This window comes from Salmo salar, chromosome ssa17 (genome assembly GCF_905237065.1).
Source record: "Salmo salar chromosome ssa17, Ssal_v3.1, whole genome shotgun sequence".
NCBI lineage: Eukaryota > Metazoa > Chordata > Actinopteri > Salmoniformes > Salmonidae > Salmo > Salmo salar.
The window spans coordinates 2,620,062-3,183,936 of record NC_059458.1 but is presented as its reverse complement, the minus strand read 5'-3'; the positions used below and the strand labels follow the sequence as shown (position 1 = coordinate 3,183,936).

General features: G+C 44.0%; 4 protein-coding genes and 1 long non-coding RNA gene across 9 annotated transcripts; 2 read left to right on the top strand and 3 right to left on the bottom strand.

Annotated features, from left to right (window-relative positions):
* Positions 1–2,286: 2,286 nt before the first annotated feature.
* Positions 2,287–28,199, bottom strand: LOC100195737 (arylsulfatase A). Its single transcript, XM_014124952.2, is given in 9 exon segments — positions 2,287–4,585; positions 4,812–4,914; positions 5,061–5,188; positions 6,600–6,724; positions 6,925–7,040; positions 7,042–7,095; positions 7,331–7,549; positions 12,996–13,236; positions 27,727–28,199. Coding segments are annotated over 9 exon segments (1,548 nt in total). The 5' UTR covers positions 27,990–28,199; the 3' UTR covers positions 2,287–4,286.
* Positions 28,200–104,202: 76,003 nt separating this feature from the next.
* LOC123728311 (SH3 and multiple ankyrin repeat domains protein 3-like) lies at positions 104,203–510,364 on the top strand. Its single transcript, XM_045700351.1, is given in 32 exon segments — positions 104,203–104,318; positions 104,631–104,716; positions 216,234–216,625; positions 275,362–275,565; positions 283,850–283,921; positions 370,414–370,522; positions 375,641–375,778; positions 376,611–376,664; positions 376,667–376,776; positions 376,778–376,792; positions 382,903–383,019; positions 402,939–402,969; positions 402,972–403,015; positions 403,877–403,943; positions 404,357–404,395; positions 404,398–404,591; positions 404,762–404,925; positions 413,484–413,602; positions 436,586–436,699; positions 472,605–472,680; positions 477,460–477,542; positions 481,445–481,569; positions 481,708–481,843; positions 492,777–492,857; positions 493,384–493,407; positions 493,854–493,984; positions 494,301–494,406; positions 494,526–494,633; positions 494,636–495,066; positions 495,162–497,189; positions 497,222–497,352; positions 505,874–510,364. Coding segments are annotated over 30 exon segments (5,895 nt in total). The 5' UTR covers positions 104,203–104,318; positions 104,631–104,716; positions 216,234–216,346; the 3' UTR covers positions 506,439–510,364.
* Positions 391,541–394,842, top strand: LOC106561233 (uncharacterized). 2 transcript variants are annotated; one of them, XR_001318752.2, is made up of 5 exons: positions 391,541–392,205; positions 392,774–392,803; positions 393,818–393,917; positions 394,430–394,485; positions 394,681–394,842. It is a non-coding gene; the product is annotated as an uncharacterized lncRNA (long non-coding RNA). The 2 variants fall into 2 exon arrangements; XR_006759963.1 differs by lacking the exon at positions 391,541–392,205 and having other exon boundaries at positions 392,230–392,803.
* Positions 510,365–512,104: 1,740 nt separating the features above from the next.
* On the bottom strand, positions 512,105–517,311 carry LOC123728127 (rab-like protein 2A). Of its 4 annotated transcripts, none has more exons than XR_006759961.1 (9): positions 517,209–517,311; positions 516,431–516,460; positions 516,040–516,119; positions 515,340–515,419; positions 515,069–515,244; positions 514,910–515,007; positions 514,710–514,793; positions 514,575–514,624; positions 512,105–514,015 (listed from the first exon to the last, which is right to left on the bottom strand). XR_006759961.1 is itself a non-coding variant. In XM_045698714.1 (9 exons), exons 2-9 carry the CDS (start codon positions 516,454–516,456, stop codon positions 513,809–513,811), a joined length of 687 nt encoding a protein of 228 aa, XP_045554670.1. In that variant the 5' UTR covers positions 516,457–516,460; positions 517,209–517,311; the 3' UTR covers positions 512,105–513,808. The 4 variants fall into 4 exon arrangements, 1 of the variants encoding a protein (XP_045554670.1); XM_045698714.1 differs by lacking the exon at positions 514,575–514,624 and having other exon boundaries at positions 515,069–515,109; positions 515,174–515,244; XR_006759960.1 differs by having other exon boundaries at positions 514,910–515,244.
* Positions 517,312–517,613: 302 nt separating this feature from the next.
* On the bottom strand, positions 517,614–521,587 carry LOC123728058 (outer dense fiber protein 3-B-like). The gene is given in 8 exon segments (XM_045698589.1): positions 517,614–518,262; positions 518,406–518,491; positions 518,494–518,545; positions 518,694–518,815; positions 519,009–519,110; positions 520,202–520,405; positions 520,548–520,666; positions 521,385–521,587. Coding segments are annotated over 7 exon segments (771 nt in total). The 5' UTR covers positions 520,660–520,666; positions 521,385–521,587; the 3' UTR covers positions 517,614–518,169.
* Between the last annotated feature and the right edge of the window lie 42,288 nt (positions 521,588–563,875).

Sequence of the window (563,875 nt, the reverse complement as noted above, 5' to 3'; positions counted from 1 at the left end):
GTCTGTTTCTCAAACTAGACACTAATGTACTTGTCCTCTTGCTCAGGTGTGCACCGGGGCCTCCCACTCCTCTTTAAATTCTGGTTAGGGCCAGTTTGCGCTGTTCTGTGAAATGAGTAGTACTCAGCGTTGTGCGAGATCTTAAGTTTCTTGGCAATTTCTCACATGGAATAGCCTTAATTTCTCAGAACAAGAATAGACTGACGAGTTTCAGATGGGAGTTCTTTGTTTCTGGACATTTTGAGCCTGTAATCAAACCCACAGATACTCAACTAGTTTAAAGGCCAGTTTTATTGCTTCTTTAAGCAGTACAACAGTTTTCAGCTGTGCTAACAATTGCAAAAGGGTTTTCTAATGATCAATTAGCCTTTTAAAATGATAAACTTGGATTAGTTAACAAAATGTGCCATTGGAACATAGGAGTGATGGTTGCTGATAATGGGCCTCTGTACGGCTATGTAGATATTCCATAAAAAAATCTGCCATTTCCAGCTACAATAGTCATTTACAACATTAACAATTTCTAGACGGTATTTCTGATCAATTTGATGTTATTTTTATGGAAAAAATGTGCTTTTCTTTCAAAAATGTCTAAGTGACCCCACACTTTTGAACGGTAGTGTATATTTGTTCAATATCGACAAACTGCTGTTCGACTGGTAGTGAGATTGAAGCGAAGTAGAGCGAGAGTACAGTTATCTGTCTTGGTCCGAGCTAACCCCTGTATCGTATGAGACATTGTGTGTTCTGTAAATATATGTATAGGCAGTAGAGAAATACAGACACCTCATGCATATAAACTATGTAAGTAGCATCCACAACCAATAATCAAACAGGAGGAAGACAAAGAAAATGAAATGGGAAGGAAGAGAGGGATGATGTTTTAGCCCAGTGTTTATCAAACAGTGGGTCGGGAACCATTGGTGGGAGTGGGACCTATTTCAGAGAACTTATCCTTTCACTGGTTTGTTCTGTGGCTTATGCCTGGTTACATTTCTCTTCTGTAGTCCCTTCCCCTAGCTTATTTGATGTCCACCATTTTGAAATCCATAGTTTTGAAATTTGCTGGCGTCAGATCAGAAAGAACAGTTGCAGTAGTCATCTCTCATTGGAAAACAACTCCTCTAATCAAATCTCCAGACACAGCTGAGTGTCAGGAAGAGGTTGCTATGGAAACTGGGGTGATAACTGTCAGCGCTTTGGGAACAGAGCGAGAAGAAAAAATGATTTCGCTTCTTGACTTCTAATGGTGTAAATACAATATTATCGAAATTACCAATGTTATATTCCTTTCCATCTTATCCAACAGTGAAGTGTCCTGATGTACAGATACTACACAATGTTTAGAGATAATCAATCTGAATATCAGGTCGAGGACAGTTGGTCCTCTTCAGGAGAAGCCATAATTCCACGGTTCTGATAGTTCAACACTACTCCCTCACAGGAAACACTATTGTACAGGTGTGTCGGTCTGTTTAAGTTGATGAGTACACTGAGAATAAGGCCACAGTAAAGACATGAGATAGATAATGTTAGAATTGAGTGGTGTATTCTTCTCGTGTCCCTCCACCTTCTCTTTGAGGTGGATCAGGTCAGAATTAGGGTAGAGTTTAAGTTAGAAAAAAGTACATTTATTTGGTCTGAGCAGTACAGTTTTAGAAGTTGATTTTACAATGTCTAACGGCTCATATTCTGCTTGAGAAATGACCTTTCCAAATGTACTCCTTGATTTTCCTCTGGTCATAGGTAAGCCAATATACAGTACATGGTTTGCTTACTTATAGTAGGACATTATACTTTTTAGTTGTCTTTTTCCAGTTCAATTAGCATACTGTAGACTACAGTGCAACATCAAACAGATGGAGTATAGAGAAGTGGAAAACACAGAATGAATTGAAATAACAGGCATCCTACTGCAATCCCCAATATCAGGTTGAGTACAGTAGAGTAGATGAGGGACTCGCTTCTAGACCCAGATACACATCATCTACTGCTTTTATTCTTCGACAAATATTAAACAGCAAAAAAGGATCATGTAGACAAGAGCATCATTGATCTGCTGGTGATAAGTTGAGTCGTGGGACCTCCATGGTGACCAGTTTATCATTAGTGACAGTGGGGAGTGTGTAATCTAAATGTGTATCGCTGTCAGTTAGATCCTGTAAATACTATAAAGAGTTGAAAAGATTGTACTGTGTCCTTTACGTTATGTATGTTATTGAAATTAATATTTAAAATAAGAGAAATTCCAAAAAGATGACAAACATGAAAACCAAGGTGGAAAAATCATTTTTAAATGGCCAGTTCTTCTTTTTATTTGAGTGTGCTGCGTTTCCACACATTGACTCTACGTCAACCACTAAGGTGACATTTTGAGTTCTTGCAAACTCAAACATTCGCCCCACAGACAGGCTTTAGCAGCACCCCTTTAGGCACATCTGTGACATCATCATTAGGGGACACATGTAATGTGTCACCTTTGACCTTGCTGAGCTCCAACAACACACCCACCCCATTGCTGGCCAATCTGCTGATAGAGCAGAGAAGTAGAGCTGAACCAATTAAAAACAGCTTTCAGAGAGCCTGCTTTCATACAGGAACCTATCGCATCTTGCCAATGTAGCCCATGGCTTTGAGCTCCAGACATGCTCCATCTCTTACCTGTACCAGTTTGTTTTGTCTTTTGTTTTTCTGTCCTGTAAGAGCTTAGTTGAAGCCCTTCTATCTTCCCTGATAGCTACAGAATACCAACCAACCCCCAAGGATTCCCTAGTCCTGTATAGCAGCTCAAACATCCAGTTAACAGTTCATCTAAACTTTGGACTTTAATACATAAACAAACTAGATTCTTCACTGTATAACTAGAGCATCAGTATGTGACAAATACAAAGTTATCTATATTGTATCTTAAAAAAATGAGGACTTGTACAAATCTAAAAGTTAAAAAAATAATAATAATACACTCTGCCTTGTCATGGGTTTGGTCTTATGAATAAAATATATGCTTGATGTCCAAATGCGTCTGACTGTCTCTTTCTTGTGCTTGTGTCACTGTGCTATGGGGTCACAATAACAGTTTCATGAATCTGTTAATTTATAGGGTAAAATCCTAACTTCAGATCTGCCACTGTAATTCAAATGTCAACATTAATGCATGATTTAGGTCCAAGCTACAATCATGTATGTCGGACCAACAACCTGATTATAGGCTAGCTAGGCTATATAAAATTATTGTCATCTGTAAAATACATTTCCTTAGATTTGGACAATTTGATTACATGAAGGTCTGTCTAGTTAGTAAAGATATGTTTGAACTTAACTACCACTCCTTTCCTCTGGGTGTGAGATGTTACATTCTCTCTCACTATAAAATAGTGTATTAATATAATGCTTTATTTAAAAAGAATACACACACCGTCTTTCGTAAAACTAGCCAGGGCCCGGTTTCCCGATAGAATTTAGGCTTACGAGTGTTTTAACAATGCATCTTTCCTACAACGGCCAAAGATGTAACATGCGTTTCCTAAAACACCACACAGTTGCTAAGTGCGTTGTTGTGGCATAGTGTCAACACTGATAGGATCGAAAGAAAGGCAGCGCTGCTCTCGGATCAGCTATCTCCATTTAAATCTGACATTAACATTAGAATTATTCCACAATACTGTCGACGGATCAGCTCCTAGAAAGATATTATCACCTATTGTTGAGGCATTTTTTCCCTAATGCTTACCCTATAATAATGCAAGATCTGGCAGATCATTGAGCGATTGTAACACATCTTGAAACATATTGAGGCAAAAATTACAGACACCCTAAAATTAGCAAAATAAAAATCAATTGAATGAACATGAAATTGATTTAAATATGATTTAATTATATAGGCCTGTAGCCTATACTGTAAGCAATTATTATTTTAATGCAATTATCTTGGGTTTCATTTGAAGCATCTTTTCATCCTTCGCTTGTTTGTAAAAATTGCAGACATTGGCAACTTTGTATTTGTAGTCAACTTCGTTGTGAAGTTTCCAGCGGTCACAGAGAAACAAATAAACATCTTGATTCTATGTTTAGCAGATGTCTTCTGTGTATAAAGTGACGCAGTAGGGGAAAAACGCATCTAACGACGCACTTAGCTGTTCTACGAGTCGTCTGACACAGTCGGTAATTAACAAGTGTTTTCAAGTGCAAGAGGTTAAGTTTGGGGTACCTCATCCACAGTAATAGAGGTACTAGAACTGGTCTTACTTAAGGTACAGTACAAGCAGTACTGTAGGTTTGAGGGTGCATCAGCCACACTGGCAGCAGGAAGGTTTGGGGGTGCAGTGCGGGGTGCAGCAGGGCTCAAGATCAGGGTCGCTACCTTTCCCGATCTGGCTCTCCCCAAACTCCATGGAGGCTTCAAACTGTTCCTTGACCACGCCTATCCTCCGCAGCAGGGCCTGCAGGTCGGGGCGTCCCAGCGGAGACAAGGGGTAGTTCTCACTGGGGTCAGACTCCAAGTCAAACAGCAGGGGAGGATCATGGGGCTTCAGGAAGGAGATTATGTGACAGTCCTGGTCTGGGGTGGTCTCACTGTGGCCTGCACCTGGGGGACAGACAACGAGGGAAATGTGGTTCAGATAGAAATGTTTGATTTAGGCCAGGTTCCATTTCAGCCTCTGGCTGGCCCCTTTGCCATAGTGTTTAGGAATGCATCTTGTTGTTAAAAGGCTAATTACAAAAGAGCACAGCAATCACATCAGGAACACAAAACAGGAACTTTGGAGTACCCTATTCTGCAGTGTGCATGACTCTCTCACACACACACTTACCGCGTGTGTAGAAGTGAGCCTTGTATTTGCCCAGCCTGAGAGCAAACAGGCCATAATTCTCACTGGGGTCTGTAGGGTAAAACATCATGGCCTCTCTCTTACTCTACAACACAGGAAGTTAAATAGGTATGAATAACAATGTCCAAGTGTTTAAGTCAAGAACACATTATGCAATGTATCCATCTTCTATTCTTCAGCCCAAATGACGTTTAACTAAACTCAGAGTGAAGTGAATAATGTCTCCCATACCGGTCCGTGGTTGACCAAGATGTCCGTCATATCCACTCCGTCCAGCTGCACCATTGGTAGTTTGGCCCCCGCCAGCCTTGCGATAGTGGGCATGATGTCCAGGGTGCTGGCCAGCTCATGGGTGACCCCTAGAAAATATAGTTCAAATTAGATATACAGTGCCTTCGGAAAGTACTCAGACCCCTTGACTTTTCCCACATTGTTACGTTACAGCCTTATTCTAAAATTGATTAATTAAAAAACTTTTTCCTCAGCAATCTACACACTTAATGACAATACTGATTTAGGCAAAAAAACTGATTTCAGACCCTTTGCTAAGAGACATGAGAATGAGCTCAGGTGCATCCTGTTTCCATTGATCATCCTTGAGATGTTTCTACAACTTGATTGGAGTCTACCTGTGGTAAATTCAATTGATTCGACATGATTTGGAAAGGCACACACCTGTCTATATAAGGTCCCACAGTTGACAGTGCATGTCAGAGCAAAAACCAAGCCATGAGGTTGAAGGAATTGTCCGTAGAGCTCCAAGACAGGATTGTGTCGAGGCACAGATCTGCAAAAGGGTACCAAAACATTTCTGCAGCATTGAAGGTCCCCAAGAACATAGTGGCCTCCATCATTCTTAAGTGGGAGAAGTTTGGAACAACCAAGACTCTTCCTAGAGCTGGCCACATGGCCAAACTGAGCAATCGGGGGAGAAGGGCCTTGGTCTGGTGGTGAACAGAGTAAAGTACAGAGAGATCCTTGATGAAAACCTGCTCCAGAGCGCTCAGGATCTCAGACTGGGGCGATGGTTTACCTTCCAACAGGACAATGACCCTAAGCACACAGCCAAGACAACACAAGAGTGGCTTCGGGACAAGTCTCTGAATGTCCTTGAGTGGCCCAGGCAGAGCCCGGACTTCAACCCGATCTAACATCTCTGGAGAGACCTGAAAAATAGCTGTGCAGTGACGGTCCCCATCCAACCTGACAGAGCTTGAGAGGATCTGCAGAGAAGAAAGGGAGAAACTCCCCAAATACAAGTGTGCCAAGCTTGTAGCGTTATACCCAAGAAGACTCGAGGCTGTAATCACTGCCAAAGGTGCTTCAACAAAGTACTGAGTAAAGGGTCTGATACTTATATAAATGTCATATTTTATTTTAAGATTTCTAAAAACCTGTTTTTGCTTTGTCATTATGGGGTATTGTGTGTACATTGATGAGGGAAAAAAACTATTTGATATATTTTTTTAATAAGGCTGTAATGTAACAAAATATGGAAAAAGTCAAGGGGTCTGAATACTTTCTGAATGCACTGTAGATCCGAATTAAGTTGAAATGGAAGGGGGGGAGCTAAATGTGACCATGCCAACTAACTCCTGCTCTGTGAATACCCCCATACAAATATGTCAGCATATGATAAGCCTGGCAATTTTTTTTATTGAAATTAAACAAGGGATCTTCAAGGCTACAACATTCAGTCAATATGGGTGGGTGAGTGTGATGATACATGTATTTTGTAGTTGAAAGGACTACATATCTCTCCTGACAGACCTGGTGTGATGGTCCCAGGCCAGTAGGCGATGGCAGGTTCTCTCATGCCCCCTTCATAGGTGGTGCCCTTACCACACTTCAGAGGACCAGCATTACCCCCCCGAGACATACGCATCAACTCAGGCCTGGATGCGGAGAGAGGGGGATTGGAGAGATTCACCAAAGGTTGAAATGTGAAAGGCTCTTAGTCCTTTCACATTTGTTGTAAAACCAGTAGTAAACACAAGCACACATACGGTAGGCAACTAAACTATTACATAATAACCGTACATGCTGCAAGTAAACTACACTGACACACCATCACACACACCAACACAGTTCCTACCCATTATCAGCAGTGAACAGTATGAGAGTGTTGTTGAGGACTCCAGTATGTTCCAGAGCTGAGAGCAGGTTCCCTACTGTAGAGTCAAACTCCAGCAGAGAGTCACCAAACGGACCCCCTACGAGACCGCCCTGCCATTGCCGGGCCTGCATACTGGGGGTAGTGGGTGTGCTGGAGGACAGAAAGGGGGGAGAGACTGTTCACCTTGAAAGTTGTTGGAGGAGCACCCACTACCTTTGAACTTGAAACGATTGTTTGCTTCTCACATGAGAGGGGCAGTAGAGGAAGAAGAGATGATTACATAAGAGGGGCAGTAGAGGAAGAAGAGATGATTACATGAGAGGGGCAGTAGAGAAAGAAGAGATGATTACATGAGAGGGGCAGTAGAGGAAGAAGAGATGATTACATGGGAGGGGTAGTAGAGGAAGAAGGGTTGTTTCTTCCTGGTAGCCTGGGTGATGAAGTCTGTGGCAAAGTCACTGTAAGCCCTCTCCAGATCCAGGAAGTCCACAGGCTGCTGCTTTATGACATCATTGTGCATTAGTGGGATGGTTACCACGCCGACGTCACAGTGTCCGAAGCATTTAACATCTGGAGGGAAACATGTCAGATTCTGACAGGGTCCCTGGGAAAGAAAGAGACAAGGAGAGAGAGTTAAGAGAGATACAGACAAAAGGGGGAGGCAGAGAGGGAGAAGAGGATGAGAGCAAGATTGAGAAAGAGAGCAAACTAAGGCAAAAGTGTCAATGTCCTTTCTCTCCCTTAGCTGTGGCAATGAATACAGAGACACTGGCAATATACAGTGCTTTAGGAAAGCATTCAGACCCCTTGACTTTTTCCATGTTACAGCCTTATTCTAAAATGTATTAATGACTAAAAATGTAAAAAATCCTCAATCTACACACAATACACATAATGACAAAGTGTAAACAGGTTTAGAAATGTTTGCAAATGTATTAAAAATAAAACCTTATTTACATAAGTATTCATACCCTTTGCTATGAGACTTGACATTTAGCTCAGGTGCATCCTGTTTCCATTGATCATCCTTGAGATGTTTCTACAACTTTATTTGAGTCCACCTGTGGTACATTTCATTGATTGGACATGATTTGGAAAGGCACACACCAGTGTCCCACAGTTGATAGTGCATGTCAGAGTAAAAACCAAGCCATGAGGTCGAAGGAATTGTCCGTAGAGCTCCGAGACAGTATTGTGTCAAGGCACAGATCTGGGGAAGGGTATACAAAAATGTATGCAGCATTGAAGATTCCCAAGAACACAGTGGCCTCCATCAGACTTAAATGGAAGACGTTTGGAACCACAAGACTCTTCCTAGAGTTGTCCGCCCGGCCAAACTGAGCAATCGGGCGAGAAGGGCCTTGGTCAGGGAGGTGACCAAGAACCCGATGGTTACTATGACAGAGCTCCAGAGTTCCTCTGTGGAGATTGAAGAATCTTCCAGAAGGACAACCATCTGGTTGGTCATGACTCACAGCAATACCATTATCCCAGAAACCCTAGACGCACCCCAATTTGCATACCGCCCCAACAGATCCACAGATAATGCAATCTCAAATGCACTCAACACTGCCCTTTCCGACCTGGACAAAAGGAACACCTATGTGAGAATGCTATTCATTGACTACAGCTCATCGTTCCAACACCATAGTGCCCTCAAAGCTCATCACTAAGCTAAGGACCCTAGGACTAAAACACCTCCCTCTGCAACTGGATCCTGGACTTCCTGATGGGCCACCCCTAGATGGTAAGGGTAGGTAAACAACACATCCACCACGCTGATCCTCAACATGGGGGCGTGTTCAGTCCCCTCCTGTACTCCCTGTTCACTAATGACTGCATGGCCAGGCAAGACTCCAACACCATCATCAAGTTTGCCGATGACAACAGTGGTAGGATTGATTACCAATAATGATATGACAGCCTATAGGGAGGTGATCAGAGAACTGGCCGTGTGGTGCCAAGACAACAACCTCTCCCTCAACGTGATCAAGACAAAAAGATGATTGTGGACTACAGGAAAAGGCTGTAGTGGAGCAGGTTGAGAGCTTCAAGTTTCTTGGGGTCCACATCATCAACAAACTATCATGGTCCAAACACACTAAGACAGTAGTGAAGAGGGTACGACAAAGCCTATTCCCCCTCAGGAGACTGAAAAGATTTGGCATGGGTCCTCAGATCCTCAAAAGGTTCTACAGCTGCACCATCGAGACCATCCTGACTGGCTGCATCACTGCCTGGTATGGCAAGTGCTCAGCCTCCGACCGCAAGGCACTACAGAGGGTAGTGCGTATGGCCCTGTTCATCACTGGGGCCAAGCTTCCTGCCATCCAGGACCTCTATACCAGGCAGTGTCAGAGGAAGGCCCTAAAAATGGTCAAAGACGCCAGCCACCCTAGTCATAGATTGTTCTCTCTGCTACCGCACGGCAAGTGGTACCGGAGTGCCAAGTATTGGTCCAAAAGGCTTCTTAACAGCTTCTACCCCCAAGCCATAAGACTCCTGAACAGCTAATCAAAGGGCTACCAAGACCCCTCTTTTACGCTGCTGCTACTCTCTGTTTATTATCTATGCAAAGTAACTTTAACTCTACCTACATGTACATATTACCTTGACTAACCTGTGCCCCCGCACATTGACTCTGTACCGGTACCCCTGTATATAGCCTCGCTATGTTATTTTACTGCTACTGTTTAATTATTTGTTACTTTTATTTTCAATTTTTTACTTAACACTTTTTTTTTAAACTGCATTTTTGGTTAAGGGCTTGTAAGTAGGCAGGCATTTCACTGTAAGGTTTACACGTGTTGTATTCGGTGCAAGTGGCAAATAAGATTTGATCTCTGCAGCACTCCACCAATCAGGCCTTTATGATCGAGTGGCCAGACGGAAGACACTCCTCAGTAAAAGGCACATGACAGCTCGCTTGGAGTTTGCCAAAAGGCACCAAAAGACTCTCAGACCATGAGAAACAAGATTCTCTGGTCTAATGAAACCAAGATTGAACTCTTTGGCCTAATTACCAAGGGTCACATCTGGAGGAAACCTGGAACCATCCCTACGGCGATGCGTGGTGGTGGCAGCATCATGCTGTGGGGATGTTTTTCAGTGGCAGGGACTGGGAGACCAGTCAGGATCGAGAGAAAGATGAACGGAGCAAAGCACAGAGAGATCCTTGATGAAAACCAACTCCAGAGCGCTCAGGACCTCAGACTGGGGTGAAGGTTCACCTTCCAACAGGACAACGACCCTAAGCACACAGCCAGGACAACACAGGAGTGGCTTCGGGACAAGCCTCTGAATGTCCTTTAGTGGCCCAGCCAGAGCCTGGACTTGAACCCGATCGAACATCTCTGGAGAGACCTGAAAATAACTGTGAAGCAACGCTCCCCATCCAACCTGACAGAGCTTGAGAAGAATTGGAGGTGTACCAAGTGTCATGACCATCCTGTGAGAATCACAAAGGGTCAGATCAGCTTGGCAATGGCTGACAACCAGACCCTCTACCAAACGCAAAGGGGGGAGGAGGGAACTGTGGGGTTTTGACACCTCCACACCCGGTCGTAAATTTAAGCAGGAGAGAACTATCTACCCTTTAGTATCAACCAAAGGAATGTGTCACCAGCAAAGCACCCCCACACCTCCTCATCCATGCTTTACTGTGGGAAATACACATGCGGAGATCATCCATTCACCCACACCATGTCTTACAAAGACACAGCGGTTGGAACCAAAATGTTGGACTCTGACCAAAGGACACATTTCCACCTAATGTCCATTGAGCGTGTTTCTTTACCCAAAGCAAGTCTCTTCTACTTATTGGTGTCCTTTAGTAGTAGTTTCGTTGCAGCAATTCGACCATGAAAGCCTGATTCCCACAGTCTCTTCTGAACAGTTGATGTTGAGATGTGTGTGTTACTTGAACTCTGTGAAGCATTTATTTTGGCTGCAATTTCTGAGGCTGGTAACTCTAATGAACTTATCCTCTGCTGCAGAGGTAACTCTGGGTCTTCCATTCCTGTGGCGGTCCTCATGAGAGGCAGTTTCATCATAGCGCTTGATGATTTTTGCGACTGCACTTGAAGAAACTTTCAAAGTTCTTAAAATGTTCTGTATTGACTGACCTTCATGTCTTAAACTAATGATGGACTGTCGTTTCTCTTTGCTTATTTGAGCTGTTCTTGCCATAATATGGACTTGGTCTTTTACCAAATAAGGATATCTTCTGTATACCCCCCTACCTTGTCACAACACACCTGATTGGCTCAAATGCATAAAGGAAAGAAATTCCACAAATTAACTTTTAACAAGACACACCTGTTAATTGAAATGCATTCCAAGTGACTAACTCATGAAGCTGGTTGAGAGAATGCCAAGAGTGTGCAAAGCTGTCATCAAGGCAAAGAGTGGCTATTTGAAGAATGTCAACTTTAAAATATATTTTGATTTATTTAACACTTTTTTGGTTACTACATTATTCCTTAGGTGTTATTTCATAGTTTTGATGTCTTCACTTATTCTACAATGTAGAAAATAAAGAAAAACCTTTGAATGAGTAGGTGCTCAATTCAATTTCTGAATAAGGCTGTAACGTAACAAAATGGAAAAAGTCAAGGGGTCTGAATACTTTCAGAATGCACAGAACAAAAATATAAACGCAACAATTGCAAAGATAATATTGACTTCATATAAGGAAATCAGTAAATTGAAATAAATGAATTAGGCCCTAATCAATCAAATTTATTTATAAAGCCCTTACATCAGCTGATGTCACAAAGTGCTGTTCAGAAACCCAGCCTAAAACCCCAAACAACAAGCAATGCAGGCGTAGAAGCACGGTGGCTAGGAAAAACTCCCTAGAAAGGCCAGAACCTAGGAAGAAACCTAGAGAGGAAACAGGCTATGAGGGGTGGCCAGTCCTCTTCTGGCTGTGTACCGGGTGGAGATTATAACAGAACATGGCTAAGATGTGCAAACGTTCATAGATGACCAGCAGAGTCAGATAATAATAATCACAGTAGTTGTAGAGGATGGATGGCATGACAACGGGCCTGAGGATCTCATCACGTCATCTCTGTGCATTCAAATAGCAATCTATCAAATGCAATTGTGTTCGTTGTCTGTAGCTTATACCATAACCCCCACCCCCACCATGCGACACTTTGTTCATAACGTTGACATCCACAAACAACTCTCCCACACGACGCCATACACGCTGTCTGTCATTTGCCCGGTATAGTTGAAACTGGGATTCATCCGTGAAGAGCACACTTCTCAAGCATGCCAATGGCCATCTAAGGTGAGCATTTTCCCACTGAAGTTGGTCACGACGCCAAACTTCAGGCAGGTCAAGAACCTGGTGAAGACGACCAGCACGCAGATGTGCTCATCATGCAGATGAGCACAAACTATCAGACGATGTATGACAGTTTGTGCAGAAATTCTTCAGGTTGTGCAAACTGGAACACTGTCTTTCATCAGCTTCTGGGTGGCTGGTCTCAGACAATCCCGCAGGTGAAGAAGCCAGATGTGGAAGTCCTGGGCTGGCATGGTTACACGTAATCTGCGGTTGTGAGGCCGGTTGGACGTACTGCCAAATTCTCTAAAACAACATGGTAGAGTTCATGGTAGAGGAATTAACATTTAATTATCTGGCAACAGCTCTGGTGCACATTCCTGCAGTTAGCATGCCAATTGCAGGCTCCTCAAAACTTCAGACATATGTGGCATTGTGTTGTGTGACAAAACTGCCCATTTTAGAGTGGCATTTTATTGTTCCCAGCACAAGGTGCATCTGTCTAATGATCATGTTATTTAATTAGCTTCTTGATATGCAACACCTGTCAGGTGGATGGATTCTCTTGTCAAAATAAAAATGCTCAGGGATGTAAACAAATTTGTGCACAAGAGAGAAATAAACTTTTTGTGAGTTTGGAACATTTCTGAGATTTCTTTTTTTTTCAGGTCATGAAACATGGGACCAACGTTTATATTTTTGTTCAGTCTACCAGTTACCCAATCAATTAACAACTACCAGTGAACACACTGACCATGTCATGGGAGTAGGGGACCCCCAGGTAGTGGTCAAAGCCCTGTCGGGTGGGCAGGTACATCCCGTTCTCCCCCACCCCCAGGTGCCATTTCCCCATGGCTGCCGTGGCGTAGCCCAGGGGCTTTAGCACCTCCGCTATGGTGGTCTCGTTAAGCGGTAGACCTCCGCGGGAACCAGGGTAGAACACCCCCGGGTACACCCCTGACCGGGTCTGGTAGCGCCCTGTCAGCAAAGACGCCCTGATGGGAAAAGACAACCATCATTTAATTTATTTAAAACATTGATACAAGTGGTTGATGAACACAAAATATATGTTGCGCTGCACAGTGTGTCTATGATGAGATATTACATTCAATTCAGAAAGCTTTGTCAGTGAGATTTTAGTTTGAGTGACTGAAATCATGGATGCTGGTCTTCCTGACAGGCAAACCCCAGGTGATTAGGGTAGGCAACAACACCTCTGCCCCCCAGGGGTGTGTGCTTAGTCCCCTCCTGTACTCCCTGTTCACTCATGGCTCTGTGGCCAAACACAACACCAATTCTATCATCAAGTTTGCTGACGTCCCGGTAGGGCCTGATCACCAACAACAACGAGGGGGGGGGGTCCTCGGTGTACACATCATACTGTTGAATAGGTTTGGCATGGCCCCTTAGATCCTCAGGGACTTTTACAGGTGCACCATTGAGCACATTCTGTCTGGCTGCATCACCGCCTGGTAAGGCAACTGCAATGCCCTTAACCGCAAGGCTCTACAGAGGGCGGTGAAGACTGCCCAGTCCATCACTGGGGCAAGCTACCAGCCATGGAGGACATCTACACCAGGCAGTGTCTGAGGAAGGAATGGAAGATCGCCAAGGACTCCAGCCACAGACCGCTCTCTCTGATACCTTCTGGCAGGCGCTACCGGAGCATTAAGTCTCAGACCAACAGGTTTCAAGATAGCTTTTACCCCAAGGCCATAACTGTTGAACTAACCCTAAACTGTATACCTGAACCATAACCCCTTACACTCATGGAAATTGGCCTATGGATAGGTCTACATCGAAATGTTTCTTACAGAATAAATATGAAAAGCATATGCATAACCATGGTAGCAATTAAAAGGGAACAGTTTTGAGATTATGGAAAAATTATTAGACTAAAAGCTGAGGACACAACTGTTCACCTGATACAAGACTGAATCCAAACATTACACTGTTGATTTTATGTGCATTTTATATTTACTGTTCTTTTCGCTGCAATTGTTGATGACGAAATCTGAAAATACTCTTGATACATTCTGTAACATGATAAGAATATTCTTGGAAAATTTGGGACAAAACAAAACAATGACAAGGGGTTTGAGTGAAAGGTCTAACTGGTGTTTCCAAGTTGCCAAACACACCTCTCCAAAGTGTGCACAGTTCCTAAGTAATTTCAATGCACTTTTATGATTCAAAGAAGATTTTAACAATAACAGTGCTCTTATGAGCCCTCCTAGCTGTGCTGTTGAAGAACTAGAGCAAGCACACAGTTTTGTTGGGAACACAGCCCTGCTTCCACGCCTTTATACAATTACTGTAGTTCTTCAAGCACTACAAAAACGGTCCATTATAAATCGCAGTCTGGGTCAGGTGGGAATATTATAATGTTTTTAATACGATCTTACAGTGTTATGCTTTTACAAGGCAATTCAGAGAAGCAGATCATAATTTTGGTGCGCATAGAATGGAGCCATGAGTGTATTTAGATGAGTGGTCTGCGGCAAACTTTCTTCACAATACAACAAACATAGGCTAATTCTGTTCAGGACAATCCCAGGGTATAAAGCGATGCCATCTTGTAACTGTACATCAAACATAGGGATCATAAATGTTGACATGAGTTTTATGATATGGATATCTGAAAAGCACATTTGGACTCACGGGTGTTTGGCTTGCTTGTATGGCATAAAAGCAGTATTTATTATAGTCTCATCTTTTAAAATACATTTTAGGGGCCTCCCGAGTGGCTCAGCTGTCTAAGTCACTGCATCACTACAGACCCGGGTTTGATCCCGGGCTGTATCACCATCGGGCGGCGCACAATTGGCCCAGCATCGTCTGGGTTAGGGGAGGATTTGGCCGGGGGATCAAACCCGGTTTTGGCCGCTCATCGCGCTCTAGCAACTCGTGGCGGGCCGGATCCCTGCAGGCTGACCTCGGTCGTCAGGTGAACGGTGTTTCCTCCGACACATTGGTGTGCGGCTGGCTTCCGGGTTAACCTGTTAGGGCTAGGGGGCAGTATTTGCACGGCTGGATAAAAAAAATGTACCCGATTTAATCTGGTTACTAATCCTACCCAGTAACTAGAATATGCATATACTTATTATATATGGATAGAAAACACTCTAAAGTTTCTAAAACTGTTTGAATGGTGTCTGTGAGTATAACAGAACTCATTTGGCAGGCAAAACCCTGAGACATTTTCTGACAGGAAGTGGATACCTGATGTGTTGTATTACCTTTAAACCTATGCCATTGAAAAACACAGGGGCTGAGGAATATTTTGGCACTTCCTATTGCTTCCACTAGATGTCACCAGCCTTTACAAAGTGTTTTGAGTCTTCTGGAGGGAGATCTGACCGAACAAGAGCCATGGAACGATGATGGCCCATTAGACACCTGGCGCGAGTTCATGTTGGGTACCCTCGTTCCAATACGTTATAAAAGAGTATGCATTCGTCCACCTTGAATATTATTCATGTTCTGGTTAAAAAGGCCCTAATGATTTATGCTATACAACGTTTGACATGTTTGAACGAACGTAAATATATTTTTTCCCCTCGTTCATGAAGTGAAGTCCGGTGGGCTTAGATCATGTGCTAACAAGACGGAGATTTTTGGACATAAATGATGAGCTTTTTTGAACAAAACTACATTCGTTATGGACCTGTGATACCTGGAAGTGACATCTGATGAAGAGAATCAAAGGTAATGGATTATTTACATAGTATTTTCGATTTTAGATCTCCCCAACATGACGACTAGTCTGTATCGCAACGCGTATTTTTCTGGGCGCAGTGCTCAGATTATTGCAAAGTGTGATTTCCCAGTAAGGTTATTTTTAAATCTGGCAAGTTGATTGCGTTCAAGAGATGTAAATCTATAATTCTTTAAATGACAATATAATATTTTTCCAATGTTTTCTAATTTTAATTATTTAATTTGTGATGCTGACTTGACTGCCGGTTATTGGAGGGAAACGATTTCCTCAACATCAATGCCATAGTAAAACGCTGTTTTTGGATATAAATATGAACTTGATAGAACTAAAAATGCATGCATTGTCTAACATAATGTCCTAGGAGTGTCATCTGATGGAGATTGTAAAAGGTTAGTGCATCATTTTAGCTGGTTTTATGGTTTTGGTGACCCTGTCTTTGAATTGACAAAACATTACACACAACTCTTGTAAATGTACTGTCCTAACATACTCTAAATTTATGCTTTCGCCGTAAAACCTTTTTGAAATCGTAAAACGTGGTTAGATTAAGGAGATGTTTATCTTTCAAAGGGTGTAAAATAGTTGTATGTTTGAAAAATTTGAATTTTGACATTTATTTGGATTCAAATTTGCCGCTCTTGAAATGCACCTGCTGTTGATGGAGTGCACCACGGGGGGGACGCCTGCGTCCCACCTAGCCCATAGAGGTTAAGCAGGTAGGTGTTAAGAAGTGCAGTTTCGGAGGACGCATGACTCGACCTTCGTCTCCCGAGCCTGTTGGGGAGTTGCAGCAATGAGACCAGATCAAAATTGGGGAGAAATTTTACAAAAAAATGTAGAATATATTTGTCCTCATAAATTATAGCATTTCCCAAAAGATGGGAAGTGTCGCTGCACAGCTATTCTCAGGTGTCTCCAGAGATGTTCTATCGGGTTCAAGTCTGGGCTCTGGCTGGGCCACTCAAGGACATTCAGAGACTTGTCCCAAAGCCACTCCTGCATTGTCTTGGCTGTGTGCTTAGGGTCGTTGTCCTGTTGCATGATGAAAGTCGGAGGTCCTGAGTGCTCGGGAGCAGGTTTTCATCAAAAATCTCTCTGTACTTTGCGCCCGTTCATCTTTTCCTTGATCCTCACTTGTCAACCAGTCCCTGCTGCTGAAAAACATCCCCACAGCATGATGCTGCAACCATCATGCTACACCATCGGGATGGTGCCAGGTTTCCTCCAGACGTGACACTTGGCATTCAGGCCAAAGAGTTCAATCTTGGTTTCATCAGACCAGAGAATCTTGTTTCTCATGGTCTGAGAGTCATTTAGGTGCCTTTCGGCAAACTCCAAGCAGGCTGTCATGCGCCTTTTACTGAGGAGTGGCTTCCCTGGCCACGCTACCATAAAGGCCTGATTGGTGGAGTGCTGCAGAGATGGTTGTCCTTCTGGAAGGTTCTCCAATCTCCACAGAGGAACTCTCGAGCTCTGTCAGAGTGACCATCGGGTTTTTGTTCACCTCCCTGACCAAGGCCCTTCTCCCCCGATTGCTTAGTTTGGCCGGGCGGCTAGCTCAAGGAAGAGTCTTGGTGGTTCCAAACTTCTTCCATTTAAGAATGATGGAGGCCACTGTGATCTTTCGGACCTTCAATGCTGCAGACATTTTTTGGTACCCTTCCCCCAGATCTGTTCTTCGACACAATCCTGTCTTGGAGCTCTACAGGCAATTACTTCGACCTCATTGCTTGATTTTCGCTCTGACATGCACTGTCAATATAGACTAGAGATCGACTGATTATGATTTCTCAACGCCGATACCGGTTATTGGAGGACCAAAAAAAGTAGATACCAATTAAATCGGCCGATTTTTATATATATATATATATATATATATATATATATATATATATATATATATATATATTTGTAATAATGACAATTACAACAATACTGAGTGAACAATGAACACTTATTTTAACTTAATATGATACATCTATAAAATCTATTTAGTCTCAAATAAATAATGAAACATGTTCAATTTGGTTTAAATAATGCAAAAACAAAGTAAAAGTGCAATATGTGCCATGTAAAAAAGCTAATGTTTAAAAGCTCCTTGCTCAGAACATGAGAACTTATGAAAGTTGGTGGTTCCTTTTACATTTACATTTTTACATTTTAGTCATTTAGCAGACACTCTTATCCGGAGCGACTTACAGTAAGTAGTGAATGCATACATTTCATTTCATGCATTTGTTTTTGTGCTGGCCCCCCATGGGAATCGAACCCACAACCCTGGCGTTGCAAACACCATGCTCTACCAACTGAGCCACAGGGAAGACTTTTAACATGAATCTTCAATATTCCCAGGTAAGAAGTTTTAGGTTGTAGTTATTATAGAACTATTTTGCTCATATACCTTTGACTATTGGATGTTCTAATAGGTACTTTAGTATTGCCAGCCTAATCTCGGGAGTTGATAGGCTTGAAGTCATAAACAGCGCTTTGCAATGCTTGAAGCATTGCGAAGAGCTGCTGGCAAACGCAGGAAAGTGCTGTTTAAATGAATGCTTATGAGCCTGCTGCTGCCTACCACCGCTCAGTCAGACTGCGCTATCAAATCATAGACTTAATTATAATATAATAACACACAGAAATACGAGCCTTAGGTCATTAATATGGTCAAATCCGGAAACTATCATTTGGAAATCAAAACGATTATTCTTTCAGTCAAATCCGGAACGTTCCGTATTTTATCGAACGGGTGGCATCCATAAGTCTAAATATTGCTGTTACATTGCACAACCTTCAATGTTATGTCATAATTATGTAAAATTCTGGCAAATTAGTTCGCAATGAGCCAGGCGGCCCAAACTGTTGCATATACCTTGACTCTGCGTGCAATGCTAGCAAGACAAGTGACACAATTTGCCTAGTTGAAATTGCCTGGTAACATGAATTTCTTTTAACTAAATATGCAGGTTTAAAAAAATATATACTTCTGTGTATTGATTTTAAGAAAGGCATTGATGTTTATGGTTAGGTACATTTGTGCAACGATTGTGCTTTTTTCGCAAATGCGCTTTTGTTAACCTGTTATGGCTAGGGGGCAGTATTTTCACGGCTGGATAAAAAACGTACCCGATTTAATCTGATTATTAGTCCTGCCCAGAAACTAGAATATGCATATAATTATTAGCTTTGGATAGAAAACACTCCAACGTTTCTAAAACTGTTTGAATGGTGTCTGTGAGTATAACAGAACTCATTTGGCAGGCCAAAACGTGAGAAGATTCTGTACAGGAAGTACCCTGTCTGACCATTTCTTGAACTTCTTTGCCATCTCTATCCATTACAAAGGATCTCTGCTCTAACGTGACACTTCCTACGGCTCACATGGTCCCTCTGAGCCCGGGAAAAAGCTGAATGACGTAATTCAAAGCCCTGGCTGAAACACACGAGCGCTTTTGCTAAGTGGTCTATCAGAGGACAAAGGGCTTACGCTCGTGCACTGGCCACCCCCGTCTTTCTGTTTTTCCCTTTATTTGCCGAAACACAGATTCCCGGTCGGAATATTAACGCTTTTTTACGAGAAAAATGGCATAAAAATTGATTTTAAACAGCGCTTGACATGCTTCGAAGTACGGTAATGAAATATTTAGAAATCTTTTGTCACAAAATGCGCCATGCGCACGACCCTTATTTACCATTTGGATAGTGTCTAGAACGCACGAACAAAACGCCGCTATTTGGATATAACGATGGATTATTTTGGACCAAACCAACATTTGTTATTGAAGTAGAAGTCCTGGGAGTGCATTCTGACGAAGAACAGGAAAGGTAATCAAACTTTTCTAATAGTAAATCTGATATTGGTGAGTGCTAAACTTGGTGGGTGTCTAAATAGCTAGCCCTGTGATGGCCGGGCTATCTACTGAGAATATTGTAAAATGTGCTTTCACCGAAAAGCTATTTTAAAATCGGACATATCGAGTGCATAGAGGAGTTCTGTATCTATAATTCTTAAAATAATTGTTATGTTTTTTGTGAACGTTTATCGTGAGTAATTTAGTAAATTCACCGGAAGTTTGCGGGGGGTATGCTAGTTCTGTATTTTTGAGGAATTTGTAATTCGCGCCACGCCTATCATTGGATATTGGAGCAGGTGTTCCGCTAGTGGAACGTCTAGATGTAAGAGGTTAACCTGTCTGGGCTAGGGGGCAGTATTTTCACGGCCGGATAAAAAAGGTACCCAATTTAAACAGGTTACTACTCTGGCCCAGAAACTAGAATATGCATATATTAGTAGATTATGATAGAAAACACTCTGATGTTTCTAAAACTGTTTGAATGGTATCTGTGAGTATAACAGAACTCATATGGCAGGCAAAAACCTGAGAGAAAGTCAACCAGGAAGTGGAGGATCTGAGAATTGTAGTTCTTCTTTCTAGTCCCTTTCGAAACTACAGTATCTGTGGGGTTACGCTGCACTTCCTAAGGCTTCCATTGGCTGTCAAAAGCCTTCAGAAAGTGGTTTGAGCATTCTCCTGTCACTGGGCAGATAATACGAGCTCAGTTTCTGAGTGGACTGCCTGGCAACAAAGGGATTGGATATGCTCGATCCCGCGAGCGCACCCCTCCTTCTTTTTCTCCTTGAATGAATACGCTATTGTCCGGTTGGAATATTATATCAATTTTATGTTAAAAATACCATAAAGATTGATTTTAAACAGCGTTTGACATGCTTCTAAGTACGGTAATGGAACATTTTGACTTTTCGTCTCTGGTACCGCACTTCGCGCGTTATGCCTTTGGATAGTGCTCTGAACGCATCGAACAAAACGGAGGTATTTGGACATAAATATGGAGTATTTCGAACAAAAACAACATTTCTTGTGGAAGTAGCAGTCCTGGGAGTGCATTCTGACGAAGATCAGCAAAGGTAAGACAATATTTCTAGTACTAATTCTGAGTTTAGGTTGCCCCGAACTTGGCAGGTGTCTGTATGGCTCTCTGTGATGACTGAGCTATGTACTCAGAATATTGAAAAATGTGCTTTCTCCGTAAAGCTATTTTAAAATCTGACAAAGCGGTTGCATCCAGGAGTAGTCTATCTATAATTCTTTAAATAATTGTTATATATTTTGTCAACGTTTATGATGAATATTTTAGTAAATTGATGTGCACATTCTCTGAACATCATGCGCCAATGTAAAATGCTGTTTTTGGATATAAATATGAACTTTATCGAACAAAACATACATCTATTGTGTAACATAATGTCCTAGGAGTGTCATCTGATGAAGATCGTCAAAGGTTAGTGCTTCATTTAGCTGTGTTTTGGGTTTTATTGACACATGTACTTGCTTGGAAAATGGCTGTGTGATTATTTTTGTCTATGTACTCTCCTAACATAATCTAATGTTTTGCTTTCGCTGTAAAGCCTTTTTTTAAATCGGACAATGTGGTTACATCAAGGAGAAGTGTATCTTTAAAATGGTGTAAAATAGTTGCATGTTTGAGAAAGTTGAATTATGACATTTTGTTGTTTTTGAATTTGCCGCCCTGATATTTCACTGGCTGTGTCCCGCAGGTATCCCATAGAAATTAAATCATCCCCCGTTTGGCGAAGTTGGCTGTCTTTGTTAGGAAGAAATGGTCTTCACACAGTTCGCAATGAGTCAGGTGGCCCAAACTGCTGCATATACCATGACTCAATTTCCCTAGTTAAAAGAAATTCATGTTAGCAGGCAATATTAACTAAATATGCAGGTTTAAAAAAATATATACTTGTGTATTGATTTTACGAAAGGCGTTGATGTTTATGGTTAGGTACACATTGGTGCAAAGACAGTGCTTTTTTTCGCGAATGCGCTTGTTAAATCACCCGTTTGGCGAAGTAGGCTGTGATTCAATGATAAATTAACAGGCACGGCATCGATTATATGCAACGCAGGACAAGCTAGATAAACTAGTAATATCATCAACCATGTGTAGTTAACTAGCGATTAAGTTAAGATTGATAGTTTTTTATAAGATAAGTTTAATGCTAGCTAGCACCTTACCTTGGCTCCTTGCTGCACTCGCATAACAGGTAGTCAGCCTGCCACGCAGTCTCCTCGTGGAGTGCAATGTAATCGGCCACAATCGGTGTCCAAAAATGCCAATTACCGATTGTTATGAAAACTTGAAAACGGCCCTAATTAATCGGCCAGGCTCGGAAGGCGAAGGTCGGCCCTAATAGACAGGTGTGTGCCCTTCCAAATCACGTCCAATCATTTGAATTTACCACAGGTGGAATCCAATCAAGTTGTAGAAACATCTCAAGGATGATCAATGGAAACAGGATGCACCTGAGCTCAATTTCAAGTCTCATAGCAAAGGGTCTAAATACTTACGTAAGTTAATTCCGGTTTAGATTTTTAATATATTTGCAAACATTTCTAAAAACTTGTTTTTGCTTTGTCATTATGGGGTATTTTGTGTAGATTCATTAAAAAAAAAATGTTTTTAATCAATTTTAGAATAAGGCTGTAACGTAACAAAATCTGAAAAAAGGGAAGGGGTCTGAATACTTTCCGAATGCACTGAATTTTGTATTATCTATTATAGACCTGTTTCGGTTAGTGATCATGTATATGACACTTGGTCTTAAATCAGTCTCGCTTTAGGTGGTCTTAAACACTGCTATCTGCACTGACTCGAGATCAAAGCAAGCCTAGCTGCGTTTGTACATTTGTTGATAATATTTACCCAGTTATAGCAAATTTTTGGTCAGCAATGAAAATCCTGGAAAAGCCAAGGTGTGTATATCACCTGCGCGTTTGTGCCAGTGGTCCATTGCCGGGGGGGGGGGGGTTAATGACATTGTCATGTCCGATTTCCTAAATTGACTCCACTGGCACTCGTGTATAACCGCAAACACGCAGTTGATGAAACAAATGCTCCATACTCCGGTTGTAAAACTGTCTCTCAAGTGCTCAAAATTGGCTAGGATTCTCCTCTATTCAATACTGGCCATGTAATTCTGACAAAGTAAAAAAATATATTATTACAATAGCCTAATTGACAAGTAACTCCTATGCTGTCAAGATCTCCTGTGAACACTTAATATTTTAACCTTACAAATAGATAAACATCTTAGTTAGCTACCTTAGCCATTTGATCCCTGGTTCATTGAATGAGGGAATTATTTTATAAAGACATAAAAAGTATTTGGTTGTAATTGTAATGTTGCAGGGAGACCAACCCTCTTCCCGGAGAGTCCAGGAGAGCTACTTGATATGCAGGAGTTTGCTCCAGCTGTGCTCAAAAACCCTCACATTGTAAAACGTGTGTATGAGCGGGGTTGGATAAAAAGCATGCAAACAAGGAAACATTTGTTCCAAGGATAAGGCAAAGCTCATTTTCCAGTTTATAAGAGTTTTATTCAAGCAATTGCCAGGAAGTTCCCTCTCAGGATAAAGCTAAATCTTTATTTACACTTCATTTACACAAAGAGCTGTTTACCCCACAAAGAGGGAGGTAAGCTTACAAAAGAGATAAGGGGTAATTGGCTCCATTCCCTTAGAAGAATAGTAAAAACAAGAACAGGTTCTAACCAGTTCTCACAGACTGTGTCTCTAAGATCAGTGTGCAAAGGAACGAGGTATTTGAGATAAGTATATGAAGGCAGGATAATGTGACTAGGAGAGATAATATGAAAAGTAAAATAAAGAACAATGTAGCAGCAACCAATGATGAGTGTAAAAGTGTGTGTGTATGAGTGTTCGTGTGTTGTGACGGTACGCGTATGTGTGTTGTGTCGGTACGTGTATGTGTGTGTGTATACAGTGCCTTTGGAAAGTATTTAGACCCCTTTACTTTTTCCAGATGTAGTGTAGTGTATGAGAATGTGTGAGGGTTTTGTGTGTAAGTGAGTGTACAGTCGTAGCCAAAAGTTTTGAGAATGACACAAATATTCATTTTCACAAAGTCTGCTGCCTCAGTTTGTATGATGGCAATTTGCATATACTCCAGAATGTTATGAAGAGTGATCAGATGAATTGCAATTCATTGCAAAGTCCCTCTTTGCCATGCAAATGAACTGAATCCCCAAGCTGGTTTTTGATATAAATATGAACTTGATTGAACAAAACATGCATGTATTGTATAACATAATGTCCTAGGGTTGTCATCTGATGAAGATCATCAAAGGTTAGTGCTACATTTAGCTGTGGTTTGGGTTTATGTGACATTATATGCTAGCTTGAAAAATGGGTGTCTGATTATTTCTGGCTGGGTACTCTGCTGACATAATCTAATGTTTTGCTTTCGTTGTAAAGCCTTTTTGAAATCGGACAGTGTGGTTAGATTAACGAGAGTCTTATCTTTAAAATTGTGTAAAATAGTCATATTTTTGAAAAATTGGAGTAATAGCATATCTAAGGTATTTGAATAACGCGCCACAGGATTCAACTGGCTGTTGAGTAGGTGGGACGCAAGCGTCCCACCTAGCCCATAGAGGTTAACTCACAACCTTTCTTTCTCGCTCAAGCAACGCCCACCTCTACTAGTGCCCCGTCTAATCCAATGTTGTGCTTATATGCAAATACAAAAGGCCGCATCCTACCCAATCACATTAATCCAAATATCCTCTGTGGAACCCTGGGAAAAGCAGGCAGAAAGACACAAAGATTTGACCGCAGTTCAACTGAACTTACTTAATATGGTTTGACGAGTGAACAGAACAGTACCTATTCATTCTCCCCGCAACTAGCACAAAACCAATGTGCCTGATATGCAGCGAGTCCGTAGCTCTCGTGAAAAGTGCCAATGTTAAGCGCCATTATAACACCAGGCATAGTCAATTCGACGTATCCCCTGAACACGGAGGTGAGAACAATCAAGATGAACCAACTCAAATCCCAATATGAGAGTTCCACCAATATGAGAGTTCCATCCTTGTCAATTCCCTGACAGCCCAACAACGTGCAATGGAGTGTTTACTGAGGATAGCCTGGGTTTTGGGAAAACACAAAAAACATTTTCAGACGATGAGATGGTAAAATAATGCACGTGTAAAGTTGCTGACACCTTGCTAGAAGGTAAACAAAAAAGATGAGCTCAGGGAAAAGATCAAACCGATCCCACAGCAATGAGGACAACTGAAATATTAGCTGAAGATTTACCTTCACAAATTGATGAGGCCATTGAGAATGCACCATGCATTTCATTAGCTGTGGATAAATCAACAGATAACACTGATAATGCCCAGCTTCTGGTGTTTGTCAGGTTTTATAACGAAACCAAGAAGGAATTCTGTGAGGAGCTGTTGGGCTTAGCACATCTAGAAGCATGCACATGGTGAGAGGATATCCATGAGGCCATCAAAGGGATGCAGACAAAAGGGGGATAGATCTGAAGTCAGGGGTCTCAATCAGCACAGATGGAGCTCCAGCCATGATGGGAAGAGGGAGGGGCCTGGTTTCACGTTTGAAAGAGGACCACCCTGACCTGACATCATATCACTGCATCATCCATCAATCTGTCCTGTGTGCCAGTCTGGGAAAAGAGTATTCTGAGGTCATGACAGCAATGATGAAACTGATCAACTTTTTGAGAGCAACTTCATCCCTACAACACCGCCATTCTGACAGAGACCAATGCCAGTTGATGACTTACTACTGCACAACAATGTCAGATGGCTCAGCAAAGGCAGGGTTTTTGAATGCTTTTGGGCCATTCAGGAATAAATCAAAGCTTTCTTATCAGAGCAAGTGTGAAATGGCAACTAAGTTTTCTGAGTTTTTGGAAGATGAGGAGAAGATGGAAACAGTTGCATTTTTGACAGACATTACATCACACCTTAATCAACTGAATGTTAAGCTGCAGGGACGGGACAATACAGTGTGTGATATGATAACAGCAGTCCGAGCTTTCCAGAAGAAATTGGAGCTTTTCAAGAATGATCTCCAAGGAGAACTTGTCCACTTCCCCAGTCTTCTAAGATGTTCTGAGATGTTCCCAACCATGTTGATTTCATCCAGAAGTTGATGGATAACTTTAAGGCTCGCTTTGATGACTTCACTGTTGGAGGAGAACTGCTGCTGCTCATCCAGAATCCCTTCTTGGTCACAAAGAAGCTAAAAGAAAATCTTCAGATGGGTAGGTATTACATCACTGCAAATGGGGTTGACTGAGCTGCAAGAAAATGTGGCTTTGAAGGAGCAGGCTGGTGATTGTGACCCTGTCACCTTCTGGGGAAAGATGGTGCCTGAAATTGATGTTCCTGTTCTCAAGAAACCGGCACTATACATCCTGACCATGTTTGGCTTCACATACAGCTGTGAATCAGCCTTCTCCACAATGAACTTTATTAAAAACAAATACCGCACCAGGCTCACCAATGAACGCCTGCACCAGTGTCTCTCACACAACTTGTGCCAAAGTTCAAAGCATTGGCAGGAGACAGAAAGTGTAATTTCTCTCATTAATGCAGGGCAATGCCCAGAGTGACTTTTATACGTGATTATAAACTCGGTGGTCCAAGCCCTGAATATTGATTGGCTGACAGCCGTGGTATATCAGACAGTATACCATGGGTATGACAAAGCATGCATTTTTACTAGAGGTCGACCGATTAAATCGTGCCGATTAATTAGGGCCGATTTCAAGTTTTCATAACAATCGGTAATCTGCATTTTTGGACGCCGATTATGGCGGATTAAATTGCACTCCGCGAGGAGACTGGTGGCAGGCTGACCACCTGTTACGCGAGTGCAGCAAGGAGCCAAGGTAAGTTGCTAGCTAGCATTAAACTTATCTTATAAAAAACAATCAATCTTAACATAATCACTAGTTAACTACACATGGTTGATGGTATTACTAGTTTATCTAGCTTGATTTTATTTATGTATTATACTAGGTTAAAATAAGTGTTCATTCAGTATTGTTGTAATTGTCATCATTACATACATATATATAAATACATAAATAAATAATCGTCCGATTAATCGGTATCACCTTTTTTTGGTCCTCCAATAATCGGTATCGGTGTTGAAAAATCATAAACAGTCGACCTCTAATTTTTACACCTTTAATTACATTGGTAACCAGTTTATACTAGCAATAAGGCACCTCAGAGGTTTGTGGTATATGGCCAATATACCACGGCTAAGGGCTGTATCCAGGCACTCTGCACTGTGTCGATCTGAAGTGCTATTATTGCTTAATTATTGCATGGCCCACAGTGACGTTCTGTGCATTCAGATGATTATTTAGGTTAAACTGTTTTGTTCTCCAGAAAACATGCACTTGATAATTTTTTGGTTTAATTGAAGGCCCATGTACAATGGTTCACAGTGAACTTTTTGCATAGATAAATATGCAACCACTTTTCATCTTCAGCCATGTTGATGCAATATTGCACATGTTTACATTCGAAATAAGTTGTAATTAATTCACATTTTAGTGTCATTTAACGTACATTTTATATAACAACATGTTTCCTAAGTCATAGACGACTATGTTTGTTACTACGCTGTACTACAGCGCCGATAAAGGACGATATCCATCCGGACCTTTGCCACCTAGGAAATATGTGTCACTGGACCTTCTCAAATAGTAGTTGAGTATCCCTGCTGTATCCTGTGCACGTGACCAATATTTCGATTTTTTTTTCACTGCCCACCTCACTCACCCCTAAACTGTAAAGTTGTTCCTCATATATACCCCACAGCCTCCTGATTTTGATAAGGATATTAGCTATTGTTACTGTAATATGTTGGTGGTTAGTTACAACCTGGAGGGGCTGCAGACGGGACTGGTGCAGTAGAAGTCAGTGAATCTCAGTCCGTCGGCCGCCAAGCGGTCCAGGTTGGGGGTGAGCGAGGTTGGATGCCCGTAGCATCCTAGGTCGCCGAACCCCACGTCGTCCGCGAACAGGAGGATGAAATTCGAGGGAGGGGAGCCCGAGCAGCTCGTAACAAGCAGGTACAGTAAGGTGGTGAGAGATAGAAAATGGCCCATTCTGACTGACTGTTGCAACAAGCAGAAGTTAGTCATGAAAAGGAAAAGTGCTTAACGTTAGCTATCGATCTAGCTACTTCGCTTTAAAAAAGTATTCAAGGTCGATGCCTAACGATTTCACAAAATTGCTCTACGTGTTCACTTATTCTCCAATGTTATGTAATATTCCCTATATCGTTGAGAAATAGTTGCGAGAGTTTACTACACAACTGACGCAACGTAAAAGTCATGTGATTACCGAGACACAGTTGGCGCATTTGAATGTCGTCAGCAGTGTTTTGTAAATGAAAAAGTCCGTGGTCTACCACAAGGGGTCACTATATCACTATGTTTTGCCTGGCCATGGCAGGTTTCCCCATCACCCCATCCGACTCTCTAAGTTTGCTTTGAAGATTCTTACCTTGAGTCATTAAACTCCTGTCAACTGGTCTATGTGACACCGACTGCCTGCCTTGTCTTGGTCATGCTCACGGTATGATGGGTGGCCAACCCTCTTCCAGGAGAGTTACTGGTTATAACTTCAAGACCTAAAAACAGGCTTTTGTTCCAGGCCTAGGCCTGGCCTACTCTATCACACCCAAATCAGCTGACTATTAGAATCAGATGTGTTTAGAGCAGGGATGGAGCAAACTCCTGTATCGTTCTCTACGATAAGAGTTGGCCATGTGCCGGCTTTTCTTCTTCGATGGGTTTTAAACGGCGGTTGGCATCCAATGTTAATGGCCATTACCTCCACGAGCTGGACGGGGTATTAAATAAGAAATTTAAAAAAAAAATATTACAGTAAAATGATATCATACAAAATAAAACAATCACAGTCCGCTCCAAAATACATCCCTACACAGGCTCAGGGACCTGTGGTGGGGTTACATTCACCGACTGGATTTCCTGCACCGCCTCAGCTGTAAAATATGTTCAGCGGCATTCAATGATTCAAATTTTTTTAGACTTCTTCTCCGCTTGTTCTGTACAGTTTATGACCATTACAATAAATAACACAAAGTCCACCTTTTTAACATGTAGCATTTCACTGTCCTTCGGTTGATGAGAAACCTTCACTGGTCTTGGTGGCTCCTCTACCGTTGCTTCTTCCCCGCTACTCATTCCTACCAATCTTCTCACCGCCTCCAGATAGGAGACATGCTGGATACTCCTTACCCTTGCCACCTCATTCTCCTTCACCAGGGCACTCCAAGAGTTCAGGAGCATGTTTACCTCCACAGTTGCAGAATTTCCCTTCATCTGGCATACAATATTGTTCCCTTCTGCACACACTTGACACATGACCAAATATTTTACATTCATGACACTGAAGGGGCTTGTGCACAGAAGCTCTTACAGGGCATCTCATGAATCCTAACTTTATATGAGAAGGGAGAGACTCATCAAAAAACAGTAGCTTGGATGAAGTGAACTTCTTTTCTCCATCTACTGTTACCATGCAGGTCAATTGACGTGCACCAACCACTCCATCGATTCTTCAGTTAAATCCTCTGCCTTTAGTTCTTGCACCACCCCAGAAATAACCCCCTTTAAAATCCATGCAGGAAACATTCCACTCCGATATCTTTTTGAGTCTTAACACACACTTTTTCTGCTCCGCAGACACACAAAAAATCTAAATAAGACCACTTCTTGTGACTCTCACCGACTCCACACTTTCTTCCAACACATTCCAGATTTTCCTGGAGACGTTAAACCGATTTCCCAAGTAGCATTCATTGAAAACCCTGACTCCGACCATAAACAAGTCTAGTGGTTTCCTATTTTCCCAACATAGCTTTACTTCTTTTGTTTCCCTTTTTCTTCGACGCTGTAATCCACTCATTCTCACTTTCTGTACTATTAGCTTCACTCGACTCATTAGCAGTGTCAAACAAAACCTCAGTTTCCGTCAACGAACGTCTACTTCACTTTTCTGCTGGCCACTAAATGGGTTGAGAGTTTTGGCTAACCTTGCAGGCTAATAGTGTTCCTTCAGTCCTATGTTCCCTCAGCCCTATGTTCCCTCAGTACCCACTGAACCAATTTCAATAACAATTGGCACAAATGCTTATTGTTCAAATCATTTGTATTATAATCAAATTTGGCCTTGTTTGGGGATGGGGATCACTAGAATTATACCCAATGTGCTTTGCAAGTGTTCATTTTCACATAACATTTGGTCAATTAGCAGATGTTTTTATCACACCATAATGGCGTCAGACTTCTGACACCAATGCAGTAAATTTTAGTTGATAGGGGGCCACAAAATGTTGAGCCGGTATATAAAAGTATTTAGTATTTTGAAATTGTGTAACTTACTCAAAACAACTCATTACATTATAGTTCAGGCCAGTGAGATAAAAATGACAACATTCTCAAAAGTAATTGAAATACGTATTTCAAAAATCTGTATCAGAAATACTACCCATCTTTGTTCCATCATGCAACAACAATGGATCAACTAACCAAAAGACGTACATCATGGGTGTCAACATATATGCTATGTAAGATATCTGTTTCCTGACTCCTGGTTTATAACATAGAACTGAGGGAACATAGAACTGAGGGAACTTATAAGGCTGAGGGAACATATGGCTGAGTGAGGGAACATAGGGCTGAGGGAACAGGTCTGAGGAACATAGGGCTGACGGAACATAGGTCTGAGTGAACGTAGGGCTGTGGGAACATATGTAGGTTGAGGGACTATAGGGCCCAGGGAACATAGGGCTGAGGGAACATAAGGCCCAGGGAACATAGGGCCCAGAGAACATAGGGCTGTGGGAAGTGAGGGAACATAGGGCCCAGGGAACATAGGGCTGAGGGAACATATGTAGGTTGAGGGACTATAGGGCCCAGGGAACATAGGGCTGAGGGAACATAAGGCCCAGGGAACATAGGGCCCAGAGAACATAGGACTGTGGGAAGTGAGGGAACATAGGGCCCAGGAACATAGGGCTGAGGGAACATAGGGAACATGGGGCTGAGGGAACATAAGGAACATAGGGCCCAGGTAACATAGGGCTGAGGAAACATAGGGCTCAAGAAACATAGGGCTGAGTCAACGTAGGGCTGTGGGAACATACGTAGGTTGAGGGAATATAGGGCCAAGGGAACATAGGGCCCAGGGAACATAGGGCTGTGGGAACTGGAGGAACATAGGGCTGAGGGAACATAGGGCCCGGGGAACATAGGGCTGAGGGAACATTGGGCTGTGGAACTGAGGGAACATAGGCCACAGGGAACATAGGGCTGAGAGAACATAGAGCCCAGGGAACATAGGACTGAGGGAACATAGGGCCCAGAGAACATAGGGCTGTGGGAACTGAGGGAACATAGGGCTGAAGGAACATAGGGCTGGGGGAACATAGGGCCCGGGGAACATAGGTCCCAGAGAACATAGGGCTGTGGAACTGAGGGAACATAGGCCCCAGGGAACATAGGGCTGAGAGAACATAGGGCTGAGGGATCATAGGGCCCAGGGAACATACTGAAGGGCTGAAGGAACATAGACATGATCCCGTCATTGGGTATAGCCAAACCACTGTCCTCTGCAGCACCCTTGCACACACTTTGCCATTAATTCGACCTGACACCCAGTCAATGAACTTAACAGGAAGAGAAATATATTGCTGATTCAGTGGCCTGTGAGTCACCGGCTGAGACAAGAGAACGTCAAGGTTGATTTTCTAAAGTAAAGACGAGCCTGAGCCTCAGCACCCACCGGCCACCGGCTTGGTAGTTATTTGTTTATATATTCTTTCAGGGCCACGCTTCGCTGGTGTGGAGAGGGAGGGAGTGCACTACCTGCATTTGAATGAAGTGTGTGTGTGTGTGTGTGTGTGTGTGTGTGTGTGTGTGTGTGTGTGTGTGTGTGTGTGTGTGTGTGTGTGTGTGTGTGTGTGTGTGTGTGTGTGTGTGTGTGAGAGAGAGAGAGAGTGATAGCGTACGCTATCTGTCGCGCTAGATGACTTCCCTATGGTAACAGGTTGACTGATGTTATTTTTTATTGCCGGGTAAAAAACGTCTGAGGCTAAGCAGAGAATAAAGGTATTCTATTCTAATGTTTCCTGGCTGAATTGTATCCTACATGCACAGATTTCCTCACTCAGCAGTCTCAGGACAGTGCTACGCAATGTAAGAAATATGTCAAACTGGAATGATATTAAAGTGATGTGGGCTGCTGCTAAAACAAATCTAAGAATGTATTTTTTTAACTGGTCTTTTTTATTATGCAGGAGTTCCACCTTTGTGTAGCCAGTACCATGCCTTAATTAGATAATGTGTATGTGCGTGTGGTGTGTGTGTGTAGTTGTCAGTTAGCCTGCCTGCTGCCCAGCACCAGTGTTGTGCCTTAGGGACTCGTTGCTGTGGCACCAGCTGATTTGATTTACCATTCACTTTCACTTCTCTCTGCAGGACTGGCCTACATGTACATTCAGATCACTGTGTGTATGTGCATTGCATGAGCTTACACTGGCTCAGGAGGGAGGGAGGGAGAGAGAGAGAAAGAGGGAGAGAAGCAGAGAGAGGGAGGGAGAGGGTGGTCTGAGAGCGAGAACAGATGAAAAAAGACTGATGCTTTTAAAGGGTTCCTCCATGCCCCTTTGTGTCATTTTATCACCTGCTCTCTGGCCTCCTCGCTCTCTCTCTCTTCCCTCTCTCTCTCTCTCTCTTCCCTCTGTCACTTATGTATCACACTGAGGCTATTACTTCCATCTCTGGATGGAAGTGGGAAGAGGGAAGTGGGAAGATGTTTGCGTGCCTGTAATGTTAAGTCCTATGATCCTGACATACTTAATAATGCTGCAGAAAATATTGGAAGGGTCTGATAAAGGAAGAGGGGAAGGAAAAGGGAAGAGGGATGGCAGTCAGACTCTCTCTCCTTCTCACTCTGCTGTGCTGAAGGATAGAGAAGCCTGTTGCATTATGGAGCATCTGTGTTGAGTTTTCCCTTTCTTCTCTGTCGCTCTTTTTCTCTCTGTCTCCCTCTCATTCTTTCCTTCTCGCTTCCTATCTTCCTCTCTTTCTCTCCGTGTGTGTGTGTGTCTTCCTCATCTGGTTTTGAGGGTTCAGCAGAAGATGTGCTGTGCTGACCCAGTTCCCAGCCGTGTGTGTGTGTGTGCGTGTGTGTGTATTGAGGTTTAAAGACTCATAGGGCTCAGGGGATGAAGCCAGACTAGACTCTTATCAGTACCTGCGCAGTGCCTACCTACACACACGCACACACATACACGCCCGCACGTATGTGACAGGAGGGGGGTGTGCTGCCATGAGACAGCATCTGTTTTCATGACCTTATGGGGAGACAGGGAGAAAGAGGAGACAAGGGAGAGGGAGCTGCAGAGGTGTAGCACACATTTCAACACCCCGAGAACCACTAGAAAATGAATCCTGCCATCTAAACTCCCTCAGGACACAGTAGAGATGGATGAGATGAGAGAGGGATGGATAAAAATTAGACTTAATCTCTAGACTGCTCTCTCACGCTCTCTCTCTCTCTGTCTGTCTGTCTGTCTGTCTGTCTGTCTGTCTGTCTGTCTGTCTGTCTGTCTGTCTGTCTGTCTGTCTGTCTGTCTGTCTGTCTGTCTGTCTGTCTGTCTGTCTGTCTGTCTGTCTGTCTGTCTGTGATTCTGTCTGTCTCTCTCTCTCACTCTCTCTGTCTCTCTCACTCTCTCTCTCTCTGTGTCTCTCTCTGTGTCTCTCTGTGTGTCTCTCTCTCACTCTCTCTCACTCTCTCTCTCACTCTCTCTCTCTCTCTCTCTCTCTCTCTCTCTCTCTCTCTCTCACTCCCTCTCTCTCTCTCTCACTGTGGGGTTGCAGAAGAAGTGTTGTGTTTTTTTTAATTATACACTATGGTGCCAGTGCTCATGTCTTTTCCCAGTGCAATCAAGCCGTCAATCAGTGTACAGGACTTATAATAGAGCTTATAATAACTGTCTGTGTACAGTACCTAAATATACAGATATTCAGTAGTGGAGGAACAGGAGTGACTGAGCTCGTCACAGACTGTTTCCCAAGTGGGCAGTAGAGGTCGCCACTTGATCAAACCATAGGACGTTCTCTGCCTATAAGTCTTATGGGACTGATCTTCACTTCTGCTTTCATTTCAGCACCACTGCTTGAGAGGGCCATGGCAGGTGCTGTCAATAGACCTGACTGCTCCAGCACTGCTACTAATAAAATCCATAGAGATCCTATATATTATGTCATTCTATGATAAAATATATAATGTTCATCAATACAGCCTTCAAGCTTCTACTTAAACCAAATAGAATGGTCATGTCTGTCCAATCAGATTACCGCTCTTAACCACTGCCGCCCGTCAATGAAGTCCACATGCGAGATTGTTTGTGAGCGGAAATTTGATTGGATGTAGGGACCCAAGACAAATCCCTACATGGATATACTGTATATCTGATTAAATTATTAAATACATGGTTGTATTTATAAAGAACATGCAGCAGGACACACCATTATGTAAGGGATTAATCAACGAGGGGCTATGCATTTTATTGAAAATAAGGAACGACATGGAAGGTGTGTTCCACGACGCACTAGCTGACTGAGATGTCTTATTTAAAATACTCTGTATGTTGCTCTAATGTCCTTCAAAACAACTTCTTACATGTTCTATGTTTGAGCTGCTTTTGAAAGCAAAAGTCAAATTCAAAACATTATTGACATTGTTGAATTAGATCTAGTAAACTTGCTAGCTACTTCGGTGGATGTTGAACACATTTCTACCGTCAAATGAACACATTTTTAATTATAGCCATGGTATTAAATTGATAATCAACTTGGGGCTCTATGCGTTCTCTGGAAAATAATGCAACTCTGTGGAAGGTCAATACCACTCCACTAGCGTGTCCTTGATTATCCTTTACAAAATGACTAATATAGTGGCAGTAACCCATGTGCTAACTTCTTTATTGAGAAACAATGTGCTTACATGACTCCATTGCCAGTTACCAAGGCAATGGAGTCATGTAAGCACATTGTTTCTCAATAAAGAAGTTATCAGCAAAGTCATGTTTTATTTAACTAAGATACTATGTATATTGCTCTAATGTCCTTCAAACTACATGTAGACCTACTCACCACTGGGCTGGTTGGGTCAAACCTTATCCCAAACAGCCTGACAAAACAGCAATAACAGCCCAAAGAACAACAGTAGGGCAGAGACAGTGTTTTGCTGTATCTATTCACTATGGGTTTTCCAGAGTTTGGTTGAGACCCATCTCCCAGCCCCACTAGATGTACTCACAGCAGGATTCATCATTCCCAATTTGTGACACACGTAAGAGAGAAACCTACAGACCAAGTATAGACCATACAGTATATTGTGTTCCCTACAGGTTATAGAAAAGAGCAGAAGCGCTGAACTCTCCGTTCAGAACCAAGTCTTACCTACAGTAGGGGGGAAAAGTATTTGATTCCATGCTGATTTTGTACGTTTGCCCACTGACAAAGAAAGGATCAGTCTATAATTTTAATGGTAGGTTTATTTGAACAGTGAGAGACAGAATAACAACAAAAATATCCAGAAAAACGCATTTCAAAAATGTTATAAATTGATTTGAATTTTAATGAGGGAAATAAGTATTTGACCCCTTCTCAATCAGAAAGATTTCTGGCTCCCAGGTGTCTTTTATACAGGTAACGAGCTGAGATTAGGAGCACACTCTTAAAGGGAGTGCTCCTAACCGCAGCGTGTTACCTGTAAAAAAGACACCTGTCCACAGAAGCAATCAATCAATCAGATTCCAAACTCTCCACCATGGCCAAGACCAAAGAGCTCTCCAAGGATGTCAGGGACAAGATTGTAGAGCTACACAAGGCTGGAATGGGCTACAAGACCATCGCCAAGCAGCTTGGTGAGAAGGTGACAAGATTTAGTGTGATTATTCGCAAATGGAAGAAACTCAAAAGAACTGTCAATATCTCTCGGCCTGGGGCTCCATGCAAGATCTCACCTCGTGGAGTTGCAATGATCATGAGAACGGTGAGGAATCAGCCCAGAACTACACGGGAGGATCTTGTCAATGATCTCAAGGCAGCTGGGACCATAGTCACCAAGAAAACAATTGGTAACACACTACGCCGTGAAGGACTGAAATCCTGCAGCGCCCGCTAGGTCCCCCTGCTCAAGAATACATATACATGCCCGTCTACATATACATGCCCGTCTAAATCTAAAGATTTAGATGCACTATTGTAAAGTGGTTGTTCCACTAGATATTATAAGGTGAATGCACCAATTTGTAAGTCGCTCTGGATAAGAGCGTCTGCTAAATGACTTAAATGTAAATGTCTGAAGTTTGCCAATGAACATCTGAGTGACTCAGAGGACAACTGGTGAAAGTGTTGTGGTCAGATGAGACCAAAATGGAGCTCTTTGACATCAACTCAACTCGCCGTGTTTGGAGGAGGAGGAATGCTGCCTATGACCCCAAGAACACCATCTCCACCATCAAACATGGAGGTGGAAACATTATGCTTTGGGGGTGTTTTTCTGCTAAGGGGACAGGACAACTTCACCGCATCAAAGGGACGATGGACGGGGCCATGTACCGTCAAATCTTGGGTGAAAACCTCCTTCCCTCAGCCAGTGCATTGAAAATGGGTCGTGGATGGGTATTCCAGCATGACAATGACCCAAAACACACGGCCAAGTCAACAAAGGAGTGGCTCAAGAAGAAGCACATTAAGGTCCTGGAGTGGCCAAGCCAGTCTCCAGACCTTAATCCCATAGAAAATCTGTGGAGGGAGCTGAAGGTTCGAGTTGCCAAACGTCAGCCTCGAAACCTTAATGACTTGGAGAAGATCTGCAAAGAGGAGTGGGACAAAATCCCTCCTGAGATGTGTGCAAACCTGGTGGCCAACTACAAGAATCGTCTAACCTCTGTGATTGCCAACAAGGGTTTTGCCACCAAGTACTAAGTCATGTTTTGCAGAAGGGTCAAATACTTATTTCCCTCATTAAAATGCAAATCATTTCATAACATTTTTGACATGCGTTTTTCTCTATTTTTTGTTGTTGTTATTCTGTCTCTCACTGTTCAAATAAACCTACCATTAAAATTATAGACTGATCATTTCTTTGTAAGTGGGCAAACGTATAAAATCAGCAGGGGATCAAATACTTTTTCCCCCCACTGTACAGGTTATGAAAAATGTGTTCTTTGAATGTTTTTCCAGTAGGTTTCCTCAAGGAGAAAGCCCCCCACTTATACATCAAAGATAATAAAACATAAACACTTTAGTAAATATTACAGTAATGTCCCATAAAACACTACAGTATACTACAGTCTGCAAAAACACTACAATAATTATTATAGTATATACTATTGTTTTGTTTTACTACAATAGTGAATACTATGGTAAAGTCAGCAAAAACACTACAGTGAATACTGTAATATTCCTACCAAAGTATACACTATAGTATTTTTTGTGTGGGGTTTCCTTACTCATGGCTACTTGGCTCAACTACTGAGCCAGTCCTCAGTACTGAGATGTATGAGTGACTCCCCAAGTCCAGCTCTGTCCTGTAATCTCATAAAACCTCACCGCCCCTTGGTGTGTGTGTGTGTGTGTGTGTGTGTGTGTGTGTGTGTGTGTGTGTGTGTGTGTGTGTGTGTGTGTGTGTGTGGCGTGCGTGCGTGCGTGTGTGCGTGTGTGTCTGTTTGGGGAGGGGAGGGGGGCAATACTGAAATGGCTTATTTAAGATACTCTCGATGTTGCTCTTATGTCCTTCAAACAACATGTAGGCCTACTCACCTCTGGGCAGGTTGGGTAGGATTCAAACTTTATCCCAAACAGCCCAATGAACAACTAAAGGGAAATCATGATGGAAGCCAACAGTAATCCTTCAAAAGAGGGTGTATATATTCACTATGGGGTTTCCAGAGTTTGGCTGAGGCCCATCTCCCAGCCCCACTAGATGTACACACAGCAGGATTCAGGAAAGCTGCTTTTTGCCAGAACATTGGATTAATCTATTATGGACTGCAGTAATAGTGGTGTTGTATTCAGATATTTTCCATACATGCATGCTCTCCCAGTTTCTTCCTTCCATCATAATCCCTCAACAAACACGCAGTATCCCCATATAGCCCCATACACAATCTCCCCCACAGATGTAGGATCTTAATTTGAGCCAGCAACAGGAAATGTGAATTATTATGTGGATTATAATGAATGGAAATTTGTGTCTCGATTCAGGAAACTAGGCGTTTGTCGCAAGTCATGACTTCACAAGAGAGCTGTTTGAACGTAAACATTTTTTTAAATCAAAATGCGTTTTTTGGTAGAAATGCCTTCTCGATCATGTGAACTTTCATGTGCTTTACTATCAAACTTGTATGCCATCTGTAAATACGAATAAAAGTGTTAATTTAACGAGCCTAGTTGGTTTAGCCACAGAAAAAGGGGGCAACCTTCCCACTAGCCATGATTCGCTGAGATAATGAGTGGGCTAGACATGCTGAGAGATGAGTTTGGATTGGTCTGCCTATTGTCTACTGTCTATTGGAGCTGGTCAGTATGTCTAGGTAATTGTGTCAAACGCGGCTTTTTTTATGTATTGCGTAGTAAAATGGCATAAACCTAATGTCAAGTTAATGTGTACTGTTAGCTGGCAGGCTCGCTTGCTAATGTTATGTGTATGCTCTCCACTTTCTGGAGGACCTAAGGAGATGGAGAAAACACCAGTCTGGATTACATCTTCAAACTAAGGGCAACCATGCATGGCATTAGACAGGAGACGCGTCCAGCCATGATGTACACTGGTAAGATAGTCTAGCTAGCTACATTTTCAGATATTACACATTTCTAATTTTGACAGAAAGTGGTTTCATATCAAGTGTACTGTTAGCTAATTTTGACAAAGTATTTTCATTTCAAGTTAGTGTACTGTTAGATAGCTAGCTAATGTTAGCTGGCTGGCTCGCTAACTAACGTTACGTCATGCATTGGGATTCATTGTTTACCTAGCTAGATATGTATCTAGCTACATTTCTTAACAAAAGACTCTCGTCTTAGTGTGCCAGAGCGCAGAATAACTGATTGATTTGTGAACGCTCAACACCGGTTGAATATGTCTGGTGTCAGTAAACGTCTGCAACAAAGCGCAATTCAATTGTTGCCAGCAGCACTGTTACAGTCACCAACGCTCTGGATAACATAAAAATTGCCTAACCAGCTCTGCTAAGGGGAGTAAAATGGTCAGAGTGGGGTGTTCTCTCATTATGTGTCTGGAAGTAGCTAGCCAATGTAAGCCTGTTAGCTTTGGGTGCTTGACTGTCGTTGTGAGGTCAGAGCTTTCGGAACAACCCTACTTATTGCCCAGAGTGTCCAGTCTGCGTGCTGAACGCGAAACACTCTGAATTTAGGACGGACAATCTGACAGCACAGTTGCAGTCACCAACACTTTGGATAACATAACAGCCTAATCAGCTCTGCTAGGGCGAGTAATGTTCAGTGAGCTGTTCTCTCTCTCTTAGATGTCTGGAAGTAGCTGGCAGGTAATTACAGAACGCACAGATCAACCCTTAAAGAGATGGGTGGGGCTAAGGTTTAAGAGGGTGTGAACAATGCTGAATGGGTGGAGACAAAGAAGGGCTCTCCAATAGTAGTACCAAAACATTGAGAGACGGTTTTCTCAAAAGTTTTCTCAACTTTCAAAGCATAATTATTTTCCCATTGTTTCATCAAATGCAGTGTATGATTCACCATTTTGTAGGGTCTGAGTCTCTACTTTTATCCAATGTAAAAAAAAATTAAATTCAAATGTTGCTACATAAGACCGAATCCAGGTGGTGAGTCACATTTGTGTAGGCGTTGATACATTTTTCATAAGGAATGTGGAAATTACAAACTTCAGAAGCCTTTAAAAACCTCAAATACATTACAAGTTTAAATGTCCTGCATTGCAGAAAAGTTATGCTGCAACAGGGTGATCAAATTAAGATCCTACATCTGTACTCTCACTGTTTACAGTGCTTTCAGAAAGTATTCACACCCCTTGACTTTTTCCACATTTTGTTGTGTTACAAAGGGGATTAAAATGTATTTGTCATTTTTTTTGTCAACGATCTACACAGAATACTCTGTAATGTCATAGTGGACTAAAATGAATAAAAAATTAAACACTAATATATCTTGATTAGATAGGTATAACACTCCTGAGTCAATACATTTTATAATCACCTTTGGCAGTGCATAGCTGTCTTTCAGGGTACGTCTCCAAAGAGCTTTCCACACCTGGATTGTGCAACATTTGCCCATTTATTATTTTCAAAATTCTTCAAGCTCTGTCAAATTGCTTGTTGATCATTGCTAGAAAACCATTTTTAGGTCTTGCCATAGATTTTCAGTCAGATTTAAATCAAAATGGCCACTCAGGAACATTCACTGTCTTCTTGGTAAGCAACTCCAGTGTAGATTTGGCATTGTGTTTTAGGTTATTGTCCTGCTGAAAGGTGAATTAATCTCCCAGTGTCTGGTGGAAAGCAGACTGAACTAGGTTTTCCTCTAGGATTTTGCCTGTGCTTAGCTCCATTCCATTTATATTTTATCCCAAAACCTCCCCAGTCCTTAACGATTAAAAGTATACCCATAACATGATGCAGCCATCACCATTCTTGAAAATATGGAGAGTGGTACTTAGTAATGTGTTGTATTAGATTTGCCCCAAACAAAACACTTTGTATTCAGGACAAAAAGTTAATTGCTTTGCCACATTTATTGCGGTATTATTTTTGTGTTTTGTTGCAAACAGGATGCGTGTTTTGGAATATTTTTATTCTGTACAGGCTTCCTTCTTTTCACTTTACCAGTTAGATTAGTATTGTGGAGTAACTACAATGTTGTTGATCCATCCTCAGTTTTCTCTTATCACAGCCATTAAACTGTTTTAAAGTCACTATTGGCCTCATGGTGAAATCCCTGAGTGGTTTCCATCCTCTCTGGCAACTGAGCTAGGAAGGACGCCTGTATCTTTGTAGTGACTGGGTGCATTGATACACCATCCAAAATGTAATTAATAACTTCACCGTGCTCAAATGATATTCAATGTCAGTTTTTTTTTACATTATTATTGCACACAGAGTACATGCAACTTATGTGACTTGTTAAGCACATTTTTACTCCTGAACTCATTTAGGCTTGCCATAACAAAGAGGTTGAATACTCATTGACTCAAGACATTTCAGCTTTTCATGTTTTATTAATTTGTAAACATTTCTAAAAACATAATTCCACTTTGACATTATGGGGTATTGTGTGCAGGCCAGTGAGAAAAAAAATCAAAATGTTATCCATTTTAAATCCAGGCTGTAACACAACAAAATGTAAAAAAATGTCAAGAGGTGTGAATACTTTCTGAAGGCACTGTATACAGGCGTTACCATCCTCATGGCTACCTGTCTCAACTCCTGTGTGCTACACAGTTCTTGCCTGAGCCCGTCCTCAGTACTTTGATCTATGAGTGACTGTGACATGCCCCGTGTCCTCGAGTCCAGCTCTGCCCTGTAATCTTATAAAACCTCACTGCCCCTTAGTGTGTATGTGTGTGTGTGTCCGCGTGCATGTGGGCAAGTGTTTGTTTTTTAGAGAGAAGCAGTGAAGGGTGGGGAGATCTGTGTGTGTCCAACCCCTGCCAAGTAATCTTATAAACCACTCTGAGTGGCCCTCATGCAGCCTTTGTCCTGTCCACTAACCAGTCTGACCCCACAATTTGTTATTACCTGAACAAAACAGCTCTCTTAAAATGTGATTTGTCCTTTTCCTGGGCTCACCTCTTTCTCACCCACAGAGGTGGACACTGCCCAGAACCCCAGACACCTCCAGTGACACATATGCATCAGGTCCAGTTAGTAAAGGAGGATAGAGAGTGTGTGTAAAGCAAAATACAAAGAATGGATGAACAGACTAGTCAGAGGCTGCAACATGGCGTCCAGCTATTAAGTTGGCCAAAATGTTTCTGTGTGCCTGTGCAAGTAAACTGATCATGGCCTCACTGGTCACAACTTACACTAACTTACACAAGATACTGTGCAATGTTTTCACACCTTTTAGTTGTCTTTGTTGCGCAATACACACTGGAATAATGAGCAGAGTTGATTCAGACTTAATCTCTACATATATACAAACATCCGTGTAAATTGTTCATTGGACATGATTCAAACATTTCCCTGCAGCAGCACTCTAGATAATAGCTTCCCTTAATGTAGCTACATAAATGCTAATATCATCTCTAATAGTCATGAATAAACATATCCAAACACATGCTACATTGCTGTAATCTCACATTAGCAATTTACATAAGGTACATTCAATCAACCCGATATATTGGTTACACTGCATTAAGAAGATAGATCAGTGTTGCACTGCGTTTTGAGAAGCAGCAATGCTTTAGATTTTTATGCTACTGTACATTGAGTGTCATTGAGTCATCATGCTACGTTGGCCTTGTGTCCCGTTAGCATGCTACATTACCATTTGGAGATGAGATAAACCAGAGCAATTCATTTACTTTACAGAGATCAACTAATTTGTCTTTCTATAATATTTTGAGTGATAATGGGTTGCAGATGCTATGGTTTTCTATGGCAAGACTACAGGGAGGTATTGGTCTGAAATGAGATTATGTTATAAAAGATACCAGGAAGTAATCCTAAATATGGGAGCCAAATCTTCCCATGCTTTCATTCTGTGAGTGATCCACTTCTGTATGAGATCTCAACTGATCTTGACCTGCCTTTGGCCACGATAAGACCTCAGTGGGATACTTCAGGATTTTGGCAATGAGGCCCTTTATCTACTTCCCCAGAGACCGATGAACTTGTGGATGAAAATGTTATGATGCTAGCAGATACCCATAGACTTCCAGTCATTGAGCTAACGCTAGTTAGAATTGGCTCTCAAAACTACCTCTAACTTCCTTCATACTGGACACAGAGACATAAAAATGGTATCCACAAATTCATCGGACTCTGGGGAAGTAGATAAAAGGCATCGTTGCCAAAATCCCGAAATATCCCTTTAAAACTGTAAGTAACTCACAACGTCAGAATAGATTATTATTTTGGCTTTCTTACACGCTACAGGTTTAACCAAAGATATATCCTCATTGGGCAATTTCCATATTTATGGAAATGATGCTGTCAAAGTTAATAGTCATTTATTTACTTTTCAAAATGTTCAATGGGAAGCAGACCATTTTGTAATTTTTTTATCTTGATTTAACTAGGCAAGTCAGTTAAAAACAAATTCTTATTTACATTGACGGTCTACCAAAAATGTAAAGGCCTGCGGGGATGGGGGATTAAAAAAAATGAATTAAAAAAATAAAAAATAGAACAAAACACACGTCACGACAAGAGAGACACCACAACACTACATACAGTTGAAGTCGGAAGTTTACATACACCTTAGCCAAATAAATTTAAACTCAGTTTTAACCATTCCTGAAATTTAATCTGAGTAAAAATTCCCTGTTATAGGTCAGTTAGGATCATCACTTTATTTTAAGAATGTGAAATGTCAGAATAACAGTAGAGAGAATGATTTATTTCAGCTTTTATTTCTTTCATCACAATCCCAGTGGGTCAGAAGTTTACATACACTCAATTTGTATTTGGTAGCATTGCCTTTAAATTGTTTAACTTGGGTCAAACATTTCAGGTAGCCTTCCACAAGCTTCCTACAATAAGTTGGGTGACTCTAACCCGGAAGCTTACAAGAAATCCTGCTATGCCCTGCGACAAACCATCAAACAGGCAATGCCTCAATACAGGGCTAAGATTGAATCATACTACACCAGCTCCAACGCTCGTTTTATGTGGCAGGGCTTGCAAACTATTACAGACTACAAAGGAAGCACAGCCGCGAGCTGCCCAGTGACACGAGCCTACCAGACGAGCTAAATCACTTCTATGTTCGCTTCGAGGCAAGCAACACTGAGGCATACATGAGAGCATCAGCTGTTCCGGACAACTGTGTGATCACGCTCTTCGTAGCCGACGTGAGTGAGACCTTTAAACAGGTCAACATACACAAGGCTGCGGGACCAGATGGATTACCAGGACGTGTGCTCCGGGCATGTGCTGACCAACTGGCAGGTGTCTTCACTGACATTTTCAACATGTCCCTGATTGAGTCTGTAATACCAACATGTTTCAAGCAGACCACCATAGTCCCTGTGCCCAAGATCACAAAGGCAACCTGCCTAAATGACTACAGACCCGTAGCACTCACGTCTGTAGAATTAATTGCTTTGAAAGGCTGGTAATGGCTCACTTCAACACCATTATCCCAGAAACCTTAGACCCAGTCCAATTTGCATACTGCCCAAACAGATCCACAGATGATGCAATCTCTGTTGCACTCCACACTGCCCTTTCCCACCTGAACAAAAGGAACACTTATGTGAGAATGCTATTCATTGACTGCAGCTCAGCGTTCAACACCATAGTAACCTCAAAGCTCATCACTAAGCTAAGGATCCTGGGACTAAACACCTCCCTCTGCAACTGGATCCTGGACTTCCTGACGGGCCACCCCCAAGTAGTGAGGGTAGTTAGCAACACATCTGCCACGCTGATCCTCAACACTGGAGCCCCTCAGGGGTGCATGCTAAGTCCCCTCCTGTACTCCCTGTTCACCCACGACTGCATGGCCAGGTACGACCCCAACACCATCATTAAGTTGGCAGACGACACAACAGTGGTAGTAGGCCTGATCACCGACAACGACGAGACAGCCTGTAGGGAGGAGGTCAGAGACCTGGCCGGGTGGTGCCAGAATAACAACCTATCCCTCAATGTAACCAAGACTAAGGAGATGATTGTGGACTACAGGAAAACGAGGACCGAGCACGCCCCCATTCTCATCGACGGGGCTGTAATGGAGCAGGTTGAGAGCTTCAAGTTCCTTGGTGTCCACATCACCAACTAACTAAAATGGTGTAAACACACCAAGACAGTCATGAAGAGGGCACGACAAAGCCTATTCCCCCTCAGGAAACTAAAAAGATTTGGCATGGGTCCTGAGATCCTCAAAAGGTTCTACAGCTGCAACATCGAGAGCATCCTGACTGGTTGCATCACTGCCTGGTACGGCAATTGCTCGGCCTCCGACCACAAGGCACTACAGAGGGTAGTGCGTACGGCCCAGTACATCACTGGGGCTAAGCTGCCTGCCATCCAGGACCTCTACACCAGGCAGTGTCAGAAGAAGGCCCTAAAAATTGTCAAAGACCCCAGCCCCCCCAGTCATAGACTGTTCTCTCTACTACCGCATGGCAAGCGGTACCAGAGTGTCAAGTCTAGGACAAAAAGGCTTCAACAGTTTTACCTCCAAGCTGTTTGACTCCTGAACAGGTAATCAAATGGCTACCCTGACTATTTGCATTGTGTGTGTCCCCCCAGCCCCTCTTTTACGCTGCTGCTACTCTCTGTTTATCATATATGCATAGTCACTTTAACTATACATTCATGTACATATGTACATACTACCTCAATTGGCATGACCAACCAGTGCTCCCGCACATTGGCTAACCGGGCTATCTGCATTGTGTCCCTTCACCCACCACCCGCCAACCCCTCTTTACGCTACTGCTACGCTCTGTTCATCATATATGCATAGTCACTTTAACCATATCTACATGTACATACTACCTCAATCAGCCTGACTAACCGGTGTCTGTATGTAGCCTCGCTACTTTTATAGCCTCGCTACTGTATATGGCCTCGCTACTGTTTTTCACTGTCTTTTTACTGTTGTTTTTATTTCTTTACTTACCTATTGTTCACCTAATACCTTTTTGCACTATTGGTTAGAGCCTGTAAGTAAGCATTTCACTATAAAGTCTACACCTGTTGTATTCGGCGCACGTGACAAATAAACTTTTATTTGATTTTATTTAAATCTGGGTTAGTTTGGCAGCTGGAGTGAAAGAGGAGCGATTACGATAGAGGAAACCAAGTCTAGATTTAACTTTAGCCTGCAGATTTGATATGTGCTGAGAGAAGGACAGTGTACCGTCTAGCCAGACTCCAAAGTTTTGCCTCCCCCTCTTTCCCTCTCTCTTGGTGTCTGAAGTTAAAACTGGCAATACAGCATTGGATGTGGCAGAGGAGCAGTACCATTAGCCAAGGCAATACATTGTCACTATGCTCCACCATTTTATTTTTCAATTTCCAATGATTGTGATGTGATATAGCGTTTTATGGAATTATTTACTATCCAGCATCATCTTATTTTTGTTCTATAGCATATCAGGTTAAGTGGATGGTCTCTGGCTGAGTTGAAATGGCATGATAGATTAGAAGCATTGTATATGATACTCCAATAACATCATTGAGTTTGTTTGTAAAATCATCATTTGATAGTGAAATTGAATCTCTTGAATAACACAACTAGCCTGCTCAAAATGATTTATGACTGTGGCTCTAGGTTTTTATGAGAACTTCGCTCCTATATCATGCATTATAATGCATTATGAAGATGTTAATGTGAAGAGATACTTGGTATGATATAATGAACAGAGATAAATCCAATTTAGGTGAATAATGTGTTTCTCTCAAGGCCACCCATTGCTCTTTTGTTAATGTGGTGTGTATACATGTCAATGATTAAGAATGTGTGATCTGAGCTGGTCTTTGTAGCATGTCATTACTGCCTCAGAGCTCAGAACAAGGCTCATTAAGGTTACTGAAGTGGAACGTCTGGCCTGCTCTGACTCTCCATTATACAAAAAGTAAGGATGAGGAGTGTTTCCATTGTAATAAGAAAATAGAATTGAGCATAATAGTTATCATAAAAAAAGCACAGGATCTCTCCCAGACATCACTTCATCACGGTTGAATCTCAGAATGTGATCCGTAATATCATAGGTTTGAACCCATGGCATATTCACATAGCCTCTAATTTCAATGGATTCTATGTTGTTGCATTTTTTGCCTTGATAGAGGACCATTATAATTATGATAAGAGATATGAAATGTGTCCATTACTATGCTTAAAATCTAAAGGATAACATCTCAGCTTCCCTGATACTGTAGCATCACCAGTGCTGGCTCAATCAGATTAAACATATCTTGTGCGGAAGTATGTAGACTATGAATGAGTAACTAAAGTACAGCAGTGCCAACTCCATCTCATTGAGAGAGCCTATCTATTACCCTGATGGGACGGGCCTCATCCAGACCCATGACTCTGCATAGGCCTGGACCCTGCCCTCCCTCCCTCTGTCAGAGTGTTTAAGCTATCAGGCTGCGTCTCAGATCCAATAGACCAATGTTCGCTGAGTTAGCCTCCCAGTGGAGCACAATCCTCAAATCAATTACCACCCCTGTAACCACAACCCCAAATCCCATTTCTCTGTGTCGCTCTCAATAAAAGCTATTCCCTCTCTCTCTGTCTTTCTGTCTCTCTGTCTCTCCCTCTCCAATCTCTCTCTCTATTCTCTATCTTTTCTCTTTCTCTCTTTGCTGTACTCTCTCTCTCTGTCTCTCTCTGCTGACTCTCTGTGCTCTTTATGTAACCTACTCTCCATTTGCCCCATATATGTGTTGATGTTGCATGTACTGCACAAACCCATAGCCGATGCCACTAGATCAAGAAATGTATTACTCTGAGCCATCAGTTGACTAAAGGCTGACCACCTGTTACACTCTACGACCTCCCTTTGACCTGACCTGCTCTCAGCAGCTGATAGTCATCAACTGTAAGATATCAAAATCCAATCACATTTTATTTCTCACATACACATGGTTAGCAGATGTTAATGCAAGTGTAGCATTGCTTGTGCTTCTAGTTCCGACAGTGCAGTAATATCTAACAAGAAATCTAACAATTCCCCAATAACTACCTACTGTAATACACACAAATCTAAAGGGGTGAATGAGAATATGTATATATAAGTATATGGATGAGGGATGGCAGAGCGGCATAGGCAAGGTGCAATAGATGGTATAAAATATAGTATATACATGTGATATGAGTAATGTAAGATATGTAAACATTATTAAAGTGGCATTGTGTAAAGTGACTACTGATACATTTATTAAAGTGTCCAGTGATTGGGTCTCAATGTAGGCAGCAGCCTCTCTGAGTTAGTGATTGCTGTTTAGCAGTCTGATGGTCTTGAGATAGAAGCTGTTTTTCAATCTCTCGGTCCCAGCTTTGATGCACCTGTACTGACCTCGCCTTCTGGATGATAGCGGTGTGAACAGGCAGTGGCTCGGGTGGTTGTTGTCCTTGATTATCTTTTAGGCCTTCCTGTGACATTGGGTGCTGTAAGTGTCATGGAGGGCAGGTAGTTTGCCCCCGGTGATGTGTTGTGCAGACCGCACCACCCTCTGGAGAGCCTTGCGGTTGAGGGCGGTGCAGTTGCCATATCAGGCTGTGATACAGCCCGACAGGATGTTCTCGATTGTGCATCTGTAAAAGTTTGTCGGGGTTTTGGGTGACAAGGCAAATTTCTTCAGCCTCCTGAGGTTGAAGAGGCGCTGTTGTGCCTTCTTCACCACACTGTCTGTGTGGGTGGACCATTTCAGTTTGTCTGTGATGTGTACGCCCAGGAACTTAACTTTCCACCTTCTCCACTGCTGTCCCTTCGATGTGGATAGGGGGGGTGCTCCCTCTGCTGTTTCCTGAAGTCCACGATCATCTCCTTTGTTTTGTTGACGTTGAGTGAGAGGTTGTTTTCCTGACACCACACTCCGAGTGCCCTCACGGCACTTATCTAACATGTACCAGTATGAGCCTGGATGTGATACCATATTCCCAAATAGTATTCCCACATTCTTAACCCTATAGAAGACGAGTGCTAAAACGTTGGTTCATCTATGCATTGAGTATTTGGGAGTAGTGTGGGGCTTTTTTTACATTCTGAAGCCAACCAACCACCCTACAAGACCAGACAACACCCAGATACTGAAACAGTTCAGTTCGCAGGGATTGTTGCGTCAAACTAGCTTCAACTACCTTCCTCTGCTACACTTTTACACAGAAGCCAAAGTAGCAACAGCAGTTCTGAACAAAGTAAGTATATTCCCATTAATGTTTACATCGAGGTTCTGTATTCTTTTATCAGATAGACTCCCAAGTGGCATGGGATTCAGTGTGTGTTTTAAGATGACTGTCCTCCTTTCACAGCCCTCCTTTCACAGCTTTGAGAATTGAGCATCATTAAATACTGATTCCGTGGACTGTTGAGTCGTCTTTACTTTATAACACATCCCCACTGTTAATGCTTGCTGGTGTGAGACTGTCAGACACTTCTTTATAAAAGGAAGATCGAAAAGCAGCATCACCAGACACACAAGCACACACACAGGGCTGACAGGAGTTGGCATGGTATCAGATCCACTGCTATAGCTGAGTGTCTGTGGGGGATTGAGGCGCGAGTTCTATGTTTTTTTTTATAAAGAAAACCTAGTTAACATCTACCTGCAGCATGCTGATAACACAGAGTCTCATTCCCTGGTGAAATGGAGGGAAACGTACCTCACATTCATGCCTTTGTCGTCAACAAAATAGAAAACGACTTCGCTAGGGATTAAGTTGTGAATTTGGAAAACAGATTGTGTTGGGACATACAGTAGGTTTCATTGACTGGGGGGATTACTGCTAGACACCCAAACACAATACAGTCCCATGGGAACAGAGGCGAGGTGGGGTGTTCCATTTTACATGGACTACAACAGAAGCAGACATAAAGGCATTCAGTCAGAGATGACTGGTAATTGGGCACCATGGGGTGTATCTCAATAGTCTAAATAAAGGCTACTTCTCAATAAGATATGAAGCACTTCCTCCCCTCGTCTCTTTTCCTTCATCAAGCGCCGGCTCTACGGGTGGCAAAGCCGGGCATGGATCCCCCCAGATAGAATTTGTGCCACCCCCATAAACATAACAAATGGTATATTAATTACTATGCCCGGTTTTGCCAATGTAGCACCTCTGGACCTCCCAGTAGCGCAGACCGGGACAGAGGCTACATGCCGGTGTGCGCTCATGATCTGAGGAGGGGGGAGAAAGGGGCGGTGTAATAATTTAAGATTTTGTAGTTAAAATCCCAAAATGCATTCAGATTGGGCACTTAGCCATGCAATGTCATAAGATACTGCCTTCATTACCTTGTTTTAAGATGCTCATTGATCCCAGGGTGGGGTCAAATTGACAGTTTTTTCTCTCACAGAGAGGGAAAAAGGTTGTTCACTTTTGCAGGTAGTTAGAGCTAGCTTTGTTACGTTTTGGTAGTGGTGCACTGAATAATTATAGCTAGTTGGCTAAGCTTTCACCAGCATGGATTCCGAAAATGTCTGGGCACTGTTAATAGCAAAAAAACTGAGGACCACCATGTCAAGACCAACGCAGAGCTCACCGGGCAGCCTGCTAGCCTATTAGCAAATGCAATACCTGCCCATCTCCTACACCGCCTCTGACCAACAACGATCGAAATGAGCCATGGACTAGCACCAGCAGCATGAGGGTAACATCACAACTAGCACCTGCACCTCCGCTACGCCAGCCACTAGCACCTGACCACCTCTGTGATTAGGAGCCAGCGCGCGTTTGTCTCGACACTTACCTGAGCCGCATTTTCAGTGGGAGAAAGTGGACCTTTTGTAACGCCTGGTTCAAGGTCTGCATTTGGTTGTAGTGCACGCTATGTCTTCTAATGAGGCGATGAGGACTTTTTCAATATGTGTAGCTCCCTTTACAATTTCTTTAAGAAACCCATGGTGGCTGCACAGTACACTGGGGAAAAACTGAGAAGACTTCCTGATTAGTGATGGACTGGCCACCTCGCCACAATGTCAGTCATTTTGAAATCCATTGACAACATCACAGAGATGCACGGTGAAATTTAATTTACTTGTGCATATGGCACAGATGTGAGACTGGAGGCCACAGGCTTATTGAAAGCAGTGACAGATCCAAGCTTTAAGTTTATTGCTAACATGACTCACAAAATTCTAGGACTCCTCCACTGTCCTAACCAGTTACTGCAGTCTGAAGGTACTGATCTGCACTCCTGTGTCAAACTTGTCTGCAGTATTGGTGTGTTGAAAAACTGCGATGAGATGCTGAATTTGAAAAAAACCTTTGGGAGGCATGCCAGGAGGGCATGAGCACACCAGCTCCAAGCAAAATGACAGAGACTCATAAGTAAAACTCTGCAAGAGTATGTAGTTGTGTAAGGAGTGACGCCGGACAGGAGAAGCAGGTACGGGGAGTCAAAAATGTAATCAGGAACGGACATAGAACATGACAGGAACAGCGTCAGCACACGGGAAAACAAGGACATATGACAAACATCAATCCCGAAGCAGGGAACAGAGCTAGGGAACAGACAGATATAGGGAAGGCAATAACACAAGTTCAGCTGAGTCCAATGAGCGCAGATGCGCGTGATGGGGAAAGGCAGGTGTGCGTACTGATGGTGGCTTGATTGCGTAATCCTGGAGAGCCTGGCGCCCTCGAGCGCCAGGGGGAGGAAGAGCGGGAACAGGCGTGACAGTACCCCCCACCCCCCCTAGGGGCACCACCCGGCGTCCCACCTGGGCGAGCCGGCCGAGACATGGGCGCTGGGCAAGCAGGCTGGTAGAGGGGGAGGAAGAGCGTGAGCACGCATGACAAGTTGAACGCACAGTGGGTCAGCATGATAATGGAGACAAGAGGAAGTGTAAACAACGGTTTTTCAGCACTTTGGATGCCGTGCTGGGGGAAATGTCCTCACGATTTAGCGAAGGAAATATTAAACCGATGGAAACTCTGTGCACCATTGATGTCATACCCTGACCTGAGAGAGCTGTTTTTCTCTGTTTAGTTAGGTCAGGGTGTGATATGGGGGTGGGCATTCTATGTATTTTGTTTCTATGTTTTGGCCAGGTATGGTTTCCAATCAGAGTCAGCTGTCTATCGTTGTCTCTGATTGGGAAACATACTTAGGCAGCCCTTTTTCCCTCCTTGAGTTGTGGGATCTTGTTTTTGTGTAGCTGCCTTTGAGCAGCCCCAGAACATCACGTTTCTTTCTGTTTTCACCTGTTTCTTGTTTTGTTCGGGTTCACAAATAAAGTATGTGGAATTACCGGCCCGCTGCGCCTTGGCTGATCTATGACAGGGAGTTCGAAGATAGCGATTGTGACAATGGATCCCAAGAGCCCAAACTTTTTGTATGTGAACAAGGTCAAGCTGCTGTTGCATCTAACCAAAACTGAACCAGTGGAAGCGGACTTTATTGTGGCTTGCACATTCTTGCAAAGAAACAACAAATGGACCCCACTCAGTGTTCTTCAAAGATACGGCGGGCCTTTGTCAACAATGCCGACTGTGCTGTTGGCACTGAAACATGGATTAACATTTGGGGCATCTAAAGCAATGTACGAAAGTTCCTTCTCCACCCTGAAGAACGTATTCATTTAACACAGACTATCGTAGAAATGCAGTACTGAGAGAGACTTGGTAATTTCTTCAAACAATCATCTTTATTTAATATTGATTAATTATTGCAATAATTAGGCTGGTCGACCCTCCACCCTTGAGTGTTGGGCCGAGTAACCTAACCTTTACACAAATGCAGAGTACTATATATAGCTGACACTAACAATGCTCAGTCATGATTGGTTCAACCCCCCTCATGCAGACCAAGGAGCATCATAAGTCACTCTGGGTTCATCCTGTCGTTATCTGCACATGGGTTGTTGTCTTAACCCCACCCTGGCTTAGTTTCCCAGATGCATGGATGATTTTGAGACAATGAGGGATTGTTCTACTCCTAAGATATCTCTAGTAAAACACATTCTTGTCTATGTAATGCAGTCTTTAACCCATTTGTCAGCTCAAGCCATCTCTGGTGACCATACACCCAGATTAGCTGCAGGGAACTTGAGTGGAGACCATAAAACACAGAATTAAACAGAACATAAATGTCCTATTTGTTAAGTATTAATTGCTAACTATTAATATCAAACAAACCAGGTAAATATGTAATTTTTCTATTACAAGACGCAGCATGTTAGTTACATCAATGAAAATCCCAGCTTGTCCAGCTGGAATTTGAGATGGACCTGACAAGTACATTTCACCAAGAAGGAGAATGGAATCAGAAACTTCACATGAGGTTCAACACATCACCGAGGAGGCTTCAGGTCTTCTAAATAGTAAGCTACAACCTTTATGGCCCTGGCCGCTGTGCCAGAATAATTAATTAATTGGTTTCCCTTCTGTAAGCCTGTTTTTTTGGCAGATGTTTTATTGTAATGTATAGTTACTTTAGGCCTTTGCTTTTTACTTCAATGCATGTTAGATTTATCTGTGATTGTTAATGTCATTGCTTGCTTTTTTGGGTCTAATTGCTATTGATAAATATAGAGCTTTGCATTATTTGATGGGTATAGGGACAATGACCAATTTAGCCTATTGTTTGTCCTCTGAGGTGAGCCCTGGCCTGGTGCATCTTGGGCTACCAGTCTTCGTGGGGCTTCTCTTCAATGTTGCATGCTTTCTTGTGTGCAAAATGACAGCTGTTGTGTATATGGCTGCATTTCAGATATACCTTTTTTTAAACATTTTTGTACATTTTATATGTCACAGTAGTGTAGGACCAATACCGTGTGTAGCCTACTAAAAGAGGTAGGCAAATGTTCACTCTATCATTCATTTGCATTACACGTTGTGTGATTGACTACTGTAAAAGTTGTCAATACTATGAAAACACAGCCGACTTTTTCTCCCCCTCCCTGAGCTTTTGATATAGCATGTGTGTGTTGCTCTTTGAATGTGTATTGCTCTCTGAATTCACTCTTATTCGCTGCAGATTCAAATTGGCTACTGTTATGGAGGACATTTCACATCAGCTATGAATATAGAATATGCACTTAGTTTGACTTAGTTTGCTTTTGTGAAACTCTCCAACAGAAAATATTTCGCACCTGGAGAAGTGGCGGATTGGCTTACGTTGAAGTTTAAGTTTACGTGTTGAAGTTTACGCTAAGTGTTGAAGTTTACGCTATAAAGCCTGTAAGAATCTTTGATGGCCTAGTGGTGCTCATCCTGTCAAGCTGATCTGTGCATGTTGGTATGTGCAAATTATGTATAGTCCTATGGCAGATATGGCTGCATTTCGGATACACTTGTACAGTACCTTTAGAAAGTATACACAAAACTTCACTTTTTCCACATTTTGTTGTGTTACAAAATACTGTGTCATGTCAAAGTTGAAGAAAAATTATAACATTGGAAAATAGAACACTAATATATCTTGATTAGATAAGTATTCAACCCCCTGAGTCAATACATGTTAGAATCACCTTTGGCAGTGATTACAGGTGTGAGTCTTTCTGGGTAAGTCTCTATGAGCTTTGCACACCTGGATTGTACAATATTTGTCAATTATTATTTTAAAAAGTCTTCAAACTCTGTGAAGTTGGTTGTTGATCATTGCTAGACAGGCTTTTTCAACTGTCATAGATTTTCAAGCCGATTTACAGTACCAGTCAAAATGTGGACACACCTACTCATTCAAAGTGTTTTTCTTTGTTTTTACTATTATCTACATTGTATAATAATAGTGAAGACATCAAAACTATGAAAGAACACATATAGAATCAAGTAGTAACCAAAAAGTGTTAAACAAATCTAAATATCTTTTAGATTTTAGATTCTTCAATGTAGCCACCCTTTGCTTTGGTGACAGCTTTGAACACTCTTGCACACCCTTGCACACACTCTTTGCACACCCCAGCTTCACCTGGAATGCTTTTCCAACAGTCTTGAAGGAGTTCCCACATATGCTGAGCACTTGTTGGCTGCTATTCCCTCACTCTGCGGTCCAACTCATCCCAAACCATCTCAATTGGGTTGAGGTTGTGTGATTGTGGAGTCCAGGTCATCTGATGCAACACTCCATCACTGTTGGGTCATTGTCCTGTTGAAAAACAAATGATAGTCCCACTAAGCGCAAACCAGATGGGATGGTGTATCACTGCAGAATGCTGTGGTAGCCATGCTGGTTAAGTGTGCCTTGAATTCTAAATAAATCACTGACAGTGTCACCAGCAAAGCACCCCCACACAATCACACCTCCTCCTCCATGCTTCATGGTGGGAACCACACATGCGGAGATCATCAAAATCATCAAATCAAATGTTATTTGTCACATGCGCCAAATACAACAGGTGTAGTAGACCTTACAGTGAAATTCTTACTTACAAGCCCTTAACCAACAATGCAGTTCAACTACTCTGCGTCTCACAAAGACACGGCAGTTAGATCCAAAAATCTCTAATTTGGACTCATCAGACCAATGGACAGATTCCACCGGTCTAATGTCCATTGCTTGTGTTTCTTGGCCCAAGCAAGTCTCTTCTTAGTATTGGTGTCCTTCAGTAGTGGTTTCTTTGCAACATTTCACCCATGAAGGCCTGATTCACACAGTCTCAGTTGATGTTGAGATGTGTCTGTTACTGGTAATAATGAACTTAACCTCTGCAACAGAGGTAACTCTGGGTCTTCCTTTCCTGTGGCGGTCCTCATGAGAGGCAGTTTCATCATAGCGCTTGATAGGTTTTGCGACTGCACTTGAACTTTCAACGTTTTTTACATTTTCCGTATTGACTGACCTTCATGTCTTAATGTGACAATGGACTGTCATTCTCTTTGCTTATTTGAGCTGTTCTTGCCATAATATGGACTTGGTATTTTAACAAATAGGGTAGTCTTCTGTATACCACCTCTACCTTGTCACAACACAACTGATTGGCTCAAACGCATTAAGAAGGAAAAATGTTCCACAAATGAACTTTTAACAAGGCACATCCGTTAATTTAAATGCATTCCAGGTGACTACCTCATGAAGCTGGTTGAGAGAATGCTGAGAGTGTGCAAAGCTGTCATCAAGGCAAAGGGTGGCTACTTTTAAGAATCTCAAATATAAAATATATTTTGACTTGTTATTAAAACTTCTTAGGGATAGGCCCCTTTTTTCTCCATTTCCTGTCAGAATGACATGCCCAAAGTAAACTGCCTGAAGCTCAGGCCCTGAAGCCAGGATATGCATATGAGAAAATATATAAGCATATGCATTGGAAAGAAAACACTTTGAAGTTTGTTGAAATGTTAAAATAATGTAGGAGAATATAATACAATAGATATGGTAGGCGAAAATCCAAAGAAAAACCAACCAGAATTTTTTGTTTGAGAGAGACCATCCTCTTAGAAATGCAAGAGAAAGGTCATATTGTATATTAGCTCCCTGGATGCAATTCCTATGGCTTCCACAGGGGGTCCGCAGTCTATGTTCAAGGTTTCAGGCTTGTAACTTCAAAAACGAATAAGAAATAACAGTTTTAGTGGAAGGACACAGTCTTGGAAATTCTTGTTTGTGCGCACCTTGAAGAAATTACGCACCTGCTAAAATCGGTTTCCTATTGAACATACTTCTTTCCGAAAGAAATATTATACTTTGATTACATTTTAGGGTATCTGAAGAGTAAATAGAAATGTATTTTGACTTGTTGAAACAAAGTTTATGGGTAGATTTTCTGATTACTTTCTCTGCAAGTTGAATGAGTGGATTACTCAAATTGATGGCGCCAACTAAACAGACTTTTTGGGATATGAAGAAGGGTTTTATCTAACAAAATGACACTATATGTTATAGCTGGGACCCTTTGGATGACAAATCAGAGGAAGATTTTCTAAAGTAAGTGAATATATAATCGTTATACAGTGAGGAAAAAAAGTATTTGATCCCCTGCTGATTTTGTACATTTGCCCACTGACAAAGAAATGATCAGTCTATAATTTTAATTGTAGGTTTATTTGAACAGTGAGAGACAGAATAACAACAAAAAAATCCAGTTAAACGCATGTCAAAAATGTTATAAAATGATTTGCATTTTAATGAGGGAAATAAGTATTTTGGAAAGCTTAATATGTTTGCCTCCAGTGTATATTTGGCCTTGTGCTGAAAGGTGAAGTTGTTTCCCAGTGTCTGGTGGAAAGCAGACGGAACCAGGTTTTCCTCTAGAATTTTGCATGTGCTTAGCTCTATTCCATTTCTTTTTATCTCAAAAACTCTTTAGTCCTTGCCGATGACAAACATACCCATAATATGACGTAGCCACCACCATTCTTCAAAATATGAAGAGTGGTACTCAGTGATATGTTGGATTTGCCCCAAACGTAACACTTTGTAATCAGGACAAAAAGTTAATTCACAGCAATTAAACTCTGTAACTGTTTTAAAGTCACCATTGGTCTCATGCTGAAATCCCTGAGCGGTTTTCTTCCTCTCCGGCAAATGAGTTAGGAAGGATGCCTGTATCTTTGTAGTGACTGTGTGTATTGATACACCATCCAAAGTGGGATTAATAACTACACCATGCTCAAAGGGATGTTTTAATGTCAGCTTTTTTTACCCATCTACCATTAGGTGCCCTTCTTTGCGAACTGTTAGAAAACCTCCCTGGTCTTTATGCTTGATTCTGTGCTTGAAATGCACTGCTCGACTGAGGGACCTTACAGATAATTGTATGTGTAGGGTACAGAGATAGAGTAGTCATTTAAAAAATCATGTTAACACCATTATTGCACTCAGTGAGTCCATGCAACTTATTATGCAACTTGTTAACATTTCAGCTTTTCATTTTTTTAATGAATTTGTAAACATTTGTAAAAACATAATTCCACTTTGACATTATGGGGTATTGTGTGTGTGTGTATATCAGTGACACAAAATCTCAATTGAATGCATTTTACATTTCAGATACATTTTTGTACATTTGAACAGCAGTACCGTAGGACCAATCTACCTTGGATTTAAAATACCCCCTCAGGCATTTCATCCTGGAGCTGGGCATGGCTGCTGGTACGCACAGCAACAAAGCGAAAGATATTCAAAACACCATTACATTCTGAAACAACAAATGAGGTGCAAGAAAGCATAGGACTGATGTTTCCAAACCTGGGGGTAAGTTGATAATCCTACTTGGAGAAGAATGTTGAGGAAGACCCATGTGTATCTACTCTCCCTAGCAAAGCTGACCACCCAGTATATTACATCAGGCTTGTCCTCAGCTGCCATTAATAGATATGTTGCCATTTTGACTCAATTTGGGATCAGTTTGAGGCTTCAGAGGTTTGAGAGAGGCTAAATACCCAGAATCCTCATTGACATGAGTGAGACACGCTGTCTTTCTATAGCAGAAGGGATGTGAGAAGAATAGCTGTGTAGAATGTTCTGTGTGTGCTTCTGAACACAAATCTCAATATCAAACACAGGAGTTAGGGGTTTCTACACACACACACACACTTATCTATTGTTAATGCTGGTGTGGATTACCTCCAATTAAAGAGAGTGTTTACCCAAACACCAGACACACAGGTACGCACTCATGCACACACACAACCTCCCTGCTGCAGACAGGAGGCCTCCCCTAGTCTTGCTGGCAGGACACAGTGTGCGTATTCCATATTATAAACCTGGTGGTTCAAGCCCTGAATGCTGATTGGCTGAAAGCTGTGATATATCAGACCGTATACAATTGGTATGACAAAAAATACTATTTACTGGTTTACTTACATTGGTAACCAGTTTTAATAGCAATAAGGCACCTCGGGGGTTTGTGGTATATGGCCAATATACCATTGCTAAGGGCTGTTCTTACGCACAACAAAGCGGAGTGCCTGGATTCCACTCCTCCTCTGGCCTTATTGCTTAATTTTACCCCAATCCCCACCTCTGCTAGCCTGTCTGAGTCTAGTTGAGCTGAGCTCAGACCTGGCCAGCCTGCTTGAATGAACAGGTATTGTTTCCCAGCTCCATATCCCCTTACAGCTTTTCCACAGGAGACAAAGACAGGCCGACATACCTCCCTCTCGCACACACACGCACACACATGAGAACAGACTGACCTGTGTGTGTCATCATTCCGTCCCGGGTCTAGGATGGCAGTAGGAGTGTTTAGCATTGTCCTCAGAAAGCAAGACAGAGTGTCTGTAAATAAGGTACGTAGAATGCGTCTGTTTTCAGGTCTGTTCTCTCAATCTGTGAAAATGTATGAGGATGTGTGTTGTTGACCCCCCCAGTTTCGTGTCCAGTGATCTCTGTCTCCTCTTTTCATCGCTTCCACCCCTGTGGCTCCTTCTCATCCCTCCTCTCCCCTTTCTAACTCTCCATCCTTCAATTAGTATGAGTGCATGGCGGGCTGGAGAGGCAGGCTACAGTGGGAAACATCGCTGTGTTCTCACCGCACAGCGCTGACAACAGAGGGGACTCTATCACTGTGCACTTAATAATGTGACTGACAGTATAGGGCTATTTCACTGTAGCCTATTGAAAGGTAATGTTTTCCCCTACAGTTATTATTAGAACTTTTATTTTGTTATAGCTGGCCAGATATATGACAATTTGACTTTAGACAGTTTGTTGGGGTGGTTGATTCCGCAGAGGGATCTTAGAGTGGACTTGGTCAAATCACTTTAGAGTGTTTTATATTTTGGAATACATTTTCCACTGTGGTATATTGATGCCTTATTATTTTACCGTGCTTATGTTGGTGTGTATAATTATAAACCAGAACAAATCTATCATCTGAGTTTAGCAGAACTGGTATAAGAAAATATGATGATCAAGAACTGTAGCTAGTTAGAATGGAATGGCCCATTTCCCTTGAAACGACCTTGAAACTAATATACTGGGTGGTCAGCTTTGCTAGGGAGAGTAGATACACATGGGTCTTCCTCAACATTCTTCTCCAAGTAGGATTTTCAACTTACCCCCAGGTTTGGAAACATCAGTCCTATGCTTTCTTGCACCTCATTTGTTGTTTCAGAATGTAATGGTGTTTTGAATATCTTTTTTTTTGTGTCACTGATATACACACACACACACACACACAATACCCCATAATGTCAAAGTGGAATTATGTTTTACAAATGTTTAGAAATTCATAAAAAATGAAAAGCTGAAATGTTAATAAGTTGCATAATAAGTTGCATGGACTCACTGAGTGCAATAATAGTGTTAACATGATTTTTAAATGACTACTCTATCTCTTAGCATTCACCTCTTATTTATTTTGGCTCCTTTCAGAGAAAGTATGCTAATTATGTGATTCAAACTTAAACTAGTGAAATATGCTCCTTGTAAACTTTATTCATACATTGAGTCGGATCTACAGTGTTTAGCTAGAATGTTATCTTTGTAAACAAGCTGAATGGAATGTTGGCCATGAGCATGAGCTGCTAGCTCTCCTGTTGTTTTTAGCATTTGCTAACAACCTCACTAGTTATGCAGCTAGGGATGTTAGCATTTTAGCCAGCTATTACCCTTGATAAAATAAATTCACTTGGCAGGAACTGAGGGTTTACTTCTATCAGCGAGTTGTTTTCTCTATGCAGGTAGTCCTACTATCTTATTTTGATCATTCATTTAAAAAAAAAAATGTATGTCATTGTATTTTATGATGTAGCTAATATACCTTGTGGTATCATATGTGCGTGTGGAGATTCAAACAGTGGCAGTCGGTGACGTTTAAGATGAGGGAGGACAATTCTTTTTTTAGACGAGCATGGCCTTATTTCTATTACAGCATATTGGATGACTGTCATTCATATTCCATTCACCCAGCTCAATGTAAAATCAATAGGTTTAGTCTACTACATGATACTCAAATTGTCCCTATACCCACCATGAGGTTGCTATAACCTAACCTATGAATGAAAGTTTACAATGTAGGTTCCCAGGTCGAGATAAATATTACAGTAATCAAGGTGACAGACATTGACACATTCAGTACCGCTTGCACACTCTTGCCTTCATCTATCTGATCTAGGGTGTAGTCATTAGTCCAACAGTTGCAAACGAGAGTTTCTATTGGACAAATTCAGGTATGTTTATCCCCGTTTCGTTCCATTTGCTTCCATTTTAAGAAATGTTTTACAACAAAATTGCCAGAATGAATACACCCCTCATCACACGCAAACACAGTTCACTTTCATAGCAGCTACATACAAACAGCATAACCATTTTGCTCATGGTATAATTCCTTCTCCTCTTACCTTCTCCCTTCGCTTGTGGACTTCAGTGCACAACATATCAGCTGTCTGTGACCAGGTGAAAAAATCTTTCCAAGCCAAACTTTATATCATAACCGCTAACTGCTACACATAGCCTACATCGTTGTCACCATATTAGCTAACGTCATAGTCAACATAGCTAATAGAACTAACGCATTAGTAAACCTGCTACAATCATGCAGTACAGTCAGTAAGCATTTTATCAGTTACACCGGTGAGCCCCAGTGGCAATAAATTAATAAAACTTACATTGACTTGAAAGAGTTCCAGTGTTGGATAACCATAGTCAGCTAGCTAACATATCATCCCTCTCTGTTTGAGCCAGGTGTTTGAGTAGGCTAAACTAGCTAGCTGAATTTGCTAGCTAAGTGAAAGTGAAAAAACCTAATCTCTCTCTGTCATTCTCTCTCTCTCTCCTTCATTTTTAAAGAAATGAATTTGTTCATAACTGTTCAACTATTGTTTTCTCTCTCTTTGAGTCAACTACTCACCACATGTTATGCACTGTAGTGCTAGCTAGTTGTAGCTTATGCTTTCAGTACTAGATTCATTTCTGATCCTTTGATCGGGTGGACAACATGTCAGTTCATGCTGCAAGAGCACTGATAGGTTAGAGGACATCCTCCGGAAGTTGTCATAATTACTGTGTAAGTCTATGGAAGGGGGTGAGAACCATGAGCCTCCTAGGTTTTGAATTGAAGTCAATTTACCCAGAAGAGGACGGAAACTAGCTGTCCTCCGGCTACACCATGGTCCTACCCGACAGAGTGCTGTTGAGGCTATTGTAGATCTCATTAATTACAAAACAGTGTGTTTTAATCCATTTTTTGGTGACGTGAATATATTTAGTATAGTTTTATCTGAAAAGGAGAATCTTTTTAATGTTTAACCATTTTAATTTGTCTGAAATTCACTGGGGAGGATTGGCCTTCCCTTCCTCCTCTGAGGAGCCTCCACTGTATTCAATGTACTCTTTCTTTCTGCTCACAAACGCACACTACAACAAATCAATTAATCAAATATATTTATGAAGCCCTTTTTACATCAGTACGCTTGTGTGTATGAGGAAGTGCATACTATTCTCTATATTATCATGTTGCCTTTCCCTCTCCACTCACTCACTCACTCACCACCACTCACTCACCACTCACTCACTCACTCACTCACTCACTCACCACTCACTCACTCACTCACTCACCACCACTCACTCAGTCAGTCAGTCAGTCAGTCAGTCTGTGTTCCCTTCCTCCCTATTCTGCTCTCTCTGCAATCCCAGCTCTACTGCACACACTGCCTCTCTCCTAGAAGAAATCAAACCAACTTTCCACTGTGTTGTGGTGACTTGTTAGCCAGTGTCTAATCTTTTGTCCAAGCTGTTTCTCCTGGCAAGGCAAGCAGTGTTAGAGATTTACCAAAACAGTTATATTTCACCTCTCTCTGGTCTCAATTTATTGTACTTTAAACAGATGTATTTTTGTAGATTGTAATGGATGTAGGCCATGAACACGTGTGTGTGTATGTGGAAGCATGCATCTGTGTGTGAATGTGTATTATGTTTGTTTGAAGGTTCCATCTGTGGAAGAGCTTATTAAGTTATTTATTGTAATTAGACAGTGAGATAAGCTGAGCTGTGGCTGTAGAGTAGTACAGTATGGGAAGTGAAGGGTGTCTTAGGTTTGGACGATATTATAAAACTACTGATTGTATATCAGCAAAGGTAAATTGCCTCCCACCACCCATGCTACAGGTGGTCAGCTCATTGTTCCAGACCCCTTTTGGAAGGGGACTGTTTCAAGTTTGAAAGTTTATTTTCCACATGCACAGGATACAACAGGTGTAAATCAGGACAGTGAAATTATTACCTTGAGAGCTCTTTCCAACAATGCAGTGATAGTAATAATTATATAAACTGAACATAAATATAAACGCAACATGTAAACAGTTGATCCTAGAACCCATAATCTTTCCATACGCACAAAAACATATTTCTTTCATATTTTGCGCACAAATTTGTTTACATCACTGTAAGAGAGCATTTCTCCTTTGCCAAAATAATCCATCTACCTTAAGCTGCCTCCAACATCGTTTTAGAGAATTTGGCAGCATATCCAACCGGCCTCACAAGCGCAGACCATGTGTAAGCAATCCAGCCCAGGACATCCACATCCGCATTCTTCATCTGCGGGATCAACTGAGACCAGACACCCGGACAGCTGATGAAACTGAGGAGTATTTCTGTATGTAATAAAGCATTTTTTGTAAAAAAAAAAAAAATTCTGATTGGTTGGGCCTGGCTCCCCCAGTGGGTGGGCCTATGCCCCTGCCCAGTCATGTGAAATCCATAGATTAGGGCCTAATTAATTAATTTCAATTGACTGATTTCTTTCTATGAACTGTAACTCAGTAAAATCATTGAAATTGTTGCATGTTGCGTTTTATATTATTGTTCAGTATAGAAAATAGAATAAAAAATAAAGGTTAAATTTAAAACCACACAAGAACTACGGTGGGAGTTAAAGAAACACGAGAATGCAAGTTTATATACAGGTCAGGGCCAGTAGCTTTTTCAATGGAATGGTTGAGGTGGGTTTATACCTAAAAAGTGGGAGTAGGATATACAGTTGAAGTCAGAAGTTTACATACACCATAGCCAAATACATTTAAACTCAGTTTTTCACTATTCCTGACATTTAATCCAAGTAAAAACTCCCTGTCTTAGGTCAGTTAGGATCACCACTTTATTTTAAGAATGTGAAATGTCAGAATAATAGTAGAGAGAATGATTTATTTCAGCTTTTATTTCTTTCATCACATTCCCAGTGGGTCAGAAGTTTACATACACTCAATTAGTATTTGGTAGCATTGCCTTTAAATTGTTTAACTTGGGTCAAACGTTTCAGGTAGCCTTCCACAACCTTCCCACAATAAGTTGGGGGAATTTTGGCCCATTCCTCCTGACAGAGCTGGTGTGACTGAGTCAGGTTTGTAGGCCTCCTTGCTCGCACACACTTTTTCAGTTCTGCCCACAAATTTTCTATAGGATCGAGGTCAGGGATTTGTGATGGCCACTCCAATACTTGACTTTGTTTTCCTTAAGCCATTTTGCCACAACTTTGGAAGTATGCTTGGGGTCATTGTCCATTTGGAAGACCCATTTGCGACCATGCTTTAACTTCCTGACTGATGTCTTGAGATGTTGCTTCAATATATCCACATAATTTTCCTACTTCATGATGCCATCTATTTTGTGAAGTGCACCAGTCCCTCCTGCAGCAAAGCACCGCCACAACATGATGCTGCCATCCCCGTGCTTCACAGCTTGCAAGCCTCCCCCTTTTCCCTCCAAACATAACGATGGTCATTGTGGCCAAACAGTTCTATTTATGTTTCATCAGACCAGAGGAGATTTCTCCAAGATGTACAATTGTTGTCCCCATGTGCAGTTTCAAACCGTAGTCTGGCTTTTTTATAGTGGTTTTGGAGCAGTGGCTTCTTCCTTGCTGAGCGGCCTTTCAGGTTATGTCGATATAGGACTCGTTTTACTGTGGATATAGATAAGTTTGTACCTGTTTCCTCCAGCATCTTCACATGGTCCTTTGCTGTTGTTCTGTGATTGATTTGCACTTTTCGCACCAAAGTACGTCCATCTCTAGGAGACAGAAAGCGTCTCCTTCCTGAGCAGTCCCATGGTGTTTATACTTGCATACTATTGTTTGTACAGATGAGCGTGGTACCTTCAGGCATTTGGAAATTGCTCCCAGGGATGAACCAGACTTGTGGAGGTCTACAATCTTTATTCTGAGGTCTTGGCTGATTTTTTTGATTTTCCTCTGATGTCAAGCAAAGAGGCCCTGAGTTTGAAGGTAGGCCTTGAAATACATCCATAGGTACACCTCCAATTGACTCAAATGATGTCAATTAGCCTTTTAGACGTTTCTAAAGCCATGACAGAATTTTCTGGAATTTTGCAAGATGTTTAAAGGCACAGTCAACTTAGTGTATGTAAATGTAAACTTCTGACCCACTGGACTTGTAGTACAGTGAATTATAAGTGAAATAATGTGTCTGTAAACAATTGTTGGAAAAATGACTTGTGTCATGCACAAAGTAGATGTCCAAACCGACTTGCCAAAACTATAGTTTATTAACAAGAAATTTGTGGAGTGGTTGAAAAACTAGTTTTAATGACTCCAACCCAAGGGTATGTAAACTTCTGACTTCAACTGTGCATGTACAGTAAACAGGGCTGAAAATGTATTCGTAGCAGGAATATATAAATACTTATGGTAATGTACTAATGGTAATATTTACATGTAAACAGGAGTAAAAGTGACCAGTAGCAGGATAAATAGATAAATACTAATGGTAATGTACATGTATGTCCTGGATGACTAGGATCTCACTCCCAGTGATGCGCTTGCCCGTCCGGACCACCCTTTGTACAGCCTTCTGGTCGTGGGCGGTGTAGTTGCTATACCAGACAGTGATACAACCAGTCAGGATACTCTCAATGGTGCAGCTGTAAAAGTTCCTGATGATCTGAGGGGCCATGCCAAATTATTTCAGCCTCCTGAGGGAGAAGAGGCATTGCCGTGCCTTCTTCACGACAGTTCTGGTGTGAGAGGACCATATTAAGTAATCTGTGATGTGGACACTGAGAAACTTGAAGCTTTTGAAGCTCCACTGTTGTTCTGCCTTCCGAAACAGATATTTGACAGTCTGCACACACCCACACAGGAACAGGCTTTCTCTAGCAAAATGCTGGATTCTATTAATCTGTTCATATAACAAAACTCCTAGCTATTGTGGCTGTCTGTATCCAGGACAGCGATCAAAGCTCCTCAGCAGCCCATCTATGTTCCTCTGCATCTATTACTAGTTTCTTCCAGCCTCCTACCACCTCGGGGTTGGGTGTAACCTCCCTGTCCTGGTGCTCATATCAAACAGACCCATTCTCACACAACAATTGGCCTAATGAGCTGGAATGACAGCCGGGTCGGCGAATGCCGCGATCCCATTATCTTCCTCTGGTTATGAGTGGCAGTGGAAGTGACATAGGCTGAACTGTTGCAGAGGCTCCTCTGACTCCCCCTGTCAGGACTGTGTGATATGCTAATTAGTTCCAGAAAGGTCCCGAAAAATATGATGAGGGAGAGAGAGAGTGGAAGACGGAGAGAGGTGTGGGAGAGAGACAGGGAAAGAAAGGTGGGGAAAGAGATATAGAGAGATAGTAATGATTAGGCCTACCTATCTAATCCTGGATAGGTAGGCCTGTTAGAACAGCTTGTTAGAAACCAGGGCAGAATAACAAGTTGTTTTGAGTCTGTTCAGTGACAACTCCACAAGGGAAAATGTCAGCCATTAGCCTGAGTCAGTGTGAGATGACAAGTGAAAAACAGGAGCACAGCTTACTGACAGTGTCAACAGTAGACCTTCGCCATCGGACAGCTTCATACAAGCACTTGTGCTGCCATCGACAGATTAAACTAGTAGGCTAGTATATGACTTCTGCTCTAGTGTCAAACATCAATGACACAAAGGTCACTCTAACCTAGAGGGGAAAGTGTATGAATCCAAAGTAGAATATCATTAGGCCTACTGCCTGAAAGTGGGAGTCGACAGTATAAATTGAAGAGTATAGCACATTTTCAGCATATTATGAACCTTCCTAATATTAAATTGTACCCCCTTTTGTCCTCAGAATAGCCTCAATTCATCAAGCTTCGTCGAAGGCGTTCCCCAGGGATGCTGGCCCATGTTGACTCAAATGCTTCCAACAGTTGTGTCAAGTTGGCTGGATGTCCTTTGGGTGGTGGACCATTCTATATACACACAGGAAACTGTTGAGTGTGGAAAACCCAGCAGCATTGTAATTCTTGACACACTCAACCCGGTGCGCCTGGCACCTACTAACAAATCCTGTTCAAAGGCACTTAAGTCTTTAGTCTGGCCCATTCACCCTCTGAATGACACACATACACAATCCATATCTCAATTGTCTCAAGGCTTAAACATTCATCTTTAACCTGTCTCCTCGCCTTCATCTACACTGATTAAAGTGGATTTAACAAGTGACATCAATAAGGGATCATACATTTCACCTGGATTCACCTGATCAGTCTATGTCATGGAAAGAGCAGGTGTTCCTAATGTTTTGTTTCACTCCTTGCAAAGCGTTAATTCATATTATAGAGGAATGTTTTGCTGAGTCCCAGACTACTATATGGCAGGCCTAATGGAAGAAGGGTGAATAATTGGCGGTATTACCAGCTCTACCATCTCTTCCTCTGAGACTCCCACCATGATTAGAGAACTAATTGTGCCCTAGCGTCGGACACACACACACACACACACACACACACACACACACACACACACACACACACACACACACACTACAAGCACGCTTTACCTCAGTGACTGATTTAGTGATATTGCAGCAGCAACAGGGTGTGGTTTGAACATAGCCTTCATAATCATCCAACTGCCTTATTTTCTAATTCAGCATCAGCTTCCCTGAGGAAGTCATGGGTCCCGTGTGGCTCAGTTGGTGGAGTGTGGTGCTTGCAACGCCAGGGTCGAGTGGGTTCAATTCCCACAGGGGACCAGTACAAAAAAGTATGAAAAATCTATGCCCTCACTACTCTAAGTACCTCTGGATAAGAGCGCCATGCAAATTACTAAAAGGTAAGTGGAATAACATGGTGTTAATATTCTTCATTCATTTGGGATGAAGGCCTCCAGATATCTGTTAAAACATGTAACAGGATCTTCACAACATATCACTCAACTTGACTTTAAACCACTTTCGAAGTTAAGAAAAGTTCATTTTGGAGTGAACTGTCCCTTTGATATTACCACTTTAATTACAGATTTACCCTTATTGTGAAAACTAACACTTTCTGCTAAACTAGACATTTAAGATTCAGTCTTTGGTTATTTTTATATTGTTATGTAATGTAAAATACTTTGGCATGGGGAGCTTTGACTGATTTTCTTTTGGACTATGTTTTTCTTTAGAATAAATATTTTTAAAACTGATTGTCTTACCTGCACCAAATCAGTAATCAAAGAGGTGTTTTAACCCACAAAACCCCATAACTGTTGTTCGTTCCTAAGGGCCATTTAGACTCAGTGAGCAGGGATGGGCAACTGGCAGCCTGCATCCCTTTTTTAATGAAATGTTTTATGTTTTTAGGAACTCAGTCGGGGTCTCAACTTACTGTTGAGAGTTAGAATAGTAAAATACACAAGGTGCAATTTTTGAAATTAGGTTGTGCATCAGCAGTTTTTCAATAAATAATGAATGGACAGCAGCATAATGGAGTAATACATCTAATCTATTATCCTTTTAGCAGCAGCGTAGGTTGTGTCTGAGTAGGTAGAGACCTGTGGATGGGCATAGAGTCAATGTGGATAGTCTGTGGGAGAGAAGTAGTTAGCCATTTAACAGTCTTATGGCCAGGGGTTGCTTTTTATATTATTATATAATGTAATATATTTTGTCATAGTCAGATTTGACAGATTTTCCTTTGGACTAAGTTTTTGTTTAGAGTAAATATTTTTACCTGCACCAAATCAGTAATCAGAGAGGTAGGCAGCATGTTTCAGAGGCCTCATTCTCAGTGTTGGTGTTTCATGTTTTAACCCACAAACCCCCCCATAACTGTTTTTTTGTTTCGAAGGGCCAGTTAGACTCAGTGAGCAGGGATGGGCAACTGGCGACTGTTAAGGCTTGGTAATTGTGGAGGAGGAATGAGGCGCAGGAACCAGCGAACACAGGGTAGTAGTGTTTTTAATATACACTCACCAAAAAAAACAAATGTTCCCACACACAGGGGGAGAAAATACATGCGGCGTACAACAACGTCGACATGAACACAAGCCGTCACACAAGAAACAATCATTAATCCCGCACGAACAGGAGCGGGCCAGCTAAACTAAATAGCCCCTCTAATGGCTAATTGGCCACAGGTGTCACAAAATAAAAAAAGGGAAAAGCAAATCGGTGGCAGCTAATAGGCCGGTGACGACGACCGCCGAGCGCCACCCGAGCAGGAGGGGGCGCCACCGTCGGTGGGAATCGTGACAGTACCCCCTCCTGACGCCTCGCCCGAACCGGCCTCGAGGTCGACCCGGAGGGCGAGGGGCAGGGGCGATCCGGACGGAGGTGGTGGAACTCCCCTCAACATAGATGGGTCCAGGACGTCCGCCGCCGGCACCCAGCACCTCTCCTCCGGGCCGTACCCCTCCCAGTCCACGAGGTACTGTAGGCCCCTCGCCCGGCGTCGCGAGTCCAGAATGGCCCCTTACGCTGTACGCCGGGGACCCCCGATGTCCAGAGGGGGCGGAGGGACCTCCGGCACCTCATCTTCGTGAAGGGGACCAGCTACCACCGGCCTGAGGAGAGACACATGAAACGAGGGGTTAATACGGTAATAGGAAGGGAGTTGCAACCGATAACACACCTCGTTTATCCTCCTCAGGACTTTGAAGGGCCCCACACACTGCGGCCCCAGCTTCCGGCAGGGCACGCGGAGGGGCAGGTTCCGGGTCGAGAGCCAGACCCTGTCTCCCGGTGCGAACACGGGCGCCTCACTGCGGTGGCGGTCAGCACTCCTCTTCTGCCGCGCACTGGCCTCCTTTAGTGAGTCCTGGACGGCTCTCCAGGTCTCCTTGGAGTGCTGGACCCAGTCCTCCACCGCAGGAGCCTCGGTCTGACTCCGGTGCCATGGTGCCAGGACCGGCTGGTAACCTAACACACACTGAAAGGGTGATATGTTAGTAGAGGAGTGGCGAAGTGAGTTCTGGGCTAACTCAGCCCAGGGAATATACCTCGCCCACTCCCCTGGCCGGTCCTGGCAATACGACCTCAGGAACCTGCCCACCTCCTGGTTCACCCTCTCCGCCTGCCCATTGCTCTCGGGGTGATAACCGGAGGTCAAACTGACCGAGACCCCCAGCCGCTCCATAAACGCTCTCCAGACCCTGGATGTGAACTGGGAACCTCGATCAGAGACAATGTCCTCCGGCACCCCGTAGTGCCGGAAGACGTCGGTAAATAGGGCCTCCGCAGTCTGCAGGGCCGTAGGGGAGACCGGGCAATGGGAGGAGACGGCAGGACTTAGAGAACCGATCCACAACCACCAGAATCGCCGTGTTCCCCTGAGAGGGGGAAGATCTGTCAGGAAGTCAATGGACAGGTGCGACCATGGTCGTTGTGGAACGGGGAGGGGCTGTAACTTCCCTCTTGGTAGATGCCTAGGAGCCTTACTCTGGGCACACACCGAACAGGAAGAGACATAGGCCCTCACGTCCTTAGCTAAGGTGGGCCACCAGTACTTCCCCCTTAGACTCCCCACTGTCCTCGCCTCACCAGGATGACCCGCAGTAGGTAGCGTGTGCGCCCACCGAATCAAACGATCACGAACACCGAGCGGCACATACATGCGCCCCACGGGCACCTGCGCAGGCGCAGGTTCCAACACCAATGCCCGCTCGATGTCCGCGTCCACCTCCCATACCACAGGTGCCACCAGCCTAGACGCTGGAATGATGGGAGTCGGATCGATGGGCCGGTCCTCCGTGTCATAGAGACGGGACAGCGCGTCGGCCTTAGTATTTAGGGAACCCGGTCTATAGGAGATGGTAAACCTAAACCGGGCGAAGAACATGGCCCACCTCGCCTGACGTGGATTCAGTCTCCTCGCTGCCCGGATGTACTCCAGGTTTCGGTGGTCGGTCCAGATGAGAAAGGGGTGTTTAGCCCCCTCAAGCCAGTGCCGCCACACCCTCAAAGCTTTAACCACTGCTAGCAACTCCCTGTCCCCCACATCGTAGTTACGCTCCGCCGAACTGAGCTTCTTCGAAAAGAAAGCGCAGGGGCGGAGTTTCAATGGCGCACCCGAGCGCTGTGATAGCACGGCACCCACCCCAGCCTCGGATGCGTCCACCTCCACTACGAACGCTAAAGACGGGTCCGGGTGCGCCAACACGGGTGCGTCGGTGAACAGCGTCTTCAATTTCTTGAAGGCTCCGTCCGCCTCCGTCGACCATCGCAAACGCACCGCCCCCCTTCAGCAGTGAGGTAATGGGAGCCGCTACCTGGCCAAAACCCCGGATAAACCTCCGGTAGTAATTGGCAAAGCCTAAAAACCGCTGCACCTCCTTCACCGTGGTTGGAGTCGGCCAATTACGCACGGCCTTAACGCGGTCACACTCCATCACCACCCCCGTGGTGGAAATGCGATAACCCAGAAAGGAGACGGCTCGTTTGGAAAACTCACACTTCTCAGCCTTAACGTATAGGTCATGCTTCAGCAGTCTACCAAGCACCTTGCGCACCAGGGACACATGCGCGGAGCGGGTGGCGGAATATATCAGAATGTCATCGATATATACAATCACGCCCTGCCCGTGCAGGTCCCTGAGAATCTCGTCAACAAAGGATTGAAAGACGGCTGGAGCATTTTTCAACCCATACGGCATGACGAGGTACTCATAATGGCCCGATGTGGTACTAAAGGCGGTTTTCCACTCGTCTCCCTTCTTGATACGCACCAGGTTATACGCGCTCCTGAGATCCAGTTTTGTGAAGAACTGCGCTCCGTGAAATGATTCCACCGCCGTAGCGATGAGAGGTAGTGGGTAACTAAACCCCCACCGTAATAGCGTTTAGACCTCGGTAATCAATGCACGGACGCAGACCTCCCCTCCTTTTTCTTCACAAAAAGAAACTCGAGGAAGCGGGTGAGAAGGAGGGCCGAATGTACCCCTGTCCCAGGGATTCCGTGACATATGTCTCCATAGCCGCCGTCTCCTCCTGTGACAAGGGGTACACGTGACTCCTGGGAAGCGCAGCGTTAACCTGGAGATCTATCGCACAATCCCCCTGTCGATGAGGTGGTAATTTAGTCGCCCTCTTTTTACAAAAGCGATCGCCAAATCGGCGTATTCGGGGGGAATGCGCACGGTGGACACCTGGTCTGGACTCTCCACCGACGTGGCACCTATGGAAACTCCTAGACACCTACCTGAACACTCCTCTGACCACCCCTGGAGAACCCCTGTTTCCACGAAATACGGGGATTGTGACCAGCCAGCCAGGGGACCCCCAGCACCACCGGAAACGCAGGCGAGTCAATAAGGAAAAAAACGAATGCGTTCCTTATGATTCCCCAGCGTTACCATGTCCAGTGGCACCGTAGACTCCCTGACTAGCCCTGACCCTAATGGTCGGCTATCTAGGGAGTGCACGGGGAAAGGAGAATCTATCGGCACCCGCGGAATGCCCAGCTTAATGGCAAGTCCACGGTCCATAAAATTCCCAGCTGCGCCTGAATCGACTAGCGCCCTATGCTGGGAAGAGGGAAAAAATTTAGTAAACAAAACAGGTAAAAACACATGACCAACAGGGGGTTCTGGGTGAATCTGGTGCTGACTCACCTGAGGTAACCGAGAAGTGTTCTGCCTACCATCTCGACTCCCAGACTGGCTCCTCCGGCACCGGTCGGCCGTGTGTCCTCTCCGACCACAGCTGGTGCAGGAGGAGCCACCTCCTCCGGTGCCCCTTGGCACGGCCCCCCCTACCTCCATAGGGGTAGGGGCGGGGGTGCACGGGGGTGGAACGGGCAGGACCCTCTCCGAACGCCCGCGGGCAGCCAGCAAGTTGTCCAGTCGTATGGACATATCTATCAGTTCGTCCAGGGACAGAGCTGTGTCCCGACAGGCCAGCTCCCCTGCGGACGTCCGCCCGGAGACTGCAGCGGTAGTGGTCTATGAGGGCCCTGTCGTTCCACCCCGCCCCAGCAGCCAAGGTCCTGAAGTCCAGCGCGAAGTCCTGGGCACTCCTCGTCTCCTGCCTGAGGTGGAACAGCCGTTCACCCGCCGCTCTTCCTTCCGGAGGGTGGTCGAACACGGCCCGAAAGCGGCGGGTGAACTCCGGGTAGTGGTCCCTCGCCGAGTCTGGACCGTTCCAGACCGCATTAGCCCACTCCAGAGCTCTGCCCGTCAGGCAGGAAACGAGGGCACTCACGCTCTCCTCCCCCGTGGGAGCAGGTCTAACGGTGGCCAGGTACAGCTCAAGCTGGAGCAAAAACCCCTGGCACCCAGCCGCCGCCCCATCGTACTCCCTCGGGAGCGCCAGACGAAGCGCGCCAGAGCCAGACGTCATGGGAGGCGAAGATGGCTGTATCGGGGCAGGTGGAGGTGGAGAGAGGATACCACTTCTCTCCCATCTGTCCATCCTCTCCATCATCTGGTCCATTGCCGATCCGATGCAATGGAGGACTGTCGTGTGGTGGAGTACGCGTTCCTCCATCGAGGGCAGAGGAGTGGCCGCTGCTCCCGCTGATTCCATGCCTTCTATCGTGGTGCGGGATTCTGTTAAGGCTTGGTAATTGTGGAGGAGGAATGAGGCGCAGGAACCAGCGAACACAGGGTAGTAGTGTTTTTAATATACACTCACCAAAAAAAAACAAATGTTCCCACACACAGGGGAGAAAATACATGCGGCGTACAACAACGTCGACATGAACACAAGCCGTCACACAAGAAACAATCATTAATCCCGCACGAACAGGAGCGGGCCAGCTAAACTAAATAGCCCCTCTAATGGCTAATTGGCCACAGGTGTCACAAAATAAAAAAAGGGAAAAGCAAATCGGTGGCAGCTAATAGGCCGGTGACGACGACCGCCGAGCGCCACCCGAGCAGGAGGGGGCGCCACCGTCGGTGGGAATCGTGACAGCGACCTGAATCCCTTTTTACATTTTATTTGTTATGTTTTTCGGGAACTCAACCGGGGTCTCAACTTACTGTTGAGAGTTAGAATAGTAGAATACACATGGTGCAATTTCGAAATTTGGTTGTGCATCAGCGGTTTTTCTCTTGTTATATTAGTCACGACAGTCACTCAATTAGCCCATGTCAGCAAAACTTTTTTAGATTGGTAAATTAGTCTAGCGACCCGTAATTCAGGGCAAATTCAAGCCCCTTGGGGGCTGCCATAGAGTTACATTAGAAGTGTCGATCCAAGAAGGCTCACGGCCATTGGCCACAGATAAAATGACGTCAAATCACGTTATATCTACAGTAGCTTTGATTGGACTGATCATGTCAACATCATACTTTCAAAATCTTAGCTAGCAGTTATCATCATGAATCAAGTCGACAATCTACTTGTCACGAATCCCCCGAAGGTGGCTCCCCTGCCTGTTCGAGCGGCGCTCGGCGGTCGTCGTCGACGGCCTACTAGCCACCGTTGATCCCTTTTTCCTTTTCTGTTTGTATGGTCTTATTGGTTGCACCTGTTCCCTATTGTGTTTCTTGATTTGCGTTTATTTAAGCCTGTTTAGCCCGCCCAGGTTTGTGCGGGATTACTTTTGCTGTCGTGTATTTTGGATGTGCTGGCTTACGCCTTATTATCTCTCTCCGGACTGTTTGCCCGTTGTTCTGGGTTGGTCGTTTGTTTTACGCGCCCGTCTGTTTTGGCGTGACCGGTTTGTGCCGGAAGAAATAAAGGACATTATACTTTACCTCTGCTCTCTGCGCCTGACTCCTACCACCACTCCTAGTATCCCGTGACACTACTGGCAAATCCTTTTCAATCCTTGTCATATGAAGAGACATTATAGATACTGTAGAATGTATCGGTGCTCATCAGCCATTGGACATAAACATTACACAACAAGTTGGAAATCGCTAATTCAACAATGAGTGGTTTGGAAGGAATCAGTGGTTAACTGCAAGCATTGCAAAGCAATCACTAGCCTGCTATTCAGTGGAGTGGCTGTGTGGTCCAAGTCTGGGTTTAACGGTCTTTTTTCCAAGCTTAAAAGGATAAACATTCATGCTGTCAACCCAGCATGACTTCTGCCACGTTCAAAACAACTAGAAACTTGTAACTGGGAAATCTCAGACTTCAGTGAGTTCAAGACAACTGGGAACTCAGAAAAAACTAGCTCCAACTGGGAAAATATGTTTTGAACAGTCATCCAACTTGGAATGAGTCAGGAACTCATTCAACCTTGTTTTTTTCTGAGTTCCCAGTTGTCTTGAAAGCACCATAAATCCAGAGAATGCCAAACTTTCATGACACAGTTTGATGACATAATTTACCCACACAGACCGCCTTCCTGTTTAAGTGAGCACAGCACAAGGTGAGTCCAAAAATGTATTGTATGCTGCTGCACAAATGATGTAATATGCCAGGGAGATATGTATACTGGAATGTAGCTAAGAAGGTAATACTAAGTGTATGTTTTGTAGTAAGCTATTAGTAGCCCATGTGCCTCACCCTAATAATTTGGTCCCTTTTCCCCTCATAACTTAGCCTACTGTTCTGACTTGGTGGTGCACATGTAGTCTATAGCCTTTTTTAGAGAAATGTAATCAGCGAATATTGTAAGAGCTTTCATTGTCTGCTTATATGCCCCCTTTATTTATCCTACGGTTCTGACTTGGTGTACAGGGAGAATACTTTAAGAACAGCCCATGTTCTGAATTCTGCCAGAGAAGGCTCCACTGATAGCCAGGTGTAGCAGTGGTAAGGATTCACTCCATGGTACTGAGAAAAAAGCTCTGCTGTTGGGACAGCTTTATGTAGGCCCTCACAGTTTGTGGGCACCGTTTGTCACCGTTATAGTGCAATTAAAGTATTGTTTAATGTTGTGCTGTCTTGTGTAGTGGCTTTGCTGGCTTGCGTCTAAAACATATTTTTTTTTTTGCCAGACCAAGATTTACATGCTAAAGTCGCCACTGCTGTCAGCTATCTAAACTTGTTGTATTCATGGTCGAATTACCAACCAGGGGGCCAACATTGATTTTATTAGTCACTCTCACTCAGATATCTTATTAAAAACTGCAAACATTTCTCTCCACCCTATGGCAAAATGTTTAGAACGGTAGAAAATTACCTGTAAAACTGCTCAGTTTCTCTATTCGCTCCATGGCAAAATGAGTAGAATTGTTTTTCTGTACCCTGTATAGTATGTGAAACTGGTTGTACCTTCTAGAACCCTGTATGTCCTCCATCCCTTACTGTGAAAGGTGCCTATAGGGGAGAAAAGTTTCTGCCTTGCAGAGTGATTGGCTAGTCATCACCAGTGTTGAGATTAGTTACTTGAAATTACATATTAGTCATTACATTTAACAAAAGTAACATGTTACTTTACAATGTTACTTTGTGTGGAAAGTAACACGTTATATTATTAGTTATATTACTTTGTGTTACTTTCATGAAAATAATCTCCACGCGCTATACTAACTCAGGTTTGATGACTAGTCTCTCCTTTAATTTTTGGTGCTGCTTTCCTGTGCTAGTAGGCCTATACAAAGTGCTGCACTATCATATGGGCTGCTTAATTAGTCATATATACTGTAAGTGTCACGTCGTGACCAGTATAGAGGATATTTGGTTATTGTAGTCTGGTCAGGACGTGGCAGAGGGGAGTTGATGTATGTGTATGGGGTTTGTCACTGGTCTATGTCTGTGGTTCTATGTATAGTTAATTGGGGTTGGACTCCCAATTGAAGGCAGGTGTGTTGAGTTGCCTTTGATTGGGAGTCCTATATAGTAGGGTGTGTTTGTCTTTGTGTTTTGTGGGTAGTTGTTTTTGCACTGCGTTTAGTATAGCCTGCAAGACTGTTGTACTGTCGTGTTTCTTGTTTTTTCCCCGTGTATGCTTTATTCTAAAGTAATTAAAAGATGAGCATCCACATTCCCACTGCGCCTTGGTCTTCTCTCCACTACGACACGTGACAGAACTACCCACCACAAAAGGACCAAGCAGCGGAGGAGGAGGGAGCCACAGGAGAACAGCGTTGATGGATGGAGTTGGCAGAAGGAGTGAAGATTCTGGGAGGACAAGTTAAGGGAGCTAAGGGAACCCGAGAGGCAGCCCCAATCATTTTTTTTGGGGGGGCACAAGGGCTGTTTGGCGGGGCGAGATTGGAGCCCCAGGCCAGCTGCCCGTACCCTTGTAGGGCAGAGACAGACTGGACAGGTCCCGTGCTTTGGGGTTGGGGCTGTGGTGAGGCCTGGGATTTTCAGGCCGGTAGGCACAGTACCAGTGCCCCGCATGTGCCAGGGTGAAGTAAGCATCGAGCCTGAAGGGGTGATGTCAACCCTGCGCTCAAGACCGCCAGTGCGCCTCTACGGTCCGGTGTTTCCCGCTATACGCACTAGCATGGAGGTGCGTGTCTCCAGGCTGGCACGTCCAGTACCAGCCCCACGCATCAGGCGTCTAGTGCATCAGCCCAGCCTCGCCAGTCAGGAGCTGCCAGAGCTGCCCGCCAGTCAAGAGTCGCCAGAGCCGCCCGCCAGTCAAGAGTCGCCAGAGCCGCCCGCTAGTCAGGAGCCGCCAGAGCCACCCGCTAGTCAGGAGCCGCCAGAGCAGCCCGACTGCCCGGAGCTGCCAGAGCGGCCCGACTGCCCGGAGCGGCCCGACTGCCCGGAGCTGCCAGAGCGCCCGACTGCCCGAGCTGCCAGAGCGGCCCGACTGCCCGAGCTGCCAGAGCGGCCCGACTGCCCGGAGCTGCCAGAGCGGCCCGACTGCCCGGAGCTGCCAGAGCGGCCCGACTGCCCGGAGCTGCCAGAGCGGCCCGACTGCCCGGAGCTGCCAGAGTGGCCCGACTGTCCTCCGGCCCAGCCCGAGTGGCCCGCCTGTCCTCCGGCCCAGCCCGAGTGGCCCGCCTGTCCTCCGGCCCAGCCCGAGTGGCCCGCCTGTTCTCCGGCCCAGCCCGAGTGGCCCGCCTGTCCTCCGGCCCAGCCCGAGTGGCCCGCCTGTCCTCCGGCCCAGCCCGAGTGGCCCGCCTGTCCTCCGGCCCAGCCCGAGTGGCCCGCCTGTTCTCTGGCCCAGCCCGAGTGGCCCGCCTGTCCTCCGGCCCAGCCCGAGTGGCCCGCCTGTCCTCCGGCCCAGCCCGAGTGGCCCTTCTGTCCTCCGGCCCAGCCCGAGTGGCCCGCCTGTCCTCCGGCCCAGCCCGAGTGGCCCGCCTGTCCTCCGGCCCAGCCCGACTGGCCCGCCTGTCCTCCGGCCCAGCCCGAGTGGCCCGCCTGTCCTCCGGCCCAGCCCGAGTGGCCCGCCTGTCCTCCGGACAAGCCCGAGTGGTCCGCCTGTCCTCCGGCCCAGCCAGAGTGGTCCGTCTGCCAGGGTCAGCCCGAGTGTTCCGTCTGTCCGGCGCAGCTATCGGCGCCACCGAAGTGGGCGACGCCGAAGGTGGAGCAAGGTTCACGTCCCGCACCTGAGCCACCTCCGGGATAGGTGGGTTGGGGAGGGAGGGTGTAGCACAGTGCCGTCGTTGACGGCAGCCACCCTCCCTTCCCTCCCTTATTGTTTAGGGGATTTTTTGTTGTTGTTTTGGTTTTTTTCTGTGTTTTGTGTAGGTGCATTCCGGGGTCTGCACCTTTGAGGGGGGTACTGTCACATGTGACAGTAAGCCAAACATCTGTACAGATTTCCTATCTTTTCATTCAAAATCTTTCTCCTGAGCCACCAGTTCTGGTTATAGACCGCACATACATGGACCAATATACAGTGGGGCAAAAAAGTATTTAGTCAGCCACCAATTGTGCAAGTTCTCCCACTTAAAAAGATAAGAGAGGCCTGTAATTTTCATCATAGGTACACGTCAACTATGACAGACAAAATGAGAAAAAAAAATCCAGAAAATCACATTGTAGGATTTTTAACCTCTATGGGCTAGGTGGGACGCTTGCGTCCCACCTACTCAACAGCCAGTGTAATCCCGTGGCGCGTTATTCAAATTCCTCAAAAATGCAAAAACTTCAATTTTTCAAACATATGACTATTTTACACCATTTTAAAGACAAGACTCTCGTTAATCTAACCACACTGTCCGATTTCAAAAAGGCTTTACAACGAAAGCAAAACATTAGATTATGTCAGCAGAGTACCAGCCAGAAATAATCAGACACCCATTTCTCAAGCTAGCATATAATGTCACATAAACCCAAACCACAGCTAAATGTAGCACTAACCTTTGATGATCTTCATCAGATGACAACCCTAGGACATTATGTTATACAATACATGCATGTTTTGTTCAATCAAGTTCATATTTATATCAAAAAACCAGCTTTTTACATTAGCATGTGACTAGCATTCCCACCGAACACTGCCGGTGAATTTACTAAATTACTCACGATAAACGTTCACAAAAAGCATAACAATTATTTTAAGAATTATAGATACAGAACTCCTCTATGCACTCGATATGTCCGATTTTAAAATAGCTATACGGCTATATTTAACACCGCATTTAGCACACCAAAGTCGATTTACTATAAGAAAAATGTTCTTACCTTTGCTGTCTTCGTCAGAATGCACTCCCAGGACTTCTACTTCAATAACAAATGTTGGTTTGGTCCAAAATAATCCATCGTTATATCCAAACAGCGGCGTTTTGTTCGATGCGTTCAAGACACTATCCTAAAGGCTAAATAAGGGTGACGAGCATGGCACAATTCGTGACAAAAGAATTCTAAATATTCCATTACCGTACTTCGAAGCATGTCAACCGCTGTTTAAAATCTATTTTTATGCCATTTTTCTCATAAAAAGCGAAAATATTCCGACCGGGAATCTGCGTTTAGATAAACAGACAAAGGAAAACAAAGCATTCGGTCGAAGCGGGCACGCGCCTAAGCCCATAGTACTCTGAGTGGCCACTTGCCAAAGCGATAAAGTGTTTCAGCCAGAGCCTGCCTCGATATCGTTCAACGTTTTCCTGGGCTCTGAGACCCTATGGAAGACTTAGGAAGTGTTACGTTATTGCACAGATCCTGAGTCTTCAATAAAAAGAGCCAAGATGAAACACTACTTCTCAGACAGGCCACTTCCTGCTTGAAATCTTCCCAGGTTTGGCCTGCCATAGGAGTTCTGTTATACTCACAGACACCATTCAAACAGTTTTAGAAACTTTAGGGTGTTTTCTATCCAAAGCCAATAATTATATGCATATTCTAGTTACTGGGCAGGAGTAGTAACCAGATTAAATCGGGTACGTTTTTTATCCAGCCGTGTCAATACTGCCCCCTATCCCCAACAGGATAAGGGTGACGAGCATGGCGCAATTCGTGACAAAAAATTCTAAATATTCCATTACCGTACTTCGAAGCATGTCAACCACTATTTAAAATCTATTTTTATGCCATTTTTCTCATAATAAAGCGATAATATTCCGACCGGGAATCTGCGTTTAGGTAAACAGACGAAAGAAAATAAAGCATGGGGATTCGACTCGGGCACGCGCCTTAAGCCCATAGTACTCTGATCTGCCACTTGCCAAACGCGATAAAATGTTTCAGCCAGAGGCTGCCTCGATATCGTTCAGCTTTTTCCCGGGCTCTGAGAGCCTATGGGAGCCGTAGGAAGTGTCACGTTATAGCAAAGATCCTCAGTCTTCAATAAAAAGAGCCAAGATGAAACACAACTTGTCAGACAGGCCACTTCCTGCATGGAATCTTCTCAGGTTTTGGCCTGCCATATGAGTTCTGTTATACTCACAGACACCATTCAAACAGTTTTAGAAACTTTAGGGTGTTTTCTATCCAAAGCCAATCATTATATGCATATTCTAGTTACTGGGCAGGAGTAGTAACCAGATTAAATCGGGTACGTTTTTATCCGGCCGTGTCAATACTGTCCCCTAGCCCTAACAGGTTAATGAATTTATTTGCAAATTATGGTGGAAAATAAGTATTTGGTCACCTCCAAACAAGCAAGATTTCTGGCTCTCACAGACCTGTAACTTCTTCTTTAAGAGGCTCCTCTGTCCTCCACTCGTTACCTGTATTAATGGCACCTGTTTGAACTTGTTATCATTATAAAAGACACCTGTCCACAACCTCAAACAGTCACACTCCAAACTCCACTATGGCCAAGACCAAAGAGCTGTCAAAGGACACCAGAAACAAAATTGTAGACCTGCACCAGGCTGGGAAGACTGAATCTGCAATAGGTAAGCAGCTTGGTTTGAAGAAATCAACTGTGGGAGCAATTATTAGGAAATGGAAGACATACAAGACCACTGATAATCTCCCTCGATCTGGGACTCCACGCAAGATCTCACCCCGTGGGGTCAAAATGATCACAAGAACGGTGAGCAAAAATCCCAGAACCACATGGGGGGACCTAGTGAATGACCTGCAAAGAGCTGGGACCAAAGTAACAAAGCCTACCATCAGTAACACACTACGCCGCCAGGGACTCAAATCCTGCAGTGCCAGACGTGTCCCCCTGCTTAAGCCAGTACATGTCCAGGCCCGTCTGAAGTTTGCTAGAGAGCATTTGGATGATCCAGAAGAGGATTGGGAGAATGTCATATGGTCAGATGAAACCAAAATATAACTTTTTGGTAAAAACTCAACTCGTCGTGTTTGGAGGACAAAGAATGCTGAGTTGCATCCAAAGAACACCATACCTACTGTGAAGCATGGGGGTGGAAACATCATGCTTTGGGGCTGTTTTTCTGCAAAGGGACCAGGACGACTGATCCGTGTAAAGGAAAGAATGAATGGGGCCATGTATCGTGAGATTTTGAGTGAAAACCTCCTTCCATCAGCAAGGGCATTGAAGATGAAACGTGGCTGGGTCTTTCAGCATGACAATGATCCCAAACACACCGCCCGGGCAACGAAGCAGTGGCTTCGTAAGAAGCATTTCAAGGTCCTGGAGTGGCGTAGCCAGTCTCCAGATCACAACCCCATAGAAAATCTTTGGAGGGAGTTGAAAGTCCGTGTTGCCCAGCGACAGCCCCAAAACATCACTGCTCTAGAGGAGATCTGCATGGAGGAATGGGCCAAAATACCAGCAACAGTGTGTGAAAACCTTGTGAAGACTTACAGAAAACGTTTGACCTGTGTCATTGCAAACAAAGGGTATATAACAAAGTATTGAGATAAACTTTTGTTATTGACCAAATACTTATTTTCCACCATAATTTGCAAATAAATTCATTAAAAATCCTACAATGTGATTTTTTTTCTTCTCATTTTGTCTATCATAGTTGAAGTGTACCTATGATGAAAATTACAGGCCTCTCATCTTTTTAAGTGGGAGAACTTGCACAATTGGTGGCTGACTAAATACTTTTTGCCCCACTGTAGATGTATAGAGGGCACACTTGTCACTAGACGGGCAAGCCCTCTATGGGCTTTGCTACAGTATCACAGATGCCATCAATAGCAAAGATCAGAGGTGTGCACTCTATACTTTTCTATAGACAGCAGCTGTCATGACATTTCTCCAAACAGCCTTTCTTTGCTTGCTCGAGAGCTAAATGAGGTAACAAGTTGATATCAGATCAAGGAAACGCCCACGGTAGAGATATGATTCTGAAAGTAACTCACAGATTATTTGACAAAGTATGTCATGTCTGCTCCCACTCCCCCTCTCTGGCGCTCGAGGTCACCAGGCTGCTTATCATGTTCTGTTATAATCTCCACCCGGCACAGCCAGAAGAGGACTGGCCACCCCTCATAGCCTGGTTCCTCTCTAGGTTTCTTCCTTGGTTTTGTCCTTTCTAGGAGTTTTTCCTTGCCACCATGCTTCTACACTTGCATTGCTTGGTGTTTGGGGTTTTAGGCTGGGTTTCTGTACAGCACTTTGAGATATCAGCTGATGTAAGAAGGACTATATAAATACATTTGATTTGATTATGCACACCTGTCACCATCGTTACGCGCATCAGCGCTTCATCGGACTCACCTGGACTCCATCACGTTATTAATTACCTCCCCTATATCGGTCACTTCCTCAGTTTCTTTCCCGAGTCAGCGTTAATGTTGTTATGTGTTTTGTTTCCTGTCTGTTTATTCATTAACCTCTATGGGCTAGGTGGGACGCTAGCGTGCCACCCGTGGTGCACTCCATCAACAGCAGGTGCATTTCAAGAGCGGCAAATTTGAATCCAAATAAATGTCAAAATTCAAATTTTTCAAAAATACAACTATTTTACACCATTTGAAAGATAAACATCTCCTTAATCTAACCACGTTTTACGATTTCAAAAAGGTTTTACGGCGAAAGCATAAATTTAGAGTATGTTAGGACAGTACATTTACAAGAGTTGTGTGTAATGTTTTGTCAAGTCAAAGACAGGGTCACCAAAACCATAAAACCAGCTAAAATGATGCACTAACCTTTTACAATCTCCATCAGATGACACTCCTAGGACATTATGTTAGACAATGCATGCATTTTTAGTTCTATCAAGTTCATATTTATATCCAAAAACAGCGTTTTACTATGGCATTGATGTTGAGGAAATCGTTTCCCTCCAATAACCGGCAGTCAAGTCAGCGTCACAAATTAAATAGTTAAAATTAGAAAACATTGGTAAAATATTATATTGTCATTTAAAGAATTATAGATTTACATCTCTTGAACGCAATCAACTTGCCAGATTTAAAAATAACCTTACTGGGAAATCACACTTTGCAATAATCTGAGCACTGCGCCCAGAAAAATACGCGTTGCGATACAGACTAGACGTCATGTTGGGAAGATCTAAAATCGAAAATACTATGTAAATAATCCATTACCTTTGATTCTCTTCATCAGATGTCACTTCCAGGTATCACAGGTCCATAACGAATGTAGTTTTGTTCAAAAAAGCTCATCATTTATGTCCAAAAATCTCCGTCTTGTTAGCACATGATCTAAGCCAGCCGGACTTCTCGTCATGAACGAGGGGAAAAAATATATTTACGTTCGTTCAAACATGTCAAACGTTGTATAGCATAAATCATTAGGGCCTTTTTTAACCAGAACATGAATAATATTCAAGGTGGACGAATGCATACTCTTTTATAACGTATTGGAACGAGGGTACCCAACATGAACTCGCGCGCCAGGTGTCTAATGGGACATCATCGTTCCATGGCTCTTGTTCGGTCAGATCTCCCCTCCAGAAGACTCAAAACACTTTGTAAAGGCTGGTGACATCTAGTGGAAGCAATAGGAAGTGCCAAAATATTCCTCAGCCCCTGTGTTTTTCAATGGGATAGGTTTAAAGTCAATACAACACATCAGGTATCCACTTCCTGTCAGAAAATGTCTCAGGGTTTTGCCTGCCAAATGAGTTCTGTTATACTCACAGACACCATTCAAACAGTTTTAGAAACTTTAGAGTGTTTTCTATCCATATATAATAAGTATATGCATATTCTAGTTACTGGGTAGGATTAGTAACCAGATTAAATCGGGTAAAAATTTTTATCCAGACGTGCAAATGCTGCCCCCTAGCCCTAACAGGTTAAATGTATACTCCTGGGACTTGCTTCTTGTCCCCAGTGTCTGTCCTTACAAAGTAACTGTAATAATATGACCCAATTTGAAAAGTAATGCTAGTAACGCTACTTTACTCCGTTACTCATAAACTGTACAACCAAGTGTTTAGGATATGAACATATAACTAAACACTTCTGTAACTCTACACTTCAAGAAAAATGCATCACAATGTTTAGACTGTAAACACCAGAACATGTTTATTCACTGTACCACTTTTTTAACACGTTTATTAAGCACAAGGCGTTTACGTTTTAAACACTGGGAGTGTTGTTTTAACACTCTAGGGTGTAAAGCTGTATTTGCATATTTCCCAGCATGCCTTTTGAGTCAATGTGAGAGATACACACCCTGTGTTTATTAGTGACAGAGACAGTGGTGTAAAGTACTTTAGTAAAAATACTTCAATGTACTACTAAAGTTGTTTTTTTGTGAATGTAGGCCTATAAAACTGGTGAGGTTTGGCAAAACAGCACTTTTTGAGATTGTTTTTATAAATCCATGTTATGTACAACATAATTCACAGAATTTGTACTTGTATTTGAATGTGAAATAAAAATATGAATTATTAAAAAAAATTATAATCTGTACTTTACTATTTATATTTTTACATCTTTTACTTTTACTCCACTACATTCCTAAAGAAAATAATGTACTTTTTTTCCCATAAATCTTTTCCTGACACCCAAAAGTACTCGTTACCGTTCGAATGCTTAGCAAGAAAATTATCCAATTCACGGACTTATCAAGAGAACATCCCTGGTCATCCCTACTGCCTCTGATCTGCCGGACTCACTAAACACAAATGCTTCATTTGTAAATTATGTCTGAGTGTTGGAGTGTACCTCTTGTTATCCGTAAATTAAAAAAACGAAAAAATATTGTGCCGTCTGGGTTATTTAATATAAGGAATGTCAAATGATTTACACTTTTACTTTTGATACTATTTTAGCACTTACATTTACTTTTGATTCTTAAGTATATTTAAAACCAAGTACTGTTAGACTCAAGTGGTATTTTACTGATTGACTTTCACTTTTACTTGAGTAATTTTCCATTAAGGTGTCTTCTACTTTTACTCAAGTATGACAATTGGGTACTTTTTCCACCACTGGACAGAGACATGGTAGAGGCATTGTCCCGCCCTGATCTGTTTCAGCTGTTCCTGTGATTGTCTCCACCCCCTCCAGGTATTGCTTATTCTCCCCAGTGTATGTATCCCTGTGTTTCCCGTCTCCCTGTGCCAGTTTGCCTTGTATGTTAGTCAAGTCAACAAGCGTATTTTTCCCATACTCCTTTTGCTATTTTCTTTTTGATAGTCTTCCCGGTTTTGACCCCTCCCTGACTCTGGACTACTTTCCCGCCTGCCTGATCATCCTGCCTGCCCTGACCTTGAATCTGCCTGCCCTTCGGCACCTTTTGGACTCTGAACTGGTTTTGACCCTTTTGCCTGTCCACGACCATTCTCTTGCCTACCCCTTTGGATTAATAAACATTGTAAGACTCCAACCATCTGCCTCCTGTGTCTGCATCTGGGTCTCGCCTTGTGTCATGATAGGCATTCAATAACTTAACCAAGTGACTACCTAAGATGAATGTGTTTCAATTAGAAGTAAACCCTTTATGACCACATATTATTCATTTCATAAGACCTCTAGTTATTTCCTAGTTATCCTCGACATTGTGATCTAAAAGTCCTGGCTCATGGGCCACAGACCTGCAAGTCACAATACGCTGGTTTGTGAAGTGATTACTATCAGAAACCAGCAAGAAGGAGGATATCCAAGAATTTGAATATTTTATCACCCACAACCTGCACTCAGAATGACTGCTATGGTAAAGGATTTACCAAACAATACCTAAAACATCTAAACTGGAACTATCTTAGTAACGGGTGCAATAAGTCCAACCCCTTACAGATTGGATTAGTTTAGAAACATTTAAGCTATTTATCTTTGCATATTATAAGATACATTAATCAATCAATGTGCATGAGGAAACATAGATATTAAAATAAACTATTAAAAAAATCTACCTACAACAAAGCATGCTGGGAAATATGATAATGTGGCCCCTCCCACGTATTTTTCATTCTGATAGAGTTAACAGAAATTAACTCAACTCATTTGAGTAAAAACAACACCATGCAATTTGAAAATATTTCATGTTCAGTGCTGAAATGTAGGTAAGGTGACAGACATTCCTAATACTGATCTGAATAAAAGGCATGGAAAGTCACAGCAATTTCCAGTGACTCAATGCACTCTGAACAGGACAACAGGAAAGTAAACACTTGTGTGTAAAATCTGAACACTTAGTAGATATAGGTGTTCTCCTGGTTGGAAACTGACTCGAAAAAAGCTAACTATCATGTTTAATGTTGCATTCTAAACGCCTGGGTTTAGAATTTATTGGCAAATCTCAATGCCTAATGTTTAAGTTTTAAACACTGATGTTTAGGTTTTAAACGTGTCACGTTTCATGGTTTTATACTGTAAAAGCAATTACTTTTGTAACACGTTACTCCCAACACTGGTCATCACAAACAGCCTATCACATACAATACATGAACTGCAGGGCAGGAGCTGAATGCATCCTTCACTCCCATGTTCTTTGCTGCTGTGTAGATTTCACAACCTAGGGATCTGAAACCTGACTCTGAATAAGCTGTTCTCATTAGACCATTTCACTCAGGGGTCAGTAAACTATGTGTGTGTCTGTCCACACTTGCTCTTGATGGCAGAAGTTTGAAATCGTAACTTTTTGGAGGGTTGGATTTAGCAATAACAACAGGACAAATGTAATTGAATATAACTAAATACACTTGGATATGTCTACACACCAGAGGTAAATCCCAGTCTTCTGCCAAAACAAAAGTCCAGAACAGTCTGTATTTGGTCCTATCAATCCCCTGCTGTTTTAGCCGTTATCATCACTCTAAAACAAACAGAGCAATATGCACTTTGACTGAAACGCTGTATTTTGATCCTGTGAATATGATGCAGTCCATGTCAGAAACAGGAAGAGTGATGGGATGTACAGTACATTCAGTACCTGTGGCATACACTAGACTGTCCTTTTTTCTCTGCACCTCATTTGGTGTCACTGAACTTTTCAACCTCCTAAATGTCAAACCGGTACCTAGAGGGAATAGGGGTGAATATGTCACTCAGTGATGGAGAGTTTAGCATGTTTAGGATCCTTTTATGACAGTTTGTGCTTTAGCTTACTGCTAGCTGGTCAGCATGCGTGGTGGTCATCAAATGAATGTGAATTAGTGGTAGCTGTATAGTGAGTTTTGGGGTAATCAAATATAGCTCTGTGCTGTGGTATTAGTGGTTAGCATATATTTGTGTTTAGTGCCTGTGCTCCCCAGTTCACCCTGCCTGCTATTCTAATAGCTGCTGTAATGACAGTGTTGACTTTACCGATGGGGCAGCTCTCTCTCTCCCTCTCACTCTCTCTCTCTCTCTTACCTCCATCCATTTAACCTCTGGGGTTGATTTAACACTGACCAAGCGTGAAATCATAAACACTTTGTAATAAAGCTGCTCCACTCAACATGTACAACCTGTTAACACATTCACTCTCTACTTTCTCTCTCTCTCCCTCTCTGTCTCTCCTATCCTCCATCTTCAATGGCCTGAGGCATGGTCACTCACTGTGTGCGTGACTAGGATCAGTAAGTTAAATGAGAGAGCAGATGCTGGCACGGAACATGCTCTGTGTAAGCCCAGCTCACACCGCACACATTTGACAGCAGCATTGATTTGTATTGCAAATCTAGCTCAATGTTTTATTAAAGCCAATCTCTATTATTTGCATTGTCAAATTGATGATCGACTGTGTGTGTTTTCAATATTTCACATAATCCTCAGGGCTGGATCTGATAGCTTGTAATTGATTCCTTTGTTTCCACTTAAAGATTGTATACATGTTGATCAGTGGAACAAGGGTTTTAATAGGTTTCAGGAGTCAATTTGTAGTTTAGTGCAAACCAGTGCAACTCTGTCCTCCCATTCAACTTTAGTTCATCCCAGGGGGAGGTATCAGACCTTCTTAAGATGGCCGCCAGCGGCTCAGTTATGGGCTTCCTCTGGGTAGGACCTATCACTGTTCTACATGAGACCCAGATGTTGTCAGGGTGAACAATCAATACCTCTGTCTGCACAGGGTGTGTGTGTGTGCGTGCGTGTGTTTCTGTTTGGTACATTACCCTGATGAAGACAGCTTGGCTGCATCTGAGCTCCTAAAGTGTGCGGCTCTCCTTTTATTTTTCATCTGTTCGGTATATTGACATTAGGACTTCCTTGAAAAAAACTATTCTCTGAGGATAATGTTGGTATGTCACTAAAATAAATCATTTTCATTAGAGCCTACATTCCTTCTCTAAGTCCCTTGAGAATAGACCAGGAATACTGTGTAGCTAGGCTACAGTCCTGTGGGCCCATGTTTTCCATCCATATCTTCCTTAATCAGAACACAATCTGTCTTCATGGATTTCTTACAAAACACTTTATATTTTAAGGGTGCGAGGTGACTCACACACCATTTTAAAACCTGAATACTGAAGGTATTAAATGAAGTATAATCTTCAAAGATCACACTTAATTTACTTCCAGTGTTCTGTGTACACACTGTACCGCACACACCGTACTGTACTGTTCTACAGGTCATCTAGTAATCTGCCACAAATGTTTACAGCAGCTGTCATATTTGTAAGAGCATAATGTACCTGCTATTACTGACAGTCTCAAGTCCAGAGTTTCTTGTACCAAAATAGCTTGACAAACTTAGGTAATGTTTGTTTAGTGAGAGATCGAAATTTACACAATAGTTTACCCGGAGGAAAATGGGGAGGGTGATGCTTTTTCAATTTCAGTCAAGGGGAGGGTTTAGTATATATTTTTTCATTAGTCCAGGGGAGGGTCATATAATTTGTAATCAATTAAATATCATGTATTGCTCATGGTTTGAGAATGAGTTGCTTTTTATAGTATCTTATGTGCCTGATGATGCCCCTCATCCCTGATTCTCTGGTGGGCACTCAACATGAGGTGTTCCTAGTGTGGTCTCAATGAATGATCCATAGCCTATACTAGGCTATAGGCCTAGGCTATTAGAAGAGCATGCTCGGAGAAGAACAGGGCAAAGTTATATTTCTAAGAAAATGTACTTCCTTCCTGAGTTTTTGCCTTTGCTGCAAGGATGGTGTATATAAAACTAAGCTACACTGCATTACACACAGACATTACACACTGCCCTGCTCTTGCTGATGTAAACTATTTTGTGCTGCCTAACCAATGACTGTGCTGTGTATGGTGACACTTCAGGCGGCAAGTCAATTTGTCCAAAAAATGCAATATGTGAGCACGGACTAGGCTTACTGATGTCCTGTTCAGTTTGAGAGGGAGAGCGTGAAAATGAGAATAAAGACCAGAGGTATTTTTTATTTTATTCCAGATCCCCATTAGCTGCTGCCAAGGCAGCACCTACTTTTCCTGGGGTCCAAAGCTTGCTACTGCTATAATAGATATTAATACAAATTAAATGGACCTAGTTTTATATAATTATATACAATAACACTTTAATGCTTTATGCTGAAACAAGCTGTAGAGTGCTGGGGAATATCTTAGGTTTGTCTGTATGACATTGAGGCTGCGCTACAACCTTCTACAGCCGAGGAAAAGTGGTGTAGTGCTATGTTTTTAGGTGATATATTACACTGAACAAAAATATAAATGCAACATGCAACAATTTCAAAGATTTCACTGAATTACAGTTCAATTTAAATACATTCATTAGGCCTAATCTTTGGATTTCACATGACTGGGAATGCAAATATGCATCTGTTGATCACATACCTTAAAAAAAGGTAGGGGCGTGGATCAGAAAACCAGTCAGTATCTGGTGGGACCACCATTTGCTTCATGCAGTGTGACACATCTCCTTCACATAGAGTTGATCAGGCTGTTGATTGTGGAATGTGGAATGTTGACCCACTCCTCTTCAATGGCTGTGCAAAGTTGCTGGATATTGGCGAGAACTGGAACACGCTGTCATCACGTCGATCCAGAGCATCCCAAACATGCTCAATGGGTGACATGTCTGGTGAGTATGCAGGCCAAATGTTCAGCTTCCAGGAATTGTGTACAGATCCTTGCAGCATGGGGCCGTGCATTATCATGCTGAAACACGAGGTGATGGTGGCAGATTAATGGCACGACAATGAGCCTCAGAATCTTATCACGGTTTCTCTGTGCATTGAATTTGCCATTGATAAAATGCACTGGTGTTCGTTGTCCATAGCTTATGCCTGCCCATACCACAACCCCACTGCCACCATGGGGCACTCAGTTCACAGCTTTGATATCAGCAAACCGCTCGCCCACACGACATCCGGTACAGTTGAAACAGGGATTAATCCGTGAAGAGCACACTTCTCCAGCGTGCCAGTGGCCATTGAAGGTGAGCATTTGCCCACAAGTCGGTTACGACGCCGAAATGCAGTCAAGTGAAGACTCTGGTGAGGACGACGAGCATGCTGATGAGCTTCCCTGAGAAGGTTTCTGACAATTTTTGCAGAAATCCTTCGGTTGTGCTAACCCACATTTTCATCAGCTGTCCGGGTGGCCGGTCTCAGATGATCCCGCAGGTGAAGAAGCCAGATGTGGAGGTCCTGGGCTGGTGTGGTTATACGTGGTCTGCGGTTGTGAGGCAATTCTCTAAAACTATGTTGGAGGCGGCTTATGGTAGAGAAATGAACATTCAACTCCCCTGGCAACAGCTCTGGTGGACATTCCTGCAGTCAGCATGCCAATTGCACACTCCCTCAAAACTTCAGACATCTGTGGCATTGTGTTGTGTGACAAAACTGCACATTTTAGAGGAGCCTTTCAATGTCCCCAGCACAAGGTGCACTTGTTTAATGATCATACTGTTTAATCAGCTTCTTGATATGCCACACCTGTCCGGTGGATGAATTTTCTTGGCAAAGGAGAAATGCTCACTAACAGCGATGTAAACAAATTTGTAGACAACATTTTTGACAAAAAAAGCTTTTGGTGCGTATGGAACATTTCTGGGATCTTTTATTTCAGCTCATGAAACATGGGACCAACACTTTACATGTTGCGTTTATATTTGTTTTCAGTGTAAATGGCATCATCATTTCTAAAGAAAAGTTTGTACCGACAGATTGAATATCATTATGGAATACAGTGCCTTCAGAAAGTATTCAGTCCCCTTGACTTTTTCCACATTTTGTCACGTTAAAGCCATATTATAGAATGTATTTTTTATTTTATTTCCCATCATCAATCTACACACAATATCCCATAATGACAAAGCAAAAACAGGTTTAGAATTTTTTTGCCACATTTATTAAGAATAAAAAAATTGAAATTTCACATTTTTATAAGTATTCACACCCTTTACTCAGTACTTTGAAGCTTCTTTGGCAGCGATTACATCCTCAATTCTTCTTGGGTATGATGCTGTAAGCTTGGCACACCTGTTTTTGGGGAGTTTCTCCCATTCTTCTCTGCAGATCCTCTCAAGCTCTGTCAGGTTGGATGGGGAGTGTCACTGCACAGCTATTTTCAGGTCTCTCCAGAGATGTTCAATCGGGTTTAAGTCCGGACTCTGGCTGAACCACTTATGGACATTCAAAGACTTGTTCCGAAGCCACTCCTGCATTGCCTTGGCTGTGTGCTTAGGGTCGTTGTCCTGTTAGAAGGTGAACCTTCGCCTCAGTCTGAGGTCCGGAGCACTCTGGAGCAGGTTCTCATCAAGGATCTCTCTGTACTTTACTCTGTTCATCTTTCCTTCAATCCTGACTAGTCTCCCAGTCCCTGCCGCTAAAAAAACATCCCCACAGCATGATGCTGCCACCACCGTGCTTCACCGTAGGGATGGTGCCAGGGTTCCTCCAGATGTGACGCTTGGCATTCAGAACAAAGAGTTCAATCAGAGAATCTTGTTTCTCATGGTCTGAGAGTCCTTTAGGTGCCTTTTGTCAAACTCCAAGCGGGCTGTCATGTGCCTTTTACTGAGGAGTGGCTTCCGTCTGGCTACTCTACCATAAAGGCCTGATTGGTGGAGTGTTGTTGAGATGCTTGTCCTTCTGGAAGTTTCTCCCATCTCCACAGAGGAGCTCTGGAGCTCTGTCAGAGTGACCATCGGGTTCTTGGTCACCTCACTGTCCAAGGCCCTTTTCCCCCGATTGCTTAGTTTCGCTTGGCAGCCGGGAAGAGTCTTGGTGGTTCCAAACTTCTCCCATTTAAGAATGATGGAGGCCACTGTGTTCTTGGGGACCTTCAATCCTGCAGACATGTTTTTGGCCCCTGTTACAAACCGGCTCATAGCCCATAACTAAGAGGCATACAAAAAGAGATAAAGAAAAAACAAACATATTTATTAAATAAAGTAAACTATATGCAAGTAACATTGGTGTGTGTAGTCAGTAGTGTAAGTGAGTGGATGTAGATGGTGATAATGAGGGGCGTTGAGAGGTGACAAAACGAACTAACACAAAGATGCCCTGAAATGCCACAACCAAAAACAAGTGTGTCTCCATGGAGAGAGTCTCCTCAATATATAGCGGAAAGGTGTACATATCCCCAGGACACACCCGAGCCCAGGTGTGCCCCATTTCGTTGACGACCCTCCAGGCTCAAGAAAGAATTTGGCAAACAGAGTGGGTGTGTGTCGTCCCCCCCCCCCATAAAACTGGGGACCACCAAGGACCCCGGAACACCACACCAATCAAACATACATAAACTTAAACAAAATACTGTCCTGGTAAACGCTACGGCCCCAGCCAACCTCGTCCTCCTCAGACCTCAGCAACCTTTACGCACAGGACGCAACCTTTAAGAGGAAATTAAAAAAAACGAAGGCAGCAGGGAACAGGAGCGACAGAACACAAAACACGAAATAAACAGTGACCGGTCACGTGGAGACGCATACACTCGGGGACAACGCTTATGAGACCGCGTGTCCACCGAGCAATAGGACCAGACATGTTCAGGAACAGGGAGCGAGAGAGCGCATCAGCAACAACATTATCAGTCCCCCTGATGTGCCCACATCGAGATGGAATGCCTGTAAAAACAAACGCCGTCTCATTATCCTCTGGTTAGGAGACATCATAGACCTCAAGAAGGTGAGAAGATTATGGTATGTGTAGACCACAATAGGTACTACACCCAACCCAACACCTCGAAGTGTAGTAGCACCTCGGCTAAGGCTGCCCCAGTGGTACCTACGGGTATACCACTCTCCATCCGATCGGCCTTCAATATCTACCTAACATAATTTTAGACGTTTTCACTAAATTCTAAACCTGTTTTTGATTTGTCATTATGGGGTATTGTGTGTCGATTGATGAGGATTTAAAAAAAAATCCATTTTAGAGTAAGGCTGTAACGTAACAAAATGTGGAAAAAGTCAAGAAGTCTGAATAACTTTCAGAATGCACTGTACAGTATGTGCATAAAATGCATCCTTCAATTGCAACATCTGCCTATTTGCACACACATCTTGTCCTGAGAAAATGTTATATTTTTAATACCCTCAAACACCAAGTTAGGCATATCTCCTTTCAAAGTAGGCCATTATAACGGTTAATCTTGAGTAATAATTATTCACATTTTAACGGTGAAATGTCCAAACTGCATGGCAATCATTTGATCTCAATCAGTTTCATGAGAATATGCATTTAGAATGTCTTCAAGAATACTTTTACGAGCTAATTAAAGCAGATGGTGTTAACAAACTATTCACACTTCTTGTAGGCCTATTTTGTTTCTGGCAAAGTAAAGTTGAGTTTTGGCCGCATGAGGAACATATTTGACTATTCAGCTTCAGGTAAGAAATGACTGACAAGCTGTTTTTGGTGTAACATATTATAGGCTTACTATGCTACAGTAGGCTTACTGTATATGGTATTATATTCAGATCTACCATGTAAAATACTAATCATTATGTGCTCTTGCGAGACATTGATTCAGCTTTGATCTCACTTTACTAGACGAGCACCATTGTGAGAAGTGATAAGCTTCTATTTGTAATAATAATAACAAGTGATGAGTAGGACTGCTCTTGGAGAGGGTTATTTTGATCTATTTGAGTGCCCTGAGCAAGGGGGTCGGTGGAGTTTTATGAACATCATGGCAGACGCGGTGAATTTGGATCCTAGATCTCATTGGTGCGATGATAAGGTTCATGCTGTGGATTAGTTTGTCTGCATATGCAATAGACGTGGTACGTTTCTTGCTCTTCTAATCTTGCAATCAGTTTCATTATTACAGCCCCTCTCCGATTCCAGCAGGGTTCCACTTTGAGGTGCTGAGCCCCAGTATAGTAACAAATAATGGCAGAAACTGTAATGGTGGTTTTGAGCCGTCATGGAGCTGTTGGAGGAGCCACTCACAGGGTTAACCTGCTGGTTTGCATGCAAGAGAAGTCAATAGCTACACTTTGGTGGGGCTCGGACATTGATTGAGGTGTTGCTATTCACATGCTGCAGAGAACAGGAGGAAAGGTTCCTGTCTGAATCTCACAGCCAACTGAGTCCTGGGTTTTTACGCTAATACAAATAGAGTACTTTCTGTTGCATGCAGACAGAGACAGGCAGGCAGGTATAGACAGAGAGAGACACACACACACGCACGCACGTGTACACACACACACACACACACACACACACACACACACACACACACACACACACACACACACACACACACACAGAAAAATCATTCATAGACAAACACTTCTCGATGTAATTATATCTAACCATGGGGGGCAGATATAAAGGCATAGTTGTTATAGTTTCAATATGAACAATATCAACAACGCCTAGGCGTCACGAATGGAAGATAACGACAGAGATAATGCAGTTTAGATTACCCTCCAATCCCCTCTCTCTGAGTTAATGGAACTACTGATTGAATTATTGTTTAATTTTAATATTAAAAAAAATGCTTGTCCTAATGACCAAGCTGCTGCCGCTGTAAGCCTCAGGCTTTGTCTTTGAAGTTTAGGCTATCCTTCCAAAACAGTTTTGAAAAACTTTTCATTGAAACTATCAGTGCTTGACTTGGGATGAAAGAAATGCAGGAGCTGTCATTTTCCAAGTTGGTCCGTTAGACTATGTTCACCAAAATTCACAAATGACATTATGCTATAGAGACCTCTGATTATTCACTGTAAAGGGTTTATACACATTCTCCATGGCTTTTAACCAAATGTTTATGACTATTATTATAGCCTACATGAAAAAATAAGAATTATTGACACTGGAAGGCTGCTGTGTCTGATCCCATGTAGACCTACCTTCCTCTACCATTGTGCCCTTGATCAAGGCACTTAACCCCCACAAAGTAGAACTGTACTGTTAGTCACACGTTGTCAACATGTGGTCAACCCTCCATCTGGAGAGCTCCTGGGTTTGCAGGCTTGGCTTTTGATCCAGCCCTGAAACACCAAAATCTGCTTATCAAGGTCCTGTTGAGCAGCTGATGTTTAGGCTACAATGTGGTTAGACAAGGACTTGATCAAAAGCCTGCAAACCTATGCAGTATCTATCCTGGAAGATGTTACCACCCTTGATACAAAATATTGCAACATTACAACCAAATACTTTGGTCTTTATAAAACGATTCCCTCATTCAATGAATCTGCCATCAAATGGATAAGGTAGGCTACTTCAAAGCAAGGTATATAACTAGACATGTTTATACATAAGGCTCAAATATTCATGTTTCAGGGGAGATCTATGCGCAGCAAGTTTCTTGTCATTTAGGCTATTCATAGAATATTTTATGCATTGTCGCAATTACATGGCTACTGTTTAGATGGGCAATAGAGGGGAATACCAGTTTTCCAACAGTGCAGATTTATTTAGGCTCTACAGTGTCAGTGGGAATGCGACAACAACATTAAGATTTTTTAATTGGCCATCTAGTTAATCTGTTGTCTGTCATTATTTTATACCTGCTGCTGAAATGTCCTGCTCTCTCTGCTTGGACAACGGCCAACTCGCAATGCCACACACCCAGCACACACAGACATGCACTGAAGGGTCATTCCTATAATTGCAATGGCACACACCCAGCACACACAGACATGCAGTGATTTAAAAGTGTGCCTTCATGAATACCATTAACACAAATTATGAAACTAATTTCCATTACTTTTGATGACCTTACAAAACCTAATTTGACAATTTGGAACAGCGCATCATGTACATTCAAACTGGCACATTATCAATCTACGCAATCTTGAACGGCCTACTGTCACGCAGTTTCACAGACTAGCAGCAAATAGATTTGAACAAAGCGGAATCAAGAAATTAATGCACACTCTCCATTGCTATTCAATGCAGATCCTGCCTTAATTCTCGGTGTGTGAATCTGGGCCAGCGATAGAGAACGTTGTCATAGTTTCTAAACCGCAGCATCGCGAGAGAGAGACTTCTGGGAACGCTTGCGAAACAGACCAAGCAGAGCAGGCTGGGGCTTGGGGTTTGAGAACTGTTCATTTTCTCTAAATCTAAAGGCACAACCTAGACTTGAGCGAATGTCTTAAGTAGTTGAACATGTTATAACTCCAACTTCGTGAAAGTGACAAACTGACATGTTTTAATTTTCATAAAAAACTACTTTATATCGAAGGAGTGCCTTTGATTTGACGGCCTGCACATGTGCAGTTCGGTGAGAGACTCCCATTAGACCTGATGATCCTTTTTCTACCATGAGCTTAGCCAGCCAACGTCGTGATGACATCGCCTACAAGTGTGGAGAAGCAGTTTCTGCCTATCTTCATACTGTACTTTCCTTGTCTTTGTTTTCCTAGAGGAGCCAGTATGGCAATTCCCCAAAAATTGGAAGCCCCGGTATGGCGCTCTGGCCCAAGTCAAGCATTGGTCATCTTGCGAAAATTTTATTTTCTGAAAATGTGTTCTCTTAGCACTCTGTCTCTGTATTCAGCTGACACTGTAAAGCAGTGATTCTGCTGTAAACCACGCAAAAAGAAAACATAGCAAATCATTACTGCAGTAACACTGATGGCCTTCTGGTCAGGTCAGCAGAATAACGGAGCGAGGGAGATAGAAATCTGAGAAACGTCAAAGTTGGTGTGTGAGTGTTTGTGTGGATCGATGGAGATACTGTACATAGCCCCCTCCCCTGTCTTTGTTTACCATGGAGGGGCAGACCTCCTTGTCGATTTGTTTCTGTAAGTATCTGATTGTGTTCAAAACATTATCCAATCCATACATTTTCACTGTGTGGTATCCACTGTGTGTGCTGGTGCTAATCATTAAAATGGGTTGAGACACTGAGTGGGTGGTTGGGTGTGTGGTGTTTGTGATTGCTATGTATAAGGGCCCCTCACCAGGGATAGGGCCGTAGTAATTGGTCTGCAGTGTGTATGTCCCTCCTCCCTCTGTCTGCTGGTGACTCCTCACCGCAGTAGCTTTAGTATTCAGTGAGAGAAGCAGGTGATGCATCATCACACACACACACACACACACACACACACACACACACACACACACACACACACACACACACACACACACACACACACACACAGAGACACTCTGTGTAGCTCAATATCCTGAAGCTTTATTAGGAACACCAGTGGCCAAACAAAACAGTGGAGGAATACAGAGAGGAGGATTCACCTTGACTGACCGGGCCAGGCACAGAGGGCTGTGTTTACATGATACATACACCTCATTTGAATTGTAGTGTAATCATGCATTGATGTAATCTCTTTATGACAGTCAGTGTGTTCATATGAGTTCATCCTGGCCTGTCGGTGTGTTTGTTTGTTTCAATCAATTGGGTTGGGTCAAGTTGACATCTGTACTGTAGTGGCTTGGGACTGTGGTGAATGTGTGGACTAACCATAATATACTGGGACTAGTGAACTGCACTCAACATAACCAAAATGTGTACGTATCAATGTGCAGTTGTTTACTTACATGTATCTTAACTGTACTGCACAAAGTGCACTTTTTTATCTGCCCTCGTCAGATGTGGAATCAATCCCCAGATGGTGTAGGCTACACACTATTTCAGTGGCCTCATAGTCAACTCCTAGAAGGTCACAGTGCTGATAGCTGTCCCTCTTTACTTTAATGTCTGATTTGTCCCTGGGAATCCAGGTGTGTGGACTCCCTAGCCAATCAGTGGCATTAAGTGATCAATCACGTGCCAGGGAGAAACAGTTAGCTTATGGTCTGTTCCCTGCTGTGGTGCAGTAGCAGACAGTAGCAGACCCCTGATGTTCATCTGGTCCCTGGACCCCAGAAATGCAGGCAAGTAGAACATCTCTTCAGTACCATTGTCAAGTGGTTCTACTCCCCAAGCAGCTAAAGCCATTACATTCATTAACACTAGTCGTTAAACGCTACACACTGGGTGTGTGATTGATTGATAACCTGTATATTTAGCCTATTCTCTGTGTGTGTGATTAACTATACTCTCCTCCTGTGAGGGACAGTGAAAGGTGAGGTAAATTTGAGTGTGCAATGCGTGCATGCATTTGTGTATGTGTGTGAGATCAATAATCTGTAAAAGTACAGTATCTGAACAGGCACAGAGTAAATTAAATCAAGGTTTATTGGTTGCGTAAACAGTTTAGCAGATGTTATAGCGGGTACAACGAAATGCTTATGTTACTAGCTCCTAACAGTGCAGTAAAATGTCAAACAGGTACACAAATAATCAATAAAAAACTAAATAAAAAACAGAAAGAACAACAAAAAATCTAAAAATGTCAGAACAAATCCAATTAACAACCCAAATAGCACTGTAACAGTAATCCAAATGCAATCTATATCAAATCATATAAAAGTTTATTTGTCACATGCGCCGAATACAACAAGTGTAGACCTTACTGTGAAATGCTTACTTACAAGCCCTTAGCCAACAGTGCAGTTCAAGAAGAGTTAAGAAAATATTTACCAAATAAACTAAAGTAAAAAATAAGAAGAAGTAACACAATAAAATAACAATAGCGAGGCTATATACAGGGGGTACCGTATCTACACCGTATCTACACCGGCTGAATTTACACAAGATATACTAGGAATGATGTGTACAGCAGTAGATATAATACAGTGAGCTATGTCAAGAATCCAGTATATACTGTAAATATGCAGTGTGTATAAACTGTGTAACTAAAATGCAATGTACAGTAGTCACAACAGAATAAGCTATGTCGAGAATACACTATATAAATACGCAGTACAAAACCCCATAGCAAAATTGATAGAATTGCAGGAAATTAGCTTCCGGACCTGAGTCTGGAATATGAATAACATACACTGAACAAAAATATAAATGCAACATGTAAAGTGTTGGTCTCAAGTTTCATGAGCTGAAATAAAAGATCCCAGAAATGTTCCATAGCCACAACAATCTTATTTCTCTCAAATTGTGTGCACAAATGTGTTTACATCCCTGTTAATGAGCATTTCTCCTTTGCCAAAATAATCCATCCACCTGACCGGTGTGACATATCAAGAAGGTGATTAAACAGCATGATCATTACACAGGTGCACCTTCTGCTGGGGACAATAAAAGGAAACTCTAAATGTGCAGTTTTGTCACACAACACAATGCCACAGATGTCTCAAGTTGAAGGAGCTGGCAATTGGCATGTTGACTGCAGGAATGTCCACCAGAGCTCTTGCCAGATGATTTAATGTTCATTTTTCTACCATAAGCCGCCTCCAACGTCGTTTTAGAGAATTTGGCATTACGTTCAACCGGCCTCACAACCACGTGTGGTCTGGTTTTGGGATTATGGTATGGGGAGCCATAAGCTATGGACAATGAACACAATTGCATTTTATTGATACAATTTGAATGCACAGAAATAACATTTCTGAGATCCTGAAGCCCATTGTCGTGCCATTCATCCACCGCCATCACCTCATGTTTCAACATGATATTGCACAGCCCCATGTTGCAAGGTTATGTACTGTACACTTCCTGGAAGCTGAAAATGTCCCAGTTCATCTTCCATGGCCTGCATACTCTTCAGACTTGTCACTCATTGAGCATGTTTGGGATGCTCTGGATCGACGTTTACTACAGCGTGTTCCAGTTCCAACCAATGTCCAGCAACTTTGCACAGCCATTGAAGAGGAGTGGGACAATATTCCACAGGCCGCAATCAACAGCCTGATCAACTCTATGCGAAAGAGATGTGTCAAGCTGCATGAGGCAAATGGTGGTCACACCAGATACTGACACATTTTCTGATCCACACCCCTACCTTTTTTAAAGGTATCTGTGACCAACATATGCATATCTGTATTACCAGTCATGTGAAATCTATAGATTAGGGCCTTGTAGAGTAGCGGACCCAGAGTACCCAAGGGAGTGTTAGGTGGGAATGTGGAGGACCCATGATTGTACAACAACAATACTTGAATTTATTACAGATGCAGGATTTGTGAGTAAATGTGGATTAGGGTGAGGGAACTCCCTACACCAAGTCACTTGGCTCTGTCATATCCTCACATGGTCTCTCCTATCATTGCTACGCACAATTCATCTTCTCCTTTCCCCCTTCTGATAACCAGGTGGCGAATCGCATCTCTGCATGTCTGGCAGACATATCAGTGTGGATGACGGATCACCACCTCAAGCTGAACCTCGGCAAGACGGAGCTGCTCTTCCTCCCGGGAAGGACTGCCCTTTCCATGATCTCGCCATCACGGTTGACAACTCCATTGTGTCCTCCTCCCAGAGTGCTAAGAGCCTCGGCGTGACCCTGGACAACACCCTGTCGTTCTCCGCTAACATCAAGGCGGTGACCCGATCCTGTAGGTTCATGCTATACAACATTCGCAGAGTACGACCCTGCCTTACACAGGAAGCGGCGCAGGTCCTAATCCAGGCACTTGTCATCTCCCGTCTGGATTACTGCAACTCCCTGTTGGCGGGGCTCCCTGCCTGTGCCATTAAACCCCTACAACTCATCCAGAACGCCGCAGCCCGTCTGGTGTTCAACCTTCCCAAGTTCTCTCACATCACCCCGCTCCTCCGCACACTCCACTGGCTTCCAGTTGAAGCTCGCAACTGCTACAAGACCATGGTGCTTGCCTACGGAGCTGTGAGGGGAACGGCACCTCCGTACCTTCAGGCTCTGATCAGGCCCTACACCCAAACAAGGGCACTGCGTTCATCCACCTCTGGCCTGCTGGCTCCCCTACATCTGCGGAAGCACAGTTCCCGCTCAGCCCAGTCAAAACTGTTCACTGCTCTGGCACCCCAATGGTGGAACAAGCTCCCTCATGACGCCAGGACAGCGGAGTCAATCACCACCTTCCGTAGACACCTGAAACCCCACCTCTTTAAGGAATACCTGGGATAGGATATAGTAATCCTTCTAACCCCCCCCACAAAAAAGATATAGATGTACTATTGTAAAGTGGTTGTTCCACTGGATATCTTAAGGTGAATGCACCAAGTTGTAAGTCGCTCTGGATAAGAGCGTCTGCTAAATGACGTAAATGTAAATGTAAATGTACATTAACTGCGAGTAAAACCCAAACAAAGAGGGTGGAGTCCGTGAAACTTCAACAGATGACAATGCGTTCTGGTTGTGTTTCAAGTTTGTCCCAGTCTTTCTGTACCAGGCCATAATCAGAGCAGTGACTGAGAAGCCTAGTCACCCTGCCAAGACAGTTGAAAAGATATGAAAGTGAAATGTCTGTACGGTTCCACTGTAGTTCTTTGTTATGTGTCTGTTAATTGGTAGTGTTGATGGGCTGGGCTGTTGGACTGTGTAGACCATACACTTTAGTTTATTCAGGCTTAGAGACCAGCATGGACACTCCGTTTCATAGCCAGATATGCACACAGAGCCTTGGAGAACTATCAAAGGATAAGCTTATCAGTCTGTGACAGTCCTCTAGTGGTATTATTCAGAGCTCAGTGTGTCTCTAGTGTTGGGCCACACCATACATTCGCTCTTCACCTCTCCTGGATCTGGGGTCCTTCATAGGCTTGTGATGGCATCTATGAGAAAGTGATTATTGGTTGTCCTTTAAGAGGCTTTTACTTTTGGTTGGTTAACCAAGTCTTTTGAGGTCATTGATGCTAAGCCTTCTCTCAGGAGCACATATACATGTCAAAAACAGGTACTAAGATCTCAGGCCACCACACAGACAAAGTTATACAGGTTGGGGTTTTTAATAAAAACAATGATATCAGGTTCACACCATCCATAGATTCAGTCCCAGAGGTAGTCCGTGCTGCTGGCGTGGTCTCGGTGACGGTAGCGGTGGTGACAACAATTCGTTGTGGTCCTCCTCATCTTCTGTAAGGTTTAACGGCGGTTGGCATGTTGACTGCTGGAATGTCCACCAGAGCTGTTGCCAGAGAATTAAATGTTAATTTCTCTACCAATGTTGTTTTACAGATTTTTGCATTAAGTCCAACCAGACCCAAAACTGCAGACGACATGTAACCATGCCAGCGCAGGACCTCCACATCCAACTTCTTTACCTGCGAAATCATCTGAGCCCAGCCACTCGGACAGCTGATGAAGCTGAGGAGTGTTTATGTCTGTAATAAAGCCCTTTTGTGGGGTAAAAACTCATTGTTATTGGCTGGGCCTGGCTCCCCAGTGGTTGGGCCTGGCTCCAAAGTGGGTGGGCCTATGCCCTCGCAGGGGCCCCTGCCCAGTCGTGTGAAATCCATATAGAGCCTAATGAATTTATTTCAATTGAGTGATTTCCTTATATGAACTGTAACTCAGTAAAATCGTTGAAATTGTTCACTATATAATAAAGGTCACTGCAAACTAGAAATAAGTAAACTGTAAGGATCTATGTGTAGCTGGTGCAGAGGAGTCAGGCGCAGGACAGCAGAGATGAGTAAATAAAAGTAACTTTACTCAAAGTCATCAAAATACAAGAGAATTACCAAGTCCACAAATACGGACCACAATACAACAAACAATCACTCACAAACCAACATGGGGAACAGAGGGTTAAATAATAAACAGGTAATTGGGTGAGTGAAACCAGGTGTGTAAGACTAAGACAAAACAAATGGAAAATGAAAAGTAGATCGGCGGTGGCAAGAAGGCCGGCGACGTCGACCGCCGAATGCCGCCCGAACAAGGAGAGGGACCGACTTCAGCGGAAGTCGTGACATAAACATACACAAAAAGGTCTGGTCTGCAATTTGGGGAAAATACTGGATAAGGTAGGGCAACATGTGTAACACATATGCACACTCATGCAGGCATGTAGACAGGCGCGCACACACACATACACACACACACTCACACACACACACACACACACACACACACACACACACACACACACACACACACACACACACACACACACACACACACAATAGTGATGTCACTCACCATGATTGGCAGTATAGAGATTAATCAGTGTGTACTTTGGCATGATAGTGTAAAGAGACGCTGGAGTAGCTGCTCAACATCAATCCTACAGTAAATACTCACTGTCTGCTGCCCTGTTTGTGTGTACGTGTTTGTGCGTGTGTGTTTGAGAGAGAAAGAGAATGAAAGACAACGTTTTATGACGGTTATCAGGTGCCTGTATAGCAGGGCTGGCTCACACAAGACAGTTCCTGCCCCAACCCTGCTGCTTCCTCTTTGGCTGTTATACTGCTACTGTAGACTCAATGTTTGGGACTTAGCTCTAACGTTTGTCAGTGTTGGAGTGTTTGAATATTTTATTAATCTCCACACCCACCTCTATCTCTTTTTGTGTGTGTGTGCTTGCGCTCCAATGTTAGGATTGGGTGGAGGAAGGGGAGGAGGGGAGGAGGGGAGAGGATCGATAGGAGAGAGGGAGGAGAGGGAATTGTTCTGAAGGCTGCTGTGTGAATGCAGTATAAAACAACTTGACCAGACCATTGAATGACTGTTGATCTGAGAAATACAATATTTTCAGGTACTCCCCATTTTTCTCTGTCTTTACCATACAAGCACGAACAGATCTTGGTCTGTGTGTGTGCGTGTGCGTGTGTGTGTGTTTACTCACTGGACAGCCTGTGAAAGAGATTAAGGGTTTGCCTCTGAAATCTCTTTTGTCTTCCTTCCTTCTGGAAGTTCCTTCCATGTACATGGGTTTCCATGGAGACGCCTCAAACAACATGCTGCTGCTGTATGTAGTCTCTGAGTGTGTGTGTGTGTGTGTGTTGTCTGCTGCTGTAAGCTGTGTTCAAAGCTCTTATCCCAACTCTCTGTCTCTCTCTTTGTCCAGGCCAGAAATGCTGCCTAATCTCTATGGTTACCTATGGCCTATGTCTCTCTCCTGTCTCCACTGAAACTCTTCGTCCTTCTCTGAGGGTAAGTTACACAAAACCTAGATTTTCTTTCTTCTTGATTTTCTTCTTGTATTTCTCATTGAAATCTCATCAAGTTTTTATAGATTTAATGTCCTAAGGACACACAGCTGCTCTGTGCCTACTGACTTTTTCATACATTTTTCAGAAACAGTATTTCTTATGCATTTCTTATTAAACCCCTCATGGTAGACTGCTCTTTTGTTCTTGCTAATGATCTTATAATCTGTCTGTAGCACATTGCGGAGTTCTGTAGCGCTCTCACTGTGACAAGCATTTCTGATTTCCGAGTGTGCTGTTTCTTGGCTGGAAGTTTAGAAATATAATTTTGAAGATTTATTTCAGTAAGAGGGAGCTCAGGTATAGTCTGACATTTGTCACCATGAGGAGGTCACAAGATCTCATATACGTGTGCATTTCTGTGGAAGACCACATGGCAGAAGGCACAAACCTCTAGGCACTAATTGGAGGACAAGGTTAGCATGTTGTAGATTGGCAGTCCCTAATGTGTGTTTGTGTAAAGCCTCTGCTGTGCAGGACCATTAACCCAATGAGTCATACCGCAACGCCGACGCGATTTGGACTTCTAACCCCTTTTAGCCTTTTACTGCAGTGGGCTAAATCAAGGTCACACAGAGTGTTTATTGGTATTCATCTACTTTAAAACAAAAGTATACACCTCACACACATGATTATGGGCTTAAAAAGAAGATGACACCTGTACCATGTCAGATATTATCACGTTTAGGTAACAGACGACGGAAATATAACAAAACTGTTTGACAAAAAAATCGATGTTTGTTAATGATGAAATGACGAAAAATATGAATAACATTCCACCCATGAGGCCACTAGGTTATTTGACTGCGGGAAAGGGCTACACATTGTGTGTTTGTGCTACAGACTTCTGGGTGTGCCATTGGATTTGTCAATTTTTTCTGCATCCGTTGTTACCAAGTCTATGTGATTAATGGGTGCTGAACTAGAGCAGTGTTTGTGAGACAAGGGCGGATACCGAAGTGGCCTGGGGCCGGTCCTTTTACAAAAACGTCTGTAAGAGTCCTAATGGTTTGAGCTACAAACTATTAAAATGTATCTACTCTCACAAACACTCACATGCAACATGATTTGCTCTATGTTGCTTAGAAGCCACGCAAGAGTCGTTAGAAGGTAAGAGGTTCTTCTACATAGAAAATCATAGGAAATCCAAGAACATAGTGTTTATAAAACTGCAATAAGCTCACATAGTTGCTGTCATCAACTCCAAACTCCACACAGTTGTTACTGACTAGTTGGATATTAATTTCACACTGAGCAAACAATTTGTGACTCGTTTCAGGGAACTAGGCGTATGTCGCGCATCACTACTTCACAGGAGAGCCGTTTGAACATAAACTTAAAAAAATAATAATCTAAATGCGTATTTTTTTGTCAGAAATGCCTTCTGGAACATGGGAACTTTCATGTGCCTTAATAACAGACTTGTATGTCATCTTTAAATACAATTAAAATGGTTAAATTATGAGCCTAGTTGGTTTAGCCATGGGAAAAATATAGGAAACTTCCCGCTAGCCATGATTGGATGGACTGGACATGTGTTCATGTGTTCAGATTGGTCTGCCATGTAGCACGTTTCTGTCTATAACATGAGTTGGTCAGTATGTGTAGGTAATCCTTTCTAATGCTGCTTTTTTGAAAGATATCACGTAGTAGAACTGCAAAAGTGTTGCTCTACACGTTCTGGAGGACTGAGTTTTGAAATCAGTGGAATGCCCAGTGGAATTAGAGTATGATAGCTAAGGAGATGGTGACAATTCTGCCATTTGATTGCAAATATGCAGAGCGAGTCGAAAAGAGAACACACAGAAGGCTGTTATAAAACACTTGTCTCTGGATTACATCTTCAAACTAAGGGCAACCATGGCATCCGTGACAGAGAGGGAGAAGCGTCCATCCATGTATATGGGTAAGATTGTCTAGCTAGCTACATTTTCAGATATTACACGTTTCTAATTTTGTCAGAAAGTCATTTTCATATGAAGTTAAAGCATACTGTTAGCTAGCGAACATTAGCTGTCTGGCTCTGTGTAGTATTATAATTTGTATCTCAGAGCCATTTGCATTGCTAGTTATAACGTAATGTTAGCTAGCTAGCTAACATTGCACCTGGTTGGTTAGCTACCTGCAGATTCATGCAGGGTAGTAATGTTATGAGTTGGGATTATGGTTCATTTTTTAGCTAGCTAGCTAGCTACATGTCTAAACAAAAGACTCCACTATGCAAGTAACCATTTCAATAGAATGTTCATGATGTCACTGCGATAACTGTTGATGGATTTATCTGGTAAATTTGCTCTGGCTAACCAACTCCGATTTCAGAGCAAAAATGGTCAGAGTGAGCTGTTCTCTCATTTGTGTCTGGAAGTTGCTAGCAAGCTAGCCAACGTTATCCAGTTAGCTTGGGTGCTTGACTGCTGTTGTTAGGTCAGAACGCTCGGATCAACCCTACTCCTCGGCAAGAGCGTCCAGTGTGCACTCTGAACACTCCGAGAGCGAAACGCTCTAAATTTATGAACTGACAATCTGACAGTGCTCTGAGTTTACGAACGCCCAGAGCACACTCTGACACTCCAGATTGAATTTACAAACACACCTGTAGTATAAACTAGCCTTTAGTCTTGAAATCTTTGGTTGTTTAGAACACGGCCTCACATGTAAATCCTTAAAGAGATGGGTGGGGCTAAGGTTTAAGAGGGTATGAACAATGCAGAATGGGTGTAGACAAGGAAGAGCTCTCCATTAGGTTTAACAAAAGATTCAAGGGCAATTTTCTCAAAAGTTTATCAACTTTTAAAGCAGAATTACTTTCCCATTGTTCCTCAACTGTAGTGTATGATATACAATTTTCTAGCTCTGTAACTCTACTTTTATCCAATGTAAAAAAAATAAACATTTCAAATGACCGAATCGAGCCAGTCGTTCATATTTCTTTATAAAAATGTAATTAAATTGTGTGTAATTTTTACCCCACTTTTTCGTGATTATGATCTTGTCTCATCGCTGCAACTCCCCAACGGGCTCGGGAGAGGCGAAGGTCGAGTCATGCGACCTCCGAAACATAACCTGCCAAACTGCGCTTCTTTACAGCCGCTCGCTTAACCGGGAGACCAGCGGTGCCAATGTATCGGAGGAAACACCATTCAACTGACAACCGTTGTCAGCCTGCCACAAGAAGTTGCTAGAGCGCAATGAGCCAAGTAAAGCCCCTCCAGCCAAACCCTCCCATAACGACGCTGTGCCAATTGTGCACCGCCCTATGGGACTCCCAGTCACGCCCAGTAATATTTCTTTGATTTTTTTAACCTTTATTTAACTAGGCAAATCAGTTAAGAACAAATTCTTATTTTCAATGACTTAGGAACAGTGGGTTAACTGCCTTGTTCAGGGGCAGAACAACAGATTTTTACCTTGTCTGCTCGGGGATTCAATCTTGCAACCTTTCGGTTACAAGTCCAATGCTCTAACCACTAGGCTACCTGCCGCCCCAATGACACAGACGGGGATCGAACCCCAGGCTGTAGTGATGGCACAACACTGATGCAGTTCCTTAGACGGCTGTGCCACTCGGGAGGCTGGCCGGTCACATTTCTGTACTTACAGCATGCATATAAATTAATTTTTATTAGGTTTCTGCTTTGGCTGACTTTATTTATTTATTTTTTAATTTGTCAATAGCTCATGAATTCAACTGTTTATGTCAAATTGTTTTGTGTTCTACTTGTAGCCCTGGTTGTCCTGAAAAGAAAATGGTAAAAACTTCATTGTGAGGCTAAATATAAGGGCTGGACATGCAGATACAGTATATGAAAGTCAGATAAATGACAATCTTATTTTAGCTGGGGCCTCGGGACTGATACTGTTAACAGACAACTGAAAGGTATTTCTTCTCATTAGCCCACAATGATAACTAAATCATCTTAGATGAATAAACAAACGTTGGGAAACCTTGAACTGTCGGTCTCCCGGCACGGCACCAGACACACACACACACACACACACACACACACACACACACACACACACACACACACACACACACACACACACACACACCCACACCCACACACCCACACCCACACACACAGAGAGAGAGAGAGAGCGAGCGAGAGATTGAGGGAGCAGTGGATAATTGGCAGCTATTGTTTTCCTGAGCGAGTGTTTGTTTGCGTGTCAATTAACTAAATAAGGCTTCAGTCTAACAAGGCTAAAGAGCAACTGTCTGATATGACAATCCCTAAGAGGAGAGATAACACTTTCAACTCTGTTAATAGTCACACACACGGTAACAGCGAGACACAGACAAATGTAAACATACGTTTTGCGTTTTGCTTGCAATTCATATTAGGGAGACAGTTATCTTATTTAGCTAAAATTCTGTATAATACTTGTTTTATTATACTGCTTGTGTTTTTCTGAATTGTGTATATTTGCAGAGAGTTTCACAGTCTGTTGGCTTCCTGAAGAGAGAGGCTATATTCAACAAGTGGAAAGGGGGCAGAGCATCATACTGTTCATTCTGTAGCTGTGGGGGTTAGACCTTTGATTAATTAGTTAAACGAATAATCAGCTCAGTAATCATGATAATAATAACAACCATTGCCTGTCTGATTAGGAACCTACAGTTGAATTCGGAAGTTTGCATACACATTAGCCAAATACATTGAAGCTCAGTTATTCACAATTCCTGACATTTAATCCTAGTAAAAATTCCTCCAGCATCTTCACAAAGTCCTTTGCTGTTGTTCTGGGATTGATTTGCACTTTTCGCAACAAAGTACGTTCATCTCTAGGAGACAGAGTGGTATGACGGCTGCATGGTCCCATGGTGTTTATACTTGTGTACTATTGTTTGTACAGATGAACGTGGTACCTTCAGGCAGTTGGAAATTGCTCCCAAGGATGAACCAGACTTGTGGAGGTCTACAATTCTTTTCTGAGGTCTTGGGTGATTTCTTTTGATTTTCCCATGATGTCAAGCAAAGAGGCACTGAGTTTGAAGGTAGGCCTTGAAATACATCCACAGTTACACCTCCATTTGACTCAAATTATACCTGTCAGACGCTTCTAAAGCCATGACATCATTTTCTGGAATTTTCCAAGCTGTTTAAAGGCACAGTCAACTCAGTGTATGTAAACTTCTGACCCACTGGAATTGTGATACAGTGAATTATAAGTAAAGTAATCTGTCTGCAAACAATTGTTGGAAAAATTACTTGTGTCATGCACAAAGTAGATGTCCTAACCGACTTGCCAAAACTATGGTTTGTTAACAAGAAATTTGTGGAGTGGTTGAAAAACTAGTTTTAATGACTCCAACCTAAGTGTATGTAAACTTACGAGTTCAACTGTATGTTATTCTTTAGCTTTAATCATCTCTGTTATGTTCTGTATGTATACTCTCTCTCTCTCTCTCTCTCTCGTTCATTTTCTCTCTCTCTCACTCGATCTTTCTCTCTCGCTCTCTCTCTTTGCCTCACTCATTCTCTCTCTCTCTCACTTTATCTGTTTTTTCCTCCCTCTCTCTCTTTCTCTCTCTCTCTCTCTCTCTCTCTTTCACCTTCTCTTTCTGTAGTTCCCCCCTCTTTCTCTCTCTCTCTCTCACTGTCAGTCTAATCTACCACACAATGATATTCTTATGTATACAGTGCATTCGGAAAATATCCAGATCCCTTGACTTTTTCCAAATTTTGTTAAGTTACAGCCTTATTCTAAAATGTATTAAATTATATTTTTTCCTCATCAATCTACACAGAATGCCCCATAATAACAAAGCACAAACAGGTTTTTAGAAATGTTTGCTAATTTATTAAAATAGATAACAGAAATACCTTATTTATTTGCAAATGTATAATATTTATTATTATTTTTTACTTATTTGCATAAGTACTCAGACCCTTTGCTATGAGACTCAAAATTGAGCTCAGGTGCATCCTGTTTCCATTGATCATCCTTGAGATGTTTCTACAATTTGATCTGTGTCCACCGGTGGTAAATTCAATTGATTGGACTCGATTTGGAAAAACACACACCTGTCTATATAAGGTCCCACAGTTGACAGTTGTTGTGACGTTGTATTGATTAATGTGACGACTGCTGCTCGTCGAATGATTAACGGTTCATAATTACGTGATTAAATGAATCAGGCAACTATTAACTCATTAACCTGTGGCACCATGGGAAAGTTTTAGCTTTATTGAGTTTCTATTTCCCAAATTAACTCAAAGAATATCAGAATATTGATTTTACAACAGTCACTAATTAATACATTTCCTCTACAGTCTCATTCTGAATGTCGCATAATCCGGGGAATCTGCACGAACCCGAGTCTCACCAAATAAGTCCGTACCACACCAATTGAGCTGATTATTTATTTGCTAACAAGCTAAAATGATAATATAAGATACACATATGCAAACACAGTCTAGGCTATTGATTAGAACTTAGTACAATGAAACAGCTCCCTAGCGGGCCAACACAATATGACACGTGTTACACAAAATGGGGATTTCAAAAGTGAGTGAGAGAGAGAGAAAAAACACACTTAGGTGTATTATAGAAAAACACACTTGGGTGCATTTGTCAGTTATGCTTATTTTAACCCAACCTTGCCCCGAACTGCCGCTCTTATGGGTCAGAATATAATGATGTAATTAGGTGTTGAAGGTCTCCGATGGGGTGTCTCTGCGTGGACCGGATTCCGACTTCTCTGATGACGATCCGTCTTCGGTTACCGGATGTAACTCTCTGTTTCTCCTCACGATGTCAGTGTCCTTTCTCTTAGTGGCCTGTTTCCTCGCCCTTGCTCTGAAGAGGGGTTTTCGGAGGAGAGCTAATCAGCCGTGTGGATGGTTCCAACGTGGGAAGGAAAACAGTGTAGATTCCTTGGAGAGTGGTGACCGGGTGGTCCTGCTTGAATTCACCCCCTTTAGATACAGCTACTCGTCCGTAGCATAGGTTGTTAAAAGGTTCCTTTGTCTTCTTCAACCTCGTGTTGCGTTTTGGGTTTGCTGACCACTCAGACCTTGGCTGCAGCTCAGGGTCACTTAGTCTGGCATGTTAATTCTTAAGTCACATGTTTTATACCTGCGGGTCAGAAATGGGCGTTTCCGCCTTTAGGGCAATTCTGTGGGCGTACCAAGTTACTCAGATCCAATTTAGACGACTAACTTCACATTTCATCTTTACAAAAACATTTTCTTTGATCTGGACATTTTCCACACGAGTACAATATGCAAACATCAGGCACATATTTGGAAAACTCATCAAGTTTCAATGTTGTCGTTATAACGTCGTCCATTAACTTTAATTAACATAACAAAAATGACATTCATTTTCATATTCCATCTATCGTCATTACCACCATTGTTGCTGATGAAACCTATTGTCCCAAAGTCCATTTATTGCATGTTAATGTTCTGAGAACAGTTCTCCATAGTGAGAGGACAAAGGGATTGTGTCTGCTGCCCTCATCTACATACCTCTCGATCTCTTCCCCTCTGCTGGGTGTGAGAGATCTCTCTGTAGGATTGTGGTCTACGGTAACCTGACCCGAGCAGGCCAGTCATGACACAGTGCAAGTCAGAGCAAAAACCAAGCCATGAGGTTGAAGGAATTGTCCGTAGAGCCCCGAGACAGGATTGTGTCGAGGCACAGATACTGTTTGGTAAGTTTACCAAAAGTTTACACATTAAAGGATCCACAGGAACCTATGACCTCAATCATTCTCTTAAACGGAAGAAGTTTGGAACCCCTAAGAAACCTGGCATCATGAAGCATGGTGGTGGCGTCATCATGCTGTGGGAATGTTTTTCAGTGGCAGGGACTAGGAGACTAGTCAGGATCAAGGGGAAAATGAATGGAGCAAAGTACAGAGAGAAAATCTGTTCCAGAGTGCTCAGGACCTCAGACTGGGGAAAAAGTTCACCCTTCAACAACAGGACAACAACCCTAAGCACACAGCCAAGACAACACAGGAGTGGCTTCGGGACAAGTCTCTGAATCTCCTTGAGTGGCCCTGCCAGATCCCAGACTTTAACCCAATCGAACATCTCTGGAGAGACCAGAAAATAGCTGTGTAGCGACGCTCCCCATCCAGAAATAGAAATTCTAGGGACAATTAGGAGGCCTGCGTCTTGTGACCGTAGCGTACGTGTAGGTATGTACGGCAGGACCAAATCGGAAAGATAGATAGGAGCAAGCCCATGTAATGCTTTGTAGGTTAGCAGTAAAACCTTGAAATCAGCCCTTGCCTTAACAGGAAGCCAGTGTAGGGAGGCTAGCACTGGAGTAATATGATCAAATTTTGGGGTTCTAGTCAGGATTCTAGCAGCCGTATTTAGCACTAACTGAAGTTTATTTAGTGCTTTATCCGGGTAGCCGGAAAGTAGAGCATTGCAGTAGTCCAGCCTAGAAGTAACAAAAGCATGGATTAATTTTTCTGCATCATTTTTGGACGGAAAGTTTCAGATTTTTGCAATGTTACGTAGATGGAAAAAAGCTGTCCTTGAAACAGTCTTGATATGTTCTTCAAAAGAGAGATCAGGGTCCAGAGTAACGCCGAGGTCCTTCACAGTAGTTTAGTTGGAATAGGGTCCAGTATGCAGCTTGAGGGTTTGGAGGCCATGATTATTTTCATCATTGTGTCAAGAGATATAGTACTAAAACACTTTAGTATCTCCCTTGATCCTAGGTCCTGGCAGAGTTGTGTAGACTCAGGACAATGGAGCTTTGGAGGAATACCCAGATTTAAAGAGGAGTCCGTAATTTGCTTTCTAATGATCATGATCTTTTCCTCAAAGAAGTTCATAAATGTATTACTGCTGAAGTGAAAGCCATCCTCCATTTGCGAAGGCTGCTTTTTAGTTAGCTTTGCGACAGTATCAAAAAGAAATTTCGGATTGTTCTTATTTTCCTCAATTAAGTTGGAAAAATAGGATGATCGAGCAGCAGTGAGGGCTCTTCGATACTGCACGGTACTGTCTTTCCAAGCTAGTCGGAAGACTTCCAGTTTGGTGTGGTTCCATTTCCGTTCCAATTTTCTGGAAGCTTGCTTCAGAGCTCGTGTATTTTCTGTACACCAGGGAGTTAGTTTCTTATGACAGATGTTTTCAATTTTTAGGGGTGCAACTGCATCTAGGGTATTGCGCAAGGTTAAATTGAGTTCCTCGGTTAGGTGGTTAACTGATTTTTGTCCTCTGACGTCCTTGGGTAGGCAGAGGGAGTCTGGAAGGGCATCAAGGAATCTTTGGGTTGTCTGAGAATTTATAGCACGACTTTTAATGCTCCTTGGTTGGGGTCTGAGCAGATTATTTGTTGCAATTGCAAACGCAATAAAATACCACACACACACACACACACACACACACACACACACACACACACACACACACACACACACACACACACACACACACACACACACACACGCACACCTTAGATGACAAGGGTCTAGTTTATTCCCTCTGCCAGCTGTTCACACCAATCAAGCAGGCTGACAAACACTGTTACCTAGTAAGAGATGAGACAGGGGAATCACCTCCCGAATGTATTTTACATCTATTAATTCAGCTATCAAACAAATTCAGTAGTCAGTAGTAGTTTAGTGTGCAATAACTTTGGTTAGTCACCTCCATATTTGTTCACCATAATAAAACAAATTAAGAAAAACATATACACACAACAACAAAAAACAACTGATCAGACATAATTACTGTACATTGAGATGAGAACATGCATTGATTGAGAACATACAGCCAGTGAGTCTTTAGGGACATACATACATACATACATACATACATACATACATACATACATACATACATACATACATACATACATACATACATACATACATACATACATACATACATACATACATACATACATACATACATACATACATACATACATACATAGATAGATAGATAGATAGATAGATAGATAGATAGATAGATAGATAGATAGATAGATAGATAGATAGATAGATAGATAGATAGATAGATAGATAGATAGATAGATAGATAGATAGATAGATAGATGTTTTCTGGATTGGCTGTGGAGAGTTGAATCTCTCTGTCTCTCCATCCTCGCCACTCCATCACCTAATGTCCCCAACACACACAGCTGACCTTCTACATTTCCCAGCACATCTATCTACCACTTTCATCCACCTGCTTTCTCTCTGCTATCTTTCTTTCTCCCCTTCTTCCTTTATCTCCCAGCCCTGCTCTCTCTTAGTCATTCTCCTGTGCGTCATAGGTGCTCTCTTATTCCTTTATTCATTTTCTTCAGCTCTCTATCTACCTTTCTCCTCGCATGTGCATAGGTGCTCTCTCTCTCCTTCTCCCTCTTACATCTGCATGCTAGTCATCACTTTCATCCTTTATCTTGGTTTCTCTTCATTATTTCTCCCTCTCTCTTGCTCTCTCTTTCTTCCTCTGTTCCAATCACTCACTCTTTTCCTCCCAGTGTTTGGGTAAAATCACCATGAAAGGAAGCCATGAAAAAAATGCCACACGTGACCCACCACCTATATTTGGTCCTATGTACTGTAGCAAAATCTGATTTAAGACATTTTGTTTTTACTTTGGATAAAAGTTGGGAGCTAAACAATGGTATATCATACACTGCAGTTGAGGAACAATGAAAGTTGATGAACTTGTAACCCCACTTTTGAGAAAATGGCCATGAATGTTTTGGTACACCTACTGGAGAGCACTTCTTTTTCTACACCCATTCAGCATCATTCACACCCTCTTAAGCCTTAGCCCCACCTCTTTAAGGAGTCATTTACATTTACATTTACGTCATTTAGCAGACACTCTTATCCAGAGCGACTTACAAATTGGTGCATTCACCTTATGATATCCAGTGGAACAACCACTTTACAATAGTAAAAGCTTGTTCCACCATTGGGGTGCCAGAGCAGTGAACAGTTTTGACTGGGCTGAGTGGGAACTGTGCTTCCGCAGAGGTAGGGAGGCGAGCAGGCCAGAGGTGGATGAACGCAGTGCCCTTCTTTGGGTGTAGGGACTGATCAGAGCCTGAAGGTACAGAGGTGCCGTTCCCCTCACAGCTCTGTAGGCAAGCACCATGTTCTTGTAGCAGATGCGAGCTTCAACTGGAAGCCAGTGGAGTGTGCGGAGGAGCGGGGTGACGTGAGAGAACTTGGGAAGGTTGAACACCAGACGGGCTGCGGCGTTCTGGATGAGTTGTAAGGGTTTAACGGCACAGGCAGGGAGCCCCGCCAGCAGCGAGTTGCAGTAATCCAGACGGGGAGATGACAAGTGCCTGGATTAGGACCTGCACCGCTTCCTGTGTAAGGCAGGGTCGTACTCTGCGAATGTTGTAGAGCATGAACCTACAGGATCGGGTCACCGCCCTGATGTTAGCGGAGAACGACAGGGTGTTGTCCAGGGTCACGCCAAGGCTCTTAGCACTCTGGGAGGAGGACACAATGGAGTTGTCAACCGTGATGGCGAGATCATGGAACGGGCAGTCCTTCCCCGGGAGGAAGAGCAGCTCCGTCTTGCCGAGGTTCAGCTTGAGGTGGTGATCCGTCATCCACACTGATATGTCTGCCAGACATGCAGCGATGCGATTCGCCACCTGGTTATCAGAAGGGGGAAAGGAGAATATTAATTGTGTGTCGTCTGCATAGCAATGATAGGAGAGACCATGTGAGGATATGACACAGCCAAGTGACTTGGTGTATAGCGAGAATAGGAGAGGGCCTAGATCTGAGCCCTGGGGGACACAAGTGGTGAGAGCACATGGTGTGGAGACGGATTCTCGCCACGCCACCTGGTAGGAGCGACCTGTCGGTAGGACGCAATCCAAGAGTGAGCGGCGCCGGAGATGCTCAACTCGGAGAGGGTGGAGAGGAGGATCTGATGGTTCACAGTATCAAAGGCAGCAGATAGGTCTAGAAGGATGAGAGCAGAGGAGAGAGAGTTATCTTTAGCAGTGCGGAGAGCCTCCGTGACACAGAGAAGAGCAGTCTCAGTTGAATGACCAGTCTTGAAACCTGACTGATTTGGATCAATAACATCATTCTGAGAGAGATAGCAAGAGAGCTGGCCAAGGACGGCACGCTCAAGAGTTTTGGAGAGAAAAGAAAGAAGGGATACTGGTCTGTAGTTGTTGACATCGGAGGGATCGAGTGTAAGTTTTTTGAGAAGGGGTGCAACTCTCGTTCTCTTGAAGATGGAAGGCACGTAGCCAGCAGTCAAGGATGAGTTGATGAGCGAGGTGAGGTAGGGGAGAAGGTCTCCGGAAATGGTCTGGAGAAGAGAGGAGGGGATAGGGTCAAGCGGGCAGGTTGTTGGGCGGCCGGCCGTCACAAGTCGCAAGATTTCATCTGGAGAGAGAGGGGAGAAAGAGGTCAAAGCATAGGGTAGGGCAATGTGAGCAGGACCAGCGGTGTCGTTTGACTTAACAAACGAGGATCGGATGTCGTCAACCTTCTTTTCAAAATGGTTTACGAAGTCATCCGCAGAGAGGGAGGAGGGGGGGGGGGAGGATTCAGGAGGGAGGAGAAGGTGGCAAAGAGCTTCCTAGGGTTAGAGGCAGATGCTTGGAATTTAGAGTGGTAGAAAGAGGCTTTAGCAGCAGAAACAGAGGAAGAAAATGTAGAGAGGAGGGAGTGAAAAGATGCCAGGTCCGCAGGAGGCTAGTTTTTCTCCATTTCTGCTCGGCTGCCCAGAGTCCTGTTCTGTGAGCTCGCAATGAGTCGTCAAGCCACGGAGCAGGAGGGGAGGACCGAGCCGGCCGGGAGGATAGGGGACATAGAGAATCAAAGGATGCAGAAAGGGAGGAGAGGAGGGTTGAGGAAGCAGAATCAGGAGGATTGGTTGGAGAAGGTTTGAGCAGAGGGAATGATAGGATGGAAGAGGAGAGAGTAGCAGGAGAGAGAGAGCGAAGGTTGCGACGGCGCAATACCATCTGAGTAGGGGCAGAGTGAGTAGTGTTGGAGGAGAGCGCGAGGGAAAAGGATACAAGGTAGTGGTCGGAGACTTGGAGGGGAGTTGCAGTGGGATTAGTAGAAGAACAGCATCTAGTAAAGATGAGGTCAAGCGTATTGCCTGCCTTGTGAGTAGGGGGGGACGGTGAGAGGGTGAGGTCAAAAGAGGAGAGGAGTGGAAAGAAGGAGGCAGAGAGAAATGAGTCAAAGGTAGACGTAGGGAGGTTAAAGTCACCCAGAACTGTGAGGGGTGAGCCATCCTCAGGAAAGGAGCTTATCAAGGCGTCAAGCTCATTGATTAACTCTCCAAGGGAACCTGGAGGGCGATAAATGATAAGGATGTTAAGCTTGAATGGGCTGGTGACTGTGACAGCATGGAATTCAAAGGAGGAGATAGACAGATGGGTCAGGGGAGAAAGAGAGAATGTCCACTTGGGAGAGATGAGGATTCCAGTGCCACCACCCCGCTGACCAGATGCTCTCGGGGTATGCGAGAACACGTGGTCAGACGAGGAGAGAGCAGTAGGAGTAGCAGTGTTTCCTGTGGTAATCCATGTTTCCGTCAGCGCCAAGAAGTCGAGGGACTGGAGGGTAGCATAGGCTGAGATGAACTCTGCCTTGTTGGCTGCAGACTGGCAGTTCCAGAGGCTGCCGGAGACCTGGAACTCCACGTGGGTCGTGCTCGCTAGGACCACCACGTTAGAGTGGCAGCGGCCATGCGGTGTGAAGCGTTTGTGTGGCCTGTGCCGATGAGGAGAGAACAGGGATAGACAGACACATAGTTGACAGGCTACAGGAGAGGCTACGCTAATGCAAATGAGATTGTAAGGAAAATTAACTAAACAACTGGGGAAGCGAGAGAGCAGGGCCTCCCTCACTAACCATTCACTGAAACACTCAAATATAACTTTTCTAACTTCCACTTTGGAAATTGTAATTGATGTAAACTACAGTGGTTCAATGTTTCCAGGAATAGGCTCCAACTTAGTTTATTCAGCTAGATAACTTGGTACAGTATTCTTCCGTGAAACCCACCCAGTGTACTGTATCCTATGACGCCGTCATATTTATTAGCATAAATACACTATCTTGTCCTTGGCTTATATCTTAATCTGATTTCGGTGCAGGTCATGTTGTTCTTCACATTACCGTCTCTGGTAAACACAAACTGCATCGAATAAAATCTAAGTTTTATTTGTCATGTGCACAGGATACAGAAGGTGTAAACATAGTGGAGTCTTTTGTTTAAACATGATAGCTAGCCAGCTACGTAGCTAAACAATGAACCATAAATTAATCCCAACTCATACTACCATGCACCATGCATGAATCTGCAGGTAGCTAAAGCTAACCAACTATGTTCAATGTTAGCTAGCTAGTCGGCCATAAATGCAAATGGCATTCTGAGATACTAAAAATATTACTAGATCATATATGTAATGTTAGCTAGCGAGCCAGCCAGCTAACAGTATGCTTTAACTTGCAATGAAAATGACTTTCTGACAAAATTAGAAATGTATAATAACTGAAAATGTAGCTAGACTCTTACCCATATACATGGATGAATGCTGGTTGTGTCAGTGTCCGTGTATTGGAGATGAGAAATAGAGTCAATCGCAGGACACCGAACTGAGTAAAACATACGTATTTACTCTAGAAAAAAAGCTCATCATACAAAATCCACGCAGGGTTAAAACAATAACGACAAACACAACTAACACGAACATCAGTAAAACAATAACGCACAAAACATCATGATAACCAGAGGGTTTAAATAGGGAAATAATCATAACGAGATGGGAACCAGGTGTGAACAATCAAGACATAACAAATGGACAAAGAAACATGGATCGGTGGCAGCTAGAAAGCCGATGACGATGACCGCCGAATGCCGCCCGAACAAGGAGAGGCACCAACTTCGCCCCCCCCCGACGCGCGGCTCCAGCAGTGCGACGACACCGGCTTCGGGGACGACCCGGAGGATGAGGCGCAGGGCAATCTGGGCGGCGACGGTGGAAATCCTGCAGCAAGGAAGGGTCCAGTATGTCATCTGCCGACACCCAGCTTCTCTCCTCCGGACCGTAACCCTCCCAATCCATGAGGTACTGAAGACCCCTAGCCCGACGCCTGGAGTCCATGATCGCTCTCACAGTATACGCCGGGGCCCCCTCGATGTCCAGAGGGGGCAGGGGAACCTCCCGTACCTCAGATTGCTGGAGAGGACCAGCCACCACCGGCCTGAAGAAAGACACATGGAACGAGGGGTTAATACAATAATTAGTGGGAAGCTGTAACCAATAACATACCTTGTTCAGTCTCCTCAGGACTTTAAATGACCCCACAAACCGCGGACCCAGCTTCCGGCATGGCAGGTGAAAGGGCAGGTTTCGGGTCGAGAGCCAGACCCGGTCTCCCGGCACATATACCGGGGCCTCACTATGATGGAATTTTGGGTCATCTCTGCCCAGGGGGTAAACACCGACCACTCCCCCGGCCAGTCCTGGCAATAAGAAACCTACCCACATCCTGGTTAACTCTCTCCACCTGCCCATTACTTTCAGGGTGAAACCCCGAAGTCAGGCTGACCGAGATCCCCAGACGCTCCATGAATGCCCTCCAGACCCTTGATGTGAACTGGGGACCCCGATCAGACACTATATCCTCAGGCACCCCGTAGTGCCGGAAAACATGAGTAAACAGGGCCTCCGCAGTCTGTAGGGCCGTAGGGAGACCGGGCAAAGGAATGAGACGGAGGAAGATCCGTAACGAAATCCACCGATAGATGTGACCATGGTCGTTGTGGAACGGGTAGGGGTAGTAATTTCCCCTCTGGGCAGATGTCTAGGTGCCTTACACTGAGCGCACACCGAGCAGGAGGAAAGATACACCCTCACGTCCTTAGCTAAAGTGGGCCACCAGTACTTCCCACTAAGACAGCGCACTGTCCAATCAATGCCAGGCTGACCAGAGGAAGGTGACGTATGAGCCCAACAGATCAATCGATCACGAACATCAGGTGGAACGTACTTACGTCCAACTGGGCAGTTGTTGGGAGTGGGTTCCGCACGTAACGCCTGTTCGATGTCCGTGTCAACCTCCCATACCACCGGTGCCACCAGGCAAGGAGCCGGGATTATGGGAGTGGGATCCATGGATCGTTACTCTGTGTCATACATGCGAGACAGTGCGTCTGCCTTAGCGTTCTGGGAACCTGGTCGGTAGGATAGAGTAAACACAAAACAGGTGAAGAACATGGCCCACTTTGCCTGGCAAGGATACATTCTCCTCGCCGCCCAGATGTACTCCAGATTGCGGTGATCTGTCCAAATGAGAAAAGGGTGTTTAGCCCCCTCAAGCCAATGCCTTCACGCTTTCAGAGCTCCAACTACAGCCAACAACTCCCGATCCCCTACATCATAGTTTCTCTCTGCCAGGCTGAGCTTCTTCGAGAAGAACGCACAGGGACGGAGTTTCGGTGGTGTACCCGAGCGCTGAGACAGTACAGCTCCTATCCCAGCCTCGGATGCGTCCACCTCTACTATGAACTGTAAGGAGGGATCAGGATGAGCCAACACTGGAACCGAAGTAAACAGAGCCTTCAGTTGATTAAAAGCCCTGTCTGCCCCAGCTGACCACTGCAGTCGCACCAGTCCCCCCTTAATAAGCAGTGAGGTAATGGGAGCCGCTACCTGCCCAAAGCCCCGGATAAATCTCCGGTAGTAGTTGGCAAACCCTAAGAACCGCTGCACCTCCTTTACCGTGGTTGGAGTCGACCAATTACGCACGGCTAAAACGCGGTCATTCTCCATCTCCACCCCTGACTCTGACAGACGATACCCTAGAAAGGAGACGGACTGTTGGAAGAACAAACATTTTTCAGCCTTCACATACAGGTCATGCTCCAGCATTCGACCAAGCACCTTGCGCACCATAGCCACATGCTCGGCGCGAGTAACGGAGTATATTACAATGTCATCTATATACAACACTACTCCCTGTCCATACAGGTCCCTGAAAATCTCGTCAACAAATTATTGGAAAACGGATGGAGCATTCATCAACCCGTATGGCATGACAAGGTACTCATAGTGCCCAGATGTGGTACTAAATGCCGTCTTCCATTCATCCCCTTTCCGGATACGCACCAGGTTGTAAGCACTCCTGAGATCCAATTTGGTGAAGAAACGCGCCCCATGCAATGACTCAGTCACACTGGCTATAAGAGGCAGAGGGTAACTATACTTCACAGTGATCTGATTTAAACCTCTATAGTCAATGCACTGGCGCAAACCTCCATCTTTTTTCTTCACAAAAAAAAAAACTTTAGGAGGCAGGTGAAATGGAAGGTTGAATGTATCCCTGTCCCAGAGATTCGGTGACATATGTTTCCATAGCCGCCGTCTCCTCCTGTGACAGAGGATACACGTGACTCCTGGGAAGTGCAGCGTCTGCCAAGAGATTTATCGCACAGTCCCCCCTTCGATGGAGTGGTAATTGAGTCGCCTTCTTTTTACAGAAGGTGAGAGCCAAATCGGCATATTCAGAGGGGATGTGCATGGTGGAGACCTGGTTTGGACTCTCCACCGTAGTTGCACCTATGGAAACACCTATACACCTCTCTGAACACTGATGAGACCATCCCTTAACCTGTTGGGTCTAGGGGGCAGCATTTGCACGTCTGGATAAAAAAAATGTACCCGATTTAATCTGGTTACTAATCCTACCCAGTAACTAGAATATGCATATACTTATTATATATGGATAGAAAACACTCTAAAGTTTCCAAAACTGTTTGAATGGTGTCTGTGAGTATAACAGAACTCATTTGGCAGGCAAAACCCTGAGACATTTTCTGACAGGAAGTGGATACCTGATGTGTTGTATTGACTTTAAACCTATCCCATTGAAAAACACAGGGGTTTAGGAATATTTTGGCACTTCCTATTGCTTCCACTAGATGTCACCAGCCTTTACAAAGTGTTTTGAGTCTTCTGGAGGGAGATCTGACCGAACAAGAGCCATGGAACGGTGATGTCCCATTAGACACCTGGCGCGCTACTTCATGTTGGGTACCCCTCGTTCCAATACGTTATAAAAGAGTATGCATTCGTCCACCTTGAATATTATTCATGTTCTGGTTAAAAAGGCCCTAATGATTTATGCTATACAACGTTTGACATGTTTGAACGAACGGAAATATATTTTTTCCCTCGTTCATGACGAGAAGTCCGGCTGGCTTACATCATGTGCTAACGAGACGGAGATTTTTGGACATAAATGATGAGCTTTTTTGAACAAAACTACATTCGTTATGGACCTGTGATACCTGGAAGTGACATCTGATGAAGAGAATCAAAGGTAATGGATTATTTACATAGTATTTTCGATTTTAGATCTCCCCAACATGACGTCTAGTCTGTATCGCAACGCGTATTTTTCTGGGCGCAGTGCTCAGATTATTGCAAAGTGTGATTTCCCAGTAAGGTTATTTTTAAATCTGGCAAGTTGATTGCGTTCAAGAGATGTAAATCTATAATTCTTTAAATGACAATATAATATTTTACCAATGTTTTCTAATTTTAATTATTTAATTTCTGACGCTGACTTGACTGCCGGTTATTGGAGGAAACGATTTCCTCAACATCAATGCCATAGTAAAACGCTGTTTTTGTATATAAATATGAACTTGATAGAACTAAAAATGCATGCATTGTCTAACATAATGTCCTAGGAGTGTCATCTGATGGAGATTGTAAAAGGTTAGTGCATCATTTTAGCTGGTTTTATGGTTTTGGTGACCCTGTCTTTGACTTGACAAAACATTACACACAACTCTTGTAAATGTACTGTCCTAACATACTCTAAATTTATGCTTTCGCCGTAAAACCTTTTTGAAATCGTAAAACGTGGTTAGATTAAGGAGATGTTTATCTTTCAAATGGTGTAACATAGTTGTATTTTTGAAAAATTTGAATTTTGACATTTATTTGGATTCAAATTTGCCGCTCTTGAAATGCACCTGCTGTTGATGGAGTGCACCACGGGTGGCACGCTAGCGTCCCACCTAGCCCCAAGAGGTTTTAAGAGCCTTCTGTTGCCACGAAATAGTGGGGTCATGATAAGCCAACCAGGGAAATCCCAATACCCCTGGAAACGCAGGAGAATCAATCAGAAAAAAACGAATTCTCTCCTCATGACCCTCCCGCGTTCTCATACATAGTGGAACCGTGACCACCCTTATAAGACCTGATCCTAAAGGACGACTATCTAAAGAATGTACAGGGAAGGGCACATCAACAGGAACAATAGGAATACAAAACTACGAGCAAACACACAATCAATAAAGTTCCCAGCTGCGCCTGAATCTACTAGCGCCTTATGCTGAGAATTCGGGGAAAACTCAGGGAACTCTATAGAGATATACATATGCGCAACAGAAAGCTCTGGGTGAGTTTGTTGCCTACTCACCTGGGATGATCCACCAGCACCCTGCCTGCTGCCTCCATTTCCTGGGGTACCTCTCCAGCACCGACCAGCAGTGTGTCCTCTGCGGCCACAGGTGGTGCAGGAAATAGCTCCCCCTCCGGTCTCCCTTAGAGCAGAACAGGGGCATGGAATGAACGGACCCCGATCTGGACGTCCGCGGGTAGCCAACAGGTTATCCAGCCGGATGGATAAATCCACCAGCTGGTCGAGAGTAAGAGTTGTGTCCCTGCAGGCCAGCTCCCGACGGACGTCCTCTCGTAGACTACATCGATAATGATTGATCAGGGCCCTCTCATTCCATCCCGCGCTGGCAGCCAGGGTCCTAAAGTCCAGTGTGAATTCTTGAGCACTCCTCATCCCCTGTCTGAGATGGAACAATCTTTCACCCGCCGCTCTCCCCTCAGGTGGATGATCGAAGACAGCCCGAAAGCGATGGGTGAAATCCTCGTAGCGAACCAACGTAGCGTCTATACTCCCCCACTCCGCGTTGGCCCACTCAAGGGCTTTCTCAGACAGACAGGAGATGAGGGCAGACACGCTCTCTTATCCCGAGGGCACTGGGTGAACGGTCGCCAGGTATAGTTCCATCTGGAGCAGGAAACCCTTGCAGCCGTTCCATCATAAGCCCCCGGAAGCGAGAGCCTAATCCCACTGGGTCCACTTGACGGAGCGGTGGGCAGCGGTGGTGTTGGTTGAGGTGATGTGGATGAAGTCGTTGGAAAACCCCCTTTTTCCCAATGCTCCATGGTGAGCAGCACGCGATCCATGGCTGAGCTGAGATGTTGTAACATTGTCGCGTGCTGCTGGACTTGTTCCTCGACTGGTACCGGAGGAACTGATGCGCCTGCTGACTCCATAAATGTTGTGTTATTCTGTCAGTGTCCGTGTATTGGAGATGAGAAATAGAGTCAATCGCAGGACACTGAACTGAGCAAAACATACGTATTTACTCTAGAAAAGAAGCTCATCATACAAAATCCACGCAGGGATAAAACAATAACGACAAACACAACTAACATGACTAACAGTAAAACAATAACGCACAAAACATCATGATAACCAGAGGGTTTAAATAGGGAAATAATCATAACGAAATGGGAACCAGGTGTGAACAATCAAGACATAACAAATGGACAAAGAAACATGGATCGGTGGCAGCTAGAAAGCCGGTGACGATGACCGCCGAACGCCGCCCGAACAAGGAGAGGCACCAACTTCGGCGGAAGTCGTAACAAGTTGCCTATAGTTTGAAGATGTAATCTGGAGACAGGTATAACAACAACCTTCTGTGTTCTCTTTTCGACTCTCCGCATTTGGCAATGATCTCTCTGCTTCCACCGGGCATTCCACTGATTTCAACTTCTTCCGTCACAACAACAGTTTTCTCCGTTTCTTCGCTATAGCTGTCGTCAGAAGATTCTACAATGTCTGGTTCAATTAAAATGTTTAACTTCTATGGGCTGTTTAACTTCTATGCGGGACACAGCCAGTGAAATATCAGGGCGGAAAATTCAAAAACAACAAAATGTCATAATTCAACTTTCTCAAACATACGACTATTTTACACCATTTTAAAGATACACTTCTCCTTGATGTAACCACATTGTCCGATTTCAAAAAGGCTTTACAGCGAAAGCAAAACATTAGATTATGTTAGGAGAGTACATAGACAAAAATAATTACACAGCCATTTTCCAAGCAAGGACATGTGTCAATAAAACCCAAAACACAGCGAAATGAAGCACTAACCTTTGACGATCTTCATCAGATGACACTCCTAGGACATTATGTTACACAATACATGTATGTTTTGTTCGATAAAGTTCATATTTATATCCAAGAAGAGCATTTTACATTGGCGCGTGATATTCAGAAAATGTATTCCCACCAAACGTCTGGTGAATGTGCACATCAATTTACAAAAATACTCATCATAAACGTTGACAAAATACATAACAATTATTTTAAGAATTATAGATAGACTACTCCTTTATGCAACCGCTGTGTCAGATTTTAAAATAGCTTTACGGAGAAAGCACATTTTTCAATATTCTGAGTACATAACTCAGCCATCACGGCAAGCTATTCAGACACCCGCCAAATTCGGGGCAACCTAAACTCAGAATTAGTAATAGAAATATTGTATTACCTTTGCTGATCTTCGTCAGAATGCACTCCCAGGACTGCTACTTCCACAAGAAATGTTGTTTTTGTTCCAAATAATCCATATTTATGTCCAAATACCTCCGTTTTGTTTGTGAGTACAGATCACTTATCCAAAGGCATAAAGCGCGAACGCGGAACGAGAGATGGAAAGTCAAAATGTTCCATTACCGTACTTAGAAGCATGTCAAATGCTGTTTAAAATCATTCTTATGGTATTTTTTTACGTAAAATTGCGATAATATTCCAACCGGACAATAGCATATTCATTCAAGAAGATAGAATGAGGGGCGCGCTCGCGGTACCGAGCATATCCAATCCCTTTGTTGCCAGGCAGACCACTCAGTAAATGAGCTCCTATTATCTGCCCAGTGACAGGAAAATGCTCAAACCACTTTCTGAAGGCTGTTGACAGCCAATGGAAGCCTTAGGGAGTGCAACGTCACCCCACAGACACTGGAGCTTCGATAGAGAATCAAAAGAAGAACTACAATTCTCAGACTTTTCACTTCCTGCTTGGATTTTTCTCAGGTTTTTGCCTGCCATATGAGTTCTGTTATACTCACAGACACCATTCAAACAGTTTTAGAAACTTCAGAGTGTTTTCTATCCAAATCTACTTGTAACAGTCGTATGAAGTGGACCAAGGCGCAGCGGGTTGAGTGCTCATATTTCCTTTATTGAACACGTTCAAAACAAGAAAACGAATGAACGAACAGTAATGCAGGCTACACAGAGCTATGCAAAAACAACTTCCCACAAAAGACAGGTGAAAAAAGGGCTACCCAAGTATGACTCCCAATCAGCAACAACGATGTACAGCTGTTCTTGATTGAGAGCCATACCAGGCCAACAAAGAAATACACAATATAGAAAAACCATAGAAATACAAAACAAGAACATTACCTAAAAACCCCGGAACACATAAAACAAACACCCCTCTTACATAAATACATATCCCAACAAACCCCGAACCACATAAAACAAACACCCCCTGCCACGTCCTGACCAAACTACAATAACAAATAACCCCTTTACTGGTCATGACATGACACTACAAATAATATGCATATTCTAGTTTCTGGGCCAGAGTAGTAACCTGTTTAAATTGGGTATGTTTTTCATCCGGCCTTGAAAATACTGCCCCCTAGCCCAGACAGGTTAACCTAAATCAGGGATTTCCTCATTGTCTGATATATTTTCAGAGTCAGAGAGAGTGGCACATGGCACAATCGTCCTCCAGAAAGTAGTCCATCACAACTTTTTCCCTCTGATCTTTGTCGATAACGTCTGTTAACATGGTAGACCAATTCAAACTCATCTCTCATGTCTAACCCTTCCATTATCTCAGCCAATCATGGCTAGTGGGAAGGATCCTGTATTTTTATGTGGCTGAACCAACTAGGCTTGTAATTTAACAATTTTGTTAATATTTACAGATGGCATTCAAGTTTGATATTAAGGCACATGAAAGTTCACATAAAGAAGGCATTTCTGCCAAAAATACAAAAATAAATGTTCAAATGCCTCTCTTGTGAAGTAGTGATGTGCGACATATGCCTAGCTTCTTGAAATGGGTCACATATTACAACCTATGTGTTGTGATAATTGTGTTTGCTCTATAGCCTGTTAGTTCAACGCCCTTGCGCCCGTTATATATAGTCATAAACCCGAGACAATAAGAAGACACAGTGGCAGAATAAATTCAACCACACCTTTGTTTCTTCATAAAACCAAAGAGCAACATCTGTCTGGTGAAGTCCACAAACAAACAGTGACATGACCTACTACAGCAGGCTGGGCAATTATTTTCCATGGAGGGCCACATTAGAATATATTTTTGCCATCGCGGGCCACAATCATATTATAGGATTATACATCATGTGTATGACTGTGTTGACAGATATATCTACTGTAAATCACATCCATGCACAGAAATAAACCACATACATGTTCTCCTTTGGGTAGGTATTTTCATTATTAAACATGCAAAGAACTACACGGAGTAAAAAGTACACTGTGCATTCAGCACCACAGGCTCTCATGCCTCAGACAGATTGCCAGGCTCCTCTGCCTCTGCTGGTTCGTCAGGCTCTCATGCTTCAGCCGGATCGCCAAGGCTTTCATGCCTCAGCCAGATCGCCAGGCTCCCCTGTCTTAGCTGGATTGTCAGGCTTTCATCCCTCTGCAGGATCACCAGGCTCCCCTGCTTCCACCGGCTCGTCAGGCTCTCATGCCTCAGCCAGATCGCCAGGTTCCCCTGACTCAGCCGGTCTGTTAGGTTCCCACACCCCAGCCGGCTCGACAGGTTCCCGCGCCTCAGCCGGCGTGACAGGTTCCCGTGCTTCAGCAGGGGTGATCGGTCTGCTCCTGATCCCCGGGTTCGTCCCCTTTGTCGGCGTCCTGCGGCTGGAGCCGTGCGTCGGGCAGGGGGTACTGTCACGTATACTCCCTCTCCGGCCTCTAGGTCATCAGGCCGCACACCTGTCACCATCGTCAAGCGCACCAGCGTCTCATGACACTCACCTGGACTCCATCACCTCATTGATTATCTTCCCTATATCTGTCACTCCCCTTTGTTCTTTCCTCAGGTGTTATTGACTCTGTTTTCATGTTGGTGCGTTGTTTGTGTTTCGTGTTTATTGTTTTGTTAATTTATTAAAACACTCACTCCCTGTACTTGCTTCCCGACTCTCAGTGCACTTGTTATATCAGGTATATTTTCTGACGACGCTATGCGCAGGATTGTTGAGAGTTGAGAGTCAGTAAGAGATGATCTGTGCCTTCACAAAATGTCTGTTCACATATGTTGTGTCTTGGACTATAATTAATGTGAAGACAGTTATATTATCAAATCAATTCTCTAGGTGTAATTATTACGTGATTAAACTAATCATGTAAGCATTAATTAACTAGAAAGTCGGAGCACCACAGGAAAATGTTGTTTAAGGAGTTACTATTTCCAGAATTTAACTCTCTTCAGATATTTTCATATCTTATCGATTACAGTCACTTATTATTGTATTATTACCTTGTCAGTCATATTCTGAATGTCACAAACTGTTGTATATCTGCACGAACCCTAGCATAAATGATGAATCAGCGACATACAAATTGGCATAATTATTTATTCACTAACTAACTAAATAATCACACAGAAATGGATAAACACCCACACAGGAAATATTACACATTGAGTTCTACATAATGCAATGAAAAGACCCTAGTGGACTAAACCAATAGGATGGCTTGTTACTTCAAATGAAAAGGGAGGGACAGGAAAGAAAGAGTGGGAGGAAAGACAAAGGACTCCACTATCGTACACACAGCTGATAACTATGCTCATGGAAATGCTAATAGGTTGCACATGAACAGCCGCTCATTCTAAAAGAATTGCAATTTACATATTTACAATTGTATGCCTTTGTCTCTGTTGAAATCGCTGGCCCATCGGCTGTAGAGTCAGTCGACAGAAAGTCTCTGGTTGTGTTCCCCAGAATTCACAATGTCTTTCATGGATGTAGCTTGTCCTCTGTTATACTGGATACATCAGACACACCAATGGTCGTTTGATAGGGAAATGTTCTCCAGAATGGATCTTTCAGAGTACATTCGGTCGTTCGATAGGGAAGTGTTCTCCTCTCGTCTTCGGTCGAGTTTACTAGACTATTTTACATATACAGCTGCAGACTGTGAATGTGTAGTCTTGCAGTTTTCTTAACCGTCTCCATGCTCTCTGGTCTATAGAGTAGTAGCCATTTCAATGTGGGGACTCCCGTCCCTGTGTTTTCTTGACTAAATGTAAATTTTGTCACAGGTGCTATTTAAGCACTCAGGAAAAAAGGGCGTTCCCTCCTTTTTTCGTAATGTCTATGCTCATGTGGGCATGGCCACTGACTTTGTTAATTAAGACTTCATATGAAAAACAATTCTCTCATTTAGAAGGCTAACATCACATTACATCTTTTCACAAATAGTTTCATATTTATTCATATCCATTCCCCTACATTTGGATGTGACCCTGACAACTGGGAAATATATATACATTCAGAGATACAGTTATTTTGTTATACTGTCCTTCATGAGATCCCCAAACACAGCTGGTCTGACATAATTGTTTTTCGAGCACCCACGGACCACTCCAACCATTTCGATTTACAGAAATATTGTTTCATTCCACACTTTAGGATGATAAAGTTTTGGCGGGAAGAATAGCTTTGTTCTACAGAGTAAATCCTTGTCATGTCCTGACCTTAGAATGCTGTTATTTTCGATGGTAGAGTAGGTCAGGGCATGACAGGGGGGTTTCTAGTTTAGTTTTTCAGGTTCTAGTTTTGTATTTCTATGTTGGGTTTTGTTTGGGATGATCTCCAATTAGAGGCAGCTGGTACTCGTTGTCTCTAATTGGAGATCATACTTAAGTAGGGTTTTTTTCCACCTGGGTTTGTGGGAGATTGTTTTTGAGTGAGTATATGTTTCACCTCTGCGTCACGGTCTGTTGTTTTTGTTCGTTCAGTTTATTGTGTATGTATTGCAAAGTTTCACAGTGTAAATAAAATGTGGAACGACACACATGCTGCACTTTGGTCCGCTCCTTCCTACGACAACCTTGACAGAATCTCCCACCACCAAAGGACCAAGCAGCGTGGAATGGACCAATGGACTTGGGAAGAGATATTGGACGGGAAAGGACCCTGGAGGCAGGCTGGGGAGTATCGCCGTCCTAAAGAGGAGATTGAGGCAGCGAAAGTGGAGCGGAGATATTACGAGGCACTATACCAACCACGAGGCAAGTGCAAGAGGCAGCCCCAAAACATTTGTTTTTTGTGGGGGGGGGGCACACGGGGAGATTGGAAGAGTCTGGTTGGAGACCTGAGCCAACTCCCCGTGCTTACCGTGGGGAGCGAGTGACGAAGCAAGCACAGTGTTATGCGGTGATGCGCACTGTGTTGCCAATGCGCATTCACAGCCCGGTGCGATCTGTGCCCGCGCCCCGCATTTGTCGAGCTAGGTTGAGCATCCAGCCAGGACGGGTTGTGCCACCTCTACGCTCGAGACCTCCAGTGCGCCTCCACGGCCCAGTATATCCTGTGCCTGCCCCACGTACCTGGCCACCAGTGAGTCTATCCAGCCTGGTACGCCCTGTGCCTGCTCCTCGCACTTGCCTTGAGGTGCGTGTTACCAGTCTGGCGCCACCTGTGCCAGCCCCACGCATCAGGCCTCCAGTGTGCATTCCCAGTCTGGGGTGTCCTGTTCCTGCTTCCCGCACTCGCCCCGAGGTGTGTGTTACCAGTCTGGCGCCACCTGTGCCAGCCCCACGCATCAGGCCTCCAGTGCGCATTCCCAGTCCGGTGTGTCCTGTTCCTGCTCCTAACACTTGCTCTGAGGTGCGTGTCACTGGTCTGGCACCACCTGTGCCAGCCCCACGCATCAGGCCTCCAGTGCGCCTGCCCAGTCCGGGGTGTCCTGTTCCTGCTTCCCGCACGCTTCCGGCGACAGTTCCCAGTCCAGAGCTTCCGGTGACAGTTCCCAGTCCAGAGCTTCCGGCGACATTTTGCAGTCCGGAACCTCCTGAGACGCCCTGAGGTGCGTGTTACTAGTCTGGCGCCACATGTGCCAGCCCCACACATCAGGCCTCCAGTGCGCATTCCCATTCCAGAGCTTCCGGTGACAGTTCCCAGTCCAGAGCTTCCAGCGACAGTTCCCAGTCCAGAGCTTCCGGCGACAGTTCCCAGTCCAGAGCTTCCAGTGACAGTTCCCAGTCCAGAGCTTCCGGCGACATTTTGCAGTCCGGAACCTCCTGAGACGGCCTGCAGTCCGGAACCTCCTGAGATGGCTTACAGTCCGGAACCTCCTGAGACGGCCTACAGTCCGGAACCCCCTGAGACGGCCTACAGCCCGGAACCTCCTGAGATGGCCTACAGCCCGGAACCTCCTGAGACGGCCTACAGTCCGGAACCTCCTGAGACGGGCCACAGTCCGGAACCTCCTGAGACGGGCCACAGTCCGGAACCTCCTGAGATGGGCCACAGTCCGGAGTTTCCAGCGACGGCCTGCAGCCCGGAGTCTCCAGCGACAGCCTGCAGCTCAGAACCTCCAGCGGCAGCCTGCAGCCCAGAACCTCCGGCGGCGGTCTGCGGTACAGAGCCTCCGGCGATGATCTATGGTCCGGTTCCTCCGATGACAATCCACGGTCCGATGGCACAAAAGCAGAGGGATCAGCAGGCGGATCGGGGGTTACGCCCCGAACCGGAGCCGCCTCCTCTGTTGGAGGATCCGTGGGATGAGAATGTTCTGCTTACTGCACCAGAGCCGCCATAGACATTTGTCACCCTCCCTACCCTCCCTTTTTTTGGGGGTTTCTTTTGTTGTTTTGGTGCTTTCGGAGTCCGCACCTTTGGGGGGTACTGTCACGTCCTGACCTTAGAAAGCTGTTATTTTCTATGGTAGAGTAGGTCAGGGCGTGACAGGGGGGTTTTCTAGTTTAGTTTTTCTATGTTGTCAGGTTCTAGTTTTGTATTTCTATGTTGGGTTTTGTTTGGGATGATCTCCAATTAGAGGCAGCTGGTCCTCGTTGTCTCTAATTGGAGATCATACTTAAGTAGGGTTTTTTTCCACCTGGGTTTGTGGGAGATTGTTTTTGAGTGTGTATATGTTTCACCTCTGCGTCACGGTTTGTTGTTTTTGTTCGTTCAGTTTATTGAGTATGTATTGCAAAGTTGTGTAAATAAAATGTGGAACGACACACACGCTGCACTTTGGTCCGCTCCTTCCTACGACAACCTTGACAATCCTCTTCTCAATACTGCATGTCCAGTTGTTACGGCTTGGTAATCGTGGAGGAGGAATGAGGCGCAGGAAGCAGCGAACACAGGGTAGTGGTGTTTTTAATATACACTCACACAAAAAACAAATGTTCCCACACACGGGAGAAAATACCTACGGCGTCAAACAACGTCGACAAGAACATAAGCCGTCTGACAAGAAACAATCATTAATCCCGCACGAACAGGAGCGGGCCAGCTAAACTAAATAGCCCCTCTAATGGCTAATTGACCACAGATGTCACAAAATAAAAAAAGGGAAAAGCAAAAAGGGAATCGGTGGCAGCTAATAGGCCGGTGACGACGACCGCCGAGCGCCACCCGAGCAGGAGGGGGCGCCACCGTCGGTGGGAATCGTGACACCAGTGAAGAGAGTTTCTGAAAGGAATTTATGACCGTCATAAAATGGCCAAATTCACCGCTGTAGAGAGGACCTGTAACGGTTGTCGTCGGGAATAGAGGACCAAAATGTAGCAGGAATGTGGATGCTCATCTTGTTATTTATTTTAAATAAAGAGAACACCAAAATAACAAAACGAAGAACGCACGAACAATAAAACAGTCTTGTCAGGCTCACACAGGCAAAATAAGAAACAATCTCCCACAACACCAAACCAAACAATTACCCATATATAGGACTCTCAATCAGAGGCAAAGAGAAAGCACCTGCCTCCAATTGAGAGTCCAACCCCCCATCAACCTAAACATAGAAATACAACAAACCAGAAAGAACATACAAAACATAGACCAAAACCCGGAAATAATAAATCAAACATCCTACTACATACACCACCACCCCGAAACACATAAACAAAATACCCTCTGCCACGTCCTGACCAAACTACAATAGCAAATAATCCCTAAACTGGTCAGGATGTGACTGGACCCACTGTCACCTGATCCTTCAGAACTGAACAGGAGAGTCATGACATACATAGGTTGACCCAAACAGTACAAACATCCTCTGAGCATGACTCCTAATCTTTGGAAAGTTTTGTTCATCGAGAGATGCATAGAATCTCGTCAGTAACGACATTGTTTTGAATAGTTCTCCAATCACTGCGTCAGACTAAAGATCGATAAGCTCATGTGAAAATGAGAACATTCGCAACTAGCCTACCAAGTTAAATAAAGGTGAAATAATAAAAATAAAAAGTGGCAGGTCAGTGGGAGCATTATCCACATTGAAGGTGAAAGGAGAGGAAACCAATAGCATGTCATTTTCCAAAACTTTGAAATCATCAAAACGACAAGAGAACTGACCGTTCAAATACGTGCCTTCAACATAAATGTCCCACTAGCGGTGGGAGTTAAATCATTACACAAAGGCGTGTATTCATTGGGCTTTTAATTTAAATAACAAATACGTTTTTCAAATCTTTAATATCGCAAATTCTTTCTGTGATTTCAGCATGATTCCGCGGGCCGTATTAAATCAGGTCGTGGGCCGCATACGCCCCCCGGGACGGCTCTTGCCCAGGCCTGTACTACAGCATGGTCAAGCAAGTTAATGTTTCTGACATTTTCGGACTACTAATGAACTATTGATTTAGAACCATGCAGAGTTACCGCAAGCCCCCCAAAACAGGAGATATTCCAGCACCATTTCAACTTCAGTATTTCAACATCAACCAGTCACTAATAGTCTAATACAGTGACAACAAAGATACCAAAAACGATTTAGTCCAATCAACATAAGCTAAATATGATATGGCTGACAACTGGTACTGATTTCTCTGTGTGTGTGTGTGTGTGTGTGTGTGTGTGTGTGTGTGTGTGTGTGTGTGTGTGTGTGTGTGTGTGTGTGTGTGTGTGTGTGTGTGTGTGTGTGTGTGTGTGCAGAAGTCACTGTTATAACCATTGGCCAGTACGGAGAATTAAGTAAAACCACACGTCCAAATCCCTATCTCCATCCATGGCTATTTAGGAAAGGGACAATTTTAGCCACCGGAGGACAACGACACAACGAAATGCAACAGTTAAAGTTTTTGCTGTAAATTATGTTTGGCTTGTGATTGGTGTGAAGCCTAATCCAAACTGTCTTCCCTTGACACTTTCTTTTGTTGTGCCAGGACCATTCACAGCTGAGCTCACTTAGTTTAGCTCAACGCTAATTGGCTATTATTTAAAAAAATATCAAGGGAAGCCAAATGCTTGCTGGCTTCCCTTGCATTCAACGTTACGGCAGCAACATTGTTATACTCTTTTTGACCTGACAGCATTAGATAGATGGCCTACACATACTGAGACACAGGGGCGCTGTTTCGCTCGCTCGGATGATTTCTCTGGTGAGCTAATGTACATGCGAATTGAAGGAAAATTATGAAACACAGAGAGACGAAAGATAAATTATTGTATTTTTTTCTTGGTACATTTTTTGGGCCTGGTTTCCCTTTGGCATCCATGAATGTACACCACTGCTTTCTCCATATCTTTTTCCATCAGTCTCTCTCTCTCTCTTTCTCCTGTGTCTGGTGAATACTGAGTTAAGTGAGGGTTCCATTGGAATGTAAAGTGATATTTAGTTTCCATCTCCACTTTGATAAATGTCTCAGAAACCCTACTGATGCTGCTTCTATTGACCCAGGGAAAGACAGCCCCCTCAACAACAATCCATATACTGTATAACCATGCACCCATCATCTAGAACAGCTCTCTGCGTATATAACTAATCACATCAGCATTTAAAACAGCTTTTTTTCCCCATGACAGATTATAACATGATGTATGGGCTCATTCAGAGGTAGGCAGGATACATTGGCCTGTCAACCAGCTAACATAAGTCCTGTCACATTACAAGACATAACTGCATGTGAGGGCAATACTGAGGTGCTTATCATAAAGTAACATGCATTTGTAGTGGCAGGTGTTTAGTCATGTTATGTTTGTAATAGCATCATATACAGGCACCCGCTGAAATGTGGAACTGTGACTGATGATCATTGCCGTAGCAGTCCTTGAGAGTCATAGAGAGTGAAAGAGAGAGAGAGGTTCATAAAGTGAATGAGAAATACTAAGGGGATAAAGCAAGGGATGAGGCAAAATATAAATAGATTGGGATAAAATAATAGAAAGAGAGATGGTGTCTCTGAAAGGGAAGAGGTGCTTTTGAACCTATCGCAATGGGAAGAGGATCAGACAATGAGAACGTCCCAAACCATGGCCTGCCTCTGCAGCTCCTATCCTCAACTTCTAGTCCAATATTATATACTACACTATAGTGTATAACAGCTGATAAGTCACAATTTAAACCAGTCCTAACCCTGCCAGCTCCCTGCTTTTAGCTCTCTTATACAGATAGAACTAATGAATTCAGTCTATCAATGTGCCTTTGTCCTTACAGTACACTTAAGGCCCCTTAACTCACACCCTACATAGGGTCCCTATCTCTTTGTAAGGCCTCCAACTCTCCTGTAATGGCTTCTTACCTCATTAGGGTAACATAACATTCCAAAGATCCATAACTCCTTCCTCACTTAGAAAATCTTAGGGCACCAAACACTTCCCATAGAGCCCCGATCTTCACTCCTTAGAGCCCCTAACCGCCCTGATGGGGCCAGTTACATCCTTCTTAGTGTGTTCTTACCCTCCATTTGTAGGACATCCAACACTCCATAGGCACCTTTCATCTTGTCACCAGAAGCACTTTGTCCTTTCCTTAAGGCTGTTATTCCCCTCTTTATGGCCACTTGCTTCCTCCATGCATAGGGCCCCTAACACCCTATAACCTCTTCCTTTGGGCCCTTATCACTTCGTGGGAGTCTTAACCTCGTCCTCTCCAGCAGGCCTGAGCCTGTTTCTCTGGGCAGCACTCCAGCAGAGAGGAACATTTCAGGCACTGCCAGAGAGGGATAGAGATGTTTGTGTGTGAGAGTGTGTGTTTGGGCAGCAGAGTAGCATCCCTGTCCTCTCCAGCCCAACATAGCCTCCTCCTGCTGCCAGTGCCAGTCCTGATGGAATCTCTCTTTCTCTCTCTGGGCCCAAAACAGCCATCTGCCTCCAGACAGACCAGACCCACCGCTCCAGAGGATTACTGATGCCTGAGTGTGTGTGTGTGCACATGTGTGTGTATCTGTGCACTGAAAGACAAACTTTATAGAAGGACTCAATGTCTTAAACCTTGTACTGTGATTCAGTACAAGGTTAGAACCACGGCGTAAACATAATTTTGAACCCGTAAAGTGAAACCCTGAACCCCCTTCTGCTTCTCCTGATTCCATTCTCATATCTATTCTCAAAGGCGCTCCCAAGGACTTTTCTACTCATTGTTCTTGGATGTATTTAAGAGCAGCGGTAGGGAAATGGTCCATTAAGGGGTACAATAGTGTCTGCCTGGGTATGCATTGGGTGGTGCCACTGATGTTATAATATCTCACAGACATGAATATACTGTAACCTATTATAGGATTTCTATAGGAAGGAGACATTGGCAGCTGTAAAACAAGGCTGGACGGTATTCTGTTGTTTATACACTGTGTACAAAACATGATCGTTCCATGACATAGACTGACCAGGTGAATCTAAATGAAAGCTATATTCACTTATTGATGTCACTTGTTAAATCCACTTCAATCAGTGTAGATGAAGGGGAGGAGACAAGTTAAAGAAGGATTGTTAAGCCTTGAGACAATTGAGACATGGATTGTGTATGTATGCCATTCATAGGGTGAATGGGCAAGACAAAAGATTTAAGTGCCTTTGACTGGGGTAGGGTAGTAGGTGCCAGGTGCACTGGTTTGAGTTTGTTAAGAACTGCAATGCTGCTGGGTTTTTCACAGTTTCCTGTGTGTGTCAAGAATGGTCCACCAACTGTGGGAAGCATTGGAGTCAACATGGACCAGCATACCTGTGGAATGCTTTTGACACCTTGTAGAGTCCATGCCCCGACAAATGTAGGCTTTTCTGAGGGCAAAAGGGGATGCAACGCAATATTAAGAAGGTGTTCCTAATGTTTTGTACACTCAGTGTATGCCTCTGTTGAATGTACAGCATTTGATGGTAATACCACGGCCATAGTTTATCCTTTGTAGCTCAGTTGGTAGAGCATGGTACTTGTAACGCCAGGGTAGTGGGTTTGGTTACCGTGAACCCCCATAAGTAAAATGTCTGCACGCATGACACACATTAGTTATTTTGTGGTACTTTCAAAGTCAATCAAAAGGCAGCCGAACTGTCCACCCAATACACATACTGTATATTATCATAGAGGGCTAACATTGGATGGACAGTTCGGCTGCCTTTTGATTGACTTTGAAAGTACCACAAAATAACTAATGTGTGTCATGCGTGCATATATTTTACATCAGGTCTCTCCAACCCTGTTCCTGGAGAGCTAGCGTCCTGTAGGTTTTCACTCCAACCCTAATCTAGCACACCTGAAAAATTAGCTGGTTGATCAACTGAACCAGGTTAGTTACAACTGGGGCTGGAGTGAAAATCTACAGGAGGGTAGCTCTCCAGGAACTGGGTCGGTGACCCTGTTCTACATGGTCTTATGCTGAGCCACACTGGCTGCTTTTACACAGGCAGCCCAATTCTGATCTTTTTTTCCAGTAATTGGTCTTAATCCACTCAGATATTTTTCAGAACTGATCTGATTGGTCAAAAGACCAATTAGTGAAAAAAAAATCATAATTGGGCTGCATGTGTAAACGAAGCCATAGTCCTGTATCTGGTTTCGGTACAGTGGCAATGGTGGGCTGGGGAAGCTGAGACTCTTTGTGCTTATGGTGATGGCCTTGTCCTGTCTGTGGTGAACGGCCAGCTGGAAAAGACTCTGCCGAAAGTGGTGTAGGGCTTCTTGGCCACCAACTGTTTGGTCCTCTTGCAGAAGATTTGCTGGTACTGCAAGTCTCCTGGAAAGACATGGTTGTGTTTTAGGATTTTACACTACAGTATTTGTGGAATGAATGTAGGGCAACACGCCTTTGTTAGTAAAGGTATCAACCGAATACAGGACTGTAACATTAGTTAGCTAGCTAACTTACCCAGCTAGGCTAGCAAGAGCTACCCTCCTGTAGGTTTTCGCTCCAACCCCAGTTGTAATTAACCTGGTTCAGTTTATCAACCAGCTAATTACTCAGGTGTGCTAGATTAGGTTTGGAGTGAAAACCATCAGGGTTGGAGAGCCCTAATGTAGAACCACCATCAAATAAATATGGATCTTTTCTATCAATCTTCGAAATTGGTCTGCCCTTATGGATTCACAGAAGATATTTATGTTAGCTGTACAGGGCTCTGTAGCATCAAACAGATGCTCAACATTCAGATATCCAAAAATCTAATATACATGTGTGTAAACTATTTAATGCTAACTCAAGACAAATGTCTATTCTACAACAATGTTATATGGTATAAGTAACATACCAAAAACATTGTATGGACAGTGTAGTACAGTTCAGTGTGTCCGAGTCTGTCTCAGGTGTAGAGACACAGAAGTGCAGAGAACTGTAGTTACAGATTGTTACACCAGATAATGTGATTTACCCAAAGACTTTTTCGGACATCTTGTCTATTTCAAGTCTTCGCTCATTGATTGCACATATTGTTGGATTACTTTATGGACCAAAAAAGTATTTATTTTAATAACGGAGAATTTTCTAAATTCAAATTGAGCCTCTGCAACTGGACAAAGACATTTTATGAGACTCCTGTTTCCCCGAATCAAGGACAAAGACGGCATTGCTAAGGTTGGTCGACATTTCTCTGTGCTACACCAAACAGTACCTATCCTTTCACTCCCAGTAATGCATACCAAAAATATTTTGTTAAATCACGTTATCTGGTGTAAGAATCTGTAGCTAAGAGAACTGGTGATCAGCAGATGATAGGAGAGGTGGTCATGATGATATTGCCATTCCAAAGAAACATACAGTAAGTTTAGGGAATACTTCTAAAGCTGTGGGAGGAGTGTTGCCATGATCAAACTGCAATTCAGCTCCCCTTGAGTCATTTGCCTGAAATCCAGCATAATAGGATACAGTTCATGGGATACAGTTCTGCTACAATGATGTACACAGGTCAAAGGAATTCTGTTTCGGTATCTAGAATCCACTCCAGGAAGAAGCCCAGGCACCACACGATACCACACAAAAGCTAAAACATTTATACTCTATAGTACAGTTTCAACAACATTTTAACCTTAAAAGCATAACATCAGCATTAGGGTAGACTAGTTACATTTACAAAAATATCTAGCATAAAATAAAGAAATATGGCATAATCCTCAACTTTTGCATAGTGACCAGACCGTACAAAGCCTAGGTAGGTAGGCGGACAGTATCTACCATCAGCCATGTCTATCAGGCATGCTTAGGCAAAACATTTTTTATAGTAAAACCAGCTTCAGTTTTAGAGATTTACAACAATAAATTATTGTATTATTGTTTCTCCTCAATGTTTGCTAGTAAACTTATCTAGCTAGCTTGCTGGATGTGCAATACTTGTTATTTACATCTGTTTGGAATCTTATCTTGCGTCATGTCTATCATTTTGTGAGATTGAAATACATCCATGGTCATAATCATAACCAATGTCAACCCTTGTCATTTATGTTACATAGCTTGTGTTATGAACCGGCTCATATCCCGTAACAAAGAGGGAGACAATGCGGAGATAAAGGAATAACAAAAATATATTTATTAAATTAAGTAAAATATATACAAGTAACAATGGTGGGTGTAGTTAGTGGTGTAAGTGAGTGGATGAGTGCATAGATGCCTAAATAAACTAACACAAAGAAGCCCCAGTGTGTCTGCGTGGAGAGAGTCTCATCGATGTATGGGGGAAAGGTGTATTTATCCCCGGGACACACCCGAGCACAGGTGTGTATAGAGAAATAATTTGGCAGACAGAATGGGATGGTCGCCACACTAGCTGGTAAAATTATTTACAGTTGCTGATGTTGCACGCTTGCTAACAAGTTACAAATGCGAGATGTGGCGCATAACAAGTTAGCAGGCGCCAGGCTAACCAGCTAGCCAACTCCAGTCATGTGCTAACGTTTGTTAGTAAACCTAGGTTTAGGTGGCTGGTTGTAGCTTGCTGTTTAGTAGCTAGCCATATCATAATCCAGGTAGAATCAGGAATTCCCCAGGGCAGCTGTCTAGGCCCATTACTTTTTTCAATCTTTACTAATAACATGCTACTGGCTTTGAGTAAAGCCAGAGTTTCTATATATGCGGATGACTCAACTCTATACGTCAGCTAATACAGCGACTGAAATGACTGCAACACTTAACAAAGAGTTGCAGTTAGTTTTAGAGTGGGTGGAAAGGAATTAGTTAGTCCTAAATATTTCTAGAACTAAAAGCATTGTATTTGGAACAAATCATGCACTAAACCCTAAACTCAACTAAAACGTGTAATAAATAATGTGGAAATTGAGAAAGTTGAGGTGACTAAACTGCTTGGAGTAACCCTACATTGTAAACTGCCATTGTTAAAACATATTGATACAACAGTAGCTAAGATGGAGAGAAGTATATCAATAATAAAGCGCTGCTCTACCTTCTTAACAGCACTATCAACGACTACTGTTCAGTCCTGTTGTCAGGTGCCACAAAAAAGAACTTAGGAAAATTGCAATTGGCTCAGAACAGGGCAGCAAGGCTGGCCCTTGGATGTACACAGAGAGCTAATATTAATAATCTGCATGTCAATCTCTCCTGGCTCAAAGTGGAGCAGCGATTGACTTCATCACTACTTGTTTTTATGAGAGGTATTGACATGTTGAATGCACCAAGCTGTCTGTTTGAACTGCTGGTGCATACCCCACAAGACATGCCACAAGAGGTCTCTTCACAGTCCCCAAGTACAGAACAGACTTTGGGAGGTGCACAGTACTACATAGAGCCATGACTACATGGAACTACACTACATCAAGTAACTAATGCAAGCAGTAAAATTAGATTTAAAAAACAAACCTTATGAAACAGCGGGGACTGTGAAGCAACACAAACATTGCCACGGACACATGCATACACACACACACACACACACACACACACACACACACACACACACACACACACACACACACACACACACACACACACACACACACACACACACACACACACACACACACACACACACACACACACATGATAACATGCGCACTATACACACACGTACACATGGATTTTGTACTGTAGATATGTGGTAGTGGTGGAGTAGGGGCCTGAGGGCACACAGTGTGTTGTGGAATCTGTGAATGTATTGTTATGTTTTAAAAAATGTATGAACTGCCTTAATTTTGCTGGACCCCAGGGAGAGTAGCTGCTGCCTTGGCAACAGCTAATGGGGATCCATAATAAATACAAATATCTATGACTAAAGAGAAGAGGTTTTACAATCGAGATACAAAAGATTTCCGATTGTAAAACCTCTTCTATTTTTAGTCTTAGATATGGCTACTAGTAGTTGTTTAGCTAGCTAACTTAGCTTAGCCAATAGGAACATCGCTGAAAGACGTTTAATTGCTCTATTGAACATGGACAACCATATCTACACCCTCAAAAATGTATTGTGTGATTAGTATAACATAGAGCTTTCGCGAAATGCAACAAAGCAGGACTATATGTATTTTTAGATCTTGCTCCCCTCCATCAATACACTGGAAGCCGGCATAAGGGGCACGGAACCCTGACCTGCCCTCCTCCTGGATAATTATGTGTGAAACACATCTCACTGTCCTAGAAATGCCTTAGATGTGATAAAAACAAGCCCAGATTCCCCCAGGGTGAAATTCCCCTTTTAAAAGAACATGGTCCTCTTCTGTCCATCTGCTTTGTTTACTACAGAACAAAACGTTTTCACACAAGAATGCATGCTACTCCCACGTGTATACACACACACACACACACACACACACACACACACACACACACACACACACACACACACACACACACACACACTGTCACACAGGATTGCATCAGTAAGTCAGGTGTGTGACTTTGGCCAGAGCTCATCTTTGATGGTGACTGCTTGAAAGCCTGAGACCCATGTTCACTCATCTGACTTACTGATGCAAGACTGGTGTCTCTCTGTGTGGAAGACAGAGTTACTAAACATTTGCCTGCAAGGATCTTCACTATCTTATTTTATCAGATCCGTGCAGATGAGGTAGACTAGAGGAGGAGAGTGGAGAAAAGAGATGAGGAGGGGGAGGAGAGGAGGAGAAAGGAGAGGTGAGAAGTAGGAAGATAGAGGACAAGAAGCCATTTTAGACTATTGAGATACACCCTGGCAGTTGCTCCCTCTCTGTCTAAGTGGGTCAGTGCTGTTCTCTCTCTCTCTCTCTCTCTCTCTCTCTCTCTCTCTCTCTCTCTCTCTCTCTCTCTCAGTGATCTCTCCTTCATTTTGTATTCCCTGTGAGTACGGGCTCATTATGGCATTCCTGGGGAGTATGCTGCAGTTTGACAGGGATACAGAATACTGTAATGACTGTCTCATGTGTCAACGGCCTCACGCCAACAGCCATACTGTCACGCCCTGACCGTAGAGATCCTTAGTATTCTTTATGTTTGGTTAGGTCAGGGTGTGACTCGGGTGGGAAAGTCTATGTTTTCTGTTTCTTTGTTTGTGGGCCGAGTATGGTTACCATTAAGAGGCAGCTGTCTATCGTTGTCTCTGATTGGGAATCATACTTAGGCAGCCTGTTTTCCACCTGTATTTGTGGGAGGTTATTTTCTGTTTAGTGTCTGTGCCTGACGGAAGTGTTCGCGTTCGTTTTGTTGCTTTTGGTTATTCTTGTTTGAGTGTTTCTTGAAATAAAGTATCATGAACACTTACCACGCTGCGCTTTGGTCCACTTCTCCTTCTAACAACGAGCGTTACACATACACACTGGCATCATAGATACATAACCTACTGCTCTTTCTCTCTCTTTCAATTCAATTCAAAGGGCTTTATTGGCATGGGAAACGTGTTTACATTGCCAAAACAAGTGGAATAGACAATAATCAAAGAGGGGAATAAACAATCAGAAATTAACATGAAATATTTGTGTTTTTTGTGCTCCACTGGTTGCCCAGGTCACAAATCTTGCTGCTGTGGTGGCACACTGTGGTATTTCACCTAATAGACATGAACGTTTATCAGGATTGGATTTGTTTTCAAATTCTTTGTGGGTCTGTGTAATCTGAGGGAAATATGTCTCTAATATGGTCACACATTTGGCAGGAGGTTAGGAAGTGCAGCTCCCACCTCATTTTGTGGGCAGTGGGCAGATAGCCTGTCTTCTCTTGAGAGCAATGTCTGCTGATGGCGGCCATTCTCAATAGCAAGGCTATGCTCACTGATTCTGTACATAGTCAAAGCTTTCCTTAATTTTGGGTCAGTCACAGTGGTCAGGTATTCTGCGTCTGTGTACTCTCTGTTTAGGGCCAAATAACATTGCAGTTTGCTCAGTTTTTTTGTTGATTCTTTCCAATGTTTCAAGTAATTATCTTTTTGTTTTCTCGTGATTTGATTGGGTCTAATTGTGTTACTGTCCTGGGACTCTGTGGGATCTGTTTGTGTTTGTGAACAGAGTCCCCGTACCAGCTGGCTGAGGGGACTTTTCTCCAGGTTCACCTCTCTGTAGGTGAGGGCTTTGTTATGGAATGTTTGAGAATCACTTCTTTTTAGGTGGTTGACTTCAGAGTCTAGTAGGGTGAGGCTGGGTGCTGCTGTAGACCAAAAATACACCTTGAAATCCTTTAGAGAGGTAAAGCTGTAGACACGCTCCAGAGCTCACTGTTAAAATCAATTAAACAACATTATTCTTTATATTAAAAGCATACCACAGTGTGTTTTTGTGCTCTCTCTCTCTCTCTCTCTCTCTCTCTCTCCCTGTCTCTCGCTCTGTGTCTGTGCTCAGCCCTGGTGTTTGTATAGAGAGGTTAGGGTGATAAGACCTGAGTAATTAATTAAGCAGAACACATGTGTCCGTGTGACTGTCTGCTCTCCCAGCTAGCCAGCCACACCCTTAACAACCCCTCTTCATCACCTCTCTAAATACTGGAGTCTCTCTCGCTCTCTTTTTCTCTCTCTCTCTCTCTCTCTCGCTCTCTCTCTCTCTCAAGCTGTCTGTAAATAATTGTTGGAAAAATTACTTGTGTCATGCAAAAAGTAGATGTCCAAACCGACTTGCCAAAACTATAGTTTGTTAACAAGAAATGTGTGGAGTGGTTGAAAAACGAGTTTTAATGACTCCAACCTAAGTGTATGTAAACTTCTGACTTCAACTGTATGTTATTCTTTAGCTTTAATCATCTCTGTTATATACTGTATGTATACTCTCTCTCTCGTTCATTCTCTCTCTCTCACTCTCTCAAACTGTATGGCTGTGATAGACAAATGTGATAATTTGGTTCCTTATGTAATATGAATATGATTACCGCCTGTCATACAAGTATGGGTGTGTGTGTGTGTATTTGTGTGTGTCAGTTTGTCTGTGTGTGTGACATCTGACATGTTTGGGTTCTGCAGCTCTGCTACAGTCGGTATAGAGAATGGAGATGAGGTCCGTAGAAGAGAGTCTGAGATAAGGCAGAGCAGTGGTAATACGGGCTTAAGAGGTCTAGGATACAAAACTCAAATCCCTGTCCCGCCATTCTGGAATGAAGCAATCATACCTGAAATCCTGGGAATAATTTATCAGGATACATGTATATGTCAAGGTCAAGGTAGAACTGAATCTAATCACATCAATACTCATTTTACTGGGCAGCGCTAGCAGTTTATGGTCCCACTCATATAATATTTGTGCTGCTCCAATTGCAGTACTGTGTGTGTGTGTGATATACAGTCTGACCAGTAACTGGCCCAGTTATACAGGCCACAGAGAGGAGACATTGATTCTCTCTCCAAGTCTCTCGTTTCTCTCTCCTCTCGTCCAGTCGGATGGACAGAGAGAACATTCCTTAATCTTTTCCTCAGTGAGTTATCTCTGTGTTCTGTTCTAATTCATTTGAAAGAATTTCAGTGTTTGTTTTTCAATTGCTCTATTTCTATTTCTAATCTCGGATGGTTACCAGACCATTCTGCCAAAATGCGCAAAGAGTCTGGTGGACCAACAAGTCAAACTTGGCCTTTGTTAGCCAATACAGCGCATTGGCTTAATCGGCTTAATCTACCAACAAATCCACTCCCACAACACCTCCCTCTTAACCCTCCCCCGTACACTAGCACACCACAAGCACAGAGCCACACCTCGCAGCCATGTGATTCACAAAAATTCAATGATGACAAATATACTGAACAAAAATATAAATGCAAAATCCAACAATTTCAACGATTTTACTGAGTTACAGTTCATAAAAGAAAATCAGTCAATTTAAATGAATTAATTATGCCCTAATATACGGATTTGACATGACTGGGCAGGGGTGCAGCCATGGGTGGGTCTGGGAGGGCATAGGCCCACCCACTGGCGAGCCAGGCCTAACTAATATGAATGAGATTTTCTCCACAAAAGGGCTTTATTACAGACAGAAATACTACTATTGCCAAATTCTCTAAAACGACGTTGAAGAATTCTCTGGCACAGCTCTGGTGGACATTCCTGCAGTCAGCATGCCAATTGCACACTCCCTCAAAACTTGAGACATCTGTGGCATTGTGTTGTTTGACAAAACTGCACATTTTAGAGTGGCCTTTTACTGTCCCCAGCACAAAGTGCACCTGTGTAATGAACATGCTGTTTAATCAGCTTTTTGATATGCTACACCTGTCTGGTGGATGAATTTTCTTGGCAAAGGAAAAATGCTCACTAACAGCGATGTAAACAAATTTGTGGACAAAATAAGCTTTTTGTGCGTATGGATTTTATGGTCACTCCGACTAAGGCCAACTTTGAGTGGTTGATATCCCAGGCTTTTATGCGCTGTGCGCAAAAGCCTGAGGACGAGGTTAGAGGGGACTAAATAGCACAAAGCCAATTTGGACTATTGCCAAATTTGCTACTTTGGATTATTGAGATCAGAGCATTGGGTGTTAAATCTCTAATTCCCTATCAACAATGTACCAGCTTTTCTCCTTAATTTTACATGACTGCAATTTTCACCCTTCATGCCCATACAGAATAATGTTAGTATTGTTCCTTTAGTTTGGAGATGCAAAGCTAGAAGTGTAAGCCATGACCACCCTGGTGGGATTCTAGGAGGTGAACAACTTCCCCAGTCACCTATCTCTAATCTCATCCACTTCCTGGATCATCTATATTAGTGGGAGGCACTTTAACCCTTATGTTCAGTAGCGGTAGCCTATGCTAGATATTAGCAAGCTATATTAGCCTTAGCATTAGCCAGGGGTGTTATATATAGTGTGGGGCTAAGATGGGCAGATGGACAACCATGATCCTATTACCTCTGTATTCACTGTACTACAGTACCAACGCCATACGGACAACAGTGTCATCACATACAGAGTTGTCATAACAGAGACCAGGAAGAGAGGTGGACACTTGGGCTAGTATTTTATTTGGATCCCCATTAGCTGCTGCCAAGGCTGCTAGCCTGGGGTCCACACAGGCTAGCAGACAAGAGTCTGAGGTATGTTGGAAATATGTTTCTATGCCTCTGTCTGTGTGTTGTTACTGCAAACCTGTGGTGTTGTGGTATGCCAATATCCACTGATGCCGTGTGTGTTTGTTTATGTGTGTGCACGTCTGCCTTCTCCTTGCATATCCCTTTTGAATGCTCGATAGAAAGGAAGCATGATTCTATGATATCATGTGCAATGAGAGCCAAATGGAACTGGTCCCAGTAGCTGAATGAGACGATCAGAAGAGTTGTCTCTCCATGTGTAGCCTACTTCCTGCTCTCTGTTATGGCATCATCTGTGTCTGATCTTAATTACTTCATTGTAGTTCATTTTTAAAAATGGTTTTAATTTAAGCTTTATTTAACTAGGCAAGTCAGTTAAGAACAAATTCTTATTTACAATGACGGCATACCAAAAGGCCTCCTGCGGAGACGAGGGCTGGGATTAAAAATAATTAAATAAAAATATAGGACAAAACACACATCACGACAAGAGAGACACCACAATACTACATAAACAGAGACCTAAGACAACAACATAGCATGGCAGCAGCACAACATGGCAGCACCACAACATGGTAGCAGCACAAAACATGGTACAAACATTATTGGGCACAGACAACAGCACAAAGGGCAAGGAGGTAGACACAACAATACATCACGTAAAGCAGCCACAACTGTCAGAAAGAGTGTTCATGATTGAGTCTTTGAATGAAGAGATTGAGATAAAACTGTCCAGTTTGAGTGTTTGTTGCAGCTCGTTCCAGTCGCTAGCTGCAGCAAACTGAGAAGGCGAGCAACCCAGGGATGTGTGTGCTTTGGGGACCTTTAACAGAATGTGACTGGCAGAACGGGTGTTGTATGTGGAGGATGAGGGCTGTAGTAGGTATCTCAGATAGGGGGAGTGAGGCCTAAGAGGGTTTTATAAATAAGCATCAACGAGTGGGTCTTGCGACAGGTATACAGAGATGACCAGTTTACAGAGGAGTATAGAGTGCAGTGATGTGTCCTATCAGGAGCATTGGTGGCAAATCTGATGGCCGAATGGTAAAGAACATCTAGCCACTGAAGATCATCCTTACCTGCCGATCTTTAAATTATGTCTCCGTAATCTAGCATGGGTAGGATGGTCATCTGAATCAGGGTTAGTTTGGCAGCTGGGGTGAAAGAGGAGAGATTACGATAGAGGAAACAGAGTCGAGATATATCTTTAGCTTGCAGCTTTGATATGTGCTGAGAGAAGGACAGTGTACTGTCTAGCCATACTCCCAAGTACTTGTACGAGGTGACTACCTCAAGCTCTAAACACTCAGAGGTAGTAATCACACCTGTGGGGAGAGGGCATTCTTCTTACCAAACCACATGACCTATGTTTTGGAGGTGTTCAGAACAAGATTAGGGGCAGAGAAAGCTTGTTGGACACTAAGAAAGCTTTGTTGTAGAGCGTTTAACACAAAATCTGGGGAGCAGCCAGTTGAGTATAAGACTGTATCGTCTGCATATAAATGGATGAGAGAACTTCCTACTGCCTGACCTATAGTTCAGACGGATGTGTTTGTGTCTGGGGTGGTGGTGAATAGGGATGGGCATTTGAAATAATTTCACTATTCGAATCATGTATTGTTTTTTTTTTCATACGTTTTTAACCTGAGCTGGTTCTACAGCAGGGGGTGGGGGAGCTAGCTAGGTTATTGAAGCTAAAATATGCTGCGCTCCTCATTCTTGTCAACAAATAACAACAACATTCAGAATGAACAACAGCCTACCTGTTGGTTGTTCGTCGTAGCCCACTCCTTCTCATTTAGTTAACTTTTAATTCCATAATTGTAATAACATTTTGTATTGATTAGTGATCTCTCACTTCACTTGCTACATATGGAAACTCTGACTGTAGCACAGCTTTGATTAGCCGACAAAAAAAAGCCGCTACACGCGTGAAACTTGTAGGCTACCGGTGTGTATTTTTTGTGTTGCGCACGGCATAAAAACTACATTTAAAAGTTTGTTGTTTTATTTAATTAAGAGATGAAAATGTCTTGGTATACTGAGTAGAGGTGCTGAGTAGACACTTTTTAAGGTATTTGGTTTTTCCCTGTAGAGGAACCCTCTATGTAGGGTTCTTCATACAACCCCTTGTAAATGGTACTACCTAGAACCCTCTATGTAGGGTTCTTCATACAACCCATTGTAAATGGTACTACCTAGAACCCTCTATGTAGGGTTCTTCATACAACCCCTTGTAAATGGTACTACCTAGAACCCTCTATGTAGGGTTCTTCATAAAACCCCTTGTAAATGGTACTACCTAGAACCCTCTATGTAGGGTTCTTCCTAGAACCCTTTATAAATGGTTATACCAAGTCCCTTTTCTCATCTAAAGGTTCTTCCCAGAACCCTCTATGAAAGGTTCTACCGAGAACCCTTTTATCGTTGAAGGTTTCTTCCTAGAACCATCTATGAATGATTCCACCAGCATTACTTGCCTTTAAAATTAAACTCTTTATGACAATACGTTACCTACAGTATATCATAAGGCCTTTTTTGATGGCCTAGCTATAACCGTAGCACAGTGGTGTTAGGAAACTCCTGTTTTACAGGCCACATCAGGCCTGCAAGTCACATTATGCTGGCCTGCAAAGTGATGTGTAATACCTATTGGAATCCAACAATTGGAACTTTGAATCACCCACAGCCTGCATTCAGATTGACTGCCAGGGTAAGGTAGGGAAGATAGATAAATGAGACAACCTAAACGATCTAAACTGGAACAACCATCTCATCAATGGGTAAAATAAGTCCAACTACTTGCAGATTTGATTCGTTTAGAAAAATGTATGTTCTTTTTTTGTAGCATAAGATCAATCAATGTTCAACAAAAAAACAGATAAATCAACCTGCCATAGAGCATATTGGGAAATATGATAATAAGGGCGTGGTTTTGATTGATTGCTTTTCTCTACACAGAGTAAAAATTACACAATCACACTCACCTCTGGTTATTAACACCAACACTGGGGTTATTTTACTGTGTAGCATACTGGCTACTTTTACCCCTAATTTAGACAACTTTATGCTTATAATTTTCAACATTTGGTAGGCCATATTATAATTTTAGACATGGTAGGCAATTTGTTTGTCAACTATAGTTAGATACAGTGCATTTGGATGATATTCAGACCCCTTGACTTTTTCCACACTTTGTTACGTTACAGCCTTATTCTAATATGTTTTAAATAGTTTTTTTCCCTCATCAATCTACACATAATACCCAATAATGATAAAGCAAAAACAGGTTCTTAGAAATATCACATTTAAATAAGTATACAGACCCTTTATTCAGTACTTTATTGAAGCACCTTTGGCAGTGATTACAGCCTTGAGTCTTCTTGGGTATGACACTACAAGCTTGGCACACCTGTATTTGGTGAGGATCACCCATTCTTCTCTGCAGATCCTCTCAAGCTCTGTCAGGTTAGATCGGGACCTCGCTGCACAGCAATTTTTAGGTCTGTCCAAAGATGTTTGATCAGGTTCAAGTCTGGGCTCTGGCTGGGCCACTCAAGAACATTCAGACACATGTCCCGAAGCCACTCCTGCGTTGTCTTGGCTGTGTACTTAGGGTTGTTGTCCTGTTGGAAGGTGAACCTTCGGTCCCAGTCTGAGGTCCTGAGCACTCTGGTGCAGGTTTTCATCAATGATCTTTCTGTACTTTGCTTCATTCATCTTTCCCTCGATCTTGACTAGTCTCCAGGTGCATGCTGCTGAAAAACATCCCCACAGCACGATGCTGCCACCACCATGCTTTACCTTAGGGATGGTGTCAGGTTTCCTCCAGACGTGACGCTTGGCATTCAGGCCAAAGAGTTCAATCTTGGTTTCATCAGATCAGAGAATCTTGTTTCCCATGGTCTGAGAGTCTTTAGGTGCCTTTTGGCAAACTCCAAGCGGGCTGTCATGTGCCTTTTACTGAGGAGTGGCTTCCGTCTGGCCAATCTACCATAAAGACCTGATTGGTGGAGTGCTGTAGTGATGGTTGTCCTTCTTAAAGGTTCTCCCACATAGGAACTCTGGAGCTCTGTCAGAGTGACCATCGGGTTCTTGGTCACCTCACTGTCCAAGGCCCTTCTCTCCTGATTTCTCAGTTTGGCCATGTGGCCAGCTCTAGGAAGAGTCTTGGTGGTTCCAAACTTCTTCCATTTAAGAATTATGGAGGCCACTGTGTTGTTGGGGACCTTCAATGCTGCAGAAATGTTTGGGTACCCTTCCCCAGATCTGTGCCTCGACACAATCCTGTCTCGGAGCTCTATGGATAATTCCTTCGACCTCATGGCTTGGTCTTTGCTCTGACATGCACTGTCAACTGTGGGTCGTTATATAGACTGATGTGTGCCTTTCCAAATCATGTCTAATCAATTGAATTTACCACAGGTGGACTCCAGTAAAGTTGTAAAACCATCTCAAGAGTGACCAATGGAAACAGGATGCATCTGAGCTCAATTTTTAGTCTCATAGCAAAGGCTCTGAATACTTTTGTAAATAAGTACAAAATAATAATAAATATTATACATTTGCAAAAAAATCTAAAACCAGTTTTCGCTTTGTCATTATGGATTATTGTGTGTAGAGTGTTGAGGGGGGAAAAGAGACAAAATGTACATATGTTGTATAATTTAACTGCAAGAAATGCATAATTCTGCAGGAATTAATATGATATTAATCTGCATGTGAAAGGTTATAGGCCTACAGTCAGTGTCCACATTTAAGTTACTGTTCCATTTAACCCATATGAACTTCAATTGGGAATATTCCATTAATTCACGGATACAGGGATAGTTTTGAACGGGATATCAATGGTGCATGTAAACAGCTTATCCCGAATAAGACCTTAAGTGGGATATGACCTACTATCTGGAATACTGTGCACATGTAAACACGGCCAATGTCACATAGACAATTTAATACATTTTTGACAAAGCCTTTTCATTGTTAAAAAAAAATATTACTCACACAAGTAATCGAATACTAACGTCCGCGGTGGTGAGACTATGCTTTGGGATCATACAGTCCTTAGAGTTCTGTTATTAGATAGGCAGACTAATGGTGATCAGCTACAAGTACTTGACAGACCATTGTAGCTGATACACCGAGATGATCAGTGATCTTTTCCCTTGGTTACGTCATCCTGTTGGTTTCCTCTCCAATAATCCTCCCAAGCTCAATAGGGACAATTGTTCTAGACCAGTGGTCACCAACCTTTTCTGAATCAAGATAACATTATGAGTCAAAATGCAAGCCGAAAAATACAGCTCAGACATGACTTAAAAACGTAAGCCTATGCGTTCTGTAGCAATGAGGTTTGTGCAGTACGCTACAGGCCCAATACATTATCACTTGCTTGAATTGTCAATATTTTTCTTCTCAGATCATGTAAAAAGTATGGGTATATGATCACACTGGTAATGCATGTATATCATTTGTTGTATTACTTGTGAGGCACAGATAAGTGAGCATAATCATCTGCTTATTTTTTTTACTGGACTGATGGCCTGCATTTTATGGTCAGTCTGAGGAAAGTGAGGGAGCAGCGATGAGGGAGCAGCGATGAGGTTGCCTCTTCCCCAACTCACCGTCCTTACGCTTTCCCTCACTCCGCTAAGAAAAAGCGACAATCTTCCAGCAGATGGTAAAACTTAAGTCGCACTGCATTATTTCTGCCTCATTCACCAATTCATGTTGTTACTGCTATGACCAGAGAAAGTGGAATGCTTCTCTATATATAAAATACACAAGCCACTAATAATAACAGAGCAAAATTATCAGAACACCGTGATATTGATTGCAGCTGCAGTGCTGGTTATAGCGCCAGTGTAAGATGAGAGAACGCGCATTTTATTGCTTATAAAAGTGTAGAACAAAGAGTCGATAGTGTTGAATAACAACTTACTCATAAAAAAGCAGCTTTTTGTGCTTCTTTGCTGTATTTGTTGAGTCTCTCTTTAGTCATGGTTATTAAAGGCTTGAAATCGCACAGTATCAACTTTACTGTGCGTTCAAGCCTCTTTTTTACAGTCTATTGCTAGAGAAAACTGTGCAGACACGGTGATCTGATACCATAAGGTGAATGAATGCACCAATTTGTAAGTCGCTCTGGATAAGAGCGTCTGCTAAATGACTTAAATGTAAATGTAAAAATCTGAGCTATCTGATTGGCCAGCTGTAGGCTTATAGGTGCACTTAATTTGCTCTCTTGGCCTGCCGGGTAGGCAGGGTTATAACTTCAGACACATGACATGGTTCAAAATTGGAACACTCCTTCACGGTGCAAGATATGCTGAATCAAGTGCACCTACGCCAACAGAGTGAAACGAATAAAAAACAAAGGAACGCAAGGCTTCGTCACTGGGTTTTTTACAGAAATGTTTGGTGATCGGCTAGGAATTTCTTTGAGATCGACGATCGACTGATTTGATTGGTGACCACTGTTCTGGACTGATGTGTTAGTAACCAAAAACGTGTTAAACAAATCAAAATATATTTGATATTATTTAAAGTAGCCACCCTTTGCCTTGATGACAGCTTTGCACACTCTTGGCATTCTCTCAACCAACTTCACCTGGAATATTTTTCCAACAGTCTTGAAGGAGTTCCCATATACTGAGCACCTGTTGGCTGCTTTTTCTTCACTCTGCGGTCAAACTCATGACAAACCATCTCAATTGGGTTGCTGTTGGGTGATTCTGGAGGCCAGGTTATCTGATGCAGCACTCCATAACTCTCCTTCTTGGTCAAATAGCCCTTACATAGCCTGGAGGTGTGTTTTGGGTCATTGTCCTGTTGAAAAACAAATGATAGTCCCACTAAGTGCAAACTAGATGGGTTGGTGTATAGCTGCGGAATACTGTGGTAGCCATGCTGGTTAAGTGTGCCTTGAATTCTAAATAAATCACTGACAGTCTCACCAGCAAAGCACCCCCACACCATCACACCACCACCTCCATTCTTCATGGTGGGAACCACACATGCAGAGATCATCCGTTCACCAATTCGGCGTCTCACAAAGACACGGCGGTTGGAACCAAAAATCTTATATTTGGACTCATCAGACCAAAGGACAGATTTCCAACGGTCTAATGTCCATTGCCCATGTTTCTTGGCCCAAGCAAATCTCTTCTTCCTATTGGTGTTTTTTAGTAGTGAAGGCCTGACTCACGTAGTCTCCTCTGAACAGTTGATGTTGAGATGTGTCTGTTCCTTGAACTCTGTGAAGCATTTATTTGGGCAGCAAATAAGGCTGGTAACTCTAATGTACAGTTGAAGTCGGAAGTTTACATACACTTAGGTTGGAGTCATTAAAAATGGTTTTTCAACCACTCCACAAATTTCTTGTTAACAAACTATAGTTTTGGCAAGTCGGTTAGGTCATCTACTTAATTTTTCCAACAATTGTTTACAGACAGATTATTTCACTTCTAACTCACTGTATCACAATTCCAGTGGGTCAGAAGTTTGCATACACTAAGTTGACTGTGCCTTTAAACAGCTTGGAAAGTTCCAGAAAATTATGTCATGGCTTTAGAAGCTTCTGTTAGCCTAATTGACATCATTTGAGTCAATTGGAGGTGTACCTGTGGATATATTTCAAGGCCTACCTTCAAACTCTGTGCCTCTTTGCTTGACATCATGGGAAAATCAAAAGAAATCAGCCAAGACCTCAGAAAACATTTGTAGAACTCCACACATCTGGTTCATCCTTGGGAGCAATTTCCAAATGCCTGAAGGTACCACCTTCATTTGTACAAACAATAGTACACAAGTATAAACACAATGGGACCACGCAGCCGTCATACCACTCAGGGAGGAGACACGTTCTGTCTCCTAGAGATGAACGTACTTTGGTGCGAAAAGTGCAAATCAATCCCAGAACAACAGCAAAGTACCTTGTGAAGATGCTGGAGGAAACAGGTACAAAAGTATCTTTATCCACTGTAAGACAAGTCCTATATCGACATAACCTGAAAGGCCGCTCAGCAAGGAAGAAGCCACTGCTCCAAAACTACCATAGAAAAGCCAGACTACAGTTTGCAACTGCACATGGGGACAAAGATAATACTTTTTGGAGAAATGTCCTCTGGTCTGATGAAACAAAAATATACGTGTTTGGCCATAATGACCATTGTATTGTTTGGAGGAAAAAGGGGGAGGCTTGCAAGCCGAAGAACACCATCCCAACCGTGAAGCACGGGGGTGGCAGCATCATGTTGTGGGAGTGGCATGGCCATCACAAAGCCCTGACCTCAATCCTATAGAAAATTTGTGGGCAGACCTGAAAAAGTGTGTGCGATCAAGGAGGCCTACAAGCCTGACTCAGTTATACTAGCTCTGTCAGGAGGAATGGTCCAAAATTCCCCCAACTTATTGTGGGAAGCTTGTGGAAGGATGCCCAAAACATTTGACTCAAAGTTAAACAATTTAAAGGCAATGCTACCAAATACTAATTGAGTGTATGTAAACTTCTGACGCACTGGGAATGTGATGAAAGAAATAAAATCTGAAATAAATAATTCTCTCTACTATTATTCTGACATTTCACATTCTTAAAATAAAGTGGTGATCCTAACTGACCTAAGACAGGAAATGTTTACTAGGATTTAATGTCAGGAATTGTGAAAAACTGAGTTTAAATGTATTTGGCTAAGGTGTATGTAAACTTCCGACTTCAACTGTACTTATCCTCTGCAGCAGTGGTAACTCTGGGTCTTCTGTTCCTGTGGTGATCCTCGTGAGAGCCAGTTTCATCATAGATCTTGATGGTTTTTGCGACTGCACTTGAAGACATTTTCAAAGTTCTTGAAACTTTCCATATTGACTGACCTTCGTGTAGGAATGATGGACTGTTGTTTCTCTTTGCTTATTTTATATTTCTATTTTATTTAACCTTTATTTAAATAGGCAAGTCAGTTAAGAACAAATTCTTATTTACAATGACGGCTTATAATCAGTTGTGTTGTGACAAATTAAGGTTGGTATACAGAAGGTAGCCCTATTTGGTAAAATACCAAGTCCATATTGTGGCAAGAACAGCTCAAATAGTGGCTTCTGAGTGGCGCAGCGGTCTAACATGCTGACTACACTGCTCGCGTTGCGTGCACGAGCTTTGCAAAAATAAATGTAGAAATCTATGTTATTCAATTATTGCACCCACACTGCTCGTGAGCGCAAACGAGCATCTGCGTTGCCAAGGGCTAAAATAGAAATCAGTTCTATTTCTGACACAGATCGCGCTGCAAGTCCTGCCTCTCCCATCTCCTCATTGGTTTATAGAACCAGGTACCCACGTGCCATTTCCTCATTGGTTATACCCACGTGGGTGACTGAAAGACGAACGAGGTCAGTGGCGGTAATGCACCTTATTTATGAAAGTTGCCAATCGCAATATAAAGTCAAGAGAAATAAAAGCCTGGAAGGAAGAGAGATGACTAGAAACGATTCGGTTGACCGTTTTTTTGTGTGGATTAATTGGCGGAGTAGACGATCTTGTGCATTTCAGGTAAAATAACAACTCAATGTTTATATCCCAGTACAAATTAACTAGCAACAGCAAGCTAGCTAAATAGGACAAATTGGATAGCAAATGCAAGCCAACTAGCTAAATTGCCATAAATGTTTAATGCTTTTCGACCTGTCCCCAAATTAATATATTTGGTTCAGAGTTTGTTTTGATGTTTTAACCTGCGTGTCGTGATCGCGTTTGGTGTGGGGGGACAAATTACATTTTTGCAAGATGGCGCACAATGGCTCACACGCACAGCCGGTTTGGGTTCCATGTAAGACACTGCATCTCAGTGCTAGAGGTGTCACTCTAGACCCTGGTTCGATTCCAGGCTGTATCACAACCGGCCATGATTGGGAGTCCCATAGGGTTGCACACAATTGGCCCAGCGTCGCCCTGGTTAGGGTTTGGCCGGGGTAGGCCGTCATTGTAAATAAGAATTTGTTCTTAACCTCTTGGGGCTAGGTGGGACGCTAGCGTGCCACCTGTGGTGCACTCCATCAACAGCAGGTGCATTTCAAGAGCGGCAAATTTGAATCCAAATAAATGTCAAAATTCAAATTTTTCAAAAATACAACTATGTTACACCATTTGAAAGATAAACATCTCCTTAATCTAACCACGTTTTACGATTTCAAAAAGGTTTTACGGCGAAAGCATAAATTTAGAGTATGTTAGGACAGTACATTTACAAGAGTTGTGTGTAATGTTTTGTCAAGTCAAAGACAGGGTCACCAAAACCATAAAACCAGCTAAAATGATACACTAACCTTTTACAATCTCCATCAGATGACACTCCTAGGACATTATGTTAGACAATGCATGCATTTTTAGTTCTATCAAGTTCATATTTATATACAAAAACAGCGTTTTACTATGGCATTGATGTTGAGGAAATCGTTTCCCTCCAATAACCGGCAGTCAAGTCAGCGTCACAAATTAAATAATTAAAATTAGAAAACATTGGTAAAATATTATATTGTCATTTAAAGAATTATAGATTTACATCTTTTGAACGCAATCAACTTGCCAGATTTAAAAATAACCTTACTGGGAAATCACACTTTGCAATAATCTGAGCACTGTGCCCAGAAAAATACGCGTTGCGATACAGACTAGACGTCATGTTGGGGAGATCTAAAATCGAAAATACTATGTAAATAATCCATTACCTTTGATTCTCTTCATCAGATGTCACTTCCAGGTATCACAGGTCCATAACGAATGTAGTTTTGTTCAAAAAAGCTCATCATTTATGTCCAAAAATCTCCGTCTCGTTAGCACATGATGTAAGCCAGCCGGACTTCTCGTCATGAACGAGGGGAAAAAATATATTTCCGTTCGTTCAAACATGTCAAACGTTGTATAGCATAAATCATTAGGGCCTTTTTTAACCAGAACATGAATAATATTCAAGGTGGACGAATGCATAGCCTTTTATAACGTATTGGAACGAGGGTACCCAACATGAAGTAGCGCGCCAGGTGTCTAATGGGACATCACCGTTCCATGGCTCTTGTTCGGTCAGATCTCCCTCCAGAAGACTCAAAACACTTTGTAAAGGCTGGTGACATCTAGTGGAAGCAATAGGAAGTGCCAAAATATTCCTAAACCCCTGTGTTTTTCAATGGGATAGGTTTAAAGTCAATACAACACATCAGGTATCCACTTCCTGTCAGAAAATGTCTCAGGGTTTTGCCTGCCAAATGAGTTCTGTTATACTCACAGACACCATTCAAACAGTTTTGGAAACTTTAGAGTGTTTTCTATCCATATATAATAAGTATATGCATATTCTAGTTACTGGGTAGGATTAGTAACCAGATTAAATCGGGTACATTTTTTTTATCCAGACGTGCAAATGCTGCCCCCTAGACCCAACAGGTTAACTGACTTGCCTAGTTAAATAAAGGTTAAATTAAAAGAAAAAATACAATTGGCTCAAACGCATTAAGGAAAGAAATTCCACAAATTACCTTTGAACAAGGCACACTAATTTGATTTGATTAACACTTTTTTGGTTACTACATGATTCCATATGTGTTATTTCATAGTTTTGATGTCTTCACTCTTATTCTATGATGTAGAAATAATAAGAATAAAGAACCCTTAAATGAGTAGGTGTGTCCAAACTTTTGACTGGTGCCATTTTAATATAAACTCAGCAAAAAAAGAAACGTCCTCTCACTGTCAACTGCGTTTATTTTCATCAAACTTAGCATGTGTAAATATTTGTATGAACATAACAATATTCAACAACTGAGACATAAACTGAACAAGTTCCACAGACATGTGACTAACAGAAATAGAATAATGTTTCCCTGAACAAAGGGGGGGTCAAAATCAAAAGTAACAGTCAGTATCTGGTGTTGCCACCAGTTGCATTAAGTACTGCAGTGCAAGTCCTCCTCATGGACTGCACTAGATTTGCCAGTTCTTGCTGTGAGATGTTACCCCACTCTTCCACCAAGGCACCTGCAAGTTCCCGGGTATTTCTGGGGAGAATGGCCCAAGCCCTCACCCTCCGATCCAACAGGTCCCAGACGTGCTCAATGTGATTGAGATCCGGGCTCTTCGCAGGCCATGGCAGAACACTGACATTCCTGTCTTGCAGGAAATCACGCACAGAATGAGTAGTATGGCGGGTGGCATTGTCATGCTGTAGGGTCATGTCAGGATGAGCCTGCAGGAAGGGTACCACATGAGGGAGGAGGATGTCTTCCCTGTAGCCCCAGACCAGACCATGGCCCCAGACCATGACGGACCCTCCACCTCCAAATCGATCCCCCTCCAGAGTACAGGTCTCGTTGTAACACTCATTCCTTCGACGATAAACGCAAATCCGACCATTACCCCCGGTGAGACAAAACCGTGACTCGTCAGTGAAGAGCACTTTTTGCCGTCCTGTCTGGTCCAGCGACGGTGGGTTTGTGCCCATAGGTTGACGTTGTTGCCGGTGATGTCTGGTGAGGACCTGCCTTACAACAGGCCTACAAGGACTCAGTCCAGCCTCTCTCAGCCTATTGCGAACAGTCTGAGCACTGATGGAGGGATTGTGCATTGCTGGTGTAACTCGGGCAATTGTTGTTGCCATCCTGTACCTGTCCCACAGGTGTTGTTACACGTGGTCTGCCACTGCGAGGACGAATTATCTTCGAAAGACAGAGTCCTGAAAAAGGGACGTTTCTTTTTTTGCTGAGTTCATATATATAAACAGGGGTTCTCAATCTTTTCTTGCCCATTGCCCCGGGCCCGGCCCAGGCAAACCGGCGACCTGATATGTTAGCAGAAATACATTTAAATCTCGTCTTGTCTTATCAGGTGAATGATTACATTTACATTTACATTTACATTTAAGTCATTTAGCAGACGCTCTTATCCAGAGCGACTTACAAATTGGTGCATTCACCTTATGATATCCAGTGGAACAACCACTTTACAATAGTGCATCTAAATCTTTTAAGGGGGGGGTTAGAAGGATTACTTTATCCTATCCTAGGTATTCCTTAAAGAGGTGGGGTTTCAGGTGTCTCCGGAAGGTGGTGATTGACTCCGCTGTCCTGGCGTCGTGAGGGAGCTTGTTCCACCATTGGGGTGTCAGAGCAGCGAACAGTTTTGACTGGGCTGAGCGGGAACTGTGCTTCCTCAGAGGTAGGGGGGCCAGCAGGACAGAGGTGGATGAACGCAGTGCCCTTGTTTGGGTGTAGGGCCTGATCAGAGCCTGAAGGTATGGAGGTGCCGTTCCCTTCACAGCTCCGTAGGCAATCACCATGGTCTTGTAGCGGATGCGAGCTTCAACTGGAAGCCAGTGGAGAGAGCGGAGGAGCGGGGTGACGTGAGAGAACTTGGGAAGGTTGAACACCAGACGGGCTGCGGCGTTCTGGATGAGTTGTAGGGGTTTAATGGCACAGGCAGGGAGCCCAGCCAACAGCGAGTTGCAGTAATGCAGACGGGAGATGACAAGTGCCTGGATTAGGACCTGCGCCGCTTCCTGTGTGAGGCAGGGTCGTACTCTACGAATGTTGTAGAGCATGAACCTACAGGATCGGGTCACCGCCTTGATGTTAGTGGAGAACGACAGGGTTTTGTCCAGGATCACGCCAAGGTTCTTAGCACTCTGGGAGGAGGACACAAGGGAGTTGTCAACCGTGATGGCGAGATCATGGAACGGGCAGTCCTTCCCCGGGAGGAAGAGCAGCTCCGTCTTGCCGAGGTTCAGCTTGAGGTGGTGATCCGTCATCCACACTGATATGTCTGACAGACATGCAGAGATGCGATTCGCCGCCTGGTTATCAGAAGGGGGAAAGGAGAAGATTAATTGTGTGTCGTCTGCATAGCAATGATAGGAGAGACCATGTGAGGATATGACAGAGCCAAGTGACTTGGTGTATAGCGAGAATAGGAGAGGGCCTAGAACAGAGCCCTGGGGGACACCAGTGGTGAGAGCGCATGGTGCGGAGACAGATTCTCGCCACGCCACCTGGTAGGAGCGACCTGTCAGGTAGGACGCGATCCAAGCGTGGGCCGCGCCGGAGATGCCCAACTCGGAGAGGGTGGAGAGGAGGATCTGATGGTTCACAGTATCAAAGGCAGCAGATAGGTCTAGAAGGATGAGAGCAGAGGAGAGAGAGTTAGCTTTAGCAGTGCGGAGAGCCTCCGTGACACAGAGAAGAGCAGTCTCAGTTGAATGCCCAGTCTTGAAACCTGACTGATTAGGATCAAGAAGGTCATTCTGAGAGAGATAGCAGGAGAGCTGGCCAAGGACGGCACGTTCAAGAGTTTTGGTAATGATAATGGCAAGTAGGTTAATCAACATTTTAAAATGAATAGATTTGGTAGACGTTTTCATTATTTTGAACTCCCCACAGTTCATTGGAAGAGGAAGTGTGAACTCTAACATAGTCTATTAGCTACAAAGGTATCTTGGTGGTGTAGATAAAATGCTGTTGTAAAGCAGATTTTCTGCAATTCTACACATTTTTCCATTGATCTGAGAGAAAATGTTGCAGTTTTAAAGCTAATTTCCATCAATTGTAAACAGTTTGGCATGGAGCTGAGAGACAATTTTGCAGTTTTAAAGCTTATATTTCCTGCAATTCTATGCAACGTCAATGGGGGTGTGCCCTGAATGCCCAGTATTTGGTATTTTAGATTCTCCCGGACTGTCTGGCTTTTATTCAATTGTTAGTTCTCAAAGATTATATTATAAACAAATGTATAGTTCAATATCTTTACCGGCATCTTTTATCTGGTTTTGGTCGTTTAAGTTGACACAAATTGTTTTTTCATCCTCAAAATATTGTGTTATTAATTCCACTGACTGTAATTTCCTCCATATTAAAGGGATAGTTTGAGATTTTGACAATGAAGCCATTTATCTACTTACCCAGAGTCGGATGAACAGGAACAGCTAGCCTGCTAACTGCTCCTGTTGACTTCCAGGCATTGTACTAATGCTCGTTCGCATTGGCTCGTGAAACTACCTCTAACTTCCTTCATACTGGACTAGCGATATTCATAAAATAATTATTTTTCACTTAAAAAATTCTGCCAGTCAGGGCTGTGCATGTAAATATATTTACACTTGTATCAACATGCCCATACCGCCAGACTGAGCATTTCAATGGCAAAAGGAAATATTTGTTATTTTCACTGGGTCGGACCCCTTTTGCCTCCAGAACAGGCTGAATTCTTCGGGGCATGGTAACATTGCTCATTCCCCACACCATTACACCACCACCAGCCTGTACTGTTGACACCAGGCAGAATGGGACCATGGACTACTGCTGCTTACGCCAAATCCTGACTCTGCCATCAGCATGACGCAACATGAACCGGGATTTGTCAGACCAGGCAATGTTTTTCCACTCCTCAATTGTCTAGTGTTGGTGATTGCGTGCCCACTGGAGTCGCTTCTTCTTGTTTTTCGCTGATAGGAGTGGAACCCGGTGTGGTGGCCTGCTGCAATAGCCCATCCGTAACAAGCACTATCGAGCTGTGTGTTCTGAAATGCCATTCTGCACACCACTGTCGTACTGTACCGTTATTTGCCTGTTTGTGGCTCGCCTGTTAGTTTGCACGATTCTTGCCATTCTCCTTTGACCTCTCATCAATGAGCTGTTTTCACCCACAGGACTGCCGCTGACTGGATGTTTTTTGTTTGTTGCACCATTCTCAGTGAACCCTAGACACTGTCGTGCGTGAAAAGCCCAGGAGGCCGGCTGCTTCTGAGATACTGGAACCGTCACGCCTTGCACCGACAATCATACCATGCTCAAAGTCACTTTTGTCCATTCTAGCGTTCGATCAAACAGTAACTAAATACCTTGATGCCTGTCGGCCTGCTTTATATAACAAGCCACGTGACTCACTGTCTGTAGGAGTGAACCATTTTCGTGAACGGGGTACCTAATAAACGGTCCACTGGGTGTATATGTGTGTGTGCTTGCACGCTTGTGTGTGTGTGTGTGTGTGTGTTTGCATATGTGTGTGTATGCAAGAGAGAGAGAAGCTGATAGGATAAAAGCCTATACAGTCAGTCTAGCCAAGCCCTAAGCCTCCTCTAATTAAGAGCTTCTGGCATTATAAAACTCATCAGGAATATTAGTGTTACTTCCTACTAACCCACCACATGGCATTTAGATTCAATAGTTAGACTGAAAGTCACTCTCGTTGGGTGAAGAGTAGGAGAATGTGGGAGAGCGAGAGCAGAGGGGAAAGAGAGAGAGCGGGAGGGAGGTAGCGAGATAGAAGAGAGTGAGAGAGAAAGGGAGGTAAGGACAGAGAAGAGAGAAAGGGAGGTAGGGACAGAAGAGAGAACGGAAGGTAGGGACAGAGAAGAGAGAAAGGGAGGTAAGGACAGAGAAGAGAGAAAGGAAGGTAGGGGCAGAGAAGAGAGAAAGGGAGGTAGGGACAGAGAAGAGATAAAGGAAGGTAGGGACAGAGAAGAGAGAAAGCGAGGGGGAGCCAGAGATAGAATGAGAGTTGGGAGAGCGTGAAAGAGATGAAGGGTGTTTAAATTGAAGTGTTTTATTGTACTGGAGTACAACACTCCATTATTCTCTGTGTTGCTTCAAAGCTGTAATTTGCATTAATAAAGGAAATGGATGGAATGATTAGTGAGAGCCAAAGACCATGTGTGTGTGTGTGCGTGTGCATGTGCGCGTGCAAGTGTGAAGGTACTGCGTCCCTTCAAGTGCTAGGAGTCTGAGATATAGGGAGCAGAATGTTAAGCCCTGGATGTGAATGTTAAGTAATCATACCACATACTGTTATTACGCAAGTTACACACACCCTAATTAAATCCTGCAGTTATGTTCAGATAGTTCAGACAATACAACTTTTATAAAAGAAAAACAACAGATTAGGCCTATTTCTGTCAAATAGTGAACTGGGCAGTGGTCTACTTCCCATCCTGTTCGTTCCACTCTGTGTGTCACCAGCTGGTTTCAAGGCAAAGTGCTGCAATTTAATGTTTAAAAGGGTGTAAATCTTCACTGGAGCCTCAGTAAAATCACAATCTGGCTGTGTGCCTGCTGCTCAGAGCTCAGAGAGCTGTCAGATACTGAACCACAGAGAATTGACATAGACAGACACACTGGCTCCTCCTATGGACTCACTCTGTTTTCAAGCACCGTTTAAATGCGAACAATAATTGGATATGTTGAACACAAAAGTTGTGCTGGTTAGTTGCTGAAGCTGCAAAAAAGCAACAACAAAATAAACTTCACAAACATTATCATGCTGTTATGATGTAATCAAATGCTATGACATTATTACTGTACCTTATCACACTAGTTATTACATTTTCTTAAAAAGGTATTTGTTAGTCTGGTGTTGATGTAATGGTAAATTGTTCATCTAAATTAAACATCTGTTTTAGCCTGTTTCACTCATAGGTGTGTGTGTTCATGTCCTAGGAGAGGATGAGGAAACAGTTTTTACAAAACAATGTAAATGTCTGACGGAAATGAAGGAAATCTCTATGTCAAACACAGGAGTTAGGGGTTTCTACACACACACACACACACACACACACACACACACACACACACACACACACACACACACACACACACACACACACACACACACACACACACACACACACACACACACACACACACGCACAGTTGGAAATCTCAATATCAAACAGGAGCTTTGCAACTCAATGTGCTAATTGTTCAGCCTCAGAGGAAGGGATTAGCATTAGCAACGTAGCATAATGGAGAAAACACGCTACAACTCCTCTGCTAATTGAGTCACATGAATCTCTTACTCCTCTCTTTGCTTCTCTCTCTCTCTCAATTCAATTCAATTCAAGGGGCTTTATTGGCATGGGAAACATATGTTAACATTGCCAAAGCAAGTGAAGTAGATAATATACAAAAGTGAAATAAACAATAAAAATGAACAGTAAACATTACACTCACAGAAGTTCCAAAATAATAAAGACATTGCAAATGTCATATTATGTATATATACAGTGTTGTAATGATGTACAAATGGTTAAAGTCAAAAGGGAAAATAAATAAGCATAAATATGGGGTGTATTTACAATAGTGTTTGTTCTTCACTGGTTGATCTTTTCTTGTGGCAACAGGTCACAAATATTGCTGCTGTGATTGCACACTATGGTATTTCACCAAATAGATATGGGAGTTTATCAAAATCGGGTTTGTTTTCTAATTCTTTGTGGATCTGTGTAATCCGAGGGAAATATGTCTCTAATATGGTCATACATTGGGCAGGAGGTTAGGAAGTGCATCTCAGTTTCCACCTCATTTTGTGGGCAGTGTGCACGTAGCCTGTCTTCTCCTTAGAGCCAGGTCTGCTTACGGCGACCATTCTCAATAGCAAGACTATGCTCACTGAGTCTGTACATAGTCAAAGCTTTCCTTAAGTTTGGGTCAGTCACAGTGGTCAGGTATTCTGCCACTGTGTACTCTTTGTTTAGGGCCAAATAGCATTCTAGTTTGCTCAGTTTTTTTGTTAATTCTTTCCAATGTGTCAAGTAATTATCTTTTTGTTTTCTCATTATTTTGTTGGGTCTAATTGTGTTTCTGCCCTGGGGCTCTGTGGGGTGTCTTTGTGAACAGAGCCCCAGGACCAGCTTGCTTAGGGGACTCTTCTCCAGGTTCATCTCTCTGTAGGTGATGGCTTTGTTATGGAAGGTTTGGGAATCGCTTCCTTTTAGGTGCTTGTAGAATTTAACGTCTCTTTTCTGGATTTTGACAATTAGCGGTTATCGGCCTAATTCTGGTCTGCATGCATTATTTGGTGTTTTACGTTGTACACGGAGGTTGTTTTTGCAGAATTCTGTATGCAGAGTCTTAATTTGGTGTTTGTCCCATTTTGTGAATTCTTGGTTGGTGAGTGGACCCCAGACCTCACAACCATAAAGGGCAATGGGTTCCAAACTGATTCAAGTATTTTTAGCCAGATCCTAATTGGTATGTCACATTTTCTGTTCCTTTCTTGCCTTGTCTCTCAGATCTGTGGCGTTGATGTTTAGGCCAAGGTACATATAGTTTTTTTTGTGCTCTAGGGCAACGGTGTCTAGATGGAATTTGTGGTCCTGGCGACTGGACCTTTTTGGAACACCATTATTTTGGTCTTACTGAGATTTACTGTCAGGGCCCAGGTCTGGCAGAATCTTTGCAGAAGACCTAGGTGCTGCTGTAGACCCTCCATGGTTGGTGAGAGAAGCGCCAGATCATCAGCAAAAAGTAGACATTTGACTTCAGATTCTAGTAGGGTGAGGCCAGGTGCTGCATACTTTTCTATTGCCCTCACCAATTCATTAATATATATGTTGAAGAGGGTGGGGCTTAAACTGCATCCCTGTCTCACCCCACGGCGCTGTGGGAAGAAATGTGTGTGTTTTCAAATCAAATCAAATTTATTTATATAGCCCTTCGTACATCAGCTGATATCTCAAAGTGCTGTACAGAAACCCAGCCTAAAACCCCAAACAGCAAGCAATGCATGTAAAAGAAGCACGGTGGCTAGGAAAAACTCCCTAGGAAAAACTCCCTAGAAAGGCCAAAAACCTAGGAAGAAACCTAGAGAGGAACCAGGCTATGAGGGGTGGCCAGTCCTCTTCTGGCTGTGCAGGGTGGATATTATAACAGAACATGGTCAAGATGTTAAAATGTTCATAAATGACCAGCATGGTCAAATAATAATAATCATAGTAGTTGTCGAGGGTGCAACAAGCACGTCCGGTGAACAGGTCAGGGGTTCCATAGCCGCAGGCAGAACAGTTGAAACTGGAGCAGCAGCACGGCCAGGTGGACTGGGGACAGCAAGGAGTCATCATACCAGGTAGTCCTGAGGCATGGTCCTAGGGCTCAGGTCCTCCGAGAGAAAGACAGAAAGAGAGAAAGAGAGAATTAGAGAGAGTATATTTAACCTGTTAGGGCTAGGGGGCAGTATTGACACGGCTGGATAAAAACGTACCCGATTTAATCTGGTTACTACTCCTGCCCAGTAACTAGAATTTGCATATAATTATTGGCTTTGGATAGCAAACACCCTAAAGTTTCTAAAACTGTTTGAATGGTGTCTGTGAGTATAACAGAACTCAAATGGCAGGTCAAAACCTGAGAAGATTCTGTACAGGAAGTACCCTGTCTGACCATTTCTTGGCCTTGTTGATTATCTTTATCAATTACAGGGGATCTCTGCTCTTACGTGACACTTTCTATGGCTCACATGGACTCTCAGAAGGCGGCAAAATGTGAATCGTGGCTTTGCAGGCTCTGGCTGAAAAAAAAGTAGCGCGTTTGGGTAGTGGCTGGTTACAGTACTGTGAGACTCAGGCTTGTGCCCGCGTCGACCGAAAGCTTTCTTTTCCTTTGTCTGTTTACCTAAAAGGATATTCCTGGTCGGAATATTATCACTTTTTTACGAGAAAAATGGCATAAAAATGGATTTTAAACAGCGGTTGACATGCTTCGAAGTACGGTAATGGAATATTTCGATTTTTTTTGTCACGAATTGCGCCATGTGCGCGACCCCGATTTACCATTTCGGATAGTTTCTGGAACGCACGAACAAAACGCCGCTATTCGGATATAAAGATGGATTATTTTGGACCAAACCAACATTTGTTATTGAAGTAGCAGTCCTGGGAGTGCATTCTGACGAAGACAACAAAAGGTAATCAAACTTTTGTAATAGTAAATCTGATATTGGTGAGTGCTAAACTTGCCGGGTGTCTAAATAGCTAGCCCGTGATGGCTGGCCTATGTACTTAGAATATTGCAAAATGTGCTTTCACCAAAAAGCTATTTTAAAATCGGACATATCGAGTGCATAGAGGAGTTCTGTATCTATAATTCTTAAAATAATTATGTTTTTTGTGAACGTTTATCGTGAGTAATTTAGTAAATTGTAAGTCAATTCCCCGGAAGTTTGCGGGGGGTATGCTAGTTCTGAACGTCACATGCCAATGTAAAAAGCTGTTTTTTGATATAAATATGAACTTGATTGAACAAAACATGCATGTATTGTATAACATAATGTCCTAGGTGTGTCATCTGATGAAGATCATCAAAGGTTAGTGCTGCATTTAGCTGTGGTTTGGGTTTTTGTGACATTATATGCTAGCTTGAAAAATGGGTGTCTGATTATTTCTGGCTGGGTACTCTGCTGACATAATCTAATGTTTTGCTTTCGTTGTAAAGCCTTTTTGAAATCGGACAGTGTGGTTAGATTAACGAGAGTCTTGTCTTTAAATAGCTGTAAAATAGTCATATGTTTGAGAAATTGAAGTAATAGCATTTCTAAGGTATTTGAAAATCGCGCCACTGGATTAGACTGGCTGTTGCGTAGGTGGGACGAATTCGTCCCGCCTGCCCTAGAGAGGTTAAATTCACACAGGACACCGGATAAGACAAGAGAAATACTCCAGATGTAACAGACTGACCCTAGCCCCCCGACACATAAACTACTGCAGCATAAATACTGGAGGCTGAGACAGGAGGGATCAGAAGACACTGTGGCCCCATCCGATGATACCCCCGGACAGGGCCAAACAGGCAGGATATAACCCCACCCACTTTGCCAAAGCACAGCCCCCACACCACTAGAGGGATGTCTCCAACCACCAACTTACCGTCCTAAGACTAGGCCGAGTATAGCCCACAACGATCTCCGCCATGGCACAACCCAAGGGGGGGCGCCAACCCAGACAGGAAGACCACGTCAGTGACTCAACCCACTCAAGTGACGCACCCCTCCCATGGACGGCATGGAAGAACACCAGTAAGCCAGTGACTCAGCCCCTGTAATAGGGTTAGAGGCAGAGAATCCCAGTGGAAAGAGGGGAACCGGCAAGGCAGAGACAGCAAGGGCGGTTCGTTGCTCCAGCCTTTCCGTTCACCTTCACACTCCTGGGCCAGACTATACTTAATCATAGGACCTACTGAAGAGATAAGTCTTCAGTAAAGACTTAAAGGTTGAGACTGAGTCTGCGTCTCTCACATTGGTAGGCAGACCATTCCATAAAAATGGAGCTCTATAGGAGAAAGCCCTACCTCCAGCCGTTTGCTTAGAAATTCTAGGGACAATTAGGAGGCCTGCGTCTTGTGACCGTAGCGTACGTGTAGGTATGTACGGCAGGACCAAATCGGAAAGATAGGTAGGTGCAAGCCCATGTAATGCTTTGTAGGTTAGCAGTAAAACCTTGAAATCAGCCCTTGCCTTAACAGGAAGCAGTGTAGGGAGGCTAGCACTGGAGTAATATGATCAAATTTTGGGGTTCTAGTCAGGATTCTAGCAGCCGTATTTAGCACTAACTGAAGTTTATTTAGTGCTTTATCCGGGTAGCCGGAAAGTAGAGCATTGCAGTAGTCCAGCCTAGAAGTAACAAAAGCATGGATTAATTTTTCTGCGTCATTTTTGGACAGAAATTTTCTGATTTTTGCAATGTTACGTAGATGGAAAAAAGCTGTCCTTGAAACAGTCTTGATATGTTCTTCAAAAGAGAGATCAGGGTCCAGAGTAATGCCGAGGTCCTTCACAGTTTTATTTGAGACGACTGTACAACCATCCAGATTAATTGTCAGATTCAACAGAAGATCTCTTTGTTTCTTGGGACCAAGAACAAGCATCTCTGTTTTGTCCGAGTTTAAAAGTAGAAAGTTTGCAGCCATCCACTTCTTTATGTCTGAAACACAGGCTTCTAGCGAGGGCAATTTTGGGGCTTCACCATGTTTCATTGAAATGTACAGCTGTGTGGCGTCCGCATAGCAGTGAAATTTAACATTATGTTTTCGAATGACATCACCAAGAGGTAAAATATATAGTGAAAACAATAGTGGTCCTAAAACGGAACCTTGAGGAACACCGAAATGTACAATTGATTTGTCAGAGGACAAACCATTCACAGAGACAAACTGATATCTTTCCGACAGATAATATCTAAACCAGGCCAGAACTTGTCCATGTAGACCAATTTGGGTTTCCAATGTCTCCAAAAGAATGTGGTGATCGATGGTATCAAAAGCGGCACTTAGATCTAGGAGCACGAGGACAGATGCAGAGCCTCGGTCTGACGTCATTAAAAGGTCATTTACCACCTTCACAAGTGCAGTCTCAGTGCTATGATGGGGTCTAAAACCAGACTGAAGCGTTTCATATACATTGTTTGTCTTCAGGAAGGCAGTGAGTTGCTGTGCAACAGCTTTTTCTAACATTTTTGAGAGGAATGGAAGATTCGATATAGGCCGATAGTTTTTTATAATTTCTGGGTCAAGATTTGGCTTTTTCAAGAGAGGCTTTATTACTGCCACTTTTAGTGAGCTTGGTACACATCCGGTGGATAGAGAGCCGTTTATTATGTTCAACATAGGAGGGCCAAGCACAGGAAGCAGCTCTTTCAGTAGTTTAGTTGGAATAGGGTCCAGTATGCAGCTTGAGGGTTTGGAGGCCATGATTATTTTCATCATTGTGTCAAGAGATATAGTACTAAAACACTTTAGTATCTCCCTTGATCCTAGGTCCTGGCAGAGTTGTGTAGACTCAGGACAATGGAGCTTTGGAGGAATACCCAGATTTAAAGAGGAGTCCGTAATTTGCTTTCTAATGATCATGATCTTTTCCTCAAAGAAGTTCATAAATGTATTACTGCTGAAGTGAAAGCCATCCTCCATTTGCGAAGGCTGCTTTTTAGTTAGCTTTGCGACAGTATCAAAAATAAATTTTGGATTGTTCTTATTTTCCTCAATTAAGTTGGAAAAATAGGATGATCGAGCAGCAGTGAGGGCTCTTCGATACTGCACGGTACTGTCTTTCCAAGCTAGTCGGAAGACTTCCAGTTTGGTGTGGCGCCATTTCCGTTCCAATTTTCTGGAAGCTTGCTTCAGAGCTCGTGTATTTTCTGTATACCAGGGAGCTAGTTTCTTATGACAGATGTTTTTAATTTTTAGGGGTGCAACTGCATCTAGGGTATTGCGCAAGGTTAAATTGAGTTCCTCGGTTAGGTGGTTAACTGATTTTTGTCCTCTGACGTCCTTGGGTAGGCAGAGGGAGTCTGGAAGGGCATCAAGGAATCTTTGGGTTGTCTGAGAATTTATAGCACGACTTTTAATGCTCCTTGGTTGGGGTCTGAGCAGATTATTTGTTGCGATTGCAAACGCAATAAAATGGTGGTCCGATAATCCAGGATTATGAGGAAAAACATTAAGATCCACAACATTTATTCCATGGGACAAAACTAGGTCCAGAGTATGACTGTGGCAGTGAGTAGGTCCAGAGACATGTTGGACAAAACCCACTGAGTCGATGATGGCTCCGAAAGCCTTTTGGAGTGGGTCTGTGGACTTTTCCATGTGAATGTTAAAGTCACCAAAAATTAGAATATTATCTGCTATGACTACAAGATCCGATAGGAATTCAGGGAACTCAGTGAGGAACACTGCATATGGCCCAGGAGGCCTGTAAACAGTAGCTATAAAAAGTGAGTGAGTAGGCTGCATAGATTTCATGACTAGAAGCTCAAAAGACGAAAACGTCTTTTCTTTTTTTTTTGTAAATTGAAATTTGCTATCGTAAATGTTAGCAACACCTCCGTCTTTGCCGGATGCACGGGGGGTATGGTCACTAGTGTAACCAGGGGGTGAGGCCTCATTTAACACAGTAAATTCATCAGGCTTAAGCCATGTTTCAGTCAGGCCAATCACATCAAGATTATGATCAGTGATTAGTTCATTGACTATAACTGCCTTGGAAGTGAGGGATCTAACATTAAGTAACCCAATTTTGAGATGTGAGGTATCACAATCTCTTTCAATAATGGCAGGAATGGAGGAGGTCTTTATACTAGTGAGATTACTAAAGCGAACACCGACATTTTTAATTTTGCCCAACCTAGATCGAGGCACAGACACGGTCTCAATGGGGAAAGCTGAGCTGACTACGCTGACTGTGCTAGTGGCAGACTCCACTAAGCTGGCAGGCTGGCTAACAGCCTGCTGCCTGGCCTGCACCCTATTTCATTGTGGAGCTAGAGGAGTTAGAGCCCTGTCTATGTTCGTAGATAAGATGAGAGCACCCCTCCAGCTAGGATGGAGTCCGCCACTCCTCAACAGGCCAGGCTTGGTCCTGTTTGTGGGTGAGTCCCAGAAAGAGGGCCAATTATCTACAAATTCTATCTTTTGGGAGGGGCAGAAAACAGTTTTCAACCAGCGATTGAGTTGTGAGACTCTGCTGTAGAGCTCATCACTCCCCCTAACTGGGAGGGGGCCAGAGACAATTAATCGATGCCGACACATCTTTCTAGCTGATTTACACGCTGAAGCTATGTTGCGCTTGGTGACCTCTGACTGTTTCATCCTAACATCGTTGGTGCCGACGTGGATAACAATATCTCTATACTCGCCAGTTTTAGCTTTAGCCAGCACCGTCTTTAGATTAGCCTTAACGTCGGTAGCCCTGCCCCCTGGTAAACAGTGTATGATCACTGGATGATTAGTTTTAAGTCTAATACTGCGGGTAATGGAGTCGCCAATGACTAGGGTTTTCAATTTGTCAGAGCTAATGGTGGGAGCCGTCGGCGTCTCAGACCCCACAACGGGAGGAGCAGAGACCAGAGAAGTCTCGGCCTCCAACTCCGACTCGCTTAATGGGGAGAACCGGTTGAAAGTTTCTGTCGGCTGAATAAGCGACACCGGTTGAGCATTCCTACAGCGTTTCCCTCCAGCAGCCATGAGAAAGTTGTCCGGCTGCGGGGACCGTGCGAGGGGGTTTATACTAACGTTACTATCTGTACTTACTGGTGGCACAGACGCTGTTTCATCCTTTCCTACACTGAAATTGCCCTTGCCTAACGATTGCGTCTGAAGCTGGGCTTGCAGCACAGCTATCCTTGCCGTAAGGCGATTGTTCTCCTGTATATTATAAGTACAACGACTGCAATTAGAAGGCATCATGTTAATGTTACTTAGCTTCGGCTGTTTGAAGTCCTGACGAACCATGTCCAGATAAAACCTCCGGGGTGAAAAAGTTGAGTGAGGGAAAAAGTAAAAATATACGGTAATGAAAAAGTAAAAACCGTCAGGTAGCAAAGTAAGATCGGCAACAAAACGCACAGCAGCGTAAACAACTCTGCAAGTTGCAAGTTGCCTATTTTAACCGCACTTGTTGTTTGTGTATATTGATTTTATAATGTCGTATGTTTTTCCCCCAACAACACTTTCCACCAATTTGTATAGCAGACCCTCATGCAAAATAGAGTCAATGGCTTTTTTGAAACCAACAAAGAATGAAAAGACTTTGCCTTTGTTTTGGTTAGTTTGTTTGTTAATTAGGGTGTGCAGGTGAATACGTGGTCTGTCGTACAATAATTTGGTTAAAAGCCTATTTTAAATTTGCTCAGTACATTGTTTTCACTGAGGTCTGCTGTTAATGATAATGCAGAGGATTTTCCCAAGGTTGCTGTTGACGCATATCCCACCATAGTTATTGGTGTCAAATTTGTCTCAATTTTTGTGGATTGGGGGGGGGATCAGTCCTTGGTTCCAAATATTGGGGAAGATGCCAGAGCTAAGGATGATGTTAAAGAGTTTTAGTATAGTCATTTGGAATTTGTTGTCTCTATATTTGATAACTTCATTGAGGATACCATCAACACCACAGGCCTTTTTGGGTTGGAGGGTTTTTATTTTGTACTGTAGTTCATTCAAGGTGATTAGAGAACCCAGTGAGTTCTGCTAGTCTTTAATAGTTGATTCTAAGATTTGTATTTAATCATGTATATGTTTTTGCAGTGTGTTCTTTGTTATAGAGCCAAAAAGATTGGAGAAGGGGTTTACCCATACATCTCCATTTTGATATAGATAATTATGTTGTTTGTTAAGTGTTTTCCAATTTTCCCAGAAGTGGTTAGAGTCTATGGATTCTTCAATTACATTGAGCTGATTTCTGACGTACTGTTCCTTCTTTTCCCATAGTGTATTTCAGTATTGTTTTAGGGATTCACCACAGTGAAGGCGTAGACTCGGATTTTCCGGTCTCTATATTTTTTGGTTGGACAGGTTTTTCAATGTCTTTCTTAGATTTTTGCATTCTTCATCAAACCATTTGTCATTGTTGTTCATTGTCTTTGGTTTTCTATTTGAGATTTTTAGATTTGATAGGGAAGCTGAGTGTCACGACTTCTGCCGAAGTTGGTCCCTCTCCTTGTTCGGGCGACGTTCGAAGTCGCCGACCTTCTAGCCATCGCTGATCCTCTTTTCATTTTCCTTTGGTTTTGTCTTGTCTTGTATCGCACCTGGTTCCAATCCCATTCATTACATGTTGTGTATTTAACCCTCTGTTCCCCCTCATTGTCCTTGTCGGTGATTGTTTGTTTGTAAGCTATGTGCAAGATATGTTCTGGTGTGCAACGGGTTTTGTACCCACTTGTATTACTTAGCAAATTTTGGTTTTCGGAGTTTTTGAGCACTTATTAAACTGCTTCGTTTTATACCAAGTTTGATTTCCTGCGCCTGACTTCCCTGCCACCAGCACACACCCTTACAGAATCACCGACCGAGTATGGAGTCAGCAGGAGCAGGCACCCCGGTTATAGGGGTGGAGGAGCGCGTCCGGGAGCACGCAGCAATGCTTCAACATATTGGCATCGCCATGGACCGCATTGTCTGGACTATGGACCTCTGGGAGAGACAGGGAGTTCTTCCAGTGCCTCCACCAGCACAACCGGGTCTTCTCTGAGCACCCCTTTTCCACCTGGTTCCAGTGGGATTCGTCTCTCCCTGCCCCAGGAGTATGACGGAGAGGCGGCAAAACTTTTAGTTAGTTAGTTAGTTAGTTAGTTAGTTGATTAACCTTTAAAGGCAAAACACAAAAATAAATATACATTACTTCAAGTAAGGTCATTTCAAATTAAAAATAATCTCAATGTAGACTAAATTAGACAATTGGTCTCAATTCTCAACACAAATAAACACCTAACTGGCAACAATTTTACACAACAATGTCCATGTGCCTACCGGTTGAGTCTCCAGAATCCTAAATGAGCTGAATGTGTATGAATGAGAGTCTCCTCTCCAATGAAGAACTTCCAGTGAAATGCTTTCTCACCAAACATTTCACCACCTGCTATCACAAAGGTGCACCAGTATATATGTTCCCCAGGGAAACACAAGCTAATGATGGCTTCCACAATGCATACACTCTTTCGCCCCTTGCTGGTGCTTTATCTTTGAAATCAGTTGAAAATGTGAATTCCTTGAATATGAATACCTGTCTTTTGACGCAACAACCATTTAACTGATTAACTTACCCCATCTCTCTTCTCCACCCACTGCTCTGGTACAACTTCAACAGTGTTCTCTTTTACAAAATGTACAACATAATAACGCTGTGTGCCCTGTGCAGAAAAACAAAACACCAATTCCACACTGTTCAGTCTCTTGATTTACCAGCCAAGATAGTTTACAAAACTAATACAGCTTGTGAACTTGGCTGTAGCTAAATGGGGCTTGCTACAGGCTGTGCAAGATGGTAAGCACAACACGAGTGCCGTGGTCCTCCTCAAGTATAATAGCTTGCTTAACAAGACTGCTCTTTGCAATGAGATGCATTTGTGTGCTCCTCGTAGTGGTGCGGAAAGTCCAATACAGTCTTGAGTCACAAGGACTCAGCATGTAAGATTCCAGATGCTGAAACACCCTGCAGAGGTAAGTATCAGAGTCATCTTCTTGGCTCACTACCTCACAGCATGACCTATCATTAAGTATGTAGGCATTGTTTGGCCGTCTCATTTTGATTACCTGTTGGCGGGGAGAAGCTCTAACTGTGCGTTCTTGCACTCTTTTACAAATTTGCACAAGTGGCCACCTCCCTGAACGGACCATCTTCTTTAGTTGTTGCAAGTAGTTCTCAAACTTGAAAGCACTACAGTTGTCAAGGCAGCCATGTTCTTCAGCATCAGCAGTGAGGTGTAGAAGGGAGTGAACATTATACATGAGAAATGTGTCTCCATACAAAACCCTTCCCTGCTCCACAAAGAAGTTCAGTAAAGCATGAGCATAGGCACTGTGGATTGAAGAAAGTTGAGGAGAAACCAAAATGCACATGGCAACACTGAAGGCCATGAAGTGTGTGTACTGTTCTTTCGACAAGATTCTTCTCAGCACTACTTTCCCAGTATAGAGTAGAAACTGTCTGAATTCTGTGGCCTTCCAACGTCAAGGTCATCCAATCCCCGTGGTTTGTGAGCAAAGCAGTCTGGAATTGAATCCTTTAGTCGGTTTAGTTGTTGACTTACCTCCTTGACTTGCACCAACGACAACCTGGCCCCAGTCTTTCCCCTAGTCCACATCATCAAGAGCTTCCGGGTTACTCCGAGGCAACAAAGGTGCATATAGTCAATTGGGAATGACTTCACCATATCAATGGGGAGAATGCAAAAAGGAGAGGTTTTCCCTTCATGGTGATGTTCTGGCTGTACCAATTCCCTAAAGGATTTGTCAGTTCTGAGACACAGGTTTTTTACTTGCGGGTACGTCATCCTCCCATCATATCTGTCTTTTTGTGTGCACCTGTCACAGCCATAGTAGCCAGAATACATCTTTATGCATTTTACAATGGATTTTGCAGGTGCATCACATGTTACAGAACAAACTTTCACTTGCAGTGTTGTGTCTCCCCACTTCAAGCCGGTCTGCATCAACTCTTTAAGCTCCAGCAAAGTGTCATTGAGGAATTCCTGGGAGCTTGGTTTCGATGATGCCATTGCAAGTAACAGAGGAAACACTGTGGGTGGTGAAAGATTGATGGAGCACAAAAGTGGCCATAACGACATATTGGTAATTTTGAACAAAGGGAGACCATCCAGATGAAGGGATATTTCTACAACATTCAAATCTCCAACAACAGATTGAGGATAGATGCTTAGATGTTTCACTAACTCCACCTTCACTTTAAACCTGACAAACTCCACATTAGACTTGACTTCAACAAAAACATTGGTCTTTTCTAGGAGAGTTCTAACAGTGGAAGGCAAATCTGGGGTGACCATTAGACTGCAGCATCTTCAGAAGTGCATCAACAGCATTGTGTTTCACTTGGAAATCACTTATCCAGGTTGCCAGGTCCTCTCTGAAGGTAGAATCTTTTTGGACATCATCATTGTCAGAGTCAGTTGTCTCCTGAATTGCACAACCAGCATTGGCTTCAGTCTCTGAATCTATGTCACTGTGTGTTGGCAGTCTTGGCTTAGTACCACCTACTGCCTCATGTTCACCATCTGACTCTTCCTCAGCGTGTGTTGGCAGTCTTGGAGGAGTACCACCTACTGCCTCAAGCTCACCATCTGACTCTTCATCAGCATGTGTTGGCAGTCTTGCAGGAGTACCACCTACTGCCTCAAGTTCACCATCTGACTCTTACTCAGCATGTGTTGGCAGTCTTGAAGGAGTAACTTCCACTGCCTCAACTTCACTATCTGACTCACTTTTGCTGTCAGATTCAGTAGGACTGGTATCTTCACTCTTCGTGTCAGACTGGCTGATGAGACTACATCCACTTTCATTGTCATTGTCTTCCTTCTCTACCCTTTTTTTCTTAAGAATTATAGATACAGAACTCCTTTGTGCAATCGAGGTGTCCGATTTTAAAATAGCTTTTCGGTGAAAGCACATTTTGCAATATTCTGAGTAGATAGCCCAGCCATCACGGCTAGCTATTTAGACACCCACCAAGTTTAGCCCTGACCAAACTCCGATTTACTATTAGAAAAGTTTGATTACCTTTGGTGTTCTTCATCAGAATGCACTCCCAGGACTTCTACTTCAATAACAAATGTTGGTTTGATTCAAAATAATCCATTGTTATATCAAAATAGCGGCGTTTTGTTCGTGCGTTCAAGACACTATCCGAAGTGTAAATAAGGGTCACGAGCATGGCGCATTTCGTGACAGAAGATTTCTAAATATTCCATTACCGTACTTCGAAGCATGTCAACCGCTGTTTAAAATCAATTTTTATGCCATTTTTCTCATAAAACAGCGATAATATCCCGACCGGGAATCTGCGTTTAGGTAAACAGACGAAATAAAATAAAGCATGGGGTCGACTCGGGCACGAGCCTGAGTCTCACAGTACTGTGACCAGCCACTATCCAAACGCGCAACTTTTTTTCAGCCAGAGCCTGCAAAGCCACGATTCAGCTTTTTGCCGCCTTCTGAGAGCCTATGGGAGCCGTAGAAAGTGTCACGTAACAGCAGAGATCCCCTGTAATGGATAGAGATAATCAAGAAGGGCAAGAAATTGTCAGACAGGGCACTTCCTGCATGGAATCTTCTCAGGTTTTGGCCTGCCAAATGAGTTCTGTTATACTCACAGACACCATTCAAACCGTTTTAGAAACTTCGGAGTGATTTCTATTCAAAGCTAATAATTATATGCATATTCTAGTTTCTGGGCAGGAGTAATAATCAGATTAAATCGGGTACGTTTTTTATCCGGCCATGAAAATACTGCCCCCTAGCCATAACAGGTTAAGGGTGGTTTTCTCCCTTGACAATTTAGTCCAAATTCTATTGTATTCTCTCTTTCTTGAAGTACTTGACATTCGTGTTACACCAGCGGATTTAACAGTCTGAAAATGTTTAAAAAATGATATGACAATGGTTCTACACATACAGTACAAAATTAAATTGGACTGCCTTGTCCATTTAAAATGAATAACCAGTTAGACAACACATAGGTTTACCTTTTTTGAAGACATTTTCAATCTTCAGAACACTACGTAAAGAAACAGAAAGAACATTAATCTCTACTACGCAAGACGTTATCCATAATATCCATCTTGAATCAGAACTTAAATCAGGAAAGAGGTGACTACAGCTTCTCAGGCTATCGTGACACTGCAAAGCATTTGTGTTGGTGTTATAGAACGGATAAATTGCACTTTTCATTATCTGGATTGTACAAATTTTGTCAGCCCTTTAGTAAAAATGTATCAAGCCATATCCTGCATTATATATTTTTACGTGCATATGCTAGTAATAGATCAAGAACACTTGTTAAACCTCTTACATCTAGACGTTCCGCTAGCGGAACACCTGCTCCAATATCCAATGATAGGCGTGGCACGAAATACAAACTCCTCGAAAATCCGAAAACTTCAATTTTTCAAACATATGACTATTTTACACCATTTTAAAGACTCTCCTTTATCTAACCACACTGTCCGATTTCAAAAAGGCTTTACAGTGAAAGCAAAACATTAGATTATGTCAGCAGAGTACCCAGCCAGAAATAATCAGACACCCATTTTTCAAGCTAGCATATAATGTCACAAAAAACAAAACCACAGCTAAATGCAGCACTAACCTTTGATGATCTTCATCAGATGACACTCCTAGGACATTATGTTATACAATACATGCATGTTTTGTTCAATCAAGTTCATATTTATATCAAAAACCAGCTTTTTACATTAGCATGTGACGTTCAGAACTAGCATTCCCACCGAACACTTCCGGTGAATTTACTAAATTACTCACGATAAACGTCAAAAGGAGTATTCAGGATGAACCGTCGTCAGGCCACCACTACTGCTAGCTGCTTTATAATGATTTTTAAAAATTATTATTATTGTTATAGGCTACATTCATAAATTAATATAATAAAAAAATATTATTTGTAGGTATCGTTCCATCTTCCATAGGCCTATACTGAGGTCAAAATTACATTATGAATTTCCATACATTTATTAAATCGGTAGAATTATGGAAAAATAAATTGCGGAGGGGACGAGCTGGATCCACTTCCTTTACTCCAAGCACAAGTATGCTGGCCCCAATATCTTGCGATCTAAAGTACTTATTTAGAACGTAACAAATGTTCCTACACAATTAGAAAGACAACGTTACAAGTGTACCACCACTTGACTTACAGACGACGCTCCAAAATGTATTTCTATTATTCCGATTGTAACGTTATATGAAGACAAAATCCATAGCTCTAAATGTAACCTTATGAAATGTTCCTAGGATATCTCCAAAATAACATGATATTAAGAACCTTTCATGGACTACCAAGGAACGTTTTTAAAGTTCCCATGATGTCTGTATAGCGACCGGATATTTATAACCTCTATAATACTTATTAGAAACGTTATGAATGTGTCTATAATGTCCAAAACGGGCTATGACATTCAGTACCTCTGGAAGACTAAAGGGGAATGTTACAAATGTCTCTGTTACGTTCCTTGTTACCTGGGAGGCTCCTAGGCACCTGGCCAGAGGTAAGCTACACCCCTTACCCGTTCCACAGCGGCCATGGTTGCACCTGTCGGTGGATTTTCTTACTGATCTTCCACTCTCACAGGGTAACACCGCGATCCTGGTCGTTGTGGATCGTTTCTGTAAGTCCTGTTGCCTCCTCCGTCTGCCCAGACTCCCTACGGCCCTACAGACTGCGGAGGCCTTGTTTACACATGTCTTCTGGCACTACGGGGTGCCTGAGGATACAGTGTCTGATCGGGGTCCCCAGTTCATGTCTAGGGTCTGGAAGGCGTTCATGGAACGTCTGGGGGTCTCGATCAGCCTTACTTCAGGGTTTCACCCCGAGAGTAATGGGCAGGTGGAGAGAGTTAACTTGGATGTGGGCAGGTTTCTGCGGTCCTTTTGCCAGGACCGGCCGGGGAGTGGGCGGAGTTCGTGCCCTGGGCCGAGATGGCACAGAACTCGCTCTGCCACTCCTCCACTAACATCTCTCCCTTCCAGTGCGTACTGGGGTACCAACTGGTTCTGGCGCCTTGGCATCAGGGTCAGACCGAGGTTCCTGCGGTGGACAACTGGTTCAGGCGCGTGGAGGAGACATGGGTAGCTGTCCGTGTCCACCTTCAGCAGGCCGTGATGCGCCAAAAGAGGAATGCAGATCGCCACCGCAGTGTTCACACCGGGGGACCGGGTCTGGCTCTCGACCCGAAACCTGCCCCTCCGCCTGCCCTGCCGGAAGCTGGGTCCGTGGTTTGTGGGGCCATTTAAAGTCCTGAGGAGAGTGAACGAGGTTTGTTATAGGTTACAGCTTCCACCCGATTACCGTATTAACCCCTCGTTCCATGTGTCTCTCCTCAGGCCGGTGGTGGCTTGCCCACTCCAGGAGTCTGAGGTGCGGGAGGTTCCTCCGCCTCCTCTGGACATCGGGGGGGCCCCGGCGTACTCCGTTCACTCCATACTGGATTCGAGGCGCGAGGGGCCTTTAGTATCTCATGGAGTGGGAGGGGTACGGTCCGGAGGAGAGGTGCTGGAGATCCACCGTCTTCGTCCGGATTGACCTGCGCCTCGCCCTCCGGGTCGTCCCCGAGGCCGGTGTCAATGTGCTGCTGCAGCCGCGCGTCAGGGGGGGGTACTGTCACGACTTCCGCCGAAGTTGGTCGCTCTCCTTGTTCGGGCGGCGTCAAAGTCGCCGACCTTCTAGCCATCGTTGATCCTCTTTTAATTTACTTTGGTTTTGTCTTGTCTTGTCTCACATCTGGTTCCAATCCCATTTATTACATGTTGTGTATTTAACCCTCTGTTCCCCCTCATTGTCCTTGTCGGTGATTGTTTGTTTGTAAGCTATGTGCAAGATATGGTGTGCGACGGGTTTTGTACCCACTTGTATTATTTTGTATATTTTGTTTTTTGGGAGTTTTTGAGCAGTTATTAAACTGCTCCATTTTATACCAAGTTCGATCTCCTGCGCCTGAATTCCCTGCCACCAGCACGCAACCTTACACTGAGAGGTGAAATATATTGTTAAGATTTTCTACTGCCAAGTTTACACCTTCACTATTACAGTGGAACGTCTTGTCCAGGAAGTTGTCTAAAAGGGATAGAATTTGTTGTTGCCTAATTGTTTTTGGTAGGTTTCCAAATTACATTCCTTCCATCGATAGCATTTCTTAATATTACTCAGTTCCTTTGGCTTTGATGCCTTATGATGGAGTATTGCTCTGTTCAAGTAGACTGTGATTTTGCTGTGGTCTGATAAGGGTGTCAGTGGTCTGACTGTGAACGCTCTGAGAGACTCTGGGTTGAGGTCAGTGATAAAGTAGTCTACAGTACTACTGCCAAGAGATGAGCTATAGGTGTACCTACCATAGGAGTCCCCTCGAAGCCTACCATTGACTATGTACATACCCAGCGTGTGACAGAGCTGCAGGAGTTGTGACCCGTTTTGTTGGTTATGTTGTCATAGTTGTGTCTACGGGGGCATATGGGGAGGGAATGCTGTCACCTCCAGGCAGGTGTTTGTCCCCCTGTGTGCTGACGGTGTCAGGTTCTTGTCCTGTTCTGGCATTTAGGTCGCCACAGACTAGTACATGTCCCTGGGCCTGGAAATGATTGATTTCCCCCTCCAGGATGGAGAAGCTGTCTTCATTAAAGTATGGGTATTCTAGTGGGGGGATATAGGTATACAGGAGGACTTTTTTCTCTGTTAAGATCATTTCCTTTTGAATTTCTAGCCAAATGTAAAATGTTCCTGTTTTGATTAATTTAATGGAGTGAGTTAGGTCTGCTCTATATCAAATTAGCATACCCCCTGAGTCCCTTCCCTGTTTCACACCTGGTAGTTTGGTGGATGGGACTACCAGCTCTCTGTAACCTAGAGGGCAACCTGTCGGTCCGTCTCCTCTATACCATGTTTCCTGTTTATTTATTTATTTTTATTTAACCAGGTAGGCCAGTTGAGAACAAGTTCTCATTTACAACTGCGACCTGGCCAAGATAAAGCAAAGCAGTGCGACAATAAACAACATCACAGAGTTACACGTGGGATTAAAAAAGTACAGTCAATAACACAATAGAAAAATCTATATACAATGTGTGCAAATGGAGTAAGGAGGTAAGGCAATAAATAGGCCATAATAGTGAAGTAATTACAATTTAGCAAATTAACACTGGAGTGATAGATGTCCAGATGATGATGTGCAAGTAGAAATACTGGTGTGCAAAAGAGCAAAAAAAAGTAAATAAAAACAATATGGGGATGAGGTAGGTAGTTGGATGGGTTATTTACAGATGTGCTGTGAACAGCTGCAATGATCGGTAAGCTGCTCTGACAGCTGACGCTTAAAGTTAGTGAGGGAGATATAAGTCTCCAACTTCAGTGATTTTTGCAATTCGTTCCAGTCATTGGCAGCAGAGAAGTGGAAGGAAAGGCGGCCAAACGAGGTGTTGGCTTTGGGGATGACCAGTGAAATATACCTGCTGGAGCGCGTTCTACGGGTGGGTGTTGTTATGGTGACCAGTGAGCTGAGATAAGGCGGCGCTTTACCTAGCAAAGACTTATAGATGACCTGGAGCCAGTGGGTCTGGTGACGAATATGTAGCGAGGGCCAGCCGACGAGAGCATACAGGTCGCAGTGGTGGGTGGTATATGGGGCTTTGGTGACAAAACGGATGGCACTGTGATAGACTGCATCCAGTTTGCTGAGTAGAGTGTTGGAGGCTATTTTGTAAATGACATCACCGAAGTCGAAGATTGGGAGGATTGTCAGTTTTACGAGGGTATGTTTGGCAGCGTGAGTGAAGAAGGCTTTGTTGCGAAATAGGAAGCCGATTCTAGATTTAATTTTGGATTGGAGATGCTTAATATGAGTCTGGAAGGAGAGTTTACATTCTAGCCAGACACCTAGGTATTTGTAGTTGTCCACGTATTCTAAGTCAGAACTATCCAGAGTAGTGATGCTAGTCGGGAGGGCGGGCAGTTATCGGTTGAAGAGCATGCATTAGTTTTACTTGCGTTTAAGAGCAGTTGGAGGCCACGGAAGGAGTGTTGTATGGCATTGAAGCTTGTTTGGAGGTTTGTTAACACAGTGTCCAAAGAAGGGCCAGATGTATACAGAATGGTCTTTGTGTGGTTTGGCCTACGCCCAGTAAGTGTTAGCAGAGCTTCCTGAGCATCTGGTACATGCCATTGGCTTGGGCTAGTGTAAGAGTGGGGGTTGGGCCTGTTTGCCCGCTCACAGCCTGGGCATATGTGTGACTTCCATGTTGAGGCCCTCTTTGCGGAGGTGGGGTGCATGGGGTGGGCAGGAGGGGCATAGGTCTGATTTTTGGGGTGCCTAAATGGGGTGTAGGCATGGTTGACTTGGGGTGTTGATTGGTTGGGGTGGGGGTGTGTATGTGGCTGGTGGTGTTGTGGTCTGGATGTAGGTCTGCGAAGGTGGGCACTGCTGCCTTGTATAGGTGGACCTGGTCATAGAGGCTGTTCAAGTCCAGGGTGGAGTGGTGGGCCAGGAAAACATTTGGTTTTGAGGCACAGTCATGGGAAATACTTGCGTTTACCTGCTGTATGGTAACAGGGTGGAAGTCTTTTCGTGGTAGCAGGGTGGAGATAACCACTTGTGCATTGGGGAAAGTAGAATAAGCTTTTTCAATCACTCCCTTCAGTGCTGTGGCCACCCTTTCCTGCTGTGTTCTCAGGTCGTTTGTGCCTGTGTGTATTATTATGTGGCTAGGTGAACCTAGTTGGTCCTCAGACAGAAGATCTAGGGCACGCTGGGTGTTTGGACACCAGAGTTTAGACACACTGTGTTTGGGATTTTTTTAAATTTTCTTCTATATTTTTCCCATTTCAGTCCATAAGGAGTACAATCTGTGTCTTGTGTATATCCTCAGTGGGTGTGAGGGGGTTGTCAGGAGGGCTATCAGGTTGGTTTACAGGGGGGTGCTCAGAGGGGGTGAGATCCCCTGAGCTTGGGGTTCTTAATTTGTATGTTCTGCTGTGATGTTAACGCTATGGTCAGGGTCTGATGTGGACTGTTCTGCTGTGGTGTCGAGACTTTTGTCAGGAACTGAAGTGAGCTGTTCTGCTGGCTTCTCTGCGGGAGTAGCCACCTCTATAGTGGGTTGTTCTCTGTCACACACCATCCCCCTCACCCTCTCCTCCAGCAGTCTGATCCTCTCTAGTGCTCTGTTCTTTTCCTGCTCTTGCTTGGGTCTGGTTAATGGGTTGTTGTTGTGCTGGACTGTTGTCTGGGTCTGTGCTGACTGGAGTGTAATCACCTGCTGTTCCAGCTCCACCTGCCTTACCTCCAGCTGGGTAAATGTATCCTTCATTTCAATGAGAGGGTAGTACTCTGTGCTGGGAGGTTGACTTTCCGCTGGGGGTGCTCGTCTGTGGGGTTATATAATGAAGAGGTCTGGTCTGACCCACTCGGGGTGAGGGTATCTTTCTCAAGGGAGAGCTTCTCCTGCTGGGCTAATTCTTTGATTAGGTGAACGTCCAGCTGAAACTGTTTGGGGTTGCCATGTACCAATACTGTTCCAGACTTGTACAGATTTATATTAGCTGACTCAGAGTCCTCGTTGTCTAGTATCCTGACTTTTCACCCCTCGTTAACACCCCCCCCCCCCCAAACAGAGGGGGTAGTGTGCCATGCCAGGGGACGGTTTGTGTGGAAGATGAGATTGCTGATGTTCCCATTTTTATAAGTGTCAGCAAAAAGTCTCTTGATTTTCCATAAGCTTCATTATGTGATCATTTCTTGCCTTATCATTCTGTACATACACAGGGTACTGTATTTTAATTACCTCTGAACAGCAAGAGGCAGCTTCTAAGGCCTCCCCATTTGGTTGGAGTAGACTGTGGGACTCTCCTGCCATTATTTGGCTAAAGGGCTTTGACACCTCTCACTTGACACGTCAGTGCTAATTGAAGTTGTATCAAGCTTGGCTGCCTTAATTTAGCATTCAGTCCTTATAACGTAATGTAATGTATTTTTGCTATATTTTTGGAAATAAAATATAGCTTCTCTCTCGGTCTATCCCCTCCCTCACCTTTCTCTCTTCCTCCCTCTCTCTCACTACATCCCCCCTCTCTCACCTTTCTCTCTCCCTCCCTCTCTCTCACTACATCCCTCTCTCTCTCCTGATGTTGCTTTGCCAGCCCTTCTCTGGGTTGATTTAAATGAGCGATAAGTGAAAGATTGTTTACATGTTTAACAAAATGCCTCAACCCTCATTTCTATGAATGCCAGTGGGGGGATATAGTATTGTACAAAATCATCTCTGAGAAGATAACTACGATATGACATTTCCTGATTTGCTAAGTGTCCCAAGGGGCTGTCGTGTCTCTCTCCACGCTGGTTTTAAGGACTCAGCCAACAGCTGATTTGCCAAACACTGTGTTAATAATGATAATGTGAGTATCAAGACTGAACTGAACAGACCAATGCCATTATATTAAGCAGATTTGAGGCTGTTGTCCCACGTTAGATGATGTAGCCTAGATGTCTTGAATAGTGTGACTTCTTCTTCAGGTCACCAGTCTAACTGTCTGGCTTTGGGTCATTTAACTGAATGGTGTAATAGTAATTGCTACGAAGATCGGTATTTCCACTTCGATCTCCCTCTGAATCACATCATACTGGGTAGCTACCTAAGTCCTCAATGGGGTTAATTTCCAACAACAGAGAGGGCAGAGAGAGGAGGGGAGAGGGAGGGTGTGCGAGTTTGGGCAATAGAGCTTGACAATAGAGCTGTTGTGGATATGAACACCATTGAGAACGAAGTCTCCGTCTTCTCCAGACTAGATGGCAGTCCTGTGTTAGCTGTGTTAGCTGTGTTAGCTGTGTTAGCTGCACCACTGCTTTCTGTGTTTAGCCGTCAGAACAGCAGACCGCCTGCAGGCAAACAGCAGCCAGCTGCTCACAGCAACAGAGTACAGTTTACACTAACATCTCTAGGCTAGCTCAATATGGGGGTTTAACTCTCAACATGGAAATGATACTTCATGTTGTACATGTAGATATCTGTTATATCAGACTTCATTACAGCATACATCAGCTTTGTATAACTACCAGTTACAACTTTCTACACAGTGTAAATACCTGGGTAGCTTGATGTAAAGTGCTGCCTTGATCACTCTCTATTGGATTTGGACCACTTTTCCACATCGGTCCACATGGTGTGTTCAGTGGAGCAGGGACTGGACTTGAAGTGTTTCTCAGCAGGAATGGCTAGGGTTTAGTACTGATGGAAGAATAGAGAGCTGAGGCAGTCCCTGGACCATAGTGGAAGAGAGGGCCTGTTCCATATTAGGAATACACACACACACACACACACACACACACACACACACACACACACACACACACACACACACACACACACACACACACACACACACACACACAGCAGCTCCCATAGGTGTATGGGCAGAAAGTAATTAGAGAGAATACTTCAGTGGAGCCTCTCCTCTCATCCCCCTTAGTGATCATTACCCTCAACCAATGTTAATTACTTACCCCTCGCTGGGACTGAGGACCGTCATTTTGTGTGTGTGTGTGTGTGTGTGTGTGTGTGTGTGTGTGTGTGTGTGTGTGTGTGTGTGTGTGTGTGTGTGTGTGTGTGTGTGTGTGTGTTGCTCAGTACAGTACAAATGGGAACAGGTAGTGCAGCTGTTCCTCTGGCAAAAAAGGCACCTTGAAATCCTTTAGAGAGGTAAAGCTGTAGACACGCTCCAGAGCTCACTGTTAAATCAATTAAACAACATATTCTTTATATTTCTCTCCCTGTCTCTCTCTCTTGCTCTGTCTGTGCTCAGCCCTGGTGTTTGTATAGAGAGGTTAGAGTGATAAGATCTGAGTAATTAATTACTGACTGTCTGCCCCCCCAGCCCCACCCTTAATATCTCTCTGTCTCTCTGTCTCTCTCTCTCTCTCTCACACACACACACACTGCCTAACCTGGGTTTCCATAACAACCCCACAACCAGGGTGTACGTACATGTGGAACAGACTTATATAAGAGGAGGGAGAGGGGATGAAAGTGTGTGTGCAGTTACCTGTGGGTGTACGTGCGTGCATGTGTGGTGTGTACATTCGTATGTGTATGTGTGTGTGTTTGTGAGTGAGGCAATGGAGATGAAAGGGAGACAGTCTCAACATCTGTGTGTTGTACTGGCAGTGGAGCCTGCAGCATCTCTCTCTCATAGATGTAGTGATCTCTGCCACAATTAATCCCTGCTTCACTATCCAGAAGAACATGGCTCCATACTGGATGGCCGCCGTTTTACAAGCTTCGACCCAACTGCTATTTTGTGATTCTTTTGTCGTTTATCTTTACTTTCTTTTCACAAAATGTATCCGCTGTCATTTCTTACAACCGACAAGAACTTTTGAACATGAGATTGGCAGTTACTTACCTCAAAATTCGACTCCTCTGCCTTGTGCTCTTTTGTAATTGTGAGAGGGGGGATCCTGGCGAGATTAAGGCAAATGGAGAACCGGCCACCTCTTCCCTCCATTCTACTGGCCAAGTCACTTGATAATAAAACGGATGACCTCCGATCGCGGATTTGCTAACAAAGGGAGTCTCGAAACTGCAATATTCTCTGCTTTTCTGAAACATGGCTCTCGGACAAGATACCCCGCATGGCTATCTAACTCGATGACCTCTCCATTCACCGTGGGGACAGGACAGTGGAGTTGGGGAAATGGAGGGGGGAGGGGTTTGCCTCTTCATCAACATCAACTGTTGTCCTGACTTGAGCGTGGTGAAATTGTCGACCCATTGTTCACCCACCTTGGAATACTTGATGGTCAAATGCCGACCCTTCTACCTCCCGAGGGAGTTTTCAGGACAAGAAAAATAAGCTGGAACTTAATGTACGAGGCTATAACCAAGCAGGAAAACGTACATCCAGGGGCTGCTTTTCTGGTTGCCAGAAGAGACGCGATGCCCAACTTCCATCAACCATTCTCCCTTGCCACTAGGGGCGATAAAGTCCTACAGTGTCTTGTGAAATAATTCACCCCCCTTGGCATTTTTACTATTTTGTTGCCTTACAACCTGGAATTAAATAGATTTTTTTGGGAAGATGCAAAATATATTTTATTGTGAAACAAACAAGAATTAAGACAAAAAAACAGAAAACTTGCAAGTTACTTACAGCTGCAAGTCTCTTGGGATATGTCTCTATAAGCTTGGCACATCTAGCCACTGGGATTTTTGCCCATTCTTCAAGGCAAAACTGCTCCAGCTCCTTCAAGTTGGATGGGTTCTGCTGGTGTACAGCAATCTTTAAGTCATACCACAGATTCTCAATTGGATTGTGGTTTGGGCTTTGATTAGGCCATTACAAGACATTTAAATGTTTCCCCTTAAACCACTCGAGTATTGCCTTAGCAGTATGCTTAGGGACATTGTCCCGCTGGAAGGTGAACCTCCGTCCCAGTCTCAAATCTCTGGAAGACTGAAAGAGGTTTCCCTCAAGAATTTCCCTGTATTTAGCGCCATCCATCATTCCTTCAATTCTGACCAGTTTCCCAGTCCCTGCCAATGAAAAACATCCCCACCATGTTGCCACCACCATGCTTCACTGTGGGGATGATGTTCTTGGGGGGAAGAGAGGTGTTGGATTTATGCCAGACAAGCATTTTCCTTGATGGCCAAAAAGATCTTATCACCCCGAGTACTTTCTTCCATATGTTTGGAGAGTCTCCCTCATGCCTTTTGGCAAACATGTTTGCTTATTTTTTCTTTAACCTCTTACATCTAGACGTTCCGCTAGCGGAACACCTGCTCCAATATCCAATGATGGGCGTGGCGCGAATTACAAATTCCTCAAAAATCTCAAAACTTCAATTTTTCAAACATATTACTATTTTACAGCATTTTAAAGACAAGACTCTCCTTTATCTAACCACACTGTCCGATTTCAAAAAGGCTTTACAGCGAAAGCAAAACATTAGATTATGTCAGCAGAGTACCCAGCCAGAAATAATCAGACACACATTTTTCAAGCTAGCATATAATGTCACAAAAAACAAAACCACAGCTAAATGCAGCACTAACCTTTGATGATCTTCATCAGATGACACACCTAGGACATTATGTTATACAATACATGCATGTTTTGTTCAATCAAGTTCATATTTATATCAAAAAACAGCTTTTTACATTAGCATGTGACGTTCAGATCTAGCATACCCCCATCAAACTTCCGGTGGATTTACTAAATTACTCACGATAAACGTTCACAAAAAACATAACAATTATTTAAAGAATTATAGATACAGAACTTCTTTATGCACTCGCTATGTCCGATTTTAAAATAGCTTTTCGGTGAAAGCACATTTCGCAATATTCTGAGTAGATAGCACACCATCACAGGCTAGCTATTTTGACACCCACCAAGTTTGACCCTCACCAAACTCCGATTTACTATTAGAAAAGTTTGATTACCTTTCCTGTTCTTCGTCAGAATGTACTCCCAGGACATCTACTTCAATAACAAATGTTGGTTTGGTTCAAAATAATCCATAGTTATATCCAAATAGCGGCGTTTTGTTCGTGCGTTCAAGACACTATCCAAGGGTGACGAAGGGTTACGCGCCCGACGCGTTTCGTGACAAAAAAATCTAAATATTCCATTACCGTACTTCGAAGCATGTCAACAGCTGTTTAAAATCAATTTTTATGCAATTTTTCGCGTAAAAAGCAATAATATTCCGACCGGGAGTCGTTGCTTTCGTTCAAAGATGAAAGAATAAAAACATGGGGTCGCCTCGTGCACGCGCGCTCAGTCTCTGTTCTCTGAACGGCCTCTATCAAAATGCGCTAATGTTTTTCAGCCAGGGCCTGCAAAGCCACGATTCAGCTTTTTGCCGCCTTCTGAGAGCCTATGGGAGCCGTAGGAAGTGTCACATTACAGCAGAGATCCCTTGTTTTGGATAGAGATGATCAAGAAGGCCAAGAAATGGTCAGACAGGGTACTTCCTGTACAGAATCTTCTCAGGTTTTGGCCTGCCAAATGAGTTCTGTTATACTCACAGACACCATTCAAACAGTTTTAGAAACTTTGGAGTGTTTTCTATCCAAAGCTAATAATTATATGCATATTCTAGTTTCTGGGCAGGAGTAATAATCAGATTAAATCGGGTACGTTTTTTATCAAACAAATCAAACTTTATTTGTCATATGCACCGAATACAACAAGTGTAGACCCTACTGTGAAATGCTTACTTACAAGCCCTTAACCAACAGTACAGTTGAAGAGTTAAGAAAATATTTACCAAATAAACTAAAGTAAAAAAACATAAAGTAACACAATATCAGACAAACTCAATACATTTTATGCACGCTTTGACAATAACAACATCCTGTCGGGTATGATGGCCACCACCGACTCAGAAGATTGGGTGGTCTCGCTGTCTGAGGCAGAAGGAGTAAAGTCTTTAATCAGGTCAACACACGCAAGGCTGCGGGACCTGATGGTATTCCAGTACGCGTCCCCAGAGAATGCGCAGAACAGTTGGCAGGCATATTCACAGTAATTTTCAACTTCTCCTTGTCCCAGTCTATGATCCCCACACATTTTAAGATGACCACCATAATTCCTGTTCCCAAGAACTCTAAGGCTTCATGCCACAATGACTACCGCCCTGTAGCACTCACTTCTGTAATCAGGAAGTGCCTTGAGAGGCTGGTCATGACACATAATAACTCCATCTCAGACACCTTAGACCCACTCCAATTTGCATATCACCCCAACAGATCCGTAGACGATGGAATCTCAATTGCACGCCACACAGCCCTCACCCACCTAGATAAGAGGAATGCCTATGTGAGAATGCTGTTCATTGACTACAGCTCAGCGTTCAACACCATTGTCCCCTCCAAGCTCATCGCCAAGCTTAGGACCCTGGGGCTGAACACCTCCCTCTGCAACTGGATCCTGGACTTCCTGACGGGCTGACCCCAGGTGGCGAGGGTAGGCAAAATCACCTCCCCAACGCTGACCCTCAACACGGGTCCCCACAGGGGTGTGTGCTTAGTCCCCTCCTGTACTCCCTGTTCACCCACGACTGCGTGGCAACCAAGTTTGCTGCAGACACGACTGTAGTAGGCTTGATCACCGGCAACAATGAGACAGCCTACAGGTTGTTGGGGCCGCAACAACAACCTCTCCCTCGAAGTCAGTAAGACCAAGGAGCTAATCGTGGACTACAGGAATTGGGGGGGGCATGCTACCTCGGCAATGCTACCTCTTAATTCACACCTCTGGGAAAGTGGAGGAATTGTGTTTCGAAAAAAATCTCTCTCTCTCACAAACACGCACATACTCACTTACTCACGCACGCACGCTGAGCGAGGTACCTCAGCTGCAGCTCGGCCAATCAATAGCCTCTGGAGAGTTGGAGATGAAGTTTTCATTTCTCTAAAGCTGCTATAATGGCCTAATACCTCCGCCTCATGGCCCACTGAGAAATGTGTGTGTTTGTGAGTGTGTGAATCTTTGCGAGGATGTAATACTTTCGCCTCACAGCCTGGAGAGAAATGTTTATGTGTTTGTGCCTGCGTGTGTGTTTTGTGTTTAGGTAACGGTGGCATCTGGGGAAATGTCATAAATGAATTGAAAGCAGTGAGGAACACGATAATGAAGAAAATGTTTGTGATGGACTACTTACTATGACAACTTCACAGGGGAATTAGGTTTTTGCATGCCTATCTCCTGCTGTAGTTGTGTGTGGACTGTGGAGCTGTTTTTTTCTCTCCCCTAGACACACAGATTATGTTTTTGTGCTTATTGTCCCTGGTGTTGACTTATATTGATGCACCCCCCCACCTCTCTTTCTCTGGGTTGTTTTTATATGCTGGGGAAGATCAGCTTTTGATTTCCTACTTGTCAAGTCATATCATAGTTGACTAAAAATGTCATGGAATCCATCTTTTGATTTAAACCAGAGTATAGTTTGAATCCTCTGTCTGTCTGAGTGTGTATTTGATAATAAAGTTATTTTTAACTGGTCCTATTATACCCAACATCATGAACTACACTCTGCTCTAGGCCCAGTGCCAACCCTGTCACTGATACATAATAGGCAATACATCAAATTGTGTGACCGGGTGGGTGTGTAAGTGTGTGTATGACTGTGTGTGTGTGTGTGTGTGTGTGTGTGTGTGTGTGTGTGTGTGTGTGTGTGTGTGTGTGTGTGTGTGTGTGTGTGTGTGTGTGTGTGTATGTATTGTGATGTCATTTTGTGGATGATGAGAAGTGGGCAATGTGCATAGTGATGTCTATGTAACAATATAGCCACACATTAGTCTATTAAAATATGTTTTAAGTGAGAAGTAGGGATTGGTCTAAAGCTGAAAAAGAAAGGAAATTCACATGAGCACCACAATGCCTACTCCATCCATGCCCTACCAAGGTTCTCCAGCACACAGCTTTGACCTACTACAGTAGCTATGTTGGTCTATTGTACTTCAAACAATGTGTACAGTATGCAGGTTGCTTAATATTCAAACCTTCTCAAACAGCTTAATTCATACTCTTACAGGAGGTGCTCCCACAATAATGTGATGTTTGCACACCACACTAATCTCATTATACTACCTTTTCAAGCTTTGTTTTTATACTTACAAGATCATCATGCTTGATTGAGCAAACTGTTTTGTTTTGTTTTGTTTTGTTTTGTTTTGTTTTGGGCTGTCAAAACAATATAATGGTCAAAATGTCTCCTCCGGGAGGTAAACCCGCAATCTTCAGATTCACAGGCAGTAACTCCAACCATTACACTACGAGCCCTGTTCTTAACACATTGACTTCGTCAGACCATTTAAAATGGACAGTCTGGATGCGTTCGCTCTAAAATTATTTTGTTAATTCACTCAGTACTGTTTTCTTGGTTAAAAAACAATAGTCTAAAACAGTTGATTTGTTGAAAACGGACTCATTTAATCATGTAGTTAACCAAGTTAGCAATCATTTCATTTTATTTTGACTGGGCACACAGTGGCGGTTCGAGACCATTTCAACTGGGGGGCCAAGCGGGGGCCAGTTGTACTGTTAGAGGGGCCAGTTACATTAGACGTTATTGTTGTCATATCGTTTTGCATGTGGTACGATACTGTTGTGTTGCGCCTAAAGCCGTCCCACTAGAAAATGTGTGGGTTAAATTAGTGTTCCGCGTTGCCACTGTGTAACGCTCGTAAAGAGGAGTCGACCAAGGTGCAGCGTGGAATATATTCATCTTGTGATTTATTTACTCAGAACACGATAAAAATTAATGAACAAAGAAAATACGACTGTCATGTTCTGTAGGCACACAAAGCAATACAAAAATAAGATCCCACAAACACAGGTGGAAAAAAGGCTGCCTAAGTATGGTTCCTAATCAGAGACAACGATAGACAGCTGCCTCTGGTTAGGAACCATACTCGGCCCAACACAAAGAAATACAAAACATAGAATGCCCACCCCACACCCTGACCTAACCACATAGAGAAACAAACCCTCTCTCTCAGGTCAGGGTGCGACAGTAACCCCCCCCCCAAGGTGCCGAGTCTCGGCCGCAAAACTGAACCTATAGGGGAGGGTCCGGGTGGGCATCTATACTTGGCGGCGGCTCTGGTTCGGGGTGTAGCCCCCACACTGCCCGCTGATCCCCCCGCTTCTGTGTCGCCGGGGGAACCAGACTGTGGATCAGTGCCGGAGGCTCTGAACTGCCGACCGCCGCTGAAGACTCCGGGCTGCAGACCGTCGCTGGAGGCTCCAGACTGGGGAGCGTCGCTGGAGGCTCCGGACTGGGGAGCGTCGCTGGAGGCTACGGACTGAGGAGCATCGCTGGAGGCTCCGGACTGGAGAACGTCGCTGGAGGCTCCGGACTGGGGACCTTTGCTGCAGGCTCCGTGCCATGGATCATCACTACTGGTTCCGCGCCATGGATCATCACTGGAGGCTTTGTGCCATGGATCATCACTGGAGGCTCCGGGCCATGGATCATCACTGGAGGCTTCGTGCCATGGATCATCCCTACAGGCTCCGGGCCATGGATCATTACTGGAGGCTTCGTGCCATGGATCATCCCTACAGGCTCCGGGCCATGGATCATCACTGGAGGCTTCCTACGTGGAGCTGGATCCGGTCTCAACAGATTGGGGAGACGCACAGGAGACTGGGTGTGCAGAGCAGGTACAGGGCACACTGGGCCGTGGAGGCGCACCAGTGGTCTGGAGCTCAGGGCTGGCACACCCGTCCTGGCTGGATGGTCACTGTAGGCCAGCAAGGGCGGGGTGCTGGTACAGGACGAACTGTGCTGCGCTGGTGAACGGGGGGTACCGTGCGTAGAGCAGTCGCAGGATAACCTGGGCCGTAGAGACGCACTGGAGACCAGATACGCTGAGCCGGCGCACTTCTTCCTGGCTGACGGCCAACTCTAGCACGGCAACGGTGAGGAGCTTGCACCAAGGGCACTGGGCTGTGAGTGCACACTGGCAACACAGTGCGCATCATCGCATAACACGGTGCTTGCTCGGTCACTCGCTCCCCACGGTAAGCACGGGGAGTTGGCTCAGGTCTTAAAACCGCCTTAGCCAATCTACCCGTGTGCCCCCCCAAAATGTTTTGGGGGCGCTGCCTCTCGGCATCCTGTTGCTTGCCTTGCCGTTATTCCCAGTATCGCCGTTCTATCTTCGATGCCTCTATCTCCTCCGGTGGGCGACGATACTCTCCCGGCCTTGTCCAAGGTCCTGCCTCATCCAGGATCTCCTCCCAGGTCCAGTCATCCTGCCCACGCTGCTTGGTCTTTTTGTGATGGGATCTTCTGTAACGCTCGTAAAGAGGAGTCGCCCAAGGTGCAGCGTGGAATATGTTCATCTTGTGATATATTTACTCAGAACATGATAAAAATTAATGAACAAAGGAAATACGACCGGCACGTTCTGTAGGCACACAAAGCAATACAAAAATAAGATCCCACAAACACAGGTGGAAAAAAGGCTGCCTAAGTATGGTTCCTAATCAGAGACAACGATAGACAGCTGCCTCTGGTTAGGAACCATACTCGGCCCAACACAAAGAAATACAAAACATAGAATGCCCACCCCACACCCTGACCTAACCACATAGAGAAACAAACCCTCTCTCTCAGGTCAGGGCGTGACACACTGTCTAATAACGGATGTAAAAAAAGATAAATAGCAAAAATGAGTTATGTAAAAAAGATTTCATACTCCACATTTAGGGGGGCCACAAGGGGGTCCAAAATTGTTGTCACAGGGGCACTGCCCCCCCCCCGAACCGCTAGTGTGCGCACAACAGGTTGCGCAAGCAAGCAATTATTCTGATGTTGTTGTTTTACCAAATTTGGATTATAATAATGACAAGATGGCAGGAGAGAGAGTATTTATTCGACATGTTTGAAACAGCGATGCTGTCAGTCGAGTCTGGTACGTTGTCTGATGCTAGCATACATTTGCACACTTGCAGTGCACAACTTAGCTGATGCTCTGTTTACATGTACGTTTGAGGTTCAACCATGGTGTAGCTAGCTTGCTGTTTCTTAACAAAGGAATTTGCTTACTCTGTTGTGGTCTTGGTTGTTCTTAGTCGAGGAAATGCAGGGTAGCTAACTGCAATGTTATAACTGTCTGAAATCTAGCTACCTCCTCTTACCGTAGCTTGGTCTATGTAGCCTACCTAAATAGTTTTGCAATGCCCATTGCATGCATTGTAAGGTAGCTAGCTAGCTGTGTGACAGTTTCCCAAAGTTTGACGTTGGCTTTGAACCTGCTTTGAACCTATTTAGCTAGCTATCTATGTTTTGTGGAAGAATGTAGCTACGATATATTATCAACATTGAGTTGTGGTACAGTCTTGTTGGAGTAACGTTGGCCCCCTAACTATCTAGTTTGGTAGTAAACGTAAACAATGCATCACATTGATTGTTAGCTAGCACTAGCAATGCAAATTAACGTGATCAGCATGGTAATATCATATACCCCCAGTACAGAAACTGTATGAAGGTATGAAAATCTGTAAACACCCAACCCTAGTGTGCACAAATGTTGGGATTAGTTACTTGAAAAAGTAATATTACATATTACTTGTTACATTTGACAAAAGTAACACGTTACTATACAATGTTACCTCTATTCATCTCTATGGACAGCAGCTGTCATGACATTTTTCCAAACAGCCTCTCGCCGCTCGCTCAAGAACTAAATGAGGAAACAAGTCGAGATTGGATCATTGAAACGCGCCCGGTAGAGATATGATTGTGGAAGTAATGCACGTTTTACAATGTAATGTTGTTTGACAAAGTAACTGTAATAATAGTTAGAAAAAGTTACGTGTTACTTTACGCCGTTAGGTATCAAATCTGATTACATAACACATTACTTTTGTAACACTTTACCCCCAACACTGGTGTGCACGATACATACAGTATGTATGCTTGTTTGTCTGTCTGTGTGTGTCTGCAGAGGCATGGCTGATCTGCTGCTCTTCGCTCCCAGAGCTTTAATTGCTGCACTTGGCAGACAGTCACGACACCTGGTGATGGGGGAGTTTAAAGGGAGAGAGAGGTTGGTGAGAAGGGAGGCAGAAGGAGAGAGTGTGTGTACATGTGTGTGTATGTGCGCATGCATGTGTGGGCGTGTGCGTTAGCAGATCATTAGCTAAGTCTCTGTTTGGTAGCATGATGACCCGAGAAGCAGTAGCCCAGAGAACCAAATTAGGGCTTAACTAACATGTCAACAGACACACACACAAATGCTGACCTTCCCAAAAAACACACACAACTGTCTCACACACAGGCTAAGCATCTGACACACACGTTTTCCTCGGCCCATGGAGCCCTCAGACAGATCATGGGATGGATCAGAGATCATCTATGACATCATTGCACACTGATGCTATAGATGTGAGCCATCTTAGCCAAAGTGTGGAGGTACTGATACTGATAGACGCCAGCTAATAGGCAGGAGTCAGAGATGCATGCTGACACATATCTGCAGTATAACGTAATGTAATGTCTGACCCAGATCTGCTTTTCCCACTGACGGTAGAGGAGATCAATAGTCATGAAGGCTGTGTGTGGATGAGTAAAGCTGGACTGTGTTAGCCTGGCTCTTATTTCCCACGTTGATGAAAAGAAAGTGGGTCAATACACTGCTCGTCTGCACACACACACACACACACACACACACACACACACACACACACACACACACACGCTCATACATGCATACATACTGTACATACATACATACATACATACTGTACATACATACATACATACATACATACATACATACTGTACATACATACATACATACATACATACATACATACATACATACATACATACACACAGACACAGAATTTGTGTCTCTCTTATGCACATTAATACCTATTGTTTAACAGAATACCCTTCTTTCTTATCTTATTTTCAGTCCACTTTCTCAAACTTACCTCTCTCTCCCTCTCTCATTGCTCTGCTGTGTTGTGCTCAGTGATCCAGCTCTGAGGGCTTGAAGGCCAGTGTTGGAGTAAACACAGTGAAATATTAATGAGTGTTCACAGAACACCAGGCCACAGCTCCAACAATGTAATAGGAGCAGGAAATGAACAGATACAGATACATTAACCTCCCAGATTCACATTATACCCTGCAATCCTGCAGAGGAGAAACACACACGCAATCAAATCAAATCAAATTGTATTAGTCATATGCGCTGAATACAACAGGTGTAGTAGACCTTACAGTGAAATGCTTACTTACGAGCCCCTAACCAACAATGCAGTTAAAAAAATATATGGATAAGAATAAGAGATAAAAGTAACAAGTAATTAAAGAGCAGCAGTAAATAACAATAGCGAGACAATATACAGGGGGGTACTGGTACAGAGTCAATGTGCAGGGACACTGGTTAGTTGAGGTAGAATGTACATATAGGTGGAGTTATTAAAGTTACTATGCATAGATGACAACAGAGAGTAGTAGTGGTGTAAAGAGGGGGTGTGTGTCTATGTGTGTGTATGTAGTCCAGTTCTAAGTAAGCTATGTCTATTTAGACTCAGTTGACACTTTGTTTAGGTGGGCAAAGTTTGTGGTGTAAAGACAATGAAATGAACCTGAATAAGGGCTGCTCACCCTTTATATCACATGCAAGCATCCATCAATTTCCACACAATGACATCTGAGTTCTTACCCTTACCTCACTCACTCACTCACTCACTCACTCACTCACTCACTCACTCACTCACTCACTCACTCACTCACTCACTCACTCACTCACTCACTCACTCACTCACTCACTCACTCACTCACTCACTCACTCACTCACTCACTCACTCACTCACTCACTCACTCACACAGGAAATACACAATCTGTATCCTCCATGGATCAGCTGCTCCTTGGTTGAGAGCTTATTGAAGCAAGACTAAGTTTTGTTAGTGATCTCGAGGAAGTCTTCAACATAAGAGTTAATAAAATATTTACAAAATAAACTTAATTTTAATAAAAAGTAGCGAGGCTATATATAGGGTCAATGTATGGGGGTACAGGTTAGTCGAGGTAATTGAGGTAATATGTACATGTAGGTAAGGGTAAAGTGACTATTTATAGTGTAAGGCTTGGGCGTAGTAGGTGAGGAATCAAACGCAGGAAGCAGCGATACAGGGTAATGGCTTTTAATGAGCCCCACGGCGAAAACACAAGCCACCCCAAACAGCGATCAGAGCGCACACAAAACAAAGTGCCCCAAACACAGGGGACAAACACAGTCGGCGCAAAACCACACACTAGTGCAAAAACACAATCAGCGTGTACAGAAGCAACACATACAGAGAAACAATCCCGCACAAAGAACAGGTGGGACTACTGGCTAATATAGCCCCGCTAATCAACCCAACACAGAACAGGTGCAAACAATAACGTAAAGGGGGGAAAACAAAAGGGAATCAGTGGCCGCTAGTAGGCCGGTGACGACGACCGCCAAACGCCACCCGAGCAGGAGGGGGAGCCACCTTCGGTGGGAGTCGTGACAGTACCCCCTCCGATGCGCGGCTCCCGCAGCGCGCCGACACCGGCCTCGAGGGCGACATGGAAGGCGAGGCGCAGGGCGATCCGGGTGGAGGCGATGGAAATCCCCTCAACAGGGACGGGTTCAAGACATCCTCCACCGGTACCCAGCACCTCTCCTCCGGGCCGTACCCCTCCCAGTCCACGAGGTACTGCAGGCCACTCACCCGGCGTCTCGAGTCCAGAATGGCCCGTATGCTGTACGCCGGGGACCCCCCGATGTCCAGAGGGGGCGGAGGGACCTCCATCACCTCACCTTCCTGCAGGGGACCAGCTATCACCGGCCTGAGGGGAGACACATGAAACGAGGGGTTAATACGGTAATAGGAAGGGAGTTGTAACCTATAACACACCTCGTTTATCCTCCTCAGGACTTTGAAGGGCCCCACACACTGCGGCCCCAGCTTCCGGCAGGGCAAACGGAGGGGCAGGTTCCGGGTCGAGAGCCAGACCCTGTCCCCCGGTACGAACACGGGGGCCTCACTGCGGTGGCGGTCAGCACTCCTCTTCTGCCGTCCACTGGCTTGCTTCAGGGATTCCTGGACGGCTCTCCAGGTCTCCTTGGAGCACTGCACCCACTCCTCCACTGCAGGAGCCTCGGTCTGGCTCTGGCGCCAAGGTGCCAGGACCGGCTGGTAACCCAAAACACACTGAAAGGGTGACAGGTTAGTGGAGGAGTGACGAAGTGAGTTCTGGTCCAACTCTGCCCATGTAATGTACCTCGCCCACTCCCCTAGCTGGTCCTGGCAATACGACCGCAGAAACCTGCCCACCTCCTGGTTCACCCTCTCCGCCTGCCCATTACTCTCGGGGTGATAACCGGAGGTCAAGCTGACCGAGACCCCCAGACGCTCCATAAACGCCTTCCATACCCTGGACGTGAACTGGGAACCTCGATCAGAGACAAGGTCCTCCGGCACCCCGTAGTGCCGGAAGACGTGGGTAAATAGGACCTCCGCAGTCTGCAGGGCCGTAGGGAGACCGGGCAACGGGAGGAGACGGCAGGACTTTGAAAACTGATCCACAACAACCAGGACCATAGTGCTCCCCTGAGACGCGGGAGATCTGTCAGGAAGTCTACTGACAGGTGAGACCATGGCCGTTGTGGAACGGGGAGGGGCTGTAACTTCCCTCTCGGGAGATGCTTAGGAACATTACTCTGGGCGCACACCGAACAGGAAGAGACGTAGAACCTCACGTCCTTAGCCAAGGTGGGCCACCAGTACTTCCCCCTGAGACCCCACACTGTCCTCGCCACACCAGGATGACCCGAAGAGGGTATTGTGTGGGCCCACCGAATCAATTGATCACGGACACTAAGCGGCACATACATGCGACCCACGGGACACTGTGAAGGCGCAGGTTCCACCCTTAATGCCCGCTCGATGTCCGAGTCCACCTCCCATACCACCAGTGCCACCAGCCTAGAAGCTGGAATGATGGGAGTAGGATCGATGGGCCGGTCCTCAGTGTCATAGAGACGGGACAGCGCGTCGGCCCTCGTGTTCAGGGAGCCTGATCTATAGGAAATAGTGAACCTGAAACGGGTGAAGAACATGGCCCACCTTGCCTGACGCGGATTCAGTCTCCTAGCTGCCAGGAAATACTCCAGATTCTGGTGGTCGGTCCAGATGAGAAAGGGATGCTTAGCCCCCTCAAACCAGTGTCTCCACACTCTCAAGGCTTTTACCACCGCTAACAACTCTCTATTCCCCGCATTATAGTTGCGCTGCCGAACTGAGCTTCTTCGAAAAGAAAGCGCAGGGGCGGAGTTTCGGTGGCGCACCCGAGCAATGTGATAGCACGGCACCCACCCCAGCCTCGGATGCGTCCACCTCCACTATGAATGCTAGAGAGGATCCGGGTGCGCCAAAACGGGTGCCTCGGTGAACAGCACCTTCAACCTTTTGAAGGCTCCGTCCGCCTCAGTCAACCACCGCAAACACACCGGCCCCCCCTTCAGCAGTGAGGTAATGGGAGCCGCTACCTGGCCAAAACCCTGGATAAACCTCCGGTAGTAATTGGCAAACCCTAAGAACCGCTGCACCTCCTTCACCGTGGTTGGAGTCGGCCAATTACGCACGGCCTTAATGCGGTCACACTCCATCACCACCCCCGTGGTGGAAATGTGATAACCCAGGAAGGAGACGGCTCGTTTGGAGAACACACACTTCTCAGCCTTGACGTATAGGTCATGCTCCAGCAGTCTCCCAAGCACCTTGCGCACCAGGGACACATGCGCGGCGCGGCTGGCGGAATATATCAGAATATCATCGATATAGACAACCACGGCTGGAGCATTCTTTAATAACCTCTTACATCTAGACGTTCCGCTAGCGGAACACCTGCTCCAATATCCAATGATAGGCGTGGCGCAAATTACAAATTCCTCAAAAATACGACTATTTCACAGCATTTTAAAGACAAGACTCTCCTTTATCTAACCACACTGTCCAATTTCAAAAAGGCTTTACAGCGAAAGCAAAACATTAGATTATGTCAGCAGAGTACCAAGCCAGAAATAATCAGACACCCTTTTTTCAAGCTAGCATATAATGTCACAAAAACCCAGAAGACAGCTAAATGCAGCACTAACCTTTGATGATCTTCATCAGATGACACACCTAGGACATTATGTTATACAATACATGCATGTTTTGTTCAATCAAGTTCATATTTATATCAAAAAACAGCTTTTTACATTAGCATGTGACGTTCAGAACTAGCATACCCCCGCAAACTTCCGGGGAATATGCTAACAATTTACTAAATTACTCACGATAAACGTTCACAAAAAGCATAACAATTATTTTAAGAATTATAGATACAGAACTCCTCTATGCACTCGATATGTCCGATTTTAAAATAGCTTTTGGTGAAAGCACATTTTGCAATATTCTAAGTACATAGCCCAGGCATCACGGGCTAGCTATTTAGACACCCGGCAAGTTTAGCACTCACCAATATCAGATTTACTATTATAAAAGTTTGATTACCTTTTGTTGTCTTCGTCAGAATGCACTCCCAGGACTGCTACTTCAATAACAAATGTTGGTTTGGTCCAAAATAATCCATCGTTATATCCGAATAAGCGGCGTTTTGTTCGATGCGTCCCAGACACTATCCGAATGGTAAAGAAGGGTCGTGCGCATGGCGCAATTCGTGACAAAAAAATGTAAATATTCCATTACCGTACTTCGAAGCATGTCAACCGCTGTTTAAAATCCATTTTTATGCCATTTTTCTCGTAAAAAGCGATAATATTCCGACCGGGAATGTCCATTTAGCTAAACAGAGGAAAGAAAACAAAGCTTTCGGTCGACGCGGGCACGAGCCTGAGTCTCACAGTACTGTAACCAGCCACTACCCAAACGCGCTACTTTTTTTCAGCCAGAGCCTGCAAAGCCACGATTCAGCATTTAACCGCCTTCTGAGAGCCTATGGCAGCCGTAGGAAGTGTCACGGGACAGCTAAGATCCTCACTCTTCAATAAACAGAGACAAGAAGAACGACACCTTGTCAGACAGGCCACTTCCTGCATGAAATCTTCTCAGGTTTTTGCCTGCCATATGAGTTCTGTTATACTCACAGACACCATTCAAACAGTTTTAGAAACTTTAGGGTGTTTTCTATCCAAAGCCAATAATTATATGCATATTCTAGTTACTGGGCAGGAGTAGTAACCAGATTAAATCGGGTACGTTTTTTATCCAGCCGTGAAAATACTGCCCCCTAGCCATAACAGGTTAACCCATCCGGCATGACGAGGTACTCATAATGGCCGATGTGGTACTAAATGCGGTTTTCCACTCGTCTCCATCCTTAATACGCCCCAGGTTATACGCGCTCCTGAGGTCCAGTTTTGTGAAGAATCTTGCTCCGTGAAATGATTCCACCGCCGTAGCGATGAGAGGTAGCGGGTAACTAAACCCCACTGTGATAGCATTTAGACCTCTGTAATCAATGCACGGATGCAGACCTCCCTCCTTTTTCTTCACAAAAAGAAACTCGAGGAGACGGGTGAAATGGAGGGCCGAATGTACCCCTGTCCCAGAGATTCCGTGACATATGTCGCCATAGCCACCGTCTCCTCCTGTGACAATGGGTACACCTGTAATGGTCTATCAGGGCCCTGTCGTTCCACCCCGCCCCAGCGGCCAAGGTCCCTGAACTCCAGCGCGAAGTCCTGCACGCTCCTCGTACATTTACATTTACATTTAAGTCATTTAGCAGATGCTCTTATCCAGAGCGACTTACAAATTGGTGCATTCACCTTATGATATCCAGTGGAACAACCACTTTACAATAGTGCATCTAAATCTTTAGGAGGGGGGGGGGGTAGAAGGATTACTTTATCCTATCCTAGGTATTCCTTAAAGAGGTGGGGTTTCAGGTGTCTCCGGAAGGTGGTGATTAACTCCGCTGTCCTGGCGTCGTGAGGGAGCTTGTTCCACCATAGGGGTGCCAGAGCAAGCGAACAGTTTTGACTGGGCTGAGCAGGAACTGTGCTTCCTCAGAGGTAGGGGGGCCAGCAGGCCAGAGGTGGATGAGCGCAGTGCCCTCGTTTGGGTGTAGGGACTGATCAGAGCCTGAAGGTACGGAGGTGCCGTTCCCCTCACGGCTCCGTAGGCAAGCACCATGGTCTTGTAGCGGATGCGAGCTTCAACTGGAAGCCAGTGGAGTGTGCGAAGGAGCGGGGTGACGTGAGAGAACTTGGGAAGGTTGAACACCAGACGGGCTGCGGCGTTCTGGATGAGTTGTAGGGGTTTAATGGCACAGACAGGGAGCCCAGCCAACAGCGAGTTGCAGTAATCCAGACTGGAGATGACAAGTGTCTGGATTAGGACCTGCGCCGCTTCCTGTGTGAGGCAGGGTCGTACTCTGCGAATGTTGTAGAGCATGAACCTACAGGATCGGGTCACCGCCTTGATGTTAGTGGAGAACGACAGGGTGTTGTCCAGGGTCACACCAAGGTTTTTAGCACTCTGGGAGGGGGACACAATGGAGTTGTCAACCGTGATGGCGAGATCATGGAACGGGCAGTCCTTCCCCGGGAGGAAAAGCAGCTCCGTCTTGCCGAGGTTCAGCTTGAGGTGGTGATCCGTCATCCACACTGATATGTCTGCCAGACATGCAGAGATGCGATTCGCCACCTGGTTATCAGAAGGGGGAAAGGAGAAGATTCATTGTGTGTCGTCTGCATAGCAATGATAGGAGAGACCATGTGAGGATATGACAGAGCCTAGTGACTTGGTGTATAGCAAGAAAAGGAGAGGACCTAGAACTGAGCCCTGGGGGACACCAGTGGTGAGATCACGTGGTGCGGAGACAGATTCTCGCCATGCCACCTGGTAGGAGCGACCTGTCAGGTAGGACGCAATCCAAGCGTGGGCCGCGCCGGAGATGCCCAACTCGGAGATGGTGGAGAGCAGGATCTGGTGGCTCACAGTATCAAAGGCAGCAGATAGGTCTAAAAGGATGAGAGCAGAGGAGAGAGAGTTAGCTTTAGCAGTGCGGAGAGACTCCGTGACACAGAGAAGAGCAGTCTCAGTTGAATGACCAGTCTTGAAACCTGACTGATTTAGATCAAGAAGGTCATTCTGAGAGAGATAGCAAGAGAGCTGGCCAAGGACGGCACGCTCAAGAGTTTTGGAGAGAAAAGAAAGAAGGGAAACTGGTCTGTAGTTGTTGACATCGGAGGGATCGAGTGTAGGTTTTTTGAGAAGGGGTGCAACTCTCGCTCTCTTGAGGACGGAAGGGACGTATCCAGTGGTCAAGGATGAGTTGATGAACGCGGTGAGATAAGGGAGAAGGTCTCCGGAAATGGTCTGGAGAAGAGAGGAGGGGATAGGGTCAAGCGGGCAGGTTGTTGGGCGGCCGGCCGTCACAAGTCGCAAGATTTCATCTGGAGAGAGAGGGGAGAAAGAGGTCAAAGCATAGGGTAGGGCAATGTGAGCAGGACCAGTGGTAGAAAGTGGACCAGCGGTGTCGTTTGACTTAACAAACGAGGAGCGGATGTCGTCAACCTTCTTTTAAAAATGGTTGACGAAGTCATCCGCAGAGGGGGAGGAGGGGGGGGAGGAGGATTCAGGAGGGAGGAGAAGGTGGCAAAGAGCTTCCTAGGGTTAGAGGCAGATGCTTGGAATTTAGAGTGGTGGAAAGTGGCTTTAGCAGCAGAAACAGAAGAGGAAAATGTAGAGAGGAGGGAGTGAAAGGATGCCAGGTCCGCAGGGAGGCGAGTTTTCCTCCATTTCCGCTCGGCTGCCCGGAGCCCTGTTCTGTGAGCTCGCAATGAGTCGTCGAGCCACGGAGCAGGAGGGGAGGACCGAGCCGGCCTGGAGGATAGGGGACATAGAGAGTCAAAGGATGCAGAAAGGGAGGAGAGGAGGGTTGAGGAGGCAGAATCAGGAGATAGGTTGGAGAAGGATTGAGCAGAGGGAAGAGATGATAGGATGGAAGAGGAGAGAGTAGCGGGAGAGAGAGATCGAAGGTTGCGACGGCGCAATACCATCCGAGTAGGGGCTGAGTGAGAAGTGTTGGAGGAGAGCGAGAGGGAAAAGGATACAAGGTAGTGGTCGGAGACTTGGAGGGGAGTTGCAATGAGAGTAGTGGAAGAACAGCATCTAGTAAAGATGAGGTCAAGCGTATTGCCTGCCTTGTGAGTAGGGGGGGAAGGTGAGAGGGTGAGGTCAAAAGAGGAGAGGAGTGGAAAGAAGGAGGCAGAGAGGAATGAGTCAAAGGTAAACGTGGGGAGGTTAAAGTCACCCAGAACTGTGAGAGGTTAGCCATCCTCAGGAAAGGAACTTATCAAGGCGTCAAGCTCATTGATGAACTCTCCAAGGGAACCTGGAGGGCGATAAATGATAAGGATGTTAAGCTTGAATGGGCTGGTAACTGTGACAGCATGGAATTCAAAGGAGGAGATAGACAGATGGGTCAGGGGAGAAAGAGAGAATGTCCACTTGGGAGAGATGAGGATTCCAGTGCCACCACCCCGCTGGGCAGATGCTCTCGGGGTATGCGAGAACACGTGGTCAGACGAGGAGAGAGCAGTAGGAGTAGCAGTGTTATCTGTGGTAATCCATGTTTCCGTCAGCGCCAAGAAGTCGAGGGACTGGAGGGTAGCATAGGCTGAGATGAACTCTGCCTTGTTGGCCGCAGACCGGCAGTTCCAGAGGCTGCCGGAGACCTGGAACTCCACGTGGGTCGTGCTCGCTGGGACCACCAGGTTAGAGTGGCAGCGGCCACGCGGTGTGAAGCGTTTGTATGGCCTGTGCAGAGGGGAGAGAACAGGGATCGACAGACACATAGTTGACAGGCTACAGAAGAGGCTACGCTAATGCAAAGGAGATTGGAATGACAAGTTGACTACACGTCTCGAATGTTCAGAAAGTTAAGCTTACGTTGCAAAAATCTTATTGACTAAAATGACTAAAATGATACAGTACTGCTGGCTGGTTAAGTAGGCTAGCTAGCAGTGGCTGCGTTGTTGACTTTGAAAGTGTAGCTGGCTAGGTAACCTCGATAGTTTCAGTACTACACCTTTATCATGATACAAAGGCAACCATGTAGCTAGCTAACATAACACTAATCAAGACGTTCCTTTGTAATGTATTTAGTTTCTACAATGCTGCTCGTCGGTAAAAGTTGGCTAGGTTTGGAAAATGGCGTCGCGGGGTACGAAAATAGCTGGCTAGTTAACCTCGATAATTACTCTAATCTACACAATTGTCAAACTATGACAAAGACAACTATGTAGCTAGCTAACACTACACTAACCAAATCGTTCCGTTGTAATGTATTAGTTTCTACAGTGCTGCTAGTCGGTAAAGGTTGGCTAGCTAGCAGTGGGTTTGATGTTGACTAGGTGTGTTGACTAAGTCTGGAGAACGGCGTCGCAGGGGACGAAAATAGCTGGCTAGCTAACCTCGATAATTACTCTAAACTACACAATTATCAAACTATGACAAAGACAGCAAAGACAACTATGTAGCTAGCTAAAAATTGCTCAGATCAAACAAGTCAAACCGTTGTAATGTAATGAAATGTAATATTACCTGCGGAGCGAAGAGCAGCACGACTACTCGCTCCAAACCCGTCTCCTGCGTGAGGTGGAACAGCTGCTCACCTGCCGCTCGTCCCTCTGGAGGGTGGTCGAACACGGCCCGAAAGCGTCGGGTGAACGGATAGTGATCCCTCGCCGAGTCCGGGCCATTCCAGACTGCGCTGGCCCACTCCAGAGCTTGGCCCGTCAGGCAGGAAACGAGGACACTCACACTCTCCTCCCCCGAGGGAGCAGGTCTTACGGTGGCCAGGTACAGCTCGAGCTGGAGCAGAAATCCCTGGCACCCAGCCGCCGCTCCATCATACTCCTTCGGGAGCGCAAGACGAAGCGCGCCGGAGCCGGACGCAGTGGGAGGCGGAGGTGGCTGAGTGGGATGAGCCGGAGGTGGAGAGAGGAGACCACTCCTCTCCCATCGGTCCATCCTCTCCATCATTTGGTCCATCTCGGATCCGATCCGATGGAGGACTGAGGTGTGATGGAGCACGCGTTCCTCCATCGAGGGAAGGGGGTTGGCAGCTGCTCCTGCTGACTCCATAGTGGTGCAGGTTTCTGTAAGGCTTGGGCGTAGTAGGTGAGGAATCAAACGCAAGAAGCAGCGATACAGGGTAATGGCTTTTAATGAGCCTCACGGAGAAAACACAAGCCACCCCAAACAGCGATCAGAGCGCACACAAAACAAAGTGCCCCAAACACAGGGGACAAACACAGTCGGCGGAAAAAACCACGCACTAGCGCAAAAACACAATCAGCGTGTACACAAGCAACACATACAGAGAAACAATCCCGCACAAAGAACAGGCGGGCCTATTGGCTAATATAACCCCGCTAATCAACCCAACACAGAACAGGTGCAAACAATAATGGAAAGGGGGGAAAACAAAAGGGAATCAGTGGCCGCTAGTAGGCCGGTGACGACGACCGCCGAGCACTGCCGAGCGCCACCCGAGCAGGAGGGGGAGCCACCTTCGGTGGGAGTCGTGACATATAGATAATAAACAGCAAGTAGCAGCAGAGTAAAAAATATGAGGCGGGGGTCAATTCAAATAATCTGGGTAGTCATTTGCTGAACTGTTCAGCAGTCTTATGGCTTGGGGGTAGAAGCTGTTCAGCAGTTTTATGGCTTGGGGATAGAAGCTGTTCAGGCGCCTTTTGGACCAAATCACATTTTATTTGTCGCATGCTTTTTAAAAAACAGATGTAGGCTAATAGTGAAATGCTTACCCAACAATACATTTATATTAAAATAGAAATAATAGACAAATATAAGAAAAAATAAAACGAAGAATAAATGCACAATGAGTACCGCAAACTTTTCTATATACACGGGGTACCAGTACTGAGTCGATGTGCAGGGGGACGAGGTAATTGAGGTAGCTTTATGTACATATAGGTCGGGATAATGTGACTAGGCAACAGGATAGATAATAAACAGTAACAGCAGCGTATGTGATGATTAAAAACGGTTAGTGCAATAAGTGTCTGGATAGCTATTGGTTAACTATTTAACTAACTATATAGCAGTCTTGGGGTAAAAGCTGTTCAGGGTGCTGTTGTTTCCAGACTTGGTGCATTGGTACAGATTTCCATGAGGTAGCAAAGAGAACAATCTATGACTTGGATGGCTGGAGAACCGAATGGTGTAGAGGTCCTGGATGGCAGGGAGCTCAGCCCCAGTGATGTACTGGGCCGTACGCAATACCCTCTGTAGTGCCTTGCGGTTGGATACCAAGCAGTGATGCAGCCAGTCAAGATACTCTTAATGCAGCTGATCCCAATTGTAGCCGATGGTATTAAGGGACCTTGCTGGGTTGTGCTTTAATACTATGGACACTTATCCTGTCAATATGAAGTATTGTGCAAGTGGAGGGATGGAGGGTAAGAGAGATGGAGAGATGCGGGGTCTAAATTGGCTGGCTTTGTGGAAAGCCCTCCTGGGAGAGCCATTGATTATTAATAGGTAGCAGGCTGCATCAAAGACACTGGTACACTGGATATACAGTAGATACAGATACTGCTACAGAGTGGTAGTAGGCGTGGCCAATGGCACGGTCTAAGAGGCCGCGGAGACAACATTTTTCCTGCAATTCTATACATTGGGTCATTTCATGTAATTTCAGCATTCCATGTCATCCACCATCTGAGATTGTTCTGAAATCGTTTCTGTAGTTAGAAACAGATATGAGTAGCATTCCTGAAACATTATTTTGTTGAAATATAATTTGATTGCTGAGAAATTACGCTAATTGATTACACCCAAATTGGCCATTGTAATTTATAGGATTCATGTAATCTTTCATTTACTGTATATAGTACCTAACATCTGATTTGGACCATACACCTTCCTAACAATGAGTAAGACATGAGGAATTTAATAAAACGATCAATATCACCCCACAGACCCCCCCACACCCCGTGCCAATCCCACCCCAACAACCACTATACAGTATTATGTCTGACAAGTAGTATGGAGTTGCTGCTTGGGAAATTGCTTCCCTGTGAAACTGGTGATGGTTTCTTCCCCTGTTCAGAGAAATTTGCCATTTCATTTGCTTGCATTCACAGCCTATTGGAGCAGATGGATATGGAGGACATGCTGTGTCTTTGTTACCACTTGACACACTAGATGGTTAAGGATGAGAATATAAATAAGAATGTTGCCTGTGGTGTACAATAAATCACCTTATCATAGTGCTAGGGATGAACTAAGGATTTAACAATATATACCGCTCAGTAAAATGTCACGGTGTAGCCCAGTACATACAGCCAATTATCACAGGACTAGTGATGTAGCTGAGCTCAGACAGTGTGTGTGAACCATATAGTACATATCACAATATCATTTGACTGTAAATAGCCCAATGTCTGTTCAGATTACACTGGTGCTGTGCTCTTACACAGTTAATCTCATTATGGACATCTTCAGATAGCACTGTATGGTGATCAGCCTGCAGTAAATGTAATGTGACATGTGTATCATGGTATCCTGGCCTATTAGCCTGGGGACAAGCTAACTGTGGTCCAGTGTGTTAATGTAACGCTAGGTGACTGACCTGTCTGTGTGTCTGACTGGCCGTAACATCTGTTGTAGAGCAGCGGAGAGCAGAGTGAATCAGGCTTTGAGGGGAGGTGTAAACACATTCACTACAGTCAGTGCACAGGCTAAATGACTGCAGGGCTGTGAAAACAGTCCGTCCCTGTCACCATGTTCTCTTTTACCCTTCTTTCTGTCTCTCTCTCCTTCTTTATCTATATTTTCCCTTCCTCACGCTGTCCTCCTCTTTCACCGCCATCTTCCCTCCCTCCCCGTTAAAATCTCTCTATGCGAGGCAGCGATAATATGATATGATATGGCTGTGTTAAATTATCTTAATTTGAATATCCTGTTGTTGCAGGACATTACACAGCAGGAAATGCAAACTATTCAAGGTTTAAAAAGGCTTCTTAAGTGTGTAATTTACACTTGAACATTTCAAACTGGATTTACCCTAACAAAAAATGTATCAACCCCTACAAAAATGTCAGTTAATTATAATCCACACAATAATTCACATGTCCTGTTTCTGTGGGATTATTTTCCTGCTGTGAGAAACTGGTTAAATTAAGATCCTACATATGTATATAGGTAAGTGTGTGTGTGTGTGTGTGTGTGTGTGTGTGTGTGTGCGTGCGTGCGTGCGTGTGCACAAGAGTGTAAGTGTGTGAGCGAGTGTGTGGATAGAGTCCTGTGAGTGTGCATGGAATCAGTGCAGATGGAGTCAGTGCAGAGTCCATGGGTGAGGGTGTGCAGCCATTGGTTAGCTGTTGAACAGTCTTATTGCTCGGAGATAGAAACTGTCTTCAGGTCCGAGACCTGAAGTTCCAGTGCCGCTTGCCAGACGGTAGCAGAGAGAACAGTCCATGTCTGGGGTGGCTGAAGTCTGGCAATTTTCCGGGCCTTTTTCAGACACCGAGACATGGCAAAACTGCTGTCAAGAACATCCCCATGGCAACTTCTGTTATAAGCTACTATGACTGGTTATGTCAAGACTGAATTATGCAAGGTGAAGTTTAGTGTTGAGTGTGTTCTGCTGACGTTTCACACATACTTTGCAAAAACACATCTGCGAATAAACACCATTGATAAAAAGTTTCCTTCCTCAACTCACATCTCTTTCTTCTAAGAAGGTAAACTCCTGGATGAATTTTCAGCATCTCTTTCCACTTGTTACTAAATTAGGTTAGTTTCCATCCTGCGGTTGCCCCTTCAGTGAGACGTCTTCATGGCGCAGCCAGGACCATAGAGCAGCAGCAGGGCTTTCTTTAAACCTCTTCTCTTTGAGAATCTCTCAAGGACAGTTATGGGAAATAATGAGCTGGTGTTTCATTTAATATTAACTTCTCAGGAAATATATTGAGTGATTTCCACAGACTCCTGTACAGGGTTCACATCCAGAAAACATGCAGCAGTTTACTGCAGAGAGGAACCAGAGTGAGCTGAAGAGGGAGAAACATCCTTTGATCAGCTAATACCACTAACCTTCCAAAACACACACAGATAGGAGAGAGCTAATGCTAGATATGGATGCTGAATGTATCAGTGGTTAGAACAGGACCACTGTAGGGCCAGAGAGGTGTTGATGTGAAGACAAGTGGCATCAAGGATCCATGTCCTCATCAGACAAGACGTGAAGTGGTCTTCCAGGTTTGAGCAGTCATTAGTGTCTGAGGTGAGAGGGGGAAGAATGTTGATGTCCTCCATGGAGGAAATTCATTTCCACATGCTCATACATAGACATAGAAGCCACCAACAGTCATAACATTTACAATACCAAACCAAACTTCCCTACACCCATGACAGCAGATACGACAGACAGAAGACTAAGACAGAACATAAAAAGTGGAATATAATCCATTAGCTGTTGAGGGTGTTTATGGCTGTGGGGATGAAGCTCCTGCTGAACCTGACAGCGAAGGCACCGGTACCTGCGGCCATTTACACTTTTATTTAATTTACCTAGGCAAGTCAGTTAAGTACACATTCACATCCAGAGGTGTGTCAGAAAATGACTGGTCCTATACCACAGCGGATACAGTATGATCATGTTAGCTGGGCTGAGCTGGGCCAGACAAGAGCAGAGCGTTCCAACAGAGAGAGGCAGAGCAGAGGGAGGTGTGAAGGTTAATGCCTACAGGGTACCGCCATCGATCTGACCCTCAGTGCCCCTGTGAATAACATCACTTCAGTAACTCAGTTCCATTTTGGTTTTGGTTCCCCCCACTCCCTCCCTCCAATGTGACTGACATGGGGAAACTCTTGTGATTGTCTTTCTCTTATGTGATTCTATCCTAACTTTGTGACACTCCATTGGCTGGTGGCATTGAAAACCTGTGTTTATGGGTTTGACAAATGGTTATAGTTTGACCGCAAAATGAGAATGAATCCTGTGTTGATAGGTAAAATGGTCATCACTGCTTTGACGCTTCACTTTCAACTGTAATTCAGTATTTGTCACCTCAGAAACTCCTCTCTCTCTATATATATACACTTCTCAAAAAAATAAAGGGAACACTTAAACAACACAATGTAACTCCAAGTCAATCACACTTCTGTGAAATCAAACTGTCCACTTAGGAAGCAACACTGATTGACAATACATTTCACATGCTGTTGTGCAAATGGAATAGACAACAGGTGGAAATTATAAGTAATTAGCATGACACCCCCAGTAAAGGAGTGGTTCTGCAGGTGGGGACCACAGACCACTTCTCAGTTCCTATGCTTCCTGGCTGATGTTTTGGTCACTTTTGAATGCTGGCAGTGCTTTCACTCTAATGGTAGCATGAGACGGAGTCTACAACCCACACAAGTGGCTCAGGTAGTGCAGCTCATCCAGGATGGCACATCAATGCGAGCTGTGGCAAGAAAGTTTGCTGTGTCTGTCAGCGTAGTGTCCAGAGCATGGAGGCGCTACCAGGAGACAGGCCAGTACATCAGGAGACGTGGAGGAGGCCGTAGGAGGGCAACAACCCAGCAGCAGGACCGCTACCTCCGCCTTTGTGCAAGGAGGTGCAGGAGAAGCACTGCCAGAGACCTGCAAAATGACCTCCAGCAGGCCACAAATGTGCATGTGTCTGCTCAAACGGTCAGAAACAGACTCCATGAGGGTGGTATGAGGGCTCGACGTCCACAGGTGGGGGTTGTGCTTACAGCCCATCACCGTGCAGGACGTTTGGCATTTGCCAGAGAACACCAAAATTGGCAAATTCGCCACTGGCGCCCTGTGCTCTTCACAGATGAAAGCAGGTTCACACTGAGCACGTGACAGACGTGACAGAGTCTGGAGACGCCGTGGAGAACGTTCTGCTGCCTGCAACATCCTCCAGCATGACCGGTTTGGCGGTGGGTCAGTCATGGTGTGGGGTGGCATTTCTTTGGGGGCCGCACAGCCCTCCATGTGCTCGCCAGATGTAGCCTGACTGCCATTAGGTACCGAGATGAGATCCTCAGACCCCTTGTGAGACCATATGCTGGTGCGGTTGGCCCTGGGTTCCTCCTAATGCAAGACAATGCTAGACCTCATGTGGCTGGAGTGTGTCAGCAGTTCGTGCAAGAGGAAGACATTGATGCTATGGACTGGCCCGCCCGTTCCCCAGACCTGAATCCAATTGAGCACATCTGGGACATCATGTCTCGCTCCATCCACCAACGCCACGTTGCACCACAGACTGTCCAGGAGTTGGCGGATGCTTTAGTCCAGGTCTGGGAGGAGACCCCTCAGGAGACCATCCGCCACCTCATCAGGAGCATGCCCAGGCGTTGTAGGGAGGTCATTCAGGCACATGGAGGCCACACACACTACTGAGCCTCATTTTGACTTGTTTTAAGGACATTAAATCAAAGTTGGATCAGCCTGTAGAGTGGTTTTCCACTTTAATTTTGACTGTGACTCCAAATCCAGACCTCCATGGGTTGATAAATTGGATTTCCATTGATTATTTTTGTGTGATTTTGTTGTCAGCACATTGAACTATGTAAAGAAAAAAGTATTTAATAAGATTATTTCTTTCATTCAGATCTAGGATGTGTTGTTTAAGTGTTCTCTTTATTTTTTTGTGCAGTATATATATATATATATATATATATATATATATATATATATATATATATATATATATTCTTTTCTCACTCTCTTGTTGGGCCTAATGGTGACTGAAGGATCTTTTCAGAAATACACCTTTGTACTTGTTTGTTGTGTTTCTTTAAATCTCAATTTCAGAAGTCTGCTTCTTCTCTAATGAATTTATATCAAAGTATGTATGCCTGTTGGAGATTGTAGGATGTTTCTCTCCTACTAAGTCACACACCATGAAGTGATTATCTATTCCTTTCTGCACTCATGTCTTCATGTCTTCAACTCCTCAGTTTGTCACACATCTCCTTGTTACTTACTGTATCTAAATCTTTAAAAAAAATGATTCCCTCTCTCCCCTCCCCTTCGTCCTCTTATCCTCTGTTGTCCCCCCTCCCCTTCTCCTCCCCATTCCCCCTTCCTCTCTCTCTCTTTCTCTCCCAGGCGAGTGATGTGCGGTGCGAGTGGTGTGTGTGTTTAGCGAGAGCGTGAGCCAACGAGTGAGAGCAGTGTGTGTGTGGAGTGAGCGAGTGCAGAGCGAGCCACTCACACGGAGCATGCCTCTGCGTCCTGCAGCCGGCAAACATGAGCCACCCAGCTCTCCACAGCAGGACCAGCACACACACTCACACCCCTACAGACACACCAACGGCAGCCAGGGGGCCAGCTCTGACAGCAGCAGCTCACGGGAAGAGGACAGCGGCATTCCCGTTTCTGTCAGTGTTTTCTCTTTCCGTCCCGCTCGGGAGCGGAGCCCCAGTGCAGGAGGAGGCATGGCGCAGGCACAGGGCAACACGCTGGTGATCCGCATCGGAATACCGGACCTGGCACAGACGGTGAGTTACAGCCTCACTTCCATACTGTTGGACTGTTACTGTTACTGTTACTGAGGGAGAGAGCTACTGGTGCCTCTCTCCCTCTATACCATTCTGTCAAATCTCTCTCTATCCTCCTATCCTCTCTCTCTGTTCCCTATACTCTCTCTGCAGCCTTTTCTCTTTGTGTTTCTCACTCTTTCTCTCTTTCTCACTCTCACCTATTCTATTTGCTCATTTGCTCTTCGGATTGTTTGCTTCCTCTTTTTCTCTCCCTGTCTTTTTCTCACTCTCTCTTTCTCTCCCTCTCTATTCTATCTCTCTTTTTCTTTCGCTAATAAATCTCTACCTCTTCGTTAGGTCAGCTGCAGCTGACTTTGACAACTGGGCTCTTGACAACTGGGAGAGGGGAGGGAGGAGTAAACCGATGGATGGAAAAGGGAGGAAGAGAGGGAGGGAAAGTTATAAAGAGACAAGTTAAGGTGTAGAGAAGACCTGTGTGTGGCATTGTTAATTCAGAGAGCAGGGGAAAGAGTTTTCTCTGAACTGTCAAGCTTATATATTCTGTGTGTGTCGTGTGTGCGTGTCATCTGTGTACGTGCATGCATAAAGAATGTGGAGGTGTTTCCCCTGGGGCTTGGGGATGGGGATGTCTCCTGGGTTGAAGGTTCACTGTTTCAGGCTTTGACTGATATCCTAGGCCCTGTTCCCCTGTGCTCTGGCTCTCTACCTGCCAGCTGCCTGCTTGCTACCTGCTGTTGGTTGTTGTCTGGCTAAATGACTGCAGAACCCCTGCTCAGATCCCTTCAAGCATTTCTCACACCTCACTATGCATGGATCCCATCGCTGAGCTACTGTGTGTGTCTGTGCGTGATCATAAATGTGTGCCTGTGTATGTGTCCCTGTGTGTGCATGTGTGTGCCTGTGTGTGTGGCAGATGTTGGCAGTAGGTTGCAGAAAGTGGCAGGGGACAGAGCAGATGTCCAGATGCTAATAAGGCTGTGTGTGTTTCAGCCCCCCCTCTTCTCTTTCTCTCCTCTCTCTCCTTTCACCAGCCAGATGGACTCAGAGCACAGGGCCTGAGTGACAGACTGACAGTTACTAATGAGAGAGAGAGATGGAAAGAGGACACTTAGGACAGGGAATTCCCTTATCATCATCTCCCTCTCTCCACTGCAGGGCTGTTTGGGGCCGTAGAGGTTGGAGAAGGTTGTACTAAGTTGATTTATGGTTAATGGAATCTATTAGCCTTAACCCACACACATGCTATTGAAACCAAACTGCACTGGAATGGTAGAAAACATGATTTCTGTGTTTGTGAAAAGTTTATAGAAAGCCATGTAAAAGGCAACCCAGCCAGGTTTGATTGTTTTACATGAAGTGGTACTCCTATGGCATGTTGTGGCAGGTCATGTGTAATAGCTTAATGGAGGGTGGTGGCCTGGAACTCTATGTAACTACAGTATATACTGTGTACAATGCTGTAATCCCAATGGTATTACAGCTAAAGAATACTGTTGTATGAGCCTGAGGCCAGAGTGGCTGTTACAATAATCATCATGCTTTATTGCTTCATCTAAACCATTAGGAGGTTTAGGAAATGTCTGACCAGAGGGTCAAGCTGAATCAGTACTTCACCAAAGGGAACAAAGCCTAGTAGGGGAAGTACAATTATGGAAATGTTGTTCCCTACTTGTCTCTCCCACGCGCTCACCCATTCACTATGAGGTCTGGTTTTAAACAAAGAAAGAAAAAGCAGAATTGAATCCATAGTCAGCGGGAAGGAATGGAGTCATGTTATTTATATCAAAGCCCCTGCAGATGATCGTAGATGAGTAATATGACTTATTAAAGTGTGTGATATGAATTCACTGAGGAAGGAATTGACTCAGATGTTTTTCTAAGAATGAATAATTGAGTAATGTGAATGTGATACAGTCCCACAGTTGTCTGGTCAGGGACAGCTAGCTCTGTAGCAGAATCCACTGAGAAAGAGGGTGAGGATGCTAAAGTGATACATAGCCCATGTTTCTGTTTATATAGCAACAAGGCAAGGCATTAACTTTTCATTACCGTGGTACACTACAACGTTACAGTACTGTGGTGTTGCTACTGTCCTGGTTTTATTTCTACTGCTGGTCAATCTGTTCTAGAAAACACATGAGAGACTGTTTGACTATGTGATCATAATTATGGTTGTGGTATTAAGTCTTGTCATTTGGGCCATTGGCTACCCCTGAATATATTGATCATAAAATGTAAAGTCCCTTTTTATAACTCCAGTCATCTTGTTGCAATATGTTGTCTTGTTGGCATATTATCTTGCTGGAGGGGTTGGACTAAGAGATGCAAAGTTACGGGTTCGATTCCCATTTGCATCCACTTCCAAATTCACTGCAATATTATCTGTTTAGATCCTGGGGATATTTTGCACTGAGTGTAAAATGTTGCGTTGGCATCAGTGCTTTAGTGTTTTCCTAGCTGTTGCCTGCCTAGCTGAAATGATCTGGCCTATTGAAGCTCAGACACTGCATGCCTTATGGTCAGCTGGACTGGGGGAAAATAATGAAGATGGGAAAAGAAAGAGATAGAAAAGAAACGATAAGTGAAGAATACTCAGAATTCCCAGCGGCCCCTGAGATTCTCTGGCTGTGAACAAAGCCTTACTACACACACTACACAGTATACCAATGGACTGCTCTTAATGTGGTTACACAGAGTCAGGACGAAAAACAAAACACATACAGTAGCCTAAGTAATACACCAACAATTACACACAAAGAAACAGGCAGGTAGACACAAGCACGAGCACACGTTTGTACAAACCCACACACATACAAAATTAGGTAGCCAACACGCTAATTATGGTACAGTACCCGAAGATTACACACACCCTGCATGTGTGTGAGGGATGAAGAGAAAGAGGCATATTCTTAGGACTGTTTCACAGTTGGAGGTTGGCAACGTGAGCAAGTGTGTGACGTCATTTATAACGTGCAAGCATTTGTTCCATTGGGTTGCAATGTGGGTATCAAACAGTTGAATCAAATGTTAGAGGTAGGCTGGATCAAAAGCCTGCACACCGTGTGGGTCTTCAGGACCAGTTGGTATCTCTATGAATGTTGTTATCCTGAGTGTAGAGAATCAACGTAACCACCACCATGTACACCTGCTTTCTAATATCTTTGTCAGTCTCCTAAGTGGCGTCTAGTTATAATGCTATCATCCATCCTATAGACTGTCTGGCTTCGCTTCAAGGACAGACCTGACAGATGACAAGCTTTTAAATTATACATTTCATTTACTTAAAGCTGAGATATATCTGCTTCAGGTGGAACAGCGCCACTGGTTGCCCCAGGCACATGTGTTATCGTTTTAGTTTCGTTTTTGAAACGGGGAAGAGAAGCATCGTACATCGTAAAAAAAGAAAGCACAGTACATACTATGCTGTTCTATGCGTGTGCAATGATGTTCATTGTTTGAAGTAATGTCTTTGTTGTTGTAATATTGCAACGTCAGTTTCACCGCTACAGATTCCAGCTTAAAGATATGAAACTCCACCAAACCATAATTAGTATGACATGAGTCAGTATGGAACTACTTACAGTATACATCAACAGCAACGGATATACTCTCTCCCTCCTGCGTCCTTGCTCACTTTATTTTATTTATTTTATTTTATTTATTTCACATTTATTTAACCAGGTAGGCTAGTTGAGAACAAGTTCTCATTTACAACTGCGACCTGGCCAAGATAAAGCAAAGCAGTTCGACACATACAACAACACAGAGTTACACATGGAATAAACAAACATACAAACATACTTGCCTGTGCTCTATCTGTCTGTATCTCTCACTATATATATCTCTCTCTCTCTGCCTCGTCCCTCGTTCCCTCCCCTTCTCTCTGATAATACTGTATTACTGGTGATGATTAATGTAGATAAACTACAATAGCTCTAAACTGACTGCTGTAATTAACCATCATTAATCTATCTCCCTCTGTTTTAACTCTATTATTCTCTATCTTTTTGACTCTCTTTCTCCCAGACCTTTTTTCTGCCTCTTTGTCCGCTTCTCTTTTCCTCTCTTTTCTTTCCTTATCTATTTTATATCTCCACCCCCCCCTCTCTTCTATTTTCAACCACATCCCTCGTTTTTAAGCGTGTCTTGCCCGTTCTGGCTCAAGTGTCTTTTCTTTCTCTCCCTTTTCTCTGCACCGTGCATCACTTTTTCTGACGCTCTGTCTAGCCCTCTCCTCCACAGGCTGCTCACGTAGTGTGCGTACACACACACACACACACACACACACACACACACACACACACACACACACACACACACACACACACACACACACACACACACACACACACACACAGAAATCTCCTGGCAGTGCGTGTCTCCTCTTTAGTAAGCACCTCACGTCCCCCTGTTGCTATTTTTAGCTTCTTTCACAGTAGCAGTGGCACGAGACAGAGTTTCCATCTCCCTCCCAACTCTCTCCTGCGGCCCTTCATCTCCCACACTCCCTATACCTCCCAACTCTCCCTCCCTCCCTCCCTCCCTCCCTCTCTCTCTCTCTCTCTCTCTCTCTCCCAACTCTCCCTCCCTCTCTCTCTCTCTCTCTCTCTCCCATATCTATCCCAACTCTCTCTCTCTCTCTCTCTCTCTCTCTCTCGCTCTCCATATCCCTCCCTACTCAATTGGCAATTAAAAAAATTGATAAAACTACATCTTATGGAACAATGCAGACTGTGAGGAGACTCAGACACACACACACAGGCACACACACGCATATGCGCACACAAGCTAGCACACACACTCTACACACACGTACACTGTGGTATTGTTGTATGGTGATGTACATATTTTGTTGTGGATAAGTAGTGGTGTAGTAATGTTATATGATGTACTGTTTTATTTTAAATTTATTGTAAACTTGTTTTTGTGTGATGTGCCTTAATGTGTTTGCACCCCAGGAAGAGTAGCTGTTACCTTGGCAGCAGCTAATGGGGATCCCTAATAAAACCAAAAATAAAAATTGTTGTCCAGATAGGGAGGGATGAGCCAGCATAGTCCAGCTCCCCTTACTTCTTCCATCTATTCCTCTCCCTCCCTCTGTTTTTCCCTACCCGTCCCTTCCATCTCCCTACCTCCTTCCCCATCTTCCAACAGCTGCCTTCATACAAAGAATGAGAAATAGTGCGAGAGTATTAAATAGTGAGAGAGCAGTGGTGGACAGTGCCATTTAAGATGAGGGAGGACGATATTTTTTTTTCATGAGCATGGCCTTATTTCTATTACAGCATATTGGATGACTGTCATTCATATTACATTCACCCAGTTCAATGTAATAGTGATAGGTTTAGGCTACTACACGATACTCACATTTCCCCTATACCCATCATGAGGTTGCTACAACCTAGCCTATGAATGAAAGTTTCCAACGTAGGTGCAGACAGGTCGAGAGACAAATTTGAGGTGACAGAAAGTGACAAAAGGACAGCCAGTGACACATTCAATACCGACTTGCATCTAGATGATATAGGGTGTAATCATTAGTCCAACAGTTGCAAACGATAATTTTTATTGGACAAATTCAGATATGTTTATCCTAATTTTGTTTCCGTTTGCTTCCGTTTAAGATTTTTTTTCAACAGAATCGGCAGAATGAATTCACCCCTGATCACGTGTAAACACAGTTCACTTTCATTGCAGCCACGTTGTATTCCTTTCACATCTATGCGCTCTCCTCCTCTCACATTTTCCCTTCGCTTGTGGGACTTCAATGTACAATACATCAGCTGTATGTGACCAGGTGAAAAAACCTTTCCAAGCTCTGACACACACACTTATCCCACCAGACATGCCACCAGGGGTCTTTTCACAGTCCCCAAATCCAGAACAAATTTAAGAAAGCGTACAGTATTGTATAGAGCCGAAATATTAACAGCAAAAATTAACAGCTCAAATTAACAGCAAACCTGGTTTCAAAAAACAGATAAAGCAACATTTCATGGTACAACCTCTTTCCCCTATTTGACCTAGATAGTTTGCGTGTATGTATTGAGATGTAGGCTACGTGTGCCTTTTTTTAATTGATGTACTTCTGTCCTTGAGCTGTTCTTGTCTATTTATGTTCTGTATTATGCCATGTTTTGTGTGGACCCCAGGAAGAGTAGATGCTGCTTTTGCAACAGCTAATGGGGATCCTAATAAAATTGTAAATACCAAAAAGCCAAACCATATAATAACCGCTACACACAGCCTACATCATTGTCACCATATTAACTAAAGTAAAACCATAGTCAACATAGTTAATAGAACTAACATGTTAGTAAACCCGCTACAATCATGCAGTAATGTTAATGTACAGTCAAGTCAGTAAGCAGTTTAGAACTTACTCTCTCTTGCTTCTCCTTCATTTTGGAAAAAATGGATTTGTTAAAAACTGTTCAACTATTGTCTTTCTCTCTCTTTGCGTCAAGTACTCACCATATGTTATGCAATGCAGTGCTAGCTAGCTGTAGCTTATGCTTTCAGTACTAGATTTATTTTCCATTATGGCGCAGCAGTAAGACGTATTTGTTTTTGTCCCATGTAAATATTAAGTCTTTTTCTGGGTTTTTTGTATACATTTCATTATATTTCAATCTCTTTTTTCCATTTTCGAATTAAATATACCTTCCTGCAACTCGCCTCATCCAATGGGGTATGGATCTGCTATTTTTTAGACCTTATAATTGGAACCTCCATCAGAAGCTAGCCATCAGAAGCTAGCCAGCTAATTAGCTACTAGCTATTTAGTCATTGTTAGCCACTGATGGCGGTCTTTACCTTCAGCACGGACACCAGCCGCTTTAGCCCGGATAGCCCGGATAATACCTGCCAGTCTGCAAAGTGCGATATCAGCCCTGAGCATATCGGACAGCTTTTTTTCCCACTACATCACCAGATTCCTGTCGCAAGCTCTGGACCATTACACCGGATCTTTGCAGCTAGCTAGCTGCTACCGAGTAGCTATTGCGGCAAATGCCCTTGTCCAGAAACATGCACTAGTTAGCCTCGAGCTAGCATCGAGCTAGACCCATCTCCCGGCTAGCAAACGAAGTACACCAACTACAATACCTCTCTTGCCAATTTGGCCTGGACTCTTTGTCGACACGGCGCCCCGACAATCCATTGCGACTGGTCTGCTGATCTGCTGACGTAATTCAGCCGATGTGCTAGCCCTGGCCCGCTAGCTTCCTGAACACTGTTCGCCTAGCATAGTAATCAACTATCTATTGCTGCTCATTGGACCCTATGATCACTCGGCTACACAGCTGATGTCTGCTGGACTGTTCATTAACACGGTACTTCATTTTGTTTATCTGTCGGCCCCAGCCTTGAACTCAGGCCCTGTGTGTAGCTAACTGACCCTCTCTGCCCATCGCCATTTACCCACTGTTGTTGTCTTAGACCTGTTGTTGTCTTAGCTCTCCCAATCAACACCTGTGATTGCTTTATGCCTCTCTCTAATGTCAATATGCCTTGTATATTGTTGTTTAGGGCAGCTCTCATTGTTTTATTTTACTGCGGAGCCCCTAGTCCTGCTCATCATGTCTCAGATAGCCCCCTTGTCCCACCCCCCACACATGCGGAGACCGCACCTAGCTTAACTGGCGCCTCCAGAGATGCAAACTCTCTCATCGTTACTCAATGCCTAGGTTTACCCCCACTGTACTCGCACCCTACCATACACTTGTCTGTACGCTACGCCCTGAATCTATCCTACCATGCCCAGAAATCTGCTCCTTTTATTCTCTGTTCCCAAAGCACTAGACGACCAGTTCTTATAGCCTTCAGCCGTACCCTCATCCTACTCCTCCTCTGTTCCTCTGGTGATGTAGAGGTTAACCCAGGCCCTGTGTGTCCCCAGGCGCTCTCATCTGCTGACTTCTGCAACCGTAAAAGCCTTGGGTTAATGCATGTTAAAACTTCTTAGGGCTAGGCGGGACAACTTAACATCAGAAGCCTCCTCCCTAAGTTTGCTTTATTCACTGCTTTCGCACACTCCGCCAACCCTGATGTCCTAGCCGTGTCTGAATCCTGGCTTAGGAAGGCCACCAAAAATTCTGAAATTTACATCCCCAATTACAACATTTTTCGTCAAGACAGAACTGCTAAAGGGGGCGGAATTGCAATCTACTGTAGATATAGCCTGCAGAGTTCTGTCATACTATCCAGGTCTATGCCCAAACAGAGCTTCTACTTTCAAAGATCCATCTCTCCAGAAATAAGTCCCTCACTGTTGCCGCTTGTTATAGACCCCCCTCAGCTCCCAGCTGTGCCCTGGACACCATATGTGAATTGATTGCCCCCGATCTATCATCAAAGTTTGTACTGCTAGGTGACCTAAATTGGGATATGCTTAACATCCCCGGCCGTCCTACAATCTAAGCTAGATGCCCTCAATCTCACACAAATTATCAAAGAACCTACCAGGTACAACCCCAAATCCGTAAACATGGCCACCTTCATAGATATCATCCTGACCAACTTGCCCTCCAAATACACCTCTGCTGTTTTCAACCAGGATCTCAGCGATCACTGCCTCATTGCCTGCGTCCGTTATGGGTCCGCGGTCAAACGACCACCCCTCATCACTGTCAAACGCTCCCTAAAACACTTCTGCAAGCAGGCCTTTCTAATCAACTTGGCCCGGGTATCCTGGAAGGATATTGACCTCATCCCATCAGTAGAGGATGCCTGGTTGTTCTTAGAAGTGCTTTCCTCACTGTAGAACTAAGAACAGATATAGCCCTTGGTTCACTCCAGATTTGACTGCCCTTGACCAGCACAAAAACACCCTGTGGTGTACTGCACTAGCATCGAATCGTCCACCTTGACTTTTCAGGGAAGTCAGGAACCAATAAACACAGTCAGTTAGGAAAGCAAAGGCTAGCTTTTTCAAACAGAAATTTGCATCCTGCAGCACTAATTCCAAAAAGTTTTGGGACACTGTAAAGTTCGTGGAGAATAAGAGTACCTCCTCCCAGCTGCCCAATGCACTGAGACTAGGAAACACTGTCACCACAGATAAATCCACGATAATCGAGAATTTCAATTAGCATTTCTCTACGGCTGGCCATGCTTTCCACCTGGCTACCCCTACAGCTCTGCACGCCCCGCAGAAACTGTCCCAAGCCACCCCCACTTCTCCTTCACCCAAATCCAGAAAGCTGATGTTTTGAAAGAGCTGCAAAATCTGGATCCCTACAAATCAGCTGGGCTAGACAATCTGGACATTCTCTTCCTAAAAGTCTCAGCCGCCATTGTTGCAACCTCTATTACTAGTCTGTTCAACCTCTCTTTCGTATTGTCTGAGATTCCTAAAGATTGGAAAGTGGCCGCGGTCATCCCCCTCTTCAAAAGGGGAGACACTCTCGACCCAAACTGTTACAGACCTATATCCATCCTGCCCTGCCTTTCTGAAGTCATTTGAAAGCCAAGTGAACAAACAGATCACCAACCATTTTGAATCCCACCGTACCTTCTCCGCTATGCAATCTGGTTTCTGAGCAGGTCACAGGCGCACCTCAGCCATGCTCAAGGTCCTAAACGATATCATAACCACCATTGATAAAGACAGTACTGTGCAGCCATCTTCATCGACCTGGCAAAGGCTTTCGACTCTGTCAATCACCGTATTCTTATCGGCAGACTCAACAGCCTTGGTTTCTCTAATGACTGCCTCGCCTGGTTCACTAACTACTTCTCAGATAGAGTTCAGTGTGTCAAGGGCCTGTTGTCCGGACCTCTGGCAGTTTCTATGGGGGTGCCACAGGGTTCAATTATTGGGCCGACTCTTTTCTCTGTATACATCAATGATGTTGCTCTTGCTGTGGGTGATTCTTTGATCCACCTCTATGCAGACGACACTATTCTGTATACATCTGGCCCTTCTTTGGACACTGTGTTAACAAACCTCCAAACGAGCTTTAACACCATACAACACTCCTTTCGTGGCCTCCAACTGCTCTTAAATGCTAGTAAAGCGAAATGCATGTTCTTCAAACAATCGCTGCCCGCACCCGCCCGCCCTACTAGCATCACTACTTTGGACTGTTCTGACCTAGAATATGTGGACAACTATAACATTTAACATTTAAGTCATTTAGCAGACGCTCTTATCCAGAGCGACTTACAAATACCTAGGTGTTTGGCTAGACTGTAAACTCTCCTTCCAGACTCAGATCAAGCATCTCCAATCCAAAGTTAAATCTAGAATTGGCTTCCTATTTCACAAACATACCCTCGTAAAACTGAATATCCTACCGATCCTTGACTTCGGCGATGTCATTTACAAATTTGCCTCCAACACTCTACTCAGCAAATTGGATGCAGTCTATCACAGTGCCATCCATTTTGTCACCAAAGCCCCATATACCACCCACCACTGCGACCTGTATGCTCTCGTTGGCTGGTCCTCTGAACATATTTGTCGCCAAACCCACTGGCTCCAGGTCGTCTATAAGTCTTTGGTAAGTATAGCTCTGCCTTATCTCAGCTCACTGGTCACCATAGCAACACCCACCCGTAGCACGCGCTCCAAAGCCAGCATCTGCTTTGGCCGCCTTTCCTTCCAGTTCTCTGCTGCCAATGACTGGAACGAATTGCAAAAATCACTGAAGTTGGAGACATATCTCCCTCACCAACTTTAAGTGTCAGCTGTCAGAGCAGCTTACCAATCACTGCAGCTGTACACAGCCCATCTGTAAATAGCCCATCCAACCAACTACCTACCAACCTCATCCCCATATTTGTTTTTGTTTTTCTGCTCTTTTGCACCCCAGTATTTCTACTTGCACATCCTCATCTGCACTTATATCAATCCAGTGTAAATTGCTAAATTGTAATTACTTTGCCACTATTGGCCTGTTTATTGCCTTACCTCCTTACTTCATTTGCACACACTGTATACAGATTTTCTATTGTGCTATTGACTGTACGTTTGTTTATCCCTTGTGTAACTCCGTGTTGTTGTTTTTGTCACACTGCTTTGCTTTATCTTGGTCAGGTCGCAGTTTTAAATGAGAACTTGTTCTCAACTGGCCTACCTGGTAAAATAACGGTGAAATAAATAAAATAAATAAATATGAATTATTTGATCCTTTGATTGGATGGACATGCTGCAAGAGCTCTGATAACTTCTGGAGGACGTTCTCCAAACTGTCATAATTGCTGTGTAAGTCTATGGAAGGGGGTGAGAACCATGAGCCTCCTAGGTTTTGTATTGGTCAATGTACCCTGAGGAGGATGGAAATAAGCTGTCCTCTGGCTACACCACGGTGCTACCCTACACAGCGCTGTTGAGGCTACTGTAGACCTTCATTGCAAAATATTTTGTTTTAATCAATAATTTGGTAAAAATTTGATTATAATTGTATAGTTTTATCTAAAAATGCTAACTTTTTAATGTTTTACAATGTTTATGCATTTCACTGAGGAGGATGGTCCTCCCCTTCCTCCTATGAGAAAGAGAGATGAAACAGTCCAACATCCCTTTCTGACTCCCTCTTCATCTTCCCAGAGCTGTCCTCAGACCAGCCCAGCCTGCCCTCCATCTGTCTCCCTCTCCATCTCCATCTCCCTCTCTCTCCATCTGTCTCCTTTTTTCTCCCTATCTCCCTGCCTCACTCCCTCTCCATTTTTCCATCCCCCTTTCCCTCTCCATCTCTCCATCTCCCTCTCTCCCTCTCCATCCATCCAGGCGCTGCTCAGATATATACATAGGGGATGACCCATCCTGGCCCTGCCTAACCCAGAGAGACATAGAGCAAGCTGAGAGCCCTAGCCCAGACCAGCCCAGCATCATAACCTAATCTATAGTCTGTATGGACTTCTAAAGGCTGCTGGAAAGACTGAGCAAATTACCAGGACATTATCTGACATAAGTGCATAGGCATATATAGTCTTATGAAGCTAAATGTGGTTGACTAACAGGGGGCTTTAAACATGCTCTATACAGGGCCTGGGCACATAGTGTAGAGGCAATGGTCTCTATATTGTGCTGGCTAAAACATAGTTCAGTGAGTGTGCAGTATTGTACACTCTTATAAAAAAAAGTGGTATCTAGAACCTAAAAGTGTTTGTTGGCTGTCCCCATAGGAGAATCCCTTGAAGAACCCTTTTTGGTTCCAGGTAGAAACCTTTTGGTTCCAAGTAGAACCCTTTTGGGTTCCATGTAGAACCCTTTCCACAGAGGCTTCTACATGGAACACAAAAGTTCTACCTGGAACCAAAAAGGGTTATTCTATGGCAGGCCTGGGAAATTCCAGTCCTCGGGGGCCTGATTGGTGTCACACTTTTCTGATTTAAACTAATTGCATTTTTAACTAAAGATCATGATTAGTTTATTATTTTAGTCAGGTGTGTTGGCTGGGGCAAAAGTGTGACACCAATCAGGCCCCTGGGGACTGGAGTTGCCCAGGCCTGTTCTATGGGGGCAGCCAAAGAACCCTTTTGGAATGTTTTTGTTCTAAGAGTGTATTGTGATGGCTGATGTTCATTTTCCCCATTCTTCGAATGCTTCTGGCAATTCAGACTCATTCCATTGTACTGTATTCTACAAGCCAAAGCCATTCTTGTTAAAAACCAGACCTCCCTATTCTTTCTGTGAATCTATTTTATCAGCTGTAGTCCATTCTCCTTGCCCTACTCTGTTTGTGGCTGTCTTGGCTAGCAAATGCCCTGTAATCTACGGACCAAAACCCATCAATTCTCAACCTGATGCTGTATTGTGTTTAGAGCCGACCAATACGTCCAACATGCGCTCACATTCTCAATGCAGAATTAGGCGTTTATCCGCATTCTCCAAATATCAAATTTCAAAGTTGCTCCTAACTTCACATTTCAAAGTGTTTTTGTTGCTCCTGCTGCACTGTATTGTTCCATTTCTCCTAAGTGTAGGCATTCATTCTGAATGGTTCAGGTAAGTGTTCAGGTTTGGGATAGGGTTCAGGTTTGGGATAGGGTTCAAATAAATATTCAAAAACAGTGTCCATGACCGGGATTGAACACAAAACCTGATCAAGAGTCATGGGATTACGCCCATTCCCCACCCCCGTCCAAAATGCCCTAGTAAAACCCAAGCCTGCCATTCAATGTTGTGACACAAAAGTATTGGCTAAATCTATTGCTCATAGAATAAAAAGGTCCTGTCTGACATTATTTATCATGATCAGACATCATTCTTAAAAGGAAGATATATTGGAGACTATTAGAAATAATGGAAAACTATGAGAATACAAGATAACCAGGTATAATCTTTATAGCAGATTTTGAGAAACCATTTGATATAGTACGTCTAAAATCTGTTTATAAGTCTATAAGTTTTTCGCATAAAATGGGTAAAAGTAATGTTTTATGTAAAATTTCTCTGAGAACTTGTCAAGAGATGTAAAAAAAAATGGCACGATACCTATTTATTATGACCATTGAATTGTTAGCTATAAACATCTGATAATGACAACATTAAGGGGTTAAAATCCCCTGACAAACAGTCATTAACAACAACCAAAACGAAACAATTGGGGTTTTAGGAGCAGTTCTGAAAGACACTCATGGGGTCCACTGAAAGTTGACCAGCAACAACAACTGGGACCTAAAAGACACCCACTAAATTTGCCCAAGAAGAGGCAAACAAAAGTAAAACCTACACCAAACTTAAAGACGGGATGCAAAGCAAAAAAGTGGAGCAAATCGAAAACAGGGAAGATCAGAACTGTTTATCTACAAATCAAATAGGGAGAGCCAACTAAAGGTGTTAACCCTCCACTTCTCTCAAGCCAACTGGAGCTTTTGGGCCAGCCACTCTTAAATATCGGCAAGTAGCCTAGCGGCGACAGGTAGCCTAGTGGGTAGGGCATTGGACTAGTAACCGAAAAGTTGCAAGATCGAATCCCTGAACTGACAAGGTAAAAATCAGTTGTTCTGCCCCTGAACAAGGCAGTTAACCCACTGTTCCTAGGCTGTCATTGAAAATAGAATTTGTTCTTAACTGACTTGCCTAGTTAAATAAAGATAAAATATCACCTGGACCAGCACAGGTGTAACACATACTGACTAATGATGTGACACCAATCGGTGTGCTAATGTCCAAACTTGTAATCCTCCCTATCAGTATTGTTTAATTACTGCTTATGAATCCCTTTTTCTCTCTCCATCTGTATGTGTGTTCACTAGTGGTTCCTCTGGTCAGTGTGTGATAACTCAGACACACCTTCTTCCAGTAGGCCATGGGAAACACATGCCGGAAATGTGTGTGTGTGTACGCGCGCATGTGTGTGTTCAGCGGATATTAGAAGCTGTATTTGCTCCGGGCTCTCTGTGACTTTGTGCCACATGGTTGAACTCTTTGGGTCACTGATGTGAGTGAGTGTGGGGTGGTTTGGGGTGGGGGAACCAGTGATGTGAGTGAATGTGGGGGGACCAGTGATGTGAGTGAGTGTGGGGTGGTTTGGGGTGGGGGGACCAGTGATGTGAGTGAATGTGGGGGGACCAGTGATGTGAGTGAGTGTGGGGTGGTTTGGGGTGGGGGGACCAGTGATGTGAGTGAGTGTTGGTTGGTTTGGGGTGGGGGGACCAGTGATGTGAGTGTAAATTGGGCTGTCCATGGTTGTGTATGAGTGTGCATGAGATATAGTGAGAGAGTTGAGATAAAGAGAGAGGGAGGGGGGGAGAAAGAGAGGCATTGGGAGAAAAGGAGAGATGTAGTGAGACTGGGACAGGGAAAGAGGGAACAAACTGATTTGTAAGTGCGTGAGTGTTTAATTATTTGGTGAAATTGTAATGGCTTTGGCAACATTTTCAACAGCATTTTACCAACCCTTAGTAAACTTCTGGAAAAAATTGTGTTTGACCAGATACAATGTTACTTCACAGTAAACAAATTGACAACAGAATTTCAGCATGCGTATAGGGAAGGACACTCAATAAGCACGGCTGAGAGAAATTGATTGATTAAATGATTGATTAAATTGTTAGACTTCAGTGCAGCTTTTGACATTATCGATCATAGTCTGCTGCTCGAAAAACGTATGTGTTATGACTTTACACCCACTGCTATAATGTGGATAAATAGTTACTTGTCTAACAGAACACAGAGGGTGTTCTTTAATGGAAGCCTCTCAAATATAATCCAATTACAATCAGGAATTCCCCAGGGTAGCTGTTTAGGCCCCTTGCTTTTTTCAATTTTTACTAACGACATGCCACTAACTTTGAGTAAAGCCAGAGTATCTATTTATGCAGATGACTCAACACTATACATGTCAGCTACTACAGCGACATAAATGACTGTAACACTCAACAAAGAGCTGCAGTTAGTTTCAGAGTGGGTGGCAAGGAATAAGTTAGCCCTAAATATTTCTAAAACTTAGAGCATTGTATTTGGAACAAAACACTCACTAACCTCTAAACCTCAACTAAATCTTGTAATAAATAATGTGGAAATTGAGCAAGTTGAGATGACTAAATTGCTTGGAGTAACCCTAGATTGTAAACTGTCATGGTCAAAACATATTTATGCAGTAGTAGCTAAGATTGGGAGAAGTATGTCTATAATAAAGCAATGCTCTGCCTTCTTAACAACATTATCAACAAGGCAGGTCCTACAGGCCCTAGTTTTGTCACACCTTGACTACTGTTCATTTGTGTGGTCAGGTGCCACAAAAAGGACTTAGGAAAATTGCAATTGGCTCAGAACAGGGCAGCATGGCTGACCCTTGGATGTACACACAGAGCTAATATTAATAATATGCATGTCAATCTCTCCTGGCTGAAAGTGGAGGAGAGATTGACATCAACACTATTTTTATTTATGAGTGGTATTGACATGTTGAATGCACCGAGCTGTCTGTCTAAACTACTGGCACAGCTCGGACACCCATGCACACCCCACAAGACATGCCACAAGAGGACTCTTCACAGTCCAAGTCTAGAACAGACTATGGGAGTCACACAGTACTACATAGAGCCATGATTACGTGGAACTCTATTCCACATCAAGTAACTGACGCAAGCAGTACAATTTGATTTAAAAAATAGTATAAAAAACACAGTATGGAACAGCGGGGACTGTGAAGCAACACAAACATTGGCACACAAACACATGCATACACACACACACACACACACACACACACACACACACACACACACACACACACACACACACACACACACACACACACACACACACACACACACACACACACGATAACATACGCACTACACATACACATGGATTTAGTACTGTAGATATGTGGTAGTGGTGGAGTAGGAGCCTCAGAGCACACAGTGTGTTGTGAAATCTGTGAATGTATTGCAATGTTTTAAAATTTTTATAAACTGCCTTAATTTTGCTGGACCCCAGGAAGAGTAGCTGCTGCTTTGGCAGCAGCTAATGTGGATCCACAATAAATACAAATATAAACATGTTTGTGCCAATAAAAAATGAATTCAGGAGACCTTGAAAGAGAATGAGGAAAAGATAAGAGAGATGCAGTATAGCCAGTTTGTCAGTTTTCTGTTCAATATTTCAGTAGTATCCTGTACTTGCAGTTCCTCCTTATTCTCTTGACTATGGGGATTATTGTCTCCATGACTCCTGGAGATTCCTACTGTAAACCGTGTGTGTGTGTGTGTGTGTGTGTGTGTGTGTGTGTGTGTGTGTGTGTGTGTGTGTGTTCCTAGATTCTGGAGACCAGGGGATATTGTCGACCTTCCATCCTGCCAACTCCCCTGTGGCAATGGCATAGACTAAGATATTCATGGAGCTAGAGGGGGTTGAAGGAGTGTTAAGTAGAATAAGGACTGTGCAGTAGAATGTAGGCTTACTTTATGTTTCCCTTCGGCATATGTCAATTATGAGCATGTCTCATTTATGTATATACATTTACACATTTATGTTTGGGGGATAAGTGGGTGGATGGGAGGGAGGGATAGGCGGGTGGATGGGAGAGATGAGTGGCTGGATGGGAGGGGGGTTGTTGTATTGTTTTTCTTTCTGTTCTCATATCTGAAAATCTATAAATAAAGTACTTTTTTTTTTTTAAACGTGTGCCAAAGTGCCAATTTCAGTATGCGCTTGTGCGGATTTTTAAGACCAATCAAAAACTGGTCTTAGTTGTAACACGTTTGGTTATGGCATGGATGTTGACAACAGAAAACAAATTGGGGGTCAACAATGATTCTTCTAAGATCCTCAAAGTTATTTGAAGAACCTCTGGTTCTTGGCACTGGAAAAGGTTCTTCAAATAACTTTGAGGATCTTAGAAGAACCATTGTTGACCCCCCAATTTGTTTTCTGTTGTCAAAATCCATGCCATAACCAAACGTGTTACAACTAAGACCAGTTCATGCAGTTGAGGAACAATGGGAAAGTAATTCTTCTTTGAAAGTTGATAAAGAAAATGTCCCTTGAATGTTTTGGTACACTTACTGGAGAGATATTATTTGTCTACACCCATTCAACATCGTTCATACCCTCTTAAGCCGTAGCCCCACCCATCTCTTTAAGGATTCACAAGTGAGGCCATGTGCTAAACAGAGTGAGTAAGGTAGTGTAGTAAACAATGAAAGATTTCAAGACAAAGTGGTGAAAGTAGTAGCAAAAATACACTTTATCTAGTCCTTGGCATATATCCTAATCTGACTTTGGTTCAGGTCATGTTGTTCTTCACATTACCGTCTCTGGTAAACACACACTATATCAAATATAATCTTATTTGTCACATGCACAGGATACAGGAGGCTTAAATGGTACAGTGAAATGGTTACTTTCATATTTGCATAGTAGCATTATCAAAAATAGAAAGTGTCCAGATAAATATTGTGTAAATGTTTTATTATTATTAGATTATTCTTACCGAGACACAATTGTCTAAATTGATGGGTAATGTGAAGGAAATGCTATAACCACCCCCCAGACACATCTAGCTAAGTGGATGGTTCACTATTGTCTAGACATGTACACATGTTCATGAAATACAATAGATAACCGTAATCACCACCAGACACACCTTGCTAACTTGATGGGTAATCATCTGGCAAAGAGGAGTCTTTTGTCTAGCTGCTAGCTAGCTAAACAATGAACCTAATGATGCTTTCAAGACAACTGGGAACTTGGGTCAAATCATGGTCAAATCATGACGCCAGTGACCTTCAGGTCGCAAGGTTGGGGCTCTAGAAAGAGGCCCGAGTTCCCAAGTTGAAATTCCAAGTTGGATGACTGTCAGAGGCCATTTTTTTCAGAGTTCCCAGTTGTCTTGAAAGCACTGAAGTCAGAAGATGGAAATTTACGAGTTCCCAGTACCCAGTTGTTTTGAACGAGGCAATAATCCCAACCCATATTACTAGCAATACAAACTGATTGTCAAAGCTAGCCACCATGCATGAATCTGCAGGTAGCTAAAGCTAACCAGCTAGGTTCAATGTTAGCTAGCTAGCTAACATTAGGCTATAACTAGCATTACAAATGGATTTCTGGCATATGAATAATATTACTACACAGATCATACACGTAATGTTAGCTAGCGAGATAATGAAAACAAATTTCGGGGAAAATCTGAAATGTATAATATCTGAAAATGTAGCTAGCTAGACTCTTACCCATATACATGGATGAACACTTCTCCCTCTCTGTCAGAGATGCAATGGTTACCCTTAGTTTGAAGATGTAATCCGAAGACAGTTTTTTTATACAACAGCCTTCTGTGTTCTCTTTTCGACACCCTCCGCATATTTGCAATCAAACGGCAGAATTTTCTCCATCTCCTTAGCTATTATACTATGCTTCCACCAGGCATTCCACTGATTTCAAAACTCGGTCAACTTCTTCTGTGACAATAACACTGTTGATCGCCATTTCTTCCCCATCATTGTCATCAGAAGTCTAATCAGAAGCAACCCTTTTGCAGTTCTTCATATCTTCCAAAAAAGCTGTGGTAAAAATAATTATCTACACATACTGACCAGCTCATGTTCTAGACAGAAGCCTGCTACATGGCAGAACATTCTGAACTCATCTCTCGGCATATCCAGCCCATCCATTTTCTCAGCCAATCATGGCTAGCTGGAAGGTTCCTGCCTTTTGTCCATGGCTAAAACAACTAGGCTCCTAATTTAACAATTGTATTCGTGTTTACAGATGGCATACGGGTTTGTTATTAAGGCACATGAAAATTCACATGTTCCAGAAGGCATTTCTGCCTAACAAACGCATTTTGATAAAAGTAGTGACATGCGACATATGTATAGTTTAATGAAACGATTCACATATTAAATACCTGACTATTCACAATAATCATATTATTGTTTCCATGTAACCATGCTCATTATGTTTCTGTGTGTTGTCTCTCCCTCCCCCCTCTCCCTCCCTCCCTCCCTCCCTCCCTCCCTCCCTCCCTCCCTCCCTCCCTCCCTCCCTCCCTCCCTCCCTCCCTTTCTATCTCTTCTCCTCTCTCCATCTCTCTTCTCCCTCCCTCAAAATCACTCCTTCCCTCTCTAATTTCCTCTCCCTCTCTATATCTCTCTCCTCCCAGTCTCTATATATCCCTTTATCTCCCCTCTTCTCTCACTCTTTCTCTCTCACTCTTTCTTCACCTCTCTTTGGTGCGGTTTGTGTGTGTGTTTGTGTGTCTGTGTGAGTGTTTGTGTGTCAGGTCTTTAAGGATACAGGTCCAGGGTGTGCTGCAGATGAGAGGTTGCGTCTTTCAAGAGGATGCCCATTAGCTTTCTGCTTGCACCCTCTGATACACATCTCTAGTGCTTTATCTCTCTCCCTCCTCTCTCTCTTTCTCTCTATTTCTCTCTCTCCTTCTCTCTTTCTCTGTCCTTCATCATCCTTTAAAATGACTATCTTGAGGCTGAGAGATGGGGAGATTGTAACATTACAGAAATAACAACAGGGCATTATTTTATGAGGGGAACTGCTGGCTATGAAAAACATTTCCCTTGTTGGTGAATATACTGTATATACAACCTTAATTACATTTAGAGTGGCATGCTTGAGGTTATCTAGTTTTATCAGGCTCACGATCAGGCAACCTCACTATCTTATTTAAACACATGCACTGCACGCGTAAACACACACACAGCCCTGTGGAAAATGCTGAGGCTGGACTTTTCCTAATTAAGGACAATGAAGCGTGATGTATACTGTCCATTTTGATACCTTTAGTTGGTTTTAATTTGTGTTAAAGTGGCTTGGAGGAAAGGTAAAGTGTAGGTGTGTGTGCGTGTGCGTTTGTGTGTGTGTGTGTCAGGATTTCAGTTAGGAAATTCGGTGCCGGGCATTTGTGTCACGCCCTGACCAGGTGAACTCTTCTATTTTGGTCAGGGTGTGGCATTTCTATAGTTTATTTTCTATGTTTTTGGTATAGCCTTGCTTTGGGGCGTATTTCTATGTTGGGTTCTGTCGATTCCCAATCAGAGACAGCTGTCACTAGTTGCCTCTGATTGGGGAATCATATTTAAGTTCCTTTTCCCCCCACGATGTTTGTGGGTTGTTGTCTCTTTTTGTTGGAGCAGTAGCGATACGTTTATTCTCTGTTTTGACCGTGTTATTTCAGTCTGTAATAAATAACATGAGTTCGCTCCCAGCTGCGCCTTGGTCCACTTCTTCCTTCCTGCACGACGATCGTTACAGAACAACCCACCAAACCAGGACCAAGCAGCGGGAGGAAAAGGAGCGCGAGAGATGGGCTCGCGAGGGAAAGGAGTTCTGGACCTGGGAGGAGATCATGTCGGAGAAAGGACCCTGGCGGAAGGATTCCCAGGTCGAGGAGGTGATGCCAGCCGGTGGAAGGAGTCGCAGGCGGCGGTCGAGGAGGCCCGGAAGACACCCCCAATCATTTTTTTGGGGGGGGGCTAATGGGGTGGTCCGGAAGGGCAGAGGAAGAGCCCAGACCACTGCTCTCGTGGGGGATAACGGCGAAGAAGGAGGCAGAGATGTGGCAGGTCCTGGAGGACCTGCGTAGGGACAGCGTGGAGGAAGAGCCTTGGGTGGCAGAGGTGCGCACGGTATCGCCAGTGCGCCTGCACAGCCCAGTGCGCTCTGTGCCAGCGCCCCACATTTGCCGGGCTAGGGGGAGTGTTCAGCGAGGACGTGTTGTGCCGGCTCAGCGCTCCTGGCCTCCGGTGCCCCTTCTCGGTCCGATGTATCCTGCGCCGAGGACGCGCACTGTGTCTCCGGTACGGCTGCACAGCCCAGTGCGTTCTGTGCCAGCGCTCCACACTTGCCAGGCTAAGGTGGGTGTTGAGCCAGAACGGGTGATGTCAGCTGTGCACTCCAGACCTCCAGTGCGCCTCCTCGGTCCAGGATATCCGGCGCCGCTTATGCGCACTGTGTCGCCGGTGTGCGGTCACAGTCCAGTCCGGCCCGTCCCTGCTCCCCGCACCAGGTTAGTGGTGCGTGTCCCCAGTCCTGTCCGGCCCATCCCTGCTCCCCGCACCAAGCCAGTGGTGCGTGTCCCCAGTCCTGTCCGGCCCATCCCTGCTCCCCGCACCAGGTTAGTGGTGCGCGTCCCCAGTCCAGTCCGGCCCGTTCCTGCTCCCCGCACCAAGCCAGTGGTGTGTGGCCCCAGTCCAGTCCGGCCCGTCCCTGCTCCCCGCACCAGGTTAGTGGTGCGTGTCCCCAGTCCTGTCCGGCCCATCCCTGCTCCCCGCACCAGGTTAGTGGTGCGCGTCCCCAGTCCAGTCCGGCCCGTCCCTGCTCCCCGCACCAAGCCAGTGGTGTGTGGCCCCAGTCCGGCCCGTCCCTGCTCCCCGCACCAGGTTAGTGGTGCGTGTCCCCAGTCCTGTCCGGCCCGTCCCTGCTCCCCGCACCAGGTTAGTGGTGCGTGTCCACAGTCCTGTCCGGCCCATCCCGGCTCCCCGCACCAAGCCGGTGGTGCGTGTCCCCAGTCCAGTCCGGCCCGTCCCTGCTCCCCGCACCAGGTTGGTGGTGCATGTCCCCGGTCCTGTCCGGCCCGTCCCTGTTCCCCGCACCAGGCCCACGGCGCGTGTCCACAGTCCGGCACGGCCTGTGTCCGGTCCACCGGTGACCAGTCCTGTTCCGGTCGGCGGCTCCGCTCCGGAGCCTGAGCATGCCGCTCCACCGTGGTCCAGTCCGGGCCAGAGGGGTAGGGCTAGGGTGGAGGCAGGGGAGAAACACGCCCGGGGCCAGAGCCTCCACCGAGGGTGAGGCGCCCACCCGGGTCCCCCCCTAATAGACTTTAGGTTGGTGCGCCGGGAGTACGCACCGTTGGAGGGGGGTACTGTCACGCCCTGACCAGGTGAACTCTTCTATTTTGGTCAGGGTGTGGCATTTCTATAGTTTATTTTCTATGTTTTTGGTATAGCCTTGCTTTGGGGCGTATTTCTATGTTGGGTTCTGTCGATTCCCAATCAGAGACAGCTGTCACTAGTTGCCTCTGATTGGGGAATCATATTTAAGTTCCTTTTCCCCCCACGATGTTTGTGGGTTGTTGTCTCTTTTTGTTGGAGCAGTAGCGATACGTTTATTCTCTGTTTTGACCGTGTTATTTCAGTCTGTAATAAATAACATGAGTTCGCTCCCAGCTGCGCCTTGGTCCACTTCTTCCTTCCTGCACGACGATCGTTACAATTTGACCTACAACATTTTAATTTACCTGACATTTGAAAAATGTAACGGACCCATATGCATTGCGTGTCTAACCTGATTAGGGTGTCCAGTAGGGATGGGTATCGTTAATATTTTAATATCGTTAATATTACTATTCTTACCAATACTGCTTATCGATCCGGTACTTTAACGGTATTCTTATCGGTTCTTTTTGTTATCTTTTAGAAAAAAATGAAACAAATTAAGAACAGAATTAATATAGCATTATTTCTGAAATGTACAATAAATAAAATAAACAATTATTTACATCAAAAGAAACAGCAATGGTTTGAACAAATCACTATTATAGACTAATGTTGTGATGATGGAAATGTAAAACAAAAGAAATAAACAATATTTTCCAGCAGAAGAAAATACAGTGGTATAGAACAACATGGGTGGGGCATGCAGGTAGGCTGCAAAAGGACTAACAGTTCTTAGCAGTTGTCACGCCCTGACCATAGAGAGTCCTTGGTTCTCTATGGTGTAATTGGTCAGGGCGTGATCTAGTATATCTATTTCTATGTTGGTGCTAATATGGTTCCCAATTAGAGGCAGCTGTTTATCGTTGCCTCTGATTGGGGATCATATTTAGGTAGTTATTTCCCCACCTGTGTTTTGTGGGATATTGATGGATTGTTAGTGTGTTTGAACACTACGTCCTCACGGTCTTTATAAGTTTTGTTATTTTCACTTAAATAAATATGTGTAACTATTCTCACGCTGCGCCTTGGTCCGATCATTTTCAAGAACGTTATAGCTGTTCTTCTGGAGAAAGATCAACATATTTACCTTCTCTGGCAGAAGTCGGGACCTCTCCTAGCTTATTGTGTTCCCTGCAGTCGAAAATACCCTCTCACTAGGGGTGGAGGAGGCTTGAGCACAGAGGTTGCTCCTGTCACATTGGCCTCAACAGTTATCTTCCCCAGCCTGTCCCAGGTGGCGACACTCACAGGCCTCCCTTTATTAAATCTGGGGTCCTTTGCTATGGCCTCATGCAGGAAGGCTTGAATGTCCTCATCCTGATAGCGCTTGGAAAGGTTCTCCCACACCTTCTCTTTGATGGTTGCCACAAACGTTGTATCTTCATGCTTCACATCGAAGTGCTCCTCCAGTTTTTGGAGGATGGGTTTGATCTGTCCACAGGTGGCATTGTTTTCACATGACACACACAGTGTGGATGTATAGAGGATTCTCGTGAACTAGACAAACTCCTCAGCCTTATGGAAGTCCTCGTCCTTCAGACGGTCCAGGTTGTCCTTGGTCATTGCTTTTCGAAGTCGTGGGTCCAAGGCTGCTGCTTGGATCGCTGGATACTGCTCCATAAATCTCTCATTAGATAGAGCGAGTTCCATTTGGTCTTGACATCAAGGATGAGTGAGTGTTGCGGAAGGCCTGAAACAACAACAAAAAACAACATACATTTAATTACCGCACACTTGAATATTGAATTAAACTGTTATATGTGGGAATTTCAAAATAATACTTTAATAGATTGAATTGGCTTCTTACCAAGGAGCTGCTGCTTTTCCTTCAAGACTGTTTTGGACATCGAGGATATCTTGAACCACATGATCACTGCTCTGATTCGGGCTGCCCATTTATCAATGGAAGTCATTTTGTAGATTTTCTGCGCTGCCAGATTCAATGTGTGCACAAAGCATCCTATTTTTAGGATGTGTAGCCTCTTGATGGCAACATCCATATTGCCAGCATTATCAACGGTCACCGCTACAATCTTGTTAGGCTCGATCTCAAACTCTTCCAGAATGTCTGAGATCTCCTCTGCCACTACTTCGCCAGTTTGTGATTTGTACACTACCCTGGTGTGGAGGACCTTCTGTTTTACACTGCCCTGGTGTGGAGGACCTTCTGTGTTACACTGTCCTGGTGTGGAGGACCTTCTGTGTTACACTGTCCTGGTGTGGAGGACCTTCTGTTTTACACTGCCCTGGTGTGGAGGACCTTCTATTTTACACTGCCTGGTGTGGAGGACCTTCTGTTTTACACTGCGCTGGCTTGTGTAGTGCACTGTAACAGTGAGATAGTGGTCCTGACAGAGGCTGGTCCACCCGTCTGATGTGATGGCCAGCTTTGGCAAGTCCTTCTCAGTGATCACATTGGCCTTTTCTACACCACACCAGGTAGGAATTAATGTGTCACTGAGGTAACTCCTGGAGGGAGGGATATATTTGGGGCTGAGTGCTTGCTCATCTCCCTACAGTAAAAAAATATAGTTTTCATGTGTTGAATTATCATTATTGAATTATTGTGTTGTGTATTGTGGAGTGACGGGACTAACATACAACCCTTTTATACTGCTATATCCTAAAAATGAATACAACTCAATATATACTGACAGACTCTTCAGTCATCCTCCCACTAGCTGCCAGCGTGAAGGGGCTTTGGGCTTGTCTTTGGCTTGGACCAGCGGTATTAGAGGGAGGAGTGGGTTGGTTCATTGTAGTTGCAACTTTAACGCACCCATAGCTAAACGCACCCATAGCTAAACAATCAGCTGGCTAATGGTTACTTTTGATAATGAACCTATGTTCACATAATTTAGTTAACTCTAGGCTACTAGCATACATACCTAACATAGATCAGGCAACAAGAGATGAACTACGAGCTAGGCAGTCAAACTGTGCATTTCTCTGTCTGTACATGATGCACTTTCGATAGATGTTTGGACAGATTACTCGTATTTGCACCGTTACAAGCAAAAGTCTTGTTGCACTTGTGGCAACGAGCATTGTCAGCAACAAGTCTGGTGAAGTGTATCCACACTTTTGACCGTTTAGTACTCTCCGCCATCGTCACTAATTAAGAGCAACGTCTTTCTGGTGTGTGTGCTGTAGCGCCAGAGAGAGATCTCTCTTCTGGACTGGGAATAGCGAAAATGCATCATAGACGAATGTCTTAATCTTATTACAAATTAGAAAGGGTTGGTGAGATAAAATGTGCAAGATAACGTTTATGTAGCAATAATAAATAGGAAATGTATTTTCTTAATTTCTCCAGTACCGAAAACAGAACCGATAACGTCGAGGCTTATCGATACTACGGCCTTTCATAATTTAGCCCAGGGCCCGTTTAACACCGGCTTTTGGTACCCATCCCTAGTGTCCTGCCACAGGGAGAATGACAGAAATCACATTTAGAATATGGTAATTCATATTAACAGAACACGCAAGTCGAGGATGCAATGATGTGCGGTACTTCTTACCGAATTCTAATGTGCACTTTGAACGTGTTAGAATAACTGTCTGCGCTTCTCCTCTGCCAACAAGACGATTAATGAACAGCAAAATCATTAGCCTATGTCAATCTACTATAGTAGAATAGTTTGGCTACCTATTCTATAGGTCAGCTTGTCGAGAAAGAAATAGCCTATTCCAAACAGACAGTTGTGGGACGATAAATCCTAAATTCAAACAACCAGTAGGCCTAGACTTCATAATAAAAAAAATAAAAGCAATGAGCTAGAAAGCTTGGAGTGAGATTTTGCTATGTGAATTTCATTGCACCCTGGCACAATCCCTGCAGGGGGACTGGGAAAATGGTACTGTTTTAAAGCTAATTTCCTGCAATTCTACATATTTTGACATGGCTTAGAGTGCACTGAGAATCAGTAAGCAAGTTCAGGGAGTGAGTGTTTTAATAAATAAAAGAAACAATGACCACGAAACACAAACAAAGCACCGACATGAAACAGAGTCAATAACACCTGAGGAAAGAACCAAGGGGAGTGACAGATATAGGGAAGATAATCAAGGAGGTGATGGAGTCCAGGTGAGTGTTATGAGGTGCAGGTGCACGAGACAATGGTGACAGGTGTGCGGGATAATCAGCAGCCTGATGACCAAGAGGCCGGAGAGGGAGTATACATGACATTAGGCCTATGAACAAGGTGGAAAATAAAACAATAAAAACCACAGGTTAGGTGTATTCAGGATGATTTGACCATTAAATGATTTGGGGTTTGTTACGTTGAGAATTTTTGGGGGTGGGGGGGATTTAAAGTATGCTATTCTTTTTTTGTTACATATTTTTTAGGTGGTTTGACACTTCATTCAGACAGTAATGAAATGAGATAGGGAGACAGGCAAATTCTAGAAACAGTGGGCAGGTTGGAAGCAAGGATTGATCTCTGTTGTCAGGTAGAAAGTTGTATGTGACACGTTCCGGGGAGTGTTACCACTACACCAAGGCTCTGCACAGGATTTATTTTTTATAATAATGGTTGATGGCAGAGGGTAACCAACTCTTAGATTGCAGTCTCCCTGTCCATAGACTGCTTTCAAGGTAAGGACACAAACATCTTGTAATTTGGCTGAACTTTAAAATAGGTCTGGAAGGAAATCCTGCTTGCTCTCCAGGAAGGTTGGCCACCCCTAATCTACAATACCAGTCAAAAGTTGGGACACACCTACTCAACCCAGGGTTTTTCTTGATTTTTTACTCTTTCCTACATCATAGAATAATAGTGAAGACATCAAAACTATGAAATAACACATATGTAATCATATAGTAATCAAAAAAGTGTTGAACAAATCAAAATATGTTAGATTCTTCAAAGTAGCCACCCTTTGCTTTGATGACAACTTTGCACACAACATTACATAAATCTGCCCCTACACCCTAACCAAATTCTTCAATTTCTTTTCCCACAAGAATCAAACGTACACTTTGGGTTCACAATCTATTTGAAAAAATGATGTTCATAGTTTCAAATCAGGTCACCCTACCACACTTCTCTGCTAAAACATACTGGAGGTCTGTCTGCTGCCTTTTTGTTGTCACAGCCTAAATGCCAGTTACCAAATGAGGGCACTAATGCAAGTGTGGATTAAATCAACTTTAGTACACGTTGTCAAAAGGCTGCATTCTGCAATAGATTTATGGAAGGAAGGAACAGCAACCTTATTTTGTTGACAACATTTTACATATAACAGCGCTACCATGCTGCCAGTGGCAATTTTAGCATGTACAGTACATCTTGATGGGGCAAATTCCCCAAAACATTTTTAGATGCATGCCAGTAAATCCACTACACTACACAATACAACACTAAACAATACATTAATTGCACTATAACGTTGACAAACGGTGCCCACAAACTGTGAGGGCCTACATAAAGCTGCCCCAACTGCAGAGCTTTCTTTTCAGCACCATGGAGTGAATCCTTACCACTGCTACACCTGGCGGAGGCTTGTCTGGCAGCGAAACAGTTAATTCAGCCTCATTTACTGCCTTTAAAAAAACATAGCTGATATTGCTGAATGTGGTTTCTACTGACAGTTAAGGTGTACAAACTATGGCATAAGAGGACGACAAGCGGTTAAGAGCCAATCTGTAATTTCCATTAAGACATTAATGAGCGAGCTAGGACGGATGTAGTCAATGTAATTATTTATTCAGCACTTTTGAAATGTACAGCGACAGAATTCAGAACATGGGCCGTTCTTCAAGTACTCTCCCTGTACACCAAGTCAGAACCATAGGATAAATAAAGGGGGCATATAAGCAGACAATGAAAGCTCTTAAAATATTTGATGATTACATTTCTCTAAAATAGGCTATAGGCTACATGTCCACCCCCAAGTCAGAACAGTAGGCTAAGTTATGAGGGGAAAAGGGACCAAATCATTAGGGTGAGGCACATGGGCTACTAACAGCTTACTACACAACATAAATGTAGTATTACTTTCTTAGCTACAGTATACATATCTCCCTGGCATATTACAATTTATGCAGCGGCATACAATACATTTTTGGACTCACCTTGTTGTGCTGTGCTCACTTGAATAGGAAGGTGGCGCGGCGGTCATCAAAGTCTGGCATTCTCTGGATTTATGGTGCTTTCAAGACTGAGACCTCTGACTGAGACCTCTGAAAAAAAACAAGGTAGAATCATGACGTCAGTGATCTTCAGGTCGGAGCTCTAAAAAGAGGCCTGAATTCCGAGTTGGATGACCATTCAAAACATATTTTCCCAGTTGGAATTAGCTTTTTTCCGAGTTCCCAGTTGTCTTGAACTCACCAAAGTCTGAGATTTCCTAGTTCCAAGCTTCCAGTTGTTTTGAACGCAGCAGAAATCATGCTGGATTGAGAGCATGGCCAATGTATTCAACCTTTTCTAGCCCATGGCATGTGAATGTTTATAATTTTAAGCTTGGAAAGGAGACCCTTAAACCCAGACTTGGACCACACACCCACACACTCCACTAAAAAGCAGGCTAGTGATTGTTTTGCAATGCTTGCAGTTAGTCACTGATTCCTTCCAAACCACTCATTGTTGAATTTGGGATTTCCAACTTGTTGTGTAATGTTTATGTTCAATGGCCGATGAGCACCGATACATTTTATCTATAATTTCTCTTCATAATTTCTCTTCATATGACAAGGATTGAAAAGGATTTGCCAGTAGATTGTCGACTTGATTCATGATGATGACTGATGGGGCTTGAGTGACAGAACACTGAGCCAATTACGGCACAAGTAGAGAACATTACCAACCCCTACGCTCTGTATTTTCCACTGGCTGCCCCACATCCCTAGAAAGCACTAGACTAAGCTGAAACACCTGCATTTTGGAGCTGCCTTAGAAAGCAAAAAGAGACCATGTTAGTATGCAGTTTTATTGAATAAATTGTTATTACATTTACATTGTTTGCAAAATGATTTGTGACACCTATTAATGCCAAAATAACATGCAAACCAGGCATGCTGCTCTTTTTACGGTTTTATAAAATCAGCGAATGATCTGTCTCTGCATTCAACTCCACTCTAATCTTGAGGAGTGTTTCTTTAAAACATGCATCCAATCTCATTGATCCCTCACATAACTAGACCAATCATATGCTTCAATGTGCCATGGTTCACCGTGCTGTGGCAAGACAGGACAATGAAAAAGGTTCCACTCATGATGTTAAATTGCAGTTGCGATGCTCTGATTTCAAAACGACTTGGAGGACAGGAGAAAAGTTAGCGCACTAATGGACTAATTTGAAAAATAAAAGCAGTGATTTTCAATGCGTGCGATATAAGAGGTTTGCGTGAGAAGAGGGTAAAATGCGTATATCTCACGGCCAATGCGTGCGAGTTGGCAGCTCTGTGAACATTTAGCTTAAAATGTTGATAAACTATTATTTCTTCACATTAGCGCAGCAATGTGCACAAGGCACTAGGCTATGCGCGAATGTTCATTCCATAATGTAATTAGCAGAAAACACCGTTGTCAAAAAGACACTGCACATGCCATCAGTTTCATGTGACAGAGATTACACATTTAGAAAGAGAAGAGATCAAATAGGTTTCTTTGAAGTAAGGTAAGACATGCCTCATACCCTACTTAATTGTTTGAAACCTGAACGTTTTAATACATATATGTTTTCAAAATGCATACTGCCTCCAGCTCATTGGAAATTGGTGTGTGACGTGCTAATGAAGCCTGCCTTGCGTTGCCATTTGATGCCACATTCAAAACAACTGGGAACTCGGAAATCTGACTTTCGACTTTAGTGTGTTCAAGACAACTGGGTAAAAAAATTGCTCTGACTGGGAAATATATTTTTGAACGGCCATCAAACTCGGAATTCCAACTCGGGAACTCGGGCCTCTTTTTCTAAAGGCTCCGGTTATCCAACCTGAAGATCATTGACGTCATGATTTATTTTTCAGAGTTCCCAGTTGTCTTGAAAGCACCACTAGATTGTGCATTAGCAACTTATTCTGTCTGATTGATTTCGTCTCAAAGGCTCTGTATATGTATGCTGTATGCATGTGATAAGTAAGATATAAGATAATGAATATACATAACGAATATACTGTACTCGTGACCAATTTAATTGTACTAAATTATACAAATTAAACTAAAGACCACTAAGCATGACCAGTCAAGTGGATTTACATCGACTGGTATTTACATCAATGAATAGGCAAAAAGTAATTATTTCGCAGACAATTGGCCGGGCACCAATTTAATTTATACTTTTTTCTATAGTAGAGCAAGCTATTATTATCAGCTAATGGAAACCCTGGTGTTTCTGTGTGTTGTAAATTAGTCTTGATTGTAGTCCCTTAACCTGTGTTAATTGAATCCGGGGTGATACTGTCTTTCTGTGTGTGTGTCTCAGGGGTATGGTTAGTTTAACAGTCTGTGGCCTCCAGGGTGGGTGATCATGTCATGGTTTTTGGAAAAACTTCAGTAGAGTTGGGCGGTATAAAGATTTTCATATGGTCATACTGTCCTTCTCGCTTCCCGGGATTTATGGTATAACCGGTTTAATACACAAGAGGATGCAAAAAAGATGGAAGAAACCCCGCAAAAGTAATAGCAAATTTCCATGGAGGCTGCTAGCTAAATATGCTAATGGGCGCAAATGAAAAGAAACAAATTGCGAAGACAGGCAAACCAGCACATGAAGGTATACATACACTACATGACCAAAAGTATATGAACACCTGCTTGTCGAACATCTCATTCCAGAATGATGGGCATTAATATGGAGTTGCTCCCCCACCTTTGCTGCTATAACAGCCTCCACTCTTCTGGTAAGGCTTTCCACTAGATGGTGGAACATTGTTGTGGGGACTTGCTTCCATTCAGCTACGGCCATAAGTGAGGTCGGGCACGGATTTTGGGTAATTAGGCCTGGCTCACAGTCGACGTTCAAATTCACCCCAAAGGTGTTCAATGGGGTTGACATAAGGGCTCTGTGCAGTCAAGTTCTTCCACACTGATCTCGACAAACCATTTCTGTATGGACCTCGCTTTGTGCACGGGAGCATTGTCATGTCAACTCCCGCTCCCCCTCTCGACGTCGGCAGTTTATTTATTATTACGCACACCTGCCACCATCGTTACGCGCACCTGCTCCTCATGAGACTCACCTGGAGTCCTTCACCTTCCTGATTACCTCCCCTATATCTGTCACTCTCTTGGGTTCTTTCCCCAGGCCTTATTGACTCTGTGTTTCATGTCTGTACGCTACTCGTGTTTCCTGTTTTGCTCGTATATTTATTAAATTCACTCCCTGTACTTGCTTCCTGATTATTAGCGTACACGTTACAGAAAAACGCCTCACCAAAGGGAAGCAACAGGGATTTTTTACTGGTGATGTCGGGTCCAAGGGCAGCTGCCGAAGCAACCGGGGATGGCTCAGCTGTCTCGTCAGGCTTCTACGCCTCAGCTGGCTCGACAGGTTCTCAGGCCTCGGTTGGCTGGTCAGGCTTCCATTGCCGAAGCTACCGGGGATGCCTCAGCTAGCTCGTTTGGCTTCCATGCCTCAGCTGGCTCAACAGGTTTTCAAGCCTCAGTTGGCTCGTCAGGCTCCCATGCCTCAGCCGGCTCGGCAGGCTCCCATGCCTCAGCCGGCTCGGCAGGCTCCCATGCCTCAGCCGGCTCGACAGGCTCCCATGTCTCAGCCGGCTCGGCAGGCTCCTATGCCTGGCGCTCGTTGTTCCCTTTGGTTCTTTTCCCAGGCATTATTGATTCTGTTCCTGAGTTTCTGTTTGTATTTCATGTCTGTACACTACTCGTGTTTTCTTGTTTTGTTCCATGTTCGTTTATTTATAGAATTAATTCCCTGTACTTGCTTCCCAATTGTTAGTGTACTCGTTACAGGCATTGTCATGCTGAAACAGGAAAGGGCCTTCCCCAAACTGCTGCCACAAATTTGGAAGCACAGAATCGTCTAGAACAGGGATTCTTAAACTTTTTCAGCATAGGACCCAAATGAGAAATTCTGTGTTTTTCCTGGGACTAGGGCTTATGAAAATATGCAACGCTATGTACATACAGTGGGGGGAAAAAGTATTTGATCCCCTGCTGATTTTGTATGTTTGCCCACTGACAAAGAAAGGATCAGTCTATCATTTTAATGGTAGGTTTATTTGAACAGTGAGAGACAGAATAACAACAAAAATATCCAGAAAAACGCATGTCAGAAATGTTAGAAATTGATTTGCATTTTAATGAGGGAAATAAGTACCGTAATTTCCGGACTATTAAGCGCACCTGAATATAAGCCGCACCCACTGAATTAAAAAATATATATTATTTTGAAAATAAATAAGCCGCACATGTCTATAAGCCGCAAGTGCCTACCGGTACATTGAAACAAATTCACTTTAACGAAACACGGCTTGTAACAAAAATAAATAGGCTTTAACGAAACACGGCTTGTAACAAAAAATAAAAAATTAGCAGTAAGCTTTAGTTGTCTTTTTGCACTGAGTCAATTCCTCACGCTGCTGTTTCCAACATCTTATCATCGACTCATTAAGACCAAGCTCCCGTGCAGCAGCTCTATTTCCTTTTCCAACAGCCAGATCAATCGCCTTCAACTTGAAAGCTGCATCATATGCATTTCTCCGTGTCTTTGCCATGATGAGGGTGACAAAATGACTACCGTAATCAGAATTATCTGTCTTGGTTGGAACTGTTGATGTTAAAATGAAAATAAATAATTTTCATTCTGAACTGGAATAAACTGATTGATCACATTACCCAGATGAATAACAGAACACACACACACACACATGCTCAGTTTTTGATAGGGCAACCCTAAGTAACAGTTCAGATGAAACATTATCAGACCTACTGTACATTTTACTACAGAAAGTATTGTTGGAAAAAAAGTCTAGGTTTGAACTGTTGCTGTTAAAATACAATAAATAGTTTTATTCTGAACTGGAATAAACTGATTGATCACATCACACATGTAAACCAGAAAACACACATACACACAGTCCTAATGAGAGGTGTGTGGCTGGTTGAAGTTTTCAACAAGCATGTCTATTCTGGGCTCAGTTGTTGACAGTGCAAAACTGAGGTCATGCTCAGCATTGAGTCTGTTTCTGTATTTGTTTTTAAGTATGCCAGAGTTGAGAACCCTGACAAGTATGTGGTGCAAAACTGGATCAGAACATCTACTGCTTTCTCAGTCAGGCAGGAGACCACTTCCTGCTGTAGTTGAGCAACCCAGAACTGAGTGAGTGTGTTTTCTTCAAAAAGCATCTTGATTCAATCAGTTTTATTGCTGTTCAGAATAAAAATTATAACTTGTATTTTAACAGCAACAGTTCCAATGTAGAATTGTTTTCAACAATAATTTCTACAGTAAGGCCTGATAATTTTGTATCTTCATCTGTACTGTTACTTAAGGTTGCACATCAGTAGCTAGGTAGCTTGCTTTGGCTAACGTTAGCTATTAGCTGTGTACAAGGCCAGGAGATTGTTTGAAAGAGAAACTCACATCTACTTCTATGAGAGAGAGTACTACCTTATTTCTGATTATCATCACCTGTTATAAATTGACAACAATGCCTTGCTAGTTGACTTACTTTTCCACTGCCGAAGCACTGTTTCCTGAAGCTGTTCTGAAATAACTCCCTGGGCTGACCGTCATGCTGTGGATGTTAAGCCAGGACTTGCCGTCTTATTAATTTGTTCATTTAGAGACTCATTACTAAGCACTGTGATGGAAAAATTACACATTTATCTGATGTGTTTGATATTAATAGTTAACGATTATATACTTAACTAATAGTAATACATTTCTGTTCTATTAAATGCTGTGTTTCAGTAAAGGGATGGTTTCCATTCTAGCTTCCTGCAGTTAGTCTCGGCGTATGGTCAAGGAAAATGGGTTTTTACTAGAGATAGCTTGAGCTGACAATGACTTGGGGATACAAACCTAAACCTGGCATTCCATAGACAAGATGTGGTGTGGGTAACTGAGATAGAGGAGAGCCTGGAAGAGTTTAGAACAATCCCTTATTGTTCTAATCATCTTGGCATCTGGGAAACTAAGCCGGGTTCAGGTTAAAACGGCATGAACCCAGGATGAACCCCAATCTACATGGGAGGGGTGGAACCACCCATGACTAAGCATCTTTTGTGTCAGCTATATACAAACTCTGCATTGTCTGTAAAGGTTAGGCTACTCGGCCCAACAGTCAAGAGTGTTGGGCTGACTAGTATCATTATTGAAATAATAATCAATATTAAATAAAGATTATTGTTTGAAGAAATGACAAAGTCTCTCAGTATGAATTTCCACTAACAGCACTTCCCCACACAAAACAAATTGTGGGCTCATCTCGTTATTTCTCAAAGTTTGTTTAAAACCATGCGAGAGAAACCCATCGCTGTATTTGCGTTTCATGACAATTGAGCTCAGTCAGAACTTGTGGCTAGCTTGAGTCCATTTGATTCAGATTCATCCATCGGATTGCCAGATGGCGAAGCATGATTCATCACTCCAGAGAACGCATTTCCTCTGCTTCAGAGTCCAATGGCGGCAAGCTTTACACCACTCCAGCCGATGCTTGGCATTGCGCATGGTGATCTTATGCTTGTGTGCGGGTGCTCGGCCATGGAAACCCATTTCATGAAGCTCCTGACGAACAGTTATTGTGCTGACTCGGTAGTGAGTCGGTAGTAAGTTTTGCAACCGAGGACAGACGATTTCTACATGCCACGTGGTTCAGCAATCGGCAGTATCGTTCTGTGAGCTTGTGTGGCCTACCACTTTGCGGCTGAGCCGTTGTTGCTGCTAGACATATCCACTTCACAATAACAGCACTTACAGTTGACCGGGGCACTGACGAACTGACTTGTTGGAAAGGTGGCATCCTACGACTGTGCCACATTGAAAGTCACTGACCTCTTCTACTGCCAATGTTTGTCTATGGCGATTGCATGGCTTCATGCTAGATTTTATATACCTGTCAGCAACGGGTGTGGCTGAAATAGCCAAATCCACTCACTTGAATGGGTGTCCACATACTCCTGTATATAGTGTATTTTCAATGGTATTGACGGTATTGAACAACCCCGTGGCTTTTTTGAACTACCCAAGTATATAGGTAATATACTGCCCAAGCATAGACTTAAGTAAAAGTCCATAGTGTAGACTTTCCACGTGGATTTAACATATGCACAGGCACACACACACACACTATCCTTTCTGTCTCAGCATCTCCAAAATCAAACCATCACAAAATGGCCCATTTAAGAGAGAGCAGCTGTAACTGAAACAGTGGCTCTGTCACTCCTCACCCACTGTCTCTGCACGCAGATGGATAAGGAGGATGATAGTAATAATATATTATACAATGGGTGGGTCTAATCCTGAATGCTAATTGGTTAAAACAGCATTCCAGCCCGTGTCTATTTCACAAGTTACCACCAGCTAAATCTATGACGTTAAAATGCCTATTTACTCTGTTCCATCTGACTGTGCAATCCACAGTCTCATCAGCCCAGCCAGACAATTTATAAACTTGATCTCCACTATAAAAGCATCTAGACATTATCTCACAGTTATTTTATACTAACATTTAGTTTTCAACAGCGAAGATTTGTATAAACCTTGCTGTCTGTCTCAGACATTTGCAACATTGTTTCAATATTCAAATTTGATCTCCAGCTGTCCCATAGTAATGAACGTGTCGGGAGCCGGGATGTCTAAAACATATCTAAAAACCTGTTTTTGTTTTGTCATTATGGGGTATTGTGTGTAGATTGATGATGAAACAAAACAATTTCATCCATTTTAGAATAATGCTGTAACGAAACAAAGTGTGGAAAATGTCAAGGGGTCTGAATACTTTCCGAATGCACTGTATACAAAGAACTATCAATCACAAACAGGTAAAATGGTTAGCCACAGGTTAGCCATAGTTGACTAACTAGCAAGCAAGGGATAAGAACGTTGCCAGTCAGTATAGCAATGGAACATTTAGAACGAATGACGGGGTTGCGTCCATAGATACAGAACCAAAAAACTGAATGACTGGGTCACGTCTCCGGCAATCGAACTGATAGAACAAATTACCAGCCAGCTTGGGTAGCAACCCTAGATTTGTGTTGGGACTATATCTTGTGGGGAAGGATTAAATAGTATGAATAAATTAATCAAAACAACGTTTGTAATGAAAATATGTCAATCATTATTTGAGTATGTTGGTAACCTGTTGTGTAAAAGTGATAATTCCCTCGAAGCTGATCTTTGGATGATATATTGGCATATATTAACTTCTGGTCACAACCAGTTGTGTCCTCCAGATCTCTACTGCATCAATGGTGCTTTATTTAACCATGTGATGGGACATGAAATGGAATCAATGGGAAAACCAGATAGAGATGGTGTTAGGGATGGCCAAATGTGTCCGGATGTGTTTCCATTATGTTATAGAAGAAGCCTGAAAGCCTCTATCCCAAATGAAAAGGAGATATTGGTATCATATAAGAGTTACAGGCAAAGGGGCTATGTAATCCCCCAAATAATCTGTACTGTGTTTGCGTACATAAACCGTGTGTGTGTGTGTGTGTGTGTGTGTGTGTGTGTGTGTGTGTGTGTGTGTGTGTGTGTGTGTGTGTGTGTGTGTGTGTGTGTGTGTGTGTCGCGCTCTCTCCACACCCCAACAAGCACCCTAACAAACTTTTCCCTAGCTGTAACTTTTAATTACAGGCCCAAAAACGTGACTGATTCTCTGCAGCCTCATTTGTCACTCAGCATGAATAAGTTAGTTAGCGAGACGCTGATTGTTTTCTTCTCACAAACTCTTGTCATGAAATTGTCATTAGCATATCTGCCAAGATTGAAGGAATGCTTGGATGCTACTTTACTACTGAACAAAAATATGAACGCAACGTGTTGGTCCCGTATTTCATGAGCTGAAATAAAAGATCCCAGACATTTTCCATACGCATATGAAGCTTATTTCTTTAACTTTTGTGTAGAAATGTGTTTACATTCCTGTTAGTGAGCATTTCTCCTTTGACAAGATAATCCATCAACCTGACAGGTGTTGCATATCAATAATGTAACGATGTGCGCTGAGAGTCAGGAAGCAAGTTCAGGGAGTGAGTGTTAATAAATAAATGCACAACAAGAAACACGAACAATGCACAGACTAAACACTAAAACAGAAACAATAACGCCTGGGGAAGGAACCAAAGGGAGTGACATATATAGGCAAGGTAATTAGGGAGGTGATGGAGTCCAGGTGAGTGATGGCATGCAGGTGCGCGTAATGATGGTGACAGGTGTGCAACATAACAAGCAGCCTGGTGACCTAGAGGCAGGAGAGGGAGCACACGTGACAGTACCCCCTCCCAACGCGCGGCTCCAGCCGCTGGACGCTGACCAAAAGACGATCCCAGGGATCAGGAGCGGACCAGTCACCTCCGCAGAGGTGCAGGAAACTTGTCAATCCGGCTGAGACGCAGGTGCATGGTGACCAAGAGTGCCGGAGAGAGAGCATACCTGACAGTAGCCCCACCCCGGCGCATTCGGCTCCAGCCGCAAGACCCCAACCCAAGGGACGATTCCGGGGATCAGGAGCGGACCGGTCACCCCTGCTGATGTGCGGGAACCTGTTGCCGGCTGGGACGCGGGAACCTGACAGACAGACAGCTGAGGCAGGGGAGCCTGGCGATCTGGCTGAGGCACGAGAGCCTGACGAGCCGGCGGAGGCAGGGGAGCCTGGCAACCCAGCTGAGGCATGAGAGCCTGACGAGCCGGCGGAGGCAGGGGAGCCTGGCAACCCAGCTGAGGCATGAGAGCCTGACGAGCCGGCGGAGGCAGGGGAGCCTGGCAACCCAGCTGAGGCATGAGAGCCTGACGAGCCGGCGGAGGCAGGGGAGCCTGGCAATCCAGCTGAGGCATGAGAGCCGGCGGAGGCAGCGGAGCCTGGCAATCTGGCTGAGGCATGAAAGCCTGTAACGGTTCCCTGATCTGACGTCATTCCACCTGACACAAAAAAAAAAAAAACACTCCCTGATGCTTCCCTTAGGTGAGGCGTTATTCTCTAATGATGTGCGCTGAGAGTCAGGAAGCAACTTCAGGGAGTGAATGTTTTAATAAATAATTGCAAAACAAGAAACACAAACAACGCACGGATAAACACTGGAACAGAAACAATAATGCCTGGGGAAGGAACCAAAGGGAGTGACATATATAAGGAAGGTAATCAGGGAGGCGATGGAGTCCAGGTGAGTGATGACGCGCAGGTGTGCGTAACGATGGTGACAGGTGTGCTCCATAACGAGCAGCCTGGTGACCTAGAAGCCGGAGAGGGAGCACACGTGACAAATAAGCTGATTAAAGAGCATGATAATTACACAGGTGCACCTTGTGCTGGGGACAATAAAAAGCCGCTCTAAAATGTGCAGTTTTGTCACACAACACAATGCCACAGATGTCTCAAGTTTTGAGGGAGCGTGCAATTGGAATGCTGACTGCAGGAATGTCCACCAGAGCTGTTGCCAGAGAATGTAATGTTCATTTCTCTACCATAAGTTGCCTCCAAAGTCATTTTAGAGAATTTGGCAATATGTCCAACTGACCTCACAACCGCAGACCATGTGTAACCATGCCAGCCCAGGACCTCCACAGCCGGCTTCTTCACCTGCGGGACCGTCTGAGACCAGCCACCCAGACAGCTGATGAAAGTGAGGAGTATTTCTGTCTGTAATAAATCCCTTTTGTGGGGAAAAACTCATTATGATTGGCTCCCAAGTGGGTGGGGCTATGCCCTCCCAGGCCCACCCATGGCTGTGCCCCTGCCCAGTCGTGAAATCCATAGATTAGATTGGTGCCTAATAAATGTATTTAAATTGACTGATTTCGTTATATGAACTGGAACACATTGTAAAATCTTTGAAATGGTTGCATGTTGCGTTTATATTTTTATTCAGTATAAATACAGTAAACTACTGTGTATCATCTCACTCCTACATTTGAGATGTTGTGTTGTCTGTTGAGATGATCACATCAAATGATTGCACATACAGTTGAAGTCTGAAGTTTACATACACTTAGGTTGGAGTCATTAAAACTCGTTTTTCAGCCACTCCATACATTTCTTGTAAACAAACTATAGTTTTGTTGGTTAGGACATCTACTTTGTGCATGACACAAGTCATTTTTCCAACAATTGTTTACAGACAGATTATTTCACTTATAATTCACTGTATCACAATTCCAGTGGGTCAGAAGTTTACATACACTAAATTGACTGTGCCTTTAAGCAGCTTGGAAAATTCCAGAAAATGATGTCATGGCTCTAGAAGCTTCTGATAGGCTAATTGACACCATTTGAGTCAATTGGAGGTGTACCTGTGGATGTATTTCAAGGCCTACGTTCAAACTCAGTGCCTCTTTGCTTGACATCATGGGAAAATCAAAAGAAATCAGCCAAGACCTCAGAAAGATATTGTAGACCTCCACACATCTGGTTCATCCTTGGGAGCAATTTTTAAGCCCCTGAAGGTACCACGTTCATCTGTACAAACAATAGTACACAAGTATAAACACCATAGGACCACGCAGCCGTCATACCGTTCAGGAAGGAGACACGTTCTGTCTCCTAGAGATGAATGTACTTTGGTGCGAAAAGTGCAAATCAATCCCAGAACAACAGCAAAGTACCTTGTGAAGATGCTGGAGGGAACAGGTGCAAAAGTTTCTTTATCCACAGTTAAACGACTCTTATAGCGACATAACCTGAAAGGCCGCTCAGCAAGGAAGAAGCCACTGCTCCAAAACCCCCATAAAAGAGCCAGACTACGGTTTGCAACTGCACATGGGGACAAAGATCGTACTTTTTGGAGAAATGTCCTCTGGTCTGATGAAACAAAAATAGAACTGTTTGGAGGAAAAAGGAGGAGGCTTGCAAGCCAAAGAACACCATCCCAACCGTGAAGCACGGGGGTGGCAGCATCATGTTGTGGGGGTGCTTTGCTGCAGGAGGGCCTGGTGCACTTCACAAAATAAATGGCAACATGAGCGAGGAAAATGATGTGGATATATTGAAGCAACATCTCAAGACATCAGTCAGGAAGTTAAAGCTTGGTCGCAAATGGGTCTTCCAACTGGACACTGACCCCAAGCATACTTCCAAAGTTGTGGCAAAATGGCTTAAGGACAACAAAGTCAAGGTATTGGAGTGGCCATCACAAAGCCTTGACCTCAATCCTATGGAATATTTGTGGGCAGAACTGAAAAAGCGTGTGTGAGCAAGGAGGCCTACAAACCTGACTCGGTTACACCAGCTCTGTCAGGTGGAATGGGATAAAATTCACCCAATTTATTGTGGGAAGCTTGTGGAAGGCTACCCAAAATGTTTGACCCAAGTTAAACAATTTAAAGACAATGCTACCAAATACTAATTGAGTGAATGTAAACTTCTGACCCACTGGGAATGTGATGGAAGAAATAAAATATGAAATAAATCATTCTCTCTACTATTATTTTTATTAGGATTAAATGTCAGGAATTGTGAAGAACTGAGTTTAAATGTGTTTGGCTAATGTGTATGTAAACTTCCGACTTCAACTGTAGCTAGTGGAATATTTATGTTATTGATTGTATAGCAGTACTGGGTCAAATTCGTATATCAAATTATTTTAAATATTAGAGCTGAGCTATATTGATCTTGCCAGGTAGCATACAAACAAACCAGTGAAATAGTCCACTAATGCAAACTCCTCTGCCATTGTGGTTCAATACAAGCTGTTTTGATAAAGACGTGATGAATTGAGTAAATGTATCATTCTATAAAGGATGTCACTTCCATAGAAAGAGAAGTGTTAGTTCACGGCATATTGATGGCACAAAAATGACTTATCTGCTCTGCATGATGCAGAATACTTTAATATATTGTGCATGGCTTGCTTTGAGTGTGTGTTAGTGTGTGTGTGTGTGTGTGTATGTGTGTTTTGATGCATAACTGATTGTTGATTGGAGCATTCTTTCCCGTGTGTGAAATTGCATTTCAGCGTCTCTTGTTACAGCAAGTCTAATGGCACTGATATCATGTTGAATATGACATACTGCGTGTGTGTGTGTGTGTGTGTGTGTGTGTGTGTGTGTGTGTGTGTGTGTGTGTGTGTGTGTGTGTGTGTGTGTGTGTGTGTGTGTGTGTGTGTGTCTACCGTGCTGTGTAGCAACCTGGTTTCAGAGCATTTTGTATTATTCTGTACGTAAATCCGAAACACTTGTTTAGTATACAGTACCAGTCAAAGTTTGGACACACATAAGCATTCAAGGGTTTTTCTTTATTTTTACTATTTTCTACATTGTAGAATAATAGTGAAGACAAAACTATGAAATAACACACATGGAATCATGTAGTAACCAAAAAGTGTTAAAAAAAATCTAAATATATTTTATATTCTTCAAAGTAGCCACCCTTTGCCTTTTAACAGCTTTGCACACTCTTGGCATATATATATATTTGAGATTCTTCAAAATAGCCACTCTTTACCTTGACAGCTTTTGGCATTCTCAGCTTCATGAGGTAGCCACCTGGAATGCATTTCAATTAACAGGTGTGCCTTGTTAAAAGTTCATTTGTGGAATTTCTTTCCTTCCTAATGCGTTTGAGCCAATCAGTTGTGTTGTGACAAAGTAGGGGTGGTATACAGAAGATAGCCGTATTAGGTAAAATACCAAGTCCATGTTATTGCAAGATCCGCTCAAATAAGCAAAGAAACGACAGTCCATTACTTTAACACATGAAGGTTAGTCAATCCGGAAAATGTCAAGAACTTTGAAAGTTTCTTCAAGTGCAGTCGCAAAAACCATCAAGGGCTATGATAAAACTGGCTCTCATGAGGACCACCATAGGAAAGGAAGACCCAGAGTTACCTCTGCTGCAGAAGACAAGTTCATTAGAGTTACCAGCCTCAGAAATTGCAGCATAAATAAATGCTTCACAGAGTTCAAGTAACAGACACATCTCAACATCAACTGTTCAGAGGAGACTGCGTGAATCAGGCCTTCAAGGTTGAAATGCTGCAAAGAAACCACTACTAAATAATGGACACTAATAAGAAGAGACTTGCTTGGGCCAAGAAATGCAAGCAATGGACATTAGACCGCTGGAAATCTGTACTTTGGTCTGATGAGTCCAAATTTAAGATGTTTGGTTCCAACCGCCGTGTCTTTGTGAGACGCGGAGTAGGTGAACGGATGATCTCAGCATGTGTGGCTCCCACCATGAAGCATGAAGGAGAAGGTGTGATGGTGTGGGGTGCTTTGTTGGTGACACTGTGATTTATTTAGAATTCAAGGCACACTTAACCAGCATGGCTACCACAGCATTCTGCAGCGATACGCCATCCCACCTGGTTTGCACTTAGTCCCACTATCATTTGTTTTTCAACAGGACAATGACCCAACACACCTCGAGGCTGTATAAGGGCTATTTGACCCTTACACAGAAAGAGTGATGGAGTGCTGCATCAGATGACCTGGCCTCCACAATCACCCGACCTTAACCCAATTGAGATGGTTTGGGATGAGTTGGACGGCAGAGTGAGGAACTCCTTCAAGACTGTTGGAAAAGCATTCCAGGTAAAGCTGGTTGAGAGAATGCCAAGAGTGTGCAAAGCTGTAATCAAGGCAAAGGGTGGCTACTTTGAAGAATATAACATATATTTAGATTTGTTTAACCCTTTTTTGGACACTACATAATTCCATATGTGTTATTTCATTGTTTTTCGGTCTTCACTATTATTCTACAATGTAGAAAATAGTACAAATAGAGAAACACTCTTGAATGAGTAGGTGTGTCCAAACTTTTGACTGGTACTTACATTTCATATGGTATTTATTAATTTATGGCTGTCTATCATCCATTTCTTATGATATGTTACGAATTTGCAAAATGTACAATAAGTTACGAATCTGGAAAATGTACAATATCTTACGAATGTGAAAAACCTATGTTCTGAATTTCAATTTGTTGTGGCTAACGTTAACTAGGTGGCTAGGAGTTCATCCTAACGTTAACAAGCTGGCTAACATTAGCTAGTCTAGGGGTTAGGGATTAAGGTTAAGGTTAGGAGTTACGTTAAAGTGTTAAGGTTAAGCGAAGGATTAGATGTGTATAGTGATTTTGATGTCATTTTGAATATAACAATGTTTATTTTCCGCTCTGCTCGGTTGCTATGGTGACAAGACAACCCTTCAGGATGTGCTGTGGTTTTCAAGTCTATAAACTCTTTACAAAAGCATTTTTGTGACAATTCCATTGATTCCAATATGCTGGTAGAGCTAAATCAAATGTCTTAGTTGTTAGAAAATGTATTTTATTTTGAGCCAGGAGAGGTACTCATACTAAATGTATTTCTCACCTTTTGTCATCTCTAGTCTGGCAGCCAGAGCTGTTAATTGGTGTACATGTCATCTGTCTTGACTGTGGGTTGTCTAGGGAGAAACAGACAGGATATCCTCTCTTCTCTCTACACCATCACCTATTCTCATTTCTTCCCTGGTCGGGAGTGGGCTACAGTACTACAGTAAGAGCTAAATAATCCTAATAAAATAATAAAAACCTTAGAGTAACAACAGTTTTAGTAAGTAATACTGAAGTTGTGCACAATTATCAGTTTCTATTTAGGTTTATGTCACCCATTCAATCTGGTTTCAGAGCTGGTCATGGGTGCACCTCAGCCACGCTCAAGATCCTAAACGATATCGTAACCGCCATCGGTAAGAAACAATACTGTGCTACCATATTCATTGACCTGGCCAAGGCTTTCGACTCTGTCAATCACCACATCCTCATCGGCAGACTCAATAGCCTTGGTTTCTCAAATGATTGCCTTGCCTGGTTCACCAACTACTTCTCTGATAGAGTTCAATGTGTCAAATCGGATGGCCTGTTGTCCGGCCCTCTGGCAGTCTCTATGGGGATGCCACAGGGTTCAAGTCTTGGACCAACTCTTTTCTCTGTATACATTAATGATGTCGCTCTTGCTGCTGGTGAGTCTCTGATCCACCTCTACGCAGACGACACCATTCTGTATACTTCTGGCCCCTTCTTTGGACACTGTGTTAACAACCTTCCAGACGAGCTTCAATGCCATACAACTCTCCTTCCGTGGCCTCCAACTGCTCTTAAATACAAGTAAAACTAAATGCATGCTCTTCAACCGGTCGCTGCCTGCACCTGCCCGCCCGTCCAGCATCACTACTCTGGACGGTCCTGACTTAGAATATGTGGACAACTTCAAATACCTAGGTGTCTGGTTAGACTGTAAACTCTCCTTCCAGACTCACATAAAACATCTCCAATCCAAAGTTAAATCTAGAATTGGCTTCCTATTTCGCAACAAAGCATCCTTCACTCATGCTGCCAAACATACCCTCGTAAAACTGACCACCCTACCGATCCTCGACTTCGGCGATGTCATTTACAAAATAGCCTCCAATACCCTACTCAATAAACTGGATGCAGTCTATCTGTCACAAAAAGAGCCGTGTTGAATAGACCAAACTGCAGCGGGAATATGGATACTCATATTTTAATTTAAAAAAAAGGAGTAAAGCATCCACTGGAAAAAAAACGATACACACGACAGGAACAGTCTTACAGGCATACAAAAACGCAGTGCAAGAACAACTACCCACAACCCCAAAGAAAAACACACACACCTATATAGGACTCCCAATCAAAGGCAACTCAACACACCTGCCTTCAATTGGAAGTCCCAATCACCAACACAAACATTCACACACACAAAACTGCCACGTCCTGACCCCAAAACTAATACAATAGCTCCATCTGCTGGTCAGGACGTGACAGTAACTCCCCCCCTCAAGGTGCAGACCCCGGAATGCACCTACCAACAGAAAACACCAACAACAAAAATCCCCAACAAAACCCATTAAACAATAAGGGAGGGAAGGGAGGGTGGCTGCCATCAACGGCACTGTGCTATACCCTCCCTCCCCAACCCACCTATCCTGGAGGTGGCTCAGGTGCAGCACGTGGACCTCGCTCCACCTTCGGCGTCGCCCACTTCGGTGGCGCCGCTAGCTGCGCCGGGCAGACGGGCCACTCGGCTGACCCTGGCAGACGGACCACTCGGGCTGGGCCGGAGGACAGGAGGGCCACTCGGGCTGGGCCGGAGGACAGGAGGGCCACTCGGGCTGGGCCGGAGGACAGGAGGGCCACTCGGGCTGGGCCGGAGGACAGGAGGGCCACTCGGGCTGGGCCGGAGGACAGGAGGGCCACTCGGGCTGGGCCGGAGTACAGGAGGGCCACTCGGGCTGGGCCGGAGGACAGGCGGGCCACTCGTGCAGCTCCGGGCAGTCGGGCCACTCGGGCAGCTCCGGGCAGTCGGGCCACTCTGGCAGCTCCGGGCAGTCGGGCCACTCTGGCAGCTCCGGGCAGTCGGGCCACTCTGGCAGCTCCGGGCAGTCGGGCCACTCTGGCAGCTCCGGGCAGTCGGGCCACTCTGGCAGCTCCGGGCAGTCGGGCCACTCTGGCAGCTCCGGGCAGTCGGGCCACTCTGGCAGCTCCTGACTAGCGGGCGGCTCTGGCAGCTCCTGACTGGCGGGCAGCTCTGGCGACTCTTGACTGGCGGGCAGCTCTGGCGACTCTTGACTGGCGGGCAGCTCTGGAGACTCTTGACTGGCGGGCAGCTCAGGCGACTCTCGACTGGCGGGCAGCTCAGGCGACTCTCGACTGGCGGGCAGCTCAGGCGACTCTCGACTGGCGGGCAGCTCAGGCGACTCTCGACTGGCGGGCAGCTCAGGTGACTCTCGACTGGTGGGCAGCTCAGGTGACTCTTGATTGGCGGGCAGCTCAGGTGACTCTTGACTGGCGGGCAGCTCAGGTGACTCTTGACTGTCGGGCAGCTCAGGTGACTCTTGACTGGCGGGCAGCTCAGGTGACTCTTGACTGGCGAGGCTGGGCTGACGCACTAGACACCTGATGCGTGGGGCTGGTACTGGACGTGCCAGCCTGGAGACACGCACCTCCATGCTAGTGCGTATGGCGGGAAACACCGGACCGTAGAGGCGCACTGGCGGTCTTGGGCGCAGGGTTGGCGTCACCCCTTCCGGCTCGATGCCTACTTCACCCTGGCACATGCGGGGCGCTGGTACTGTGCCTACCGGCCTGAAAATCCCAGGCCTCACCACAGCCCCAACCCCAAAGCACGGGACCTGTCCAGTCTGCCCTACAAGGGTACGGGGAGCTGGCCTGGGGCTCCAATCTCGCCCCGCCAATTAGCCCTTGTGCCCCCCCCAAAAAAATTATTGGGGCTGCCTCTCGGGTTCTACCTGCCTCCCAGGCAGGTTGTCACAGTGGGCCCGCAACTGCTCCCATGTCCAGTCAATCCTCTCCTCCAATACATCCAGCGACCAGGAATCCATCTCCTCCCAAGCGTGCTGCTTCCAATAGTCCTCCTGTGGCTTCCTCCTCTTCCGCTGCTTGGTCCTTTGGTGGTGGGTGGTTCTGTCACAAAAAATGTCGTACTGGAGAGAAGAGGACCAAGACGCAGCGGGAATATGGATACTCATATTTTAATTTTAAAAAAAGGAGTAAAGCATCCACTGGAAAAAAACAATACACACGACAGGAATAGTCTTACAGGCATACAAAAACGCAGTGCAAGAACAACTACCCACAACCCCAAAGAAAAACACACACACCTATATAGGACTCCCAATCAAAGGCAACTCAACACACCTGCCTTCAATTGGAAGTTCCAATCACCAACACAAACATTCACACACACAAAACTGCCACGTCCTGACCCCAAAACTAATACAATAGCTCCATCTGCTGGTCAGGACGTGACACTATCACAGTGCCATCCGTTTTGTCACCAAAGCCCCATATACTACCCACCACTGCGACCTGTACGCTCTTGTTGGCTGGCCCTCGCTTCATACTCGTCGCCAAACCCACTGGCTCCAGGTCATCTACAAGACCCTGCTAGGTAAAGTCCCCCCTTACCTCAGCTCACTGGTCACCATAGCAGCACCCACCTGTAGCACGCGCTCCAGCAGGTATATCTCTCTGGTCACCCCCAAAGCCAATTCCTCCTTTGGCCGTCTTTCCTTCCAGTTCTCTGCTGCCAATGACTGGAACAAACTACAAAAATCTCTGAAACTGGAAACACTTATCTCCCTCACTAGCTTTAAGCACCAGCTGTCAGAGCAGCTCACAGATCACTGCACCTGTATAATTGTGCAGTGATCTGCACAATTATACAGGTGCAGCCCATCTATAATTTAGCCCAAACAACTACCCCCTCTCCTACTGTATTTATTTATTTATTTATTTTGCTCCTTTGCACCCCATTATTTTTATTTCTACTTTGCACTTTCTTCCACTACAAATCTACCATTCCAATGTTTTACTTGCTATATTGTATTTACTTTGCCACCATGGCCTTTTTGCCTTTACCTCCCTTATCTCACCTCATTTGCTCACATTGTATATAGACTTATTTTTCTACTGTGTTATTCTACTGTATGTTTGTTTTACTCTATGTGTAACTCTGTGTTGTTGTATGTGTCGAACTGCGTTGCTTTATCTTGGCCAGGTTGCAATTGTAAATGAGAACTTGTTCTCAACTTGCCTACCTAGTTAATAAATAAAGGTGAAATAAATCAAATAAAAAAATTGTCAGTTAGAGACACAGTAGGACCCAAAAGCATAATCAGTGCTCTAACTGCCACTTGCTCTAGTCTGGAGCAATGAAGTAGTGACGCAGGATATCGTACTAAACCACAAATTACCTCTAAATCCTGCGGCATAATCACAAAACTTTTAGTGGAGCAACCACTGTATTTCCTCCATCACCTCTCTCTGTCATGCCCTGTGTAAAAAAGCTGGGGTGGGGCCTTGTCCCATATATGTCCACTGAGATAAGCTCATCCAAATGTCTCCGTTTTATAATGTTCACAGCATGGCTCACTCATAAGAGGCTTTCAAAGGACTTTTTGACAGTTTCTTGGTATCATTGCGTATAATCTCTCTCAATCGATACACAATACCCCATAATGACAAAGACAAAACAGGTTTTTAGAAATGTTTGCAAATGTATTAAAAATAAAACACTGAAATATCTCATTTACATAACAATTCAGATCCTTTACTCAGTATTTTTTTGAAGCAGCCTTGGCAGTGATTACAGCCTCGAGTCTTCTTGGGTATGACACCACAAGCTTGGCACGCCTCTATTTGAGGAGTTCCTCCCATTTTTCTCTGCAGATCTTCTCAAGCTCTGTCAGGTTGGATGGGGAGCGTCGCTGGCTGGGCCACTCAAGGGCATTCAGAGACATTCAGAGCCACTCCTGCGTTGTCTTGGCTGTGTGCTTAGGGTGGTTGTCCTGTTGGAAGGTGAACCTTCATTCCAGTCTGAGGTCCTGAGCACTCTGGAGCAGGTTCTCTCTGTACTTTGCTCCGTTCATCTTTCCCCTTATCCTGATTAGTCTCCCTGCTGCTGAAAAACATCCCCACCGCATGATGCTGCCACCACTCATGGCTTGGTTTTACCTCATGGCTTGGTTTTTGCTCTGACATGCACTGTCAACTGTGGGACCTTATATAGACAGGTGTGTTCCTTTCCAAATTATGTCCAATCATTTGGATTTACCACAGGTGGACTCCAATCAAGTTGTAGAAACATCTTAAGGATGATCAATGGAAACAGGATGCACCTGAGCTCAATTTAGAGTCTCATAGCAAAGGGTCTGAATACTTATGTAAATAAGGTATTTCTGTTTTTATTTTTAATACATTTGCAACAAAAATGTTTTATTCTCTTTCTATTATGGGGTACTGTGTGTAGGTTGATGAGGATTTTTTTTATTTAATCCAATTTAGAAAAAGGCTGTAACGCAACAAAATGTGGAAAAGGTCAAGGGCTCTGAATTTCTTTCCGAATGTACTGTATATTTCAGGTCCCTCAGTCGAGCAATACATTTCAAACACAGATTCTACCACAAAGACCAGGGAGGTTTTCCAATGCCTTACAAAGAACGCCACCTATTGGTAGTTATGTAGTTATAGGAGAAAACTGATGATGGCTCAACAACATTGCACTTACTGCACAATACTAACCTACTTGTAAAAGGAAGGAAGCATGTACAGAAAAAAATATTCCAAAGCATGCATCCTGTTTGCAATAAGGCACTAAAGTAAAACTGTTAAAAAATATGTCCTTAATACAAAGTGTTATGTTTGGGGCAAACACATCACATCACTGAGTACCACTCTTCATATTTTCAAGCAGGGTAGTGACTGCATCATGTTATGGGTATGCTTGTCATCAGCAACAATTATGGAGTTTTTTTTTAAATAAAATAAATAAAATAGAGCTAAGCACAGGCTAAGCACAGTCTACTTTCCAACAGACAGAGTAGACAAATTCACCTTTCAGCAGGACAATAACCTAAAACACAAGGCAAAATATACACTGGAGTTGCTTACCATGACAACGTTGAATGTTCCTGAGTGGCCTAGTTACAGTATTGACTTAAATCGGCTTGGAAATTCATGGCAAGACCTGAAAATGGCTGTCTAGCAATGATCAACAACCAACTTGACAGACCTTGAAGTATTTCTTTAAGCATAATGTGCAAATATTGTACAATCCAGGTTTGCAAAGCTCTTAGAGACTTACCCAGAAAGACTCACAGCTGTAATCGCTTCCAAAGATTCTAACATGTATTGACTCAGGGGGATGAATTTTTGTCTAATCAAGATACATTATTGTTTTATATTTCATTCCTTTTTTACAAATGTTAGAATTTTTCCTCCACTTTGACATTAGAGCAGTTTGTGTAGATCGTGGACCAAAACATTGTAATCCATTTTATTCCCACTTTGTAACACAACAAAATGTAGAAAAAGTAAAGGGGTGTCAAATCTTTCTGAAGGTACTGTATGTCCTCCTTTTGTTCTCTACTGTCATTTCACCGACTAATCGCTGCTGTAGGTGAAGAAAGTGCTGAGTAAGGATGGTAGTAACTATCTGTCTCTTTTTCCTTCACCTCCCGCAAAGAGGCCCGGTCCCCTTTCTCAGGGGACCGGGCTTCTTTGTCTTTCTTTCTCTTCCATGCATATTCATACTTGTTTTCATGTTATCATGTACTCTCTTCTCTACCCCCCCCCCTCTTTCTTTCTCTCTCTCTATTCTATCCTATCAGGCTGGCCCTGCACTGCAGTTCATAGACGAAGAAAGGGAGGAGGGAGATATTCTTTAGGGAGAGAGGGGAGGCAAAAGGGGTGGCTGGTGGGAAGGAGAGACGAGGGAGAAAAGAGGATAATGGAAAAGGAGGGAAAGAGGGTTAGCAGATGGGAGAGAGGGGAGTGTTAGCTGCACAATACAGTAGACAGAGAAGGCAGACTTTACTGGATATGAAGAAGGGAGGAAACAGAAAGAAGAGAGGGAAAAGCTATTTGGATGAAAAGGAAACTGTAAGCGAAGAAAGGGCGCTGAAAGTCTGTCCAGCCTCAGTGTAGAACAACAATGGTACTGAGAATGCTATGGTGTTTCACACCAGACAGTGGGGAGAATCTTGACTCTACTTATCGGTTTTTATTGATAGCTCTGCCATATTTTTGCGCCATAACTTGGTCACAGCATCCATAGAGAGGTTTGTGTTTTCCCCCTCGTGGGGAGATAGATACCCATCTGCAGGATTTTGCCACAGCTCTAGGAGGATCCTCAAGACCTTGATTAGCTGAATCAGGTCTTAGAATACTCCTTGCTCCAGCCAAACGATACGCCACGCTCATGGACGTTAGTTTTTTCTCCGCAATGAGTCTGGACCTCCCTGAGGATTCTAAAACGCAAACACATTCTAACCATTCTGATTGGTCCGAAAAAACGATGGGTTGGGCCAGAGCCAAAACACACGTGGGTGAAGAGGCGTTTTGAAAGAACATCATTGGCTTTGATACTCTGTTTAGAGATGACTTAGTTTTGTACGACACTCCTCCATTTGACATCACCACAAAAACTTCAACGATGGCAGTCTCAGACTGAAATACTGTATGTAGCTAACATAGAGCAGTGGAAGAAGTCAGTTTGATTTGTCAGGAAGTATTTCATAGCTGGAGCAGTAAAGCATTTGTCAAAATAGGCTATACAAAAACTGTCTGAATCAACTAGGCCCTACAGCCAAGTTTAATTGAAGAATATGTTAGGTTGTATGGTTTTTAGGGTAAGATGCTATCACAGCAATCAGCATCATTGGTAAGTTTACTGGAAATGCAACTTTACTAAAGTGAATACAATGTATGGGTCTGAAGTGAATTAGCTAAAAGAGTATGTGTTCTCTGTTCTATAATATCAAATGTCAAATCATCTTTCAAAGGTTACTTTCTTTATGTGAGGAAGCAGTAGCAGGGAAAAATACTTGAAATGTTTTACCATGAAAAGAACCCTAACTAAAACACTCAACCATTTCCACTATTTTATTTGCAGTTTACTTCACGTTTCCTTTCAGAGCTCTGGAGAAGGGATTTAGAACTATTGTACATTGAATCATTAATTTAAAGTGTTTTAATTTAAACTGAAATACAATGTCATTGGTGGAATATGTGCAGAATACCCATTGACAGATAGTGTATAGTATTGGTTACAAACATTAATGTGAATTTGTCTTATCACAAATCTGACATATCTTTCTCCTAAACTTGCCCCAAGCACACCTTCACTCTTCTCTCTCCTTCATTCTCCTCTCTTCCTCATTTTCTCTCTACTTCCGCTCTGCTGTCCCTGCACCTTGGCTGCAATCCTCATGGTCTTCAGGAAAGCCTGGTCTCTTCGCTTGGTCTTCAGGTTCACAGTGATTACAACACAGAGCATCCCCAGCAGAGCACAGGTCATCAGTGGAGTGTGTAGTTGATGCGGAGGTGGTCCCTCAGCTTCCTCTCCCACTGAGCGAGGAAAATCTGTGTAAGAATCCACAAATATAGAATGAGCGGCAAACAATGCTCTCCCTCCATTAGTAAGCACATGTAGTAAGAACCCAGGTCCTCTTTGGTCAAGTTGGTGATGCGGAGAGAGAAGCTATTCTTAGGAAACTTCAATGCTCCCTAAACTTCTTTATGACAGGCATGGTGTATCTCTATCTGCTGGTGGCTCACACTCAGTCTCTGCTTCTGTGTTAGTGGTAACACATTCCAGGTGAAGATGGTTGAGAGAATGCCAAGAGTGTGCAAAGCTGTCAAGGCAAAGGGTGGCTACTTTGAAGAATCTCAAATATAAAATATATTTTGATTTGTTTAACACTTTTTTGGTTACTACATTATTCCATATGTGTTATTTTATAGTTTTGATGTCTTCACTATTATTCTAAAAATGAATAAAATAGTAAAAATAAAGAAAAACCCTTGAATGAGTAGGTGTGTCCAAACTTTTGACTGGTACTGTGTGTGTGTGTGTGTGTGTGTGTGTGTGTGTGTGTGTGTGTGTGTGTGTGTGTGTGTGTGTGTGTGTGTGTGTGTGTGTGTGTGTGAGTGTGTGCGCGCGTTACCTAGGATATACTTTATTGTCCCCGAGAGGGAATTTTTTTGCCTGGGTGCCAGTCTGTTTTTGCTCTCTTGCCAACTCCCTGTGGAATTGTGATACCAAATTTATATTTGATTTATTTTATCATTATTTAACCAGGTAGTCCAGTTGAGAACAAGTTCTCATTTACAACTGCGACCTGGCCAAGATAAAGCAAAGCAGTGCGACACAAACAACACAGAGTTACACATGGGATAAACAAACGTACAGTCAAAAACACAATCGAAAAATCTATGTACAGTATGTGCAAATGTAGTAAGGCTAGAGAGAAAAGGCAATAAATAGGCCATAGTGGCGAAATAATTCAAATTTAGCATTAACACTGGAGTGATAGATGTGCAGATGATGATGTGCAAGTAGAGATACTGGGGTGCAAAAGAGCAACAACAAAAAAGAATAACAATATGGGGATGAGGTAGTTGGGTGTGCAATTTACAGATGAGCTGTGTACAGGTACAGTGATCTGTAAGCTGCTTTGACAGCTAATGCTAAAAGTTAGTGAGGGAGATATAAGTCTCTAGCTTCAATGATTTTTGCAATTCGTTCCAGTCATTGGCAGCAGAGAAGTGGAAGAAAAGGCGGCCAAAGGAGATGTTGGCTTTGGGGATGAGCAGTGAAATATACTTGCTTGAGCGCGTACTTCGAGTGGGTGTTGCTATGGTGACCAGTGAGCTGAGGTAAGGTGGGGCTTTACCTAGCAAAGACTTATAGATGACCTGGAGCCAGTGGGTTTGGCGACGAATATGTAGCAAGGGCCAGCCAACGAGAGTATACAGGTCACAGTGGTGGGTAGTATATGGGGCTTTGGTGACAAGACAGATGGCATTGTGATAGACTACATCCAATTTGCTGAGTAGAGTGTTGGAGGCTATTTTGTAAATGACATCGCTGAAGTCAAGGATTGGTAGACTAGTCAGTTTCACGAGTGTATGTTAGGCAGAAATGAGTGAAGGAGGCTTTGTTGCGAAATAGGAAGCCAATTCTAGATTTAATTTTGGATTGGAGATGCTTAATGTGAGTCTGGAAGGAGAGTTTGCAATCTAACCAGACACCTAGGTATTTGTAGTTGTCCACATATTCTAAGTCAGAACCGTCCAGAGTAGTGATGCTGGTCGGCGTGCGGGTGCGGGCAGCAATCGGTTGAAGAGCATGCATTTAGTTTTACTAGCATTTAAGAGCAGTTGGAGTGTCACGACTTCCACCGAAGTCGTTTCCTCTTCTTGTTTGGGCGGTGTTCGGCGGTCGGCCTCACTGGTCTTCTAGCCATCGTCGATCCACTTTTCATTTTCCATTTGTTTTGTCTTGTTTTCTTACACACCTGGTTTCCATTTCCCCCATTAAGTGTTGTGTATTTAACCCTCTGTTCCCCCCATGTCCTTGTGTGGAAATGTTTGTTTGTAAGTGCTTGTACTCTATGTTACTGGTGCGCGTCGGGTTTTGTACCCATGTATGGAGAGTGTTGGAGCATGGCCTGTACGCCAAGGCTGAGAAATGTCTGTTCTTCCAACAGTCCGTCTCCTTCCTAGGGTACCGCATTTCCACCTCAGGGGTGGAGATGGAGAGTGACCACATCTCAGCCGTGCGTAATTGGCTGACTCCCACCACAGTAAAGGAGGTGCAGCGGTTTCTAATTACTACCGGAGGTTTATCCAGGGTTTTGGTCAGGTAGTGGCTCCCATTACCTCACTGCTGAAGGGGGGACCGGTGCGTTTGCAGTGGTCGGCTGAGGTGGACAGGGCCTTTGGTCACCTGAGGGCTCTGTTTACCTCGGCTCCCATCCGGATCCCTCTTTGGCATTCATAGTGGAGGTGGACGCGTCCGAGGCCAGGATAGGAGCCGTGCTCACTCAGCGCTCGGGTACGCCACCGAAGCGCCGCCCCTGTGCCTTCTTCTCGAGGAAGCTCAGCCCGGCAGAGCGAAACTATGACGTGGGGGACCAGGAGCTGTTGGCTGTCGTCAAGGCTTTGAAGGCGTGGAGACATTGGCTTGAGGGGGCTAAACACCCTTTTCTCATCTGGACTGACCACCACAATCTGGAGTACATCCGGGTGGCGAGGAGACTGAACCCTCGCCAGGCAAGGTGGGCCATGTTTTTCACCAGTTTTGTTTTCACCCTTTCTTACAGACCAGGTTTCCAGAACTGTAAGGCAGACACACTGTCCCGGCTGTATGACACAGAGGAGCGGCCCATGGATCCCACCCCCATACTCCCGGCCTCCTGCCTGGTGGCACCGATAGTGTGGGAGCTGGACGTGGACATTGAGCAGGCGTTGCGTGCAGAGCCCGCTCACCTCCAGTGTCCCGCTGGGCGTCTGTACGTTCCGTTTGCTGTCCGTAACCGGCTGATCTATTGGGCCCACACGTCACCCTCCTCTGGTCATCCAGGCATCGGTCGGATGGTGCGCTGTCTCAGTGGGAAGTACTGGTGGCCTACTTTGGCTAAGGACGTGAGGCTGTATGTTTCCTCCTGCTCGGTGTGCACCCAGTGTAAGGCTCCTAGGCACCTGCCCAGAGGTAAGCTACACCCCTTGCCCATTCCACAGTGGCCATGGTCACACCTGTCGATCGATTTCCTGACCGATCTTCCCCCATCATATGGAAACACCACGATTCTGGTTGTTGTGGATCATTTCTCCTGCCGTCTCCTCCCGCTGCCCGGTCTCCCTACGGCCCTACAGACTGCGGAGGCCTTGTTTACACACGTCTTCCGGCACTACGGGGTGCCTGAGGACATAGTGTCTGATCGGGGTCCCCAGTTCACTTCGAGGGTCTGGAGGGCATTCATGGAACGTCTGGGGGTCTCGATCAGCCTCGGGTTTTCACCCCGAGAGTAATGGGCAGGTGGAGAGAGTAAACCAGGATGTGGGTAGGTTTCTGAGGTCTTATTGCCAGGACCGGCCAGGGGAGTGGGCAGCGTTTGTGCCTGGGCAGAGATGGCCGAGAACTCGCTCCGCTACTCCTCCACTAACCTCTTCCCTTTCCAGTGCATACTGGGGTATCAGAAGGTTCTGGCTCCTTGTCATCAGAGTCAGACCGAGGCTCCTGTGGTGGACGACTGGTTCCGGCGCGCGGAGGAGACATGGGACGCCGCCCATGTTCACCTTCAGTGCGCCGTGCTGCGCCAGAAAGCCGGCGCAGACCGTCACCGCAGTGAGGCCCCGGTGTTCGCACCGGGGGACCGGGTCTGGCTCTTGACCCAAAACCTGCCCCTCTGCCTGCCCTGCCGGAAGCTGGGTCCGCGGTTTGTGGGGCCATTTAAAGTGCTGAGGAGACTGAACGAGGTGAGTTACAGGTTACAACTTCCCCCAAATTATAACCCCTCGTTCCATGTGTCGCTCCTCAGCCGGTGGTGGCTGGCCCGCTCCGGGAGTCTGAGGTGCGGGAGGTTCCTCCGCCCCCTCTGGACATCGAGGGGGCCCCGGCGTACTCTGTTCGATCCATACTGGATTCAAGACGTCGGGCGAGGGGCCTTCAGTACCTCGTGGACTGGGAGGGGTACGGTCCGGAGGAGAGATGCTGGGTTCCGGTGGAGGATGTGTTGGACCCTTCAATGCTGCGGGAGTTCCACCGTCTCCGTCCGGATTGCCCTGCACATCCCCGAGGCCGGTGTAAGCGCGCTGCTGGAGCCGCGCGTCAAGGGGGGAGTACTGTCACAACTTCCACCGAAGTCGTTTCCTCTCCTTGTTCGGGCGGTGTTCGGCGGTCGGCGTCACCGGTCTTCTAGCCATCGTCGATCCACTTTTCATTTTCCATTTGTTTTGTCTTGTTTTCTACACACCTGGTTTCCATTTCCCTCATTAAGTGTTGTGTATTTAACCCTCTGTTCCCCCCATGTCCTTGTGTGGAACTGTTTGTAAGTGCTTGTACTCTATGTTACTGGTGCGCGTCGGGTTTTGTACCCATGTAGGTTATTTTTTTGTATTGCCGTGGGTTTTGTATTAAACTGCTCCGGCTATTACCTATTTCTGCTCTCCTGCGTCTGACGTTCCCTCATTAAGTGTTGTGTATTTAACCCTCTGTTCCCCCCATGTCCTTCTGTGGAATATTTTGGGTGGCACGGACTCTGGCACTCAAGCTAGGGACATTTGTCTTGGATGATTATAGGAGTGCATGTGTGTGTGTGTGTGTGTGTGTGTGTGTGTGTGTGTGTGTGTGTGTGTGTGTGTGTGTGTGTGTGTGTGTGTGTGTGTGCACCTGTCTCAACAGTGTGTTGAAAACAACCCCAGCAACCTCCATGGCGACCTCATTTCTCTTAATCTCTTCCTCTCTCTCTCGGTTCTCTGGTTGCCTATCTTCCGTTAATGTTTTCTTTCCCTGTGTCCTGTAAAATAAAGTAAACTCCAGTCTTTCTCAAAGGTAAGAGGGTGCTGGTTTCAAAGCTGTATTTGATGTCAGTTTTGTAGGGTTTGGAGAAAAACAAACTATTTTCTCTGAGCAAGAAAATAGCAGAAGAGGAGTCCCTGAAGAGGGAATGACAGTGTTTGTGATAAGAACAGTCTCTCTCTCTGTGTGTGTGCGTGTACGTGCGTGTGTGTGTTGTTTAATTGTACAGTGAAAGGCAGAGTAGAGACATTGGGAGGATGGTGATGCTGCTGCTATGTGGTTTTGATACTGGTGTCTTATAGTTGAGGTGTTGGTGAAATGATGGTGATGTTATCACTGTACACACGGAGCTGTGCTGTCTTTGTTCTATGTTTGCGTTTAGACATGTGGTTGCGGTGTACTGATGGGAGGTAACAGATGTACTGTGGTTGTGGTGTACTGATGGGAGGTAACAGATGTACTGTGGTTGTGGTGTACTGATGGGAGGTAACAGATGTACTGTGGTTGTGGTGTACTGATGGGAGGTAACAGATGTACTGTGGTTGTGGTGTACTGATGGGAGGTAACAGATGTACTCTGGTTGGATGCTTGTGTATTGATGTTGCAGTGATGTATTGGATTGATTTACCACTGGTGGGGTGTATCCACCTCTTGAAAACAGTTTTCGCTCTCTCTCTCACTCCCTCTCTTCTCTCTCCGTTTTCTCCCTTCTCTCTGAATTCTTTCTGTTTTCTGTATAGCTCAGCACTCCACAATGTGGTAAATAGAAGGAAGTGTTTTACCAACACTGTAGGTCTCCCTTAACAGGTTTTATGTTATATACAGTATATAACATGTACGGTTTTAATGTTATAGTATGATTAGGAATAAACCCTATACAGTGTGCATGAATAGATGGACTGCTGATAAGATGGTCACTGATGGTCATATCCTGAATACTGTATGGCACAGCTGGCTTCAGTCCTGCTCCTGAGCCAGACACTTAACCTCAATACCTCCGGGTAACATTGAGAGCATGCATCATGATGTATTATTTAAATGTTAAGGTATGCTAGGGGCCTGAGATGGGAGAGCCTATGCCAGTGTTTAATCTGACTTCCTGAGTCTAGTGCTGCAATCTCTTATCTGGTCAAGGGTTTCTAGCACCACCCTTTTGAGTGTTCTCTATGGCAGGAAATAATTGATCAATGATTTGATAACTGTGTGAATTATTTAGTTCATTATATATGTATGTGCATGATCTCTCTCTCCCTCCTCTCTCCCTTTATCTCTCTCTGTACTGCGGTCTGTACGGTGGTGTAAGCGTTGCACTGGGATTGTGTGTGTTTTCAGTTGTTTAGGTATTCACACACTGTATTATTAACCACTCCTAACTCATAACTGTCCCTGCTCTCTCCTCTCTCTCTTCAGAAATGTATGAAGTTCGATGTGGATGCTCCTATCTGGTTATCTAAGCAGCATATCCTGTGTACTCTGAACCAGAGCCTGAAGGACGTGCTGAACTACGGCCTCTTCCAGCCAGCTCACAATGGAAAGGCTGGCAAGTTCCTGGATGAAGAGAGACAGCTGAAGGAATACCCACTGCCTTCTGTTACACCTGTACCATACCTGGAGGTATGCCTGCACCCTCTCTCATTAACATCCTATCTTTCTATGTGTGTGTTAAGGTGCATTTAATATGTGTTGTATGTGGATGTTTGTTTCTGTGTGTGTGAGTGTGTGTGTTCTCTGTCCTGTTGCTGTCCTGTTTTTTTTTTGTTCTAGTTTATTGGGTTCATCAGCTTTAATATTGCAGATAGATTGTGGCTTCCATCAATGTAATTGTCTGCATAATTTCCAATCCCCCATAAATTGTTTTGTTTCCCCTAACCCTACCACCCCTCCCCTAATTGGAGTAAACTAATGGACAACAACACTTAGGCTTCTACCTCCAGTTTACACATACTATATAAATTTTACGGACATAGTATAATTTACAATATTTATATTTTGTTTGTTTTTAGTCCCATCCTTCAGCTACCCTCAACCCCTTTCACATATCTCTGAAGACCATTCAGTTTCATTCTATTTGCCATATATTTTTCAACTGTGCTGTGAAGTTTCACAAAAGTTCTGAACCTTTCCATTCTCATAGGTTCAACAAATTGTAAATTAAAGATAAACATTTTTTCGAAGAGTATTACTATATCATTGATCGATTGGCTATGACTTTTCAAATCACCCAGCAGTGCTATTTGCAGTTAGCTGCAGGTAAATGTTACAATTCTTCAGCCCTTCTTGAACCTGTGACCAAAAACAAGCAGTACCAAAACAAATGATCAGGTGATTCTGTCTCTTCGCAGCAAAATCTATAGAGATGGGATGGTTGTATCCCCATATAAATAACATTATATTGGTTGCAAGAATTTTGTATAATAATTTAAATTGAAAAAGTTTTGAATCTGGCGGCGTTATGTTTATCAGTTGTTACCATGTGCCATGGAATCGATACACCGAAAATCTCTTCCCAATTATTCTATATGGCACAGCTGTCAATTTTTTGGTCATTTAGTGAAACTGGTATACTTTTTTATTCATCACAATTTTCTTTAACCAATTTTGGTCTTTAATGCAGGGCCGACAGACAAGTTCCTTACTTTCTCCCCCTTCCACTTTCTTCTTCCATTTTTGCGGTAATGCTGCAATTAGTTGGTTGTAATTTTCCATATATTTTTTTTGCTACATGTGTGACATAACTCCACCAGTCCTATTTATGAGATAATTTACAAAGATTATACGTATTTTATTTTTTGCATCATGTTTTTTTTTATCAATTAGTATATTTGAGTTTAACCATAATATTTGTTTTCTGGTGGATTAAACTGAAGTTGAAACCAACTTTCTATGGATTCTTTTTTTAAATAGCGATATTTTGAAGATGATTTAATTTTCAAATAACCCTAAGTGAGAGGTTGTAATCTGAATAAAGCTAAAAAGGCCATTCTTGAACGTGGGGTGAGATATTCTTACTAATCTGCTAGAAAACCAGTTCAGATTTAAGTATAACTTTTCTAAACCTTTAGTAAGAGGTCTAATGCTTTAATACTTAATAATTTCTGCACTCTGAATTAATATTTATTATATAAATAGGCCTGTTTAATTTTGTCTGGCTTACTGTTCCAAATAAAATTGATTATTTCTTGCTAATATAATTTCAAAAACAAGTTGGTAGGTAAGGCCATAAGCAAATAGGTAAACTGGGATATGACTAAAGAGTTAATCAGGGTGATTTTTCACAAATAGAAAGGTATTTTCCTTTCCATGGTAGCAAGATCTTATCTATTTTTGCAAACTTTTTATAAAAATGTATTGTATTGAGCCACTTGATATATTTGTTTGATCTGATCTAACATTTGGATGGCCATAATAAATAGATATGCCAATAGTGGACAACCTTGTTTTACTCCACTTGACAGTTTAATACTTTCTGAGAAGAAGCCATTATTTACTGTTTTACACCTAGGGTTACTATACATAACTTTAACCCATTTGTCACGTCCTGACCAGCAGATGGAGCTAGTGTTTTAGTTTTGGTCAGGACGTGGCATGTTTGTGTTGGGTATGTTTGTATTGTTGATTGGGACTTCCAATTGAAGGCAGGTGTGTTGAGTTGCCTTTGATTGGAAGTCCTATATAGGTGTGTGTGTTTTTCTTTGGGGTTGTGGGTGGTTGTACTTGCACTGCGTTTTGTATGCCTGTAAGACTGTCACTGTTGTGTTTATTGTTTATTCAGTGGATACTTTACTCTTTTTTTGAAAATTAAAATATGAGTATCCATATTCCCGCTGCGCCTTGGTCCTCTTCTCTACATGACAACTTCTGTGACAGAACCACCCACCACCAAAGGACCAAGCAGCGGAGAAGAGGACAGAGGCAAGTGAGGGAGGAATGTTGGAAGCAGCGCGCTCGGGAGGTGATGGATTCCTGGTCGCTGGAAGTATTGACGGAAAGGATTGACTGGACATGGGAGCAGTTGCGGGTCCACTGTGACAACCTGCCTGGGAGGCAGGTAGAACCCGAGAGGCAGCCCCAATAATTTTTTAGGGGGGGCACAAGGGCTATTTGGCGGGGGCGAGATTGGAGCCCCAGGCCAGCTCCCCGTACCCGTGTAGGGGCAGACTGGACAGGTCCCGTGCTTTGGGGTTGGGGCTGTGAGGCCTGGGATTTTCAGGCCGGTAGGCACAGTACCAGCGCCCCGCATGTGCCAGGGGTGAAGTAGGCACCGAGCCGGAAGGGGTGATGCCAACCCTGCGCTCAAGACCGCCAGTGCACCTCAAAGGTCAGGTGTTTCCCGCTAAACGCACTAGCATGGAGGTGCGTGTCTCCAGGCTGGCACGTCCAGTACCAGCCCCACGCATCAGGAGACTAGTGTGTCAGCCCAGCCTCACCAGTCAACAATCGTCAGAGCTGCCCGCCAGTCAACAGTCGTCAGAGCTGCCCGCCAGTCAACAGTCGTCAGAGCTGCCCGCCAGTCAACAGTCGTCAGAGATGCCCGCCAGTCAACAGTCGTCAGAGCTGCCCGCCAGTCAACAGTCGTCAGAGCTGCCCGCCAGTCAACAGTCGTCAGAGCTGCCCGCCAGTCAACAGTCGTCAGAGCTGCCCGCCAGTCAACAGTCGCCAGAGTGGCCAGACTGCCCTGAACTGCCGGAGTGGCCCGACTGCCCTGAACTGCCGGAGTGGCCCGACTGCCCTGAACTGCCGGAGTGGCCAGACTGCCCTGAACTGCCGGAGTGGCCAGACTGCCCTGAACTGCCCGAGTGGCCAGACTGCCCTGAACTGCCCGAGTGGCCCTCCTGCCCTCCGGTCCAGCCCAAGTGGCCCTCCTGCCCTCCGGTCCTGCCCGAGTGGCCCTCCTGCCCTCCGGTCCAGCCCGAGTGGCTCTCCTGCCCTCCCGGTCCAGCCCGAGTGGCCCTCCTGCCCTCCGGTCCAGCCCGAGGGGCCCTCCTGCCCTCCGGCCCAGCCCGAGGGGCCCTCCTGCCCTCCAGCCCAGCCCGCGGGGCCCTCCTGTCCCAAGGCCCAGCCCGAGTGGTCCGTCTGCCAGGGTCAGCCCGAGTGGCCCGTCTGCCCGGCACAGCTATCGGCGCCATCAAAGTGGGCGACGCCGAGGGTGGAGCGAGGTCCACGGCCTGCACCTGAGCCACCTCCAGGATAGGTGGGTTGGGGAGGGAGGGTGTAGCACAGTGCCGTCGGTGACGGCAGCCACCCTCCCTCCCTTCCCTCCCCTTATTGTTTAGGGGTTATTGTTTATGGGTTTTTTGTTGGTGTTTTTTCTCCTTGGTAGGTGCATTCCGGGGTCTGCACCTTGAAGGGGGGGGTACTGTCACGTCCTGACCAGCAGATGGAGCTAGTGTTTTAGTTTTGGTCAGGACGTGGCAGGGTTGTGTTGGGTATGTTTGTATTGTTGATTGGGACTTCCAATTGAAGGCAGGTGTGTTGAGTTGCCTTTGATTGGAAGTCCTATATAGGTGTGTGTGTTTTTCTTTGGGGTTGTGGGTGGTTGTACTTGCACTGCGTTTTGTATGCCTGTAAGACTGTCACTGTTGTGTTTATTCAGTGGATACTTTACTCTTTTTTTTGAAAATTAAAATATGAGTATCCATATTCCCGCTGCGCCTTGGTCCTCTTCTCTACATGACAACTTCTGTGACACCATTGTATAAGATACAGTGCCTTTGGAAAGTATATAGATAGACCCCTTGACTTTTTCGACATTTTGTTACATAAGTCTTATTCTAAAATGTATGAAATAAAAAAAAATCCTCAGTAATCTCCACGCAATACCCCATAATGACAAAGCAAAAACAGGTTTTTAGACATTTTAGCAAATGTATTAAATATAAAACATAAATACCATATTTACTTAAGTATTCAGACCTTTTGCTATGAGACTCTAAATTGAGCTCAGGTTCATCCTGTTACCATTGGTCATCCTTGAGATATTTCTACAACTTGATTGGAGTCCACCTGTGGTAAATTCAATTGATTGGACATGATTTGGAAAGGCACACACCTGTCTATATAAGGTCCCACAGTTGACAGTGCATGTCAGAGCAAAAACAAAGCCATGAGGGCAAAGGAATTGTCCTTAGAGCTCCAAGACAGGATTGCGTCGAAGTACAGATCTGGGGAAGAGTACCAAAACATTTCTGCAGGGTTGAAGGTCCCCATGAACACAGTGGCCTCCATCATTCTTAAATGGAAGACGTTTGGAACCACCAAGACTCTTCCTAGAGCTTTCCGTCCAGCCAAACTGAGCAATCGGGGGAGCCCACTTGGAGTTTGCCAAAAGGCACCTATAGACTCTCAGACCATGAGAAACAAGATTCTCTGGTCTGATGAAACCAATATTGAACTCTTTGGCCTGAATGCCAAGTGTCACATCTGGAGGAAACCTGGCACCATCCCCACAGTGAAGCTTGGTGGTGGCAGCTTCATGCTGTGGGGATGTTTTTCAGCAGCAGGGACTGGGAGACTAGTCAGGATCGAAGCAAAGATGAATGGAGCAAAGTACAGAGAGATCCTTGATGAAAACCTGCTCCAGAGCGCTCAGGACCTCAGACTGGGGTGAAGGTTCACCTTCCAACAGGAGAACGAACCTAAGCACACAGTCAAGACAACGCAGGAGTGGCTTCGGGACAAGTTTCTGAATGTCCTTAAGTGGCCCAGCAAGAGCCTGGACTTAAACCCAATCTAACATCTCTGGAGAGAACTGAAAATAGCTCCCCATCCAACCTGATAGAGTTTGAAAGGATATGCAGAGAAGAATATTAAAAACTCCCCAAATAGAAGTGTGCCAAGCTTGTAGCGTCATACCCAAGAAGACTCGAAGCTGTAATCACTGCCAAAAGTGCTTCAACAAAGTACTGAGTAAAGGGTCTGAATACTTATGCAAATATGAAATGTAATTTATTTTTTTATAAATTTGCCAAAATCTGGGGTATTGTGTGTAGATTGAGGTACATTTAAAAAAAATCACGTTTAGAATGTCTGTAACGTAAAAAAAATGTGGAAAGGCACTCTATTCTCCAACATTTAAATATTCCAGGCATTTATATATAAATTCCGGTTGTACTTTGTCAAAAGCCTTTTCAAAGTCAGCTATGAATACCTGGCCTGGTTTCCCAGATTTGTCATAGTGTTTTATTGTTTCAGGTACTTGTCTTATATTATCTCCAGTGTTTTGTCCATGTAAAAAACCTGTCTGATTAGGATGAATAATATCTGACAATACCTTTTAAATTCTATGCGCGATGCATTTTGCTATAATTTTTGCATCACAACACTGTAAGGGGCCTCACATTTTTTTATGGACTGGATCTTTATATTTACCAGTTGGGTCCTGTTTCAGTAATAATGAAATCAGACTTTCTTGTTGAGTATCTGATAATCTACCATTATTATTGGAGTGGTTGAAAAAAGGATTGGTATACCTCAACAGGTATGCCATCCAGCCCTGCAGGTTTCCAAAACTTAAAGGCTTTAATTGCATCAAGAAGTTCCTCCTCTGTAATTTGGCCTTCACATTAGTCTTTCTGTACAGCTGTTCATTTTACATTATTAATAGAAAAGAATCCTTACAATTAACTTTGGTTCATTGTGTTGCTGTCGTATACCTTCTCCCCTGGGAGAACACTAGGAGCTTGATGTCACCTGTCAATTATTCAATTATCCAGTCTGCTCTGTGAGTAAGATGTGTGCATAATATATGTGTGAAACTCAGCAGAGATAATCACACTCTGACAGCAGTGTTCCCAGCTGTCATCTCTAGCAGTTATTTGTAGCCTGTGTCGATCATGGTTTGTGATCATATTGAAACTCAGCCAATGTAATGTTTTTACAGTCAATAGAGTAAACATCGTTAGATCTCTCTCTCAAAATTCTGGAGTGAGGGAGAGCTAGAAATAAATAGATACATAGCTCACTAGAGTGCACTCCAACCTTCTGCAGTGAATGATTCTATAATATCCATTGTTTGATTTATTAAAAGTCAGCCGACATTGTTTAAATACATGTTCCTTTCCTGTGTGCTTTGAAAATGTCATTGTTTTCTTATCAGCAAAGTGCTCTGTTTCACCTTAAATACAGATTGATTATTTTCTCCAGGTGTTATGGATGCAGCAACGGTAGATGATGTTGTTATTGCAGGTAGTTGCATCATGTTCAGGTAGCAGAATGTCTGCAGGTAAATCCTTGACGCACGTAGAATAGGACTGAAGTCAGCCTTTTCTCAATTGGATTTGCTCAACTCCTGCGTCCTCTGTCCTCCATCCTCTCTGGACTCCTTTTGATAAAGGTCAAAGGTAGTTGAGGAGAGGCGGCGAAGAGAGTGGAAACTAGACGAAAATGCGCTTGTATGAAATTAGACTCTACTCCAATCGTGTGCCATCTGGAAAATTATGTTTACAGGGTGGAATCCAAAAATAAATGTATGAAGTGATAAAACAAATGTAGTTAGTTGTGCAAGACATTTTATAGATGATAGGATAAGTAGTTTATGGTTTTACAATAGACGATTCAAAGGGGTGTGGCAGATTTCTAAATTTGTCCACTAAGGACTCGGGTAGGAAACGCTTGTACTTCCTCGCCAAAAGGAGGTTATTGAGGAGAGGAGGAACTTCTTCCATTTAACTGCTAAAGAATTGACACACTCCTCGACCACTTATCGGTTTCCGGGTCACGGAGGAGAGACGATGGAGAAGAGGACACATTGGCCAGAATGATGATGTTTAGAAAGCCCAAGAGATTTACTGTGTCTTGATAATTCGATATTTGAAGTGTACAATTCCTCCCAGGTAATGTACACCTTCCCAATTTGTAACTCAAACCCTCATGCTACCATGGACTACCAAAAAATGTCCAGCTTCCAAGGGCACTGTGCCCTAAAAATAAGAGATAAGTGATATAAACATCTCTATAGTAGCTATATGTCTGTGTGTGTACACAGTAAGTCAAGGGCCATGCTCTATGTAATTTGTCTCTCAGGAAGCTCCATGTCAGATAGTTTCACAATGTATTGAGTTAGTATGCTCTCTCTCGATATCACATATGGAAATTGGGACAGTTTCATGTGGCTGTCAAGTCCAACTAAATTCTGTGTTTACTATGGTGGTTGTTTTCTAAAGTTAGACACAGGGTTAGTCATGGTTATGTGAAGGAAGCATTTTGAGTACATTTTGTGTGTGTGTGTGTGTGTGTGTGTGTGTGTGTGTGTGTGTGTGTGTGTGTGTGTGTGTGTGTGTGTGTGTGTGTGTGTGTGTGTGTGTGTGTGTGTGTGAGCTTTAGGAGTCTAAATCTATGGGTGGGTAGAGGGCCCTTTTACATGAATGCATGTGTAGGTCTGTTCTGTAGTTGTATGAGAGTGGTCTTTACTGCCATCTCTTCAATAACATTGATCAGTCAACAGATCAGTCTTCCCTCTCTCTGGGCAGGAGTTTATAGATATGAGTGACAGGTTAGTCCAGCCTCACCACCCTCTGCCCTCCCATAGATTTATACTCCTAAAGCGCACACACACACACACACACACACACACACACACACACACACACACACACACACACACACACACACACACACACACACACACACAGAGCTTTATTTTCATGAAATTTCAGGACTTTTGTACCTAAACCTAACCCTCCTCTAACCCTTAACCTAATCCTAACATTAACCCCAAAAACCATAACCCTAATCTTAACCTTAACCCCAAAACTCTAAACCTAACAAATTCAGGACATGAAAAAAGTTATTGTTTACCTACCGTGTCAGGACAATTAGGTGAATTGTTAGGACATTGGGGACTAACTAATATAGTGTTATTCCAGTAACCATGTGTTGTCTCTGTGTTTTCCTCTCCCAGTTCCGCTATAAGAGACGTCTCTACACACAGTCCCACCTGGATGACAAGCAGCTCTCCAAACTACACACCAAGGTAAGAACACACACGCACACGCACAACCAAGGTAAGATAATGTTCCACACCCAGATTTGGTATAGTCATTCTGAGCTTTTATATATTTAGAGATGTGTGATTTTAATAGAAAAGACACCATACGTGCACATAGGCTCTGGCTATCTCAGTCTGAGGCGGAAGGCTGTATATATAAGAGAGAAAGAGCAGAGAGAACTGCATGCATTGACATCCCCATCAGAGGGCAGGAGATTTACACTGGTGAGAATGGCCCATCACCAGCTGATTTTTCCTCACTGTGTGTGTGAGGGACCATGACCATCTGCAACTGAGCGGTCTCTAATGACATTCACATATTAATGTTGGCTTATTGTTCTGTTTAATATAAATATTCCTGCAGACATCAATGCTTGCTGCATGACTGCTTTATTGATTAAACAGAATTGGAGCAGGCTGGACAAAGTCGGGCTATGGGACTGTGACTGACACATCATTTCTGACACAGGCTAGAGCAGGAATGAGCATAGAGACACAGAGACGGCGCGAGAGAGACGGAGCAAGAGAGACGGAGCGAGAGACACAGAGAGAGAGAGACACAGAGAGAGCTGGAGCGAGAGAGACACAGAGAGAGATAGATTTAAAGTATGAAAGAGATGGGGAGGGAGGCAAGAACGAAAATGAGTAGAGAAAGAGAACAAGAGGAAGAAAGAAAGAAAGAAAGAAAGAAAGAAAGAAAGAAAGAAAGAAAGAAAGAAAGAAAGAAAGAAAGAAAGAAAGAAAGAAAGAAAGAAAAGGGAGAGAAAGAATAGACAAGCAGACAAGGATGAGTCATCCTCTCAGACACTCTCTAGACTCTTTACTGTCACTGCAGCCTTAGTCTTTTCTCTCTTTCATGTTTAGTAGGGATATAGTGTCTTACTGCACACTGACTGTAACTAGCTAGGTGTGGTAGGGATATAGTGTCTTACTCCACATTGACTGTAACTAGCTAGGTGTGCTAGGGATATAGTGTCTTACTGCACATTGACTGTAACTAGCTAGGTGTGCTAGGGATATAGTGTCTTACTGCACATTGACTGTAACTAGCTAGGTGTGGTAGGGATAGTGTCTTACTGCACACTGACTGTAACTAGCTAGGTGTGGTAGGGATATATTGTCTTACTGCACACTGACTGTAACTAGCTAGGTGTGGTAGGGATATAGTGTCTTACTACACACTGACTGTAACTAGCTAGGTGTGCTAGGGATATAGTGTCTTACTGCACATTGACTGTAACTAGCTAGGTGTGGTAGGGATATAGTGTCTTACTGCACACTGACTGTAACTAGCTAGGTGTGCTAGGGATATAGTGTCTTACTGCACACTGACTGTAACTAGCTAGGTGTGGTAGGGATATATTGTCTTACTGCACACTGACTGTAACTAGCTAGGTGTGGTAGGGATATAGTGTCTTACTGCACACTGACTGTAACTAGCTAGGTGTGCTAGGGATATAGTGTCTTACTGCACACTGACTGTAACTAGCTAGGTGTGGTAGGGATATAGTGTCTTACTGCACACTGACTGTAACTAGCTAGGTGTGCTAGGGATATAGTGTCTTACTGCACATTGACTGTAATCTACTGTATTCAGATGGAATATTATATTTTCTGGAGTTGCACCTTGTTATAATTCTACAGATAATCCAAGAAGTGGTCATTGGAGTGTTTGGTCTGCTGTTGACTTAAACCAGCAGATCAAATCGAATTGTATTAGTCACATGCGCCGAATACAACAGGTTTAGACCTTACAGTGAAATTGCTTACTTACAAGCCCTTAATCCACAGTGCAGTTTCAAAAAATACAGATAAGGTCTTTCCAGCACTTGATTACTCTGAGAGGGGGGATGGTTTCATGATCTCAACTCAATGGTCTCAGTCAAACTAATCCCCCTTTCTCAGTGACCTGCTGGGTGAGTTATTAGCTGTATTGACTGGGTCTGCTGGGGCTAGCTACACCCCACGCCTAACACACACACACACACACACACACACACACACACACACACACACACACACACACACACACACACACACACACACACACACACACACACACACACACACACACACACACACACACACACACACACACACACACACACACAATGTTCAAACACAGAAACACACACACACTCTGAGGTCAGACATTAACCTAATTTATAGACAATGAAAATGTATATGGCATGCTGGCTTCCATGAGTGCCACTCTCACTATCTATATGTCCCACACGTGCACTCTCCCTCTCTTTCCCACTATCTATATGTCCCACACATTTACTCTCCCTCTGTCTCTCCACTATCTATATGTCCCACACGTGCACTATCCCTCTGTCTCTCTCCCACTATCTATGTGTCCCACATGTGCACTCTCCCTCTCTCCCATTATACATGTCCCACATGTGCACTCTCCCTCTGTCTCTCTCACTATCTATATGTCCCACACGTGTACTCTCCCTCTCTTTCCCACTATCTATATGTCCCACATGTGCACTCTTCCTCTGTCTCTCCCACTATCTATATGTCCCACACATGCACTCTCCCTCTGTCTCTCCCACTATCTATATGTCCCATACGTGCACTATCCCTCTGTCTCTCTCCCACTATCTATATGTCCTACATGTGCACTCTCCCTCTCTCTCCCACTATCTATGTGTCCCACATGTGCACTCTCCCTCTCTTTCCCACTATCTATATGTCCCACACGTGCACTCTCCCTCTGTCTCTCTCACTTTCTATATGTCCCACACGTGCACTCTCCCTCTCTTTCCCACTATCTATATGTCCCACATGTGCACTCTCCCTCTGTCTCTCCCACTATCTATATGTCCCACACGTGCACTCTCCCTCTCTTTCCCACTATCTATATGTCCCACATGTGCACTCTCCCTCTGTCTCTCCCACTATCTATATGTCCCACACGTGCACTCTCCCTCTCTCTCCCACTATCTATATGTCCCACATGTGCACTATCCCTCTGACTCTCCCACTATCTATATGTCCCACACGTGTACTCTCCCTCTGTCTCTCCCACTATCTATATGTCCCACACGTGTACTCTCCCTCTGTCTCTCCCACAATCTATATGTCCCACACGTGTACTCTTCCTCTGTCTCTCCCACTATCTATATGTCCCACACATGTACTCTCCCTCTGTCTCTCCCACTATCTATATGTCCCACACATGTACTCTCCTCTGTCTCTCCCACTATCTATATGTCCCACACATGTACTCTCCCTCTGTCTCTCTCCCTCTTGGTTTTATCTGAGGGGACTGGAGAGTGTAGGGGTTTCTCCAGGTAATGGACAGGGCAGTAGAATGGTGCTCTTTCTTCTGGTAGGACAAAGACAACCCAGTGTGAACACCATCTGATACTAATGTAGAAATCAGCTGGGTTTCTGTACTACTGACTGACTGGTTATATGAGGCATGGGGTGGATTTACATTAGTCAAATATTTCTACTGAGATCTATCTCTATCAACATCAGATTTGCAACTTTTCTGTTTACACTAGCCTTGAATGTGTAAAGAGTGTAAACCCTCTCAGAAGGGGGTATACCTCCCTCTCCGGAGGTAGATCCGTCTCTTTACACTACATAAGTATCTCTCCTGGACCTAGTTTGTGTTGTCAAAGTAGTTGAGTCAGGCCCTATTCCCACTTACTGACTGGTTATATGAGAGCTGAGTTAGGCCCTGTTCCCACTTACTGACTGGTTATATGAGAGCTGAGTTAGGCCCTATTCTCACTATGAGATATGAAGTATAGTCTGAAGAGCGAGGTGGTGAAAGAAGGCCAGCATCCCGGAGTCGCCTCTTCACTGTGTTCACTGGTGTTTTGCGGGTACTATTTAATGAAGCTGCCAGTTGAGGACTTGTGAGGCGTCTGTATTTCAAACTAGACACTCTAATGTACTTGTCCTCTTGCTCAGTTGTGCACCGGGGCCTCCCACTCCTCTTTCTATTCCGGTTAGAGCCAGTTTGCACTGTTCTGTGAAGGGAGTAGTACACAGCGTTGTATGAGATCTTCAGTTTCTTGACAATTTCGCACATGAAATAGCCTTCATTTCTCAGAACAAGAATAGACTGATGAGATTCAGAAGAAAGTACTCTGTTTCTAGCCATTTTGGGCCTGTAATCGAACCCACAAATGCTGACGTTCCAGATACTCAACTAGTCTAAAGGCCAGTTGTATTGCTTCTTTTATCAGAACAACAGTTTTCAGCTGTGCTAACATAATTGCAAAAGTTTTTTTAATGATCAATTAGCCTTTTAAAATGATAAACTTGAATTAGCTAACACAATGTGTGTCACGATCGTGTGGAGAGACAGACCAAAGCGCAGCGCGATCTGGGTTCCACATCTTTATTCGTGAAACGCACAAAACAATAAACAGCAAATGAAACGTGACGCAAACGCAGTGCTCACAGGCAACTACACAAACAAGATCCCACAAACACAGGTGGTAAAAATAACTACTTAAATATGATCCCCAATTAGAGACAACGATTACCAGCTGCCTCTAATTGGGAATCATACAAAACACCAACATAGAAAATATAAACTAGAACACAACATAGACATAGATATACTAGATTACCCCCTAGTCACGCCCTGGCCTACTACACCATAGAGAATAAAAAGTCTCTCTATGGTCAGGGCGTGACAATGTGCCATTGGAATGGTTGCTGATAATGGGCCTCTGTACGCCTATGTAGATATTCCATAAAAAAATCTGCCGTTTCCAGCTACAATAGTCATTTACAACATTAACAATGTCTACACTGTATTTCTGATCATTTTTATGTTATTTTAATGGACAAAAAATCTTCAAAAACAAGGACATTTCTAAGTCACCCCAATCTTTTGAACAATAATTTATGTGCAGTCAAAGGGTTTATTTTCTATTATGTAGGCTACACTCATTACATTTTAGTTTCAAGACAAAAGCACAGGTTTGCTATAACAGCATGACTTCATCAAGTAACATTATTTTTTATCAGTATCATGCAAATCATTACCTGTTGTAAAATGAAATTACGACAGAAAGCGTTAAATAAAATGAAATGCCTAATGATTTGTCTACATGCAAAGTTAGTCTGCACTTCGGTCTGATTAACGGTAGCCTACTGATAACAACCACAGCTGCAGATAGCTTAGAGAAGCCTATGTACTCTGATCCCATCTGGTCCTGGCCAGGGGAAACGTAACGTCATATATTTATAGTCTGAAATAGGTCAATTTCTTTGTGTTCTAAGAAAATGTGAATGTGATCAAATTTGGTATATATTCACACTTCAGGTGGCTAGGCTATCCAAAATAATGTACTGGAATTAATCAATCATCACTATAGTGGTGATGTACTGTATGAGTATCATTTTAATTCCAGATGCAAAAGCCCCCGATTTTTGTCCATTCACAATTGTTGTCTCTTTGTCTGTGTAAAGAGTTTTAATGTGGTTTTTGTCCATTCACAGTTGTTGTCTCTTTGTCTGTGTAAAGGGTTTTAATCTGGTTTTGCCCATTCACAATTGTTGTCTCTTTGTTGGTGTAAAGGGTTTTAATGTGTTCCTGACCTGATTAGAAAAATTATCTGGTCCCGTCATAGCCCATATCATCCATCATAGCCCATATCATAGCCCACATCATAGCCCACATCATAGCCCCATATAAAACCTTATTTTACAGCTGATTTATTACTATGTCGTACGCTACAACTAGGGTCTGGAGTTGGTTCGGTTAGCCTACTAACAGATCAGGAAACACTCTGAGCACAACACAGTGTTACTAATGAAAAACCAGATCCTATGTGTATGACCTACATTTCACATGTTTTTGGTGGTGTGGACAGGCTTCCATCATTTCACCTGGCTCAGTACAGCAGGCAGCTGTTGTGACAATTTTAGAATGTAACAGGCTGCCACTGCAATTTCAGTTAAAAACTCATATTACAAGTCTCAAATATTAGGAAAATATCTATAAATTGCAGCTGTTTTAAAAACATTGCTCTGCTATTACCATTTACAGTTGAAGTCAGAAGTTTACATACACTTAGGTTGGAGTCAATTAAACTAGTTTTTTAACCACTCAACAAATTTCTTGTTAACAGACTATAGTTTTGGCAAGTCGGTTAGGACATCTACTTTGTGCATGACACAAGTCATTTTTCCAACAATTGTTTACTGACAGATTATTTCACTTATAATTCACAAAATCACAATTCCAGTGGGTCAGAAGTTTACATACACTAAGTTGACTGTGCCTTCCAGAAAATAATTCCAGAATTCCAGAAAATGATGTCATGGCTTTAGAAGCTTCTGATAGGCTAATTTACATAATTTGAGTAAATTGGAGGTGTACCTGTGGATGTTGTCACAGGCGTCGTAAGGAGTGGACCAAAATGCAGTGGGTAAAGTGCTCATCTTCTTATTTATTAAAGGAAAAAACACTTAAACAAAACAAACGACGAAAATATATATATAGACTATACTGGGAACAACCACCCACAAACACAAGTGAAAACACACATAACTAAATATGGCCTCCAATCAGAGATAACAACAAACAGCTGCCTCTGATTGGAGGTCATTGACAAAACTAACATAGAAATAGAAAAACTAGAAAAACCACATAGAACATAAACCAAAAACCCCGAAACACACTAAACAAACACCCCCTGCCACGCCCTGACCTAACTACAATAACAAACAACCCCTTTTACTGGTCAGGACGTGACAGTACCCCCCCCAAAGGTGCAGACTCCGGATGCACCGAAACACAAACAAACCCCACAAAAATAACCCCAAACTTAAAGGGAGGGAAGGGAGGGTGGCCACCGTCACCGGCGTCCCGTGCTACACCCCCCTAATCCTCCAACTACGGAGGTGGCTCAGGCTCCGGCCTTAGTCCCCATTCTAATCTGCCCACCCCCGCTGAAGGCTCAGGGCTGTAGACTATTGCTGAAGGCTCTGAGCTGAGGTGCGTCGCTGGAGACCTCGGGCTAAGGTGCGTCGCTGGAGACCTCGGGCTGAGGTGCGTCGCTGGAGACCTCGGGCTGAGGAACGTCTCTGGAGACTCAGGGCTGAGGAGCGTCTCTGGAGACTCAGGGCTGAGGAGCGTCTCTGCAGGCGCCCGGACTGTGGGCCGTCTCTGCAGGCGCCGGACTGTGGGCCGTCTCTGCAGGCGCCCGGACTGTGGGCCGTCTCTGCAGGCGCCGGACTGTGGGCCGTCTCTGCAGGCGCCCGGACTGTGGGCCGTCTCTGCAGGCGCCCGGACTGTGGGCCGTCTCTGCCGGCTCCGGACTGTGGGCCGTCTCTGTCGGTTCCGGACTGTGGGCCGTCTCTGTCGGTTCCGGACTGTGGGACGTCGCCGGAAGCTCTGGACGGGGCACTGTCGCCGGTATTTCTGGACGGGGAACTGTCGCCGGAAGCTCTGGACGGGGAACTGTCGCGGAAGCTCTGGACGGGGAACTGTCGCCGGAAGCTCTGGACGGGGGCACTGTCGCCGGAAGCTCTGGACGGGGCACTGTCGCCGGAAGCTCTGGACGGGGACTGTGCACTGTAGGCCTGATGCGTGGGGTTGGCTTTGGAGGTGCCAGACTAGTGACACGCACCACAAGGCTAGTGTGAGGAGCAGGAACAGGACGTACTGGACTGGGCAGGCGCACTGGAGGAAGAGTACGAGGAGCAGGAACAGGATACACTGGGCCATGAACCCTCACCGGCAGTCTGATGCTTGCAACTTGCATCACTGGTCCTGGCTCGATGCTGGCTCTAGCATGACACCTGTGAGGAGCTTTCACCAAGCGCACCGGACTGTAGCTGCGCACTGGCGATACCGTGCGTATCTCTGCATAACATGGTGCTTGCTTGATCCGTCGCTCCCCATAATAAACACAGGTGCCCCTTCGTACCTCTCTCCGAATCTCGCGTCAAGCTCCTCGCTTGATTCCATGACTGGCTCCCTTTTCCTCCATGGCTCTCTCCTGTATGCCCGGCAAGTTAGGTCAGGGCTCCCCCTGACTCAACTAAACTCCCCGTAAGCCCCCGTAAGCTCCCCGTAAGCCTTCTCTCCTCCTGAAATGGAGGATATCATGCCTCATACCTCCGTCGTTCTGCCTTAGTTGCCTCCAGCTCCTCCTTCGGGCGCCGGTACTACCCTGCCTACCTCCAGGGTCCCTTTCCATCCAATATTTCCTCCCTGTCCATAACTCTAAGTAGCTCTTCCTCTGCTCCTTCCTCCGCTGCTTGGTCCTTCGTTGGTGGGTGGTTCTGTCACAAACTTCGTCGTCTGAGGAGGAAGAATCATTGGACCAAAATGCAGCGGATAAAGTGCTCATCTTCTTATTTATTAAAGGAAAAAACACTTAAATATGGCCTACAATCAGAGATAACAGCAAACAGCTGCCTCTGATTGGAGGTCATTGACAAAACTAACATAGAAATAGAAAAACTAGAAAAACCACATAGAAATAGAAAACATAGAACATAAACCAAAAACCCCGAAACACACTAAACAAACACCCCCTGCCATGCCCTGACCTAACTACAATAACAAACAACCCCTTTTACTGGTCAGGACGTGACAGATGTATTTCAAGGCCTACCTTCAAACTCAGTGCCTCTACTTGACATCATGGGAAAATCAAAATGAAGGTACCACGTTCATCTGTACAAACAAGAGGTACGCAAGTATAAACACCATGGGACCATGCAGCCGTCATACCGCTCTCTGTCTCCTAGAGATGAACGTACTTTGGTGTGAAAAGTGCAAATCAATCCCAGAACAACAGCAAAGGACCTTGTGAAGATGCTGGAGGAAACAGGTACAAAAGTATCTATATCCACAGTTAAACGAGTCTTATAGTGACATAACCTGAAAGGCCGCTCAGCAAGGAAGAAGCCACTGCTCCAAAACCGCCATAAAAAATGCCAGACTACGGTTTGCAACTGCACATGGGGACAAAGATCGTACTTTTTTGGAGAAATGTCCTCTGGTCCGATGAAACAAAAATATAACTGTTTGGCCATAATGACCATCGTCATGTTTGGAGGAAAAAGGGGGGAGGCTTGCAAGCCGAAGAACACCATCCCAACCGTAAAGCACGGGGGTGGCAGCATCATGTTTTGGGGTGCTTTGCAGCAGGAGGGCCTGGTGCACTTCACAAAATAGATGGCATCAATCGGAGGAAAATTATGTGGATATATTGAAACAACATTTCAAGACATCAGTCAGGAAGTTATTAAAGCTTGGTAGCAAATGGGTCTTCCAAATGGACAATGACCCCAAGCATGCTTAAGGACAACAAAATCAAGGTATTGGAGTGGCCATCAAAAAGCCCTGACCTCAATTCTATAGAAACTTTGTGGGCAGAACTGAAAAAGCGTGTGCGAGCAAGGAGGCCTACAAACTTGACTCGGTTACACCAGCTCTGTCAGGAGGAATGGGCCAAAATTCACCCAACTTATTGTGGGAAGCTTGTGCGAGGCTACCCGAAACGTTTGACCCAAGTTAAACAATTTAAAGCCAATGCTACCAAATACTAATTGAGTGTATGTAAACTTCTGACCCACTGGGAATGTGATGGAAGAAATAAAAGCTGAAATAAATCAGTCTCTCTACTATTATTCTGGCATTTCACATTCTTAAAATAAAGTGGTGATCCTAACTGAGCTAAGACAGGGAATTTTTACTAGGATTAAATGTCAGGAATTGTAAAAAACTGAGTTTCAATGTATATGGCTAAGGTGTATGTAAATTTCCGATTTCAACTGTTTACTGTAGGAGTGCTGGCTCAATGAGGCAATTCTGTTTACACTGCCCTACCGGGCGAGTAACGTGTATTACCTCCAGAGGTAGCGGTCCAGAAGTAGCAAGTACTCAAGTTTACATTTGAGTAATATGTGTAGCAGACTGCATTTTAACTAAAAGTGTAGTAATTGTGAAGAGGCTCTTAGTGTGCTACTGACTGACTGGTTATACGACAGCTGGGTTAGTGTGCTACTGACTGACTGGTTATACGAGCTGCTGACTGACTGGTTATAAGAGCTGGGCTAGTGTGCTACTGACTGACTGGTTATATGACAGCTGGGCTAGTGTGCTACTGACTGAATGGTTATATGACAGCTGGGCCAGTGTGCTACTGACTGACTGGTTATAAGAGCTGGGTTTGTCTGCTACTGACTGACTGGTTATAAGAGCTGGGTTAGTGTGCTACTGACTGACTGGTTATATGACAGCTGGGCTAGTGTGCTACTGACTGACTGGTTATAAGAGCTGGGCTAGTGTGCTATTGACTGACTGGTTATATGACAGCTGGGCTAGTGTGCTACTGACCGACTGGTTATATGACAGCTGGGCTAGTGTGCTACTGACTGACTGGTTGTATGACAGCTGGGTTAGTGTGCTACTGACTGACTGGTTATAAGAGCTGCGCTAGTGTGCTACTAACTGAATGATTATAAGAGCTGGGTTAGTGTGCTACTGACTGACTGGTTATAAGAGCTGGGCTAGTGTGCTACTGACTGACTGGTATATGACAGCTGGGTTAGTGTGCTACTGACTGACTGGTTATAAGAGCTGGGTTAGTGTGCTACTGACTGAATGGTTATATGACAGCTGGGTTAGTGTGCTACTGACTGACTGGTTATAAGAGCTGGGTTAGTGTGCTACTGACTGACTGGTATATGACAGCTGGGTTAGTGTGCTACTGACTGACTGGTTATATGACAGCTGAGTTAGTGTGCTACTGACTGACTGGTTATAAGAGCTGGGTTAGTGTGTTACTGACTGACTGGTTATAAGAGCTGGGTTAGTGTGCTACTGACTGACTGTTATATGACAGCTGGGTTAGTGTGCTACTGACTGACTGGTTATATGACAGCTGGGTTAGTGTGCTACTGACTGACTGGTTATAAGAGCTGGGTTAGTGTGCTACTGACTGACTGGTTATATGACAGCTGGGTTAGTGTGCTACTGACTGACTGGTTATAAGAGCTGGGTTAGTGTGCTACTGACTGACTGGTTATATGACAGCTGGATTAGTGTGCTACTGACTGACTGGTTATAAGAGCTGGGTTAGTGTGCTACTGACTGACTGGTTATATGACAGCTGGGTTAGTGTGCTACTGACTGACTGGTTATAAGAGCTGGGTTAGTGTGCTACTGACTGACTGGTATATGACAGCTGGGTTAGTGTGCTACTGACTGACTGGTTATAAGAGCTGGGTTAGTGTGCTACTGACTGACTGGTTATATGACAGCTGGGTTAGTGTGCTACTGACTGACTGGTTATAAGAGCTGGGTTAGTGTGCTACTGACTGGCTGGTATGTGACAGCTGGGTTAGTGTGCTACTGACTGACTGGTTATATGACAGCTGGGTTAGTGTGCTACTGACTGACTGGTTATAAGAGCTGGGTTAGTGTGCTACTGACTGACTGGTTATATGACAGCTGGATTAGTGTGCTACTGACTGACTGGTTATAAGAGCTGGGTTAGTGTGCTACTGACTGACTGGTTATATGACAGCTGGGCTAGTGTGCTACTGACTGACTGGTTATATGACAGCTGGGTTAGTGTGCTACTGACTGACTGGTTATAAGTGCTGGTTTAGTGTGCTACTGACTGACTGGTATATGACAGCTGGGTTAGTGTGCTACTGACTGACTGGTTATAAGAGCTGGGTTAGTGTGCTACTGACTGACTGGTTATAAGAGCTGGGCTTGTGTGCTACTGACTGACTGGTTATATGACAGCTGGGTTAGTGTGCTACTGGCTGACTGGTTATAAGAGCTGGGTTAGTGTGCTACTGACTGACTGGTATATGACAGCTGGGTTAGTGTGCTACTGACTGACTGGTTATATGACAGCTGGGTTAGTGTGCTACTGACTGACTGGTTATAAGAGCTGGGTTTGTGTGCTACTGACTGACTGGTTATATGACAGCTGGGTTAGTGTGCTACTGACTGACTGGTTATAAGAGCTGGGTTAGTGTGCTACTGACTGACTGGTTATATGACAGCTGGGCTAGTGTGCTACTGACTGACTGGTATATGACAGCTGGGTTAGTGTGCTACTGACTGACTGGTTATAAGAGCTGGGTTAGTGTGCTACTGATTGACTGGTTATAAGAGCTGGGCTTGTGTGCTACTGACTGACTGGTTATATGACAGCTGGGTTAGTGTGCTACTGACTGACTGGTTATATGACAGCTGGGTTAGTGTGCTACTGACTGACTGGTTATAAGAGCTGGGTTAGTGTGCTACTGACTGACTGGTTATAAGAGCTGGGCTTGTGTGCTACTGACTGACTGGTTATATGACAGCTGGGTTCGTGTGCTACTGACTGACTGGTTATAAGAGCTGGGTTAGTGTGCTACTGACTGACTGGTTATATGACAGCTGGGTTAGTGTGCTACTGACTGACTGGTTATAAGAGCTGGGTTAGTGTGCTACTGACTGACTGGTTATATGACAGCTGGGTTAGTGTGCTACTGACTGACTGGTTATATGACAGCTGGGTTAGTGTGCTACCGACTGACTGGTTATATGACAGCTGGGTTAGTGTGCTACTGACTGACTGGTTATAAGAGCTGGGTTAGTGTGCTACTGACTGACTGGTTTATGACAGCTGGGTTAGTGTGCTACTGACTGACTGGTTATATGACAGCTGGGTTAGTGTGCTACTGACTGACTGGTATATGACAGCTGGGTTAGTGTGCTACTGACTGACTGGTTATATGACAGCTGGGTTAGTGTGCTACTGACTGACTGGTTATAAGAGCTGGGTTAGTGTGCTACTGACTGACTGGTTATATGACAGCTGGGTTAGTGTGCTACTGACTGACTGGTTATAAGAGCTGGGTTAGTGTGCTACTGACTGACTGGTTAGATGACAGCTGGGTTAGTGTGCTACTGACTGACTGGTTATATGACAGCTGGGTTAGTGAACTACTGACTGACTGGTTATATGACAGCTGGGTTAGTGTGCTACTGACTGACTGGTTATATGACAGCTGGGTTAGTGACCTACTGACTGACTGGTATATGACAGCTGGGTTAGTGTGCTACTGACTGACTGGTTATATGACAGGTGGGCTAGTGTGCTACTGACTGACTGGTTATAAGAGCTGGGTTAGTGTGCTACTGACTGACTGGTTATATGACAGCTGGGTTAGTGTGCTACTGACTGACTGGTTATGTGACAGCTGGATTAGTGTGCTACTGACTGACTGGTTATAAGAGCTGGGTTAGTTTGCTTCTGACTGACTGGTTATATGACAGCTGGGTTAGTGTGCTACTGACTGACTGGTTATAAGAGCTGGGTTAGTGTGCTACTGACTGACTGGTTATATGACAGCTGGGTTAGTGTGCTACTGACTGACTGGTTATAAGAGCTGGGTTAGTGTGCTACTGGCTGACTGGTTATATGACAGCTGGATTAGTGTGCTACTGACTGACTGGTTATAAGAGCTGGGTTAGTGTGCTACTGACTGACTGGTTATATGACAGCTGGGTTAGTGTGCTACTGACTGACTGGTTATAAGAGCTGGGTTAGTGTACTACTGACTGACTGGTATATGACAGCTGGGTTAGTGTGCTACTGACTGACTGGTTATAAGAGCTGGGTTAGTGTGCTACTGACTGACTGGTTATATGACAGCTGGGTTAGTGTGCTACTGACTGACTGGTTATAAGAGCTGGGTTAGTGTGCTACTGACTGGCTGGTATATGACAGCTGGGTTAGTGTGCTACTGACTGACTGGTTATATGACAGCTGGGTTAGTGTGCTACTGACTGACTGGTTATAAGAGCTGGGTTAGTGTGCTACTGACTGACTGGTTATATGACAGCTGGGTTAGTGTGCTACTGACTGACTGGTTATAAGAGCTGGGTTAGTGTGCTACTGACTGACTGGTTATATGACAGCTGGGCTAGTGTGCTACTGACTGACTGGTTATATGACAGCTGGGTTAGTGTGCTACTGACTGACTGGTTATAAGTTCTGGTTTAGTGTGCTACTGACTGACTGGTATATGACGGCTGGATTAGTGTGCTACTGACTGACTGGTTATAAGAGCTGGGTTAGTGTGCTACTGACTGACTGGTTATAAGAGCTGGGCTTGTGTGCTACTGACTGACTGGTTATATGACAGCTGGGTTAGTGTGCTACTGGCTGACTGGTTATAAGAGCTGGGTTAGTGTGCTACTGACTGACTGGTATATGACAGCTGGGTTAGTGTGCTACTGACTGACTGGTTATATGACAGCTGGGTTAGTGTGCTACTGACTGACTGGTTATAAGAGCTGGGTTTGTGTGCTACTGACTGACTGGTTATATGACAGCTGGGTTAGTGTGCTACTGACTGACTGGTTATAAGAGCTGGGTTAGTGTGCTACTGACTGACTGGTTATATGACAGCTGGGCTAGTGTGCTACTGACTGACTGGTTATATGACAGCTTGGTTAGTGTGCTATTGACTGACTGGTTATAAGAGCTGGGTTAGTGTGCTACTGATTGACTGGTTATAAGAGCTGGGCTTGTGTGCTACTGACTGACTGGTTATATGACAGCTGGGTTAGTGTGCTACTGACTGACTGGTATATGACAGCTGGGTTAGTGTGCTACTGCCTGACTGGTTATATGACAGCTGGGTTAGTGTGCTACTGACTGACTGGTTATAAGAGCTGGGTTAGTGTGCTACTGACTGACTGGTTATATGACAGCTGGGTTAGTGTGCTACTGACTGACTGGTTATAAGAGCTGGGTTAGTGTGCTACTGACTGACTGGTTAGATGACAGCTGGGTTAGTGTGCTACTGACTGACTGGTTATATGACAGCTGGGTTAGTGAACTACTGACTGACTGGTTATATGACAGCTGGGTTAGTGTGCTACTGACTGACTGGTTATATGACAGCTGGGTTAGTGAACTACTGACTGACTGGTATATGACAGCTGGGTTAGTGTGCTACTGACTGACTGGTTATATGACAGCTGGGTTAGTGTGCTACTGACTGACTGGTTATGTGACAGCTGGATTAGTGTGCTACTGACTGACTGGTTATAAGAGCTGGGTTAGTTTGCTTCTGACTGACTGGTTATATGACAGCTGGGTTAGTGTGCTACTGACTGACTGGTTATAAGAGCTGGGTTAGTGTGCTACTGACTGACTGGTTATATGACAGCTGGGTTAGTGTGCTACTGACTGACTGGTTATAAGAGCTGGGTTAGTGTGCTACTGGCTGACTGGTTATATGACAGCTGGATTAGTGTGCTACTGACTGACTGGTTATAAGAGCTGGGTTAGTGTGCTACTGACTGACTGGTTATATGACAGCTGGGTTAGTGAGCTACTGACTGACTGGTTATAAGAGCTGGGTTAGTGTACTACTGACTGACTGGTATATGACAGCTGGGTTAGTGTGCTACTGACTGACTGGTTATAAGAGCTGGGTTAGTGTGCTACTGACTGACTGGTTATATGACAGCTGGGTTAGTGTGCTACTGACTGACTGGTTATAAGAGCTGGGTTAGTGTGCTACTGACTGGCTGGTATATGACAGCTGGGTTAGTGTGCTACTGACTGACTGGTTATATGACAGCTGGGTTAGTGTGCTACTGACTGACTGGTTATAAGAGCTGGGTTAGTGTGCTACTGACTGACTGGTTATATGACAGCTGGGTTAGTGTGCTACTGACTGACTGGTTATAAGAGCTGGGTTAGTGAACTACTGACTGACTGGTTATATGACAGCTGGGTTAGTGTGCTACTGACTGACTGGTTATATGACAGCTGGGTTAGTGTGCTACTGACTGACTGGTTATATGACAGCTGGGTTAGTGTGCTACTGACTGACAGGTTATTTGACAGCTGGGTTAGTGAACTACTGACTGACTGGTTATATGACAGCTGGGTTAGTGTGCTACTGACTGACTGGTTATATGACAGCTGGGTTAGTGTGCTACTGACTGACTGGTATATGACAGCTGGGTTAGTTTGCTACTGACTGACTGGTTATATGACAGCTGGGTTAGTGTGCTACTGACTGACTGGTTATTTGACAGCTGGGTTAGTGTGCTACTGACTGACTGGTTATAAGAGCTGGGTTAGTGTGCTACTGACTGACTGGTTAGATGACAGCTGGGTTAGTGTGCTACTGACTGACTGGTTATATGACAGTTGGGTTAGTGAACTACTGACTGACTGGTTATATGACAGCTGGGTTAGTGTGCTACTGACTGACTGGTTATATGACAGCTGGGTTAGTGTGCTACTGACTGACTGGTTATATGACACCTGGGTTAGTGTGCTACTGACTGACTGGTTGTTTGACAGCTGGGTTAGTGAACTACTGACTGACTGGTTATATGACAGCTGGGTTAGTGTGCTACTGACTGACTGGTTATATGACAGCTAGGTTAGTGTGCTACTGACCGACTGGTATATGACAGCTGGGTTAGTTTGCTACTGACTGACTGGTTATAAGAGCTGGGTTAGTGTGCTACTGACTGACTGGTTATAAGAGCTGGGCTTGTGTGCTACTGACTGACTTGTTAGAACAGTTGGGTTAGTGTGCTACTGACTGACTGGTTATAAGAGCTGGGCTTGTGTGCTACTAACTGACTGGTTATAAGAGCTGGGTTTGTGTGCTACTGACTGACTGGTTATAAGAGCTGGGTTAGTGTGCTACTGACTGACTGGTTATATGACAGCTGGGTTAGTGTGCTACTGACTGACTGGTTATAAGAGCTGGGTTAGTGTGCTACTGACTGACTGGTATATGACAGCTGGGTTAGTGTGCTACTGACTGACTGGTTATATGACAGCTGGGTTAGTGTGCTACTGACTGACTGGTTATAAGAGCTGGGCTTGTGTGCTACTGACTGACTGGTTATATGACAGCTGGGTTAGTGTGCTACTGACTGACTGGTTATAAGAGCTGGGTTAGTGTGCTACTGACTGACTGGTTAGATGACAGCTGGGTTAGTGTGCTAATGACTGACTTGTTATATGACAGCTGGGTTAGTGAACTACTGACTGACTGGTTATATGACAGCTGGGTTAGTGTGCTACTGACTGACTGGTTATATGACAGCTGGGTTAGTGTGCTACTGACTGACTGGTTATAAGAGCTGGGTTAGTGTGCTACTGACTGACTGGTTTATGACAGCTGGGTTAGTGTGCTACTGACTGACTGGTTATATGACAGCTGGGTTAGTGTGCTACTGACTGACTGGTATATGACAGCTGGGTTAGTGTGCTACTGACTGACTGGTTATGTGACAGCTGGGTTAGTGTGCTACTGACTGACTGGTTATAAGAGCTGGGTTAGTGTGCTACTGACTGACTGGTTATATGACAGCTGGGTTAGTGTGCTACTGACTGACTGGTTATAAGAGCTGGGTTAGTGTGCTACTGACTGACTGGTTAGATGACAGCTGGGTTAGTGTGCTACTGACTGACTGGTTATATGACAGCTGGGTTAGTGTGCTACTGACTGACTGGTTATAAGAGCTGGGTTAGTGTGCTACTGACTGACTGGTTTATGACAGCTGGGTTAGTGTACTACTGACTGACTGGTTATATGACAGCTGGGTTAGTGTGCTACTGACTGACTGGTATATGACAGCTGGGTTAGTGTGCTACTGACTGACTGGTTATATGACAGCTGGGTTAGTGTGCTACTGACTGACTGGTTATAAGAGCTGGGTTAGTGTGCTACTGACTGACTGGTTAGATGACAGCTGGGTTAGTGTGCTACTGACTGACTGGTTATATGACAGCTGGGTTAGTGAACTACTGACTGACTGGTTATATGACAGCTGGGTTAGTGTGCTACTGACTGACTGGTTATATGACAGCTGGGTTAGTGAACTACTGACCGACTGGTATATGACAGCTGGGTTAGTGTGCTACTGACTGACTGGTTATAAGACAGGTGGGCTAGTGAACTACTGACTGACTGGTATATGACAGCTGGGTTAGTGTGCTACTGACTGACTGGTTATATGACAGGTGGGCTAGTGTGCTACTGACTGACTGGTTATAAGAGCTGGGTTAGTGTGCTACTGACTGACTGGTTATATGACAGCTGGGTTAGTGTGCTACTGACTGACTGGTATATGACAGCTGAGTTGGTTTGCTACTGACTGACTGGTTATATGACAGCTGGGTTGTGTGCTACTAACTGACTGGTTATATGACAGCTGGGTTAGTGTGCTACTGACTGACTGGTTATTTGACAGCTGGGTTAGTGTGCTACTGACTGACTGGTTATAAGAGCTGGGTTAGTGTGCTACTGACTGACTGGTTAGATGACAGCTGGGTTAGTGTGCTACTGACTGACTGGTTATATGACAGTTGGGTTAGTGAACTACTGACTGACTGGTTATATGACAGCTGGGTTAGTGTGCTACTGACTGACTGGTTATATGACAGCTGGGTTAGTGTGCTACTGACTGACTGGTTATAAGAGCTGGGTTAGTGTGCTACTGACTGACTGGTTATATGACAGCTGGGCTGGTGTGCTACTGACTGACTGGTTATAAGTGCTGGTTTAGTGTGCTACTGACTGACGGGTATATGACAGCTGGGTTAGTGTGCTACTGACTGACTGGTTATAAGAGCTGGGTTAGTGTGCTACTGATTGACTGGTTATAAGAGCTGGGCTTGTGTGCTACTGACTGACTGGTTATATGACAGCTGGGTTAGTGTGCTACTGACTGACTGGTTATGTGACAGCTGGGTTAGTGTGCTACTGACTGACTGGTTATAAGAGCTGGGTTAGTGTGCTACTGACTGACTGGTTATAAGAGCTGGGCTTGTGTGCTACTGACTGACTGGTTATATGACAGCTGGGTTCGTGTGCTACTGACTGACTGGTTATAAGAGCTGGGTTAATGTGCTACTGACTGACTGGTTATATGACAGCTGGGTTTGTGTGCTACTGACTGACTGTTATAAGACTGGGTTAGGTCTACTGCAGACTGGTTATATGACAGCTGGGTTGGTGTGCTACTGACTGACTGGTTATATGACAGCTGGGTTAGTGTGCTACTGACTGACTGGTTTATGACAGCTAGGTTAGTGTGCTACTGACTGACTGGTATATGACAGCTGGGTTAGTGTGCTACTGACTGACTGGTTATATGACAGCTGGGTTAGTGTGCTACTGACCGACTGGTATATGACAGCTGGGTTGGTTTGCTACTGACTGACTGGTTATATGACAGCTGGGTTAGTGTGCTACTAACTGACTGGTTATATGCACAGCTGGGTTAGTGTGCTACTGACTGACTGGTTATATGACAGCTGGGTTAGTGTGCTACCGACTGACTGGTTATAAGAGCTGGGTTAGTGTGCTACTGACTGACTGGTTAGATGACAGCTGGGTTAGTGTGCTACTGACTGACTGGTTATATGACAGTTGGGTTAGTGAACTACTGACTGACTGGTTATATGACAGCTGGGTTAGTGTGCTACTGACTGACTGGTTATATGACAGCTGGGTTAGTGTGCTACTGACTGACTGGTTATATGACAGCTGGGTTAGTGTGCTACCGACTGACAGGTTATTTGACAGCTGGGTTAGTGAACTACTGACTGACTGGTTATATGACAGCTGGGTTGGTGTGCTACTGACTGACTGGTTATATGACAGCTGGGTTAGTGTGCTACTGACTGACTGGTATATGACAGCTGGGTTAGTTTGCTACTGACTGACTGGTTATATGACAGCTGGGTTAGTGTGCTACTAACTGACTGGTTATATGACAGCTGGGGTTGGTGTGCTACTGACTGACTGGTTATTTGACAGCTGGGTTAGTGTGCTACCGACTGACTGGTTATAAGAGCTGGGTTAGTGTGCTACTGACTGACTGGTTAGATGACAGCTGGGTTAGTGTGCTACTGACTGACTGGTTATAGTGACAGTTGGGTTAGTGAACTACTGACTGACTGGTTATATGACAGCTGGGTTAGTGTGCTACTGACTGACTGGTTATATGACAGCTGGGTTAGTGTGCTACTGACTGACTGGTTATATGACACCTGGGTTAGTGTGCTACTGACTGACTGGTTGTTTGACAGCTGGGTTAGTGAACTACTGACTGACTGGTTGTATGACAGCTGGGTTAGTGTGCTACTGACTGACTGGTTATATGACAGCTAGGTTAGTGTGCTACTGACTGACTGGTATATGACAGCTGGGTTAGTTTGCTACTGACTGACTGGTTATAAGAGCTGGGTTAGTGTGCTACTGACTGACTGGTTATAAGAGCTGGGTTGGTGTGCTACTGACTGACTGGTTAGATGACAGCTGGTTAGTGTGCTACTGACTGACTGGTTATAAGAGCTGGGTTAGTGTACTACTGACTGACTGGTATATGACAGCTGGGTTAGTGTGCTACTGACTGACTGGTTATAAGAGCTGGGTTAGTGTGCTACTGACTGACTGGTTATATGACAGCTGGGTTAGTGTGCTACTGACTGACTGGTTATAAGAGCTGGGTTAGTGTGCTACTGACTGGCGTGGTATATGACAGCTGGGTTAGTGTGCTACTGACTGACTGGTTATATGACAGCTGGGTTAGTGTGCTACTGACTGACTGGTTATAAGAGCTGGGTTAGTGTGCTACTGACTGACTGGTTATATGACAGCTGGGTTAGTGTGCTACTGACTGACTGGTTATAAGAGCTGGGTTAGTGTGCTACTGACTGACTGGTTATATGACAGCTGGGCTAGTGTGCTACTGACTGACTGGTTATATGACAGCTGGGTTAGTGTGCTACTGACTGACTGGTTATAAGTTCTGGTTTAGTGTGCTACTGACTCGACTGGTATATGCACAGCTGGGTTAGTGTGCTACTGACTGACTGGTTATAAGAGCTGGGTTAGTGTGCTACTGACTGGCTGGTATATGACAGCTGGGTTAGTGCTGCTACTGACTGACTGGTTATATGACAGCTGGGTTGTGTGCTACTGACTGACTGGTTATAAGAGCTGGGTTAGTGTGCTACTGACTGACTGGTTATATGACAGCTGGGTTAGTGTGCTACTGACTGACTGGTTATAAGAGCTGGGTTAGTATTGCTACTGACTGACTGGTTATATGACAGCTGGCTAGTGTGCTACTGACTGACTGGTTATATGACAGCTGGGTTAGTGTGCTACTGACTGACTGGTTATAAGTTCTGGTTTAGTGTGCTACTGACTGACTGGTATATGACAGCGCTGGGTTGGTATGCTACTGACTGACTGGTTATAAGAGCTGGGTTAGTGTGCTACTGACTGACTGGTTATAAGAGCTGGGCTTGTGTGCTACTGACTGACTGGTTATATGACAGCTGGGTTAGTGTGCTACTGGCTGACTGGTTATAAGAGCTGGGCTTGTGTGCTACTGACTGACTGGTTATAAGTGACAGCTGGGTTAGTGTGCTACTGACTGACTGGTTATAAGAGCTGGGTTAGTGTGCTACTGACTGACTGGTTAGATGACAGCTGGGTTAGTGTGCTACATGACTGACTTGTTATATGACAACAGCTGGGTTAGTGTGCTAGCTGACTGACTTGTTAGTATGACGCTGGGTTAGTGTGCTACTGACTGACTTGTTATATGCGACAGCTGGGTTAGTGGTACTACTGACTGACTGGTTATATGGACAGCTGAGTTAGTGTACTACCGACTGACTGGTTATAGCGCGCACAGCTGGGTTAGTGTGCTACTGACTGACTGGTTTGTGACAGCTGGGTTAGTGTGCTACTGACTGACTGGTATATGACAGCTGGGTTAGTGGCTACTGACTGACTGGTATATGACACGCTGGGTTAGTGTGCTACTGACTGACTGGTTATAGAGAGCTGGGTTAGTGTGCTACTGACTGACTGGTTATATGACAGCTGGGTTAGTGTGCTACTGACTGACTGGTTATATGACAGCTGGGTTAGTGTGCTACTGACTGACTGGTTATAAGAGCTGGGTTAGTGTGCTACTGACTGACTGGTTATATGACAGCTGGGTTAGTGTGCTACTGACTACTTTATATGAGCTGGGTTGTTACTGACTGACTGGTATATGACAGGTGTGCTACCTGACTGACTGGTTATATGACAGCTGGGTTAGTGAACTACTGACTGACTGGTATATGACAGCTGGTTAGTGTGCTACTGACTGACTGGTTATATGACAGGTGGTAGTGTGCTACTGACTGACTGGTTATAAGAAGCTGGGTTGGTGCTACTGACTGACTGGTTATCATGACAGCTGGGTTAGTGGTGCTACTGACTGACTGGTTATGTGGACAGCTGGATTAGTGTGCTACTGACTGACTGGTTATAAGAGCTGGGTTAGTTTGCTTCTGACTGACTGGTTATATGACAGCTGGGTTGGTGTAAAAGCTACTGACTGACTGGTTATAAGAGCTTGGGTTAGTGTGCTACTGACCGACTGGTTATGTGACAGCTGGGTTAGTGTGCTACTGACTGACTGGTTATAGGAGCGCTGGGTTAGTTAGCCTACTGGCTGACTGGTTATGCATGACAGCTGGGATTAGTGTGCCTGACTGACACGTGGTTATAAGAGCTGGGTTAGTGTGCTACTGACTGACCGGTTATGCGACAGCTGGGTTAGTGTGCTACTGACTGACTGGTTATAAGAGCTGAGGTTAGTGTCCCTGCTGATTGTTTCGGTATATACAGCTGGGTTAGTGTGCTACCGACTGACTGGGTTATAAGACTGGGTATAGTGTGCTACTGACTGACCGGTTCGACAGCTGGGTTAGTGCTGCTAGACCGACTGGTTATACAAGAGCTGGGTTGTGTGCTACTGACTGGCTGGTATAGCGAGCAGCTGGGTTAGTGGCTACTGACCTGACTGGTTATATGACAGCTGAGTTAGTGTGCTACTGACTGACTGGTTATAAGGACAGCCGGGTTAGTGTGCTACTGACTGACTGGTTATATGACAGCTGGGTTAGTGTGCTACTGACTGACTGGTTATAAGAGCTCGGGTTAGTGTGCTACTTTGACTGACTGGTTATATGATAGCTGGGCTAGTTACACTGACTGACTCGGTTATTGACCAGCCTGGGTTAGTATGCTATGACTGACTGGTTATAGAAGTTCTGGTTTAGTGTGCTACTGACCGACTGGTGATGCGACAAGCGGGTTAGTGTGCTACTGACTGACTGGTTATAAGAGCTGGGTTAGTGAACTACTGACTGACTGGTATCGACAGCTGGCCTGTTAGTGTGCTATGACTGACTGGTTATATCGACAGCTGGGTTAGTGTGCTCACTGACTGACTGGTTATACGAAACTGCTGAGTTTGTGGGTTACTGACTGACTGTTTATATGACAGCTGGGTTAGTGTGCTATTGACTGACTGGTTATAAGAGCTGGGTTAGTGTACTACTGACTGACTCGGTTATATGACAGCTGGGCTAGTGTGCTACTGACTGACTGGTTACTCATGACAGTTGGTTAGTGTGCTACTGACTGACTGGTTATAAGTCCCTGGTTTAGTGTGCCACTGACTGACTGGTATATTTGACAGCTGGGTTAGTGTGTCTACTGACTGACTGGTTATAAGAGCTGGGTTAGTGTGCTACTGATTGATTCGTTAAAGAGCTGGGCATGACTTCAAATACCGACCGACTGGTTATGGATGACAGCTGGGTTAGGTAAGTGCTCCTTATTTGACTGGTTATAGACAAGCTGGGTTAGTGTGCACTCGACTGACTGGTTACTAAGAGCTGGGTTAGTGTGCCACTGACTGACTGGTTATAAGAGCGGGCTTGTGATGCTCACATTGACTGACGATATGACAGCTGGTTCGTGTCTTCACTGACTGACTGGTTACAAGAGCTGGGTTAGTGTTCTACTGATTACTGGTTATAACAGCTGGGTTAGTGTGCTACTGACTGACTGGTTATATGACAGCTGGGTTAGTGTGTACTGACTGACTGGTTATTTGACAGCTGGGTTAGTAAAAAAACCTGACCGACTGGGTTATAAGACAGCCGGGGTTAGTGTCTACCGACAGACCGGGTTATAGGGCGACAGCCGGGTTAGTGTGCTACTGACTGACTGGTTATATGACAGCTGGGTTAGTGAAGCTACTTCGACTGACTGGTTATATGACAGTGGGTTAGTGTGCTACCGACTGACTATTTGACAGCCGGGTTAGTGAGCTACCGACTGACCGGTTATATGATGCTGGGTTATGCGCTACCGACTGACTGGGTATATGGACAGCCGGGTTAGTGTGCTACCGACCGACTGGTTATATGACACCGGTTAGTGTGCCACCGACTGACTGGTTATTGACATGGGTTAGTGGCTACTGACCGACCGGTTATGTAGAGCTGCGTTAGTGCGCTACCGACTGACCGGCTAGAAGACAGCCGGGTTAAGTGTGCCACTGACCGGACTGGTTGGATGACAGCTGGGTTAAAGGCTGACCGACTGGTTATAAGGACAGCGTTATGAATCACTGACTGACTGGTTACATGACAGCTAAGAAAAAGCTTCGACTGACCGGGTTATATGACAGCTAAGTTAGTGTGCTGCCTGACCGACTGGTTATACGACAGCCAAAGCAGTGCTACCGACCGACCGGTTATAAGAGCTGGGTTAGTGTGCTACCGACCGACCGGCTATACGACAGCCAAGCTTAGCGTGCTACCGACCGACCGGGTTATATGACAGCTCGGGCTAGTGAACTACCGACTGACCGGGTTATAAGAAGCTGCGTTAGTGTGCTACCGACCAAAGATGGTATAGCGACAGCCGGGTTAGTGTGCTACTGACCGACTGGTTATAGCGACAGCCGGGCGTTAGTGTGTGCTACTGACTGACTGGTTATTTGACAGCTGCGTTATGAACTACTGACCGACCGGTTACATGACAAAGCCGGGTTAGTGTGCTACCGACTGACGAGTTGAGACGACAGCAAAGTTAGTGAGCTACGACTGACCGGTATATGTGACAGCTGGGTTAGTTTGCTACCGAATCGACTGGTTATATGACAGCTGCGTTAGTGTGCTACTACCACCGACCGGCTATAGCGACAGCCGGGGTTAGTGTGCTACCGACCGGACTGGTTATTTCGTGACGAAAGTGCTACTGACCGACCGGTTATAAGAGCCGGGTTGAAGTGTGCTACCGACGACTGGTTGGATGACAGCTGGGCTAGTGCGCTACCGACTGGGACTGGTTATAGGGCGATCAGCCGGGTTAGTGAGCTACCGACCGACTGGTTATGCGACAGCTGGGTTAGTGTGTGCTACCGACTGACTGGTTTAGGCAGTGTTAGTGCTGCTACCGACCGACCGGTTGAGCCGGGCGGGCACTGACTGACCGGGTTATACAATGTGCCGCGGTTAGAACTACCGACTGATCTCGGTTATAAGAGCTGGAAGTAGTGTGCTACCGACCGACTGGTATATTGCAGTGGCCGTTAGTGTGCTACCGACCGACCGGTTATAAGAGTGCTACCGACTGACTGGTTATACGAATGTGCTTCGTTAGTGCGCTACTAACTGACCGGTTACAAGGACATCTGCTAAAATGCTACCGACTGACCGGTAATAGTATGACAGCTGGGTTAGTGTGCTACCGACTGACTGTTATAAGAGCTGTTAGTGCTGGGCTGACCGACTGGTTATAAGAGCTGGGTTAAGGCTACTGACCGACTGGTTATAAGGACAGCCGGGTTAGTGCTACTGGCTGACCGGTTATAAGAGCTGGGTTATGTGCTACCGTGATCAGACTGGTTATATGACAGTTGGGTTAGTGTGCTACCGACTGACTGGTTATATGACAGCCGGCTTAGTGTGCTACTGACCGGTCTGGTTATACAAGTGGGTTAGTGTGCTACTGACCGGACTGGTATAAGGCGACAGCAGGGTTAGTAAAAGTGCTACTGACTGACTGCTTTAAGTAAGCAGCTGGGTTAGCGTGCTACTGACTGACTGGTTAGGCGACAGCTGGGCTAGTGTGTTACTGACTGGACTGGTTATATGACAGCTGGGTTAGTGTGCTACCGACTGACTGGTTATGGCGCTGGGTTAGTGTGCTACCGACTGACCGGGTATAGGCGACAGCTGCGTTAGTGTGCTACCGACCGACCGGTTAGAAGAGCCGGGTTAGTGTGCTACTGACGACGTTTGGTTACCGGACCGACCGGTTATATCATGACAAAGGTTAGTGAACTACCGACTGACTGGTTATTGGCACAGCCGGGCTAGTGTGCTACCGACTGACTGGTTATACAAGCTGAAGGAGTGTCTGACCGACTGGTTATATGTGTGTGCCAGTGTGTCCGACTGACCGTATAAGAAGCTGGGTTAAGTGTGCTACCGACCGGACCGGTTATGACAGCTGGGTTAGTGTGCTACTGACTGACCGGGTTATATGACAGCCGGGTTAGTGTGTGCTACCGACCGACTGAAGTTAAGAGCTGGGCTAGGTGTGCTATCAGACTGACTGGTATATAAGGGACAGCTGGGTTAGTGTGCTACTGACCGACTGGTTATAAGCACAGCGGGTTAGTGTTACCGACGACTGGTTGGCTGAGCAGCTGGGTTAGCGAAACTACTGACCGACTGGTATAGGACAAAGCTGGGTTAGTAGTCTACCGGACTGACCGGTTATATGGACAGTCTGGCTAGTGCGCTACTGACTGACTGGTATATGGGCGACAGCCGGGTTAGTTTGGTTACTGACCGATCTGGTTATATGACAGCTGGGTTAAAAAAAGCTACTAACCACTGGTTATATGACAGCTGGGTTAGTGTGCTACTGACCGATCTGGTTATATGACAGCTAAGGTTAGTGCTACCGACTGACCGGTTATTCAGAGCCGGGTTATGTTACCGACCGGACTGGTTAGATGACAGCTGCGATGAAAACTACCGACAGACCGGTTATAAGGACAGCTGTAGTGAACTACCGACTGACTGTTATAGCGACAGCCGGGTTGCGGTGTTACCGACCGACCGGGCTATGGGCGACAGCCGGGTTTAGTGTGTGCTACCGACTGATTCATTATATGACAGCTGGGTTAGCAGCATAACGACCGACAGGTTTCGGACAGTCAAGAAGTGAACTACTGACCGACCAAGGTATGACGCTGCTGGTGTGCTACCGACCGACCTGGGTTATGGCGACAGCTGGGTTAGTGTGCTACTGACCGACTGCAAGGCGACAGCTGCCAGCTTCTGCTACCGACCGACTGGTTATATGACAGCCGGGCAGTGCGCTACCAACTGACCGGTTATGGCGACAGCCGGGCAGTGCTACCGACTGATCACGAATATGACAACAGGGTTAGTGGCTATCACCGGCTGTGTTATAAGAGCTGGAAGCCAGGTGCATACTGACTGACCGGTATGGCGACAGCGTTAGTGCTACCGACCGACCGGTTACGGCGACAGCCGGGCCAGGTGCTACCGACTGACTGGTTATAAGAGCTGGTTAAGTGGTGCTACTGACTGACCGGCATGACAGCTAAGTTAGTGTATACCGACCGACTGGTTGAAAGGACAGCTGGGTTAGTGCTACTGACTGACTGGTAAACAACATCTGAGCAGTGTGCTACCGACTGACCGGGTTATAAGAGCTGCTAAGTTACCGACCGACTGGTTATATGACAGCCGGGGTTAGTGTGCTGGCTGACTGATCACAGGAAACAGCCAAGAAAGTACCGACCGACCGGTATATAGCGACAGCCGGGTTAGTGCGTTACCGACTGACTGGTTATATGCGACACGGGGTTAGTGTCATACCGATCAACAATATAAGAGCTGCTAGTGTGCTACTGACTGACTGGTATATGACAGCTGCTACAGTGTGCTTCGACTGACCTGGTTATATGACAGCCGGGTTAGTGTGCTACTGACTGACCGGGTTTATGGCGACAGCTGTTAAAAGCGACTGACCGACCGGGTTATATGCCTGGAATAGTGCTACCGACCGGACTGGTTATATGAGCCGCCAAGTTAGAAGGCCGATCAATCAAGTTACATGACAGCTGCTAGTGCTACTGACTGACCGGTAAGGCGACAGCTGTTAGCGTGTTACCAACTGATCATATGGCGACCGCCGGGTTAGTGAACTACCACCGACTGGTTATATGACACAAGGTGCGCTACTAACCGACTGGTTACAAGAGCCAAGAAGGTGCCACCAACCGACTGGTTATGGCGACAGCCAAATAGGTGTGCTAATGACCGACCGGGAAGAAGAGCCGGGTTAGTGTGCTACTGACTGACCGGTTATATGACAGCCGGGTTAGTGCGCGCCGACTGACCGGTTACAAGGACAGCTGGGTTAGCGTGCCATTGACTGACCGGTTATATAACAGCTGGGTTAGGTGCTACCGACCGACCGGTGCAATATGACAAAAGCTGGGTTAGTGTACAACACCGGGACTGGTTATAAGAGTCAATAGTTTGGTTACCGACCGACTGGTTATAAGAGCTGGGTTAAAAGCACGACCGGACTACAGGAAGAGTCAGTTAGTGTGCTACTGACTGACTGCTTATAAGAGCTGGGCCAGTGCTACTGACCGATCAAGTTAGGCGACAGCTGGTTAAGTGTGCTACCGGCTGACTACTGGTTATAAGAGCTGGGCTTGTGCTACTGACCGACTGGTTATATGACAGTTGGTTAGTGTGCTACTGACTGACTGCTATAAGAGCTGTTAGTGTGCTACTGACCGACTGGTTAGATAGACAGCTGGGTTAGTGTTAAAAAGCACGATCAATTGTTATAATATGACAGCTGGGTTAGTGAACCACTGACCGACTGGTTATATGGACAGCTGGGTTAAAAAGGCCGACTGATCGGTTATACGGACAGCTAAAGCAGTGCTATTGACCTGACTGGTTATAAGAGCTGGGTTAGTGCCACCGACTGACCGGTTTATGACAGCTAAGAAAGCACTGACCGACCGGTTATATGACAGCCAAGTAGTGTGCTACCGACTGACTGGCATATATTAGCCAGCTAGTGTGCTACTGACCGACTGGTTATGGCGACAGCTGGGGTTATGCTACTGACTGACTGCTGCGTATTCGCCAGTGCTACCGACTGACCGGTTATACGACAGCCGTTAGTGCTATCGATCGACCGGTTACAAGAGCCAAGAAATACCGACTGACCGGGTTAGATGACAGCTGGGTTAGTGTGCTACCGACTGATTCGCTATACATGGCAGCCAACATGAACTGACCGACCGGGTTATAGCGACAGCTGGGAAGAAAAAGCAACACTGACCACAGGCGACAGCTGTTTAGTGAACTACCACCGACCGGTATATGACAGCCGGGTTAGTGCTACCGACTGACTGGTTATATGACAGGTGGGCTAAAGGTCTTCTGACCGACCGGTTGCAAGAGCTGGGAATAAAAGTTTTACTGACTGACCTCGGTTATGGCGACAGCTGCTAGTGTGCTACCGACCGACCGGTTGACGACAGCTGGACAGTGCCACCGACCGACCAGTTATAAGAGCTGGGGAAGAATGCTTCGACCGACTGGTTATGGGCGACAGCTGCTAGTGTGCCAACAGACCGACCGGTTATGCGAGCCGTTAGCGTGCCACTGACCGGACTGGTTATGCGACAGCTGTTTAGTAGTTACCGACTGACTGGTTATAGGAGCTGGGGCTAGTGCCACCGGCCGACCGGTTGCGGCGACAGCGATTAGTGTGCCACCGACTGACTGGTTGGTAAAGAGCTGGGTTTGCGTGCTACCGACCGACTGGTTATGCGACAGCCGGGTTAGTGCCATACACCGACTGCTATAAGAGCTGCTAGTGGTCCATCGACTGACTGGTATAGCGACAGCCGGGTTATGCGCGCCGACTGACCGGGTTATAAGAGCTAAATAGTGCTACCGACCGATCATTATGACAGCTGCCAGGTGCTACCGACCGACCGGTTATAAGAGCTGCTTAAGTGCTTACCGACCGCTGGTATACACGCCGTTAGCGGTGCTACCGACTGGACCGGGTTATTTATCGGCCGGGTTAGTGTGCCACCGAGACTGACCGTTATAAGAGCCGAAGTATGTGCCACTGACCGACTGGTTATGGCGACAGCTGGGTTAGTGTGCTACCGACTGGACTGGTATATGACAGCCGGGCAGCTTGCCATCGACTGACTGGTTATAGATGATTAAAGCCGGGTTAGCAAAGTTACTAACTGACTGGTTATATGGACAGCCGGGTTAGTGTGCCACTGACTGACTGGTTATTTGACAGCTGGGTTAGTGTGCTACCGACTGACTGGGTTATAAGAGCTGCTAGGTGTGCTACCGACCGACTGGGTTAGATGACAGCCAAGTTAGTGTGCTACTGACTGACTGGGTTATATGACAGTTGGGTTAGTGAACTACTGACTGACTGGTTATATGACAGCTGCTAGTGTGCTACTTGACCGACTGTTATAATGACAGCTGGTTAAGTGTTACTGACTGACTGGTTATTTGACAGCTGGTTAGTGAACTACTGACTGACTGGTTATATGACAGCTGTTAAGTGTGCTACCGACCGATCATGGCGGCAGACAGCCAGGTTAGTGTGCTACTGACCGACTGGCATAGCGACAGCTGCTAGTTTGCTACCGACTGACTGGTTATAAGAGTCGGGGTTAGTGCTACTGACTGACTGGTTATGGTGGCGCTGGGTTAGTGTTACCAACTGACCGGTTATATGACATCTGGGTTAGAAGTGCCACTGACCGACTGGTACACAGCCAAGCTAGTGCTACCGACTGACCGAAGTTATGTAAGAGCTGGTTAAGCGTGCTACCGACCGACCGGGTTATGAAGAGCTGGGCCAGTGCTACTGACTGACTGGTTATATGACAGTTGCTAGTGTGCTACTGGCTGACTGGGTTATGCGAGCTGCTAAAAGGCCGACTGACCGGTATACGATGTTGGGTTAGTAAAGTACCGACCGACTGGGTTATGGCGACAGCTGGGTTAGTAAAGCACACCGACCGGTTATAAGAGCTGGGGTTTGTGTGCTACTGACCGACCGGCTATATGACAGCTGGGAAGGTGTGCTACCGACCGACTGGTTATAAGAGCCGTTAGTGTGCTACTGATCAACCGGGTTATATGACAGCGGGCTTAGTGCCACTGACTGGACTGGTTATACACAGCTTGGTTAGTGCTACCGACCACCGCTAATAAGTGCTGGTTTAGTGCTACCGACTGACCGGTATATGACATGGGTTAGTGCTACTGACTGACTGGTTATAAGAGCTAAGCTAGTAAAAGTTTACTGACTGACTGCTAATAAGAGCTGGGCCGCAGCTGCCGACCGACCGGTTATATGACAGCCAAGAAGTGTGCCAACACCGACTGTTTATGAAGGACGGCTGGGTTAGTGCTACTGACCGACTGGTTATAGTGAGCTGGGGTTAGTGTGCTGTACTGACTGACCGGTTATGGTGAGCCGGGGCCGTGTGCTACTGACTGACCGGGTTATGCGACAAAGCTGGGTTCGTAAAGCTACTGACTGACCGGGTTATGCAAGAGCGTTAGTGTGTTGCTCGACTGATTCGGGTTATAATATTGTGCCGGGCTTGTAAAAGCAGCCGTCAATCGACCGGGTTATAAGAGCTGCTAGTGCTACCGACAGACCACAGGCGACAGCCGCTAGCGTGCTACCGACCGACCGGTTACAGGCGACAGCCAAGAAAAGCACTGACCGACTGGAATGGCGACAGTTGCTGTGTGCGCTACCGACTGACCGGTATGGTGACAGCTGGGTTAGTGTGCTACTGACTGACTGGTTATATGACAGCTGGGTTAGTGTGCTACTGACTGACCGGTTATATGCGCCAGCCGGGTTATTTGGTTACTCGACCGACTGGTTATATGACAGTTGCTAGTGCTACCAACCGACTGGTTATAGGCGACAGCCAATAGTGCATACCGACTGACCGGGGTTATACGACAGCTGGGTTAGTGCTACTGACTGACTGGTTATAAGAGCCGGGTTAGTGCTACTGACCGACCGGTTAGATGACAGCCGTTAGTGTGCTACCGACTGACTGTTATATGACAGTTGGGTTAGTGAACTACCGACTGACTGGTTATATGACAGCTGGGTTAGTGTGCTACCGACTGACTTTCAGTTACATGACAGCTGGGCTATGGTGCTACCGACCGACTGGTTATATGACAGCTGGGGTTAGTGTGCTATCGACCGACAGGTAAGTTATTTGACAGCCGGGTTAGTGAACTACTGACCGACCTGGTTATAATATTGTAAAGCCGGGTTAGTGTGCTACCGACCGACTGGTTGAGGCGACAGCCAAGTTAGTGCTACTGACCGACTGGCATACGACAGCCGGGTTAGTTTGGCTACCGACTGACCAAGGTATGACAGCTGGGTTAGCAGTGCTACCAACCGACTGGTTATATGACAGCCGGGTTAGTGTCTACCGACTGACCGTTGTTGGGGCGACAGCTGCTAATGTGCTACTGACTGACAGGTTATAAGAGCTGGGCTAGTGCTACTGACTGACTGGTATGAAGTGACATTAAAGCCGGGGTTAGTGTGTTTACCGACTGACCGGTTATGAAGGACAGCTGGGTTAGTAAAGCAACACTGACTGTTATAAGAGCCGGGTTAGTGTGCTACTGACTGACTGGTATATGACAGTCGGGTTAGTGAAGCTATTGACCGGGACTGGTTATATGACAGCTGTTAGTGCTACTGACCGACTTTTAAAATAAATTATCTGAGATAAGGTGCTACTGACTGACTGGTTATAAGACAAGAAGTGTGCTACTGACTGACTGGTTATAAGGACAGCCGGGTTAGTGCTACCGATCCCGCTATAAGAGCTTCTTTCGCTATGTGCTACCGACTGACCGGCGGCGGCGACAGCTGGGTTAGTGCCGCTACCGACTGACCGGTTATAGCGACAGCCGGGTTAGTGTGCTACCGACTGACCGGTTATAAGAGCTGCTAGCGTGCGTTAACACCGACCGGTTATATGACAGCCGGGGTTAGTGTGTCACTTGACTGACCGGGTTATAAGACAGCTGGTTAGTGCTACCGACTGACTGGTTATATGACAGCTGGGTTAGTGTATACCGACCGACCGGGTTGGCGCAGGCGCCTGCCAGTGTGCTACCGACTGACTGGTTACATGACAGCCGGGTTAGTGTGCTACCGACCGGACTGGGTTGGGCAGGACAGCTGGGTTAGGTAAAGCGCTGACCGACTGGTTATATGACAGCTGCATAGTGTAAGCTACCAACTGACCGTTGGTACGACCGCTGGTTGGTGAACTACTGACCGACTGGTTACATGAGTCAGCCGGGTTAGTGTGCGCCAAACTGACCGGTTATAAGAGCTGGGTTAGCAAAGCGCCAATCGACTGTTATGCGACAGCTGGGTTAGTGTGCTACTGACTGACCGGTTATAAGAGCTGCTTGGCAAAGCGCCGACTGACCGGTTATATGACAGCCAAGGCGTGCCACTGACCGACCGGTTATATGACAAAGGCGAAGTGTGCTACTGACTGACTGGTTATATAACAGCTGGGTTAGTGCTACCGACTGGATCAATATGACAGCTGGGTTAGTGTGCTACCGACTGACCGCTATAAGAGCGGTTAGTTTGCTACCGACCGACCGGGTTATAAGAGCTGCTAGTGTGCTACCGACTGACTGGCTATAAGAGCTGGGAATAGTGCTACCGACTGACTGTTTGGCAAGAGCTGGCTTTGTGTGCTACTGACTGACTGGTTATATGACAGCTGCTAGTTACCGGCTGACCAACAGTAAGAGCTGGGCTTGTGTGCTACCGACTGACCGGGTTATACATTGCCGGGTTAGTGTGCTACCGACTGACTGGTTATAAGATTTTAAAATTTTTACTGACTGACCGGTTAGATGACAGTTGCTATAAAAGCAACGACTGACTTGTTATATGACAGCCGGGGTTAGTGAACTACTGACTGACTGGTTATATGATGTGCCGGTTAGTAAAATTACTGACTGATCACATATGACAGCTGGGTTAGTGTCTATCAATTGATCAAGGTAAGAGCCGGGTTAGTGGTACTACTGACCGGGACTGGTTTTATGACAGCCGGGTTGAGGCAAGCGTCGACCGACCAAATATGGCGACAAAGCCGGGTTAGTATGCTACCGACTGACTGGTAATATGACAGCTGGGTTAGTGTGCTACTGACCGACTGGTTATATGACAGCTGCTATGTGGTTACTGATCGACTACAAGAGCTGCTAGTAAAGCATTGACTGATCGTTATAAGGACAGCCGTGGTTAGCATACCGACTGACTGGTTAAAGAGCTGGGTTATGCTACTGACCGACTGGCAGATGATTGCCGGGAAGTTTAGTGTGCTACTGACTGATCGTTATATGACAGCTAAGCAGAACTACTGACTGACTGGTTATATGACAGCTGGGTTAGTGTGCTACCTGACTGACTGGTTATATGACACAAGTTAGCGGTGAACTACTGACCGACTGGTTATATGACAAAGCCGTTAGTGCTACCGACCGACTGGTTGGTAATACGATGGTGTAAGCCAGTGCGTCGACTGATCACAGCAAGAGCCGGGTTAGTGTGCTACTGACTGACTGGTTATAAGGACAGCTGGGTTAGTGTATACTGACCGACTGGTTATGGTGACAGCCGGATTAGTGTGTTACTGACTGACCGTTATAAGAGCTGCTAGTTTGGTTTCAGATCGACTGAAGATATGACAGCTCAAGAAAATGCTACTGACTGACTGCTTATAAAGAGCCGTTAGTGCTACCGACTCGACTGGTTGGCGCGACAGCCGGGTTAGTGTGCTACTGACCGACTGGTTATAGGAGCCGCTGGCGCCGGATTGCTAGTATGATGCTACAAACGATCACCACATGTATATTAGCACACACCACTAGCGCATAATTGTGCCAGTTAGTATATACCGACCGATTTATGGTGGTTGCTAACCACAACGGACTTCACACAAGCCACTTGACCATCTGCCTTAACAATAACACTTTTATTATAAAGGCGCTACGAATACGACGATTTCGATCATGTAATAGTTAAACGACGTGTTGCATTAACAATACTGCGCCGCCAGCATTGACCGACCAGCGCTGTAAACAGCTTAGCGGCGATCGCCGCGTTATCGCCGCCAGTGCCACCGATCGACCGGTTACAAGAGCCGTTAGTGTGCTACCGACTGACTGGTTATATGACAAAGCCGGCTAGTAAAGTAACGACCGACTGGTTATAGCGACAGCTGGGTTAAAAAGTTTACCGATCACCGGGTTATAAGTTCTGGCTTTCAGCGTGCTACCGACTGACTGGTAATGGCGACAGCCGGGTTAGCGCGTTCGACCGACTGGTTATAAGAGCTGGGTTAGTGTGTTACTGACCGATTGGTATGGCGACAGCTGGGTTAGTGTGCTACCGACCGACCGGTTAAGGTTTATCGCCGGTTAGTGCTACCGACTGACCGGTTACAAGAGCTGGGCTTTGTGCCAGCCGATTGACTGATATGTGACAGCCGGATTAGTGTTTACCGGTCACTGGTTATAAGAGCCGGGTTAGTTTGCTTGACCGACTGGTTATATGCGACAGCCGGGTTAGTGTGCTACTGACCGACTGGTTATAAGAGTTGGGTTAGTGTGCTACCGACTGATTCAAGGTGATGAAGGTTATGCCACTGACCGACTGGTTACAGGGGAGTCAGTTAGTGTGGCTACTACGACTGGTTATATGACAGCTGGATTATGCTACCGACCGACTGGTTATAAGAGCTGCTAGTGCTACCGACTGACTGGTTACAGACAGCCGGGTTAGTGCTACTGACTGACTGGTTATAAGAGCTGGTTAGTGTCCTACTTGACTGACTGGTAAAAGGCGACAGCCGTTAAAAGGTCGACCGACCGGTTACAAGAGCTGCTAGTGTGTTACCGACCGACTGGTTATATGACAGTTGGGTTAGTGTGCTACCGACTGACTGGTTATAAGAGCTGCTAGTGTGCTACTGACCGGCTGCAAGGGCGACAGTTGGGTTAGTGCTACTGACTGACCGGTTATACGACAGCTGCTAGTGCCGTCGACTGACCGGGTTATAAGAGCCGGGTTAGTGTCTAAATGACCGACCGGTTATACGATGTGCTAAGTTAGTGCTACTGACTGACTGGTTATAAGAGCTGGGTTAGTGTGTTACTGACTGACTGGTTATATGACAGTTGGGCCAGTGTTACTGACTGACTGGTTATATGACAACAAGGCGTGCTTACTGACTGACCGGTTTACAAGTTCGGTTTAGTGTGCTACCGACCGACCGGTACAAAGGACAGCGGGTTAGTTGCTACTGGACTCGACCGGGTTATAAGAGCCGGGTTAGTGCGGTGCTACCGACTGACCGGCATGTTTACGCCGGGTTAGTGTGGCCACCGACCGACTGGTTATGTTATGACAGCCGTTAGTGTGCTACTGGACTGACTGGTTATAAGAGTCAGGTTTGTGTGCTACTGACCGACTGGTTATATGACAGCTAAGTTAGTGCTACTGACTGACTGCTTATAAGAGCTGGGTTAAGAAAGCACCGACTGACTGGGTTATAAGAGCTGCTAAAAGTTACTGATTGACGGGTTATAAGTGAGCTGGGCTTTGTGCAAGCATTGACTGACTGGTTATAAGGACAGTTGCTAGTGTGCTACCGACTGACCGGGTTATATGACAGCTGGTTAAGTGTGCGCATTGACTGACTGGTTTATAAGAGCTGGTTAGTGTGCTAACTGACTGACTGGTTATAAGAGTTGGGCCTGTGTGCTACCGACTGACCGTTATATGATGCTGTTTCGGTGTTACTGACTGACTACAGGAAGAGCTGGGTTATGGTGCTACTGACCGACTGGTTATGGCGACAGCTGGTTAAGTGTGCTACCGACTGATCACATAAGGACAGCTGGGTTAGTGCCACCGACCGACCTGTTATTTGGACAGCCGGGGTTAGTGAACTACTGACTGACTGGTTATATGATTAGCCGGGTTAGTGCTCGACCGACCGTTGCATGACAGCTGGCTTAGTGTGCTACTGATTGACAGGCGGGCGACAGCTGGGTTAGTTTGCTACTGACTGACTGGTTATATGACAGCTGGGTTAGGTGTGCCAATAACTGACCGGTTATATGACAGCGTTAGGTGCTACTGACCGACCGGTTATATGACAGCCGGGTTAGTGCTACCGACCGACCGGTTATAAGAGCTGGGTTAGCGTGCCACTGACCGACTGGTTGATGGTTAGCCGGGTTAGTGCCGACTGACCGGTTGCACAGTTGGGGTTAGTGAACCACTGGACTGACCGGTTATAAGGACAGCCAAGCAGTGTGCTACCGACTGACCGGTTACGGCGACAGCCGGGTTATGGTGCTACCGACCGACTGGTTATACGGACAGCTGTTAGTGCTACCGACCGACTGGTATTGGGCGACAGCCAGTTATTTATTACTCGACCGACTGGTTATATGACAAAGGTTAGTGTGCTACCAACTGACCGGTTATACACAGCTGTTAGCGTGTAAAGCACCGACTGACCGGGTTATTCATTGCCGGGTTAGTGTGCTACCGACTTCACTGGTTATAAGAGCTGGGGTTATGTGCATTGACTGACCGTTAGATGACAGCCAAGTTAGTGTGCTAACACTGACTGGGTTATACATGACAGTTGCTAGTGAATCACTGACTGACTGGTTATATGACAGTCGGGTTAGTGTGCTACCACCGATCAAGGTATGCGACAGCTGGTTAGTGCTTCGACTGACTGGTTATTTGACAGCCGGGTTAGTGAACTCACCAATTGACTGGTTATATGACAGCTGGTTTATTGTGCTACTGATCACTGTTATATGACAGCTAGGTTAGTGCTACTGACTGACTGGTATACGACAGCCGGGTTAGTTTGCTACCGACTGACTGGTTGCAAGAGCGGGAAGAAGGTGCTACCGACCGACTGGTTATATGACAGCCAGTTAGTGCTACCAACTGACCGGTTATGCGACACTGCCAGCGTGCCACCGACCGACCAAAAGCGACAGCCGTTAGCGTGCCATTGACCGACCGTTATGCAAGAGCTGGGTTAGTGCTATCACCGACTGGTTATAAGAGCGCTTAAAAAGTATTTCTCAGACCGACCGGTTATATGGACAGCCAAGAACCACTGGCTGACTGGTTATAAGAGCCGTTAGTGCTAACACCGACTGGTTATATGACAGCCGGGTTAGTGTGCTACTGATTGACCAGCGTTATGACAGTTGCTAGTGTGCTACCGACCGACCGGGTTACAAGAGCCGGGTTTGTGTGCTACCGACTGACTGGTTATATGACAGCCAAGAAAAGCTCATTGACTGACCGGTTATAAGAGCTGCTAGTGTGCAGCTACTGACTGACTGGTTATATGGCAGCTGGGCTTATGTGCTAATGACTGACCAGTTATATGACAGCTAATAGCGTGCTACCGACCGACCGGTTGCGCGCCGGGTTTGCGTGCCACTGACCGACCGGCGTTTATTGCCGGTTAGTGCGCTACCGACCGACCGGTTATAAGAGCTGTTAGTGTGCTACTGATTGACTGGTTATAAGAGCTGGCTTGTGTGCTACCGACCGACTGGTTAGCGACAGCTGGGTTAGCGTGCATACCGACCGACCGGTTATGGCGACACAAGTTAGTGTGCTACTGACCGACCGGTTTTAAGCTGTTAGTGTGCTGTCGACCGACCGGTTATAAGAGCTGGGCTAAAGCATTGACCGACCGGTTATATGGACAGCCGGGTTCGTGGTGCTACTGACTGACCGGTTGCAAGAGCTGGGTTAAGTGTGCTACTCGACTGACTGGTTATATGACAGCGGGGTTTGTGTGCTACTGACTGACCGGTTAGCAAGAGCTGGGTTAGTGTGCGTTACCGACAGACTGGTTAAAAGGACAGCTGGGTTAGTGTGCGCCGACTGACTGGCGTATGACAGCTGGGTTAGTACACTGATTGACTGGTTTGGCGACAGGCCGGGTTAGTGTGCTGTCGACCGACTGGCAGCGGCGACAGCTGTTGGTGTTACCGACTGACTGGTTATATGACAGCCGGGTTAGTGCTACTGACTGACTGGTTATATGACAGCGCCGTAAGGTTTGCTACCGACTGACTGGTTATATGACAGTTGGGTTAGTGTGCTACCAACTGACTGGTTATATGACAGCTGAAGAAAAAAGGAATGACTGACTGGTTATGAAGGACAGCTAAGTTAGTGTGCTACCGACTGACCGGGTTATAAGAGCTGGGTTAGTGTAAGCACTGACTGACTGGTTAGATGACAGTTGGGTTAGGTGTGTTACTGACTGACTACAGGCGACAGTTGGGTTAGTGAACCATTGACCGACTGGTTATATGGACAGCCGGGTTAGTAAAAGCTTCTGACGACTGGTTATATGACAGCTGGGTTAGTGTGCTACCGACTGACTTGGTTATATGACAGCTGAAGTTAGTGTGCTACTGACTGGACAGGTTATTTGGAGAAGGTTAGGTGAACTACTGACTGACTGGTTATATGACAGCCGGGTTAGTGTGCTACCGACCGACCGTTATATGACAGTTGGTTAGTGTGCTACCGACCGACTGTATATGACAGCTGCTAGGTTTTGCTACCGACTGACTGTTATGCGACAGCTGGGTTAAAAAAAGGCCAACACTGACTGGTTTGGCGACAGCCGGGTTAAAAGTTACCGACTGACCGGTTATATGACAAAGCCAAGCAGCGTGCTACCGATCACCGGTTATAAGAGCCAGTTAGTGTGCTACTGACCGACCGGTTATATGGCGACAGCGCCGGGTTAGTACACTACTGACCGACTGGTTATATGGGACAGCTGGTTAGTGTGCTACTGACCGACTGGTTATAAGAGCTGGGTTAGTGCCACTGATCACAAGGCGACAAGCTGGGTTAGTGTGCTACCGACCGACTGGTTGCGGCGACAATGGGTTAGTGCGTGTTACTGACTGGACTGTTATTTGACAGCTGGGTTAGTGAACTACTGACCGACTAGGTTATATGACAAAGCTGGTTAGGTGTTACCGACCGACCGGTTATATGACAGCCGGGCGAAGTGCTGGCTTCCACCGACTGGTAATGGCGACAGCTGGGTTAGTTTGCCGACTGACACCAAGGCGATGACAGCCGGGTTAGTGGTAAGCACTGACCGACCGGTTATTTGACAGCCGCTAGTGTGCTACCGACCGACCGGTTGGCAAGAGCTGGGGTTATGGTGCTACCGACCGACCGTTGGTGATGGACAGCCGGGTTAGTGCCAACACCGACTGGCTATATGATGCCGTTAGTGAAACTACCGACCGACGCGCGGGCGACAGCTGTGGGTTAGTGTGCTACCGACTGACTGGTTATATGACAGCCGCTAGTGGTATGTTATCGATCGACCGGTTAATTTGACAAAGCTGCTAGTGAACCATTGACCGACTGGTTATATGACAGCCGGGTTAGTGTGCTACCGACTGACCGGGTTATACATTGCGCCAGGTTACAAGAACGACCGACTGGTATACGACAGCTAAGTTGAAGCTGCATACTGACCGACTGGTTATAAGAGCTGGTTATGTGTTACTGACTGACTGGTTATATGACAAAGCTGGGTTAGTGGTGTTAATCGACCGTTATATGACATCTGCTAGTGTGCTACCGACTGACTGGCAAGGCGACAGCTCGTTAGGCGTGCTAACACCGACTGGTTATAAGAGCAGGTTAAGTGTGCTACTGACCGACTGGTTAATAAGAGCCGGGCTTGTGTGCTACTGACTGACTGGTTATGGCGATGATGGCTAGTGTGCTACTGGCTGGACTGGTTATAAAAGAGTGTTGTTAGTGCTACTGACCGACTGCAAATATGACAGCTGGTTAGTGTATACTGACCGACCACAGGCGACAGCCGGGCGAGTGCTACCGACTGACCGGTTATAAGAGCTGGGTTTCAGTGTTACTGACTGACTGGTTACAAGGACAGCTGGTTAAGTGTGCTACTGACCGACTGCTACAAGAGCGTTAGTGCTACTGACCGACTGGTTGCGCGCGACAGCTGCTAGTGTGCTACTGACTGACCGGTTATATGACGCTTAGTTAGTGTGCTACTGACCGACTGGTTATAAAGTGCTGGTTTAGTGCTACCGACCGACTGGCATATGACAGCCAAGTTAGCGTGGTTACTGACTGACCGTTATAAGAGCTGCTAGTGTGCTACTGATTGATTAACATAAGAGCTGGGCCAGGTGCTAATGACTGACTGCTTATATGACAGTTGGGTTAGTGTGCTGGACCGACCGACCGGTTATGGCGACAGCCGGGTTAGTGTGCTACTGACCGACTGGTTATAAGAGCCGGGGTTAGTGTGTTACCGACCGACTGGCTATAAGAGCTGGCTTGTGTGTTACCGACTGACTTCGGTTATATTATCAGCTGGGGTTCGTAAAAGCATCGACTGACTGGTTATAAGAGCTGTTAAAGTTAACTGACTGACTGGTTATACAGACAACAGGTTTTGTGCTACTGACTGACTGGGTTATAAGAGCTGGTGTGCGCTACCGACAGACTGGTTATGCGACAGCCGGGTTAGTGTGGCTACTGACTGACTGGTTATATGACAGCCGGGTTAGTAAAAGGCCGACCGGACTGGTTTTATGACAGCTGGGTTAAAAGGTTACTGACTGATCATATATGACAGTTGGGTTAGTGTGTTGTTACCGACTGACTGGTTATATGACAGCCAGGTTAGTGTGCTACTGACTGGATCAGTATATGACAGCTGCTAGTTTGGTTACTGACCGACTGGTTATATGACAGCTGGGTTAGTGCGTGCTACTAACCGACCGGTTATATGACAGCTGCTAGTGCTACCGACTGACCGGTTATATGACAGCTGCTAGTGTGCTACCGAATGACCGGGTTGGTAAGAGCTGCTAATGTGCTACCGACCGTGATTAAAGCAGATGACAGCCGTTAGTGTGCTACCGACTGATTGCTGCGCGACAGTTTGGGTTAGTGAACTACTGACCGACCACAGGCGATGCCGGGTTAGTGTGCTACTGACTGACTGGTTACATGACAGCTGGTTAGTGCTACTGACTGACCGGGTTGGCGGTTTGACAGCTAAGAAGTGTGCTACTGACTGACAGGTTATTTGACAGCTGGGTTAGCAACCATTGACTGACTGGTTATATGGACAGCTTTCGGAAGAAGTGGTGCTACCGACTGACTGGTTATAGCGACAGGCTGGAAGTTAGCAGGCAAGTACTGACTGACCGGTGGCATATGTTGGGTTAGTTTAGTTACTGACTGACTGGTTATATGACAGCTGGGTTAGTGTACTACGAACCGACTGGTTATACGACAGCCGGGTTAGTGTGCTACTGACCGACTGGCAGGCGATTAGCTGGGTTAAAAGGCTGACTGACAGATATAAGAGCTGGGTTATGGTAAGGGCCGACTGACTGGCATATGACAGCTGGGTTATGTGCTATCGACCGACTGGTTATACTGGACAGCCGGGTTAGTGCTACCGACTGACTGGTTATAAGAGCTGGTTAGTGCATACCGACCGACCGGTTATATGACAGCTGGGTTAGTGTGCTACTGACTGACCAATATAAGAGCTATAGTGTGCTACTGACTGACCGGTTATGAAGGACAAGCTGGATTAGCGTGTTACCGACTGACCGGATATAAGAGCGGTTAGTGTGCTACCGACTGACTGGTTATATGACAGTTAAGTTAGTGTGCTACCGATCGACTGGTTATAAAGAGCTGGGTTAGTGTTACTGACTGACTGGTATATGACAGTTGCTAGCGTGCTACCGATCAGACTGGTTATATGACAGCTGGGTTAAAAGCGCCGACTGACCGGTTATGAAGAGCTGGTTAGTGGTAAAAGCTATTGACCGACTGCATATGACAGTTGCTAGGTGCCACTGACCGACTGGGTTATGGCGACAGCCGCCAGTGTGCTACCGACTGACCGGTTATGACAGCCAAGAAGGTTACTGACTGACTGGTTATAAGGCCTGCTAGTGTGTTACCGACTGACTGGTTATATGACAGCCGTTAGTAAAAAGGCTGACCGACTGGTTATATGACAGCCGGGGTTAGTGTGCTACCGACCGACTGGTGGTATATGACAGCTAAGCAAGTGTGTTACCAACTGACCGGTTATATATGACCGCTGGGTTAGTGAACTACCGACCGACTGGTTATAGCGACAAAGCCGTTAAAAAAGGCCAACTGACTGGTTATAAGAGCTGGGTTGAAGGTACAAATAACTGACTGTTTATAAGACAGCCGTTAGTAGCATTGATCGACCGGGTTATAAGAGCTGCTATGCTACCGACCGACCGGTTATATGACAGCTGCTCAAGGTGCTAATGACTGGACTGGTTATATGGACAGCCGGGCAAAGTTAAAACACCGACTGGTTATATATCAGGCCGGGCAGTGTGCTACTGACTGACCGGTAATATGACAGCTGCTAGTGCTACCGACTGACCGGTTATAAGAGCTGCTGGTTTGCTACCGACTGACCGGGTTATAAGAGCTGGTTAGCAAAGCAATGACTGACCGTATACGACAGCCGGGTTACACTCTCACCCCTTAACACAGTCACTCACACCCACACAGATACTACCATCAATCCCATCACAAACTACCATTGCCCTGCCAACTTAGTGTATCTACGGTGGACAGTGTAGAGTGAAAAGAGTTACACAGCCTAGTCCCTCTGTCCTCCTGCCCCCAAGACTTCCTACCCTCCCGTGCTGCTCACTCCTATGGACATTGTACTAGACAAACATTTACCCAGCCCCCAGCCCCCAATGGACATTTATCATTGTTACAGTTGTAAATATGTATATATTCTTATTATTCTTATTATTATGTTATTGTTTCATCTCTTGACCTGCACTGTTGGACCTCGGAGCATAAGAATGTCACAGCACACTACTATTACATTCGCTACCCTGTCATGTGACTACTAAATCTCTAATCTAATTCTAGTTCCTTACATCCACTCAGATATGTACAAAAACCATTACTAAAGTACCATTTATTTACCCTTTTTCCTCCCTCCCTCTTCTCCCTCTTCTCTTATTTACCCTCTCACTATCCCTTCCCTCTTCTCTCCCTTTACCTCCTTCCCCTACCTCAATTCTCTCCTCCTTTTCTCTCTCTCTCTCTCTTTCCCCCCTCTTTTCCCTCCCGCTCTCTGTCCGCGTCGACATCCTGCGAAATCACCCCTCCATTTCTCAGTCGGTCTGTGCCTTGTGCGCCCGAGTGAGCGTGTGTGAGAGTGTGTGAGTGTGTGTGTGTGCGTGTGCTTCATCTCGAGACGCGAGACGGTGAGTGTGAGAGAGGAGGAAAAGCCACGAGAGGAGGATAAGAGGAGGAGAAAGAGAGGGAGGGGGAACTGGATATGGCCATGTGCAGGATGTTTTGGCGTTGGGACTGTAGCTGATCTTTCGTGGCGTGTGTGTGAGTTAGATCGTGTGAGTGTGTGTGTGTGAGATGGGGTCTGCTCTGGGCAGAAGAGAGACAGCTGAAAGAAAGCAGAGGAAGGCAAGAGAAGCCAGGAAAGCCAAACTCAACAGTAAGGTATCCCACTGGCTTTATCCAGCTATACATTTATTTATCTGTCTCCCCTTCTCTGTCTCCCCCCTTCTCTCTCTCCCCCCCTCCCTGTCTCCCCATCCATGTCTCCCTCCTCTGTCTCTCCCCTCTCCTCTCTCCCTCCCTCTATGTCTCCCCTTCTATCCCCCTTCTGTATCTCCCCTCTGTCTTCCCCTCTCTATAGCTCCCTCCTGTCCCCCCTCTTTGTCTACCCCTCCCCATCTCTCGCTCCCTGTCTCCTCTCTGTCTCCCAATCTGTCTCTCCTTCTATGTCTCTCCTTCTATCCCCCTTCTCTGTATCCCCGCTCTGTATCCCCCCTCTGTATCCCCTCTCTGTCTCCCCCTCTCTGTCTCCCCCACTCTACCCTTCTCTCTCCCCCTCTCACTCCCTTCTATGTCTCCCCGCTCTGTCTCCCCTTCTCTGTCTCCCCCTCTCACTCCCTTCTGTCTCTCCCCTCTCTCACTCCCTTCTGTCTCCCCCTCTCTCTCCTTCTCTGTCTCCCCCTCTCACTCCCCTCTGTCTCCCCCTCTCTGTCTCCCCTTCTCTGTCTCCCCCTCTCTCACTCCCTTCTATGTTTCCCGCTCTGTCTCCTTCTCTGTCTCCCCCTCTCACTCCCTTCTGTCTCCCCTTCTGTCTCCCCCTCTCTCTCCCCTTCTCTGTCTCCCCTCTCTCACTCCCCTCTGTCTCCCCCTCTCTGTCTCCCCTTCTCTGTCTCCCCTCTCACTCCTTCTGTCTCCCCTTCTGTCTCCCCTCTCTCTCTCCCCTTCTCTCTGTCTCCCCTCTCACTCCCCTCTGTCTCCCCTCTCTGTACTCCCCTTCTCTGTCTCCCCTCTCACTCCCTTCTATGTCTCCCCCTCTATGTCTCCCCTTCTCTGTCTCCCCCTCTCACCTCCCTTCTATGTCTGTCAGGGTCTCTTACTCTCTGTCACTCTCATGTTCTCTCTTTCTGTGTATTTCCCTCTCCCTCCCTATCTCTCTCTCTCTCTGTCGTTCTGCTCTGCTGCATGTTAGCAGTGTGAGGGATGAGAAGTGCTGCAGTTCTGTGTGATAGCTACTCCTTCAGCATGCTAATGTTTCTCTGCACTGTTTCTGGCTGACATGTAGACTGTCTGTAAGTGGGTGTGTATGTTTGCATGTTTGTGTGACCCACACATATGTGTGTGTGTATATACACATGAGTGTATCAGTGTGCATGTGGACCCATTCACTGATACATTTTAATGTGCTTGCGTGTATACATGCACGTGTGTGTGTGATCTGTTGAGTGGGACTCCCAGGGACAATAATGGCCTTGTAGTGTGTATCTGTCTATTATCAACTCTGCTTCAGACACATTCTTGCCATAACCCTGTAGTGATGCTCTGAGCTGCTGGAGAGGACAGGGCTAGACACAGTGATGACTGTGTTTGTCTAACTAGCAGGGCAACTCATCTGATAACAGCTTTTGTCCTCATAGAGCATTACAGCTACACAGTGGTCTTAAAGACTGTTTCAGTCATGATCCCTGTGTTTGTGTGTTCTCTGTCCTGTCCTGACCTTTTACTTTGTGTGCGTGTGTGTGTGTGTGTGTGTGGATGTGCATATACTGTAGTACAAAACTGTTTAAGTTCGTGATGTAATTAGTTATTGCAGAACAGAAGAACTCTGTCTTTCTCTCTCTCTCTCTTTCTCTCTCTGTGTAGCAGTAGCGGGTGTGTGGGTAAAATCACTGGAAAAGCCCAAGCCCCCCCATATTGGGTGATTTTGCAAATACGGGACTTTTTGTGTGATTTAAAAAAAAAATATCCCACCACACGTCATTACCACAACACTAATGAGCTGTGATGGTAAGGAAAGAACGTGGTAGTAATGACTAAATGTATTAGTTCATACATTTTTGCTTGCCTTAAGACCTGAAAAGAAACACAAATTACATATATGATCATGGTTAAGTTGAAATTCAACACTTATGTTAGGATGATTGAGTGAGTTTGATGTCTATTTATGTGACTTTCTATGGTTACTGACTTCCAATTATAAAGGTTTTTCTTTTCTATAAGATGCCCCCTAAATCAACCAAGGACAGGACAAGGAAATACACTATATATGCAAAAGTATTGAACACCCCTACAAATTAGAGGGATTCGGCTATTTCATCAACACCCGTTGCTGAAAGGTGTATAAAATCAAGCACACAGCCATGCAATCTCCATAGACAAACATTGGCAGTAGAATGGTCCGTACTGAAGAGCTCAGTGACTTTCAACTGGCACCGCCATAGGACGACCACTGAAGCGGCGTATCACGTACAAATCGTGTCTTCGGTTGCAACACTCACTACCGAAGTTCGAACTGCCTCTGGAAGCAACGCCAGCACAAGAACTGTTCGTCGGGAGGTTCATGAAATAGATTTCCATGGCTGAGCAGCCACACACAAGCATAAGATCACCATGTGCAATGCCAAGCCTCTGCTGGAGTAGTGTAAAGCTAGCCCCATTGGACTCTGGAGCAGTGGATACGCGTTCTCTGGATAGATCAGAAAACACCGTCCGACAGATGAATCTGGGTTTATCGGATGCCACGAATGCTACCTCCCCCAATACATAGTGCCAACTGTAAAATTGATGGAGGAGGAATAATGGTCTGAAGCTGTTTTTCATGGTTCGGGGTAAACCCCCTTAGTTCCAGTGAAGGGAAACCTTAATGCTTAACATACAATGACATTCTAGGTGATTCTGTGCATCCAACTTTGTGGCAACAGTTTGGGGAAGGCCCTTTCCTGTTTTAGCATGACAATGCCCATGTGCACAAAGCAAGGTCCGTTCAGAAATGGTTTGTCTAGATCTGTGTGGATGAACTTGACTGGCCTACACAGTGTCTTGATGTCAACCCCATCGAACACCTTTGAGATGAATTGGAACGCCTAACTGCGAGCCAGGCCTAATCGCCCAACATCAGTGCTCGATCGCACTAATGCTCTTGTGGCTGAATGGAGGCAAGTCCCAACAGCAATGTCCCAACATCTACTGGAAAGCCTTCCCAGAAGAGTAGAGGCTTTTGAAACAGAAAAGGGGACCAACTCCATATTTATGCCCATGATTTTGGAATGAGATGTTCGACGAGCAGGTGTCCACATACTTTTGGTAATGTAGTCTATATAAGCAATATTCTATAAGATACAAGGAGTATCTTAAGAAACAAAAAGAAAGACAACTCAAGACAAAATAAAGTGGTGAACTGAAATCCATCTCACAACTTTCCCAGTGAAAAAAAAATAAAAAGGAGGCCATAGCAAATAAACCAAAGAAACAGAAGTTGGGGTTTCATTTTCAATAACATTCAACATCCAAAAGTGGCTGTATTTGTAAAATTAACCTATTAGAACCTATGTTTTAATTGCGTTGTTTGCTCTATAACCTGTTTATTCATATGACTTGCGACCATGATATAGGCCTAAAGGCAGAGACAATAAGAAGGCACAGTGGCAGAATAAAGTCCACAAAGCATATTGCATGTAAAGTATAACACAATCTTTCACTCAACTCATGCAAATATGTACAAAAAGTATTTAAGAATATTTTATGTTTTTGTGTAGCTTAATTCATGTGAAAAGACCAACATTTTTGTGGATTTTTGGGGGCAAAATTCGGGAACAATTTTTTGAAAGTTATTAGAGCAATGCATGATGGGCAATGGTGTTCTGCACTAGTTTTTTTTTGTGTCCCACCTTTATTTATATTTAAAAAAATGTTAACAACTCAATATTGTTAATAAACCAGGTTGTCACCAAAATAATTTTAATATAATAGTAGCCTTACGTTAAAAAAAATATATTATTAATGCCGATACTGTTTTCTATGCTTGTTTTCACTTAATACTTTGGGATACTGGTATAGGCAACAGTAGGCCTACAGGATTTTCTTCGTAATGCATTTTCAGATTTTGTGGAGCCTACATTCACACAATTTTTCTTCATAATGCATTTAATACAAGGCTCCACTTTTTATACACCATTTCGTTCATAATGCATTCTATACAAGAGTTTTGTGGTATATAGCCTAAATATATAACATGATTGACACAACTTTAATAATCATTATTTTACATTAACCTGTTTAACTGCATTGATATGGCTTAATTGATCACAGTCCAGACTTGTTATAGTTGCAAATTCTATCCAGTTGCACCAGGAGAATTTAAACCCAATAGATTTTTTTTGCAGTTTTTCTGCTTTCCCACATTTATTGATTCATTAATGTCCCATAATAAAATGTATCCCCATTCCCCAATCAAATACTTTAATCAATACCACAAATCTGGCAACCCTCATAAAATCCGACATAGCACCGGTATCCCAAAGTATTAAGTGAAAACAAACATAGAAAACAGCATTGCCATTAATAAGATAAAAAAAATGAAAGGCTACTATTATATTATAAATATTTTGTGACAACTCCTGGTTGATTAACACTATTGGGTTGTTAACAAGTTTTTTTTTATGTAAATAAATGTGGGACACAAAAAAGGCAGTGCAGAACCCCATTTCCTAAAATGCATTGCTCCAATAACTTTCAAAAGATTGTTTTGAAGTTTGCCTCCCAAAAAATCCTACAAATTAAGTCGCACAAAAATGTTTGTTTTTTCATATGATTAAGCCACACAAAAACGCACAGAAACACACGAAATCTGACTAAATACTTGTTGTACATATTTGCACGAATTGAGTGTGAGATTGTGTTACGGTAACAGACAGTTACATGGACCACAGCATGGTCAAGCAAGATAATGTTTCCACTAACAAAACTATTGATTTAGAAAAATGTTTATCCTCGGCTATAAAGGTTGTAGCTTAGTCTCTGAATGTCAAAGAAACGAAACATATACCCATAGTTATTGAGTCACATCCATCCCAAGTAATTTACAGCTTGTTTCTAGTTTAAAGCATCACAGACCTAAGTGCTGTAATAGATCACTTTATATAATCAGATCAGTTTTCTTTCTTCAAAATCTTAGGCTAACAAGGGGCCTATGCTTTTTGCCATTTTATTTAATAAAAGGTAGGCCTATGGCATACCCTCTAATACCCCCTCAATTCAAGTCCTGGTTTTAACTTAACAGCCCTTCACTGACACGGAGGTAGACTATTTAAAGAGTGCATGGTTGGTGGAGGAATTGGCAAACAAATCTATGGATAGCAACCTAGTTTTGTTTGTCAAAGCAGAGTAGACCTACCTCTTATTTTCTTAGATAGGAAGAAATAGGCTCCAACACAAAGCCCTCTTGTTGTTAGTAAAGTCTAATTAAAATGAAGACAGTTGAAATCAATTTTTGCCTACTCAAATGTGCCTAATTTTAGCATCATGAGCTGTCCATTTCCGATTGATTGTGCTGTGGCTGCTGCTTCAGGTTTCAGCACCACATTGTAAATTACTAGAATCTGGCTTATTGTGAGGTCAATAACTCTGATAAACACATCAGGGTCAAGAAATATATTGTTTTTAATAAGATCAATTATAGTAGTCGCAAGCTATCGTTGACCTCCGGTCCTTCTTTTCATCTTCGTGCTCTCCTCAAACTGAACAAATAAAAAAAATGTTATTGGTCACATACGCATATTTAGCAGATTTTACTGCGGGTGTAGAGAAATGCTTGTGTTCCTAGCCCCAACAGCGCAGTAGTATCTAACAATTCACAACAATACACACAAATCTAAAAGTAAAAGAATGCAATTAAGAAATATATAAATATTAGAACTAGCAATGTCGGAGTGGCATTGACTAAAATACGGTAGAATACAATATATACATATGAAATGAGTAAAACAGTATGTAAACATGATTGAAGTGACTAGTGTTCCATTAAAAGTGACCAGTGATTCCATGTCTATCTACATAGGGCAGCAGCCTCTTTGGTGCAGGGTTAAATAATCGGGTGGTAGCCGGCTAATGATGGCTACTTTAACAGTCTGGCCTTGAGAAAGAAGCTGTTTTTCAGTCTCTCGGTCCCACTTTGATGCACTGGTACTGACCTCACCTTCTGGATGATAACAGTGTGAACAGGACGTGGCTCAGGTGGTTGATGTCCTTGATGATCTTTTTGGCCTTCCTGTGACATCGGGTGCTGTATGTGTCCTGGAGGGCAGACAGTGTGACCATGGTGATGCATTGAGCAGACCGCACCACCCTCTGGAGAGCCCCCTGTGGTTGTGGGCGGTGCAGTTGCCATACCAGGCAGTGATACAGCCCAACAAAATGCTCTTAACTGTGCATCTGTAAAAAGTTTGTGAGGGGCTTAAGGGCCAAGCTGAATTTCTTCAATCTTCCGAGGAACATGAAGCTTTTCACCTTCTCCACTGTGTTCTGTTGATGTGGATAGGGCGTGCTCCCTCTGCTGTCTCCTGAAATCCATGATCAGCTCCTTCGTTTTGTTGACGTTGAGGAAGAGGTTATTTTCCTGGCACCACTCTGCCAGGGCCCTCACCTCCTCCCCCTTGTAGGCTGTCTCGTTTGTTGGTAATCAGGCCTACTACTGTTGTGTTATCTGCAAACTTGATGATGGAGTTGGAGCGTGCGTGTCCATGCAGTCGTGGGTGAACAGGGAGTACAGGAGGGGCTGAGCATGCACCCTTGTGGGGTCCCTGTGTTGAGGATCAGCGAAGTGGAGGTGTTGTTTCCTACCTTCACCACCTGGGCGGCCCATCAGGAAGTCCAGGGGACCCAGTTGCACAGCGCAGGGTTCAGACCATAAGCCCCGAGGTTAATGATGAGCTTGGAGGGTACTATGGTGTTGAAGGCTGAGCTATAGTCAATGAACAGCGTTCATACGCATTCTTCTTTCCAGATGGGATAGGGCAGTGTGCAGTGTGATGGCGATTGCATCATCTGTGTATCTATTGAGGTGGTATGCAAATTGAAGTGGGTCTAGGATGTCAGGTAAGTTGGAGGTGATATGATCCTTAACTAGCCTCTGAAAGCACTTCAGTGATGACAGAAGTGAGTGCTGTGGGGCAGATAGTCATTCAGTTCAGTTACCTTTGCTTTCTTGGGAACAGGAACAAAGGTGGACATCTTGAAGCAAGTGGGGACAGACGATTGATATAGGGAGTTGAATATGTCCGTAAACACTCCAGCCAGCTGGTCTGCACATGCTCTGAGGACACTGCTAGGGATGCCATCTGGGCCGGCAGCCTTGCGAGGGTTAACATGCTTAAACGTCTTACTCACGTTGGCCACGGAGAACGAGAGCCCACAGTCCTTGGGAGCGGGCCGTTTCGGTGGCACTGTGTTATCCTCAAAGCGGGCGAAGAAGGTGTTTAGCTTGTCCGGAGGCAAGACGTCGTTCCGTGACGTGCTGGTTTTCCCTTTGTAATCCATGATTGTCTGTAGACCCTGCCACATATCGTTTTGTGTTTGAGCCGTTGAATTGCGACTCCACTTTGTCTCTGTACTGCCGTTTTGCCTGTTTGATTGTCTTATGGATGGAATAACTACACTGTTTGTATTCAACCATATTCCCAGTCACATTGCCGTGATTAAATGCGGTGGTTTGTGCTTTCAGTTTTGGGCGAATGCTGCCATCTATCCATGGTTTTTGGTTTGGGTAGGTTTTAATAGTCACAGTGGGAACACCGGGCACACATCAATATATAGCCTAATAATTGGTTTAGAACCACAGAGATTTACCGCAGTCCAAAGAAAACAGGAGCTGCCTCCACTATTCCAGCACCATTTCAACTTTAACATCATCAAATCACCTCTGTTTAGTCTAATACAGTGATAACTAAAAGATAAAAACAATTTAGTCCAGTCAACGTAAGCTAAATATGATGTGGCTGTCAATGGTTCTGAATTTGTGTGTGCGTGTATGTATGTATGTGTGTGCGTGTGCGTTTTGCAAGTAGAAAAACATAAGACGCCCTACTTGTAGAGAAACACCAATGCCATCATTCTGTCTTTCATGTTGATGAAACGGTCTTTGACTCTGTCATGCAGTAAATGCTTAGAGCATTTTTACCTGGCTAAAATGCTTGCTCGCTAGCATACCTTTCATTCATTGGCAACGTTAGCTAGTTAACATTAGCCTTCCACATCTAGGTACATATTGAACGTCCATCCTCTCAGGCCAGGATACAACAATGTATGAATTGATGGCTGGATCAGAATCTATGTTATAATCATTGGTCAGTATGGAGAATTAAGTAAAACCACAAGTCCATATCCTATCTCCATTCATGGCTAATTTAGGAAAGGGCCCATTTTAGCTAGCTGGCTAGCTAGCCACCGGAGAACAACAACACAACGAGATCCAACAATTCTGCTTTTCTGTCATCGACGTATGCTCTCAATGGGATTTTACTAGGGTGACGCCAAATCGAAGCCTGCTTCCCTTGACACTTTTTTTTGGTGCGCCAGGACCATTTCACAGCTTAGCTTCGCTCTGTTTAGCTCAACGTTGACTGGCAAATTTGTATCCTTTTTTTTGTCAAGGGAGGCCAGATGCTCACTGGCTTTCCTTGCCTTCAATGCTACAGGCGGCAACAATGTCATACTTCTTTGGACCAGACATCCTTAGATAGATGACCTACACATAGAGAGACAGAGAGGCGCTGTTTCGCTTGTCGGAAGCTTTCTCCTGTGAGATACATTCAGCCTCTTGCTAGTTGAAGGAAAATTATGAAACACAGAGAGACAAAAGATAAATTATTTTATGTTATTTTAAATTTTTTTTGGACAATTTTTTGGGGAAGCCTGGTCTTGGCATATATGAATACACTCCACTGTGTGTAGGATGTGTCTGACTGGGATTGTAGCGTTAACTGGTTCCAAATTAAATAAACATTTTATTTGTCACGTACACCGAATACAACGGTGAAATGCTTATTTACAAGCCCTTAACCAACAATGCAGTTCAAGAAATAGAGTTAAGAAAATATTTACTAAATAAACTAAAGTAAAAAATAAAATAAAAAGTAACACAATAAAATAACAATAACAAGGCTATATACAGGGGTACCGTACCGAGTCAATGTGCAGGTACAGTTAGTCAAGGTAATTTGTACATTTTGTAGGTAGGGTAAAGTGACTATTCATAGATATTAAACAGAGAATAGCAGTTTAGACTCTGTCTTGCCTCCAATTGTGTAGCTTTGAGGTATCCATCACCCATCTTACAGGAGGGAAGCCCTACACACAGGTTACAGCAGATCAACTAAAATACAGAGAGATGCAAAGGGAAAAGAGGGAGAGTGTGTGTAAAGGTGGCTGCACAATCTTCCCATGCGTAACAGTTCAGAACAGTTTGTGCATATATTATGACTACATTTTGTGACATTTTTGTTCGTGTACACATTTTTCTGAAAGCAAGCCCAAGTCGGTATCCAAAGTTTACACCCCTTTGTCAGTGATAGGTCAACAGTAGGGATTCTTCATTGAAGTGTTTGTTGTCATTCGCAGAGAGACACTCGTTTTCATGCACATTTTACACTTGAGAAATACAGCACCAAACGTCTTAATTGGATGTAAAATTGCACAACTAAGATCTCCTCAACAAAAATCTCAAAATGAATAACACTCGTTCAGCGCTAGCCGAACCGAGCATGCGGAAGACTTTAGGAGATGAGGAAGATGAGAGAAAGGACACAGAAAAAGAGAGATAGAGATGGGGAATGAAGAGGAGATGGAAAAGAGGGACAGTGGAGTAGAGATGGGATAGGGAGAGAAGAAGGAAGTAAAGAGAAGAGAAAGAGAGTAGATTGATTATGGTATGGTCAGGGTAGTGTTCTGAAACCAGGTCATGTAGAAACTACAGCCTGGGGCACTGCACTACACACTACACTAGACCACTCTGCACGACACTCTCTTTTTTACATGGCAGGGGCACATAACCATCATCTCCTCTCCATCTCTTTCCTTGATATGATTCGGTTGTCTACTCAACAACCCTTTATTTTATTAATACATCTACAGCGACACTGATATATACAGTGACTTCGGAAAGTATTCAGACCCCTTCCCTTTTCCACATTTTGTTACGTTATTCAAAGATTGATTAAATTAATTGTTTTCCTCATCAATCTACACATCAATAACCCAATCTACACACAATAACCCAATCTACACACAATAATCCATTGATCATCCTTAAGATGTTTCTACAACTTGATTGGATTCCACCTGTGGTAAATTCAATTGATTAGACATGATTTAGAAAGGCATACACCTGTCTATATACGATTCCACAGTTGTCAGAGCAAAAACCAAACCATAAGGTCGAAGGAATTGTCTGTAGAGCTACGAGACAGGATTGTGTCGATGCACAGATATGGGGAACAGTACCAAAACATTTATGTGGCATTGAAGGTCCCCAAGAACACAGTAGCCTCCATCATTCTTAAATGGAAGACGTTTGGAATCACCAAGACTCTTCCTAGAGCTGCGCCCTCAATCGGGGAGAAGGCCTCTAGCACTCCACCAATAAGGCCTTTATGGTAGATTGACCATAAGCCAATCCTCAGTAAAATTCATATGACAGCCCGCTTGGAGTTTGCCAAAAGACAGCTATAGACTCTCAAACCATGAGAAACAAGATTCTCTGATCTGATGAAACAAAGATTGAACTCTTTGGCCTGAATGCCACTCATGTCTAAAACCTGCTCCATCCTACGGTGAAGAGCATGATGGTGGCGCGTTATGCTGTAAGATATTTTTCAGCGGCCGGGCTGGGAGATTCAGATCAAGGGAATAATAAAGTACAGAAGTCCTTGATGAAAATCTGCTCCAGATCATCAGACCTCAGACTGGGGTGAGGGTTCACCTTCCAACAGACAACACCCTAAGCACACAGCCAACACGCGGTGGCTTTGGGACAAGTCTCTGAATGTCCTTGAGGGGCCTAGCCAGACCCTGGACTTGAACCCCGATCAAACACCTCTGAAACCTGAAAATAGCTTTGCACGCGTTCACCATCCAACCTGACGGGGTTGGGATCTCCAAACAATGGAGAAACTCCCCCAATCAGGTGTTCCACTTGGCGTCATACCCAGACTCAGTGTTGCATGCAAAGGTGCTTCAACAATCTCATCTTGGTTCCCTTATAAATTATTTTTCAGGTTTTTTTTTTAATAAATTAGCAAAAAAATTCTAAAACTGTTTTTGCTTTGTTATTTGTTTTTGTAGATTGATGAGGGATTTAAAAAATAATAATAATAATAATTTTAGAATAAGGATGTACGTAACAAAATTAAAAGTCAGGGTCTCAATCTTTCCAATGCACTGTATGACCATACATGTAAACACAAAGATCCCATATTAATTTCTAGGCATTAAAACTGGGGTCTTCAACCTTTTCTTGCCCACGGACACCCCTTCCCAGGAAAACCCGGCGACCAGGGACCCCATCATACATTAGCACATTTTTTTTGTTCACATCTTATCATCAGGTGGATGATAATAGCAAGGAGATGTAATCAACATTTTAAAATTACTATCTTTGATAGATCATTTTTCATTATTTTGACCTACCACATTATAATTGGAAGAGGAAGTGTAAACTCTAACAGATAACGCCAAACACATTTCCGCTAAGATATTAAAATGTTTTTTATTTTGTACTTGCTAGTGATATTAATCATTTTTTGGGGGTGGGAATCTCTTTCTTCACCCAATATTCATGCGGACACCCCCTGCAGTAGCTCCAAAAACCAATAGGGGGGCGTGGATCCCTGGTTGAATACCCCTGCATGAAAATATTATTAAATAGCATTATAATATTCTCAGGCAGAATGAATAGATGACCGAGCGGTGTAGTGGATTGCCCATGGCAGGCAGGGGATAATAGAGCACTAATGATCCATTGCCTGATAACTGCACTACCCACATGCCCGAGTCCCATCTCTCCTATCGCTACTCTACCCTACCCTTTCTCTCTTTTTTTGTCCTCCTATAAAACACCACATTTGTTTTCGACATTAGAGACAGTTCACATACAATGTTACATAGCGGTGTAAAAACATGTTGTATACACTCCTAATTTCACAGTGAGTTGTGTAACTTAATTCAGTGACTTAAACTATCCAGTTCAAATCTCCTTCTCCCTTCCAACATGATTTAGGCTTAATGTCGGCTTCTGTATGGAGTGGCAGGCTGGCTGGCTGATTGACCAACTGCCTGACTGGAGTGAGACTCAGGACAGGGCCAGAGTTAGCCTATAAGTCGAGACTTTTGGACAGATTCAGAGTGAGGTTATGTAGCTGGGCATGTGCTACAAGAACAACTTCATCGTAGTCGACAAATAAAGCGCTGCAAAAGTGTGGGCTGGTCTAACACACTACCTCTGGAGCAGGGCTACACTTGACTCGGGTTGCTTCTGAGGCCAAAACATCATAATGGGACATAGAGTGGGACAGTCATTTGACACATTTGGGGCTGAATTCTGTCCACTTTATTTTCTTTTAGTATAGTTTTAGTCTGGTTTTCAGCTGTTTTTGGCCTTGTTGACTCTAGTCTTGTTTTAGTTTGAGTCTGGCCTGGTTTGTCTTGGTTGTCTGTAGTTGGGTCTGTTTGAGTATAGCTGGGCCCCTTCCTGCCTGTCTGTCTGTCCAGCTCTGTCTGTCTGTCTGTCTGTCTGTCTGTCTGTCTGTCTGTCTGTCTGTCTGTCTGTCTGTCTGTCTGTCTGTCTGTCTGTCTGTCTGTCTGTCCGTGAGCACATAACTATTTCTGATTCAGCTCTTCTTTTCTATGGCCTGTTTGATGACTCTACATTCCTCACATTCTCCCCTGCCCACCCCTGCAAACACGCCCCTCCACCCTCCACCCTTAACCCTACTGATATACACACTGACAATGGAACAATGGTGAAGTTGTTGTCCTCCCTGTTAGGTAAAATAAGTTACTTTATGATTTTGAGTTATCAACTGACAGGCTCCATGCACTTCGTGCTCAGACCCAAATCACCTGTCAGCTCAATAATGATCATGGTTTTACTGATGATGTTGGACAATGCTGATTGCTACTGTACTGTGCCTTTTGGGAAGGGTGGGGATCGGGAGTGGTGGGGGCAGGGCAGGTGGGGACCTCTGTGATTGCTCTGCATGTGTGTGTTGGTCGTGGGGCTGAGGCTGGGTTGCTAGCTGTATCTGTATATCAGTGAACCAGCCAGCCCTGCTCCTAACCTAATGTGTCTACATTTGAGGACTTACAGAGTCTAGCCACCATCTGCTACGCACTGAGGTACCAGAAGGAGCCAAGCAACAGAGGTTAGACACCACATACACACATCTATTGAGAGAGGGAATATGGCATTTCATGGGTTAAAGAGTCTGTGGACGAAAAGGTATTTCTAGAATTCATTGGGTGGGGAGATTCCAGTAGGTCTATCACCTTAGCCAGACATTCTGCTGGGTGTTGACTCTAAGATTTCTAGAATGTATTCTGTCTGTACGCTCTGCTGGGTCTTGATTGTGGCTACTAGATCTAGAATGTATTTCGTCCACAATAGTTTTGCTTGATGTTTATTGTTTACCAGGACACTTCTACGGTTTTCACTCCTTGCTTGTGTTCTGTTGTTCCTGTCATGCTGTGATGGCAGCAAGATTTACTGGTTTTGTTGTGACTAAAGTCAAGCAAGTGTGTAAACTGCGGTGGTTCTTAGAATGCTGAAGGATACTACCAGTTAGAGCAAAGTCATTCATTCAGTGAAGCATGAAGTATCTGAGCTTGTTGTTGTGTCAAACCAGGAGTAGTTGTGTCAAACCAGGAGTAGTTGTGTCAAACCAGGAGTAGTTGTGTCAAACCAGGAGTAGTTGTGTCAAACCAGGAATAGCTGTGTCAAACCAGGAATAGCTGTGTCCAACCAGTGGCTGTTGTGTCAAACCAGCAGTAGTTGTTCAAACCAGGAATAGCTGTGTCAAACCAGGAGTAGCTGTGTTAAACCAGGAGTAGTTGTGTCAAACCAGGAATAGTTGTATCAAACCAGCTTTTTTCGTGTCAGACCAGGAGTAGTTGTGTAAACCAGTGGTTGTTGTGTCAAACCAGGAGTAGTTGTGTCAAACCAAAGTAGTTGTGTTAAACCAGGAGTAGTTGTGTTAAACCAGGAGTAGTTGTGTCAAACCAGTGGTTGTTGTGTCAAACCAGGAATAGTTGTATCAAACCAGCTGTTGTCATGTCAGACCAGGAGTAGTTGTGTAAACCAGGAGTAGTTGTGTCAAACCAGGAGTAGTTGTGTCAAACCAGGAGTAGTTGTGTTAAACCAGGAGTAGTTGTGTCAAACCAGTGGTTGTTGTGTCAAACCAGGAGTAGTTGTGTCAAACCAGGAGTAGTTGTGTTAAACCAGGGTAGTTGTGTTAAACCAGGAGTAGTTGTGTCAAACCAGTGGTTGTTGTGTCAAACCAGGAATAGCTGTATCAAACCAGTGGCTGTTGTGTCAAACCAGTGGCTGTTATGTCAAACCAGGAATAGCTGTGTCAAACCAGTGGCTGTTGTGTCAAACCAGCAGTAGTTGTGTCAAACCAGGAATAGTTGTATCAAACCAGCTTTTGTTGTGTCAGACCAGGAGTAGTTGTGTAAACCAGTGGTTGTTGTGTCAAACCAGGAGTAGTTGTGTCAAACCAGGAGTTGTTGTGTCAAACCAGGAGTTGTTGTGTCAAACCAGGAGTAGTTGTGTCAAACCAGGAGTAGTTGTGTCAAACCAGGAGTAGTTGAGTCAAACCAGGAGTAGTTGAGTCAAACCAGTGGTTGTTGTCGTCCAGGTTGGAGTAGACCCAGGTGTTTGTTTCCCTGCTCTGTCCTGTCCTGCCCTGCCTGTCTGTGTAAGATGAGGCAGTTGCTTATGTCAGCACATGACATGGGACCTGGTCACATATTTCAGTGGGGGTAGGGGGTGACTTTGATGGCTGAGGTTGCAGTTGCAATAGTCTGGGATGTAGCATAGAATAGAGCAAAAATGTCTCCCACAATAGAACAAATATTGATGCATTTTACAATTATCATCTACTATACTACTACTACTACTACTACTACTATTACTATTACTACTACTACTACCACTGAGCACCTTAAATTATATTTTGTGAAAAAGGCAAACTCGGCTCCATCATTCATTGAATAATGATTTTTTCATTGGCAGAATAGCAAATTTGGCATGACATGCCAGCAACAAACACTGACACTACACATCCAAGTATATCTGACCAAATTATGAAAGGTTAGCATTGTAATTCTGAATTCTATAAAGTGAGTGTGGAAGAGGGGATTTTTGTTGTTGTTGTCTATCAACTATGACAAGCCACGGGGTCTGACAACTTGGATGGAAAATGACCGCGGATAATACCGACGATATTGCCACATCTTCAATTTAAGCCTACTAGAAAGTGTGTGTGCCCTCAGGGCTGGAGGGAAGAAAAAGTAATTCCTCTACCTAAGAATAGTAAGGCCCCATTTACTGGCTCAATAGCTGACCAATTGGTAATAGCCTGTTACCAACCCTTAATAAACATTTGGAAAAATGGTGTTTGGCCAGATAAAATGCTATTTTACAGTAAACAAATTGACAACAGACTATCAGCATGGTTATAAGAAGGACATTCAACAAGCACGGCACTTACACAAATGACTGATTGGCTGAGAGAAATTGATGATGAAAAGATTGTGGGCGCTGTTTTGTTAAAATTCAGTGCGGCTTTTGACATTTTCGATCATAGTCTGCTGCTGGAAAATGTATGTGTTATGGCTTTACACCCCCTGCTATATTGTGGATAAGGATTTAACTGTCTAACAGAACGAGGGTGTCCTTTAATGGAGCCGAAGCCTCTCCAACATAATCCAGTAGAATCAGGAATTCCCCAGGGCTGCTGTCTAGGCCCCTTACTTTTTCAATCTTTACTAACGAGTAAAGCCAGTGTGTCTGTGTATGCAGATGACTCAACACTATAGACGTCAGCTACTACAGCGACTAAAATGACCTCAACACTTCACAAAGAGCTGCAGTTAGTTTCAGAATGGGTGGCAAGGAATAAGTTAGTCCTAAATATTTCCAAAAGCTAAAAGCATTATATTCGGGACAAATCATTTACTAAACCCTAAACCCCAACCAAATATTGTAATAAATACTGTGGAAATTGAGCAAAGTGAGGTGACTAAACTGCTTGGAGTAACCCTGGATTGTAAACTGTTATGGTCAAAACATATTGATACTGTACAACAGTAGCTAAGATGGGGAGAAGTCTGTCCATAATAAAGCACTGCTCTACTTTCTTAACAGCCCTATCAACAAGGCAGGTCCTACAGGCCCTGGTTTTGTCACACCTGGACTACTGTTCAGTTGTGTGGTCAGGTGCCACAAAGAGGGACTTAGGAAAAGTTGCAATTGGCTCAGAACAGGGCATCACGGCTGGCCCTTGGATGTACACAGAGAGCTAACATTAATAATATGCATGTCAATCTCTCCTGCCTCAAAGTGGAGGAGAGATTGACTTCATTACTCCTTGTATTTATGAGAGGTATTGTCATATTGAATGCACCGCGTTGTCTGTTTGAACCACTGGCACACAGCTCGGACACCAATGCAGACCCCACAAGACATGCCACCAGAGGTCTCTTCACAGTCCCCAAGTCCTGAACGACTACATAGAGCCATGACTACATGGAACTCTATACCACATCAAGTAACTGATTTAAAAAACATTTAAAAAATACATATTCTGAAACAGCGGGGACTGTGAAGCAACACTAACATTGGCACAGACACATGGATACACACATACGATAACATACGCACTATACACATACGTATACTTTCATTTTGTGTTGTAGATATGTGGTAGTGGAGTAGGGGCCTAAGGGCACATGCTTAGTGTGTTGTGACATCTGTTGTGAATGTATTGTAATGTTTTTCAATTGTATAACTGCCTTCATTTTGCTGAACCCCAGGACAAGTAGATGCTAATGAGGATCCATAATAAATACAAATACAAATAGGGCCCTATAAAATCTGTGATTTTTTTAGTCTAATTCTGTTCTCCTCCTTTCAGTTTTTACAAGTTTATGTTTTTTTTATCAGGTTTTCACTCTCAAAATATTTTTTTTTATAGAAAAACAACAAAATTGGGTGTTCTAAGTACACAACCATGCTTAAACCGCATCAGGAGACCACTTTTGAGGTCTGGGAGAAATCTAACAAATTACAATTTTTGGGTGTAGTTACCCTTTAATGCAAGTGTGCACCAGCAAGAGAGATGTTGGAGATGTTTCTGTAGCTCATTTCAGGAATTTCTCTCTCTTCCCTCTTCCCTCACGTCACTTGAACGTAAACTTTTTTTTATCAACATGCGTTTTTATGTCAGAAATTCCTTCTGGAACGTGAACTTTCATGTGCCTTAATAACAAATTTGCAATCTGTGAACACAAATACATATGTTAAATTATGAGCCTAGTTGGTTTAGCATTAGAAAAAGTCAGCAACCTTCCCGCTAGCCATGATTGGCTGAGATAATGAGTGGGCTGGACATGCCGAGAGATGAGTTAGGATCGGTCTGCCACATAGCACGCTTCTGTCTATTTGAGCTGGTCAGTATGTGTAGGTAATCCTGTCTTTTTGTTGTTGTTGCTCTCCACTTTCTGGAGGACCGAGTTTTTGAACTCAGTGGAATTAGAGTATGATAGCTAAAGATATGGAGAAAACACCTGTCTCCGTATTACATCTTCAAACAAAGGGAAACCATAGCATATGTAACAGAGGGAGCAGTGTCCATCCATGTGTACGGTATGATAGTCTAGCTAGCTACATTTTCAGATATTACACTTTACTAATTTTGTCAGAAAGTCATTTTCATTTCAAGTTAAAGTGTACTGTTAGCTAGCTAACATTAGCTGGCTAACTCGCTAGCTATCGTTACGTGTATGATCTATGTAGTAATATTCATATCTCAGAGACATTTGCTTTGCTAGTTATAGCCTAATATTAGCTAGCTTACATTGAACCTGGTTGGTTAGCTACCTGCAAATTCATGCAGGGTAGTAACGTCATGAGTTGGGATTATGGTTCATTGTTTAGCTAGCTAGCTACGTGTCTTAACAAAAGACTCCACTATGCAAGTATCCATTTCAAATGAATGATCATGACGTCACTGCGACAGTTGTTGATAGACGTAGCTGGTAAATTCGCTCTGGCTATATACTCCGATTTCAGAGCACCCTCCTCTGAGTGTGCCAGAGTGCAGAATAACTGTCAAATTCTACGAACGCTCAACACCCGTTGAATATGGCCGGTGTCAATAAACGTTGGCAAAAAAAAGCATAATTAAATTGTTGCCAGCAGCACAGTTGCAGTCACCAACGCTTTGGATTACATAAAAACAGCCTAACCAACTCTGCTAGGGCGTGTAAATGGTCAGAGTGAGCTGTTCTCTCATTTGAGTCTGGAAGTAGCTAGCAAGCTAGTCAACATTAGCCAGTTAGCTTGGGTGCTTGACTGCTGTTGTTAGGTCAGCTAGCTAACATCATGTGTATGATATGTGTAGTAATATTATTCGTATCTCAGAGCCATTTGCTTTGCTAGTTATAACCTAATGTTAGCTAGCTAACATTGAACCTGGTTGGTTAGCTACCTGCAGTTTCATGCAGGGTAGTAACGTCGTGAGTTGGCCAACAATAGCCAGTTAGCTTGGGTGCTTGACTGCTGTTGTCAGGGCAGAACGCTCTGATCAAACCTTAAAGAGATGGGTGGGGATAATTGATGCAAATAATCATGATATCATTCTACCAGGTAGGCATAGGGTACTTTAGTTAACATTTAATTGAGAAGGTTTTGGAAAAACCTTTCCATCTCTACCAGAAAATGGTTATCGTTAGCATCATCGCAAACGGCTACACAAAATGTAGATAGTTGCGCTCACCCCATTTATGAGCCATTTCAGAAAGTTGCAGCAAAATTCGAATCACTGATGCATTTTGTTTATGTCTTATGGTTAACTTGGGCAATTTAATGCATTTTCGAATAAGTTCAATACATTTAGTTGATTTCCTACTAATTTCAATAAAAAATGTATATTGTTGAATTCTATTTTAATGTCTGGCACATTAATGTCTGAGAGCACTACTGCTCTGTCTCTCCTGCCTCTCTCTTTTCCCTGCTCTTTCTCTCTCTTCCCTCTCTTTATTTTCTCTCTCTTTTCTCTCTCTCCTCCCTCTCGCTCTTCTCCCAGGAAGAGGTTAGCTATTTCATCAGTGCAGAGCTGGAAATGATTATCACTGTTTAGTGGTTTATGTGAGTGGTAGTGGGCGCTGAGAGACCACAGTGTGTTTTATATGACGGATAGAGAGACGAGTTGGAAACCAGCCATATGTGGAAACACCCAAGGTAAATGATGCATTTCCCCACTGTTGCTATGGTGACATGACACTTCTCTGGTCTGGGAGAATGTGTGTAGTGTAGTGGGTTGCGCACAGCATGCGTGCGTGTGTGTGTGTAGGGACATACGTTTGAGTGTTTAAGCCAATATCTGTGTGGGACGAACCAAAATTAATTCACATATTTAGAGTAACTGCCCAGTCACTTTTAAAAGTTAATATTCTGTTAACTTATACCCAAATAATGTTTTTATGGCCAAATCATATATTGGAGAACAAACACTTAAAAAACCTCACCTCAAACTTGTATCTCAAACAGACCATTTAAAAAATGCTTGCCATTTCTTCATAGAACATGACGTCATCTCCCTGAGAAAAATGAGCTGGCCAATCAGCGGTCTAGAGGAGGATGAGCTGGCCAATCAGTGGTCTACTTGCATGAAAAAAATATTGACCGGTATACGCCCACACCATTCTGTTGTTGGGGTACGCCCACACCATTCCAACACAGAAAAGCTGCGTTTTAGCATACATAATTAAAACATTTTGGAAGGGAAACTATTTCACTCATATTGTAAGAAATTATAGGTCATATTGCATAGGTCATATTTCATTTCTGTCTTTTTTACATTGATGTAATGTAACAGTGTCTGGTCAACTGTAGCATTTAGAGCTTAACCTCTGAGATTTACTCACAGCTGTAGACTGGAAGTCCTCCATTAGAACACACAATATATTCCTACATTAGGACCAGGCTTAGTCAGACAACAGGGTTTCCCTATTGTGTCTTGTAGCATTACACTTTAAGACTGTTAGTTACACACACACACACACACACACACACACACACACACACACACACACACACACACACACACACACACACACACACACACACACACAGTGACAATCGTTCTAATCCTGGCTGGTCTCTAACGGGCGTGAAGCTGTCTCTGTAAGCAGCTCAGTCTCTCCCGGTGGAGTTTAAACTTCCACTTTAAACCCATAAGGTTAATTAATTTGTTCAGTTATGGAGCAGTTTTACACATCCAGCGACATAAGGCTTTCTACTATATGGCTCAGCGTTAAACATATCAAATAACCATGTAAATTGAATGTCTATTCTATTGGTTCTGTAACACATGGAAATGGATATTGAGACAACACAAAAGCAGATTTTGTTTTGTTATGGTATAATGCTTGACAAACATGTCAGTTGGAATCCCAAATGTGGCCCAAAGATAATGACCTGGATAGGTGATATCTAGATCCGTATGCTGTAAGAGTTGTTTTGGACTACAAAATCTAAATGGAGGACAATCTATTATAAATCCAAAATGTGACCCATATTCTCATGTTCCAAAATTTGAAATTGTGTTTTTACATTTGATAAAAGTACAGACTCAGAACTTCCAAATGGCATATCATACACTGTAGATGGAGGAAACATGGGAACTAATGCTGCTTTAAAAGAAAAAGGCATTTAAACATTTTGCTGTGATTTTCACACTTGCTCTACATTAATCCTTGGGAAACATATATTTAGAAAATGAATTATTTCACCAAATTCCAAAATTGATTCTCTGAACATTATCCCACCAAGTTACCCCATTAGGCAAACCATTTTACAATATTAAATTGCCTTTTTGTTGTATAATAAAGAAAACCTTTCACATTGAACAGCTACAGTGCTGTTCTTTGTTTACGCCCATTTAGCATCGTTCACAGCCTCTAAAGTCTTAAGGGGTCTACAGACAATACGCAAACAGGGCCATCTATCACTCCAGTGTTTAATTGCTAAATTGTAATTATTTCGCCACTACAGCCTATTTATTGCCTTACCTCCCTAATCTTACCTCATTTGCACACACTGTATATAAACGTTTCCATTGTGTTATTGACTGTACATTTGTTTATTCCATGTGTAACTCTGTGTTGTTTGTGTGCACTGCATTGTTTTATCTTGGCCAGGTCGCAGGTGTAAATGAGAACTTGTTTTCAACTAGCCTATCTGGTTAAATAAAGGTGAAATAAAAATAAATAAAAAAGGGCCGACGGAGCGTAGCACAGTGTTGCAATGTCGTTTAACATCAAAAAGGGATGGCTTCTTGTAATGTACTCCGTCAATCAACACAGTTTTTTCCTACCTGGACATTAAGCCTGACATATCGTTCCTTGTGAAGACTGAGGGGCAGTATTGAGTTTTACAATGCATGTCCCACCCTTATGTCTACGTCACATATTTTCCCATTTGGTATAAACACGGCAGAGCTGGACGTGCTGTTACTTCGCTTCTACTTCTTGCAAGCTTCGTTTTTATTTCGAGATTTGCTAAGCACAATTTTGTCTATGTCCAGTTTGGAGGAGCGTCTGCGCAAGCTGTGAGACAGTACGAAAACTTTTACAACCCTTCGATGTGGTTGTATTTGGACAACCAAGCAAAAGACAACAACTGGAGGGAAATTTGAGTACTGATACTGATATCAAAGAAACATGGAGAAAGATTCGGGACCGGTATGTTCACAATCTGAAAGGGTGAAGGAGATGATTGTCAGACAACTGGATTGGCTTCGTGTTCACGTGAAACATCGTCTGACAGACACCAATATGCCAGATACGGTATGTACTCATCATGTTGCCGAGTCCTTTTGTACAGTCAGTGTGTGTGTTTCTGATCTTATGTTTAGCAGACCTAGTTAGAACATGTGAATTCAGCTCTTTTCTGAATGGGAGAAATTGTGAGTGGGAAATATTCAGTATCTGTGTTATCACAGATATAGCAGGGCTAGTTCAAACATCAGAAAACAGACAGTGTGTGTGTGTGTGTGTGTGTGTGTATCATAAGTACATGTAAGGGAAAAGGGGGAAATAGTTCTACAAGCAAAGAATTCTTGGATTGACATGTTTATGAAATCAAATCAAATGTATTTATATAGCCCTTCTTACATCAGCTGATATCTCAAAGTGCTGTACAGAAACCCAGCCTAAAACCCCAAACAGCAAGCAATGCAGGTGTAGAAGCACGGTGGCTAGGAAAAACTCCCTAGAAAGGCCAAAACCTAGGAAGAAACCTAGAGAGGAACCAGGCTATGAGAGGTGGCCAGTCCTCTTCTAGCTGTGCCAGGTGGAGATTATAACAGAACATGGCCAAGATGTTCAAATGTTCATAAATTACCAGCATGGTCAAATAATAATAATCACAGTAGTTGCCGAGGGTGCAACAAGTCAGCACCTCAAGAGTAAATGTCAGTTGGCTTTTCATAGCCGATCATTGAGAGTATCTCTACCGCTCCTGCTGTCTCTAGAGAGTTGAAAACAGCAGGTCTGGGACAGGTAGCACGTCCGTTGAACAGGTCAGGGTTCCATAGCCGCAGGCAGAACAGTTGAAACTGGAGCAGCAGCACGGCCAGGTGGACTGAGGACAGCAAGGAGTCATCATGCCTGGTAGTCCTGAGGCATGGTCCTAGGGCTCAGGTCCTCCGAGAGAGAGAAAGAAAGAAAGAAAGAGAGAATTAGAGAGAGCATACTTAACCTCTCTAAGGTAGGTGGCACCAAATCGTCCCACCTACGTAACAGCCAGTGTAATCCCGTGGCGCGTTATTCAAAAACCTCAAAAATGCAAAAACTTCAATTTTTCAAACATATGACTATTTTACACCATTTTAAAGACAAGACTCTTGTTAATCTAACCACACTGTCCGATTTCAAAAAGGCTTTACAACGAAAGCAAAACATTAGATTATGTCAGCAGAGTACCCAGCCAGAAATAATCAGACACCCATTTTCAAGCTAGCATATAATGTCACATAAACCCAAACCACAGCTAAATGCAGCACTAACCTTTGATGATCTTCATCAGATGACAACCCTAGGACATTATGTTATACAATACATGCATGTTTTGTTCAATCAAGTTCATATTTATATCAAAAACCAGCTTTTTACATTAGCATGTGACTAGCATGTGACTAGCATTCCCACCGAACACTGCCGGTGAATTTACTAAATTACTCACGATAAACGTTCACAAAAGCATAACAATTACTTTAAGAATTATAGATACAGAACTCCTCTATGCACTCGATATGTCCGATTTTAAAATAGCTTTTGGTGAAAGCACATTTTGCAATATTCTCAGTAGATAGCCCGGCATCACAGGGCTAGCTATTTAGACACCCAGCAAGTTTAGCACTTACCAAAGTCAGATTTACTATAAGAAAAATGTTATTACCTTTGCTGTCTTCATCAGAATGCACTCCCAGGACTTCTACTTCAATAACAAATGTTGGTTTGGTTCAAAATAATCCATAGTTATATCCAAACAGCGGCGTTTTGTTCGATGCGTTCAAGACACTATCCGAAAAGGGTAAATAAGGGTGACGAGCATGGCGCAATTCGTGACAAAAAAATTATAAATATTCCATTACCGTACTTCGAAGCATGTCAACCGCTGTTTAAAATCCATTTTTATGCCATTTTTCTCATAAAAAGCGATAATATTCCGACCGGGAATCTGCGTTTAGGTAAACAGACGAAAGAAAATAAAGCATTCGGTCGAACTCGGCACGCGCCTAAGCCCATAGTACTCTGATCGGCCACTTGCCAAAAGCGATAATGTGTTTCAGCCAGAGCCTGCCTCGATATCGTTCAGCTTTTTCCGGGCTCTGAGAGCCTATGGGAGCCGTAGGAAGTGTCACGTTAGAGCAAAGATCCTCAGTCTTCAATAAAAAGAGCCCAGATGAAACACAACTTGTCAGACAGGCCACTTCCTGCATGGAATCTTGTCAGGTTTTGGCCTGCCATTTGAGTTCTGTTATACTCACAGACACCATTCAAACAGTTTTAGAAACTTTAGGGTGTTTTCTATCCAAAGCCAATAATTATATGCATATTCTAGTTACTGGGCAGGAGTAGTAACCAGATTAAATCGGGTATGTTTTTTATCCGGCCGTGTCAATACTGCCCCCCTAGCCCTAACAGGTTAAATTCACACAGGACACTGGACAAATACTCCAGATATAACAGACTGACCCTAGCCCCCCGACACACAAACTACTGCATCATAAATACTGGAGGCTGAGACAGGAGGGGTCAGGAGACACTGTGGCCCCATCCGATGATACGATGATGGCTGTGCCCCCAAAGAAATGCCACCCCACACCATGACTGACCCACCGCCAAACCGGTCATAATGGAGGATGTTGCAGGCAGCAGAACGTTCTCCACGGGCGTCTCCAGACTCTGTCATGTCTGTCACATGTGCTCAGTGTGAACCTGCTTTCATCTGTGAAGAGCACAGGGCGCCAGTGGCGAACTTTCCAATCTTGGTGTTCTCTGGCAAATGCCAAACGTCCTGCACGGTGTTGGGCTGTAAGCACAACCCCCACCTGTGGACGTCGGGCCCTCATACCACCCTCATGGAGTCTGTTTCTGACCGTTTGAGCAGACACATGCACATTTGTGGCCTGCTGGAGGTCATTTTTGCAGGGCTTTGGCAGTGCTCCTCCTGCTCCTCCTTGCACAAAGGCAGAGGTAGCGGTCCTGCTGCTGGGTTGTTGCCCTCCTACGGCCTCCTCCACATCTCCTGATGTACTGGCCTGTCTCCTGGTAGCGCCTCCATGCTCTGGACACTACGCTGACAGACACAGCAAACCTTCTTGCCACAGCTCGCATTGATGTGCCATCCTGGGATGAGCTGCACTACCTGAGCCACTTGTGTGGGTTGTAGATTCCGTCTCATGCTACCACTAGAGTGGAAGCACTGCCAGCATTCAAAAGTGACCAAAACATCAGCCAGGAAGCATAGGAACTGAGAAGTGGTCTGTGGTCACCACCTGCAGAACCACTCCTTTATTGGGGGTGTCTTGCTAATTGCCTATAATTTCCACCTGTTGTCTATTCCATTTGCACAACAGCATGTGAAATGTATTGTCAATCAGTGTTGCTTCCTAAGTGGACAGTTTGATTTCACAGAAGTGTGATTGACTTGGAGTTACATTGTGTTGTTTAAGTGTTCCCTTTATTTTTTTGAGCAGTGTATTTTCTGGGTCAAGATTTGGCTTTTTTCAAGAGAGGCTTTATTACTGCCACTTTTAGTGAGTTTGGTACACATACGGTGGATAGAGATCCGTTTATTATGTTCAACATAGGAGGGCCAACTGCCTTTGAAGTGAGGGATCTAACATTAAGTAGCCCTATTTTGAGATGTGAGGTATCACGATCTCTTTCAACAATGGCAGGAATGGAGGAGGTCTTTATTCTAGTGAGATTGCAAAGGCGAACACCGCCATGTTTAATTTTCCCAACCTAGGTCGAGGCACAGACACAGTCTCAATGGGGATAGTTGAGCTGACTACACTGACTGTGCTAGTGGCAGACTCCACTAAACTGGCAGGCTGGCTAACAGCCTGCTACCTGGCCTGCACCCTATTTCATTGTGGAGCTAGGGGAGTTAGAGCCCTGTCTATGTTCGTAGATAAGATGAGAGCACCCCTCCAGCTAGGATGGAGTCCGTCACTCCTCAACAGGCCAGGTTTGGTCCTGTTTGTGGGTGAGTCCCAGAAGAGGGCCAATTATCTACAAATTCTATCTTTTGGGAGGGGCAGAAAACAGTTTTCAACCAGCGATTGAGTTGTGAGACTCTGCTGTAGAGCTCATCACTCCCCCTAACTGGGAGGGGGCCAGAGACAATTACTCGATGCCGACACATCTTTCTAGCTGATTTACACGCTGAAGCTATGTTGTGCTTGGTGACCTCTGACTGTTTTCATCCTAACATCATTGGTGCCGACGTGGATAACAATATCTCTATACTCTCTACACTCGCCAGTTTTAGCTTAAGCCAGCACCATCTTCAGATTAGCCTTAACATCGGTAGCCCTGCCCCCTGGTAAACAGTGTATGATCGCTGGATGATTCGTTTTAAGTCTAATACTGCGGGTAATGGAGTCGCCAATGACTAGCGTTTTCAATGTGTCAGAGCTAATGGTGGGAAGCTTCGGCGTCTCAGACCCGTAACGGGAGGAGTAGAGACCAGAGAAGGCTCGGCCTCTGACTCCGACTCGCTGCTTAATGGGGAGAACCAGTTGAAAGTTTCTGTCGGCTGAATGAGCCGACACCGGTTGAGCATTCCTACAGCATTTCCCTCCAGACCATGAGAAAGTTGTCTGGCTGCGGGGACCGTGCGAGGATTTATACTAACGTTACTATCTGTACTTACTGGTGGCACAGACGCTGTTTCATCCTTTCCTACACTGAAATTACCCTTGCCTAACGATTGCGTCTGAAGCTGGGCTTGCAGCACAGCTATCCTCGCGTAAGGCGATCGTTCTCCTGTATATTATGAGTACAACGACTGCAATTAGAAGGCGTCATGTTAATGTTACTACTTAGCGTCGGCTGGTGGAGGTCCTGACGAACCATGTCCAGATAAAACGTCCGGAGTGAAAAAGTTGAATGTAAAAAGTTGAGTGAGGAAAAAACTAAAAATATAAACGGTAATTAAAAAGTAAAAACCGTAAAGTAGTCAGGTAGCAAAGTAAGGTTGGCAACAAAACGCACAGCAGCACGTAAACAAGTCTGCAAGATGTGACCGGAAATGACGTGAGGTGACCACAAGTACTGAAATCAGACGAGCTGTCACGTTATCTAAGATAGCAGGAAAGAGGTAAGTCAGGCGTAGGAGACTGAGGTCCATTGAACAGACGTTTAATACAACCAAGAGCAAACACAGCAACAAGGCGGGGTGCACAATCAACAAAAGAAGGAGAACAGCTCCAAAATCCAAAAATAGATGTAGCGCAACCCTAATGCCTAACAAAAATGCGTTCCAGTTCAATACAGACAGTAAACCTGCCCACGACAATAAACGTAACAAGCAACAATCCCGCATGAATCCCAAACAAAACAGACAAACTAAATACCCCCCACTAATGACAAACAAGGAACAGGTGCAGACTAAAACAGACATAACCACGACACTGAAACATGGATCGGTGGCAGCTAGTAGACGACGACCGCCAAGCACCGCCCGACCAGGAGAGGCGCCACCTTCTGTGGACGCTGTGACAGGAGCTCATGGAGATTATTTAAGATTGCTTGCATTGTGTTCTAATGTAATCACCATCTGTACAAATGCATTCGTGCTTTCTGCCCTGCATCAACCTCCACCCCAGCTCCCCGACCCAGCTCCAATGTCAAGAAGAGGAATACAGCTGAGGATCCTTTGGGCACTGACATTATGCAGCGGGTGGATGACTTAAAGAAACGGCAGCAGAAGTTACAGAAACAGCAGCAGTGTCCAGCAAAGGTCATCTATGACGTCCTGGTGCCATAGATGGGATCTATTCCTGCTGATCAATGTCTCCCGTTTGTCTCACCCCAAAAACTGTTGTGTGCTTTTAAAAAAATATATCTATACATTAGGATGAAGGGTCATTTACTGGGGGTTTTGCATGTTTTTTATACTTATTTCCTCATTAAAATGTTACTGGTGTTCACTTAATTTATCTTATTTCCCCTTTCATCACTACATTGTTTTACATTGCACTATTTTTCTCTTGTGATCGTAAATAAATATCTAAAGGTCTGCAACTGTCTTTGTCTGGTTATTTGTACTTCATTTTGAATACTATTTGAATCAGTTACTTAGCTCATGTACAAAGCAGTACAATTTTACTATGTAGATGAGGTAAATGTCTTGGGGGATCTGTCCTTATTGTCTACAGCTGACACTCACCCATGTACCAAATCAGGAAGGTCTCCATTGATAGGCCACTACACATGTCCATGTACAACCTTGTGTTATGTAGAGGAGGTTAATGTCTCGAGGGTCTAGCCATATTGTCTGTAACTGGACAGCCATTCTCACCCATTTTCTATGGCAGGAAAGTTATCATTGAAAGGCCACTACACAAGGTTAGGTCTTGAGGGTCTACTCTCCCAAAAAAATATGAAGGATAAATTGACTGTCATTATAGTACTCTTTATTGTGATTTGTAGAGTGTGAATAAGAAAGACCGCAAACCCAAGTGTGTAGCTCACAACATGACACAAACAGCACGTTTTCCAAATCACACTCCAACATTTACCTTAGGGCGCCACACTTGATAGCAGCACCCTGTAAAGACACTCAACCAGCTAGTGTGAGGAAGTAGTCTTTGAGGTTGTTGCGCACATCTATAACAACTCCTGGTTGCCCTGTCTGCCGACATGTTTCTTGGGTCCAGGAAGCTGTGTCCCCTAATACCACCTGTCTCCACTCTCCTGGAAGCAGGTGGGTGTGGAGTGGTCAACAAACGTCGGGTGGATGTACCATGTAGATGAATGTGTTGTCAGCATCTGTGCAAAGGTAGTTGTAGAGGGCCACGCAGGCCTTCATAATGGTCTCTGCTTTCTCTGGGGCAACCTCAAGGGCTCGTCCCAGGATCCTCCATCTTGTAGCAAGAATCCCAAAGCAGCTCTCTGAAATTCTTCTGGCTCTTGAGTGGCGGTAGTTGTAGATCTTCTTGGCTTCATCAAAGCCAGAAGAACCTTTGAATAAAAAAAAAGTGTTTCCATTAGTATTAAACAGGAACATGAAGGCTATCAAATATGTGCTGTAGCAACTGCGTAGTGTAGTCTATGCTTTGGACATAGGCTCCATCTTCTTATTGGGATGCCGGATCACTTTTATATTGATAGAATTTTCATGTCATATGTATATAGTCACATGTATTTAGCGCAACTTAACTGGATATGGTCGGTACCTTGCATTGCAGACTGCCATCAGGACCATTGAGAAAAAGGCCATGTAGATGTAGTAATCGCTGCCTGAGTTTGCGGATTTCGGATCCGAACATGTTGTCCGTCGACAGCTCTTGAACAAAACTGATAATTCCAACGATCCCCAAAATCTCTGCTGATTTCTGCCCATTGTGACATGGAGGGATAAGCAACAAAATCCTCCTTCAGGACATGACCGATAGCCAAATCAAATCAAAATCCAAATCAAATCACATTTTATTTGTCACATACACATGGTTAGCAGATGTTAATGCGGTGTCGAAATGCTTGTGCTTCTAGTTCCGACCATGCAGTAATATCTAACAAGTAATCTAACCTAACAATTTCACAACAACTACCTTATACACGCGAGTGTAAAGGAATGAATAAGAATATGTACATAAAAATATTGAATGAGCGATGCCGAACGGCATAGGCAAGATGCAGTAGATGGTAGAGTACAGTATATACATATGAGATGAGTAATGTGGGTATGTAAACATTATATAAAGTGTCATTGTTTAAAGTGGCTAGTGATACATTTATTACATACATTTTTAATTATTAAAGTGGCTAGAGATGAGTCAGTATGTTGGCAGCAGCCACTCAATGTTAGTGATGGCTGTTTAACAGTCTGATGGCCTTGAGATAGAAGCTGTTTTTCACTCTCTCGGTCCCCGCTTTGATGTACCTGTACTGCCTCGCTTTTGGATGATAGTGGGGGAACAGGCAGTGGCTCGGGTGGTTGTTGTCCTTGATGATCTTTCTGGCCTTCCTGTGACATCGGGTGGTGTGGTGTCCTGGAGGGCAGGTAGTTTGCCCCGGTGATGCGTTGTGCAGACTTCACTACCCTCTGGAGAGCCTTATGGTTGTGGGCGGAGCAGTTGCTGTACCAGGCAGTGATACAGCCCGACAGGATGCTCTCGATTGTGCATCTGTAAAGGTTTGAGTGTTTTTGGTGACAAGCCGACAGGGCTGGACCAGCTGTCACCAGGGTGTATGTGTGGTCCAGAGCAGGGCTGGACAGCTGTCACCAGGGGGTTGTGTGTTCCAGACAGGGCTGGACCAGCTGTCACCAGGGGGTATGTGTGTTCCAGAGTCGAGAGTGAAGACTGCTCAATCAGACTCCTAAAATGTACACATTTGAACACTTCAAATACTTGAGCTCCACTTGATTTCAGTTGCCTGGTACAATGGAACCAATGAATATAATTGTCCCAAAAGTGCAAACTCCAAGCTAAATCAAGGATGCCAGAAATAAAATACTATGCATGCTACATACTGTATAGTATATCTAGCTGTGGTTGAGTTGCTCTGAATGCTGTCTCCACAGGACCCAGGACGCTCTTAAAATACAATGGATATGTTCCCTGAGAGGATCAGGGCAAAGCTGGGTGAAACTTTCTACTACAACTCACATGCATGCACACACACTACACACTCACACACTCACACATACACACACTCATACACTACCAGTCAAAAGTTTTAGAACATCTACTCATTTAAGGGTTTTTCATTATTTTTACTGTTTTCTACATTGTTGAATAATAGTGAAGACATCAAAACTATGAAATAACACATATGGAATCATGTAGTAACCAAATAAGTGTTAAACAAATCAAAATATATTTTATATTTGAGAGTTCTTCAAATAGCCACCCTTTGCCTTGATGACAGCTTTTTTGCACACTCTTGGCATTCTCTCAACCAGCTTCATGAGGTAGTCACCTGGAATGCATTTCAATTAACAGGTGTGCCTTGTAAAAAGTTAATTTGTGGAATTTCTTTCCTTCTTAATGCATATGAGCCAATCAGTTGTGTTGTGATAAGGTAGGTTACTACTGATTCCATACGTGTTATTTCCCAGTTTTGATGTCTTCACTATTATTCTACAATGTATGTGTGCATCTCAGTCATAAATGAGATACTCTTCTTAACCTCAGCCCTCATGTCCCAGAAAGACAGTTTCTTCAGAAAGCTGGTGTTATGGTTGAGTTTTTAATTTGATGTTCATTTGATGTTCATCATGTTAATTATCATCATCCAAATGGTTGTTAATTCTGTATCTCGCTAGAATGCCTCATTCCTTTCATTTGCTCAAAGAGGAGTCGGCTAGGTTTTATTTGCTTGTCATTATGTCTAATTGATGCTTGGAGTCTGCCTAGTCTGAGTGCCAGAGACTACAATATTTAAGTGGGTGCATCACACAGAAACACACTAAATAGAAAAGACTGGATGCTCTCTCATGGTATTTTAAGTAACGATGAAACATGTGGCCTCTATATAAACATGTACAGTATGTCCATACATTTTGAATAAGCCCTCTGGAATGGTACCCAACAAAGATGCTGTCAAGAGTAAAGAATCAAATGTGTTTGTGGATAAAATTGAGCTGGTGAATGAGTCTCAGCCTTACTATGAAACTACTCCACTCTACCACTTCTAGCACAGGGGCCCTTATTCTACACCCTGTCCCCACTCTCTCACCAACCAAGATCCCCCTCAACCATCTACCTCTAGTTATTCAACTCCCCCACTCCTACCAAAACTCTCCACTTCCTCCATATACCCTCTCTCAAACTCCCCTTACACACAACACCTCCCCATTACCTCCCCCCATCCCCGTCTCATTCTATGAGATATGAGGAGAGGTCCAGATGGTTTGAGGACGTGTGTTGGAAGCCAGCCTGGACAAGCTAATGACAATACTCCTTTAATGTCTGTAGGACATGTTTGGGTTTTGGCAGCATCAGACACATATTACCATACTCTACTCTACCTGATTTCCCTACTGTGTTTTCCCCCCGAATAGTGAGTGCCAGATAATGAGTGTGCGGTGTGAGAAATTAAAGTTTATTAGCTAAGAATATCATATATCGGGGAGAAAAGCACAAAATAAGAAAAGGTATGGGAACCCTTTGGAATCACCTTGGATCTGATCGTCAGCAACAATAGACTGTTGGATTCGGGGTAAAACTTTGAACATTGAGATATTAAAGACATGATAGATCAGACGCATAGTATATAAAGGGTGAGAAGTGAATGGTTCTCTGTAGTAGACAACTAAGCTTGGAATGTGTTGAGTGCAGGAAAACAATTGCATGTGACAGTACTGATAAGGGGAGAAACCGTTGAAGGCTCATATCAAATCAAATGTATTTATATAGCCCTTCTTACATCAGGTGATATCACAAAGTGCTGTACAGAAACCCAGCCTAAAACCCCAAACAGCAAGCAATGCAGGTGTAGAAGCACTTGATTCCCTGCTTAGCAAGAAGGATGCAATGTTTAGAGATAAGAGGAGACTCCACCCAAAGAGGGGTATGAATACCACCACGGGGAAGCCATGTCAGTGTCTGAATACAGCTGTGTCGACCCTTTGGGAAGAATTAAACTTGGTTAAGCTTCTCTAGTGTCTGTGAGTTATTTAGTCTGAAAATAAGAACCTAACAATACAAAACACAGTCTACTTAAACTAACACACAAATAATTATACGTTTTCATGTCTTTATTGAACACACCGTTAAACATTCACAGTGCAGGGCGGAAAAAGTATGTGAACCCTTGGTTTTAATAACTGGCTGACCCTACTCTGGCAGTATTAACCCAACCAAACATTATCCGTAGTTGTTGATCAGACCTGCACAACGGTCAGGGTAATTTTGGACCATTCCTCTTTACAAAACTGTTTCAGTTCAGCAATATTCTTGGGATTTCTGGTGTGAACTGCTCTCTTGAGGTCATGCTACAGCATCTCAATCGGGTTGAGGTCAGACTCTGACTGGGGCCACTCCAGAAGGAATATTTTCTTCTGTTGAAGCCATTCTGTTGTTAAATTACTTCTGTGTTTTGGGTTGTTGTCCTGTTGCATCACCCAACTTCTGTTGAGCTTCAATTGGTGGCCAGATAGCCTTATATTCTCCTACAAAATGTCTTGATAAACTTGAGAATTCAGTTTTCCATCAATAAGAGCAAGCTGTCCAGGCCATGAGGCATCAAAGCACGCTCCAAACCATGATGCTCCCTCCACCATACTTTACAGTTGGGATGAGGGATTTTGGTGAGCTGTGTCATTTTTTCTCCACACACAGTGTTGTGTGTTCCTTCCAAACAACTCCAACTATAGTTTCATCTGGCCACGGAATATTTTGCCAGTAGCCTGTGGAACATACAGATGCTCTTTTGAGAACTTCAGACGTGCAGCAATGTCATTTTTGGACAGCAGAGCTTTCTTCTGTGGTGTCCTCCCATGAACACCATTCTTGTTTGAGTGTTTACGTATCGTAGACTCGGCAACAGAGATGTTAGCATATTCCAGATATTTATTTAAGTCTTTAGCTGACACTCTAAGAATTCTTCTTAACCTCATTGAGCATTCTGCACTGTGCTCTTGCAGTCATCTTTGCAGGAAGGCCAGTCCTAGGGAGAGTAGCAACAGTGCTGAACTTTTATAGACAATTTGTCTTACCGTGGACTGATGAACATCAAAGCTTTTAGAGATACTTTTGTAACCTTTCCAGCTTTAAACAAGTCAACAGTTCTTCATCTTCAGTCTTCTGAAATCTCTTTTGTTCGAGGCATGGTTCACATCAGGCAATGCTTCTTGTGAATACGCAAACTCAAATTTTGTTGTGTTTTCATAGGCCATGGCAGCTCTAACTCAACATCTCCAATCTCGTCTCAATGATTGTACCCAGGTTAGCTGACTCCTGACTCCAATTAGCTTATGGAGAAGCCATTAGCCTCGGGGTTCACATGCTTTTTCCAACCTGCACTGTGAGTGTTTAAGTGATGTATTCAATATAGACAAGAAAATACAATGACTTGTGTGTTGAAAGTATAAGCAGACTGTGTTTGTTTGTTGTTGTGACTTAGATGAAGATCAGATCAAATTTTATGACCAATTTATGCAGGAATCCAGATAATTTCAAAGGGTTCGCATACTTTTTCTTGGCACTGTATATGAATGCATATTAGGCATATTATCTTAATTGCGCATTGTTCTGTGCGTTGTGTTAGCTGTGCTTTAGATCAGTTGCTTCTCAGCTGGTTTTGTCGGGACCCAAATTAAACCAGGTTGTCTCAGTCACGAAGCAATATTTGCATCACAACAAAAATTCGCCAAAATGCAATCTGAAAACTATTTTTACTACTATATTGATCGAAATTGTAGCAATTATAACAAGAAAACAATTAAAGTTGACCCACATTCACTAAATAACCTGCTAATAGCTCTATATTGAAAATACTGTGATTGAAGAAAAATAGTTCAGAGATAACATTATTGAGTCACTTTCTACCAATATCTACCTGGTTTTAGTCATTTAAGTTCAGGCTGGAGTATTTTTTCAATTGAAAAAAAATCTACAAAAACACCGTGACTCATTCAAAATCTCCCGGGTCGTGACCCACCAGTTGAGAATCGCTGCTTTAGATACTGTGGATTCCCATTAGAAATGGAGTGGTAGCTGTGCTGTTGGAGGCCGACTGTACTCGAGCTGTGACATATTTCTCTTACTCCATTACTCCTCTAGCTGTTCACTGGCTGTGGATATGATAGTATAATGTCCATCTCTCTCTCTCTCTCTCTCTCTCTCTCTCCTTTCTCTCTTTTTTAATTAAAATGCATTGCCCCTGCAGCAGGATGATTTCTGTATAAAGCATCTGGGACATACAGGTCAAGGCCTGCCTGCTTCATCTTAACACTTATATAAGATAGCCAACAAAAGGACAGGAGGGGATCTGGAACAAACTCTTCTCAGGCTAATGCTGTTTACATTGGGTTGCACTGATTTCAGGCTTTTAAGAAAACAAATGTTTATTTTGATGCTTGAAGTGGGTAAAATCCAGACACCATTTGAAGCCAAGCTATGTGCCATTTAAGTGGTCACTAACCTTATCTGAGTCAAGATCACTTTCGCAGTCAGTAAGCCTATATCGACCACTCAGATTTTGTTTTTAAACAAATGTAACATTAACCATTAATTAGCATTGACTTAAAACAGTTGTGTAGGAATGAGGGTTGTGCAGAGGCCTAATACATTATCACAGCATATCGGTTATATGCCTGGGCTGCTAATATTGTCCTTCTCGACCATATTATATTTCAAAACTCAAGATTTGATAACAAAATAGATTAGTTGGTGTAACACTTGCGAGGGCACAGCTGAGCATAAATTGAAATAATTAAATGTTTTATTTTACTGGACTGACTGTACCTGCATCTGATGGTGCTTTCAAGACAACTGGAAACCAAAAAAATCATGACATCAGTGAACTTCAGGTTGGAAAGTCGGACTTCTAGAAAGATGCCAGAGTTTCCGAGTTGGATGACCGTTCAAAAGATTTGTCCCAGTCGGATTTCATTTTTTCCCGAGTACCCAGTTGTCTTGAACACACTGAAGTTATTTTGAACATGGCATTAGTCTCAGCGGAGGGATGGAGCAGCAGAGGGTCAACCTCTCATGGTCCCTGCTCTCTCCCTTCTTTCCTCCGGTGAGACTGACCAGAGAGAGAGACAGAGAGGACAGAGTCGAGCTGCTAATAATAATAAAACGTAGGGCTATCGATACACTTGACTACTCAGTCATTGCGAGTGGAAGTAGAGCGAAGCGCATTTTATATTTTGTAAAAGTGTTGACAGTGTTGAATAAAACGTAGATATCAACTCACTAATAAAAACAGCAGCTCGTTGCTGTATTCTTTGACAGTCTCTCTTGGTCATGGTTTTAAAAGTTATTAAATCTCACGTAAGCTAGTGTCAAACTTTTTGCTGTGGCCGGGGGTCGTGGAAGCTGTAGGTAGGCACGGTGATTTGAGCTATCCGATTGGCCAGCGCAGTAGGCACTCTAGATTTTTCACAGATCTCCTGGTCCACCGGGTAGGCAGAGTTTGTATTTTCAGAAAACGAAATGGTTAAAAATGGGAACACTTTGCCTACCCGGTGCGCAGGGGCTTCTGAATCAAATGCCCCTACCACCAAAAGAGATCAACACGAAAAAAGGAGCGCAAGCTTTAATGCCTTTATCGTTGGCTTTTCTACTATGATCTACACACTAATATGATCTACACAATGGTGAACTAATTATAAAATGAATTCGTCATCAGTGTCACATATGGAGAACAGACAGCTGGATATGCCCCCTCTCCATGTAACACAGCCATCACTTTATGTTGGTGGTGGGGAGTTGAGCACCCCTGCTGCTGATGCTAACTATACAAGCATAGGAAGTATCCTATTAAAGAGCATTGATTCAGAAAGCATTAGTGTTGGTCCAAATATGTAATTATTCCCTTCCATATGCTTCCTTGTACTGCATAGCCTAGTCCTCGTGCACATCTTCAGTGTGCAGCCATGTAGCTGTCTGAAAGCCATATGACCCTGAGCTTTCAGATAGATACTGACTCCCCAACATACAGCATGTTGGATATAGATCTACAGTGTCTACATAACGTGAGGAATAAATAGGGAATCAGTGCACCATTCGTGACAGAGCCATATGCCTCTGTACCAAAAGTAGTGCAAAATGGTTGGAAAGGAATCATTTGAGACAAAGACCAAATCTCAAATGACTGTCTATTCCCCATAACGTGCTATTGATACTTTGTGACTGTAAACTAAACATATGGCTCTGGGCCATTGTAGTGTAGTACAGGAGGTGCCATGGGAGCCATGTTATATGCTTCCTTAGCCTGTCTGTCGGTTCCATTTACTCATGACTGATATCATCATTTGTTGACATAATTCACAGAGGATCCAGGTGATCCTTCTGATCCCTGACACTTAGAATTAACAGAGTACACAGTATTCACATGATGCTTAACTTGTGATGTTTCTGGGCATGTTGGGTGAGTGTGTATTTCACAGGCAGTAAGTATTCACGTGTGATGGTTAGCCCAACTAGTTAAGATGGTCCAGAGCTTGTGTGTAGATCCCTTGGTTTGGCTCACCTAGTAAGTTTCCGTGCACGCTGGATCAAGTGTGCCTAGTGTTTACATGAGATAGTTAAGTAGTTGTTATGATGGTCCAGAGCATGTGTGAATACATCAAATCTTCATGACGGTTGAGTAATTGTGATGCGTCTGGATGTGTACAGTATGTGCATATTCCACACACAGTGTTTACATACAGTACTGTATGTAACACACGAGGTTGGTGGCACCTTCATTGGGGAGGAAGGGCTTGTGGTAATGACTGGAGCAGAATGTGTTGAATGGTATCAAATACATCAAACACATGGTTTCCGTGTGTTTGATGCCGTTCCATTTGCTCTGTTCCAGCCGTTCGGCTGCTTCCGCTGGTATGTAATGATAAGTAGTTGTGATGTATGAAAGCATGTGTGTATTTCAGGTCCAGTTGACATTAACCCACTACTTTACATTGGGGCTTAATGATGACTGCTGATCCGTGATGGTACATACTATAACCCAGTTGTCTGTGACTAGGAGCTACAGAGGCATGAATTGATGATGTGAGGAAATGTAGTCCATGGAGTGTCAGATATACCTAATGAGTTCACCTACTGTGCTACACTATGAGGACTAAACACACTGGTGAACAAAATGCAAATGTAGGATTAGCTACATTTAGTGAGGAATGCCTGAAGGAAGAGAAAACAACTCCGGGAGGGAGACAGAGGGAGGGAGACAGTAGCCATTATCTGAAGGTAGCAGATGAAGTCTAAGAGGAGAAACCCTGGAGATAGAAAGAGTGTCAGGATTAAACCATGGGATTATTTATCTAAATCCTTAAAGTCATTGACTTTATTTACTCTCCTGGCAAGTGTACTTGGTTACTTGCTCCCCAGTGAACTCTGAAGTGTATACTTGGTTACTTCCTCTCAAGAAGAATATGTAGCATGTACTGTGAACAGATGTAGGATCTTAATTTGATCACTCTTCTGTTGCTGATAATTTCTTTACTTTGTAGGAAATGCAGATGCACTTTGTGATTTACAACACAACAAAAACACACTATCACATGGTTATATGAACAATATCTTATGCTCTGACAGTGAATTTAGGATCTGCTGGGTGTTGGGCCTGCTGTGTTGGGCCTGCTGTGTTGGCAGATATTAACCTTTACTATTGGATACAGTGAGGGAAAGGTACGGTCTGTAATCAGTGCTGATTAGGAGAAAATCTCCCTGACTGAAGGGCATTCTGATGTGTTATTGTTAGGTAGACAGTGGTTGTGTGTGTGTATGTGTCTGTGACACGTGAGTACAGATGTAGGATCTTAATTTGATCACTCTTTTTTTATTGAGAATTTTCCTGCACAACAGGAAATGCAAAATTGTAGTGTATCCAAGGTTTAAAAAAAGCTTCTAAAGTTTCAAATTTTCGCTTTAAAATGTCAGACTTGATTTGTAGTAACGAAAAATATATCAACCCCTTCAAAAATGTCCATTAATTATAATCTAAATAATTCACATTTCTTGTTTCTGCATGATTATTTTCCTGCTGTAACAAACTGGCTCAAATTAAAATTCTGTATCAGTGCGTGGCACGGCGTGCTTGTGTATGTGTGCGTGTGTGACACCTGTGTGTGTTCTGTCCCATATCTGTCAGTTCTCTTTTGCTGGTTCATCTGTTTCTGTGTGTGTACCGCGTTACTATGGGGAGGGCTTCCGTTGCTATGATATGGGTTCCCCGTGGTAATGACATTAGAATGACCGGTGTGTGTGTCTCAAATTGACCACCCGATTAGATTTTACCCCTGAACCCGTGTTGTGAATTAAACTGAGCTGGAGACTAGGCAGCCTGAAATCACACCAGAAACGTAACAGTAGATGGATTGTTTTGTGGCCAATTTGTGTCTGATCTTTACATTTGGCAGTGTTGCACCCTCAAGCATGACTCAAACTAACCTTACCCTTACCCTTTCCATTACCAATAAACTAAAATAAACCTAACCCCCTTGCTAACATGCTTCAACCTAACCTCTCACACTTATTTGTAAACATCAGTAATGTTTTGCAAATCTGTGAATGTTAGCCTCTCGCAGACTGTGAAATTACATTGTTACAGTTACTTATGAGATCAAGTTGGGACTTGGGACGCAGACATATGCCAACAAACAAACAGTCTCACGTGCACATCCTCTCCTGTCCTTTTCCTGTACCTAACAAGGCTCCCAGTCATCAATGACAGCATTTGTATTTCAATAAAGAGTCTGTCCTGTGGCTGGAACCGCATTGAAGGGAAATGTATACTGTTCCCACTTTGTAGTATGATACTCTGTGTGTGTGTGTGTGTGTGTGTGTGTGTGTGTGTGTGTGTGTGTGTGTGTGTGTGTGTGTGTGTGTGTGTGTGTGTGTATGGTGTTCATTAGGATGTGTACTTAAGTAGATTAGCCATAACAAAGCTGTCTCCTCTCCTCTGCACTCAACGGGCAATATTACACACATTACACGAAACACATTGCTAGCTAAGCATCCCTCCGGCCTTTCTAGTAATGCATTTCATAGTACACATGCACAGACTTATCTTCCCACACACGTATGTTTCTGGCAGTCAGAGCTCACACTTTGTATCCTATCACCATAACAACCACTTATCATATAATCTGAAAAAAGCCCGAGTGAATTTCTCCTCAGTACAGCTGATGATGGTGAGAGGAGCAGTCGGCAGTCATTCTCAGTGCCTGTGTGTGTGTGTGTGAGTGAGCCAGGGTAGCCAGGTATGGGCGAGAGCGGAGGAGATGTCTCTGAGTGAGGGAGCGCGAGAGAGACGTGAAGTTGTGAAGGAGTTAAAGAGAGGGATTTTGGAAGGACGAATATATTTGACGCCTTACATGGTGAGTGGCACACGCCTTCTACATGATGTTCTGCTAATTAGCGATGCTGGCTACAGGCAAGGTGTGTGTGGTGTGTGCGTGTGTGTTTTTGTGCAAGCGTGTGTACAGTATGTCTGTAAAAATAATATTTTGTTTGTGTCACTGCACCTTTTACTTTGTGTGTGTCTGTGTGTATGTGTGTACTGTAGGTTTCAGTGCATGTGGTGGTTATGTAACAAGTGAGGCAGAGAAACCTTGAGAATAGAATAGTAATGATATCTCTCTGTTAGCCAGATGGGTTATATCTGAACACAGCTCTCTCCTCTAGCCTCTATGTTTAATACCATCTCTTTATCTCACAATAAAGCTATGTTAGATACTATACCAATATAGTCTTGACTACTTCAGATACTGTGTGTTCAAACTGTATTGAATATTTCAGATGCTGTATCAATATTGTATTACCTATTTCCTATTTCTCAATGATGTTAGCTGGATTGAATTTAAAGCTACAGTGGAATCATTCTTTCACAGAAAGCTGTTGTCAGCATATGGAATCTCTCAAGTAACCCAAGGTTTCTAATTCAGTAGTATTGATTGAGAATATTTTACAGGTTGATAATTAGGCTAATAGGGATTTGAGTCAGGCTTGGGGGTAAATACCATTTACATTCAGTCAATTCAGGAATTAAACAGAAATTCAAATTGAATCACTAAGTAACTGAATTGAAGTGGAAATTCACCTCAACCTTTTATTCAGATAAAAGTATTCAATATGTATTGTCCTTACATTGTACTGTATGGCTGTGGTGTTTTGCTTGCAAACTTCCCCTTGTTTCAGTAGTACTACGGAAGTAGATCAGTGGAGACCAGATAGATTCTGGTCCAAATCCCTATTTGGGCAGTTCTGTGTGTGGCTGCATGGTGTTATTTTATGAATGAGCTTTCCAGCCTTGTACAGCAGATGCAGATGTGTACGTATCCTAATTCACTCTCTAAACATCTGGGTGAGATAGTCATCTATAATGGTTGAAACGCTTTTACTGCAATGAGCTGAATATCAAGCAAAGGTTACAAAGATAAGGATATCCAAAATTCCCTCTTTGGTGTGGAACTGTAACATAAAACTGAATATTGGGAGTAAAGACCACACCTCAATTCCTCTGTTTTCAATAACCAATGGCTGTAAATACACCCAATCTACCCCACACCTGTGTGTTTTCCATATTGTGCTGAATTTATTGAATTGAAATGGACTTGACACCAAACCTAAGTGCTGTCTCCTTTACTTATAATGCACAGTATAGGAACTAGTTGGTTACAGGAAAAGGCATGGGTAAATGGTCTGATCCTTTAAAGAGTGCTATGTCCTGTATTTTGTTCTTGATGAATAGAAAGTGAGTTTTTGCTGCTTTGGAAGTACAGAGAGATGGAATATTATGGTCTACCCAACGGTGCCTAATGCACTACTGTATCCACCTAAATCTTACACTTGGACTGACATGGAACACAAACACACACGGGAGTGTGCTTCAGCTTTCATCTTGCACCTGCATTATTAAACATCTCTATCCACATGAGTGTTACATCATCCAATCACAGTGCTCTCTCTCCCTCTATGTTTTATCTTTCTCTATATCTCCCTAACTGTCCTTCATTTGCTCTATTTCACTGCCTCTCTTTTTCTCTCCCCTCCTTCCCGATGCATCTCTTCCTATCCACTCTATTTCTCTTCCTTTATCTATCTCTTTATCACTCTCTCTCTCAATCTCACCCCGTTTCTCAAACTCTACACCGCTCCCCCTCCTCAATATTAAATGCAATTAGATTTGCATGAATTACATTTAAATATGTTTTTAATACTAGTTGAGTGACACTCTCCATCTGTCTGTCTCCCCAGGCGAACCTGAAGAAGTTTATGGAGTATGTACAGCAGAGGAACATCGAAAAGGTGTCCAAGTTCCTGGAGAAAGGTCTGGACCCCAACTTCCACGACCCTGAATCGGGAGGTGAGGAGACAGTTGCAACTCTAGCATCCAGAAATCATGGAATCAAAGAGCAGGCAGAGTTAATTTAGATCAAACAAAACAGTGCTACAAAATGTGAATAAAAACATGCTCATTGATGAGATAATAATTGGCTGGGTTCTTACATTTGTACAAGTGTGGATTATACACGTGTGATAATCTTTTTTTTGCATAGCCCACTCCCTCTGAGACACAGCCATTATTGATGGTGACCCTGGAGCAATTAGGGTTAACTACCTTGCTCAAGACACATCAACAGATTTCTCACCTAGACGGCTCGAGGTTTCAAACTAGCAACCCACAGTTACTGGCCCAACACTATCTGCCGCTGGGTGCAAACAACTTCCCTGCAGATGTCACTGATTACTGGCGAGAGAACAAACAATGGTTAGCTGAGCCACAGTACTATTTGATATACACTGAGTGTGCAAAACATTCCATATAGACTGACCAGGTGAATCCAGCTGAAAGCTATGATCCCTTATTGATGTCACTTATTTAATCCACTTCAATCAGTGTAGATGAATGGGAGGATACAGGTTAAAGAAGGATTTTTAAGCATTGAGACATATTGTGTATGTGTGCCATTCAGAGGGTGAATGGGCAAGAAAATATATTTAAGTGCCTTTGAACAGGTAGTAGGTGGCAGGCGCACCGGTTTGAGTGGGTCAAGAATTGCAACAATGCTGTGTTTTTCACACTCAACAGTTTCCCGTGTGTGTCAAGCAGAGGCGGTCAGTGCCATTTAAGATGAGAGGACGATTTATTTTTCATGAGCATGGCCTTATTTCTATTATAGCATATTGGATGACTCTCATTCATAAAGATGGTGCGAATAACATGGCTGACGTTTTACATTCTCCCAACCAATTGTGCAATTTTGTCATTTTTTTTTGGCGCCTTGTGTAACTTATTTATTTTACTTATTGTGTACATAATGTTGCTGCTACCGTCTCTTATGACCGAAAATAACTTCTGGACATCAGAGAAGTGATTACTCACCACGGACTGCAAGAAAGTTCTTCCTTTAACGAGTCCAATGAGAAGGATATCCTGCTTTCAATGGAACAGGCCCAGATCCACGCCTTTGCGTAAAGAAAAGACACTGGAAAATGGGATGCAGATCGAGGATCCCCCCTGAGAATCCGGAGGCGAGCGAGCAAACTCCCAATGCCTTCCATTCTTCTTGCTAACGTGCAATCGTTGAAAAATAAAATTGATGACCTACTATTAAAATTATCCTACCAATGGGACATTAAAACTGTAACATCTTATGTTTCACCGAGACGTGGCTGAACGAAGAAACGGACAATATAGAGCTGGCGCGATTTTCCGTGCACCGGCAGATCAGAGATGCTACCTCTGGTAAGACAAGGAGTGGGTGTGTGTGTCTTTTTGTCAATAACAGCTGGTGCGCGATGTCTAATATTAAAGAAGTCTCGAGGTATTGCTTGCCTGAGGTAGAGTACCTTACGATTAGCTGTTGACCACACTACCTACCAAGAGAGTTCTCATCTGTATTATTCGGAGTAGCCGTCTATTTACCACCACAAAGCGAAGCTGGCACTAACATGCTGACCAGACCGGACACGTCGCGTCGCGAGCGTCGCAAAACACATTTAGAAATCCATGTTATTCAATTATTGCACCCACACTGCTCGCGCGCCAACGAGCGTCTGCGATGCCAAGGGCTAAAATAGAACTCCTTTCTATTTCTGACGCAGATCGCGCTGAAAGTCCTGCCTCTCCCATCTCCTCATTGGTTTATAGAAGCAGGTACCCACATGCCATCTCTTCATTGGTTATACCCACATGGGTGATTGAAAGAAGTACTGTTTTGCCGGTCGTCGTGGTAATACTATGAAAGTTTAGATGCCGATCACCATATAAGTGCAAAGATGAAAAAGCCTGGAAGGAGGAGAGATGACTAGAAAACGATTTGGGTGGCCGTTTTATGCGTGGATTAATTGTCGGACTAGAGGACCTTGTGCATTTCAGGTAAAATAACAACTCCATGTTTATATCCCAGGACAAATTAGCTAGCAACAGCAAGCTAGCTAAATAGGACAAATTAGCTAGCAAGTGCAAGCTAACTAGCTAAATTGCCATACAATGCTTTTCGACCTGTCCCCAAATAAATGTCATTGGTTCAGTTTGTGATCGCGTTTGGTGTAGGGGACAAAAATACATTTATGCACAATAGCGCACGATGGCGCTTGCGCACAGACAGTTTGGGTTCCGTGTAAGACCGCTCTCAACCAACTCTATAAGGCCATAAGCAAAGAAGAAAATGCTCACCCAGAAGCGGCGCTCCTAGTGGCCGGGGACTTTAATGCAGGCAAACTTAAATCAGTTTTACCAAATTTTTACCAGCATGTCACATGTGCAACCAGAAAAAAATCCTAGACTACCTTTACTCCACACACAAAGATGCATACAAAGCTCTCACCCACCCTCCATTTGGCAAATCTGACCATAATTCTATCTGACCATAATTCTATCCTCCTGATTCCTGATTCCTGCTTACAAGCTAAAACTAAAGCAGGAAGTACCAGTGACTGTTTTGCTATTCATCCAATGGCATTGAGGGAATACACCACCTCGGTCATCGGCTTCATCAATAAGTGAGTCGATGACGTCATCCCCACAGTGACTATATGTACATATCCCAACCAGAAGCCATGGATTACAGGCAACATCCGCTTTGAGCTAAAGGCTAGAGCTGCCGCTTTCAAGGGCGGGAGACTAATCCAGATGCTTATAAGAAATTCCACTATGCCCTCAGATGAACCATCAAACAAGCAAAGCGTCAATACAGGATTAAGATTGAATCCCTACTACACCTGCTCTGATGCTCTTCGGATGTGGCAGGGCTTGAAAACTATTACGGACTACAAAGGGAAACCCAGACGCGAGCTGCCCAGTGACACGAGCCTACCAGACGAACTAAATGCCTTTCATACATAGTCCCTGTGCCCAAGGTAACCTGCCTAAATGATTACCGCCCGTGGCACTCAAGTCAGTAGCCATGAAGTGCTTTGAAAGGCTGGTAATGGCTCACATCAACAGCATCCTCACGGACACCCTAGACCCACTCCAATTCTCATACCGCCAACAGATCCACAGATGACGCAATCTCAATCGAGATTGGAGGACGTCCTCTGGAAGTTGTCATAATTAGTTTGTAAGTCTATGGAAAGGGGTGAGGACCATGAGCCTCCTAGGTTTTGGATTGAAGTCAATGAACCCAGAGGTGGACGGGAAGCTAGCTGTCCTCCGGCTGCACCATGGTGCTACCCTACAGAGGGCTGTTGAGGCTACTGTAGACTTCCTTGGCAAAGTAGTGTGATTTCATCAGTTATTTGGTGACGTGATTATATTTAGTATAGTTTTATCTGAAAAGGATACATTTTTTATGTTTTACAATTTACATTTTTATGAAATTCACTGAGGATGATGGTCTTCCCCTTCCTCCTCTGAGGAGCCTCCACTGGTATCAAAAATTGTCCACCACCCAAAGGAAATCCAGCCAACTTGGCACAACTGTGGAAAGTATTGGAGTCAACATGGGCCAGCATACCTGTGGGAATGCTTTCGACTACTTGTAGAGTCCATGCCCCGACGAATTGAGGCTGTTCTGAGGGCAAAAGGGGTGCAACTCATAATTAGGGAGGTGTTACTAATGTGTCGTACACTCAGTGTATGTTCCACAGTATTAAGAGAGTAGATATTATTGTGATACTGCTAGTACATTCAGACACACAGTATCAAAACAGCTATCGTCCAATCAGGAATTTACTCCCCACCGAGGTTCCTGTTCTACTGATTGAACTTCCTGAGGATACTTATTATCAGTATTATTATTAAAGAGAGGGAGAGAGAGATACAGAGATAGACTGACAGATACAGAGACTGACAGACAGAAATAGATAGACAGATTGACTGTTACGGAAATATTCACAGACAGACAGACAGACAGATGGACAGATACAGTGATAGAGAGACAGACAGACGTAGATAACGAGTGCTGGGATTGTTCAGGTTGGCTGCCCACTGAGCGATATCCGTCTGGCCCTCTCTGCCACATCCCAATGCATGCTGGGTAAAAGCTGGATTATTCTTCATGCTAATCTCCCTCATGTTTATGCAAATGTTTGTGCAGTCATTTGTTGAGAGCCTCCAATGGGGTGACCTCTGTGTGTGTGTGTGTGTGTGTGTGTGTGTGTGTGTGTGTGTGTGTGTGTGTGTGTGTGTGTGTGTGTGTGTGTGTGTGTGTGTGTGTGTGTGTGTGTGTGTGTGTGTGTGTGTGTGTGTGTGTGTGTGTGTGTGTGTGTGTGTGTGTGAGAGAGAGAGAGAGAGAGAGCAAACAAAACAAATTACAATATAATTTTGTTAATTTAGTTCTAAATGCTAGTTTTGCTGTGTCTGTGTGTGCACATGTTTGTGAATATACTAAACCCACAGTTCAACCCAAGCACCTTCTTTGATGAAGAGAAAAGTAAATCTAAAATAATGAGATTGATGGCCTCTAACGCCTTAATCACACCGACAGCGTCATTGCGCAAAATGCTACGCAACGCTGCAAGGCAAATGCAGCGTTCCATTGGAAATGAATGTACTTCTGGTGTACCAAAATGCAATGATGCTGTTGGTGTGATCGAGACGTTAGTGTTTAGTTGCATCATCATCAAACAAACACACACACATACACACACACAGATTGTTTGCTAACTCCGACACTCTTATCTGGTTTTGGTAAACACCAACTCCATCATGTTTATCACAAAGTCATTTCACTGATGAGGCTCACAAATGCACAATATTTGTCTTCTTAAATGAATCACTTGAAATTGATGAGAGTGGATTCATCTGGAAATGGAACTAGTATTTTATTCACCCTGCCTTTATCGCTCTAATCAGAGACATTTTAAAGGGATAGGCCTTCTCATACAAATGCTTTGATTCATTTTTATACAAACAGTTAAAGTCAACCCTCATGCTGAATGCATGCTTCTGTCTCAGTACTATGCAGAATGTACACTGAAAAGCTGTCCTGTTGTATATTAAACCTAGTTCCTCTCTCCCCCCTGTGTGCTGTAGAATGTCCTCTGACCATGGCATCTCAGCTGGAGGGCTGTGCAGAGCTCATCAAGGTGCTGAAGAGTGGAGGAGCTCACCTGGACTTCAGGACCCGAGACGGCATCACTGCACTGCACAAGGCTGTCCGCACCAAGAACCATACGGGCCCTCATGGTGAGTACACACACGTACAAACACACGCACAAACACACGCACACCCTTGTTTTTCTATCCTCGAGTGGACCTAAAATTGATTTCCATTCAAAATCCTATGTTCCCTAACACCTAAAACCTAACCCTTAACCATAATTGTAACCCTAAGCCTAATTGTAACCCTACCCTAAATCTAACCCCTAAGCTTAAAATAGCCTTTGTGGGAAAGTGGGAAATGTCCCACGAGGAGAATGTTCCTTGTTTTACTATCCTCATGGGGACTTTTGGGGATTGCAGGTCACCACAAAGATAGAAGAATTAGACCACACACACACACACACACACTCACTCACTCACTTTCTGCTTGTCATAAGTAAGAGTCTGACTCACATGATTTCCCAGTGTGTGTGTGGGTGCTAAGTACTCTCTTCGAGACCTGACTGAAAAGATGCTTTTATTCAATGGGCTTCTTGTGCCCTCCCTGGCTCACTGGGTTTTCATCTGCTTTGAGGAGGTTAGGTTGTTGTCTTTAATGAGTAGGCGTGTGCTCAGTGAATGGATGTTATCATTACTGAATGCCTCTGATATGACTCATCATTGTTCTCATCCTGAGAGCTATAGCTGTAGTGCAGAAAAACCCATCATCTTAATGAACTACTGTATGTCCCTCTTTTTGATCTACATGAGTGCAGAAGCCTATGATAGAAAAATGTAGAGTCCCACAAAGGAAATGGATAGTGTTTTCATACAGGGGGTTTTCATAGGTTCTGTCGGGCTTGAAGTGAGTGTGTGCATTGTGTGTGTGTGTGTTCTCTAACTTTCCCTCTCGTTCTCTTACTCTCTCTCTGTCAGACGTTGCTGGACCTGGGTGCGTCTCCTGACTATAAGGACAGTCGGGGTTAAGTCCGCTTTATCACAGCTCTATGGTAGGAGGAGACCCCTACTGCTGTGAACTTCTGCTCCACGACCACGCTCAGGTGGGCTGTGTGGACGAGAACGGCTGGCAGGGAGATACACCAGGTAAATGCACACATACGCACAGACACACACTAGTGATGCACAGACACACACTAGTGATGCACAGACACACACTAGTGATGCACAGACACACACTAGTGATGCACAGACACACACTAGTGATGCGCCGGGTCAGCTGCTTTTTCACCCGCACCCGCCCGCAATTGCTAATAACCCATATGGTAGAAAAATTACAAGATTATGTTTTAATACTGTTTATGCGTCAAATAAGGTTCCTCAGTACTGTCTCATCTGTGTGTGTGGGCCTTGGCGCTGGGGGCTTGGTGCTGGCAATTGATTTATGATGGCTTGGTGATAGAACCTACAGCCTGCATGCCATAGAATGAGTTGGTGTTTGTGTATTATGAGGTACCAGGAGGAGATGTGGACGGCTGATGGGAGGAACCTTGACTTAGGGGCTAAACCATGGTTTCTATACAATTGGAACAGTCTTCACAACAAATCCTATCTGGCTGGGGATACTCCTTTCTCACATACAAATCCTAACCTTTTGACCCATTCCAGACATTTGTTGTTTGTCATGAACATTCAGGAGGATGTACGTTGCTATAAAGAGCTGTAACCCAAATCTGCTCGTTGGGCTCTCAATGATTGACCAGCTCTTATTGCAATTCTTAATCAATAATAAAGATTGATTGTTTGAAGAAATAACAAAGTCTCTCTCACTTGGTTAGAATTTCCCCCACACCCATCTGCAAATGCCTAACTATATGTGATGAAGTGAAAATCTGAGTCCTGCACCTGAACCTAACCTGCTAGTAGGCTTCGATGTACAGTCAGAGATAGTGGAACGATTGTTTGACAGGGAATGTGGGATGTCTTTTTTTTAAGCCTAACTTAGTTATGTTTCTGCTTTCAATTTCCAATGTTTTGGTGGACTATTTGTTAGTCAACTTGTCTATAATTAGATACATGCAGCTTCTCTAATGTCATTAGGCTACTGCCCTAGAAGACTAAATAAAACCTTGCTCACCAGAATGTCATAAATCAATGAATGCTTCAATCTAGTTTTCTCTTTCATCGCAGCTTCTCTTGCGCATCAGATGTTATAGGGACCAGGGAGAAAATGCAGTAGGCTCATTTTTTTTATTTATTTTTAAAACAGGAAAGATTTGACCGGTTTTACGGAAATGAAATGCTGTTAAAATGAACAAACATTTTTCTGATAGGTTTTTAGTTTGGATTGGATGCATATTTTATGTGGTTGAAATACTATCAGCTTTTATGACGCTGACAAAGATAGCACCTTTACAGACAGTCCCTAACCATACATTTCGCTCAAGATGGTGAAAGAAAGAAATCATATTTCTCCTCTCTTGTTCCCAAGTCAAAATGTACATTTGGTGTATAATTTTACTGAAAGAAATACTTAATTCTGCAGGGAGTTTATATTATATTGGGCTATGTGAGAGGTTACAGACCTACAGTCAGTGTCCAGATTTCAGTTAGGCTATTATTCCATTTAACCCATCTGAACTGTAGGCCCTTAACGTGACATATTTTGAGTCCATGTCTTGTGACTCTCAAATTTGTATAGCGCCTCCTAATCATCACACATAACACAGCCGCCACTGCTATGATCCTCTTTTACCACTTCACCAAATCTTTCCCAAACATTAGGCTACTGTTCTAACCCTGCAACCTCAAATCTGCGACCCCACCATGTAAAAAAAGTTATGTAATCAACGGCCAATGTTTACTTTTTTTAATTTAGGCTATGACAGTCTATTACAAATCAGTCTGACAGTATTTTTGACAGTATTTCAATCTGCATACAGTAGGGTTTGAAATAATGTTGTATGATCTTCTGTGTAGAAAAGAACATCATTATTGATTATGTTATTTTCCCACCAGTCTGATTTAGTGCCTGGTCTTGTCCACAAACAGTATGCAAGTACGTGTTCCTGAGAGTCTTATCTTTCAGTGATGGGGTCATAATATTTTGTCATTTAAATCATTCAAAAGATAGAGACACATTTGTAGGAAGAAACATAAGCCGCTCTGTTAATTACAACCGCATCTAGCAGCTACCGGTTCTATCAACCACCCCATCTCGCGACGCCATTTTCAAACCACATGGGTTTGCGAACCCTAGATTGGGAAACTCTGAGTTAGGCCTAAAGTTTGAGGCTTACGCACTAATGGCAGATAAAAATAATGAAAGAAAATCTTGTTTTCTCTTTATTGAACCCGCCCTTCATCCACACAATATTTCATGTCCCTAAACCCACCCACCCCACGGATATAACCGCGGGGATTGCAGGTTATGAGTCAACCTGCTCATCACTAACACACACACACACACACACACACACACACACACACACACACACACACACACACACACACACACACACACACACACACACACACACACACACACACACACACACACACGGATACACACACACACACACACACACACACACACACACACACACACACACACACACACACACACACACACACACACACACACACACACACACACACACACACAGAGAGTGCTCTTCCCAGACATAGACACTACTGTAGATCCAGACTGACATTTTGAGGAAACCTTCCGTTGATTAGGAAGAAAATGTAGTGGAAGAGCAAAGAGGGACAAGTACAGTATTCATTTCCCTAATTTGATGAGGCACAAAAGCACTGCAGACTTCATAAGGTTTTAAATGGAGGGAACAGGAGTACCACTACAGGGCTTGATAAAACTCTGCAGACCCTGTCATTATATAAACCATAAAGGACTGGAGCACTAGAACTCAGTCAACAGTACTGTGTCCACAGTGCTCTAATGTTCCCACCACTCTCTCTTCTACTCTCCTCTCCACACCAGCATGTCTGGGGACATCCATGGTAATCCCCCCACCTGCTTGCCCTGTTCTTCCCTGCCACCATCTTCACAGCACAGCCACCACAGAACTCAATGCCGGGTTAGCCTGGAGGCTAGGAGACCTACAGTATAATCAGGCTAAACCAGGTGTTCCCAAACGTTTTTGGCGTGCAACCCCATTTTGATATCCAAGCATTGTCATGACCCCTCCATGTAAAAAAAAGTGATGTAATCAACGACCAATGTTTACTGTTTTAATTGGGGCTATGACAGTCTATAACAAATCGGTCTGAAAGTACTTTTACAGTAGGCTATCTCAATCTGAAGGAAGAATGGTTTGAAGTGACTGAAATGGATCAGAAAGGTATTGGGAAGTTTGAAACATCATCAGGCAATACTTTTTGTATGATCTTCTGTGTTGAAAAGAACATCATCATTGATGATGTTCTTTTTCCCCCAGTCTGATTTCGAGCCTGTTCTATGCATGTTGCTTCTATGCTTTTTTCCAACCAGTGGTGGAAAAAAGTAACCAGTTGTCAAACATGAGTAAAAGTAAAGATAACTTTGTCGAAAATGGCTCAAGTAAAAGTAAAAGTCAAAAAATATATGGTTTTAAATATACTTAAGTATCAAAAGTAAATTGAATTGCAAAATATACTTAAGTATCAAAAGTAAAGGTATAATAATTTCAAATTCCTTATATTAAGCAAACCAAGAACATCGTTCTTGTTTTTTAAATTTACGGATAGCCAGGGGCACACTCCAACACTCACACATAATTTACAAACTAAGCATTTGTGTTTAGTGAGTCCTCCAAATCAGAGGCAGTAGGGATGACCAGGGATGTTGTCTTGATAAGTGAGTGAATTGGACCACTTTCCTGTCCTGCTAAGCATTGAAAATGTAACGAGTACTTTTGGGTGTCAGGGGAAAAGTATGGAGTTAAAACTACATTCTTTTTCTTTAGGAATGTAGTGAAGTAAAAGTAAAAGTAGTCAAAAATATAAATAGTAAAGTAAAGTACAGATACCTAAAAAAAAACTGAATTTGTATTTTTCCTTAACCTCTATGGGCTAGGGCGGGACGAATTCGTCCCACCTACGTAACAGCCACTTGAAGCCTGTGGCGCGATTTTCAAAACCTTAAAAATCCTATTACTTCAATTTCTCAAACATATGACTATTTTACAGCTGTTTAAAGACAAGACTCTCGTTAATCTAACCACACTGTCCGATTTCAAAAAGTCTTTACAGCGAAAGCAAAACATTAGATTATGTCAGCAGAGTACCAAGCCAGAAATAATCAGACACACATTTTTCAAGCTAGCATATAATGTCACATAAACCCAGAAGACAGCTAAATGCAGTACTAACCTTTGATGATCTTCATCAGATGACAACCCTAGGACATTATGTTATACAATACATGCATGTTTTGTTCAATCAAGTTCATATTTATATCAAAAACCAGCTTTTTACATTAGCATGTGACGTTCAGAACTAGCATACCCCCGCAAACTTCCGGAGGAATTCGCTAACATTTTACTAAATTACTCACGATAAACGTTCACAAAAAGCATAACAATTATTTTAAGAATTATAGATACAGACCTCCTCTATGCAGTCGATATGTCCGATTTTAAAATAGCTTTTTGGTGAAAGCACATTTTGCAATATTCTAAGTACATAGCCCAGGCATCACGGGCTAGCTATTTAGACACCCGGCAAGTTTAGCACTCACCATAATCATATTTACTATTATAAAAGTTTGATTACCTTTTGTTGTCTTCGTCAGAATTCACTCCCAGGACTGCTACTTCAATAACAAATGTTGGTTTGGTCCAAAATAATCCATCGTTATATCCGAATAGCGGCGTTTTGTTCGTGCGTCCCAGACACTATCTGAAATGGTAAATCAGGGTCGATGCGCATGGCGCAATTCGTGACAAAAAAATCTAAATATTCCATTACCGTACTTCGAGGCATGTCAACCGCTGTTTAAAATCCATTTTTATGCCATTTTTCTCGTAAAAAGCGATAATATTCCGACCGGGAATGTCCATTTAGCTAAACTGAGGAAAGTAAACAAAGCTTTCGGTCGACGCGGGCACGCGCCTGAGTCTCACAGTACTGTAACCAGCCACTACCCAAACGCGCTACTTTGTTTCAGCCAGAGCCTGCAAAGCCACGATTCAGCTTTTTGCCGCCTTCTGAGACCCTATGGCAGCCGTAGGAAGTGTCACGGGACAGCTAAGATCCTCACTCTTCAATAAACAGAGACAAGAAGAACGACACCTTGTCAGACAGGCCACTTCCTGCCTGAAACCTTGTCAGGTTTTTGCCTGCCAAATGAGTTCTGTTATACTCACAGACACCATTCAAACAGTTTTAGAAACTTTAGGGTGTTTTCTATCCATATGTAATAAGTATATGCATATTCTAGTTACTGGGTAGGAGTGGTAACCAGATTAAATCGGGTACGTTTTTTATCCAGCCGTGTCAATACTGCCCCCTATCCTAAACAGGTTTTAAGTACTTTACACCACTGCAGAAAATGCATATACATAGTGTGCCTGAGAGTCTTATCTTTCAGTGAGGGGTCGTAATATTTTGTAGCTTAAACCGTTCAAAAGATGGAGACACATTTGTAGGAAGAAAACAGAGACTGCTTTTCCGAGTTTCTCTCATGACCCCAAATTTAAATCTGGTGACCACACATGGAGTCGCGACCCCTAGTTTGGGATACGCTGGACTGAACTGACGGCTGCTGGTAAAAGAAAGAGAGAAGATGCCAAAGGAGTGTGCGAGAAAAAGTGTGTATTTTGAGAGGGGAACGCTCACCCAGTTTGAATGGGTTGGAGAGAAAGCCAGCACTAAAACTGGACCTGCAGGCCCTCCATTACTATACTCCAGAGCCCTCCATTACTATACTCCAATCAGTTACCTTCCCTCTCCCCCCATTGCATTAGTATTAATTGTGTGTGTGTGTGTGTGTGTGTGTGTGTGTGTGTGTGTGTGTGTGTGTGTGTGTGTGTGTGTGTGTGTGTGTGTGTGTGTGTGTGTGTGTGTGTGTGTGTGTGGTGTGTGTGCATGATAGAGACAAGACAAAACAGAGAGGGAACAACAATTATAGTGCATGTGGGGGAGAGACAAACAGAGAAACGAAACTGTCTTTCTCCAATATCACACAGTGTATGATATCTCAATCACCCAAAATACCTCAATAACCCAAACTGGCATCCATGTGTCTCCACATACAGGCATGCCGTCATGGTCATGTTCAGCACTTGGAGCACCTGCTGTTTTACGGAGCCGACATGACTGCTCAGAACGCCTCTGGAAACACCGCCCTTCACGTCTGTGCCCTCTACAACCAGGTAACACACTGTATGGTGCATGTCGGCGGGGATGGGTGTGTGTGTGGGTAAGTAGTGGTGTAGAGGAATTTGATAAATGTGTGTGTGTGTGTGTGTGTGTGAGTGCGTCCGTGTGTTAAAGCTGCGATCTGAAACGTTGCTATCACTTACTCTGTCAATATGTCCACTCAGGCAGTGTCTTGCTGCTTGAAGGCTTCTGAGTGGACAGACTGGCAAATTGAATGTAACTGATCACAACAAAAAAATAATAACTGTAGTCCGTTCGGTTAGCAGATTTTTTTTTGTGACATTACAGAAACTTTTGAAAAACTAGATGATTACTTGTAGGATTACTAGTAAATTAAAATCAAATCAAATTTTATTTGTCACGTGCGAGTACAACCGTGTAAATATATTACTTACAAGCCCTTAACCAACAATGCAGTTTTAAGAAAATAGAGTGATAGAGTTATAAATAGAGAAAATATTTACTAAATAACTAGTAAAAATGTCATTGAAAAAGAACACAAGAAAACAATAACAAGGCTATATACAGGGGGTACCAGTACCGAGTCAGTGTGCGGGGCTACAGGTTAGAGGTAATTTGTACATGTAGGTAGGGGGGTCAATGCAAATAGTCTGAGTGACCATTTGATACATTTTTCAGCAGTCTTATGGCTTGGGGTAGAAGCTGAAGGAACCTTTTGGACCTAGACTTGGTGCTCCGGTACCGCTTGCCGTGCGGTAGCAGAGACAAGAAGTCACCCTATGACTTGGGTGACTGGAGTCTTTGATACATTTTTTTGCCTTCTTCTGACACCGCCTAGTACATAGGCCCTGGATGGCAGAAAGCTTGGTCCCAGTGATATACTGGGCCATACGCACTACCCTCTGTAGCATCTTACAGTCAGATGCTGAGCAGTTGCCATACCAGGTGGTGATGCAACCATCAGGATGCTCTCGATGGTGCAGCTGTAGAACCTTTTGAGGATCTGGGGACCCATGCCAAATATTTTCAGTCTCCTGAGGGGAAAAAGGCATTGTCGTGCCCTCTTCACAACTTTCTTGGTGTATTTGGACCATGATAGTTTGTTGGTGATGTGGATACCAAGGAACTTGAACCTCTCAACCTGCTCCACTACAGCCCCGTCGATGTGAATTGGGGCCTGTTCGGCCCTCCTTTTCCTGTAGTCTATGATCATCTCCTTTGTCTCGCTCATATTGACGGAGAGGTTGTTGTCCTGGCAGCACACTGCCAAGTCTCTGACCTCCTCCCTATAGACTGTCTCATCGTTGTTGGTGATCAGGCCAATCATCGTTGTGTAGTCAGCAAACTTAATGATGGTGTTGGAGTTGTGCTTGGCTATGCAGTCGTGGGTGAACAGGGAGTACAGGAGGGGACTAAGCACACACACCTGAGGGGCCCGGGTGTTGAGGTCAGCTTGGCAGATGTGTTGTTGCCTACCCTTACCACCAGGAGGCGGCCCGTCAGGAAGTCCTGGATCCAATTGCAAAGGGAGGTGTTTAGTCCCAGGGTCCTTAGCTTAGTGATGAACTTTGTTGGCACTATGGTGTTGAACGCTGAGCTGTAGTCAATGAACATTACCCTCACATAGGTGTTCCTTTTGTCCAGGTGGGAAGGGGCAGTGTGGAGTGCGATTGAGATTGCGTGGATCTGTTGGTGTGGTATGCAAATTGTAGTGGGTCTAGTGTTTCTGGGATGATGTTGTTGATGTGAGCCATGACCAGCCTTTCAAAGCACTTCACGACGTGAGTGCTATGGGGCGGTAGTCATTTAGGTAGGTTGCTTTCACTTTCTTGGGCACAGGAACTATGATGGTCTGTTTGAAACATGTAGTTATTACAGACTCGGTCAAGGAGAAGTTGAAAATGTCAGTGAAGACACTTCGCAATTGGTTCACGCATGCTCTGAGTTCACATCCTGGTAATCCGCCTGGCCCCTCGGCCTTGGGAATGTTGACCTGTTTTAAGGTCTTGCTCACATTGGCTACAGAGAACATGATCACACCGGAACAGCTGGTGCTCTCATGCATGCTTCAGTTTTGCTTGCCCCGAAGCGAGCATAAAAGGTATTTAGCCCATCTGGTAGGCTCGCCTCACTAGGCAGCTCGCGTCTGGGTTTCCCTTTGTGGTCTGTAATAGTTTGCAAGCCCTGCCACATCTGACGAGCGTCAGAGCTGGTGTAGTAGGATTCATTCTTAGTCTTGTATTGATGCTTTGCTTGTTTGATTGTTCGTCTGAGGGCATAGCGGGATTTCTTATACGCGTCCAGATTAGTGTCCCGCTCCATGAAAGCGGCAGCTCTAGCCTTTAGCTCGATGCGGATGTTGCCTGTAATCCATGGCTTCTGTTTGGGGTATGTGCGTACGGTCACTGTGGGGACGACGTCATCGATGCACTTATTGATGAAGCCGGTGACTGAGGTGGTATATTCCTCAATGCCATTGGATGAATCCCAGAACATATTCCAGTCTGTGCTAGCAAAACAGTCCTGTAGCGTAGCATCCGCATCATCTGACCACTTCCGTATTGAGCCTGTCACTGGTACTTCCTGCTTTAGTTTTTGCTTGTAAGCAGGAATCAGGAGGATAGAATTATGGTCAGATTTGCCAACTGGAGAGTGAGGGAGAGCTTTGTACGCGTCTCTGTGTGTGGAGTAAAGGTGATCTAGAGTTGTTCTTCCTCTGGTTGCACATGTGACATGCTGTTAGAAATGAGGTAAAACTGATTTAAGTTTGCCTGCGTTAAAGTCTAGGAGCACCGCTTCTGGATGAGCATTTTCTTGTTTGCTTATGGCCTTATACAGCTTATTGAGTGTGTTCTTAGTGCCAGCGTCGGTTTGTGGTGGTAAATAGACGGCTATGAAAATTATAGATGAAAACTCTCTTGGTAGATAGAGTGGTCTACAGCTTATCATGAGGTATTCCACCTCAGGCGAGCAATATTTTCTTATTTTGTTCATGTGAATGATGGGGATTTGGGCCTTGTCTGGGAGCAAAATTATATCCTTCGCGTCTGACTCATTAAAGAAAAATCTTCATCCAGTTCAAGGTGAGTAATCGCTGTCCTGATATCCAGAAGCTCTTTTTGGTCATAAGAGATGTTAGCATGAACAGTATGTACAAAATAAGTTACAAACAATGCAAAAAAACCACACAAAATAGCACAATTGGTTAGGAACCCGTAAAACGGCGGCCATCCCCTCCGGCGCCATTCTTCTTATCCAGAAAGGTTGTTTGCGGAAAAAATACTTTGACACCTTTCTGTTTCCTCAATGACATGCAAATCTGCATTGAAAAAGGTGCACGTTTGAGTTTGTTCACACCTGAGTGAGTCTGACCACAAGTAAGCAATGAGCTCAATCAGTTCTCCATGACAACAAAAATATAAACAACAAAGTAGGCTAATATACCTTGGTCTTTGGGTTATGTTTAGGTAAAAAAAAAAATCCAAGTCCTATTCTTAAAAATCATAGGGGTATTTTATCAATTTTAATGACTGGAAATCTGACAGACTTCTGTTTTTATTGTAAAGATATAGCCTAATTGTTTTATTATCTGTATTGAAGTAGAAAGCAATAGGTTAGAAGCCTACCCATAAACCCTAACCCATAAAGTAAAATGCAACATCCATTTATCGGCAGCTATGTAAACTCTAACATTGATTTATCCTGCAATAGATGTCGTTCATTTGGTAATATTCATTTTTGTCTTCTTCTAATAGCTCTTAAGGGGAAAGTAATCCAAAAGTAACTGAAAGTAATCCGATTACGTTACAGAGTTTGGGGTCATCCAACAGGTATGTTACTGGTTGCAATTTTGGACTGGTAATTAGTAACTGTAACAGATTACATTTAGAAAGTAACCTACCCAACCCTGGTAGCGAGCAAGTGAGAGATAAGATTGATAAGATCAAGTGAGAGAATGAGACATCGGGTGCTGGGATTGGGGACTGAGGCTTAAGTGACTCATTGAAAAGCCATGGCTCAGGTGCTGAGAGCCGAGTGCTACAGAGTTGTGGGGTTGTTTCCCACATGGGCCACATCTACTGAATATGGCTTTGTATAAAAATGTGTTGCTAAGATTTCTGTCTGTGAAATGTACATACACACTGACACACACGTGCACGCTGACCTGTTTCCAAGGCTCTAGAACACTGAGTGTACATGCACACAAAAGTATGTCTGAGGGGGGTTAGAGCATGAGAATATCAATACTTAATTTAGAGTACTGTTTGTAACACATCCACTACTGCCTGAAGAGGGAGGGGTGGATGAGCAACAAAGGGAAAAAAGGAGAGAGGAAAAAAAGAGGGATAACTTTTGTTTTGGTTTTAGGGGAGGTAGACTATTGACAGGTGCGTTTAAGACATAAAAGGGACTTAGGGCTGAAACAACCAGGAATAAAATGTCATAAAGTGGCATATTTTAGGTGATGCAAATGGTAGCCTTAAAGAACACAGATTTTAACTTCTGAGCCATGCTAATGAATATTCATGGTCAAATGAACAATTTGGGGGGAAATGTTTTGCTCCTCCCCGTCATAGACCCTGTCTCTGCGGTGTCCTATTGTCAGACAGGTTTCATCCCTCCACTGTTTAGAGATCCAGGAGGCCACCGCTGGGCAGATCGATCACAGCGACAGAGCTTCTGAGTGGGGCTTAAGGGACTGAACATGGGGGGCGTCTGCATGATGATCCATGAATCAACAGAGACACACATTCAGTGACAGAGATCCATATGAGAGAGATGAAGAGGGAAAGGATATGGAGTGAGAAAGACAGTTAGTGGGATAAAGAGTAAAGGAAAGGAGAGAACCAATCAAAGGAGACAGGGAAGAAAACATTTGAATAAAAGAGAAGTATATGACAGACCACTTCCAGATTGATGTATCAATAAAGAGACAGTCAGTGAGAAGTAGACTGGTTAATGAGCAGAGAAGACTGGCTAATGAACAGAATAGACTGGTTAATGAACAGAGTAGACTGGTTAATGACACCACTAGAGAGTGGATGGTCGATGGAACAGTGGGGTGTGGGAGGCCAGTGGGGGGGTCCCCCTCAGTGTTTAGGGGAGTGATGGAGCAGAGACACAACAAACTTAGAATGGGTTAACAGGAACACAGATGTTAACCTCTGAATCATGCAAATTAAAGTGGAGCCTATGGGATAATAATGATGACAGAAACCTATGAGTTTGTATTTTGAATTTCGTGGTCACTAATTGAGATTTGTTGTTGCAAGTAGATTCACAAATATGTAATTTCTTTTTGCAAACTTTTCATCATGATGTGTGAAAAATGTAACTTGACATTTGAATACATTCAATAAGATTTGCAAGCATAATTTATTTTCAGAATTATTAGAAGTCCATTTACTACTATGAATTTTTGGCTGTGAATCACTTGCAGATTTTTTTCGGCGCACGCTTGGAGTTCTGCTGTCACGTTACCAAGAGATTCATAATAAAGTTTTATACATTTGTAGAAAGCGATTTGCAAGTAAACAATTGGTTTGAGCAGCTCTGGGGGCAGGACCGTTTACCCCTGACCAATCAGCCAAAACCACAGCCGCATACTGCTGCAACCATGGCTGGAGGGTCCATCAATCAAATTTTAGGAAGTAGCTTGAAAACAAAGAGAAGTCATTTCTACAAAGTAACGATGTTACTTACTGTCGTAAATGAGCCTATACAATATAACCTGATGACTCCTCCAGTCCCCAGACAGAACTCTGGAAACACTGAAAAAAGAGAGATCAAGAAGAAGCGGAAGAAGAACAGGAAGAGGCCTCAACCGCAAGCAGCTAGAGAGGAGCAAAACACACTCAAGGGCAGGGGGAAGTGACAGGTACAGGTAAACTGTATACAGATGTTCCTCTGCCGGAGGGCCATCTTATATGGCGACACCCCTTCAAACTCAAGCCCTGGGATGGAGCTGGTGGTGTTCTTGATGGCACGTGGGCTATGGAGCAGATGACACCACGGAATGTCGTCACATATGAAGGAAACAATGTGTTACCGAACGCTGTGTAGACATCACATGTAAAGGAGAATATGTATTTTGTGTACCTTTGCTTAGATGTCACGTGTAAGGGGTAGGGTGTGTTGTGTGGCTGTAGTCAAGGGAGTTATGGGCTTGGGCAAAACTGTATAAATACCAATGTAAAAGATCAGGAAAGGAGATTTGGGGGAAGACAGATCAGGACCTGATTGATCGATAAGAGACATTACCGTGCAGCCGTATTCATCGACCTGGCTAAGGCTTTCGACTCTGTCAATCACAACATTCTTATTGGCAGACTCAACAGCCTTGGTTTCTCAAATGATTGCCTTGCTTGGTTCATCAACTACTTCTCCGATAGAGTTCAGTATGTCAAATCGGAGGGCCTGTTGTCCGGACCTCTGGCAGTCTCAATGGGGGTGCCACAGGGTTCAATTCTCGGGCCGACTCTCTTCTCTGTGAACATCAATGATGGTGATTCTTTGATCCACCTATACGCAGACGACACCATTCTGTATACTTCTGGCCCTTCTTTGGACACTGTGTTAACTAACCTCCAGATGAGCTTCAATGCCATACAACTCTCCTTCCGTGGCCTCCAACTGCTCTTAAATGCAAGTAAAACTAAATGCATGCTCTTCAACCGATTGCTGCCCGCACCTGCCCGCCCGTCCAGCATCACTACTCTGAACGGTTCTGACTTAGAATATGTGGACAACTACAAATACCTAGGTGTCTGGTTAGACTGTAAACTCTCCTTCCAGACTCGCATTAAACATCTCCAATCCAAAATTAAATCTAGAATCGGCTTCCTATTTCGCATCAAAGCATCCTTCACTCATGCTACCAAACATACCCTCATAAAACTGACCATCCTACCGATCCTCGACTTCGGCAATGTCATTTACAAAATAGCCTCCAACACTCTACTCAACAAATTGGACGCAGTCTATAACAGTGCCATCCGTTTTGTCACCAAAGTCCCATATAATACTCACCACTGCGACCTGTATGATCTCGTTGGCTGGCCCTCGCTTCATACTCGTCGCCAAACCCACTGGCTCCAGGTCATCTACAAGTCTCTGCTAGGTAAAGCCCGCGCCTTATCTCAGCTCACTGGTCACCATAGCAGCACCCACCCGTAGCACGCGCTCCAGCAGGTACATCTCACTGGTCACCCCCAAAGCCAATTCTTCCTTTGGCCGCCTCTCCTTCCAGTTCTCTGCTGCCAATGACTGGAACGAACTGTAAAAATCTCTGAAGCTGGAGACTCTTACCTCCCTCACTAGCTTTAAGCACCAGCTGTCAGAGCAGCTCACAGATCACTGCACCTGTACATAGCTCATCTGTAAATAGCCCATCCAATCTACCTCATCCCCATACTGTATTTATTTATTTATCTTGCTCCTTTGCACCCCAGTATCTCAACTTGCACATTCATGACTAAAATGTAAATGTAAAAATTCATCTTCTGCACATCCAACCATTCCAGTGTTTAATTGCTATATTGTAATTACTTTGCCACCATGGCCTATTTATTACCTTACCTCTCTTATCCTACCTCATTTGCACATGCTGTATATAGATTTCTCTACTGTATTATTGATTGTATGTTTGTTTAATAGAAGCTTCTGCATTATAATTGCTATATAACAATCTATAAAATCCATCAGTTGTGAAGCTGTGGAACCAAAAGAGAAGTGTTACTGGTTTTCATTAACTATACTAAACAAAAATATAAAGTGTTGTTCCCATGTTTCATGAGCTGAAATAAAAGATCCCAGAAATTGTCCATACACACAAAAAGCGTATTTCCCTGAAATCGTGTGCACAAATTTGTTTACATCCCTGTTAGTGAGCATTTCTCATTTTACAAGATAATCCATCAACCTGACAGGTGTGGCATATCAAGAAGCTGAATAAACAGCATTACATAGGTGCACCTTGTGCAGGGGAAAAATGGCCACTTTAAAATGTGCAGTTTGATCACACAACACAATGCCACAGATGTCTCAAGTGTGCAATTGGCATGCTGATTGCAGTCCATTAATTGGCATGCTGAATGCAGTGTTAATTTCTTTACTGTTAGCCGCGTCCGGCATTGTTTTAGAGAATTTGGTGTTACGTCCAACCCGGCCTCACAATCGCAGACCTCGTGTAACCACGCCAGCCCAGGACCTCCACATCCGGCTTCTTCCCCTGCGGGATTGTCGGAGACCAGCCGCCCGGACAGCTGATGAAACTGAGGACCATTTCTGTCTGTATTAAAGCCCTTTTGTGGGGAAAACTCATTTTGATTGGATTGGCCTGGCTCCCCAGTGGGTGGGCCTATTGGAGGCCCGTGGCCAAACCATATTGTGGGCTCGAGTAGGAAAACAAAGGGGAGCTTGAGGGTAACTATGTAAAAGCACGCTAAAGGAGCACTGGGTGTCTATAGTTTGTCTTCTACCGAGATAAAATGCTGAACCACTGCTTTCAGTTAAGTGTTCATCTTTATTAGTTAATTTGAACTGAAACCCTATACCCGGTCAATTAGATAGGGAGGACCAGGAGTTTATGAGATTTTGGCGCACTTATAATAAATAGTTTAACCCCGTCTTGGAACGTGTCTTGCGTGAACTGTGAGAAATCACACAGTAAGAGCCACACCACGTAGTAAAATGGTACAGAGCGGACTATGAATAAACAATGGATTGCTTGTTGGTGTTGTACACAAAAATAGCCCCCACTGACGTGTAGTATACCGTGTCACAACCTACCCCTGAAGTGTGATCAGTAGGAAGGAGTGAGCTAACCTCTGTGGCAATCAGGGATAGACCAAGAGGGGTGACCCGGTTGATAAAGTGGAGCTCAGGGCTCCACTGCTAGCTCAGCTCAGGGTAGGAAAAAACAGGGAAGTCGCCTCACCGGGAAAGAGGCTCATTCAGCGGGATAATCCAGGCATAAAACGTGCAGTGGGAGTTGACCCACCCTGTGAGGTAAAGAGAAAGGGAAGGGAAGGGAAAGGGAAAGGGGGATTCTAGTCAGTTGTACAACTAAATGCATTCAACTGAAATGTGTCAGAAGATCCACAAGCAAAGACTACCCTCGCGTGAATGAAGCTAGTAGGTCCGTCAGGGAGACGGCCCATACTAGTCACCTCGACATTACTTCTCCGTGCAAAGTACTAGAATAAAACTACTTGAAGGTAATCATCTATTTTATATGTGTACATCCATTTTTGGGATTAAAGGCATGACAGTAGTTTAACATGTCAAATATAATGGTACATATCAGACGAAATTGACAGCAGCTAATGTTAGCTACTGTACTTAACTAGCTTTACTATCAACTGGCTAGCTTCATCAGGCAGCTTTAGATGCAAGGGGAAACAAATATAATATTTGCTACTTAACCATCTGATTGATAAAGTTGAGATAAATGCCATTTGCTAGCTAGCTAGCTAAATTTAAACTTGTTGTTGGAGTTTATTCACAACAATTGATATAACTAGATCCACACATGTTATTCCCTATAATGCAGAATTGTAAGCATGTAACTTGGGAAGCTCATTCAATAATACAGACGTGGGTGATTTTCTGTCCCAGGGGACTGAACTGTGTTAAATTTTGCTCTCCAATTTCAGATCACAGTAGTTGAATGAGGTGTTAGTGAAGTACTGTAACAAAAACCTGTGGCTATCATGACTTCAACTTACTTAATACAGGTACCATGTAATTTTGTTAATCTATGCAGGTTTGTCATCTGATTTCCAGGACCCTGACAGAGATATGGGCCTTCGGAAGGTATTCAGACCCCTTGACCTTTTCCACATTTTGTTACTTATTCTAAAATTGATTAAATTGCTTTTTTCCCTTATCAATCTACACACAATACTCCATGAAGACAAAGCAAAACAGATTTTTAGAATTTTTTTCGAATAAAAAAAATAAAAACGAACTGAAATATGACATTTATATAAGTATTCAAAACCTTCTCTCAGTACTTTGTTGAAACACCTTTTGCAGTGATTACAGCATCGAGTCTTCTTGGGTTTCTCCCATTCTTCTCGGCAGATGCTCTCAAGCTCTGTCAGCTTTGCTGCACAGCTAGTTTCAGTTCTCTCCAGAGATGTTCGATCGGGTTCAAGTCCAGGCTCTGGCTGGGCCACTCAAGGACATTCAGAGACTTGTCCCGAAGCCACTCCTGCAATGTCTTGGCTGTGTACTTAGGGTTGTTGTCCTGTTGGAAGGTGAACCTTCGCCCCAGTCTGAGGTCCTGAGTGCTTTGAAGTTGGTTTTCATCAAGGATCTCTCTGTACTTTGCTCCGTTCATCTTTCCATTGATCCTGACTTGTTTCCTAGTCCCTGCCGCTGAAAAACATCCCCACAGCATGATGCCGCCACCGACATGCTTCACCGTAAAGATGGTGCCAGGTTTCCTCCACACGTGACCCTTGGCATTCAGGCCAAAGAGTTCAATCTTGGTTTCATCAGACCAGAGAATCTTGTTTCTCATGGTCTGGAGAGTATTTAGGTGCTTTTTGGCAAACTTCAAGCGGGCTGTCATGTGCCTTTTACTGAAGAGTGGCTGAAGAGTGGCAAAGGCTCTGAATACTTATGTATATAAAGTTTTACTGTGTTTTATTTTTAATACATTTGCTAAAATGTCAAACAACCTGTTTTCGCTTTGTCAATATGGGGTATTGTGTGTAGATTGCTAAGGAAAATGTTTCATTTAATCCATTTTAAAATAAGGCTGTAACGTAACAAAATGTTTAAAAAGTCAAGGGTTCTGAATAATTTCCGAATGCACTGTAGATACAACCGTAGTCCAAGGCAGGAGTTGGCAGGAAATGTCCATACATCCACGTTGAGGCCTGCTACAGGCAGGAACATGGAGCACTCCATGTCAGTGTCAGTAAGTAATGCATTTTTTATTTAAATATATATAATACTCCACTCATAGTGGAGAAACCCTATGCACCATAAACCTGTCTACTCCTGGAGTAACTCACTGTCATAGAGATTTATTAGAGGATTTGGCAGGAGGCCCTGGGCCAATGGGAGGTCAGGGGTGAGGGCTTAGGGGGAGTGAGAGTGAAGTTAGACATGAAGATTCAACTTGAACCACAGAGTAAGAATACCTTCAAACCAAAATATATGTCCAGCATAGCTGTTTGGTCAGGAAAAACACTGTTCCACATTTTTAATTGGTTGAAGGATAGTCTTTGCATGTTTTCTGAAGTACAGGCCAACACAACCCTCTCCCCCAACACACACTTCCCTTTGAAAGCCATTGAGTTGCTATGTCTTTTACGCATCCATGTCTGACTGGAAGGCACACCTATAGTCCTCAATAATCAACAATGGATTCAGTACCTCTTTCAATTGCATTCAGTACCTCTATTAATCTCTCTACATGTGTTACAGAGAGAATATTCCAGAGCCTTCTGACTAACTACCGGAGATCTCTCCAAAACAGATAAGTGAGCTCTGCTGGTGGTAATATACTTTATGCACTATGTAAACCTCATTCACTATGGCTGAGTGTCTGTGTGATGACATGTAGCATATTATCCAGGGCCATTGGTTGGATTTTCTGTACTCACTCCAAAACTCATGCTATTTCCTCTCACTATAAGTCTCCAGACAAACTAACGCGTCCATCCCCCTATCCCCAGGTGAGTCTGCTGGGCCATGGAACTCTAGAGCAGCACATAAAAAACCTTCCCACCTGTTACCACCTATCAGCAGACAGTTCCCTGAGGAAGGATGCAACTCTCAAGGACAATGAACAAATTTGGTGGATGATCACCAAACGGAATAAAGTTTTGTATAAACTACTCATGTTTGTTTTTTAAAAGTTGTAGCGAAACGATACATTTTTCATAGCCTGTTTTTCACATTTTTACTAACTACTATGCTAACTTAAACATCAAACAACATGCAGACTTTCTCCATCAAGAAAACACCTGGTGCTTATGACTCCAAAAGGTCTGAAATCAATGCAATTCTCATGTCCAGGGTGAATACATTTTGATTCATGTATATAAGACATCACACAGGTGTACCAACTACAATATATATCCCAGACAAACCTGAAGAATAGGACAAATAGACAAGTGAATATAAGTCTGCTCTTGTGTCTGTAGCAATTTGTATGAATGAGTGGTAACATAAGATACATGTTGATGTGTTAAATGGCTACGAGACACTGATAAGGAGACTCTTGCTGGAGTGTCAGGTAAGGTACCACTGAAGGCCCTAGAATTCAGTCAGGCATCTGGAAGCAGATGTCACCATCCAGGCCCATGCCACAGCATGCAGAGGCCTGATTGGGAGATGACAATAAATACATTATGTACCTTTCATCACTAAAGCCGTGTTAGCATTTACTGCACATGTTGCTAAACAATCCAACCATTTTGTTATTGATATAAATGGGCAATTCACATACAATAAAGTTCATGAGCATTGACTGTAATACCTCTAGGCCCCTGTGGTTGTCTGGCAGCATTTCTGCTTTCTAGTAATCTTACTCCCCTCTCCACCTGAAATGCAATAACCACAAAAATATGAATAACAATAAACCTAGTCAGTCAGTAATTTGTTTAACTTGGCTAAATTAAAAGCACTAATGTAAATGTGCACAAGTCTACTCAGCCAAATTATACCAAAACAATACAGCCTATTTGCAGGAGGGGCATATTCCAGTCACCAATTAATCAATAAACAGGCAGTGGAATTAAGTTTTCAAAAGTCAATAACAAGTCTTTAAAATATAGCTAGCAAATATATATATATATATATATATATATATATATATATATATATTTTTATATATATATATATATATATATATATATATATATTATTTTTTTCTAGAAACCTAACATTATTAGCTACATTGATGATGTTGAGAATTTTTCCCATAGCAGTTTCATTTAACTTAGCTAACGTTAGCTAGCTACATGTTGACAGCTATATAATTAAGCAATAAGGCCAGAGGGGGTGTGGTATATGGACAATATACCACGGCTAAGGGATGTTCTTAGGCATGACACAAGGCAGAGTGCTAGGACACAGCCCTTAGCTGTGGTATATTGGCCATATATTACAAACCCCTGAGGTGCCTTATTGCTATTATAAACTGGTTACCAATGTAATTATAACAGTAAAAATAAATGTTTTGTCATACCCATGGTATACCATGGCTTTCAGCCAATCAGCATTCAGGGCTCGAACCACCCAGTTTATAATCTCAGTGCAAGAGGCGTCACTGGTTCGATTCCAGGCTGTATCACATCCGGCCTTGATTGGGAGTCCCATAGGGCGGTGCACAATTGGCCCAGCGTCGTCCGGGTTTGGCCGGGTAGGCCATCATTGTAAATAACTGGCTTGCCTAGTTAAATAAAGGTTAAAATAAAACATTAAAATATATAATGGTATTCAAATCAACTTTATCAATCAGATAGTTAACTAGCAAATATATTTGTTTTCCCCTAGCATCTAAAGCTGCCTGATAAATCTAACGTTAGCCAGTTGATAGTAAAGCTAGGATGAATTTCAGAAGCTAGCTAGCTAAAGTTAACTTAGCTGCAGTCAATAGATTTTCTCTGAAATGTACCACTTATATTTCACATGATAAACAAATTACTGTCATGCCTTTTCACAAAACATGTATGTGCACATATGAAAGAGATGATTACCTTCAAGTAGACTGTTTTATTCTAGTACTTTAGGCCGAGTAACGTTAATAATGTTACTTTGTAAAAAATGACTTCTCCTCTTCAAGCTATTTTCTGAGATTTGATTGATGGAACAATCCAGCCAATGGTTGCAGCAATTAGGCGGCTGTGGTTTTGGCTGATTGGTCAGGAGTAAAAAAGGTCCTGCCCCTATTGCTGCTCAAACCAGTATTCATTACTTGCGAATCTCTTTCTACAAATGTACAAAACTTTCTACAATCTTATGACTCTCTTGGTAGTGTGACAAAAGTGACAGAACCCGAGCGTGGACTTATAAAATAAATTATGCTTGCAAATCTTATTGAATGTATTAAAATGTGAAGTTACAAGTTTGCGACCGTTGTTAACTTTTTCACACATCATGATACAAGCTTGCGAAATTAAACACGTTTGCAAATCTTACTTCCAACCACGAATCTCAATGTGAGACAACGAAATTCAAAATACAAACTGGTTCTGTCATCATTATTATCCAGGAGCCCAGGTGGAATCAGGCACCTGTCAGACAAGACATGGAGAGGGAACAGATTGGAAATGTGATTGTATCTTACATTCTTTTGATAATGGAACCCTCTATAAAGCTGTTGAATTCTGTATTTAAAACTCAGTCTCCTGAATGATTCATCCATCTAGTAAAATGCAGAGCTTTTAGATTGCTTTTAGCGACGGTACTTTTGGGGAACTCTACTCCCCTGGAGTTGACCTGCTGATGTTCAGTGTATATCATGGTAAAGAAACGTGGAGAGGAAGTCTGCTCGATTCTTAATGGTTTCCTGTAATATCACTATGGCTGCAAGCAGGGAGACAGATGTCCCTCTCTATAATTGGTCTCCTGGAGCGTTTGTGCATTTGTGTGTGTGTGTGTGTGTGTGTGTGTGTGTGTGTGTGTGTGTGTGTGTGTGTGTGTGTGTGTGTGTGTGTGTGTGTGTGTGTGTGTGTGTGTGTGTGTGTGTGTGTGTGTGTGTGTGTGAGTGAGTGTATATGTGTGTATACTGTATGTGTGTGTTGTTGTAAGTTGAGAGGCAGCAGTTGATGCATGGGTTTTCTACTGCCATTCATCTCCCCATTCCAAATAAAAGAGCATGCACACACACATACACAGACTGAACAACCACTGCCTCTCTTTCTCTCCATCCCATAATTCCCTTCTCTCTGTTTTTCCACTCATCTCTCTCTCCCTGTTCCTGCTTTATCACCCCCTGTCTCTCATGTCTCACCCCTGTCAGCCTCCCTCTCTTTAATGGATACTTTCTCATTCCCAGTAGATTATCCTCCTACTGCTAGGGACTCCTGCCTTAGGGAGAACAAAACACAAACACACACACACACACACACACACACACACACACACACACACACACACACACACACACACACACACACACACACACACACACACACACACACACACACACACACAGCCCACCTCTATGTGCATTAACCGCCCTAGCTAATTCACTGTCAGAGACTTAATGGGGTCATTAGCTACAGTTTGCTCCTCACCTTTAAGTGTAAAGTAAAAATAAAGACATTTAAATGCCTTTAAAAGAGGCCACCCCCATGCTACGCTATACAGCAGCTTTACAACATGAGAGAGAGAGTACTGTAGACTACTTTATGTCCGAACTCAACCCAGAGTCTCTCAGAGCGTTCAATCAGCCCACTGACACCCCTATCGGATCACAGCAAAATCACAGTGTACTTGAACAGAGAAGAAAAAAAGCAGGATAAACTGCTTACTATTAAGAAATGCTATAGGTGGAAGGAGTGTTGTGTACAAACATACCAAAAACTATTGGCAAACACCAAATTCAATCCTTTTTAGAGAACGTCCTGGACAAAATGTTTCACTGCAATAGTGAAGGTGTAAATCTGGCAGTAGAAAGCCTAAAGTATATTTGATCTTTCAGCTTCCCTATCAAATCTAAAAATGTCAAGCAGACAACCAAAATAAAATGAACAATGATGACAAATGGTCAAACAGGACAGAAATACACTAAGGAAAAAGAAGGAACAGCATGTCAGAAATCAGCTGAATGTAATGGAAGAATCCATAGAATCAAACCCCTTCTGGGAAAATTAGAACACACTAAACAAAACAACAACACGAAGAGTTATCTATCTCCAATCTTTTTGGCCATTTAACAACAAGCAAACAGCAAACACATATACACAATCAATTACAAATCTTAGAATCAACTATTATTAGACTACCAGAACCCACTGGAGTCTCCAATTACATTTAATGAACTACAGGACAAAATGCAAACTCTCCAACCAAACACCCTGGGATGTTGATTATTTCCTAAACTAAATGATAAAATATATGGACAATTTAAAATTGGCTATACTTAAACTCTTTAACATTATCCTCAGATGTGGCATCTTCCCCAATATTTGTAACCAAGGCCTGATCATCCCAATCCACAAAAGTAGAGACAAATTCGACCCCAATAACTACAGTGGAATATGCGTCAACAGCAACCTCTGTAAAATCCTCTGCATTATCATTAACGGCAGACTCCTACATTTCCTCAGTGAAAAATATGGCTTATGCAAATGTGAAATTGTGTTTTTACCAAATTACCATACAACAGACCACGTGTACACCATGCACAACCTAAATGGCAAACAAAACAAAACAAAAACAAAGTCTTCTCATGATTTAGTGATCTCAAAAAATGCTTTTGACTCAATTTGGCATGAGGGCCTGCTATATAAATGGATGGAAAGCGGTGTTAGGGTAAAAACATATGTCATCATAAAACCAATGTACACAAACAAAAACAAGTGTTTGGTTAATAGAATTGGTCGGGACGACGTCCTTGATGCACTTATTGATATAACCAGTGACTGTTGTGGTGTACTCCTCAATGCCATCGGAAGAATCCCGGAACATATTCCAGTCTGTGCTAGCAAAACAGTCCTGTAGTTTAGCATCTGCTTCATCTGACCACTTTTTTATAGACCGAGTCACTGGTGCTTCCTGCTTTAATTTAATCTTGTAAGCAGGAATCAAAAGGATAGAGTTATGGTCAGATTTGCCAAATGGAGGGCGAGGGAGAGCTTTGTACACCTGTCTGTGTGTGGAGTAAAAGTGGTCTAGAATTTTTTTTTCCCTCTGGTTGCACATTTAACATGCTGTTAGAAATTTTATAAAACTGAATTAAGATTCCCTGCATTAAAGTCCCCGGCCACTAGGAGCGCCGCCTCTGGTTGAGTGTTTGCTTATGGTGGACTACAACTCATTGAGTGTGGTTTTAGTGCCAGCCTCAGTCTGTAATGGTATGTAGACAGCTACAAAAAATACAGATGAAAACTCTATAGATAGATATTGTGGTCTACAGCTTATCATGAGACGCTCTACCTCAGGCGAGCAAAACCTTGAGAGTTCCTTAGATATCGTGCACCAGCTGTTGTTTACATAAGTTCATAGGCCCCTGCCCGTGTCTTACCAGAGGCTGCTGTTCTGTTGATAGAGTGTATAGCTGTATGTTCTTAATGTCGTCGTTCAGTCACGTAAGATATTACAGTTTTTAATGTCCCGTTCGTAGGATATACGTGCTTTCAGTTCGTCCCATTTATTTTCCAGCGATTGAACGTTAACTAGCAGACTGGAAGGCAAGGGCAGATTAGCCACTCGTTGCCTGATCCTCACAAGGCATCCCGATCTCTTTCCGTGAAACCTACCTTTCCTTTTCCAGCAAATCAAGGGGATCTGGGCCTGGTCGGGCATCTGTAGTATATCGCTCGCATCCGACTCATTGAAGAAGAACTCCTCGTCCAACTTGAGGGGAATAATACCAGTTCTGATGTCCATAAGCTCTTTTCAGTCATAAGAGACGGTAGCAGCAACATTATGTTCAAAACAAGTTACGAACAATGCGAATAGACAAACAAAATAGCATGGTTGGTTAAGAGCCAATAAGACGGCAGCCCTACCCTCCGGCGCCATCTTTTCCATAATCTGTTGCTCCTGTCCCCAACCAAGGACGGCCTACAGCAGCACCTAGATCTTCTGCACAGATTCTGTCACACCTGGGTCTTGACAGAGAATCTTAGTAAAACAAAAATAATGGTGTTCCAAAAAAGGTCCAGTTGCCAGGACCACGAATACAAATTCAATCTAGACACTGTTGCCCTGTAGCACACAAAAAACGATACCTACCCCGGCTTAACATCAAACCCACAGGTAACTTCCACAAAGCTGTGAACGATCTGAGAGTTAAGGCAAGAAGGGCCTTCTACGCCATCAAAATGAACATAACATTTGACAGTTAGAATCTGGTAAAAAATATTTCAATCAGTTATAGAACCCATTACCCTCTGTAGTTGTGAAGTTAGGGGTCCACTCACCAACCAATAATTCACAAAATGGGACAAACACCCAATTGAGACTCTGCATGCAGAATTCTGAAAAAATATCCTCTGTGTACAACATAAAACCCCAAATAATGCATACAGAGCAGCGTTTGGCCGATACCCGCTAATTTGCCAGCTGGTTTTGGGGCTCAGTTCACAAACACAAACAGACCCCACAGAGCCCCAGGACAGCAACACAATTGGACCCAACCAAATCGTGAGAAAACAACAAGATAATTATTTGACACATTAGAAAGATTCAACCAAAAAACAGAGTAAACTGGAATCTGGCCCTAAACAGAAAGTATGCAGCGGCAAAATACCTGACCACTGTGACTGACACAAAATGAAGGAAATTCTTGACTATGTACAGAGTAAGCATAGCCTTGCTATCGATAGAGGCCGCCATAGGCAGACCTGGGTCTCGAGAGAAGACAGGCTATGTACCCAGTGCCCACAAAACGAGGTGGAAACTGAGCTGCACTTCCTATCCTCCTGCTAATTGTATGACCATATAAGCGACACATATTTCACACAGACCCACAAAGAATTTAGAAACATGCCAAATATTGACAAACTCCCATATCTGTTAGGCGAAGTGTGGCAGTGTGCAGTCACAGCAACAAGATGTGTGGCCTGTTGTCACAAGAAAAGGACAACCAGTGGAGCACAAACACCATTGTAAATACAACCTATATTTATCTGTTTATTTATTTATTTTCTCTTGCCATTCATACTTCAGCTATTTGCACATTGTTAAAACACTGTACATAGCCAATAACATGACATTTAAAATGCCTTTATTCCCTTGAACATTTTGTGAGTGTAATGTTTACTGTTCATTTCTGATAGTTTTTTTACTGTTTGTTGTTTTTCATTTGCTTTGGAAATGTAAACATAGAGTATGTTTCCAATGCCAATAAAGCACATTTGAATTGAATTGAAAATTGAGAGAGAGAGAGAGAGAGAGATTACTGTACAAGCGTCTAGTGATTAGCTAAGCTAACAGCCGGAAGGGTTGCTAGCATTAGCATGAAGTGATTATAGAGCTATTATAGGAAAGGCACTGCATTATTGAACTGCCTGGTTAGTTAAACAAAGATGTGTGGATTCCTCATGTCTCTCTGCTTACCTTAAAAAAACACCCAATAAACTCAAAAGGTTCCTATGAGATCAGTGTAATATGAACAGAAATGTGCGTTCCTGTGAGTGTATATACAGTATGACTCAAAAGGCTCCAGGAAGAGAGCAGCCACAAGTTTGGTTAAGGTCAATCATAGCGCTGTTAATTCTATTCATACCCTGCAAACACATCGCCCTTCCCCTTAACCCACAGACCACTCCTGAGAGAGGGAGAGGACTATACATGTACACACAGCCCCAATGATATAGCCTAATTACACACACATTCACCCAGCAACATACATGTTATGTAGGCTATGAATGGAGGGAGAGAGGAGGGAAGAGGAGGGTAATGGAAAGACATTTCTGAGAGGGAGAGAAGGGACGAGGAAGGCTCTAGCATTAAAGGATGAATGGAGAGAGGAAGTGAGCCTCTCTTTCTCTCTCTCTCTGGTCAGTGTAATTATCAGACAGCTCTGTTGGGACCAATTTAGAGAACAGAGCTGGCACTCACTGGAGCCTCATATATATTCGGTATGTGTGTGTGTGTGTTTCTGTGTGTGTGTGCACGTGCACGGTTGTGCATGTGTGCTTGTTCGTGTGTGTTCTGATGAATTTAACATCCATATGCAACCAAAATACCAAAATTTCACAACTGATCTAACTTGTCTAACAAAAGTATCCAATTCTCTCTCTTTCTCTTTCAGGATAGCTGTACCAGAGTTTTACTGTTTCGGGGGCGAATAAAGAGATCAAGAACTACAACAGCCAGACAGCCTTTCAGGTGAGACTCACCATCCTTCAGCTGGCCTCTATCAGACATTACATTCTAGTTATACCGTAACCATATGCCATGAGGACAACTTTATGTGACTTAATATGGAAAAAGTTTTTGCAACTCTTGGAGGTCAAGGAAGCCCAACAATATATTTATATTTGTTCTGTGATAACTACATGACATAAAGGCAACTCCACTTGAACACTGTTTCTGTACTCTGGCCTGCCTCTGTGGCAAGCTGTGTGATTAAGCTTGTGACAAATTGACATTAACACAGATTTCCTCAATACATCAATGTTCATTTGTTTGTACACAGGGCTATCTGGCGCCACACACCGCCAGCACATTCACATGTACACGTGCACGCATTCACATGCACACACTCACACAGTGCCAGAAATCAGAAACACACACTGCTGTCAGACATCTGTTAAAATCAGCCTTTTAATGAAGGGATACCGATGTGTGAAATATTAATCAGAGAGAGAGAGAGAGAGAGAAAGAGAGAGAAAGAGAGAGAGATGGAACCATAGAGTAATGCAAATTAAGAGGGGTGAGATAGAAGTTGTGATGGAAATGTAGTCTGAAAAGGATGATATTGAAGGATGGAGGGAAGGTGGGAGAGAGAATGTGGTTTGAATGGAATGTGTTCCCCTGTTAGCTGTAGTTTAGAGTCGATGTAGTATATGTCTGATAATTGGTTCCCAAAAGTTTTCTTGAAACAACAGAGGCTAATGTTTATTCCAGACAGAATCTGAGACAGCAGCTTTCAGCGGGGTTCTGTTCTCTCCCCATGAGAAGGACAGTTGACTTGTGCTTCTCCTCCCCTTCCATCCCCTCTTCTCTCCTCCCTCTCTCCTCCTCCAGGTGGCCATTATAGCAGGAAACTTTGATCTGGCTGAAATCATCAAGATCCACAAAGTGTCAGACGTTGGTGAGTAGACTACAGTACATGCCATGGGTATGTGGCTAACAGTAGGTGGTCACTGGACTCTAATGAATGAATCTAGACTGAATTACCCTGACTGATCTCCCATAGTGGTGTCAGAGGGTTAGAGAGCCCTCAGCAAAGTGACTGAAGCACTCGGACTGTAGCCACTGTAATCACCCAGTCAGTAATGATTCCTGATCATGTGCACTTGCTCTGTGTAATTCAGTGTACTGGGTGTCAATCTGCTATGTGTGAATAGTCTGCCATCTAGTGTTTAAAGGAAAGAATATACCAGATTCCTAATTTAATGCAGTGAGATGTTTTCCTAACTCAATAGCCTCGGCAGTGCCTTAGGCATAAAGGCATACATTGTCATGTTGATTAGGCCAGAAACATGTTGTGTGTTCCTCTCCCAGTGCCTTTCAGGGAGACCCCCTCCTACACCAACCGTAGACGTGTGTTGGTGGGAGGACTGCCTCGCCCCGCTCCCTGCTGCGCTCGGCTAGCGACAACAACCTCAATGGGGACAGCAGTCAAGGTCTGGGTCAAGGTCTGGGGCAGGGTCACGGTCGACAGGGTCAGTCTCCTGTCCCCTCTCTGAGAAGCCTCCCTGCACTGGGACAACACCAACAACATGCCAGCCTGGGGGAGGTGAGAGACACAGAGAGAGACAGAGAGAGAGAGACAGAGAGAGAGAGAGACAGAGACAGAGTGTGTGTGTGTTTGCATGGGAGTGCGTGCCTGCCTGCGTATGTGTGACAGAGATTTATGGGATGTGTGTAACAGACTGTGTGTGACTGTGTGTGTGTGTTATATTCCAGACTCGTCATGGAGAGATGCCAGACAGCAGTCTCCAGAGCACAGGCAGCTCTCGCTCCTCCCACTCCCGCTCTCCCTCACTACACAGTCATCTGCATGAGGGCGATCAGGGCATCAGGAAGACACACGGACACCCTCTAGGACACGTCCCTCGAGGACGGCTCAGGTGAGACAGACAATCAATCATATATTTAATATACTGCTCCCTTGGGGGACAATGAACTGTTCTGGGTTTGATCTGAAAGGAAAGCTCCTCCTCTCTTCTCCTTGTCATTGTCTCTCCAGTGTGGGATAAATTGAGCAGATTACTAATGCTGAGGTTCCTAACCATTTTATTGTGATCATGTGTCAGTCGTACTGACTCAGTACATGATTAACACATATAGAACACTGCATGTGTGTATGCGTTTCTGCAAGTGTGTGTGTGTGTGTGTGTGTGTGTGTGTGTGCTTATTCTCCAGAAGCGGCAGCAGTTTGATGTCTGACATGGGAATTACAGACACGACCATAGCCCCTTTGTAATACCCTACTGTCACTTCACTCCATCCGTCACACATGCTGCTACTCAGACCTCTCTCTCTCTCTCTTCGTCCCACCCTTCCCTTTGTTTCAAGAAGGCCACAGTAGTAAAGCAGAATCAGTGTGTTGAACATGACACCCTGTTGGTAGAGGTAGTGTAGCTTGCCTGTGTTTGAATGTACTACGGTCTCCACAAAGAGGTATAGTTACCTTAATTTTCAGTACATATGAGATGCTTACTGAGACTCCCGTGTCAGTAGTAGTTAGACTGAGGGAGGTACAGAAGGAGGGATAAAGAAAGGCACAGATAGAGGGAGGTAGAGGTCATTTCCCTGATGTGTCCTGTCCTAGATGCCTGTCTGTTCTTTTCTTTGATTTTTTGCTGGATTTAGTCATGTTTATCTGTGTAAGAAGTGACAGGTCTGGAAATTACTGATGTTATTGACACAACAGTAAAGGCCTGAGGACATCTGAGAGAGAGAGAGATGGTCCTCAAATGACATGGTGCAGGGAAAACATTAGCGATACGTTTATACCTAATCTTCACCCCTCCTTCCTTGTTTCCCTCCCTTCTTCTTTCCTTCCTTCACTACTCCTTTCCCTCCCTCTTGTTGGCTACTACTGGTCTCTCTCTCTCTCTCAGTCCCCCTCCCTGCGCCATCTTTCCATCTCTCTCTCTCCATCTCTCGCTCTGTGACCGTCTGTCCACCCGGTGGTAGCTCCAGGGGCATTCTGGGTACCAGGGAAGTGGGAAATTAGTTTGGCCGGGCAGTGGCCCGCCCCTACGGCCAACACAACGACTTCCTGTGGAACATGCCATCACTTCCTCTCACACCAGAGTGGGCGGTGCTGTAAGGAGGCCAACACTTTTGCCAGGGGGCATCTGGGAATGGTGGAATGGTTGGGAAAAGGTTGGAATTTAGATGCATGAAACGGTTGTATGTCACAATGTGAGTGAGTTATCTATACCATTGAAAACCAAGATGACACCAATGATTTCCTTGGAGGTTGGTAAGGTAATAGGCCCCTTTCCTGTTTCCCTCTGCTTTCTCCATCTGTCCCCTATTCATTTTCTTTCGTTCTCTTTCTCACCTTTCTTTTTACCTTTCCCTCTCTTTCTCACATCCTCTCTTTCATCCCTTATCCACTGTCACTTCCTGTCCTCCCTCTTTCTCCTCCCCCTCCTCTGTCTCTATCTATCTCCCTCTCTCTCTCATCCCTCGTTCTCCCTGTATTAGTCACACTAGGGGCTGTTGGAGTGAAATTATCCATGGTTTCTTACTGCTGCCAAAAGGCTGAGAGAAAGAAATAAAGAGCGAAAGCGGGATAGAGAGAAAGTGTGTGAGAGAGAAAGGGAAAGAGAGAGAGAGAGAGGGGAAGAAAGAGAGAGAATCTCTTGAGTCCAGCTTAGAGAATCCACATTAAAGGAGGACATGGCGGAATCGATCCGAACGCATCATAGTCTGCATCATCAAAAGGCGACACAGTTCAGACAGCATTGAGCTGTTTGGCTGCTAATCCCCCGCTTTGGGACACAGTTTGGATGCACGCACGCACGCACGTGCGCACACACACACACACACACACACACACACACACACACACACACACACACACCCATTAGTGAGATAAGATGTACTCTCCCCAGGAGGACATTTAGTCCTGTATAATCAATGGCTGCTGTATTTCAGTGGTTAAGATAAATCAGCAATGATACAAATCTATGTTGTACATACATTAAAACACAAACAACTTTATCTTCATTTGATGACCGTGACACTGTATCATTTAACACTACTGTCAGTCATCCTAAGATGTTGTCACTGTTTATAACATCTGTAATGTCAACCTTATTATAAAAGAGGGTTCAAAAAAGTTAGCGAAATATTTTGTACATACGGTTAATTGTACAGCCAGGTCACCCGTGACACAAGTCAGTACTCGATGTCCATTCATGTCTGAGAATGTCGGGAGATGACATGGAAACCGGCCACTAGGGGCAACACTGAGTGGTGTTACCTTCAAGTAAGTGGGGCATTGTGGACAGGGATGGCGGAGGGGTGTAGGCATCTGCCTCTGGTGACAAAGGTTGCATGTTAGAATCCAGGATATAAAGTTGTTTTTGAGGTTTTAGTTTTCAGCCTATCCCAAACCTTAACCCTTACCTTACCATTCTGAGTTAATGCCTAAACTTAACCTTAAACACTTCAAAAACGTAACATTTGCAGCAACTTCTGCATTTAATATTTGAGAAACATGCATGAACGTCTAATTCTGATGTGAGACTGTTAGAGCTAGTTGGTTTGTATCAATAACATAGTCAATGTGGATACCTGATATGATGTAATAGTTTGTTTTTTATTTCTCCATTTTAATCTGAGGTAGATGTTTGCATGAGGTATTGATCCATCTGTTTGGGGTTTAGTCAGTGTCAATGTGCTTTAGAGTTGTTGTGTCTGCTTAGCATCTGCAGCTAGCTGCTTTCACAGACACAATGATCTCCTGAACACAACTCTAATGTTCTCTTTTACCAATAGATTACCACACAATGTCATAACCATGGCTATTCACATGCATGCAGTGATGAGGAAGAGAGAGGTGCTGAGATAGAGAGAAAACAATGGTATAATATCTTTGTTCAGGTGCAGCTATGCAGAGAGAAAGATGGAGAGAAAGAGCTGGTCATTAGGATGCAGAGTATGATGATACTTATGATTGTATTTTATAATGGGATGAACCAACCTTATGGAGGGAAACCTATTTGTGTGAGTGCCATTTGCACGAGAAGGGTGATTGTGCGCACATGCCTGTGTGTGTGTGTGCGTGCGTGTGTGTGCATGTGTGTGTGTAGAACAAACTTCAGCTGTACTGTTGACTAGTCATCAAGTTCACCAGATGTATTATCTTCTCCTGTGTCGACAGTTACCACAGTTACAGAAGCAATGTCCTAAGATAAAGGGGAATGTTGTCATGCACAATAAGGAACATGTTATATAGGAAGAGATGGAAGGAAAGAGAGATGGAACAAAGTCGAGAGTGAGGGAGGGACAGAGAAAAGGCTGAGAGCCTTGTAGTTGTTCATTTTATTTATTTAAACGGTGTGTCTGAAGGTGTGTTTTACAGTAATGTATTTATAAATGTGTCTAAAAGGTGGTTAAAGCGCCAGTCATTCATCCTGCAGTTAATTTAGATCAATAGTGTTGTTCCTGCATGTCCCTCACCCCCTCTTACACACACACACACACACACACACACACACACACACACACACACACACACACACACACACACACACACACACACACACACACACACACACACACACACACACACACACACACACAGAGATAGGTGGGCCGTTGTGGCAGTGTAAACACAGGCCATTAAAGGGGAGGACAGTTGGAGATCAATCTAGAGTCTACAGGGACCAACACACACACACACAAACACCACCAGCACCAACCCCCACATACTCCAGCCCAGCTGCAAGGAACAATCAGAGGATCTGCCACCACAGAGGTCAGACCATCTACGTACCTTTACAGCACTGTGTGTATGTGTGAGTTTCTCTGTGTGTATGTGTGTGTTTCTCTGTGTGTATGTGTGAGTTTCTCTATGTGTATGTGTGTGTTTCTCTGTGTGTATGTGTGTGTTTCTCTGTGTGTATGTGTGAGTTTCTCTGTGTGTATGTGTGTGTTTATCTGTGTGTATGTGTGAGTTTCTCTGTGTGTATGTGTGTGTTTCTCTGTGTGTATGTGTGTGTTTCTCTGTGTGTATGTGTGTGTTTCTCTGTGTGTATGTGTGTGTTTCTCTGTGTGTATGTGTGTGTTTCTCTGTGTGTATGTGTGTGTTTCTCTGTGTGTATGTGTGAGTTTCTCTGTGTGTATGTGTGAGTTTCTCTGTGTGTATGTGTGTGTTTCTCTGTGTGTATGTGTGTGTTTCTCTGTGTGTATGTGTGAGTTTCTCTGTGTGTATGTGTGTGTTTCTCTGTGTGTATGTGTGTGTTTCTCTGTGTGTATGTGTGAGTTTCTCTGTGTGTATGTGTGTGTTTCTCTGTGTGTATGTGTGAGTTTCTCTGTGTGTATGTGTGTGTTTCTCTTTGTGTATGTGTGTGTTTCTCTGTGTGTATGTGTGTGTTTCTCTGTGTGTATGTGTGAGTTTCTCTGTGTGTATGTGTGTGTTTCTCTGTGTGTATGTGTGAGTTTCTCTGTGTGTATGTGTGTGTTTCTCTTTGTGTATGTGTGTGTTTCTCTGTGTGTATGTGTGAGTTTCTCTGTGTGTATGTGTGTGTTTCTCTGTGTGTATGTGTGTGTTTCTCTGTGTGTATGTGTGTGTTTCTCTGTGTGTATGTGTGTGTTTCTCTGTGTGTATGTGTGTGTTTCTCTGTGTGTATGTGTGTGTTTCTCTGTGTGTATGTGTGAGTTTCTCTGTGTGTATGTGTGTGTTTCTCTGTGTGTATGTGTGAGTTTCTCTGTGTGTATGTGTGTGTTTCTCTGTGTGTATGTGTGTGTTTCTCTGTGTGAATGTGTGTGTTTCTCTGTGTGAATGTGTGTGTTTCTCTGTGTGTATGTGTGTGTTTCTCTGTGTGTATGTGTGAGTTTCTCTGTGTGAATGTGTGTGTTTCTCTGTGTGTATGTGTGTGTTTCTCTGTGTGTATGTGTGAGTTTCTCTCTCTCTCTTGTGTGTGTGTGTGTGTGTGTGTGTGTGTGTGTGTGTGTGTGTGTGTGTGTGTGCGTGCGTGCGTGCGTACGTGCGTGCGTGCGTGTGTTTGTGTGTGTGCGTGCGTGCGTGCGTGCGAGAGAGTGTCAAGGGTTGGAACCGGTTCAGGGAACAGAAAAGAAACCTGGAAAATAACAAAATTACTTGAGGAACAGAACCCAAACTGGAAACAAAAGTAATCTATATTGTTCCAGAACAGAATTGTTTTTTTAAAAGCATGGGAACCGGTTAATAGCGTTATTTTACATTCCAGGCATTTTTTTTCTAGTCCCACAAAAATAGCAATAAAGTGCATATGCAAAGCACTCAGAAACGTATTCCAGTGTCTGCCTGCCAGCTGGAAATCTTTTCCAGTGGGTGTGCGTGTGTTTGTAGGATACCTGCTCCTCCCCTTTGAAGCATAGGTTACTGTAGCCTACTGAAGACGTTACAAGGATGATTCAGAAATTAGGGAGAGATGTTTAAAAGAATGGATTCACTTTTTCAATGGTAGTTAATGATACTATAGTTATCACGTTTCTCATTGGATTTCTTAACTACAAAAAAGTAAGACATGTTTTTATCTGCACATACAAGCTTTTTAGCTAGCTAGCTGTGGTCCAACTTTAAACCAACTCGGAAATTCAAAGACATTCAAAGTTCCTAGATAGAAGCCTCTCCTCCGTAGGTATAGTTCTGTGGGCCTAATTCAGATAATGCATGTCATAACAAGATGCCCAGCGCGTCAAGGCAAGCTTCATCCTCTATCCTCTCTCGCTCTTTCCTCAGCCGCAAAATTTCAGTTGCATCTCACGCCCTACACTGTCTCTAGCAGCACAGTGTGTGTGTGTGTGTTTGTCTTTCTTTATGTTTAAACCATGCTGTTACAGCAAAATACTATTTGCTCTTAACGACTTTTCGATACAGATTAAATCACTTACCCACTCCACAGCAAGCTGCTCTATCCACACTGATTGGTGAAGTCATTTAATGTCGCGCAGAAAAGAACGATATAAACCAGTACTTTTTGTTGGGTTCAAACCGGTTCGGAACTTTATTTTGCTGGAACAGAAGGAAGAAATAGTGGTTCTATTCAGAACTAAATTATTGGAAAATAATTTCAGTTCCAACCCCCAGTTTGAGTGTGAGTCTGAGTGTAAGTAAACATTTCAACGTTAGTCTACACCTTTTGTTTACGAAGCATGTGACAAATAAAATGTGATTTGATTTGTGTGTGCATTTTTGTATAACATGGATGGTCCAGACCAGCTTGCAGCAGCATTTAGCGATGTAGTTGAATTGCCTGTAATAAATTAATGTGAATGGACATCCGTTTAGCTACTGGCTTAATTAGGTGTGGAAGCCAAGTTATAGCAGCAGCTCTATTTCCTTGTTTACCCAGCCCGTTCTGTCCTCTTTTAGCCTCATCCCTCTCTTTATCTTATTCTGCCTGTACCCCTGTCTCTCCTGCACACTTTAGCTTCTTCTTTCATCTCTCTCCTTTCCCTCGCTTTTCCTCCCATTATCCCCAACCTGTCTCTCTCTCTCCTCTTTTCTCCCTCCATCTCTCTGCTCTGCTCTGCTCTGCTCTGCCCTCCCTCCCTCCACCCCTCCACCACTCCATTTTACTCTGTGTTGTATTCAGTGTCCTGGGCTCAGTCATTAACATGCGGCAGGCAGCCACCCCAGCCTCTCCTCTCCACTCTCTCTCTCCTCTCTCTCCTCCTCTCCCTCCGCTCAGTCCCGAGGTAATTGGAAAACCGTCAGCAAGCCGCTGCTTCGAAGGAGAGTGAGAAGGGTAGAGGGAGAGAGAGGGAGAGAAAAGGGGAGAGAAGCGAGGAAGCGGGAAAGATGGAGAGAGGAGAATGAATGAATAAAGGGTTACGAGTGATTGATACGACACAGAGACAGAAAGGGAGAGACAGGAAGAAGGGAAAGAGAGAAAGGGAGAGGGGAGGGGTAGATATAGAGGGGTTTTCACACAGACACATGTCACATGATACCCACAATGTACACACGTATGTAAACAAAGTCACACAGACAAACACACATAAACACACAGACGCAAGATAAAAACAGATTGATTCATGAATCACTGTATCCATGATTTTGCAAGACCAAAGATAAAGCGGAGAGAAGGAGAGAAGGAGGGAGGAGAAACGCAGCTGTAAGAAGGATTGGAGGGTGAGTGTTGAGGACACAGACAAACAGGTAGCAGTATGATACAGGGTGGAGCTCACACACACACACACACACACAGCTGCAGCAGTAGGGATGAATGAATACCAGGAGAACCTCTGCTTCGGCTCTATTAGAATTCACCAGACGCCTCCCTTAGAGAAATGGAGGGAAGGTAGAGAGAGAGAGACAGAGAAATGGAGGGAAGGTAGAGAGAGAGAGACAGAGAGATGGGGCAGAAAGGGGGAGAGAGAAAAGGTGTTTCAAGGCGATTCAAGAGGAGGTAGATTGCCAGCAACAATTAAGCCAGCAACAACCCCCTACCCCCCACCCCCACCCCATCACACACCAACCTGCCCCAGTGGCGCATGCACGCACACAGGCAGACAGGCAGGAGGAGATCAATGGTGCTGTGGGGCGTATTTGTGTATGTCGGCACACTGTGTTCGCGACAAGCTGTTGCTAGCGTATGTTGTTCTAGTGGAGGTGTAGTGTTCTCAGTAACGGAGGGGGCAGCCTGCTTGTGTGTTGGGTAGAATGCTCGGAGAGAGCTGTGTAAGTGTGTGTGAGCCGTCAGAGGGGAGGGGAGACGCCAAGTGCAGTAGTGGTAGCAGCAGCAGGCTTAGCAGCAGCGTCGTCGCCAGTGTGTATGCGTGTGTGAGTGTGTGTGAGCGGGCGCGTGTGTGTGAGGGGTGGAGGGGGAGTGGAGAGGGACTCCCAGGAGAAGGAGTCTTGGTCGGGGAGCAGAGCCAGCCTCTCTCCCTCTCCTCCACGGCAGGACCTAGACCTCCAGAGCCAGGGGAGTAGGTGGGATCTGAAACTCAGCCTGGAGCACTGGAGGCTGTAAAGACGCGGGGATCTCTTCCACTCTCTGGAGGGCTGTTCGGTCAGAGTGGGAGCTCAGGATATGTGTGACCCAAGGGGACTGCCAGACGGATCTGAGCGACAGAGACGGGAACGATTCCGTTACTGTTAACCGTTAACACTACTTCTCCTGCCTCGGAGATAACCGAGAGGAGAGGAAAGGAGGGGTGGAGGAAGGGGGACAGGAGGATTTTGTGTTTGCTGGTACGGAATAAGAGGAAGAACAACAGAGAGAAGGATTTAGAGAAGGAGGGGAGGAGGCGTGACCTCTCATCCCATGACTTTCCCTCAAGGTTTGCTTTGGGACCGTTGACCACTCGGACAGACTTATCTAACTGGTCACTGTGACAACCGTCAGGTTGTTGCTGTGTTACTGTCCCCTTGGCCACCGACCATGTCGGTAACCACCGGCTTCGGCTACCAGCTGCCTGGCATTACCACGGTAACCTATGTTTTTGTTTACAGCCCGGGTGCGGTGCAGCGGGACCCCAGTCCCCCCACCCACACCCCTCCTGCCATTGCCGGTGCCAGCGGGCCCAAGCGGAAACTCTACAGCGCCGTGCACGGGACGTACCTTCATCGTGGTCAAACCGTACACACCACAGGGCGAGGGAGAGATCCAGCTGAACCGTGGAGAGAGAGTGAAAGGTTAGTACACTATGACTGTTCATAAAGTGGTTATAATGACTTGTAATGACCTAGTATGACCACTTTTCACATGTGTTTCATTAAACTCTAGAGGTCTCAGATGTATGAAGGAATTTAGAATGATAAAACGGACATATCTCATTTTAGGAAACCAACAAATCTTACTGTTGCATTAGGAACACAAACTTTTATTCTTTCTATAAAATAATGTGAAAAACTATATGCTGAGTAAGTCTGGCTCTAGTCTCTAGTCATAGACATGGTCAGACATCACACGAGTGTGATTCACCAAACCACTTCCACTACTCTTGTCACAGGTGTATGTAGGTAAATGGATGTGACAGAAGCTGTGTTTAACAGTAGAGGTACTACAGCGCTAAAAGGACGGGTCATCCATACATTATACTTACATGACATGGATAAAGGTCACTCCACTGCTCTCATTCTGTTCATGCCTCTGTAATGTCACTTCACCACTGGAGAGTGGTACATTTGTTATCTAATGCATCTGAAGTGCTTTTAAAGTCAGTCTTTCTTCATCAGCGTTGTCATGGCTGTCTATGTATTCTGCAGCTCCTAGTCCTAATGGTGCTGTAGTCACAGTGTGGTGTGTGTGTTCTCTTCTCCATCCATGCCTCACTCCAGACTATGACTCTAATGACGTAGAAGGTAAAACGCCACAACATTTTTCAACATTACTGTCACCCCGTCTCTCTCTCTCCCAATCTCCTCTATATCCAAACCCAGACCTCTCGTTCCCCCAGACAACTGTAGTGTTTGGTTGTTGGTTGAGGAGGGAGTGTGTGTGTGTACAATTGGTGTGTGTATTCTACATAAGTTGCTGCCTTTAAGTGCATGGCCTCTATTGCCCAATCCCAAATTGATACCTAGCCCTTAACCCATATGCACATTTGATAGGATTTGATAGGATTTGATAGGTGTAACCAATATTGTAATAGCTCCGCTGGATTTTGTCACCATATTGTTGATGTAGCAGATGAGGATCTGTGAAACTCACTCCTCAGCCTGAAGTGTCTCCACTTACACTACCGAATATCTAGCTTCTCGGTGGCACGACTGGGTAAGACGCTTCAGGAGGGCGGTCACGTGTGTTGGCGAGGCAGAGGTCCTAGGTTTGAGTCTCGGTATGAGCTGAATTGGAGGAAGCAGTGCTCACCAAGCAAGCAGTGTGATGTAATTTACATCTATCAAAGCCTTCCAGATATCCACAAGTACATAGGGGTTAGGGGTTGAATACAGTTTGGGCAAGAGCATACACCTTGTACTCCCCTCCTCAGAGTGATTCTTCTTCCTGTGTGCAACATAGTTTATCTTCACTCTTCTACACATCCCTATAGGGTGAAATGTGTTCACTGCTTTTACTCTCCTACAGTCTCTTAGACAGACACCCACAACCACCTCTCCCCGAAAGCCACAGACACCGCACTTACCTCCTTACCCCACGTCCTGGTATTTGGTGTGAGACACTCCCACCCCTAGACTGTGTGTTTGATGTTGATGCAAACTGTTGTTGTTTATGACGCCCAGGCAGATGTTGTGGAAAACAACAACAGTGTGGTGAGTACTATGAATAGAGGAACTCAGGGACCCAGTCTGATAATAATGACATTGACATGATGAGTAAATCCCTTCTCCCACCTTAAGAACTTCCCATCTCTGTTGAACACACATACACAATTAAATGCATTCATCTTATGCTATTTTCAAGGTTATTCACATGGACACCAACCTGAGAAATCATACTGTACATTATATTGAGAATGCAGTCAACAGAACTGTTACACACCAGTCCTGCAGTGGCAAGGCTATGTGAATTTGAATGACAATACATGACACTGTGTGTAGCATATGCTCTCAACTGTTACGGTCAGTACATGTGGCTCATGCTGGAATTGAACCCACAACCTTGGAGTTGCCGCACCACACTCCAGCCAACTGAGCCATCTGGCAGTGTTGCATAATAATGACCAGCATGGCTCTAACTGTACACTCTTAGAAAAAAGGGTTCCGATAGGGTTTTTCGGCTATCGCCATAGGAGAACCCTTTTGGTTCCAAGGAGACCACTTTTTGATTCCACCCTTTTGGGTTCCATGTATTCTGAAAAAATAAATAGTTACAGTTCATATAAGGAATTCAATAAATGTAAATAAATGTGCCCCTAATCTATAGATTTCACATGACTGGACAAGGGTACAGCCATGGGTGGGCCTGCGAGGGCAAAATATTTTCTTCACTCTTCAGTTTTGCTAGTCTCCACCTGGTCTTGTTGCTGCTAGCCTGTAGTGACCAGTCCACCTCACATTGCATGGAGGGATGTTGTGACTAGAGGCCAGTCTCTGTGGATGGATGGTCTCCACTTTGATTCATAATACATTCCATCTCATCTGCATTCATGAATGGATGAGTTGCTAATAGTTACAGGCCTCATTTACACTGAGGAAAGAGAGGATGAGAAAAGAGGAGAGGGAAAGACAGGAAGCTTCTCTACCGTGCTATATTCCTGGGGAGAAAAGGTTGGCAGATGCCAGAGCACATGTTCAGTTTCAGTGTGAAGGTATGCCATTGAAGGATAGGGATACTCTCCCCCACCCCCTTTGTAAGAATAAAGAAGGTTGTCTTCTACCTTTTACACTGTAAGAGTACTATTCACTTTAAACATCAATGCCCTACTTTAACCAGCTTTATCTGTAACAGCTGTTATTTCAAGTGCCTGGTTTTGTAGATTGGTGTCCCTGACTTACTTTGTTGTTGAACCTCCATTTACTCACTCACATCTCTCCTCCCTTTCATCATCCCCCCTATTCTTCTCTTGTCACTCTCTCATCCCTTCATCCTGTGACAACAGAGGAACACCTGTATGAGTCCCTGAGATTGGGTAAAACCAACAGGCCTGCATGCTAACTCTCCTCTCATAGCCCACTGTGTGTTTGGTAGCATAGCTAGTTAGCCTTCCCCCTGAGGATTAGCATTGTGGCTAGGCTAACCCTGTTAGTTGTTTGGTATGTCGGGTGAGCTGTGAAGTGGTTTTGTAGCCTTTAGACCAGGGCTGATATAAAACAGATAGTATAGATTAACATGGTCTTGTGTACTCTCTGGCCTGTAGAGAATGGTGTTTCTCAGGGATCAGAAGGTAAACACAGCTGTGCAACTCTACGGCCTCCAGGCATTTTTACTGTACAATAGAAACTCTTAAGAGACGGTTTCCCAGACACAGATTAAGCTTTGTCCTGCACTAAAAAACAATTTAAATGTCTTGATCAATCCTGGAAACTGGTGCTTAGTGTTTAGGCGTAGTGGCAGAGGGTATAATCATGGTTAGCACTGTGTAGTAGTTGGTATAAGGGCCTGTTGTAGTTTTGACTCTGTTTAAGTACATGACCAGTTTTGTACATCTTTTACTGTAATATGTGCATAGTTTCACCAAATCTATTTTTGACGCTTTCGATGTCTTTCACCTGTTGTCAGTCTTTCACATGTAATATATCTTTCCTCAAAATGCTGTGTAGCTGACTCCCAATCTGATGAAGAAGAGCAAGGTAAATTCTATTCCTTCTCTTGTCTGTACTTTAGTCTACAGAAGGATAGTGGAAATAGCCCACAGATGCATAGTCTATTGTAGTATCCATATATGTGAGTGTACCTCCACAGACACCCCAAGACTCTCTGTGACCACTGTTGGACCACAAACCCAGCAAACAGTCATCTGATATGTGTGTGTGTGTGTGTGTGTGTGTGTGTGTGTGTGTGTGTGTGTGTGTGTGTGTGTGTGTGTGTGTGTGTGTGTGTGTGTGTGTGTGAGCCTAAATCAATATGTGTTGATGAAGAGAGGTGTCTGGATGTGTGTGTTGGTGGGGGATGGAGTAGGGTGTCTGTTTATGTCTTGAACCATTGGATATGTTAGAGTTGACAATCCCCCAGGGGCCTTCCTTTCCCTCTACCTCTCAGTAATCAGATAGCATCACCAGGATGGACACATCTCTATAGGCCACTTGCTGTCATCATGGAAACGAACAGAGACGCTTTCCCTGTAACCTGTTCAAGCCACTAGACCATACACACACACTCACACGCACACACTCACACATGCACAAACACATGCACTCTAACACACACCGCGGTAACATACACACAACAACTAAACACACAAAGTACATCCTGCAACATAACCCATTACATTACAGGCTATTACAGGCTATTCTACCTAAAACAAACGCACGGACACACCCACACACACACACACACACACACACACCTCTCCTCTGCACACCATACTAAAATCTTCTAGACAGCTGGGAAAATGAAACCGACCAAATAACGTTGAGATTAGACATTCACAAACATGATTAATGGTCTCAGGCCGCGCCCAGTGTGTGTGGAATATTAACACTGCTGTGGCCAGTGGCGGATACCTGGAGCGCGTGCACGCACACACGCACATATACATTCACATGCAAGCACACAAGCCAGTAGACACACGTACATGGTCAAAAGACAGGCATTACTAATGATCTCAAGGGGAATGCAGGGTGATTTAACCATTACTGCAGTTATACAAGGCTCAAACCTTCCACTGGTGCTAATGCTTGGTAAACCTGGACCCTTCATGGCTCAGGGCTAATGCTTGGTAAACCTGGACCCTTCATGGCTCAGGGCTAATGCTTGGTAAACCTGGACCCTTCATGGCTCAGGGCTAATACTTGGTAAACCTCGACTCTTTCTGGCTCAGGGCTAATACTTGGTAAACCTGGAGCCTTCATTGCTCAGGGCTTCTCTAGCGTGCTGGCACAGAGGCACACATCTGTCTGTCTGTGTGTGTCTGTGTGTTGTTAGCCTAGAACTGAGTGCTGTAATGGGCTCTCAGATAAGCACAATAGATCATTGGAATGCAGCATTGTGACAATGCACACACAGACACTCACACACACACACACACAGCGTTATATTCCAATTTTGAAGACACAGATTTAGCTGTTTCTGAGACCAGAATGCATCTGTCCGTAACTAAGCAACAGGTGCTGAACACACTAACACAACACAGATGTAGCATATTGTTGTCCTTTAAAATGAAATACTCAATTTTCATGAATAATAAAAGCAAATGTATAGGTTAAATCCTACCATTTAAAAAAACTGACAAAAAAACACAAAATTATCCTTCTCTGGAGTGTAATTTGAATTGTCTCAAAGGTCACTTATACCTCTGCTTTTTTTAAATGTTGTTTTTGGGACATTGAATGGCCAGAATGAATTCAGATTGTAGTGGGTAGTGTATTTTCAAGTATGTTCTCAAAAATGTTTTGCCCATTGCAGTTTATACATTTTATAAGTGTGTGTGTGTGTGTGTGTGTGTGTTTTTCATCTGAAACCTGGGTTTTGACAACCACCATATCAGATTGTTCTGAAAGCATTCCTGCAACATTATGTTTTTTAAATAGAATTTCATCTCTGAGAAAGTAAGCTAATTGATTGCATCCAAATTGGCCATTTTAATTGATAGGATTCGTATAATATTCAATAAATATAGTACCAATGAGTTAGACATGAGGAATCTAGTGGTCTGAACCTGGTAATATGTATGGATGTATGATGGGACATAAACCTAATAACTTCAATAACACATTTCTTTGAACAGGGGAAAGAAAACATTGCCAAATTCACTGAGAATGCATTACATAGGATGAAGAAACAATACTCCAAGCCGCAGCTCCATCCTACTTGGCAGACATAGAGAACTGATACTGTATACGGGTTGTTGGGGTTCGTGGGTGGATTTTGATAATTTCTTTGTCTTACTCATTGTTAGAAAAAGGTCAATTTGAGTGTAACCAATTAGCTTAATTTCTCAGGGATTAAATTATACTTCGACAAAATAATGTTGCAGGAATGCTAATCTTATCTGTTTCTAACTACAGAAACAATTTTCAGAAAAATCTGAGATAGTGGGTGTCATGGCTTGCTGAAATGACATGGAATGACTCACCTATCACATACACAGTGAGTGACGGCTACACAGTTCACACTCCCTCTCTAACACAGATGTAAAATAGGAATTATTTCAGCCTACATTATGATACCTGAGAAGGGGTGGCAGGCAATAGGGATCGGGGAATTTGTGGGAAAAAAATAAAGGTACTGGGTGCGAGGTCATAGTGACCTTTGGGGATAAAGTTTATTAAGACCGTATTAAGACTCATATGTGTGTGTGTGCGTTGATATCTGTTGGGTCAGTGGCCTGGGGAAGGACGAGAGTGTCACAGCTGACCTCTCTCTGTCCAATCAGAGACGCAGCAGGTAGCAAAAACCCGCCCACACACACTTGCACCCTGCTGACCACACCATCTGTCCCTCTATCTCACTCACACACACACACGTATGCACGCACGCACGCACGCACGCACACACACACACACACACACACACACACACACACACACACACACACACACACAAAGCTAATCGGGTATAAATAAAGATGAACATTACATCAGGAACAGAAGTGTAAGCACCCTGACATTCCTGACAGGATTACTCTATAGCCATCCCGTACTGTGTGTGTGTGTGTGTGTGTGTGTGTGTGTGTGTGTGTGTGTGTGTGTGTGTGTGTGTGTGTGTGTGTGTGTGTGTGTGTGTGTGTGTGTGTGTGTGTGTGTGTTTGTGTGTCAAATCATATCAAATGAAATCTGATTGGTCACATACACATATTTAGCAGATGTTATTATGGGTGTAATGAAATACTTGTGTTCTTAGCTCCAACAGTGCAGTAATATCTAACAATTCACAACAATACACACAAATCTAAAAGTAAAATAATGGAATTAAGAAATATATACAGTTGAAGTCGGAAGTTTACATACACCTTAGCCAAATACATATATACTCAGATTTTCACAATTCCTGACATTTAATCCTAGTAAAAATTAGCTCTCTTAGGTCAGTCAGGATTACCACTTTATTTTAAGAATGTGAAATGTCAGAATAATAGTAGAGAGAATGATTTACTTCAGCTTTTATTTCTTTCATCACATTCCCAGTGGGTCAGAAGTTTACATACACTCAATTAGTATTTGGTAGCATTGCCTTTAAATTGTTTAACTTGGGTCAAACGTTTCGGGTAGCCTTCCACAAGCTTCCCCACAATAAGTTGGGTGAATTTTGGCCCATTCCTCCTGACAGAGCTGGTGTAACTGAGTCAGGTTTGTAGGCTTCCTTGCTCGCACACACTTTTTCAGTTCTGCCTACACATTTTCTATGGGATTGAGGTCAGGGCTTTGTGATGGCCACTCCAATACCTTGACTTTGTTGTCCTTAAGCCATTTTGCCACAACTTTGGAAGTATGCTTGGGGTCATTGTCCATTTGGAAGACCCATTTGCAACCAATCTTTAACTTCCTGACTGATGTCTTGTCACGTCCTGACCAGAAAAGGGGTCATTTTGTTATTGTAGTTGGTCAGGACGTGGCAGGGGTGTGTTTGTTTTGTGTGTTTCGGGGTTTTTTGGGTTATGTTCTATGTTAATATATTTCTATGTTTGTTCTAGTTCTTATATTTCTATGTTTAGTTAATTGGGCTGACCTTCAATTGGAGGCATCTGTTCCTCGTTGCCTCTAATTGAAGGTCCTATTTAGTAGGGGTGTTATTTCTATGGGTTTTGTGGGTAGTTGTTCCGTGTATAGCTGTGTTAGCCTTACAGGACTGTTTTCGTCGTTGTTTATTATTTTTGATAAGTGTTCACTTTTTTTTCCAAATAAATAAGGAAGATGAGCATTCACGTACCCGCTGCGTTTTGGTCCACTTTTTACGACGCACCTGACAGAACTACCCACCAAACGAGGACCAAGCAGCGGAGGAAGGAGCAGCAGAGGAACTATATGGAGTCATGGACCTGGGAGGAGATCCTGGATGGGGCAGGACCTTGGCACCAGGCTGGGGAGTACCGTCGCCCTAAGGAGGAGCTGGAGGCAGCCAAGGCGGAGCGGCGCCATTACGAGGCGTTATACGCAGAGATTGGCAAGTGTGAGATGCAGCCCCAAAAACATTGGGGGGGCACACGGGTAGTATGGCTAAGTCAGGTTGTAGACCTGAGCCAACTCCCCGTGCTTAATGCAGGGCGCGACGGATCGAGAAAGCACCGAGCTATGCGGAAATGCGCACTGTATTTCCCAGGAGCATTCGAAGGCTGAAAGCTCCTCAGTATGGCCAGGCTATGGTGAGCACTCAGCCAAGAAGGGTTGTGCAGGCCGTATGCTCCAGACCTCCAGTGCATCTCCAGGGTCCAGTTTACCCTGTTCCTGCTCCTCACACTAGCCTTGAGGTGCGTGTCACCAGTCTGGCGCCTCCAAAGCCAGCCCCACGCACCAGGCCTTTAGGGCGCTTGCCCAGTCCAGTACGTCCTGTTCCTGCTCCTCGCACTAGCCCTGTGGTGCGCGTCCCTAGTCTGGCGCCTCCAAAGCCAGCCCCCACGCACCAGGCCTTTAGTGCGCCTGCCCAGTCCAGTACGTCCTGTTCCTGCTCCTCGCACTAGCCCTGTGGTGCGCGTCCCTAGTCTGGTGCCTCCAAAGCCAGCCCCACGCACCAGGCCTTTAGTGCACCTGCCCAGTCCAGTACGTCCTGTTCCTGCTCCTCGCACTAGCCCTGTGGTGCATGTCCCTAGTCTGGCGCCTCCAAAGCCAGCCCCACGCACCAGGCCTTTAGTGCACCTGCCCAGTCCAGGACGTCCTGTTCCTGGTCCTCGCACTAGCCCTGTGGTGCACGTCCCCAGTCTGGCGCCTCCAAAGTTAGCCCCACGCACCAGGCCTTTAGTGCACCTGCCCAGTCCAGTAGGTCCTGTTCCTGCTCCTCGCACTAGCCCTATGGTGCGCGTCCCTAGTCTGGCGCCTCCAAAGCCAGCCCCACGCACCAAGGCTTTAGTGCGCAGTCCCTGTCTAGAGCTTCCGGCGACAGTGCCCCGTCTAGAGCTTCTGGCGACAGTGCCCCATCTAGAGCTTCCGGCGACACTGCCCCGTCCAGTTCTTCCGGCGACGTCCCACAGTCCAGAACCGACAGAGGCGGCCCAAAGTCCGGAACCGACAGAGGCGGCCCACAGTCCGGAACCGACAGAGGCTGCCCACAGTCCAGAACCGACAGAGGCGGCCCTCCAGTCCGGAGCCGCCAGAGTCGCCCTCCAGTCCGGAGCCGCCAGAGTCGCCCTCCAGTCCGGAGCCGCCAAGCGATGCCCTCCAGCCCGAGGTCTCCAGCGACGCCCTCCAGCCCGAGGTCTCCAGCGACGCGCCTCAGCCCTGAGCCTTCAGCGGGGATGGACAGGTTAGGTTGGGGACTAGGGCCAGAACCAGAGCCACCTCCGTAGAGGGGAGTATTGGGGAAGGGGGTGGGTGTTTGCACAGGAACTGTCGGTGACGGTGGCCACCCTCCCTTCCCTCCCTGTAGTTTTGGGGTTTTTGTTGTGGGGTTTTTGTTTGTGTCATATGGTTTAGGTGCATTCGGTGTCTGCACCTTTGGGGGCGGGGGGGTACTGTCACGTCCTGACCAGAAAAGGGGTCATTTTGTTATTGTAGTTGGTCAGGACATGGCAGGGGTGTGTTTGTTTTGTGTGTTTCGTTTTTTTGGGGGTTATTTCTATGTTAATATATTTCTATGTTCGTTCTAGTTCTTTATTTCTATGTTTAGTTAATTGGGCTGACCTTCAATTGGAGGCAGCTGTTCCTCATTGCCTATAATTGAAGGTCCTATTTAGTAGGGGTTTTTTCTATGGGTTTTGTGGGTAGTTGTTCCGTGTATAGCTGTGTTAGCCTTACAGGACTGTTTTCACGTTGTTTATTATTTTTGTTAAGTGTTCACTTTTTTTTCCAAATAAATAAGGAAGATGAGCATTCACGTACCCGCTGCGTTTTGGTCCACTTTTTACGACGCACCTGACATGTCTTGAGATGTTGCTTCAATATATCCACATAATTTTCTGTCCTCATGACGCCATCTATTTTGTGAAGTGCACCAGTCCCACCTGCAGCAAAGCACCCCCACAACATGATGCTGCCACCCCCGTGCTTCACGGTTGGGATGGTGTTCTTCGGCTTGCAAGCCTCCCCCTTTTTTCTCAAACATAACGATGATCATTATGGCCAAACAGTTCTGTTTTTGTTTCATCAGACCAGAGGACATTTCTCCAAAAAATATGATCTTTGTCCCCATGTGCAGTTGCAAACCTTAGTCTGTTTTTTTATGGTGGTTTTGGAGCAGTGGATTCTTCCTTGCTGAGCTGCCTTTCAGGTTATGTCGATATAGGACTCGTTTTACTGTGGATATAGATACTTTTGTACCTGTTTCCTCCAGCATCTTCACAAGATCCTTTGCTGTTGTTCTGGGATTGATTTGCACTTTTCGCAACAAAGTACGTTCATCTCTAGGAGACAGAACACATCTCCTTCTTGAGCGGTATGACAGCTGCGTGGTCCCATGGTGTTCATACTTCCGTACTATTGTTTGCACAGATGAACGTGGTACCTTCAGGCGTTTGTAAATTGCTCCCAATGATGAACCAGGTGATTTCTTATGATTTTCCCATAATGTCAAGCAAAGAGGCACTGAGTTTGAAGGTAGGCCTTTTAAATACATCCACAGGTACACCTCCAATTGACTGAAATTATGTCAATTAGCCTATCAGAAGCTTCTAAAGCCATGACACAATTTTCTGGAATTTTCCAAGTTGTTTAAAGGCACAGTCAATTTAGTGCATGTAATCTTCTGACCCACTGGAATTGTGATACAGTGAATTATTAGTGAAATAATCTGTCTGTAAGCAATTGTTGGAAAAATGACTTGTGTCATGCACAAAGTAGATTTCCAAAACCGACTTGCCAAAACTATAGTTTGTTTACAAGACATTTGTGGAGTGGTTGAAAAACGAGTTATAATGACTCCAACCTAAGTGTATGTAAACTTCTGACTTCAACGGTAAATATTAGGACGAGCAATGTCGGAGTGACTGACAGGTGTCTGCATATGTGTGTATTTACAGTGCCTTCGGAAAGTATTCAGACCCATTGACCTTTTCCACATTTTGTTACGTTACAGCCTTATTCTAAAATGGATTAAATCAACAACAAAAAATCCTCAGAAGTTTTCACACAATACCCCATAATGACAAAGCGAAAACAGGTTTGTAGATTTTTTTTCAAATTTTAAAAAAAAAAGAAACGGAAATACCTTCTTAAGTATTCAATCCCTTTTCATGAGACTCGAATTGTGCTCAGGTGCATCCTGTTTCCATTGATCATCCTTGAGATGTTTCTACAACTTGATTGTGGTAAATGCAATTGGCTGGAAATGATTTGGAAAGGCACCTACCTGTCTATAGTATGTCCCACATTTGACAGTGCATGTCAGAGCAAAAACCAACCCTTGAGATCGAAGGAATTGTCCGTAGAGGTCCGAGACAGGATTGTGTTGAGGCACAGATCTGGGGTACCAAAACATTTCTGCAGCATTGGAGGTCCCCAAGAACACAATGACCTCCATCAATTCTTAAATTGAAGAAGTTTGGAACCACCAAGACTAGAGCTGGTCGCCCGGCCAAACTGAGCAATCGGGGAGAAGGGCATTGGTCAGGGAGGTAACCAAGAACCTGATGGTCACTCTGACAGAGCTCTAGAGTTCCTCTGTGGAGATGGAAGAACCTTCCAGAAGAACAAGCATCTCTGCAGCACTCCACCAATCAGGCCTTTATGGTAGAGTGGCCAGACGGAAGCCACTCCTCAGTAAAAGGCACATGACAGCCCGCTTGGAGTTTGCCAAAAGGCACCTAAAGGATTCTTAGACCATGAGAAACAAAATTATTTTGTCTGATGACACCAAGATTGAACTCTTTGACATTGAATGCCAAGCGTTACGTCTGGAGGAAACCTGGCACCATCCCTACAGTAAAGCATTGTGGTGGCAGCATCATGTTGTGGGGATGTTTTTCAGCAGCAGGGACTGGGAGACTAGTCAGGATCGAGGCAAGATGAACGGAGAAAAGTACAGAGAGATCCTTGATGAAACCTGCTTCAGAGCGTTCTGGACCTCAGACTGGGGTGAAGGTTCACCTTCCAACAGGACAACGACCCTAAGCACACAGCCAAGACAACCCAGGAGTGGCTTCGGGGTCAGGTCTCTGAATGTCCTTTAGGGGCCCAGCCAGAGTCCAGACTTGAACTCGATCGAACATCTCTGGAGAGACCTGAAAATAGCTGTGAAGCGACGCTCCCCATCCAACCTGACAGAGCTTGAAACGATCTGCAGAGAAGAATGAGAGAAACTCCCCAAATACAGGTGTGCCAAGCTTATAGCGTCATACCCAAGAAGACTCAGGGCTGTAATCGCTGCCAAAAGTGCTTCAACAAAGTACTGAGTAAGGGGTCTGAATACTTATGTAAAATGTGATATCCGTTTTTATTTTTTATAAATTAGCAAAAATTTCTAAAAAACTGTTTTTGATTTGTCATAATGGGGTATTGTGTAGATTGATGAGGGGGAAAACGATTGAATCAATTTTACACTAAGGCTGTAACCTAACAAAATGTGGAAAAAGTCAAGGGGTATGAATACTTTCCGAAGGCGGTGTAAGTCCAGATAGTGAGCCGTAGCAGGGAGCACACAGTGAAACTGTTAGATCCTGCAGTGTCTCCATATGGACTTCAGGCCCCCTTCCCTTTGTCAGCCCTGCCCTGACACTGTTACTGTGGCACTGTGTATCACTATGTGTTACTGAATGTTATGAATGCACACAAACACGTCACACACACATGCGCACACACACACACACACACAAACAAACACACGCAGTTATTGACAGCCAATGTCATCGTGTGAGTGTTTACGAGGAGCAACAGTCCAGCTCATTAAGGTCTGATCATGTATCAGAGTAAACACCATCAATCAACTGCAGTTAGCACACCTACAAACACAAACACACACAGAAATGAAAGACGTCTATGAGAGATTAAGAGACACTCTGTCAATGATCTAAGACCTCTCAATAGGTAATCACTCAACACGCAATCTCTATCAAACACTAGTCATGTTCTTTTAAACCTGAAATATGAAGGTGTTCCTGTTTTTCACAGGTTTTTATCCACAGCCAGGCTGTGCAGCAAGAAGGTATACACACATAGCATGAGCTAGTGAGTGTATTAAGGTGAGAATAAAAGAGAAAGATAGAAAGGAAAGGTACGAGTTATTAGGCATCCAAATTGGCCTTAGCTACTCTATTTTTGTCTTCACCTGGAGGCCAATAGAAATGGAGAAATGGACAAGAGAAAAGATAATACATGAAATAGAGGGAGAGAATGAAAACGAGAGAGTTTTGTAGATCCATTCAAGGTTGGGAGGGAGGGAAGAGAGGAGATGAGAGAGAAGGGCTCCCTCTGAGTCATACTTGGAGTTTTCCTCCCCCTTCCTTCTCTCCCCTCCCTCCTCCACTACTCTCACACTCCCATCTCCAACCTCTCTACCTCTTTCTTACTTCTGTCCCTTTTTCCTCTCCGCCTGCTCTCTTGCTGTACATGCCTCCTCTGTCATTCATAAATAAAGCTCCCTCTGTGTTACACTCTCTTTTTTACTTGACTGAATCATCTTATCACTCACTCACTCATTCACACACTCTCTCTCTCTCTCTCTCTCTCTCTCTCTCTCTCTCTCTCTCTCTCTCTCTCTCTCTTACAGTGTGTGTTGAATACAGATGAGGTAGGGACTGCACCACTCCCCAGCCCTCTCTGAACTGAAGGAGCCCTGAGAGCACACACCACACAGACACGCGCTCACACACACACACACACACACACACACACACACACACACACACACACACACACACACACACACACACACACACACACAGACACAGAAAAAAACAAAAAACACAAATACACACAGAGACTCAGTCTCAGGAAAGTGTGACTATCCGTCCCTCCGCTCACTTTCACTCCTTTATTCAACTACACTGGTCTGTGCCTTAGGGGTCCACTGTGCTCCTCCATTCCTTCCTCAATCCCCCTTTACTCCTCCTCATCTCTGATCTATCTCATCCCCTCATCCAATTCATCTTCTGCTTGTGAAAAGATGAGAGATATCAGTCCTATACTCAAATCAAAACACATTTTCTTTGTCACATGCGCCGAATACAACAGGGACAGTGATTACCTTACAGTGAAATGCTTACTTACAAGCCCTTAACCAACAATGCAGTTAAAAAAAAAAAAAAAAATAAGAAGTAAAAGTAACAAATAATTAACAAATAATGCTTTATGTCGGATTTTCTTGAGAATAATGTTTTTTGGGGGGAAGGGTGCTCTTCAGACAGACAATTCTCCTACAGATCAGCAGTTTGGTGATACATCAGCAGACACAATGCGGACACAGACAGCTAGGCTCATTTTAGCCACAGCCAGGCAGTGGTTGTGAGCCTGTAACGCTAATGGCATGGCACATGCAATCTACTCACTTGTGAAATACACTCATTGAAAATATCCTCTGCGAGCTTCATCTAGCTAGCTACCGGAAATATTTACAGCAGGACATAAACCGATATGGCTGTGGACGGATGTCCCAACTCCGCCCTTTCCTTTCTGGCAAACTGACGTTGGTCTAAGTATAGATGTGTACGCTGGAACATTTGTACATTGTCAGAGGCAACCCACCTGTTTAGAGAGACTACGGATATGGAGTCGAATAAACCTTGAGACTTGCATCCCAAGTGTGTGCGTGCGTGTGTGTGTGTGCGTGCGTGTGAGCGTGCGCGTGTGTGCGTGTGTGCGTGTGCGTGTGTGTGTGCGTGTGTGTGTGTGTGTCGTGCGTGTGCGCGTGCGCGTGTGTGTGTGTGTGTGTGTGTGTGCGTGTGTGTGTGTTCGAGAAGATGCAGTTGTTCTCTCTCTCTATTACTGCGGATTGAACCAAGGTTTAATAAAGCGTGCAGGGCTCCCAATCTAATAACAACTGCACTCTGGTTATTGGAATGCTCCCTGTACACACACACACAAACACACACAAAATCATACTGAACAAATGCCTTACTCATCACCTTCCACCCACCCACAGCAGTTCCACACAGACTGTAGTCAGACTGTAGTCAGACTGTACTCAGACACACTAGACATAGCATACAGTATCTGTAATATTTTCTCTGTGTCATGATCAATTACTGAACATACAGTACCTGTCAGAAGTGTGGACACACCTACTCATTCAAGGGTTTTTATTTATTTTTACTATTTTCTACATTGTAGAATAAGAGTGAAGACATCAAAACTGTGAAATAACACATATGGAATCATGTAGTAACCAAAAAGTGTTAAACAAATCTAAATATATTTTATATTTGAGATTCTTCAAAGGAGCTACCCCTTGCCTTGATGACAGCTGTACACTCTTGGCACTCTGTGAAGCATAGACCGGTGGCAATCTGTCCTTTGGAACCAAAAATCCAAACACCACGTTGTCTTTGTGAGACTCAGAGTAGGTGAACTGATGATTTCTGCATATGCATATGGTGGACATCAACCACTGTAACCATAGTAATGTCATAGTGTGTTACCCAAATGCTGCATTGTACTGCTAAATGTGCAACCTGTATGCTATACTACATGTACAGTATGTACCGCATACAGTATTCACTATGCAAATGGTCTCCAATGTCCCTGTGGTGGAAAAGTACATAGAGTACGTTAGTGTTGTATTCTCTGTCAGTGTTGTGTCTCTCTCTCTCTCTCTCTCTCTCATATCAAAGATCTTAGACTTTATATCCACCAACCAATGGCTTTTTCTTAAAAACCCTGACCAGCAGAGGGGTATTTTATACCTACAAATTCAAGGTTTACTTTTGTTCTGTTGGTCTATAACAAAATGTTGTGTGCCAATATTGCATTGATGCATCCTTAATGTTTGACATGTGCTTTCACAGCATTCCACACTTACAACATGTAAGTTTACATCGTAAATAAAGTTGTAGATGCTACCCTTACTGCTATCTCTAATTGGTGGCGTGATCCACTAAGGCGGTAAGCCCAGCGATGACAAAGTATGATGGCTGCGAGTTCAAAACCCCCTTCACGGCAAAGTTGTTATTTGAGGAAAGAGTGCTTCACTGTTGGTTCTCGAGTCAAATAACGCATATGTGACAAAGTAGATGATTGTAAAACGTTGTACATGTAAGTGTAGCCTACACGTCTATGTAATGTAGCGACGATTATTTATGTAGCTGTGCCAATTATTTGTGTCGGTCTGCAAGAAGAACTCCAACAACAAGCTCCTCATAAAATTTATTTGTAATCTTAATTTCCAAGGTTTTGCCTGCACTTCTCTTCTGTTCACAACACACTACCACAATTAATGCAGGCCTAATATGTAGGCTTACATTTGAAGGGTAGCTTAAGCCTACATTGTGCCACCCCCACCAAGCCATGTGTAGTGAGTGACTTAGGTTGTTTCACAAATCTGGTTTTGCATAGGTTATTACTGTGCTTGTAATAGGTGGTAAAAGCATGTGCATGTGATTGGGATGACGAACAGAACATGCCATTTCACTTCTGTCATTATATCAAATGTTGTCCGGGCCAATTGTGCGCCACCCTATGGGGACTCCAAGCCGGATGTGATTCAGCCTGGATTCAAACCAGGGACTGTAGTGGCGCCTCTTGCACTGAGCAGTGCGCCACTTGGGAGCCCAATAATCAATAGTGTAGCTTTTCAAACTCGTGCCCCGGGACTGGGAGCGCAGCCTCGGGAGAGCACACAGTGTATGCTACCTCTGATTTCATTATCTGATAACTTTTTTTTATTTCGCAGTTTAAATTGACTGGATATATTCACTGCAGTATTAAGCCTAATATTGAGCTAATTATATAATTATGAGCTAATATGCATACACTTCTAACTTAGGCTACACATCTCAAGCCTGTCTGTCTTCATTGTTCTGTTTCGCAGTTACACATTTGGCCTCTCCGCTGCCTCGGCTATTCCTTTTAAATCTTGTGTCCCAGGTAAAGCCAGACGACAATAGCTTGTTGGACACTTATTTTGACTTATTTTTCTTACTTATAGCCTATTGGCGGAGAGTCAATGTAAATAGGTTACAGCATTAAGAACTGGCGGGGAGTTGGAAAGAAGAGAGAGACAGCGCATCTCAGTGTCAGAAGAAGCCCATCACTATTTTCCAGTGGTGGGCCTATCTTAGCACCGATACATCCTTACAAAACATATAAGTGGCCTGATAATGTACCTTTCTGGACCTTCTAAACTGTCGAGCTATAGGAAGTTTATATATATATAACTTTTAATACTGGGCCGAATAGTTGTGGTAAATTAAATTGATTGGACATGATTTGGAAAGGCACAAACCTGTCTATATAAGGTCCCACAGTTGACAGTACAGTCAGAGAAAAAACCAAGCCATGAGGTTGAAGGAATTGTCCATAGAGCTCTGAGACAGGATTGTGTTGAGGCACAGATCTGGGGAAGGATACCAAAAGATGTCTACAAAATTGAAGCTCCCCAAGACAACAGTGTCCTCCATCATTCTTAAATGGAAGTAGTTTGGATCCACCAAGACTCTACCTAGAGCTGGCCGCCAGGCTAAACTGAGCAAATGCGGGAGAAGGGCCTTGGTCAGGGAGGTGACCAAGAACCCAATGGTCACTCTGCTAGAGCTCCAGAGTTCTTCTGTGGCGATGGGAGAACCTTCCAGAAGGACAACCATCTCTGCAGCACTCCACCAATCAGGCCTTTATGGTAGAGTGGCCAGGCGGAAGCCACACCTCAGTAAAAGGCACATGACAGCCCGCTTGGAGTTTGCCAAAAGGCACCTAAAGGACTCAGACCACGAGAAACAAGATTCTCTGGTCTGATGAAACCAAGATTGAACTCTTTGGCCTGAATGCAAAGCATCACGTCAGGAGAAAACCAGTGAAGCATGGTGGTGGCAGCATCATGCTGTGGGGATGTTTTCAGAGGCAGGGACTGGGAGACTAGTCAGGATCAAGGGAAAGATGAACGGAGAAAAGTACAGAGAGATCCTTGATGAAAACCTGCTCCAGAGCGTCCAGGACCTCAGACTGGGGCGAAGGTTCACCTTCCAACAGGACAACAACCCTAAGCACACAGCCAAGACAACGCAGGAGTGGCTTCGTGACAAGTCTCTGAATGTCCTTGAGTGGCCCAGCCAGAGCCCGGACTTGAACCCAATCTAATATCTCAGGTGTGCCACGCTTGTATCGTTATACCCAAGAAGACTCAAGGCTGTAATCGCTGCCAAAGGTGCTTCAACAAAGTACTGAGTAAAGGGTCTGAATACTTATGTAAATTTGATATTTTCGGGGGGGGGTTTATACATTGGCAAACATTTCTAAAAACCTGTTTTTGCTTTGTCATTATTGGGTATTGTGTGTAGATTGATGAGGGGAAAACATTTAATCGAGTTTAGAATAAGGTTTTAACGTAATTATTTTTGGAAAAGTCAAGGGGTCTGGATACTTTCCAAATGCACGGTATACTGCTGTGTGTGTGTTAGTGAGCAAGAGAGACAGAGCGAGAGTATGGTTTAGTGTGTGCGGGGGGAGAGTGAATATTTATGTGTGTGAATGACTCAGCTTTGAGCAGTAGCGCGAGGCTTGGCTGAAATTAAAATGAGCTGTCGGTCGTCACACACACACACGCGCGTTTGGTGGGGATGCGGTGGAGCTTGCAGGCAGGGCAGGATGTGTGTGGAGTATAAATAACTCTGCATCGCCACTGATGCTATTTCTGGACCAGGCATCCTGACACTCAACCGCAGGCAACCTCAGACAGGACACTGACACACACTTTGTACAACACTCACACGCACGCACGCACACACACACACACACACACACACGCACACACACACACACACACACACACACACACACACACACACACACACACACACACACACACACACACACACACACACACACACACACACACACACACACACACACACACACACACACACACACACACACACACACACACACACACACACTTACTACTGCACTTACATACTCTTACATACAAAGAAATACATACAGACACACACCCTCAGTCAAATGCATAACCTTCCAATGATAGTTTAAGTTCTGATGAGGGGTTATTCCGCTCCTTTTGTACAGTATCTCTCTCCAGCTCCCTTTCATTCTCACCTCTCTCACCATCCCTCTATTTGTCTTTGTCTTTCATTCTCTTTCCCTCCCTCTTTCTTTGTCCATCCCCTGCGCATGATGACTTTATTAGTATTTAATTGGGCCTGTCCCTGTCAGAAACAGTAAAATGGTGTGTGGAACAATAGCTGTCCAGCTATAGTTACAAGCGGAATGACTGCATAACACCCTGGCTCTCAGAGGTGTAAAGACTGTTGTGTTCACAGTCCAGTATAACTAACTCTTCCCATAGAATATAATGGGAACTATGACCCGTTGCTGCAGCTATGACTGTTTCCTACGGCTTGTGCTGCCTGCTACACATTCAACATTAGTTGAGTTTCTGCCGCTTTACTAAGTGAAATGTTTTGAAACCCAGTTTAAAGCACTATACCACCAAAGCATTTGTTATTGTTCTATGAGGTGACTGAAACCCTGTGTTGTAATCATCTGTCCTCTGTCACCCACTGCCGTGACCTGTAGAGGTGATTATGAACCCGTATGAAGCCTGTGGTGGTGTAGTACTGTAGCAGTTGTTGTCCAGTGTTTGGCTGATCTATGTCCTGCTGAGGTGTTGATTGTGAACTGTTTGGCTAGTGTAGCTTTACACTGTATTACACCATGAGCGTTTGGCTTTAACCTCAGTCACTGACTCAGTCACTCATCATACAACACACTGTTATTCTTTTCTGGTTATGCTTCTTCTCTCTCCTCTCCATCAACCCCAAGTTCTATTTCCCTCATTTTCTCACTGTTATTTCTCCCCCATGTTTCCTCCTTCCTTCCTCTTGAACTCTCTATAATTCCTTAATATCTTCTCCCTCTCTCTACTTTCTTCCCTCTATGTTTCTCCCTCTTTCCCCTCTCTCTGGCCTTTCTCCCAGTGCATCCTGGGTAGTGAAAGAAACTCTGGTGCCACTTAGTCACTAAACACACACAGCTCTGTTTCAGGGCCACTGAGTGCCAACGTCTGTTTCCCTGCGGACAGTAGTCATGTGGCATGCCAACCAGGCCTTGGCACACGCCTACAAGAGAGTGGCAGTACAAGGGTGACACTCTTAAAACAGGCCTTGTTCTGTGTGAACGTGTCTGTATCGGTTAGTTTTTTTCTGTGTGTGTGTCTCAAGGGACCAGGGTTTTTGAGGTTTTTATAAAGTGTACTTCATCTGCTGTACCCCCCCCCCCTCTCTCTCTTCTCTTTCACTCTCTCCAGAGTGATCGATCATGGTCATCTTTGGTCAGCCGGGTTGTGGTTGCGGCACTGTCAGGGGTCGTTGCATGGTGTTCATGTTCATGTGAAATCTTTTCCAGTTTGATTGGTGAGCCTGTCGCGTGAAGCACACTGTTAATGTCACGTTGGTATAAATGATTCAGGAGACAGGCGCAGGAATGCGTAATCGTTTTTTTATTACACCCAAATTACGGCGTGCCGTGTAAAGGCACGGGACGAAGACCAAACAAACACTATACAAAACACAGGGTTGAAACCCAAACAAAAGAGGAGTACCTCGAATAAATAACACAAGAGCACAATGATTAACACACGGGACGAGACCCGTAATCTGCACAATCCACAAGGGCATGAAAGCCAAGGCAGAATAGAACAGGTACTCACACGAACCAACGGACATTGTAACAATAATCGACAGCACAATGGTAAACCAAGGACACACTTATACAATTACTAATCACTGGGAATAGGGGCCGGGTGTGCGTAATGAAAGTTCCGGAGGGATCCATGACAGTTAAATCGTTGACTCATGTCTTGTGACTGAGTTATGGGGAGCAGAACCAATCAGGGCGTGACAGTGTTGGAATAGAAAACATGACTCCAAAGGATACTTAACATTCCTCCACACTTTTATTCAAAGTTTCACTTTTCTTACATACATTCTTACAATAGTTGACATTCATCAGAAATAAGCAGAGTCGACTATAGTTGTCATGAATAGAATACAATGTTCATGTGATTTGAGGTGTTAGTATGGAGTGACTCAGATGAAACATTTAATTTGAAGTATGAATGTTGATGTGGGATATGAGTTGATATCAGGGAGAGGATTAAGTGGTGACGCGATGCTGTGGGGTTTTGAGGAGCTTAGAGTGGCTGTCTGCTAATTGGCAGGCTGGTTTCCTGGTCCTTGATTACAGCTAGCACGGGGTGTATTCAGCTGGAGAAGGGGAATTAGAGGGGGGGGATCAGCTCCCTGAAGGTCTACCACGTTTCACTGTTGACACGTTTCTGAATGGAGTGAAGGCAAGCTGATGGCTTACTGCTGTGTACTGGTTCTGTGCCAAGTTAGCGATAGAGGTAGAGAGGGTGTATACGCAGGAGATTCACAATGATGCAGGTTTAAGCTATGATCAGAGAGAGGGATCAGAGCATGTTTCCTCCACCAGAAAGGGTCGATGCAACTGCTTTTCCCGATCATAGTGATCCCTGCCTGTGCTCAGAGTTCTGGGACTGGGCGTCTGGTTCCTTGCTGATTTTCTATTGGTAATGTAGCAGATGTGAACTAGGAGGCTAGTGAAGTGCTAGTGCAGTTGCCAAATTATTGTGACGTCCCCTGTCCTGTGATGTAAGAAGTCAACTGTCGCTCACAGAGTGGGTTCCTCCTATTCACAAAAAATCATTTGACATCCCAATAATCCAACATGTTAACATTCCATCATTCTAACATTCTCCAGACCAGCCACATGCTGCAACCTGACTTTGTCGTAACCTAGCAACCATGGAAGGATGAGGCTCAGTGGAGCACAGCCAGAGTTCCAGCTGGTGTTCTCTGGTGTGTGTGTGTGTTTGTGTGTTTTCTTGTGTGTGTGTGTGTGTGTGTGTGTGTGTGTGTGTGTGTGTGTGTGTGTGTGTGTGTGTGTGTGTGTGTGTGTGTGTGTGTGTGTGTGTGTGTATGTGCGAATATATGTGTGTTCAGCTATTTAGCCTTCTTGTTAGCCTGTGTGCTAGGGGTAATGTGTGTGTGTGTGTGTGTGTGTGTGTGTGTGTGTGTGTGTGTGTGTGTGTGTGTGTGTGTGTGTGTGTGTGTGTGTGTGTGTGTGTGTGTGTGTGTGTGTGTGTGGGGTAATGGATGAGCTTAGTGGAAATGAGCGCTTGTCTCAGTCCTGCAGCGAAGATCAATATCAACCATACATTCATCTCTAATTACCACAGCAGGGCTCACATGAACACTCGCACACACACAAGTTCTTAGCCTTGACTAAGAGCACACACATCCCCTTCTAATGCAATATCTGATGGCTAGCTACTTCGTGATTGCCAGTGTTGGGTATGTGTCTGTTATTTTGAGGAAATAAAATGTCAGGTATCTCTTGGTAAGGAGGCCTTCTGACATCAATGGGACTTCCTGGTTAAATAAGGTTAATATTTAAATAAAAACATTAAATTGTCTCCACTTTATCCACAAAGGATACAAGAACTGTGTGAATATTGACTCCACTCAACATTCTGTGACATCAACTTCCCTTTCAGCCACAGTGGAGACTCATCTGTTAACCTGCAATGTACTGTACATATGCTGTATTTAACTATTTTTGCTCTCTCTTTCTCTTTCTCTGTCTGTCTGTCTGTCTGTCTGTCTGTCTGTCTGTCTGTCTGTCTGTCTGTCTGTCTGTCTGTCTGTCTGTCTGTCTGTCTGTCTGTCTGTCTGTCTCTCTCCGTATCTCTCTCTCTCTCTCTGTCTCTCTCTCTCCCCCTGTGTCAGTGTTGAGTATGGAGAAGGAGGTTTCTGGGAGGGGCACAGTCAAGGGGAGAACAGGCTGGTTCCCGCCCGACTGTGTGGAAGAGGTTCAGATGAGACAGTATGACCCTCGGCTAGGTAAGGACTGGAGAACATTTACGAACACACACACGGGCATACACAACATACACTCTCACTATTCACTGTGTGAACTTACTTGGGTTACCTAGCCCTGTCCATGGTAGTGGAACTATGGGTGCTGTCCACGGTGCTGAACAGGCTGGTGGAACTATTTCCTGCTGTCCACAGTGCTGAACAGGCTGGTGGAACTATAGGTGCTGTCCACGGTGCTGAACAGGCTGGTGGAACAATAGGTGCTGTCCACGGTGCTGAACAGGCTGGTGGAACAATAGGTGCTGTCCACGGTGCTGAACAGGCTGGTGGAACTATAGGTGCCGTCACGGTGCTGAACAGGCTGGTGGAACAATAGGTGCTGTCCACGGTGCTGAACAGGCTGGTGGAACAATAGGTGCTGTCCACGGTGCTGAACAGGCTGGTGGAACTATAGGTGCTGTCCACGGTGCTGAACAGGCTGGTGGAACTATAGATGCTGTCCACAGTGCTGAACAGGCTGGTGGAACTATGGTGCTGTCCACGGTGCTGAACAGGCTGGTGGAACTATAGATGCTGTCCACAGTGCTGAACATGCTGGTAGAACTATAGGTGCTGTCCATGGTGCTGAACAGGCTGGTGGCACAATAGGTGCTGTCCACGGTGCTGAACAGGCTGGTGGCACAATAGGTGCTGTCCACGGTGCCGAACAGGCTGGTGGAACTATGGTGCTGTCCATGGTGCTGAACAGGCTGGTGGAACTGTGGGTGCTGTCCATGGTGCTGAACAGGCTGGTGGAACTATAGGTGCTGTCCACGGTGCTGAACAGGCTGGTGGAACAATAGGTGCTGTCCACAGTGCTGAACAGGCTGGTGGAACAATAGGTGCTGTCCACGGCGCTGAACAGGCTGGTGGAACTATAGATGCTATCCACAGTGCTGAACATGCTGGTAGAACTATGGGTGCTGTCCACGGTGCTGAACAGGCTGGTAGAACTAGGTGCTGTCCATGGTGCTGAACAGGCTAGTGGAACTATAGATGCTGTCCATGGTGCTGAACAGGCTGGTAGAACTGTAGGTGCTGTCCATGGTGCTGAACAGGCTGGTGGCACAATAGGTGCTGTCCACGGTGCTGAAGCAGGCTGGTGGAACTATAGGTGCTGTCCATGGTGCTGAACAGGCTGGTGGAACTATGGGTGCTGTCCATGGTGCTGAACAGGCTGGTGGTACAATAGGTGCTGTCCATGGTGCTGAACAGGCTGGTGGCACAATAGGTGCTGTCCACGGTGCTGAACAGGGTGGTGGAACAATAGGTGCTGTCCACAGTGCTGAACAGGCTGGTGGAACAATAGGTGCTGTCCACAGTGCTGAACAGGCTGGTGGAACAATAGGTGCTGTCCACAGTGCTGACTCAGCCCTGTATGTACAATATTATGTATGCTGACCTCTATAATGTTTATAACCTCGCTGACTGCGGACACAAACACACACACACACGCAACAAATGCACGCATGAGTGCAAAGCCCAGACTTGAACCCCATCGAACATCTCTGGAGACCTGAAAATAGCTGTGCAGCAACGCTCCCCATCCAACCTGACAGAGCTTGAGAGAATCTGCAGAGAAGGATGGGAAAAACTCCCCACATTACAGGTGTGCCAAGCTTGTAGCGTCATACCCAAAAATACTTGAGGCTGTAATCGCTGCCAAAGGTGCTTCAACAAAGTATAACGGGTAAAGGGTCTGAATACTTGTGTAAATGTGATATTTCTATTTAATCTGAAAACTTTCTGAATAAACTGTATCTACAAAAGTATGTGGACACCCCTTTAAAATTTGTGGATTCGATACTGACAGATGTATAAGTCGAGCACACAGCCATGCAATCTCCATCATTTTTGGCACAATGACGCCGACAGAGATGGTCACCTCACTTTCAGTCCTTAGGAAACTATGCAGTATTTTCTTTTTTTCTGTATTATTTCTTACATTGTTACCCCAGGAAATCTTAAGTCTTATTACATACAGCCGGGAAGAACTACTGGATTTAAGAGCGACATCAACTTACCAACATTGCGACCAGAATCCGACTTTCCCAAAGCGGATCCTCTGTTTGAACCACCACCCAGGACAATGGATCTAATCCCAGAAGCTGACCCAAAACAACGGCAACGCAGAAGGGGCAGACGGAGCAGCCAACTGGTCAGGTTCCGTGAGACGTGCACATCGCCCAACACTCCAGAGTATACTACTTCGCCAATATCCAGTCTCGTGACAACAAGGTAGATGAAATTCGAGCAAGGGTTGCCTTCCAGAGAGAGATCAGAGATTGTAACATTCATTGTTTCACGGGAAACATGGCTCTCTCTGGATATGTTGTTGGAATCGGTTCAGCCACCAGTCTTCTCCATGCATTAAGCTGACGAGATAAACACCTCTCTGGGAAGAGGAAGGGCAGAGGTGTATGCTTCATGATTAATGACTCATGGTGTTATCATAACAACATACAGGAACTCAAGTCCTTATGCTCACCCGACCTAGAATTCCTTACAATCAAATGCCGGCCATATTATCTCCCAAGAGAATTCTCGTCAGTTATCATCACAGTTGTGTACATTCCCCCTCAAGCAGACACCACAATGGCCCTCAAGGGAACTTCACTGGACTCTATGTAAACTGGAAACCATATATCCTGAGGGCTGCATTTTATTGTAGCTGGGGATTTTCACAAAGCAAAATTGAGAACAAGGCTACCTAAATTATTTTAGAATATTGATTGCAGTACTCGGGGGAGGGGGGATGTACACACGATCACTGCTACTCTAACTTCTGCAATGCATACAAAAGCCCCTCCCCGCCCTCCCTTGGCAAATCCAATACAACGCCATCTTGCTCCTACCGTCTTATAGGCAGAAACTACAACAGGATGTAACAGTGACTAAAACCATTCAAAGCTGGTCTGACCAATCGGAATCCACGCTTCAAGACTCGGTGAGTGAGTTTATAAGGAGTGCATTGGAGATGTTGTACCCACTGTGACTATTAAAACCTACCGTAACCAGAAACTGTGGATGGATGGCGGCATTCGCCCAAAACTGAAAGCACAAACCCCACATTTAACCATGGAAAGGGGTCTGGGAATATGGCTGAATATAAACAGTGTAGTTATTCCCTCTGCAAGGCAATCAAACAAGCGAAATTACGGAACAGGGACAAGTGGAGTCGCATTTCAACGGCTCAGACATGAGACGTATGTGGCAGGGTCTATAGGAAATCATGGACTACAAAAGAAAACCAGCCATGTCACGGACACTGACGTCACACTTCCAGACAAACTAATCACCTTCTTTGCCCGCTTTGAGGATAATACAGTGCCACCGTCACAGCCCTCTAACAAGGACTGCGCCCCCCCTCTCCTTCTCCGTGGCCGACTTGAGTAAAACATTTAAACGTGTGAAACCTCGCAAGGCTGCCGGCCCAGATGGTATCCCTAGCCGCGTTCTCAGAACATGCGCAGACCAGTAGGCTGGTGTGTTTACAGACATATTCAAATGCTCCTTATCCCAGTCTGCTGTCACCACATGCTTCAAGATGGCCACCATTGTTCCTGTACCCAAGAAGGCAAAGATAACTGAACTAACTGACTACCGCCCCATAGCACTCACTTTTGTCATCATGAAGTGCTTTTAGAGACTAGTCAAGGATCATATCACCTCCACCTTATCAATCACCCTAAACCCACTTCAATTTCCATACCGCCCCAACAGGTCCACAGACGATGCAATCGCCATCACACTGCACACTGCCCGATCCCATCTGGAAAAGAGGAATACCTATGTAAGAATGCTATTTATTGACTACAGCTCAGCGCTCAACACCGTAGTTCCCTCCAAGCTCATCATCAAGCTGGAGGTCCTGGGTCTCAACCCCGCCCTATACAATTGGGTCCTGGACTTTCTGACGGGCCGCCCCAAAGGTGGTGTGGGTAGGAAACAACATCTCCACTTCACTGACCCCAACATTGGGACCCCACAAGGATGCGTGCTCAGCCCCTCCTGTACTCCCTGTTCACCTACGACTGCCTGGCCATACACGCTTCTAACTCAATCATCAAGTTTGCAGACGACACTACAGTAGTGTGCTTGATTACCAACAACAACGAGACAGCCTCCAGGAAGGAGGTGAGGGCCCTGGGAGTGTGGTGTGAGGAAAATAACCTCTCACTCAACATCAACAAAATAAAGGAGATGATCGTGGACTTCAAGAAACAGCAGAGGGAGCACCCCTTATCCACATCGAAGGGACAGCAGTGGAGAAGGTGGAAAGTTTTAAGTTCATCGGCGTACACATCACAGACAAACTGAAATGGTCCACCCACACAGACAGTGTGGCGAAGAAGGCGCCAGTAGCGCCTCTTCAACCTCGAGAGGCTAAAGAAATGTGGCTTGTCAGCCAAAACCCTGACAAACTTTTTACAGATGCACAATCGGGAGCATTCTGTCGGACTGTATCACAGCCTGGTACGGCAACTGCACTACCCTCAACCACAAGGCTCTCCAGTGGGTGGTGCAGTCTGGGCAAACTACCTGCCCTCCATGACACCTACAGCATCCGATGTCACAGGAAGGCCAAAAGAACATCAAGGACAACAACCACCTGAGCCACTGCCTGTTCACACCGCTACCATCCAGAAAGTAGGGTCAGTACAGGTGCATCAAAGCTGGGACCAAGAGACTGAAAAACAGCTTCTATCTCAAGGCTATCAGACTGCTAAACAGCAATCACTAACTCAGGGAGGCTGCTGCATACATTGAGACCCAATCACTGGCCACTTTTATAAATGGATCACTAGTCACATTAAACAATGCCACTATAAATAATGCCACTTTGATAATGTTTACATATCTTACATTACTCATGTCATATTTACAGTATGTACTGTATATTATACTATCTATTGCACCTTGCCTATGCCGCTTGCCCATCGCTCATCCATGTATTTACATGCACATATTCTCATTCAGCCCTTTAGATTTGTATGTATTACAGCTGAAGTTGGAAGTTTACATACACTTAGGTTGGAGTCATTAAAACTCGTTTTCAACCACTCCACAAATGTCTCGTTAACAAACTATAGTTTGTCAAGTCAGTTAGGACATCTACTTTGTGCATGACACAAGTAATTTTTCCAATAATTGTTAACAGACAGATTATTTCACTTATAATTCACTGTATCACAATTCAGGTTGGTCAAAGGTTTGCATGCACTAAGTTGACTGTGCCTTTAAACAGCTTGGAAAATTCCAGAAAATGATGTCATGGCTTTAGAAGCTTCTGGTGGGCTAATTGACTTCATTTTAGTCAATTGGAGGTGTACCTGTGGATGTATTTCAATGCCTACCTTCAAACTCAGTGCCTCTTTGCTTGACATCATGGGAAAATCAAAAGAAATCACAAGTCTGATTCATCCTAGACCTCCAAAAGTCTGGTTCATCCTTGGGAGCAATTTCCAAACACCTGAAGGCACCACATTCATCTGTGCAAACAATAGTTCACAAGCATAAGCACCATGGGACAACGCAGCCGTCATACCACATAGGAAGGAGAAGCGTGCTGTCTCCTAGAGATGAACGTGCTCCCGGTGTGAAAAGTGCAAATCAATCCCAGAACAACAGCAAAGTCCTCTGGTCTGATGAAACAAAAATAGAACTGTTTGGCCATAATGACCATCGTTATGTTTGGAGAAAAAAGGGGTTGCTTGCAAGCCGAAGAGCACCATCCCAACCGTGAAGCATGGGGTGGCAGCATCATGTTGTTGGGGTGCTTTGCTGCAGGAGGGACTGGTGCACTTCACAAAATAGATGGCATCATGAGGCAGGAAAATTATGTGGATATATTGAAGCAACATCTCAAGACATCAGTCAGGAAGTTAAAGCTTGGTCGCAAATGGGTCTTCCAAATGGACAATGACCCCAAGCATACTTCCAAAGTTGCTGGCAAAATGGCTTAAGGACAACAAAGTCAAGGTATTGGAGTGGCCATCACAAAGCCCTGACCTCAATCCTATAGAAAATGTGTGGGCAGAACTGAAAAAGTGTGTGCGAGCAAGGAGGCCTACAAACCTGACTCAGTCACACCAGCTCTGTCAGGAGGAATGGGCCAAAATTCACCCAACCTATTGTGGGGAAGCTTGTGGAAGGCTACCCGAAACGTTTGACCCAAGTTAAACAATTTAAAGACAATGCTACCAAATACTAATTGAGTGTATGTAAACTTCTGACCCACTGGGAATGTGATGAAAGAAATCAAAGCTGAAGTAAATCATTCTCTCTACTCTTATTCTGACATTTCACATTCTTAAAATAAAGTGGTGATCCTGACTGACCAAAGACAGGGAATTTTCACTTAGATTAAATGTCAGGAATTGTGAAAACTGAGTTTAAATGTATTTGGCTGAGGTGTATGTTAACTTCCGACTTCAACTGTAGGTAGTTGTTGGGGAATTGTTAGATTACTTGTTAGATATTACTGCACTGTCGGAACTAGAAGCACAAGCATTTTGCTACACTCGCATTAACATCTGCTAACCATGTGTATGTGACCAATCAAATTTGATTTGATTTGATCAAACATTGGCAGTAGAATGGCCTTTTGAAGAGCTCAGTGACTTTCAACGTGGTAGTGTCATAAGATGCCACCTTTCCAACAAGTCAGTTTGTCAAATTTCTGTCCTGCTAGAGCTGCCCCAGTCAACTGTAAGTGCTGTTATTGTGAAGTGGAAATGTCTAGGAGCAACAATGGCTTAGAACGGGATCTTCGAGTGCTGAAGCACGTAGCGCATTAAAATCGTCTATCTTCGGTTGCAACACTCACTACTGAGTTCCAAACTGCCTCTGGAAGCAACGTCAGCAAAATAACTGTTCGTAGGGATCTTCATGAAATCGGTTTCCATGGCCGAGCAGCCGCACACAAGCCTAAAATCACCATGCACAATGCCAAGCATCAGCTCGCTGCCATTGAACTTTGGAGCAGTGGAAACGTGTTCTCTGTAGTGATGAATCACACTCCACTATCTGCCAGTCCGACAGAAGAATCTTGGTTTGGCAGATTCCAGGAGAAAGCTGCCTGCCCCAATGCATAGTGCCAACTGTAAAGTTTGGTGGAAGAGGAATAATGGTCTGGGGCTGTTTTTTCATGGTTCGGGCTTGGCCCCTTATTTCCAGTGAAGTGAAATCTTAACGCTACAGCATACAATGACATTCTAGATGATTCTGTGCTTCTAACTTTGTGGCAACAGTCTGGGGAAGGCCTTTCCTGTTTCAGCATGCCAATGCCCCCGTGTACAAAGCGAGGTACATACAGAAATAGTTTGTCGAGATCGGTGTGGAGGTACTTGACTGGCCTGCACAGAGCCCTGACCTCAACTCCCATCGAACACCTTTAGGATGAATTGGAGCGCCGACTATGAGCCAGGCCTAATTGCCCAGCATCAGTGCCCGACCTCACTAATGCTGGTGTGGTTGAATGGAAGTGAGTTCCCGCAGCCATGTTCCAACATCTAATGGAAAACCTTCCCAGAAGAGTGGAGGCTGTTATAGCAGCAAAGGGGAGACCAACTCCATATTAATGTCCATGATTTTGGAATGAGAAGTTCGATGAGCACATGTCCACATACTTTTGGTCATGTAATGAATTTTCAGGGGTCAGTATCAATCCAGTCATATGGTCAATCTTTGTAGATTCATTTAGAATGTTTTCTTGAATGTGAATTTATTTTTCACTTGTGTTTGAGGGTGTGTCTGGAGAGGGTTTTGTGAAAATAGGTGTTGAGGAATGTCTGTTGTCTTGCCCCCCAAATCCTGCCGCTTTATGGGATTAGGAGGTGAGGAGGGGTGAGGAGAGAGTGCCTGGGTGAGAGTGCGAGAGGCTGAGAAAAGGGGTCTCTCTAAACACGGGAGGGAGTGCGATAGTGAAGGAGAACAATAAGGGAGAATCCACTAAAGGACAGAGGAGAAGAAATTAATGTGAGGCAACTCTTTCTTTTCTCCACTCTCCTTCCTGTCTTTCCTTATTCCCTCTCCTCTCTTGCTGTTTCCCCCTCTCCCTCCCTTATCTCCCTCTCTCCCCTATTTGTTTCTTACCCCTCCTCTCTTTGTATTTCTCTCCTCCCTTATCTCTCTCTCTCCTCTATTTGTCACTTACCCCTCTTCCCTCTGTTTCCCTCCCCTTATCTCTCTCTCTCCTCTATTTGTCTCTTCCCCCTCCTCTCTCTCCATTTCCCTCCCTCCCTCCACTTCTCCTTCTCATTCCATGTCCTTCACTCCTTTCCACTGGGTATTGAAGTACAGAAACGTTATATATCTTTTTAGATTGTTTAATATTAACTCAGCAAATGATTTTGGTGCAATAAATAAGTCTAGCTAAATAGATAATGCTCAACAGTTAATGATATGCAGTTGTTTTTGAAGGAATTCTATGTATCCTAGGATACTTCAACGGTCATGAAATAATAGATACACTAGAGGACACACACACACAGAAAGACAATCACACACAAACTCAGGCACACACATTCACACACGTAGACACAAGCATGCACACACTCAGACAAACACACACTTGTTTATCTGGTAAGCATTGAGGCATCACTGACAGTCATGGCAATATGTCTCAGCTCAGCTCAGTGAAGCAGGAAAGACAGCCCGGTCTACAATTAACTAACCTAAACAACACTGCTCCGTGTGTGTGTGTGTGCGTGCATGTGATTTTGTCTGTGTTTGTAAGTGTGTGTGTGTGTGCACATCATTTTTTATCCATGTGTTTTACTCGTGTATGCGTGAGTGTGTAGTTGTGTAGTTGTATTGAAATCAGAGTGTGGGTTTGTGAGTAACTGACTGTGTGCTGCAGGGTCTCTATACATCCCCCTGTGTCGTGACTCTCACTGTCTCATCCCCCTTAATCTATCCAACTGTCTTTGTCTCTCTTTCCCTCTCTGTCTCTTTCTCTCTCTTTTTCTCTCTCCCCCCATTCTCTCCCTTTCCACCTCTCTGTGTTGATTTGGTGATAAGGTTTTAGTCAGGGTCAGAGAGCGATAGATAGAGAGAGGGAGAGAGATAGGGGGATGGATAGGGGTAGAGTTAAGGCCAGGGTCAGGCCATCAGTGAATCTGTTGTTATTTATTGTGACACCTCTCTCTCTCACACACACACACACATGCACATGCAGACAAACACACATGCACACGCAGACACACACACAAACACACACACACACACACACAAAGACACACCTGCGCACAACCACATCGCCAAGGGGACATTAATCTGGGGATGACATTTTATCATTTACTGCAGGTAGGAGAGAGATAAAAAAGGGAGAAAGAGATTATTGGAGAGAGGGAAGGGGGGAGAGGACAGGGGATGAAGAGAAGGGGAGAAGGAGGAAGAGACGGATGGAGAGAATGAGAGCGAGAAAGAAAAGGATATTGATTGAATTCATTAACTCAACAATGAGTGATGTATTTCACATTTACATTAGAGTTATTTAGAGTATGCTCTTATCCAGAGTGACTTACAGTTAGTGCATTCATTCAGCTAGGTGGGACAACCACATATCTCAGTCGCAATTTAATTTTTTAAGTAGCTATCAGCAAAGTCAGAGCTAGTATGGGGGAAAAAGTCAAGTACGAATGTTAGCTCACAAAATAGAGGGGGGAGGGTGCTGTGGGATTATTTAAGATAATCTTTGAAGAGGTAAGGTTTCAGATGTTTTCAGAAGATGGGCAGGGACTCTGCTGTCCTAGCTTCAGGGGGAAGCTGGTTCCACCATTGGGGTGCCAGGACAGAAAATAACTTTGACGAGGCTTAGCGGGAGGTCCAGTGGTGGGAGGTTGCAAGAGACCAGAGGTGGCAGAACAGAGTACTCGGTTGGGGTGTAGGATTTGAGCATAGCCTGAAGGTAGGGAGGGGCAGTTCCTCTTCCTGTTCCGTAGGAAAGTACCATGTTCGTGTAGTGGATGCAAGCTTTGACTGGATGCCAGTGGAGTGTCCGTAGAACAGGGGAAAACTTAGGGAGATTGAGTACCAGGCACGCTGCAGCATTCTGGATAAGTTGCAGGGGTTTGATGGCACAAGTGGGGAGCCCAGCCAACAACGAGTTGCAGTAGTCCAGATGGTAGATGACAAGTGCCTAGATTAGGACCTGCGCTGCTTCCTGTGTGAGGTAGGGTTGTACTCTACGGATGTTGTAAAGCTTGAACCTGCAGGAGCGAGTCACTGCTTTGATGTTTGCAGAGAACAACAGGGTGTTGTCCAGGCTCCCACCAAGGTTCTTTGCACTCTGGGAGGGGGACACCGTGGGGTTGTCAACCGTGATGGAGAGGTCTTGGAGCGGACATGGCTTCCCCGGGAGGAAGAGAAGCTCCTTCTTGTCAAGGTTGAGCTTGAGGTGGTGGGCTGACATCCAAGCTGAGATATCTACCAGGCACGCAAAGAAGGGGGGAAAGAGAAAAGTAATTGAGTGTCATCTGCATAGCAATGACAGGAAATACCATGTGAGGATATAACAAAGTAAATTTACTTGTGTATAGAGAGAAGAGGGCCTAGAACCGAGGGCCTAGAACCGAGCCCTGGGGGACACCAGTAGTGAGATTATGTGGTGCAGACACAGATCCTCTCCACATCACCTGGTATGAGCGACCTAACAGGTAGGATGCAATCCAAGAGTGTGCAGAGCTTGAGATGCCCAGCCTGAGAGGGTGGAGAGGAGGATCTGATGGTTTATGTTGTTCAAGGCAGCTGACAGATTTAGGAGAATAAGAACAGAGGAGAGAGAGTCAGCTTTGGCAGTGCCGAGAGCCTCCATGACACAGAGGAGAGCAGTCTCGGTTGAGTGCCCCATCTTGAAGCCTGACTGGTTAGAGTCAAGAAGATCATTTGGAGAGAGATAGCGAGAAAGTTGGTCAGAGACAGCACGCTCAAGTGTTTTGGAAATTTAAGAAGAGATACTGTCGTTTTTGAGGGGGGGTCGAGTGTTGGTTTCTTGAGGAGGTGAGCAACTCTGGCCATTTTTAAGTCAACAGGGACATAGCCAGTGGTCAAGGATGAGTTGATGAGGGAAGTGAGGAATGATAGAAGGTCTCCAGAGATGGTCTGGAGAAGGGAGGAGGGGATGGGGTTTGAGCGGGCAGGTTGTCGAGTGGCCGGACCTCACAGTCACAGGATTCTGTCTGGAGAGAGAGGTGAGAAAGAGGTCAAGGAGTAAGGTAGTTCTGTATGAGTGGGACCAGTGGACTCAATAGGCTGAGTGAATGAGGAGCGGATGTCATCAACCTTCTTTTCAAAGTGGTTGACAAAGTTGTCTGCAGGGAGGGGAGTGGGTGGAGGATTAAGGAGGGAGAAGGTGAAAAATAGTTTGAAGCTTGACATTTAAAATGAAAGAAAGTGGCTTTAACAACGGATACAGAGGAAGAGAAGGTAGAGAGGAAAGAGTTAAATGATGATAGGTCCTCTGGGAGTTTTGTTTGTCAGTTTTCGCTCAACTGTCCGCAACCCTGTTCTGTAAACTCGTACAGCCACGGAGCAGGAGGGAGGGCCGAGCCGGCCGGGGAGGAAAGGGGACAGTGCAAGTGCCGGGGCGGCAGGTAGCCTAGTGGTTAGAGCGTTGGGCCAGTAACCGAAAGGTTCCTAGATCAAATCCCCGAGCTGACAAGGTAAAAATCTGTCATTCTGCCCCTGAACAAGGCAGTTAACCCACTTTTCCTAGGCTGTCATTGTAAATAAGCATTTGTTCTTAACTGACTTGCCTAGTTAAATAAACATAAAATAAAAAAAATCATAGGATGCAGAAAGGGAGGAGAATACACAGTAAAAATAAGTGTTAATTTAACTCCTATAGAATTGAATTCAACACTGTTTCATATAACATTTGGTCCCAGTTTACATAGTGTTAAAGTTACTCTTGTAATGAACACAAGGGGAGACAGAGAGCTGGTTTCAAGCGCAGGGCGCAGCAGGTGTTTATTGGAAAGGACCACAGGAGGAGGCAGGTAGCTGGGTCCAGGGGCAGGCAGAAGGTCATACACAGGAGGAGGCAGGTAGCTGGGTCCAGGGGCAGGCAGAAGGTCATACACAGGAGGAGGCAGGTAGCTGGGTCCAGGGGCAGGCAGAAGGTCATACACAGGAGGAGGCAGGTAGCTGGGTCCAGGGGCAGGCAAAAGGTCATACACATGGGTCCAAAAAGGCAACAGTACAGGCAGTGAGAAGGCTAGTAACGTCGTCCGGGAGATCAGGCAATAGTTTGATAAATAGGAAATCCGATAGGCTAAAGTACAGGCAGGGAATAGGCAAAAGGCATCGTTAGTGAGGCAGGCAAAAACAATCATACACAGGAGGATTAGATTACGGGAAAACCAGCGCTCCGAATAGACGTGTGTCACAAAACAAACAATACCTCACAATGATGGGGTGTGAAGAACTGAACTACATAGTGTGTGATAATGACATACAGGTGTGTGAACAGGTGATCAGAATCCAGGTGATTGGGATCTGGAGAGTGAGCTGCGTTCAGGGGATCTATGTGTTTGAGAGTGTGAGCTGGAAAGTGGGCTGGAGAGTGAGCTGCGTTCAGGGGATCTATGTGTTTGAGAGTGTGAGTTGGAAGCAGACATTACAACTCTACAGGTTGTGTCACATTTTCAGAGTTCATTTGACTCAAAATGGTGTTAAAATTCACACATAAACATTTTTTCATTCCACTGATATAGGTTGAATTTACACTGCAATTACTGCATAATTTTACACTCCGATTTAACTCCGACACTAGAGCTCATTGACTCCTCATAATGTTGAAAATACTAATCCGGGGTTATAATAAATCAACACTGTAATTTTTACACCCCTTTTTTACTGTGTAGGGCCGAAGAAGCAGAATCATGAGAAATGAGGGAGAATGATTTAGCAGAAGGGAGAGATTATAAGATAGAAGAGGAGAGAGTAGTGAAAGAGTGAGAGGGAAGATTGTGATGGCACATGACTATCTGGCTAGGGGCTGAGTGGTTAGGGTTGGAGGAAAGGGAGACAGAAAAGGAAACAAAGTAGTGATCAGAGACCTGGAGGGGGGTTGCTATTAGAATAGTAGGCAAAAAGCCTCTAGTAAAAACGAGGTCAAGCGTATTGCCTGCCTTGCGAGTGGGAGGGGACTGGTAAAGGGTGAGGTCAAAAGAGGCAAGGAGGGGAAAGAAAGAGTTGTAAAGAAATGTATCAAAGGCGCCCAGTTGAAAAGCAGTGAGCAATCATCAGAAAATTAGCTTATCAAGGTGTCAAGCTCATTGAGGAACTCTCTAAGGGCACCTGGTGGGCGATAGATGACAATAATGTTTGTCATCTATCGCTTGAGTGGACAAGTGACAGTGAAAGCATGGAATTCAAATTAGGAGATTGACAGGTGAGGGAGGGAGAAATTTCCACTTAGGAGAAATGAGTGCCACCACTGCAACTACCAGATGCTCTCGGACTCTGAGAGAAAACGTAGTCAGATGAAGAGAGGGAAGCTGGAGTAGGAGTGTTCTCTGGTGTGATCCATGTCTCCGTCAGTCTAGAGGCTGAAGGGCAGCATACAGTAGGCTAAGATGAAATCGGCATTCCACTGCGCGCTTATTTTCTTTCTCTCTTTTCCTCCCTCCTTCTTCTCTTTCATCTCTTTCCCCCCTTTGTCCCCTCACTCGCTCCATCCCTGTCTCCATCCCCTCCCTTACTCCCTTCCTCCCTCCGTCCCTCCTCAGTGCTGACTAGTTGAATGACTCACAGCCTTATGAATCACCAGTCAAATACAGACTGCTCTATTTTTAGCCGGGAGTCTCTCCTTCCTCCCCTTCCTCTATGTTTATACCTCACTCTCGAGCTCCTTCTCTACTCTCCTGGAATGGTAATCACAGGACCTCTGCAACAGGAGAGAAAAGGGAGTCATGGTTGAGAGAGAAAAGAAAAGAAGAGAGAGCAGGCAGAAGAAAGAGTTGTGGGCATTGAGGAGGCATCACACACACAGATCTAATAACTAGCTAGGGCTGCATTTGACCCCAGAGCTCTGAGATGAGGCATTAATAATCACACTCATACAGAAGCTCTAAAGTGCTATGTTTACAAGGTCATGCACATTAACACGCCTCTCTCCTTTTACTAACAGAAAGGAACTCATGGGAGGAACTGATGATATGATGAGACACTTTAATACAAAGAGAGGGACAAAAAGAAGAAATGAGATACAGACAACATAATATAATGCTAACAAGTCTAATCGCCAAGTCAGTCAATGAATCATGGCATGACCTTAGGCAGATGTGTATAGGAGAACCCGATGAGACCAATACTCACTTTTTTAGGTAAATCCAAATCTCTGACAGACACAGCACTATTGATCCCATCTAGTTGTGATCGCTTACAGCAATAAATGTTTATGGGTTACTAGCCTCTGATGGAGGCAATATGCTAATTCTAAAACACACACACACTGTAAGTAACACTCATAGTCTTAGTGTTACCAGTAAGTCAGCAGAGATATTAGCATAGCCAGAGAGAGAGGGAGGAGAGAAAAGAAGAGAGAGAAAGAGAGAAGAACTAGAACAGGATGGAGGGAGGGAGGGAGGGAGGGAGGGAGGGAGGGAGGGAGGGAGGGAGGGAGGGAGGGAGGGAGGGAGGGAGGGAGGGAGGGAGGGAGGGAGGGAGGGAGGGAGGGAGGGATTGTAGGAGGACATGTATTTAGCAATAATTATAATTTTTATTTTTTTTAAATGGGTGGGGGTAGATCAGCTTTAATATTGCAGATAGATTGTAGCTTCATCAATGTAATTGTCTGCATCATTTCCAATCCCTCATATATTTTTAGTGAAGACATCAAAACTATGAAATAACACATATGGAATCATGTAGTAACCAAAAAGTGTTAAAACTTCTTAGAGATAGGGGGCAGTATTTTCACGTCCGGATGAAAAGTGTGCCCAAAGTAAACTGCCTGTTACTCAGGCCCAGAAGCTAGGATATGCATATAATTGGTAGATTTGGATAGGAAACACTCACAAGTTTCTACAACTGTTAAAATAATGTCTGAGTATAACAGAACTGATTTGGCAGGCGAAACCCTGAGGACAAACCATCCAGGGGAAAAGAAATTGAGGTCATAGTATTTCCCATTGGTTTTCTATTGAAAGCCCTATTTAATAGGAACCTGGTTGCAGTTCCTATGGCTTCCACTAGATGTCAACAGTCTTTAGAAATTGGTTGATGTTTTGAGAAATGAAGAAGTATGGCTGTTCTTTGTAAGTGTCACTCCAGATGGATTCTACTGTTTGGTGCACGTGAACTGGAACGCGCTTCACGTTGTTTTTATCCGGTATTGGAAACAGTTTATCCCGTCTTAAATTTTATCGATTATTTACGTTTTAGGATACCTGAGGTTGGATTAGGAATGTTGTTTGAAATGTTTGGACCAAGTTTACAGGTAATTTATTAGATACTTTGTAGTCATGTTGGGCGAGTTGGAACCGGTGTATTTCTGAATCAAATGCGCAAAATAAATTGACATTTTGGGGATATAAAGAAGGACATTATCGAACAAAAGGCCCATTTGTGATGTTTCTGGGACATTTTGGAGTGCCAACAGAAGAAGATCTTCAAAGGTAAGGCATTTATTATATCGTTATTTCTGACTTTTGTGTCGCCACCTGCCTGGTTGAAAATGATTTTCATGTGTTTGTATGCGGGGCGCTGTCCTCAGATAATCACATGGTCTGCTTTCGCCGTAAAGCCTTTTTGAAATCTGACACTGCGGCTGGATTAACAAAAAGTTAAGCTTTATTTTGATGTATTACACTTATATTTTCGTGAATCTTGAATATTGATTTTTCTGTAGTTTGAATTTGGCACTCTGCAATTTCACTGGATGTTGTCAAATTTATCCCGCTAACAGGATGGGTGCGGGAAGGGATCACTAACAGGTTTTAACCCTCCTGCTGTGTTCTGGTCGAATTGGACCGATTTACAAATTTTCTATCTGAAAAATGTAGTTTGTTTATTCTGATTGTCATAAGGTTCCATGACTTTATCCACACAGGGTATCTGAACACACAACATACATTTGGATGATATTCATAAAATTTGGGGTGTTTTATTTAACTTTTGTACACCTGTGGTGTTCCCAGTCAAAAATGACCGGTCATTAGAAATGAATGGGTGAGACTACAATTAGTGTATAAAATTGAGTTCAGGCACATGCCCATTCATCAGATGGACACACTTCCTCTCCCATACCCCCCACATGCATGTGTGTTTGAGCACACACACACCTCACTCACCTTCTTGGTTTCCATCACAACCCCCATGGGAACCTTTCCCCAATAGAATCTTTCCCCCACGGGAACCACACCTGTTGGCATTCTTACAAACAATCGTAACATTGTTTCAACAATGTTCTCGCAGCTCTGGTATACAAAGCTTTTTTGAGGCCTTGCTCACAATTCATTCTGTGGCAGCACAATGACCAAACGGTATACTGTATGTGAGGCTCTTGATCATATCTTTGATCATGACACTGGTGAGGAGGAGAGAGTCCTTGTTAAACTTTGACACAAAGTAAATAGCACAATATGTTTCATCTGAGTATTTGTTATAGTCAAAACAATCCATACATTATGCTTTGTTACTCAAAAACAAGTTGTATGAGCTCAGGTCAATGAGGCCTACAGGCCATAAATAGCAAATAGAAGTTCAAAACTTGTAATGTTCACAAGAACTTAAGTTGATAAAAATATCTAAAACAACATTAGGTGATAATATATGTATTGTTATGGATTTATAATCAGCTATAATGGGGCAGTCATTTTGGTCCAGGAACACAGAATTAATTCACATGAAACGAACACAACAGGAGGGTTAAACAAATCTAAATATATTTTAGTTTTTGATTCTTCAAAGTAGCCACCCTTTACCTCGTTAACAGCTGTGCACACTATTGGCAGTCTCTCAACCAGCTTCACCTGGAATGTTTTCGAACAGTCTTGAAGGAGTTTCCACATATGCTGAGCACTTGTTGGCTGCTTTTCCTTCACTCTGCCGTCCAACTCATCCCAAACCATCTCAATTGGTTTGAGGTCGGGTGAATGCGGTGGCCAGGTCATCTGATGCAGCATTACATCACTCTCTTGCTTGGTCAAATAGCCCTTACACAGCCTGGAGGTGTGTTGGGTCATTGTCCTGTTGAAAAACAAATTATAATCTCACTAAGCACACATCAGATAGGATGGCGTATCGCCGCTGAATGCTGTGGTAGCCATGCTGGTTAAGTGTGCCTTGAATTCTAAATAGATCACTGACAGTGTCACCAGCAAAGCCCGTTTCATCATAGCGCTTGATGGCTTTCGCGACTGCACTTGAAGAAACTTTCAAAGTTCTTGAAATTTTCCGTATTGACTGACCTTCATGTCTTAAAGTAATGACGCTGTCTCCCGCCGAAGTCGGCTCCTCTCCTTGTTCGGGCGGCGCTCGGCAGTCGACATCACCGGTCTTCTAGCCATCGCCGCTCCACCTTTCATTTTCCATTTGTTTTGTCTTGTTTTTCCGCACACCTGTTTTACATCCCCTCATCACTCTACGTGTATATCATCCTCGATTCCCCCCATATCTGTGTGTGTAATTGTTCGTTACGTGTCATGTGTGACACTTCATGCTGGGTTTTTTTGCCGGGTCTTCTTTGGAACCCGTACTATTGTACGCTGTACATTATTTGTGTGACGAGTGCGCTATTCGCTTTTGCCTTTGGCGGGAGTGTCGTTACGCAGTTGCATCTGACTGTTTTCCTTCTGCCAAATAAAGTGTGCCTGTTCACTCATCTCTGCTCTCCTCAGTTAACCAGTTGCGCACACTCCTGGCAGATGCTGTCATTTCTCTTTGCTTATTTGAACTTTCTTGACATAATATGGACTCGGTCTTTTACCAAATAGGGTTATCTTCTGTATACCACCCCTACCTTGTCACAACACATTGGCTCAAACGCTGATTGACTCAAATGCATTAAGAAGGAAATAAATTCCACAAATTAACTTTTAGTAAGGCACACCTGTTAATTGAAATGCATTCCAGGTGACTACCTCATGAAGCTGTTTGAAAGAATGCCAAGAGTGTCCAAAACTGTCATCAAGGCAAAGGGTGGCTACTTTGAAGAATCTCAAATATAAAATATATTTTGATTTGTTTAACACTTTTTGGTTACTACATGATTTCATATGTGTTATTTAATAGTTTTGATGTCTTCACTATTATTATACAATGTAGAAAATAGTAAAAATAAAGAAAAACCCTTTAATGAGTAGGTGTGTCCAAACTTTTGACTGGTACTGTATATAATTAATGAGTGCTTGAGCTGATATAGTATCATTGACTTGTGATTCAGTTGATGTCACCCTTGCATTAGCATTCATACACCTGTTTCTTACATATAAGTGTGTGTGTGTGTGTGTGTGTGTGTGTGTGTGTGTGTGTGTGTGTGTGTGTGTGTGTGTGTGTGTGTGTGTGTGTGTGTGTGTGCGTGTGCGTGTGTGTGTGTTTGTGTGTCAGCTGAGTGATTTCTACTGTCTCTGCGTTTCATCAGAAATCAGTCAAGTGTGCAGAATCAAGACATATTCAGACACACACACATACAGAGAGAGAGAAATAGAGTGTAGACAGAGCCATAGCAAATCAGAATAGAAGCTCTAGCATACACCACATTGGAGCAAAGACTAATCACTTTGACAAGGTGCACATAGGGTGACACACACGCGCAAGTGTGCGCACCCACACCAGCCATGTCACTGTGACAAGTCATTCGACATCCATCCATGTCTGAGGACGTTGGGAGATGATGTGGAAACCAGCCACTAGAGGCAACAGTGAGCGCTGTTGGTTTTTCCAGCAGGACAACGCTCCACGCCACACAGCCAGGTCAATCAAGGTGTGACTTACTATACTTGTGAGGACTTTCTGGGGACCAACAATTGATTCCCATTCAAATTCCTATTTTCCCTAAACCTAACCTTAACGGCTAACACTAATTGTGTCCTCACGTCTCTGATTTTTAGTTGGTTTACTATTCTTGTGAGGACTTTGGTACTCACAAGTATAGTAAAACGTGTCCACACACACACACGTGTGCACACACACACGCATGCACACACACACACAACATATATCTGATATTACCTACAAGGAAAAGTGGCTGAGACAGGCCTCTCACTGTGCATGACTAATCATACTTTCACCCCAAACCCAGGACAACACTTATTTGTGTGTGTGTGCGTGCGTGTGTGTGTGTGTGTGTCTATATATGCTTTTTAAAGCTCTTTCTCTTCTTAGAGAGAACCAAGGTATTTTTTGGAGTTGCCTCACACACACACACACACACACACACACGAACACAGAGAGGGAGAAACTGGAGGAGAGTGAAAGGAAGAGGGAGCTATACAGATAGTGAACCAGCTGGCCACAGAAATAGAGAGAAAAGGAAAGATGGACGGACGGCTGAAAGATAGGAGAGAGGAACTCAGATACACGTTGAGAAGATATAGAGACAGGTATTCATAAGGAATTCAAGTGGAATTGCTTCCATATCAGTTTCCTTGACATGATCCTTGACTTTTTAAGGCAATGGGAATGTGGATTTTAGGAATTGGCGGCTGGACATTTTGAGCAGGAAAATACATGGATTACTCAAAGCTGCCCTGCTGCTTTATAAGGGAGTGTTAGGGACATTAGTCCAGGTCAGAAAGCCACCTCTGGCATAATTACAGCAGAATATGGGGCATAATCAAACAATTAAGTTGCTGTCTATTACAGTTGCATTACTGTTCCAGCTAGTGGACCGGATTCTTTACAGCTATAGTAAATTCAATGTTTTTAGAGTTATAGTGATGTGGATGTGATTGGTTAGAGCTACAGTATAGTGATTGGTTAGAGCTATGTGAAATAGATGTGATTGGTTCAGATCTATAGATTCATTTTGTTACAGTACCTGGCCGTATACAGAATGTTGACAGATTAGTGTGCACAGTTTAGGATGTACTATTGTGGTTGCTGGATAGTGGGGGTAACTAGCTAGTGAGTGCGTGAGTAGGGCAGAGGGAGCAGTGGTGGTACAGTAGGAGTACAGTAGTTAGTGATGGAGCAGTGTGGGTAGTGGAGGGTAGTGTCATAGACAGGCAGTAGGAGTTTGGGGATGGATTGTTGCCCTGTATTAGTGTCAAACCTGCCAGTTCTCTGCAGAAGGATAGATGGGGTAGTAACCGTCGTCAAGGCAGAGCAGCCCTATTCTATGCATCATGGGCTCTATCAGGGTATGTATGGCTCTCATCTAGACCTGGGTCAAATATTCGAATCAAATACTTTCAAATAATATGGGTGTGCTTGAATTAGCTAGCTTGACTGGGTGGACAGAGTTTTAATTTTTGAGAATGCAAGATAGGGTTGGCAGGTAGCCTTGTGGTTAGAGCGTTGAGCCAGTAACCGAAAGGTTGCTAGATCGAATCCCCGAGCTGACAAGGTAAAAATCTGTCGTTCTGCCCCTGAACTAGGCAGTTAGCCCACTGTTTACATTTACATTTAAGTCATTTAGCAGACGCTCTTATCCAGAGCGACTTACAAATTGGTGCATTCACCTTATAATATCCAGTGGAACAACCACTTTACAATAGTGCATCTAAATCTTTTAAGGGGGGGGTTAGAAGGATTACTTTATCCTATCCCAGGTATTCCTTGAAGAGGTGGGGTTTCAGGTGTCTCCGGAAGGTGGTGATTGACTCCGCTGTCCTGGCGTCGTGAGGGAGCTTGTTCCACCATTGGGGTGCCAGAGCAGCGAACAGTTTTGACTGGGCTGAGCGGGAACTGTGCTTCCTCAGAGGTAGGGAGGCGAGCAGGCCAGAGGTGGATGAACGGAGTGCCCTTGTTTGGGTGTAGGGCCTGATCAGAGCCTGAAGGTACGGAGGTGCCGTTCCCCTCACAGCTCCGTAGGCAAGCACCATGGTCTTGTAGCGGATGCGAGCTTTGACTGGAAGCCAGTGGAGAGAGCGGAGGAGCGGGGTGACGTGAGAGAACTTGGGAAGGTTGAACACCAGACGGGCTGCGGCGTTCTGGATGAGTTGTAGGGGTTTAATGGCACAGGCAGGGAGCCCAGCCAGCAGCGAGTTGCAATAATCCAGACGGGAGATGACAAGTGCCTGGATTAGGACCTGCGCCGCTTCCTGTGTGAGGCAGGGTCGTACTCTGCGAATGTTGTAGAGCATGAACCTACAGGATCGGGTCACCGCCTTGATGTTGGTGGAGAACGACAGGGTGTTGTCCAGGGTCACGCCAAGGCTCTTAGCACTCTGGGAGGAGGACACAAGGGAGTTGTCAACCGTGATGGCGAGATCATGGAATGGGCAGTCCTTCCCCGGGAGGAAGAGCAGCTCCGTCTTGCCGAGGTTCAGCTTGAGGTGGTGATCCGTCATCCACACTGATATGTCTGCCAGACATGCAGAGATGCGATTCGCCACCTGGTTGTCAGAAGGGGGAAAGGAGTAGATTAATTGTGTGTCATCTGCATAGCAATGATATGAGAGACCATGTGAGGATATGACAGAGCCAAGTGACTTGGTGTATAGCGAGAATAGGAGTGGGCCAAGAACAGAGCCCTGGGGGACACCAGTGGTGAGAGCACGTGGTGCGGAGACAGATTCTCGCCACGCCACCTGGTAGGAGCGACCTGTCAGGTAGGACGCAATCCAAGCGTGGGCGGCGCCGGAGATGCCCAGCTCAGAGAGGGTGGAGAGGAGGATCTGATGGTTCACGGTATCAAAGGCAGCAGATAGGTCTAGAAGGATGAGAGCAGAGGAGAGAGAGTTAGCTTTAGCAGTGCGGAGAGCCTCCGTGACACAGAGAAGAGCAGTCTCAGTTGAATGCCCAGTCTTGAAACCTGACTGATTAGGATCAAGAAGGTCATTCTGAGAGAGATAGCAAGAGAGCTGGCCAAGGACGGCGCGTTCAAGAGTTTTGGAGAGAAAGGAAAGAAGGGATACTGGTCTGTAGTTGTTGACATCGGAGGGATCGAGTGTAGGTTTTTTTCAGAAGGGGTGCAACTCTCGCTCTCTTGAAGACGGAAGGGACGTAGCCAGCGGTCAAGGATGAGTTGATGAGCGAGGTGAGGTAGGGGAGAAGATCTCCGGAAATGGTCTGGAGAAGAGAGGAGGGGATAGGGTCAAGTGGGCAGGTTGTTGGGCGGCCGGCCGTCACAAGACGCGAGATTTCATCTGGAGAGAGAGGGGAGAAAGAGGTCAAAGCACAGGGTAGGGCAGTGTGAGCAGGACCAGCAGTGTCGTTTGACTTAGCAAACGAGGATCGGATGTCGTCAACCTTCTTTTCAAAATGGTTGACGAAGTCATCCGCAGAGAGGGAGGAGGGGGGGAGGGGGGAGGAGGATTCAGAAGGGAGGAGAAGGTAGCAAAGAGCTTCCTAGGGTTAGAGGCAGATGCTTGGAGTTTAGAGTGGTAGAAAGTGGCTTTAGCAGCAGAGACAGAAGAGGAAAATGTAGAGAGGAGGGAGTGAAAGGATGCCAGGTCCGCAGGGGAGGCGAGTTTTCCTCCATTTCCGCTCGGCTGCCCGGAGCCCTGTTCTGTGAGCTCGCAGTGAGTCGTCGAGCCACGGAGCAGGAGGGGAGGACCGAGCCGGCCTGGAGGATAGGGGACAGAGGAAATCAAAGGATGCAGAGAGGGAGGAGAGGAGGGTTGAGGAGGCAGACTCAGGAGATAGGTTGGAGAAGGTTTGAGCAGAGGGAAGAGATGATAGGATGGAAGAGGAGAGAGTAGCGGGAGAGAGAGAGCGAAGGTTGGGACGGCGCAATACCATCCGAGTAGGGGCAGAGTGAGAAGTGTTGGATGAGAGCGAGAGGGAAAAGGATACAAGGTAGTGGTCGGAGACTTGGAGGGGAGTTGCGATGAGATTAGTGGAAGAACAGCATCTAGTAAAGATGAGGTCAAGCGTATTGCCTGCCTTGTGAGTAGGGGGGGAAGGTGAGAGGGTGAGGTCGAAAGAGGAGAGGAGTGGAAAGAAGGAGGCAGAGAGGAATGAGTCGAAGGTAGACGTGGGGAGGTTAAAGTCACCCAGAACTGTGAGAGGTGAGCCATCCTCAGGAAAGGAACTTATCAAGGCGTCAAGCTCATTGATGAACTCTCCAAGGGAACCTGGAGGGCGATAAATGATAAGGATGTTAAGCTTGAAAGGGCTGGTAACTGTGACAGCATGGAATTCAAATGAGGAGATAGACAGATGGGTCAGGGGAGAAAGAGAGAATGTCCACTTGGGAGAGATGAGGATTCCAGTGCCACCACTCCGCTGGCTCGATGCTCTAGGGGTATGCGAGAACACGTAGTCAGACGAGGAGAGAGCAGTAGGAGTAGCAGTGTTATCTGTGGTAATCCATGTTTCCGTCAGCGCCAGGAAGTCTAGGGACTGGAGGGTAGCATAGGCTGAGATGAACTCAGCCTTGTTGGCCGCAGACCGGCAGTTCCAGAGGCTGCCGGAGACCTGGAACTCCACGTGGGTCGTGCGCGCTGGGACCACCAGGTTAGAGTGGCAGCGGCCACGCGGTGTGGAGCGTTTGTATGGCCTGTGCAGAGGAGAGAGAACAGGGATAGACAGACACATAGTAGACAAGCTACAGAAGAGGCTACGCTAATGCAAATGAGATTGGAATGACAAGTGGACTACACGTCTCGAATGTTCAGGAAGTTAAGCTTACGTTGCAAAAATCTTATTGACTAAAATGATACAGTACTGCTGGCTGGTGGAGTAGGCTAGCTAGCAGTGGCTGCGTTGTTGACTTTGACCGTGTAGCTGGCTAGGTAACCTCGGTGGTTTCAGTACTACACCTTGTCATGATACAAAGCAACTTTGTAGCTAGCTAGCTAACATAACACTAATCAAGACGTTCCTTGTAGTGTATTTAGTTTCAACAATGCTGCTCGTCGGTAATAGTAGGCTGGGTTAGGAAAAATGGCGTCGCGGGGGACGGAAATAGCTGGCTAGCTAACCTCGATGGCTGGCTAGCTAACAATTATCAAGCTATGACAAAGACAACTAAGTAGCTAGCTAGGTAACACTGCACTAGTCAAATCGTTCCGTTGTAAAGTATTAGTATCTACAGCGCTGCTAGTCGGTAACGGTTGGCTAGCTGGCAGTGGGTTAATGATGACTAGGTGTGTTGAGTAAGTCTGGCGCCGCGTCGCGGCTGGCTAACTCACCTCGATAATACTCAAACTCAAACTACACATTTATCTTAGATACAGAGACAGCAAAGACAACTATGTAGCTGGCTAACTAACACTAACACCACACTAATCAAGTCGTTACGTCGTTACGTTGTAATGTAATAGTTTCTGCGGTGCTGCTAGTCGGTAGAAGTTGGCTAGCTAGCAGTGATGACTAGCTAGCTAGCAGCTAGCAGTGTTGACTACGTTAGGAGGACGAAGATAGCTAGCCACGATAATTACTCAGTTACTCTAAACTACACAATTATCTTTGATACAAAGACGGCTATGTAGCTAGCTAAGAAGAATTGCTCAGATCAAACAAATCAAGCCGTTGTAATGTAGTGAAGTGTAATATTACCTGTGGAGCGAAGCGTGGTGCGACTGCTCGCTCCAAACCGGAAGTAACACAGTAACACTGTTCCTAGGCTGTCATTGTAAATAAGAATTTGTTCTTAACTGACTATCCTGGTAAAATTAAAAAATAAAGGCACCTATGTCTCAACCAGTTGTGTTCTATTAAAAACGTTACTGTGTTTGTACTGGCAGTATATTTGTCAGCCTGAGTCTCTGCTTTGATCAAAGCACCTTATATCACCATGACTGCTCCCACATAAAATGCTTGCTGGGTTTAGATTCACATTCAGAAGCACCCAGTTGCGCTCTCTCTCTCTCTCTCTATATATATATATATATATAGACACACTACCATAAAAAAGTTTGGGGTCACTTAGAAATTTCCTTGTTTTTGAAAGAGAAGCACATTTTATGTCCATTAAAATAACATCAAATTGATCAGAAATACAGTGATACAGATTTTTTTTACATTTGTTTCCAGCTACATGTCACGTCCTGACCAGTAAAAGGGGTTCTTTGTCATTGTAGTTTGGTCAGGGCGTGGCAGGGGGTGTTTGTTTTGTGTGTTTTGGTGTTTTTGGTTTATGTTCTATATTTTCTATTTCTATGTGTATATCTAGTTTTCTTTTTCTATGTTGGGTTTTTGGCAATGACCTCCAATTAGAGGCAGCTGGTTGTCGTTGTCTCTAATTGGAGGCCATATTTAGTTGGGTTTGTTTTCACTTGTGTTTTGTGGGTGGTTGTTTTCTGTATAGCCTGGGAGCCTTATGGAACTGTTATCGTCGTTTGTTTATTTTGTTTTGAGTGTTCTTTAATAAATTAAGAAGATGAGCACTTTATCCGCTGCGCCTTGGTCCAATCCTTACGACGCCCATGACACTACAATAGTCATTTACAACTCTAACAATGTCTACACTATATTTCTGATCAATTTGATGTTATTTTAATGGACAAAAAATGTGCTTTTCTTTCAAAAACAACGACATTTCTAAGTGACCCCAAGCTTTTGAATGGTAGTGTATATATATATATTAAAGGCTACAATGTGAGGACCCAGCCAGATTGAATCTGTCTCTTCCTCTCCTTACAGTATGTCTCTCTCCATCATTCTTTCACCCTCACTCTCTCTGGCAGTCTCCCCTTTTCCTCAAATGCTCTCTCTCGCTCCTTCTCTTTGTCTTGCTCTCTCTATTTCTCTTTGTGTAATGACAGTCAGTCTTGGTGTAAAGCTGAGTCAAATGAGCTGACAATTTTGACTGGCTGAATGTGACCTATTATATATTTTCAGCTGTGAAATAACTGTCACATCACAGTGTTCAACCCTCCTCCATCTCTTCCATAACAGCTATCTCACTCTATCAATCTCCTGCACTCTTTATTTTCTACTTCTTCACCTGCTATTATATTTTTTCTCTCGTCCACCTCCTCTGTTCCTCCATTTCTCTCCCTTTCCCTCTCTTTACATACAGTATATCCCTCCTCCTATTCTCTCTTCCTGAACTCCTGAAATTACAAGCCACACTTTTCACATTTTTCCAAGTTGTTTCTTTTCACACAATCATTTTCAGTGATGGATACAGAAATAGCTGGGGATCACATGCTCCATCTATTGTCAAAGTAACTGTACCAGACACACAACAAGACATAGACTACAACTGTACATGCATGTGTTTAAAATAACATATTTCCTGCTTTTGTTTTTTCCTTTGGTACATTGGCTTGGTATTGTACTATATCTTTTGTCCTCCGTGTCCCTTCCCTTACCCCTCCCCTCTGACCATCTCTAACTTCATCCTATTATAGCCTAAATTATTCTAATTCTAAAATCAATGTTTCTTATTTTTTAAGTCAATTCTAAATACTAAAGGGACAGAGTGTTTCTTTTCTGTAAGGATAATATATCTCGCTCTCTTTTCTCTCTCTCTCTCTCTCTCTCTCTCCTCTGTATGGAAATGGGTCAGTCTTATGTGAGGCCGCTGTGAGTCTAAAACACATTAAAGACAGGAGCATTGTGAGACAAAGATAAAGCGAGAAAATTAAAGGGTGATTTTTATCATGTTCTCATTACAGTGTGTGTCTTTGAAGACTGTCTGAAGTAGAGGTTTAGGTTCCCCCTTATCTATGACCCACTTATACAGGACCATGTCCATGCTGCTTATAGGGACCCTACTGAGTGTACTGTCCCCACTCCTTAAGGGACCAATAGTAGTGAGTAGGAGGTAGGAGTGTGAACTGGGCCTGGAGTAAGGTGTGTGTGTGTGTGTGTGTGTGTGTGTGTGTGTGTGTGTGTGTGTGTGTGTGTGTGTGTGTGTGTGTGTGTGTGTGTGTGTGTGTGTGTGTGTGTGTGTGTGTGTGTGTGTGTCTGTGCGCGCACGCTGGGTTAGGTCAGGTGTGTGCTGGAGGTGAGTGTGTTAAAGCAGGTATAGTTTAGCTGGGCTTGTTGTGTGAGCTGGAGGTCAGGAAGGTGATTCAGCCAGCTGGCCATGTTACTGGCTTACAGCTGGAGAGAGTGGAGGCAGATAATGCATGGCCAACAGAGAAACACCCAGGTAAGGTTGTAGGGGTACGTACGTGTGTGTTAATTGAGGTGAAGCGCCATGTGTCCTTCAAAGGACAGAACAGCTCTTGCAGCCTGCCAAGAGAGAAGCATTGCTATGTGGGCACACACACACACACTCCACCATACGTGTTAGTAAGTGTACAGTTCAAGTTGAGGAGCTCATTTGAATTTCCTGGTTTTTTTTCAGCTATTGGCTTAGCTTTCACAGAAAACTGAATATTAATAATGCATGTATTTAATATGCTGACCGTTTTTGTTTAAAGTGGTTTTATTGCCATCTGCCTTGCCAGCCACAGATGCACATGTCTGAAACCCTCTACAGTCTAAGCCCTGTCTAAGCCGGGAGGGGGGCGGGTTCTACTAAGTTATATGGAATAGTTATAAGAAGGTCATACCAAGGATCATTTAGCAATTTGATTTGGAATTTTAAGACCCCTTGAAGAATATAAAAAAACAACCAAAACATTTTTGATGAAAAATGTAATTTGGCCTTAATGCTATTAGCGAATAGAAACGCATTGAATAACAGATTCACTACATGGAACAACAGATAGTCCCCAAAAAATCTAAAGGAAGTTTGTTCTGAAGTGTCCGTCTATTATCTGAGAGATATAAGACTATCATGTTTGTGAGAGACTCACCTTTCCACAGAAGTGTCATATTAATGTGTAGCCCAAACTGTTCAGACGCTACAGACGTTCAGACGCTACAAGACCAATTTTCAGGATGTCTCCTGGTCTGACAAACACCACTCTAGCTCTGCCACCTTTCGCCGCAGATCTGGAAGTGCGACATTGGTGGATGCGGTGGATTGAGATGCATCCAATAAAAAAACGGACAGATTTGTATGTTTTATTATGCTAATTAGATTGCCGTGTAAATCGACTCTACCTTAAGTCTGAACACCACCACCTTCATTGAAATCCCTCTTTACTTCAGGCCCTTTATAGAGCCACTTCTTACTGATAAAATCTGAGCAGTTGTTTTGGGTCCTGTACTGGGCCCGTTGAGTTTGGGAGATCAAAATAAAATGTCATCAGAAAATAGAAAGTGACATATCATTTGAAAGCTACAGGCCTTGTCTAACTCAAATGTTACTGCTGGCAGTGTCATAAGAATCCCCCTCCCCATAAATCATGCACGATGGTCATATTTATAGAGTATGCAATATAGGTCAAGACACCAAAAGTGCAAACATTTAGTATGCAGGGAAAGTGTACAACCGAATGGTTTTTGTAAAGCAATGTATTTCCTTCTCCATTGACATTACCTTGTGTCACATCTGCTCCTGTAACGTCCTCTACTGCTCATCCTGTGTCTCCTTGACCTCCCAGTAATCTCTGCTCAGTCAGTCTACGTTTCTAGCCGTTTGTTACTATTCAGATCCTGTTATTCTGTTGTGCCTGTTTTCCTTGCCAGACGCTGTTTTCCTCTCCGCTACAGTTCTGCCCGCTCTGACTCTGGTCCCTGTCTCCAGTCCCACGTCTCGTCATCCTGCTACCCTGTTCTGGATTCCCCACTCTACTACTCCCTTGGATTCCCCTCCGGCCCTGCTTAACCTGTCCCAACCCCTCTCGCTCCAGCCTCAGCCTCCGCACCTGGTTTCCAGCAACACACCCGAGCTTCCCCTGACCTGCACTCCATCTCCCCCTTGTGTTTCAATAAATACCTTGGTTACTTTATCCCAGTCTCTTCGTCTGAGTCTGCTCTTGGGTTCCCCTGTTCCACTCCGCGAAACAGTGCGATCTGGCCAAAGAGATGAACCCAGCAGACTCTGTTCCTCTCCACCAAACCCTCGTCGGCCAAGGCGCCCTGCTCGAGAAACATGACCAAGCCCTGAAGACCCTTCTGGAGCACATCAAGGAGTTTTCACAGAGCCTGTCTGACCTACAGGGCCGACCCTTCGCCCAGAGCTCACAACCAGTTCCAAGTCCTTCTCCTCCACCCCGGGAGCCATTTGTTCCAACTCCTGAGCGTTACGATGGCAACCTCGGAGCTTGCAGAGCCTTTTTGGTGCAATGTTCACTAGTATTTGAGCAACAGCCCTACTCTTATGCTAGAGAACGGGCCAAGATTTCCTTTCTGATTGGCTGCCTCTGTGGAGCAACGCTTTCCTGGGCCATGGCGGTGTGGGAGAGACAGTCCCCCATCTGCTACCACTTTTCCAGATTCACGGAGGAGATGAAGAAAGCCTTCGACCACCCATTCTGCGGTAAGGATGGAGCTAAACGACTCCTGTCCCTCCATCAAGGCCCCCATAGTGTTGCTGAGATGGCATGTGAGTTCCGCACTCTCGCCTCTGAGAGCGCCTGGAATGAGGAGGCCCTTCAGGGAGCATTCCGGAACGCACTCTCTGAGACCCTCAAGGACGAGTTGGTGTCCAGGGATGAGCCTGATGGACTTGATGAACTCATCTCTCTCGCTATCCGCATCGACATCCGTCTCCGTGAGTGTCGGAGGGAGAGGGTAGGAGGGTTTCATGTCCCATAACATCTGCTTCAGTGCCTTGTCCTCCTTCTCTGACCGCATCCCATCCCCAGGCTCGTCCAGATCCTGAACCCATGCAGCTCGGCCGGGCCTGTCTCTCTCCAGAGGAGAAGCAATGACAAATCGGCGCTAGGAGCTGCCTATATTGTGGCCAGGTTGGTCACTTTGTCTCCACTTGATCCCTGCGTCCAGCAAAAGAGGGGGCTCAGCAGTACTGTGGGATATACTGTTGAGCCAAATCACCTGCCCATCTTCCCCCAGACCCATGCTTGAATGCAACCTTGTGTGGAAGAGCCAGGCTTTTCCTCTGTCTTCTCTCATCGATTCGGGCACCGACGAGAGCTCCCTGGACCGGGGTGTTGTTACCCAGTTGAGCCTGGACACTGTCCCACTCGATTCACACCTCGATGCCAATGCTCTCAATGGACAGCTCCTCGCCGTGTCTGTGAGAGAACAGTCCCTGTCATCCTGCGTCTCCCTGGAAACCACCAGGAAAAGATCAGTTTCCACATAATCGACTGTCCTTACTCTCCCCTGGTTCTTGGCCATCCATGGTTAAAGCTACACAACCCACAGATTGACTGGACCGCCGGAAAGGTAACCACTTAGAGTTCATTTTGTCACTCTAATTGTTTACATTCTGCCCTTCCCCTTGCCTTGTCTGGGCCCCAGTTCATTCCAGAACATCCGGGCCTGTCATCAGTTCCTCCCGAGTATCACGATCTAGCTCCTGTATTCAGCAAGCACTACACCCTGTTGCTGCCACCTCATCGGCCGTACGACTGCGCCATTGACCTCCAGGCTGGAGCTCCTCTCCCCAGTAGCCGGTTGTTTAACCTCTCTTGTCCCGAGCAAGAGGCTATGGAGAGGTACATCCAGGATTCTCTGGCTGCAGGACTTATCAAGCCATCTTCCTCCCCGGTGGGTGCTGGGTTTTTCTTTGTGAAGAAGGATGGGTCACTGAGGCTGTGCATAGATTTCCGTGGGCTGAATAATATCACTGTTAAGAACAAGTACCCCTTGTCACTCATCAGCTCTGCTTTTGCCCCCCTCCATGGTGCCACGGTGTTTACCAAACTCGACCTAGGAATACCTACCACCTTGTCCGCATAAGAGAGGGGGAAGAGTGGAAGACTGCATTCAACACACCACTTGGTCACTGAGTATTTGGTCATGTCTTTTGGTCTTACTAACGCCCCTGCTGTTTTACAGAACCTAGTCAATGACGTGCTGAGGGATGTGATTGGACGCTTTGTTTTTGTCTATTTAGATGACATCCTGATTTTTTCCAAGGACCCTGAGGCTCACCAGCAACACGTTCGCCAAGTTCTTCAAAGGCTGTTGAAGAATAAGCTTTTTGTTAAAGCTGAAAAATGTGAGTTCCATGCTGCCTCAGTGTCTTTCCTGGGTTATATTATTGCACAGGGACAGTTATGTATGGACCCCGCCAAGGTTATGGCAGTCACAGCGTGGCCTGCGCCCTCCAACCTGAAGCAGCTACAGCGTTTCCTGGGGTTTGCACATTTTTAAAGACGTTTCATCTGCAACTACAGCCGTCTGGCAGCACCTCTCACCACTCTCACCTCCATCTCCACTACGTTCCACTGGACTCCTGAGGCAGAGGCAGCATTCCTGGAACTCAAGTGTCGCTTCACCTCCGCTCCGGTCTTTACTCAGCCCGACCCAGAACTCCAGTTGGCGCCTGTGGGGTTTGGGGGGGGGTATTGTCACATCTGCTCCTGCAACGCCCTCTACTGCTCATCTTGTGTCTCCTTGACCTGCCGCCACTCCCCCAGTAATCTCTGCTCAGTCAGTCTACGTTTCTAGCCGTTTGTTACTATTCAGATCCTGTTATCCTGTTGTGCCTGTTTTCCTTGCCAGACGCTGTTTTCCTCTCCGCTACAGTTCTGCCCGCTCTGACTCTGGTCCCTGTCTCCAGTCCCACGTCTCGTCATCCTGCTACCCTGTTCTGGATTCCCCACTCTACTACTCCCTTGGATTCCCCTCCGGCCCTGCTTAACCTGTCCCAACCCCTCTCGCTCCAGCCTCAGCCTCCGCACCTGGTTTCCAGCAACACACCCGAGCTTCCCCTGACCTGCACTCCATCTCCCCCTTGTGTTTCAAAAAATACCATGGTTACTTTATTCCAGTCTCCTCGTCTGAGTCTGCTCGTGGGTTCCCCTGTTCCACTCCGTGTAAGACCTTGTATGCATCCTCCACATGCGCCGTTGGGCTAGCTCATCATTTACAATAGTAAAAGTGTCCTCACCTGTCTGTTTCTGTCTTATAAAAAACAATTACTCCATAACTTGAAAGCCCTGAATACTAAGGTCATTTTAAGGCTTGAAAATCCATTCAGCCATTTTGGCACAGTGACTTGCTACCCAAACCAGAGAGCAACTGGTTTCATATGTATATAATACCCGGAAGTTAAGGCATGGCACCTTGCACAAGCCCTGTGCTTTTAAAATGGTGTGTTAAAATGTTTACAGTGCAACAATTAGGTAAAAGATCAGACTTTTTTTATTTTTTTATTCTTTTGGAACAGTAATTGGTGACATTTAATTTCAAACCTACCCTTTCAAATATATTATATCCCAACATGGGGACAATGCCATGGCATTGTTCTTATAGATTGGCAAATCCTGCCAACAACATTGCGTAAAAATACAGGTAATCTGAGTTCAATGACCTGTTAAAATCTCTACGGATTGGTGGGTCCCCAGCGGGACGGTTGAGCTAATGTAGGCTAATGTGATTAGCATGAGGTTGTAAGTAATAAGAACATTTCCCGAGACATAGATATATCTGATACTGGCAGAAAGCTTAAATTCGTGTTAATCTAACTGCACTGTCCAAAATCTACAGTAGATATTACAGTGAAAGAATACCATGCTATTGTTTGAGGAGAGTGCACAGTTATGAACTTGAAAATGTATTAATAAACCATTTAGGCACATTTGGGCAGTCTTGATACAACATTTCGAATAGAAATGTGATGGTTCATTGGATCAGTCTAAAACTTTGCACATACACTGCTGACATCTAGTGGCCAAAACCTAAATTGTTCCTGGGCTGGAATAATACATTATGGCCTTTCTCTTGCATTTCAAAGATGATGGCACAATTATAAAAAAATTTAAACGCATGTTTTTGTCTTTGTATTCTTTTTTACCAGATCTAATGTGTTATATTCTCCTACATGAATTCATCATTTCTACAAACTCCAAAGTGTTTCCTTTCACATGGTATCAAGAAGATGCATATCCTTGCTTCAGATCCTGAGCTACAGGCAGTTAGATTTGGGTATGTCATTTTAGGCGAGAATTGAAAAAAGGGGGCGAATCCTTAAGAGGACACTGATCCCCCCCTCCCACCGAGGGTAGTATACAATATTATGCATTGTTTAGAAAATATCAGCAGAGGGGGTCAGAGTTGAACAGCTTAATGGCCTGTATTTATATGGACTGTTGTTGGCAGAGTGTGCTAATCTATCTGAACAATGCCATGGCTTCAAGCCAATCTATCTTTCTCTGTGTGTGTGTGTGTGTGTGTGTGTGTGTGTGTGTGTGTGTGTGTGTGTGTGTGTGTGTGTGTGTGTGTGTGTGTGTGTGTGTGTGTGTGTGTGTGTGTGTGTGTGTGTGTGTGTGTGTGTCGTGCGCGTGCATGTGTGAATAAAGCATCTGCTTCAAATCTCCTCCCAGATTCTGAAGCTTTAAGACAGATTGGAGATGTTCCCGGTGCTTCTCAGTCCATCTGGTGTCTTTGTGTCCGTCTGCACAGGAGAACCGACAGACACTTTGTCCTCATCTATTAATGTTCCTATACTAGAGCCAGGTTGTCACCATAATGCCACCATTTCACATCAGTTTGACGCTCTACTTTAAGTGAATGAAGGGTATGCTACACGTGCAATGTACAGTACCAGTCAAAAGTTTGGACACACCTACTCATTCAAGAGTTTTTCTTAATTGGTTCTATTTTCTACGGAATCCGACGTCAGAATCATGCATTAACCAAAAATGTGTTAAACAAATCCAAATATATTTTATATTTCCGATTCTTCAAAGTAGCACAATCTTAGCTGTTATTGTCATAATATGGACTTAGTCTTTTACCAAATAGGGCTATGTTCTTTATACCACCCCTATCTTGTCACAACACAGCTGATTGGCTCAAAAGCATTAAGAAGGAAAGAAATTCCTCAAATTAACTTTTGACATGGCACACCTGTTAATTGAAATGCATTCCAGGTGACTACCTCATGAAGCTGGTTGAGAGAATGCCAAGAGTGTACAAAGCTGTCATCAAGGCAAAGGGTGGCTACTTAGAATAATCTCAAATCTAAAATATATTTTCATTTGTTTAACACTTTTTTGGGGTGTGTTATTTCAGATGTTTGATGTCCTCGTTATTATTCTACACTGTATAAAATAGTAAAAATAAAGAAAAACCCTTGAATGAGTAGGTGTGTACAAACTTTGACTGGTTCTCTCTCTCTCTCTCTCTCTCTCTCTCTCTCTCTCTCTCTCTCTCTCTCTCTCTCTCTCTGTGTGTGTGTGTGTGTGTGGAGACGTTTTACTATACTTGTGAGTATCACAAGTCCTCACAAGAATAGTAAACCAACTAAAATTCAGAGATGTGAGGACACAATTAGGGTTAGGGAAAATACGATTTTGAATGGGAATCAATAGTTGGTCCCCAAAAAGTCCTCACAAGTATAGTAAGAGTAAGACATAGCTGTGTGGGTGTGGGTGGAGGTGTAGTCCAGGTTATCAGTGCTGTCTGTGCCTAGCCTTTAGATGCTTGTGCAGGCATCAGACGACACTGGCCCACATTACACACACTTACACTGCGTCTGCTAGTACCATCCTGTACACACACACACACACACACACACACACTGACTCACACACTCATACACACACAATAACGTCTGATATGTTTGATGTATTTCCAGCCAGTGTGTGTGTGCCTGTGTGTGTGTGAAGTATAAAGGGAAGCAGTACTCTAGCGCCACTGATGTGCTGACTCATCTTTGACCTTCTCCCCCAAATATAACTAAAACCTCCCCTCTCCCCTTAACCCACATCACACTGTCACTATATGATCTTAGGGAAGGGGAAGGAAGTGTGTGTGGGGGGGGGCTCAGTCAGCCTAATCCTCGGCTTCTTTGTGTGTGTATGAGGGCAGGCGCACACATCCGTGTGAGTTTTTGGAGTGGATGGGGAATGGGGGAAGTCTATGCATTTTTAATGAGAGTAAGGCTAGTGGGCCTGTACCCATTAACACCTTAGTCAGAGACACCACTATTAGAGAGAGAAAAGGAGAGAGGGGTAGAGATGGGGGGTGGAGGGAGGGGGATAAAGAGATGGAGAGATTTATGGAGAGTGAATGAGAATGAAGGAGAGAAGGTTTGGAAGGGAGACAGAATGATGGAGAGAATCGGGAAGAGGATGACAAGAGGGGTAATGGAGAGGTGGGTGGAGAAAGGGTCAAGGGAGGATAGAGAGAGTGATTGTGAGGAGTGTAGGTGATGTAGCAAGCAGTGGAGACAGAGGGGGGGGGTTGTTTGGTCTTCCTGTGCTTTGAGGATGAGAAACTCTGGAATACTCTTGTATTGGACAAAGCTGGCAGCTGTCACTCACTCAAACTGACAGACAGATAGGGTGGAGTGAATGTCAAGAAACAAATATCATCCACTCAACAGAGTAACACACACACACACACACACACACACACACACACACACACACACACACACACACACACACACACACACACACTTTAAAACAGTAATAAAAATGCTCTCGCTCTGACTCTCGCCATCACACACCCACACATACATCATGCATACACACCACACACAAACAGTAGTGTGTGTGTGTGTGTGTGTGTGTGTGTGTGGGTGGGGGGTTCGGGATAGGGTTAAAACAAAACAAAAATAAGGAGTGCCTAGCACTGGCTCCAAGTGCCTAGCACTTGGAGCCAGAGCTCATGCCTCATGCACATCCACCATTCCTTTCCACAACGCTCTAGCAAAACCCAAGCCTACTTGATGGTAATAGCACTCATCGTTGCCTCTAGTGGCCTGTTTTGAAGTCATCTCCTGACGTCCTGCTTACCTGGACGGACGTCGGATTCCGCCGTGGATTCTTAGCAACCTGGCTGGACAGCGACCAAAGGAGACCACGCACACACCCTGACAGTGTATTGCTTTGTTTTACAGAGACAAGAGAGGACCGCACTAAGAGACTGTTCAGACACTACACTGTGGGATCTTACGACAACGTCACCTCATACAGGTAAGACGCATGCACACACACATACACTTACACACACACACACAGATACGTACATATACTTACACACACACACACACACACACACACACACACACACACACACACACACACACACACACACACACACACACACACACACACACACACACACACACACACACACACACACACACACACACACACACACACACACACACACACATACACAGACAGACACACACACACCACACAATGTAACAGACTCCCATATGTATTTATTTGGACAGTAAAAATCTATACAGTTGAAGTTGGAAGTTTACATACACTTAGGTTGGAGTCATTAAAACTTGTTTTTCAACCACTCCACAAATTTCTTGTTAACAAACTACAGTTTTGGCAAGTCAGTTAGGACATCTGCCTTGTGCATGACACAAGTCATTTTTCCAAGAATTGTTTACAGACAGATTATTTCACTTATAATCCACTGTATCACAATTCCAGTGGGTCAGAAGTTTACATACACTAAGTTGACTGTGCCTTTAAACAGCTTGAAAAAGACAGAAAATGATGTCATGGCTTTAGAAGTTTCTGATAGGCTAATTGACATAATTTGAGTCAATTGGAGGTGTACCTGTGGATGTATTTCAAGGCCTACCTTCAAACTCAGTGCCTCTTTGCTTGACATCATTGGAAAATCAAAAGAAATCAGCCAAGACCTCAGAATTTTTTTTTTAGACCTCCACAAGTCTGGTTCATCATTGAGAGCAATTTCCAAATGCCTGAAGGTACCACGTTCATCTGTGCAAACAATAATAGCCAAGTATAAACATCTTGGGACCACGCAGCCGTCATACCGCTCAGGAAGGAGACGCGTTCTGTCTCCTAGAGATGAACAGACTTTGTTGCAAAAAGTGCAAATCAATCCCAGAACAACAGCAAAAGACCTTGTGAAGATGCTGGAAGAAACAGGTACAAAAGTATCTATATCCACAGTATAACGACTATCTATATCTATATCGACATAACCTGAAAGGCTGCTCAGCAAGGAAGAAGCCTCTGCTCCAAAACCACCATAAAAAGGCCAGACTACGGTTTGCAACTGCACATGGGGACAAAGATCGTACTTTTTGGAGAAATGTCCTCTGGTCTGATGAAACAAAAATAGAACTGTTTGGCCATAATGACCATTGTTATGTTTGGAGGAAAAGGGGGAGGCTTGCAAGCCGAAGAACACCATCCCAACCGTGAAGCATGGGGGTGGCAGCATCATGTTGTAGGATTGCTTTGCTGCCAGAGGGACTGGTGCACTTCACAAAATAGATGGCATCATAAGGTAGGAATATTATATATATATATATTGAAGCAACATCTCAAGACATCAGTCGGGAAGTTAAAGCTTGGTCACAAATAGGTCTTCCAAATGTACAATGACCCCAAGCATACTTCCAAAGTTGTGGCAAAATGGCTTAAGGACAACAAAGGCAAGGTATTGGAGTGGCCATCACAAAGCCCTGACCTCAATCCTATAGAAAATGTGTGGGCAGAACTGAAAAAGCGTGTGTGAGCAAGGAGGCCTACAAACCTGACTCAGTTACACCAGCTCTGTCAGGAAGAATGGGCCAAAATTCAACCAACTTATTGTGGGAAGCTTGTGGAAGGCTACCCGAAATGTTTGACCCAAGTTAAACAATTTAAAGGCAATGCTACCGAATACTAATTGAGTGTATGTAAACTTCTGACCCACTGGGAATGTGATGAAAGAAATAAACGCTGAAATAAATTATTCTCTCTACTATTATTCTGACATTTCACATTCTTAAAAGAAAGTGGTGATCCTAACTGACCAAAGACAGGGCATTTTTACTAGGATTAAATGTCAGGAATTGTGAAAAACGGAGTTTAAATGTATTTGTCTAAGGTGTATGTAAGCTTCAAACTTCAACTGTATTTGGCCCTGTAATATCCAGCATTTTGGATTTGAGAAAGTTGCAGATGCACAAAGATCATGCCCCTAAAACATGGAAGGTTAGTATTTTGTGGGGGTATGATATACTGTATACGCTTCTGTAACGATTCAGTCATGATTAGCCATAATCATGACAGCATCCACATTAATGAAGAAGTGATCAGAAACATATTATATTATTATTTACAATAAACGTTACTCCAAAATGACACAATACATTATTTACCATTGATTTCTATTGGGCACAACATAATCCGAAACACAACGAAAACAAACTGCAAATGCATCCAATTAGTTTGTAGTCACACGCTTGATGTAGTCATTGCATGCTAGGAATATGGGACCAAATACTAAATGGTTTACTAAATGTAATACACTATAAGTGAATTTGTACAAATATGTATGACTCCTTCAAATGGGGGGGACGGGGGGGAGGGACGGGACTAAATACATAAAGTACTTTCATTTCTAAACAGTAAAACAGATATGCATGAAAATACCCTAAAATAGTTGTTGACATTCTGTACTGTCACCTCATATAAAACATTTGATCTCAAATCCAAAATGCTAGAGTTTAGAGCCAAATTAAAGGTTTTTGCTTCACTGTCCAAATAAATACTTAGGGGAGTGTAAATGAGAGTTATGTGATGCTGTTGCTGTCTAGTGGTGAGACAGGGTCAGTGCATTCTGCTTGCATTATACATAACTAAGCTCCCATTACCAAAACATGTGTGTGTTTGTGCATGTGTTTGAGTATGTCTCTCCTTCTCTTCCTTGTCCGTCTCTCTCTGAAATGTATTGTATATGACGTCTGTAATAAAGGAGTGTATGAGTGCTAGCTCTCGTGTAAATCATATGTGCAGGCTGAGAAAGAGGACAGTAGAAGAGGAGCTGCTATAGGACTGTGTTCTGATGTAAATTCACTGTAAATGTCAGAGTCAGCTTGTCAGGCGAGAGGAGCTTGGTATCAGAGGGTAGCTGTGGAGATAGAGAGAGCAGTTCTCCACCGCTTTAACAATGGGTACATAGTGAGTCATGAAGATCATGTGAGAGCTACAGCAGCTGAATAGGAGAGAATGTCAAAGCTCTTGAATGGAAGTCTATGGAATGGAGTTGTATGTGAATGGAAGTCTATGGAATGGAGTTGTATGTGAATGGAAGTCTATGGAATGGAGTTGTATGTGAATGGACGTCTATGGAATAGAGTTGTATGTGAATGGAAGTCTATGGAATGGAGTTGTATGTGAATGGAAGTCTATGGAATGGAGTTGTATGTGAATGGAAGTCTATGGAATGGAGTTGTATGTGAATGGAAGTCTATGGAATGGAGTTGTATGTGAATGGAAGACTATGCAATGGAGTTGTATGTGAATGGAAGTCTATGGAATGGAGTTGTATGTGAATGGAAGTCTATGGAATGTAGTTGTATGTGAATGGAAGTCTATGGAATGTAGTTGTATGTGAATGGAAGTATATGTAATGGAGTTGTATGTGAATGGAAGTCTATGGAATGGAGTTGTATGTGAATGGAAGTCTTTGGCATGCTGCTGTGAATTGCTACTTAGAGGGTTTATGGAACATGATTCTATGTAAGACTGTATAAATACATTGTGTGATATGATTCTGCCACAGTGTGTGTTTTTTTGCATATGAATGTATGGAAGATATTTTCAAAATGCCTGAGTTGAGCTGTATCTAAATGGGAGTTCATGAAATAGAATTGTGAATGCAACATTAGAGAGATTGAGAACATGGTTGGTTGAATGGAAACATAAAGCAAGGTATTCTGGAGCTATGGAGGGGAAACGTTTAAGCTGGAGTTGGATATGCAGGATGGAGGCTGAGAGAGGGATGAGAGGAAGAGATGTTGAACTGTAGGCATATCTATACACCGTATATCTCTCTGTATTTAGCATGTCCTCTAGTTAAATGATACTGTATCTCTGCAACCTCTGCCCCTGACACAGGAGTTTTTCTCACGGGTCTCCAGGCCCTGTCAGCAGGGGCTCTATCTGCCCTGGGTAAGTGGCTGGGTAGCAGGCGTGGCAAACTGTTAACACAAGGTCAAACTCCAGATCTCCCTTGCCAGTGTGTGTGGTGTTGGGATGTCTACTGACCTGAGAGACTTTCACGAGACTGACACTCACAGTCATCTGCTTCACTAACTCTATGGGCTGTCTGGTGTCAGCCATGGCTTCTGACAGTCAGACGGTCAGTCAACAGTATATGGGTGTTGCTGAGAATGGGACATGATGCTGCTTTTACTGTGTGGCTACAGAGTGCGAGAATGTCGCTGGGAATACATGTGCTGTTGTTTTTGACGATTGAATTGTCTGGTTTGAACTGACATAATATGCACTCACTCACACACACACACACACACACACACACACACACACACACACACACACACACACACACACACACACACACACACACACACACACACACACACACACACACACACAAATAATACACACAATCTAGGTACTGTACAGCCCCAAGAGTTGATTGGGTCATCAGAGAAGGAGGTTCAGGTGTGTTTGTGTGTGTGTGTTTGTTTGCAAAGCCATTGGGTTCCTCTCTCCCTACATCACCCCCCACCCAGCTCTCTCTCTGCTCCCTATCCTTCCCCCTTCTCTCCCCTATCTATCCCTCTCTTTCCTTACCTCTTTCTCTCTCATTGTCCCTCTCCTCCGATCCCTGTTCCCTTTTCTCTACCATCTCTGGCTCTCTCTCCCCTTTTCTTCATTCCCCCCTGTCTCTTTGTCTCTTCTCTCAGTGAACTTGTTGCTGGACTCTTACTTGCTGTCCCTCTCCTCTCTACTCTCCAGTGATTACATCATAGAGGAGAAGAATGCTATGCTGCAGAAGAAAGAAAACGAAGGCTTCGGCTTCGTCCTGCGGGGAGCCAAAGGTACAAAAACACACACACACACACTCACACACACACATAGGTGAATACCTTTGCTAATTAATCAAGTGTTTTAGTGCTTGGCCATAAGACTGGAACAGACAACTTCTCTCTCTATACCTCCAGGACCAGCCTGGAGCTCCAAACACATATTTTCACAAAGCTTGACTTTATACCTTATTACTAAAGCAGGCTGTTTTGATCACTGTCACTGCTGCCTCCAAGGCCCTGCTAGCTACTTTCTTCATGTCATAGGCTGTCTGTGTGTGTGTCATTACAGGTCTGTGAGCTCCTCTGCAGGTGTTCTGAGTGTGGGGTATGAGATGTGGTGGGTTGATGTGAGGAGTTCTAGACCTCTTTCACTGAGTCACACAGTATGCCTTATTTACCTATGAACCAACATGACTGGCTTTGATCAACCCCACATTGTCTCTTTATGAGTGTGTGTATGTGTGTGTCTGTCTAGCCCTTGTGGTGGCGTCATCCTAAAATGAACTGTTCGTTGAATCCCCCATCTGTTCCTCACACATTGTATTCAGAGACAGAAATTACTTTCTCTCCAATTTTTATCTTTATTTCTTCTCATTCATTGATTCCTTCACTGTCTTTCTTTTGTTCTATTCTTCTCTTGTCTTGTCTTTCACCCCTTCCCTCCGCTTTACTATTAGTCTTTATCCTCTACTACTTCACACACACACACACACACACACACACACACATTCCAGCTCCCCATGCTGGTTACTATAGCAACCCCTCACGGGCACCAAACCCAGGAGTCAGAGTGTGTTTGTTGCTCCTCCATCTCTATATTTATATTTTAGTCATTTAGCAGACACTCTTATCCAGAGTGACGTACAGGAGCATTTAGGGTTAAGTGCCTTGCTCAAGGGCACATCGACTGATATTTCACCTAATTGGCTCAGGGTTTTGAACCAGTGACCTTTCCGTTACTGTCCGAACGCTCTTAACTGCTAGGCTGCCTGCCTCTCTCTCCCCTGCTCTCTGTCTCTACATCTCTTTCTTACTCCACCTTTCCCTACCTCTAAACACTAAAGCAATGAAGGCTAGAGAGAGAGGGAGAGACTAGTCTGTAGCTCCATGTCAACAAACAGTTGACATGGAGTCTAATGTAGAGCCAATAGCTTTCTTTTCAATATTTCAATTTGTCTACCTTTTTCTCCTCCTTTTCCAATTTCCAACAGTCAACTTTCCCCCACTCTAGATGTATCCCTCCCTCTCTCCTCTCTTTAGCTTGTCTCCTTCTTTCTCTCCCTCCATCTTCCCATGTGCCTCAGATAAAACTGAACAGATTGTCTTTCATAGTGGGGTCATGTCTCTCTCACACACACTCACACACACACACACACACACACACACACACACACACACACACACACACACATACATACATACATACATACATACATACATACATACATACATACATACATACATACATACAGTGAGGAAAAAAAAGTATTTTATCCCCTGCTGATTTTGTACGTTTGCCCACTGACAAAGAAATGATCAGTCTATAATTTCAATGGTAGGTTTATTTGAACAGTGAGAGACAGAATAACAACAAAAAAATCCAGAAAAACGCATGTCAAAAATGTTATAAATTGATTTGCATTTTAATGAGGGAAATAAGTATTTGACCCTCTCTCAATCAGAAAGATTTCTGGCTCCCAGGTGTCTTTTATACAGGTAATAAACTGAGATTAGGAGCACACTCTTAAAGGGAGTGCTCCTAATCTCAGTTTGTTACCTGTATAAAAGACACCTGTCCACAGAAGCAATCAATCAATCAGATTCCAAACTCTCCACCATGGCCAAGACCAAAGAGCTCTCCAAGGATGTCAGGGACAAGATTGTAGACCTACACAAGGCTGGAATGGGCTAGAAGACCATCACCAAGCAGCTTGGTGAGAAGGTGACAACAAATGGAAGAAACACAAAAGAACTGTCAATCTCCCTCGGCCTGGGGCTCCATGCAAGATCTCACCTCGTGGAGTTGCAATGATCATGAGAACGGTGAGGAATCAGCCCAGAACTACACGGGAGGATCTTGTCAATGATCTCAAGGCAGCTGGGACCATAGTCACCAAGAAAACAATTGGTAACACATTACGCCGTGAAGGACTGAAATCCTGCAGCGCCCGCAAGGTCCCCCTGCTCAAGAAAGCACATATACATACCCGTCTGAAGTTTGGCAATGATCATCTAAATGATGCAGAGGACAACTGGGTGAAAGTGTTGTGGTCAGATGAGACCAAATTGGAGCTCTTTGGCATCAACTCAACTCGCCGTGTTTGGAGGAGGAGGAATGCTGCCTATGACCCCAAGAATACCATCCCCACCGTCAAACATGGAGGTGGAAACATTATGCTTTGGGGGTGTTTTTCTGCTAAGGGGACAGGACAACTTCACCGCATCAAAGGGACAATGGACGGGGCCATGTACCGTCAAATCTTGGGTGAGAACCTCTTTCCCTCAGCCAGGGCATTGAAAATGTGTCGTGGATGGGTATTCCAGCATGAAAATGACCCAAAACACATGGCCAAGGCAACAAAGGAGTGGCTCAAGAAGAAGCACATTAAGGTCTTAGAGTGGCCTAGCCAGTCTCCAGACTTTAATCCCATAGAAAATCTGTGGAGGGAGCTGAAGGTTCAAGTTGCCAAACGTCAGCCTCGAAACCTTAAGGACTTGGAGAAGATCTGCAAAGAGGAGTGAGACAAAATCCCTCCTGAGATGTGTGCAAACCTGGTGGCCAACTACAAGAAAGGTCTGACCTCTATGATTGCCAACAAGGGTTTTGCCACCAAGTTCTAAGTCATGTTTTGCAGAGGGGGTCAAATACTTATTTCCCTCATTAAAATGCAAATCAATTTATAACATTTTTGACATGCGTTTTTCTGGATTTCTTTGTTGTTATTCTGTCTCTCACTGTTCAAATAAACCTACCATTAAAATTATAAACTCATATTTTCTTTGTAAGTGGGCAATTGTAGAAAATCAGCAGGGGATCAAATACTTTTTTCCCCCACTGTACATACATTGCAGGTGCCTCTGGGAGCTCTCCTTTGTAGGTGGTTTAGTTGGCCTCAATTGGATTAAATAGAGGGTGTGTGTAGTACACAGTAGCTCTATCCCCAGGTGTGTGTGTGTAATCTGATTTTCAGTGTGAGAGTGATTAAAGTAATACTGTTGAGTGAAAGGGTCTCTCCCTGTCACACCACCTTACCGTTCCTACATAGTCCATCTGTAAATAGCCCACCCAATCTACCTACCTCATCCCCATATTGTTTTTATTTACTTTGCTGCTCTTTTGCACACCAGTATCATTACTTACACACCATCATCTGCTCATCATCATCTGCTCATCTATCACTCCAGTGTTAATCTGCTAAATTGTAATTACTTTGCTACTATGGCCTATTTATTGCCTTACCTCCTCATGCCATTTGCACACACAGTATATAGACTTTCTTTTTTTTCTATTGTGTTTTTGACTGTACGCTTGTTTGTTCCATGTGTAACTCCATGTGTTGTTTCTGTCGCACTGCTTTGCTTTATCTTGGCCAGGCTGCAGTTGTAAATGAGAACTTGTTCTCAACTAGCTTACCTGGATAAATAAAGGTGAAATAAAAAAATAAAAACACTATACCATCTCACTCTATTAGAAACACACATTCACTTACAGGCTGCTGTGTGTATCTACTTCTATGTGTACCTCTATGAGTTTAAAGTGTGTTCTCTTTTCCATGGCAGATGTGCGTGGGTGATACTCTCACGATTCAGTGTACCTTACGGAGGATTCCAAGATTAATGCTGTATGTGTATTTCTTGTGTTCAAACATCTATCCATGTTTGGATATTTGGTCATTCTCTCTGTGTGTTCCCAGCTGAGACGCCTATTGAGGAGTTCACCCCAACACCTGCATTCCCTGCCCTCCAGTACCTGGAGTCTGTCGACGTAGAGGGAGTGGCCTGGAGGGCTGGGCTTAGGACAGGAGACTTCCTCATAGAGGTAACTACACCCCCTCTCCTCTTCTCCTATCTCCTCTCCAACCCCATGGACTAGCCCCACTGCCTCTCAGGTCTCTGTCTGCTGACCTCCAGCCGTGTGTATATGTGTGCATGGCATTCGTGCGTGTGTGTGTTCCAGGTGCACGGAGTGAACGTGGTGAAGGTGGGCCATAAGCAGGTGGTGTCTCTGATCAGACAGGGGGGCAACAGCCTGCTGATGAAGGTGGTCTCTGTCACACGCAAACCTGAGTCTGAGGAGGTGGTCCGCAAGAAAGGTGAGCAGCATGTCCCTCATCAAGTTACTATGAGTCATATATAATGAGTATCTACAGTCCTGTGATTGTATCATGTATATGTGGGCCTGTATCCACATAGCGTCTCGGAGTAGGAGTGATCTAGGATCAGTTTAGCCTTTTAGATCATAATGAATAAGATTATATGGACAAATCCTAGATCAGCACTCCTACTCTGAGATGCTTTGTGTTGATACTCGCCCTGGTGTGCTGGAGTGGACAAGTTGAAAAATGGGACTTCCACTACTGCCTGTCCCTCATTGCAGATGTAATCTCCTCCTCCTTCAGTCCAGTGTCACATTATTAGCTGGTCCATGTATTTGATCTCTGGCATATAGCCATTAGGTTCTTCAATTCTAGGTTCTGTATTAGTATGTTGTCATGGATATGGCAGTTGGCACTAGATGACCTGATATATTTGAGAAGGATCTGTATGTTCCTGTCATCCAGGTGATTTCACCACTTTACCAAACTGTAAATTCATGTGGTTTCCATGTCAACGGCATCTCATCTCATCCCTGTGCTAAACAGCTCCCACTCTCTCCAGCTACTAAGACCTCGGGAAAGTGTATGTGTGTGTGTCTCCTTGGGTGAGCGAGACAGACAGATACACATGTAGGATCTTAATTTGATCACCCTGTTGCAGGAGAACTTAGATGTATTTGAGGTTTTAGTTGGTTTACTATTTTTGTGAGGACTTTTGGTACTCACAAGTAGAGAGAGAGAGAGAGAGAGAGAGAGAGAGAGAGAGAGAGAGAGAGAGAGAGAGAGAGAGAGAGAGAGAGAGAGAGAGAGAGAGAGAGAGAGAGAGAGAGAGAGAGAGAGAGAGAGAGAGAGAGAGAGAGAGAGAGAGAGAGAGAGAGAGAGAGAGAGAGAGAGAGAGAGAGAGAGAGAGAGAGAGAGAGAGAGAGAGAGAGAGAGAGAGAGAGAGAGAGAGAGAGAGAGAGAGAGAGAGAGAGAGAGAGAGAGAGAGAGAGAGAGAGAGAGAGAGAGAGAGAGAGAGAGAGAGAGAGAGAGAGAGAGAGAGAGAGAGAGAGAGAGAGAGAGAGAGAGAGAGAGAGATAACAGAGTCGATATGGAGGTCTTTAAGTAGTCAGTCTGTGATTGAAACTGAACATGACAGACATGTATTGTTGCTGGGATTGAAGTTGCGTGAATCCCCTCAAAAAATAAGGAAGATTTGCATATCCAGGATCAGTGGTGTAAAGTACTTAAGTAAAAATATTTTAAGTACTACTTAAGTCGTTTTTTGAGGTATATGTACTTTATGTTTACTTTTGATACTTAAGTATATTTACAACCAAATGCTTTGTAACTTTTACTCAAGTAGGATTTTACTGGGTGACTTTCACTTTTACTTGAGTCACTTTCTAGTAAGGTATCTTTACTTTTACTCAAGTATGAACATTGAGTACTTTTTCCACTACTGTCCAGGATGTTGTATTTTCCCAAGAAGTTATCATTTTTGACAATTAAAATGGAATATGTCTTACTTAAGTAATGCTTTGACAGTGGTTAAAGACAGTGACAACAGTAATACACTTGATTACACTGAGATGACAGTGTATTTATCCACCTAATTTGAGGAAATTAGTTTGTTCTGAAGATCTACCGCTTGGTCATGATGAAGTCCCCACTTCCTCTAATTTCATTAGAGGACTCAGGTCAGGAGTGTACAGTGTGTGTTTTGGTCAGTATAGAGTGTGAGAGGGCGGAGACAGAAACGCATCAGAGAGGTGTGCTGAACGCGGAACAAGGGAGAGCTCGGTTTGTTGTTTTGAAAGTCTCTAAAAAAGTGTTCTAATGAAAAGTTTGGTTACTAGTTACCTTTTGAATTTGGATCCCGCAACCTGGTTAGCCTCAGTTGCTGGGACCGTTACATCTGTTCAGGGATCCTGCCAACCAAAAGTCTGATGAGCTGCTTGGTGTAGCAGCTAGCTTAGCTGCTAGCTTACTAGCTATCAAGCTAGAAAAGTTTCCTTGACAGCTTGAACACAGCCCGCAAAGCGGTTACGCTTGTGCCGATCTTGTGACTGTCTAAATCCCTGCTGTTTGTTTCTGTTTCCATCTGCCCTGCGACCTGCCCTGTCTGGAACTGTGGGGCACCAATGCTAGTCTATGTTGCTACCATGAAATCCAAAGCCAATGGTGGGAGTAATGGAGAGGACAGTTTCTCTATCACAGGTGAAAGATTTTTTAAATGAACAATAGGGGTTCTACAAGCAGTTGTTACAACAACAGGAAAATAGCTTCAAGATCTTTGTTGAAATACTGATTGACTCAACTAACAAAAGAATGGACGATCTGACTAAAGACGTCATGGACCTTTAAGAACAGTTTTCAGTTGTCCCAGGAGAGGTGGATGTCCTGAAAAAAACTTGCAGAAAGATGACAACAAACTGTAAGTCTACGCAAGATGACATCAGCATAGTCTGTGAATCATTATTAACAATGACTGGGAAAACAAACTATCTAGAGGGACAGTCCAGGAGGAATAACATTGTTGTGGATGGCAAACCAGTCTTCACATGAGAACTGGGCAGAGTCTGAGGAGAAAGTAAAAACAATGATCACTGAAAAGCTGATCATTGAAGATTGAGGTGGAGCACGCCCACAGGTCTGGAAAACCTGTAACCCGCCCAGGTGATAGACAGAGGCTGATAGTGGTCAAGTTGCTGAGGTTTAAGGACAAGATGGTTGTTCTGGAGAGAGCCAAGAACATGAGAGGAACCAACATCTTCCTTAACGAAGACTACTTGGAAGCTGTGCGCCAGAGGGGGGAAATAACTTATCCCAGCCATGAAAGCTGCCAGAGAGCGTTGGGACATTGCTTAAATCTGCTATGACAGGCTCATTGTCCATCCTCCCTCCCAAAATACTGAGTGGAGGGAGAGAGACAAGTTTCCGGGTTAGAAGCTTCAGCCCCACATCACACACACCAACTGACACTCACAAGTGCCTGATTGACTGACTCTATTGGCCAAACCATGTTCTTGTCATTCTTTGTGTGTTTTCTTTCTTCATTTTACTTCTATCTCTGATAAGCTACTCAGGAAAGGACTGAAAATAGTCCATATTGATATATGTAGCCTTAGAAATAAGATTCATGAAATCAATATCTTTCTAACATTGGATAACATTCATATATTGTTTCTCTTTGAAACTCACTTAGATAATTCCTTTGATGATACAGCAGTAGCAATACAAGGATATAACATCTACAGAACAGACAGAAATGCTAATGGGGGAGGTGTTACTGTATATGTTCAGAGCCATATTCCTGTAAAGTTTAGAGATGACCTTATGTCTAATGTTGTTGAAGTGTTGTGGTTGCAAGTTAACCTGCCTCATCTAAAGACTCACTTTTGGAGTGTTGCTATAGGCCACCAACAGTCAGTACTGTATCTCAAATCAAATCAAATTGTATTTGTCACATTCGCTGAGTCCAACATGTGTAGACTTTACTGTGAAATGCTTACTTATGAGCCCTTTCCAAAAAATGCAGAGTTAAAAAGTAAAAAAAAAATGCAAAAAAAAAAAAAAAAATTGTAACACAATAAAACAACAATAATATATACTACTGGTAGTAGTACTGGTACCGAGTCCCTGTGCAGGGGTACGAGGTAGTTGAGATAATATGTACATGCAAGTAGGGGTGAAAGTGACTAGGCAATCAGTATAGATAATAAACAGAGTAGCAGCAACGTGCAGTGCATTCCGAAAGTATTCAGACCCCTTCCCCTTTTCCACATTTTGTGACATTACAGCCTTATTCTAAAATTGATCAAATAATTGTTTTCCTCATCAATCTACACACAATACCCCATAATGACAAAGTGCAAACATATTTTTTGACATTTTTCAAAATGTATAAAAAATAAAAAACAGAAATACCTTATTTACATAAGTAATCAGACCCTTTGCTATGAGACTCGAAAGTGAGCTCAGGTGCATCCTGTTTCCATTGATCATCCTTGAGATCTTTCTACAACTTGATTGGAGTACACCTGTGGTAAATTCAATTGATTAGACATGATTTGGAAAGGCACACACCTGTTTATATAAGGTCCCAGAGTTGACAGTGCATGTCAGAGAAAAATCCAAGCCATGAGGTCGAAGGAATTGTCCGTAGAGCTCTGAGACAGGATTGTGTCAAGGCACAGATCTGGGGAAGGGTACAAAAAAAGCTCAGCAGCATTTAAGGTCCCCAAGAACACAGTGGCCTCCATCATACTTAAATGGAAGCCGTTTGGAATGACCAAGACTCTTCCTAGAGCTGGCCGACCGGCCAAACTGAGCAATCAGAGGAAAAGGGCCTTGGTCAGTGAGCTCCGGAGTTCCTCTGTGGAAATGGGAGAACCTTCCAGAAGGACAACCATCTCTGCAGCACTCCACCAATCAGGCCTTTATGGTAGAGTGGCCAGATGGAAGCCACTTCTCAGTAAAAGGCACATGACAGCCCACTTGGAGTTTGCCAAAAGGCACCTAAAAGACTCTCAGACCATGAGAAAAAAGATTCTCTGGTCTGGTGAAACCAAGATTGAACTCTTTGGCCTGAACACCAAGCGTCATGTCTGGAGGAAACTTGGCACCATCCCTACAGTGAAGCATGGTGGTGGCAGCATCATGCTGTGGGGATGTTTTTCAGCGGCAGGGACCCAGCCAGAGCACGGACTTGAACGAACATCTCTTGAAAATAGCTGTGCAGCGGCGCTCCACATCCAACCTGACAGAGCTTGAGAGGAACTACAGAGAAGAATGGGAGAAACTCCCCAAATACAGTTGTACCAAGCTTGTAGCGTCATGCCCAAGAAGACTTGAGGCTGTAATCTCTGCCAAAAGTGCTTCAACAAGGTACTGAGTAAAGGGTCTGAATGCTAATGTATATGTGATATTTATGTTTTTTATTTGTAATACATTTGCAAATATAAAAAAAATGTAACATCTCAGATTGTCATGCCTTCATTCCGACTTTATGCCATATTCGGTAATACCGGCACTGAAAAAAACCATCTCATAGAGAATGCTAACTAATTGCTAACAAGAGTATTACAAACATTTTGTACAGTTTCTAACCTAAACTATACTAGTAAGGCAAAAATGCTACTCACAGTTTGCTGCACACACAAAACAAATATTAGCCAGCAAGGCTCTTGATCCAGGAGGGGATTCTCTGCTGTTACCAAGCGAATGCTTGATTTTGGAAGATAGCATAACAAGCTACTAAATTAGTAAACCAAATGCACAACTACAGAGCATTTAGCACTACCTTAATAGTTATAAGATATCTAGCTGGCAAACATTTAGTTGTGAATTCCATACTGTAATTAGATCACCTGGTGCATGCTGCACAACAATGAGTGACTCACAAGGCTCTGGTCTCTCGTTGTTGTATGCTTGTAAACAAACACCACGTGACACGTGACTGTGGACTACCATAAACTTCATAAGGATGTGACAGGTGAAATGAAGAACACAATGTTATGTATTGCCTAACTTTTTTCACAAGAGGACTGCAGGTATTTACTTAAAAAGTAGCTACAAATATTCAAATGTATTAAAAAAAGAATCCAAATACCCCGGTATATGGTATATACGGTTTACCCCCCAAGCCTAGTGTGGACCAGAAGTCCCCACAATAATTAATAGTAAACAAACTAAAAGTATTAGGGTTAGAATTAGAATTAGGTTTAGGGTTAGGGTTAGGAGCTAGGGTTAATTGTAGGGTTAAGGTTAGGCTTAGGGTTAGGGTTAAGGTTAGGGTTAGGTTTAGGGTTAGGGAAAATAGAATTTTTAATGGGACTGTTTGTGTGTCTCCACAGGATTAGTTATAGAAGACTGTGTGTGTGTGTGTGTGTGTGTGTGTGTGTGTGTGTGTGTGTGTGTGTGTGTGTGTGTGTGTGTGTGTGTGTGTGTGTGTGTGTGTGTGTGTGTGTGTGTGTGTGTGTGTGTTTGTTGGAGTGTGTGTGTGTGTGTTTGTTGGAGTGTTAGTGTAGTGTGTGTTGCAGTGACAGTGTAGTGTGTGGGTAGAATCCAATGAGTGTACATAGAGACGGTGTGATTGAGTCAGTTCAAATAAAAAGGGGGTCAATGTAAATAGTCTGGGTAGCTTTTGATTAGCTGTTCAGTAGTCTTATGACTTGAGGGTAGAAGCTGTTCAGGAGCCTTTTGGTCCCAGACTTGGTGCTCCGGCACCACCTGCCGTGTGGTAGCAGAGAGAACAGTCTATGACTTGGGTGGCAGGAGTCTTTGACAATTTTGGTGGGCTTCACCTGGTATAGAGGTCCTGGATGGCAGGGAGCTCGGCCCGAGTGTTGTACCGGGCCGTACGTGCCTTATGGTTGGATACCAAGCGGTTGCCATACCAAGTGGTGATGCAGCCAGTCAAGATGTTTCTTAAGGATCGGTGTCCCGCTAGCGGGATTTTAAACATTTATGCACATATGTGTTTTATAACGGCTGAAAGCTTAAATTCTTGTTAATCTAACTGCACTGTCCGATTTACAGTAGCTATTACATCAAAAACATGCCATGCGATTGTTTGAGGACGGCGCCCCACATCAAAATATTTTTCCATCGGCACAGGTTTCATACATTCACATATAGCGATTAAATATTCACTTACTTTTTGAAAATCTTCCTCCGATTTGTCATCCAAAGGGTCCCCAAAGGGTCCCAGGTAGTCATTTAGACAGGTTACCTTGGTGTTCTTGGGCGCAGGGACTATGGTGGTATGCTTGAAACATGTAGGTATTACAGACTGGGTCAGAGAGAGATAGAAAATGTCAGTGAAGACACTTGCCAGCTGGTCAGCGCATGCGTTGGGTAGGCGTCCTGGTAATCCGTCTGACCCTGTTGCCTTGTGAATGTTAACCTGTTTAAAGGTCTTACTCACATCTGGATAATATGTATGAAATGCTTGATAATGTGTTTGATGCTTTCAGATACTGTAGATCCATTTTCTGGGTGACCTGAATATAGACTGGTTTTCATCAGGCTGTGCCTGTAATCTGGGTCAGGCTGTCAATCAACCATGTGTATTGATCGAATTACCAATGCTGCATAACTTTGTTCTAAAGCCGTATCCATACCCATTAGATGTAGTGACCATAATATAGTGGCTATATCCAGAAAAGGCAAAGTTCCAAAGACTCGGCCCAAAATAGTGTAAACGTTTTGTAATGATTCCTATGTTGAAGATGTAAAAAATATTTGTTGGTCTGATGTGTGTAATGAGGAGCATCCAGACGCTGCACTTATGCATTTATGAAATTGTTTCTTACAGTTATTGATAAGCATGCACCTACTAAGAAACTGACTTTTAGAACTGTTAAGACTGTGGATTGATGAGGAATTTAACAATTTTATGTTTGAGAGAGATGAAGCAAAAGGAGTGGCTAATAAGTCTGGCTGCACAGCATTCTGTAAATTGAGAACTTCTGTGAATAACTGAAGAAAAAAAACATTATTCTGAAATGATATCAAGAATGAAGTACTTTAAATGAAAGTATGTTCAGAAATGCTAATTCACCTCAGGCTCATTCATCACAAAACCTTTTGACATTGCCAATTATTTTAATAGGTAATTCATTGGCAAAGTGGGCATACTCAGACATGAAATGCCAACAACAGACTGTGAGCCATTATAAAACATTGTGAAACATTGTCATTTTGAATTCTGTAAAGTTAGTGTGGGAGAGGTGGAAAAATTATTGTTGTCCATCAATAATGAGAAACTACCTGGTATTGGCAACTTAGACGGAAAGCTACTGAGGATGGTAGTAGACTATATTGCCACTCCTGTTTGTCATGTCTTTAATCTGAGCTTGTGTAAAAGTGTTTGTCCTCTGACCTGGAGGGAATCTATAGTCATTCCGCTACCCAAGAATGGTAAAGCACCCTTTACTGGTTCTAACAGACAACCAATCAGCTTGGTGTTTGACCAGATATAATGTTATTTCTCTGTGAACCAATTAACAGACTTTCAGCATGCTAATAGTGAAGGGCACTCAACATGTACTGCACTGACACAAATGACTGGTAATTGGCTGAAATAAATTGATAATAAGAAGATTGTGGGAGCTGTATTGTTAGACTTTATTGCAGCCTCTGATATTACTGACCGTAATCTGTTATTGGAAAAATGTATGTGTTATGGCTTTACATCGTCTACCATATCATGGGTTGAGATCTATCTATCCAATAGAACACAGAGGGTCTTATTTAATGGAAGATTATTTAATGTAAAACATGTAAAGTGTGGTATTCTGCAGGGCAGCTGTCTTGGTCCTTTACTGTTCTCTATTTTTACTAATGTTCTACCAGTAGCCAAAGCCTGTGTGTCTATTTACATTGATGAGTCAACATTATACACATCAGCAACCACAGCTAGTGACCCTTAACAAAGAGTTGCAGTCAGTTTTGGAATGGGTGGCTAGTAATAAACTAGTCCTGAACATATCGAAAACTAAAAGCATTATATTTGGTACAAATCATTCCCTAAGACCTCAGCTGAATCTGGTAACGAATGATGTGGCTGCTGAGCAAACTTCTTGGTGTGATGTTAGATTACAAATTGTCATGGTCAAGGCATATTGATTCAATTGTTGTAAAGATCGGAAGAGGTTTGTCTGTGATAAAGAGGTGCTCTGCTTTTTTAACACCACATTCGACCTGCAGGCGCTGATTTTTTTCACATCTTGACTATTTCCCAGTTAAATGGTAGGAGCTGCAAAAAAGGAAAGCAGCAGCTAGCCCACAACAGAGCAGCACGTCTTGCCCTTCACTGTAAAAAGAGGGCTAATATCAAAAAGATGCATGCCAGTCTCACTTGGCTTAAAATAGAAAAAAAAGATTGACGGCATCACTTCTTGTTTTTATGAGAAATATTACTGTGATGAAAATTCCAAATTGTCTGTATATTCAAATAACATACCATTCTGACAGACATACTGTATGTACCCCACCAGACATGCCATTAGGGGTCTCTTCACAGTCTCCAAGTCCAAAACAACAACACACAGTATTGTATAGAGCCATGGTTACATGGAACGCCCTTCCATCTCAAATTACCCAAGCAAACAGCAAAATCAGCTTTAAGAAAACAATGAAACAACACCTCACAGCACAATGCCTATCCCTTTGTTGACCTAAATAACTTGTATGTTTATGTAAAGTAATATGTTTTTGTTAAGTGTTTTGTCAGCACAATACCTTTTGTATTTCTATATTTCAAAAAAATGTATGTTGCTCTGTCCTTGAGCTGTCCTTGTCTATTATTGTTATGTACTATGTCATCTTTTATGTTTTGTGTTGATCCCAGGAAGAGTATCTCCTGCTTTTGCAACAGATAATGGGGATCCAAATAAAATCCTGAATCCTAAACCACCCCATGAAGTTCTACTGAGCCGGCTTTGCTCTGCCTGGCTGTTCTGTGATGTTCTTAGCTCTTCTAAGCTGTATTTAATACTCTAAAAGGCAGCACTGCTGCTCCAAGTCAACTTTTTCTCCAGTTCCTAACTCTGCAGACACTCTCACACACACTCACAATCCCCCGCACACTCTCTCTCTCTCTCTCTCTATCTCTCTCTCTCTCTCTCTCTCTCTCTCTCTCTCTCTCTCTCTCTCTCTCTCTCTCTCTCTCTCTCTCTCTCTCTCTCTCTCTGTGTATCGTTCTCTTTCTTTCTTTCTATCTCTCTTTTTTTCTTTCTCTCTCTCTCTCTCTCTCTCTCTCTCTCTCACACACACCTCATAGCTCACACACATCCCTCTGCACCAAGCCAAACCTTGCTACCACCATGGTAGCCATAGCAACCATGCTGTGTGTTTGAATGAAGCATTGCAATACTCTCTCTCTAGTGCTCTCTCGATCTCTCGCTTTCTGTCTCTCTCTCTCCGTAGTTTACATGAATATGCTGACCGGTGATGAAGTGATAGCGTATGGACTAGATTAGATCAGATCTATAGCTGTTCAGTGTAGCTGCGTAGCCAGTATGTGGTAGCATCCAGATGTTCTGCTGATCCGTTTTATCTCTTCACAGTGGTGCATTGAGACGGGACTGGCTGGTTGACAGTATATTGAATGAGGTGCTGTATTGTATTGTGCAGAGACTGGGAGGTATGCTGCTGTATTTTAACATGCACAGATGATACAGTGTGTTGGGTGGTGAGCTGCATCATGGATTTCATAGGCTGTGAAGGTGTGATTTTGTGCTGGTGTATTTTAGCTGTTATAATGTGTAGCTGCACATGTCATATAGCACAGTGGGAGGTATTGTACTGTAGTAATTGATGCTGTGATGGTATGGACTATCTATTTTGAAGGATTGTATTGCCACATGTTAACAGTGAGCTTTTCTGGTGTTATTTGTATGTGGACTGGATAATATAATAATAATATGCAGGTGTTTGGTAGTGGTTGTGGACTGGCACAGCACTGATAGTGAGCTGATCTGTAATAGTTAGTAGGCTATACAGGGTCTTAGGGGGTTTTGGATGCTAGCGGAGATGACTGTAAGTGGACTGGTGTGAATGTTGTGGTGTGGTAGTGTATTTCTGTGGGATTTACAGTTATTTATTTATCTTCCTCTGCCAATGCCGCATGGCAGAATGTACTCCCCACCGGAGTGTTGAGTGGGGTGGTGAGTGTGTGTGAGAGAGTGTGTGTGTGTGTGTGTGTGTGTGTGTGTGTGTGTGTGTGTGTGTGACGGGGGGAAAGTGAGAGGGATGATCAAAAGGAGTGTGTCTACCCGCCTGAACAAGTCGTCCAGCTTTCCCCAAGTTGACCAGGGGAAGGCTGCGAAGACAGGATGGAGCTTCCGGCTGGGCCACGCTCGCAGGGCGCTGAGCAGCAGGGTCAAAGGGCCTTCCTCCTCACCTTCAACATCATCATCCTCACCCTGCGTTTTCTCCACAGCTCCCCCGCCACCCAAGAGAGCCCCCAGCACCACTTTGACACTGCGCTCCAAGTCTATGACCGCCGAACTGGAGGAACTGGGTTAGTGTGAGAACACAAAGATGCAAACATTCACAAACTTGTACACAAACAAACACTAACACATATCTCCCCACTCTCTCTCTCTCTTTCTCTTTTTCTGTCTCTCTCTCCCCTATTCACTTAACCGTTCTGGTTAAAATATGCTTCCTGCCTTCATACAACTTAGAACATTTCTACAGCTCTGACAGCATGATCTTTTCTTTCTCTTCACCTGTTGACATTTCCTTTCTCTTTGATGCATTCACTTTCTCTCTCTCTCTCTCTCTCTCTCTCTCTCTCTCTCTCTCTCTCTCTCTCTCTCTCTCTCTCTCTCTCTCTCTCTCCTCTCTCTCTCTCCACACACACACATACCCTGACCCACATTATTTTCTCTCTCTCTCTCTCTCTCTCTCACTCACACACACACACACACACACACACACACACACACACACACACACACACACACACACACACACACACACACACACATACCCTGACCCACATTATTTTCTGTCTTCGTTGACATGATCTCTCTTTCACCAAGCTTCCGTCCGGAGGAGGAGAGGAGGTGAGCCTGAGTGGAAACCTATTGAGGCATCATCATGGCCTCTGAGCGTGACAGACACACTGTTCATTATAGATGAAGCACCGGCACGGCATGGGCACTGAGCTCTGAGTTAGTCAGTCAGTCAGTTAGGACCTGCTTCTCCATCTGGATGCTCCCAAAGATATTAGACTCAGACGCTATACACCGTGCCTCCGATCCAACATAGTGAAGGTTTCTTTAGTTGTATGATATGCATGTTGTAATTGTCAACTGTAAATGTATTTGAACACATGTAGGCTTGCATGGTTGTGTTGATATTGTGTGTAGATGTGATATTTTCTAGATGTTTGATAGGGACAAGGAGCTGTGCATTGTGTGTAAACACTCACAATGTGTAAAAAGCATTTTGGTCCATACGTGCTGTGTAGCTGTATGCAGACTGTGTTGTCTGTGTGATCCCTGTACAGAAAGGCTAGATGAGATGCTAGCACCTCAGGAGCCTGTGACGTTACGTTCCCAGCCCACAGAGGCTGACTACAGAGCTGCTACTGTCAAACAGAGACCTACCGGCAGGAGAATCACACAATCAGAGATCAGTGTGAGTATATTCACACACACACACACATGCGCAGAAACAAATCGATGCACATTCTTTCTCCCACCCACCCACGCACTCACACAAACGTACACATCTGAACACACATTCTCACATACACACATATTCACATACACACATATTCACATACACAGGCCAACCCTGGTGACACAGAGACCTACTAGCCGCAGAATAATATCAGCATATATACCCTCCCACACACTCACATACAGTACATTCTGTTTTGTATAAAATGTGTCTGAAACCTATGTGTATTTCTCTGTGTGTGTGGGTGTGTGTGTGTGTGTTTGTGTTGCAGTCGTTGTTTGAGAGGCAGGGCATGGCATTACATGGTGGGCTCCACCCAAGGATGGAGAGGGCTCATATGCAGCTGCCTAGAGGGATGTCCAGGACCAAGTCATTTGGTAACACCTTTCACCTTTAGTACAGTACTCAGTCAATAACTTGATAACTGTAGTGCAGCATCTTTGTACTGCTTTAGGCTATCTATCTCTCTCTGACCTTTTCCCCCTGACCTCTCCAGGTGCGACTGAGGAGGACCGTCTGTCGGTGTTGGCTGGAGAACATCGTTTCCCCCGGAGCTCCTCCATGACGGACAGCCTCAGAGACCACTCCCACTCCCATTCTATCCCGCCCCTCCCCAGACCGCACCTCCTCCTCCCCCTTCCCTCTACTACCTGGACACTGGCCCTCCTCCTGCTTTCTGCCCCCCTCCTCCCCCTGCCAGGGGTCATGGTCAGGGTCATGACCCTGGAGGTCGTTCCAGCTTCAAGCCCTCCTCCCTGGACCTGGACCGGCCCTACGACCCATCGCCCCGCCAGTCCTCCCACATCGAACGCCAGAAGAAGGCTAGGTCAATGATTATTCTACAAGATTCCTCCCACTTACCCGTGGAGCCCACCGACATCCCCCGCCCCTCCGCATCCGCTACACCACCAGAGCGAATCAAACGGAAAGGCCGGGTGATTGACAACCCGTACGCCAATGTTGGCCAGTTTAGTATTGGATTGTACACACCCACCAAGCCCCAGCGCAAGAAGAGCCCTCTGGTGAAACAGCTACAGGTAGGTTATTCTATTTATTCTGATTATTGTTACTATAGCAAGTGAACAAAGTTTATTTAGAAGTTTCTAATTTATTGTCCTATCTACCCCTCCAGGTGGAGGACGCACAGGAGAGAGCCAGCATCGCCTTGGCCGCTGCCCACTCCCGAGAGACCTCCCCCTCTGGTCGACACACACACACCCACGGCCACACACACACCAGCCGGGCCGACTACTACCAGCAGCAGCTGATGGTGGAGCGCGAGCGTATGCGTCTCCAGGGAGAGGCCTTGCTGCAGGGGAAAGGGCCGTTCGCTGTTGCTATCGCTGGCGCCGTGAAGGACCGAGAGCGCCGACTAGAGGAGCGGAGGAAATCCACAGTCTTCCAGTCAGTGGGGACCATGGAGGGGGGGTCGGGGTCCGCCCCTGAGCCCCCCTCCTACACCACATCTCGATCCATCGATGAGCGCCTACTCAGCAGAGAACTAGGCCAGCTGCCACCCCCCGCTCTGGCCCTGCGCCCCTCACCTGGCGGCACTACCTTCATCCACCCACTCACAGGGAAGCCCCTGGACCCTAACTCACCCCTTGCTCTTGCGCTGGCCGCAAGGGAGCGGGCACTTACCTCCCAGAGCCAGTCCCCCGCCAGCAGCCCTGAGCCCAGGACTAAACAGGACAGGGCTGGTGTTGGAGGTCAGGGGGCTTCGCTTTTCATCGAAAGCCAGACCAAAGAGCCTCAGCATGGGGGCGGGAGGCCGGGGTCGCCCCAGGCTGGTAAATCCCAGTGGGGAGTGTCATCACCTGCCTTGCTTCGCCAGGAGATGGAGGGAAGAGGGGAGGAGAGGAAGGAGGTGAGGAGAACGGAGGATAAGAAGAGTATGTTGATCAGTATCATGGACACATCACAACAGAAGACAGCTGGACTAATCATGGTCCATGCCACCAGTAACGGCCAGGCGGTGGGGCTGGGACCAGGGCTGGAGAAAACCCCCACCTCCCCAGCCACCGAGCCCATTAAACCCTCCCTCAGTCGGGCTCTGTCACCCAGCCCCTCTGCCTCTCAGCTCCAGGCCCAGGGCCCTTCCAGCCCAGCCCAGGCTCCCCTGGCCCAGGGCAGTTCAGAGGAAGACGTGGAGCCCTACACAGTGAGCCTACCTCCAGCCATGCTGTCCTCCAGTGATGAAGAGACCAGAGAGGAGCTGAAGAAGATTGGGGTGCTCCCACCTCCGGATGAGTTTTCCAACGGGTTGTTGGCCAATTCACAAGCCCAAGCCCAGGGGACCCCTGTACCCCAGTCTAAATCCACCACTTCCCCTACAACCCCTACTCTCCTCACCCCTTCGACCCCAAACCCCAGCCTGACCCCCACCTCTAGCCTGACACCCACCCAACCCCAGGGCCCTCCCCTCCAGCCTACCCCTGGAGGAGCAGTCGTCTCAGGGAAACCCTCATACCCGGACCAGCCCCATCCTCCAGCCCTGCTGGCTGAGTCTGGTTCAGCAGCAGACTCTGGTGTGGAGGAGGCAGACACACGCAGCTCCAGTGAGAGAGAGCGAGACCACCACCTGGAGACCACTAGCACTGTGTCCACCGTCTCCAGCATGTCCACTCTGTCCTCAGAGAGTGGCGAACCCGCTGACACACACACCTCCTATGCCGACGGGCAGACCTTCGTGCTCGACAAGCCGCCAGTGCCTCCCAAGCCCCGGCTCAAGTCTCACATTGGAGGCAATAAAGGCCCGGTCACCTTCAGGGACCCGCTGCTGAAGCAGAGCTCTGACAGCGAGCTGTTATCCCAGCAGCAGGCGGCTGCTCTAGCCGCAGCAGCAGCCGGAGGGGCAGGGCTGGGGCATGGAGGCCTAGGGTCTGGAGGCCTGGGGCATGGAGGCCTCGGGTCTGGAGGCCTGGGGCATGGAGGCCTCGGGTCTGGAGGCCTGGGGCATGGAGGCCTCGGGTCTGGAGGCCTGGGGCATGGGGGCCTGGGTTCTGGAGGCCTAGGGTCAGGCTCTATATCTAGCCTGGTGGGAGGCCCCGGGAGGCCCCGCTACCTCTTCCAGAGGAGGTCCAAGCTGTGGGGAGACCAGATGGAGGCGCGAGGACCCGGGGTGGGGTTAGGGATGGGGAGTCTGGGGAGTCTAGGGGGGTTGGGGTTGGGGCTGGGGGGTGAGGAGGGGGGAAACCATCGGTGATGGGGGAACTAAGTTCCAGATTGCAGCAGCTGAATAAGGATACCAGGTCACTGGGGGAGGAGGAGCCACTGGGGTCATCGCTGGACCCTGGGAGGAAGTCCCCTGTGACAGGCGCCAGGTAAGATAGGACAGAGGGAGGCTAACTGAACATTGCCAAACCAACCTTAGGCCCTATTCAAGTACTTCAAGATGCATCATTCTTTCCTCCCTTCCTTCAAGTAATCAAGAATCAAGAAGGAATCCAACACCTTTTGGGTGGATGAAGCAAGGTTCCATTAGGCTACACAGCTTTTACATATCCACTCAGCTCTTACTGTTCAAATAGTTCCACGTTAGGTTAAAAACAAAGCATAAAAAAATGTGTAAATATTGAATTCTAATGATCACTGCTGGGTGTGTTGTGCATGGTTTGCTCTTTCCCATGACAAAGTATGCCACTGCCGCCCTATCCCCTGCACAGCCGACTGCAGTGGTAAGTAAATAAGAGAGACTGAGGGTTGAAGACACACCTAGCCAATGGTACGATGCTAGCGTTAGTCTTCCTTAGCAATGCTAGGTCAAACAGGCCCTTTCATTAGCAATCCCCATCCCTCTCCCCATCTGGTATTAGCAATATTAAGGTGGGGTAATAGGGTTAGAGTTGAGATTACTCTTAGACATGTTGGTGTGGAACCTTCATCAGAATGCAGCTCCATCCATGATACCTATGGAGTGACTGTTTGACACGCCATTTCTTTTATTTCCATTGTTCTACTGAAAGTCCTTTGTATTCCTACAGATGTGACACGGACATGGAAGAGAGTAAACCTTAAGTTTATAGCCTCTAGGGTAAACCCAAAGTCATTTTATATTTTTTCCTAACCAGCCTAACAACTAACCCCATGGGAATGAAATAACCCTACTTACATTTTCAGATTTTTTTATTTGTATTTATCAAACCGCCATGTCAGTTGTTTCCTTGTTTGCATGATCCACTACCTGACCTCTCGACCAATACAATGAGACATCAGGCTCATCATACAGTAACTAGTAAATCACTTCCTGTGGAGGGCCATAAACCATGACTATGTGTAATTCCAAATATAACCTATATACATTTAGTACTGTATCTCTCTGAGACTCCACCATTATAATGTAAAATGTATATGTTTTCAGTAACTGATTGGAGATTTAAAGAGTATTTTGTGTGGCTCTTTAAAGATGTACAATGTACAGTACATTTTCTCTAATTAGGACTGCTAGGTCTAGACTGAGTAAACCTCAGATCATCTCAAATAATTTGATGATGTAATTCTGTACAGTACAGAGATTATAGACCACCTGGAACATGCTGAGTTCTACACTCTGTTCCCAGTTTCCATGGTGACAGCATTGGCCTGCCATCCACAGTCGGCTTTGTTGTATCTAGTCAGTAAATCAGCTCTAAATCTAATAACAGTCAATAAAACACTGTGTGTGTGCATGCACGTGTGTGTGCTGGGTTGGTCGATCAGTCAGTCAATGCAAACAAGGTAACACAGGGCCTGGAGGCATGCACTTCCTGAACGCTTCTTCTCATCTCACACACATACACTCACCTCTGACATTTAGGCACTGACCTATGACCCTGCCAACTGACCCTTTCCACACACACCTCCCTCTCTCCTATGTGCAGTGTTCAGCAGGATTGGGTAGAAGGTGCCTCTAACCACTGATACTGGATCAGATAGTTTTTTAACACCACGTGGTTTAAGTTACGAATTGGGGGTTGGGTAATCTGATTCTACATCTGTGGTTATGGTTAACATCTAGCTCAAGCTCTCTCTCTCTCTCCTTAGATTCCTACCATCTCTCTCCTTTTTGTCACCAACCATGTTCACACTCTCCTTCCACTATGGTCTTCTGACTGCTTAAAGGGATAGTACAACTCAAAAGTCTGTCAGATGTCTGATACCAAATAATGAATGGAATCTGCAGACTTCTCCTGATGCATATACAATAGCAGGATCTACACATACTATATATAAGATCATCTATACAATATAATTACATAAATGTTGGTTATGGACTACATACATTTTAGCCTGACTTTTTAGGTATAAAAACATCTGACATTGTTCTGGAGTGAACTGTCCCTTTAACGTTCAGAGAGATTGGGCTACATGAACGATCCCTCCCACCCCCTCAGCTTCAAGCACATCAGCAGAGATGCAGTGGAGTAAACTGTCGCCTATTGTAGAAATATTAATGCACATTTGCTTGCATTTACATGAATGTGCTTTAGTTGTTATTATTAGTTTGGACTTCCTTATTTTAGTAGCCTATTATATCTTATGTTGATCATATAATGAATAGTGATTGGTGGATGTAGGTAGGGGATAGTGGCTATAGGTGAATGCACCAATTTGTAAGTCGCTCTGGATAAGAGCGTCTGCTAAATTACGTAAATGTAAATGTATAGAGTATAAAATAGTTTAGATGTAGTTAGTTAGTGTGAGGCTCAGTTGACCAGCCTTACGGATAGCAATAGTCTTCTATCAGGAGTCTTCAGATGCATCTGAATAGTTTCAAATGGATTCCTCTCCTCACCTTAATCTGCACCGAACTGCTCTGAACAGGTGAAAGCAACATGTGGGATGCCTACTTGGAATTCACTTTCACCTGTCCAGTTCCTATCATATGATGAGGTGACTATTAAGTAAATAAGGGAAGAGGAAAGCGAGAGGAAAATAAGTGATTTTAGGACTATTGAGATGGAACCCTGATGCCTGTGTTTGTCTACTGAGCAGGAGGACCAGTTATGACTACCAGTACCACCCTGACCTCGTTGTGGATAGGATCAGTAATGGTGGCCTGCGAGCTCGCCTCAACTCTCTCTCCATGAAGCTCAGCAATGTTCTCAGATAAGGTTCTGAGGGACACTACCATTATAGCATTTTATAGAGTAGTTATGGTTAGTCATATAGCATAGCAAAGCAAATGTGTTGGATATTTCACCATGTGTTTGAAGTAAGTATCACGTACTGTCAACTCAACCAATCCCAGAGCTGGACTCTGACATCACCTATATTCCCTCATACCATGATGTCACATGTGTCATGTGACAGAGTGTTCTGATTGGCCCACTCCTCTCCCTCAGTTAATTTCACTTGTCTTGACCTTATCCAAACAAAATCAACCCCTCTGCTTCGTCCCGCCCCCAACGTCATCCGATACTTCTTTTTCTACTGACTTTTCCTTTTCAGTTTAAAGGAAGGAAAAGCAGAAATTATACACACAATTATTCTTTCTCTCTCTTCCTCCCTCTCATTCTTCACACAGTTGCAGAACTCACTCGTGTGATTTCTCTGGTGTGATCACTCACTCAGTGTTCCTCCATACATTTAACACCATCCCCTGTCTGTCCCATTCATATGTATTCATACCGCCACAAATGCTATATGTCTCATTCATTCATGTCCACCATGCTATGTTGTCATAGCTTTAGCTGGTTCAGGAAGTCATGGTTGTCATTGGTTTGAGTTGTGGTCTTGGTCTTCTGTTCTTCTCTGATCTTTGATTTATGTTACATATGTTTCTGTTTGATATCAGTGACTGTGTTGGGGATGGCATTGGTCCACTGACTAATTACTTATCACACACTACACTATACACTTTACTCTACTATACTGTACATTACTATGAGTCTCCATAACCTGAGTTTAAACCCACAAACACACAGAGTCAGGAGACTCTTGCCATTCATCCTGTTTCTTGTTGTTTTATTTTGGTTTGAATTCTTTATTGTTTTGTTCAGTGTTTGAGATGTGAATTGTGTTCTCATTTCTCTCTCATGTGGCCTGCTGGACTCATCGGGTTCTGATTTACTCAACTCTGCTGTCGTTGTCATGTCAAACACACACATACCCCATACATAAACACACACTAACACTAACACATGCACCATACACACACACAGACACACACATACACCATACATAAACACACGCTAACACTAACACATGCACCATACACACACACAGACACACACATACACCATACATAAACACACGCTAACACTAACACATGCACCATACACACACACAAACACACACATACCCCATACATAAACACACGCTAACACATGCACCATACACACACACAGACACACACATACCCCATACATAAACACACGCTAACACATGCACCATACACACACACAAACACACACACACACTAACAAACACACTCACCATGCATGCACACACACAAACATGGCCAGCGGAGTTATCTAAAGCAGAGCCAGGTGTGGCTAGCAGGCTACGTTTCACGGACTGATGCTAACATTCTCTCCCATTGCTCTCTCTCTGCTCACCTTGCATGCTCCGCCCCGCTGCTCTGATCTGATTGGTCTAGAACTGACTGTACGCCCAGGAGGGCAAGACGACTGTGTAAGTGCACATGGAGTTCATGTCATCTCACTCCGCCTACCTCTGTAGCTACCAACCCTCTTACGTCTTAAACCCATGCCCATAGCCCTCTCCCAACACACACACACAAATGCCTTGGCTGTTTCCCACCTCTCCACCCCTCCCTCCCCTTAACCCCTCACTCTCTCCTCTCATTCCTGCGGTATTGACTGTTCTTCACCTCAAAGCTCTCAGGACTCACACTGCACCGTGATTTAAAACAGCGTCAAACATAGACAAATAATCAAACCATTACTAACATTATCTAACACTGCACACAGAGTACAATCCGTAGTGAGATTCATGGAAAGCACTGGGATGTAGTATGAATACGTTACTTTGCACATCATTTGCAGTGTGAGGACTGAGCTAGTGTTGTAGCTGCCATAGCTCGCTCTCTCCTTTCTTTCCCATAGAGGAGACCATTTTTTCTCCCATACAGAGCCCTACCCCTGTCTATTGTAGAGCAATAGAGACATGACCCTTACTCTTACTGCATGCATGGTCAGCTTTTTGACCCAAAATATGCTGACACAAGTAAATAATGTTCACTGCTTTAATTTGTGTATGTTTGCGTGTGTTCTTGTTTGTGTGTGTGGTTGAAGTCATGGTCAGGTTTTGACCAATTATGCTACAGCTCTGTAATTTGTTGGAGGTCACAGGAAGCTTGTATCATGTTCCTGTGACAGTAAAGAATCACTAACACCCTCCATCACACATCCACATGGCTTTATACTGGGCCATTAAAGAAAAACATGCCATTTCATGTCTATTTTAGAGTCAGGGTAAGGGTTCTAAGAGGGAATAGGGTTTCCATGTCAAAGTTAGTTCAAAGGAGAGTTTAAAAATGGACATCTGAGAAGCTATCCTCCCATGCTGGGAGTCAGGACCAGATTCTGAGTCTCTATAGAGTTAAGAATGGCCACTAGTGAAACTGCACCAGTTTCTGGGTCCCGTCTGTGAGACTGGAGCTACCATGCTGGCTGACATGACAGTTTCTGAGTCTCAGTGGAATTTAGAATGGGCATCAGTGAAACTGAGCAGTGGGAGCTAGGGAAATGCTGATGAGGACTCTGAGTGTGAGAGGACAACTCACTTGGCAATGAGACGGAATGAAGTTTCACTAAAGTAATTTACAAAAGAGAGAAGGAAAGATAGAGAGGGAGTGAAAGATCGAGAGTGATCAGCAGAGGTACTCTCAGTGATTTGCTCTGTCAAAGTGAGCTTAGTGTTGCTGGATCATCTTCCACTAGCTAGACGGTATACAGCTCTTGTGTCTCATGCGCTCCATATGCCAGTGACCGGAGAGAGGAAACCGAAAGAGAACAAAGAAAGATACCAGACAGAGAGACTACAGACAGAGAGACTACAGACAGAGAGACTACAGACAGAGAGACTACAGACAGAGAGAGACTACAGACAGAGAGAGACTACAGACAAAGAGAGACTACAGACAGACTACATACAAAGAGAGACTACGTACAAAGAGAGACTACAGACAGAGAGAGACTACAGACAGAGAGACTACAGACAGAGAGACTACAGACAGAGAGACTACAGACAGAGAGAGACTACAGACAGAGAGACTACAGACAGAGAGACTACAGACAAAGAGACTACAGACAGAGAGACTACAGACAGAGAAAGACTACAGACAGAGAAAGACTACAGACAGAGAGAGACTACAGACAGAGAGCAACTACAGACAGAGAGAGACTGCAGACAGAGAGACTACAGACAGAGAGACTACAGACAGAGAGACTACAGACAGAGAGAGACTACAGACAGAGAGAGACTACAGACAGAGAGAGACTACAGACAGAGAGACTACAGACAGAGAGACTACAGACAGAGAGACTACAGACAGAGAGACTACAGAGAGCGAGACTACAGACAGAGAAAGACTACAGCCAGAGAGAGACTACAGACAGAGAGACTACAGACAGAGAGACTACAGACAAAGAGAGACTACAGACAGACAGAGAGAGACTATAGACAGAGAGACTACAGCCAGAGAGAGACTACAGCCAGAGAGAGACTACAGACAGAGAGAGACTACAGACAGAGAGACTACAGAGAGAGAGACTACAGAGAGAGAGACTACAGAGAGACTACCGAGGGAATTGGTAGATACGGTGCCTTCAGAAAGTATTCACACCTCTTGACTTATTTCCACATTTTGTTGTGTGACAGCCTGGATTTAAAACTGATTACAATTTAGATTTTTGTCACTGGCCTACACACAATACCCCATAATGTCAAAGTGGAATTATGTTTTTCAATTATTTTACAAATTAATTAAAATGAAAAGCTGAAATGTCTAAATATACCTAAATAAGTTCAGGAGTAAGAATTTGCTTAGCAAGTCACATAATTAGTTGCATGCACTCACTCTGTTGGTGATTTTAAAACAGTTACAGAGTTTAATGGCTGTGATAGGAGAAAGCTGAGGATGGACCAACGACATTGTAGTTACTCCACAATACTAACCTAATTGACAGAGTGAAAAGAAGGAAGACTGTACAGAATAATAATATTGCAAAACATGCATCCTGTTTGCAACAAGGCACTAAAGTAATAATGCAAAAAATGTGTCCTGAATACAACGTGTTATGTTTGGGGCAAATCCAATAGTACCACTCTCTATATTTTCAAGCAAAGTGGTGGCTGCATCATGTTATGGGTATGCTTGTCAAAATCAAATCAAATCACATGTTTAGCAGATGTTAATGCGAGTGAAGCGAAATGCTTGTACTTCTAGTTCCGACAGTGCAGTAATATCTAACAAGTAATCTAACAATTCCCCAACAACTACATAATACACACAAATCTAAAGGGGTGAATGAGAATATGTACATGTAAGTATATGGATGAGACATGGCCGAGCGGCATAGGCAAGGTGAAACAGATGATATAAAATACAGTAAATACATGTGATATGAGTAATGTAAGATATGTAAACATTATTAAAGTGGTATTATTTAGAATGCATTGTATAAGTGACTAGTGATCAATTTATTAAAGTGTTAAAGTGTCCAGTGATTGGGTCTCAATGTAGGCAGCAGCCTCTCTGAGTTAGTGGTTGCTTTTAAGCAGTCTGATGGCCTTGAGATGGAAGCTGTTTTTCAGTCTCTCGGTCCCAGCTTTGATACATGTAATGGTTAAGGACTGAGGATTTTTCAGGATAAAAATAAACTAAATGTAACTAAGCACAGGCAAAATCCTAGAGGAAATCCTGGTTCAGTCTGCTTTCCACCAGACACTGGGAGATTAATTCACCTTTCAGCAGGACAATAACCTAAAATACAAGGCCAGATCTACACTAGTTGCTTACCAAGAAGACAGTGGCCGAGTTACAGTTTTGACTTAAATCTACTTGAACATCTATGGCAAGACCTGAAAATGGTTGTCTAGCAATGATCAACAACCAATTTAACAGAGCTTGAAGAATTTTGAAAAGAATAATGGGTAAATGTTGCACAATCCAGGTGTTCAGAGCTCTTAGAGACTTACCTAGAAAGACTCACAGCTGTTATCGCTGCCAAAGGTGCTTCTTAAAAGTATTGACTCAGTGGTGTGAATACTTATGTAAATTAGATATTTCTGTATTTCATTTTCAATAAATTTGCAAAAATTCTACAAACATGTTTTCACTTCGTCATTACTGGGTATTGTGTGTAGATGGGTGAGAAAAAAATCAATTTAATCCATTTTGAATTCAGGCTGTAACGCAACAAAATTTTGAATAAGTCAAGGGGTATGAATACTTTCTGAAGGCACTATAGAACACATTTTTGCTCTGTCACATGCTTTACCATGTTCCTCTCTCCTGAGCCCAAGGAGAGTGGGCCATCCTGTAGTAGGCCTTTAAGTCATGATCCAACTAAATAGTTGAAAATACTGAAGCTTTTGATCTTGCTGTGAGGTTACCTAGCTTGCTCTCACTAACAGTCACTAACCTTGCAGCCCACATTGAGTGGCTTGATGTTCCAAAGGCTCAACAGATCAAATGGCTCTTTCTACTTGTGTGAAGCTTTATAGATAAAAACACGGTGATGTTGTTCTAATATCTCTTTACCTCTGCCTTTCTTTCTCTACATCCCATTGCGCTTGCTCTCTCTGTATCTTTCTTTCTCTGTATCCCTCTCACCCTCTTCACCTCCTAACCTCCCTCTCTTTCTCTTTCTCTCTCTTCATATTTCTCTCCTCCAGACTTTTCAGCAGTCTAGGAGAGCTCCACACCATTTCCCAGAGAAGCTACGGCACCACCTACACCATCCGGCCTGGCAGCCGCTTTCCCGTTACACGCCGCACTCCAAGCCCTGGCTCGGGCTCCCCGGATCGTGGTGACCCCCTCAGCCGACTCCCAGGCTTCGGCCTACCCACCTCACCCACCACGCCGCACCACACCATCCTCAAGTCGTCCAGCCTCAGCCTGCACCATGAGCCCAAAGAGGTACGCTTTGTTATGAGGAGCTCCAGCGCCCGGTCCCGCTCACCCTCCCCGTCCCCTTGTCACTCCCCCGGGCTGGGCTCGCCCCTCCTGGCCCTCAGGCCCTTCCACCAGAAGCCCCTCCACCTGTGGAACAAGTACGACGTTGGAGACTGGCTGGAGAGCATCAACCTGGGGGAGCACAGAGCCGGCTTTCAAGAGCACGAGATCGAGGGCTCGCACCTCCCGGCACTCACCAAGGATGACTTTGCTGAGCTGGGGGTGACGCGCGTGGGACACCGCATGAACATCGAACGAGCACTTAAACAACTGCTGGAGAGCTGACCCCTGCTATGAGAGAGAGAGGTAGATAGAGAGGGAGAGAAAGAAAGGGAGATGGAGAGAGATAGATGGGGAGAGGGAGATGTGGAGAGAGAGGGAGAGAGAGGGGTAAAGAGGGAGATGGGGGAGAGAGAGAGAGGGAGATGGAGAGAGGGAGATGGAGAAAGAGAGAGAGAGGGAGATGGAGAGAGAGACAGAAACAGAGAGAAAACAAGAGAGAGCTTTTAAACTAGCTCCATTTTTAGGTGGAGCTAGTTTTCATTTTAGGTGCAGCTAGTTTTAATTTTTAGGTGAATTTGTTTTCATTTTGATGTTTCTGAAAGTGTACGTTTTTGTATTTATACTCTCAGCACTGCACTGAATGAGTAGGTGTTCAAAAACTTTTGACCGGTAGTGTATATATTTTTCCCCCTAACCCTACCACCCCTCCCCAAATTGGAGTAAACTAATTAAATATATTTTCCTTTATTAAATTCCCCTAAGCCTACCACCCCTGCCCTAATTGGAGTAAACAAATGGATAACAATACTTAGACTTCTACTTTGAAGAAATTCTTTGCAGGAGAGAATCTTGCATGAGCTCCTATTAGAACATTTAATTTGTACCAGCTTCTGTTGTTGCTCCTCTAGTCACACCTTTAACCTCTCCCACAGACCATTCCTTCTTTGTACATCTCCTTCTCTTTCTCCCTCCATCCCTTCCCTCTATCTCTTTGCCTGCTGTTTTTGGCCTCAGAAGGATTCCCTGTTTGCATGAAGAAGGAGGAGGATGAATCTCTAACCATAAGGAAAGTTCAGAGATCTGCTCAGCTACAGCGAACACAGGCGTATAGACACAGTACTGACCTAGAACTGACATAATGTTGACATACTGACAGTACTGACATGGGCCTCTCTCCTCTCTGCCTGGCATTGTAATTAAACTACAGACACTTGAGCCCAGAGACGGAGCTCCGCGTTGGAGACCACATAGGGAAAACTCCTCCATCCTGGGACCTTCTTGAGGACTGACACTGCTATCTATTATATTTGGAGAATGTTTAACCAACACTAGTGGCTTTTTTCATAATCAAAACATTTTGCTTTTGGTTTCCAAAGGGAATATTATAGATAAATATGATATAAATGTATTTAAATAGTTTTGAGGGGGAAAAAAACGACAGAATGTTGAAATGAAGATATGTAATAAACTAAAGAGCATCTGACTCCTACTTCTAGACAAAGGACAGAGAGAAAACTTTAACATTTATTGAACCAATAATTTACTTGTTTTTACCAATTATATAAATATATATATTTGAAAAAAAGTTAATAGATATATACAAATTAAATTTTGTCATAAAATATACAACTTTAGTAAAACTATACATGGTATTCTATATACAACCCACTGTTGATGAACTGTCCTTACATGGTCACCCTTTCCTGAACAGAAGCATGAAAAGTTGCATCACATCTTGAAAAGAGGGTTGTGGTTTAATTTCTGTTTGTTTTCTTACGGTCTTCCGTCATACTGAAGGGCATCCCACACAGTGAGGGGTGTGACATCCCAGTTTAACCCCAGTGACCCTGTGACCTCAACACATACTCAGATATAGAGACATATATATACACACATGAACAGTCACATAGTCAAACAAATAACACCCTTACATTCACACACGCAGACACACACACATACACACACATACACACACAGTTCTCATCCAAACTAAGACCGGTAGCATCCTTACATACATCTGAGACCATGGTTTGGGAGAACAGATGTCTTAAGAAAGGTGTTTAAAAAAACAAAATCAACAATTGTAATGTGAGTTGCTTCTCTCAACAGTCAGAGACAGTGAGTGTCATTCACACAACAGCACAGCATTAGATCCATACTCTCTGGGAGAACAACAATGGTGTGTTCAGGAGGAAGAAATGTTCTGAATACTGCAGATAGAACTGTCATGATAGAACTGTCATGATAGAACTGACATGATAGAACTGTCATGATGGAACTGTCATGTTAGAACTGTCATGATAGAACTGTCATGATGGAACTGACATGATAGAACTGTCATGATAGAACTGTCATGTTAGAACTGACATGATAGAACTGTCATGATAGAACTGTCATGAGCGTCTTATAAAGAGCTGACATGATTTCCTATTATACAAGTTTATTATTGCTATTTGTAGGTAAAGAATATGTAGTATATTGGAGTGTCACAACAGTGAAGCATGTCTGTTCTCTATAATACATTTATATCTACATTGTTGTATAACGGAGTCCCCTGAATGGTGGACACTACAACCACTAAAACCTTTACTAGTCAACAGCAGCACTGAAACCTTTATGCTAAGTGAATATCTTTGTCACGGAGCCACACACCAGTCCAAACTATCTCTGTGAAACTTTATTTTGTCACCGTTTTGAGTAAGCGGGTGTTAAATTCAATGTTGTGTCAACGTTGTAGGGATAACGCTCACTGTCTCACATCGGACCTCACAGATGATTTCACTTCTGACTCTGGTGACATGGGTGTTGTCCCAAATGACATCCTTAACCCTACCGTGCCCTTCTTTTGATCAGAGATTTACATTTTGGGGCACTATATAAGGAAAAGGATATAATTTGGGACACTACCATACCGCCTGACTCCTTGGCTTTTGTGTTGGGTTGATTGTTGGTTTGTGTTTCTATAATGGAGGTGTGGATTTTGTAGCTCTTGGATTATGATGTTTAGAAGATACATTTTTCTATTCACTCACCTAACATGAATTTCAGAGTGAACATTAAGAAAAGGAGAAACAAAAAATAGTAGATCCTCTCAAAAGGAAATCTGAACAAAACACGAATATTTGCTTTTTATATTAATCACAAGCAATGTATATATATGATAGTTTTCATATACATTTTTGAAAATCAAAAATTCTATAGATATATATATATATATATGAATGTTTGGCATATATGCATAGTTAACCACCTAGGAAAAAAGGTGTGATCCGATTTTTATTATTTTCTATGAACTAGGAGATGATTTGCACAAAACAAGGTGCTAGCATTACAGCCACCCATCATTACAGTGCATGTATGCTGTGACTGGAGGAACACCCTGACTCTCTGTACACAACCCCCTCTCTGCTGTGTGTGTGTGTGTGTGGTAGTGTGTGTATGTATGTGTGCTGGGTGTGTATGTGTGTGGTAGGTGGTAGGTGTGCGTGTAAGTTGTTCAAACCCTCAAAGGTGGTCCGCTGTAGCCTTAATTACATCAGAGATTCCTGGCAGTGGCTGTGTCACACACGTGGTGCACACACTGAAATCCAGATGTATAATCATTACAGGACCCTTTGATATCTATTAGAGAGAGAGAGAGAGAATATACTGGGGAGAACTTCAATTTTTATTTATTACATTCTGTCTGTTCATGTGTAGCCCCTGTCTGTGTGTGTGGGGGAATCGGCAGTGGGCAGGGTTTGGGCTGTGGCTTTAATGGGAGACAGAGACACAGACAATTACAGTATTACCATTTGCTCTACAACACCTCTCTATGACTCTCTCCATGACCAGAAGCACTGGCCCTCTGCTCCCCGTTTCATCCAGTTATACACTCTGTCCTCTTTTCCCTTTTCAGACGTTCAGAGTTTTTAAGGGTATGCTATGATGAGGTGATTTTGAAGAGGACTGACAACAAAAAAAACAAAGAAGGAAAAACGTGCCAAAAAATAAACTTTCAATGGTATATTTTTCTTCTTCCTTAGTACTACCTTAGTCTGGATGTTGTTGAGCTGTTACTCACTAATATGGTGCCATCTCCTGGGAATCTTGAGAACTACAGACATTCATTTAGCTTCACTGTCTGGACACAACCTTTTTGGAGTGGAACTGCAGACGTTTTTATGTTTTGTAAAGGAATATATATATAAACTGAAAAATGGATTTTATGAGCTTGCATTATTAACATTTATATTTATATTTTTGAGACAAGGTATCAAAGTATTGTTTGGTTTAACTGTGATGAGTTATACAGCTTGTCTAACTGATGCTGAGAGATGCTGACATGGGTTTACACACAGCACATACATACACACATACTGTACACACATGCAGGCATGCACGTGTGCTCATATACACAGTGCAGCTTGGACTCCAGTTGCTTTCCTGGTTAGGAAAGAATCTAGTGATGGAGAACCTAGTTGGACCCCTCAGTGGGTTGACCACAGGTAGCTTATACAGATGCAAACACATGCTACAGGACACAGAGAGCTGAGGCAGACACGTCATTCACACCAATGAGTTTCTCTTGTACGGTCGACTTCATCTTCTTTTCTAATCAACAAAGCACAATCTACATGGTGAGACGGAGTCGTGATTCCTATTGTTTAATCCAGGGGATCTGGTAGACCCACCACTGGATCAAATGATCTTATCATCATTCAAAGGGGTTTTTCTTTCATTGTTGATTTTCTCCTTGTTTGCACTGTGAAGTTTAACAGGGTGGATCTATTACAGGCCATGTCTGGACCATGCCTGGCCCATCTAAACATCCCCTCCTCTTGATCCCCCAGGCATCCCATATCTTCTTCAAGACACTGAACTCCACACAGAACTGTAGCTTAGCTGAAACTAATGATGAACACAATGTCAACCTCAGTAGATTTATGTTATTCAATAGTTTAGCATTGTTGAATGAATCCTGACAGCATATGTCACATGTGGTAGGAGGTGAAAATGTGAAAGGTCAGATCGCTAGCTAACTAGAATAAAATAGTAGCGTTCACTTTGGTGCTATATATGTACAGATTTTCGCCAGACAGTGTTACTGTGACTATTTTAAGATACAGTTCTATGTAATCTCAGATACAGCAAGGGCATACTCAAGTGTAATTTTCCTGCTGAAATTCAAATGGTCTGTAGAGAGGGAAACACCTAGGCTACCTGCTTCTAACTAGCATCTGAGTGTCTACTCCCAAACGCACCGTGCTGAAAGGTGTGTGGGTATAGACTTGGAATAGAAGAGAGGACACACTGGCCATTGAGTAGATGTCTGGAAAAAGAACAACATTAAAAAAAAAATTAAACACGTTACGGTTAGTTGCACCATTGACAAGAACCCTTTTCACCCAGAGGCATGGTTCTCTTATCATCCATAAGGGAACATATAGAGAAGGGAGGCGGGGTAGTGAGGCTGAGGCAGGTCCAGAGACCTGAGTGCTGTGATGGCTCCACCACAGAGATCTATGTTTGTTATATTATGTAATACATTTATAATTAAAAACATGACTTCTGTGTGTCGGCTCCTCATTGGTCTTGCTGCTGAGATCTACTTTGGCCAGAGTTTTAGCTGTGCCAACTGCCATGTCAGTTTTGACCTGTGTTTTTCCCCTGGAAACTCAGAGACCCTTTGCAGCCTTGTGGCTCTGCAGTTTCCCAGTAGTCATTACAGAATTCAAAAATGTATTAATTGTTAACATTTGAGCTGTGCACATAAAATATTTATTTCTGAAGGTGGTTGAAATTACACTAACAACCTTGGCTAAAACCTTGAGAGTGAAGCACACGGGCAACAGAGACAAATTATCACAGTTCATAGGATACATGAGATATCTGATAAACAAAGGTATTTTCCATACGCAACATTAAATATGCAGTCCAGGATCTTAAGAACTGACAAATCCGTAACATATTGTACAAATTGGATTTTGTAACCAACATTTTTTATTACAGGACAGAACATATCATACAAAATGGATGACGTAGTACACAATTGTGCAACATTTTCGGGGACCCATTTGCCTCGTGATCACTACTTTCAAAACTAATGAATAATGCAAAACCACTGGAACATCACTTTAAGAGCTCAATTGAATCTGTATCTGCATTATAGCTCAATTTAAAGGCAATATTCCTGCATTCGCAGAGACTGCCTTCATTGTAAACGCTGCAAAATGTCAGCTCATTTGGAAATTACCTTTACATTTCAGCTCGGGATACCTCAGGGATACGGATTGAATCCAGCCTGAAGAGGTCTAATACACTTAGATCGAGAACCTCAGAAGTGGTCATTCGTTGTAGTTCTGAGGTATCTTCAGTACTTCTGCAACACTTTACACTGAGTGTACAAAACAGTAAGAACACCTGTTATTTCTATGACAGACTGACCAGGTGAAAGCTACTGTATGATCCCTTATTGATATCACTTGTTAAATCCACTTCAGTCAGTGTAGATGAATGGGAGGAGACAGGTTAAAGGATTTCTAAGCCTTGAGACATGGATTGTGTATGTGCGCCATTCAGAGGGTGAATGGGCAAGACAAAATATTTAAGTGCCTTTGAACCGGGTATGGTAGTAGTTCCCAGGCGCACCGGTTTGTGTCAAGAACTGCAACGCTGCTGGGTTTTTCACACTCAACAGTTTCCCGTGTGTATCAAGAATGGTCCACCACCCAAAGCACATCCAGCCAACTTGACACAACTGTGGGAAGCATTGTAGTTAACATGGGCCAGCATCTCTGTGTAATGTTTTCGACACCTTGTACTGTCCATGCCCCGATGATTTGAGGCTGTTCTGAGAGCAAAAGGGGTGGGGGGTGAGATATACACTCAGTGTATATCTAACCTGTACATTGATAACTAACCAGTAACTGCACTGGAATTAATTATTGGTGACATTGATGCAGTCTTTTACTGATGCAGCCAGGTCACAAGTGTTGAGGAGTAAAACCACAGAGTCGCTAATGCCATCACATGGTTACAAGGTACATTCATTGGTTAAGATACATTAAAGGCATGACCTATAAAAGCGCTGGCTTTACACTGTAGCACTTAAGAGCAACAATAGCAGCCTTTACATACATGTACTTCACTATCACATTGTACAAATCACCATACACATGCCACACATGGTAAAGGCATAAGAGGGCGAAAGCTGATGACAAAGTAGCAAAGAGAGTTCACATTCACAGTTTCACTTTGCTATCATAAAATAGCAAGAATAGGGATTATAGGTATAGAGCGTGTCCCACATTTTACAACGCATCACATTCTAGATTAACCTCAAATAGCCTGCGTCAAACACTGGCACACGTTCACCATGCCTGCCACAACATCTATCCTACAATATGTTTGTTCTCACATCAATAGAATGCCCCAGCTCTCATAGGTCACTACTATTATATGGCTCATAGGTTAACATTTTCTGCAGCATCAGCCCCTCAAAAGCATGTCTCTTCCATGGCATAAAATAAAACAAAAAAAATACAAATATTAGGACGTAAGGACAACATGTCCACAATGTGAGAATAATGTGAATATAACATATCCACAACATCAGTTACAGACTCTGGAGCACAGCTCTCCCATGGCAAAGAGGTATCATGTCAACACAGTTAGGATAACATATCCACAGCATCCATAGCTGCAGTGCAGTCAGAATCTGCCCTCATATTCACAATGCCAGTATAATGTAAAGATAATGTGTCCATAATGTGAGGATAATGTATCCACATCAACATCCAGCCAGACTCGGGGCTCTCTGGTTTCAGTCCCTCAGCCATCTCTAACGACTCCTCCTTCTTCTGCTCCAGCTCAAAGTTCTACAGGTCAAGGATGAACAAAAAAACGTATTATTAAAAGGTAGACTCAGCGATATGACGTGGATGCAGAAAGTAAACAGCATAGTGAGTCAATTTCCCCAACAACTAACAGCGTTGAAGCGCGAGGCTCAACTTCTCTGCCGTTTTGGTCCCGTGGCTACCACATTGTAAAAGTGTGAAGTAAACCCGTGCACATGCGCAGATACTGTGTGTGACTGTGAAAAAATGACATGCATCTTGCTCATCGCAATATCTGCAGTGCTGCTTGTGGCAATATAATTTAGCTGAGTCAGCCTGCTAAACGACTTAAAGGTAATCTTATCCAGTCAGTCAAATACATCGAGCGAAGCTGGTTCTGGCATGAATTCAAGTCAGTCACATGTTTAGTAAGCTGACAGTATCAGCTGAGTTTCTGATCAATCAGACATTGAACACACATGATGGCACTTCTTTCAAATAGACCTCAGAAAACTGCTGCCTTCTGGTTCTGCTCTTCTGTTTATCAAGGGCATGGCAGATACTCTGCTCCCTCACCCCTAGCTTTGTTTAGGTTCATTACCTGAGCATTTCCTTGGGTGGGGAGCAACCTTGAAGAGCAGACCCTAAACGCTGTAAATTAAGGAGATGGAAACAGCAAAAGATAAGTGTACAATATCAGTGAGCTAATATCCAGAGAGGGAAATATGTACTGTACCTCCAGCTCCTGCATTACTTCATCCATGAAGTCACTAGAGTTCTGCTTGTAAGACATTGCCATTTTGATTGTTTCTTTGAACATCTGGGAAACATTTTGAAAGACAGAAAAGGGTTTTCCAAGTTTTAGTTTTATTAAGCAAAGGAATATAGTATACAGAGTATTGTGTGTCTCTTAAGGACAATGTTGTCCATCCTCACCTTGACTAGGTTGGTCCCATCAGCAGCAGATACAAAGTACAAAGGAAGTCCCTGCATCTTGGCAAAGTTAAAGTTCCTCTGGGTCACCTTCATATCAGCTGCAAACAACAGAGTAAAAATACAAATAATATTAGAATTAGCCTGTGTGGCTGGACTCACCATCTATCTTATTAGCCACCACCACACAGGGGATCTCAGGCCTGTTCTTCCTCAGGCCTGTACTCCCTCAGGCCTGTACTCCCTCAGGCCTGTACTCCCTCAGGCCTGTACTCCCTCAGGCCTGTACTCCAGCTGGTCAGGTTCTTATAGGTGATCTTCCTCTGCACATCAAACACCTGACAAAGACAAGTACAGTCAATGATACAGGCTATGACATAAGTATGAGCCTTGAAGTAATGTTATTGTCTTAGCAGCTAGTGTGAAGTCTTACCATGATACAGGCGTGAACCTTGTGATAGTACGAGGGATGCATGCTCTGGAACCTCTCCTGTCCGGCCGTATGCCAGAAGTCTTTGGGGCAGACATAAGCACAAACACAGCTGAAGGCAACCAAACAGATAGCAAGTCAACCAGATAACATAATGTCAAGATTATGGTTCACAGCAATAACCAATCAGTTTACTATAGCCTTAACAACTCTTCAGTCTAAACCAGACATGTTGATTTACATTTACATTTAAGTCATTTAGCAGATGCTCTTATCCAGAGCGACTTACAAATTGGTGCATTCACCTTATGATATCCAGTGGAACAACCACTTTACAATAGTGCATCTAAATCTTTTAAGGGGGGGGTTAGAATGATTACTTTATCCTATCCTAGGTATTCCTTAAAGAGGTGGGGTTTCAGGTGTCTCCGGAAGGTGGTGATTGACTCCGCTGTCCTGGCGTCGTGAGGGAGCTTGTTCCACCATTGGGGTGCCAGAGCAGTGTACCGTTTTGACTGGGCTGAGCGGGAACTGTGCTTCCGCAGAGGTAGGGAGGCCAGCAGGCCAGAGGTGGATGAACGCAGTGCCCTTGTTTGGGTGTAGGGCCTGATCAGAGCCTGAAGGTATGGAGGTGCCGTTCCCTTCACAGCTCCGTAGGCAATCACCATGGTCTTGTTGATAACAAAACAATTGATAAACATACCTACTAATACAGCCTTGCTGTCGATGGTGGTAGTGTATTTGTAGAGCGTCAGGGCATAGGTTGACAGCTGCTGGGGATGACTGGAGAACAAGTTAGGGAATAGAATAAACAACTTTGTCAACACTCTATACTGTAGCTACACATTGCTGGTCAAAAGGCCTGTCGGCACACTGGATGACTAACCTGCTACAAGCCAAATCAGTTACTGCATGAACTATTGAGAAGGCATTGGGTTTCTTTCAGTTTAATACTATCAATATTAGGCAACACAAAACGTTACTTAGTTAGCTACATCAAGCTAAAAGACTGATGAATTTCTTCTGCGATCATGCAACACTCAAAACCCAATTACAGAAATCATAGATGAGAGCGCCAGTGTGAGAAAGGATACTATCCGTCTATCAGAAACCTCTCCATCAACCTGTAAAACAAAGAAGCAGTTGTTAACATCTTCTCCTGGGTCACAAACAGTAAGCACTACTGCTGATATAAAATGTAGTTACCTTTACTGAGAACGTTCAGCATCTTTAAGATGTATTTGCAGTGACAAAATGACAAGAAAAAGATGGCATGCTCCCTATCTAATTTACTTGGATTTTCCCACTACACTGTCTCCAAGGCAGATTATCTTGATTTCTTCATCTGCATCATATTTATCTTGGTCCAGTTCAGGAATGCCACTGGCGTCCCCTGCCATTCTACCTTTAGGAGGGGGGGCGGGGGGGGGGGATGAGCTGCGTCTCACAGCAGCTTAGCTAGTTAGCGAACGTAAACTAACGTTAGCTAGTTACAGTAAAGTATGTGGCTAGAAGTTAGTTAGCAAAAGGAATGCACTTAGTCTGTGATTAACGGCAAGTAATCGCTTAACGTTAGCTAACTAACTAGATATAGCTACACATATTTGCATGCATTTAATTAAAATATGACCCAAACCCATTCGAAGTCATGTCTAAGTTAACTTATTAGCTAGCTGTCGAAACGGGCATGTTTTCAACCCGACGTTGGTTAGCTGTCTACAGTAACGTTAGCCTAGCCAGTGCAGTGGCTACCTGTTAGGGTAGCTAACATAACACACAGTCAGGGATATTTCTATGTCCCTGATATAACGCTATATCTAGCAACCTGCTTTAGCGGTCCGTAGTCTAGCAAAATAAGTAGAAAAACGTTACCGTTGGCAAAACGCTAGTTTTCAAAACGTTGTAGTTAGCATCTTCATGTTTTTGGCGCAACAGCTTCCTCCGGAGAATTTCTGTTTCTATGCAACGCAGACGCTTAAAGGCCCCCTTTTTTTGTACGAGGCTGTTCCTATTATTGCCTGAAAATGGGTTATTTTGGGCTATTTCCAAAGATTGTCCAAAGGTTTATTTTTCCATGACAGAAAAAAGTATATTCGTTGAAAATGTATTTATTTATAACTAGCGTTATTTATTACCACAATTGTACACGTTTGACGTGTTATAACATCAAAGTGAGTGAACATAGCCAAGTCATTTTGGTTTGAGAAGAATCATGTCAGATCAATGTTATATCAAACCACATCTTTGGTATTGGAACAATAAAATATTATAACACTAGGTATTTCAGAATAATTTTAATACTGAAAGTGGTCATAAACCTTTGGCATAATATCACACTCTGAGTCTCATGTTGTAAAATATGTGCAAATTAAAACAGTATTAGGCCAAAAAAAAGTGTTCCCGAAATCATAGCATTCATGCAACAAGTGACACAAAATATGAAGGGAGGCCACAGGTGAACTAGTGTTTGGGTAGTACAAGCCTAATCCTTTTCCCCCACATAAGTAATCATAACGTTCACGCATGCGTGATAGCCGTTTTCCTCAGTTATTCAAATCAAATTGATGTGATAAAACATAGCCTTCATATGAAAAATATACTTTTGTTTTTAATCATCAACAAGGATTATGTGATTGTCAGGTTAGCTTGTCTTCCAGCATCATGGTTCTCCATGCAGGATAGGCAATACATAAGAACAATGAGGCACAATTAACTACTTTCTTCACTGTAGAGCATTTTGATACTGCTGAATTTATTGCTGGGATAAGGTGGTAGGGATGAGGAAAAGGGATGTTGGGAAGGAATGAGGTAAATGGAGGAATGGGAAGGGTTCCTATTCCGCCAAGTCCACGATAAGCGGAGCGATGAACTCAGAATGACGAATTCCGAAAGAGAAGCTAGGAGGTTTGATCCTGGTGAAGGTCACCTAGGAACGGAAGACGGGCAGTTAGTGCATTACCCATGCAACAGAGGGTAGAAACAAACTTTGTTGAAGATATTTGACTATTTTAATTATTGTATAAGTACACAGTTATAGAAGTATGATATGGTTATGATGAGGTGTCTTGCCTGTTCAGGGTGGTGAGCTCCAGGGCCTGGTTTCCTGGTGGTGTCTCCAGGCATGCTGTTGCGTCCTGTCATGCTGTAGTGGGGGGTTTGTGTTTGTAGGTGCAGGGGTCCACCACTCTGTATGTCCCTGGGCCAGGAGTCTGATGTACAGATGGAAACACACAGGGAATAAGTGTGAGGAAGAAAACAATGAACGATAGGCCTACTAACTCAATCTGTCCATCATCGATAAAGAGGACAGATGAGATGTCAATTTTGAAGAGTCTGTGTTTGACATGTCAGATCTACCTTCTGCAGGTCCTCGTGGAAGCTGCCGATCTTGCTGCGTCCTCGAAGGGAGAAGTTAGGGGCGGAGGTTTTGTTGACGGTGGCTGGCCCCAGCACAGACGGCAGCATGTAAGCAGCAGGGCCTGAGAGAGAGGACACAAACAATCACATTTCGTAAATACACCAACATTCTATTCCACAGTTCTATCATATTTTCAGTGTTCATCGAACATGCTCACTGAATATTTGATCGATCACATTTTAAAATTCTACAGCTAACATTCTATTCCATGTCGCTTAAAGCCACAGTGTTGGATTTATTGAAGAGGACCTTACCTGGGGTCTGGTCATTGCGGAAGCCTTTGCTCCTGGCAGACAGGGAATAGGCAGGGGCAGAGTAATATGCAGACTTCCCTGACCTCTCCGGGGAGTAGCGTCCTGAAACACCAAACAGACAGTTAGAATTAAGTCTTGAGTCTGTATGTGTGTGTAGTTTCTGAGAGACGGTGTGAGTTTTGAGCATGCTTGTGTGTGTGTGTGTGTGTGTGTGTGTGTGTGTACTCGCAAGTGTGTGTGTTTATCCAAAGCGACTTAATCATGCGTGCATACATTTTATGTACAGGTGGACCTGAGCTAAAGGTTGCCATTTGAGACACAGCCCAATGTTTAGCCTTGTTTATCTTCCCGCTACATTCCTCTATGGAGGTGGTCTGTCCTGATAATGGATATGATGATGTCCTTCTGATGTAATAGATTCCAAAGGTGATCGTTGTTTAATGATGAAAAAATATAAGGCTTTGGCCTTGGTGGCCCTTGGTGGCCCTGATAAGACTTCACACCTTAGTTAAGATAGGATTTAACGTTTGTGGATTTGGACATTTCTTAAAATAGTTGTGTCTTACATTAGCCTATTGGCTTTCTCTGTCTAAGCAAGCTGGTAGTTATCTTTCAAAAAATAAAAAATAATAATAAATAGCAGATTTTAGGCTTTAGAACTTGACAGATGTGTCGTTTGAAAAATCATAATTTATAGGCCCTTGATCAGAACCAATGTGAACGGAGGTTATCAACATTGTCACTGAAAACAATTCCTCAGTCTGTTCAAGGGTTCCCACTTCTTGAAAAGAAACGTTGACATTTTATTAAATTAGATGTGGAAATTATAGAATTGTTGCTATCTGTAAAAGAAACATGTAAATGTACCAGAAAATGTGAAATGACACTGTGATGTCTGAGGACCAGTTTGTTTTTTGTGACTGTAACATCAATCAATCAATCAAATGTATTTATAAAGCCCTTCTTACATCAGCTGATGTCACGAAGTGCTGTACAGAAACCCAGCCTAAAACCCCAAACAGCAAGCAATGCATGTTGATCTTCCAGATGTTAAGGAGGTGTTAGTCATATTTTAGACCCACTGTTAGAGTACCACCGCATTCTGTCTGACTGGTATCATTAAGGCACCACTGTGCGTCCTCACATAAAACACATGCAGATGGAGCAAAAAAGAAAGGGTGTGTGTTACTGACCAGGTCCGGGGGTTTGGAACAGCTGGGGGTCATTGGGGCGGCTGTAGAGGGAGTATGCAGGGGTCCCGTCACGCCCAATCCTGGTGATGTTGGAGGGAACCAAGTACCCTGGCCCGGGGGAGCAGTCTGAGCTGAACTGGCGATGGCGTGTCCCAAAACTGAAGGCCGGTGCTTTCAGCTTCCTGGGGTCATGGTAGTTCAGACCTGAAGAAGAATAGGCGAAGATGATTGCCCATGTGTCTTTTTATACCCCAAAATAAAAAAAACAATCAACCAACTAATCAAAAGGTTAATAACAAATCAATCAATAAATCAATAAGTCAGTCAATCACTAAGTTAGTTGTACCTGTCGCTCCAGGCAGGGCATACTTGGGTCCAGGGCTGCTGTAGAGTGCAGCGATGGGGCCTCTAGGCTTGTGGGGCCTCCAGGAGCCAACCCAAACATCAGTGCCTGACATGATTAGTCTGTGGACAAGGACAGATGGAATTAGAGTCAATTTAAACTTGCTGGATGCTCATACCAATAGTGTTTCATTAAAAACTGCCTTTTTAGGATAGTGGAAAGCAGATTGCCTTAATTTGGGTAACTGCCTAACTTTTTAGAGCTGGTGAGTTAGTGCTGGTGTCTGGAGCTCGTTGGTCTGTTTGGTTGGTGTTCCAAACTAACTGTGGTGCAATAGTGGTGTGCACATAATTTATGTCATAATGGGATGTGCTCAGCTGCGCATTAAAATGTCTTAAATTCTTGAGCAAAATCAGTGTGACGACTGTTTAGTTGCTTTACTCAATAAAATAGCCCTGTTTTATCTGTTGTAAGTTAGTTATATTAATACATAAATTATACTATTTATGGGTCTCCACTGCCTCGACGTTAATTTATAGACATAACGATTTCCCCTTAATTGAGACCTCTCTCTGAAATAAAAGTTTATAACAGCATACTAGTGCTGAAACTATGAACAGATATGAATTCATCATAACAATATAGACCTACCAGCATACTGTTGACAATATAGGACACGGGCGATAAAAATATATATATCTTCCACACCGACCATGACCATGTGACTGCGCGTCTGCCTTCTGGTCTGGCTGTATTCAAATTGCCCGTTTATGTAAATAGCCAGCTGTTGGCAAGATAAATATTGATATAAGAAAAATCCACCAGATCTAAATGGCCAACCTGTATTGTTCGTGGTCTTCTCGGCACTGGTCTTCTCCGCACTGGGTGCTCCCTAGGACCAAACACTTGGGAGCTCTGATTGTTTGACTTTGGTTGTCCTCATGCTCACTATGACTACGTTACCATGGAGACGCTATTTTGACAGGCAGGTTGGCTTTAAATTCACAATGTGGCAAAAAATAAACCTGTTTACGATTACCAAAAATGAAGGACAAAATGATTCCGTTTTTTCAGTAATGCAATGCAGTCAGAACTTGTTCAAAGAGATCATTTCGTTTCTTGGTGTGTCTGTAGGGGCGGGGGGTAGATAATCCTCGAAGAAAACCAATTGTATTATTTTATTTAACCTTTATTTAACTAGGCAAGTCAGTTAAGAACAAATTCGTATTTACAATCACGGCCAAACCCGGACGACGCTGGGCCAATTGTGCGTTGTTTTATGGGACTCCCAATCACAACAGGTGTTATGCCTGAATTCTCCCCTCCTAAGCGTTCTTCTTTGCTGCGACTTGCTTGCTAGTTGAGATTTCTGCCCTTCAATCCGTTGTCAGTTTAGCCTACATTTCACTGATCTTAGTAGCAGAAAGCATTTTAGTCTGCAGTTTTCGGTGTGGCTATTTGTTTCAAGTGTATGTGGCGGTTCTAACTTGTATGGCACCCTGTGCGAACCCCCAATTCAGCGCCCAGCGCCGTCCCCGCCCAGTGCCGCCCCCGGCAAAATGTCGCACTGGGCGGCTGCTCATGTCGCCCTTACCTGTTTATTATAACACACATACATTAATTATTAATTTCGGTTGCCTATCCTGACGTGAAGTTTGTTTTATATAAAGTATTTGACTCTGATGTGTGCAATAATTAAGGCTGCAGTCTATCTGACAGGCTCACTTTCCCGTTGAACATGTCATCTTTCTTCATAGAGGTAAATGGATATCGATTTAGAGACATGGCGTATTATATTTCAGGATACGCTTTTCATATTTATTCGAAATTCCTGTGCTTTTTTGAAGATTTCTCACTAAAACAAGCTTATCTCTGAAATGTCAACGGAGCAGTGAGCATATACCAAGCGTTTTATTTTCAAAGTATTAAAATGTACAATTGCATTTAATTCAGCGAGTGGCGACCCATTATTTTGAGCCCCACGTGTTTAGCAAAAATGGGGGCTTGCCTGTTTTGCATGTTACTTTGGCATTAACACGTGTCACATATCAGTATGCAAACAATTACAATATATATATATATATATACACTACCTATCAAAAGTTTGTGGTCACTTAGAAATGTCCTTGTTTTTTAAAGAAAAGCACCTCTTTTTTGTGCATTTAAAATAACATCAAATTAATCAGAAATACAGTGTACACATTGTTAATGTTGTAAATTACTATTGTAGCTGGAAGCATCTGACTTTTAATGGTATATCTACATAGGCGTACAAAGGCCCATTATCAGCAAATGAAATAAAATTGTATTTGTCACATACACATGGTTAGCAGATGTTAATGCGAGTGTAGCGAAAAGCTTATGCTTCTAGTTCCGACAATGCAGTGATATCCGAGTAATCTAACCAAACAATTTCAGAACAATTACCTTATACAGACAAGTGTAAAGGAAGTGTAAAGGAATTAATAAGAATATGTACATAAAAAAAATATATGAATGAGTGATGGTATAGAACAGCATAGGCAAGATGCAGTGGATGGTATAGAGTACAGTATATACATATGAGATGAGTAATGTAGGTATGTAAACATATGAAGTGGCATTGTTTAAAGTGGCTAGTGATACATTTATTACATCCATTTTTCCATTATTAAAGTGGCTGGAGTTGAGTCAGTACGTTGGCAGCAGCCACTCAATGTTAATGATGGCTGTTTAACCTGTTGGGGTGTAGGGGCAGTATTTTCACGGCCGGATGAAAAACGTACCCAATTTAAACAGGTTACTACTCTGGCCCAGAAACTAGAATATGCATATTATTAGTACGTTAGTTAGTATATTTTTATTGATGAAGAGTTTGGAGGGTACTATGGTGTTAACCTGTTGGATTAGGGGGCAATATTGACACGGCCGGATAAAAAACGTATCCGATTTAATCTGGTTACTACTCCTGCCCAGTAACTAGAATATCCATATAATTATTGGATTTGGATAGAAAACACCCTAAAGTTTCTAAAACTGTTTGAATGGTGTCTGTGAGTATAACAGAACTCAAATGGCAGGCAAAAACCTGAGAAGATTCCTTACAGGAAGTGCCCTCTCTGACAAGATCTTGTTCTTCTTGTCTCTGTTTATTGAAGACTGAGGATCTTTGCTGTAACGTGACACTTCCTACGGCTCCCATAGGCTCTCAGAGCCCGGGAAAAAGCTGAACGATATCGAGGCAGCCTCTGGCTGAAACACATTATCGCTTTTGGCAAGTGGCCGATCAGAATACTATGGGCTTAGGCGCGTGCCCGAGTCGACCCCATGCTTTATTTTCTTTTGTCTGTTTACCTAAACGCAGATTCCCGGTCGGAATATTATCGCTTTTTTATGAGAAAAATGGCATAAAAATTGATTTTAAACAGCGGTTGACATGCTTCGAAGTACGGTAATGGAATATTTAGAAATTTTTTTGTCACGAATTGCGCCATGCTCGTCACCCTTATTTACCCTTTCGGATAGTGTCTTGAACGCATCGAACAAAACGCCGCTGTTTGGATATAACTATGGATTATTTTGAACCAAACCAACATTTGTTATTGAAGTAGAAGTCCTGGGAGTGCATTCTGACGAAGACAGCAAAGGTAATAACATTTTTCTTATAGTAAATCTGACTTTGATGAGTGCTAAACTTGCTGGGTGTCTAAATAGCTAGCCCTGTGATGCCGGGCTATCTACTGAGAATATTGCAAAATGTGCTTTCACCGAAAAGCTATTTTAAAATCGGACATATCGAGTGCATAGAGGAGTTCTGTATCTATAATTCTTAAAATAATTGTTATGCTTTTTGTGAACGTTTATCGTGAGTAATTTAGTAAATTCACCGGCAGTGTTCGGTGGGAATGCTAGTCACATGCTAGTCACATGCTAATGTAAAAAGCTGGTTTTTGATATAAATATGAACTTGATTGAACAAAACATGCATGTATTGTATAACATAATGTCCTAGGGTTGTCATCTGATGAAGATCATCAAAGGTTAGTGCTGCATTTAGCTGTGGTTTGGGTTTATGTGACATTATATGCTAGCTTGAAAAATGGGTGTCTGATTATTTCTGGCTGGTTACTCTGCTGACATAATCTAATGTTTTGCTTTCGTTGTAAAGCCTTTTTGAAATCGGACAGTGTGGTTAGATTAACGAGAGTCTTGTCTTTAAAATGGTGTAAAATAGTCATATGTTTGAAAAATTGAAGTTTTTGCATTTTTGAGGTTTTTGAATAACGCGCCACGGGATTACACTGGCTGTTACGTAGGTGGGACGATTTGGTGCCACCTATCCTAGAGAGATTAAGTATGCTCCCTCTAATTCTCGCTCTTTCTTTCTTTTTCTCTCTCTCTTCTCTCGGAGGACCTGATCCATAGGACCATGCCTCAAGACTACCTGGCCTGATGACTCCTTGCTGTCCCCAGTCCACCTGGTCATGCTGCTGCTCCAGTTTCAACTGTTCTGCCTGCGGCTATGGAACCCTGACCTGTTCACTGGACGTGCTACCTTGTCCCGGACCTGCTGCTTTGGACTCTCTCTCTACCGCACTTGCTGTTGCTAACTCTGAATGATCGGCTATGAAAAGCCAACTGACATTTACGCCTGAGGTGCTGACCTGTGATTATTATTATTATCTGACTCTGCTGGTCATCTATGAACGTTTGAACATCTTGGCCATGTTCTGTTATAATCTCCACCTGGCACAGCCAGAAGAGGACTGGCCACCCCTCAGAGCCTGGTTACTCTCTAGGTTTCGTCCTAGGTTCTGGCATTTCCAGGGAGTTTTTCGTAGCCACCGTGTTTCTACATCTGCATTGTTTGGGGTTTTAGGCTGGTTTTCTGTACAGCACTTTGTGACATCGGCTGATGTAAAAAGGGCTTTATAAATACATTTGATTGATTGATTGATTGCAGGGTGTATTAGTTTTAACATCTCATACTGACTGAAAATGTGCCTGTGCCTTCAATGTGCAGAACACATAAAAGTAAACTCTCATCTAACAGTGGCTTTGGCATTAGTGAAACATTTGGCATCCTGACCTCTATAGTGTCACATGTAGGCCTACATAATTATGCCCAGGCCTGATTGAGACCATAACAAACATGTTTATTGTCATCTCTCTATCAAACTCATTTCATAGCTTTATATTGTTATATTGGGTTTGAGATCTGAGTAGCAGGCTGCCGACTGTTAAACGATGATTAATGAAAAACTGAAACAAAACCTTTTTGGAAAATTAAGGATCAGCAGGTTAAATATAATCAAATAAATGTATCCTCATACAGTTTATTGCTATGGTCAAAACACAGTTATGGCCTTTGGAAATGTTCTCCCCAGCCACTCACTTTTGAGTGATTTTTTTTAACTTATTGTCCTTGCATGGTTATATATTTATATTTCTTGGATAAAGGTATCAGCATCACCAGTGCTTGACTTGGGTAGGAACTCACTGGAGCTAAGTACCGGCATCTCACATTTTTTACTGCTTGAGCTCCTGTTCATCTTATAAAATATGAACTCAAAAGTATTATGGAGCTCCTGCACCTAAATATAAACAGTACCGGCACCCAATATGAGTACCGGCACCTATTTCAAGTCAAGCACTGTGCTCTCTGGAGAGCACTAAAGAAAAGTGGGAAAGAGAGGAAGGGAGAGATATTGTATATAGTGAAATAGACAGATATGTAAAAAGAGAGGGAGAGATTTAGATTAAACAACTCAAAGTGCCCCCCAATTGGCAGCTCTTCCATAGTGGTGCATTAAAAAATTGAACCCCCTAGTGGTGAAATATGATTGGCTAGCAGCAGACACTGGCTCCAGAGCCTTCATGTCATGAAAATCTACATCACTCATGGTTTGGTGCTCATCTCTCTGTACTGCTCATCTCTCTGGTTCCTGCATAGATTTGGGTTATAGATGCTTGAGTCTGATGCTAAACCGTGATAAGCTGTGAGACATGGTCAATAAAGGTTAGATGCTGTGACCGTGTGTTTCTATTAAACAGCCTTCCATGCCAATGTGTCCAACCTCCAGCTCTAAAGACATCAGAGTCTCTCTGTCTGAATCCCATTACTCTGTCTAATTAAAAACTTCACCTCGTAGCGCTGCCCTCCAGGGCCAATAGTTCCAGGACCTCTGAACTGGCCCCTGCCGGAGCAGGCTGCTGTCATTAGATTAAACACAATAATGAGAAAATCTTTGCATATAATTAAGGCTCAGATGAAGGACATGTTGATCGATGGTGGGGAGTGACAGGTTCGTAAATAAGTTAGAGCTGCCAATGAGGTCCTGCCAGGGATCAATAGGAAATGTCCAGCTCAGATTGGAGAGCGGGGATAGGCTGTCGTCACAGCAACGGGACGTTGTCAATACTAACAACTAGTTACAGATCTGCTGTCGTAATTTGATCACTCTGTTTTCACAAACAAATGCAGCAGGAAATGCAAATTGTAGCTTATTCAATGTTTAAAAAGGCTTCTAAGGTTTGTAACTTCCATTTTAAAATATCTGACTTGATTTGCCCTAACTAAAAATGTATCAACCCGTACAAAATTTCCATGAATTATAATCCACACAATAATGAAGATTTCCTGTTGTTGCAGTATTATTTTCCTGCTGTGAGGAGCAGGGTCAAATTGAGATAGGGCATCTGCAAATTGAGATAGGGCATCTGTACATCTCTCATACTGCCAACATTGACTCATAGTCCTCTAGCTGAGGGTGTGTGTGTGTGTGGGGGGGGCGGGGGGGGGGGCTCTTTGAATAATACTAAGGTCAGTTAGCATGTGTGTGTCCAATGGTCACTAACCATAACCCAGATTCAACAAATCAAGTTTTACTTAAAAAATCACATAGGTTGTTCGGCTGTTTTAGTGCCAGGATGGAATAAAAGCCGGCACACCCTGAAGATCTCCAGGACCAGGTTTGGTAACAAATGTTTTTCAAAGATTGTTTTCCTTCCCAGTCACTGTTTGTTTGGATCCACGTGAGCTTTTTCAGAAGCATGACAAGTAAGAAAACACTGATACACCGATAGACAATCACACAAATTTAAAATACAATGACATACAAACAATAGAACCAAAAAATTGTGTGTGTCTGTGTGTGTTTGTGTGTGTCCCCTCACAGTTCCCACCGTGCCATGAGATGTTGTTTAATTTGCTTTAGAAAGGTCATTTTGCTGTTTGCCTGATTCATTGGAGATGGAAAGGACTTCCATGCGATCATGGCTCTGTATAATACTGTGTGTTGCCGTGAATTCATTTTGGACTTGGGAACTGTGAAGAGACCCCTGGTGACATGTCTTGTGGGGTATGTATGGGTGTCTGAGCTGAATGTTATTTGATTATGCAGACAATCTGGAATTTTTGTCACAGTAATATTTCTCATGAAAACTAGGAGAAGCAATTAATCTCTCGTCAATCCTCAACCAGGAAAGACTGGCATGCATGTTGTTGATGTTAGTTCTGTATGTGTAGTTAAGAGAAAGGGATGCTGCTCTGTTTTAAGCCAGCTGCAGCTTTGCTTGGTCTTTTTTTGCTGCACTTGACCATATTACCAGACAGTAATCACAATGGGACAAGAGCATAGCCTTAACAACTAGTACAGTTGATTTGTGTCAAAAACAAAGAACATATTATTATAGCAGACATACCCTCCCCCATCTTCACAACAACTTTGTCAATATAACTTGACCATGTTAATTGACCATCCAATATTATACCTAGGATTTCAGCTTCCTCAACTTTCTCAATGGTCACATCCTTTATGTACAACTCCAACTGTTGAGGTTTAGGTCTCAGAGAATGTTTTGAAGAAAATACAATGCTTTTAGTTTTAGATGTATTTAACACCAGTTTATTATTCATCATTAATTACCCATTCTTATACTGACTGTAACTCCTTATTTATCATTTCAGTAAGGCTTTGGGTGCAGACATGTAGATTGTGGATTGGAATCATTCACATACTTAGTCATTCTAGCTTTGTGTAAGACCAGTGGAAATGCATTTGTAAAAATAGAGAAAAGTAACACTGACGGGACACAAACTGTACATATCTGACGTTAGAGAAGCTTCCATAGAAGAACACTCTCTGGGTTCTATTGGATGAATAACTATCCAACCATGTGATGGCATGTAAAGCCATAGCAAGTGAGTTTCTTCAATAGCAATTTATGATCAATAACGTCAAAGGCTGCACTGAAATGTAACAATACAGCTTCAACTATCATCTTATTATACATGTATTTTAACCAATCATCTGTCACCTGAGTCCGTGCAGTACAAGTTGAGTGCCCTTCTCTATATGCATGCTCAAAGTCAGTAGTTAACTTGTTCTCTGAAAAACAGCATTGTATTTGGTCAAACACAATTCTCTCCATCAGTTTACTAAGACATGTACAACAGTTTCTGACTTGAGGAAAGGACACACTGGAGGGCAGTGTTGTCCTATATGAAAGGGAAGGTTAGTTCTAGGCAGAATGTGTGAGACTGTGCAGCATATTGGAATCATTTGTGTTGCTGTACTGTGCTTTACTATGAAGGCAAGTTGTTGTTTTTCTCCAAAATGTCAATGTGTTGGACGTCCCACCAAATGGGTACCTTTTGGGTACTGTAACAGATATTTCCTGCGATTGGATGAATCACCAATCACATGTATTTAGAAATTACTTTGTCAAAGCAACAAGATAACTAGGGCTTTACAATGATTGTGATAACTTGGAGACATTTTGGGGTTAAGTGGGTTAGAATCTTCCTAGAAGTCACAGAGGACCCACAGAGATGTGAAAATGCAGAATCTGGTCACTTTAGCAAGTCTTTATTCATATAGAACATTCAATAAATCAGATTTTTTATGTGGTCTATATTAAAGGGCACTTTATTTAATATAACAGTCTTTTAAAATTCAATATTGTGTGCACAATTTCTACATAAAATATCAAAGGGTCTAAAGGAAATCTTTTTGTGGAACGCCCCATGTAGTGTAGCCTATTTGTAATTGAGACAACATGAGAAGACAAGATAGATATTCCGAGGTATTGCCATGGTATTGGCTGTGTGTGTTTGAGGAGATTGGAGAGAATGTCAACACGGGCCAATATTGACAACACTTCACTTCCGCTCTCATACACAGACTGGAAGCCACTGTCACATGACTGAGGTATTGGAAATTTGTCCAATTTCACTGTACGGTAGGTCTCTTGCTTCCAGAGTAAACAGAGAGACGGACGGACAGACCCCTTTTAATGTAATCAATACATTTAACAATTAAATGTAAACAGCAACAAAATGTGCTGTCAGTGTGCTTGGAAACAAGAGATACATGGTATTATTATTTATTTTTAGCATCCAGCCCTCTCATTTGACAATGAACTCGACAGTGTGAGCTTCCACCCACACATATGTGATGACTGATGCTGGTCAATTACAGTGCTCTCTAGTGTTCTCAAGTAGTGTTAAACAGTTGTAAAACAGTTCAGCTCCTCTCTATCCCACTGTCACACACACACACACACACACACACACACACACACACACACACACACACACACACACACACACACACACACACACACACACACACACACACACACACACACACACTTTTTTACCTGCATTACCAACTACAGCCAAACTGTCACTGCTCATAATTGGGTCTCACTGTCCGGACAGAAATCAGCCTCACTGTTCATACTAAAACTGAAACATCCCTCATTTCTCCCCTCCCCTGGTGTGTGTGACAGTGGCCTGGGGGCCTGGTTGCTGTTGACAGGTACAGATGTAGGATCTTAATTTGAGCCAGCTACAGCAGGAAAATAATCCTGCAGAAACAGGACATGTGAAGTATGATGTGGTATTGTTTTAGGTTAATACATTATTTGTTAGGGAAAATCAAGTCTGAATTTTCAAAGTGGAAATTACAAACTTTAGAAGCCTTTTTAAAAATCCAATATGCTGCAAGTTTGCATTTCCTGCTGTGCATTTCTCAGCAGCAAAAGTGTGATCAAATTAAGATCCTACATTTGTACGAGAATTTCTGATTTGAGGAGAGCTGTCACCAAGACGGGTGCAGCTGCCTCCCCAAGTGACACCTCCCTGTTACTGGGGAGGATTAGGTGTGCCTGTGTGTTTGTTTGTTTGTGTGTGTGTGACTGACTAGAAGTTCTCAAGACAGAGAAAGTTTCCCTGATGAGGTGACAGGTCCTCACACTGTAAAGCCAACCCAAAGGACACAGAAGAAAGGTAGAGGAGGGAGAAGAGTAGAGGGAAGAGAGCAGGAGAGAGAGGATGCTCCCTGGTCACCAATTTAGGCCAACAAGCTCTCACAGTCTCACTTCAGAATCCGACGTTGGTCCATGAACGTCAAATTTAGAAGTTTACGTTTATGCATTCAGTCAGAATGGTTAAGGTTTGGGATAGGGTTAAAACAAAAACAACTCAACAGTTAAGTTTAGGCTTTAATTTCAAATGGTTATTGTTTGGGATAGGGTAAAAAATAAATAACAAGTGCCTAGCACTGGGATTGAACACGCGACCCTCGGCACCCATCCTCCATCCCTGTCCACAATTCCCTAGCAAACCACAAGCCTACCTCATGGTAATAGTTTTCACCATTGCCCCTAGTGGCCGTTATTAAAGTAATCTCCAGAATGTAGCCTTGGAGCTTGAGCTACCTGGCTGTTTAGGCCCAGCTATGCCATCCTGCAGCTGCACACATACACACACACACTGACAATAAGGGAGAGTGGGGTAAATTGAGCCAAAAGGAGTAAATTCAGCCACTCCTATACAAAATGTATAATTTGACCAAATATTTAGGAAGAGGTCATCCAAAATACGGATTTTCACCAAGTAAAATTAATTTATTGATGCTTGTATCTAAACCAAAGTAGACACTTTTAAGATTGTTCTATACATCAGTTGGGGTCTCCATAAGCTTCAATATGAGGTCCTAAACCTAGCATGATAGTGTGTTCTTGTAGCTGTGTGGGCTGATATAGTCAACATTTTTGAGCCAAGGGGTAAGTTAAGAACAATGGTTGAGCCAATAGCAAGTTGAGCAAATTGAACTGTTTTTTTCCCCCAGGCGTGGGAAGGCATGATCACTGGGATATGAGGTAACAACAGTGCCTGGTCTATGTTAAAAGTGTTAAAAATGATTAAAAGGCAAAACAGCTATTGTGATTGTGTTGAGTTGTGTTTGGGAATAAAGATAAACATGGGTTTTAAAAAAGTGGTAATATTTCATTCAGTAAAAACATTTGTAGGTGGCTTAACTTACCCTGTCCTGTGGCTCAACTTACCCAACACTCCTCATAAGTTGTGCCATGAGACCCCTTTTTTGGGGCAAGCTATGTTTTCAAAACTGTAATGTTTACATTAATTCTGATCATGTCCAGGGATACACAACATCATAAAATATATGTATATAGATATCTTTGTTAGAAAGAATAATATTTTTCCCTTGACGGAGTGATGCTGAATGTAAAGATTGGCTCAACTAACAATACAAGCCAACCAATACATAATATAAATATGAGCCAACCCCCATCCCATGAGCAGCTGAGCTTGCCAGAGAAGCATGCAGATGTTGAGTGTATATTTCTCTGTGTGTGTATTTCTGTCCATCCATCCATGCGAGTGCACCTACCCCTGCACCGTACCAGTGTGTGAGTATGCCAAGTGTGAATGCTGTGTATATCACCACTCTACATTATCTAATTTCATTAATGTGATCTCCTGTTCATCCCCTGACATCTTAACAGCCATTATTTGTGGTTCCCTTCAAATAAAGTCCAGGCTGTAAATTGCGGTCTGTGGAAATTGACTGTGGAAATTGAGATATAAACGCTACCCTGCATTACAGTCCGGCCTTTAATTAACTGAAAGCCACACTGACATTTATTGGATTGCAAGTTACTTGTTAATAGCAATAAATTGTGAGACAAAAAAAACATCATTGCTTAATCTACATCAATAATTTGTGGACCTTTACCTAATGATTATTCATTACAGGCCTATGGGGACTGTCGCGTTTTGGGGAGCGAATGTGAATGAAGTATTTAAAGATTTAAGTGGCTAGTGTCTGCTTAGTGATATAGCTCAGGAAACATACATAAAACGCCTCCCTCTCTCTGTCTCTCTCTCTGTTTCTCTGTGTCTACCGTTATTTCTCTCTCTCTCTGTCATTTTTCTCTTTCCCTCTCTTTCACCATCTTTCTCTCCCTCTCTATCTTTCATGAAGTGGGTTTAACCCATTGTGCGTGCGTGTGTACGTGTGTGTGCATGCGTTACGTGTGTGCTTGTATGTGTGTGAGAGTTTTTAATCCCCTTTATGAGTCTAAAGTGGTGAGGTGATCCCCTTCTGGTCCCTCTTTAGGACATGACAACAACACAGAGAATGCATTAGACCAATCCATCATCAGTGATGCACTGTTAGGGTCTATTACTGTAGACATAACCTTCAGCCTTGGGCTAAGGATAATATACATGGAATGTTGAGTCAGAGCCGAGACATCTCTTATTCCTGTATGTTTTTTGGGGAGTTATGAGAAGGTTGTTGTGAGGTAAGGTGTTTGCTGTGTCATGTATTTAGGTTGAAACTTGGAATTTAGTTTTTCTATTGAATCTGATCTGACTGGGAATCTTAAACTGCCAGCTCTGCTAAAAATCCAGAGAGAGGAGGAAGTCAATGTCTGTGTTAATTTTTGTTAATCTGTCTGTGTTCCACTTTCAGGAAACAGTGACATTTTATCATCTTTTTTCTGTGCATTGTTGATATATGTTCCAGACTATAGAAAGACTCTTCCCCATTGTGTTTGTGTCTCTCTGCAGCCCACAGTTTAAAGCAGTTGTCTCTCTCTCCCAGTTCTCAGTGATCCTCTGTCTCCTCTGTCTCCTCTGTAGTGCCACTCTGTCTGCCTCAGTCAGGTGGCACCAGTTTGCCAGTTGTGTGAACATATTCCCTGTCGTGTCGAGGAACCCACCAAACACACACACGCACGTCAGGAGTCGAGCGGCGAGCTCTCGTCAGGCACTGCCGCTTGGCCGGGACTGGCACTGAATTGGCATGTTGGGCACAAAGATATGACAGACCTGCCACATAGATGGAACCCTCAGATGCCAGGCAGGGAGAGACAGGGGGAGGCTATCCCCCCTCACAAACACTGACGTACGACTGCTCACGCAACACTCAAACACACATGCACAAGACCGCACAAAGGCAAAAAGAGCAGTCAGTCAGAAGGTACGCATGCAGCCCGGACCTGTCAGCACAGATCTAGTCTATGCGGCTCTACACAGAGAGAGAAGGGAAGGGAGGGGTGAGGGAGAATTTTGGAAGGTGAACATCAGACAGACACACAGAGACATGACTCAAATTAGGCATGATGCGATGTGAGCTAGAAGACCAGCAAGCTTCTAGCCTGATTAACTCCACCTGTCTCTCTCTCTTTCAGTCTCTTCTTCCTCCCTCCTCCCTCCTCTTCTCCCTTTGCCCCTCGTCCCCCTACTCCACCCACACCAACTGCTCTGTCTCCACCCCTCGATCTCCTCTCTCTCACCATCCCCTCTCCCCTCTCTGTACCCTTAGAGGTTTTCCTGTGTGATTGCCTCACCGTCATGTGCCCATCTCATAACGCTGAGAGGACAGGACTGCACTCCTCATTTCCTGGTTGGTTGGTTGCTCCTGGTCATTGTGGGTATGACCAGAAACAGGCGGAGACTGGTGTCTGTTTATATCTGTGTCTCACGTCTCACGTATGTCTCGTTCACATCTCACTCATCCTTTCTGATGCCTCCCATCGATCTGCGAATAAGCAACAGTGACAGGAGAGAGAAAGAATGGGGGACATCAAAAGTAGCTGTTTATTTTGCAAGGCAGACAACAAAGTCCATAAAAAAATCACAGAGGACCATAGATTTTACATTTTTAGGGGGAAACAACCTTCTTTTGAATTTTGAATTACTTTGAAATGATCAGAGCACAACAACAGATAAGGCAATTGTTCAGAAAGGCAGTTAATGCTCTATATAATGAAAGTTCAGATACAGTGTGTGTGCGAGCATGCCTGTTTGCATGCATTCATTCGTCCCTCCCTTAACTTCCTCGTCTGACGACCTTGTCTAACTGTGACTACCTGTGCCAGGCTAATAGACAGACACAGTTGATGGCTCTTGACATTCTGTCCTAATGTTCTACAGGGAAAGTTAGCTGAATGTTTGTCTAATTACTATTTTTACCTTTTTTCATTTTTTTTTACATTCCAAAAACAAACTTATACATACGAAGAACAATTTACAGACACACACAAACAATGACTACATCTCATATGCCCAGACCCGCATGCTCACACCTCCATCCATAGTGCCTGCATTATTGTTTGCCAATTGGCCTTAAATTGTACCAAGTTTCTGTCACCCATGCTATTTAAAAATTTAAAAATAAATCATTACATTTTTCTATTGTGTCAATAATTATTCGTTTTACATTTGAGACATGACTCTGCCGATGTGCTGTAGGATATGCAAATTGTGTCTCCTTTAAAATACATTTTATACATTAGTTTATACTGGATTAATCATACATTTTTGTTAACTGTAATTTCGTTAGTTATGCTCCAACTTTCCCTCCATCTTGTGCCAACATCAGTTCTTTTTAAAATGTTGGTTCCAATAGTTTATCATTTTTTCTAAGAGATTGTCAGTTGGATATGCTCTCTAAAAAAGTTTTGTATAAGCTTCCGTATCATATGAACATCCTTTTCTGACTCAAATAAGATTCCCTCAAGATTACTCTGATGTCCAAAATATTTCAAATCGAGATTTTGGGATTTGTAACTTTTAAGTTGCATGTATTTGAAACTATCGACATTGGTCAGTCCAAAATAACATTTTATTTCCTAATATCAAGTCATTTACGGTTTCTATACCTTTAGTTATCCATGTGAGCCAATTTATCGATGCATTCTGAAAAGATATCTGTAACGGTTGTCGTCGGGAATAGAGGACCAAAACGCAGCAGGAATGTGGATGCTCATCTTGTATTTATTTTAAATAAAGAGAACACCAAAATAACAAAATGAAGAAGAACTCAAGAACAACAAAACAGTCTTGTCACGCTCACACAGGCAAAACAAGAGACAATCTCCCACAACACTACACCAAACAATTACCCATATATAGGACTCTCAATCAGAGGCAACGAGAAAGCACCTGCCTCCAATTGAGAGTCCAACCCCCATTAACCTACACATAGAAATACCACAAACCAGAAAGAACATAGAAATAAAAAACATAGAACATAGACCAAAACCCGGAAATAATAAATCAAACACCCTACTACATAAATCACCACCCCGAACCACATAAACAAAATACCCTCTGCCACGTCTTGACCAAACTACAATAAACAATTAACTCTTATACTGGTCAGGAAGTGACAGTACCCCCCCCTAAAGGTGCAGACCCCGGATGCACCTCGTAAATAAATAAAAAATTCAAAAAAATTCAAAAAAATCCCCCTAAACTAAAGAAAGGGAAGGGAGGGTGGCTGCCGTCACCGACGGCTCTTGTGCTACACCCCCCCTCCCCAACCCACCTATACAGGTGGTGGTTCTGGCTCCGGCCTACTGTCCTCCAGAATGCAGACAGACTTGCTCATTTTCTGGCCGTAGGCAGACTCCCATCATTCCGGATCGTAGGCAGACCTCTTCCGTTCCACACTGTAGGCAGACTCATTTGATACACAGTTAATCATCTTTAGCTCCGGATTGTCAACAGACTTACTCAGTTCCGGGTTGCTGATCGACTCCCTTGGTTCCGGGTCACAGGCAGTCTCCCTTGGTTCCGGATCACAGGCCGTCTCCCTCGGTTCCGGATCACAGGCCGTCTCCCTCGGTTTCGGACTGCACACTGTTGCCGGATACTCTGGACTGCACACTGTTGCCGGATACTCTGGACTGCACACTGTTGCCGGATACTCTGGACTGCACACTGTTGCCGGATACTCTGGACTGCACACTGTTGCCGGATACTCTGGACTGCACACTGTTGCCGGATACTCTGGACTGCACACTGTTGCCGAACTCTCGAGGCTGGGCTGACGCACTGGAAGCCTGATGTGTGGTACTGGTACTGGATGTGCCAGTCTGGGGACACGCACCTCAGGGCTAGTGTGGGGAGCGGGAACAGGCCGAGTCGGACTGGGTTGACGCACTGGAAGCCTGATGCGTGGTGCTGGTACTGGAGGTATCAGCCTGGGAACACGCACCTCAGGGCTAGTGCGGGGAGCGGGAACAGGCCGAGTCGGACTGGGTTGATGCACTGGAAGCCTGATGCATGGTGCTGGTACTGGAGGTATCAGCCTGGGAACACGCACCTCAGGGCTAGTGCGGGGAGCGGGAACAGGATGAGTCGGACTGGGCTGACGCACTGGACCGTAGAGGCGTACTGGCGGTCTCGAGCGCAGAACTGGCATCGCTCTTACTGGCTGGATGCCCACTTCCCCCTGGCAAATGCGGGGCGCTGGTACTGCGCGTACTGGCCTAAGAATACTTGGCCTCGCCACAGTACCCATTACCCCGAAGCACGGGACCTGTCCAGTCACTGGTTGCCCAAAAAAGGTACGGGGATTTGGCCTGGGGCTCACTCCTCGCCCAGCCAAACTACCCATGTGCCCCCCCCAAAAAAAAATCTTGGAGCTGCCTCTCGGGTTCCCTTAAATCCTCCACAGTCCTGGAAATGCCTCTCCTCAACTCTGCCCATGTCTCCTTTTCCCGACAGTCCATATCATATTCCCATCGCTCCCTTCTCCGCTGCTTGGTCCTATTGTGGTGGGAGATTCTGTAACGGTTGTCGTCGGGAATAGAGGACCAAAACGCAGCAGGAATGTGGATGCTCATCTTGTATTTATTTTAAATAAAGAGAACACCAAAATAACAAAATGAAGAAGAACTCACGAACAACAAAACAGTCTTGTCACGCTCACACAGGCAAAACAAGAAACAATCTCCCACAACACTACACCAAACAATTACCCATATATAGGACTCTCAATCAGAGGCAACGAGAAAGCACCTGCCTCCAATTGAGAGTCCAACCCCCATTAACCTACACATAGAAATACCACAAACCAGAAAGAACATAGAAATACAAAACATAGAACATAGACCAAAACCCGTAAATAATAAATCAAACACCCTACTACATAAATCACCACCCCGAACCACATAAACAAAATACCCTCTGCAATATCCAAGGATTGTTCCATAAGGTTGTGATTCTAGGGAGTGATATTGGTTCTTGTGAAATACGTATCATTTTCCTCCATATCGTTATAGTTTTCTAAACTGTGAAGTTGCTAATGTTCTTAGCTTATCCTTTGAAAATAGACACGTGAAAATATTCTGGGGATGAGCATGCGCATCTTCAATATGTACCCATTGTTCCTCTTTAGTGCATTTAACTATACAGTATGTCGCAATTAAAATCCTTGGATAGTGAGTTGATACAATTCCAAGTCTGGAAGATTATAACTACCCTCAGACTTAGGAAGATGTAAAACTTTGCCCATAAAAGTCTTATGACCGAGTATACTTTTTTAAAGAATGTCTTTGGTGGGGTAATTGGTATTACTGAAACTAAATACAAATCTCTTGGCAGCCATCCTACTCTAAAGAGGTTTATTATACCTGTAAGATTAATGGGAAGATTATTTCATTTAATTAGATCATATTGTTAAGTAATTGAATAAAGTTATCTTTATATATTTGTTGTTTGTTGTCACTATTTAAGCATCCTAAGTTTTTTATAGTTTTTGTGGTCCATTTATAGGATTTCTGTAGATCGTGTGTTATTCTTTTTCTTAATGCCATTATTTCGGGGGTTTTCCACGTTAATTTTACAACCTGAGATTTTTGATTATTCTTAAAAAATATTGCAAAGGTGGCATTGAGTTTTTAATATTAGTCAGGTATATCAGGAGATCATCTGCAAATAAGTTTAGTTTATATTCATGTTTACCAATAGTAGTTACATTTGAGTCCTTTTTTTATTTTACCAGGTAAGTTGACTGTGAACACATTCTCATTTATAGCAACAACCTAGGGAATAGTTACAGGAACGAGCCAATTGTAAATGGGGATGATTAGGTGGTCATGATGTTATGGGGGCCAGATTGGGAATTTAGTCAGGAAACTGGGGTTAACAATCCTACTCTTACAATAAATGCCATGGGATCTTTAGTGACCACAGAAATTCAGGACACCCATTTAACATCCCATCCAAAAGACAGCACCCCACACAGGGCAATGTCCCCAATCAGTGCCCTGGGGATATATTATTTTTTTAGACCAGAGGAAAGGGTGACTCCTACACCACTTCCAGCAGCATCTGGTCTCCCATCAAGGGACCAACCAGGATCAACCCTGCTTAGCTCAGAAGCAAGCCAGCAGTGGGATGCAGGGTAGTATGCTGCTGGCTAAAGGCCTGTCTGACTCTTTCTGCAAGCAGTTCATTGTCAGTGCAAACAGGAAGGGGGAGAGTGGACATCCCTGTCTAGTGCCCCTTTCCAAAGCAATTACTTCATATAATGTATTATTTGTGTATATTTTTGCTTAAGGACATTTATAAATATTTTATTAAAAGTATTATTTCAGCTGAAAAGTTGAAAGCTTCCAGAGTTTTGAATAGAAAATGCACTTCAATATGATCGAAAGCATTTTTGGAATAAACAGCCATTATTGATAAATATGTATATTGTTTTTTTGCATATTGTATTAACACTGAAAGTTGTTCTTGTATTTGTTTTTAAGTATCTATTTTTAATAAACCCTGTTTGATTGATATGTATCAAGTTTGGTAATACTTTTGCCATTATATTTCTTAAAAGCTTTGTTATTATTTGGTCACAATTGATTAAACATATGGGTCTATAATAAGCAGGGGACTCTCCAGATCTTCCTGGTTTTAATATAAATGAAATAAATATTTGATACATGAAAGTACTGAATTAAGTGGCTGTAAGGAGTGCGTACTGGTGGCAGAGAAGTCAGATGCAGGAGAACAAAAACTGTGTTTCCAAACGGCATAGTTTAATAACAAAACTCACTGGAAAACAGAACAATCAAAATAATTGGTACATAACCCAACGCACACCAGGACAGACTTACAATAAACAATCACTGACAAAGACATGAGGGGGAACAGAGGGTTAAATACACAACATGTAATTGATGGTATTGGAACCAGGTGTGATGGAAGACAAGACAAAACTAAAGGAAAATGAAAAAAGTATCAGCGATGGCTGGAAGGTCGGTGACTTCGACCGCCTAACGCCGCCCGAATAAGGAGAGGGACCAACTCCGGCGGAAGTCGTGACAGTAGCATCTGTGTTGTTGTGTAAATAGGGGGTACTTTGTCCTAAATATTGAATTGAATTCTATGGGTAGGCCATCCTGGTGCTTTTCTCAAAAAAATGTTTTAACAGTATCTAATATTTCTTATTGGGTAATCTCTGTATTTAATTATTATTTTTCTCTGCTGATAGTTGCTTAACCTGTTGTGGTTTAGGGGGCAGTATTTTCACGGCCGGATAAAAAATGTACCCCGATTTAATCTGGTTACTACTCCTGCCCAGAAACTAGAATATGCATATAATTAGTGGATTTGGATAGAAAACACTCTAAAGTTTCTAAAACTGTTTGAATGGTGTCTGTGAGTATAACAGAACTCATATGGCAGGCCAAAACCTGAGAAGATTCCATGCAGGAAGTGCCCTGTCTGACAATTTGTTGTCCTTCTGTGGCATCTCTATCGACATTACAGCATCTGTGCTGTAATGTGACACTTTCTAAGGCTTCCATTGGCTCTCTAAAGCTGCCAGAAAGTGGAATGGGGTGTCTGCTGTCTCTGGGCAAAGTACAGCAGCAGAGTTTGTAAGTGGTCCGCCTGGGGACAGTGAGATGCGGGACAGTGGAGATGCGCGTTCACGAGACTTCTCCATTTTTTTCTTTCTGTCTTTGAATGAATACAACGTTGCCCGGTTGGAATATTATCGCTATTTTATGAGAAAAGTAGCATAAAAATTGATTTTAAACAGCGTTTGACATGCTTCTAAGTACGGTAATGGAATATTTTGACACTTTTTGTCACGAAATGCGCTCGCGCGTTACCCTTCGGATAGTGACCTGAACGCACGAACAAACCGGAGCTATTTGGATATAACTATGTATTATTTGGAACCAAAACAACATTTGTTGTTGAAGTAGAAGTCCTGGGAGTGCATTCTGACGAAGAACAGCAAAGGTAATCAAATTTTTCTAATAGTAATTCTGAGTTTAGGTTGTCCCAAACTTGGTGGGTGTCAAATTAGCTAGCCGTGATGGCTGAGCAATGTACTCAGAATATTGCAAAATGTGCTTTCGCCGAAAAGCTATTTTAAAATCGGACATAGCGATTGCATAAAGGAGTTCTGTATCTATAATTCTTAAAATAATTGTTATGTATTTTGTCAACGTTTATCGTGAGTAATTTAGTAAATTCACCGGAAGTTTTCGGTGGGTATGCTAGTTCTGAACATCACATGCTAATGTAAAAAGCTGGTTTTTGATATAAATATGAACTTGATTGAACAAAACATGCATGTATTGTATAACATAATGTCCTAGGAGTGTCATCTGATGAAGATCATCAAAGGTTAGTGCTGCATTTAGCTGTGGTTTTGGTATTTGTGACATATATGCTTGCTTTGAAAATGGCTGTGTGATTATTTTTGACAGGGTACTCTCCTGACGTAATCTAATGTTTTGCTTTCGCTGTAAAGCCTTTTTGAAATCGGACGTTAAATCGGCTGTGAAAATACTGCCCCCTATCCCAGACAGGTTAACAAAAAAAACACACAAAACACAAGAAAACATGAAGCGAAGTACATCTGTACTTGAGACGCTATGCCTTTTTTAAAGCGTTTTTAGCTCCGACTCTTCATCAAATGTACCAACAACATAAAAAGACTGTGGATGAATACATTGTATATGCATTGTACATACTTTGGAAGAAAGTCTGCCCCTTATTATTATCTTATAAATTAAATTAAAGTGTAGTGGCTGGTGGAGGTCTACTTAGGGTGAGTGTGTCCTCAGAGAGACTGAGATGGGATGAGTGGAGGCCCCACGCACAACTCAGAGAAGTGTCTGATGCCCTCCCAGAAACCCAATCCCCTGGATATAGCCCCTCTCCATTCTCACCAATTAGAACCACTAAATAATAATGGTTTGACATTCTTTCTTATTAATCTGTAAATTGTAGTATAATTAAGTCCTTCCTTCTCTCTCTCCCAAACCAAATCCATTCCTCTCACCACCCCCTCCCTGTTCTCCCCCTTATATATCACCCAATTCAAGAATATCCCCACCACCCATCTTTACTCCCCCTTGCCTCCCCAAACCATGCTTGTCTGGTTGAAAACATGGAGAGTGGTACTCAGACATGTGTTGTTTTGGATTTGCACCAAACATAACCCTTAGTATTCAGGACAACAAGTTAAGCCACATTTTCTACAGTTTTACTGTAGTGCCTTGTTGCAAACAGGATGCATGTTTTGGAATATTTGTATTCTGTACAGGCTTCATTCTTTTCACTCTGTCAATTCCGTTAGTGTCTTGGTGTAACTGCAATGTTGTTGATCCATCCTCAGTTTTCTCATATCACAGCCATTAAACTCTGTAACTGTTTTAAAGTCACCATTGGCCTCATGGTGAAATCCCTGAGCGGGTTCCTTCCTCTCCAGCAGCTGAGTTAGGAGGGACACCTGTATCTTTGTAGTGACTGGGTGTATTGATACACCATCCAAAGCGTAATTAATAACTTCACCATGCTCAAAGAGATATTCAATGTCTGCTTTTTTTTACCCGTCTACCAATAGATGGCCTTCTTTGCGAGGCATTGGAAAACCTCCCTGGTCTTTGTGGTTGAATCTGAAATTCACTGTTTCACTGAGGGACCTTACAGATAATTGTGGGGTACAGAGATGAGATAGACATTCAAAAACCATGTTAAACTCTATTATTGCAGAGTGAGTCCATACAACTTATTATGTTGCTTGTTAAGCACATTTTTACTCCAAACTTATTTAGGCTTGCCATAACAAAAGGGTTGAAATCTGATTGACTCAAGACATTTCAGCTTTCATTTTTTATTAATTTGTAAATTTTAAAAAAATATACATAATTCCGCTTTGACATAATGGGGTATTGCGTGTAGGGCAGTGACAAAAAAAAAAATCGCAATTTAATCCATTTTAAATTCAGGCTGTAACTCAGCAAAATGTGGAAAAAGTCAAGGGGTGTGACTACTTTCTGAAAACTTTATAAATCTGTGTCTACATAATATTAGCTCTATATCTCTGTGTCTACATAATATTAGCTTTATATCTCTGTGTCTACATAATATTAGCTCTATTGTCACAAAAAGAGCCGTGTTGAATAGACCAAACTGCAGCGGGAATATGGATGCTCATGTTTTAATTGAAAAAAAGGAGTAACGCATCCACTGGAAAACAATATACATGACAGGAACAGTTTTGCAGGCACACAACACGCAGTGCAAAAACAACTACCCACGAAAACCAAACAAACACACACCTACTTATGGGACTCCCAATCAGAGGCAACTAGAAACACCTGCCTCCAATTGAGAGTCCAGCACCCAAAACTACACATAGAAAAACAAACCTAGAACCTATACCAAACTAATACACCCCACTACACCACACACACAAAACCCCATAATACAAAACAAATATACCTCTGCCACGTCCTGACCAAATATAATAGAAATAATACCTAAATATTGGTCAGGACGTGACATTCCTCCCCTAAAGGTGCAGACCCCGGAATGCACCTTAAAAGAAACCACAAAAATCCCCATTACCCCAACAAAACCAAAAAGCAATACCCCCTAAACAATAAGGGAGGGAAGGGAGGGTGGCTGCCGTCAACTACGGCACTGTGCTACACCCTCCCTCCCCAACCCACCTATCCTGGAGGTGGCTCCGGTGCAGGACGTGGACCCTGCTCCACCCTCGGCGTCGCCCAATTCGGTGGAGCCGATAGCTGCGCCAGGCAGACGGACCCCTCGGGCTGGGCCGGAGGACAGGAGGGCCCCTCGGGCTGGGCCGGGGGACAGGAGGGCCCCTCGGGCTGGGCCGGGGGACAGGAGGGCCCCTCGGGCTGGGCCGGGGGACAGGAGGGCCCCTCGGGCTGGGCCGGGGGACAGGAGGGCCCCTCGGGCTGGGCCGGGGGACAGGAGGGCCCCTCGGGCTGGACCGGGGGACAGGAGGGCCCCTCGGGCTGGACCGGGGGACAGGAGGGCCCCTCGGGCTGGACCGGGGGACAGGAGGGCCCCTCGGGCTGGACCGGGGGACAGGAGGACCCCTCGGGCTGGGCCGGGGAACAGTCTGGCCACTCCGGCAGTTCAGCGCAGTCTGGCCACTCCGGCAGTTCAGCGCAGTCTGGCCACTCCGGCAGTTCAGCGCAGTCTGGCCACTCCGGCAGTTCAGCGCAGTCTGGCCACTCCGGCAGTTCAGCGCAGTCTGGCCACTCCGGCGACTGTTGACTGGCGGGCAGCTCCCACGACTGTTGACTGGCGGGCAGCTCCCACGACTGTTGACTGGCGGGCAGCTCCGACGACTGTTGACTGGCGGGCAGCTCCGACGACTGTTGACTGGCGGGCAGCTCCGACGACTGTTGACTGGCGGGCAGCTCCGACGACTGTTGATTGGCGGGCAGCTCCGACGACTGTTGACTGGCGGGCAGCTCCGACGACTGTTGACTGGCGGGCAGCTCCGACGACTGTTGACTGACGGGCAGCTCCGACGACTGTTGACTGGCGGGCAGCTCCGACGACTGTTGACTGGCGGTGCTGGGCTGACGCACTAGACTCCTGATGCGTGGGGCTGGTACTGGACGTGCCGGCCTGGAGACACGCACCTCCATGCTAGTGCATCTAGCGGGAAACACCGGACCGAAAGGGCGCACTGGCGGTCTTGAGCGCAGGGTTGGCATCACCCCTTCCGGCTCGATGCCTACTTCGCCCTGGCACATGCGGGCGCTGGTACCTTGCCTACCGGCCTGAAAATCCCAGGCCTCACCACAGCCCCAACCCCAAAGCACGGGACCTGTCCAGTCTGCCCTACAAGGGTACGGGGAGCTGGCCTGGGGCTGTAATCTCGCCCCGCCAAATAGCCCTTGTGCCCCCCCTAAAAAATTATTGGGGCTGCCTCCAACATTCCTCCCTCACTTGCCTCTGTCCTCTTCTCCGCTGCTTGGTCCTTTGGTGGTGGGTAGTTCTGTCACAAAAAGAGCCGTGTTGAATAGACCAAACTGCAGCGGGAATATGGATGCTCATGTTTTAATTTAAAAAAGGAGTAACGCATCCACTGCAAAACAATATACACGACAGGAACAGTTTTGCAGGCACACAACACGCAGTGCAAAAACAACTACCCACGAAAACCAAACAAACACACACCTACTTATGGGACTCCCAATCAGAGGCAACTAGAAACACCTGCCTCCAATTGAGAGTCCAGAACCCAAAACTACACATAGAAAAACAAACCTAGAACCTATACCAAACTAATACACCCCACTACACCACACACACAAAACCCCATAATACAAAACAAATATACCTCTGCCACGTCCTGACCAAATATAATAGAAATAATACCTAAATATTGGTCAGGACGTGACATCTATATCTCTGTGTCTACATAATATTAGCTCTATATCTCTGTGTCTACATAATATTAGCTCTATATCTCTGTGTCTACATAATAGTAGCTTTATATCTCTGTGTCTACATAATATTAGCTCTATATCTCTGTGTCTACATAATATTACCTCTATATCTCTGTGTCTATATAATATTAGGGTAATATCTCAAGGTCTACATACTATTAGCTCTATATCTCTGTGTCTACATAATATTAGCTCTATATCTGTGTCTACACAATTGTAGCTCTATATCTCTGTGTCTACATAATATTAGCGCTATATCTCTGTGTCTACATAATATTAGCTCTATATCGCTGTCTACACAATATTAGCTCTATAGCTCTGTGTCTACATAACATTAGCTCCATAGCTCTATCAACATAATATTATCTCTATATCTCTGTGTCTACACAATATTAGCTCTATTTCTCTGTGTACAATATTAGCTCTATATATCTGTGTCTACACAATATTAGCTCTATATCTCTGTGTCTACATAATATTAGCTCTATATCTATGTGAGTACATAATATTATCTCTATATCTCTGTGTCTACATAATATTTGATCTATATCTCTGTGTCTACATAATATTAGCGTTATATCTCAAGGTCTACATAATATTAGCTCTATATCTCTGTGTCTACACAATTTTAGCTCTATATCTCTGTGTCTACATAATATTAGCGTTATATCTCTGTGTCTACATAATATTAGCTCTATATCTCTGTGTCTACATAATAGTAGCTTTATATCTCTGTGTCTACATAATATTAGCTCTATATCTCTGTGTCTACATAATATTAGCTCTATATCTCTGTGTCTATATAATATTAGGGTAATATCTCAAGGTCTACATACTATTAGCTCTATATCTCTGTGTCTACATAATATTAGCTCTATATCTGTGTCTACACAATTGTAGCTCTATATCTCTGTGTCTACATAATATTAGCGCTATATCTCTGTGTCTACATAATATTAGCTCTATATCGCTGTCTACACAATATTAGCTATATAGCTCTGTGTCTACATAACATTAGCTCCATAGCTCTATCAACATAATATTATCTCTATATCTCTGTGTCTACACAATATTAGCTCTATTTCTCTGTGTACAATATTAGCTCTATATATCTGTGTCTACACAATATTAGCTCTATATCTCTGTGTCTACATAATATTAGCTCTATATCTATGTGAGTACATAATATTATCTCTATATCTCTGTGTCTACATAATATTTGATCTATATCTCTGTGTCTACATAATATTAGCGTTATATCTCAAGGTCTACATAATATTAGCTCTATATCTCTGTGTCTACACAATTTTAGCTCTATATCTCTGTGTCTACATAATATTAGCTCTATATCTCTGTGTCTACATAATATTAGCTCTATATCTCTGTGTCTACATAATATTTGCTCTATATCTCTGTGTCTACATAATATTAGCTCTATATCTCTGTGTCTACACAATATTAGCTCTATATCTCTGTGTCTACATAATATTAGCTCCATAGCTATATCTACATAATATTAGCTCTATATATCTGTGTCTACATAATATTAGCATTGTATCTCAAGGTCTACATAATATTAGCTCTATATCTCTTTGTCTACACAATTTTATCTCTATATCTCTGTGTCTACATAATATTAGCTCTATATCTCTGTGTCTATATAATATTAGGGTAATATCTCAAGGTCTACATACTATTAGCTCTATATCTCTGTGTCTACATAATATTAGCTCTATATCTGTGTCTACACAATTGTAGCTCTATATCTCTGTGTCTACATAATATTAGCGCTATATCTCTGTGTCTACATAATATTAGCTCTATATCGCTGTCTACACAATATTAGCTCTATAGCTCTGTGTCTACATAACATTAGCTCCATAGCTCTATCAACATAATATTATCTCTATATCTCTGTGTCTACACAATATTAGCTCTATTTCTCTGTGTACAATATTAGCTCTATATATCTGTGTCTACACAATATTAGCTCTATATCTCTGTGTCTACATAATATTAGCTCTATATCTATGTGAGTACATAATATTATCTCTATATCTCTGTGTCTACATAATATTTGATCTATATCTCTGTGTCTACATAATATTAGCGTTATATCTCAAGGTCTACATAATATTAGCTCTATATCTCTGTGTCTACACAATTTTAGCTCTATATCTCTGTGTCTACATAATATTAGCTCTATATCTCTGTGTCTACATAATATTAGCTCTATATCTCTGTGTCTACATAATATTTGCTCTATATCTCTGTGTCTACATAATATTAGCTCTATATCTCTGTGTCTACACAATATTAGCTCTATATCTCTGTGTCTACATAATATTAGCTCCATAGCTATATCTACATAATATTAGCTCTATATATCTGTGTCTACATAATATTAGCATTGTATCTCAAGGTCTACATAATATTAGCTCTATATCTCTTTGTCTACACAATTTTATCTCTATATGTCTGTGTCTACATAATATTAGCTCTATATCTCTGTGTCTACATAATATTAGCTCTATATCTCGATCTACAGAATATTAGCTCTATATATCTGTGTCTACACAATATTAGCTCTATCTATCTGTGTCTACATAATATTAGCTCCATAGCTCTATCTACAGAATATTAGCTCTATATATCTGTGTCTACATAATATTAGATCTATATCTCTGTCTACACAAAATGATCTTATCAGCTATCTGGACTAATGCTTTTACAAGGTGATCAATTCCAATAAAAGGAGAGGAGATGAGAGCTTTATCTATTTGACGAATTGATAATTTGCCTGGCGTAGCCCATGACCCTAAAATGACACGTTGCAGGAGGATAACCGCATTACAATGATTGGAGCATTCAATTAACCAGATTAAATTATGAGAAACATGGTGCAGATGAGGAGAGGCAGCAAAGAACGTTCTCGCTCTAACGCTCGTTCACATCCTCTTTATCTCTCTTTGTCACTGTGTCCACCACCGCCTCTTAGTACATTACATGACTTCCCCTTTTAAAGTGAATAAGTTTCTGAGCCCTCCAGTGTTGTTTCTGAGAGAGCAGACAGGACAGGGCAGTGAGACCATGTCATTATTTCCCATTGGCCCTCTGTAGAAGAGATCAGAGCCTACATTATTCAGATTACCAGGGGCCAGGCTGCCTCTCTACAAGGGCTGTGTTAGTGTATTATTGTGTTGGTGTGTTTCACAACCAGGGGCTATGTGTAATAGTCTACCAGGGCAGTGTTTCCTCTACCACCTCTGGGCATTATTGCCACTAGTACATAATCAAAACTCAGGGGCCATATCCTCAGGCCAGGAACAACACACGCACACGCACACGCACACGCACGCACACACACACACACACACACACACACACACACACACACACACACACACACACACACACACAGGGCTGATCCGTAAACCCTATAGTGCCAGCTGTGAGTCATGGCAGCCTACTGACACCCTGTGACTGTGATATATGTCAGTGGATGTATGTGTAATTAGGCCTTGGCAGGGACTCAACACTTACTTAGCTCCACTCTATTATCTGTCCACGCCCCAAGTCGCTGCTAACACTACAGCCACACTGATGAGTTAAGCTAATGGAAGAAACCCTCTCTCTCCGTTACATCTGTTTCCTCTCATTTTTGCTGGTTGTTTTAAAACATTTTGATTAAAAGAGTTTAGACTTGTATGAAAGCATTGCATGTGATATGGTGGAATGATTCAGATGTGCATAGGTGTGTATTCTTCTTTAATTTCAAACCTGAAAACAAGTGAAGGAGTCACACATCCATACTTATGGTAAAGCTATAAAAAGACTAAAATGACAACAAAACAAAATAATATAACATATATATTTTTGTTTATGATAGGGTAATAGCAGTTTTACTAAGCTCATAAGGCATTGAGTTATATTATACGAAACAAAAATATAAACGCAACATGTAAAGGGTTGGTCCCATGTTTCATGAGCTGAAATAAAAGATCCCAGAAATCTCCCGTATGCACAAAAAGCTTATTTCTCAAAAATGGTGTGCACACATTTGTTTACATCCCTGTTAGTGAACATTTCTCCCTTGCCAAGATAATCCATCCACCTGACAGGTGTGGAATATCAATAAGCTGATTAAACAGCATGATCATAACACAGGTGCACCTTGTGCTGGGGACAATAAAAGGCCACTCTAAAATGTGCCGTTTCGTCACACAACAGGGAGCGTGCAATTGGCATGTTGACTGCATGAATGTCCCCAGAGCTGTTGCTGGAGAATTGAATGCACATTTTTCTACCATAAGCACCACGTCGTTTTAGAGAATTTGGCAGTACGTCCAATTTGGCAGTGCTGACCCCAGCCAGTACGTTCAACTGGCCTCACAACCGCAGACCACATGTATGGCGTCGTGAGGGCGTGAGGTTTGCTGACGTCAACGTTGTGAACAGAGTGCCCCATGGTGGCGGTGGGGTTATGGTATGGGCAGGCATAAGCTACGGACAACGAACACAATTGCAATTTATCGATGGAAATTTGAATGAGATCCTGAAGCCCATTGTCGTGCCATTCATCTACCGCAATCACCTCATGTTTTAGCATTATAATGCACGGCCACATGTCTCAAGGATCTGTACACAATTCCTGGAAGCTGAAAATGTCCCTGTTCTTCCATAGCCTGCATAATCACCAGACATGTCACCCACATGTCAGCCATTAATTGATCTTATAAGTAATGATTCAGTTTTCTAAGAGCTTTTCCAAATAAACTAACTTTACAGAGAGAGAGATCGCCGTGTACGACAGCGTGTTTCAGTTCCTGCTAACATCCAGCAACTTCACACAGCCATTGAAGAGGAGTGGGACAATATTCCACAGGCCACAATCAACAGCCTGATCAACTCTATTTGATTTATTTATTGAGCGGATGGTCCGTGGGCCGGAACATAATTACAAATCATTTTAATAGACTGCAAGTTTGTGCAAGAAGCACAAACAGATATCATATTTGACTAACACCTCATTTCAAACCTTCCTTACATTTGTATACGATCACGTATCTCTCTATTATTCATGGGAATACTTTGGAACAGATTTACAAAATATAAATCACTTTGAAGCTGATTTGCTAGTGTTTTTATAGTCTTCTATGCCCCGCAATAAAAATGTTTATTTTTTTAATTCAACTTTCTTTCTATTTTTTATTCTCAGAAAACTTGGGGGTGCAGATAAAATCACCACCAGTTGGGGTATCCTCACATAAACAGTATATTACTTGATGGTTCATATCATGTAAAAAAAAATGTAATAATAATTTACTCAGTTTTAGTTATGGATAAGCCACTTTCTCACAGATCCATAACTTCAATTCATTGCATCGTGAATCATTCCAGCTCTCCTCTGGGTTAGAATAAATGAACCTTCTCTCAGCAGGTTTGGCTCCCCACTCTTCTAGTACCTTTAACCATCCAAGACCAAGGCTTCAGTTCATAAACACATTTATGGGATGTAATGTATAGAGATTCAGGCCTGTGGCTTTAAAGGAAATTAAATATAGTTATTTAATGGTACATTAGCATATTTGAATGTCTTACCCTATGGACAGTGGTGTTCCATCCACCCATTTCCATAACCCCTCTGTCTCTCTGTCAGTCAGACCAATCCAGAACATCCCCTTGAATCCATGTAACTAGATAACAAGATGGCGCTGGAGGAGATGGCTGCCATTTTACTGTATCCTAACCAATTGTGCTATTATGTGGGTTTTTTCGCGATATTTGTCAATTATTTTGTACATAATGTCTCTGCAACTGTATCTTACGGCAGAAAAGAGCTTCTGGATATCAGGACAGCGATCACTCACCTCGGATTAGACAAAGATTTTTTTCAACAACAAGCAGGACTCACACGATATTCTCCAAACACCCCACAGGGCAGACATCCCAATTATTCGCAAAAGGAAGCGACGCAGTGGACGAAGAGCCGGATGCCTCATCCGGACCCGCAGAAGGCGAGTAGGAAAGCTGCTGTTACCGTCAATATTACTAGCCAACGTGCAATCACCGGACAATAAACTAGACGAGGTACGATCACGAATATCCTACCAACGGGACATCAAAAACTGTAATATCCTATGTTTCACGGAATCGTGGCTGAATGACGACATGGATATTCAGCTAGCGGGATATACGCTGCACCGGCAGGATAGAACAGCACACTCCGGTAAGACGAGGGGGGGCAGCCTGTGCATATTTGTAAACAACAGCTGGTGCACGAAATCTAAGGAAGTCTCTAGATTTTGCTCGCCTGAAGTAGAGTATCTTGTGATAAATTGCAGGCCAAATTACATGCCTAGAGAGTTCTCAGCTATACTTTTCGTGGCTGTTTATTTACTACCACAAACAGATACGGGCACTAAGACCGCACTCAGTCAGCTGTATAAGGAAATAAGCAAACAGGAAAACGTTCACCCAGAGGCGGCGCTCCTAGTGGCCGGAGACTTTAATGCAGGGAAACTTAAATCAGTTCTACCAAATCTCTATCAACATGTTAAATGTGCAACCAGAGGGAAAAAACTCTAGATCACCTGTACTCAAAACACAGAGACGAGTACAAAGCCCACCTCGCCCTCCATTTGGTAAATCCGACCACAACTAAATCCTCCTGATTCCTGCTTACAAGCAAAAATTAAAGCAGAAAGCACCAGTGTCTCGGTCTATAAAAAAGTGGTCAGATGAAGCAGATGCTAAACTACAGGACTGTTTTGCTATCACAGACTGGAACATGTTCAGGGATTCTTCCGATGACATGACGAAATCGTCCCACCTACGTAACAGCCAGTGGAATCCTGTGGCGCATTATTCAAATACCTTACAAATGCTATTACTTCAATTTCTCAAACATATGACTATTTTACACCATTTTAAAGACAAGACTCTCGTTAATCTAACCACACTGTCCGATTTCAAAAAGGCTTTACAACGAAAGCAAAACATTAGATTATGTCAGCAGAGTACCCAGCCAGAAATAATCAGACACCCATTTTTCAAGCTAGCATATAATGTCACATAAACCCAAACTATAGCTAAATGCAGCACTAACCTTTGATGATCTTCATCAGATGACACTTCTAGGACATTATGTTATACAATACATGCATGTTTTGTTCAATCAAGTTCATATTTATATCAAAAACCAGCTTTTTACATTAGCATGTGACGTTCAGAACTAGCATACCCCCTGCAAACTTCCGGTGAATTTGCTAAATTACTCACGATAAACGTTCACAAAAAACATAACAATTATTTTAAGAATTATAGATACAGACCTCCTCTATGCACTCGCTATGTCCGATTTTAAAATAGCTTTTCGGTGAAAGCACATTTTGCAATATTCTAAGTAGATAGCCCGGCATCACAGGGCTAGCTATTTACACACCCACCAAGTTTAGCCCTCACCAAAGTCAGATTTACTATAAGAAAAATGTTATTACCTTTGCTGTTCTTCGTCAGAATGCACTCCCAGGACTTCTACTTCAATAACAAATGTTGGTTTGGTCCCAAATAATCCATAGTTATATCCAAATAGCGGTGTTTTGTTTGTGCGTTCAAGACACTATCCGAAAGGGTAAATAAGGGTTACGCGCCCGACGCGTTTCGTGACAAAAAAATCTAAATATTCCATTACCGTACTTCGAAGCATGTCAACTGCTGTTTAAAATCAATTTTTATGCAATTTTTCTCGTGAAAAAGCGATAATATTCCGACTGGGAATCTGTGTTTTAGTACAAAGAGAGAGAAAATAAAAACATGGTGTCGCCCCGTGCACGCGCCTCAGCTCATTGTCCTCTGATAGACCACTTAACCAAAGGCGCTAAAGTTTTTCAGCCAGCGGCTGGAATTACATCATTCAGCTTTTTCCCGGGTTCTGAGAGCCTATGGGAGCCGTAGGAAGTGTCACGTTACAGCAAAGATCCTAAATTTTCAATAAACAGAGCCAAGAAGCCCAAGGAATGGTCAGAGAGGGTACTTCCTGTACAGAATCTTCTCAGGTTTTTGCCTGCCATATGAGTTCTGTTATACTCACAGACACCATTCAAACAGTTTTAGAAACTTTAGGGTGTTTCCTATCCAAAGCCAATAATTATATGCATATTCTAGTTTCTGGGCCGTAGTAATAACCAGATTAAATCGGGTACGTTTTTTATCCGGCCGTGTAAATACTGCCCCCTAGCCCTAACAGGATAAGTGCATTGAGGATGTCGTCCCCCCAGTGACTGTACGTACATACCCCAACCAGAAGCCATGGATTACAGGCAACATTCGCACTGAGCTAAAGGATAGAGCTGGTGCGGGACTCTAACCCGGAAGCTTAAAAGAAATCCCACTATGCCTTGCGACGAACCATCAAACAGGCAAAGCGTCAATACAGGGCTAAGATTGAATCATACTACACCAGCCCCGACGCTTGTCGGATGTGGCAGGGCTTGCAAACTATCACAGACTACAAAGGGAAGCACAGCCATGAGCTGCCCATTGACACGAGCCTACCAGACGAGCTAAATGCCTTTTATGCTCGCTTCGAGGCAAGCAACACTGAGGCATGCATGAGAGCATCAGCTGTTCCGGACGACTGTGTGATCATGCTCTCCGTAGCCGAAGTGAGTAAGACCTATAAACAGGTCAACATTCACAAGTCTATGGAGCCAGATGGATATCCAGGAAGTGTGCTCCGGGCATGTGCTGACTAAATGGCAGGTGTCTTCACTGACATTTTCAACATGTCCCTGATTGAGTCTGTAATACCAACATGTTTCAAGCAGACCACCATAGTCCCTGTGTCCAAGAACATGAAGGCAACCTGCCTAAATGACTACAGACGCGTAGCACTCACATCTGTAGCCATGAAGTGCTTTGAAAGGCTGGTAATGGCTCACATCAACACCATTATCCCAGAAACCCTAGACCCACTCCAATTTGCATACCGCCCAAACAGATCCGGAGATGATGGAATCTCTATTGTACTCCACACTGCCCTTTCCCACCTGGACAAAAGGAACACCTACGTGAGAATGCTATTCATTGACTACAGCTCAGCATTCAACACCATAGTACCCTCAAAGCTCATCACTAAGCTAAGGATCTTGGGACTAAACACCTCCCTCTGCAACTGGATCCTGGACTTTCTGACGGGCCACGCCCAGGGGTGAGGGTAGGTAGCATCACATCTGCCATGCTGATCATCAACACTGGAGCCCCTCAGAGCCTCCCCCCTCCTGTACTCCCTGTTCACCCACAACTGCATGGCCAGGAATGACTCCAACACCATCATTAAGTTTGCAGACGACACAACAGTGGTAGGTCTGATCACTGACAATGACGAGACAGCCTATAGGGAGGAGGTCAGAGAGCTGGCCGGCTGGTGCCAGAATAACAACCTATCCCTCAACATAACCAAGACTAAGGAGATGATTGTGGACTAAAGGAAAAGGAGGACCAAGCACGCCCCCATTCTCATCGACGGGGCTGTAGTGGAGCAGGTTGAGAGCTTCAAGTTCCTTGGTGTCCACATCAGCAACAAACTGGAATGGTCCAAACACACCAAGACTGCCGTGAAGAGGGCACGACAAAGCCTATTCCCCCTCAGGAAACTAAAAAGATTTGGCATGGGTCCTCAGATCCTCAAAAGGTTATACAGCTGCAACATTGAGAGCATCCTGACTGGTTGCATCACTGCCTAGTACAGCAATTGCTCGGCCTCCGACCGCAAGGCACTACAGAGGGTAGTGCGTACGGCCCAGTACATCACTGGGGCAAAGCTGCCTGCCATCCAGGACCTCTACACCAGGCGGTGTCAGAGGAAGGCCCTAAAAATTGTCAAAGTCCCCAGCTACCCCAGTCATAGACTGTTCTCTCTACTACCGCATGGCAAGCGGTACCGGAGTGCCAAGTCTAGGACAAAAAGGCTTCTCAACAGTTTTTATTGCCAAACCATAAGACTCCTGACCAGGTAATCAAATGGCTACCCAGACTATTTGCATTGTGTCTTCCCCCCCTCCCCAACCCCTCTTTTACGCTGCTGCTACTCTCTGTTTATCATATATGAATAGTCACTTTAACTATACATTCATGTACATACCACCTCAATTGGCCCAACCAACCAGTGCCCCCTCACATTGGCTAACCGGGCTATCTGCATTGTGTCCCGCCACCCACCACCCGCCAACCCCTCTTTTACGCTACTGCTACTCTCTGTTTATCATATATGCATAGTCACTTTAACCATATCTACATGTACATACTATCTAAATCAGCCCGACTAACCGGTGCCTGTATATAGCCTAGACACTGTTATAGCCTCGCTACTGTATATAGCCTCGCTACTGTTATTTTTCACTGTCTTTTTACTGTTGTTTTTATTTCTTTACTTACCTATTGTTCACCTAATACCTTTTGCACTGCTGGTTAGAGCCTGTAAGTAAGCATTTCACTGTTGTATTTGGCGCACGTGACAAATAAACTTTGATTTGATTTGATTTACGGAAGAGTGGCCAGAAAATGAAAGAAAAAAATAAGCAAACACGTTCGGTGTTCGCCAAAGGTATGTGGGAGACTCCCCAAACATATGGAAGACGGTACTCTGGTCAGATGAGACTAAAATTGAGCTTTTTGGCCATCAAGGGAAACACTATGTCTGGTGCAAACCCAACACCTCTCATCTCCCCGAGGATACCATCCCCACAGTGAAGCATGGTGGTGGCAGCATCATGCTGTGGGGATGTTTTTCATCGGCAGGGACTGGGAAACTGGTCAGAATTCAAGGAATGATGGATGGTGCTAAATACAAGGAAATTCTTGAGGGAAACCTGTTTCAGTCTTCCAGAGCTTTGAGACTGGGACAGAGGTTCACCTTCCAGCAGGACAATGACCCTAAGCATACTGCTAAAGCAACACTCGGGTGGTTTAAGGGGAAACATTTAAATGTCTTGGAATGGCCTAGTCAAAGCCCAGACCTCAATCCAATTGAGAATCTGTGTATATTTCTGTACACCAGCGGAACCCATGCAACTTGAAGGAGATGGAGCAGTTTTGCCTTGAAGAATAGGCCAAAATCCCAATGGCTAGATGTGCCAAGCTTATAGAGACATACCCCAAGAGACTTGCAGCTGTAATTGCTGCAAAAGGTGGCACTACAAAGTATTGACTTTGGGGGGGGTGAATAGTTATGCTCGCTCATATTTTCAGGTTTTATGTCTTATTTCTTGTTTGTTTCACAATAAAAATATTTTGCATCTTCAAAGTGGTAGGCATGTTGTTAGATATATATATATATATATATAAATAGATATATATATAGATATATAGATATATATATATATAGATATGTAGATATATAGATATATATATACATCACTGTTCAAAGGTTAAGGGTCACAATGTCCTTGTTTTTGAAAGAAAAACACATTTTTTTGTGCATTTAAAATAACATAAATTTGATCAGAAATACAGTGTAGACATTGTTAACGTTGTAAATGGCTATTGTAGCTGGAAAAGGCTGAATTGTTATGGAATATCTACATAGGCGTACAGAGGCCTATTATCAGCAACAATCACTCCTGTGTTCCAATGGCACACTGTATTAGCTAATCCAAGTTTATAATTTTAAAAGGATATATACAAACGTATGTGGACATCCCTTCAAATTAGTTGATTCATCTTATTTCAGCCATGCCCGTTGCTGACATTTGTATATAATCGAGCACACAGCCATGCAATCTCCATAGACAAACATTGGCAATATAATTGCCTTACTGAAGGGCTCAGTAACTTTCAACATGACACCGTCATAGGATCCCACCTTTCCAACAAGTCAGTTCGTCAAATTTCTGCCCTGCTAGTCCTGCCCAGGTCAACTGTAAGTGCTGTTATTGTGAAGTGGAAACGTCTAGGAGCAACCCCGGCTCAGCCGCGAAGTGGTAGGTCACACAAGCTCACAGAACGGGACTGCCGAGTGCTGAAGGAAGTAACACGTTAAAATCATTTGTCCTCTGTTTCAACACTCACTACCGAGTTCCAAACTGCTTCTGGAAGCAACGTCAGCACAATAACTGTTCGTCGGGAGTTGCATGAAATGGGTTTCTATGGCCGAGCATCCACACACAAGCATAAGATCACCATGCGCAATGCCAAGCATCGGCTGGAGTGGTGTAAAGCTTGCCGCCATTGGACTCTGGAGCAGTGGAAACTCGTTCTCTGGAGTGATGAATCCCGCTTCACCATCTGGAAGGACGAATCTGGGTTTGGCGGATGCCAGGAGAACGCTACCTGCCCCAATGCATAGTGCCAACTGTAAAGTTTGGTGGAAGGAGGAATAATGGTCTGGGGCTGTTTTTCATGGTTCAGTCTAGGCTCCTTATTTCCAGTGAAGGGAAATCTTTACGCTACAGCATACAATGACAATCTAGATGATTCTGTGCTTCCAACTTTGTGGCAACAGTTTGGGAGTGGCCCTTTCCTGTTCCAACATGACAATGCCCCCGTGCACAAAGCGAGGTCCGTTCAGAAATGGTTTGTCATGATCGGTGTGGAAGAACTTGACTGGCCTGCACAGAGCCCTGATCTCAAGCCCATCAAACACCTTTGGGATGAATTGGAACGCCAACTGCGAGCCGGGCCTAATCACACAACATCAATGCCCGACCTCACTAATACTCTTGTGGCTGAATGAAAGAAAGTACCTGCATTAATGTTCCAACGTCTAGTGGACAGCCTTACCAGAAGAGTGGAGGCTGTTATAGCAGCAAAGGGGGGACCAACTCCATATTACTGCCCATGATTTTGGTACGGGATGTAGTGTATCTTATGAGCACCTGAACTGAACAAAATGATTTGCCCCCTCAGATATGCAAGGAGAGCATCCCATACAATTAGGGGGAGGCAAAGTTGTTATTGGTGCAAAAAAATATGTTGAGATGAGTGTTCAGAAATGTTACAAATGTAGGATTATTTAGTAAGTATGTGCCAAACCTCCACCTTCAGGAGGGTGGTTGTGTTTTACTGACTGGTAATGAAGCCAGCAGGGCAGAATGATCTCATATAAATCTTGATAAATACTTACACTCTCCCAATACTTAAAATTCCCTTGCCTGCAGGAATAAGAAATGAGTCAATTCTAGAGTAACTGTTATGGACAGGGGAGTAAAATTAGTATTCTTTTACCTTTTGGTTGTGAAATCTCCATAAGTCTACAATTCTAAAAGCTTTCATTTCTGCTTTTAACATTTTAGCTGTCTGTGTGAGGTTGATACTATTAGAGGATGATCTATCACAGGAAGGGTTCAGTTCCAAGTTAAAATCCCCTGCCATTATTATCTCTGATGAGGGGCACGTTAACTTCAGAAAGATGTCTTGGTAAAATGTAGGATCATCATGGTTAGGCCCATATACATTCACAATGGTAATGATTTCAGTGTTAATGGAACCTTGAATTATCACAAACCTTCCCCCTTTGTCTTTAATCTGAGATTGTAGCTGAATGGGGCATTGCTTATTAATGATAATGGCCACACCTCTTGGCCGAGAGGTGAAAGATTAATAGTACACTTGACCCACCCACTCTCTCTTTAGTTTACCATGCTTAGAGACATTCAAGTGTGTCTCTTGAATAAGAGCTATATCAACCTTATGCTGCTTTAGATAATTCAGAATGCGCTTGCACTTGACTGAGCATTTAGTACCCCTAATTTTAAGTGTCATAAATGTATTGATATTAGGTGCTGACATCTTTCAAGAAAGTAACATAAAGGAAAATAAATAGAAACAAAATTGCGTTGAGCCATTACAAATTGTATAAAATTAAATTATGAAAGTATAAAATAGTCAAATTCTCATGAACCAATACCCTGACCCTCCCACAAACCCACCCAACCCTCTCACCAACTGAGGGAGTTAAAAAACCCATTCCCATAGACACTAGTCTTTAAGCTAGATCTACCTTCTGTGCATAGCATCATCCAAATTAAGTTCATTCTAAATTATACGTATAGTGCATAAAAGTGCATTAACTGTTCCCTGTAACATGAAAATGTTGTCAGAAGTCACAAAATAAAATGTGATTCAGAGCAACAAACATCATCAACCAAAAAGTCTGGACTATTTAGGCCCACTTTAGAATGTCTCAAAAAAGATATAATAAAATAAACACAGAGGATGCGTTCACGATCACTCTCCACAGCCGCGGTGTGCCTACCAGTACACTCAAATGTCAATCAATCAGCATTCCCCAAGGTGCCCTGAAACCTGCGCCGCGCAGCAGCAAAAAAGACGTCAAGCTATAATTAATAAGTGGAAACCTGCCTCCCGAGTGGCGCAGCCACCTAAGGCACTGCATCGCAGTGCTTGCGGCATAACTACAGCCCCGGGTTCGTTCCCAGGCTGTGTCACAGCTGGCCGTGACCAGGAGACCCATGAGGCGGCTCACAAGTGGCCCAGCGTCATCCGGGTTAGTTGTGGGTTTGGCTGGCCGGGGTTTCCTCGTCCCATTGCGCTCTAGCGACTCCTTGTGGCGGGCTGACACTTTGTCGCCAGTTGGACAGTGTTTCCTCTGACACATTGGTGTGGCTGGCTTCCGGGTTAAGCGAGCAGTGTGTCAAGAAGCAGTGCAGCTTGGCAGGGTCGTGTTTCGGCGGACACATGGCTCTCGACCTTCGCCTCTCCCGAGTCCGTAGGGGAGTTACAGCGAAGGGACAAGACTGTAACTACCAGTTGGATATCATGAAATTGGGGAGAAAAAAAGGGTACATTTAAAAAATAATAAGTGGAAACCTTTACCAGACGATGACTATCAACCCTCAAATAGGAAATAGGAATAAGGATATTTGGTTGGGCTAGGTGTCCCGCTAGCATTCCACTACGACAACATCCTGTGAAATTGCAGAGCGCGAAATTCAAAATACAAAAATAGTAATATTAAACGTTCATGAAAATACAGGTGTCATACATCATTCTTTATCTTCGAATCTTGGTAATCAAACCGCTTTGTCCGAATTACAATTGGCTTTACGGCAAAGCATAGCATTTGATTGTCTGACGACAGCGCCCCGCATACACCAGCATTAAAAAAAAATTCTAACCAGCAGAGGCGTCACAAAAATCAGAAATAGCGATAAAATAAATCACTTACCTTTGAAGATCTTCCTCTGTTTGCAATCCCAAGGGTCCCAGCTACACAACAAATGGTTGTTTTGTTCGATAAAGTCCTTCTTTATATCCCAAAAAAGTCTGTTTAGTTGGCGTGTTTGATTCAGTAATCCACCTGTTCCACTCATTCAACATGCAGACAAAGGAATCCCAAAAGTTACTGGTAAACTTCGTCCAAACAAGTCAAACAACGTTCCTATTCAATCCTCAGGTACCCTAATATGTAAATGATCAAATTTAAGACGGAATGTAATATGTTCAATACGGAGATAAATAACGAAGTGTGCGCCTCATTCACGAGCACCACAAGACTAGAGTCCTAATGAAGGACACCTTGAAAAACTACAACTACTTGTTCATTTTTCTACAAACAAGCCTTAAAACTTTTATAAAGACTATTGACATTCAGTGGAAGCCATAGGTACTGCAATCTGGGCGCTTATTGGTTGGAAATCCAATAGGCCAACATAGGAATGGCCTGGGAGCTAAAAAAAAAAACATTTTTCGGGATGGATTTTCCTCGGGTTTTCGCCTGCCATATCCGTTCTGTTATACTCACAGACATTATTTTAACAGTTTTAGACACTTCAGAGTGTTTTCTATCCAATGCTACCAATTATATGCATATCCTAGCTTCTGGGCCTGAATAACAGGCAGTTTACTTTGGGCACGTCAGTCAACCAAACTTCTGAATACTGCCCCCTAGCCCTAAGAGGTCACCATCATCCTGATTTCACCCTCCCAATCAGAAATACAAAAATTGTAAGCTATCAGCTATCCCACAATTATGCAGCAGCTTATCCCTGCCTCGGTATCACTAACACTAGCATAAATTGCAAACATTAGTAAAGTCAGCAAATGTTTGTAAAATTCCATGAAGTAATATAAACAACTTGAAACCCATTAGCTTGAAACCCAGTCTACAGCCACATACAGTTGAAGTCGGTAGTTTACATACACTTAGGTAGGAGTCATTAAAACTCGATTTTCAACCACTCCACAAATTTCTTGTTAACAAACTATAGTTTTGACAAGTTGGTTAGGACATCTACTTTGTGCATGACACAACTCATTTTCCCAACAATTGTTTACAGACAGATTATTTCACTTATAATTCACTGTATCACAATTCAGGTGGGTCAGAAGTTTATATACACTAAGTTGACTGTGCCTTTAAACAGCTTGGAAAAATCCAAAAAATGATGTCATGGTTTTAGAAGCTTCTGATAGGCTAACTGACATCATTTGAGTCAATTGGAGGTGTACCTGTGGATGTATTTCAAGACCTACTGTCAAAGATATCCTTGATAGCAGGAAAGGGGTAGAGTCAAGTGCAGGAGACTGAGGTCCGTTTGAACAGATGTTTAATAATCACCGTTAAATAAAGTCGCCACAAGGCAGGGTTCGCAGATAATAAGACAGGAGGACAGCTCCAAAATCAAAACACACGGGCGCAGCCCGGCAACCCTAATGCCTAATCCAAAAATTACACGGCGTAGCTGAAGCAGCGCAAAATTCCGACGATCACAAAGAACATGACATGAAACAATCCCGCACGAATTCCCAAACAAAAAGACAAACTAAATACCCCCCACTAATGACTAACAAGGAACAGGTGCGGACCTAGACAGACAAAACCAAAAGACACAGAAACGTAGATTGGTGGCAGCTAGTAGGCCGGCGACGACGACCGCCGAGCACCGCCCGACCGGGGAGGGGCGCCACCTTCTGTGGATGCTGTGACACCTACCTTCAAACTCAGTGTCTCTTTGCTTGACATCATGGGAAAACAATTGTAGACCTCCACAAGTCTGGTTCATCCTTGGGAGCAATTTCCAAACGCCTGAAGGTACCACGTTCATCTGTACAAACAATAGTACGCAAGTATAAACACCATGGGACCACGCAGCCATCATACCGCTCAGGAAGGAGACGCGTTCTGTCTCCTAGAGATTAACGTACTTTGGTGCAAAAAGTGTAAATCAATCCCAGAACAACAGCAAAGGACCTTGTGAAGATGCTGGAGGAAACAGGTACAAAAGTATCTATATCCACAGTAAAACAAGTCCTATGTCAACATAACCTGAAAGGCTGCTCAGCAAGGAAGAAGCCACTTCTCCAAAACCACTATAAAAAGGCCAGACTATGGTTTGCAACTGCACATGGGGACAAAGATCATACTTTTTTTGAGAAATGTTTTCTGGTCTGATGAAACAAAAATAGAACTGTTTGGCGACAATGACCATCGTTATGTTTGGAAGGGGGAGTCTTACAAGTCAAAGAACGCCATCCCAACCGTGAAGCACGGGGGTGGCAGCATCATGTTGTTGGGGTGCTTTGCTGCAAGAGGGACTGGTTCACTTCACAAAATAGATGGCATCATGAGGTAGGAAAATTAGGTGGATATATTGAAGCAACATCTCAAGACATCAGTCAGGAAGTTAAAGCTTGGTCGCAAATGGGTCTTCCAAATGGACAATGACCCCAAGCATACTTCCAAAGTTGTGGCAAAATGGCTTAACCTGTTGAGGACAGCGGAACCCCTAGCCAACAGCCAATGACATCGCACGGCGCGAAATACAAAACCAACTAAATTTTCTCCAAAAATCTACTATTTTACACCATTTGAAAGATAAGACTCTCGTTAATCTAACCACATTGTTTGATTTCAAAAAGGCTTTACAGCGAAAGCAAAACATTAGATTATGTTAGGAGAGTACATAGACACAAATAATCACACAGCCATTTTCCAAGCAAGCATATATGTCACATAAACCCAAACCACAGCTAAATGCAGCACTAACCTTTGATGATCTTCATCAGATGACACTCCTAGGACATTATGTTATACAATACATGCATGTTTTGTTCAATCAAGTTCATATTTATATCAAAAACCAGCTTTTTACATTAGCATGTGATGTTCAGAACTAGCATACCCACCGAAAACTTCCGGTGAATTTACTAAATTACTCATGATAAACGTTGACAAAATACATAACAATCATTTTAAGAATTATAGATACAGAACTCCTTTATGCAATCGCTATGTCCGATTTTAAAATAGCTTTTCGGCGAAAGCACATTTTGCAATATTCTGAGTACATAGCTCGGCCATCACGGCTAGCTATTTTGACATCCGCCAACTTCGGGGTCACCTAAACTCAGAATTACTATTAGAAAAATTGGATTACCTTTGCTGTTCTTCATCAGAATGCACTCCCAGGACTTCTACTTCAACAACAAATGTTGTTTTGGTTCCAAAAAATCCATAGTTATATCCAAATACCTCCGTTTTG

Bases quoted from the DNA above. Each gene is read 5' to 3' on its own strand.
- LOC123728127 (XM_045698714.1), bottom strand. From the start codon at position 516,456: ATGGAGAGGTTTCTGATAGACGGATA. The intron at 515,245-515,339 runs GTAAGACTTCAC...TGTCTTTGTCAG, and splicing joins AGGTTCACGCCTGTATCATG to GTGTTTGATGTGCAGAGGAA. The intron at 515,008-515,068 runs GTGAGTCCAGCC...TGTTGTTTGCAG, and splicing joins GGTGGCTAATAAGATAGATG to CTGATATGAAGGTGACCCAG.